Source organism: Temnothorax nylanderi, unplaced genomic scaffold, assembly GCF_030848795.1.
Source record: "Temnothorax nylanderi isolate EJ_2023f unplaced genomic scaffold, tnyl_v1.0 TNYL_tig0011_pilon, whole genome shotgun sequence".
NCBI lineage: Eukaryota > Metazoa > Arthropoda > Insecta > Hymenoptera > Formicidae > Temnothorax > Temnothorax nylanderi.
Genome location: NW_027249073.1, coordinates 2,938 through 579,653, shown reverse-complemented (window position 1 = coordinate 579,653; position 576,716 = coordinate 2,938). Strand labels below are relative to the sequence as shown.

The 576,716-nt window shown below is 39.0% G+C and overlaps 17 protein-coding genes and 1 long non-coding RNA gene across 33 annotated transcripts; 11 read left to right on the top strand and 7 right to left on the bottom strand.

The window, feature by feature from the left end:
- The first annotated feature begins 126,230 nt into the window (after window positions 1–126,230).
- Window positions 126,231–452,767, top strand: Vn (membrane-bound neuregulin protein vein). 2 transcript variants are annotated; one of them, XR_011717187.1, is made up of 9 exons: window positions 126,231–127,501; window positions 308,077–308,239; window positions 352,379–352,521; window positions 382,625–382,739; window positions 413,037–413,095; window positions 439,049–439,123; window positions 439,879–440,272; window positions 444,517–444,734; window positions 446,007–452,767. XR_011717187.1 is itself a non-coding variant. In XM_071697083.1 (5 exons), the coding sequence occupies exons 1-5, from the start codon at window positions 126,310–126,312 to the stop codon at window positions 413,161–413,163; spliced, it is 1,740 nt and encodes a 579-aa protein (XP_071553184.1). In that variant the 5' UTR covers window positions 126,231–126,309; the 3' UTR covers window positions 413,164–417,853. The 2 variants fall into 2 exon arrangements, 1 of the variants encoding a protein (XP_071553184.1); XM_071697083.1 differs by lacking the exons at window positions 439,049–439,123; window positions 439,879–440,272; window positions 444,517–444,734; window positions 446,007–452,767 and having other exon boundaries at window positions 413,037–417,853.
- LOC139767631 (uncharacterized) lies at window positions 131,207–420,677 on the bottom strand. The gene is made up of 8 exons (XR_011717189.1): window positions 420,439–420,677; window positions 399,730–399,838; window positions 384,728–385,182; window positions 384,173–384,219; window positions 338,573–338,656; window positions 338,386–338,430; window positions 177,436–177,572; window positions 131,207–132,943 (listed from the first exon to the last, which is right to left on the bottom strand). It is a non-coding gene; the product is annotated as an uncharacterized lncRNA (long non-coding RNA).
- A 122-nt stretch (window positions 452,768–452,889) lies between the features above and the next one.
- Mad2 (mitotic arrest deficient 2) lies at window positions 452,890–454,223 on the bottom strand. Its single transcript, XM_071697087.1, has 3 exons — window positions 454,020–454,223; window positions 453,581–453,943; window positions 452,890–453,487 (listed from the first exon to the last, which is right to left on the bottom strand). The coding sequence occupies exons 1-3, from the start codon at window positions 454,090–454,092 to the stop codon at window positions 453,288–453,290; spliced, it is 636 nt and encodes a 211-aa protein (XP_071553188.1). The 5' UTR covers window positions 454,093–454,223; the 3' UTR covers window positions 452,890–453,287.
- A 3,424-nt stretch (window positions 454,224–457,647) lies between these two features.
- Nopp140 (nucleolar and coiled-body phosphoprotein 1) lies at window positions 457,648–463,037 on the top strand. Of its 3 annotated transcripts, XM_071697080.1 has the most exons (6): window positions 457,648–458,213; window positions 458,611–458,933; window positions 459,131–460,696; window positions 460,997–461,083; window positions 461,288–461,828; window positions 462,276–462,438. In XM_071697080.1, exons 1-5 carry the CDS (start codon window positions 458,012–458,014, stop codon window positions 461,804–461,806), a joined length of 2,697 nt encoding a protein of 898 aa, XP_071553181.1. In that variant the 5' UTR covers window positions 457,648–458,011; the 3' UTR covers window positions 461,807–461,828; window positions 462,276–462,438. The 3 variants fall into 3 exon arrangements, with proteins under 3 accessions (XP_071553181.1, XP_071553183.1, XP_071553182.1); XM_071697082.1 differs by lacking the exon at window positions 461,288–461,828 and having other exon boundaries at window positions 457,649–458,213; window positions 462,276–463,037; XM_071697081.1 differs by lacking the exon at window positions 460,997–461,083 and having other exon boundaries at window positions 457,649–458,213.
- Window positions 463,038–464,720: 1,683 nt separating this feature from the next.
- LOC139767604 (uncharacterized) lies at window positions 464,721–474,610 on the top strand. The gene is made up of 5 exons (XM_071697048.1): window positions 464,721–464,732; window positions 470,189–470,349; window positions 470,963–471,126; window positions 473,174–473,342; window positions 474,418–474,610. Exons 1-5 carry the CDS (start codon window positions 464,721–464,723, stop codon window positions 474,608–474,610), a joined length of 699 nt encoding a protein of 232 aa, XP_071553149.1.
- Window positions 474,611–479,937: 5,327 nt separating this feature from the next.
- On the top strand, window positions 479,938–481,538 carry Membrin (Golgi SNAP receptor complex member 2). The gene is made up of 2 exons (XM_071697079.1): window positions 479,938–480,483; window positions 480,555–481,538. The coding sequence occupies exons 1-2, from the start codon at window positions 480,344–480,346 to the stop codon at window positions 481,051–481,053; spliced, it is 639 nt and encodes a 212-aa protein (XP_071553180.1). The 5' UTR covers window positions 479,938–480,343; the 3' UTR covers window positions 481,054–481,538.
- Window positions 481,539–481,985: 447 nt separating this feature from the next.
- LOC139767622 (ESF1 homolog) lies at window positions 481,986–485,149 on the top strand. Its single transcript, XM_071697078.1, has 7 exons — window positions 481,986–482,835; window positions 482,929–483,107; window positions 483,306–483,413; window positions 483,497–483,697; window positions 483,787–484,006; window positions 484,087–484,877; window positions 484,949–485,149. The coding sequence occupies exons 1-7, from the start codon at window positions 482,145–482,147 to the stop codon at window positions 485,060–485,062; spliced, it is 2,304 nt and encodes a 767-aa protein (XP_071553179.1). The 5' UTR covers window positions 481,986–482,144; the 3' UTR covers window positions 485,063–485,149.
- A 504-nt stretch (window positions 485,150–485,653) lies between these two features.
- E(y)3 (enhancer of yellow 3) lies at window positions 485,654–500,255 on the top strand. Of its 4 annotated transcripts, none has more exons than XM_071697071.1 (10): window positions 485,654–485,903; window positions 485,974–492,974; window positions 493,609–494,220; window positions 495,512–495,841; window positions 496,002–496,512; window positions 496,758–496,939; window positions 497,016–497,163; window positions 497,373–497,579; window positions 498,182–498,297; window positions 499,011–500,255. In XM_071697071.1, exons 2-10 carry the CDS (start codon window positions 486,104–486,106, stop codon window positions 499,127–499,129), a joined length of 9,096 nt encoding a protein of 3,031 aa, XP_071553172.1. In that variant the 5' UTR covers window positions 485,654–485,903; window positions 485,974–486,103; the 3' UTR covers window positions 499,130–500,255. The 4 variants fall into 4 exon arrangements, with proteins under 4 accessions (XP_071553172.1, XP_071553174.1, XP_071553173.1 ...); XM_071697073.1 differs by having other exon boundaries at window positions 485,654–486,361; window positions 486,545–492,974; XM_071697072.1 differs by having other exon boundaries at window positions 485,654–486,703; window positions 486,788–492,974.
- On the bottom strand, window positions 500,256–506,771 carry LOC139767621 (uncharacterized). Of its 2 annotated transcripts, none has more exons than XM_071697077.1 (13): window positions 506,650–506,771; window positions 505,540–505,737; window positions 505,173–505,357; window positions 505,016–505,089; window positions 504,741–504,921; window positions 504,430–504,521; window positions 504,256–504,346; window positions 504,004–504,181; window positions 503,755–503,922; window positions 503,310–503,611; window positions 502,793–503,114; window positions 502,505–502,606; window positions 500,256–502,214 (listed from the first exon to the last, which is right to left on the bottom strand). In XM_071697077.1, the coding sequence occupies exons 2-13, from the start codon at window positions 505,652–505,654 to the stop codon at window positions 501,910–501,912; spliced, it is 2,115 nt and encodes a 704-aa protein (XP_071553178.1). In that variant the 5' UTR covers window positions 505,655–505,737; window positions 506,650–506,771; the 3' UTR covers window positions 500,256–501,909. The 2 variants fall into 2 exon arrangements, with proteins under 2 accessions (XP_071553178.1, XP_071553176.1); XM_071697075.1 differs by having other exon boundaries at window positions 505,540–505,683; window positions 506,650–506,765.
- Window positions 506,772–507,982: 1,211 nt separating this feature from the next.
- Window positions 507,983–517,365, top strand: Corest (REST corepressor). Of its 2 annotated transcripts, XM_071697065.1 has the most exons (10): window positions 507,983–508,663; window positions 509,171–509,239; window positions 509,322–509,396; window positions 509,474–509,688; window positions 510,285–510,467; window positions 511,117–511,227; window positions 511,739–511,827; window positions 512,188–512,362; window positions 512,673–512,987; window positions 513,320–517,365. In XM_071697065.1, exons 1-10 carry the CDS (start codon window positions 508,561–508,563, stop codon window positions 513,401–513,403), a joined length of 1,419 nt encoding a protein of 472 aa, XP_071553166.1. In that variant the 5' UTR covers window positions 507,983–508,560; the 3' UTR covers window positions 513,404–517,365. The 2 variants fall into 2 exon arrangements, with proteins under 2 accessions (XP_071553166.1, XP_071553167.1); XM_071697066.1 differs by lacking the exon at window positions 511,117–511,227.
- Window positions 517,366–517,608: 243 nt separating this feature from the next.
- On the bottom strand, window positions 517,609–527,478 carry LOC139767611 (uncharacterized). Of its 3 annotated transcripts, XM_071697059.1 has the most exons (10): window positions 527,003–527,478; window positions 526,791–526,936; window positions 523,922–524,228; window positions 522,937–523,838; window positions 521,927–522,698; window positions 521,049–521,466; window positions 520,662–520,804; window positions 520,444–520,595; window positions 519,808–520,194; window positions 517,609–519,711 (listed from the first exon to the last, which is right to left on the bottom strand). In XM_071697059.1, the coding sequence occupies exons 3-10, from the start codon at window positions 523,982–523,984 to the stop codon at window positions 517,878–517,880; spliced, it is 4,671 nt and encodes a 1,556-aa protein (XP_071553160.1). In that variant the 5' UTR covers window positions 523,985–524,228; window positions 526,791–526,936; window positions 527,003–527,478; the 3' UTR covers window positions 517,609–517,877. The 3 variants fall into 3 exon arrangements, with proteins under 3 accessions (XP_071553160.1, XP_071553159.1, XP_071553161.1); XM_071697058.1 differs by lacking the exon at window positions 527,003–527,478 and having other exon boundaries at window positions 526,791–526,996; XM_071697060.1 differs by lacking the exons at window positions 526,791–526,936; window positions 527,003–527,478 and adding an exon at window positions 524,964–525,102.
- Window positions 527,479–527,862: 384 nt separating this feature from the next.
- Cul4 (cullin 4) lies at window positions 527,863–533,427 on the top strand. Its single transcript, XM_071697062.1, has 11 exons — window positions 527,863–528,586; window positions 529,316–529,679; window positions 529,757–529,945; window positions 530,170–530,316; window positions 530,550–530,736; window positions 530,826–531,018; window positions 531,132–531,433; window positions 531,644–531,874; window positions 531,959–532,237; window positions 532,370–532,522; window positions 532,726–533,427. Exons 1-11 carry the CDS (start codon window positions 528,151–528,153, stop codon window positions 532,819–532,821), a joined length of 2,577 nt encoding a protein of 858 aa, XP_071553163.1. The 5' UTR covers window positions 527,863–528,150; the 3' UTR covers window positions 532,822–533,427.
- Window positions 533,428–535,058: 1,631 nt separating this feature from the next.
- Window positions 535,059–538,788, bottom strand: LOC139767615 (mitochondrial intermediate peptidase). The gene is made up of 10 exons (XM_071697064.1): window positions 538,496–538,788; window positions 537,951–538,213; window positions 537,463–537,649; window positions 537,314–537,393; window positions 537,002–537,190; window positions 536,794–536,935; window positions 536,299–536,637; window positions 535,911–536,132; window positions 535,558–535,788; window positions 535,059–535,408 (listed from the first exon to the last, which is right to left on the bottom strand). The coding sequence occupies exons 1-10, from the start codon at window positions 538,634–538,636 to the stop codon at window positions 535,118–535,120; spliced, it is 2,085 nt and encodes a 694-aa protein (XP_071553165.1). The 5' UTR covers window positions 538,637–538,788; the 3' UTR covers window positions 535,059–535,117.
- A 55-nt stretch (window positions 538,789–538,843) lies between these two features.
- LOC139767617 (tRNA (guanine(10)-N(2))-methyltransferase homolog) lies at window positions 538,844–542,760 on the top strand. Of its 3 annotated transcripts, none has more exons than XM_071697068.1 (10): window positions 538,844–538,992; window positions 539,387–539,595; window positions 540,010–540,075; window positions 540,467–540,715; window positions 540,863–540,997; window positions 541,058–541,321; window positions 541,442–541,580; window positions 541,703–541,901; window positions 542,034–542,160; window positions 542,376–542,760. In XM_071697068.1, exons 2-10 carry the CDS (start codon window positions 539,518–539,520, stop codon window positions 542,535–542,537), a joined length of 1,419 nt encoding a protein of 472 aa, XP_071553169.1. In that variant the 5' UTR covers window positions 538,844–538,992; window positions 539,387–539,517; the 3' UTR covers window positions 542,538–542,760. The 3 variants fall into 3 exon arrangements, with proteins under 3 accessions (XP_071553169.1, XP_071553168.1, XP_071553170.1); XM_071697067.1 differs by having other exon boundaries at window positions 538,847–538,992; window positions 539,378–539,595; XM_071697069.1 differs by lacking the exon at window positions 538,844–538,992 and having other exon boundaries at window positions 539,579–539,595; window positions 540,010–540,083.
- LOC139767618 (ER membrane protein complex subunit 2) lies at window positions 542,656–545,708 on the bottom strand. Its single transcript, XM_071697070.1, has 8 exons — window positions 545,245–545,708; window positions 544,620–544,733; window positions 544,379–544,529; window positions 544,146–544,289; window positions 543,879–544,035; window positions 543,595–543,690; window positions 543,334–543,507; window positions 542,656–543,066 (listed from the first exon to the last, which is right to left on the bottom strand). Exons 1-7 carry the CDS (start codon window positions 545,276–545,278, stop codon window positions 543,334–543,336), a joined length of 870 nt encoding a protein of 289 aa, XP_071553171.1. The 5' UTR covers window positions 545,279–545,708; the 3' UTR covers window positions 542,656–543,066.
- Window positions 545,709–547,439: 1,731 nt separating this feature from the next.
- LOC139767613 (uncharacterized) lies at window positions 547,440–557,566 on the top strand. Its single transcript, XM_071697061.1, has 2 exons — window positions 547,440–550,317; window positions 551,041–557,566. Exons 1-2 carry the CDS (start codon window positions 547,579–547,581, stop codon window positions 552,718–552,720), a joined length of 4,419 nt encoding a protein of 1,472 aa, XP_071553162.1. The 5' UTR covers window positions 547,440–547,578; the 3' UTR covers window positions 552,721–557,566.
- Window positions 557,567–558,054: 488 nt separating this feature from the next.
- On the top strand, window positions 558,055–560,835 carry Cpsf73 (cleavage and polyadenylation specificity factor 73). The gene is made up of 2 exons (XM_071697057.1): window positions 558,055–558,634; window positions 558,697–560,835. The coding sequence occupies exon 2, from the start codon at window positions 558,726–558,728 to the stop codon at window positions 560,784–560,786; it is 2,061 nt and encodes a 686-aa protein (XP_071553158.1). The 5' UTR covers window positions 558,055–558,634; window positions 558,697–558,725; the 3' UTR covers window positions 560,787–560,835.
- Window positions 560,836–560,837: 2 nt separating this feature from the next.
- Window positions 560,838–574,728, bottom strand: Dnapol-theta (DNA polymerase theta). 4 transcript variants are annotated; one of them, XM_071697054.1, is made up of 22 exons: window positions 573,227–574,728; window positions 571,038–571,990; window positions 570,335–570,565; window positions 569,994–570,247; window positions 569,795–569,927; window positions 569,468–569,669; window positions 568,612–568,807; window positions 568,373–568,542; window positions 567,880–568,147; window positions 567,448–567,778; window positions 567,205–567,346; window positions 566,873–567,116; window positions 566,492–566,633; window positions 564,468–566,403; window positions 564,171–564,376; window positions 563,811–564,012; window positions 563,559–563,740; window positions 563,292–563,411; window positions 562,694–563,029; window positions 562,315–562,579; window positions 562,013–562,230; window positions 560,838–561,895 (listed from the first exon to the last, which is right to left on the bottom strand). In XM_071697054.1, the coding sequence occupies exons 2-22, from the start codon at window positions 571,689–571,691 to the stop codon at window positions 561,758–561,760; spliced, it is 6,570 nt and encodes a 2,189-aa protein (XP_071553155.1). In that variant the 5' UTR covers window positions 571,692–571,990; window positions 573,227–574,728; the 3' UTR covers window positions 560,838–561,757. The 4 variants fall into 4 exon arrangements, with proteins under 4 accessions (XP_071553155.1, XP_071553154.1, XP_071553156.1 ...); XM_071697053.1 differs by having other exon boundaries at window positions 571,038–571,930; XM_071697055.1 differs by having other exon boundaries at window positions 571,038–571,904.
- Between the last annotated feature and the right edge of the window lie 1,988 nt (window positions 574,729–576,716).

Below are 576,716 nucleotides of genomic sequence, written 5' to 3'. Positions count from 1 at the left end.
GAGGTGACTGACTTAGACCTGCATAATGGTAACGTTACTCAAGCACGTGCACATGCATGCGCGCGCGTGCACGTGCATTAATAGCAGAGCGCATAGTAATTGCGCGAAATTTACGTACAACTACGAAGAAAAGTGAACATTAATACAAATAACAAGTATAATGAATCCGGGGCGGAATAAAAACTTGTACAATCTACTTATAGTTCACGTCAAGTTGATTTTCCGTGGAATTTTTTAGTTATGACCTAAAAAAAATCTAACAAAAATAAGTAAGTTTTATATTAATTTTTAAAGAATAATTTATAAAATTGGTTCTTTTTTTTTTTTAACAAATACCGTAAAACTTTATTCTTTCTAACATAGATTTTTGATATCAATTTATCGATAATTTGGAATTAATTATATTTATTAAGTATTTATTATATTCCTTTGTTAATTTGTGATAATTTCTTCAAAGTAAGCATTTGGCAACGCTAAAATATCTTTTAGTCTTCACAAAATTAATTTCTAAAAATAATTTAGTTTTGAAAAAGCTTCTATGCATTGACGTGTTACTTATGTAAGTAACACATCAATTTTATCTAGATAAAAGCTATTAACGAATCTAAAGTATCTAACAGCTATATACTTTTCCAACAAATTTAACTTCCCTCTTATAATGAGTTAGAGTGTTTCAAACTACCCTTTGCCCTCGTCGCCAACTTGCTTGACCTCATTTACGAGCTGTCACAAGGCGTCTTGGCCTGAGTAGTCTCAAGGGTCCGAAGTTAGCCAACGAAAGACAAGTACGAAGGGTACAGCAGACACTCAGGTGCAAATTGAAGGGCTGAACGATTGAAACACCAGCTCTTCGATCGGTACGTTGGCGGCTGTGTACACGCTACAGGGTCATTCATAAATGCGTATATCATCGCTTCGAGAGGTGAATCCAGATTGTAAAGCAGTGCTGTCTGCGTCGACGTGTACATTTACGAATCACCCTTTAGAAGCGTGTAGCTTTCCACACATCCGACAATATTGCCATTAACAAGTAAGCCTCGATTCCGTTATACATCCTATACGGCCGTTTAGCGCGTGCTGCGCTACTTACGAATAAATTAACCGGGCCTTTCAGAGGGCGCACAATGGCGGCATCGCGGTACTTCTCGTCTTCAGGCACAACCGCCGCAATATATATATAATTATGACATTAGCGAGCAATTTTGGTTGCCGTGCGCGGAGTTCCCGGTTTCGTTGATAGCTACATAGACGCATGCATTGCAGCTGCATGCAGCTACGTAGCTACCGGCGAGATAGCTTACGGCGCCGTTTATAGCTGTGACTACGTTGTCGATAACGGCGGCGAATTGAAGGGCGCCCCTTTGAGGCTGCCTGGTGTAGTTTCAACCTGGTGCGCTCCCTCTGCTCCTTCCCTCCCATCCCCTTTATTCCGCCTTACTCTCTATTCGGATGTAATATTCGGTCCCATGAATATTTACGCATCGACGTGCTTATATTCATATATGTATATCGATATTTATATTTATATTTTTATTTATATTTATATTTTCATGAATATTGAAGTTAGCTGTTAGGAGAGAGAGGGAGGAAGAAAATATAATGAACGAATCGGCCAATGGTGATAATGTGAGAAAATCGCTAGAAAAGCGTATTTCTCTCACTTCACTTGTGAATGATACTCGGCATTTCCTGATGAACGAAAGGAATGAAGAAAAGGGAGCAGAGGGAGAAATATTTTCATAAAGAGAGAGCTACGAGAGAAAGCAAATGGTAAAATGTAGTTACGATGTTTATGAAGAAGCGTGCTTGTGTACATTAGATTGAATATATACCATCTCCCGAATGATTTTATACGCAAAAATAGCGGCGCGTTACCTTTCAGTTTCAACAAGCTCGTATTATTAATTTATTAAATTAATATGCAATATGAATATCACACACACACACACACACACACACATATATATATGTGTCATACACACATAATATTATTTTTCATGATACAAGTTGTAATAGAGGACCGTGTATTAAAAAATTTTGAGTTTTAATGTTTTAAAAGTCTACTTTTGAATCTCAAATTTTTAGACCACTCATTCACAAAGTCTATTCACTTATGACATTGTACAGTATGGGATAGTCGTGCAATACTAGATTCTCTGCGGAGTTCGAACATACGCAGAGTGCTTTGAACTTGCCTGATAAATGAAATGCGGAGGATTAATTCTTTTTCTCGACCATAACGAGTCACGTTCGTGTCAAGTAACAGTGATCGCATCTTACTTTCTCCGTGGCAAGGATCGTAAATGGCAATGCTATATATCTAGAATATGCAAAATTGCATGCATGTAATACGTATTATGTTTATATATTATACATAGATGTATGCAGTAAATTTTTATACGCTTTTCAGTCGTCGCGTGGCGAAACTTTTGATCAAATGATAAATGATTTTTTAATGCTTCACACAGAGATTATTCTGGCGTTGCGCCTCGTATATTAATTATGTTCTTTATTAATCTCGATCCATTACACTTTATTAAAATTGTTTTTCTCGCGATTACAACCGCGATCGTGCGACGTTGATCGATTTTTAACACGCCCCATGAAGAACATTATAGTGTTATTTTGACGTATTAATTACCGCTAACCTTCTTATTAATCTTAATCGAGTACCCTTTGCACCTCACTCGCAATAAATCGTGATTAAGACAAATGTGACAATAACTGTAAATATCCCAATCGTTGATCGTTTTCTCGTATCAATTAAAAGGCAATTCGTAAATTAAAGATTTAAGAACATGTTTTAATCGGAAAAATTTATCTCATGCTTTCCATTTCTCAGACAATTTTCCACGTGAATATACATATATGTTTATGGCGTGTCTCGCGGATGTTATTTCAACGTTCGCCGCTTATCGCTCACGTTGACGTCTTCATTGATCGTCGAATCGTTCACGATTCGAATGTCCGTAAGCGTCCCGACGCGCGTCAACGGTATCGAGATGTTCGCCGCGAGACGTTTAAAATAATAAAGTCGACGCTCGTAAGGATCCCCGCGCGGGCTTTTTATCCGCGTGCGGGAATTACGGACGCGGTAATATCGCAGTCGTGTATAAGGCTTTTGATTGCCTTCGGGGTGCTTTAATACCGCGGGATATAAAACTCCATCTCTCTTCTTCCGTGCCACCCGTTAAGAGCTCCTCCGCCCGCTTGCAAGATCGTTCGCGTGACTCCCGCCCCGCCGTCTTGCGCGTCCGGAATTACTTTATTCCAGTGGGCGTTCGTTCATGTGCCTTAAAAAAGCATCTCCGTGCCGAAATTAACGGTCTTCCCATTCCATTTACCGCTGTTCATATTCCGGACAGAAAGAGAGAGAGAAAGATTCATATATCGAATAATCTGCGTACTTAAATACGAAATACGTTGTTCTAATAAAAGACAGAGACATCTCTCATATTTCGTTATCATCATCCGAGAAAGTATGATTATCTAATCATTCTCATCAATTGTCCAATTTCAGAGTAAATTTGAATTTTGTCAAACAATCTATCTCAGCAACAATATTTTATATATAGCATTAATGATATTTATCTTAATTATTTAAAATCTTTTACATGTACATTTATATACAAACATTTTATTTATGATGAATGGAATATGATCTGCTTGATTTTTCACGGGTGATAGAAATTTTCCTTTCTCTAAACTGAATTAATTAATATGTCTGACAATCAGTCAGATGGCAAACTGATTGCATTTTTTTTGTAAAGGTAGCTAAATAGAAACATCACACAATTGATAAAAATTATCGTACACCAGTGTGTATTTCGTATAGAATTCGCGAAATACCTTGTCCGATAAAGCTTCCGTTATCAGCGCTCGGAGCTGCGATTTAGCCTCCAACATGCGAAACTGCAAGGCATAAAAAAATGGATGTGGGAGGGCGCGGGAGAAGCGCCATTTTAATTTCCGTCGAGAAGGTCATTTCGTACAATAATGACGAGACGATGGGACGCCACCCTTTGTAACGCGCGTCTTTGCGAAGATTAAATAGACACTCGAAGCACCATCTCGCGCGCGGGCGCTCGAATTCATTTTCCATCAACGGGTCGGTCTCGTTTTATCTTTCGACAATCGACACTCATATCGTCTTTCAGAAGGACGATAATTATTTCAAACGCAGCGGCAGGAAGTCATCCGTACTGTTACGTACGAATGTTACGTTGTAGAGAATTTTTTCAAGCGCTCTTCTCTTTTTACCGCGATTCATTCGTTTCATTTATTCTCTCTTGCAGCTTCCATAAAAGCGCGACTCGCCTTTCCGCGGTTTTTCAATTTTCAAATACATTCACGATAGTATTATGATACCGTTCTGCCCTTTATTTCTGACACATGTACGGCTGAATAAAATAATGTCAAAACCTACGTTTTACATACTTATTTTAAATATAAAATCGGCTAAAATTAATATTACATTTCCATCTACATTTTAATAATTTTGTAGCAATTGTTATCTTAACATATACATGTATAATTCAATTCGCCCAAAAAATGATACATATCTTATTAGAATTGAATGAACAGATACAAAAAAATTTTATTATTTTATTATTTATTAAAATAAAACGTGCATATTGTGATAACTAATCACATTTCTTTCTTTTGACATTTAATGAACTCTTATGTATTGTCCTAAAAATTTCAGATCATCATAAATTTAATCAATCAAATTTAATTTCGATATAAAATCTCGATCTTACAGGATATAATTTATAATATTGTGTAGAATGTAAACACATCTTATTGCATGCTAGGGTTTCTTTGTTCGCAAATAATTCATTTTTCTTTCATCAATTCTGGAGTGTTGCGGGGTATCGCACACGTTGCATTTTTAAGAGACATCTAAGCCCAGAATCGATAGAATAGGTATGTCACATCGTATCGTTGATACTGTGCGATGACATCGGGCGCGCGTTCCACCGGAGAAACATTTTCCCCGATCGCAATTCCGAGATCGATAATGCGCATAAATATTGATGCTCATATCTCAGAGAAAGCGCGAACATTTGACGTTTCATTTTTTCGTACAGGAAAAGCGATGATGAAATCAAAACTATTCGGTAAATTTCTATAATTCTGACAATAAGTTCATGCATATAAAAGTTTTTATATGAAATAAATAAAATGTAATAAATCTTGTATTGTTTTTATATTTTATGCAGTACAAATGTGTAAAATAGAGAAATATAATACTAAAAATAACTGCGGTATTTGTGTAAACTTTCTAAAAAAGAACTCTGTATAAATAAAATTAAAAAACGAAACTATACAAGTCAAATACTTAAAGTATTAATTTATAAAAATGGTTATTTCTGCCATGGTCCTATATCTTTAAATGTAGTAAGATCAATTAAATTAAATTCGCTGTTTGCTAGGTAATATATTATATTATATTTTTTAAGTAATATATAGTATTTCTTATTACATTTTATAATTTTTCATTCTTTATATGTGGGATCCCGATAGTTGTATATACGATATGTCCGTCACCAGAACTATTGAACTCGATTTCACCGTTAATTCTCTCTACTTTTCTCGGGAACGCATCATACATTTGAATCTCGCTTTACTCATTCTTCTACGAGTGGTAAATAACTTCTTTTTCCCTTAACTGATTTCGTGACGGCGCCAGACTTCTTTACGACGTTCGTCTTGCCTATGCGAAGATTCATCTCTAGGGACGATTTCGCTCTTTGTGGGCGACGCTTACGTCGGCTGAGGAGGCGAAACTCGTACCCCGCGATATTCGGTAGTTCGTCGCGACGAGAAACGACATATATAAAAGTGTTCTCGATGTGAAAGCATAAGCCGGCCCCTCGCGACAGTAAGTTATCCTTATCTCGTTTCGGCGTAGACTCTTCGATGGGATAGAAGTCGTCCCAGACTAGCGCCGTCAGTTCTGCACCGGAAACATACAAACGACAGAAATTTGTCTCTATCGTCAACGAAGAGAATTGAGTTTTGATTTTTATTACGTTACATTCTCGCGACGTAATAGACTGAGAATTACCGCACGGAATTTGTTTAATATTAATATTATTGAAATCTATCTTTATACTCGTATTGTTATTATTTAATATTAAACTGTTATTTAAATTATTTAATTATTATTTGATATTAATATATTTTCAATATATCTGTATAATATATATTTAATGTATTTGAAGATATACTCATAATGTTAATGTAAACAAATATTTTCTATTTGATCTAAAACACGTTATACATGAAATAATTTATATCTATATCTACCTTACGTATTTTATTATTTTCGAGAGCAATTAAAAGTTCCACTGTCTCCGATTAATCAGCAATGAATGATACAGTGATGCGCAATGCGCATTATCCTTGATCGCATCGTGTCGTATCACTGTTTTAACGAAAGATATAATGTAATATTATTTTAATTGATCAACCGAGGTACGCGAGGTGTGTTCCATACCCGTGTATATGTTATTTACATCGCGCGTGTTATTTGCTAATTAAGATTAACGGCCGCGTGTGTACGGTAAACCCGCCGCCGATATTTACCAGCCGCTGTGTAGTCATAATTGAGAGTGTATGGGAAATAAATTTCGCGTCCCTATATCAAAGAGAAATCGGGCATATTCGCTCGGTTTAACTGCAAGAATGTCCATCGATGCGTTTTAATACGCGAGAAATCCGATTTGACAGTTTTCACAAACTTAATCGAATGCGAGAGAGTGCTCGATGTGCTTTATGTCACTCGTTTCCAATTCCAATAATTTTACCCGAACGAATACGTTTATACAAAAGAACATAAATATATTTATAAGCACTCTTATACAATATACCTTTTTTCTACAATTTTATTCGTACAGGAGAATCTTTTGTAATATGATTATTCTCTTTTGCAGTAATTGTAAGGGAGCTGCCGAGATGAAGAAGTCAGCGTGGAATGTCTTCGTCTAATAAAGGTAGGATTTTTACGAAAAATTCAAATATTACCTATATAGATTCTGTTATCTACTAAAGAAATTGCATAAGTTTGCGTGAAACTGAAGAATCCTTGAAACACTCTGAATAAACTTCTTATCGATCTTTTGGCGATATTGAGAAAGAATAAAGGAAAGAACAATAAGTGCAACAGATGTCTTTACACGGTTTCAAGCGACGAAATTAGTTTCTGCCGCATAGTCGATAGATTCGGGATGGTCAATCCTCGACGCCGACACGTCGCGTCGCCCGCATTATGAAACCACGTTTTTCTTCCCCGTTGATCGAGCAAGCTAATCAGTGACGGATGCGATTTACGATGAATCGCGAGGTGTGCCGCTACACTCTGATTGCCGCGATAACGATTTCTCCGACCGCCACGATAATTGACGCCTCGGATCCGCCATCAATGGGATCTTGTTCGTTTATACGAGCGACGGCGACGGGGCGATTTCGCATTAGTAACATGATAGGCATCTGTTTCTTGAAAGGTCGTATGAGGGTTTTCGGGGGTTGAACGATTTATCGAGGTTGAACGATTTATCACATCTCCGAAGGCTGCGAAAAGGGAAAGCAAATATTTACACTAAGCGTGACGTATAAAGTCATAAGATAAATGAATAATAATTTAATATTTAATTTAGATTGTGGCAAGTTATATGAACATAAATATATTTAATAATATTAGATATGAAATATTTAATACCATATTAAACTATGTATATTAAAATAGAAGTTTAATTGTATCGATATGTTAATTATAAAAACAAATATTTAGAAAAGCTAATGAAATATTCTTATTGATCTAATCTAATAAGCTTAACGTTAAAAGCATTCTGATATTTACTGCGATTTTCCTTGGATATGAGTCGTATTTTCCGATTAGTTTCGAAAACTTACTGCAGAAGCAACGAACCAACGTGGACGACCATGCCGCGTTCGATTTAAAAACTTTCTTCGTTTCGGAGTTTTCCGCTCGATCATAACTTTACGTATCATTGAACAGGTTCTTTCCGTTATTTCGTAAGTATTACGTTTCTCGTTTCCTTGGAACGAATAACCCTAGCGGAAATTTATAGCCTTCCTAGAGAATGAAGCTAAACATTCGTGCCATATTGTTTTTACCACATTTCCAAATTACCTTGCGTTTATTTGGTAATTGGAAGAAATCCTCTTGCGTTCAGTTTATCGCGATGCTAAAATCGATAAAGTTATTGGCCGGAAAATTAGCGGATATTATCTAAAGGAGATTTAATACACCAATTAAACAATGTTCAGTTCAAGTAAGACATATCTATTGATTCTCACTTGTAAGATTTCGATCTTACGCACTCAAATTTTCCGGTGATTAACTTCTCATTGGCTATACGAATGTTACGAACGCTCTTTGATCTTTTGAAATATATCTCATATTATATTTGAACAGGCGGGCGTTTTATTTCTCTGACGTCGATTTATATCACAATAAAACGTCTATTGAAGTTGATTCGCCTGCAATACGTAACTCTCCACGATCGATCTGAACTTTGGTTTCTGCGTTTGAGATATTTTTTTATTTTCTCTTTTACCTTTCTCTCTCTTTCTCGCTTAAATCGCCCATCCGATTGGTCATAAACCACAAAATGCCGAAGTAATGAGAGAAGGTAAACCTTCATCGATTTGTTGTGAATTGCAAACTCAGATTAAAAAATTAACAAAATTTGCAAGAAAGTTTATCCTTTGCGCGTGATTACACGCGAAACTATTAAGCATCTAATAAATACTGCAAACGTATTTATTTCTAGAAATTGGATGCAAAATTTACTTTTATAAACTAAAGACATTTTTACTTCGAGCAAACTCTAAATCTGATCAAAATATTATAAATCAAGAAATTTATTGTGTTAATTGTAAAATTATATAAAAGAGAAACGAAGATTTTTTGTTCAGGATGAAAGTGCAACGCGCAATTGCAACTTATAGGCAATCATCTATCTATCACTTATTATATCTATCAATACGCACACTTTTAAGCACGGATTAATCGCCGTTCCTTTCAATCAATCACAGGTGCAGAGAACAGAGCCGGCTAATGTTATTCATGAAAGCGCGAGCGCGCCGGTAAATTTCCCGGGGATTTCCCGACGTCGATAGCTCTTTTAATTCGAGTTTGCAAACTCGCAACAAGTCGGCGGCACCCGCGCCGGCCGCGCTAAGCCGCTTGCGTCGAGCTGCGCAGACGGCTTGAGAGAAAGTTGAACCGGAAGTTGAGGAGAACAGAGGCGAGAGGAACAGGATAAACCAGAATACGCGGGGGGTGCAAGGGGAAACAGGATGCAAGGGGCGCGTGAAACGGGCAAAACGCGACGGTGGAAATCCATCGGTGGGAGGAGGGATAAGGGATTTGTGAATGTCCCCGCGCTTCGTTGTCTTGCAGTCGAGTGACGTTAAATAAGTAAGCGAGGGAGTCTGTAGAGAGGCACGTTTCGACCCCGGGCGGTCTCCGGCGCGGCGGTGCTGGTCGTTTCCTCTATTTTTCAGTTCGGTACTGCAAGTAGGGGTTGCATTATGCAGACCGCACCAGACTGTGCGACGCGACGTCTCGCGGGACGTCCCGACGCGTTATTCCGGTACTATTTCGCGTCATGGACCAGCCAGACGCATAAGATTCTTCTCGCGCGATGTCCTTGAAACCGGGGGAGTGAAATCGATGAATTAGGATCTCGATATTATACAAAAAGGATGTTGCGCTATGTGTTTTACTGGCGCACTTACGTAACAAGGCACTTTGATGAATTTACACTTAATTAAGTACACTTGATACATATATATAAGGAATGATTATTTTTAGCAGTTTCATACGATTGCTTATTGTTTATACTTTTTTTTATATTATTTGGATTCACGCTCACTGTCCTTTTTGTTTGAATTAAGCATTCTTAATCTTTAATGTATAAGACGATAGATATACCGGCAGTAAATAAAATCAAATCTTCTTGCATATTACAGAGAAGATTTAAAAAGTACGAAAGTATGAAAAATGTTTCCGATATTCGCATTTTCCAGTCCGCGTGATTATTGAAACGCGCGGAATTCGCGCGATTCCAAACATCAAAGTACGCGCGCCCAATAAAGAAGTACTTATATTATTCAACGCACTGTGTGCGTCCCGTGTACCACGCGAATTAACGCGGAGAGAGAATACTCGCGGGGAGAGAATCGATAGTCGCGGCACAACAGTTAAATCTTCCGAATTGAGGGAGAAAAACGAAGGTGAAGGGACGAACGAAGAGTGGTCGGTCGTCGTGAGTACCTATCTCGCGAAACGGTTTCGCTTCGCAAAGCGCGGAGGAATATGACGTTCAAATTTCTCTCTAATTCCGGCGATGACGGCGGAACTATTTTAAAGAGGATTACGCGTAATTCCTGCTTCGGTAGGGCGTAGAACTCGGCGCGCGCGGGAGATCCCTTCCGCCTTTCGGCAAAGTGGGATGCATTATGCTGCAAGAATATTCGCGAGATTTTGAAATTCTCGCTGCTCTCGTAAATCTTTGTCGGACTGCAGGCGTACGAGAAGCTTAAATATTTAAGCTTAAATATTAAATATTTGTTAAAGAGCATTCTAATCGGAAATAAAAAGAAATATGAAAAGAAACATTCCGATGCGTATGCTAAAGTGATATGAATCATAAAAGGATTTCCTATTAAAGTATCTACTTGTGAATATTTTGTGAAAATCTCCACGTAATGCAAAGTGTCGCGAGTTCTATAAAAAGGGAAAAGTAGCGACTTTGATAACAGAAATATTTCCTTATTTCTGAAAATTTCGCGTCGAAACGAATCCATTCAATAAAAGAGCAGCATTAGGATCGCGATAAGGAATGATGAAAGAATTCATCGAAACCGCGACACACGTGATGTCTGAATTTCCGTCCGCAGCGAGACGCGGTTTATCGGCCCGGTGAAGATTTGTTTAAACGGAAAACACGTGAAATTGCACGCGTAAATCCAGTTTACCTGCGTAGAATCGTTGGAGATGAGACAGTCGGATTCCAAAACGAACTCGTGACGAGCACATCGAAGGGTAAAGCGCATCCCAAACGAGATTACATATAAACGGCGCGTGCCGAGGCGCTCACAAAGTTCGAACGTAAAATCGTGCTCGACGACGCGAAGAAGTTTCGCGCGCTAAAGGCACGGCGGTAGTCCTTTCAAATTGGCTAAAATAAACGACGCTCTTGGGATCTACGGTGCCCCGGAATAAGAAGAGTTCGAGAACTCACCGCAGAAATCGGATGATTCCGGTCCACATTTCTCAGGAGTCTCCGATGAAGACCTAAAGATACTTACTGCAGAAAATAAAACATATTATTTTTATGGAAAATTTTGCGGAAGATCGAACACTATATAATTTTCACGTATTTGTAGTAATTCTTTAATAAAATTCGACAACATATGACAATTTGATAATAAATTTTAGTTAATAATTACCATTAACCTAATAACGATAGTTAAAGTTATAAATAAAGTCAGCGCTAATATATGTAACTGTTATACGTAAATAGCGAGTAATAATTTAATAGTAAAGAAAATATTTCGTTTCTTAATATAAATTATTGTGTTTTTGATGTACTGATATCTGTAGAAAAAGAGGCATAAAGGGGATAAGAGGTTTAAACATTGTTTCGTGTGATTTGTGGAGCTTTCAATTTTCCGTTGATTTTTCCGTGAGTTTTCGGAAGTGTCCGAAGTGTGTACTATTTAATCGTTCTCATTTCGCGCAACGCAATTCAATCGTTTGCCGCGGGGAATGCGAAAAAGACCGGTGGCGTTCGCGGCGAAAAGTGTTTCCGAGAGCTTTTTAATGACTCGCGTTCGGCCAGGTCTAATTATTTGCGGGGCCCGCAGGTTATCTCGGGCGTTAAAGCTGAACGTGACCGGACTATGGAACGTTGCCTTTCACACCACGAGTTACGCGATTTCGCAAAATTTCGCGAAGTCTTCATCTGCTTTCGCGATTGAATCTATTCGTCGACGAGTTTGCAAGCCTTCATCAAGAAATATTCTGCGTTCGTGATCTTGATCAGTGATAGCATATAAAACATGAACTCAAAAATTTATATAAAATATGAATTAAAAATTTATAATTATGAAATTGGAAATGTGTTTGCCATGCGTCATCTTGAAAGAATCCAAGAAGTGACTTCTAAAAAATATTTTATAATTAGTTTACAAATTTTTTCTTATAAAGTTTAATTAATTATTCTGTATTTTTTAATATAAATTTATGTAATTTTTTAATTTAACTTTCTTTAAGATCATATACGCCACACAATAGAAATGATTAAACTTACATTCCTGTTTCTTTTGTGAAAACCGGATTGTAGATTTTTTCGGAAGGATCAAACTTTCCTTCGTGGGTGGTTGGCGAATTTAATTAACGAAACGGGGAAATCACCGTGTACGTGTGTAATGGTGTTAAACACATTGTTATAATTTGTTATTAAGAGTTCAGTTGTGATTAAAAGATTTCCTTTGGCTTGAAAGGATACTGACTTTATCTGGAATTAATTAAAAATTTGCGTTTCTTCTTAAGAATTTCTCGGCGAAATATTGCGTTCTGTACCTCGCGCTTGTAGAACTAAGTTCACTCAGTATTTCGATAAGCGAAATCCGGACGAATGAAGATCTACAGTACGGTTTATAAAAGAAAAAGGGATGTAAGTTTAATCATTTCTATTGTGTGATGGTCCATATGGTCTTAGAAGAAGGTAAATTAAAAAATTACGTAAATTTATATTAAATTATTAATTACATCTGCGCACATTTGCGCTTTTGAATGCATAATAGACATGAGTATATCTGAAATAATTTTTTAATAAATTTACCGCCGTAGATTTTTTATTATATAAGAGTGTCTCAATCATTCTAACATTCTACAAATTATATACAAAGCAATATTATATTTTTAAAATTTTATTTTGAGATATAATTTCGTATCACGTGAATTCTTTATTATTAATCATCAATTCTCAAGACAAAATAGTATTTATTAGAAATATATTTATTAAGTCGTTTATATCTTGAAAGTACACACATTTATGGTTTCAAAGGTGAAAGTGTTCCCCTGAAATGAAATGAGTTTTTTAACTTGCATCCTTTCTCTCTGGCCAGGTTTAATTCTTCGTTACGACGAAACCGATTCGTGTCACTTCCGCGACAAATGGAACCAGTTCGAGAATCACTTGTAACATGTTATTAGTATGTATTACACGCGCGCAATGCGTCAGTTTATCGCGACCGGACCGCTGTAGAAAAGACAGACCGCGTTATTTTTCAGGCCGCGTATCGACTGCTCGAGTATAAATCGATGCGAAATTACTGCAAATAACGAATGCGGGACCTCGGTCGCCGGTACTGCCGGTTAACTGGCCGCCAGCACGAGGCACTTTGCATAATATTTGGATCGCGTAACGAGACTGAATAAACTTGGTGTCGGAGGGTCGACACCACTCGCGGTGATATTCCCCATACCAATTGCGCCTCGCCGATGGCGACATCGTCGGGCGTCGTCTCGGAGTGATATATCCTCGAAAACCCTCGAGTGACCTATATTTCCATTTTTCACCGAATAATCTAACAATAAAACAATTCCGATAAAATCATTTCTCGTAGATAAAGCTGTTTTATGATTCTTACAATTTATATTCTATATAAAAGGACATTATGCGTCTCACAGGCGATACTTTAACAACGAATTTTAAAAATTAATTAGAGTAAATCTTTTAAAATAAAATCTAAAATAAACATGTAGAGATTATTATAGTTTCGAATTACAAGTGATTGAAATTGGCTAATAATCTCCAGAATATGCTATTACGATATTGTACGGTAACTATAAAATATTCGTACTTATACTGAATAAAACATATATGTATATTCTATAAAATATTGTCTAAATATGTTTATGTTGATACTTTTTCTTGAGAATCTTGTTAATCTTAGGCTCTAAGCATTCTTTCGATCTTACATAAAATTTGCGTATAAAATAAAATAAAATAAAATATAAAATAATAAATAGCGGTTTTAAATCTCTCTTCCGCTTCTTTGGAGGGAAGATGTATCAGATTAATAGGGGATTTATGACAGTTCAAGCCCGAAGAGGTGTTTCTTTAAAGATTGCGCATGTATCTGCCTTTCGCGAGGGCTCGCTCTAAAGGCGTAATTTATTGATCATCCGAGTTTTCTTCTACCCGCAAAACTTACGCTAAAGTTGTCGTGCCTGTTTATGCAAAGCAGCCCGGGAAACTGATCCTATATTCCGCATATACAGTAGCACTTTAGGCACTAAGTCTTTTCAAGCGAGGAGGAAAGAATGTAAGTCACCCAGGCTGGCAATGAATTTCAAGTCTACGCCGTTGCGTAATGTCGGTGTATAAGACCACGGTAAAACTCGTTGCATCACTGGAACAAGTGGCCAGAAGAATATTTTATCGTAGTTAAATTGTTTTGTGTGAAATATGCTGCATTTCATGCATTTTTATATCTATATTTCAAATTTAACATACTATTATATTAATAATTTTGATTCTGATTGTTGAATTGCATAATATAGCACGTACACAATTGGATTTTAGTATTATTTTCCACCTTATGGTATATATTGTTAAAATTTAAAAAGATATATACAAATCCGAGAAATTAAAAGATAAAGTTTTATCTAAATCTGCATTATTCCTCGCACAAAAGATTTAGAAAATTTTATAAATGACATGATTTAAGCCATGTTCGTTATTTGTCCGATCAATAGTGCGCGCAGTTCAAGGACATCGGAAGCAATTCGGACTTGCCTGCCCCATTAATCGCCCTAAAATCGCCTTCTTTCACAGAAATGTATATAGATACGTAAATCTGAGCAGAAACAATCCGTCTTTTTCGTGCACCTCGTTTACCCGTATAATAATCTCGACGCGTATCTGAAGCCGTTATTTGTCATAGGCCCGGTGTGTGACATAATTCTCACGCCAGCCCGCAGAAATATTATCCGGCCGAAAATGATTTCGTCCGGGAGATGATATATCGCGGTGCTCGTCGACGAATTCCGTTTTCGCGACATCATTAATTTGACTCCCGCAGAGCCATCGATCACAACGAGTCGTTCGACACGAATATTCGACTCGCCGTCGACGTTTTGAGGAAATTTGCGCGAATCGGACTTCTTGAAAACTGATGGCTCGCGTAATATTATCTATCTTTCCTCTCGATTTGTCTGAATACGCGAAGTAATTTTATAATTAGGTCTATAATACAATAAAAAATAAAATATACATATATAATAAAAACTAAAAAGTAGGATATAGCAATAACAAGCAAAAAAATTTATTTTTAAACTTTTGGAAAAAATGCTTCAACTCTTTTGTTCTAGGATATAAAATATATAAATCTGATCCGGCATTAGAATGGGTAGAATATAGAAAACAGTGTTGCATACATTTTATGTACATATATACATTTCTCATAGCGGATGGAATCAATGACTGATTGCGAGCCCGAGCGTCAGTGGCTCTTATTAATTTGCTTTCGTTCAGGATCAGCATGTTGGTTACAGTTGAACGGACATAAATCTACCGGAGTTGATACGATGAGGAAGGGAGGGCAGGAAGGTGGGGCGGTAGCCCTTATCGGTGTCGGTAGATCGATATCACGGGCCAGGTAACCTACCCCGTTAACAAGGCAATCAGGGATAGTTTCTCGATACCGCACGAGCCGGGGTTAACTTAATTAAGGGTTGTTCTACGATTGCCGATTGTACCGATTGCGCGAGTCGGCTGCATTTGCCGGCTGTGTATATATATGGATGCAATTCGACGCATTGGCCTCGTGCAGCCTTTTTGTTAGAGTTGGAAATGTTTAATATGTTGTATCAAGATGGTAGGATTTTTTGAACGTTTATTAGAAGGAAAGAAGAGAGAGAGAGAGAGAGAGAGAGAGAGAGAGAGAGAGAGAGAGAGAGAGAGAGAGAGAGAGAGTCCTTCTTTTGTTTCTATGGAGTAAATAATTAATATATTGTACAATAATATATTAATTATTTATAAGTAATTTGTCTATGGAGAATAAACAATAGAATTAAAAAGAAATAGGAAACGATAAGAAAAATACAAATATATAAAAAATATGAACTTCTACTTTCTTGTATGTATAGCTAATATATATATGTCTGTATGTTCCAAAAACTCACATTATCACAGTTTTATTTTTAATAATAAGATTTATATGTATACTCGTCCCTTGATTTATGCGCTATTTTTAAAACGCGGGTTTTTTTACGCGGTAAATAATCCTTCCGTTTACGCGGTCAGAAAATATATCTTTCTATGACTATTTCTATTTATTAAAATTATTATACATATATCAATGAGTCAAAAGTTCTTACTTGATTGTACTTATTATATTATTCTGATCTTTTTTGGTTGACCTGTGGAGAGCACATTAAGCTTATCCGCACGAGAGATAACAAATTTACTTTTCTGCACTTTGTGTAAATAAAGCAAGTACAAGAGCAAGAGCACAGCAGGACAGCTGCGCGTAGAGAGACACTATATAGCTTAGTTAACCATTAACTAGCCCAAAGTTATGTATGAACAAAATACGTAATTGAAGAAGACACAGGGGTCAGAAACCAAAACCAAAATTACAATCGCAAAAATATCAGAACCAAAACGAAACCAAAATCAAATATGTAAAATAAATATTTTTGTAACATACACGGGCTTTTCTCTGATATATATTTTTTTATGCTGGTAACTGGCAGACTCCATTTACCCGATTCTCAACCGCAAAAAAAAACTACATGAAACGAATACTTCGCGTAAATCGAAAGACGAGTAGATACATATATATACTCGTCTTTCGTACATATATAAAATATATGTACAATTTATATATAATATGTATAGAAGAGTCCTGAAGCACAATAATTATTAACGTATTAGTTGGCCAATTGCTAATGAAAAACGGTTTAAACATTTAGCGAGAATAAAATGAAAAGCTAAAGAATAAATTTCTTTGCCCCTAACGATACTAAATGTATGAAAATAATGGTCGCTTGGTAAAAGCGTCGGATAATAATGGAACTTTCCTCTGAGTAACGAGTAGCTCTCGGTATTCAAGTTCCATTTATCAGAATTCTAGCAAGCGAGGCGCTTGCATTTCTAACAATTCTTTCTGACACACCGCTACATCGCTCCAGAGTTAAACAGGATAAAGAATGCCGATTATGAAACTAAAGACTAGCCAATTCATGCATTGAATCAAAATGTTGGTACTAACTTCGTCGCTTTGAAATAAAAAAATTGCGTAAATTTTTCTGTTTCTCGAAAGAAAGAAGACAAATGTTAATTCTTCGAAAACCGACTTCTCTTAACAACTCAATTATTTTTGCTATAACACTTTTCTAAAGCGCGGTGCTGCTATTTGGTACACGGCTTTTCTTACGGCTTCCTATTCCTCTTTTCGCGTTGGGCCAATAGAAGAACGAGACTCATTCTGAGATTCTCTTGAGTTTTATCCGGATATTCTTTTTCACGTCGTCGACGAGCGCCGAATGGCGCGTCGAAATTGCCTTCTTTGGAAAACTGGAAGACTTTCGGAAACAATGAACCGATGGGGTTCAATGGAGCCTGGCTTAAGGCACCTCGAACCGTTCTTCTTAAGAGCGATTTCGATTAACCGTAAAAGCATTCGGTGTGCATACACACGAACCGGTAGTATACAGACCCACTCATTCAGGATGGAGAGAGAAACGAAGAGAAAGAGTGTGTGAGAGAGAGAGAGAGAGAGAGAGAAAAAGTAAAAGAAGGAATGGGCAGGAGAGGCGTATGCAGCGAGGAAATCTTCTCGTACTCGACGATGAACTATATTATTTCCGGTAGAAAGCGCCTCTTGACTAGAGAGGTGGTGGGCAGAAGCGGCTTCAAACACAGTCCTGTAATTGGTTCACTTAAAAGCGGATCGATACACAATTACAAAGTAATTGGAGTACCAATTAAGACGACGACGATCCGCCGTGCTGTTTTTCTCTTCGCTCTTATCGCGTTACATTTGCGTACGCGATCGTCTAAAGCGTCTAAGAAATCACCGAATATTGCGATAGAATATCTCACGTAATTAATAGTATCAACTCAGAATACTTTTTTGAAAAAGTCTGTTGTTTATTTGCAAAGAAAACAATACTTAAGAAAACTGTACGATGATTTTAGAAATAGCTTTTATTTGTCTTGTTTTTATTAAAACTTATTATTTATAATTTATGTAATTATTTAATTTTTCTTAAAGATCATATTAGATGAAAAGAATTTGAATTTTCATTTTACAAAGCTTATTATATCACGATTAGGAAATTAGAGATATTAATTAGAAAAATTAATGATATGACAATTGTATCGATAATGTTACAAATTTGCTGGTCACATATACACACAAGTTTTCCATATTCAGCATGAATGTTCATTGTGTGATAAATTGGACGGCAAGACAATATCGTGGACCACATAATTCCAAAATAAAAGAGCGGAAAAATTGTGGTTGCAGCGGCATTATCGTATCTAGGGCGTATAACGTTGGAGTTTTTCGTCTCTCTCCCTCCCTCTCCCTTCTCTCTCTCTTTTCCTTTTTCCCTCTCTCCGATCGTTGAACTGTAAGCGGATTGCGCTAGCTGTTCATTAAATTAAGTAATTAATACCGGAAATGATTATGCGATGTAGTGCAAGCGGCATACTAATGGTGGACCTGCGTGTGTTGCACAAAATTTAAATAGATTTCGTGAATCTCATATTGCCGCAATAATAGTACATAATGTTGCTGCGGATAAGTGCGGCTCAGTACTTTTTCCGCATGTCAGCGTCGATTAAAATGAGCATAATTGCACGGATATATATATTACGAATTTTTAGATTATATTATATTTTTGGCTTTAAAGAGACCGAAAAAGATATTTTGCATTTTCACGATATACGAGTGACTTTTATGAAACACTTTATGTGAAAATTTGATGTAAAGAAATTTATAATGCATTGTTTGTTGAAAACTTTATCTATGAATATTAAAAGCAAAGGTAAAAAAGGAAGCAAAAATCCTAAAGAACAAAATACATATAAGAAATATTTGTCGCGCACACAATCTTTTTTTCTAAATAATTAAATATTACTTTTAAAACTGTAACCTTTTGAAATCTTCTTTTCTTTTAGTATTGTATTTAAAATGTCTTTTTTGTCAATTTCTTAATTTATAATATATACAACATTAATGCTGTTACTTTTAATCAAGTTAGATTATGGATAAATTAGTGTTCTTATGCAATATTAATTTACACTCTAGTAAATACCAATTTAACTTTAATATTGGTAATTTTAGCAGACTTTAAACCTTATATAACACCATTTATTGTGCCGTCATTTCCTGTGAAATATGATGGAATGTATAGCAGACAGATTTATTATTCACGGATTAGGATATCGTTTAGGATTGTTTAAGATGTAACTTTTAACCCATACGTAAAGTGAAAGAGCTGACGAAACGGGTTATTTTCGTCGCTCAGAGGCCGTGCGTTAAAATAGCGTAAAGATATGATTATGTCAGCCAGGATAATTAAACGCGGTGGCAATTATTCAAGAGTAATGATGCGCAGATGCATTTATCAACGCACAAGACTGCTTCGCCAATGTTCCGAAATACGTAGTATTACCATTAGGAATCTAGTAACACGATGCTAATATTTTTCTTGAAAAATCACGCACAGAACTCCCGAAATTTACCTTTCATTCTATAACTCGATATTTCCGTTGAACTCTAATGAAACAATTGCTTCCATTATAGCTTATTATATATCTATAGTCATTTGCATATTCTTAAAATTGCATAATATGTTCTTTATCATTCTGAACAATCCTGCTGTTTTTATTTCGAAATGCTGGATGTTCATTTAACAAATCGAAAAATTACAAACGTGTAGGTGATTCGAGCCACGAGCTCGAGGATTGTCTGACTCCGGCTGCGAGGTAATCTTGACTCCCTCATCGGTCTTTGTCGCTCGCGACCATCGTATCGATTGTCCGCTATTCACAATTATCCCAGTTGGGCACGTGAGATTTGTGTTTGATATTTATTTATCGACCGCACGACATATTCCACGTCGCACGAACAAACAATCGCCGTGCAAATAGTTGGGCCGCTCGGCGCCGCGGCGCGGGCGCACCGGTGCACGTCGCCATCGTTAGGTGACATGAAATTCCGTAATTTGCGTGTCATCGGAACGACAAGTGCTTTCGATATTGAGGGAACACATTGCGGTTAATTCCATGGCTTAGTGGATATGCTGTTTGCAACACACGGCCAATAATAGAGGTCTATTTAGGGATAAGTAGGACTTGCGAGTGAATTTGCTGCGCAAGGATAACGTACCTGTATTATGTCGAATTGTTATAGAGTATGAAGAATGTTACAGAGAGATTGAAATCGGGATTATAATAAAACTACATTGATATTACAGTTTGTTGATTTTCAAATTTTTCTAGTTAACTTCCAAATGATTTTTATTACGGTTGATATAATGTTATAATTATTATTTATAACACATATGACATTGCAGGCAAGTTAGCACATACTATGTTGTTATCTATGTGTATTACTAAAAGTCAATTCGTTAAAAATCTATAGATTTTTAATCGTTTATAACCTAAGAGCTGTTAATGCTTAAAGAGAAATAAGCAAGTTGATATTACAAAACGTTCACGGATAATCTTAAATATTTATATTGGAAAATCTAAGATATTTTTACTTTCTGTCATAAAAAAATTTATAACTTGCCTACAAAGTCGAGAAATTTTTTTATTCGTATCATAAAAAGTTTGTTCCTTTTTTCTAATAACACGAAATAAGCGGATTATGTGCTTTCACAAAATGGGCTTGCGTCCCTCCATGGAAAGTAATCTAATTGTACGATAATAAAGCTCACTAACGCGGTGCGGCGCTTGCAAACAAACGCCGAATGTGTAAGAGTTTGTGTACATTATATGAGCGCGATTTCTTAATTGGTTGACTCTTTGTTCCTGAAAATAACGCAAATTAAATGTCAGTCAACTGCGCGGAGTAAAATTCGTCGCCTATGGAAGAAACTGAAGGAAAGCTCACGCAATCGAATTGGGCGTATAACGAAACCCATTTCCATATTCCGGTTTTAATTAACTGTATCCCGCGACTGTATCCCGCCCGTCATACATCTATTAAGTCTTATTTTCAATTTTGCCGTTTAATATTGTGTACGATATGAAAAATTCGCCGGAACGGAAAGCGCGCGGACGAATTTAATGTATAAAATAACGTGTATGAACTTCATAATTAGGAAAAAGGAATGAAAAATTAATTTTACGTGCGCGCGTAGAGAATATTTTTTAAATAAAATTTACCGGTAAATAATCACGTGCAATGGAGCCGAAAAGAGATCCGCGATACTCGTTAGCTGTGCATCCATGCCGAGCCGCTGATGCCGACCCGCTGATGCACTCTCGACAGTAATTGACGTTCATTGTTTGAAGACGACAGGCAACGTCAGACTTAGCAGCGGTAAATTTTAATATAATGACTTTACATGCAATACACTACAGCAAAAATGGTTTTCGAAAGTAATTTATTAAAACACAAAGAAAGTAAGACGTAGTTTTTCTTGTGTTCGCTGTCTCTTGCTCGACCATATTTGTCTTCTGTAAAACTAAATTGTCAGCAAGCTTTCTTGACAAATTGAAACGGATAAACAGATAAATGTCAGCTATTTAGCTTGCATAATTAATATTATCTGATATTATTTCGATAAGAAAAGAAACATGTTTTTGTAACTCGTTACACGTGTATCATTTGCGATGAAAATGTGTTTTGAAACAATGTTTATCGATTTATATTTGCGTCCATGCTACATCCTGATATCGTTCTCTCAATATTGGTCTATCTAGTTTATTCAATGAATTTTTACAATGTAATAGCTTGACAACAATGTGATCTTTATAATAGGACGGAAATAATGTATTTTCCGTATCAAAAAGCCGTCAATTTATTCCGGCTTTATGTACTGTATCAATATACTAATTACGCGGCATGTTATGCGACAAAGCGAGCCGACGCAATACTTCGCGTTGCGTCGTGTCGCGTCGCGTCGCGTCGCGTTAATGCGTACTCTGTTTCGCATTGTTTCTCGTGTCGTCGGAACGAGTGCGAGTCTTGCGCCGTAACGAGTAGCGTTCGGCTATTCGAATTGCTCAATAATTGGCGGCATAACAATAGCTCGAGCCATAATCGTAAGGTCATTAATATTCGAACTCGCATTCGCGGGGCTGCATGCACGCGGCCGGACACGGCGCGCGCACAACATTGTATTTAATTCATCGTGTTTTAATATTAATTTTAATATCCATGCATACAATTACCGGATGGGTTTCCCGTAATTTGCATGCAATTACCATGCGCCGCGTCCAGCGCGGCACAGCGTTTGACGGTTACGAAAACAACGCTGCTACGTGGTCGTGACGTTGAAATAATACTGTCGGTCAGCCGGTCGGTCCCTGAATTATTCGCTCGCACGAACAACTGAGTTGCCCTTGTCTGTGACTTCGGCGATTTTGATCGAAGAATCAGTAAGTCCGCGATAGGTACTACTATTATATTATATATTTTTAAATAAGAGAATATTTTGATGAGCAAAATCATCAATTGCGCCCTGATCGAATATCGTGGTAATTTGAACAATTAGAAATTTGTGCGATACCTTGATGACATAAAGGTAATTTTTTCATATTAGTTATTTTTTATATTTTTCTTATATCAGCAACTTGGTTGTTCAACTTTCAACAAACAACTTTTTTTAATCTTTTACTTTTCTCTCGGCGAGAATTATGTTCTTGTGTTCTTTGTTGCATGTTTTTGATCCTCGACATTTAATATTCTTATAATTAAGTTCTGAATTAAAATTAACGTAAAAATGGTTTTAAGGGTTATTTTAATTACATCACGATATTTGATTAAAGTTTGACCCTGCGGAGATGTCGTCTGTACTGCAACGCGTCGTTTACGCAGTCAAGTCGTCGCCGCGATGTCGATATCACCGAAGGTAATTCGATTCCTCGCGGAAGTACATCGTACTGCAGGATAATCCGCGATCTGGAATCACCTTACCGTATTATGTGAACCCGTGCGCGCGCGCGTGCGATACACAAGATATTTGGAGGAGACGAAATCAGTGTTACAATTGCGAGCGTCTATTCCCGAGATAATCTGAGAACGGTGCAAATTTCACAAGGCTGTTACGTTACCGATTGAATTTCGAGCGAGCATCGCATTATTCACAAGCTGTGCAACATTGAGAAAAAATCCTGCAGGTTACTTGCTTGCCCGGTCTTTCTTATGCAACTCGCCTCTTTACCTTTACTTCGTTTGAATCAGTCGGTTTGAAAACACTGTAACTTCCGCAATTAAAATTGTTGGAGAAACAATGAAAACTGGGCTGAAGTCCGGGAACTTGTGTCTCAATATCTTCATAACAGAGTAAAGAAATTTGAGAGGAAGATATCTTTATTATACAACGAAACATAACGAGTTTCCTAAACCATAACTTTAGTTATGTTATTTGAAATTTATTTATCTGCATTATGCATAAATTTGCATGCTCTTCTATTTACTTGTTTTTATGCAGTAATAGAGAAATATTATCGCGTCATATCTTTAGATTAATATATTAATCTTGCAAAAAGTAAATAAGTAATTAATTATATAATTTTATACAAAAATAGTGTCTTTTTGCTTGCATATGTTTTACCACGTAAATTGCATTATTTGTAAATTTTATTAAAAAATACATTTTATGTTACATGTTACAATTTTGATTATAAGCAAACGCTATTATTACACATTTATTCACTTTGTACGATTTATTTTATATTTAGTATGTTACTTCCGTGCTTCTCTCACTTCCGTGCTCTTAAATTACGAAACTTATTTTTACAATTAACGTTTTAACAAACAAATTGTGATTTCCATTGCATGTTTGAAAAACCAAATATAGCAGATTTAGTCCGATTTATAAATATTTTTTGTCGACTTTTATGACATCCGTCAGACAAGACAGAATTAAAAATTAAACTCTGCCATATTTAGCATTTAACGTTAAAGACGCACTATTAAAAGCCACTGACATTTTCTGCTCCACTCTGTCTAAAGTCTGTATCTTTTCATCGAAAATACTCTACTCAATTTCTATGAAAATACTAGTCTCAGATTTATTAAATTATATATTTAAAGCAGCCTTATAATCTGAATATTCGTATTCGATGGAGATCACGCAAGTTCTAATATGAAATATTAATACGTTCCCCGCGCATGCAGCAACTTGGCTTATCAAGGATTGTCGCAAGAAAGACGTTGTCGAAATATCGGATCGTTTGGATGCCGCTCATTTAAGCGATTACGTGGCCAAGAGAACCCACGACGGCTGAAGTTTATTAGCAAAGCTGAAAGTTTCGCTTCGTGAGGGGGAAAAACGGTTGCGAGTTAGCGCCAGGATTAAAGGTTTTTTCGAGGATGTAGGAAGCTTAGACCTTTTTGACGCGGGCGCAGCTCAGCTCAGCTCGGTTGAACATTCTGGCTGAACTTTGTTATGAAAATACTTTAGAAAATAAATTCACGCATTTTACAATTTTTTACAACCCAATCCGCAGCATAAAATAAAATCCCTGCTTAAGATGTCGCGTCAATGATCTTTGCACTGTTATAGATATTCTTGAGCGTTTTTTTTTGAATATTTTCGCACGATTTCCGAATAAAGTATCTCAAACGCGTTCGCATCGCAACCGGGTCAAATTCAATAGATAAAAAGCAAAAGAATTTGAATCAATTCAATATATTTAAGCATAGTTTAATGAAAATAGTTTCCTAAACGCAACCGTTTTCCAACATATGGTTTTTTTGTTCGCATGAAGAAGAAAAAGAACCAAATGCTGTCGAGCGGATTAGAGGCGTTTTCTGGCTATGCGTTGAATTAATCTTCTCGCCGCGAAAATGATGAAGATAGAATTTTCGCCATTTATCTCAATACAATATTTTCATCGCGCTGACGTCCGAGGGTTATCGCCGTGTCGCTGGGCGCGGCGTGGTGGCCGACGCGACGTTGGTAGACGACATTTTTCATCGGTAAACGCTATTTGCACGGGACTGCACTTTAAACGTTAATGCATATGCCGTCCGCTTCTCCATCCGGCGTCGGTGTGCGTTAAATTGCAGTTGCGGATGATCACCTGGCGGCGGGCAACGTCGCCGGGGCGCGCACTAAAATGCCTCGGCGGGAACGTGACGCCGCCTCCTTCCGTGTTTTAAATTAAATACCAGTCGGGATGATAGGGGTGGGGGGGGGGAGAGGGGGGCGGGAAACAGGGTCCCGAAACAAGGGGCTTCGACGTTCCAATGTACACGGTGGGCCGCGGGGCTTTCGGGAGCCGGAACATTTCGAGAATGTCATGGTTGGGAAATAGCATTACAGGTTGACTGTCCCGACGATCTCGTCCCTCTCTAGAATGAGCGTGTCAATAACCCTTTTCTGCCGATCATTTTTCTCTCTTTGCCTTGGCCGATTTGTCCTGTATTGGACTGGGGAAGACTGAAAATACATGGAGAGTTCGCTTTCTATTACACCATCTAATTATGCGAGAAATTGTATTAATTACACCGATGACACGAAGATAATCAACAAACGTTATTTGCCTTTAAATGTAGCCGGATCGTTAGCCGTTTTAATTCCTTTCCGACCTGATTTTTTTATCAATTCATAATTATTTCCTCATTCAGGGATTTTTTCGAAAATTTTAAATAGGCTTGCTTTAGGACTTGGATTATTTCGATAATGTACAATATGTATAAAATATTTAAATGGAATTAGTGATTTCCATTTTTTTACATTGTATTTTATTTCTACTTTGTCAGACACTTTCGACTGATATAAAATAGTTGTCGCGATTATTTCTACAGAACTAATTTTCGAGATTAGCGACATTTGTCGCATGCCAGTTGCGTCGACGAATCGTTTCCTCGACGTAGACGCTGGCAGGGAATGCGCAATTTGTTCGCGCGAGGAATTATCCGTGGTAGCCCCATCCCAGTCCGTCGCCCCGTGCCACTCGAATAGCGACAAGCTGCACGAGAAGTGGCAATTAATATTTAACAAATATATCGCTACGAACATCACTTCCGTCGAAAGATGACGTCGCGCTAGCTGACAAGACGTCCCACGGTTGGCTTATTCAAAGCAACCGGAAGCCCCAGGACAAAGATTAATCGTCGCGTGCGGCCTGTGAACTCGCGCAGGATCCATTCAATTCGCTCAAATCGTTCGTCCCGACTCGCACGAACAGCCAATATGGCTGTTCCTACGATATGCACCGACACCGTCGCGTAACAATTTCTCCCCGCGCACGTTACTCCACGTCATTCTTACCTCATTCATCTACTACAACCCCCGCGCACCGTCCTCTCTCCTTTTCGTAGCGTCGGCTATCAGTATACGGACGTTCTAAATGAGAAATTTTTACATGACATTACATTATGAATATAATACAGATACTATTTTACACGTTCACAAAATGTGAAGCAAAAAATAATAATTATTAGATATATATATGGGTCGAAATTGAAGAAATCAAAGGAAAAGCTTGTTTTGTTTGAATGGTATACATTATCGTACATTTATGAATTTTCTAAAAATTGAATAGATCACGTTTGCCCAACCCAAGCACATATTTTCGTACAGAAATATTTTAACTACTTCGAAATTCTCTTTGTATTCGCTGCTCGTCTCGATTAGTCTTAGAGTTTTACTATCTCTTCGTCTCTCGCGACTCATCCGAAGGAAACCATCCTCCGACCTCGAGTCATTATCTCAACCTCGCTGCGGCTTAACACCGTTTTAATCATGGTTTCCTACGGAGCTGTTCGAGAAGAGAGAAGACTTGACGCGCTACTGGGATGCGATGGAAGAAGAGGATGTTAAGGAGTGAGAAGGAACCGGGGCTTGGGAGAGATAGCGAGAAAGGACGCAAAGACGAAGGGTGCTGATTTGTCGCGCGCGCAATACGTCCTTTATAGCGGCGGCTTAATAACCGGGCTAACGAATGTGCAACGACTTGCAGAAACCAATAGACATGTTCTCGGCTGATGAACGAGCCGCGCGCCGCATATACCGAGGAGCAGATGCGATACCGTTCTTCCGATTGTTCGTTCTGTTCTGTCGTTATCGAACGTGAGGTTTAATTAATAATCTGCAATCGCGCCGATGTACCCGTACATGCCGTTCTCTCCATAAGAGAACCTGAATAGAGAACAAATAATATTAATGTTTTTTACTGATAATAACGAAAACAATTACTCGTCGACGATGTAAAAATGAGAACCGGTTGATTGCTCACTAGATATATGTCTTTTGTTATCAATAATGAATTCGAGCGGATTGCCCTGCGCAGAATTTATACGCGATATTTATATGGCTGTGCATCGCGCGGAGACACAATGCGAAACACCGGAAAAGTGTCTTCTTCCTCGGCGGTAGCTCGTTCTAAGGACGCGCCACCGCCGATGGTAGGATACACGGGGAGGCAAGACGCAAATGGGGTTGGGCATTGCTTAACTTATCCGTGGAGGTAAGGTTGGGCCGACGACGACGACGACGACGACGACGACGACGACGGCTTTGTACGTGGTAAGTAGCAGCCAGGAAGGTCGTACGTCAGAGCTGTAAAGCTAGCTCGTCTTCCTGCTGCGTTCTAGTTTATCGTCCACGCAGAGGACACCCTCCCTCGGCTTCCTTTACTCTGCCAGTTGCGCCTCCTCGTCGCGTTTCTTCTTCACTCTACATTGCACATGCTGTGTGTCAACGGCTAATTTCATAGGTCAATGTAGTAATATTACATAAGTCCTGTTTGCACGTCGTGTCCGTCGTGCACTCGCGACGAAATTAAACTGTCATGTTTAATTAATCGTGCAAAACGTACACGTAGCATATATGCGATTGCACAGCGCATTTATTGGAAAATAATTTCCTAACTTTTTGATATCTTGAGTCAATCTTTCTAGTAAAGATTAATGATAAATGTAATTTTATGGAGATACTCGATATGGAAAATTGCATGGTTCTACTGAAACTTTGCATAATATAAATAACAAAACGTTGTTTCTTCATTAATTTTAAGTGGACTTAGTTTAGCGAAGATTTAACTCAAAGCTTAATTTAATTGAAGAGTAACAACTGATAGCCGTTTACCAAGTTTTTGTTTTTTATCAAGAAAAAGTGACTCTAAAGGCCATTGCACGTAACAATGTTTTAGTTGTAATCGTAAGGCCGTAAGAAAATAGACCAATCACACTCGATTATTCTTCAAGCGCGAGAAGAATAATCGACTGTGATTGGTCTATTTTCTTACGGTCTTACGATTAAAACTAAAACTTTGTTACGTGCAATGGCCTTAAAAATTTTTCGAACAATTGATCGAAATATGTCTTCCTACAAAACATTTTGTGTTCGACGATTTTGAATTATTATAGTCAAATCAGTTTATTTCAAAATTAAAGAATTTGTGATTGAAATATATTTTAGTTGCGATATTACGCAGCATATCAAGATTTACATTAGCTCGGGAAATATTTTTAAATTAAACTTTTTCGGTGTTTTTTTCCCCGATTGTTCAAACGAAAAATTGCTTCGTAACCGATTGTTATGGTAGATATTTATCAATTTTGGGCAAACGCGACGACAATGTTTTCTTTTATTATCGCGGGCATACTCCAGCTCGTCGGAACTTAACAAACTTCGATAACAAACTTGCGTACAACAATCGTAAGGTGTAATTCCGACGAGACTCCGCGAAGCGAGAGGTTAAGCATACAAATTGCCTTGCAGCACAAACAAACTTACATTAACAAAGTTTACCTCGGCGAACTGGAGTGACGCGAGTCATATGGGAAGAAAGTGGCTGGGAAGATCGAGTCGAAGTTTTATTTGCTATATAGTAACTTTGCTACGCGTCATCCGCCGTCCAAACTTTTCAAGTGCGTGCATTTTGCTGCGTGACCCCTTATCATATAAGTTTGCCACGCAAGACAAAGTAATTTACTCACCAAGTATCACACATCTCGACGTATATATATATTTTTATGTAATCTACCGATTAACTTTAGATAAGGAAGATTGTGGGAGTATATTGTAAAAATAAACGATATTATCGTAAAATGACAATTAAGATTTGAGAAAAAGTTAGCTAAGTCAAGAACTAGTCTGGGAAACTGGTCAATGTTAGCGAAACTGTTAATGAAGACATAGTGAACTTTAAAATTTTTAAAAGATTGTTTCTAACTTCTTTAGTACTTGAAACTTTCAATCTTTGGATAGTTTCTCAATTTCGCAGCGCTTGAGCGCTCTATCAGATGCAACATGATTGAGCGCAATATATTTGACAAGTTCATTAACTTTACATTGTCGTGATGTAAATACAACCACGAAAAAGTTATGTATTATATTTAAACAAGTTAACGTGAATAACTACCAAATCAGAATGTTGAAGGTTAAGAAGTTTTTCGAAAGATAAAGCGTGAAATTTTCGCTGAAAAAACGATTTTAGATTCCAGGCAAACATTTTATAGTAGATTAAAAATTTGTACGTCTGGTTATCTCAGCATCTTGTAAATTCCGTTTACAATGATCGAATTCTCGAAATAGTTTCGTCCCAGGGGTGGACTCGCGCCGTTCGACAGTCCTGGCGCGTCTTCAAGCTTCAGCGCTGCAAGTTTCAAATCGTGGTGGGCGCGAACCAAGAGAACCTACCGCGTCTGATCGAGGTTTCAGAATGCCATGGCCAGTGTTATGGGCCGGTTATTACCCAAGATGTCTCAGGCGTCGCGAACTGATGCGAGATCGCTCGGAACGTGACGGCTGCGATGTCAAAAATGTCGATCTTGGACGTAAGATTGATGCCTAACATGCCAAACGTGTGAAATGTCTGAATAAACGCGCGAAGTTTGTGATTCTAATATATAGGATGTCTTGGAGTAGCCGCATGTCTTTCAAGTAATTATTGTAACAATAATAACGGAAAAGAAAAGATTTAAAAACATGACAGCCTATAGCATTAGCGATGTATTGCCTCAATATAATTAAAAAATATGATGTTATTTTTACATATTGACAACACATTTCTAATCACAATTAATATTATCACATTTCTTCTTTGTAAAATAATGACAATTAAAATATATCTCTGTAGCTTGCTTCTAAAAAGACCAATGTCAAAATTTGCGTAAAATTTATATTATTTATGCAAAGAATTATAGAGAGAAAAATAATTGAAATACACATCTCAACTTGCAAATTTTGATACTCTTTGACTTAAATTGCGGTTTGAAGTAAAATCTTGTTCGCAAGGAAACGCAATTCAGGTCTCTTTGGAGTCTGTCAGCAAAATGTGTTACCTAGAATTTGCGATGCGCCTTGCAAATAAAATTACGGTATGTAGGTTGTGTATGTAAGTTATAATATTAAATTATGCATACTATGGTACGCGACAAGCTTGGGCTATGTTTATAATATTTTCTATGACAGACTCAGCGAAAGTGCCTCATGTTCGCTATTATTCCGTATTGTCAGTGGGGATTACACAATACTGAATTATTGATGCAAATATCAAAATCAGGTTTGATACAATATATATAATAACGCCCATATATGTATAACAAACAATACGCACGCGACGAATACCTTCACTGCTATTCAGTCACCGCATTTTAACATTAAACAGCCGCAATTATAATTTGAATGTTAATTATGTTATCGAGGTGAACCGATATTAAGTCCCCCGGTGACATTTAATTATTACTCTTTAATTATTTATCGGATTAATTTGTATCGAATTCAAGCGGGGGGGGGGGGGGGGGCGGATGATGAACGCGCATCTAATTTTATTTCTTTTCTTGCACCGTCTTTTCCATGCTCTTGTATTCTTCGAAATTTTCAAAAACTTCTCGACGTACGGCTCGCAATTATTCCTCGGCTCGTAACGCCGGCAATAAGTTCTTCCATGTCCCGTCTCCACCGCGCCGACGGTTCTTCGGACACGGTATGCGGGGGCCCCCGGTCTGCATGCGGACCCGAATTTCGTCGTTTTTGCATCGTCGGAGTCTGGCCAAGCGACTTTCTTTGCCGCGTGCCACGGATTTTCGGTAGGAGTCCTCACCGACAGCCAAGCGAGGTGGTCGCTCGTGCACACTAAATCCTGATTAGTTTAGCCAAGTGGTTTAGCCGATCTACCGCCACGATCCTGGGAGACCGTAAAGCCCGCTTACAACCTTTGATTCGCCATACACAAACGTACACTTACACGCTAGGTGATTATATCTTACAAGGAAACGTTCCGCTCTCTTGTCGCATTATCTCATTTTGATTATAATGAGACGCGTTATACGCTTAAAATAAGCGACACATATTTCTCATGCATGCTCTCTTTTAAATTTCATGGGTTCAGACAATTTTTCATAATTATAAAACTATTTTTTATACATATCTTATGACACGTCAGATATATATTCAAGAGGAGTTATCATTAATTTGCAGGAACTATTTTTGCACAATTGCAGAGCTAATTCTAAATGTAGTAGCTCGTAAAAATATAAGAGAGCCTTATTTCAAGCCATATGTTATAACTAAATTTATAAAAATAGGGAGGGACAATGGCAAGCGTTTTCTCGCTGGTTAATGACTCGGATGAACTTTTCAGGTTGTCAGCAATTTTTGTTTACTCGTCGGCAACAAATGCCCGATGCAGCGATTTTATTATAACCGCAATTAAACCTATCTCAGTTGTTCAAGCGCGCTTTCGCGAGAGCAGGAGGGAAATCGGCCGGCAAAAATGAATACGTCTGACGGATTTGTTTATCTTCCGACGTGTTGTATTATTTACACGTCTGGATTTCGCATGATAGCGCATGATATATATTTTATGGCATTTGTATCCCGTATAACCAGCCGACGCGTATTTATACAAATTTAAATTGGAAAATTTATTCTCGTTGCTCCAATCGCGACAAATGATGGTAATGATGCTCAACTGCGAATTTAACTTATCTCATTATCAATAATATCGTCGATCGACTTTATTGTTACTCGACAAATAGCGATTTGTGCGTGCAGAGCGCCCAAATACTCATTTCGCAGAATTTAACGATGCATTCAATCATTTGTGGTGTTATTCAAGCAATTTGTTTTCCAAACGCAAACATAAAATGTAATTATTAATTTTTCCTTTTTTTTTTACAAGTTTACATTATATATTTAAATATCCTTATTTTTTTAAATTGTTTAAATACTTAAAGATTACATATATTATAAAACTAGAAACCTACTTTTTATTAAGCAATTTTAGTTTTAAAATATAGAATATCTTTTACGTGTTATATTTTTTAATCTACGTAAAAGGGCTTGAGTTTATTTTACTTCTTGAGTTGAAAATTCCAATTTTGGTTAGAGTTAAATTATTAAGAACTTTATACGAAGTTTAGCGTGCAACGCAACTGTTGCCGGATAAAAATTAAAAAATAAGTTCCTACAATGTGCAATGTGTGTGTGTGTGTGTGTGTGTATAACGATTAAATTTTATAGAGAAGATTACTAATCTGTTTCTAATTAAAAATTAAAGTCCAACACAGGAATGGTCTAATTTTGTCTTCTTTTTTCCAAAAAACTGAACAAATTAATCTCAAATAAATTTCTTTAAGACCAGTAATCTATGTTCTTTAATTTAAACTTAAAAATTACTTTTTAGAACAAGAAATAAGATAATTGAAACGTTTGAACTGTAGTTAAATGCACGTTGCAAGATAAAGTTGGAGCATCAAATTATATACCTACATCAGACAATGCGTTAAAAGGATAAGAAAAAGCAGCTGCATTAACTATTAAAGCAACGCGGTTATCGTTGTCGTCATTATTCTTGTCATTCTAACCATCATTATTCTCATCTTCATCGTCGTCATAATCATCATCGTCATTGTCGTCGTTGTCGTCATCGTCGTCGTTGTTGTCGTCGTCGTCGTCAACCTCCGTGTTCCCATAGTCATCAGCGGTGATAATAATTACGATCCGGCAATAACGACGAGCAGAATGGCCGGTCACGAAACTCGCTGTATCATCCACCATTTCCGTTGGAAAAAAATTAACGACTGGCTCAAAACTGCCGCCACCCTCGCTCCATTCGTACCACCGCCGCGCCGTCGTGCCATCGTCCAATTTGCATTTTCGTCCCGAACAACATTCTCGTTTTGAACGTATTTCCGCGTACGTGACGTCGTATGCATAATGCCTCTATGCGGTGTTTTCATCGCTCATAGAAGGGCTTCTATGGACTCGCGCTTCTCGCCCGTTGTTTCATCCGTTGCTGCGCGTTAGAGTGGAAGATGCTGCTGGCGCGCCCGCGCCCGCGCGCGACTACAGAAGGAGAAAAGGGGTGGCTACGTCTGACGCGTCGCCATACGTATGCTAAATTATCGAGCACTCCTCTGGGTTTAATTACTTTTGTCTCGCCGCTGCGATGCGACATCGTCCACCACGACGACGTCTTTGGCGAGTTGGTTAGTTCCGATGGGAATCAACGATGACTATTAATTCAGGTGAATCGCGTCCATACTTCCCTGAGGAATAAAGGCACGATCGTTTTTGTAAGAATATATTTAAAGGAATAGTTAGTTTATTTAATTTTATTGCGAACTTTGAGAAACACGCACGAAAATTATTAGCATGCGATCAGGCAAGTTATAAAAATATCGGTGTTACGCGATCATGGAATGAGTGTTGGTGGATATCCTATACGAGGACCATAAAGTCCAATGCGACAACAAGCGCCAACGTAGAAACCGCTTCAACAGAAGTTATGATTGCTACGAAACGTTAATTTTCGTCGCGGCGGGGGCGGGCGAGAATTTACGCGGCCGTTCGCGTAACATGCGCGCGGATATCAAAATGACAAATTGCGTGTGTCACGACGGCGGGCCGAATATTTTCGCGGAAGCGACGAATAAACTAAACGAAAGGAAGGGGACAGATAAATTCGCGTTTTTCCATCTACGATAAAAATAACCGCGAGGCAGAATGTGACGAAGATACGCTACGCGTCGGAAAGCGTCGTAAATCAGCGCGGCGGTGATACGGCGAATCGTGATCGAATTAATTCGGCCGCTTTAAATCTTCGAACGTAATAAACCGAGTTATAGCTCATTTCGACGCGGTCGTATGAAGTCGGCGGCAGGAGTCGCGACGCGAACGAGACGCGGCACTTTCCCTTCCGCGTGATTCATCAGGAAAGATTGAAAATCGTGATCGGAGCAGTTCGGTATATAAGAGCGACTTTCCAAATTAAATTACAAAGCGACAATCGAGGGAACAAAAGGGTCGTTCTACCGTCGCGAGAGAAGCGGAAGAATCACTTGTCTTTTCGGCGGCGCGCTCACTCGCCGCGCGGAGCCCGTGCTCGACAAAGTTTGAACACTCATCCTTTATTCGTGATAAGGCGCGTCGGTTGCGTCGGTCGAGCCGTCTCTCGCACTTGGCTTCGTTCACGAGATGCTACGGGCCGCCCTCGAGCCACCGCGATGCCGCCTCACAAAGTAAACTCTCGTTATATTATCAGGCACGAAGCTGGAACGAAGAACTTCGTACTTTGCCGCAGTGCGCCTAGTACGTCTCCTCGATTACACGGTTCTCTCGGCAAGAAATATCGGCGCGCCTCGTTTGAGGGGAGAATAATGAAAAATACGATGCGCGAGTTATCGCAGGTCAATCGAGGACTAACTTTTCGTAACTGCCAAAGTTCCTCGTGCTGTTCCGTGAATTACGCGTGCGAGAGAACATTTCGCACTCGATCTCCTTACAGTCATTCGCGTTAGAAGAGTCCGTTCAATTCTCATATGAATTTTACAATACGATGCTCTTAGTCTGATTACTCTTACTTTGAATTAATCTCAAGTAATTTTATTTGAACATAAAGATTATATTAAAGTACAGTATTTACAGTACAGTAATTACAGTATTAAAAATATAAGAAAGTATTTTGGTATCTTTAAAATAAGGAATCGAGAAAATTAAATTTAACTCATCGCGAAATTAATTATTAAATTATCGTATAAAAAGTTTGACTTAATAATATCGTAAATTATACTAATGTAGTTTTGATTAAAATTTTGTATTTATAATTATATTAAAATAATTATAATGCTGGTAACATGACTCACTAGATTTTCTAAATAATAATAGCCTTCATCAAATTTTCATTAGCAAAGATTATTTCATAATCGCTCGTGAAATTTATAGATGAAAGATGACTTAATAATATCTTATACCATTATATCTACGCTAGGACGTGATAGTTTCAATTTTGACAACATATAACAATATTAACGTTGATGTTACTCTGAGCGTGAATTTCGCAAAGATGCGCGCGGTGAATTAACATTAAGACCTAATTTAATTAAACTGTGCCGCAAACTCGGCGTGAGAGTAGCTATTCGCTAAATAAGAGAAGAGCTTCGTTCTCGATAGCGGTTCGTGATCTCGTTACGTTCCCTCATAGTTCTCTTAGGAGCGAAATTTCTGTAAGGAATCGATACGACTGCGTATGAATGCGCAAGTAGTAACCAAAGTTTCGCGTATTCAGTCGCAGCGTATTGATAAATAAACATAGATCACTGATCGATCAGCATGATATAATCTCCATGTGCACTTTCTATTTCAGTTCTTCCCGTATTCGTCTTCCGTATAATTTACCGGATTTGATTCCGATGTTTTTCAATTAAATTAACAGAAATAAATATACAATTGTAGTAGAAAATAAAGCTTTATTTTCTACACGACGCAGAAATGGCACAGAAGATCCGGCTAATTTTGAATACCCAACAGCTTTAAAATCATCGCAAATTCATCGAGTAATCAAATTTCTTCCTAAACTTAAAAAGAAATTCAGATTTAATTCATCTCTATTTTTACGAACACCCATACAAATGCGTTATGATTTCAAGTCATCTCTAGTTATTATTGGCATTATGGTGCGTTGGTTTTTATAACGATCGTTCCATTAAGTAATAATTTTTCTGTCCGCTTGATTCCGCGGAGTAATAACAACGAACCTTCTCCGGAAGGATTCGGGGGTGGAAGCGGATGACAAAAAGGAGGAGGCACATTGGCAGAGCTGATTCATCGCTTTTACGCGGCGGCGAACGGAGGGGAAGATAACTCGTTTGTCCCTGGGTTTCGTATCCGATGGGTTTGGCTTCTTATCGGACAATTCGAATGAACTTTCTCTTCTCGGATCAGAGAGAGGGGCGGAAGTTTGTTTCGCTATTTGCCGCCGCAGCGGCGTCTAGGCGGGAGGACGGAACGGCTGTGGGGAGGAAATTATTTGAAGGAAGTTCCTTGATATCGGAATTTGTGGGGCCGAAGGAATGCCGCGAAGACTTTCTCTTGGGTTTTTACGCGAGCGCCTGCCGTCGTCGTTTCTTCGTCGTCTCCGTCTTCGTCGTCGTCGTCTTCGTCGTCGTCGTCATCGTCGTCGGCGACGGCGGCAGACGATGGTGCGGTAAAGGGGTTTTCGTTAGGAAACTTCGGCCCTCCCACGAATCTTTGTAACGTAGTTTGGCTCCCGGCAAAATGGCCAGATAACGAGTGGACTCTTTCGGAAATCTGGCGCGACAGCGATTCCCACGCGCAGTAATCATCGATTTCTTCGTTTTCTCTCTCTCTCTTTCTCTCTCTTTCTCTCTTTCTCTCTCTCTCACGCGCGCGCTCATCTCTCTCTCTCTCGTTTTCTCTCTCTCTCTTTCTCTCTCTTTCTCTCTTTCTCTCTCTCTCACGCGCGCGCGCAAAATTTTATCTACGCCGAACTGATAAAGATGCTCCGCCGGGATAGCGCATATAAATTCAAACGCGTCCCACTGCGCGCTCTTAATTGTTGGAAATTGTTGGAGAACAAAGATATAGTATAAAAGATTCACGTAGACGAAACAATTAAGAAGAATGTTATTTGTATGCAAATAATCGTACGATTCTTTCATGTAAGTGAAAAGAAGCAGTAAAGTGAAAAAACTATTTTTATTTGAATGTTTTTTTCTTTCTATTAAAGAAAGTGATCACTTTTGTTACAGAGAAATTTGGATTTAGCGACTATTTTATAATCAGAAAATCTAATTTCTAACTGTTAATAAACCTACGCTTTTACCACTTTGGTTTTTCACTACTTCGGTTTTTCATCACTTTGTATCGTTTGTCAAATAGAATACGGATAACAAAATAACTTATTAATTTCGGCTGTCCGTCATACGAACGACCGAGACAGGAAATGTGGTTAAGTACCCGCTGTTAATTTCATATTTCTGAGATGCATTAACGTTTGATGAAAGATTCAGTCATTTTAATGAGATGCGAGTGCGCGCGAAATTCGTGCACCGGTCGATGAATATTTGATAGACCATTTCAGAGAGTCTCTCTCTCTCTCTCTCTCTCTCTCTCTCTCTCTCTCTCTCTCTCTCTCTCTCTCTCTCTCTCTCTCTCTCTCTCTCTCTCTCTCTCTCTCTCTCTCTCTCGCTCTATCTCTCGCGTAACGCGAGCGCTGTAACGTATTCTCCAAGAATGTTGATACAAATCATGAATCAATATATTATGACATTGTAACTTCATTACTACTCATTATTGCGATCGTGGTACTCTTTATAATTAATATATAAATTCGTGAAAGAACATCGACATATTTTAACATTTTTATTCTTATTGTTAGATGAATTTTATTTTAAATGTGAATGTCTTTTTATTTATGCTACATCTAGGATTTCTATGAAAACAATAAAAAAGGAAATAAGTGAAATATACATAAACTGTGAAATGTATCTCAAGACATTCAACCTTAACTTTAGATGAGATTCTTTGAAAAATTAAAAGACGGTTTTTGTCTTAAGAAAAAACTAAAAAGATAGCACTATTTTAATATTGATTATTTGAATAATAATTATATGAAGTAAAATTCATTTGCATTTTAGAACTGTATGTCATGGAGTTCTTTATTTTTAGACATTTGCATTAATATAGTACCTTTGACAAATATTATTAATATTTTGGTATCTTAATTAAAACAAATTTTAATTTAAATAAATTTAAATAAATAATTTTTCCTTAATTTTAATTCAATAAAAAATTTGAATAAAAAGGTGAATTAAGAAATGGGTACAGAAAAGGGTAAAAGAAAAAAGGGTGAAAGAAAATTAACTAAAATGTTATTGAAAACTTTTCATTAAAATTATAAGTGATTAGAATGTTGTGAGATATATTTTGTGACATTTATAAAAATAGGCCAATAGCATTTTATGATTTTATTTAAAAGGTCATGGTCTAATACATAACCGAGCGAATAACTAATTTGTGTGGTTACCCCACTTTTGTCAGATCAAGTTTTACAAATCGAGGATATAAATCGCATTGCTCGTATACTCGTAGTACATTGATATAAAGCAAGCATTTTATAAAGCGAGCAACTGTGTTACTCGACTTCATCGACTTGCAATATTGTCGTATTTCTCTTCGCCTTTTTTTTACCTTGCTCTCCTTCTGTCATTCTCAATCTGGGGATGTCTCGTAGCTCAGTATGAGTGTGATAGATTATAGTATGCTAGGGATCATGAGTTCGATCCCGATCACCCCACATATTCCTCTTTTAAGAGGAGGTAAAAAGAATTTTTAAGAGTTCTAAGAACTCGAAATTACACGAAGGATCCCCCGATTAAGGGGTGGTTACGTTTAAATAGAGTGCGTATTTGCATCTCTGCATTATCATGTAATATGGGTTTTTTGAGAGTTTTTTCCCATACTTTTCACTCTGGAGCTAATCTGTTCTTTCAATACGCTTATGTTCTGTAATAAGTATAATTTAAATCAGATGTTATATGCAGGTTATAAGCTGAGATCCTGAGTACTGCAGTTTACTAGTTGATAGGATCCTTAAAAAAAAAAAACTGTCATTCTCACGTCTCTGGTATATAATGCGAAATCGCTTTATCGGCTTATATTAATAGATTTATAGTCTCGTAGGAATTCTGAGAGAAAAGAGAGACAAACAGAGAAAGAGAGAGAGAGAGAGAGAGAGAGAGAGAGAGAGAGAGAGAGAGAGAGAGAGAGAGAGAGAGAGAGAGAGAGAGAGAGAGGAACTCTTCAAATACGTGCACAGCGTTAAATTAAGTTACAGTTTATAATTAAATTACAGTTTATAAATATCGCATGGAGCAATATTTATATACTGCGGAAAATTTATTACGAAAATTTTTAACATTCTTATAATGTTATGCAACTAAAAGTATTTTTGTCGTACAATTGCGTGTAAACTGTAAATGTAAAAAACTAATTTTGTTAATTACACTTAATTACACATTTCCTTCTTTTTAAAAACCACACGAACTTTCGACAAAAACACGTTGGTTAATATAATTGTATAAAAAGGGCATGCTTTTGACCATTTTTGAGGTAAAATCTCTTCTAAAATGAATGATGCATTTGTATGCTAACCATAGTCGGTGAGTAAATTTAGCGAGGGAATCCTTTTTCCCCGCGAAATTAAACGCGTTTCCGGTTTTCTCCTTCGAGACTTCGGAGACGATTATTTCTCAGAGCAATTCCTCGCCGGTATGCGTCACGAACGGAATAGAATCGCGGCGCCGATTTCACGATTTTCCCTCCACGTGCTCCGTCCTCGTGCCCTCACCGCGTATATTGCCGATGAAATCCACAGTCTTTCCGCGAACGCGCGTTTATCTATTCGCGACGCGTTCAACCTTCGATCCTCTAAAACGCGATCCATACGGCACGAAGAAGCAACGATTGGCCTCTCCCCCTTCAACCTCTGTGATAGGATTGACTGCAGTCGGTGGATTTTCCGCGCGACGCGGTATCGACGTTCCGGGGGATTTCACACGAATCCGACAATGGGAACCGCGACCGTGCGGCGGGATACGACTTTCCTACGACTCGGCGAAATAAATTGAAATCCCGAGAGCGACTGTGCGGCTGTGCGGCTGTGCGGCGGCGGCGGCTGCGATCCCGTAATTTGCGGTGCGAAAGAAACCCCCGTAGAGGCGACGTTTTAACGTCATCCGCGCACGCGGCGTTGTTCCTTTCGTGCGAAACTATGAAAAATCTCCGCGATGTCTACCGCCGACGATAAGGTTAATAAATTACCATACATCCGTCTTTAGCTCTTCTATCCGAGTTTGCAACCGCGTCGCGAGCGCCGTCCATTACGACGCACCGAGTGAAATATTACGACGTAATTCGGTCGAGTGTCACTGGAGCAGGTACACCAGTATAAATGACTGCTGAATCTGTGCTTATTTCTCTGCAGAATGTGTGGTTTGAAGAAACATTCTTCTAAAAGGAAAGTACGAATCCTTCTGTATTAAATACAGATTTCCTTTTTACATCGATTTCAGTGATTTTTCTCTCATCGTTAATTTTAAATTGTATATTATTACGATGCTCTAACAATACTTAAAAATTTAAATTCTAATTATTACTTGATATACAAATATCTACATTATAAAATAATTTTCCTATTTAACAAAAGGACTTAATTCTTTCGCAACATTTTTAAATCTCGTTTTACTTATTATTAGATGATCTTAGGCCGGTATTCATAGTCGGATTTTATATTTAAGACCGTCTTAAATATACAATCTAAAAGTGTTATGAACTAATCACAGAGCCGTATTAGCATCTTAAAACATTATTTAAGGTCTTGAAATAAGAACCGACTATGAATACCGACCTTTAGTTTTGTTATTCATCGTTCCAATTATGATACTAGGCCAGCAACAAACAACGTTAGTGCCCTGTTAGCTCTTATTTTAGTTTAATTTCAGATTTTGTAAAATTTGGAACTGTCACATGATAAGACAGAAAATTTTATAATTGTTTAAAACCAAACTTACGTACAAATTAATTGTCTTTATTAGGATATCGATACGTTGTATCGCATTTCCTCTGCTCTAAGCTGAATTTTACAGTCTTCGGCGAAATCTCCGTTGAAGACTCGACCGTGACAAATCGCGAGGCACAATCGAACGGGCGACTGGCGACGCGTTGCGCCGTGACTCCCTCGAAAGTGGAAGTTCGCAAATTCAATTTCCCGATTCCACGCGACGACGCATATTCCGCCGTCTTCGCCGAAGTACACGAAGCGTATAAAACCAGCAGGCTGCTAAGGAGTTCTCGCCCAAGCAACCGCCTTTCAGCGGAGTTTCCCCTTGCCGTGAAAAAGGTACGGCAGAAAGTTTCACGTGCGCGTCAAATGTTTCACGCTTGCCATACCACGCATTCGAGTCTTCTTCGTAGATCCCGCAAGTACTCACGAAGCATGATTAGGATAAGCCGATGAAGACGACGAGTCCGCGAAGAAGGTAATTGCAAAAGCTACTTGGAGAAGATTGGGGCGTGACGGAAGCTTAAATGCTTCGTTAATTTATCGGAGCGTACTCGGGTTTGTCATGTTTTAGCAGAGAAAGTAAAGAAAACGAGTATAATAAAAAAAGCAGGAAAAAGAGCAAGTATACATACAAGTTGCATATATGTTAACAAGAACGCATATTATCTTACTTAAAAGTAGGAAACATTTAATAATGGAGACAATTGACATTTCTTACAGTCATTTTATTATAAAAATACATAATAGGGAAAAATATTTTACATTTCTCGTGAAATATTTCATCAATATTTGTCCTACGCATCAAAATATACATATTGCATTATTAAAATGATATTCTGTGTGTTATTTTAGATAGTGTATATGTATATGGTTAAATTAGAAATGACATAATATATGTATAGATATGTATAAATATATATTTTCGTCTTGATATCGCGGAGATATCAAATTCATCGAAATTGTATCGATTTCGATCATTATCCGAGACCCGACACACGGCATTATTTCGAGCGATCGCGTCGCATCAGAGCGAACCTCTGCGTGAGAGAGTCGCGAGAGAACCACGCACTCGGACGGGCTCCTTTTGTTTTTCTACGGTCGACTCGCGCGCGATGCATTTGGTAGCCGATTCGACCATATAAAGCGACAAATGTCCTTTTACGGTGGCCATTGCCATCCAGGGACCGCGTGCCGGGAGAATCCGAGTCCGGTATCTTATGCCAGAACTTTCCTAGTAGCGGACGAAGACGTTCCTCTTCCAGCACGGGCGTTTCATTAAAATCCTTAACGATCCCTCACCTGGCCACGACGAAACCCAATGATCCTCTTCACGATGAGCTCATTCTGTCCCCTTTCGTTTTCGACAGATTCCATAAGCATCTCGGAAACAATGTTTGCTAAAAAAATCACAAGTGTTCTTACTTGAATTTTTAACGCCGTATATGGTTGATCTATATTATGTACAATCGTTTTTTATTTGTATTTTAGTTAATATAATTTGGACGGGATTTTATATAGATATAACTTTTCAAGAGTTACTAAAATAAAAATTATAAAACGAGTAATTTTGAGAATTAAAAATTCTCAAAAGTAAGATAAAACAAAAAATTAAAGGCTAAGCAAACACAACAAGTAATAATTGAGATAGTACACGCACTTAAACACGCTTCTTCATTTTCAAGAAAGACATAAAGCGATCTTTAGATCGTTTATTCAGACTTCGATACGATCCGCGAGTATCGCTGCTGCTGCATTTCATTTTATTCCTCATAAATCTCCATCGGAGAGTTTGATTCTTGTTAAGCGTTCCAAGAGAAAAATGCTATTCAATGAGCCAACAATACGGTGTACAAATGGAACTTATTCACGGCTTATTCATTACCCTAGCTACTATTTTGTACGAGAAAAACCTAGTTTTATATAATGCACATGTGCACATACTTGCAAGTATATTCCTGTACTGTTTAGAGCGCGATAATTTATTCTTGGAGTTACTTGACCTACAATATTTCATATTTAACTTTGTATTGAATTCTGGATATTCTAGATTTTGTGTACTATTTTCTTTTGAACTAAAAAACGAGTGACCTACTTGGAATCGTATTTTTATTTTAATTGCCTTATATACAGATACATATTTTCTATTTTTTAAAATGTGTCTTCAATGTGAAGAACTAAATGGTGTTATATTTTTTTTTTCAGGCGCAAGTTCGAGGAAGAAGTTTCGATTGTTGAAGATCGATCGCGGATTCTCGAATGCGTCCCTGCACTTGTAAAACGGCGAAAGGAGATCACTCCAAGTAGGTAAGTCCTCGCGCAGACAACCATCGTCATTTCCTCTCGCTTGCGCCCGCGCCTGCAATTCAGTCCGATACGCCTCTCTTTGTCCATCGAACGCATGAATCTCTTTCTTCCATGCGATATACACGCACTCCGCACGCACTCGCGCGCGTGTCGGACGGACGTTCCTCGCGTGCAACTGCCACTTGAAGCGTGTACGACACGTTAACCGTACCTGTTACGCCCGACGCGCGTCTACGGCGATATCATCAATAAGCGTAGCGAACTGTCGCGTTAGATTAGCTTTCCAGGAATATTCCAGCATTAGTGTAGCAGAATCTCGATTATCACCTCGACTGTCATATTGCAAATGATGATTATATGTTATATGTATATATACATACAAATATGTATGTATATAAAATTTTTCTTAACAATTCTTTACAAGATATTAATTTTACAGATTTTCAATTTTAATCCTATATGAAAATACATTTTTAATTATCCATAAATGGCTTCTCCATTATAACTTTATTTACTTCTTTATATTATTACATGTTAATGTGTAATACGACAAAATGAAAACAAATATTAATTTTCTCGTTGGATATAAACACGTGTACAGCGTATTTTAATTATTACACTTTAAATAAGAAGCATTATAAAAGTTTAAGAATACATTTTCTTTTCTTGGGTCGATCTTTCGAAGATAGAATGGCACTTGTTCGACTAACTCTTGGACAAAAACAATAAATTATTTGCACTCGCCTCCGGTGCCTCGATAATTGCATTTTATTAATCGGACGTTTAATGAGTATGTCTCGCGCATGCGAAAAGCGCAACTTTCAAATTTTATGAACTTTGCGATCCGACATCTCAATCCGTGCGCGGATAATGAATCCGACAGAGTGACGAGAAATTTGAAGGGTACGATCGGGGAGGGAACCAGAGGAACGCAAGACGGTCGCGCGATCGACGAAATTAAAACGACTCTTTTTCGTCTCATGCGATATCAACGTTAATTCGCGTACATGCGGTATCTTCGCCGATATATTATCTCAACGACGTGTGCGTGATACTTATTTCGATAACCGCCGCGGGAGGGGGGGGGGGGGAGCGACATTGTATTTTATATCGAATAATCAAGCCGGAGGTACCACTTTGCCTGGTATAATTATCGCTGTCCAAAACGAAATGCAAATAACCCCTCTCCCCTGCCCCGTGGCCCTGGTATTTCAGTGCGAGCATACCGCGCGGCGATATTATCTTAAACGTTGTAATATATTTAATGACGTAAGAAACGGGTTCAAATGCGCGCGTTACGTCGCGCAACACCGCTATCCGCTTAACATCCACCAAGTCGAGTATTTACGAGCTCCATCACTGTCGGACCGGGTGCTTGCCAGAAGAGCGTAGAGAGAAGGAGGGAGGAAAGAAAGAGGAAGGGGTGATTGAGGGAAAATGAAAGAAGCCAAGCAACTGGGCCGAGATAGTTTATGTCGTTATCCAGACCAGACTGGTCCCCATCGCACGCGTGTGAAATCGGTATCGGCTTGGATGGGTCGCGAGGTCGATGATCGTCAGTTAAATAGGCCCGAGGAAAGTCTTTGAAAGAAGAGTCTTTATAGAAATGAGAATTTGAGAAAATCAAAAATACATCGAATAATATAGGAAATATAATATACATAGCAAAAATTGTTGAGGAAAATTGAAAGAAAGTCACACTGTAGAACTAATGGAAAATCTTTTCAGAAAATAGGTGCAGAAATCAAAGAAGAGCAGTGAAGAACTGCACGTAAACAATACCACAAATCAAGTTCTTCTTCTCTCTCTCTTCCCCAATTTAAAATATCTTCAATTCAAAATATTTCTTTGCATCAATTAAATTTCTCAAAACTATTTTTCTTCTAATTAATTTAGTGTCGTGTGTCTTTTCAATATGAAACAATGCATCGTTGGATTACGCGGGATATAGCTACCGAATTAGAGAACTAAACGGATCGTAAAATTGTACCTTTGACGGACCGCACGCGTGACTGTATCTCGGTTATTTGATGCACCGATGAAGACCATAAACACATGTGACAGCTAAGTAACGATTAAATCCCTCATTCGCGAACATTCGATCGAGCGAATCTTAATCACCTATTCACAGAACACAATCGCACATACGCGTAATGCGTGCCGAACATCTTCAGCGTTGGGACGTTGGGACGCTGGATGGATAACGGGAGGAGAACTAAGTGGTTGAAAGCTCAAAGGGAGATAACCGGTCATCGAGACGATATTGCAACATATCGATCGATAAGAGAGAGTGTGTGAGAGAGAGAGAGAGAGAGAGAGAGAGAGAGAGAGAGAGAGAGAGAGAGAGAGAGAGAGAGAGAGAAGAAGGGAGAGGAAGGGAGGGAGAGAGAGCCTCCCTCGACATCGTGGATAATCACAAAGCGCTATAATTGTCCAAGCAATCTCTCAATGGGTGGTAAGGGAGGGTCAAAGGAAGGCAGATGCTCGAGAAAGATGCGCGTGACACAATCCGGAAGCTGCAATCAGGCGCGGCTAAAAACTCTGTAATCGAGATAAATAGCACAATCGATTCATTCCATTATGTTTTATTCGAGAAGTTATCGTATTTAACTCTGAGTTTCGAAAAACAAGTTAGATCCAAACATGTGGACAATAGGTAAACTTACGAATGCATCGAGTAGATAGAATCATTCTCGCATCAATTCGGATCGTTTTCGATCGCGGTCACGTTACTTATATGTACCGCGAGACATCGAAGCCGCCGCGGGCGAGGAATTATCCATCGGAGACACGGAGACACGGAACCGCGAGGCCGAGCTGATGTTTAACAGGAAGTCAGATTAGGAGCGCGTGTCCTCGCGGTGGAATCCGCGCTCGCGCCGCTGGTAGTATTTAGCGTCGGAATGCGGTTCGCAGTTCGCGCCGGTTACCGGTTACCATTGCTATCCGCAGTGGACGCATGCCTGCGGTTAGGTTCACGGATATCTTATCAAGGACACAAGAATGCCCATACACGCTCCACGCGGCACCTATCTGTCCTTATTCGCTTTTTCTCGAGTGTACATGCCGGAAAAGGACGAGCCTGATGCTCGAGATAAATTGTGGGAATTAAACGATATGCGACTATTGCCCTGATTGCGTTAAATGAGACAATCTGATTTCATATATGCACATTTAGAATTTTGCTCGATGCATAATGTCTGTCGAAACATAGACAGGTCGAAGGAGAAATTAAATTAAGATGAAACACAAAATTAATATATTGTAAATCTTTTATCAATTTATAATGAGTATGAAATATTCAATCTTCTTAACAGTTATGGCAATAATTAATAATCTTCTTAACAGTTTTATGCTAATAATTAATTTTGATACAAAAATTAAAATACAATCTTATTTCTCCTGTCATCACGCTTGTCTTGTGTGGTCTTAAATATACATATAAAAAAAAGATAATTTTTTCCTCATTATATTGCTATAAAAGAGAAGATTCAATGCTGATTGAAGAAAATACAAAGAAATATAGCAACTTCTCGAAGGAATGGCCATTTCCAGGTTGGTAGTCCGATAGCCCCTCTTAAGGGATCGTAATTTTACGCTTCGTCCTTAAATAACAAGAGTTCAAACCGAATCGGGATTCCGAAGTCCCGCGGGGAAGAAAGGGCGAGCTACCCGTTGTAAGGCGGTGCACTTTGATCGCATTCAAGCTACGGATTCCCCGACCGAGTAGGTCGCTGCTAAAACGGGGGTTGACATTTTCCCTTTCTCTTCCTCGGGGGATCTTCTGATCCTCTTGTCTCGACCCGCGGCGCGTTCCTCTTTCTTTCTCTCCGTTCGTCTCTCCTGGCCTCTCTCACCGGCGGATGTGGCAGTGACTAATTATTTAGGGTGAGTTCACGATCAGCCCTCTCTGTGTGTGTCTCTGTTTCTCTTTCCCCGATACCTCTCCCCCCCCTCCCCTTCTCGTCCCGTTCCGTTCGTCGCGGGAGAGAAAGAAAGAGAAAAGCAGCGCAGCGCGTCCCATCCTCTCCTCTCTCCATGGCCATTTATTTTTCCCCTTCGGACTGCATTTCTGCGGAGCCAAACGGAACACTTATATGGACTTCGTCACCGGCGAACGCTCGTTTCGTGCCGACGTAGAGTATACCGCTACATCGCGGGGACCATTGTTTTGCACCGGTTAGGCCGAACTCCGGCCGAGGTAGGACTCGCGCACCGTCCTTATTAGCAATTCAAATTGGCGGCAATTTTTTGAGCGCATTTTTGACCTCCTGTATCGGGGGGCCCGTTCGCCGCGCCACTCTCCGGCTTTTGTCCCGGTATACACGCCGGGGCTCGGGCGCGCCGAAACTCCCTCTCCCTTATTAAGGCCGCCCTCGCCATATTAAGGACCACGCGCGCGTTTAAGGACCTCGAGTAATAATTGGACCCTAAGCCAGCGCGGGCATATTTTGCTCACTGCATTTCTCCGCATCTATCTGCCTCTCTTTCTGCCTTTTCCCTCGTCTCCGTCGTGTCGTGTCGTGTCAGCTCGGTGGGACGACGAAAGGGATCGAGCGGTCTGTAAATCGCATCGCGCGTGTTTGTGAAAGTCCTGCATTCACCAGGCGAACCGTGCAATTGCCGTGGAATTGGGTTTAAGACATTCTTCGGTGGATTCCCCATGCATTGTGTGTCAACGAACAATCTTGCGACGCATTAACGCGATAATTGAAGACCTCCCCTGAAGCATTATTAAGTGTCAAATTTACCGAGTATAATATATTAATATAATTACCAGTATAATTACAATTAGTGTAACTAAAAGACTCTTCTTAAGCAAAACACGGCTTATTTCTCAAAATTAATAACACTTGAAAATATTCGAAAATTAAATCTATTACAAATATTATTTTTTAAAGAGGAAAAGAAAAAGAACGAAAATTTTCAATTATTACATTCTCTCAGTTATCGTCTTTTCTATAAAACATATTTCCTGATAAAATTATTTCTGATTTATGATAATTTATTATTGCCTATCGTATAATAATAAATATACTTCAACAATTCAGAGATAACTTGAGAAATAAGCGAATAGATTTTACTCTGGAAAAAGACCGGATTAGGGTAACGAAACAGCCTCCGTCTCGCTCGATGCATTAAGAATCCTCTCATCCGGACTACATTTGCTTTCTTAAAGGTACTTAAATTCGACAGTGCCACTCGTCCCCCCTCTTGACTATCAACAAGAAAGTCAATATTTTTGTGCATTACATTATGCCCTCCCCGTCGCATTCTCTATCCTCTACATCTACCGTTATTTTCTCCATAAAACGCTAAAATTGGAAAGTTGGAAAGGAAGTGCAATGAATTTTCTTTGTAAAAATTTGTCCTTCTTCAAGCTCCTTCTGCCGAAACACTTCTCGAAGTTTAAGGATAACAGATGTTGTTTGGAACAATGATTTATCCACGCAAGGATCGAAATTCGACGATTCATCGAGGATACGACTTTGTTGTTAAAGTAAATTGTATTTATTAGAGAGCTCTTTAAATATTGATTTTAGTTGCAGTCCTTTGAGTTTACTAGTCAACAAGGAAATCAATGTTATTATGGATCGAATTATTGCTGGCGCCATTGGTTGCTCCAAGAGAATCTATATCATCGTATATCTCAAACAGAATATCGGAGAACGCGAACTTCGCAATATATCCTCCGAGGGTAAATCTCTGTCGTACATAATATATGTATATTCGATTCTTTGTTTCCTCCCTCGAATTATTTCTCGCACATAGTTACAATTTTCTATTCTACGTTATTATGTAAATTATATTTTATATTTACAGTTAACAATACCATGCATTTACTTTAAATTGTTCGAAACAAATTAATAATAAACATATCAATCTCCTCAAATATTTCATACACATAATGCTAATGTATATTTTATATACATAATTATAAATCAATATTTCATATTGCGTATGACAAGCATACGAAAATACATAAATCTTTTATTTATATATAGGACGTACGTATATTGTCAGTGATGCCATATAAAACGAAAGCTCGCGCAAGTGTGATCAAATAATTCGGCGTGTAACGCATTTATCGGTCGTTTGCTGCGTTTTAGCTGTCTTAGGGGATAGAAGAGGAAGGAAAAAAAATCGCTCTTCAAATCTTGCAGCCCTATGTAAATGCGTCCCAAAGCAGGTCTCAGGTGTGCCAATGGCTAACGTTGATATAAAATTTGTCAGCGAGTTTCCACGTTAAATTTTCGTATCACTACACGGCTACCGATCCTGTAAATTCAAGCTAACTAGCGCACATATTACATACGGTGCCGTGAACCGGCTGTGAACGTCCAATAAGCAAATTGAATGGCTCGGGAAAGGGTGACGCGCGCGCTATATCTAAATATTCGACGCGGTGTTCCATGAGAAATTCATGATAGAGACATCGGGAAAAATCTTTTTCCCGTTCGCGAATCGAGTTTCCGGAACACGCCCATCTCCGAGCAGGAAATCTCGGTGGATTTGAATATCCCTCGGTCGCGAGTTGTGAAGAAGTAAATAGGAGATTTCTTTAAGTAAGTAACAAGTAAATTACAAACTTAACTCTCATTTGAATGTTCAACTCGTAATCGATTTCCTCAGTGCATTTTTACGCGAAAATTTTTAGAGCGAGTATAGCTATCTCCAGACTTCTCAAAATATAATTTAACTTATACTTTAAGATAAAAGAGCGATACATAAAGCAGTCAATATGCTAAAAATAAATTAATAAAGACGATAAAAAGATTCAAATATATGTACGTACAATTATCTCAAGAATTTGTATTTACCTTTTTTCGCCTCACACAAATATTGTAGCGTTTAAATCCTCAAGGAAGAATCAGCTAATGTCATAATGTTATAACGTAGAGTCGGTTTAAGAGCTAAATGTTAAATCTGTTAGGCTTAAACCATTTAGAAAGCAGCCACTGGTATAGTAAAAATAAATTACGTCGTTTGAAGCGCAGTTATCTCATCGAGATAATTCCGCTCCGTCCTGGCACGTGTCTCTCTTCGGACCGTTTGTATATCGCTTGCACATTTGCATGTTTGTTTAGACGTTCGTTTCGAAACGTTAAACTAGATGAGGATTCTTAAGTTTGCCTTTGGCTTCTTTGAAGAAACGATCTCCTAATTCTCTATAAGAAGGATGAAAAAGATAGAGAGAGTACGAAATGTACGAAATAATCTTAACAAATTTTCAAGTTTTATATTCGAAATATGCCGCGCAATAAGTAGGATGATACAATTTATCTAAATGTCGTGTGGACGATAAATATACATATTTGTGTATGATTATTGCGTAACCAAGGGACATAAATTTGCGGTCGTTTTTTTCGTATTCATGCTTTTATCCATATGTTTGGTAAAAATTCTGTGGCGACCAACTAATGCCATGTAAAAACAAAATATATTCTTGAAGTATAATTTCAAGTAGCATTAATAAAATTATATAACTTTAATAATCCTTAAAATGTGTGACAATATCAGTTATGTTATTCTGAATATTCTGAATTGTCATATATTATTGGTGGAAATATTTACTACTAAGAGACAAACCAAACGATAAACGACTTGTAAAGAAATGTCAACAATGCACTTCTTACAGAAAAATTTTTCTCAACTCTTCTGCTTTTATCAAGAAAATTCTCGTATGTATCATATATACGGTCCTTTTTATTGTGTGTGATTTTAGAAGGAGAGAATCTTTCTTTTAATAAAAAAATAATCTTCCGCCGATGTCTACAGGGCATTTACGGTCTTTTCTATGTCGAGTCTGTATATATAAACCTTAAATTCTAACGTCTCTTCACGCACATGTAAATCGCGTCTCAATCTGGCCGGGGTGTATTTCGAGCGAAGTACATCTGAGTACATTTTACGAAAGCCCGCGCGCTTTAAGTTTATGAGCTTCCTCGTCGAAATGGAAACGCGATTTATAGGAGCGCGATGCGCGCACTCCCCCCCCCCTCTCTCCTCCGTGGTTGAAAGACTAGGTACGGGCGTAACGTTTACGGCGGAGAAACGCGCGGTAGATGCGCATGCAACCCTCCCGCGGATTATTATTCTTGCCGCATCGGAAGAAATATCAAACGAGCTTTGCGCGCTCCGCGTGCCGCTAACGCTGGTAAATTAATGTCGCGCCGGTGTCTCGTACGCGAAATGTCATTTCGGCTTATTTGGGTTATCCATATTTGCTCCGCGCGTCCTGTGAGCGCGCCTGTGGCCCCGCCCGCCCTCACCGGCTGGGATAAACCAGCGATAATTTTCAAAGCATCAGCATGGTATACGCCGGGCGAGGGGGAGTAAAAGTTTCTAAATTTCCACGTAACTGAATAGTCTTGTTTAATGCGATCAACCCCGATTACAGTCTTCTTCATCGTTGTGAAAACAACGTTGTGTATAGGGTGTCCCAGCGTTATCGTGTTTCCTTTTAATCAGGGATCCTCTGGCAAATTTTTAGCCGACCTTTCATTAATAGGTTAGGTAACGATTAAAGATGAGTTTTGACGAAATTGAATGTCGACGAAATATAAATAGATGAGGACATAAAATTATATTTCCAATTTTTAATTGTATTCATACATCATAAAAATTTAAGGGATTAAATTTAAAAGACGTTTTGGTTGAAAATTAAATTTGGTGGTATTATAAGATTTTCGCGTTTTTAATCTAAGAATAAATAAAATTCATGTATGAAATATCTATATAAAAGATATGATCTCTTGTGTATATAACAAAAGTTCTTTTGCTTGTGAAATAACATTGTTATAAGTCTATAAAATTACTGCAACAATTAGAAATAATCCGTACAAATCGCGTAAAGGGCATCCATTGCAGTAAAATCGATAGGACAGATATTAGGCTCGATGATCGTTTTATATTCCCGGGGGAAATTTATGATCCGCACGACAGATCAGTGGTAGTAACCACTAACGAAACGAATCAACGAACGTTTTGGATTATTATTATTATACAATCCAGGCTTCCCTCGCTTAGTTTCGGCCGCGATTTCCGCATGTGCGGCCGGGATAGGTATATTTGATTGCTCTCTATGTGCTTTAAATCATAGTGCTTTGCAGCACGTAAACGAGGCGATTCATCGACATGTAACCCGCGCTGCGCCTTCGTGTTTCGGACGGGAATCTCCCTGGGTGGTACCAGCCCGTGCGAAGCGTGTCTCGCAAACGTTCGATGCCCCCCTGGGAGGATTTTCATTCCTTTTCTCTGCAGTCTCTTCCGCGGTTTTCTTTCCTTCCTGCTCTACCTCCTTCTTCCTATCGCCTCCCAGTTTCGCGGGGCAGCAATTTTTCGCGGGAAAATTCGCGACACGCGCCACCGCTTCTCCGAAGAATTTTCTCGCGTTCGCTGGCGTTCCCCGGAAAACCGCTCCCCCCATATTTGTCGTACGAATTTTCTCACGGCATCCGTGAAACATGATGTGCTGTAACGAAGGATAAACGGAGTTGAGAAAATCGTATTTTAATTTTAAATTGATAAAAATAATATTGGACTAGATGCAGATAAATGTTTGATTAGAGAATGTTGATTGATCATCATTATTAAGTAAGAACGCTGTTTTTGTTATATATTGAGAGTATATATTGTCTACTGTTATTCATTTTTATATAATTATATAAAATATGTAGAAATGTACGGCACATATCACGCGAGCTAGTCTCTTCGAAAGTAGGAAATGATTTGCGAAACAGCGGTCAGATCACGACTCGTAAAACCCCATCCTCCCGGGTCATCGCTCGGGAGAATAGACCGAGGTTAACTGAAAAATGTACCCGCTGGATGATACAAACGGCGACCCTCACTGGCACCGATAGATAGAAAAGCTCTTTCCCTTGGGTACGTGGATTTATGGCCATATATATGTACGTATATTATGCATCGCGTAAATATGTACATGTTACATATCGTATGTTGCGGAGACCATGCGGGAAATTATTTAGCGTAATTATAACATCACTGGTATATTTTTTCAGGCGTTACGAAGGCGTCTATATACATACTTCCATTGTATCTATTATTGATACCGTGTTATTTGCTTCGGCATTAATCGATAATCACGCGATCGATCATCATTGATATTCGTTCGTCCGCGTTTTCGTTAGTCGCGAGGCGGTTTCGCGTGTTCGAGCGAACGTGACGCGATCGGCGGCTGCGGATGATGACGACGAAGATGACGATGGAGACGCGGCCAGGGGAACGCGCTCACCGTTTCGGTTAGGAGCGCGTTCATAAATATGCAGAACCAATTACGCCCGGGCCCCACCGCCGCGCGCCGCCGCGCCGCATCGTTCCCGTCCTCGCGGTCGCCACCACCAAGAGAGAGTGGGTCTCCGCCGAGGTGGCCCCCCCGAAGCAAACGGAGCTTTAATTCGGTCGCATTTCTTCACTCGCTCGGAAATCACCGCGTTCCCGGCGCGGTCAGGCCGCCCGGGCCGTTTTCTCGGTCGGCAGCAAAGGTGGTCCTCGGCTACATGTGCGTGCCCACGAGGACCGGATTGCTGCGACGGGCCCACCGCCGGGCCGGAACGCCGCGCCGCCGCCGCTCGAGGCAGGACTTGGATAATATCGCGATAATGAGGGAAATTAATTATCGCACTTAACGTGATGCATCGTCCGCTTAAACGGTGTGCTAGCGACAGCTCGCGAGCGGTGTGCTCCGTGTATGTTGGTCCGCGCGCGCGTTGTATAATTGGAATATAATGTCTAAGTGTTGAAAATTAAGAAGATTACATAGAAACTGCTTGCTGAGAAATTATTGCGGTGATTAACTTGCTGCTACAAAGTAGAAAAGGTTAAAGTATTAAGAATTAAGAGAAGTGTGATGGGAATCCGGTTTAACTTAAAAGGACAAAAGTAAAATTAAAGTGAAATAATACGCATGAATTTTTAAACATATAAATATAGGTATACAACGATTTTCAACTGTATTTAAAGAATTTTTTACATTTATAAATAAGGGTACAAAATTAATATAGCACTTCATAAATTTTATAAACTTACTGGAGTAGATATATTTTTGTTTTTGGAAAACTTACAATTCAAGAATTTTAATCTTCAGAAAAATTAAAAGTTCTTTCAATAATTATGATCGTTAAAATAAAAATCTTAATTCTCTTAAAATTTTTTAACATATTATCTTTATTTATATAATATGCACATCATTATTTTGTTATCAATAATTTAGGACCAGGTACTTCTCTTCACTTTATGTGAAAATTATTATTACATTACATGTATACGAGATTCCATCAAACATCAAACTAATAATAACACATGCCATTCAAACGAATACATTTAAATCCGCTCTCTTTCAGAATATTTTTCGTGGTAAACAAATTTTTAGAACTTTCTGAATAACTGAAAGAGTTGTTTACACTTTTTTTCATATTTTTCTTTTGATAAAACTGTAGTGACATTTAAAATACTCTTCCGATGTGTTATTTGCATCCGCATAATTACTTTTCTATTGTTGGTAAAATCTAGTGATGGATATCTTTATCTGAAAATAATTATTACACTATCGTCAGAGAAATTGCATAGAATGTAATAATATCCGCGGTGCGCATTATCCGGACGTGTTTTAATCTGTTCTCTCGGAATGCTCTTCGGCGATGAAACATAATCGGACATGTAAAAACGCATTTCAACATGAAGACAATATATGTGATTACGTCCAATTAAAAAATTTTTAGGAATTTTTAAATAAGCTGTTTTGAGATCTGATCTGTCGTTGATTATGAAGAAGATGACCGGGACGCATGATTGATTTTCATATTTACATTGCTTCCCGCATCGTCTTTTTGGTAGCTTTAATGGCATTTAAAATACTCCGTACCAATATATTATTTGCATAATACGCGCATAATTATTTTTTTATCGATAATAATTCGGGGATGGATATTCATCATCGCTTTATACCTAAAAATGATTATTACATTATCGTCAGTTGAGATTACGTGGCACGTAATAATACCTGATGCGCGTTATCCGTGCGGGCACGTTTTAATCCGTGCGCGGATACCTCTTCGGCGGCGAAATAAAGTCAAACACGTAAAGACACATTTCCGCGCGCCGACACGCGGAGAGTGACGGACGTTTTAATTACGTGATTCCTTCAGGCAAACGTAGCGGTGCATTAATCGTACGGATTCCGTGGAGGAACAGTGTGCTACGGCGGGCTAACGACGAAGATAAAGGCGGCGACGAGGGGGTTGGACGATGGGGTGACAGGGGGATGGCAGATTACGCGAAAGACTTTCATAATATTCGGCGTTTAAAATTCTCGCATAATATCCGACCGTGCGCGGCAGCGGGAAAAAAACAAAAAAGGAGGGAAGAGCAAGACTAAGTAGAAGAAGAGCAAGAAGAAGGACAAGAAGAAGAAGAAGAAGAAGAAGAAGAAGAAGAAGAAGTCAGAGCAGAGGCATGCGTCGCCCTGGGCGTCTTGGGATAGGACTCTGCTTCTTGTTTGTTTTAGCGCGTGCTTCGATGTGCGTACTTCGCACGTGTGTACGTGGATACGTGTGCACGCGCGTACGAACTTTACCGTACAGTCGTTTCACTTAATGCATAGACGAAGGTTCAAGTAGCATGCCCATTAATCTTCCGTTTACGATTCCCCTAAGACTCATGACGACATTAACCTCGTTCGTAGGACATTTTGCAAGAATTCTTTGGAAATCATTTGAGAAAGGAGGTGCCCTTCCAGTAGCCAAGTTGCATGATATATATATATTGCAAAACCTTCAGTGATTTATATTTCCTCATTAAAACGCTAAAAATATCATATATACACTTGAGTTATATTTATAATAAAATTAACGTTAAATTCGGGAATGACAGTACTTCTGAACGCTTTAATTTCAATATTTAATTAGCCATTCATTACAGTTTCATCAAAATTTCAGTTCTCAAAAGATATACATTATATTGTACTAAATTATGTTTGCTAATTTTAATTTATAATTGAAAATATTTTTTATAAACGAAGCAGAAAAGATAAAAATATTAAAATTTTTTAGTGTTATATTATTATCATATATACGTTTGATCATACAGCAATTACATTATATAACTTTAATTTAAAAAGATATAGTTATTTAAAGTACGATTAAAACGTAACTGACGAGTTTAGAACGGAAAAAAGCAACATAGGTATCACGTTTCTACAAAAATTTCACGCTGTACCTATATTATTTCGAGTTCGTCAGTTTCTTGTTGCGGATTTCGCTATCTCCTTTTTTTCGGTGAAGCCAATCTCCTCGCGTTGTTATTATTCAGCGAGTGCGAGGATTTGCACTTGCCGGTGCCCTCCAATTAGCAATATAAAGCAACATAAGCGACGAAATTTCGTCGGATTACAGTTTCTCGTTCCTCCCTCCCCCCGTAACGCGAAGTTCGGCCACTCTGCGGCGACGATTACGAAAACATGGCGCAAGTTTTATCTCTCCCACAAATTTGCTATCGCGGATCGAGGTTGTCCGTATCGGCCATAACGACAGCATGGCCCATGTCCATTGAATACAAATAAGATGTTCGCACCAGGAAGGGGTAAGGGGTCGATGATGAAAGTTAATAAAAGTGGTAGATATCCCTCTTTTATTTCATCATCGGGGTCATTTGCATGGTGAGAACAAGTATTCCTTATCTACGGGGCATGTTTGAAAACTTCTCACCACGTGTTTGTATATGCAATCAAATTCGGTAAACTGCGCGAATCAATTAGAGGACCGTTTCTTTAGTATTCCGTAGAATACTGAATTTCAGTAAAGAGAGAACGAGAGCAAAATACTTTGCTTATACATATATATATACATCAAATTATACATCAAATATTACATATTATATTTTTTTCATACATTACGTACCATACTTTGTTTTCTTGATTCTTAAGAAACTTGTCTTAGAGCTTAAATTAACTAATTCTATTTAATTCTCTTAAAAATTCAAATTTTCTATCCCACAGAATGTACATTTCGCAAATTCTCCTATCATATTTTTTTATAGAGCCTTTATAAAAAAAAGTTATATTTTTATATATCTCTGCACGACTGCGTTCACAGGAAACGACCAAATTCATAATCTGTTCGGCATCCGGTTAATTAGTAAGTGTTAATCGCGAGTGAAAGGAACTGGTATAAAACCAAGTGGTATGTAAATTAACTGGACAGTATATTCTCTCTTTCTCTCTCACTCTCTCTCTTAGCAGCAGCTCTCCGATTAATCGGACCGCCGCGCGCCGGTCGTTCCCGGCTAATTGATATAAACATTTACGCCCGCGAAACTCTGACGACAGTCCGGCCTCTCCTCTCCCCTGTAGCTAATTGACAAACGTTAATTACATGTTCATAGAAAGCCGAAGGGCCGTGGCTCCGTCAAAATCGAGTTTCTGAATGGGCTTGGTCGCTCCGCGAATCTGGCGCGTCGGATAATTAAGATCCCGCAGTTCCGGAGTCCGAATTCCGATCCGGGCGAATTCCGCTCCCATATTTATCTAATTAGCCGTTTGGCTAACGAGCTCTGCGAAGAGAGAGAGAGAGAGAGAGAGAGAGAGAGAGAGAGAGAGAGAGAGAGAGAGAGAGAGAGAGAAGAGAATCAAGTTTCAATTAGCCCTCCTCCTGCAATTAAATCATTGTAGATTTTTTCATTATCTTACTGATCTAATATAGCCGATTTTACATCGATTTTGTACCGCTGTGAATTTTACAACTTAATGCCCATTTTATGTGTGTGTTCCGTGTAATCCTATTACATTTACTAAGGGCCCCCCGCACAATGAAAAATATAAGGAACAAGAAACAAATATTAGCGATTAGGACTAAGGAATCAAGAATAAAGCTGGTGTAGCATTGATACACGGCTTCCGATAGGTTAAAAATCTATTGCCCGTGTTATGCCCTGTTTCTGTTGCCTGTGTTTTTCATTGTGCATCCATGCAGTTTTATTTCTGATTCCTTAGTCCTAATCGCTAATATCTGTTCCTTGTTCCTTATATTTTTCATTGTGCGGGGGCCTTAGTGCCATTAATAATCACAAATATATATCGATATAATTTAATTAAATACAATTGTCACTCTTACGATGGTTAATAGACAAAATATTTTATTTCCTTTAGACACATAAAGTACATCACGAGGAAGGTATTAAACGAGGAAGGTCTATTAAACAAATTGTTAGAAGTATTTCAATTATTGTAAATACTTATGATACATTTCCAATTCGGAAATGGCGGAAATCTTATAGATAGGTTGCTATCTCGTTAAGTGAAATTATTGATCGTATCTCCGATGTCACATTTCGATCTTCACAAAAAAAGCTAATCGAATACCTGAAATAGCGTGTCGCTACTGCACCTTATACGCCAATCGTAATTTTCATGTAAACGATACGATAAGTCTGCGATATTTCAACAGATAGTACCGCAGTACTTCAAGCTTAAGTGATGTTATTCAATATTTGCATTGAGGCTTTGTGTCATTAGTCCGTCGCGATGTCTCCCCGATTTGGCGCTTCTCTAGAACGGCGCTTACCAACGATCGTGCGATATCTGGCGACCACTGGACGTGTACATATTACAGGTACGATATTCCCCATCATTCCACGCTGACATTACCATACGACCGAGGCGACTATAACCGATTCCATTTATCTACGACTATACCCTTCTCAACCGTTATGTTAGCCGTTACGTCTTATGCTTATTTCATCGGTACAACGGTATTGGTATTGGATTCAGCACCACAATTCGAGTTGATGCATGATGAATCTGTAATTTTCATACTTTTCAATCTAAATTTAGAGCTAAGCCGTTTATTGTAGAAAAATATACTATAAATATAAATATGAAAATATAATCTTAGAAATATAATAATTTGTTTTCTGCGTAACATCCTTTTTTATTTTTTTTCTTTATATATTTATTGAGCTTCGAGGTATACAGGCAGCGACTGCACGATAAAGTCATATGACTTTATAGAATCATTAAACTAGTACTTACAAACTTCACTTAAAGTGCCGCTGTGATAGGATTTTTGTTGTTATGTCCTCGGGGGAGTTCCCTCGGAGCGTTCGGCCGGCGCGACGGATGGCGAACTACTTGGCAGGTAAAAAGGGATAAAAATCGTAAGCGATTCGTCCACAGCAAATCGGTGGATCGTCGGTGTCATGTCCCTCCTGCGGTCGCCGCCGTTTCCCTTCCGTCCTCCGGGCGCATCCTCCCGATAAGGTTTTCCATTTCCCCCACCCCCCGGCTCCCCAGGGGAAGTAACCCCCTCGCAGGATTGGCCCCGAGACTCTCGTCTTCCCCGATTCTGCCTTTGAATTATGGCTCACAGATATCCTGGGCCCTGGTGGTTACACCAAGCCGACGTTATGTACGTGTACATATACGCGTATATACGCGTATACACACGGTGTTTCATAAATATATGTCAGCAGATATGCGCTCCTTCGACATTTCAAAAATTTGCCTGCCCTTATCAAAGATTCTTATTCGCTGATTGATAGTATACTTGTTGCGAAAGAAGGAAGATATATATTCTATTTTCTACTAATATAAGTGCATTTTTCGAGTCTAATAATTTATAAACAGATACGAAACAATGAAAACTAAATACAATACAAGAGGCACAAAGCCCATGATACAACGACGAGTTTTGGAAGTTTCATTGAACGGATCTGCTACTTGCCAGCCACCTTGTATATCCACGTACATACATCTATACGTTTATATACGTCTGTGTAGAATTCGTGTACATATTACGTAGGTGTGAGTCCTTGCACATACACGAGCCGGGGGGCGTACGTGTGCGCGAAGGACTCATGCCCTGCAAAGGAGCGGGACTTCTATCGGCGACCACGAATCCACTTCCGAGGGAAAACCAAGTTCCGGTGGGTGGTCGGGATTGGCCGCGTTTTATCATATTTTATTATACATGAGGGAACGTTTCTTCCCGCCGTGGTACCCGCCGCCGACTCCTTAGCTCGCTCCTCCGCGTCAGACGCGGAGGATGGAGTTTGCGAATCTCTCTCTCGGGCGCGACGCCGCTCGATCAATTTCTCTCCCGTCCGACTGCCAACATGCGTTTCGCTCCGAAATTCTGCGCTGATTGACAGCGTTTTCTGGCCGACGATTTTCTCGGTCTCTCCCGATATTGCGATGTACTTGTAAGCGGATGAATTAGTGAGCGAATCAGAGCGGCGCGCCTGTAAGGAAAGAGAGAGTTCGGTTAGACGCAGCGAAAAATACTTGGAAACATATCTTCATTTTAACTGCAATGACGGTGCACGCGCCAGAGTCTCGATTTACAGATTCGCAATGTCAGATGATATATAGTAGGAAAACATGTAACATTTAAGCGATATCGTGGTATATATCATAACGCTTCGTAAGTTTATTTGTAAGTTAAAGAAGTCTGATATCATAATGGTAACAGTTTCAACAAAATTTCGAACATTAGCCATGGAATCAGATTAAAATGCTGAACGTTGCGTGGAACTGGTAATACTACGAGCTCATTAGAGCGGTAGAATATAATTGCGTTACATCACATGACGTCACGCAGACATAAGCGCGGATTCGAAAGTCATTTGCGCTGCCGATTGGTTATTTCACTGGCGTTTCGGTCACCTATTCCAGTGAAGCAGGTAGTAAAATCAGTAACTGAAATGGAAACTATTCGAAGAACGGAAATAGTTCGCTTGGACTAAATTACGTGAGAATTTGCGCTCTCCGATCGGCGATTCGGACGATCGCTTTTTGCGCGTCGCATACCGATGTTGGTGCTCGCGCACAGGTTAAATCCACTCGCGCGTTACGACGATTATGTTTTCACCGTGGCATAATTAGCGCCGAGAGAGTAGCTCACTGAGTTCGAGGTACATTAAATATTGGCCCGAATACAAGCGCACGGGGAATTCGATTCTCTCGTTTGCAGAATATCGGCGAGGGAATTCGTGATACGCTCGCCAATCATAATCGAAATTGAAGCTTCGCATTAATTATAATTATTATTGTACCCGAATATCTTAGTTTAATAGAGCTTCCAGCGATGTATCCGACTGGAACGGTGCGTGGAGAGATAAAGCCGCAACGAGTACGAGTATAATGAATTAAACGGTGAGTCATATGCATAAAAACAAAGCAAGTGGTTAGCGGAAACTGACAGTAATAGTTTTAAATCTTTTCAAATTTTCTTTGCTTTCCGATAGATATTTCTTTTTTAAGATACAGGATTGTAAATAATTTCTGAATTTTGTAATCTGGCTTCTCGATTTTATCGTTTTTTAAAAGTTATTCTAAATTATATTAACATACAGCTTCAGGACGAAATAAATATTACGTTGCGCACCGCGGAGTTAATTTCATATTTACCGGCAACCGTATGCGCGCTCGTTATTTACACGAACTTGTTTCATACTATCGTGCATTTTTGTCTTTTGCAAGGAAATGCACATTTACTTTGTGTTCTTAAAATTCTTCTTCTTAAAATTTTCTGTGTTTTTAGAAAACAGAGACACATGTTATATAACAATTTTTATTCAGTATTCTTGTTAATTAATGTAATAATAAAATAACAAATAATTTCTGAAGATCCTCGGGTGAAAAATGAGAGAAGATTCGTAAGAGGTTTACTTTTGTGAGGGGCAAAACATAAATGCGAGCGCGCGTGTGCCGCGCGCCGAGTCGCGCGACTGTACATTATAAAGCTTCGTAAGTCTCGCTACGCGACGGCTGCAGCGGCGGATAACGCGAATCACCGCAAAGGGCTAAGCCGGGCAGCCTCGATAAATCACCGCGCGCCAGTTCTCATAGTCCTGTCAACGAAAGAGGCACCCGCGGGATGCGGTCTTAGGGTCCCCGCCATTGCCTCGGCTTAACGGCGCAGTTCCTCGTCGTTCTTCCTCTGTATCTCGGCTTCTCCTTTTCTTCTCTCTCCCTCTCCGTCTCTCCGTCTCTCCGCCTCGCGCGCCGTGGTGCCATCGGTGCGCTCCTCTCTGTATTTGGCGTTGGCTTTGCCGTGGCTATAAGGGGCCGTAGGGAAGAAGACAGAAGGGCACCGCGGCAAGGAGTTGTCGACACTGAAGAAATAATGACGGCCGTCCCGCGAGCAGAAGCCGGACCGGAGGAGAGAGCGCTCACGCTCTCCCAGATTGCGACGCGACGCGACGCGGCGCGACGTCCTCGCCAAAATAAGACTGCCCGCGAGACTCGGTTCATTCTATCCGTCGCTGTGTCGCTACGGCCCTCTGCACCGAAAGGATGAATATTTCCTCTTCCAGAGCCTGTTCGTTTTATGAACAGGATGTACCACTGATGCTGCAAAAGCGGACGCCCTACGAACGCGTATGTAATCGCACCCTCCTCTCGCGGCGAGAGCGCTTTGTAAATTCCGGAAATTCTCGCGTCGGGCGATTTCTCGTAGCCGCACGAAAAGATTTTTCGCGAGACAAGTAGATAAAGCACGTACGAGAGTGCTGCTGTCCTCGTAGATAAATGTCTCGTTTTATCGTACACAAGGACTGTGTCATGGGGTCTATTATCTCTCAGCTCTTATTCGATACATGTGTCTTTATTTAACGCGTTATTCACGAGTCATGAAATATTCTATGCGTAATATTCCATGATTATTTTGATGAAATAATTCCATTTTATGATTGATTTTGGATATCCACACAGATAGATTTTCTAGCAAATTTAAAATGATTTTACGAAAATTTTCTTCATTAAAGAAAGGAAGAAAGAAAAAAAAATGATTTTCGAGATATTTTGTACAATATCAATTTAATGGTCACCAATTAGTAAATTACATAAATTACATAACAGTGATTGTCAGTTAATTTTAAATTGACAATAGGCTACGAATATATTATTTCTTATACTTTTGCTTAATTGAGGGAGATATTAATTTTAAAACAGTTTATAGATTTGATATTTTTAATCGTCAGATTAAATTAAATTCTTAATTGTTGAAAGTATTTCAAGAAATATATTTTTATTCCTAATTAATATAAAATCTGTGTTACGTCTAACTTAAACTTCGATGTTTATCCTAAATTCCAGTAATAATTAATAGTAGATTTATTACAGTAAGTAAGGCAAGATTTAGACATATATTATTGTTTTCTCGAAGTTGTCAAAATAATTAAATAGTTTGGGCTAGTTCTATACATAAATCGGCGCCAAAAGAATAGACTCAAAAATATCTTACATAAAATAGGTTATCTACAAGACTAAAAGTAAAAAGATATAAGTACTAAATTAAACTTTTTATATACATATTAGGAAAATTATATAAAATAACCATTTAACTTTAAATTACATAATTTTATTGATGCGTGACAAGAGGTAGCATAATATTTGGATAATATGGGAATGTTCGGTCATCTGTGGACTCTGAGTAGTTTGTAGCGAAATAGAAGGGGTGGAAAGGGTAGAAGAATTAGTGCGGCTAAACGAGACTACTACGGAACAGGTTAACCCCAGTTTTTTTTATGTCGCGACAACCAAGCCAGAACGATGCCCGCGAGGGTCGCCGGCGGGCTAACATTTACGGATGCGTGACCACGGGAGAGAAGTGTCTGAAAAGTATAACCGTCTCTATTTTCTTAACAGACTGCGTCTGCGGTTCATTTTCCAAGCCATAAATATAGTACAATTTTGCGTGTTTGTGGCAGAAAGCTTCGTGTATTTCACGTGCGTGTCCCTGATCCTATAAAAATACCTATTTCAATTTTCGATGAAGTAAATCCCGCGCGTATGCTGGAAGAAACCGCGCAGTCGTCCTCGATGTCTTTTTCAAGATAATCGTATTTTGAGTAAAAATGCCAACGCGTTTTGTAAACATTTCTGTAAAACTTTAATAGCATGCTCCACCGAGTAAAGTCGTCGAAAATGAGGGAGGAGAACGCACATAAGAATTCTTTGATGATTTTCTACTTCGCCATTCTAGCAAGCATCTCGTTTGCAAATTCATTGTTTCCGTCGATGTCGTCGCGGTTAAACGCATTGCAGTCGTCAAACCGTACCGGCGACGCGCACAGCAGTTTAATTCTGTTTTCCGGGATTGACAGAGCTGTGCTCGATGCACCCGGTAATGAGGCGAGGATATTGCGAAATACTTGTCGTCGGGATTGCGCGAAATCTCGGGCGCGCATGTGAAATTGCGAGACTGCGCGGGGCGCGTTCTCGCAGTTTTGCTCGAAGAAATAATTTGCGCGCCGCGGCGCCGTGAGAGATGGAGACGTCGACCGTATTCAACGATGACGTCTTGCAATCCTCCGCGACGTCAAGTATGCGTTAATTTTTCAATGCGCCGTAATTATCACGCTCGCGACCGTAGACGTGGAGAGATATGCTCGCGCTTGACAAATACTGTAATTTAAACTAGACAGAGATCTGTTCTGCTTTAGTAATGGCACTGCCGCAACGTTAAACTACACGAAGTTTAAACATGAAAACGTTTAACATTTGATTTAGCCTCCAACAGAAGCCTTGGAGCGTGGAAAGTTTATTTGTGTAACTCAAATTTGCTAAATTACGTATTTTAATATTAATTTAACTTTTTTTTTAAACAATTATATAATAAATGATCTGTTTCGGCAAGCGTTAAATGAGGCAGAACGATGATCACAAGTTTGACATAAATTGCAGTAAATATAATGAAGCGAACGTGAAAGTTATAAAATCAAGTTCCGTGCATAGCGCTCTGTCGTTATTGCCGGTTCTGCGAAGGACGCGGAGGAATTCGAAACCGTTCACGATTTCCCTGCGAAATTTCGGCGTGTCGAAAGACGCGAACGCGCCTCATCGAGGGTTTCGCGCGAATTAATGAGGACCCCGAATATCTCGGCAGGCCGCGCGGAATTTACGATGCCGCGCCGACCGCTACCGCGGAGATCACCAATTAGATTCGAATTGATGCAAGTTTAAACAACCCAGAATTTCGCTGGGATACTTTCGGCTTCGAGAATGGATCGCAAAACTATTTCTAGAGAAGACAGCTGGGCACTCGCTCCGTCTATGTAAATTACCTTATATATTACTCGTTGCATCAAATTTGTCTCCAATGTCATAATCATGAAGTAAATCGATTGAACTGTATTATGTAATTAATCAATAAATCTATGATTTTAAGAGATGAGAGATTAGATTCTCCAACTTGAAACTCAGATCTCCCATTGTAATTTTCAATATTTTGTTTTAAATATCCAAACTAATTAAAAGATTACGAAGTTAGTAAGGGTAATATAATCTTGACAATGTTGTCTATTTAGTACCGAGCTATATTAAGAATTTCAGTGATAATATCAATTTTAATCTTTTGCATTTTATCTGGGCAACCTTGGAATATCGCTCGTTACTTCGTACTGGTCTTGTCTTTAGGTCGCGCTTTCATTTTGCATATAGATGGACTCTAGCCGAAAATTTCTTATTAATGGTTTATCTTGTTGCAACAGGGAATAAATCTTGACGGAAGTAAGTGGGCGTTTCAGGCACGCGGCTAGTTTGCCCGTTGCTACCATCGCGGTTCACCGCGGTAGGACCACCCGCGAGTCGGACTTCTTCGTCTTCTTCTTCCCCTCTCTTCTTCTCCATCCCTCGGTCCGCTTCTACATCGTCTTCTTCTTCTGCGTTGCCCGAGGTTCCTCTCGTAGTTAATGACTAAAGTCCGAAAGAAGCGACTCGCCTCGTTTCTTTTTTCGTGTGGACGCGAAAATCGCTCGAAAATGGCGGGTGCGAGGAGCCTCAACTTCGAGAATAGGGCTCCGTCAAGAATAAGATTCTATGCAGAAAGGACGTATTGCTCAGACTAATACTTGTCTGTCAGAAATAGGAAAATCCCTCAAAATAACTTTAAATAATCATTTCTTTCATTTACACAAAAAAATATTCAATTAATGAAATCTATGCTATGTAGAAATAAGGTTCTAATGAGAGGCAAAACTTAATAATTTAATGCAATAATATATTTATAAATGCCCAAATAATCCTTCGCTTAGGAATTTAAATATTCTTTGCTTATCATAATTACTTTCATGATTACCTTTGATCTTTTTTTGACAGTCTCATTTAAAGCGCACCATCGTCACAACTCACTAAAGCCACCCTCGAATCCGAGCTCTCTTTCTCGTCTACGTCTTTCTCTACCCGCGTGGCTCCGGGGCTTATTCTTAATCAGCGATCGCGTACCCGAGAAAAATAAATCGTCGCATTATTCAACGGGCCGGTAATATGGATCGCGGGGTAAAAAAGCGGAGAAGGGTGGATGCACGGAACGGGCAATGGTGCGAGGGCGGCGCTAAACGTCCGCTTGTAGCCGGCGAGATAACTTTCTGTAATTCAACCGTACGGCGACGAATACTAATTCCCGCCATTAATCTCGGGAGGGTCCGAGCATCGCGTACGGACCTGTTCGATCCTGGCATCTATTCTCTCCGCCGCCGTCAGTAGAGAGGTACCCCTTTGAGAATGCCGTGCCGTGCCGAACGACACGGGATCGACAATTGCGATCGATGGGAATGGCTGAGATAAAACGAAACTGGTGCGACACGTCGATGCAGAAAACGTTTCCAGGGATAACATTGGCAATAGGTCTGCTCGCTTTAGTTACCCTTTCTAAACTTTGTTTCTCTCTCTCTCTCTCTCTCTCTCTCTTTTCTTTTTCTTCCAATGTTTAAAAATATACACCTATTTCTGGACATCTGCTTTAAACCTACAAAAAGTGCAACAAAGTGTAATTTAAGCTCACAGATATAATAGAACGCTCCAAATCCCATAATTTGGCGCTAATAAACAGCGATGTTAAATTATAGATGTCTTACGAAGTTAGGATTATCCGAATAATTTAATAGCTTCGCAAGTTATGTCTCAATTTCTGAATAGAAAGTTCCTCGCGAACTTGGAAGGAAGCAATTACGTAATTCATTTTTTTCATGAGTAAACGTATTTATATCGAGGTAGATACCTTTAGTGTAATCCTCAATTATTATTTGCACAAACACGATGAGCATATTCCAATAGTGTCAAGACATTACAATGACATTACAATACATTAAAACGAGCCGCGAAAGAAGTGCAGTAGAAATGCTGAGAAATGTCGTATTGCACGCACAAGTGGAAAAAATCGACGAAAAATAGCACTAGACATACGAGAATGGAAGAATGAGAGAGAAGCTAATTACGGCAGGATTTCAAAGCAAATTACCACTCTCGAATTTCCCCTCTCCGTTTTATCACTTTATCACTCTTTGACCGTTTTTATACTCCCGATCTATCGCCTCATTTGTGTACTTTTAATCCTTTCGATTCGTTTTTTGATTGTGCATCCTTACAATTCCCTCATTTTGTTGCATTCATGCGTGGGAGCGAATTTTAAACGTTTCCCTTCATCGAAGATGAACTAATCGGAAACTGTTAACTGATTAGTAAATTGTCAGGAATTTCATTAAACGGTACGAAAACCGGTTTGAAAGCCTCGGTTGCGCGATATATTTGCGGAGAGCGTAAACGAGGGATAGATGGAAAGGAGATAGCGTTAAAGACCCTCCGAGAGTAACAAATTGCTTGATGAGCTTGCAGATGAGACGAGGTTCAAAGAGGAATATCCCAAGGTGAGGATAAGTAGAGACGGTCCTAATGTGGTAGGATGTGGAAAACGAGAAGGAACGTAGCGTAAGCCTTTGACCACCTCTGACCTTCTTTCCCTCTGTTCCCGAGTGTTTCCCCGTCCCCTTCGCTTTACTAAGAAACGCGATTTTGCTAGAACCAAGTTTTCAAATCTCGCGAATCCGAGGATTCAAGTAAGCGCGTAACTTTTAAGCATCCGAATTTCTTTTATCGACTCTCATAGAAGTAAGTCAAGCTCGTCGTAGAAATTAATTCTATAAAAATCGTAGATAAATATATTTTTTGCAAAAAGGAATGTATGATATAGGGTAAGTAACTGAAGTAGAGAGAGAGAGAGAGAGCAATGATTAGCAAATATAATTTTAGCCATCTTTATCTATAATAAAATTAGTTTTGCTTTATTATATTGTTATCGATTTATATTATTCTTAAAACTATATATTATATATGTAATATATATCAATTTGTATTATAATTACTACATTCTAAAACTTTATTAGTTGACGAATGCAGAAGATGTAAATAGACACAGTAGACTGAATTGTCAATTAAATTAATGACAATTGTAAATTAGATATTTTCTAAATTTTGTTTTCTTATTCAACTTTTTGTACGCCGTTATTACGTGACTATTATTTCTTGCCACGGTACATTAAGTTATTCGAATGGAAGAAAATGTTAGCCGCGTAAGACAACGCACAAGGCGTACTTGACGCTGCGTTACAAATTGTTACTAACGTATGCTCGAAGTTGCTTAATGAGGCGATCAAACGTTTAACGGGAACTTCAAACGCGTAGCTGCAGTAGCATTCGTTTCGTTCTCAAGAGGAGCATCCACGCAAAGGCCGTGAACATCGTGTAATTTAAAGTTAAGAAAGACCCCGGGGCGATATCGTTGCGTCGGCTTGCCGTAAACGAATATTAACGCACCTATCACCTGTTTAACAGGAGGAATTAACATTACGCTCGCTTCCATAGTTTGGATGGGAGGCTCTAAGAGGATTTGTTAAGCCGGATTACACGTTCCTATACAAGCAGTAACCTCCTTGCGTTTCTCTTCTATCCTATAACGAGTAAGATTCTCTCTCTCTCTCTCTCTCTCTCTCTCTCTCTCTCTCTCTCTCTCTCTCTCTCTCTCTCTCTTTGAAATTTTTCATTAATTATTAATTCTAAATCTGTAAAGCTGGGAAATGTATAGAAAATTGAATCATGTCACATGAAGAGCGGTATATTTATCGTACGAGAATATCTGGAGCGATTTAATATATGAGTATCCTTGATTTTTTACGCATCGATGAATACAGTTAAAATTATTCGATATATTATCGACATTTAATTTAATTTAATTTGGCGCAGCGCAAATTTCATGCTCATTCAATGAGAAAATAATGATTCGTTCTGCAGCTTGCATAAACCGTTGCCCACTTTATGCCATAAAGTATTAATTATATGAGTGAAGCTGTATTAAAAAGTCATATAATTAAAATGATATTACCTAAATTCAGTTAAATCTTATTAACGTTATTTCAATCAGGGCCACAAATCCTATTTCGAAATAATTTTTATCAAAATTGTAAATGAGAGAAATATTTTTCATGGATTATCAATCTCGATAATCCTTAAATAGAATTGATATAAATCAGAGTAATTTCTCATATATATTAATAAATTAATTAATAAATATTGCTTTGAAACATTAATGGAATAATTGAGAACTAGAGACATAACATTGATGAAAAGAGATTACTTTAATAATGATATTTTCAAAGTTCCAAAATTTTTATTGAAGTGTCTCTACGTTGTGGGGAAGAGGGAGATAATGTTGTCAACTTCAGATATAACACATTGGTGGAAAAGCGCGTAGGATATACAATTAGGAAATATATGTAAATAAATTATAAATAAAACAGAATAATAATTTTTATATTAAGTCTTTGCAGTCCTATATCGGTCGAGCGGGTTTTATAATGCTGTACGGTAATCTTTATGGATAGTTTTCCATTCAAATCAATGGACGATTATAATTGGCAAATATATTTTTGGAGTCTCTATAAATTCCTACAAATAAATTTCTACAAATAAACTTCTACATAATAAAAAAATCTTTGATTTCCGTTAAATCCGTTAATTAAATTAAATTAAGGACGAAATAATTGATCTTCTCCTATTTGTCAAAAATAATTTGAACCGCAAAGAATTGAAATATTATATATCCATTAATGTAATTTCGAATAATGGCATCGCTCTCCATTAAAATATTACTGATCAATTCAGTATCCGTTGATTGGGGTTTTTCTTTTCAATAATTCGAACACTTAGCAATTTCCATTGCAAAGCATGTATTTCCTGCGGGCGGAAGATCCACGAACATGGCAACTGTCGCATATTTTGGCGAAAATTCTCACGGAAATCGATGCGCATTATCTCCACGAGTGTAACGATCGATCGAGCGCAATTCCGTATTGATATGCAATCGGACATATACAAATCTAGCGCATATACCTACATACACATATAGAGGAACAATCGGACGTAACCGTGCACGCGGTAAAATTGCGTGAGAGAGCGCACTTTTACACGACCGGGCAAATGATATTTACTTCCCCAATCGTCGACTAAACATGCGAAACACCAAAACCCGCGGGCGGTTTAATGGGTCCCCGTTGTTTCGACGACATGGACACGCGTGTCAGTGTTGACCGTACGTTAATTGAGTGACAACGGGTAAATACGTCGTCAGTCGCGAGAATAGACGCCTTCACTTGCGCCACCTCCAATTTCGATCATCGTCTACGCATAATCTCGTGAGAATAAGCATTGTCGTTAACGGAACAGATCAGCATATTCCATTCACAGTGCAGGAAAATCGAAGAATGATTCACGGTCATCTACACTCGACGTTATTTGAGTGATGGAGGATGAATAGCTTTGGAGTAAATAATTTGGATAGAACATCTGGTAAACATTTTACCTAAAGTAATAATTAAATTTTGAAGAAACACGCCTAGTTTTCGTAAAATTATAATAATACTTAATTTTACAATATTTTTTCTGAAAATAAAAATTTTATTAGGAATAAAAATTAATTTCTAAATCTTTAGAAGCAAGAATATATTTATTTTTCAATTATTTATATTTAAGAATTGTGATACATAATACTGTGCAAAATTTCCTTTATTTTAAATTTGTAATATTTTAAGTGGAACATCAAAATCAAATTGAGGACTTTTAAATATCTTAATTATTAATATAATTATCTTAATCTCTATCAATGGATATATTGCATAAGTTACTCGTTTCATATAAATTATTCTTGTCTCGGTTACTGATTTGGATATCACATTGTTCGGTTTTCTATTCATTTTTCGTATATCCGGACGCATTCGAGATGCATTAGGGCGATGACACTACTCGAATCGTACATGATATATCGAAGATGTTGTTAGACAACAGTTATAATCACGTAAGTGCTCTTTCCAATTAAATTACGCTTGCTAATGGAACAGTTTTTTCTCATTGTACTTTGCTTATGATGGAATTTTGCGACATGTAAATACACATTTCTGCTGAAGAGATATCTAAAAAAATATATATAATTATATATTCTAAATCGAATTAATCTGAGAGAGTGTTTCTGTTTAAAAATTATTATTCAATCAGTAAAACAACATGCCATTTGTTGTAAAAAGTGTGCAAAAAATTTATTTATCCCATTTTCACGTTTTAATTATTTAACAGACAGGTGTCGTACTTTCGATACTCGTAGTTGATATTTGCTAACTTGATTACGCATTTTGACCAAGTGGGTTTGCGACGCATAAACCGACGCGCGTGAGAAGAAGACCCGACAAAAAGTGAAATCGTTATTCGCGTAGCGGTCCGCGGTGGGCCTGCGTCGGTGCAACGGGGCCCGTTTGATAAGACCGCCCGCAGCGAATAACATTTTAATCTGACGGCCGCTCGCAGTCCGGTCTCTGCTCCTTCCATCCCTCTCGCGCCTCCGCCGTTTCTTTTTTTTTTTATCGTGCCTCTCGTTCGCTCGCTTACCCTGGTCTCCTGCGAGCTTCCCCCGGAGGAGATTGCCTACCTGCCGCCTCCTACACACACCTATGCGGCTCCTCTACGCGGTTCCTCGTTACGACGCGCTTCGTCACGCATATTTACGTTTGCTTTATGGGCCGACCCGCGCGCGCACCACTGACGTGCGCCCCTAATTTTAGGGGGCCTCACGAGAAGGAAATTCGTTTTATTTCTACTATATGAAATCTTACGTTAAACATTTCGTTGAATAATTTTATGCTATTATGCTTTCCTTCATTATCTCGCGCTGGAATTTTAGTTAAACTCGATGATAAACTTATGAATGTTTGATAAAGTATAGAAGAAAGTCCAAAATAGAGAAACAATGAACTAATCATGAGATGTAGGCAATATAATTATTATAAAATAAGTTATGTTTATATCTAATATCTGTTTCATGTCTAATATCTTGAATGTACCGTAAATTTAATTACATATTAAATTTAAATCGTGTGCGTTCCAAGGACGAAGTGAAATTGCTCAAAGACCTTCGGTCTTTCATATAGATCAGATCTTATATAAATCAATTTCGCATGCACGGATATTCGTTCTGTCTCTCGGGTTTTATTTCAGTCTTCATATACGAGGTGTCGGTATTAAGGTGAATGGCGTCGGAACCGCGGTACGCTTTTCAATTGAATGATATGAATTATTGAACAGTGCCTCGCGCTCTGTCATATCTACGATCCGGCTTTACCGGATATTGATGGCTGTATTTTGGAGCTTCTGGATTATTCCGATTATTTATATGCCGCGTTACGCCGGTTCAACGATATCCTGAAAATGTTTTCATAGTCTTTTTTCCCCCTAAACTGGACGATATAATTATTTTCCCAATATCGGTTGCTGCCATAGAGCCTCGGAAAGGGGGAAAAAAAAGGGAACGTATCGCTGAGACGGCCGCTTACTGCGATAAAAATGGAACTTCAACATTCATAGCATTTCCATTTTCCGCTACGATTATTGCGCGCGCACTGTGGCTTTTCATTCGAATGTTGAACAATAACAGCGCTTAGGGCAAATATACATTCTCTAGACACGTATTATTGAAATTAAGTCAACAGAGTTAATATTAATTTTATTCTCATCAAATTTTTTCTCCACACAATACTTCATACTTAAATTAACGTTCAATAAAAACGTTCAATAAAATTTCGCTGGTCATTACAGATATAAATGCTCACGGCAGCGGTTTTAGTCTTGTTCGACTATTACTTTTCACGATATGATCTCTGGTATTATGAAACGGGCAATATTTGTATCTTCCAGCGAAAGAAGTCGATAAGATTGAAGAAAACGTCGCGAATGGCGGAAATAAATGATTTGCGACGTCGACAATGTAACAATAATTCCGAGATAAGTAAAAAAGGAAATAAAAGCTTTATAATAGTATAAAAGAATACGAATTTATGTGAAAGAATAATATAAATCTAAAATCAAATGATGATAAATCAACAGATTTAAAATCAACGGATATTGAATTAAAAGTATGACTAGAAAATCCATCAAAAATTATAAGTTTTTCATTAACTTCAAGGATAAACAAATATGCTATGAAAACTTTTCTGTAACTTTTCAATAACAATTTGCAAAAAGATTCTAATAAGTCATTATTATAATATTGCTAGAAAATAGCAACCATTAATTTTATTATTAAAAAATCATTTTATTGTTTTAAGAATTTCAATTACAATTGTTAATGATCGATATCAGTCTAATATGTTAATTTTCTTCTATCATCATTCTATGGAAGAAGATATCGGGCTGAAATATATCTATGGGTTATCTTTTCACACACACACGTAGCATGGCATATAAATAATTTAAATAAAATCGATATCTATGCATTTCGTGACACAACATGAAAAGTTAACGCATGACACGAGGATCACAGTGGAGAAGGTATCTGTAAAATACATTTTATTGTGTTACAGCGATAAAAGAATATCGCAGTGCTGCAATGGTACGACAATTGCTACTTATGCATATATAATAACCGCCATGGTCATTCGAGTGTCTTTATTTATTCAATGGTCGCGCACTCGGCTACGCCATTGTTGCGCCACTTTTCATATTTATAAAATTTCGTCATGTATTCCGAACGAGAGTGGACCGTACATTTAGCGCGTTTTTAGGTTGACCAAGTTTATATATATATGTATATATCCTTAATTGTTATCAATTTTTAACCAAAATCGGGTGCAAAAAGAGCGACGCGCGTAAACGTCCGGTTCTTGTCGCTCAGGATTATAAAGGAACGCTTCTTGCGGATGCGCGCGCCCGCGCCGTGTCCGTGCGGCTCTCTTGATATTTAAACATTTATTCCCGTTTCCGCTTGCGCCAAGAATCCTCATGCAGATTTCACGGGCTCGTATCCGCTAACGAGCGCGACTGTTCGTTTTCTGCCACGCCGCCGTGACTGCGCGAACATTACGGTCGTTATTTGAAGGTGAACGCGAACTCGAGTCGCACAGCCGCCGCCGCGCCGGCGCTGGTAGAAAGTTACATCGGCAGTATATCGCGACACTAATATTTTCCCTTACAAATTTTATGACTGAAATATCTCAATTAAGGTTGGCTTTCTTTAATCTGTTTTGTAATATTTTTCTTCTTTCGTTTTATACGTATCTTTAAGGTTTATGAAAGTAAAAATACAATTCATACAAGCCGCATTCTCAACTAGCTGTTCCAGCTAGATGGTCTTTTGGAATTTATAAAAATATCCGTGACTTCTCTTCAATGGAATACTTTCATATCAATGAATGAGTTTTATAAAATGTACATCATTGAAATTTAAATGCTAACTTGTAGCCCGATCAATAATAATGTAGTCTAAATATGGTACATTATTAAGTCTAAACATAAAATATTATATAAATTACCATTTCGCATGTGATGGCGTTAAATAAACAAGAAATGCAAATTTGCTAAATTATTTACTCATTTTATCAGTGTCAATAGTGAGGCATTTGAGTGAATCAAGAATGCCAAGCTAAATTATTTCGATAGAATTGCGTATATTCGAATAAATTGGAAAGATAGTAATATACCCCTTTCTCACGGTCATGTGTCCCTAGACTACCTTATTTGGAAACCATTTTCAATTTTGTATCTTCTAAATTTTCTGGACCTAGGCGAGCCTAATAGAAAATGCGCGCGACTAAACGCCGCGCCGCGAGTCTTAGGCCTTTGTCTTCGGCGCGAGGTGCAACGTGAGCTTCTGTTCTGGAATTGTTCCACAGACGCGCCAGTTCCCGCGGGCATCGCGTCGCGCGGCCAATGTCCGAGGAATGCACAACAATGTCCCATGGAAAAGGCGAGTCAGTCGACCGTGGGCACACCCACGTCGGCGGCGCTCTCCGGTGTCAAGAGAACCTAATGGGCGCCCCCTCGTAAAAGTGTTATGTTATTATTTGCCTACGTCGCGCAACGCGCGCGCACACCCCGCGAGACCCCCCAATGCTTTATTAAGTTCTCCGGTGCGCTCGACTCCGATGTCTCGATGGCGTTCGCGCGACCAAACGACAGGAGACGATTGCCGCGGAACGTAAGCTTCTACAAGCTCTTTAAAGTGAAGCTATCGCTGTTCCTTTAGTCCGCTTGAACTGAACTAGTATTTTTTTTTAGTGGGCAAATGTATCAGATGCGTAAACCTTTCATTATTCGCAAGCTGTACAGGTGGTTTAATACTTTAATCTTAAATGTGTGTGATATTTCGCTGTTAATGATACTAAAGTTATTACCAATAAGAATAAAGAGTTAGCACATTTTAAATATTATCTCTTTTACGATATACCATAATATATGGTTTTATTCAGTGAATGGCAAATATTTACAGTAATGTAACATATATAAAATAAATTGACACTTATCTCGTTGAATCTTATTATTCCGCCCTCGACAAATTTGAGAGTTTCGTAGGAGCTTAAGTTTCATTACATCAATTTCCATACAGATCTGCCCCCTGGTCTCGTATATACGAGAAGCTGGGATATTTCCGCATTCTCCGGTGTAGAAATCCCCGGTATTCGGCGAAAGTAAAGTTGAGATCGAGCTGCGACAATCGTTCCACGATCCTCGAGTTAATTCCTCATTCCCGTTATAGAGACATACGTCCGTCGTTCTTGACATCGTAGGTCGAAGAGACCGTAAACCAGTTTGTAGTGCATAAGAGGCAAATTCGTAAAAGCGTAATCTCGTGGTGCTGTCGACTCCCTGTCCTCTTCGCCTCGTCTATCTCCATCCTCTTCTTCCTCGCAGTCATCTCACTCGCACCCTCCACGGAGGACACGTTATGATCTTTATCTCGTTTAACATCTTTATCTTTTCTCATATAATTTTTACGGTCAACGACGCTTTAACCGAAATACAGCCGTAACCGGGGACACGAATCATAAGAGATCGTTTCGCGGATTAAAGGCACGTCGTCAGTCGCGACGATAAAAGAGTTATTTTTCTTCTTTTCCTACGAGAAATCGCCTCGTCTCGTATGAGGATCACCACGAGACGATCTCTCGCTCGCTCGTTCGGTAGTCACAAACTTAAGAAGTCATTCGCTCGCGCACGGTTGCAAATGACTTTTTAAGCGACTAAAGCCACGTTAAGCCAAAATCGGCGCGCCCATAGGTGCGATCTCATCGACGACGCGAACTTGAAATGAGCCTATCACCGTGATAACCCGGCAATCCCCTCAGGGCTCTTGGCGATTAACTCGCTCGCGAGGCACCCGTGCTCGCCGACACCCTCGTTATGGTGAAAGGAGTAATTGAGGCAATCCAGTGAAGTCTTTGTTGCCACACATATGCGCTTCTGATTTACTTACTGGTATGATCAGACGTACTTGAGAAGTAAATCGTTTCTTCTTAAAATAACGCAATATGTTAAAATAGCTATTTATATGTTTTTCTGTATAGAATGGTAAAAAAAGATTTACAGAGAAATCTCTAATTAATATATGTCATATTTTACATTTAAAAAAAAGGATTGATTTTATCAAACGTATATTTTTGATACTGAGTGCCCTTCGTCAATGGAAAATATCTAATGTTTCGTTTAGATTTACTCATGATCGATTTTTTAACAACTTTAGCATAGAATTTTCTTTCCAAAAATTTGGAGCCCCCAGCTATTTACATTCTAACATCTACATTGATTATCCTAATAGTTAAACGGCAAATTTAAATTTTGTGGAAGTGAAATCCAATCGAAATTAACTGAAGGATAAAGTCCTCTTTTGCATTCAACTCCTCTTTATGAAGCTTAATTCACTGAAACGCTTCAATTTTCTATTCTCTTTCTTGTGAGAGCTATTGTTACTGCAGAAGCGACATCCAGTTGAAATTAACTAGAGAACAAGATTCTATAATTCATTGACGTTCTTGGACGTTAATTCGCTAATATTCAATCGTTTTCAAAATTGTCTTTGCTTCGAAATTTCTTTAATAAATAGAGTTTTAATATCAAAGTGACTTCAAGGAATCTATTATTAAGATACTTCTTGACGTGTCATGAATCATCATTAAAATAGCTATGATTAAAATTGAATACAGGTAAATTAAGTTAATGTTATGTTCAATTAAATTGCAAGCACGAAAATCTGTGTTCTTCGTTATTGTCCTGATACCATCGAAACTTTCAGCGATGAGAGTATTTCGCTTTAATATTTTAGGTATTTCAAGCATGCTCAAAATTTCAAGCTTGAGGCCACCCTAATATAGGTGTATGTATAGTGTCTAACCAGAAATTCCAAGAAATTCCGATAACGTGTGGTACAGTTTAAAGACTATGGCGTGAATCGTGTAGAGATTGGCTGTTATAGCCAAGATTAATGTGTTTAACGATTCCTCTCTTCTTGTTATTCTTATGTCGCATCTTGTATATCATTTTTTAATTCGAATTTAATTATTTTAATATGTATTACACAACTTAATTATTTTAAATGTATGTAATTTATTTTATACTTTGTACTAAAAGTATTTTGTACTAAAAGTGTTCTATACGTGATAAATAATTTCATATTTCTCCAAAGAAAAGACAAAATCGTGATTAAAATGTAAAGCACAAAAAAAAATAAGTGTAGATAACGTACAATCAGCTTTAATCTTGTATTGTGCTATTCGACTTATGTTTTCATTTAAATTTTCATTAAGTAGAAACATGGGGAAAAATTTTCCTTCTTATTTCATTTGTATTCCCAGCCCAATTCTGTATATCTTATTAATCTTAATATCTCGCGTAGTTAGTTTCATATTCGAATTCTCCTCGCGATTTCGCACAAGCCCTGTGATTAAGAAAAAATTCATAATTAAATCGCGGAATTTAAAAGAAAGATTACAGTTATGATCGAAATGTGCCAAGTTAAATAATGTGCCGGGATAAAAGTGAAATTGGAAACTGAATTCGAGATGTCCGGGATAATCACGATTTGAAATTACAACGAGAGAGTCAAAGGGAGAAGCGCCACGTGAAATGCGATAGCTTTTCTAGGACGTATAACGCATTTCCACGTTGCCGATGCTATTGGCTGCTCAGAAAAATGTGTATTTAATGCATATATAGGTAAGAAAAGAGAATGGGTTAAAAAGGCATATTTAATCGTACTTATGCAAATGCATGTAAATGTGTCTATAGGGATAGGGAAAGAGAGAGAGAGAGAGAGAGAGCGATGCTAAACAACATCGGATTCGAGCCTCGCCGGGGAAAGCGACTAACTAAGGGGGGAAGCGAGGATTGGGGGAGAATGGGGCAGCAGTAGAAAAGGGGTTGTAATGGAATTAAGCGATACAAATGAGAATCCAGCAGCGAACCTGCTGGCGCAACGTACACAATGAAATATTCATAGCGCCTTACGCCCGTTTATGGCCGGAAGAAATCATCGAGAAGATCGTAAATTATAAATCATCCAGATTCGCATCTCTCCTATGGATGTTTTCATCTTCTGAATTATTGACTCACAATCAGTGTTATGTCCCACGTCCGGGGATATACATTCGATCATCTCACATTCGTACATGTATAAAAGCACGCGGCATTTGTGTTGAAATGAAAGAACGGTGGAAATCCGACAAGACCGCGAATAATGATGGATAAAATAATAATTATAATCGTATTGAAATAATATATAGCGATATAATTACAGATATTATTACAGAGTTATTAGAGTATTGCCCACCAGAAGTCCCGATCAATTTACATCTGCCTCACTGTTATAATATTCGATTTCCCGTACCTTTTATCTCTTCCCATTCGGTTGCTTTTATTTCCTTCGATTATCTATGTGTGTTTTTCTTTTAATTTCCGACCGCTTGCTTTGATTTTGATAAAGCGCGCATTGTTAGATTTTACAAACGACCACGAAGAGCTCTCTAGAGTTCACTTCTGTCGAGCGGCGCTTCGCGATCTAAAGCAGTGATTACGCGTTACATTTCGACGATGGCGTTTCTCTTGTTGTGGCAATGTTTCCAGATCTGAAACACTGATCGCGTATCATATTCTGCCGAGTGTTGCCTCTTTTTTACCGCCAACCGCCGACATCGTTCCTAGATTCGCTTGGTTGATCGCGCAGCCTTCCGAGTTCACCGAACTAACGCTGAAACATTGCGTTTAATTTATTCATAATTTTACCGCAGACAAGACCGGATTATTGACTCTGTACATTGCCGTACATGCAATAACACTTCCAGCGCCGGTAGAATAAATTATATGCTGTATTTTCTAGCTGGAATCTTGAATCTCTCGGAAAGGGATCACGCCATGATCGCGTTGGGAGAAAAGCTATTATACGAACCATTTGTAATGCATGTCGAGGTAGCAAAGTACAAAAAAGGAGAAAAACCTTAGCGAGGATTTTGTATTCTAAAACCAATATTGAAATAATTAAGAGATATAAGTACGAAAAAAACATATTTTTTGAGATAAAAAATGAAATTTTTTAAAATATTACTTCTTAAATCTATAAATCTTTAATATTTATAAAATAATTAATATATTTATAATAATTTTACTTTTATACTGATATTTATACCGAATATTTGTTAATATAATACTTTATATATACATATATACATATATACATATATTTTTTTAAATATAAAATGTTAAATAATATATTAATCTTTATGTGACATTATTTCTAGTTGTTTATTGCAATTTTATTTGTATAATAGTTCCTACTTTTCAGTTTTAATTTTAACTCTTTAAAAGAAAGACATTTTTTTGGATTGCATTTTTATATAACTCTTATGTTTTTTTAAAAAATACAAGGGCTTTAAAGCATTAAATTTATTTTTCTCACAAAAAATTTATGCTTGCCTTCTAAAGAACTAAACTCTCTACAGAAATGTTAATTAAATCACATTACACTTGTTTTCCGGTGCCCTCGCGAATATAATGAGTTTATTACATCAGTCCAAATAGTTGGAACTTCACTCACCAAGTTTGTGTAAGCAGATACTGCTTGTGACACGCGTAGATTGCGGATGTAATGCGTTCTCATTCTCGTATTCGCATTCTCGATCGGGATCGCATTACCGTGTCGGAAGTAGAACCCGCTTGTTTGTAGTCAGACGTCGTCGGTATTCTTACGAGACTATCCCGCGCCAACGTTATCGATTTTGTATCGCGGTGCTACAGTAGAACAATTCTCCATCACACTTAGACGGTCTAGTTATAATGGAGGAAGTTTGATTCCGCGCGTTACACGGAAGAGCGCGCGATGGCCCCCGAGAATACGCCCCCGAAATCGATCGATACCCGCTGCACCCCATAATACGTCGGCGAAAGCGCGCATAATACATTTCCTCGTCTTCCGATGTAACAAATCGCGTAACAAGGCGATCGTGAAATTGCATGAGAGCCAGACAGTGGCGGATTTGTCCATTAGCAAAGGTATAAAACTAAGGTATACGAAGGGAAATTCAAAATGAACGATGCAATCAGCAAATTGATCGATGTCGATAAAATCTGTACGTACAATGTGGAGTAGTTAAGATTTGAATAATTCTCTTCTCTCTGTTTTGGTTATACATATTACTTGTCTATTTTTCTTTGCTATAATAATTATTACAATAAATTTTAAATGTCATTATTAATAGATTGCACACTGAAAAAAAAATATTTAGATCCAAGAAAATATTTATTTGCATAGTACCAATGACTTATTTACTTAATATAATCACATATTTATTTAGAATTAGATATTTTTACTTAATTTAAGTAAAGATATCTAATTCTAAATAAATATGTGATTATATTAAGTAAATAAGTCATTGGTACTATGTAAATAAATATTTTCTTTGATCTAAATATTTTTTTTTCAGTGCACATATTACGTACAGCTAAAGGGCCACAAAATTATTTTACATTCAGAGTTTTTAAGTGCCTTTTAATTCGTCATTGGGATGCAGAACTGGAAATTAATTTTAGACAATTCTCGTGACGATATAACAGCGTCTAATCGACATGGAGATTCGTGAAGGGAAGCACGAGCGTTTGAGGACGACGAAGATCGACGTTATCCAAGATGGGTGGTGACGGATAATAGGAGGAAGTTGTAGGTGATCCTGGCAGCTAGCAGCAATTCCAAGTTACATGCTTACAAAGGGACGGGGCCGCGGTCAATCGATAATTCCCGCTTTGTTCTTAAGGGAGGAATCGATGAGGGAAGGAATATCGATCGAGTGGTCGACGAGCGGTAAGATGACCGGGACACGATGACGACGACGAGGTCTCTATCCCGGGCGAGCGAGCGCATCAAGGGCCCTTTTTTGGCAGTATGCGGACCCACCGCGCTATCGGCTCCCTGGGGGTCCCTTTTGGGCACCAACGGCGTGCCGCCGTCGCCGTATCTGGTTACCTGGCCTACAGCGACCAAGGGAGAATACGAAAAAGGAACGATCAAGAGAAAAAGAAAAAGAGAGAGAGAGAGAGAGAGAGAGAGAGAGAGAGAGAGAGAGAGAGAGAGAGAGAGAAGAAGGGAGAGATAAAGAAAGAGTGAGGTTGTGGCGCGAACTAAATCTGTCCGCGAAACTGAGATCTCGGACGAGCGTGTTTGCAATGTCGAGATTTAACTTGATTATACGGACGAGCTGAATAGAGCGGTTAACGTGATGTACGCGTTTATTGTTGAATGACTGTGGTAACTTTAGACGATTTGCGGGACAGGTTAATTAATTACGTACGTAACGTAAGTAACGATTGAATTATCTGGTTTGGCATATTCTTTTTCCAGTCTTTTAATCAATTTTCCACGTAGGTATCAGCTTCTTTCCGATCAGAAACGTCGAGTTTGCATAAACTAATTCCTAGACTGGAAATAGAACCGCGGAAAGTAATTCGATATGAGTTACTTCTATGTATGTCACATTCGCGATAAATCACATAACATGTGGAAAGAATAATTATACAAACGAGCAAGATCAAATATGCTTAATAAATCTCTCCTTTATGATATGATAATCGTATTGTATTCCAATTAACTTTGATCAAACGAAGATAAAGTAAATTCAACAATGCAAAGTAGCAACGTTACGAGACATGAAAGATCCACGCGATAAGAGAAGGAGAATAGTAAGAGGAAAAAAGATAAGATTGGATTTATTCTGCGGGGAATAGAGATGGTAGCAAGGTGGTAAGGGCGTGCCGCGGTTTCTTCAGGAAGATTTCAGCACGCGATAGGAAGTTTTTCATACGCCGACCGGCGCGGCTGATAAGAAGGATAAGAACAAGACGCGGTAGGATCCTGGCAGGAGATCTTGGAGGGTCTTTTCTCGTTGTTGAAAATGGAGGGAAACGATTATGCCGCAAAAGCTAGAGAACCGGCATGCTCTCCTTCAGAGAACTGCTGTTTACCGCATACGGGCGCACGTTATCCATAATCATTTAATTAGTAGAGAGATTTAGTGGTTTATTTTGAACTGAAAGAAATAATTAACAGTTTGTCAGATATAACCAATGATAGGCATTATTTAACTTAGCATTAAGGAAATTAATAACACACATCTGTCGATAGTTGATGCAAATTTAGCTTTGGTTCTTATAATATAGAATGTAACTGAAAGGTTTGTACAAGGATGAGTTTGAGGGTGAGTTCTGGGCAGTAAAACAATAAAAATAGATCTATATGATCAAAAATACTAAAAAGACTCATTATATAGCTTTTCGAATTAGGATTACAGAAATCACTGGATAGAATGACGAGGTTCACAGTATGATGGACTCACGCTCAATATATTTATCCATTAGATTTTTACGTATGGTGTCATTTAAAGCTAATTTGTTCAATTCTCGTTAGCGACATAGTCTGAACGAATTTTTGACGGTTACACAACGGTGCATAACTGTGGTATTTTTTTATCTGTACGATAATCCATGCAGAAGCTTGAGTACATTTTCAAGGAGAATACATTGAACATCTTTAAGATTTAAAATTGTTATTGCGTTTATGTTAACGATAAAGTAGTTGTACGATTTCCTATTTTTAAATGGTTAACGAAACCTTTCCTTGTTTATATATTCTTTATTATTGTTAGCGTAGAACTCATCAAAAGTTTATGCAGATCCTTCAGTTACATTCTGAACGCAAGATATCCAGTGCTCCTTCTTCACGTTACTCAGTGTAAGAAAGTACAAAAAGAGTTATCTCATAATGAGAGCGAACGACAAGATTAATCCGTAAAGAGAAATCGTTTGCTGCACACATTCGTCGATTCTCACCCTTTTCCTCGAGCACCTCCAATTCGCACTTCCGTACGATCGAGAGCCCGGAGTCGCGCCGAAGATGCAAAGTGGCAAAGCCCGCTCCTCCTGCTCCGACCTTACTCCCCTTCTCGCCATCCAGAGACAAAGGGACGGCCGAATGGAGAACAAGGTGGCCGACGGCGCGATCGGCATGCGTCCCTCCGCCATCCTCCGGCGGCCTTCTATTTTTAAATCCTCGTCGCTCGCGAAACGCGCGGGTGGCCGCCGTGTTTTCCTAAGCCGGCGCAAAATTACACACTGCCCACTTTCGGTCGTTCCTCGTCCCTCTCCCACCTCTTGCCTGCCCTCTTGCCGCCATCGCTCCTCTTGTTCGCTTCTCTTGGTCCACCACCGCTAGACGAAATCTCTCTCTTTCTCCCTTTTCGGGATCCCCCATCCGCCCTCGCCGATCTCGGCCGGTATCTTCTTTCGTTCTCCTATCACTGGCGAATAGGCGAAGATATATATAAGGGTGGTAGAGAAGTTGTTTTTGAAAAAAAGCGCGATACGAAATTATATATCGCTCAAGGTATATGTTTTCTAACTAATTGAATTTATAAAGATATAAGAACACGCGCAAAATATGGGCATATGAAAAACAAAAGTTTCCTGCTTGACGTTTGACAAATCGCGTATAAATCGCGAAATTTTATTTTATTCGGGGGAAAGAAATGAAAAAGGACAACTCGATGGAGTACAATAAAGATGGCGAAGACCTCAGGTAATAAGGAAGCAACGGGGCGAGATCATAGGGGGTAAACGTCAAAGTAAACGGACTGGCGCGATAATCAAGAGAGAAGATAAAGCCGGAAATGCCAATCGTTTCTGTCCCTGCATGAGGCGGAAACAGCCGGTGACGGGAGAGGAGTCCTGCGTGGAAAGGAGTTTGTTTCGATTTCACGATGGCGCGATAGCGCGGCGATAAAAAGGTCGTAGATATTCGCGACGGTGCAGTGCCGGTACGTCCCGCGGGACGAATTCGTCGGGGACGGGCGTCGAGAATGGCGGTGACATTACGACGGGGCAATCTCGGACGGCGACAAGCGCGATCGTAAATTTTCGACTTCTTTATCGACGCAACGCTGCCTCCTCTTTTCCCGATTTCCGCGTCGCTCTTATTCAAGCTCCGCCGCTGCCTCCACCGGTCGAGTTACTGCCACGACATTGTCGGCGATGGCGGATCGACGGGGATTAAACGACGAATCGTCCCCTATTGTTGTGCGAAAGTGAAAAGAAAGCGGGTTTAAATATATCACGGGAATATTGCAAGATCTCTATTATTATCCGAAAAACTATATACCTACACAGAGAGAACGATTTCTTTGGATTTAGTAATCCTATTTGTTTGATTGCCATTTCTTTCATTGAAACAACATATGCTTAGACGAAATAATATTTTTTTGAATGGAAAAATTTTTGTTTTTATTCAAGAAACCTCTATTATTTAACGGAAAAGACACTATTATTTGAAGTAATATCTCCCAAACAAATAATATATTATTTGGTTACAATAAATGTAATAAGCGTTTTCACCGCTAGGCGGCTGCTAAACTCGTAAGTCAAATTCGACTAGAGACTGTATATAAGGCCCCACGGCGAAAGCGTCTATCACTCGCAGTTGTACACATCATTGGAATCCATCACACCGGTCACTCGAGTGATGGAGATATGACAATTATTTATTATTTATTTATTTATATATGTAGCAGTCAACCGACTACCACATATATCATATATATAAATAAATAAATAATAAATAAATGTTTAAGACATTTTTTATAAAGCATTGATATTTAAATGAAACAATAGTATTATTAAAGCGATAGAGAATATGTTTTTCGTTTCAAACAATTTTTTTATTTAAGACAAAGATATATATTCTTTGAAAAATCAAACAATCGTATTTGTTGAATCAAAAATTTGTTTGTTTGGACTATTCCAAAAGATAAATTTCTTTGAATCTAATAAAATTTATTAAATCCAAAGAAACCGTTCTCTCTGTGTACGAAATTAGCTCTTTCATTTTTTTTTATCAACGAAGATATGATATATATTTTTCAAGCCTTCGGGAAAGAGTAAACTTTTCGGGTCTAATATTTTTCTATATACATAGAAGGTGTAATAAATAAATAAAATATTACGTTTTAAGGTTATAAATATTTATATATAAATCAATTATAAGCATTCTAATAAGAATCAATTTAACGTAATTTAACTAGGTTTTTTAAATAACCACTGCATATTGTGGAACTATCTTTGTGAAAATACTGACTATCGTGCAATTAATGTCCGATAATAATTTGTAAATAAAAGAACGCTGAATTAAACGAGCAGAAGAGGATTTATTCGGCGCGTGCTGCATCGTAATGACACTTGACCTTATTCCCAACCACATTGAGAATCAGAGGCGCGAATTGCGAACAGCAGAGCGGAAATATGAGAAGTCGTGGGTCTCTGGAAAGGTGGAACAACAGGGGAAGGGTGGAAGGAGTACGAATGTCGTCGTCTCTCTACGGGACGTTAACGAGCCGGTAAATACGTTGACTACCACATCGGAACGGTTTGAAGCCGGCTGGCATATGCGCCCGTGTATCCGTCCCGACCGCCTCCTTCACCTTCTCCGAGTTCCTCGTGCTCCCCCCCCCTCTTTCCCCCTTTATTCTGCTCCCTAACCCATCCGACGAAATGATTATTATAGTTCGTAACCGAAGAGCTGCCCATTTTAGAGCCTGTAGAAGCCGCCGTATAATTTTCCACCCACTAAAATAGCCATCACCCTGTCTCCCCGGGAGGGGGACCTATCCAGATCCGTGATTATCGGCAAATAAGGTACAGCATCGGCAGAAAATACGTCCGGCGCGCTGCGGATCGGCGCTAAACGAGCCGAAATTCTTCATCCGAGCGGCGCGGAGTGATGCCAGGTTCAGAGAGGAATCTTCGAGATTAACTAGATTCTGAACGACGGGATAATTTAATGATTAGCATAGGAATTCATGTAAGCGCAGAAATTAGAATGAGAAGAAGGATCACACTTTGATAAAGAGTTTGATACGATCCAATGAGTAAAGGATGCAAACTTTACAAGTCAATCTCAAAATTTGTAATCATCACATTATCAATTATTACCAATTGAGTATATTTGCATTTGCTTTTATCTGACTTAATCCAACTGGAAAAGACGGGATCACTACAGCAGAACATGGAACAATAACGCGGCACATGCAGTGGTCTGGGAGTGCAAGTTAACTCGAGAATTTAATTGGTGGCCTAATTGACTGTCAATGCGATTCCAGTATAAACTCCTGTCTCAACATAGCATGCGTTACGAATACTGTCTAAGATCCGTCAACAGCATCTGTCAAACAGATCTGTTTGCGTTTGTAGGCGACCGTGATTTCTCGACTGACTTGAGGGTACCCGCGGGCGGAAGCGGACGAGCGATTACACACGCACCTGAGGGTGAGAAGCTTGATTATACAAGATATTCTGATTATACAGAACTGTCGTCACTACCGAAAATCGCACACATGCACGTAGATGCCGCGGAAGTCAAACTGATGAAGAAAATACCGTTTATCGAATAATTATCGCGCGCGAAGATTTTCCGATGTTCGCGAATTAAGCTACGAAAAATTTCTCAGATTTTATTTCTAATTTAATTTTAAACCACGTACATAAACAATTTTTATATGAAACAAACAAATTGCGCAAAACAAGCGCATAATAATTTATAAATATATCGCTGCTTGTATGATATAAATGATTGATGATTTTGCATGTTTTTTTTTTATTAACTTTTACGTGTATACATTAAAGAAACTCATGAGTAGTTGAATACCATGTCTTCAAAACACCAAACTACGATGTCAAAGTAAAGATGCCGAATGCACTGCAATGATATATTCGAAGCACCCGGTATAGGACCAATGTGGCCAGTACACAGGATTAATTGCTAAATGCATCCTTGTGCCATATGTAAATTCGGTTTGCAGACACACACGGGATCAGGAACTTTCTCACAGGATGGCCCAAGGACGAATATATCTCTTCCTCCCCCTCTCTTTCCCCCTCTTGCTCCCTCCCTCTCCTCTGGTGGGACCCTGGTGCGAGCCTTTGTCCTGGACGATGTTAGCGCCTCGGTCAACACGGTGCTATACGAGAATCCCTCCCTCGAAATAGCGCGCCAGTAAATCCTCTATAAACCTATAGAGGCAACATGATTCAGCGTGGTATAGGTCAGATTTAAGCCGCCTTTGATATTTAAATCGGGGACCGTGCGAGACCAAAGGAGGCAGAAAGGGGGAAACTGAAGAAGGAGAAGAGAGAGAGAGAGAAAGAGAGATCACATAGGAATTTACACGTGCCGCGCCTTCTTCGTCGGTAGGCTGAATTTTCTCTCTCGCTCTTCATATTCATTCGATTCGGTTCGTTCCGACACCTCCTCCCTCGCATGTGTGGACATACGAACACTTCGGGGGGATAAAAGTATTCCGCGCCGCGCGGAATTTATGCACGAACCCAGCCTCCCTTGTACTCCATTCTTTTCTCTTTTTCGGCGGCGACGACGACGGCGACGACGAAGAGCCGCATCACGCAATAATTCGTACGCCTCACAAATTTGTTATGGGAATTGTCATTCCGAGGCGAGTATCGAGACACATCGGCGCCTTTTGGCCTCAAAAGAGTCGAAAGTGCACTTTGAATAGAGGCGCGTTCTCTTTAAGGGTATTAAATGAATAATTTTATTTTTCCGTTTCTTGCTCCGTGCAAAGTACGCCGTTTGGTTCTAGAATTAATTAATTTGTCATATTTTGACTTGTAAAATTTTACTTTCTCGACGTTCGCAATAATTATTGGGAGAAGAAGCAACGCATTCTTAAATTACTTTGTAAATTTTACTTGTTTAAATATCTATAAGAACAAGGCGAACACAAAGCTTTCTTTATTATAAATCTTGTATCTATTAATAATTAGCAAAATCTATAATCTCAGCCGTAAAAAATATTTTAGTTATATAAATGAATCCTCACAGGTCACGTGTATATTTTGATTCGTTAAGATTATCTCATTATTAACAAATTTTCTACATTCCATTCTTCTTTCACGGATAATTTTACATGTTTATATGTATTCGAAAATATTCAATTATCCAATAACATCAGAGAGAGAATAAAACACCCATAATAAATTTAAATTTTATTATAATTTAATTTTAAGAGTCTATAATATATACACAATAAAAAAAATTATACTTTAATTTATGTAATATGTTAATATACTCAATATAAAGTGCACACAACCAAACATTTAACTTTAATATATTTAAGATATTTTAATATTTATTTCAAGTCGATGTAAAAACAAGACAAACGAGTCTTCCGATATGGGTTCTACCTTTATCAATGTGATTAGCGACATTTCTTTTTAATCTCAGCCACAGAAACATGCCAACTGCCCGACATCATTAGCAATGTGTAAATTACTTGATAAGCGCTTGTCTCGTCATTAGCGGGTGCTCTATATCCCGTTCTTTCCGACGAAAGCCACTACTACGATCTTGCATTACTATTTTACGGCACGTAAGGAGTTTCACTGAGAACGCTAACAACTACACGACGGCTTTACGGCCGCTCCAGGACCTGTAGCTCACCGCTAAATTATTCCACGGCGTTAATGTAACGTACAACGGCGTTGGAAAGGGGTCGATGGATGAGCACGATATGCTCGGGTCTCGCGCAAAGCGTACGAAATAATTGAAGTTGATCAGTAGTTGACGAGCAATGAAACAATTAGAGATACTACATATTTTTTATAGAAGACGCAAGATGTGCGGCAAGATGGGTGGCGCTTTGGTCTTCCATAAAAGTAAATTACAAAAATAGATTATAAAATTAAAATAACGTATTCATTTCCTTCGATCACCTGTGATTCCCTACGCATTCGCGTTAATACAAAGATCCTTTATTTCTGTCTGGAATCCATGCGATATATAATTATCCAATTCCGTAGAATGAAATATTCAAAAACGCGGACAGCGTGCTCCCCTATATTTCGATCGCCATCCGTATGGTCGCAAACGTACATATCAACACACGCATTCACACTCGAATTGCCTCTGCCACCGATAAAGCCCGGCTACTCTATGTGCAGCCCCGCGAATCGCACCTGCACCTGCACCGGGTTTATCGGGCGGAAGCGACCGCGGGAGTTACGACGGGGCCGTACGTGGATCTTAAACGTTCAACAGGGCAGTCTCGTAGACTGTCTCCTTATGAGCTTATCACCATGCGCTTCCTCGTAGCCTACGCCTGAACGTGGATTGCAATCAAGAAAGCTTACCTTTTTAGGATGCACTTTTAAAGTCCGGTTGCTTAACGGTTTAGGTTGAGCGAGCGTGGCTATGTGACTCGCCAACCGCTTCTAGTTTATAATACTATTTATTTAAATTATAATCTTATTTATTTATCCTATCCTATTTGCTACAAAGGGCAATGACTTATTTATTTTAGAAAACTATTTAACTAAAAGTTAACTTAAAGTTAACATCATTATACAAACTATCTCTTAGCTATCTTACTTATAAAAATAATTATATTAAATTATAAAGAAAAAAGGGTATTATGTAAATAAAGCTTAATCTCGTTAGAGTTAAATAAGTATACAAATAAGGGAATTAACAAAGCTTTATTATTTTAAAACTGAATCGGTCCTTACTGCACTTTTCGAAATTTAAACAAATCCTGTGTGCTAATTTTTTATTCTCTTAAAACTGCATTGAGATGAATAGTGATAAGACTTTAATTTTCCTTCTTTGTCTGTGCATAGGCAAATCTATGCAAAAAAGAATATTCAATTGCTAATTCCACAAATGGAACAATTAATTCTAATTGCGATGCACCCTCATTTTTTTCAGCTCAATGAACACTTGACGCTCACCAATATATCTTGACCGAACCATCGCGAGATCGCAAATGTTTACGACCGCGCATTAATCGTATAATATTCCGCGCCGTAGTCACGGGGAGGTAAGGGTGCTGTAAAAATCGTGAAAATAAATCGCCCACATCGTCGTACCGAAATTCACTTTAGATTAGAGCAACCGCCACCACCGCCGCTGCCGCACAGCCATTGCGCGCCGCTGCAGTTTTCTCTCACGGGTCGTTAGAGACCACGAGTGCATCGCCGCGTGCACTCCTAATAGGATCCAGGGATGAAGGAGAGGGAGTGGAAAGCCAGAATACCACCCCCTCTCGCAGCACAGGTGAAAGACCCGTGCGCACCGCTCGTTACGTGGCGATTCTGCTTAGTCTCAACCTCTTCCCCTTCGTCGCAACCTCGTATTTCACCCCGGGGCGCGTTACGCTCGACGAAATATTATCCGACACGGCGCGGCGTTCCACGCTCTTTCGGGCTTTTGTATTCCGCGATATTCCCTTTTCGCAACTGACTGCGGCTCGAAGTTGCCCCCCTTCACGGCCGGCGCATTCGTATCTCCGAATGGTTTTTTGGAAGAGTTTATTCCATGTTATCCTCTATATTATTCTGTAGGCTCGCCACGAAGGTAATACAGGCAACAATTGTTGCGCTGGCTGCAAACGGCTCACTTTTCTACGAGTAACCGAGAAAATTCAGGAAATGCGCGTTCCCTCTCTGCGCCTGGTCTACAAGTGCGAAATAAGCGGTATTCTTTTCGCGGAGAGCAAAACGTATGAAACAAGATATTTATGAATCTATTATTAGGATCTGTTACATCATAAAATTTATTCTTCGCATAACATTTATTAGCGTATCAGTACATATGTACTTATAAATGTGTTTGTTACAAAAATGTCCAGCAACATTAAGTATGGCTTTCCAGCGGAATTTTCTGTTCCTTCAAAAAATCCACGTATTTATTTATTATAACATGTCTGAGTTTTCCTCGTAAGTTAAATATCTTTTTAGCTAATTTAGGAGCCCCTTTAGAAGTATTTGTACGGTCAAGTTCTAAACTAATTTCTATCACAAAATTATTGAAAGAATTTTATTTTTACATTGATTATTCCTTTTAAAAATATATATGTATCACTTTAGTACTGCAATAATTATAATTCTTGTCTATTTTTAATCTGCAGAAAGGAGAACGTAAAAAGTGTTTTCGCGCTGATTAACTTTACGCCCGATTCTTCAATACTGCCGTCATGCTACCGGTTTGCTTTTATTTTGCTATCATCCGCTTTCCATTCGCATCTCGCAAGCGTCTCGCATGAACGGTTGTATCGATAACGGTAGAACTTAAACTCGAGTATAAGATCAAATGAATCCGCAGCTATCGTCAAATGAACCGAAACCATTTCCGAAATATCCGAAAGCGGATTGTCATTTTCTTACTCTCTGTTAAAATTTTTAAAACAACATGTTTATATATATTTCTGCATAAATAATTCCACTATTTGATATATGCAGCACATCATGCACTTATTGTATATATCATCAATATTTATTTTATTTCATTATATCAAAAATTATATTATATGAAAAATATGGTGCGAGTTTTCATTATTCATTTATATTTTTTTATATAATTTGCAACAATAATAAATCGAGACAAACGCATAATTTTCAGTATTTTGAGATAAAAAATTAAAATTAATAAACTCTTCTCGTGTTCAATATAGAGGTTTAATCATTAATGTATGTTGTATTTTTTTTTAATTAAATGAATCTTACATGCTATTTTGCGATATTTTCTTTATCTCGGTCGTTATAATCGTTTTTGAATTTCCTTATCTGCAATAATAATAGACGCGACAAAAGCGTCGTGCACGTATAGGCGGTCGGCGCGTCGCGTCGTCTCGGAATCATCTGATTAACACATCACCTACTCGAACCCAACTGCCTTTTCGCGTCGACTGTATCGCTAATAAGACACAGGTAGTTAGTGCGCGAGAGGAGGAGAGCAAGGAAGTAAAGGCGAAAGAGAGAGGAAGAGAGTGAAGGAGCGAGACAGCCCGAGAAGAGGGAGCAGAAGCAGCAGCGAAAGGATAGGAAGGACGAAAGAAGGAGGGAGGCCGGGGTGATAGTAGAGGACAGGCAGAATGGGTAAAATGAGACGAAATGGGAAGAAAAAGGATAGAAAAAGAAAAGAAAAAGAGAAAGAGAGCAGAGCCGATGATGAGAGCAGGAACAAGACGGCGAAGAGAAAAGATGAAAGAGAAGGAAGGTGTAAGAGGGTGAGAGGGGATAAAGTAACGAGGAAGAACGGTGCCGGAGGACGGCGCGGGAAGAAGGAGAGGATGAAGGAGGCGGGGGGAGGAGGAGGACGAAGGACGAGGAGCTGCGGGAGGCGATGGTAGGTTGGTCCCACTTGCTCCTGGCCGCACACCGTCCGTCGTCATCCCGCGTGGGTCCCCGGCGCGTTTCAGGGGAAAAGAGGTAGTAGGAGATGAGCGAGCGGCGGAGAGAGGACCACCAGAGTTCCCGAGGTGAGTGGCGGGTACTCTGTAATCACGGTGCCGAGCCGCGAGCCGACAAACCAAACCAAAAGAGATAAAGATAAACAGAGATTCGAGCCTACGAGCGTCCGGGCGGGGGAAAGAATAAAGCGGAGGCACGCCGAACGCGGAAGGAAAGGAAGGGAGAGGACGATCGTAGGGGGAGAGAGGGAGAGAGAGAGAGAGAGAGAGAGAGAGAGAGAGAGAGAGAGAGAGAGAGAGAGAGAGAGAGAGAGAGAGAGAGAGAGAGAGAGAGAGAGAGAGAGAGAGAGAGAGAGAGAGAGAGAGAGAGAGAGAGAGAGAGAGAGAGAGAGAGAGGGAGAGGGAGAGAGAGAGAGAGAGAGAGAGAGAGAGAGAGAGAGAGAGAGAGAGAGAGAGAGAGAGAGAGAGAGAGAGATGGGAAAAGAAGGCCCGGGGAGAGGTGAGTGGGGACAGAGGAGGCGCAGCAGGCCCCTCGTTAAGTATGACGTGCGATCGCTTCCTTTTGTGCAACTCGTTGCAACTCGCCGCAACGCGACAGCCTCTTCTCCCTCCTTCTTCCCCCTTCCTCGTCGTTCTTCTCAGACTTTTCCTCTTCCTCTCTCTCTCCTGATTTTCGTTGCACGCCGCTGCATCCACCACGTGCACCGCTATGCAATCGAGTACAATATATTGGACACCTTTTGTCGTCGATCGATCGACTCGATCGATTCGATCGAAGGGCCTGAGAAAGGCTCTTCCCCGTGGGCCCGATAAAGACGATGCAGCGGCTGACAGCGGCAACCGAAAAGCGAAGCGAATCTTAGAGAATGCCCGTGCAGTACGCCAAGCACATTTCGCATCGTTCATTACGTAGTGACATGGAAGATCTGTTCATATTTGCGAGTTTAATCGTGCCGATTTGCATTATCGAATCACAGAAAAATAAGTAAAATACGTCTGCAATAATAAAATGAAAAAAAAAACAGATTATTAAAATATTGATATAAACAAAGTTTAGAGGTTTTACAACTTTTCATATTTAAACGAAACAATATTTGCCTTCATTTCTCTTCTTTCTCTGTAATGTTCCATTATATCAAGAGATAAGCTTTGTGTCATAATATCAACGTAAATAGCTTCATCATAAAAATAAAAAAATATTATTAACTGTATACATATATAATATAATAACACATACAATATAATAATCGTGAATATGTTTAAATGAATATGTTTATTGAATTAGTTCGCTTTTTTTACTGTAAATCATGAACGCTCGAAACTTTTCATCGATAATCAATAGGAGCTTCTTTAAAATTTACGACTCTGTCAAGCTCAATAGAGATAAGAATATTACACGCGCGCGCACAGAACACACAGATCGCCGGTATTATCCCGCTATCGTAATGTCGCATCGGCACCGTAGAGCGATACCATATATCGCACGAACCCGCGCGGCAGATTAGCTATATTACGTTACACAAACGCGCGTGTTTGCCGCCAACAATGGTAACCCCGCATTAAGATCGGAGGCAGCCGTTTCAATCAGCGCGATCGATCGATCCCTCGCCGGCGCGCTCCGCCGTTCCCTTCCCCAGATTAATACCGCGGGCATCCGGCTTAATTGAGACATAAACGCGACGGTCCGGATTTGGTTGATTTGGTTGGCCACCGCCGCTGCCGCCGGCCTCGGCACGGCGCGCCGTAGTTACAGGAGGAAGACATTTCTGCGTGCGTGCAATCTAGCCGGTCCAATTTAATTTCGGGAAATCCGCGTCGTAACGTTCGCCGCGCGGCGGGCGCATCTTCGCGGCGTGTGCCGTGTGCCGCAAACGAACGTCGCGTCGGCTCTCTCGATTGGCTGGCTCGCCGCTATCCGGCTGGTTCTCGAGACAACGAGCGGTGCTAACGATAGCTCGTAATGGCACCGAGGTCGGTCGAGCAGGTGGGTTTATTGGGCTGCCATTGCTCGTATACTGTTCATGAAAAATAATAATCCCGGGAGTTACGTGCTATACACATTTTATTAAAATAACAATAATGTGATTAAAGAAGGAAAAAGAAATAGACTAACGACTAACGTGAAGCATATTTAGTTTAGTGTCTCTGAAAATATTTGATTTTAAAAGAAACATATTTTCATAGAAATATGTGTATACAAAAGTCGCAGGAGAATATACGTGTAAGAAATAGTAAAATAGAATGTACCATCATGGACACACATCTAAATTTTTTAACAAATTTATAAACGATATTTTCGTTAGCATATCTAGAATATCCAAAAGGATGGTTATTTATACTAGAATTTCCATTCCAAGTTATTTCAATAAATAAATCAAAAAAGTTCCGTTATGGTGAAATAAAAACTACTCGAGATTAAATGAAAAATGAGAGAGATTTTCTTTTTATTTTCAAAGTTTAATTTGATTTCCTGGGTTTGTAACTAAAAACATATCGATCTTCGATATTCATGAAAGATTTGTTATAAAACAAATAATTTGTTCTAAAATGTCAGCGGTCATTTTAAGAAATTCTGTTAATCTTATATTTGGTGTTATATAATGAAAATAATTTTAAACCGCACTTTTTATAGGTCTTTCAATTTATTGTGTTTCATTATCGGGTTTACTTATAGCAAATTTGATTTAAAAAGTATTGAAAAGTATGATTGAAAAATAAAACTGTTTTTATTTCTAAAGCTATTTTTTGTTTTCACGATTTCACAAATCATATGATGTCGGTTTTCTGAGAAAATATTTCACTCGATTCTGCTAATGACTACGAAGGGATGAGAGTAACGAGGGATGAGAAGCGGGTTGAGGAAGAAATTAGCGGAAAGTCAAAGGAACGATGGGAAACTCAGGGAAAAGAGGGCACTCGAAAAGAGACGTAGCTGAAAGACAGGCAGAATCGTAAGCGGATGGCCGCATGTAATCTCTTCGTTATGCAGAGTAAGAGCGAGTATATAGTACATATATATACAATATAAGTGAGGCTGTTGTAATGGATTAAAAACGAAAGATAGTCTTATGCTGTAGTACTTTTATATCATACGTAGGATTTGCAAAGATAAGTAACTGCAATAAATTTATCTTTAAAAATATAAGTCCTTTATCTGGGAGAGGTCTCAGATTGTTTATTTTTAATCGAAGAAGAACACATTCACGTTTTGTAGTTTACTTATTCTATTGTTATTAATAATATATAGAGGAAAGTCCCCTATTATGGGATAGGATCCTAATATGGGATATTATGTGATAGAATTTCATAATATGTCTCAGTGGAACCTATTAGTTTAGCAGAAACCTCGCTATCTCATATTAGGATACTGTCCCATAATAGGGGACTTTCCTCTAATACTATTTATTTAATGAAGAAACAGAACACCATCGGGGGCATATAAGTTAGTAATGTTTGTAATATTGTTGTCTTCTTTATTGCGTCAATAAAAATATTCATGAATTCTATCATATATTTCTAAGAGAGGGAAATCTTAACAGGCTCCAAAGATAAAGTTTCAAATTAAGTTTCCGCATAAGTTCTTATTGCACCAAACAGCGTTCGTCCATCATGTTATCCTCGCTCGATAATAACACGAAATAGAGTTGTTCCTTAATTCAACTCGCGCGAGACAAGCCAGCCGATCCGCTGGGACTGGGAATCAAAATTCAGAAATAGAGATCAAGCCGGTTGTTGCGAAATTCACGTTGCTTCGCAAAGAGCGAGAGACGCGCGCACATTGATTTACGATTCTCTGCGCGAGAAACATTTGTGGCTCTCATTAGAGATACAATGTTGCCGCGGAAACCCACAGTACGGTTTAACAGTAAGCAGAATCTCTTTATCGCCGAGCTGCGAAAACGCACAAAACGTCATGAATGCTGAAGAAAAAGCTTCGCGATATCGGCGTCACGGAATCGTCACGGAGATTCGATCGAATTCAATTTGATTGGAGGAGGTGGCGGGAGGGTACGCTTGACGATTTTACGAGATTAATCTCCGGGATTACGGGACGCGCGCGTCTCTTACCCCAACGGCGACGGCAAAACCGCGCGTGATGCATGACGGAAGAACTCTCGACACTCGTCTGACAAAGTTTCGAGACACACCGCGCGCGGGAACGAACGCGAACGAACGAGTTCGGGAACGCGTCCGCCGCGCCGGCCCCGGCCGTGGGGGCGTCTCTTTCTCATTGTCAGTCGCATCAGACCACCGTGATCGCGACAGGTGCGACCAGCCACCGCGTTCTCGATGCAGGAGCCAACACCATCGTTCGGGGTCTCTCTTTCTCTCTTCCACCTTTCCTCTCTCTCCCTCTCTCTCTCTCCCCCTCTTTCTCTCCTTCTCTTCGTCCTCCTTTCTCATTCTCTTTCTCTGTCGCTCGCATGACCCCTTTTCGCATTCCGTCCTCCTTCCACCTAAACCCGGTCCCCCGATGTCTCCATCGCAAGACTTCGTGCTCCGCCGCATCGCTGAATTACTCGCCGCCGCGAATGTTACCGGGGAGTAATTAATCCGGGAGCATGAGAAAAATAAGTTCAACGACCTAGAATTGTCGTTGTCTGTTGCTTTTAACTCTAATATCGCCGAAAACGAAGAATGATAATTTATTATTAATGAGCCGCTATGATTACTCCCACATAGGAGATAGGTCATAATTAACTGCAACAATTTCTGTATTATAGGGTATTATGTCTACATTGATTTGTATATAATCATTTTTTATTTATAATCAATATTCAGAAAATAAATAAGAGCTATGCATTATGCCTCTCTCATTAGAGGGATATTTATTATAAAAAATTAATATATTATTTTTGATATCGTATGTATAGTGAACATTAGCTGAACAATGATATTGAAAGAAAAACATTCGGAAAGATAATAATAGACCCTTCCTAATATCAGACCATCGGCAATCCTAATACGAGGGAAGGTCCTGATCCAGTAGTTTGGCACCCCGTTCACAGTTGCCTAGTGTGGCTTTTCGTGAAGCATGGGTGGGCTTGCGATGACGGTGGCGGCGGCTTGGCTAACATACGTAACGAAGGCGTAGGTAGAGAGACCTCTTAATATCTCCAGAGCGTGAGGCGGGGGAGGAGGAAGAGGAGGAGGAGGGTGAGCGCACGCAATGCTCGGGCCCGGAATCCCTCGAATTTCTCGCCTCGAGGGCCCCGACATATCGGGAGATGCCAAGAAGTTTGTGTCCCGCGACATGCGAACGAAGAGGGATGATGTGAGACCCGGAGAGCGAGGAAGAAAGAGAAGTTACGAGGAACGAGGATATTTACGTCGTAATTCTTCCCGCTTAGATAAATCAATAATATTTAATTTCAAATTAAAATCCCATCGAAATTCAACTGAAATTATAGCGAAGAAGTGAAATCAAGATTCGGTTATTTCTTCGCGCCTCGGAAGTTTAATTTCCGAAAATCCGCGTCCTATAACTCGAATGACGGGGAAGGATGGAGCAAAGCAAACGGGGGGGGGGGGGGGGAAAGACAGCAGGACAGACAGGAGGAAGAGGGAGCAGGGCGCATTTTCGAACAAAGTAGAGCGGCAATGCGAAGCAGGGAACAGAAGGGGAGAGAAAGAGAGAGGCGACCCGGTAGCTCACGCGCGCGGTGCACAGTGGCTTCGTGCGAGAACCGACTGATGATGCAGCCGGCAGCTGAACTGCATCGCGTGTTGCTCGAGACGAGCACGCGCCATATGCCGCATTGTTGCGGGGCCCTCGGTCCTCCCTTCCTCTCCCTTTTTCCCTACACCCTTCTTCTCTCTCTCTCTCTCTTTCTCTCTCTCCCTCTCTTTTTCCGTCTCTCTCTCAGCAGCCACCCGCCGCGCGCCCTTCGAAGCACGCGAAATAAATGTACGCCTGGTCGCGCGGCGATTTAGCGGATCGAGCGCCACCAATCATCGCCGGACAGACGGACGCCGCCGCCGCCGCCGCCGTGTTAGGAGGCAAGAAAAGAACGAGAAGAGCAGCGGGAGCTCTCGTTTGGCATCGGAGGGAACGAGAGCGAGGATCTTATTGCGAGAATGTGCCACATTGTTATCGGCCCTCTTCGTCATCCCGCTCTCCCGGGCTCCCCGCCTTTAGGTCGCCGCCGCCGCCGCCGCCGCCGCTTGTTCTCCGAGTTCTCTATCCTCTTGTTCGTGCTCTTCGACCTGCTCGACATTTTGCGGGACTGCATGCTAAAATGCGACGATGAAAAATAAATCGAATAAATGGCATTTTTATTACGATACAGAATTTTTAATAAATAAAATAGCTCACGGTACAAATATTGTCGAAAAAATGTAAATTATCTTAATCGGAGTATATTTTCTGATACTAATTGTAAGTAATCCTTTTATTTTAACGCCATCAAAACAACCAATTTTCGGTCATCTTAGTCGCGTACAAGAAATTGAAAATTGTCATTGAATAAAGCATTTGTTTCATTATTCTTTGCTAATTCGTAACCACTCGTTTTGATTATTCTACGAGATTTTTGCAAATCATTATACTAAAAGTCCACTTCGATGCAGGACCGCGAGAAAAAAAAAAAAAAAGAAAAACACGCAACCTTTGCCATTTCGCGCGTTGCACGCTCAAGCGGTGCGGCGCATGCACGCGTCATGGGCTAGCACTAAAGCCAATTATCATCCTAAGCCTAAATGCACCGCACGGCATCCCTTCGGGGACATCGACGGTTACAGTCGCGCGTGTGTACGCGCTTCGTGGGCAACTATAAACATAACGAGGGGCGCATGCATACGCGTGATACGCGATCGTCAAAAAGATCCTGGATTATTTTCACTTTGTCACTCGCAAAAATCGTTATCGGAGAATGCGAGTGACCTGAAATTCAAGTATACCCTGTCAATAATCACGTTTGTTTAGGCAACTCTGATGAGATGCAAGAGATTATGCAACATTTAATATCATCAAAATATATTAAATATTAATGTAATGATATTTTTACTGAATGCGGTTTAATATTAAATCCTCCCTTGCTTTATGTGATTTAATTTGCGATTGCATGCACGTGTCATAGTCACAACATCGCTCGTGCGACGAGACTAAACAAAGATCTGGCAATACATTTCTTCTCTCTTTGCCGATCGTCCGATGAAACTTTCAATATGTACTTCAATATGTCTAACGTAATTGATTTTTATACGAAAATATATATATCACGAGGCTCACTCGATATTATAAATCAAGAGATTAATGCATCCATGATGTATATATATAATGTATATATATTGTAATTGATAATTGAATCGCATAGTACTAATATAAATCAGAGTTAATTGACATTGATATTTTAATTAAATTCTAATAGTGTTTTCTGTTCTAAAGACCTGGAGAGTTGAGATATGTCCAAAATTTCCAATGACAAGTAAAATACTGTGTAAGAAGTGAAAATTTAATATATTTTTTGGTAAAATGCAACGGTTTGTAAAATATTTGCAAAATAATAATTTTCAAAAATTTTTGTTTCTTCTAAAAGCAATACAATGATTGTATTCTTGCGTTCTGCTATACCTGTTGAAATGTCGAATTTAAAGCATTAAATTAGTTTGTCTCGAAAGTTAAGTGTTGAAAGAGTTGAGTTGGATTACTCGTAACAATAAAGCTGTCGATGTCGAGCAAAATCATGGAAGTGGAATAGCTAATAAATCGCGGTTAGAATTTCAATTGCACCACTTGGTCAACGCACTGGTGAATTTTAATATTAGCGCAAATTATGATGAAATTAATGAAACCACAAGATAACATTTCTCTTTTATCTTGGAAGCGTAGAAAATTAATTATTAAACAATTACAAAATTTTCATAAACGTAAGATTCGTATTTGACGTAATGATTTAGTGATAATCAGATATTAGGTCGTAACGCATCTTTACTTACAACTTAAAAAAAAAATACTTTTAACCAAATTACCCGAATATGACGTGTGTCAGTTGCACGTATTCGGCGAAGCCGAAATCAGCGGGCCCCGAAACGGCCGGGTAGGTAAGTAGGGAACGGTCACGTCAGAGCGGACGTGTGGCAGCGCGTATGCTCGACACATGTGTATGGGTAATGATCTATCATTCCCTTATACGCAGGTGTCAGCAATTATCATCCTCGGCTAAGCGCCGCGGCGTCATTCCTGAGGGAGCTCCGAGCGCGGAGCATCGGCAGTCACGCACGTGCCACGTGCAGGAAAGGTCATAATCGAGCCACGGCCGCACTGCGACCGCTTAATCCTGCGCCGTACCCTTCTCGCCCTCCATCTCCTTCTCCTCCTCCTCCTCCTCCTCCTCGTCCTCGTCCTCCTCCTCGTCCTCGTCCTCCTCCTCCTGCCAGTTCGGGAATGCAGATCTGTTCGCCGGACGATCTCGGGAATCGCCTCGTTAGAGGGACCGATTATTTCCCCTCTTCTCTCGTGAATGGCGAGCAGCTAGTCGCGCATACGGACACGCTCCTCTCAGCTCCTCTCCAGCATCGCGGCACGCGTTCCATAATCCTGACCCCACCTCGCAGCCCCTGCTCGCAGCACCAAGATTGGTTGGTTGGTACGAGATGGAGGTGTCGTCGACGACAAACGATCGAGATTAGTCCGCGTGCTATGCGGACACTTGCAGGCGAATGTGGAAGGGACAGTTTCTCTTGTACAGTTTCACTTTATACAATTACGGCCATCTTTCGCGTACGAAAGAATAATTCTAATAATAGAACCTTAGTTAGTTCTATCGCGGTGAAATTTTGCGATGCTTTCTGCAAAATGGAATCATATACATTTAAAAAACGACACGTGAATTGCTTATCGCATAAATACATTTAGTTGTCGTTCACGAGAGACCGTTGACATCTTTATCAAGCGAATCGAAAGTTTCTACATGTTTTATGGAAGATTTTATGGAAGCGCACTTTTAGTTTTTTTTTTGCTTGAATGATCTTGTTTATTATGTTCTGATCGAAATATCAGAATTATTACAGTGTTAAGGATGATATCGAGAAAAGGAAGACATTAAGATGGAATCTTTACGGTGTGTTTGCGTTAAGAGATTGTCTCCGGCATGGCGGGTGTGCACGGACACACGCACGCGGCCGGGAGTGCAGGATCGTGGAATGCAGATCAGTTTGGTTTATCCAGTTGTTGGCAGGTGTCACGTACGAGAAAGTCTCCGTCCTCCTCTTCTCCTTTTTGCTTCCTGTATAATCAGCAGCGCAGATATCGTCGCTACGCGCGAAGAATCTCGCAAGGATTATCTTTTCTTCTCTCTTTCTCTCGCTTAATGAGAAATAAAGATTATCGAATGTGACTCGTTTGCGCGACAACGATTATTAGTCCTGTCCCTTCTTCGTCGCAATTCTTCTCCTCCCCCGTTTCGCTCGACTATACCAGCAATCTCTGTGAAACGAGTCTCATTTGTGGAAAAGATGATGAGGAAGTAGTGGTGGGAAAAACGGATAGACCGTTTAATCCGGACCACGTTGAAACGGACGATTATTAACTTAACGCGCCGGGATGACCAGCGAATCCCGTGGAATCTCAAGGATAATCTCCGTGGAGGAGAAAGAGAAACACACGGAGGACGGCTTACTGTCCGGCGCAATCGCGAGATCGCTTGATAAACATTACTCGCGCGCGAATGTTGCGCGCGATCGCGCCGTCGTATCATCGTTCGGATGCGTGCAATGCACCTGAAATAGATAAGATGCGGCGCGCCCGCAATGACTTCCGGGATTTCCTGTTAGCGTGTTTTCTCGCCACGCCGGCGCCGTGGCATGCGGATTCTGTTTATCTATCGAGGTACGCCGCGAGAGACCGGCAAAATCAACCAAGATTATCTATCTGTGAATCTATACGATACAATTCAATCGTATTACATATTGCATTTCCGACCAAGCGTCGAAGGTTGATTTTGATGTGTATTTAAATAAATCTAGAATTACTGAGGTTTGAATTTAAAAGTTATAAATGTAATTAATTGCAAATTGTATTTAGTTACATACAGTAAATTAATAATTATATATTTACTGACATATAGATTGTAATTATACATCTGATGCTTGAGGTAATAATAAAAAGTCTAAACAAAGTAGTTAACTTTGTGTAACAGAATGCTAAAATAATGAAGAGTTGAGAGTGGTAATAATGGGAGACAAACAAACTTTAGTAAATAAGCTTCTTAACTCGTAACTATGTTGCAGTTAAAAGGTAATTACATCGCGATTTTATTTTAAAAAAGAAAAAAAGAAAATGTGATTATTTTATTTCGTAACTAATAATCAGATGTTTACTTCTCACTTATAAGAAATTAATCACTGATATTTATCAGATTAGTATCATGTCTTTTTTCCATTTTTGAAGACAAACGTAATTTTATTATTTTATATATAATGATAAAAATAAATGTGGATCCCCGTTTATGTTTGCCGAGGAATTGTTTATCGATGCACTTGTCATAATAATGTCTCATCAAATCAATGTGATGAACTAAATCAGTTGTTTCTCATAATCTGGATTAACGAAAATCTTACCGGGTTGTCTCAAATTTCGCTTTACCTCCGGCGAACCGTCGTAAATCGATATAAATCAAATCTTGCGCGATTTGCACCGCCGTTCATATTCCTCCTCGGTATCTCGTTAGGCGAAACGAGCAGCCGTCTCTTCTCTCGCACCCGTTCGCGCTCTCTATCTCGATCGCTTTGTTTAGCGAGGCCCACCCGGAGATTCGGCGGCGGTCCCTTGGCGGATTATTCGGTGCCGTGTTACACCGAGCCATTCCCCCCTCCGGCCCTCCTTCCCGTCCCCCGAATCCGCCGTCGGCCCCCCTGGCAAACTGTCGGGGAAGCCGGCAGATCGAAACGGAGACAATCACCTGCGGCGCGCGTAATTTCGCCAGAAACTCGTCTCGCGTACTTTGCGGCGACGCGACGGTGGGAAATTCCAGACGGATAATCGGTTTTACGTGGACTTCATTTGTTCCGCAATCGCCGTTTCGGAGGTGTCGAATTAATTTAACGCGGATTATCGCTCCGGTCGAATTCGATACATATAGATGTATATATGTGTATCTGTGTATGTTGGACGTATTCTCGTCGTCTCGTTCGCGCATACCGCGAGCAAACAGAACGCTGTTTGCGATTCACTGGCGCGACGCGCATTTCGACGAGATGTAAATCTCCGCTAGTGGATTATACTCTTTGCCCGCTTTATAATCGTTCGCGAAATTGTCTCGGCATACGTTACTCGATAAAGCATTCAAACACTGTAACAAATAAGTGATTTAGCGATTGAATTACAGTAATTAATTCGGTGCTATTTCTTTACCCAAAATAGATTAAGTTTGTAGTTAATTTTATAGAAGTTATAAACATAATATTGTCAAAATCCATTTAATGAAACAGACAATAATCACCTGTTTTACAGCTTCTTTTCGATTTTTGCTAGATTTAAGCAATGTGGATAGCATAACCAATTTTAGCATCAAAAACAGATTTTATTAAAAGTTTTAAATCTTTTCTGTTGCAGCATCAATCTGTCAACCATATACTGCTCGTCGTTTTGGTAAGTCTTTATCGTTTGTGTTTTTAATTGATTTATCTTGACGTATCCAACAGTTAAAATAGGAAATATTCGATATAAAATTCGGCAAGTAAGCGATCTTCTCGTTTTCATGCATGTCTTTTTTGTTTATGCGGTTTTATTTAATGTGATTTTCATTAAAAATCAAGCCGTTTGCATATATCAGGAACCACATTCTCTATTTATCTGGAATGAAACATACTGAGAGGATAGATAGGAAAGTAGGGCACAGGGAACACATTGTCGGGACGAAGACAACCATCTGTAGCAAAAGTAATTTGCCCAACGTATTTTAGGGCAAAGAGAAGGGAAAGATGGGATTTTTGTTAATAGATTATGTTTCACTGATGCGTTCCACGTCGGAGGTTGAAAACGAATCTTATCAAATTCTCTAAATATAGATACCTAAAATTTATACTGAAGATTATTTGTTTAATAACTCTGCCTGTTCATTTAATAACGGTGACTTAAATTCTTTAATCTTGAAAATTTAATAAATTTTAAAATTATATTTCACATATAAAATATGACTGGAAATATAATATCACTAATATTGCATGTTTCAAAATTGGCATCTTGCAGCAAATGGATTTGTATAATATAATAATGGTAATTCCAATAAATTCCAGTAGATCTGACGTCTTACATAAATATCTTCAAAATATTTTAAACAGGAACTCGGAAATTTGTGTTCGGTTTGCGTATAATTACTCGAGTAGTTCTCTGAATTCCGTCTTTTTATTAGCCGGTATTATAGAAATACGTTCACAAAACCAATATGTCGAAATTAAAACAATCATTCGATGAGACTTCTGCGACCACTACTGTCGAAAGTGAGAGGTGAGAACGTCGACGGAATTTACAAGCGAAAAGATTCGGTAGCGGTCGCACGAGGGATTCGAGGGAAGCATTCGCGTGAAATCGCAAATGCAACGTAATCGTTCGCCACCCACCACGTGACAAATCACGGTGGCGACGTCGCGAAAAAAACGCCGGTAAGACGGTTTTGCCGTGGGCCAGGGCGACTGAAACTCGGCCAGAGGTCTACAGGGTGTCTCAAGACGCGCGGTCAAAATTAATGATGCATAAGAGGTACCGTAAATACTTGAGGCTCATATACTTTTGCCTCAAATAGTCAATAAAGCAATTAGGTTTGCAAATTAAATTCAAATGTAGAGGCGTTATTAGATGATGGAGATAGTGTCGATTCAAATATTTTCAGTATGAAAATGATTTTCGAAAAATGTAGTTTAAATAAATTTTTTGCTGTTTTATTTTCAACTTTAAAGCACCTATATTTATAAAAAGACAATATAATTTAATTCAGTAATTCTGTGAATTTTGAAAAATGTCAAGTAGGATTTGTACAATTCAGATTATTTTTAATTAAAACAATAAAAGAGTTAGTGAAAATTTTTGCAAAATAATATTCAATACGTAACTGGAAAATTTATTTTCGAAAGAGTAACGTTAAGTCAATATATAATTTTATGCGGATATCTGAAAAAAAAAACACTTGCATTTTTAATTTTGTCTTAATGAAAATTTGACTAGATTTATCTTCTTTTATAAAAATTGACTTTACGTTCACAAACACACGTTTACAGCCACCCTGTAGATTCTACTGAATGAAAGTGGGGCAGCCGAGTACCTTTGGGAAGACGATTAAAGAGGACATGCGGTGTTCTTCGCATGTCCTCTTTGAATAAAATCCGACCACTTTGTCGAAGAGAGAAAGAGAAAAATCTTATCTTAATAATAATAGTGAAGTAAATCAGAAGTAATTATACGAGCTATTTATTACAGAAAATGATACAAGTCAAAGATAAAACAGATTTCTAAGATATAAGATAAGATTACAACATATTGAATATCGTAATTTAATCGCGATTATGATATATGTTTTATTCGTATATACAGAAAAAATTTTTAAGTTAAAACTAAATAAAGCTTATTTTGACATAAATATAATTTATGACAAATGTATTTGAGATAATAGTCGTTGAACACGGCAAAATCACTCAATTACAGAGGAATCGCGGGGGAATCGACTTAGGCTAGATCCCTTGATGTATGTATCGCCCGCGCGATAAACAAGCGACGGAAAAACGTGTCATTAACGTTAACGACCGACCATAGCTCATCGGCGATTTAGCTCGTCTCTCTTTTAGCGCGAACCACGCGCGCGTCACGGAGGATCGATTGATCGCGACAGTCCGTATATCCCCGACAGGGCGTATCGAGGTCGATCGCTCGCGCCGGCGTCGCTAATTCGCGACAGGATAATAAACGTTGGCCATACGGGAGCGAGAAGACCCGTAGTACCGAAACCAGGACACATTTATTTATTACTTATACGAGCGACTAATGACACACGTGACGGGAAATCCATTAATCGGACCACTCCTTCCGGGAGCGAATCCCGCCGATAAGTTTCCGTGCGAGCGATTCGTTGCACCAGCATTATGGAGAATTTCAACCGTGCCAACCCTGTCGTGGGATCGTTTGGATCGTTTGGATTAATCTGGTTGAGATAGCATCCGCTCATACTTACGTATACGCCAATATGTGAACACCTGTGACTTTTATCTTTTTCTTTTAAAGCGAAATTAGTCATCTTTTTGTTTGTCTGAACAAATAACGATAACAGAAAATAAATGACATAAAAATAAATTACAATAAATAATACGTAACAATTGAATCATTTGGATTAGTTGAATCAGTCTCACACAAAATTGTAAATATAGATATTACATTAGATTTTTATATTCCTCGAAAACAAAATTAAGCATATATTAATTTAAATAATAAGTAGCGGATAAAAACGAATAAATTATTATTCTGGTTGAACGAGCTACATTTAAATAGTAATTTATTCAATATTTGTTTGCTTTTATATATCTCCAATGTCGTCACAAATTCATAGAACTTACGTAAAAGTAAACTGTTATATCTAGAAAAGATAACTAACTCACGTAAGTCAGTAAATGACGAGATTTGTATTTTCTCTAAAAGTCTACTCTGTAAATAAGAGTTGAAATTAATAAATTAAGAAGAATTTGATATTAAGATATTAAGTTACATTAATAATAAAATACAATAATAGAAATGCATCAAAATATTTGGACTGTGTATTACAAATAATAATTGATGCATATTTATGGATCTCTTTTTAAGTATTGAAAGAGCATTTATAATTTACGTACATTTATTAGACTTGTTTCAAAATGGTACTTGTAATAAAAAAAAAAAATTGAGCGCAATGATGTGTGGCGATTTGATAATATATTATATATTTCATTTATTATATATAAATTATTCCAGTGCATTTCTTATCTGTTATGTATCTTTTTTATACATTTACAATCAATCGTTACATTTTTTGCATTAAAATTTATAAGATTATTTATAAGATTACCGCAATTTCTCTCCTGCGTTATATTTTTACTGCACGTGCAATTATCGACAACACGATCGTCACGATTTTGTTTCGTTTATTCGGTTTATCGTCTCCAACTTGCGAAAGTTTTTCCACGTTTATCGCTATCGGCACATCCGTCCTACGGTCATTCAGTTACAATAAATACTCTTAAGCGCTATTCTACGTTTACGTTTATCAGTAGTATATATAAGGTAGTGTTTTTCTTCTCTCTTGATAAAACTGCGGCGCCCCACTTTAATTCCATCGAAAAGAAACCATCGTAGAATACTTTCCCATCCTTTCCTCGTGACTTATGCCGTGCAATAACTCCTGTTTTAGTAAATTCCCCATTTAAATTTAGTAAATTCCATTGACCTATCTTTCGTTCTGTGACAAGGCATTTGGCTCGGTTGTCGCGACAGCAATATCGATTATCTGCTGAAATTTATGTCGGAAGGGACGAAATTAAAGAGCAATACTGTCAACGAAATATGACATCTAAAGATAGCAATACTAGTCCGTAATATGCATGTATCTCTTTTCTATCGGAAAAACGAGCGTGTTTGAATAAAATTTTGATAAATTCCAGAAAGAACATTTCAAAATAGTACATTTTTTTGTATATATTTATCTACAGATTTATTAGATTTATTAGATTTATTAGATATTGGTTTTCTGTACCTGCCATCTCGGATAACTTAAAAATTGACCTCTCATTACAAACTACTTTACAACGTGTCCGTCGTTGATATCGCGGTTCTGGAAATGATACTTCGTTATCTTAATAAAGCGCAAGAATACTCGAAACTTGGAGTGCGATCGATTTTTATGAATCGTTGAATCGCGTTTCATTACGAAACCATGATTCATTACGAAAGCAATGGAGACGCGAGCGTTTCCGCGAAAGCGAGAAACTTTTCTTTCTCCCTCACACCGGACGCGATTGTTATCGTATCAGGAAAGAGATCGTTATTACCTCCATTATTGCGATAATAAATTTCCAAATATCGATCCGTCATCGAGGGATGTCCGGCAAACCGTCATTATTATCGTCTATTCGCGGCACGTGTGTCCATTGCGAGACGGAGACAGGGAGAGAAGAGAGAGCCGATAACGGTCGATACCAGAAACGAAGCGATGAAATTACTCACGGAATCGGATCTTGGGCGTCAGCGTGATGGCACGCGTGAATCACACATACACACACGCGGGCGCGCGCGCGCGCGTTTGCCATCGAGGCCACCACGATAGGAGAGGATGCCACCGTTGGTTGCCGTTATCGATCTTCCTCGGAGAAAGCGCACGTCGGGACATTTTTGGTGTGATGCAAACCCCCGGAGTGTGTGCAGGTCATCGACAGGCGCTTAGATAAGATTCCGATTCGATCTGTGGCAGGCTTATCTCGTGTGAAGGAAACCCCGTGACGTATATCGCGTCAATCTGAGCAAAGCAACGCACTTGAGTCGCACCGTGTGCCGTGTGCAATAGTGCATCATCATTTTCTGTGTTCTCTCTTTTCCTTCTCTCTCTCTCTCTCTCTTTCTCTCTCCGTCTCTCCGTCTCTCCGTCGAAGAAAGGTCGCTGCCGTTGCGATGCCGGGCAGCCCGTCGTTTGCAGCGTGTGTCACGTAATTCGCACGTCGCCGGAAGCGATCGCCAATACGCGATTTGGCCACACACGATAAAGTTCCAGTTCCTAACTTGAGCGCTTTCACCCGATTCGAAATTGAAAATCAGCGAGCAATATCCCGTAGAGGCGCGGTCGTTGATGATGGAATTCGTTGCGTCCCGTGCAGGATTAAATCAAATTGCATTTCATTCTCGTATCGCGAAATAATATTAATCTAATGGAATGATATAATTTAAACAATAAAGGTAATTAAGAAGCAATTCTAATCCGCGATAAAACTATAAGGGTCTCAGCTGGAAAAAATCGTCTGTGTAAAATTCTAAACTAAAATGTGCGATCAACAGCCTGTGTAATCGCGATTGACGCGCGTGGCTATACGATGTATCAAATTGCATCCCATTCTTTCATGTACGCGAACCGTGTAATATAAATTCAACAGAATGCGTAACATTAGCAACATTGAATATATATTGAATCACAAATCACATAATTAATATGATTTATCCGCGATAATGTATTCAAAGTTCTCTATATCCACCGCGTAAAATTTGTAGCGCATCATGCGAGCGTACAGTATCATGTATCTTGCGTATTCCATATTTGTTAGTATAATAACACGATTCTGTTTTTTTATTTGTGATATCCTATTATGTACTCTCAAATGAAATTTTGTTATGAGACATAACAATGAATCAATTACATTACTGATATTTCATACTTTATATTGAACTAATGCTATTGGTATTTTATATTTTGAGTTAATCACAGGAAATGTCATCAACCGCGCGATTTAAAATATTCGCCTGTGATCGAATCACTTTGAAAATTTAATATCGCGCATTCAAATTGTAACGTGAAATTAAAAATTTATGATAAAACGTTCGGGTAGAAGTCAACATCAGAACGGTGAAAAACAGGCCCCATTTTTGTGTCCGGGCACGACCTTTCTTCACGCCTTCGTGTAGGCCTGAGGACACGTGGGAAACACGAGAAGCTTGAGGTTTTTTGCTAACGTAGAATCGAAAAGCGAAAGGTCTTTGGCCCTCATCGAGCGTTTAGAACTCCAGAAAAGTGAGGGGGCCCCGAGACAGCTTCGACGATAGACACGTCGAGGGAATCGGCCCCTTCGAGGGCCAAGTACGTGCCTTCTGTTGCGAGAAAGTATCGCGAAGATCGACAATGATAGTGATGTAGGGAAAAGGAAGGGGAGGAAGGGCAGAAGGGGTATTTTGACAGTCAGAGAGGCAGACGCGTGCCAACAACTGGAATCCTCTACCATTTTAAAGGCCGATGACTCCTGAACCGAGTAAATCCTTCGAATAGATGAGCATGTTATATTTTTACACTAAAAGTCTCTTGGTAAACTTAAATTTTACCGACTTGTTAAATTTCTCGCGGACGACAGTCAGTTTTAAGTCCAATTTGGAAACTAAAATAAAACTTTGATGCATATAAATTCGGAAAATGACATCTATTACTTGTATTTAGTCAGTTATTATCGGATCAGTTCTAATATTATCTCATCCACTTCAAAATTGTGTTAAATACAAGTTACTAATTAAAGTTACATCGACTTCCAAGATTGTGTAAGTTACTTATTCAAATAAGGTAGAATAACACTCAAAATATTATAGAATTCACATTCATTGATTATTCGCGAGCGCAATTACATTTGTAATGTGTGCATTATATATATACATGTGTATGTGTGTAGGTTTGTGCTGTTCGTATGCATAAAGTATGTTTTAACTTCTAATACGATGGTTTGTAATTATTTCACGGCACTCTTTAAAGTAAGAAAGAGTATATAAGGGGAATGAAAATAGGCGGACGGACCTCGAGTGTCGAAGATATTAATTTCGAACGAGTGTTTTGGATGCTCTTCTTGCACACACCGAGATACAATTATCTTTTATTACTTTTTCGTGCCGTATTTATCCCTTCCCGCCCGTCTCGTTTTCCCAAAAGGGGTAAGACAGAACAAAAGTCCGTGCTCTCTCGAAAGCCATGTCGAATTACCGAACAACGTTTACTGCTAATAGTCCGCGTGCAGCGGAACGGGCACGGAGGGAGAGAGATATCTGAGATGGAAATCTTGTTAGGAACTTGAAACGGAGGGGCAAACGTCCGGAGGATATCCAGGGGATAACGACTCGCCTGGCGTATGTGTGGGTGGAAGAAGAGAAGGAGAAACAAGGATGATAGAGAAATGAAGAAAGGGAGAGAGGGAAAGAGAGAGAAAGAACCGAGAGTACGAAGAGAAGAAGAGGAGAGAAGTCGTGGGAGAGAGGGAGAATAAGCAGCTACATAAAGACAGGAGCTGGCGCGTGCCAGGTGCTTCGTTGCACACAATGCATCTCTGTTAGGCCGGGAAGGAGAGAGAGGAAGAGAAGACCGGGGGAAGAGAGTCTCCGGAAGTCGAAACGGGGCCTGGCGGGTGCACAGGCGGCTCTTATTAAAGAGGAAGAAAAGAGCGCGTCCGCAGAATACGCGATCCTCGTTCCGTGCCCGTGCTGGCAAATGGTCGTGCACTTTAATGCGATGCGACGACGACCGGTGGTGCGTTTGCGATGCACGCGCGACGCGCACCTCTCCTCTTGTAATACGTGCCGCGTCCGCGTCGTGTCGATCGCGCCGCCGCGGCGCCGCGCCGTCGTATTTAATTGACGAAATTCTTCAGATGCCCGAACCTCTCAACAGAGGAGACCCTTCTTAAAGCGCCTTATGAATCTGCCGATCTCATCATAGTCAATAGGTTACAGAATTCGCGTCGATTCGAGCAGGAATACCACGATCGTTTATCCCACATTCTTTTTTTTTTTACAATTTTTTGGGTTATCTCGAAGACATTAAATATTCAAAGAATAACCTTATTGGAGAACGCGGAATGTGGTAACTTCTCGCCAAATATCACAAATATGTATAAGTGGAACGATATTGGTTACAATCACCGCAACTGCATTTGAAGATTAACTTTCTCAATTACGTACGAGTGTGACGAGATGAGATAGGAAGTAGGATACAAACAGAAGGAGCAAATTAAACCGCCAGAGTTAAATGTAATCCCGCAAAACATTATTTAGCTCTCAGCTACCATGGCAGGATTAAATCTGGCAGCCTTGCAGGTACTTTATGCAGCATCACACAAGAGTACGAAACTTGTTTTCGTCTTATTACTTCCCTAACTTCTTCATAATGCTATGCGTGACTATTTATTTTCCTTCTCATTATGAAGCTAAATAAAAGAAAGTGGTATAACGTCCTTAGTATTGCGAGCAAATTAAATTTACATGAATTTTGTTATTAAAGTTAATTATATTATAAATGGAGATTGCTTCTTAAGCTTTACGATTTACTTTGTACAAGTCTCTTTGACAGATGCTTTTTCCGTAAGTTCTGTATATCAAATATTTGCATCTGACCCCGGTTAAATATCAGGTTGTAAGAAACGTATTAGGAATACTTTTTAATCTTCTCGCAATTACTCGGGCTATTCGATTACTACGGATTAGAACCGTAGTAACCCCCGATTTACGGAAGTAGTAAAAGGGGCTTAACACCTCGAAAACCTAACCGGGTCGGAAGCCGGCGCGGATAGCAGGATCAGCGACAAAATTGAGACGTTTAGGCAGACCATTAAAGGGATGCCTCCGTCCAGCGCCGTCCCATAAATCACCGTCCTGTTTTTCAGTCGTCGGGTGAAAAGCGAGGCGCACTACCCCCGGAAAGGTATGTATGTGTATGTGTGTATTCGTGTGCACGCCGCTGCCGGCAGGTTCGTGAGAGCGACAAAGGGAGTGCGCGCGAGAATGCAAAGGCGTGCGAGAAAAAGGAAGAAAAGGCGAGGGACCGAGGGCGGCGGAGGGGGATGCAGCGGGCCTAAAGTCGCGTGCCTCTGAATAACTATCGAACCCTCGTGCTCGCCCCTGTGGTATACTCGCCCCTGACACGGCCAATCCATAAATACCCTAATGGGCCTAAACTGTCGCTTTTACCCTCCACCGCAGGGGCTTTGCCAAATGCCGAATGCACTGTCTATAGGATCTTTATTTTCCCTCCGTCCTCTCTTTCTTTTTGACACTTTGCTTATGTCTTGCTCGTTCTTTTCAATTTTACGCTCTTTTCCGTTCTTTCTTTTTCTCCCTTTATTTTTCTTCCGCGTCCAACTGCAAGTTCGGCGCCTTTTTCGGGAATATATCGCCGCCGGAAATGTATTTAGAATGCACACTTTGAAATCGTTTTCCATTCATTCGGCGTTTTGGGAACAGTTTGCAAATGCGGTACCTTCGGTAAAGCTCACGGATTTCCAGGTGAAAAGGGTAGTCGGTGAGGCGATGAATACTCGCTTTTCGTCGTTGGAGGTGAAAAATTTCAAACGCTATTCAGTGGTAGATTAAAAACTTTAGTTCCTAGAACGGCCCTATTATGTGGCGTCGGTAATCCATACAAAGCCAAGTATCAGTCAACCACTATAATCTTTTACGAAATATATTTAATATGTATATACATAATGGAAAAACTTCTTATATGTTTCTTTTACGTTATACAAAATGTCTCTGAACACTTTCTTTCTCTTAGTACCTGGGACACATTTAAAATAATCAACTTTAAAAATCGAAGCACGATAAAATTTTTTAATAGTTATTCTTTTTAAATCAATAAATACAAATTTATTTGATTACATTGAAAATTAGTATCAGTCCTTGTCCAAAAATATTAATACAAAAAATAAGAACTTTTTTGAGAAAAATTGATTATAAGTAAAACGTTTATTTATATTTATATTTTTTTCAAAGCTGTCGATTGCTCGATAATTTTTACTAATTTTACTATATGAAATAATATATTATAATTTTAATTATTTAATCACAAACTATATATTCTATAAAATTTTGGTTTTATTCCTTTTCTTTTTAATATTTAAAAAACTCTTAATAAGCATTGATATTAAATGAGAAAATTGCGAATATGGCGCTGTTCATTTTTTGCGGTACTGTTTTTGATTAAACTCAAGCATGTTGTCATGTATTATCGAGAGGATCCACGGCGTCTCCACTTAGAGACGCCTCCTTTGATACTTTCGTGAGCACGTCAGATAAGATCTTGGAAAAGTCGAGTATGATGATTAGAAGGCGACCTCTCCTCGTTTTGCGAGCCAAAATTTCTTACGCAAACCTTCATCTCCAAATAGATGCGCTCTTACCTTTCTCTCTCTTTCTCTCTCCCTCTCTCTTTCTCTTTCTCTTAATTTATCTTTCTATCCAATTCGTCTCTCCGTTTTTTGTAAAAATTATATGAAAACGACACACATTTCGCATAGTCTGATGTAACCGTATAAAATATTGACTTAAATCCAGGTGCAAAATTTACGACAAATCAAACTTGTATGTCGAAAGTAATGTCCCTGATCGTGTTCAACTTTTCACGAGTCAGGGTCATAAGCCCTAAGCTGGGCTTTTCGCGAGTGGTCGATAATGAAACGTTCGAAGATCGGAAGGGAAATATCGAATGGCCGAAATACTAAACTCGTCGATTGAAGATTTCAATTGAGAACTTCAGTCATGAAAAATTATAAACCTTTTTTTTTCATTAATTTTTCAGAGAACCGATGAAAATATGACTACCATGTTGTAATTTAGATCTTAGCTAGAAAAATGATAGACTTATAAATGATGCAAGAACATTTTAATCCTCATTATAGATGAGGTTTCCAATTCTTATCTCTTATTCGAATTCTTAAAGACGTTTATTTTTTAATTATTGCCACTGTCATACATCGCATGGTTGTTTTATGATACAATTTGCATAGAAACAGTACACGATAGTACTTTTATGAGCACCGCGTCATCTTAAAGTACGAACAGTCGCGTCATTCTCTTCGACCAATTGACTGGTGTCGCTCAACATGAAGCGTTTGTTAACAGGACATTTCCAGTATCATCCGTCGGAATTATTAATATCATGGCACTTTTTTCAGCGATAATTGTCTGCCTATCGTCTCAACGGACAATACAAGTTACAATACTGTTTCAACTGTCGACGAGTGTCCAGTCTTTTTCCTAAAAGCTTCGAAAGGAGATAAAACGATAACAGAAATATCTAATGTAAATTAATGTAGCCGTTATCCATATCATTAGAGAGTGATGAATTAATTTTATTCTATCATCTTTTAAATAAAATAATAATCAAAGACAATGTTATAAAGATCTAATAGAAAAAATTACATTTGAACAATGTACAATATATAGGTACACTTATGAAATCTTTTTATAATCTTTTTATTGCTTTTCACATACAAGGTTAATTATATTGTAACATTAAAAATATGTAATATTAACTCTTTCTCTTCGTATAAGTAAGTAAAATAAAAATAATTTTACTTACTTGTTCTTCTATTGTCCCGAGAACCGAATATACGACGATACTATTGGATGAAAGGTAAAAAATAGATAAAATCGTTTGGGTACCTCATTCCAGAATATTTTTTTCAAGAGAATGTTTATTATTACAAGCTTTTCGAAGGTGCTACATGCAGAGAACGGTAAATCAAATAAAGGTTGAATCAGCGTACACTTTAGAGTAGTACGCTGATTATAGTCGTATATAGTTTTGATGATTATATTAATGATTAATATGTAGCGTTATACTTAAAGTTAATAAGTAATTTAACATTGAGTAATAAATATTCGCTGATAAAATAAATAATGATAGATATTTGTCGACGCTGACTGAAAAGCAGAAATTATTTAAACGCTTTAAGTATCAGGTCACGGGATCAATACCTAGCGCACAATATCTTTAAAATAGAACGTCTCCATTATCCAGATAATAAATTAATACTCGCGATTGTACAGATTCATGCGGATTGATGTACGGTGCCGCAAACCAAATGAAGCGTAGTAAAAGCAAATAATGCTTTTCTGTACTCCCACATTTCGCAAGATTAAGAGTTAAAGCTGCGTCTGTTTCTCGCTGCATCGGAGTTTCCGGTGAGGGCGAAAGGGATGGACGATCGACGCGGGATAATCGACACCATCGCCTTCCACCGACTGACTCGACTGGATCCCGCGCGAACCGGGAGAGTGCACCAAACCGGTAGTAATTTAACGCGGTCCGACGAATGGCCATTGATTTGCGAGGCATCAAACTTCGCGAAAGTTAGCCGCGCCAGTATCGAGGGGCGGCCACGCTTTTGTACCCGTCCCAGTACCTCGGTTTGTTCTTAGACGGCAGTTACCGGATTCGATTTAACTTCTCCTTCGAGCAAGCGACATAACGGGCAAAGAGAGAAAAGGAGAGAAGGATGAAGGATGGAGAGAAAGCCGAGCGGGGAAAAAGGATGCCAATAGCAATTTGCCAATATCGAAAGTGTTTGTCGATAATCTGTTGCTCGGCAGTCGCTGCTAGTTACTGATCATTCCCTATCTCTGTCGAATTTTCTATTTCCATCTCTCAGTCACGCGCACACGCACACACACACACTCTCTCTCTCTCTCTATTTTCTTTACAGAGAAAGAAAAAAGATAGTGAATTGTGTGCGATAAAAGGTCTAAACTAATTTTAGATCGATTTTTCTTTAAAAGTTATTTGAACAGGTATTACTTTTTTCTTGAATTTTTTCGTATTTTTAATGTTACGTATGGTTTTATCATATAATTAATCAATGTAGTCATAAATTAATAATGTCTAAATAACGCATTATAGGTTTAATTCGAGATGTAGATAAATACAAAATATAATCTTGAGAATTTTTTGACAATTTTGTTAACAAAAAATCGACATTATATATATTTGTCGAAGAATCTGTTATTAAAATTAAACTTTATCTTCTTATATTTTACAATATGATAAATTTACTTTATGGTTTGCACGTTTTAGATCCGCATATATAATGTCATTTTATCCTATCTTTGTACTTTACTCGCTAGCAAAGGCAACGAGATAATTGCGTTCGACATCGAATTTTTATTCGATTACGCGTAACCGCGCACATAGTGAAATATTCGATTGCCAATGCGGTTGGTCCCTCACCGATAATTATGACGTCGTTATCAATACGATTACGCGATTTTATCGGTCTTCTATCAGCTCTCGTAACAACGTTCGTATGCCGTAGTAATTATTTTCTCGACGGTCATTGCTACAATCTTTCGCATTGCAATTGCGAAATTCTACTGTTCCTCCGTCACTTCTAAAAATATCGCGATTTCTTTCTTCCGTACGCTTTTATCGTATCTTATATTAGCGCCACGCGATGCATGAATCGCGAAATTTTAACAACGGTCTGGTTGCCCATTCGGATATATTCCTTTCAATCTTTTTATTATCAATGGAATAATCAAATTTCTTTATTGCTCCATAATTTTTCAAATTATTTATATTTCCTAAAGGAAATATAAGGGAATTTTCAAGATAATGGCTCAAACATCAATAATTTCATTTCATTAGCTCACTTGAGTTATCAGCAGAAAATGTCTGAAATTTATATGAAACGTCAACCTCACTATTTTCTCGAAACAAAATCCTTCGTAAAGCTGAAATCGTTGTTGCATCGAGTACTTCAATTGCTGATTACGATTCATTCCTTTTATACATATCATTCTTCCAACTTATACCTTTTTTTCTCAATGCATATAGAAAAGTCCATTCTACGGCGCGTAAAATTCTCTCCCCTCATCGAATTTCCTAGGCTCATAAGTCTTCGCAGCCACGTTTATTTATCGTGCTTAACGTACACGGCACTCAATGCCGATTTCGTTCCCGACTGCGCCACGACAATGTATGTAAATCGTATGTTCGCGATTTTGATTTCTCGCAGACGCCGATCAATTGATTCTCGAACAAACCAGCCCGATTATCTCCTCCGGTGAATCACGTTGTCGCACGTTGCGCTCGTAGCGCATACATGTCTAGCTGTAACTTTCTGGAAATTTCTGTGAGCGATTCACTGCGGATGTTACCGGAGATTGAGAGCGAACCGAGGTTGGGGGAGTAGTTCCGAGTGTGTCTCAATTAATGACGAGAACTAAAAGCTTCGCTAAACGAGAGATTCATCCTGCTGTATGGACTTTCCAACGAGAGCTGGAACTAGTTGTTGCAGCTCTCGGTCAAATTTTTATGGCCCTATTTCTTATTTCACATTTCTCTAAGAAAGCCATGCAATTTCTTAACTATGTACATTCAGCTATTTGAAAGGTTACAGATTAATATAGAAATCCAAAAAGAATCTCTTAATTTTATAGTCTTTTACTTGATGAATTTAAAATCAATTTTTTTCAGAAATATTTCCGCGAATGCCGTTATATTTGACGTGCTAATATTCAATATTGAATAAGTTGGCAATTAAACGCGAAATAAGATCGAGAAAGTAAAATTTACTCAATCTGAACGAAAAGTAAATTTGCTATCTAATTACAGTCTGAGATAGCATGAATTGTATGTCAAAGATTGTTTTAAAAATGTTGTTTTAATAGCAATACGTCTTTCGTTCCCTTCATTTCATCAAAGTTAAAGAAATTTAACATTGAAAGTTTTCCGTGGTACTAGACACGTTTATTAAAGAAGTTTATCTAAATTGGCATTCTTCCTTTTTGAAGATCTTTATTTCCAGGATGTTTTATTTCATTTCTTCGACTTCAAGGATTCGTCTCTCAAAATGAAAGGAAACAGAATTATTGTTATTCGAAATAATGTTCTCATTTGCAGTGTGAATGAACGGGAGATACATCGTTCGTCAGTAAAAAATACGTAAAAGCTCGTCTTTCACTACTCGCGCTCCCGAGGACATCTCCCTTTCTCAATGGAGACACTTACGGGGCTCCGAACATGCATCATACCATTTTTATTCGTTTCACCCGCGAGGAGAATCTCGAGAGAGGAGAAAGGTATATCTTACGTATCCCCATGCATCTTCCCGATACTTTTAGAACAAGTCAACGGAAAACGTGCTCTTCCTTGTTCGCCTTTCGTGTTTCACGAAATGTCCTCGAGTAGAATCGAATCTCTGTGCCGGGACACGTTCGCCCGATGTGTCATTCGTTCGCCGTTGCTGTTAGTGAAAGAACCCCTCCTTCCCCCCGTCGCAGTCGCATTTTCACGTTATAAGCGAAGGTATATTTCTAAGGGAGCGCAGTATCGCTGATCATTTTGCACACAGGATGCTTCGAGGAGTGGCACACAATGCTCTCTCTTATGTTCATTTCTACCAATATAGATTAACTTTAATCTTAGTTTAACTCTCTTTTCACCTTTTCCTAAGCCTTAAAACTAGAAAAAGATAAGAAGTAAGTTAAACTAGATTAACTTTACTTACTCTAGAGATTAAAGTTACTCTACATTGGTAGAAATGGTCATTAGTCTTATGGATTTCCCGGGATTCAATCAGTCTTATACTTTTGAGATAGATATCCAAAATTATAGATAGTGTGTTCTTTTTCTATATTTTCTATATCTGTCACATTATTGTTTTGACGATTTAGTACCTACAACGCAGAGTCAAAATGCGAACACATTAACTACATATGTTGTCGATGGAACTTTGAATTGCTGTTTCCCTGGTTTAACCGCAACATGCTCCTAATTTATTGTTTAAGTTCAAGTATCAAATATATTCCTAACCGAGTCGTCATTATCCAAAGTTTTGTTAAAATACAATTCAAATTATTTGATACATTTGATTGTATCATTTTCGAAGCTTGATTTGTCGAAATTACTTAACGCTTAGTGGAAGAAATACAATTTTTTTTAATTTGATTAGATATGGCTGTTGATTAGATATGGCTATTTTAAGAAAATTCAGAACCTTTAATTCTTCGAAACATGTACACAGAACTTTTGAAGGATGAGATAATTTCTAAAAGCCAATACTAATTATCTCATTTTTCCGATGTTCCACAGCTATTTCGAGAATTCTAATTCTGTTTGTTTCATAACGAGAAGCACGTAAAGAAAAGAGATACGAGTTTACAAATTGGGTCACTCACCATTTCAAAGATTCGAGAAAATACGTATAACAATTGTCATAAACTGCTACGTAAAGTTCGTTTCGACCGCCAAGAGTTGCACAGGACAGACGGTCGGGCGTATTCGCGCAAAACGGAACCGGCTTTATCCCGTCAAAACTCACGCCCTTCTTCGCTACATCGCAGGAACTTGCCCGATCAAAGAAATCTCTATTGAACTTATTGATTGTAAACGTGCAACTGGTACTTACGATAAAGATCTACTTTGCGGATTATCTGTAAGATGTGCGCCTCGAATTCTTACCTCAAATCTCGCTCCGCTTATCTTCCGCGCGTGTATTTTTTTTTCACGTATTGAAAAATATCACTTTGCGAATTATCGGTTGTCGAATAAAGAGTTAGAATATTTTCTATTAGCCGTAATTAACGAGGCACATTTGAAATAAATAATTTAATTAACGTTTGAATAACTTGAAACATATAAAAGGTATATAACTTTTTTAAATATTAATCGATAGAATTTTCAACAAAACATATTTTATTTCTAAATTTCCGTTATTCTTTTAAAACTATCCAAATTTTTTGCGAAATAATTTATCCTCGAAATCAAGGGAGATATTCAAGTATCGAGTTTCTAATATACCTTTCCTTATATATAATATAAATAAAAATGTACATATTAATGATAAAGTATCGATGGACCAGCATTTAATACGCTCTTTCAACATTGATCGAGATTGAAAAGCTTCGCGGTAGAAACGCAATGTGGTCGTGACAATAGGACAAAAGCTCCCACGCTAAAGCGGACATAGTGATTACAGAAGGTCGCACGCGGGACAATGGGCCATCCCAAAGTCGATGCATCGTCGAATCCAATCGGTAGAATGATCGCATGTATTCGCGTATAGTTGGCTGCTCTTGGGCTATGTCCGCGAGTAATTCGATATTCGGCAAAGCGTCGCCGATCGACCGTGAGCCTTGGTCGCATTGCGCCTTGTCGATCGATCGGCCAGCGATCGCGGATGCTTCGCGCTTCGCGGGACAATACCGGGAATTTCGATTACGATTTCGACCGACTCGCACGTGCGCGGATATATCAAACGCACTTTAACTATCATCCGCGCAAACATTCCGGTTTATAATAATCGGATCTGTACGCGTCGATTCGAAAGCGGAAGAATCGCTCAAGGTATTATCGTAGACCGCAAAGTGACAGAAAAAAGTCGGATATGATACTATATATACTTAATAGTAGGCATAGGTATTCAGTTGACATTTTTAGATATTCATCGGATAGAGATAACGCCACAATATCGTGTAATGTTTTCTCAACATTTATTAATATTTCTATTAATATTGCATAAAAACATCAATTAATGTTGTACAAAAACGTTTTATACGAACGTTGCTATATATAAATTATATAGTGCAGTGACATTATTATTTACAAAGAGAGCAACATTCAGTTAAATAATAAATATAACGTAATATATATGGAAGATGCGTTAAAACATATTTTAAAATATTTTTATCTTTAAATTTTTTTAATGGAGAGTATTGATATATATTATAAATACACATGAAATATATATTATATAAATAAATTTTTACTGCATATTACATATTTTTTAAATAAAATAATACAGCAAGTAATATAATATTAATAATATAATATAAATATTTTTTTATTTAATTATAAAATATTTATTTTTTCTGTTACTAATTTTATATAACTATTTGTTTTTATATTAAATGTAATAAAATTAAATGTAATAAAATGTAATAAAATTTTTACTTAATTTAAGTAAAGATATCTAATTCTAAATAAATATGTGATTATATTAAGTAAATAAGTCATTGGTACTATCTAAATAAATATTTTCTTGGATCTAAATATTTTTTTTTAGTGTAGGATTGGAAAGAACGATATTAATCTTGTCGGAGCAAATACAAGAAATTCGCACGATGAAAAATAAATATCGGACATAAAACTAAATCTACCCGACATAAATCACGTGCGTTCATTTGTTATCCGTACCCATTTGACTTTTACATCAATGATGCCCAATTATATCGTATATCGTATGTATTTTATTAGTCGAAAAAATATTACGACTCTGTGTGGCAGCTACCTTTTAACTGTATCCTATAATGCTAATACTATCGACTAGACAAATCTGCTACTGTTCCAGATATCTCCGTACAAACGAAATAAATTGAAATGTCAATAATCGTGTGCGTTATCTGTACGTATATAAAAGAAAAACGCGGACCCTCCCCCCTTCGAGCTCAAAAATGTTTCGCGAAATCATTATTCCCGAAACAAGGCCGCTACACGACTTAAGCGTACGATGTAAAATCTCATTGCGTTTCTGCATACCTGGCTGTGCGGAATATAATTAAATCGCTTTCGTTTAAATAGGGGCAACGTGAGGGCGTTTTAATTAAAAGGCTCTCCAAGTTAAGAATTTAATGAAGTATCGCCAAGGAAATCTGATGAGAAACGAAAAATCAACGTAGTCTTTCCAATTGACCTAAGAATGTATCCAAATAACTACGCGTTGACGGGTCGCGGGATAATATCATCGCCGCAGGACGGATCGTTTGAATTCGGTAGGGTCCGAGAGCGCGGGTTTCCGCGCGCGCGCGCGCGCGCGCGGGAAAGTGCAAAAAGTAGACGAGCGCGTCGCTGCGGCGTTAATTACGGCGCGCGGGGCGCGCTTAAGTGTCGCCATTTAGCCCGGGATTAATCTGTCACGCGGCGAGCGTGAAAAACTATCCGTTTAAGAGGCCGACTCTCATGGAGGACCGTTTGATTGGCAGTTCTCGAGACAGACGGCGGGGCAGAAAGAGCAGTGGAAACGAGCGGGAGCGAGAGGGAGACGGAGAAGGAGAGGCTAGAGTTCCTTTTGGTGAGGCGCTCCTTTTCGCGTCCCTCTCGCGCGCGCCTCGCACTTATAAAGCCCCTTCGCTCGCGCGCGTATATATTCGACTCGGAAGTGGCGTGAAAGAGAGGGAGCGAGAGACGAGAGAGGACGGGAAAGCGGAGGAAGACTTTATTTTCGGTAGTCCGATGACGTTCGCCAGCTCGCGCGAGCGAAGAGGAACGGCGGGCGTCCCGGCGCGCGGCGCGGAGGAAGAAGACGGCGAGAAGATGAAGACGACGTAAAAGAAGAAAAGAGGGAGAAGAACCCGAGAAAAGAAGAGAACGAGGAGGAGGAGGAGGAAGATGAAGAAGAAGAGAGCATCTCCGAACACAATTTAAAAGATGACGAACAGCCGTACACACAAGTAAGGAGTACGACCGAATGCGAGAGATAAAGAGCGTCGCCTCTCTCTCTCTCTCTCTCTCTCTCTCTCTCTCTCTCTCTCTCTCTCTCTATCTCGGGGAAGACGGCGAACGCAAGAGCGAGAGAGAGAAAAGATGTAGCGCGAGGGACAGAGAGATGGCGAAGGAACTCACGGGGGAGAGAGACGGAGAGAGAGAGAAAGAGAGAAAGAGAGAAAGAGAGCGCGAGAGACGGACCACGGGAGGATCACGCGTGCGGTTCCTTCGGTTGTTAGGTCGTTGTTATACAGGTTCTTAAAGGTCCCGTCGTCGCTCCGTCCGCCGCGTCGCTCCGTCTCACTCGCGCGCGGGCCGCGGTGCGCGCGCAAGCCTCGACCGGCGTCCGCCAGGCGCCGCTGGCGCTGTGGCCGGCCTCGGTCTGCGCGAGCGGGCCGCTCAGTCTAATTTGAACCGTCGCGCGCGCCCGACGCGGGGCCACCGACGTTCTCTCTCCCTTCCTCCGGTCTCTCGCGGACACGCGTGACACGCGAGGCGCCCTCGTGTGTGTATGCCGCGTGCGACAGCACACGCGACCCGATCACCCGTCGTCGACGATCCTGCACGGAGGCCGCGGCGCGCGACCATCTCCGCGCGTGAGGAAGCGGTTTCTCGCGCGCGCGCGCGAGAGAGAGAGGGAGATAGACGGAAAAAGAAGAGAGAAAAGATCAGGGGGGGAAGAGAGAGAGAAAGAGAAAGAGAGAAAAAAAAATTTGCGAAAACGGAGCACGGGGAGAGCGTGATAGCGCGCGAGTGGCAACGGTTCCTAATTACTCGTACTCGTCTCTTTCCCTCGTCAACCTCCTCCCTCTTCGTTGTCACGCGGATCCGGCAAGGGTGGCCCCCGTGCCGAAAAACGGTATCGTACGTGCGCAAGAGTGGTAAAGCGTCGGGCCGAGGAGTGTAGTGCGCGAGCGAGCGTGCGGGTGGCCGTACAGTCGAGAGAGGAGCGGTCGTCTCGTGGGTATATTTAAATAGTGTCTCGGCTGATCAGAGAGGAAGCCAACACTCTCTTCATCGTCGTCGTCGTCGTCGTCGTCGTCGTCGTCGTCGTCGTCGTCGTCGTCGCCACCGCTGTTGCCGTTTTCGTATTCCCGTTTTTGCCTCCGTTGTGAGAATCTTTCGTTTTGGCCACCGTGTCCCGCTCCCTCTCTCCCTCTCTCTTTCTCTCTCTCTCTTTCTCACTTTTCCCGCCTCGGAACGCGACACTGAGTCTCACGCGAGGGGTTGACGAGACGATCGCGGAATTCCGCACGACTCGATGTCGCTGACGGATCGGACGGTCGCGGGTGTTCCCTGCTGCGAGGTCGATCAGTTCCGTCTGCCTGCGAACGCGAGCGAGCACGTGGACTAGAGAGAGGACTACTCGTCACTCCGGTTCGTCGACTGTCAAGATATCGGAGATCGTGAAAGAAGTCGGGGCTCGCGACGTAAACGATCGACGAGGCCCCGATTCAAGTCGGAGCAGGATGATCGTGCCGATCGCGCGTCATAATGATCACGACCTATGAGAGATCCATGCTGGTTGTCGCGTCCGCGATCGTCGCAGCCGCCGGACGGGATCATCTGCGATAATACGACATCTTCCCGTGGAGAGAGTGGAAGACGCGAGGATAAGGAGAGAGAAGCGGCCGCATGGTGCGGCTCGCCACGGCTGCTCCCGCCAACCTTGAGGATGAGGAGAACAGTGTCGCGTAGGATGAAGAGGAATATGGAAGAAACCCCGACGTTCCGCTACCGGTGGTACAACACCTCGTGAGGGAATCCGAATCCGGAAGAGGAACCCGACGACAACCGGATTCCAGCCATTTGGCGAGCGGGACGAGACACCGTGAATCGAGTCACCGCGGGTGACTAATCGCGAGGGGGGAAACAACGAGGAAGATACGGGGAACGGGAACTCGGTTAACATATAGGACTCGCGAGAGTACTTGCATCGGCGCAAAGGGGGCACGCTCCCCGAGGCTCGAGGAGGAGGAGGAGGAGGAGGAGGAGGAGGAGGAGGAGGAGGAGGAGGGGGGCGAGAAGCGCGTGCCACTGTGCGGAGTCGGGGTGACCGAGGTGTCGACCTCACCCCCGATCACATCAGCTAATCAGGTTGGATAATGTGGGCGCCTCTGCTTTTGGCCGGGTTCTTAAGCGGCTGGTGGGGCGCACTCGCGCTCGCGGCAGCACCCCCCGCCATTCGGGACACCCTCGGGAAAACGTCCCGGGCGACGACAAGCATCACCGAGGCGAGGCATTATCGTCCGCTGTCGATAAGCGTGGTGGACGAGGCCGAAGTTACGGGATACCGCGAGTCGCGAGGAGGAATTCAGGCACACCCGTCGGGACCCTCGTCGTCCGAAATTCATCCCGTTCGTCGCGACCTCGATTTGAGCTTGGTGAGTCTCGAAGAGGACCCCTTCAGAGATGGGGAACGATCGTCGGAGAGCGACACGCGACAGATCTCGTATTACTTCACGACACGTGGCGCGACGTCGCCCGAGGTGGATCCTGGAACTCGGCGGATCGCGCCGGATCCCGAGGACCGACCGGAGGACCTCGCGAAGGACACCCTCCCCGCCGTCGAGACGCCGGAGACGCGCGGATTACGCGGCGCCTTTCACCCGGAGATAAACGATTCCGGTCTGACTCGCGCGCCCCGTCACTCCTCGACGCAGGCACCCCTTGCGTATCCCCCGGCGATGGTCGTGTCGACACCGGCGGAGTCGTCGATGCAGCGGCCGCGGATCGCCAGATCGACGAAGCAGAGACCAAAGAATCGCACCAGGGCGGACTCGCCGCGCGAGCAGCGGCGCCGTTGCAGAAACAAGGACCGGGGCTGCCGCGGTCAGAATTGGTGTCCCGATGTCGACGTGGGCAATCGGGCCTACCTGGCGCCCACCGTGTTCGAGGGTAAGGCTCGCAGCATGTCCTCGCGGAGGAAGCCCGGCCTGAACTACGCGGTGACCTTCGAGGTGAAGCAGGTATACAAGAGCCAGCCGGGCTTTCAGCCGCTGCAGAAGAACGACAGCGTGCGGCTGCATTTCCGCGACAAATTGGTGCCTGGCAAGTCGACCGTGTGCAACAGCCACGAGGCCGGCAACAAGGGCAACAAGCAGCAACAGCAGCAGCAGCAGCAGCAACAGCGCGATAATCTGAGTGGTGTGGTGCGAGCCAATATTAAAAGGGGCAAAGTGTATCTAGTGTTTGTGAATCGCGTGGGACCCAGAAACTTCACGATCCTCGGCGAGCCGGTGATCCGAAACAAGAAGAACGAACAAGTCGTCCAAGCTGTCGTTCGACCGGATTACGGTGAGTCCTAAAAATTATGCGATCTATAATCCCTGATTAGTCGATCGGATGCGTGCTGATAGAAAATGTTCGAAAGTTCGACGTAAAAAAAAGCAAAAGTACCATTTTGCTCCAAACTGCAGCTGATAATAATTAATAGTGCGTATATGGAGAATTTATTAAAATATTTATGACGAAATGAATATAAAACAGAATGTCTCGTATACTTTCTTCACAAATGACTGAATATTGTTTAGAGAGAAATAAGTTTCTCTGAACTCTTTTATTGTGGCACTTGTTGCACTTTTTTACCTCTCTTCGATTTAAGTTTTTTATTACAACATTAATTTAACCAGACATCTTCTCTTAAAAGATAAGAGATGAAATTGCTAGAAATAAATTTACCGCGCATTATACTATGCTTGTGAACATAAATTGACGAATGTGTGTATTTAATTTATGCAAAACTTTTTATCGTATCGTGCTACGTACTTCTTGTTGAAAATTTTTAATATTTTTCTTTAATGTAAAGAGATAAAGACTTGCATATTTTATGCTTATAATGAAAAAATGTGTTTGACTGTAATAGGCTAACAAAGTCGGTCTCTTAAACTCGATTAATTTCAAATTTCGCTTTAAAATCATAATTAAGGGCTTTAATTACCTACTTAGTTTCGAAATACAGAAGCACGAATTATTAGCTCGATTTTCGACAGCGAATATCGATCTGTAAAATACGCCAATAAATCCGTTGCATATTTTAGCACGTGAAAGAATTTAACATCCCTAAGGGCGTTCGAGTCCGAATAAACAGGAGCATATCGCGTGATATCTCACTTGTTCCCGATAATTGTTCGTCGCAGAGCTACCGCTCTGATCGATTTGTGATGACTCGAGGGCACGATCGAGCTCGATATACTCTGCCTGATAGTTTTTTTAGTTGAAACGCGTCGCCGATGTAGAATTCTCGATCAATTTCGGGATATAGCGCGGCAATATTGTTAATATGGAGAGGGATGCTCCAACAGGCGCGTGTACATATTTCCCTTTTGCAGCGACAGCTCGGCTATATGGCAGCTAACTTATGTAAACGCACGTGAATATTTTAATTCGCGCGTAATATAGCACGGATGTGCAGGCACATTTTACGTTTAAATTCAGTACTAACTATTATTAATTTAGGGAACATGTTTTAATTGTTAATTAAAAGCATAAACTCTTACAAAAAAATTCTACGGAAATTTAGCAAAATTTATTTATTCGACTCTCAAAGTCTCAAATGTCATTTTTATTAGGTCAAAATAAATTTATAACCTTCGCGGTATTGCTGTAATACGGTTTAATTTCTTTTGGTGGTACGAGGTATCCGTGTTTTAAATCAATTCTCACATATATATTCAACATCGGAATCATTGGAAATTTACAGCAAGCAAGATTGAGATATTAAAGATTGAGATCATATATGAATTTATAACATACATCTTCGAATATCTTCAATCATGATACTTTGATAACCTGACGTTTACATTATATAGTATCCAATAATATGAAATCGTTTTACAAAATTCATGTCTAATCTCGGGAAGATCGTAATGTTGTTACAAAGGCAGCTTCACGAGAGCAGCAACGAAGAGTCGTTTTAAATTACACAACAAATATCTTTTTTCGCACTTCCGCGAATTTCAAGGACAGCGTAATCTTCCACGGAGTGTCCAAGCATTCGGATTATCTCGTTGTGACTACCTACGACGCCTACGTAGAAGAGAGGCGCGAACGTCGGGACGCCGTGCGTCGCGCTTATATTTAACCCGCCACGTAAGTCCGCGAATCCGCGTCGCGTCGCCTCGTACCGAATCTCTCGTGCGCCGCCCGCCGAGATACATATACCGCATCCTAGCGTTTCCCTCGCGTGCGGACGCTTCGTAATCGCCGATTAGCGATGCGCGACATCGCCCTCGCCAATCATCGCGTCGCGTTACGTCGCTCGCGTCTCGCGTCGGTGCTTAACGAGCGGTGAATTTTTGAAGGTGGTCCAATTTGCTGCCGGCGTCGGTTCAATGCGCTTCCACCTCTCCGCGCGATCTCGAGACCATTGGCTCCCACCTCATTTTGGTGGCTGCATGGATCGCTGCCGGATGACTCTACCGCTTGACTCCGCTTGACGACCTTCCGCGGTCGATCTATCGCGCCGAACGTGACGAATGATGGAACAGGGTCATGTTCCCTCTCCGACAGACACGCTCCATGAGATCTCTGTAAATGACACCGAGAGGAAATTTAATCGTGCACATGTATTTCAGCTTATATTTGCACATGTATTTTGCTTATATTATTACCTAAAGTTATTTCATTAGGATTCTTAATTAAAGATAATTTTCAGCAACTAGAAATTAAGAATGGATATTTTGTTTAAAGTTTTTAAAATGTGATTTTTGATTAATTATAAACATCACCGTTATAATGTCTGAAATACTTTTTCATATTCTGTACAAATATCAAATTAATATAATTCGAATTTAACAAATTTTCTTAAACTGTGTGAATAAGCACGCTTTACATTGCTGCGGCTAAAGGATCGAGATGAAAATGGATTAGTTCGCAAAAGGTTCTTTTCCACATTGAACGTTGAAAATTTCAACGTCTTGTAGAAATCGCCGGTGCAATTGAGACACGAGTAAGGAACGATCTGATTTGATTTACCTTAAACGCTCGGCGCGGAAAAGTAGAAAGCCGCCGGCGCCGGCGGTACGACAAATTCCGCGCGGGCATTGGAGGATGACGGGATCGGTGTCGCAGGCTTGCAAATTTTCTTCTTATCTTGAACTTCGTGTGTCGTGACGGAACGTAAGCGGTAATCGTGAGCGCGCGCGTCGGTTCCACCTGTCCTTAACAGTTAACAAGTGGCGCGTAATCGCGACGACGACAGACAGGTCGGAACGAGCGAGCGGGCGAGCGAGGCGCACGCGCTCGATCTCTAACGTTAACGGAATAAGAGGCATTAATGACACGTGATAGTTAAGCGGCCACTTCGCGTAGCTAGTACTACTCTATATACAAGGTGTCCGAGACATTTGCGCTGACTTTCTCGACCAATTTGAGATTGTTTTTTTTTCGCCTGTTGGATGACTTGCTGGAAACTGTTGGATGTTACACGGTTAGAAGAGATTACTTGAAAAAACGTTAGTATACTTAATCGGCCTATCTACTATCTAGCGAAACCACTGCCAAGGGAACGGGCTTGGAAAAATTAGCGGGGAAAGAAGACCCTGTTGAGCTTGACTCTAGTCTGGCACTCGTTCCTATTTCTCTATTTCTGTTGATTGCTATTTTATTTCTGTTTTGACAAATAAGTACTAATCTGTTTCAAATCAATGATTTATTCACTAGTGAGAAACTGAATCCAAATAAAGAGCTTTTCGTACGAATTGTAAATTAATTATATATCAGTCTTATTGTACAGTCTTCAATGAATTTTGTTAAAGAAAAATTCATTGAAATTTTTGTAGGATTTTTTATTTTAATGATTCGATATATATATATATATATATATATACCCCCTCACGCGATGATAGATATATTCTTTAGCACATTTGCACTTATCAATTATTTCTTAACAGAAATAGCTTTTCATTTTTAACGTTTTAATCTTTAATAGATTAGCTCTTGATAAAACAGTTATTGACGTAATCGATACGAAACTTGCATAAAGACAGTAGTAATCATAAATATCATAGAAAATATATTGGAAGCATTTCATGTTCATTACAATAATTCGATCTGATCGATACTTGCCCTAGAATTTTAATAAAAAGTCGGGTAACAAAAGCTAGGAGAGCAAGCTGGCAAATAATTATTCTTTCAGAAATCCTTGATTATTACAATTACGCAAGAGGCAAACCATTAACCAACAATTTGTGCAACTAGTTAAATAATTGCGTAATACCGGTGCACGCAATAATGCATGATTAAATTGCTAACATCATTCCTGTGGTAATTCTCGATGATTTATATAGTGTATTTGCATTCAAATTATTTCACCTAATCTTTAATTTAAAATAATTTAGCTATCAAATCTTTACTGAAAACATTTTGGAAAAAATGAAAAAATGCTTTTGTTGATATAATATCGCAAAATATAGAAAAAAAAACTTTAAAAGTATACCATGTTATTTTATTTAAATGAAAATTATATCATGCTATCGTTGCAAATAACACCAGTAATTAATACAAATAATCCAGCTTTATTTTATTTTATTGCAATTTACCTCAACACAAGTTAACTTTTATTTATGGACACGCTATCGACCTAAATTCGTAATGCAAATGCAATACAGATAGTTTTACAATCTCTGTAATAGACGTTACCACTTTAGCATACTATATCTCGCTTCGACTAGTGTAAAATAATATCACAACAAACGGAAATAAGTTTTACGATGTGAATTATATATAGAATATCGATAGGCAAATAATACATATATAGACATTCATATAGGTATTCATAGATCTTATATATATAAGATTTTATATATAAGATTGTCTTAAGTTTATCTTTAGATACTCCGTAGCCAATGAAACGAGCATCTAAAGATCGTTCAGCATCTAAAGATAAACTTAAGACGATCTTAAATATAAGACCTGACTATATGAATATCGGCCATAATAGTCTGGGAAGAAATCGATTGACACGAAGTTCAAGCGATAAACGAAACTTATTTCAGTTGTTCGCGTGAAACCTAAAAAATTCCGCGAGCACTGATCTTCAGAACTATCTCAAAGCCATTTTCCTCTGAATTTTTTAGTTGAATTCGCAATTACGAATGTAACATCGCGAATTAATTTCCGGGACTCATTTGTTAATCCGTACCGCATCGGCATGGCTAATTTCCAGGAGAAATACAGAACCATAAACATAGATCTTAGGCATTAAGACGAAGTACATGACAGTTAGGGACGGTGTTGTGAAACGACGTCTCGTGATTATCGCGACATATCGATTTTCACAAACGCCGTTTTAATCAGTCCAGCGTAACTGCCGCCGGAACAACGCCTCAGGACCGATCGCTTATCCAAGTTTCGGCGAAGATAAGCGAATTCCGGTGAGAAAACGTGCACGGGGGTCCTTTGACGTCCTCGGAAACTACCAGCTGGTATTATCCACCGTCGTGTCGTTAACGTTTCCATCGTTCGTCTTCGTCGTCCTCGTCTCCATCGCTCGTCCTCAGGAGTTCATAACTGTTGCGCTCGTTTGCTTAGCGCCTACCTGCTCCGCGCGCGTGTATTACATCCATCTCGACGGCGGATCGAAAGTTTTCGCGACTTATCCCATTATCGTTTTCCGAAGATCGTGACAGGATATAAGAGGGGACGTCGAAAAGCAGATACAGGGCTGGCACGGCTCGTGTGTTTAGGGGATTGTTGTTTGAGGTCCCGCGTCTCTCGAAGCTCCGCAGAAAGGCAACCCTAAAAAAAATTTCCTTTTATACTGATTATCTTGACGAAATTAATATAATAATAATTGCAGCGATAATGACAAGAGAAAAGTAGATACAGATTTCCTTGAAAATGCACAAGTCATATTCGATCAAGGCTACATGAGAGTTTCAGCCCTGCACGGTATCCGCGTATACTTTCCTGCTCCGTGTACTTCGTTAAGTAGATTTATCACGTGCAAGTGCGGCGGAGGGTAATCGGATCTTCGACGGCGCTCCCCCAATCTTAATAAACTTAACAATCTCGCCGAATTGTCGTGATGAAATAATTAGCTCGGGCTCTTTTTTCCGAGAGGGATACATGCCCTCCCCGGTGAACGGCGCCTCGTAATTGTGCAACGCGCTAATTAGCCGGCGCACTAATTACGAGTGAGTCGCGGCGAAGCGATAGACCGTATTGACACGCGGTGCGATTTTTTTTTTTCAAGAAAGGGTTAATTAGTAACGCAGTCGTTAGTGTCGATCGGGATCGCGATGCGTTTCCGAAATTTCAGAGTAACTATTAAGAAGTTACAGTATAGTAAGTAAAGTTACGTTGTACAGTAGAGCGTACATTAATTAGAATCTCTACACTTATATTAGTAATATACACAGTGCGTTATGCCACCAAATTATTAAAATATCCCAACGAAAATTTCATGTGACTTTTATGATACATTTATATCCAGATTATGTCAGATAATTTTCTGTTGAATCCGTGATGCTGAAAGAATTTATCACATAAAGTATTATATAAGTTAACCTTTCATCATTTATCACATACACAGTTTTTGTTTAAGATGAAAATAACATATATGCAAAGTAATATATTCTCAAGCAATGAGCGATTGCAGAAGGAAGAAAAACCCCAGTATAGTATCGGGAGACACGCAGAACATAAAATATGAGACTCTATGATGTTCGGTGACGGTTCGTTGATCCGTGATCTGTAAGAGCGGGTCCTCGAGAGTTCCTTCTCCAGTTGGCGGTGATTAAACCAAGGGAAGAGGAAGAAGGCTTGGAGACGTCAATTATAAGGCCTTAATCGGAAACTCGTTCTTACATTCTGTTAGTTTATACCCAAGCGGCGTAAAACGAACCAGAGAAGGAGACATAAAGAGAATCGAAGGAGAGCATCGAGAATATCGCGATAGCCTACATTGCTCCTCTCTTCTCTCTGTTCCATCTTTCCGATCGTTTTTTTCCTTTTATCTTTGTACTTTGATGTTTTCTTTCCTTTTATCTTTATACTTTTCCACCCACTTTAGTGGACCAAGGGTCAATCTATACCTTCTTCTATTATACGGCTATTATACGAGCACTTTCTGCAATTTTTCTGGTCGCGAATAACTGTATACGTACACCGCATGTGTCAACCACGTTCAATATACTTATACACGAATGCAATCTTGATTAGCTATCCCACGCTATCCATTACGGTAACGTACAGGGTTGCGATAAAGCATTCTTACGTAGTGACTCGTAAGAGAGTTCGCATGTGATTGCTGGTAATCATCATCTCGCTTTTTCATAAAAATGTGAACATTTTTTTAAAGTGCTTAAGCAGAGCGAACCCGCGTCGATCACGAACGGATTACGATGTCTTGACAGAAAACTGTAGGGTAAATCTGTCTGGTAATCCGTAGCCATACAATTTGCATTATATCGAAACTATGTTTCTGGGTAGGTTCGTTCAGAAGAAGTGCATGCTTATCCACGTATATCGCTGCTCCGCCGTTCGTGCTCTTTGCGCGTTTTCTTTTGTAACCGTGAGATCGCTTCCTGCCATTTTGCCGAGTAGCTGCAAAATACAAAGTCGCCATAAGGGATTCCGAGTTAGGCGGGAGCTCACGTAAATGAATTAGCATGTGCATTATGTTGCGAATTAAGCATACCACTTGGATGCAAACTTAGTCTCGCCGAGCTGAACGCGGCACAATTTTGTTAATGCACGCCACAATGTGTCTGAAAATGAGTGCACTTGATATGCGTTATGTGTTTCTTGGAACGTAACTGATCAATTATCATAGCGCTTTATTATTTTATATATGGCAAACGTTTTATTTTATGTTTTATTTTACAATCTACAAAGCCAGCTGAATATTTCGAATACTCGAGATAAATTCTGTTTTATCCTGATTTACATGATTTCTTATTAATGGAAATACTGCTCTAAAAATGTAGCTTTGTCATATCGTGGTATTTTTGCAGTATTTTTGCTAAAAAGAATCCTTTCAAAATAAAAATTTTTTTTATCGCAAAAATCAACATACATGATGGTTCTAAACTTATTATATCGCTTTTGCAGACGTAATTGCTAGACGAAATTAAATATCATCTGTACATACGTCGTATATTTGCAGTTCTTGGCGACCCCATTTTTCATCGCTTAGAGAAGCGTTGCAAGCTCGTTGGCCGTACAAACCGAGCGATCCCTCAAAACTGTCGCCTTTGCGTGTCCTCGTAATGCGTAAAATGAAACGCGCGTGCCGACCAGGCAATCAGGCTGATATTCCGAGTTTCCGGAAACAAATTACCGGCTATGTGTGCGTCATTTCCTACCATTCTTCGTGACCGCTTTCGCACTTTCGACCAGAGCTCACCGTCTACGTTCACGCTCTATCGTCCGCAAACGCGCCAGTTTCGTAGAACACCGTCGACCGATTTGAATTAAACTTTGAACGAATTCCGTCCCTAGTACCGTGGTAAGAACTCTTGCACAAAATTCTGCCAGCTGAGCTACCGTCGCTCGAATCCCGCGAAAATTTTAAGCTGAACTTTCGCGATCGCGAACTTATGAGAATACGTGACAATGTTTTGTTTTGTTTTTTTATAATCCCATGTGGTGCCAGAGATTTTCAGCCTTGCTGCAATGGTAATGGTTGAAATTCAAGCTAAATTTCTGTTAATGCATCTGTTAAGTCATCTAACATTTATGATACGACTACATTATATATTTTAGAAATATGATTTACTAAAATCTTTGTACTAATAACTATAATTCATTTTTATATGATTAGAAATGAGTAACTCGAGTCTTGATTCAGTAATAATTGTCACATTTTTTAAATTTATCGCGTATCTCTAATAGCTTTGAAAGAAACGGCCGCGATATTGACGTAATTCTATTAATAATATGATTCCTTTTATCGTATCATTTCGTTAGTCTCAACACATCAGATCACGATCGTGATTGTTCATGTCGCGTCGTGTCTATTTTCGTAATAGGGTACTTGATACGGCGTTATGCGAACGCGTCGATACGTCGTAAAATCTCGCGGAACACGTGTCTCTCTGACCTTAACTACTGGTTCGCCGTCGGACCTCGATCGACTCGCCGATCGCTTGATGCGAGTTGATGCGCGGCCGCGCAGATTCTACGGCCCCGGCGGCGAATTACTATCGATATTAATTGATGCCAATTATCGTCGCGTTCGACACGCGGTCCGTATGTAGGACGGCGAGCACGTCGTACGGCCTGCACGCCGTACGGTGCAACGGTGCTTCGGGTAAATAGCTGAGAGTATCTCGATAATGGCGCGTGTATCGTTGTCGTCATCGTCGTCGTCATCGTGACACTTTCGGCCGATTTAAAAAGAGGATCGCATCTTGATCCGCATCGGCTAGCTTCGAGAATCGAACACGCCGTCCATCTCGAAAAACACCGCTGCTATTCCTGTGCATATTCTGACAGATGATATCGGACGATCCGATATCGGAAAAATATCCACGTACGAGACGGTCGTCACGGTTATAAGCTAAACGGGATAAAGTGGCTTTTATTTAAGATGAGCGTGTGCGATATTTGTAAATCGTGTCGTCGAATTTACATCGAAGGAATCTGTTTCTTCGAAATAACGTTGCTGCAAGGCAAAGAAATAATGCATCTAGAGTATCTACTATCTAGACATTCTAGATAACGTATAAATCGTCTATAATTTGTATGAATTTTTGTCTCGACCGTGTCTCTCCATTTTATTCGGAACTTGAAAACATTTTTTCCAATAAATCCAGATTTGATGTCTATTAGCACTTTGATCTTATGCATTAAAAATTTTCTCACCGATTAGCCTCTGGCTATTGTATTCTCGTTTAGAAATATATTCTAAATTTTACGAGCGAGAAAAGGGGACGTAACGGCGAGGAGGTACATTCAGCGACTTAACATTAACGGGAATAGTAGAGCTCGGGAGCCAAACGGACACATCAGATTGGGTCGCATCATGCGAGCCAGTCAGCGGGATGAGGTGCACTCGGCTATGCCATTCTGGGTCCGCAGGCGGGGGGAGGGAGGAAATCGGCACGTACGTATCCAGAGCACGTACGGCCCTGTGTCCATACACGGAGAGAGAGAGATAGATAGATAGAGAGAGAGAGAGAGAGAGAGAGAGAGAGAGTGTGTGTGTGTGTGTGTGTGTGTGTGTGTGTGTGAGAGAGAGAGGAGGAGAGGGAAGGGAGAGAACCCACAGGTACACACTCTATATACTCTCTCTGGACGCTCGCACGCAGTCCGGCACGCATACGCCGGTGGGCCCGCAGGTGAAGGCGCGCGAGGTGGGACGGCCGGACACCGTCGCGTTTCCCTCTCTCTGGTGGGGGACCACACGTGTGGTGTGTGTATACACCGTGCCGGCGCGCGGGGCGACTGGGTAGACTGCTGGGCGGTCGCCGATCCAACGCCGAGCATAAACACGCCGAGAGATCTACCGAAGATCGTTCGAACCGCTCGAGAGTTGTGTGGATCGGTGAGCGATCGATCGGCGCACACACGCAATCTTATCGCGCATCACAACAGCGGAAGTAGTGACTGCAATGTGGATACGAAAAAGATTGATATTAAATGTAATTATTATGTACAATAAAGTACAGGAATTTTTTAATTAAAAACATACATATTATTAATGGATAACAGAAATATATATTACGTAAAAACAATTCAGTGAAAAATAATTGTGATTAAAAATTTATCTTAAAAAAGTGAGGAAATATTTTTAAGATACACATTAAATTAAAATAGAAGAATCGGGATATTACATTAGGACTATACTAGAAATATAGATATACAGCACTGTATTAATAAAATCCAAATAAATAAAATAAATCATGATATCATAGAACAATTTAGAAGAGTGTTTATGCTGACCGATGCGAAGAAATATTATAAATATGTGTACAGAAATAAATCAATTTTTATTAACATCAAACGAGGTCAGGCATGTATTTTCGGGAGGCAAACATTTATGTGAAAAATAGATCTGATCGCGTTTCGTATCAGTTGTCATAATTTAAGTGGATAATGCTGTTTGAAATCGGTTTGTAGTTGAATCGTAATCAACAATACGATATACACATTGTCGATTACAATAATCATTTCGTCGCAGTTATTATTGTTACCGTTGTCATTATCTCCTGCGTCATACAATTATTAAATTAATTGATCGATGATTTAAATCGTGATCTTTTGCTAAAACGTTATTACGCGGAAATCGATTTCGAGATCTGTTTGATTTATGGATTCACGTGGGTATCTGTGCAATCGGAGACACTCTATCGCACGATCTGATGCGAGGATTTATATTAAATTAATGCATTATATGAGCCAGCACATAACCGTTGCACACGCTTTTGGCATATTAATTCGTGCCTAAACAACAGTTTAGGCAAACTCTTTGAATGAATTTTGAGTTAATCCTTAGTGTACGGGCGTGTGGAAATTTCGTGCTAATTATAATCACGGAAATATTTTATAGGGAAATTAGGAAAACGGATTGATGATAAAAAATTTTGTATACATTTGTGTGAATTTCATTTAGCATTTTCACCATTTAAAAAAAAGTTTGATTTCATTAAAATTTTACTAAAAATTTGATAGAAATTTTAGCATGGAGTTTTTTTTAGAAGTTAAGGCTGCTTGGTTGTATTGGAATGTGAAAATCAATACTACTGTCTGAAACAAATTTCATGCATAGTAATCATGCTCTTATTTTAACCTAGTTGCATTTCAAAACTTTTTAGAGTATATTGGTAATCAATTTGATCTTTACAATATCATACTAACGTATGTGATAGTATTTTTTATAACAAAGTAAAAATATCAATCCGAGAACCAGTATACAGAAAAAGTAAATTAATTTATTAATCAGAAGATAAAATGAGACTCAATAAACACGTGCAATAATTTATCGATTTACACAGCATCGTTCATTCATTTTCATCAGTGACATTTAAAAAATAACAATTGTAAAGCGTTCCCGATCGTTTAAATTTATCTAACCTTTAATACCCGTATCATCAATACTAATAGTTAGATCTCGGAGGATTAATAATTAATCGGCATTAATTTAATTCCATGTGTGTGTGTGTGTGTGAGAGAGAGAGAGAGAGAGAGAGAGAGAGAGAGAGAGAGAGAGAGAGAGAGAGAGAGAGAGAGAGAGAGAGAGAGAGAGAGAGAGAGAGAGAGAGAGAGAGAGAGAGAGAGAGAGAGAGAGAGAGAGAGAGAGAGAGAGAGAGAGAGAGAGAGAGAGAGAGAGAGAGAGCGCCATGGCACACGAACAGCGAAACGGGCGTTCGGCTCCGAAATCGCGTTCGGCGGATTAAATCAGGCTCGCGAGCCGCGCGCAAAGCAGATTAATTGCCCGGTGTATTGGCCCGGTATGCCCCGGCGATCGTGTAGACTGCTGGGCGGCCAGCAGCCGCCGATCTCCTAACGTGTCCGACCGTTCCTCGGAGAGCGTGATTATTTTTAGCGATCTGACCGACCGTGCGATCACAGTGAACGGCGGCGGTAGTGGCGGCACGATTGCACAGCGAAACCGTGATCTCTGGTACTCGCGACCCGCCCGCCTGTCCGTAGGAAATCTCTTTCTCTCTCTCTTTATCTTTGGCGGACCATAATGAAGTGCGAGAAGTATCGCACGACATGATCGTGCAGCGCACGCCCTTTATTTTGCCTCGCAGATAATTCTAACGATTTCATTCCGCCGTGGCGTGGTACTTTCGAGAGAGCCGACACAGATATAGATTCCACGATCTACCCGCGAATTGAAATCGGGATGATAACATCGATGAATTCGCGCTTCGATGCTGTAGCTAAATATATCTCACGCTGGAGTGCTCTGTATAATATTTCTGTTGTCTCATCGCTTCGTGATTTTATTGATCATTAGCAATCATGTGAGAACGCGAATAATACCGTAATACAACAAATTGCGTACGATAATAACAATTATCTTGAAATGATAATTAATTAATCAGTTCAGTTTAGTTTAGATAATAGCAAACTATAAAATCGATCGGCTTAGGTAGTACGACAATCAGAAATACATCACATGGAGTGTGCAGAGGATTAGGAAGAGAGTCTTTATTATATACGCGTGTCCTGATTTCTTGCAATCTATCATTAAGAAATTATATATGGGAATCATGCGAGGAAGAGATAAGAGATAGTCAGAGAGCGAAAGATAGCGAGGGAGTAGATGGGAGAAGAGAAAATACAAAAGAAGCGGGAATATTTTTTGTTGTCTTCAGAGGACACACGGTTTTATTTACTTTTCTTGCTAATAGAAGGAACACGCGCGTGATTAATGCGATGGATATCCCTCGCGTCTCGCGAGGCGATAAGCACCTACGTATATCACTTTCCAAGGAAAAAGAAATTTTAATATTGTCCTCCGCGGCGATTTATGGTCGCCATCCCGCGTCAGGATTGAACGCTATCCACAAGTCGACAGCAATCGCCGAAAAGCTCGCGCTCGCTGCCCACCACTCCTTCCTTCCTTCCTTTCTCTCCGTCCCCCGAAATCGTCAGGCCTAACAGGTTCATCGTACGACGATCAATGAGCCCGAACGCGATATGATAATTGGCCGGCGGAACGCCGTCATCGTGGATTGAATTATGAGATCGCGAGTTGAACCCGAGGTGAGTCACGCGAATGCAAATTGAAGCGAGCGAAGTGGAGAATCTTGCTTTTACTCATCGGTGAGAAAATGTCCTGAAGCTATAAACGAGGATATCAAGAATCAATATCAATCAGCTCGAAGCTAAAACGTTTGCTTTGGTAAGAAAGAGGGAGTGTAGCAGGAAACAATTTTCTTTCACAACTCTTACCGATTAGCACGCGTTCGTCGCTGTCGCTCTTTACTCAAGCTGCGATGGTGGTATGATTATTGGTTTGTAAAAAAGTATATAAAAACTTATTTTTGAATAAAAAATGTACATATCTCTGTGCATTTTATACAAAAGTCATTGTAACATTATTGCTTCAAAATTTGCTTTGCGTCATTCTTTTATAATGTACAGCATCCGCGTTCTCTCTCGCTCGTTTCGCTTTTACTGCTTCACTGAAAAAAAAAACCCTGATGACGTATCCCGAATTAGAGCAAGAGCGTTACAACGCGCGCCGAGCAAACGTAAAGTAGAGATGAGATAGGGTCGATCCAGTAACACACTTAACCGCAAGTGAATTACCTCTTATTGCATCGTACGTACATTAGTTCTCATTCAAGACATTATCGGCAATCGTCGACAAGTTTTCGCCCCGGCACGAGAGCTGTATACTATCATCCGCGCCAATTATAACGTCAAAGACGTGCAACGTTGTGTCACGGTTAATCGTCGGGATAAAATTCGTCGTCGCCGTCGTCGCCGTCATAATCGCGCAATAACCCGATCTCCTGGTAACAGAGAGCATGCCATTTCTGTCGCGTCTGCCACCGCGGCATCGGTTGTTAATCTTCCGCAATGAATCAGCGCTGGCACGACTCCGAAAGCACGTCTCGTATTCGCCAAATTCAAGGCTCCGAACTTGAGGACGAGTTCGATCGGACACGCGCGAGTGGTCCGCTCGGTGACAAATTATTCTTCTCTTGCGTTTGTGAACGATTAGGCAAAATATTGTTCTGAAGCTACACTCTTTCAAAAAGTACAAGCTACGACAAGAGATATATTAAAACCTTTTTAACTTTTACGAAACAAAATAATAGTAAAAGTGAAAAAATATTATTTCATGAAATTAATAAGAAATTGAAAATAGGCATTTTAATGCGAGTGAAGATATTACTAAATAGTAATATAACTATATATGTGATTATTTAATAGATTTAGAATATTTTGTATCAAAAAATTAGATAATGTGATATTTTCGAAAGTACAATAATTATATCTTTACAAAAGAAAAATAATTATAGTGATCAGAAGTCAGCGCGACTATTAATAAGATTCTTTATTTTATAATAGGACAATAAGAAATTAATATGAAATCAAATAGGGAATAGTGAGAGAGGCAATCGGAGCCACGCACGGTAATTATTGCGCAATCAAAATATAGACAATAAGATAAAATATATTAGTCAATACATATTCGGACGTTTTGACACTTTCTTTGTGTCATCTTCAGCGTGTAAACAAAATTAATATACATGAAATTACAAACGATATAAAATTAACGATCAAAAGCGATACAATGATATAGTCGATCGGTCGACAAGCGCAGTCAAATCAATAAAATTTTATTTACACGCTGAAGATGACACAAAGAAAGTGTCGAAACGTCCGAATTGATTTATTCAGGAGAGCCTATACTTAGTTTATTATTAATATGAAATGTTGCAAATCATGTTGCCAACCATGGCAGTTTGATTAATTATATCGAGCGAAGGTGTGCGCGTCGAATTTACCCTGTTTGGAGGAAAAAAACTGTATTAAAGCAGAAAATCTAAACGTCCAATGCGATTCTTATCCATCGAAACACGACTATTCTCCGTTTCTCTCTCTTCTTTTTCTCTCCTCTCTCTTTCTGTCTTTTTCATTCCTTTTTTGCTGTCTATCAAAGCGCTCCAATATCTCGTTAAAAAGTCGACAAAAAATCCCAGTTGGCTGCTCTCTCTCTCTCCTTTCTCTCCATCTTCCTTCCACTCCTTTTCTCTTCATTCTCTCTTCTTCTCTTCCTTCCGCCCCTTTCTCTCTCTCACACAACATATTTCTCCATTTCCTTTCGTACTCTAATTCATCCCTGCTGTTTCATTCTCTCACCGCGAACGAATCGACCAAAAAGGGCAGCCTGTCGATAACATGTGTTTTCCCTGCCATTTGAGCGACCCCTAACTTGAATTGAACATACCGATATCATTCAGTAACGTGATATCAAAGATTCGTTGCTTTTCTCTTTCTTCGTCCTTAGTGAAGATGCACTTAATTAAAAGATCATAGATTTAATATCAGCTCGTAAAATAGTGCACTCATTTGTCGATTTGTACGATCTTTCGAACAAGAACTTTGTTTTTATTTTTTAATTCTTTTATACAGAATATACTATAGATAACTTGTTGACCAATTTGGAATTAATTGAACGACAAGATTACACTGTCTATATTTTCATTCCTAAAGATTTCTAAAGTTTTATTTTTTATTTGGAATTTGGAAAGTATGCAATTTTTAGTATGTAATTAGAATTACGTATCTTTTTTGAAATGCAACGATATGTCTTCTTTACACCAATTTATTCATCTTTTTATTCTGTATATAAAAATATTAAGGTACGGTTATCAAAAGATTAATAGTTTACTATATATTTTATATTTTATGTCAAAATTTGTCAGAATAAAGTGTAAAATATCTCGTAAACTATTAACTTTTTGATAATTCTTTTTTAATAAAATTGGTTTTATTTATTATATGTCCTACAGATTGTACATAACTTTTGTTTGAAACATTTTTGCCTGCCAAGCTCAGTTTTCGAGATGTTCGACTATATTATTTAAAATGGGATACTCTGTGTATATGTATATGTATATATTTATATAAAGAATCTGTTAGATAAAAGAAAAAATTCATAGATATTGAGAGAGAGAGAAATACTGTGCATAAATCTCGAAGCTCGTCCTTTCATAAATTCTTTACTTTTCCACTCGTTAGCTTTTGCTTACGCTTTTGATTTTGCAGCGTCCAAATTTTCGAAACTTTGCTCCGGTTTTTACGACCAACGTTCTTTGTGGCCAAAAAACTGTCTGCTGGAAAACACAGCCGGCACACTTTTCACGGAACTAGTTATCGTGTACAGATTTCACTGGATAATCGTGTGTAATACCCTTTCCGCCTCCTGCATTGTAATTATAGTGATTGGCGCGTATTGATAGACCATTGCGTATCGTATTGTAATCGTAATGTAATAGCACGAGTACTGTAACGCAAGCGGACATTAATTGAAGTGCACAAATTATAGGCATTTGCGAATGATTTACGCATGACAGTCGTAATTGCCAGTGCATGTGTTCGTAAAGTTTATTATATTTATATACTTCTTTCCAAAAATAAGCTTTTCGTACATATAAAGAAAAAAATAAAAATTTAAGACATTTTATATACTTTTTATTCTGTTATCACTATATCTATTTCATAACATTATTTAAATTGTTTAACTCCTTTAATCTAACTATTCTGCTTTACACATGTTATACATATTAATATTCTGTAACGCTATTTTAGATATTCGTTACGCTATTTCATATACATTCTAGATATTTGAAATATGATTTGAAACGAAATATCTCGGGTACAATATATATAAATATCTAAATTCAGTATCAGCCCTTTACAGCAGCACGCGATATCGTGTTATGTCAACGATTGTTAGAATAAACGATAATTTCGCCAGCCTTGCATCCGTGATGCTGCTCCTCCCCACGCCCCTCCCTTTCTACCGCTCGTTTTCGTGCCTTTTAACTCTTCCCCTTTTGCATCGGCTGCTCGTTTTACTGCGTTGCTTTTCAATTTTCGAAGCCGGTTTACGCGACGGTGAACGTTCCTCCCTTCAGCGAAAGAGCTACGAACGTGACTATCGCGCCGATGGATCGAAACGGATGTATATTGTAACTTTCCGGGAAGCTTATTCCCGTGTTTGCATTTCACGAACGTTGTCATAGTCTTTCATCGTTGTTTCACACGCTGTGCATGCATGCTACATTGTGGCGGTGCAGCGGTCGCGGTGCCGTGCCCGGCGCGCGCGAATTACGCGTCTGCCGATATTTAACGAGCGTTACATACGTATATTTCGGCGAAATACATTTGGCCACCATGAATTAATAGCGCGTGTTGCTGCTGTCGCGTCGATGTTCTCGCAAATCCGCGTGCAATGCGCTGATCGATCGGCGTTTTCACGGAACGACGGAGCGGATATTTCGCGAATAGTCAAGGCCGATCGAAACGTTTGCAACGTAGAAAAATATACTGACGGGCGGTGAGCTCGCGAGTCTGGCGCAGCCAGCAGCGCGCCTAGAACTTGTTAGATCAGACGGCCCGAGACCGGCGCGCGTTTTGTCGCAGTTATAAATATCCTACTCACGAAGTATTATTTTCGAACGCTCCAGAATACACTCGGATCCCCGAAAGAGGTCACGTAATACGTGGAAAAAAACAAGGAAGCAGGAAATCTTGGCTGCGACGCGAATTAAACTGTCACGGTGTTTCTCTCGCAACACCATCTCTCCCTCTCTCAGGATAACAATAATTTTAATCCGAAGAAGACCGTGAGCTAAATCAATCGACTTGAATGTATTCTCATAATGATCAGACGTTGTACGTGAAAATCTTTTTTTTTCCCAAAACATATTACCATGAATATGTATTAAAAATAATTTATTAACACGAATAAGGAAATTTTAAATAATTTCTTAATGTTCACGTGTTAGCTACGATCGCATAAATATGAAATAAAAAAATGTTAGGTTTGTATAAAAGGTGTTTTTCAAAAGTTGTTAAACTGCATTTTTTATCATTCAATTTTAAGAGATTGAATATTCATGTATATATTGGAATCATGAATTATAAATTTTTATTGATAGCTGTCCAGTACGATAAAAATAAATAATGAAACTTGTGCGGGTTTTTTCTCTTTCGTACAAATAACAGTTACGAGAATGATATAACGTATCATATAATTGCTGATATTTTAGAGAAGACCAATATTGTCACGCTTGAATATACTTCCAATATAATTTATAATGAATTATAATGAGTTAGTAATAATAAATATGCTCTTGATAGATATCTATAGCTCGTAATTTATGCTCTCGTAATTCATATAATGAGCATTTCCAAACATGGTGATGTTCTCACGGGTACTTCAGTTACAAGGATAGAGAGGGGCTTAGCTTTAAATCCGATCGAGTGATCATCGAATCGAGTAATTAACGGGATATCGCATGTTTGGCTTGTTAATTACTCGTTAGCGGCGCTTTGACCACTGTTCGCTATCGTATTTGCGGAGATTTTGCGGTCCTTGAGAAAATCCTTCCCCTCAGCGGCGGAACCACCGCTGGGCAACACCCTCCATCTCGGAAAGGAACTCTGCCCTGAGCTCTTCTTTTGGTTTCGCGAGGGCGACCTTGTAATCCGACCGACTAATCTCCCGCTGTGATTTTTCCGGAGGGCTAACATCTGTCCTCCCCCGTGCCCTCCTTTCTTCCCACCCTCTCCCCGCTCTTCCACGCGCTCTTGCTTTCTTCCTTCAGGCGTTTTCTTCGTTCTCTCGATGCTGGTCACGATCATCCTGGCAACCGTCCGCGCCAGACACGCTCCGGATTCGCCGCACGCGTTACCGCTCATTGCCGAGAGGTGAGGTGATACAACGGACCCGCGGAAATATTCGGCGCGGCCATTACCGACGCTAGTAAGCACGTACTCTATATGGTAATTGCGCCACTTTCGAGCGACTCACCCGGTCTTTGAACGTTTCCGCTATATCCGCTTTCGTCGATCGTTTTGCCGTTTCGTGTAGCACGCCGAAGAAGTCCGGGCTTATCGTAATGTAATGTAATACAAGGAATGGACTCTATCCGAATGGAATAAAGTGCCAGCGTCTCCTTATTTAGAGATAGGAGCTCCCTACTTAACTTATATATTTTTAGGTATATGCCCTCGATTGCGATAGAAATATCAAGATTTGTTTTTAATGTACAGTTTGCTTAAATTTTAAATAATTATTATATTATTTAATCATACAATTTTATTTTAATGGTACTAAAATTATTAATATTAAGAGTTAATTTTTCCACATCGAATGTTAAATATAACAATTTTTAAAAAAGTATTTCTTTTATTTATAATAATATAATATAATGTATCGTTTTTCGTTTGAAAAAAATATGAATTTTTTAACGATTTATTATTTTGGAAAGTGGCATATATGGGAATTAATTTTCCGAGCGAGAAATCATGCCTTGGAATACTTTTAATCGTACACAATTGTAGAATGGAGAATTTTATTTTTATAATTATGCTTGCGCCTGAAAGCGTCCTTCTTTTACGTTTTTCAAGAGAAAAGTGCAAGTCAACAAAAATTATACTCATATACTACATACAGGTATCGCGAGAACGGTTGTAAGTGTTTGTAAGTGGGAGATTTTTGCGCGCCCCACGCAGTGTGAAATAATACGAGGAATCAGGCCATTATTAAAATAGCGCGTTTAGTCTGGCGTTAGCCGTCGGCCTGATGGAATTGCATCACCGCGACCTACAAAAAATAACGCCTTTCCTAAAAATATTTGGTCGGACAGCTCGGAAAACGTGGCAACGTCGGGGAAATAACACCGTAGGATATTTTAATTTTTCACGGAGTGTTTGCGAGTTTTCTACTGAAAGAGTCACACCCCGCATTCATTCAAAATAAAATTTCAGGAATAGTGATATCGGTGAATTTAAGGGGAAATTTATTGATTCCGAAAATTACAGATTTTTTTTTTACGCATTTGACGCTCGTTTTCGAAAATCAAAAGTATTTCCCTTTATCGCATAATTTTCGAGTCACGCAACGTTATGCAATTCACCACATGCATACTAATTATATTCGTGATATTTCGACAAGCTCACAATCAGAAATTAATTAAATAAAATTAGCTCGAGACAACGTTGATGCAATCGGTCCTTAGCCAATCCATTATCTTGATCGATTCTACTCTTAACGTCGTTTATTTTGGCGTAACTTTCTACTGGGAAATCGGAGCTGCGGCCGCGCAGCAGTCGAGCCGAAAAAAGGAGACGAGAGTGATGGCGTGAGAGAGATGGCGGCGGGAGAGAGGACGGATGGACGAACGGATGGGATCATCGAGGAACGGAACAGCGACCAGCGGTCTGGCCGTCGCGTCGTCGCGTAGTCACAACACGCTGCGAGTTATTGCCCCCAAGTGCCTTCATCGTGCCTCGTTGCTAACCTCCTTCACCCCGCCTTTTCCCAATGCCTTAATTCCTCCAATTCGCGGCTAAAAAGGCGACGGAGCCGCCCGGTTGAGCGCTAGAGCGCAGCGAATTTCTCTTCGTCAACGTCACTCTCGTCTCTGCCGATTGTCTCGGTACCGTTAAAAGTTCGGTAACATCCGAAGACGCGGTTCTAATTGCTTCCCTCCGTTAAATTAAAATGTTACGGTAACAATAGATTTCAACAAGCTAGCAATATAAGTTCTCATATAGCTGTATTCTTTGCATGTTCGGTATGAAAACATTTTCGCGCATTGGAATGAAAAAGAGGAAAGGATGGAAGTATATAAAATGCAGATATTAAGAACAGATAATTATAGCTATTACGGTTACAATTGCGTGATTTATTTCTCTTTTTTCGTTGCTGTAAAAAGAATGGCAGTTGACGGGCCATCGCAGTATCTCGAAGCACGAGATAGTCACAACAATAACTATATATTGCATACCGCAGGAGAGATATCGCTGTTATTCGCGGATGTTTAATACGTATGGAACACAATACACAAAATAACGCTCTCGATTGATTCAATCGTGCCTAAAGCATCACACATTTATGTCTTAAATGTCAAAGATATGTCTGATTATTTCTGAAGATATCGTTGAAGAAGTACAGGAAAGTCAATATCTCTATAATTTTTTGAAAAATCGTCAAGTAAATCTCCATCGTTTTTAAGATGACAAAAGCCAGATATCATCGCCCAAATGTTCTTTGTTATCAATCACCATATCTGCTACCTGATACCATCAATATGTACACCCGTAGCACGGATGTCCATTGTGTGTATCCTCGCAATATCTTAACAGCAGCGGGCGATGTATCGCGGATTCTGACAGACGTTTGCTGATGCGAATTCCGCTACGTTCCTGCCCCTGACGCATCCCTCCAACATTTTGAAATCGCTGTCATACCGATATCATGCATATTTATGCCGCACGTCGACCGTGATTGTTCGTATTTCTGGTCGTCGCGTTTATACAGCTATTTGCATTTTGGCAGTACTACCTATTGGTGCGCTCACTGGGAGGGAAGGGAAAGAGAGAGAGAGAGAGGGGGGGAGAGGGGTGGGGAGGACGAAGCGTACTTTCTTCGAAGCTGCATCGATCTGCGGCCACCGGCCCGCACGGTCCCGCAACCGCTCGACGGCGAACAAATCGCGACGGTTTCTGCGTCGGGCAGCTCGCGTTCGTTCTTGTCCGGTTTTCGGAAGCGAAGCGTCATGTCCGTCTCGCGGCGAACACGGGGGGTCGACCAACAACGTGGCGCACTCGCTTAAGTTATTTTTGGCGGTGGTTTAGTTTTTGCCAAGACGATGGATGATCCCGACGTGTCTCTCGGGCCTTTCCCGCCCTTCCGCTATCCCCGAAACTTCGTCCTGACCGGATCGCTTAACTCTTTAAATATATTGTTGAGCGAAACGCTTTACGTTTTACGGAACGAGGGACTTTCCTCGTCGAGAGGGACGTTCTCATGATCCCAATTAATTTCTTCGGGACACCGGAGGGTCTGCTTGATTTTGAATTATGGAATGCAATTCAAAACTGTTTCATTCTCGAGGGAGTTCAAACAGTCGCTAAAGAATCAAGAAGTAAGGCAAAGAGATGAATTGCCATTTTCCTCCGCATTAAAAATGAATTCTTCTTCCTCTAAAAAAGCGCGATATGATTTTATAATAATACACTTGATATGTTGTTCTTCATACTTTACTTCAAAAAGATTATCATTGTTTACCATTATTTTTAAAATTATACACATTAGAGAGTTAGTCGAAATGTATCGATTTTCAGTAATGTTAGTATTGACAATTATAAAATCAACATTCTTTGTTGGAAGAGGAGTAACTTCGTCCGTAGCGGGTGAACTCGCGAAAAATCGAATCTTTTAATACGGCATGGTCAAATTCGCGATGCATGCCGATCGATTGTTCACCGGCGCGGGCGCGGGCCATTATCACAGAAAGAGACCACAAAGCGTTCTTTTTCCGCTGCAAAAAGATAACCAGGCTTGGCGCGCGTACCCGGGACGTACAGTGAAATCGTAGAAAGTGTCGGACATATGCGGCGGCGACAATAAAAAGTCCCATTCATTATTAACGACGAACGTGCGAGCGACGTGCCGAGCGCGCGAGAGGCGCGCGAGTAAAGTGTAGCGCGATAAATTCCGTCGTCTCGGGAAAAAAAAAGAGAGAATGGGGGAGGAGAAAAGGAAAAAGAATGATCATTAGAAACTCGTTTCGCGCGATCTGCGCTTCGACACGAAGCTCGGCAGCTCGACGGCCGTTAACGAGCAAGACTCGCGTCGCAATATAATAATGGCGATGGGAATTTCGCGCCGCGTCACCCCCCCTCTTTCCTCCCCCCTCCCCAATCTTCGTGCTCGTCGGATCGCTCGTCGGATCGCTCGTTTGACGAGTTGTCCGCCGTGCGTTTCGCACAATTCGACAGTTGCGGTATCGGGATGGTGAGTCCGTCGCATGCGAGATCGTTTCGCAGCGACCGCGATAATGCGCGTGCGCTGATCAAATAATAGCGTACCGCTGTCGTTCTGTCCTGGGCGTTTGGTTAACCAGACGATAACCTGCATAATCGCTCTCGCCGTACCGCGAGTAGTAATGATCACGCAAATGCACTGCGAAGCTTTGCTAATACCCGCGCCCGCTTCGGAAGATGCACGTAGCGAACGGACGGACGACGATATGGGGTTGATCCCTATTGCAGGTTTAGTAATAACAATGAGCTGCGGATTTCCGCTGGAATCGAGATCGCCGAGAGATACTCAAGTATCCACGAGAAAATGAAATTGCTTCGCAGTTTCGATTCTCTTTTTTAACGAAAAGGAAAAAGAGAGTGAACACTTACATCAAATTAAATCATTATTCTTGTAATTTTCTATATATAATGGGAGCTTACAATTAAAATTAAATATATACGTGGCAGTGCTGAAAAAATTTATCAGCAATTAATTCTTACAAATAGCTCCTCAGAAATTGGATATCAATTTGCAAGCGTAATAACAAAGATTTTACGAACGCATTTAAGTAGTTTCACAAAATATATATATATCTTCCAAGTTTATTCAAATTTTATATACATGGATGTTTTTTTAATTAATTCATCAATCATCTCTGAATTACAAATGAGAGAAAAATTAGAGGATGTTTGGAAATCAACTTTTAGAGATGCAAATGGACAACGGATTTTTTTTCTGCAGTCGCAAAGTTATCTAAATGTTCAATACCGAAGAGAAGAGTCGATGCCTCACTTAAAAATCTCGAGGCTCGATAAAGCCGAGTCGACTCGGCGATGCTACCTCCCGGACCTGTCTTACACGTCGTGATTCGTGCGCAGAAGAGACATCAAGCAGGCACGGCCTGGCGAAGACAGACAGACGGACGGTGGCAGTCGCTCTTAAATCGGCAGATCTCCGCGTCCTTACTTTCTTTGCATCAAATGCAGTGGTCAACTCGGCGTGGCGGCGTGCTCGATGGTGAACGATCATCGTATAAGGCCAAGTGACCGCGGCCGTATCCGGGGGGGGGGGGGAGAAAGGGGGACCGACCGGGATTCTACCTTCAGCCGGCTCGCGGAACTGTACTACGGGTGTTTATATGGTGTCCTCTGCTATTCCGTGTATGTACCTATCTTTCCGTGCACGCCGTTACACCCCGCGCGTCGCACATCGCCATGTCCGTGGTAAAATTGTAGAAAACAAACTCGTTTGCCCTCGTCGTCCGCTCGCCCCCTCCTACAGTCTTTTTCTCTCTTTCTCTCTCTCTTTTCACATCTGAATTATATTTCGGTCATCATATAATATTGTAACTAAATAAGCATATAATCTTTCTTAGATATTGTTTCTTTAACCTTAGGATAGTAGCCTTTTATACATTAAAACTTCTAAATTACTTTGAGGCTACAGAACAAAAGATATCACTCTTCACGGTTTATTTAAATTTAAACAAGATAATGCATTATAAGCCAAAATTAAAAATCTTTATTTATTATGATTGAAAGTAACAAGTAACGTTATCAGTTGCATTTTCAAATTGATAGTATAGGCAATTCTTATATACACTATCTCCTCTTGATTTTCGAAAACACAAGCTATCCTTAATAATCCATTATGGATGACTGTGTCGACGGTCGCATTTAATATCACGTCGCGTCGATCGAGCCGCGACGCACAGGTGTCATTTGATGTCGTGACCGACAGTGACAACTCGCATCGGAATTTCGCCGATTTGTCGGGAGAGCTCACCGTGCGGTAAATAGTTATTATTGATTCAGGCGGTCATTAATAGTCGTTTCCTGACACGGCGCGCTTTTCGCCCGACGTCGCTCGAACGTAATTCGAACGCGCGGCGTAGTGTCATCGTCATCGTTACCGTTATTATACCGTCGCGGGGACTCGATTTACCGGCGTTTCGAGTTTAATCCTCTCTCGGGAGTGTTATGACACTCATGTCGTGCCGCGATTTTCTCGCCACGTAGTCGCACTCCGCGCTGCATCATTGCCGTCGACGTTGTTGCCGAAGAAACACATCGAACGGCGCGAGTAATCTAATTATCGCGAGCCACGCGAGGCTGCTTTTCGTCCAGACTGCAGAATCTACTTGAAACTAAAAAATTGTTTACACGTAAGCATTACACATTTAAGCGCAACAACAATGATCAAAAATAATATTTCATTTCGAGTGATATCTTAATCCCTATTATTGATCCAATCTACATTATATTTTCTCAAGTCTCAACGATTTGATCCTCATGAAAGTCTTTCATCATTGATCTATCGTTGATCGATCGTCAACGAAGCGATGGGAATATTTTATGAAGTTACGATTTTATTAAGGCTAATGGCATTTATATTTTATTCATCTTGGAATAATCGGGACTATAAATTCTTAATTTTGCTAATCGCGTAGGTAATTGCGTTTGATTCTGACGGAGGACATGGACGATCAGAGAATCCGCGTTTGGAATCTTTTGTTGTGGGAGATCGCGAAAGAGAGACCTGAAGTATGCTTGTTCTTTGAAGGAACGTCTCGGCTACTTCTTCCCCACGGCCTTTCGTTCCTATACAGCACGGTAGCCCGGACACGCGACTTTGTTTTATGATTTACGGGCAATTACATTATCGGCATAACGACGCTTGCTAATATTTCTCGCGCGCGCTAATGGCACGTAGACGAACACCGCACCGTAAAAGGTGCAGTGAACGGAAACTATTCATTTATTACCTATTTTCCCAAGAAAGTATTTTTAGGCGGGGAAAAATAAGCACGATATATATATATATAGTACGATGAAGACTTGGGGAAATTTCTTAATTTCTATAGATTCTCCTTTAAATAGATATGACATGATATAATGTGTTTTGTGGAAAGCTTTTAACTCGTTTGAAAATTGCAGGGTGAACCATACAACATGATAAACTGTCAACGTAACAAAAGAAAGAATATAATTTTAAAACAAATCTTTTATTCCTGAATTATCGATATCAGCAAACAAAGTTGAAAGTGATTTTAAGTACAATGTCGACAATATATCTTACATGATATAATTATTTATTTATAATTTGTTAAGATTTTATTAAAGAAATAATCACAGATTTCAAAGATTTTATAACTGTTATGAACAACATATAATATAGCGCACACTCCTTTTTTAGTAAAGTAGTAGAAATAGATTTTAGAAATTAATTATATCGCATGCGTTTTGTTTACTCGTCTTTCGATTTATCTCTCCAAAGTGTGAAGGAAAATCGAAAACTTCGGTTAAACGTTTCACGCGTCCGAGCCAAGTCGACTCTTCGCTCAATGAAAGCCTCGATTCGTCGATAAGCGAGACGATAAATGTATTCACGCCGAGCGATGATGAAAGCCACTTAGCCTCCGAGGAAGTCTGAGAATCGTTGAAGAGACTCTTCTCGGGGTTGCGTTTGCCGGCGGCGGCGACAGCGGCGGCGGCGGATGACGAGAAGCACGACCACGACGACAACGACGACAACGACGACCACGACGACCACGACGACGACGACGACCACGACGACTGCGACGACGATGTCGGCGATGGCAGGCAAAGAGAGAGAGAAAGAGAGATGGCGCAAATGCGAGACGACGAAAATATTGGGTCTATTTCGAAATTCTATTTCGGTGCGTCGGCCGAGCGCCGAGCGTTGCGCTGCTTCTACACGGCGGAGCAGCGTAAACGCGCGAAAACGTGCACGCACGCGTGAAAGGAGAATCTCGAACCTGGGTTGCATTATTCCGACATAATTCGACGGTTGATCAAATTCAAGTGCGATATTGAAAAAGTATCGTAGATTTCAGGTTCAGGTTTGTTCGTGTGTGGCAAGTTTAATAGTGACAAAGGAGAACGTATTCTAAAGCGCGACTACTATTTTATCGCTAGCAGTTGCAATACATGTTTTCCAAATTCTACAGGTTGCATAGGATAAACGAGCAACTCACTGTTATTATTGTCGCAAAGTGTAAAATAGAAATTGGATTTGGTCGCACGCGCCAACAACGGCACTCATGCATGCATGTATGCGTATTTTCATTGTATCTTCTTCAGCTTAGAGTTGACCCCTTGACCAGAGGGAGTTGGCACGTGTTACGGAGTCGGTTGGCACGTGTTAGTAAAACAAGCGCCAGAGCGGACTTGCTAAATATCAAGTTCTACTAAATCGCGCGCGGCCCGGTAGACGCCACCGTTGTTGGCGGAATAACAAAGGGGATCACCGGAGAGGAATTATATTAAGCAAGTTTTCTGGAAAATTGTAACTCTACCGGGCGCTCGCGATTAATAACAGGTCGCAAGAGTTGGAGCGTCATTTTAAACTCCATCGCTGATAAGTAAGTCAAAATTTTCAGTTTTTCCCTTTCTTTCCCAATTCTTTCGAATTTTCTCAATTTTGAATGCAGAACGGGAAATCTGATCTTGTAAATATTCGATCTCTCGAAGGCTTGGAAATTCGATTGGATGCGAATGTAAGGAAAATTGAAAATTCCCTCGGGAACACCGCGTAAGATCTTCCCCTTTCGTCGAGAAGCGTCTCGGAAGAATCAAGATAAATCACAAATCACGCGGGAAAGCTGAAAATAAATCGCAATCGCGCGCGTCTATTACGAAGTATAACGTTAGATCGGGAGCACGAGCGCCAGAGCGCATGGAAGTCTATAACACCGCCAGTCTCTTGGAGCCAGTCATAGATCACTGACCCGGGTTTACTATATTTTCTAGTAACGAGTAGTAAATTTGTATCGCCGAGTGATATACAATCCTGCGTTTCTTCGCGGCGCGACTGCGCGCGAGACCCGAGATGGAAAGCGAGATATCGTTTTCAAAGAGAGGCAAACGACGTTTACGCTGTCCTGCCTATTTTCATTTCCCTCCTCGGCGTCGCCGCCCGCGCTCCCTTAACAAACCGCGAACGTGCTATTAAGATGTCTGCCGAGACTTCTGTCGGCCGGAGATACTCCGGATGCTGCATCGAATGGCAGCCGTGACATTCGCTACGTCCTGATTTCCAAATGGGAAAATTATTAAATTATAGGAAGTCATATAATGTGACAATTGATGTGCAATTTGATCGACATTGTGAGAATTGAGGAATGTACGTAAAGACATGTTAAAATCTGTTATGCATACATATAGCATCTTTCTTAATAAATTCGTTAAAAACACCGCTTTTATCTCTGAATAGAAAATGACAGGATATCTTAAAATCGCTAATTGGCATGTATAATTGACGTCATAAGAACTGAAGAGTATTTAAATATTTTCGTACATTTTTCATACTTTTTATATTAAATAAATATGCTCCGGTTCCCGAACATAACTACTAAATTCTTTAATTTGAGATTTCTATGTCTTTTTCTATAATCAAAATCTTTAAAGAAAATAACGCTGATGTTAGTACAGTTGATGTTGATACGCAAAATAAAAATAAACACAAAAATGTCATCAAATAGAACGTTTATTTTGATACCAGCATGTTGTTATTTTTTATATCGGTGATGTGGACTATATTTTATTCGAAAACATTTTTATATTTATTTTGATCAATATTTTTCTGTGTGAATTAGGTAAAAAGCCAGATAAACCACGAAGTAAAATTGAAAATTTATTTTCTTTATGAAATTGATGTAAAAAAAACTTATTTTTTTATATTTTAATCTTATATTCAAAAATTTTTTAATAAAAGAAATGCTGAGAACTATTTATATTGAATATTTTTCCATTTGCAAATAAGACAGAAAGAGCTAGTTCGACATACAAGTAAAACGTGCGGCATAATCAATAATTACATGCATTAAAGAAACATCAAAAATGTTCTATCGCAAACTACAATAGAAATGTACAAGCAAATGTATATCTCAGTCTTTAAATATCAGTTATCACGATTGTCAGTTGTCACGTAGGTTCATAATTTCTTTATCATGAGAATCCATTTCGCCGGTATGATTTCTACGCAATTCTTTTTGAAAACGTGTGTATATATAGGTATGTGTCAACCTAGAGCCTGAGCGTCTCGCACGTGTACCGACGACATGTATGTAATCACGAGGTAGCGTCGCAGTGCGGATGTGAGAATCAGGGAATTCTTTAATATTGTTCTACGTAGAGCCGTCGCGTGCGTGACTACCAGAGAGACCGGGCTTGGAGTAACAGCGCGGATTAAGCGCGCCGCGACGCCTCTCTCTTTCTCTCTCTTTTTCTCCCTCTTTCCCTCCCTCCGCAATTCGAAAACATTTACCAAGGAATCCGCGAGATAACCTCGCGCTTACGAGCTAAACTTTTTATCTGCCTGGCGTGATATACGAGCCGAACTCCTACTTTTGTGGCTTCGAGTGAACTCGAACGGTGAACGCTCAAACACTTTACCTGTACCGATAACGATCTAATGCGCAAGGTCTATTTGCTCGGCCTCCCGCCTATCCACGGGAACCGTTTGCGCTTTGAACGCCGCTTTTTTATAAGCAGTATTGTGATACGTAATTACTACGTGCACTGTATGTCATGTTTCGCCTAAGGTGACCAAACGAATTAATCAGTGCAGGATACTGACTTTAGAAATTAATCAGACGATTGAATGCATTATGCATGACATTTTTTAATGATAAATATGAAGTTAGAAATATTAAATATCTATAACCTTGTAGGTAATACAATATGTAGGTATAACATAATGTCAAATGAGATATAATTGTTCATCTATATATGCAAAGAAAAGATGTTGATTTGAAATCGATTACTTATAATTTGCCATCGAAATTGTTTCGACGGCGAAATAAAATTTACAATTTCCTTACAGTTTCAATAAAATATTAAGTTTTTAAAAAATAGAGTAAATGACAAGGCATAATGTATTTGATAAATTATATCTTACGATTTTTGTTAAGGAAAAGTCGGCTACAAATTGATCAAAAAAAGTACAATTGAAAGGAATGATGATAGTTAGGAGTCACATATGCAAAACGTGTTATTCCATGAAAATTTCTTTGGCGTATTTATTTCACAAACTTTCTTCAATCGCATATAGAAAATGTCCCAGAACTGTCGGCCTCAATTTTCATGTCAGATTCTTTGAGAAATGTGGACGATCTTTTTTGCGATATATATTCCCGTGGGTAGAAAGGATCAAGGTTTGAGTAATTGCGCTATGCGGCGTTAGGCGACTTCTCCCAAGGTAAATAAACTCATCTATCTATGTTTTTCTTGCGCGACAGAAACTCTGTACGCAACGACGAATCCTCGCAGCAGCGGCGGTTTACACCTCCAAGGCGAATCTCCACCCTCCGAGAGATCTCGCGGCAGTGTTTGTTTATTCCTTAATCATCAAACGACGAGAACAGGCATGCACGTTCACGTTGCCTCGGATATATGTCGAAATTTAGAAAGATATCATCTCTGTGAATTATACGTAACAAGATGTACTATTCTGCTAGATCGGGCTATCTCGGGGATTGTGGTTCATTACCAGGTAACAAATAAGTTATTCAATGGTACTATATATCTTCTGATGCAAGCTAATGGACAAAGATTGGTCAAAGGCAAATTATATGCGGGATAAAAGGCCGAAGAGGTGAATAAAATGTTATCAGTAATTTTCTTCTCGTTTTAAATTTAATATAAATACTGCGTCAAGAAGTCAGAAGCTCCGCCCGATCTTTTTAAAGATGAAACTCAGGCGCGGGTATTTTAACAATATTTGTGCGCGAGGATCTCGTTAAAAGTTGTCGAGGAAACTGTAAGTCCTAACCGTATCGACGCGCTAAAAGGATGCGAAGGGAGATGCAACAAAGAAGTCTCGGAGCGCGAGCGCTCCTTTCTGTAGCCTTCTATGCAAATAGATATACTCGTCCGGTTATAATCCCGCTCGTTTTTCTGGGAAGCTTCCACTATAATTATTCCGGCTCCGTTATACAATAATCTCGCGCACTCTTATAACTGCACGAAGTAGGCGAGAAATTGGCGCGGGACCAATTCCGACGCGAAATGCATTAGCGCAGCCTCGCGCAGCGGTCATTCGCTCTAGGTATGCGGAGTTTTTCACTCGGCAGGAGCGCAAGAGTCAAATGTTTCGCGAAAAGTTCTCCGCCCATCTCTTTTAAGAGACTTCAAGTGCGAAATACAAAATTTCGGCAAATTTCCAGGCGATTCTTCGCAAAAGCAACATTAAATTTGCAAGTTAATTTATGTAATTTAGAATCTCCTTTTTTCAAGCGAATTTACATTATTCAGAATTTCTCCCTAAACTTTTATATTTCATATTTGCAACTCAGCTTAGACGAGATTGCCGTCAATAATCGGTTGAGCAATCTGTCATTGTAAAAATGGTCGTGTTATAAGAAACTCCATACATAGCGCATAGACATTCTCTCTCTCTCTCTCTCTCTCTCTCTCTCTGAAAAATATGTACACGTCTGAGCATAGTGTCTCGAACGCACGCGATCTCACGGTGGATCGGCCCGGCTGTTTGACAGGAGTCGAGGGCGAAAGCGCGGCCAATCGCCCGTCTCGTGTGGGAATAGCTACAATATCTTTCTCCGTGTCGCGGTCGATCTGCTCGTGATACCGCGCGCGGCCGCAGCCGCCGTCGCCGATATCGTCGGATGTTACGAATCGATGGGAACACCGCATCCGCGGGATCTGCATTGTCGCGCTGTTGTGGACCGTTCCCGCCGGACTGTGCATGAGGGTGAACGTACGTGTGCGTACATATACAGAGTATTCCGCAGGCCCATGTGCATAGACACATAATGATTCCATAGGCGTATTAGGAGAACTCCATCGCGTGGGATTGGCGCCGAATGCGCGTGTGAGAACCTACCGTGCACGTGAGTGACACGGAACTGCGCGCGATCTCCGCCACCGTCGCCGCCGCCGCCGCCGCCGCCGTCGCTCTCGATTCCTGCTTATGCGAACGCGAGCGAAAATTCCTCCTTTCTCTGCCAGGACGCCAGTCTGGCATTGCTATAGCGGGACGCGTCATGTTTTGTGTTATATTCCTTTCATTTCACTTTTCCTCACGTGCATATCCCCGCAAATTCCACAAGTCATGAAAATAAGAAGCTATCTACGAGTCTGCGTGATAATATGTACATCTCATTCGGAAGAATTATTCGGGCAGGGCAAATTCACAGAATGAATTTTACGAGAACAACGTGAAGGGCAATAAAAAAATACAACGGAATTTTATTTTATAAAAAGATTTCAGCCGGTGTGGATCTTTTTGCAAGAAACAAAAATGATTTTTCTCTTTTTTTTTTCAAAAAAGAATAAACAAATAAATAAAAGAGGAGCAGGAAGCTTTTATTTACGTGTATAAAGAACGTGTAGACACTAATAAGGTTTATAATTACCTGGGTCCACTTTTATTCAACTTATTCATAAATGACATTTTAAGGCTGTCCTTAAACACTGTGGATTTCTACTGTTCGCAGATGATCTAAAAGTCTATCGTCGAATCATAAATATTTTAGATGCGATTCTGTTACAATTAGACCTAGATCGCTTAACCTCCTGGTGTAACAGAAACAAATTATATTTCAATCTGTCTAAATACCATGTGATCCACTTCAGCAAGAAGAAAAGTGTGTATAAACATGATTATAGCTTATTCGATACTCCTCTGTCTGCGTGCGACACTATACGTGATCTAGGTGTGTGGTTCTCTGCGGACTTATCATTTGACAAACATATTCATCTTATTACAAATAGTGCGTATAAAAAACTAGGCTTTGTCCTGCGATCCTGTAAATATTTTACAAACATTCATACATTAAAAATGCTGTACTGCGCTTTGGTCAGGCCGAGCTTGGAGTATGCCGCCATTGTGTGGGCTCCATATCAGCTTAATCACTCTAGGGAAATCGAAAAGATCCAACATCGTTTCCTTCGAAGAATTAGCTTCCTTACAGATAACCCTATACAACTACGTGATCATAACTATGACCCCGTATTAGCCAAAACTAACCTATTAACACTGAGTGATAGGAGAACATATTTTGACTTGTTATTTCTCTTCAAATTGATTGGTGGTCATATTAATTGCTCGGACCTGCTACAGCGTGTACACTTACATGTCCCAACCAGACCTCTCAGATGCAACCTGACGTTCTATGAGGAGTTACACCGCACTGCCTACGGAAAATTTAAGCCCTTAAATAGAATCCACCTATTAGCTAATGAATTTTCCAACCGTCTAGATTTTTTTCATAAAACCATCGACTCATTTAAGCGATCGTTATTTTATTGTCTTCATTAACAATTTCCTTGCATATGCATTTATTATTTGTTATGGATTTAATTGTACTAAAGGGTTTACATCCCGTTAAAATAAATAAAATAAAATAAATAAAATTATTATTTACCGACCATGTTGTTATGGATTTAAAAACGTGTTTTCATTAGCTAAAAGCGTTGCGCGTTTACGTTCGCATGCTCTTCTTTTTTCCGAAATCCCATGAGCGAATTTTCCATCAGTGCATATGTACACGCCGATTACGTTATTAGAAACTTTATGAAAATCAAAGTAGCCGAAGCAGTTAGGCATGCGAAAAGCAATGCATAATAGTTACACGGAGCTGCACGATGTTTTTCAACGACACGCGGTTGTTGTACAATGGAAAAAAAAGCGCGCTGTATCCTCTTTCGCCCGTGCGCGACTTTGAAAGCTCTCCGAGGATGAAAAGTCCGTAAAGCTCTAACCGATCGACCGGTATTTCACGCTCCAATAAGTCTTGAGCTGTCTCTTTTGGCTTTCGCTTCCGTACACGCGGAATTCCCTCACAAGCGTTCGCGTAAGTGCCAAGCTGAGCTTTTTTTTATCGCGGTGAAACAACATGAAAATATGTAGCAAAATCTCTGTTATTCTCCGTTTAACGAATATCTCTTATTAGTATATATAATGTAATAACAGTACTGGGTTTCGACGTTGATAATATTTATGCGTAAGTTCAAGTGATTTTTCATAGTTTATCAACATATTTATCTTCAGATTTTGTCCATCCTCCTTGAAAAGTAGGAGTACAAAAATTTAATGAATAAAAAAGATAGCTAGAAGATTTATGGATTATTATTTTAGTTGGCAATTTATGCTTTATATACAATTAATTAGGGCGCTAGGTGAGTATGAAACACCGAGTTAATTTTCCTCGTTTAGCAACTTGTTTGATAGGTCGTTTTACTCTTCGCGAAATGTTGGTATTATATCTGATTTTCTCTCGCCAACGATTGCGCGCGTAGGTAACTTCGCGGATAATCAAGCGACGGGAAAGTTCTTTTGACGAGTGCATTTCCGCAATTTTACACATGTAAAACAGGGTGTGTACCCTGTCGACCCTCTAACTGCCTGCAGCCGTGATGCTGCAGATTCTGTGAATCTTACGTCAACGCCGTTGCATAATTAAAAGTTTTAATTATCAGCCAGTTCGTCGTTGAACTTCCTTCGGAAAGGGTCGCCCTGGGATCGGGAACATTTACCTAACGGCTTCTTACATTGTCGCCATTAAAAGCGCAGCTTCTTTTCGTAGCATCGACAACATTCTTCACGAGATAATTATGTTAAGTTCTGAATTTAATTCCATATCGAGTATTTCCTGTATATATTCTCGCAAAAACAAAATTTTGGATCAAAATATTACGAATATAATCTCTGTTAGAGTTCTTCTATATTTGTGTCTTAATCTCTTCGGATTTTCTTTTCGCACACGTAATATTTTATTAATAGTATATTATTGATTTTATTTAAATAAAAAGAGCTGTTTTCCTAACGCAATTAAATATTTTTGAAGCTTTACATTGATCTTTTATCGTGATTTTATCAAATATATTTTAAGAACTGTGCGGCCTGAGTTTAAGTTGACTTTAGTTTTTAAATTATTATCTTCTGTATAACTTTACACTTCCTTGCTTAAATTTAAATGAATTTTACTTTAAATTCTTACCTCTTATACAAAATTGTACATTAATTTTTATGATCTAATCAGTTGTAAATCGTTTTCTATCTGTGTCCTTCCTTCTCCTATTATCCTATTTTAATTTTATAATTATTCTGTCACATATTTTATTTTTTTTTGTAGGAAAAAAAAGACTATTTTTAGTTTGGGAACCAAAGAGAAATTTTAGCACGTCCAATTTCGCGCTGCATTCGACGCTCTAGTAAACGCATCGGCAAACTGATTTTCATTGTTTCGTATACGCACTCGAAACTCAAATATTATATAAGCTGTAACATATACGTATATATAGGCGTAAATATGCATATAGCCTGTATAAACAGGATGCGCTAACGTGCGTCGGCGTTTAACATTATTCATAGGACCCGAAATTCTCTCGCCCGAAATTAGCGCGACAGCCAGTGTCCGATAGTCATGTAATCTGAATGCAAATTCATATCATGCTCTTCTTTCGCGCTCGTAGTTTTCAATCATCCGCGCAGATGATTCCTTTCTTCTGCCGAAAATCACAATTGTCAGCACAAAGCAAATTTTTTCTGAAATACGGAACACGCTCTTCATTTTCGATAGATTACAATTTTTAAAATTATGACCGTGACAATTTTGTGAAAAAATCTCAGTATGATGGAAAAGATAAAGAGAAAGAAAATTATATCATGGTTATATATATGGCTAAAATGCTTATTTATCGCAATTGCGATTTCATCAATTTGAACATTCTTCTTTTTAGTACTACTTTCGGATTATTGTACCTTCTAGTAAAAATTAATAAATCATTCATCTGAAGAAGAAATATTAGGAAAATATTATATTCACACACATACATACACACATTGAATTATCGAATAATATCTTGTTATCAAATTGTGTCCCTGTCGTATCTGACATCTCACTTTAGCTAATTCTTGCCTCACAACGGCCTAATCGTATCAGGACCTCGGGATCTAATAATTGCTTCTCGGCGGGATGGCAATCTCGTTATCCTGCGACTCTCGTTACCTCGCGAGAAGAGGGAGGAGAGCTCGCTTTATATAGGTCGCTCGTATATGATTGCCGCATCATTACGTGAGTCACTGTATAGAATGGAAAGAAATCGCCGGACTGGAAACGTCGTCTTACTCTAATCGCCGCGCCATCGTGCGATATGATCGCCAGGTCATGAATATTAATCGTCCGTTTTCGGAGCGCGCTCCGCGAACGCCGGAACGTCTTGCGCTTTAAAAGCGGGACGCTTAATGTCGCCTCGCGAACGTGTATATCTCTTCTCATCTCGGAATTTCAGGTAATCCGCGAGTTTACGACGGGCATTTCGGCGCGCGCACGCGCCATAATTAAACGTATGACGACGGAAGAGTAACGTCGCGATTGCCGACACTCGAGAGCCGCCAGTAAATTATAAAGGCATGTTAATTCATATTTTCCTAAAGACGGTGTAATATTGTTTTATGCCCGCTAATATTCTAACACGTATTCGTCTGCCCCGACGAAACAGTCATATCGCGCAAAATTTACGCGCTCGTAAAAACGTCGTTTCATCGTAGAAACGATAAAATCCCGTCCCTCCAATTTCGAAATGTAAAACGGAGAAACATAAAATTCTTTATTATTAATATCATCGTATTATTGATGTAAAATTTATCTAGTTGAAGTATTGAGCGCGAGATCATTTTAATACGATCATCGCGTTATTAATCTCCGTCTCACTTTTCTTCCGTATTATATTACGTTCGTAATTCTTTAATTGGGATTTTTCCTATCCCCGCGCGCGCTTGTCATCCCAGCTTGTTATCGACCAACGTTGAAATTCCAGTCCGCGTTTTTCATTCGAGTTTTTCCATTCGGGACTAACTCCGGAGACGCGTGATTGAACTACGGGCGTCCTATTGCGGGACGGGCCCGTATGCGGAGCGACGAGTTTCGCTTAAAACCACGGACGTTGGATTTGTCAGCGGGGATGCTATTGATTCGATGTCGTAATGAGGCGTGCCGGGGCACACTCGCCGTGCGCGCGCCCGCTGCGGAGGGCAATTGCAGCGACGTGAAACGGTGCATATGCCGGTGCATCCACGCGTGCCGGTGCACGCGGGCAGCGCGGCAGCGCAAACCAGTCCGCGTGCATCCGACGCGACGGGTGCATGCTAACCGAAAGTGCGGGGAGGTGGGGGGGGGGGGGCACTAAGATCCCGGCCGCAATCGATACGCCACGACGCATTACGATTCAAACCGAAAACGGGATTAGACACCCGGCCGCGAGAATTCTCCGAGATTAATCGAGCGATTATAGAGTTTCCTCTCGCGATAATTGCGGCGGACAGGCAGATCGAGGAGACGCGTCGCGCGAACACGTTGGATTATCCCGCGGTACGTGAAGTCCGGATGAATTAACGGAATGGAAATTTATTTTGCGAATTTCTGATTCTCGGGAATTGACTTCCTAATCGTTAAGTTTCTTCTATTAGAAGATCAGGTGAAAAAATTTCGTAACTTAGAATTGATATGTTGCCATATTTATAATGGCATGTATGAAGTGTTTTGCGTGTAATACAATATTACAAATCACGTCTCGTCGTGAGGGGACTTAAAAACCATTAGTTATACAATGTTATAATTATGACATCGATCCGTTTAATCTGCGCTCGCCTTTTCAACCGAAATTTCTCAACGACAAGAAACCGATAAACTGGTTGAGAAATATTATTACCCACGATTATATATATCGAGGGCGAAGTTGCACTTTTGACTCGTTTCCGTCAGGTATATACTATCAATCTGTGTAATATTAATTAATATTAATGGCAGTTATCTGCGATTTATCTTTGGCGTTCGGTTGGGCTTTAGTTGGCACACCGATCACGTTGAACGTTTTATTCGCACGATATCTCCTTTGGCAATAGAGCAAGTCGAGTTTCACCGTGAAATTAGATGCCGAGCCGCTGGTGTACAACCAGGAATTTTGCGGACAAAACTTCGTGCATCTATCTTAAAATGTCAGAAAAATGATAAAATATGTAATTGATCGAACAAACTATTAAAGGATTTGCCAAATATTAATAGCAGAAAGATTAATTTAGTTTCATTGAATTTACAATAAAGAAAAGGAAAAAATATATACTTAATTTTTCATTTTTCAGATATATTTTTCGGACATTATTTTTATAAAAATGGATTTATAATTTGCTTATAAAATATTCAAGCAATTTAAAAAATGCTATCGATAAAAGATTTCTAACGAAAAATTAATTTGTTTATTAGATAATAAAAAAAGGAATTAAAATAAACGATTACTTGATACAGCAACATTGTCATTCGGAATTTGTTATAATTTCTATCGGTCAACTATTCGACATTATATTTGTACGTATTATGTATTTGAATATATTCTTCAGCTACTAAAGTAAATTAGACCTTCTATATTAAGTTGTTTTTATTCACTCTCAGACATTATTGTTCGCGAAAGCAGCTCGGCGGAAACATTACGGTAAGTTTGCGATGATCGATACCGGCTTCTCTTCGCGTATACCGAAAGCTGATTAGCGCAGCTCCGCCGCAGGCCAGTATTCACGCTACTCAAGATGGGCTCCGGTTACTTGCCCCGTTGAAACGGGGTGGCATAAGGTACGCGAGTGGTACCTCGGCTTTGATCAACTACGTGCTTTCACGGTTTGAGTCGCGGCTGATGAATCGCTTTAATTCGTTTCTTCATATAGAGCCCGCCGGGGCGGCTATAATTTTCAACCACGCTTCGCCAATTATCCGGCGAATCGCAATGCAAACAATATAAGATATCCCATAATCGTCTCTCCGGGAATCCAACTTAATTTTGATGATTTTGATCAATCTGGGAATTAATTTTCCCATAATCGAAATGTCAAAGCAACGACAGAATTGTATATGTATATGCGATTGACGAAAACGAAAGGCTTCCTTTCCTTTCCGTCGCCAAAGTTGACATTTCAGTTTCATCAATATAGGCAACAAAAATATCTTCATTTAAAAATTGAAGATCAAACCTTGAAAAAATTTTTTAAGGCTTTATGAAGTCATCTTTATATATATTAAAGAATTTGTCATCAAAATTATGCGAATGTGTACGACTCTATTTTCAGTTCCTCATTTTGCTTGTACTATCAATCACAATTTAAATCGAAGTTATCTTCAGCCTTTGAAATTTACATAAATGTACGGTAGAAAAAGAAATTGACAATAACTATTTTAACTTTCCCTTTAATGCTTCACCAATGTTATTGAATAATTCTTGAATATTACGTAGGTATAGACACTATAGACATTATGTTAAAAACATATATATTGGAATTTACAAGAGTGTGGATATTTATTTTTTTAATTATATCAATTATATTCTCTCTATGTGTGAACGAGCGCGCGCGCACGTGTGTGTGTGTGTGTATATGTGTGATTACTTGTATAAATAGCATAAGAGATTATGAAATGAGATGAAAACATACGATAAGTTTTATGTATTATTTATAGAACTAATTTAGTTTCGATAAATAGAGTCGGTATACTTAGTCCATAGAAAGTTTAACACAGGAAAACGATCAACAATCCGCTTCGATCGGCAACATAATACCGATTACCGCGATAGAGTACATAGGTGCGGTCCGTCTGGTATACACGGTGATCTGTAAACGCCAACCTTGACCCAGCCAAGCCTTCTTTTTCCCAGCAAAAGCTAGGAACGAAATAATTACCGCTGCAACTTCTTTGGGCTCGGCGGTTACGTAATCGCGTGAATTTACAACAATGTTATTATTACTTTATGGCGTGATAAAACATTATGCAGATACAATTGCCTGTCATTACTGCGAATTTATCCTGCGACGTTGACACCGTGTAATATCAAGTGTCGGAATAATCAAACGAGGAACATTTATGTAAGATCTTTTTACGACTGAAAAATAAAAGACTGTAGGATCACACATAGGTAACAATAAAGATGTAAGTACACGGAGAGAATTTTTTGTTATATTTTACCCTTAAATTCACTACAAACTTGGGACAACTTGGCAAACCAAGGAATTTTTAAAATATACAAAAGACATTTTACAAACAACATGATAAAAATTACCAAGCAGATTGGTAAATTTTGAAAAATTATGCTCCTCACTGTACATGTTGTCCCACAACTACCATGATTTCAGAGTAAATTTTAAGATAAAATTCTCTCCGTGTAGAAATTAAAAATTGTTATCACTTGAAATGGATATTGAGCATTCAGGAAATTAAAAATAAATGACTAAATATATATTCAAGAAGGCGAGCGAGCGAAAGAGAAAGAGAGAAAGAAGAAAAAGAAAAAATAAATAAACTTATTTATTAATTAACAGACATAGCGAAAGTAAAAGGTTCTTCAAAATCGAGCGTACAACCTGAAAAAACCAGTTCAATTCTAGATCAATTACGTCTGAATATGGTGTAACTCTCTCCCAGAATTTTAGGATATACATAGACATTCCGTTACGAATACTAGGTCCGCATTTTTTACAGTCAAAGTGTTACCTATGTTACCAAGTTCGAGTTGCTCGGAGGACAAATTCGTTGCTCTTGATAACTCCGCGAAATCGAGTTCTTGAGAATATATTCTCGTGCGAGACGCGTAGGTGGATCCCATGCTTGTAACGGCGACAGTGGCGGCGGTCTCTTTCGCATGGAGATTCAATTATAAATTTGTAATCCGCCATAATCCGTTTGACGACCGTGGCTCAACAGGTCAGAGGTGTCGGTGGGTCGCCGGTGGCATTGTTTTTGTAATCCTGATGAATATTAATGCTGATTTTGTGAAAAGAGGGAAAAATGGAAGAGAGAGAAAGAGAGAGAGAGAGAGAGAGAGAGAGAGAGAGAGAGAGAGAGAGAGAGAGAGAGAGAGAGAGAGAGAGAGAGTGAGAGAGAGAGGGGGGGAGGGGGGACATAGAGAAGGCATCGCACTGGAGATCTGTCCTTCTCTCACAATCAACATTTTCATGTGCCTTCTATATAATATCCCCTTTCTCCCTTTGCCCATCCATCTCTCTTTTCATCCACTTTCTCTTTCTCTCTCCACCGCTTCCCTCGGTATTCTTTTCGCGTGTGGCTTAGTCACAGCCGGCAGAGGTGAGTCGAGGGCCCGCGGTGAATCCACTTTACGTAGGTATTCAAATTTCGAGTGCGTGTGCCCGGAATGCAAGATCTCTTGCCATCGCCGCCGGCGCGGTGCGGCGCGTCCGCGTCATCCTCCATGCAGCAGAAACGAAATGTCACGGCGCGGCACGCCGCTTGTGGCTCATAACGATGGATCGTTGACGATTCGACAAACGAAAATGTCACCGACGAAAACTGGTAAAAATTGCACATGGAATGACATTACGGAAAAATATTATACATACATATTTTTTTTCTTTAAAAGAGACAGGATGTTGAAAAGTACCGATAATTCTGACGATCTCAATTTAAAAGACTCAGATTTTGAGAAGTTGCACAGATGGCAACTAAAAGTTTTCTTTCCGCGCGATATACCTACCTAGGTGCGTTTCGCGGAATTTTGACCTATTTGGGGCAATTGAAAAATTTGGATCGCTCGTTAATTTGGATCGACGGGAGCCCACTTGCGAGGACCGGACATCGCCTTCGTTAATTTCGATCTGATCGATTATTGTATCGGCTTGGCGGGAACTCGCCGCGGGCGCGTTTCCACGTGCTTGTCCGCAATCAAAGGCGCTGTTTGCTCGCGCGTACGCACGGAGTGCCGTGCGTTTATTTAATATGGAGCCATCCTGCCACGTACGCGAATGCAAATTGCGGCGTTGCGCACGCCGGGGTCTGCATTTTGCTCGACATATTTTGATCAGCCGACTTCGTAATTAGAGGTGCTTAAATTTAATGGGGCATTCGCGCTGTTATTCACTCCGTGTCGGATACTCGATATCTCTTTTGCAAATTCGACGCTTGGCGGCTGATACTCGCGGGTGATAATCGGGAAAATATGTTACACCGATAAAACGAGAACAGGAAGAAATTTGTCACAGTTCAATAAAAATCAATAAAATGCAAGGGATCCGCGCGGCACTAAATTAACGGAAGCCAATGAAAAATAAGTCATCGGTGAATTAAATGAAAATTCGATACAGTCAAGTAATATATATTATGAAAACGCACGGGATGTGCTCCAGAGCCATCGATGAAAATTTTTTTAATATTTTTACGCAACGTCTGTATAATGCGTGTTAACACCTTCCGACTATGCCTTACATGCTACCTGAAGTACCGTTAAACTGGAATGCGGTGCCACTGAGTATCAAAAACGTTTCTAGTATCGCAAATGTACTTAGGAAAGTAGACAGGACGGCGTCAGTCGCGCGTGGAATTGCATCGGTCGCGGGAGCGTGCGTGAGAACGCCGCGCTCCGCGAAATTATTCGCTCGTTTGACGAAGATATCGGCGGATTAGGCGAGCATATAGTCCCGCGCGATTTGCCACGATCCGACGCGGGGAATGCGAGAGCAAATCGGCGCGGCGCGCGTATGCCGGGTCGGGACGCGGATACAGATACGGCGCGGCGCGCCGTGCGAGAGAGATTTCCTCTCGCACACTCGGGATTGTATTTTCTGCGTCGTTTCGCGCGGGCCGTATCGCGGAATCTGCTGCCGATCGAGAGCACTCCGTGCCCGGCCGCGGCGAGTAAGACTAGAGCCGGAACCGCTGGATGAAACGGGGCCATGCCTCGCGTAAATCCTTGAACCGCGCCGCTAGGAGGATTGTCGAGCAAGGTGATAATCTTCGGGACACGTTGCATATCGTACGATCGCAGTAGATGGGGGATTGAGGTGTCGTATGCAACAACCGGGATGCGCGTACACGGCGATCGAGTAGAATGTAGATGCTAATAGCATGACAAACGCGTTGATATGAAATTATAAATCACCGATGAAGGAATTGTTAGAAGATTTATACAGAAAATCCCATCGATATTTATCTACATGTTATAAATTGGTATTAGATTAAATTTGAATATAAAAATGTAAAAAATATATATCTTGCGATGTGCGCACGAATAAAACTACGAAACATATGTCGTTTTATTTTGCAAATTGTAAACGCGAGAGTTACGATTTCAGAATTTTTGTTAACAAATTGAATAAAGTAAATAACGTGTAATGTACCTACATGCCCCTTGCATTTTCCGCCGATTGTGTAATAAAGTAAAAACTGTTTTTATTATGAAGTACCTCGTGAAATGGATAGATCGATTAATGGCGAGAACAGCGACGATAATAATAATAGCCAGGTTTGATTTTGAAACACGCCGCGCTATGAAAATACGATGCGTATAACGTGATATGATGCATCGTGTTCCAACGGCCGCGATGTAATGAATTTATTAACGACAATCAGTTTTTAACGACGCTTTGCTTCGTTTACGTTCGAAATTGTTGACCGAAATGCGATGAGCGCGATGATATTTCGGATAAATATTCGAGACATTAATTATCGCGACATAGTTATTATCTTACTGAGCTCAATAACGGAAAATGTAATCACGATACGGTGAGACAATGAATAAAAAGTGCGATGCGAATTCGCGGATCGATAGAAACGTAGGGTCTCACTTTCATCGTGCGTACACCAGCATTGGCCGCTAAAGGGTTAAAGGAGGAGACACACGAGGAGAGAGTGAGGAGACAGTGGAGACACCGATTGTGTGCGCGCGTGCGTGTACTTGCCCGTGTGTGTGTGTGTGTGTGTGTGTGTGTGTACGTGGGAGAGAGGTGGCGTGTCCCACCGTGAAACCGCGGGCGCGTTCAGTATTATTAGCCGGCACTAGGCGTTCGTGGACTGCGCGCGCGGCGCGGGATAGGCACCTTATTGGGTTGTGCACGAAAGTAAGATAATATACACGTACAGAATGCGCGAGATATCCGCGTGCGCGGTAAAAGGTGCGAGGTAAGAGGGGCTGTGGCCCGTCGAGTCCTCACGGTTGATAAAAGGTTATGCGAGGAATGCGGTCTCATGAGAGCGCCGTCGCTCCACAACCGCCCCGCCGTCGTCGCCGCCGCCGCCGCCGCCGCCGCTGCGCGATATCAATTATCTGCCGCGCGGAATTAGCCTTCCCCGAGCGGGTCTCGAGTTGTCGATGCCGATGATCGATGGATGTACGGGCGGCGTACGCGCGTCTATAGGAATGCCGAAATTTAATATCGAATTAACGAGAGGTGTTGAACGTTCGAATTTCTAAATTGATAGATCTAACAAATTTAATTTCGTACTCTTCCCACGTTGTTGTAATATCAATTTTGCTGGATACTGGAAAATCTTCTACATCTGGTAAAAAGATATTTCTTTAGTAATCACTAGTTTATCGTACTTGTTCTAATTAAAATAATCTTAATTGGGGTGTCTGACCGCGTGCATGTATATATTTTTTCACTTTAATTATATTTCTTATCGAAAGATTCTCACGCTACGACGCGAGGATTTAACATCGCGGAGATGAACAGCGCCCAAACCGTCGAAAATCATTAAAGCCGAGCGCGATTCTCATTAAAGCGACGACGTATATTAATATCAGCGCACTCTCCTGTGGGTATTCGCGGATCGGGGCGGATATCCGGCGCCGTACAAGCGCACGTAGAAGTCCGCGTTTATCCAAGGATAATCACGCCACTCTCTCAGGAACGACGTTCCCAATGACGCTCTCTTTTTTTCTCTCTCTCTCTCTTTCTCTCCTCTTTCTCTTCATTACCAATGTTTATTTGCTTAGTGTCAGTGCACGCCGGTCTCGCGTGCGCGCGATCTAGATGATCGCACTAAGATTTACGGACGGCTTTAATGATACGCCGGAGACGCAATAATTACAGCTCGAGCGCGCGCGCCTTACGACGACGACAACGACGACGACGACGATGCATCGACGCTCCGCCGCGCGCCGGTCCGTCTTCGATTTTATATGTATATTTATATCCCCTTCCGCGTTATTATACCTTTATCGTCGTAAGGGATTCGCGCACCCGGTGGTCCAACGCTGATTGCCGATGCAACTATGCGATATACACGAATATATCATATTTGCCGAGCACGTATCTTTCCTGTGTCTCTATTTAGATGTAGATGACAGACCTACCAGCAGATTTTTTTAGTAACAATAATGAAACACCGTAGGAATCGCGGTGGCGGTTAGCGTAAGCCGTACGCACAACATGTACAAACATACTCGCGTATCGACGCCGCGGAGTTACTTACGTTTGCCATTCTTCGGATTCCAATGACAGCACGCTCCGATTGTCGCGTACAGGTGGATCGTTGAGCCGTGAAAGGCACTGCCGCGACCGTACGGTGTGTCGTTTTGTTAATTTGAAAGCGTATGTTGCACCAGACGTAGAGGCGAATCTTTTTTTTTTTTTTTCGTGGAAATTTGAATGTGACATAATTACGGAGTTGAAAGTTTAAGTTGAGTTCAGCATTTGATAAATTTTATTTTTAGACTCATAAAAAAGTTTTTAGAAAATATCTTGTGAGAAATCCAAACTATTTAATTCTAAGATTTAAATGTTACGCGAAAAGACCAATCAGACTTTTGTCCTAAGTTACCGCGGGCAAAGTGTGCATTCTGCACTTTAGCGACGTCAAATAAACTCAATCTTTTTAATTTGCATATAGATGCAATAACCAGTAATCATATGTTTCATGTCGCAAGTTTAAAGTGTCTTAAAAATTTAATAAAATAAATTTCATAAAAAATCTTACAGAAAAGTTCGTTCTAGAAAGACTAAAAATATATTCAGGTCCCTTATTTTTCAAGCAACTCTGCAACGTGTCACGTGTATTTGTGAAAATGAAGAAACCGCGAGCGCAAATGTTTTCTTGCCAGGCGTGTGAGACCGTGTATTCTCCTGTCAGCAATTTTTACACCGTCACTCCAGTTTCATTCCTGCGCCCCTCATATAGCGAAACGTCACAAAATTAAAAAAAAAAAACCGGCGCGGCGGGCGGCGCGAGACGTGCAACGGAATCGATTAATTTTCGGAAGGTGAAGTATGATAATTGCATCGAAGGGCACTCCTCGAGCGAATGTATGCGAAATGTCTGGAAAATTGTCACTCGACGATGGCTAATGAAAATTCTCCAGCGCGCCGTACCTTTTCGGCGAGCGCGAAATTGATTTATCGCCGTTCGGCGGACTTTTCCACGACCTCTCGATCGCGATCGAGCGGTATACCGAGCGCGAATAGAGGAATGATGGTGCGAATTCCTGGCGCCAGCCACGTCGATTCGCAACACCTTCCTACAACCAGAACTTCAACTTGAAATTATTTCTCCTTATCATAGTTCACGCAGTTAAGCGAATGACACTGCACCTTCCTGGGTCTATCTTCGACGCGAAGGCGCGCAAATAAGCCAGAGAGACTTGCGCGTGCGTCTTCGTCGTTTGTGCATTATCGTCCTTCCAGTTTCCACACACACAAACCCTCCTCGCTTCTATATATATACTTCAACGTGTCAGCTTGCGACTTGTCGGGGATTTCATAGAGTGTGTTTAGAATTACCTTCATGAATATTATATAATTTGGGATTTTGGGACATTAATATCAAAACGTACTCTTCAAAACTTTGTTTTGTACATGATGAATGATGACTATTATCCCAAAAGTTGTAATCTCAGATTGAAATACGGATTCTTCAAGATTTTTTAGGCAAATTTAGGATATTTTCTTAGCGAAAACCGAATGGAATATGCAATATATCCATATCACCAACTTTAAATAGCTGAACTTAATTTTAAGTTAAATTTTTCTTGAAATAAAAGTCATACTTGTAATTATCTTAAAAATTATAAATTTTAGATTTATAAAGTTTGATTCGTCAAAATCCTTATAACAACAAATCTAATTATGTGAGTTATACGCAATCGTAAAAAATAATGGAATCTCTCTTTTCTCTAATTATTTAACAGATATCATAAAGTCTTTAGGAACAGCGGTCACTGGTGCTACTTTGAAAATCACGGTATCGCAATTATTCTGATCAAAGTCAAGATTTTTTATCAGAAACATTACTTGTATCAGTAACGCGAAAATTGGACTCGCGGATGATTATGGCAGTTCAATCCCTGTGAGCATGTCGGCGCCGTCTATCCCCTTTCGCGGCTTCGATCGGTTTTCCCACTGTTTAGATTTCATGCGAGTGTGGCGGCGTGCAATGCTGGTGCGGTGTGGCGCGCGGGCGTGTTCGTGTACCCGATCGTGCGTCGTGCCGCACGCACGCACGCCGCGCCACGCCACGCCGCGCCACGCCACGCCGCGCCACGACGCGCTGCGCCGGTGGGTAACCTGACCATCGAATGGAGTATTCTAGGGCACTGTACCCGGGGCTTAGAATAAACTCGGTTTACTTAAGCATGACGGGCATGCATATGAGTACGGGGCAAAGGAGAGCCGCCAAGCGCCATGTACCCAGTGGCCAGAAATAATTGTCATTCTACTTGGGCCGGCACGGCGTTCGCCAAGGCCTCGTCGATCTTCTCTCTCCTCCTTCTTCTCTCCTTTCAACCTTTCGCCTTTCTCGGCTTCCCTGTGTCTCTCTCTCCCTTCTTCCGCACCCTCTCTCCGTATTCTCCACCGAGTTCGAATTCTCTCCATGTCTTTCTCCACGCTAAAGCTTTACTCTCTCTCGTTGTCCGGGCTTGTCCGTAACATCTTCTGCATTCCCCGCAAGTTCGTTTGTCTGAATATGATGTGAGTTTAATGTGGTTGGTGCAAGTTCTATCATTTGATTAAGAAGAGAAGAGTCGCATGAAGAGTATCGCATGTCCATTACTTTTAACAAACATAATTTATATTATTGCATTTCATTGTAGATCGTTTGAGTATTTGCACATTTTTGTAAACGTTAATTACAATGCAAATGTTAATTAAGTAAAATCTTTTTCTCTTGAAAATGTAAAACTTTTTATCAAGTGACAGTAAATCACGTCAGACAATAACTTGCTTTCGTTAGAATATTTGACACATAGAAGTTTATTTGAAATCTGTTCTGACGGATATACATTGTGTCCATTTTAACTGATCTAAACATTATCGAATTTTTAAAAGAAAATTCTCTCCGTGTACGTAATATTATAATTTGAGAAACTATATAACGATCAATATCCAAAATAAACTGATACATTTACCGCACATTGATTTTTACATTATAACATTCTGATTATAACATCATTACATTCTGAGTATTTTTACTTTATTGTATTTGTAGTTTGTAGACATCCATTTCTGTTGCGCGTTTTATTTTTTGTCCCATGGAACTCCTTCCAGAGTACAATAAATTTACTTCTTTTTCTCTTTCTTATATATCCCATAATGCGCCTTTATAACCTTTTATTCCACGAATCTCGCGGAGCACGTTTTGTTAACGTGGATTTCGTTTCCTTTACTGTTTTTATTTTCCGCGGGAAGTACCGTGACTTAAAAAAAAAGATCCTCGTGTGTCTCGTAACGTATATTCGTTATTTTATCTTCTATGCGAATGCTGGAGCGTCTCTTGAATTATAGAAATTTTAGAGGATTCTCTGTGACCAAGAACAGTGCGGGCGCGCAATAATAACGCCTGATAGTGACGGCTTCATCACGCTTCAAAATTGCTCTCGTTTTAATTTTTTTTTTAAGTCGCTCCTCCCCGGCGCGATGTTCGGGATAACTTATACATACACAGATACAACAGCCACCGATGGAGGGACGGTAAAAGCTAAAAGTTTGGATGGCAAAAAGAGCGCGGTGAAGGTATCGCTGCCAGACGCCGTTATCGCATTTTACTCCGTAACGCATGCTTGCTTGCCGATAAGCGTAAATAAGTTATTTAAGCAATTAAATTACTCTATAAATCAATTTAGTGAATACAATAACAGTCACAATACAGATTGGATGGTTAAATAAAATGGAGCCATTTAAGTTCATTTTAGTATTTGATCGAATTCTCGCGTTTACTAAATTATCTTTTTTTTTTATAATTAATTTAAAAAATTAGTTATTCTTTTTTTATTATAACAAGTTGATTTTTAATTCCTCTTTTAATAAATTTTATAAATTTTATACATTAAAGCTAGGACTTTAGGATTTGTTTCTTCGAGTGTACCTACTTTGATGCATTGATCAGTAAAACCATGAAAATGCCAAAAGTTTTGAGGTACTTTTCGTAAATTAAAGGAAAACTCAAATTGTTGCATGTTTTTATACTCTCCACAGCTCTTACTTATCCAAATAATTTAAAAGAAAGATAATCAGATTGTTGTTTGTTTCAAGCTCCAAACAGCTTAATTACAAACGCGAATTACAGCCGGCGATACGGCGGGGACACCCGGTGCATGCAGATTTATATCGCTTCGTGGCAGAACTAGTAACTAGATTAGGTGATCCCACTTTCGCGCTGCACAAATTGCCGGTGTATGCGCCGCCATTCTCATTCGAGGCGCCCGGAGAGTGTACGCAGGATAGAGGGACTAATCTGGCCGCGTGTCCGCGCGCTAGACACAATCTATTCCACATAATCGTAGTCAAGCTATTAGAAGCGGAACCCGTATCAATTAAATCGATCTTGCGGCAATAATTCCCCGCTGCACATCGCCGAGAGAGAACACACGGACGAGGGCACGGGAGTTGTTCTCTTTTCCTCCGTCCCGCGCGCGCGCTCCTTTTCTCTCTATCGCCCCCCTCCCCCCCCCCCCCCCCCCGCGACTACTTTCTCCGACTGGTTTCCGCGACGCTTTTGCCGCCGAACGAATTCTTGACTTACCCGTCGATGATTATTCTAATAGCAGTCCATCTGCGATAAACCTGTCCGTGGATTTCTGCGCTCTAATGGCTCGTGACATCTCATTTCCTCACCGGTCTCGTTGAAGATATTATTCCTCAGCGCCTGGGGTCATCCATCTGCGAATCAGATATGCGATCAATAATGCGATATATTTGTGAGACTAAGGGAAATATTAGAGATATACTGAGAATATGAGAGAATATTGGAAATTTTATCTTCTTGTCGTTTAAATATTGACTGCATTGAAACGCGCTTGCTTATATACAGTTTCTATATTTGACTTTCATTATGTTATTTACTTTCACGTATTGTGCATCATCTTTTTTCATAACTCATAATTCTATCAATAATTGGTAATTAATTATACATAATTAAAATATTCAAGCTAAATTCTGGGAAAGTAAATTCTTCACGGAATACAATGGAATAGAAGAGTTAAAAGCATTTTATCCGTTCGCATCCTTTAGGTCGTGAAAATACCTAGACTTTCAATTGCTTACAACTCAACGACTTTGGCCGCTTTAATGCGCTTGTTAAGGAGAAATCTATTCTGCTTTAAACTGGTCAAAAGTGGTTCGTAGATGAAGGAAAATACAGGAAGTCTGAGATATTTCATATAATCCGGTAGTCAAAGCGTTAACTGGTCAGTGGACTCCGGCGAAAAGTCGATTAATCCGCATATATCGGGAAAATACCGTTAGACGTCTTTTTAATTGACGCCGCAGTCGGATAAGATTAGTCCGACAAGGGAACGCAATTAAACTCTTGTAAAATCAATATCTGCCGCGCCGCTTTCTGACGTGGGTGATACGTCGAATTTTGACGTTTCATCTGCACGCAAAAACGTTGCTTCATTCCATTGTTCCTTCCATTGCTGTTTTATATGCGATAAACTTTAACGCTTCGCAGTCGAAATTACCTCCGATATTTCGCAATTTCTCTTTTTTTAAATCTTTGGTCGCATCATATTTTCCTGCTCCTTTTAATAACAGGACTTAAAATTGTGTTTTCGTTATAAAATAACGATATTAAAATGTCAATTTTTTTATATTCTTATAAACTGTCGTTTAAAATTGCAAATGTTGCGATTGCTACAATTAGCAGTAAGTCCTTAAAATTATTAATATTTAATTCAGCATTCAAAAAAAATTTTTTTACGTATCAATAAGATACAGTAAATGGTTAATGTTTTCCATTTTTTTTGTTTATAATATTAATGCAAGTAATTAATGAAAGCGTTTGATTAATTCAAGTAGAAGTTCTTATAAAACGTTTTTAGATGTAAATTAGTGGTGTACATAGTGTACACGTGGTCACAAACGTTTATAAAATTTTCGCAAATAAAGCTCGCGTCCAAATCATTTCAATACAAATTTAATTAAAAAGAAGTACCTACGAGAAATTTTGTGACTCTTGTAGAGTAATAAGAAAAAAAAATTACGCATTCAAAGACACTGTCATAATGCTCATAGCGTTAGACCCACCTCGACGCGTTAACAGTTACGTGTTAACAGGCTTAAGGTTGATAGGTTAATATACCGGGTGTATGCGTATACGTATGCCGCGGAGTAAACTCTGTGAAATTGGACTACCAGCAATTTCGGCGACACGACATGTTGATGGGCTTCAGCACAACCGCGTACCGAAAACTGATTCGGGACTCGGGACTCTCTCCGGCCGTGCCTCTTCTGCGGCCACCGATATATGTGCGTCGACCCTGAACGTCGTTGCGGCGAGGTGCAAAACGCCCGCAAGATCGTCGACAGCCACGTGAATTCCCTACCTTCCGGTTACCTGCCCCCCTCCCCCTTCCTACGTCTTTGGTATGAGATAAGATATCGGTCCCTGATTATTCATTCATCGCGTGTAATCACTGGCATTTCATCTAGGCGTTCTTGACTTCTCGGTAGCGCCGAGAGGTTCTCCATTTCAGCGGACGTGCCTTTAACCCCTTCGTATTTATAGCCGAGTTATCTGACGTTCCCCTCCGCGTCGTCCGTCTGACGCTCTGCACGAGATATCTCGCGTCCCTCTTACCAATGTAACATTTTCCATATTGTAACAAATCTATGTATTTCTGTGTGTTTCAAAATTTGACGTGCGAAATGTGAGTAAAATGTTCTAAGAATGAGTAAAATGAACGCACAATTCGTGCTATTAAAACGTATTTAATTAAAAACGTGAATAATTTTCAAATATTTACTTTTCTATATAATATCTTATTAGATAGTTTTGCAAAGTCTTGAAAAAGTTTCTAAATTATATTGAATTTGAAGATTATTAATTTTGCTACTAATACAATACTAATACAATACTAATTCCCTCTTTTAAAATAATATGGTGGTCATATTAATTTAAAAGAGGGAATTGCTGGATCCGCGAACGTCCCGCGTTGGGCGCGACGAGAAAGAACAGTCGCGGCGTTTAAATCACCGTGGAACCTTCAAGATGGAGGTAGGCGTGGCGCCACAATGGTGGTGACTTCATCGTCGAGGTGCCAGATGATCGCGTCACGACACTGACAACGTACCCTCTCGATCGCCGCCGATCACCCACGTCGCACGGATTCATTCTCAAGTCCATTTCTCTCACGCCGATTGTTGTGACTCCTCGATACGCTTGTCATCCGGTGTTAGATTACGCGCCTCTCTCTCTCTCTCTCTCTTTCTCTCTCTCGTATGTCATCCAGGCTCCCGCCGATTATGTTCGTACAACACTGCCCATTGTCCCATTAGGCCGGACGCGACCTGACGCTGATTCATGCGTGCCCGGGTATGACAGGAGATAAGAAAGATCCGGGGAGAAGGTGACACTGTCCTTCCCATGTGTGCACGCGGATCATCTAACGTCATCGACTCCTTTCGCGTCTCTGGCGTCACTCCGGACGTCACTCAGCTGGCTTTAGAATGTGGTTCGATTCGTGGTACGTCGCGTGTGGTATATGTCAATCGACCGGTTCTAACAAGAATGGCTCACCTACCAATTTTATTCCCGAGTTACGCGGAATTTCGCCACATTCAAGAAGAAAGAGACTGAAAGATTGAAAATTTGAAAAGACACAACAGCGTGTGCAAGTGTTTTTTGTCCTTTTTATTTCTTCAAAATATTGAAGAATTCTGTGTTTAGTCTCATTTCTTGTACTTCAACTTACATAATAAAAATTACGTCGCACATTACGTCGTAGTGACACACTCAACGGCTGAAATACAGCTACCTGATTTTTTTTTACTATTAAATGATGCTGTTTTCGGTTCATTACAAGCGAAGGTAACAATAACAATGAAGAAAGGAAGAAACTGGCTCTATTCATTCCTAGTTCTAGTGCGTCATAAAGGATACCTACATACGTACATCGCTATAGATATACAGAGCAAACATGAAAGAAATTACCTATTAGGGGAGAGCTTTTCCCGCTTTATTCCGTGCGATTGAAAAGGTTGATTCTTTCGCTTCGTGGCGCACGAACGCACGTAATACGTGTCGCAGGCAGAATGTGGCATCGTCGCGATTACGGCGCGTATGTCGGTTATCCCGTGGGATTCGCCGTGACCGGAGAATGGATAAATAATGGCATCTACGGTTGCGTCGACCGTGCTTTCGGGCCTGGCTATACCGCGCGCGCAAGCTCGGATCACCCCCATGTCGGACTACTTAAGTACGCGAGCTTTCGGTAAAGCTATGCGACTCTCGCGCCGCATTTAAAAAAATGCTTTTGTCCTGCCAACGTGCCCGGGCATTTCAATTGTTGTTGCGATTTTATGCGAAATCCGCTTTTCGGAGGACGCCTACCGAAATGGCGCTCATAACTAAAAAAAAGTATATCATTCAATTCTACTTATATATGTTTAACGCATTCACGTATAGGAAACGCATTCATGCCAAGGTAGAATAAAACGAGACAAGTCGGAATTATCACAAAACCGAATCCGCTATTCGCCGATTGTTAAATATTATCGAGACATATTGAGAAATTATATCTGCTTGGCACTATTTAGGACTCGCAGTGCATAAGTACGAATAAATATTAAGAAGAATATAACAGATGTGCGCATGTGATGAGGCTTGCATGAAAGCCGATGCGCTTTTCGGGATTTTTGACTGCCTTATTTAACCGCAAATATTTGTTTCACAATATCGCTCGGAAAGTGGAGTAGTAACGCGGTCGAAAAATCTCCAAAAAATCTGCTACTGTGCCGGAGTACCCAAAAACCAGAGTGAATTACCAACGCCGGCCGATCCCAATCAGCAACCGTTTCACGGTAATTATATTCGTGTCCGAATATGAAACGGTTTGCGCACGCTACGTTTGTTCGTCACACTTTTATCGTCGGGGGATGAAGCGAGGGAGAATACGCGCGTTGACGCACGGCTGACGACTGCATAATTTCACTGCGAAAATCGCGATATGACAGACCGAGAAGTCTGTTTTTTTTTTTTTTTTTTTTTTTTCGAGCGGGCGCATTAACCGGCGATGGATCCGCGGCGATATGCGAGCGGCGGCAGTAACGAGCGCTTTTAATTAAATGTGGTTACGACCGCCGCGCGCCGGCTCGCTCACTTTTATATGCATCGATGTTTGCGCGCACGGCTGGAGGGCGTATAACGAGAGGATTTAATGAAAAGGGTAAAAGCAGTACCAGATTGAAGGATCGGTCACGTGCCGCATTGTAAAGGAATGTGTTTGCAGGTCTCTACGCGTTTGCCCGTTTGTCTGTGTCGTATACTGACGGTAATGCGCGCGTGGCGCATTTCGCGCTATTGAAATTACGACGTTATTTAACTTATGCGCACGTGTGATAAATGTATAATGTGATAAAGCTGTTCTTTCAAAAACAGAAGGAGCGTGGAACGGGGGATCTCGACCGGAATGTGCATTAAAGAGACACGTAAGGCTAATTAAAATGTTTCAAGAGCCAATATATTTCTTTTCAATTATAGATTCTTTGATGACTTTGGAATTGATTCTTCCTCGGCAAGAATTTGTTTGGAACTGTCTTGTTAATTATGCTACGAATTGAAAGTCTGTTAAAGTCCATTTAATAAACTAATCATGGAGAGAAAAGCCGTTTTAATCCAATTTATACGGCTAAATTTAATTTCTAATATCTTAAAAGTTCTGGTGTTAAACTTTGTAATTACGTTTTGTGTATCAAATTATCAATGAAGATAAATTGATTCAGATTTTCTTAAGGAATTTGTTTATCAAGTAAGATTTTGTATATTGTATATGTGATTAAACTTTATTTGCAATTATATATCCAAACTATTGCCAAGTATTATAAAGAATGAAGGAGACTGAATGTTAATTTTCTTATCGGAAGTAAACGCTTCTTATAGTTGCCATGTAGGTCGTGAAGGTAAAAATATATCGTTTATGTAAGAAATAACGTTTATGCAAGCTTTTTAAACCACATTTACACGACGCAAATGACCTCAGCTTGTAATTTTTACGGCGTTAACTTTTTATTCGCACCGTCGAGAATGACATATCTGATAATTATGGCAGGTCGCGTGTATTACACGCGCACAAATGATGTATACTGATGGAATACATGCATTAGATATAATGATCTTTAAATAAGATTACATGTCTACGTCAGACTCTTTTTACTCCCTTCGAACGAAACTTTGTGACGGCGACAGTATTAAAAAGAGTTCTCAATTCTCTCTGTAAAATCTTTTAAATCACGACTCGGTCGTAGCTGATTAATGGGAAGCGCGGATGTATATCGGCACGCCGCGCCGCGCGCCGTATTCGCGTATTAGCCGTGTGAATTCACACCGATGAGACAAGTGCGATCGACAAGAAGAACATCGCCCGGGGTGCGAGACGAGGAAGAGTCTGCGAGCGTCGTGTCCGACGTGCCACGACGATCGCAATAATGCCCAGGATACGCTCGATCGAGCCCGTGCGTCGGGTGGGGTCCGTCACGTTTTATGGACCCTGGGCCCACAGCTCGTGCTCGCGCGTGATACCCGGTCTTCTGCATCTCCTGCATCGGGCATATTTGCTAAATTGCGTCCGGTACGGCCTCAGCACGAAGATATCGTAGTTTTCTTGTGTAAGATGCGTTCGCTATTGCTTCCGCACGCTGCGGATAAGACGAAGGCATCAGAAAAGAGCAGCGCTTTACTGCGATCTACGGACTGATGCCCGTAAAAATGAGATATTTAGGCTCAAGCATATTTAGAGATATGAAGTAGTATTCAATGTATAAATAAAGTTTTATACATTGCACGCAAATATGAAATTAACATACGTAATGTAATGCAAGGAAAGGTAACGAATCATGCTGATTTATAAATACGGATAGAAGGAATACCAGGATAGAAAGGGGATAACAAAATTCTGGAATTTGTAACAGTTAGTCGCCTACCGAAAACGCAGGCGAACGTTGTCTGCATCTGATTGTGGGTGGTACCGTCGTGTGTGTGCATTCGCTAATTCTATCGTCATTGCTCATTCGTGATAATCAGATCGTCATGTCGTCCACACCGTGTCCATCTCACAGAACATCCGGCGAGATCGCCGACGATTTTGCTAGAATCTTGCTGGATACAATAGTATCATTCTTGTTCTCTTAATTCTCTTAATTCCCTTTTTATTTATCGTAATCTAGTTTTACCGTAAGACTGTAGGTCCACTGTTGTATAAACAATTAGAAAATATGATCTACAACTTAATAATTTTATTGAATATATGTATATGAAATAAGTATTTATATGTCTGTGTGACTACCGAACACTTTAAAATCGTAATATTTTCAAAAGGTTCGTAGACAAACTCGAATTCATTTTTCAACAAAAGAGCCGAGACATGAAACATTTTTAGATTTATACATACCTATTATACATACCTATATGTAAGAAGATAAAATACTTTTTGGAAAAAGCGACTTTTAAACCCGGTAATTCGAATAAACAACGAAATTATTCTTACTTCTTGAGATTTAAATAAATAGGCTTTATTATTTAACAGAAGTAAGCGCTTTCGCGAAAGCTTCTCTATTTTAATAAGCTTTAAATAAGTTATAGAATAGTTTAAAATGAGGGATACCTGTATTTCGTATTTTATTGAAATTTCAGAAATTAAAGGATTGTCCTCGGATTTATTTCAACATATTTTGATTGCGATCTACTGATTGTGAGACTAAAACATATGACATAAAAAGAGTATCTTTCGAATAGACGCTTCAAATAGATGAATATATTATTTTCATAGTATTTTGACTCAAAACCTTTCTCTTGCTTTCAAGAAATCCTTACGGAGTCGTGCTAACTTTTGATCTGATGTACTTTGTTAACTTTCATTATATTCCTTTTAGATGCTTCATATTTTGTTGTGAAAAGTACGTATACTTGCTTTTGTTGCACCGTAGGAAAAGGAGAAAAGTACGGATTACGAAGTAGTTGTTTACGTCTCGCTCTTGATCTAACTGTCTCGCGCGCTTTTCTGTCATACCGGGAAAGATCCCCGAGTGAAGTCGGACTCCTCGATGAGGCGTACTTCCGGAAGCGCTCGTTCGACGTTTGTATGAGTTCTTAAAACCCGGGAAAGAAGCAGTCTGGATGATTGTTAAAAGTTAGCGGAGTGTCCTTAATCGCGCGCGAAATAAAGGTACGAGTGACTCTTAAAGAGTTCACCAGAAACGTTGGATAGTTACCAGTCGGGAGTTTCGTTGTCGACGATCTAAAGTAGATTTCTATCTAAAGTTGCGAAAGTACGGTGCCCTTCGACAAAGAGTAATTCATTTTTCTTTTCAGCAGCTTAAACTCAACATCATTTAGATGCTTTATATAGTTTGAATGACAATTATAAATCTTTTATGCTGGTTTTTTTTAAAATTAACATTTTACTTTGCGGATAATAATAATTGAAATAATTTATAATAAAGAGATGATAAATGTGTAAAAATGTAATTAAAAGTATAATTGTAAATTTTAAAGCATTGTATTTGAGATGTAACGCATAGCTAAATGGAATACATATATTTTGAAAGAGATATAGTTATAACTTCAAGAGATAATTTGCGCTAAGCGATCGCTTAACCCGTTTATCAGTAGAATAGTCTTTGCTTTTTCTCGCATTTCGCAAAACACAGGAATGAATGTGCGATTCGGCGAAGGGTAACTCGTCTAAAGCGGTTTAAATCGCTTCGCAGCACGACAGAAAGAATAAACTTATGACGAGCCGGCACGTCATGTGGCGATCAACGATTGTGTTAAACACTGCAATACTTGATATGCTTCCGCCACTTGCGTCGCATATTTCGTGCATTATGTTTTAGATAATTTTTTGTCAACGTTATTAATCTTCATGTAAAATTATTCATCTTGACGACGCAATTATTCATATGTAATTTATTACACGTATAAGTTCGCGAGGCCTGTCCTTTATATATAAATAAAATTTATTCTCCACAGCCTTCACCCTTCATCTACGCGATGTATTACTACTGTAGATAAACAAGAATTTATCGTAATAATATGTTGTATAAAAATATGAAAGAAAGAGAAAAAGAAATTAACTAGATATTTTTTTAAATTTATATTTCTTATCTCTTTACCTTTTTTATCTACTCTTAGAAAATACATAGTCTTCACAAACATTACATCTCTTCTAGAAATCTATAAGAGAATATATTACCAATCAACATATGTATAAAATAAAAATATTTACTAAATCATATTTCTATTGAACTTTTTAGTCTATATTTTACACTTTAAATCCGCTAATGTATTTTTAGTCTTCCATAGATGGTTTTCGCATTTACGACGTTACGAGCAGTTAGTGTTTGCTGACGCTGAAACACACTTGACGTCGAAGAGTTACGTTGTAGAAGCTGTAATCGGGTACAATTTATGTAGTGAGCGATGGTTGTTTATCGCAGTGTATCGCGTAACGGATAATATGTCGCGCGATAGAGCAAATTCGTATTATTACAGGCGAGATAAATGATATACATTATTCGGAACTGCACTTTGTGAAAGGAAATCCGTGCCGACTTCAAGATCGATCCGGGGAGACACGAAATCTGTTGAGGAAATATTGTCACTGTTTAAATGCCATAAAATAACAACCATTTGCAACCAAAAATATATACCTTATATTTATATGAATTAAATACTTACGATATTTTCGATACTTACAAGAGTTTGATAATTATAAAATATCTATCATGATATGATTTATGATATTTCGATATTTACAGGAGTTCGATAATTATAAAATATCCATCATGATATGATTTATGATATTTCGATGCTACATGAAAACTCTATTACCAAACCAATTTAAATACTTAGTAAAGAAATGACAGTTTCAAGTTTCGATAAATTTTTAATATCCTTATATCAGTTTGCAATATCCGCTTTAGAATAAATATATCTTGATATTTCGTTTCCGTTTTAAATAGATGAATACGAAACAAGGATATAAAAATACAATGATCGCTTTTGAATACAGTTCCATAAAAAAAAGTAACATGATAGAAGTTTGCATTTTTTCACGAAAAGTTGGTCTTATAGGATAATTTTTTTTATAAGAAGATGGATAATGCACTATGCAACAGCTGCTCTTATTTCTTTCGTTATCAATATTTTATCGAACTATCCGTGTGATCTCCCATGATAAATCGTATAAATTTCTCAGAGTCTTTGTGTCATTCTCGCTAAGTAAGAAGGAAGGAAAAATAATGCAAGGGGGTAATTCTCCGTGGCGATGGCATGCGACAACCGTTTCGACGGTAACGTACCTTAAAGCTGACGAAGGCCGGCCGACGCGCGTCGCGCCGATTGCGCCTTCCCGTAAAGAGTACGGCGACGTAATGCTTATTTATCGCCGATATTAAGTACGAGCGTGGCGCGCGGCCATTGAAGTAAAGTGGGTCGACCGTCATTCCTATTATCGTGGCTCTCGCTCACGTTTTTCCAGGAAAACGAGATTAATTCTCCGACCGGACGTCGATTTCTGTTTCGCGAAGAGTCGATAATTTATCGGCGTTAACGTGAATATCGCCAAAGTGGAGTCTTTCGACGCAACATTCTCCACGGCGATCGACATACGTGTGTTGCCCATAAGCTCTATTATTCTGTTTACTCCATTTTCGGTGAGCTCAGGTGTTTCCGTAAGTTTTTTATGATAGATGCGCCAAGGTGGTGTACTTTTTTTACACGTGACGCGCTTGCAGCGAATTTGTGTGCGCGGAATGTTTGTAGGCGTATTATAAAACTTTGCGCTCGAGCGTTTTGAATAAACAAGTAGAGTTGTGAGTTAGATTATGGCGATTCGTTTAATGCCACGTTACAATTTTTTTGCGATGCATGAAGTTTCTTTAAATATATTTTTGTGTATTTACGCTGAAAATAATTGACTATAGACCGTATATCATAAAAAAAATGAGGCGTATTTTTTTAAATGTTTTCATTAAAGTGTTTTTACAAAAGATAGCTTGAATTAGAGACATTGTTTCTTCTCTTTGTCTCTCTTTCTTTTAGTGGTTATAATACAATATTTATTTTCGTGCAATAATGCTTAATTAATTATTAAAGGCTTTAAATATATGAACATGTCATATTTAACGTTGATTAAATTATAATATTTATATTTATTACAACATGATATGTATTAGATTTTTAGATTTGTAACATTTTAAAGTTTTAATCGCTTGCTACTAATATCTTTTGATTTCTTTCTGTTCTTTTTTTTATAAGGGATATGTATCTTATATATCTAAAATAATTTCTCAATTTTAATACTTATTATTACAATTGTAATAATTATACACAATTATGACAATCATAATGATAATTATTATTCTAGTATAATTATGACAGTTATAATAATATTTAATTTAATCTGAAATTGAAGAATTTTTCTCTTCTATGTTATTAGCAGTTATGTAATATTTTCTTTTTGCTATTTTCTTGTACAATAATACGTTTTCCTTCTCCATCCTTTTTCCCTTGTCGTCGACCCAGTTGCGTTCTCGAGACACGAGCAAAAGGCAACCACCCCATCGTGCTCTCACTGGCCCGGTGCCGCGGGCGACTCCTTGCCGCCCTTAAAGCGGAACCTACCTTTTTCACGTCGTTTATCAGCCGCTGTTAGGCCGATACCGTTGTCAAGTGTGATGGAACACCTTGCTTCCGTGCTGGAAATCGATAAGATTTAAATTGACTTATATTTTTGTTAGATGACGTTTGTTGATTACGCTTGATTAAATATTTCTTAGATTTAATTTTGTAATTCGTCGTTTTACTAACATTTTTAATTATTACTTTTTTTTATCGTACTTTAAGCCTTTTCACGAAGAGCTCGCAGGCCTATAAATATAGCGCCTAATGAGTGCCACATATCTAGTTACAACCCTCCACTCTTTCTCTCTCTTTCTCTCCCTCTCTTGATATATATGCGGCTAATTCCGAGGCCGATCGATATCGGCGAGGGGTGTGAGTAACTCCGAGTGATATTTTTTTATTGAGCCTCTCGGGGACTCGGCGGTGGCTTTGGTGGTGGAGAGATACTGTTAAACGCGATATCTCTTCTGTCGCGGCCGCGCTTTTGTTGCTCGCGGCGACTGTCTCGCGCTTAATCCTGAAATACTGTCTTGGATGACGCTTTATCCGGCAGGGAACGCGCCATTTTTACGAACGCCCGTGGTAATTGCGGCAATTTTAATAACGCCACGCGCGCGAGGGGTAATTAGCAGCGGTGTTAATGCAAAGGTGCTGTAATGGCTCAGGGGATGAATATTCACCCGCGATAGCGATATCCGTGAGTAAATGCAAAGCGCATCATAAAAATTAGTGTAATCAGCATGACCAGCGTTTAAGGATCCGAGAAGCAATATGAATTTGCGGAATGCAGTAAGCTTTTATTTTACTGACATTCGTAAGAAATGTTCACTAATCATTTCGTCGATCTCGATAAAACTTAGTAAGCTCGTAGATCGAACGAGAATGAAGTTGACATGTTTTTTTTTTGTATTTACTAGTATTCAATTTAATAGTCGAAATCAATCATGAAAGATATTCTTGCCCGATACTATATATTTTCGATAATATCGAAAACTATTTGGTGCAAGAATTGTTTCGTTAATTGATAGTGCGTTTGAAATTATATAATTTTTGCTAAAAAGATATCTTTTTATTTTCGATACTTTCTGCCAATTTTAGCCAATTTTATTGGATAATATAGTAAAGCATCGAAAACTGAGCTCACTAAAATTATATGCGACGTTATTTACGAAACATCATCCGTAAATTTCAGAATGACGTTGACGGCGTCGTTCTCAAGATACTGAATTTTAGGTCGTTAGGGGAATACCGTATTTCGCGTCCGTCGTCGACTTACACGCGACGTCGGCTGTCGCGATACTAATCGATTATTCCGACGATGATGCGCCTTATCGGGATTTCCCGGCGGTGAGCCTTATGACGAAGTGCCGGATAAAAGATTCTGTCGGCAGGTATATGAAAGAAGGATGAAGAAATCGTTTGGCCCCAGGATTCCGTTCGTCGTTCGGCTGGCGCGCCGCCAGCAAAGTAAATCGCGCCCCGGGATTGATTTATGACTGACTGAAGTTTTTATCCCCCCCCCCCCCCCGCACCACCACGAGGGGTGCTTATCAGGAGCCCGTTGATTTATTCCGTTAATATTAGGGCCAACTAAAATATATTTAATTACGTGCCGCCTGTGCGAGCAATCCGCACGTAACATGTTTTTAATATAGCAACTGCGAGCAATTGCAAATGAGAATTTATAGGTGGAAAAAGAGCAAGTTTAGAAACTTTGTTTTGAGGAAGATTCGTGAAAAGATTGCATTATTTTGTATTTGTAGAGAAATATATTTTAAAACATTCTTTTGTAAAATAAATTATGAACAAGAAGAGAACGCGTAAAATATATATTTTATAATGTTGAAATGAATAATATGCACTAATTGTTGATTGCGATATTACAATCGATAATGTTATTTAAATAGTATATAGATAGTCTATATTGTTTTTAAAATCTCAAAATTTACGCATCGGCGTTTTTGTGCGCGTAATACACTCGCGCGTTTACGGCAAGATCGTTTACGCGAGTCATCGCGCGCGGATCGCGACGGCGATCTCTCGACTGGCGCCCTCCGTTGCGCTTCACTTGCCAGATGAGACCGACATCTGCGACAGTACAAGCGGATTCTTCGCGTACTCGTTCGAGATTTGGGTCAGATTACGGAATGCGTATATGTGTACGACCGTGCGTCCGGCATCGGACGATGTGTCACCGCGAAATGCGCAACGTCGATCTTCAATTTCCACGAAGAGGAAGCTCGGCTTTCAACGAGCTCGCCAATAGCTCGTTGTCGTGCCAAATGGACGAGAAAAAAGCAGCTAAGCGCCAGTTCTAAGTATCTTGTATATTGTCTAATCTTGATGTAATCATCGCACCTTGGAAATATTTAAAAAAGAAGGCCACATTTCCTACTCGTTCACTATAATAATCCATAAAACAATGAACAGATAGCATTGTGCATTAATGTAAATATGTTTATCGGTTATTATCTGGTATTATCATTAATTTATTAACGCTAAAACTTTAAGCCAAACGATTGATTCGCTAAGTAGATTTGCATAGTGCCATGTGTTTAATTATTGTAACATTATTTCGCCGTTATAGGAGAAATTATAATTTTACAACCTATTTTGCAACTCTCTCAATTTTTTGTCTTTTATTTTCTTGTTAGTTTTTATTGCAGATTGCTATTACACGAATATAGATATCATCTAAAAATATGCGATTTTGTCTAAAAATATCCGCGTAACATGCAATTCAGTCTCGTGACTGTCGAGATAAGCTTTCGGATAATTCTGGTCAATTTGGAGGAAGAACTCGTTCCCTGGCGGAATGACACAAAATCGCCAAGTATCCGGTCGATTCGCAAACAACGGTAATCTATTTGCTATTCGCATTTGAAATTTCGTAGTCGAGTTGGAGACGAGGGACTGATAGAGACGGAGAGATAGAGGGAAGGAGAGAGAGAGGAAAAAGAGTTCATGTCGATTGTCGTGTGTTCGGCCGAAAAGCTCGTCGCAACAGCCAATCGTGGTACGTGGACCGTTAAGCGTAGAGAAAAACCGCGCTCTGGCAATCTCAGTACTGCCACAGAGAGATTTTGCCCGCCTGTACGGCCAAAGATTGGCCAATTTCCGAGCCATCGTGGATTCGCTGGAGAATTCTCTTCGTCCTCTCCTGCACGGCGACCGATCGATCCCGAGTATCTCCTTCGCGAAACGTCGTTTAATAATAACGATACGACGAAGGAGTCGGGATCGATCGATCGATCGACTATACAATTTGCACCACATACATTTCCATAATCAAATCCACAACTCTTTGAGATATGTACACTTTTATAGATTAGTCAGGGTGATTGCGATATTGAATTAAACGCGAATGTCTCTTAATAATGTAGACAGGACGAATAGCGATTAAATTGATCATGAGAAGCTATTATTAATAACGTTATATATAATGTAATAATAATAGCTATTTGTATGAATAAATTTGCAACTTAGATATATTTTATTAATGTATAATTATAGTAAAATTAGAACATTAGGATAAATATGATTTTCCATTTTCTATAATGTAATTGATTATTTATTAATAAATTTGTGCGATATATAAAAATTAAATATTGCAAAATGTTTGATTATCGCGATTATTCTGATCATTTTTCTCTTGTTTTACGTGTTTTTTTTTACTAAAATTGGTTATAAATAGGTACAAATTAAAGATTACAATATATTCAAAAGCTCTTCGTACAGCACGCCTACATATCCTGTATAGATTTATTTATTGCAACAGAAGTAGCCCGTCAGAGAATAAAAACGTACCTACTGCTCGTGAACGATTAATACAAATTTAAGATAAAATCGACTTTTTTTACATTAAACTAAGCCGCATTTTATAATCGAAACTATGGCAAGTTCGACAGCCATGTAAAACGAATCGACATTTTGCGCGCCTGAGACACCTGCTTCGGCCACAAATTATTCGTTTGCGCCGATATTGGGAAACAGGAATTTAGTGATTAAGTTATTTGCCATAAAATTTATTTTCTTTATCGTGCTTGGAACATTTATATTGATTTCTTTATTATTTAAAAACATCGCTCGCAAAAAAATGGTGACTGCGAGGCTGTATTTTACAATTATTCGAAATATACAAATTGAATTAATTTGTCGCTAACGGGCAACATTTTCCAATAACCGGTGATACGTATTAAAGCGTTGTTTAGAAAAACGATGTACCATTTTGTAAATTTGTGCTATATTAAGCGGATCTGCAGTCACGAGTAATATAAATTTGAATTTAAATGCCTTTTAAAATTTTCCCATTTTTTCTATAAAAATTACATACTGAAAAACAAATTTTATTTATAAAGATATAAAATATGCATTTATAAAAATGCATCTTTTATACATATATTCAACATTTTGAAATATTGAGATATATACGTAACACTGATCTACTTTTCCAATATAACTATACGTACGCGCTCATATGTGAGTAATAATATAAAATGTCCATAAATCTAATGTTTATTCATAGTTTATTCGGGAACTTGTGGAATGTAGGAATGTTAAATTGCCCGAACAAGTACCATGTTGAAAAAAGAGGGCGAACGCGCATGACTTATGGCATGTGAGCGCAGCGAGAGGCAGAGAGGGGGAGAGGGGGAGAGAAAGAGAGAGAGAGATCGAGCGAACGGGACGAAAATAGCTTTTGACAGCCGCGTGTTACAATCGCGATAAATCTTCCTCGATCGGGTCGTGCGCGCCAGAATGTTTCCATAATCCGGCCGCGACGTACGTTGCGAAAATCGGATCGCGCGTTTTCGCAGCGAAGCAGTAGGAAGAGAAAGAGAAGAGAGAGAGGGAGAGAGAACGTAGTCGAGGGTTTATCGGTACCCGGACTTTTCCCGCGCGATTATCGCGATCGACAGCCCGGGCCGTCGTTATCATTTTACCCTTAATTTATGGAAAGGGCGTAAGCCGGCAATTTGCAGCGCAAACCTGGGTATGTAATGTTGTATTTAGAAGGCGAAGTAGTGTTCGCCTCGCCGCGGTGCACGATGCTAATTTATGCATCGTACATTTACGGCTTTCTTTATGCTCTCCCCCGCTCTACGAGTTTAATTTGATTACCTACTCGCCGTGTGCATGGCGCATGGCGCCGCGACGCCGTTTTAGATTCGCCCTGGACCGGACCAGCTGTGTTCACCTCCTTCGGGGGTAATTTCGAGCGTTGCACTCACGATTTCGCAACGATCATCCACTTGGCACGCTTGGAACCCGGTAGAGAACTCGTGAGAGAATTCACGTCACGAAACACACGTTGCTTAAATTGAAATTACGAGTACACGATATGTCCCGCGATAGAACGTCCATTTCTCAAACCACGTTTAACGTTTAACGTTTACGTGTTTCTAGAATTATTTTGATAATACCCCCCTTTCTCTCCTCCGTTCGTCTTCTTTCGCTGATTTGGAATATGAATAGGTATGTCGAAAATAATTTAAGCTACAAGGTTACATATGATTGTAACACATCTTGTACATTATCGCATAAACGTATAAAGTTTTTAGAATGCGCAGTTTTTTTTTATTGAAAATTTTGTCAGAAATATACGTATAAATACATAATTATGGAGCGCTTTTAATACCATGAAAGCTAAGTTTTCCAGAAGGGTGACAATTCGTGCCTAATAAAGAAACGTTTAAGTTTCACGAAGCTCCACGATGAATTCACCCGCGCACAAAGTGGAAAGATAGTCGGGGGGGCGGTCTTTGCCGTTCGGTCTTGATGCGCGCGAAAACTTTTCAATAATTGCCGCGACGGTAATAAAGCCGAATAAGCGCGAAATTACTGCGAGCACGCGCGACCGCGCGCCGGCACGCGGTTCCATTATCCCAAAAGTTGGAAAAGTTCGCGGCAGAGGCGGTGAATTTAATGGCATTCGTAAAGGCGACGCCGACGGCGCGGGCGTAGTCGAGCGGGTCGAAAGAACGTTCACCAATCTCTACTATCCCTCATGGCATTCGGCCATTCGTCCCCCTCGGGTTTTGGACACCGTTTTGCATCGCGTGCTGTGATTGTAGTCACGGCCGTCCTTGAAACTCATTTCGTTCGATTTGTGTAACGTTAATTATCCGGGAACACGCGTCCCGCTCGCTTCGTTATGACGTTCTCGTAAATTTTGCACAATTAGTTATTTTGGAACATATCAAAATAAATGAATTTGTAAACTATGGATTAAGATATATTATTAGATAATTCGGCTTTTTGCACAATAAACATTTTATTTTTATATTATATACTATCTTCTCTCTTTCTCCTTCTCTCTCTTTAGTTTTTTTTAGATATCTTGAATATAAATATTTATTTTATACAAAAATACTAGAAATTAATAATAAAATATATGCAAAATGACAAAATTGTTATATATTAACTACAGTAAATAATTGCTTCAGTTTATATGTATGAATTAAGAACTAATAATTTTACATTTTACTTACATTTTATTTATTAACATCTCTATGCAAAAATATGTATAAATTATGTACTTTAGATGGTTTTGAAAAAAGCAAAGATTTAACAATTATTCACCTATGTATGTATTCTAACAATTTTCTTCTGTCTCCTTTTTAAAGAATAAATTTTAGGTGAACAATCGCATTCAATATATCGAGCATGGCGTGTTCAGAGAAAGGGCCGTTTTTATCGGTATATTGAATGAATATGCAACTATTTGAAAAATCGGAACAATTTTTGCGACGTGAAAAAGTCGGTTTTTCCATCGCTCTAATAATTATCCAGACTTCGTAAAACAGATTTCCGAGGGCGACAGTCTCGTTTTTTTTTTGTTTTTTTTTCATGACACATGGGGTGAATGATTCACGAACTTTGTCCAATTTATATTTTAATTGATCCGACAACAGGCATTGTTATATTTCAATTTACAGGCGTAGTTCGCGACGAAATTGCGTGCCGTCTCTGCACTCGCAAACGAATATTCGGTGGATTGATAGACTCAACAATTTCGCACGCAATTATGACTTTGTAACTTTACGATGTTGATAAGCGGTTATAGTTTTCTGAAAAATTCACAACGTATATTGAGAGAAACTGCGCACTATGATTGCATGATAGACTCCATGTGGATTTATAGGTCATTTTACAATCATTTGAAGAATACAAATGACAAAAAAATATTTCCTTCAAAAACGAAAATTATTAGATTTAGTTATAGACTTTCGCTCTGGTCTGATCAATTTTTCCGATTTTGAGCGTTTAAAATATTTTAAGAATCGTATTTCCGTCGCGGTGTTGGTTCATGTTCGTGACAGCGTCGAAAATATTCGCCATGGTGGTTTACATTATCAGATATCCCGAAAAAAGTCAACATTATTCCACTCACGACGAATAATGAAATTCGAGAATCGAATTATCGCTCGAGATAATCTCGCCCGAGAGGGACATCGATTTTGCACCTTCTTGTATCACTAGCACGCAAGTGAAGTGACGTGTAAAAAAACAGATAAGCAAAACATCTAACTTTAAATAGAAGCAAAATTATACCTGTGAAAACTTTATCATTTGCACAGTAAATAGAACTCGACAATCAATAAAAAGATTGTGATCTTATATTATTCCATTCACATCAGTGATTTTGTAAATTTTTGCCTTCGGCCTTTAATTTGACTTTAAACTACAAACGTCATATATCTATGTCAAAGATCTGTCAGAAATGAGAAATTTGTAACAATGGTAATTACAATTTACAATTTCGATCATGTTTTCTTAATTAAGGGGTATAGCATCCCCTGACAAAGGGGAATACTTTAAAAATTGAATGCCAATTGAGCGTAAAGACGCGCAAACAGGGAGTGAAGTGGAAGAGAAATGGAAGAGAAATAAGAGAGAACGAAAGAGAAACGGAGTCTCAAAGCTTCTGCCAAGTATCGTTTGAGCTCGCCATAAATCTCTCGATAGCAGCCCGTGGGGACGAAGAAATTAGAGGCGCGGCAAAGGTGGACGGTGCCGCCGCCGGCTTTCTCCTTTCTGTCTGAAATTCGAATAACAAATAAAACGGTGGCGCCGCCCGTCGTTCTGGGCTCTTCGGATCCGATTCGCGGAATCGATTAAAGATGATTTAGGAATGTCGTTTACGACGCGTAATCTCCAACTCACTTTCTTGGGAGAGAGAGAGAGACTGGGTGCGAAGAGACGACGAGGGCAACTCTAATCTATCACCGAGTTAATCGTGGGCCCCGCGAACGGGCCTTATTAGACCCCGATCGACCTTTGTCGGCCGGATCGATCCAACAAAAATTAGCAATATCGAATCTGAAGAAAGCGTAGATTCCTTGTTCTCGCGAGAACGCGTAATTTTGTTCTCTGGAATGCACATACTACCCCAATGTTCCGAGTTTATTATGTTCGAGAATAGAAATGTCAAAATTAATTAATCTGTTTCACTAAATTGATTTGTCATATGTAGATTAATTTAAATCTTATTTAATTATTTTATTAGTCATCGCGCGTATTTTCTCTTTACATAGAGTTTGGAATGAATTTGAGATGAGGAAGTCCGGCCAGATGTGCAATTGCGGGACCGTGATCCGACGATTCAGGAGGATCGCTAAGGTATTACGAACAATTTTGATCTATCGTGAGAGTCTCTCCGATATTTCTCAACTCCTGCGGTTCGGGGACTCGTTATTCCTTAAATGTCTCTGTCGATACCAATTTGATGAGCACCTTCTGTTATCAGGGATTAACTCGAAGAGAATTGAAGACGAGCCAAATGGGCGCGCCGACGTAATCGATGCTCTAATTGTTTCGCCGAACGGCTTATTATTTGAGTTATCGATCCCCGACGATTCACGCAACCGACGGACGTCACGCTCCTGTGTAAGATTTCGCTCACGAAGCGCTATCACAGACCGTCTACTTTTCACCTATCTCAGGATAGAATCTTTATTTATTCAAAAAAATTTGCATTTCTTTTTATGAGTAATTAATATATCAAATGTAATATATATTTTTTAAATTAATTCCTAGTAGTAATAATAATTAATAGCATAACTTTCTTCATTATCAAAATTTAAGTGTCAAGTCTTAGCTCTAAAATAACATTAACTTTTCTACATACATACATAATATAGAATAAATTTTGAAAAGAATAATAAATATTCTAGAAAGAAAAGTTTTAAGTTTACTAAAAAAAAATTATGATAAGATTAAGCAAGATTAAAAGATTACAGAGAAAACAGTATACATAGTATAAGCATTAGTGACAAGGTTAAAGTTGTAAAAAAATTATTAGGTTTTTTTTTCCAAAAAGAGTCTAGCCATCCATTATATAAAGTCTCTAACATCTCCATCGATCCGGGCGGAAGGAATCGAGCGGACAATTTTAATCTCGCGAGAGCCGCCAAGTCAACCGCTCGGAAGGATCGCTCGTTAGGTACTCGAGCAGCGTCTTCCTTTAAATCGGCGGGAAGAAATTGGAAACGCGCGCGGGGGGCAAATCAGTACCCGCCGCTCTTGTCGGCTATCATCCCCGTATCATCCCCGTAGATTCCAGGACCTGCCAGGACCGATCCGATCGGATCAATGTCGATCAAAGAAGACGATCCAAAGACGCCCGCGATCTCTCCACCTTCGTCTGATCTTGACTCGGTCTCCCTTGCCCTCTTTTCCTTCTTGGCGCAACGCGCGATTGCAGTTTTAATCTACCGACAAGCGCGGAGCCAATCGCGCGGCTTGAAAGAGAAGTCGAATAGGTTCCGCTATATAGACTTCGCTGAACGTTCGATGAAAACCGATAATGGGCAGGGTGGGAAGGGTGTTGGCGAGGCGACGGTTTGAGCGAGTAGTCTCGTCTTCAAACATGACGCGAGAATCGCCATAATTTCAACGCGGTGAATAAGGATCAGAATCGAGCGTTAATACTTTACGCCGATATCAAGATACATTAGCTGCCATTTAAAAAGATCGGCCGATAAGGACTGTAAAACCCGGTTACACGCCTCGCGAATATGTATATCGCGTTTTATTGTTACTCGTTCACTATACTGTTATATTACTTATACGTTGCAAAAATTACACGAATATACATTTCTTACATTTTTCTTAATTTTCTCTTTTTACGATTGCTCGTGAAAATCTCTATGAATATATACAACATTTAAATAAGATATGGATGAATATTTTATACGTGGCAATAACTCGATATTGTTGTCGACATAATTTTCTTAATTTAAAAAATGTCGAATTTTAGAAAAACTTATAATACTCGAACAACAGTTTATATAAATATTTTACACATATAAGGGTCGTTGATTTTATAATAAAATAAAACGTGTTTAAAATATGTATCTCCAGAATTCCCTATTCTCCATAATTAAGTAGACTTCCATAAGCCTTGTTTCACGATGAGAAGAGATTCTCGAGTTATTAAGCACGTTCAGATAGAGCATGGTTTATTAGGAAACTAGAGGGTAATTTATACGAGTACCGCCGGTAGTTACGAGACCGGGACACACGCTGCGTCGTCGCCGGGACTCGCGGATCCGGAAAATTAATGATTTATAAATGGAAGGTGTAATTAAAGGTTCTCGCGCGCGGACCAGCGCGGCGGCCGCGCTCGGCAATTAAATCAAACTTGCTAATGAAATCCGGCATCGACAAATCGCGACCGTGGCGTGCGCCTATCCCACGGGACACGTAGGCCTGCCCGTCCGCCCGCGGTCGTATCGACTTTATCTCGGATAAGATTACGATATAATCCGCATGGATTCCGCAAACCGATATATTAGGCACAGGGAAATGATATTAAAGTACATTGCCATACTTAGAAAGGATATATTAGGCCAGCCTCTGATGGAACGTTCATCACATAGAAATATCGATTAAGCTTATATATAGTATAATCGAATTTTTTCAACTCCATCGATATCTAGGAAGCTTTTCATAATGGATGAGTAATTCCAAATTCAGGAGATATCCTATTGAATGATAACTGAATTTCGGGTTTCAGATAACGAAGTTAATGATATTAGAACTTCTAATAATCGTGGCGGGAGATTAAACTGACGCGGCAATTTTGCGGGCGTTGTTTCATAACTCGGACGGATAAATTATTCTTGCGCGTATCGACGTATCATGATCGATCACTTACGTAACATCAGTTGCCTTCGCGGCATGAGAGCGATTTAGATAGCGAATCATTTACTGTTTTTTTTTTCTTTTCTTCCAATTCGTGTAACTAGTCATGATACAAAATTAATATTTCATCGGAATTAGATCTATAATTTGCAAATATCCATCTATTTATAATTGATAGTCAATCAATATTGATGAAGGTACAATTTAAACAATTATTATTAACTCTTACAAATTGACATCTATGATATCATGATATCATATAATGAAAGAGTATTAATTTATGGATAATATTGAAACCAATATTCGTATCGAAAGAGGTAGAAAAGTAACGAATATTTATTTAATAAGCGGTGGATATTCATTTAATAAACCATCACAGAATCACCAAAAATATAATATCTATCAAATTTCTCATTAAAGATATATTGCGCTACTTTATTTAATTAGAATTTCAGATATTACACGAATGCTGAAAGTATTTAATTTTTATTTTAAATATTTTAAATAATATTTTAAATATTTTAAATAATATATTAAAATCGAATAAAAAAGCAGAGGAGAACAACATGATGTAATGTTAATGTAAGAGAGACGAAAAATATGAACATACATAATATTAACTATTAGCAGGCAAGAGAGAGAGAGATATCGATTTACGTTACCGTTTCCTCTCAATTTCTTCCTTCTGCCGCGCCTTTGTCAATCCTCGATCCTTGCTCATTGCCGTATATTACCCAGCCTTAATTAACCTCCTGGAAAAAAAGAGCTTTCTCAAATAGAGCCGTTGTTCGGCGGCGGAGCGCTTTGTCGTTCCAGCAGATACCGCAATTTCCCCGCACATTTACGAGCTTTTGTGGCCGTGAGAACTTCGCGATACCTCCTCTCGACGATTTCCCCGCAAAGAATACATCGGCGATCTCGTTCAAGGGCCCGCGCGCTTCACAAGCGCTTCGCAGGGCGCTTTATCGCGTCCGTTAGCACCAATCACGCAAAACCATGATGCGCATCGCGAATCACCGTTTTGCTACTTTCGCCGATAATTTTTGCGCCTGAGAATGTCTGATAACGAGCCAGCAGCAGCGCGGCGGTTGAAACCTGGCAGTTGAAATGGAATAAACGTCAAAGCTTTGTTGCCCCTCAACTTGTTCTTTTTTTTTCGGTTTGTACATGTGGACAAATGGAACCTGCGAATATATCGGAAGATGAAGATGTATTACAAATTGGTTTCTTGCTAACGAATATTGTCTTATGCAAAAATTTCCCAGCACATGTTGCGCCTTACATATAGCCATAACTGTATTAATACCGTGTTATTACAAGCATATTTATAACATTATATGTCTTGCCTTAATCCATTATAATGTCATCGTGTATCCTCTTCCTCTAAATTCGCTCTACTGCAAAATGGCTCTCCGTGTGGAAAGGTTGCGATCATTGTGATTAATGCTGGAAGATAATCGGATCTCGATTATGCACGAGAGTGCTATTTCGATATCGCCGGTATTTCACGCTCGATTTGTTCCGCTATATAATCGGATATAAAACCAATAATTAATCCGCCAAAAGTCACAAAGAACGAATTTCGAGTCAGTGGCATACCTCCCTTCCCCCTTCGATCTTGATATTAAGCGATAATAAAAGTATTCCAGCGTTGACAAAATAAAAAATTCAACCATTAAACTTAATTAGAGTATCGATCGTAGCGCGATTAACTGACTAAATGCTTCCTGTCATTCACGTGCCACATTTTAGTCTTTTTGCTGTCACTTTTATTGGAGTGTCACTTTTATTAGAGAAAATTGGGCCTAAATTTACGAGAGAAAAAAAGAGTGCAGCGAAGAGACAATTTCAATTATCGTCTCTCAGCTGTTGCTGACTATGTGTGTGCGCTCCTAAGTAAATTTAAAAATATTTTTCTTTAACGAACAAATAATTGAAAGAAATTTAGTTCCCCGAGATATATAATTACAATTCTTAATTTCGAAACTTTTTAACGATATGATAAGACGATTCTGATGCATTGTTCATTTAAGCTCTATTTTTATTTTTCAACATTTATATATTATATATTACTTTAGAATGTCTAAAACATAAATTCTATAGGGCACATATATATTCATTATCATATATACATGTATTCTATTTGTAAGAAGATACATCCGTTCCGGATGAAAAAAGTTTAATTAGCTAATAACATTCCTCGACTGGTTATTTAGTGCACTTACAAAGTAATTTTAGCTAGTTAATTAACATGTAATTTTACTTACAAAGTAATTTCACCAAGTTAATTAACTCGTTCAATGCCATGCGGGATTTCGATTAACTTTGAAAAAAAAAATCGAATTAAAGCTTATATTTCATTATGTGGGAAACGTATGTATGCAACATTAACTGGATACCAATTAATAACTAAACGCGCAGAATAAAATTCCGTTCTAATGTGGAAAAAAAGAACAGCGCCGTTCAATCAGGAGCACACTTTAAATAACAAATCCGTCTCCTCCGGGCGGCAGCGAATAAATGGAGGCTGGTAATCTTTAAGTCGTTATCCGCTTGACGTCCGCACCATCGATAAACAATTTCCTGGGTTCGCTCGATAAAGGGCGCGTGCTCGGAATAATGCAGGAATGATTACTCCTCGCCGGCCATGTTGACGCGATGAAAATATCAGCAAGCCATCAAGGTCCGGGCGACGCGACGGAGGTCGGCCGGACGAGACGTGGCGGAAAAAATTCGTCGAGATGCATAAGCGGGGAAACCGGGCCGGGAAGGAACGGTAGAAATTCGTAAATCGTAATAATCCTTTGTGCGGGTTTGGCGACTTATGCGCTTGGCGCCGAAACATCTAAGAGGAAACCAGTCGAGGTAACGCTCGGCCAATAAGCCGCTTTTGTCGGATCTTCCGGTCGGACAGGCGAGCGAGCGAGCGAGCCGCCGGCCGGCCGCGCCGGTCTTCCGGTCGGCCGAGCGCGGAAAATATGGAATACTCAATCCGCTGCACCTCGGTACAAGACACATCCTCCTTCGCTCCCTCGTCGCGTTCTCGTCACGTGTGTTCGTGAGAGAAATCGGCTGCTACCGGCTCAGCTTGCCATTCGCGGCACGCACGAATCTCCGCGCGTATCGGCGGATGCGACTGCGCATCTTTCTCCATGTGTTTCTATCTCCCGAGACGAAGGTGAGATTAAAAGCGTGCAGATGTTAGGAAGAAACATACTATTATCATGCTACGATGAGAACACTTGTAATATGATTTATATGAATAACATGTTGTAACATATAAATTATAAATTAATAATATGAATATAATATAGTCTAACATGTGATAAACAATATGATAATACAATATTAACGAAAAAATCTCGAAATATTTTAATATCTTAATATGAAGCTGTAGTTGATGGACAAATTCATATAACGTTTAGGTTCTACAGTTTATCATTTTGATTGCGTCAACAGATACCATTACAGCACTGTCGCATTGTCACATTGCACTGTCTATCTGATGAGACACCTTTCTCAGCTTGGTCAAGCTTTATCGAGTGATTATGTCATTCCGAGTTGTCTGTAACGACTTACGCGACAGTCCAATTACGGTAACTCTCCTCTATGAAATCATCATGACAACGATTTATCGACATAAAAGAATGTCAGTCACACTGCGGAACGTGATAACGTCAAATATGTCGAAAATCCGATTAAATCGTGTCAATAAATCCGTTTAATCGGAAGAGTCGGAGATACCATTGCTTTTTGGATGGCTCGAGTAATTCGATTTTGTAAGCCGTTTTCATTAGCGGTTTCTCGACTGTACATTTAACAGGATAGCGCCAGTTCTATAATATTAACGCTGGAAAGCTAAACTCGAAACGGTTAGCCGTTAATATCACTGTATGTTTACCCATTAATATTATGCATAATTAAAGAAGATTGTGTTGATAATGGACAAAAATCAATAACGGGCAATGTAATATTGATCATCAGTAGTTGATATAAAGCATATTTAGGATATACTGAAACTACATTAAACCCTATTAACGTTTTAACATTAATTTCCATGGGCTGATGCTGAATTGTTATTTCCTCTCCGCGCAATATCGCATTCGCGAAACGATAATACGTGTCGAGTTGTGTGGTATTAAAAATATTACTTTGACAACACGGCATTTTCTTAAAAATATACTATTGATTTCTCAGTTCCAAAGCGAAGTTATCACATCGTCGATATTTTGCGCCTTAACATCTTCGGCAATAATGGCATCTTCAGTATAATAATCCGAAGCGAGTAATAAAATTTAACGATCCCATTAAGTATTAACGTCGCGTATCCGTATAGTTGCGAAACGATTTATCGTAGGAACGTAATACCCTGGCTACGAAGAGCGGTAGATTGATATGTCAGATATAATAATAGGAGAACTTGGTACTCTAGACTATTAATCCAAAAGTAATACGTGAGGGCCGGATGGATCTACGACAAATCAATGGTGAATTGAAAAGTTCTGGCATCTTTAAACGGATCAACGGATCTAGGAGAACTTTTTTTGCTAGAGATATATTAGACACAGAATATTTACAATTAAAGTATACTATATATACATATATGTTAAATATATTAAATTATTAAATCTATCATATACATATATTTTTTTAAGACATATTATTGTGAGACAAATGGAAAGATAATATTTTAGGATTTTATTCGCTTTTCCCAATTTTGCTATTGTCTTGACAGTGTGGAAATCATTTCTCCCGCGATGCGGCCGCTAAGCCGAATAAGCGGAATACCGGGGACGGGTATTTGCGATCGAGCACTGCATTATTATTCCATGAATTTCAATGTAAAAACGCGGGCCGCTTTAACGCCGACGGAAAAGACGTGGCCGACGCAACGCGACGCGACGCGACGCGACCCGCGGAAAGTCGGCATAATCCGCAATTTCGCCTGGTTCGCCGCGCTAAGATTTCCCCTTTTGGGGAACAGGAAGCTTCCCACGGCTTAATTTTAACGCCCCTGGGAATGACACCACGTGCCCGTGGTGCCACAGTCAGGTTGCTCGTCGTCGGGTGTGCGGTGCCCGTGTCCCCGCATCCGCCTCGGCGACCGGCACGCGCGTTCTTTTTCTTTTAAGAGAAAAACTTCTCTCGATCCTCCGAGATTATTTCTTTCAACTTCATTCTTTGCGTAAAAAAGAGAAAGAGTCATTTTTTCGTTCATTTTTAAAAGGCGCCGCAGTGTAAGCGACTCGGTCAATTTTTAAATGGACTTAGCCATTACAACTGCCTAGATAACACTGAAAGTTATAAAAGATAATCACTTGTAATATACATATAAATATTACTCTTTAAAAAAAATAGATTATCTACATCATAATGAAATAATTAAGTTATTAAATTTAATTGTAATAATTGAAAATTTTTTAATGACGATTATTGTTTTATTATATTTCGCAAGTATAATATATTTTTGATGTTGAACTAAATGGAGAATCTTATTCACAATTAAAGTCAATCGTAGAAGAAAACTCGTTTCATTTACAATAAATTCATGCAATCGTCATCTCTGAATTGATTTTAACTATTTATGTAACCTTTTGTCCCTGTGTGAGAGAGAAAGAGAAAGAGAGGGAGGAGGAGAGGAAGAGGAAAGGATGGAGGGAGGGAGAAGAAAGAGAGAGAGAAAGAGAGACTTGTGCCGAATATACGAGACGAAATTATACCTAATGGACGATTTTTTACGGAATTGAAATATAATTTGATTTCTTTATTTGGATTCGCGATAACCTACATCTTTAAATAAATGACTTTTTTATAAGATGATTATATAGACGTCTTATATATTGAATGTGTTTAAATATAGTTAATGAATACTTATTAGTAACGCATATGAAATCTTAATGATTTTCAAATATAAATGTTCAATATTCTAACGCAAATTATTCGTCAAGCTATTACTTAATTAAACCAATAATAATAGACCCAGACTTTAAATGCAATAACAATAATTAAGATTGAAACTCACTTTATAAAATTATTCTCACTGCATGAAACGTTATCTATCTCATTTTTTTCCACAAGAAACTTTAAAAATCCACTTCTCAATTGAAGTTTAGAGAATTCTATCTTAAATTTGTATATAGAAGCATAAATCTGCTATTGTATCAACTATTCATCACATGCACGTTAAGCAATCCGTTCTTTCTTCCTTTTTCTTTTTTTTTTATCACAGAACTCGTACATGACGAGATCATGCCAATGGCGATACAGATTTCAGATTTTACAGCGTCTGTAAAAAACACGGGCCGAATCGGCGATTCGCCGCAGGCGTTTTACTCAAAATTCGTAACATCACTGGTCGTTCCGCGAGTCCCGCGTGCGCATTCCCTCCCTCCGTCTCTTTCTCTTGCAGCGAACTTTCGGACAGCGCCGGCTGAAACGCCCGGGTCTATCCAATCGGCGAAAGTACCGTGCAATAAAATCGTACGATACCGTGCCCGTACGAACAACGCCACCACTGACTTTGTTTCGATGAAGGTTGCCGCACAATCCATTTTACATCGAAAACTGCTGCCTCGGATTTTCGGTATCTACGTTATGTCGAAATCCAACTGATCGCTTTCAGGTGCACTGCCGATACCCCCCCGGACTCCCAGGACTCCTAGTCGGATGTATTGATCTAGGAATAGTCGGACTTAATGCGATTGTTTTATTCATTCCATTGCAAGTATCTATACTGCTTACCGCTCTATTGTTGTTATTTATAAAAATAAATAAATTTTTTGGATATTATTTCATTAACTATAATTAATAGAAATAATTTACGATATTAAAAGATTAGTATGATTAGGATTTTTAAATAAGTAGATGTGTTGAGTGTTAAAGAATAAAATCAACTGAGACTGTGAATGTTTGATAATTTTGCGATAACTACTGGATATTTCAACTGTTAACATTCCTGTTAACAATGACGTTGTAATAGTTATTAATTGTATTATCAGAAAATTGTTATTTTGCTTAACCAACGGCTAATTTATTTATTCGCCTGTTACATTACGAAAAAGGACATGCGTTAGAATTGGAGAAGAGTATGCAGAGATATTTCGCCAGATATGTAAAAAGGGAGAGAGGAACGGAACGGAGAGTTAGGGGATGACCCGATCGTGCCGGGGCCGATCTTCCCATTCGTCCCGAAATACGCCGTGCGGAATAAGTCTCGGCCGTTGCTCACCGCGTTACCTGCTTTTCTGCTCCATTATCTTGGCACACCAATGTGTCTTGCCCGACACGGCCGAAATAGAAGATCGGACCGGAAGCTCTCGCACGTGAGAGATAAACGCGCGCGTGCGATTTTACGACGACCCGTTCGACACATTTTCACAAAAAAAAAAAAAAAAAAAATGCGCGATCTCGTTCGAATATTACGGCACTAAGGAACGCGTGAATCCACAGATATACATACACACATACACACACATGCGCATACAACGTCGTACCCATCGATAACCGATAATATTTATTTATTTATCTCGTCGATGGCGTCGGAGAAAAGCCACACACGTGCAAACACACTTTTCCTCGGCCTCGGCCTAGACTCCTCTCTGGCCTTACGTGCTCGACTTCCGTAATGCGATGTTTATCCATTTACCGTAGCCACAAACACACGTGCTCTCATACATGGCCGAACGTAACGCACCGGCTTTCGAGCTCGACGAACGAATGTTACGACACGAACATCTTCGATCTATGCCATGACGCTAATTTATTGCTCGTTATATACGATACATGAAAATTTATTTCCATGATTACGGCTATCAATAAAAAGCACGAATAAATCTCTCGTTCCCAAAATGTTAATAATAAAATGGATTAATGAACGTTCGAGTTCATCGACCTTTACTACTAAAATCTTCCGTAAAAGTCTTTATATAAAGCGATATAAATGATTTGAGCAAATATATGATAAAAATAGAGTCCCACTTAGCAAGTTACGTTTTGTGCTAATAAAATAGTTAAATAACAGGTAAGACTTAGAACAATTGCCAACGTTTATATTCTATAAAAACACAATGCCAATTTGCTCTCGAAATGTTAATAAGTCCGAACTCGTCGCCGAAAACTTTTCCATACTACTGAAGTCTTGTGGCGCAAGTGATACGAGCTTTCATGCGGTGCGACAGGTGTACCTGGTTGCACCACGTGAGAAACGAGCGTATTGACACGTCGTGGGAATAATAAAACCGGCCATTTTTACATCAGCTTTGCATTTTTCATGCGTCTAGCGGAAAGGAGAATAATTTCGCGATAAAATAGTAAAAGTACGAAATTAACGTGATTCCAATTCAGAGACGATCGAAATCGAATAAATTATTATCTTCATTGGATTGTTAAATTTATCGATCGAAATTTTAGTTAAATTTAGTTGCCATATGAAATGACAGAATGATTATTCGTTATGAGACGCGAATATATGATTGACGAGAATATCCGAGTCATTAATTGCGCGGAAAGCGAAATATATATATATATAAGCAATAAAAATTACAGAAATTAAATATAATTCATAGTAATTTCGAAATTCAGATATTTCCTTTATAAATCATAGATAGAAATACATGTTATAATATGTATATTTAATATCCATTAAAATTGCACAGTTTTTATAACAGATAGCAATTAAAGAATAAATACAAAAAGTGGAAATATAATTAATTATGATGTATAGAGATAAACGCATATCTCTATCCCAAATTATGACACTAATTCATAATTTAATTAATTTATATTTAATATGCGCATGCAATAACTCACTGAAAAATATTTAAAAAAAAAATTTCTTTCAGGCAAATTAATGTTAATTTGTTTTCCGCTTTAAACTGCATGAGCAGTAATTTTAACGTTTAAAAATAAAACAAACAGGTTTAATGCTTATTAAACTTCATTGTTTTATAACATTGCTATTATGTAAGTACGACGAGAAGTTATTTATCAAATTTGCTGGCAAAAATAAATGCAATGCACGCGCGTAGAAATGTCGGAAAGTTATTATCACGCGCTGAGATCTTTAAGATTCATTCTTTGAGATTCACCCCCGTCATTGCGGAGGATAACATTCATTTCTATTAGCGAAAGAGCACAAATGCATTTATGTAACCGTGCTGCGTTTAAACTGGCGGAAACTTTCCTTGACCCGACTGCTCTAATCCGTTTCATCTGCACCTCGCTGGTTCTAACCCTTTCAGACACTAAGCTCATTTTTGTTACGTTAGGTTACCGGGATTCCTTGGAAACTCATTCCCTTCTTATTAAAGAAGATCCGTGGGTTTTCTAAATTACGATGTACGATGGTATAAGCTACAAAAAGTAACTCTATACAATAAAAATAAACAAAAATATAAAAAAAGTATTATGTAATAATTTTCAACATGATATTTATGGATTTTTATTGTAATTTGAATTTGAAAACAATTGTTTCAGTGGTATTATAGTGCTGTCATTTTTTTGCAGTTGTGTAGCGTAACATCCTTTGTAAAATAAATTTTGAATTCAATAGATAACTGGCATATTAAGACAGTTTTTATTTTAAATTTCAACCACGCTTTAAAATAACTTTTTAGTGTGTTTAAAAAACTTTCGTTAATTTCAGGATTAAATTTTCGAATGAATTAAAGTTTATTTTACTCAAAGTTTAATAGACTTTGGGTGTGTAGTGCTTCGGGATTAAAGTTCCTCCGAAACGCCTGCCGTTCGCGAAGCAAAGAAGAAACAGAAAGAGAGAGAGATGAGAGAGAGAGAGAGAGAGAGAGAGGAGAGCGAGAGAGAGAGAGAGAGAGAGAGAGGAGATGGAGAGAGAGAGACGAGAGAGAGAGAGAGAGAGAGAGAGAGAGAGAGAGAGAGAGAGAGAGAGAGGAGGAGAGAGAGAGAGAGGGGAGAGGGGGAGGGGGAGGAACAGAAGCGCGTGAAAAGTTCGACCGATTGGTGTGAACGCAATTACTAGGATTAACGGCAATTGCCAGGGGTTAATTCGCGGTCTGCTATTCCTAATTGACAGACGTTAGTGGGTCAGCCTCCAGAATGGTCCGATCGGACGATCGGATATGAATACGCCGAGAATGGCCAGTTTCGAGATCATCTTCCATCTAATCTCTAATCATTCATTTAACGAGCTGTCCAACGTACGGGATTAATTGAGCGTAATTGAGCCGAATGCGAGAATAATTAAAATCTACAAAATTCAGAATAATTGTCATGATCTACATACAAAACAATTTTTGACTCTCTCGTTTCTTTTTTTTCTACAAATTGCTGGAGAACTATATTTTAGGACTGTTTATTGTTTATATTCTGTTCCAACGAAGAAATAAGTAATGATTACACGATAGATATTAAACACGTAGATATAATTTATAAAACAGTTTCAAAAGATTAATATATTCGATTGATTGATCATGAACTAATGTTAAAGCAAATGACAATTTTTTACGTTTTATTAAAGTTGTACATTATACTTATAAATTTATGATAACGTGTTATAATAGAGATTAACGTCTAAAATTAATTTTTGTTAATTGAAAACGAAGATAATGATCCCGCGTATAAATGATGCGTTTCCACTTTAGACGGATAATTTCCCTCGAGTAGAATCGGTAACTCTCGCGAGTTCATAAGTCGCGCTTTTACGTCGTTCCGCGGCATATAATTCAAAAACAATAATTTTCCAGCGAAATCGCGCCCGCGCGTGTAATATTATTAAGTGGATTTCGCCGATATCTGAGTTTCCAATTAAGCTAGTGCCGCGTTCCCGCACGGGACGCGGAGTCACCTCCGAGCACCTCGAAATCCTGTCGTATATTATTTGCATAGTTATGGAGTTTCGCGCGCAGGATGTTATCGGGCGATAGGTGCTCGGGAGCGCCGAAATTTTCGGCATTTCTTCGACGTGTAACGAGACACCGGATGCCGTTATTCGCGGCGCTATCGAAATTCTAATGCGAAATGGACGCGGCGAAAGTCAGGGCTGTCGATTATCTCCCATAAATATCGGGAATAGCAGGCGTACAGAGTTATTTCTTCAGGATATTAGCGCCTCAATTTTGCGCAGAGATTCATCTGTCGAATCGCCTACGATTACGGCCGTTTCTGCCTCTTTCGATCCAACTTTAACGTAAAAGGTGGAACAAACAGCTTGGTAGAACATTCATTTCGCTCGCGGATTTAGTGTATTATATGGTATCTATAGCATATATTAAAAGCGGAATCGATGAAGAAAATCTCTACATTGTGTGCATAAGTATGGCATCAGATTGTTGGAAAGAACGTCTTCTTTGTGGTAGAAGCTTTATGTAATAATGAAGTCGAAAATACACGTGTATAGATACATGTAATGATCAAGAGAATATTTCAGTTTCAAAAAGATTTGGGAACACATATGTTTCTCTGTTAATCAAGATTGTATGAAGCACAATGGTTTGTCTTAATTATTACTTAATTTGAATGCTAAATACTTTGCTAATTACGTCTTAAACTGCTCTCGGAATAAAAATATAAAAACTGATAGCAAAAGAAAAGTTTCCAACTAAAATTAACCGAGAAATGTGGTTTTGTTATGCATTTGCATTCCTGAAAGTTACTTTCCACAAGAACGTATTTCCCTTTCATACAACTTCGAGCTATAATATTGCTATTTTATTTTGCTATTTTTGATGAGAAAAAATCGACTAATTGTTTAAAAGTTGATCTCTTTTTTAATTTTACCCGTTTTCTTCAAATACATTCTATGCTTATTTATCGCGTGGTAATTTCCGATGTGCGACTCGAGATTCGTTAAAGACTACTCCTTGAAATTTAATTCTAATTTTCGTAATTAGACAGTTAAGAAGATAACTTTCGAACAACTTACAAAAATCGCTCGGCTCGATTTTTTTATATTACTACATCGACGGAACACGTTTCTCCGCTAATCTCACCGGGCGCCTTAAGTAACAAGACCAGAGATGGAACTCGAATCAATGCGAGAGGCACCGTGATTCATAGCGGGCGAAGGCGGCGAGTTCTTCCAAGTGTTTTTTTTCCCCTTTCCTTTTTCTACCGAGACGAGCCGTCTGCGCGGATCCGACCGACGTAAGATCTCAAATATTAACCCGGAAACATTTGTGCGGATTCTCTCGATGGCTGCGAGCAGGCTCATGAATATTCCAAACCCGAAGCGACGTTAAGAGGGGTCCGCTCATGCTTCATACGTATCCACATCCGATCTCTCGCATTCGACGTCTGTCTGGCATTTTGAGGAGCTTGTCTACTTCGTCGCTCGACTTTGAATTTTTGCCCTTTCATTATTAAACGACGGTAGTTCCACGATATATGAAAGTATTCCCGCTCGCTAGCTTGTTGGAGCTGAAAGAGGAAGAATAAAAGGAGAGGGTGGGGGGTTGGGAGGGGAGATATCGACAATGCATTCGTTGCATCGCTTGATATCCTCACGGGCGAGTCATGTGCAACATTGAGGATGTTCATATACGATTTATATACAACGGATATTGTTATCGGGGCTGTGCGTAAATAAATCCGCCGTTTTATTGAATGGCTTTTGCGAAAATTGATATCGTAAGCATGCATTGCAATTTTTCGAACATATATCTTTGGAACAGAATTCACGAATAAACAGGCAAATAAATAATTTCCGCGGAACATGGAGATTTGATTACGCTCATATTCCCCGTGAGAGGTATATGTCAGAAAGAACGAGCAAACATCATTAACTTTTCACCTGGCAATGGAATCCTACAATACAATCGATATGCAATATTTATTCAACATCAGAAATGTAACAAAATTATTTTTATTTCATTACTTGATCTTTCTGCTGTGAATGGGATTACTTAATTTCATTCTAGTTTACAAGAATGCAGATTTTTCTCAAATGTCAAATTAACTCTCGTGTAATTATACAACGGAAACAATATTAATACAATCTAGAAACATGCCACAAAGATTAAGGCTTTAATTTCCTCTCTCTAATGTCGCTTTTATAATGTAATTAGGATGGAGTAGATTGAAGAAAGATGTTAAATAAATTTTGCAGCTAAGAAATTGCAATTCTACGCAGGGAAGGACATTTAACTCACAGAATGCATCGTTAAAATTAGGATTGGGAATTAAATTCTAAACGTTCACTGGATGAGTCTAGCTGCACGCATCCATCCCTCCTCCGGCTGACGTTGTCGCCGCAGACCGAATGGAGTTTCGAATTCTGATCTTCCCCGGATCCGCCGAAGCAACGCAGCTAGCATCAGCGCGCGCATACATCCGTTCCCGCCACGCGGCCCGAACTTCCGAGCCGAAAGTTACTCCGCGGCTCGCAGCCCAAGACTCAGTCCAATAGACAGTCGTCGATTCAATTACCGCCGATTCAGCGGGTTACCATGTTTTAATGAAGCGCGGTTTGTTAGTCAGCCCGGGCGAGCCCGGGCCAGGAAGGATGCGCCTTCGTCGCAGGACTTTGTCAGCCGAAGCGCAGCCGTCGAACTGACGATGCTGAAGTCCTCGGCGCGCGCGTCACGGTACTGGTCAAAACTTAATGCAAGCCATCGACGATGGTCGACTTCGAATTCCGCACGATGTTCATCAAAGCGGACCAGTCTATTTGATCATTGTTTGATTCTGTAGAAACTTGATTTGAACGGAAATTTATTTATTTGGTATGATTTTATTTTATTTAAATATTTACGTAATTTAAATGCGCATTTTTGCATTTTTAATTACATTTTAATTACAAGTATTTAGAACGCTTTAGCTTGAAATTATTGTTATAGTGTAGTTTTATAAATTATGATCATTTATAATGTTTTTTTTTTTTTAATGGAATACAAAATAAAACGATTTAGTAGAAACGGCTTAAAATATTGCTAGATTGATATTTATAATAAAATTAAGTATTTAAATAAAATTGAATATTTAAATTTAAAATGACATAAAAATTTTTAGTGGAATTAACTTTTATAGATGTATTCACGTTAAGAGTTATTTTTCTCTCTCTTTTTCTGAAACGCAATGAGTGATAGCCGCTTTCAATTTGATTGTCAAGAGCACCGCAAAACGATAACACGAAACGAGGGTCGTGACGAACTCTCACAATACCGGTGAGCCGCTAACAAGGCCTTTCGATGTCACGAGGGTTGTACGCGTGTAAGAAGGTCGAACGTCTGTTAACCGCAACGCTCAGAAAAGCCCGCGGCGGGTCATTTACAAAAGTGGGCAGAATAATTTCGTTAGAGCCACTCTGGTCGGCCGCGGCTGACTAGCTGGTTGGCAGGCCGGTTGTGTTCGTGACCCGCGCCGTCGCCCATTATTCAAATGGGAGATTAAACGAACTCCTCGACTTTGAGTTTAATCTTACTCTCTTTTTGCGGCGGCCTACGTTTGGCACAACACTTTTCACTTGACTCGTTCGTACCGAGGGCGCTATCCTCCGCATCGCATTTTATTCCTTTCTGCCTCGCTCTCGCGTCTGTCCGGGCTTGAACAGCACCCTGTTCCGTCCTCTTTGACAACCGCGTTTACCACTCTTCCCCCCCCCCCCGGTATATACTCGGCATACGATAAATTACACTTATTCCTGCGCTCCTTTCATCCCTGTTCTTCAATTTAATTCCCGTCTCGCTCTGTTATCTACACATCTATGCTTATTCCGCACTTTATCACGAGGTATAATTTACGACGTTAATTCAGTTGTTCTATCTCGCAGGAGACTTTTCTCTCTGCGACATAATGAAAAATCAAGTCCTTTTAGACTTACCGGTTCCTCTCGTCTACTTGCTTTTTTTTGCCGGAGTTTTAGCAAAGGTTCTTTCTCGCCCTTATCGAATTCAGAAGCGCATCGCGACCTTTTCAGATCTGAAGCTGGTTTTAAGACGTTCTAAGTAGGAGCAACAACTAAACTGATATTAGAAAGAATTTGTTGCTTGTTATACTGCAACAGAAGAGTCCACATTGTGTTCCGTATTTCCTTAGATCTCTTTGTCCTTAAGAATAACAAAACATAAATAGTTTTTGAATTATAAACGTCTTAAGTCAAAAGCTTCAATTCAATTGTCGCTACAAAGCGATTCCAGATTGAGCAAGAAATTCATAAATCAAAGAAAAGCATGAGAAGTACGAAACACTTCGTATAACTTAAAACACTTATATTTCTCTGTTATATTTATATGTCTTTGGAATATCTTTTTATATGTTCTATAAAATACATATCTCTTTGACGATATTATCTCTGACGGTTAAAAGCCTAAACTTCAAACTTTATTGTTTCCTATCTAAATTTAACTCTATCATTACTTATCCTGCTCAACTCACCCCAAATCTCGACCTACGATCTATATTTATTTGTCCGCCGATCCATCCGGGACGATTCGTCGTCCCTGTCGTTCCGTGTCCTTTGCACTTTGCGAAGGAGAACATCGTTGTCCCCTCGACGCGACCCTCTCACGGTAGTTTACGGTCTCCGGGGTGAGTTTAACGACTCGCATGTCGATCTCACCATGGAGCCGTCTCTTGTCTCGCTCCTCGACGACCCACCCTTGGAGAAGCCCTTCCTCGGTCATTAGTCCACCCGACTGGAGATTTGAATCGCAAAAAGCGCGATACGCGGGACCACGTTGTGTTTTACTCGCGCGGCACGTGCGAGCGTTACACGTCGGCGAATTAATCCACGTCGCTGCGATCCCCAGATTAACCCCTTGAGACCTGGGCTATACTTTTTGCGCGACTCGTATAAAAATTGTTTCAATATATTTAGGTCGCGGAATACAAGGTAATTTAACGTTATCTCTACTCTTTCTAATTTTTGAACTACAAATATAAATAAATTTCTTTTTATCTTTTCTGCAACTCGAAATTACAATATTAATTTTGTATCTTTAGACTTTCTATATTGGTATCTTGACTCATCAAGTATATATATGTGCATATCGAATTTTAGGAGAATTTTAGCTAATAATTTTACATCTTATAAAATTTGGATCTCTTTCTTTTTCCAATTAAATATTTAGAGGACTGTAATTTTACGTCACGATTCGCTAAACTTGGATGAAAGGTCCTAAATAAAAAGTCAATCTAAGAATGAATTTACTGCCTATGAAAATATACCGATAATTATCTATTCGCTTATCACATCGATATGCATTAATAACCAATATTCCACACGTGACGTGACGTAAACACTAATGTTTAAACATAATACCTTAATGAAACGTCGGCTCGACTATATTAACAGTATTATTCATACGATAATCACGCGTTCAACACGCAATTTTCGCTCGCGGTAAAAGTTGTGAAAATTATTCCAGGTCGAACAAGTTCGATCGACTTATCCCATGTTCCCATGTAGTTGATGTAGTCCGCGCGAAGGGGGAAGAGAGTCTATCCCGATAATTTTAAATGCCGGACGCACGCGCGCCTGCCATACGTGTCCCGGTTCCGCGATCAAGTCGGTCTCGTCGCTTCGAGAGGAGCGGGCGGGAGGATCCTCATGGCGACGTCCTGGGCCACATCCCGGGAGAAATCTTATCGGATATCTATGCCAAGGTGCCTACCAACGTCTGCCGCTGAATGGATCCCCGGAGTGGCGCGACGACGGAGGGGTATAGCTTCGCCTTCTTCCGCGCGACTCGACGGAATTCTTGGGAGACTCCCCGATCTTCCCAATTTCCTGGGGAAACCCCGTCGCGACACCCCCCCCCTCCCGCCGCCTCACCGCTCCGTCGCCGCCGCTCCTCGCGAGACCTCGAGGCGCAATCTTGGATTAAGGTTCTACTTGCATGCACGTGTATCCTCCTCCCTCGCGCCACTTTCAATTCACACGTGTTCGCGCGCCGTAGCGCCGGAACTCGGAACATTTGCACACTGCATACACAAGCTGTCCCGGAAGTCGTCTCTTTGGGCCGACAAAGGGTTTCTTCGGCGAATTCGGAGTAGATATCTTCGTCTCCAAGAATTCTATTGGAATATCCATTCTCAAAGCTATTTAATATCTTATTTATATTAAACACTTTTGATAGATTTGAGTTGGTTTCAATAAAGTTTTAATAAACTTAATCAAGTTAATTGAAATGCGATTAAACAACCGAAAGTCCACCAAATATAGAAGAGTAAAATTGACTTAAAAAAATTCACACATACACACATAGAGTGCCACGAAGGTTAAAATATCTAAAAATATTTCTTAACCGGTACGACGTATTTATACGCTTCTTGCAGTTGCAACCTTTTTATATGCATACATCGAAATGCGCACGAGCGATTAAATGCAATACCGATGGGCAGATTGCTTGTTATTAAACGCAATTGGTTTTCGAGCTCGTTACTAAAATGCGCGCGTATGATTTTCTCTTCGGACAACAATTTTAAATTCAACTTCGCCCATCGCTCGTAAAGGATGATTGGTTCGAAAAACGTTTTGAAATATCGTTAAATCGACGAAATGGAAATATACCGGCTGATTTGGAAAGTAAATAAAAGTATCGCGTTGCTGCGGCGCTAATTACGACAATTCCTCGAGCGCGCAAATTATCATGGCGCAGCGAAACTACATAATTATCGTTGCGCGATATTTAGACTCGCAGTTCCAGCGAGAAATATCGAGAATAATCGTGATATCGTTGATCTGTTGTGTTATCTCTTGTGGTATCACGAAATTTCTCCGCGCACAGCCTGCGGGAGAACAGATCGAATTTCCAAACTATTTACCGCTGGTATTTGTTAATTGGATGATCTCTCCTTTAACTGCATTGATCTGTTTCCATGAAAAACCTATATGTGGTAAAATAAAAGAAATCGGTTGTACGAACTACGAACATAATATAAGAGACACGATAGAAATGTACGAAAAGAATTATGTAAAATTGTAGTAAAAGAGGTATTGGGAATAAATTCTGTTACAATTTTTGAACATTTTACAATGCCTGTAGACCTATCAAACTTTCACGGGGAAAAATTTCTTTTTATCTTCTATGGTTTTTTCCAATACTACATTGAACAGATACAACCTCAGGGGTTTCTATTTGTTACGCTCAGATTGAAGTACAAACAATAAACACGTTAGAATTTATTTTTGTTGTTTTGTTTTACGGATACATACATACATATATCTAGTCATATATAATATATTTACTGATACATCTATATATATATATATTGGCTGTATTTTTTTGCTTCGAAATTGGATTAAAAATATTAGAAGTTATTTTTGCTTTTATTTGAAAATACAAGGTGAGGCGGAAGGCCTCGTTTTAAGGAGCAGGTGGGGCCGCGTTTTAAACTTAACATCGAGAAAAGTCGAAGAGCACAAGTTTCTGTATCTTCTGTATCTCCCGTCACGTGAAAGTGACGGATCACCCAAGATTTGACTCGAGGGGCTTTCGAGCTAAATGCGATGCAATGCGCGGACGAGTGATCGCACCGAGGAAGCAATGTACGGTCGGTCGGGATGCTGGGACTCATCGTAGTTAACTATCCGCGGCGATGGGGACGGCTGGCGCGAGAATTAACTCGGCGAAACGAGAAACGCGCGGTTCGGTAACGCGTATGCTCCTATCGTCCGGCTTCCTGACGATGCTTTACCGCCGCTTCTTGCACCACCCGGTCTGTGCCAGCAATGGTCCTTTAGCCCAACGACAATGGCCACCGGAAGCTCCACCATCCTGCTGACGACCATGAGCGAGTATTGAAATTGGTATAATTTCGGTAAGCTCGGATTTTGATACTGCAAAATGATCTCTAAAGGAAATGCATAAGTATACAGAGAATCTGTTAAGGCGTATACCGTTAGATACATAATTAGATTCCTTTCTTAAACAATAGCATTATTTTCGCTAATTTCTATTTTCTTTACTAAAGAAAATGACAATGTATCTAATCTCTTCCAATTGATTAATATTTTACCTTTCGAACGAATATTTCATAAAGTGAAAAGCATACTATTAAATGAGAAACATTAAAACGAAAAGACATTGATAAACTTTAACTCTTGCTTTAATTTATAATTATGTAAAATAGTAAAACATAACAGTATATATTAATAGCAGTATATAGTCATAAAAATAAACATTAATGCAGGAACCATTTAGATTATTGGTAACAACGTCAGATAATCGACATTCGATTTAACATTTGTAACGAACCAACGAACCACGATAATTTAGATTTTTTTCGACATATACTATCGAAATTTGATCTCACTGAAATTATACCGCGAGTCTTGCCCCTGTCACGACGTATACATGGCGGCCGTGTGGAAATTGCGAGTGACATCGATATATCGTACGGATATTGCGATCGCCTACTTTTGCACGAAAACTGCATTTTTATCAGGGTGCCCGCCTGAGAAATAATATATACGATTTTAATAGCTCAAACTTTCAGCTGATCGTAAAATGTATTCCTGATTGGAAATTTCTATAAATATATTTTTCTGAAAATAAGATATCGGCAGCCCATTTTAAGCTAACCGTATAACTTAAGTCTTAAGTTATTAAAAAATCAATTAATCTGTTATTATCCAGATATTACTAAATGATGTTACTGATTTGACACGTACACGCGCGCACACTATTCACGACTATTGACCTTTTATTTTTGAAATTTAGTGTTTTAAAAGCGAATTGCCCGAAGTCAAAGATTAATCATTGCCACCAAAATGGTACATACATAATATTTCTACTATAATTTGGTAGAGCTATAATTTACCGTTCTGGAAGCACAATTATCCCTCTGGTCGACTCATTTAACGATTAAATATTAAACGACTAAATGTCGAACCACAATTGGGCCGGTCGTAATTAACGAATTAATTAACTCGTACTATATTTGCTTTTTAATGTTGCTCCAATTTTCAACGCACTTTCTCACATAACGCGTAGCAATGCTTCTCGCGCTTTTAATCAACTTTACTATATTCCGATCGCGCATCTATTACTATTAAATTAAATTATTACCGTCAAATATGATCAAGATAAAATTCGATATCTATTACGTACAAATTATCCGTGGGGCACTTTGTCGCGATTTTCTCAAGTGTGAAATTGTCACGGAATGAATATCTGAGCTTTTCACGGAGGAATCGTCACGAAATTCTCCGAAAAAAAGAGAAAGAGGGTACGCGAAAGGCACTGTAAGGGGGCAGCAAATTCCCGAGTTTGAAGTTTCTTGCAAATCAGGTGCTCCGTAGTCGACGGTTGCCGGATTTTCTGGGACAGTCTGTCCACGATCCGGAAGAGCAAGAAAGAAAAGCCGGAGAAAAGCTGGAAGTTAGAAATAAATGCAAAGAGCAGTCGCTATTTCTTTTATTCCATCCTTTCGAGGCGCCTCTTTCGCGAGCGATGAGAGGATAAATAAATCTAACAATGAATGTTAGAGTTACTTAATATTGAGATTTCAAGAGAGTATTGAGATAAAATAAACTTACCTCTTTTCATTATGTCGGTTTTTATTATTTATTATTCATTGGTATCTATCACGTATCAAATATATCAAATAGCTGATAGCTTGATCATTGTTTCAAACCAAGATTTGTATATTTAAAATTAACTATTTATAAAATGTAAATTCTTAGTCCACTCTTACTTTGAGCTCTTCAAATATCTTGATGAGGGTTGCTTTTAGTTTTTCTTATTTTATGTCTTATAAACATTAATTTACGTTTGCGAATCATTCCCTGCGTTATTAATCTCAGATCACGTCCCAAATTATTCGCGATTTCATAGTTTTCCGCGGGTTTGTACTTCGTGCGAGAAAAAAGCTTCAAGATGAAGTTACGCAGTTGTAAAAAGAACGAGATCGCTCCGAGGTGGTTTCATTTCAGTCGAAACGGATGCGCGACGTGTCGCTACAGAGGGAAGCTAATTAAAACAGAGCGAGATAACGTGGCGTTTCAAAAATATACGTGTCTCTCATTAAAGATATACCGTCGCGTCGCGTTTCGTTATTTCGAAAAAAAAGACTACACTTTCGCGTATTTTTCTCGTGGTTGTATACGTCTTTTGTTATGTTATCATTAAACTTGCAATCGCGCACCGCGCCTTTTCTTCTCGGTGCCCCCTCTTGTCCTGCCCGTCTGTTTCCTGCCTCGTCTTCGACCTTAAACAGAATAAAAGTGGCGGAAGAAAAGCAGGCACGGATAAATAGAGCCGAGGAGAGGGACGCGCGCCGTCTGAGATACGGCGTCGCCTTTCACCCTTTCTTCTCTCGCAGGTTTCTCGCAGGTGGGAAAGAAAGAGACGAGGAGGAAAAACGAGAAAAAAGTGCATGCATTCTTCCGTTGCTTCCGTTTTTTCCGCGGTCGCGGCGCGCGGTGGTAGAGTGGACGGAGGGAAGATGCAACGAAGCAATACGGTGGTGAATGCAACGCGACGCATCGTTGCTTCATGCCCTTCCTATTACTTCTTCCTTTACTTCTCCCTTCACCTTTCTCCAATGTAATCGTTTTCATATTGAACTATCTTTCTTCTTGTAAACTTTTCCCTTTCGTTAGAACCTATTTTTTATAGCGCTGATTAAGTGACCTGCCTATTGTATTGATATCAATTAATATACAATAATGTAAATGCAAGCACATTTTGTCCTAACTAATTCAAACAGAAACTCACAGTGTATGCAACAAATGAGGATAAACGTGCCGAAGAATTTGTATATTTTGCTAGATATGAGTTCTGTAGGATTTAGATATTCTTTTCTAAATTATGTCCATTTATTTAAGTAAAAATAAATAGTTTACTCATTCGTTTTGTACATCATGGTAATCGTAAGTAGGATTTACCGTTTTTTACAATAGCGTCACAAGATATCTGAGAATATGTTGTTTAGGATATTTTTCACATTAGCTGGTCGAGTATTTACATACTCGATCGAAAGGATCGTTTGCTGCTTTCGTTTTCATTCTTCCATTTTTTCATATACTTGGACAATATTTCGCATGTCTTTTTTCTGCTTCATGCTCGTCGTGATATTCGCCGATTCAATCGAGCGATCTTCTCTCTTTCTCTCTCTCTTCCTTCATCCCCTTCTCAATTATTTCCAGTTCTCATTTGAGCGTTTCTCTCATCCGAATCCTCCGCTCTCGCATTTCTCGCTGTCACGCGGCCGTTCTCTCTTCTTCGCTTCTCGCTCTTCGTTCGCCCCGCGCGCACGTGACGCCGGTGCTGTTTGCCGAACTCGTGCATTCGCGTTTTCCTTACGGGTCACCGAGCATTCGATAGAGCCTGGTCGAACCGTACCCTCCGGTCGGCCGAGCTTACCCGCATACCCTTTCCTCTATTCCGCCCCCTCCTCCCGGTTTCTATCAACCAGTCGATTCTCCGGTAGCTACCCCAATCGCGAACGCCACCGACATACCCCTGTTTCACTCGTCCTTGCGTCGTCCCACGAGAATTGAAAATCAATTTAGGAAAACGGTAATAAACGGACGCCAGAGCGTATACGGGTCTGTGCTTCTGGCGCGCGCGGTTCCGCATCGTGCCGCTTGCGGAAATCGTGCGGCTTTCGAGTGACCGCTCCCGAGAGTCCCGAGCGAGCCGACAGCTCAGAGAAGCGTGCTTTCGATTTTCCCTGGAAACTTTCTCTACTCCGCGACAGTTCGTGAGATAATTATTTCGAGACTGACGAGAGGAAAGGCTGAAGCAGCAAACCGCATTCGTTCAGTTCGATTTGGTTCAATATCTTTTCGTCAATTATTATATAATGCTAGTAACACATTAAATAAGTCGTTTGTTTACGTTGCGAAATTATATAGTATATATTAAGTAGAAAATTAGTCTTCATCGTCTGATTTGTTGACTTGTTTTTGAGTTGTACGACGCTCTTTTCTATTACAAGCATTGATAGTGAATTTAATGAGACCCGATGTAAAGGGAAAGTACCACAAAATGGCATGGACAATGTTAAGAATAAATTAATGACTCACTTCGCAGGCTAAGGATTCATTAATTTTAATGCGACGGAGAGCGTGTAGACTTTTCAGATGTCGGTATCCGCTTAGGTTCATTTCTTCAGCGTCGGCCGGCCGGCATTACGCTCGTTTGAATCATCGCATTTAATCGAGCGTCTCATGAAATGAGTGAAATACGAACACGCGGAAGACGTATTCTCGCGCAGTATGTTATGGCCTTAAAACTCAAAGGAGAGGATTTTCCGGGCGGATTCCTGCGGCACACTTTCTATCCTCCCACTTCGGACCACTTCGCCGCGTAATCCCCTGAATGGCCGAGATAGTAACCGGCGAATATCCCTTTTCCCCGCTCGTACGAGCCCTCTCCCCCCTCCCCCGTTTGCACGTTTGAGTAAGGAGAAATTCTTTGAGCGAGAGGAAACTGCGAGAGGAAAGAGCTTTACGGATTGCCGCCGCGCGCTAGCCGGCACCGGGTGTGTAAAATATGGATATAACGTCTGGGATAATTTGCGTCCTCGCGCGAACGCAGCGCTCGCCGTTACATTATCTCTTAGCGACGACTCTGAAAAATCAGCTCAGCGTTATCCCTTGATTTAGTAATCTAATGCGAGGAAGGGAAAAAAACGTCAAAAGAATATTTAATACAGAAAGTTATCGCTAATATATTCTGTTTAATGTCCGCCAAATATTTTTTTTCAGTTAGATAAATTGCCCGATGAAATTAAACAAGTAAATGGTAGTCAAATAATGACGAGAATTCTGTGCGTGAAACGACGACGATTTGTTAGTCAATCATAATCTAACGCTGAGATAATCAACCAATCATATAGTGAGATGTAATGATTTTGACATCTATTTTTTTTTGCTTTTTTTTCGATTGCGCTTTTGCTTCCTCCTGAAAACACAATTCGCTCAAGGAAAGAAATAAAGCGAGCTAATCATGCTTTCCTTAGTCAGCTTTCTCAGTGGATAATTCGCGCTACCTCCTACGGCAGTTTTATAATTCATTTGCAGTCTCCTCTGCATGCGTTTCATCATTCTCTCTCCGTCTGGCGATTCGCCTCACTCAGCACAAAGACGAACGCGCCAGAAGGATAAAATTGAAACAAAGCGTGACCGATCCAATTCCATCCCTAACAAAATTTTACCCACCTCCTTGGAGGTAAGACAAACGCCGTGTAAAAGCGCCGCCTCGGCTACGATTCGACAAATTGGAAATCATGGCTCGCACCGGATAAAGTTCGAAAATGTTCGGTCTAACAAGATCAAAGAACATGCTTCTCGGATTTCATGAACAACGTTTCACGGCTGCGTTTGGTTTTTACATCTTTTTGTGTAAAATATGAATTGCTCTGAAATAATGAATATTTTAAAAAGTACAGAAAATTCTTAAATTAAGTCAAAATCGTTCGCATGTAAGCGAGGATAATATTGTTGCGAAATCTAGAATAATTTAATAATTAATAACGCAAATTTCAGACTTATGGATGCCTTCAAGTTCAAGTTTCAAACGATTAATAAAGACAAAATTAATAAAATAAAAGATTCGCACGTTTTTAGAAAAATGTAAGCGAGATATGTAAGTCAATATGAATCGACAAAAGCTCAAATGTCATTTTAACATTTAAAAAACATTAGATAAAATACATCGGACATTGTACTTTTTTTCTTAAATTTCGTTTTATTTTTATATCTCTTGAAATTTGAAAAAAGAAATTGGCTACGTTCAGCTGATTATAATCTATTTAAAGTTTGCCAAAAGTACTTTTTTTAAATTATTTATTACAGACTACAGATAATCCAAAACGTCCTTTTAAAGAAAGATCTTATAAGAATTTCAAGAAATCTAATTACATGCTGCACAACCAAGTATATTAATTCTTTTCTATACAACCAAGTTATTTCAAATACTAAAGTCATGCTAATGAACGCGCAGTTAATAAAGAGATTGCATAATAAGCACCAAAAATATGTATTGATTTTTCTCTTATTCCATATTCGCTTATATATCTTCTAGAAATTATGGCTTCGCCATCATTTATTTCTGCCAGTCTTGGCAGCAACGTCGGTAATCCGTCGCGTTTATCTTTGAGGCATAGGCGGTAATTCCGCGCCGGAATGGAGTCGATCTATTTCCGGTTGTCTCGCGTCTTCCACGCGATTTCGACCCTTCGGGGAAGGTACCTTGGCCGGTTGCGGGAATTCCAGAGAAATTCTTGAATACCGCGACGGATCCATATAGCTTTACGAGGGAATAGCGAAGAGAAACAGCGAGCCGTGCCAAGGGGGTTGAGGGCAGAATGCGGGGGATGCTGGAGAGATCCTCAGGTGGAAAGAGAGGCTCTGGAGTACCCGGAGTGCCGGAGTGGAGTGGCCTGGAAATGTATAGGCTGCTCGACGTAGAACCGACAGCAATTTTTAAACGCACGGAGGAGGATATTTTTTACACGGAATGCATTAAGACAGATTATGTCGAGGGGGCGCTTGAAAGAACGTCGCTGATTAAAATACCGATGTACTATATGAGTGACCGCTAACTTTTAATTTTTTGTGGTTCCATTCTAATATCTCAAACAGTTTTCTGATTTCAAATATATGTCTGAATTTTACTGAAAATATATCTTTTCGCTATATATTGCCGTGAATAGGTCTACTTTCAAATAACACTATTTTCTATATTGCGTGTAGCTTTCGTGTTATCGTATATTTTTACCGAGTGTCTGTCTGAAAAGCTACCTACTTCACTGACGGATGAAGTTAAAGTTATCCTATATAGTCGCGTATACGCATCTATTTTGCTCAACAAAGTGCCGATGGCGTCCCCAAGGCGAGGTAACGTAACGTAACCCATCCTTTCTTCGCGGCGCCTCTTTCCCATGAGTGCTTACTCACATCGCAGCACGTAGCATAACGTTTATTCGCCTTATGTAAATTCTCCGTAAATTGTCGGTTCGCACGAAGCCGTATTCGCCCGCTCCGTATTGCGATGATTCTATCTTGCGGGAATGAGCGTATCTACGCGAAGACAAATCCACATCTGATGATACGATTACATTAACGTTGCTTCTTCAACTGGAAGAGCGGTGCACCAGTCGAGCGATAGGCAAAATTTATAATCAAATATTGTATTCGCGTACGAAAGTCAGGTTTACATTTCAATTCGCGCTCCGCGAATTTTTTTCGCTCATCTCGCGTAGATATTGTATATTCACAAATTTATCATTAGAAATTAAATAAAAGGACGATTAAATAAATTATATATGAATAAGCTAAAACAGTTTTTTTCATTTACGATAGCTACGTGTATTTTATCTAATGAGTAAAACATTCTTCATTTATTTTTATTTTACGAACTGTATTGTAATTTTGCATATGTATTTACTTAATTTTAAGCATAAAGCTGTTATAATATAACTGATCTAATTTAACATATATATTATTTCAATTTCAAATCAACCATTTATATATATTTTTTTTGTTTGGATTATTTACAGGCTTGTATTTTTCTTACAAAAGTCGGCAAAGAAACAGAATTGATGACAGATTATGTGGTTACCTAATGATGGAAACATCTATAACATATTTCAGAAATGCTCTTCTGAAAAGAACATTTTTTCTATAAAAAAGAACGTTTATGATATTACTGCACTTTTAGATCCTTTAACTTCGCTGCAAGTAGCTTTCAGATGGCGAAGACGCTTCGACGAGTGTTGTGTCGTCGTTCACGTGGATTACGAAGATTATCTCAAAGCTCTTGTTAAAGCACACGGTAATTAATCGCCAAGACAAATTGCTTATGCTGTCGTTAATGTGAACTATCGGGATTATCCGGAAGTTCTAGCTGACGCACGCGCGTTCTAATTAATTGCTGCAGCAAAAGCAAAAATCTTAGACAACAGCACCCCGCACTGCACGTTGTTACATGACAAAAGATCATTAAACATGCTATTAGCAACGTTCTTACTATAGGTAAATTTACGTTGCTGATAATGTGTGTGTGTCACGATTAATTAAGAATTAATATATACATATATAGGTCGCTACTCCTACGTCGACGTACATATATGGAAAGCAAAGATTTTGACGGCGAATGTAAGCAACTAGTTAGTATTTCTTCTTCGTGTATCGCAACTTTCTGTAAACTAAGAAGCTCTTGCATAAGAGTGCCTTAGTTTTTAGACACCTATGTTTACGAGATTTTCTTCGTAGCGCCGCTGGTAGATGCCAACAACGAGTTCTGCCTCGAGAATGTTCTCCAAGTATTTTATTTATGGACGGACCGGGGCGAACATTTTCTAGTTCAACTATTCCGGAGATTCCACGGAAGTGAATACGCTTTTTCCTTGCCTCTACGTGAATTGATCCAATAATTTGCAATCGTGACACAACACGCATAATTCAGATCGTATTTCATTGTGAACAAACAAGCTTTACTTTAATTCTTCAGAGTTCTTATTATTTCAAGATTTAAGCTAAATTTTCTTTTAAATGTTCAAGTATTTTTTATTTATTTTCTTTTTTCTCCTATTTCTATTATCGTAAATATTTTTTTATTGTTACATATCCATCAACTTAACTCTTGCAACGTACCGAGCACACATTTATTCCGAAACGTCTAAAAACTTCGGAATAGAAATACAACAGGACTTAATATTTGCAAGTATAATCGTAAGAGAGATTAATTGAGAATTGAAAAATTTTCAAAGTATCAGAAAAGAAATTTTTAAGTATTGCACATCGGTAAAAATATTGCAGGGATTATGAAAATCTTATAGAATTCAACGATATCAAGGACAAACCCGAGGATCTCGGAAATCCACGGAGCTCGGGATGACATTATTAACGGCGGCCTTATTAAATTAGAGTTAACAATTGTAATTGACGTGCCGCCCGCGCGTTCGCGTGGGCGCAGAAAGGGAAGCTCATTTCGCAAAATTGCGGAACTTGCTACGCGACGCGACGTCTCGGACCGAAATTATTCCCGCCCGGGCTCTTCTTCCTCTCTCGGCAATAACTAATGAGCCGCCTGTCATCGAGAATAATCGATGCGTTCGCGTTATGCCTCCCGAAGACAGAGTGCTCGCGCGCGGCTCCGCGTCGATTTACGAGCTCGTGGAGAGCGCATCGCGCCGCGCTGCGCCGGCGAGAGAACGGCGACAGCAACCAGCCGGTGCATGATGCAGTCAGCCTCGCCCCCTTCGTGTGCACCTTTCGAATAACTTACATTTCTGCGCGCACCATTGTACCTCCAACCACCGCTGCCATATCCCATTCACACCCTTCGCTCGTTCGCTCCTTCGTCAAAGGCGATTGTCTCCTTCCTCTTCCTCTCTCTCTCTCTCTCTCTCTCTCTCTCTCTCTCTCTCTCTCTCTGTTCCTTTCCTCCTTTGATCCACCGACCCACGCCTTGTTCGTAATTCTCATCTGATTTACGTGCCGCGAAATTGTGAGGTTCATTACAAAGTTACAGTGTGATCTAGGTTGAACCTGATTGTAAGTTTCTACGGATAGAAAAAACGGCAATCAAATCCGACAATCTTTTGCCGGCGCGATTAAGATAGACGGTGAATTGGAAACAATTACGTTAAGGAAATAATGAAATTTCATGGATATGGAAAGAGATGAAAGAATGCGATGAATTCTTTGGAATTCATTGTTTTACTCGTTTGTCTATACATTTTTATATCGACGTTAATTCCTTTGAATCAGAGTCGCGCGCTCGATTTTAACCGAGATTTTAACAGTCACGATAATGCTACGTTTCATTAATTGCGTTCATTAACGTTATTACCGTGAATCTATCTATAATAATCGTTGCATATTGAACGAACTCCCATAATTCTCAATCAAGACTTAATATTGTGATCGTTTTTTTTTGCGCCCCTAACGCTTTATACTTTCCTCCTTGATATTAATCAATTGTTTAATTCATAATTGTAATAAAAACAAAAAGAAAAGACTTTTTAATCAGTCTGCTAAATTCTAAAATAATAATACAAAATTTATATGCATATTCATAAAAAGATATATATGTATTGGATACACAAAGCATAGGGTATTCTTAATATAGGAAGAAACTATTTATTTATCCCGAGCAAAAATAATCAGAGCATAATCATTCGTATCTACGAAATACGATGGTAGACACAATCGGAAATCTGAAGAGTCAGAACGACGATTTGAATCTCAATGTCTCCATCCTTTCTCTTTCTCCCTCGTACTCTATCATCTTCCGTTCGGTCCACAGATCCGCGGGTTAAGTAGTAGTCAAGCTCCGTAGCGCGACAAGCTTTTCCAGCAGGCGGCTCGGGGACCACGAACAGACTTTTTGCGGCGAGTTACTCGTGCGGAGCACGAACCCTGTTATCTTCGGACGTGTCGAGTTACCTCGTTAACCAACAATGGTTCCGACACGAAGGCTGCCCCTCTGCCGTTGCGCCGCTCTCGCATTTCGCTCTTTTTCTCTCTCTTCCTCTTCCTCTTTTCCTCTCTCTTTTCCTCCCTTTCTCTGTCTCTCTGTCTCTCTCTCTCTCTCTTGCCCTCCAGTTGGAGCTGCAACTTTTCACTTTACGACGTTGCGCGCTACGTGCGAACGGACGCAGCTCGTCGCGCGAAAAATGGACTCGCGGCTGCTTGATGGCCCCTCGTCGGCGCCGTTATCGTTTCATTCGCGTCGATGTCGACGTCGACACCGTCTTTCACGAACGCCGTACGTCGCCGAGCCGCGACGCGGATCGAGCAGAATGTTCGCGACGTGAGGAACGTCGGTTATTTCCCAGTTCGAAGGGTCGTTCGTCCGTTTTTTTTCTCATTCTCCCTTTCTTCTCTTTCCAAGGAGGAAAAGGAGTGCAATTTTTCGATACGCGTTGAAATTACATTGTTTTTTTTCCGCGAAATTACGTTAAGTTTTTTGCAGCGTTCCTCTCTCGCTAGATTTTGAGAATACTGCGAAAGAAATGAAGAAAGGGGCTGCTTCTTAGCTACTACTTTTTAAGCAGCTACATATTTTATCTTTTATTAATAGACACTTTAATCTATGGATGTGCAAGTAGCAGATTTTATAATAAAGTCTTATTAAATAAAAAAATACAGAAAAATAAAAAACTTGAAAAAATTCTTTTTTTACACAAGTAGAAATATAGAAATAAAAGGCTTTTTTAAGAGAACAAATCTGATAATTTTTGTATAAAAAAATAAGGAATTTTATTTAAGAGTGCCGTTTTTTGTCGGTAAGATTTACAGATTTAGTAGGGAAAATATTGAATTTTTTTCGCTTGAATCCTGGAAATATCTAGGAAATAGCTGATTTCTATTTTTTTTTCTTTTTTTTTTGGAAAGGGAATTCAGTTCAAAGTATGCTACAGAGATTTCGTTAAAATTTATAGCGCTTCTCGTCTTCTCGTTATTTCACATAGGAGAGAGAAGTGCGCCTCTTCTAGAACGTTCCCTACGAAAGCAGTTTCTCTTTTTATAACCCGCTTTATAAATTTACGTGTACGCTACGTTAACGCGTTGCTCCAGATTTGATATTTTTGAAGTTTTTAGCGTGCTTTAGTACAGAGGATGATCGATACAACGGTGAGAAAAAATAGTGAGACTGATATCATTTGCGACATTATTATTGCATTGATTGCACACTATGACTTACTGTTTTTTCTAAAATTCAATGTATCACGACAATTCGATTATATATGCGTACAGAATATCCACAAATCATGAAGTAATATTTATAGGAAACGACGTTTATAGAATTTCATCGTTTCTGAAAAGAAGAAAGATTTTAATTATATTAACGTTGGCGCCCGGTATATAACTCAATCAAGGTATGACTCGCGAAATACGGGGATCAACACTCGTATTTCATGCGCGGTAGAAAAATTCATATCCACTCCACCCCCGGTCCCCCCATTCTTATCAGCCGATAGAATAGCTAATGAGTAATTTACGTCGACCGCGCGCGGGGCGACCGTTGATTGGCAGTCGTTAATCACGCTGACGAAATATTGTTGCGCCCACACAGATTGGGTGTATTATTCGGCTCAGGCGCGTCATTATTCGCGCTCGCGCGCGCGAGAGCCATCGATCGGCAGCGCCGGAGAATTATTAAGTATGCGCGCGACAGATTGGACATTACATTCGCATTACGCGATTGTAGCGACGGCTATCGCGATCATTAATCTATATGCCGGCGTAACATCGTCCTCATGGAAAATGTCGAACCCGTCCGAAACGAAGGGCTGACAGGCTCTGCATATTTCAGCGCGCGCTTTGGACGCCGGTGACGGCTCTAAAGAATTGATAATGGGAGAGCGTTTATGGAAACGTACACCCGAAACGGTTATTATCAGCAGCATCCGCTGCCGCGCTAATCGGTTTCGCATTGAATTTTCGCGTTATCCATGTCTCGTTAGAAAGGCCGCTGTTCCACACATCGAATAAGTTATCCAAATTAATGATGACCGATTGTCGAATTAAGGGGATCGTGATAGATCCCCGTGCCGGATTCTTCGGAAGTGCCGCATCAATTATTGTTAACGCGCGTTCCGAATGCGCCCCGCCGATTTTCGCGTGAACAATAATTCCCGTAGAAAATCGGAAATGTCTCGAGAAGCCTTCGCCCGTAAATCTGCCGTTTAAACCTCCGCGAATCCTCCCATCGTTTCGTCCACAACGTCGGCGACGATTTAACGCTCAACCTGGTGCTCTGAGACATTCTCCACGCGAGAGATGGACACGGATGTAAATTGCAGACGAAGCGTCCATGGATTACGCTTTAACGACGCCGCGTCTCGGTGAATTTTAAAAAATGCATCGAGAGCCTTTACGCGAAATGCTCCACAGAGACACGGTTTATTTTTCACGACGGGATGCTGGCATGTATGTACGTCCGAGAGTCTCGTCGCGAATAAAACACGACGACCGGCGACGTTTTTCGCTGCGGGGAAAAAGTCCCGCGTGCGTGCGCATCGCTGGAGCAACTCCATATTCGCCAAACGCAAATTTCAACGCGTGATCTCGTCCGTAACGGCCTCAGCGAGTTTCGCCGAAGTCAAAGGACTGCATGGAGTTGCAAATGGAGATCCATCCTTACCGCTAGCGCCAGATGATAGGGAAAAAAGAGATGGAAGCTCCCGTGAAAAAGTAGCGAAAAAGAACGCCAACTGAGATGAATTAATTTAAACTTAAATTATCTGCCTTTAATTTTAAACAGTTTATTTTATTCAAAAATGTTTCAATATTCTTACTAAGAAAACTTCACATTTACATACATATCTTAACACAATATTTCCCCCGTTTAAAAGTCTCGTTTTGTTAACAAGTAGAATTAATTTGTCTTGTATTTACATTTATATAAAAATTCTTTTATTCGTTGGTGTAATAAATAATTAATTAGAGGGAAGCAAGTCTCCGATCTCGCGATGTTTGCATATTTTCGCGCGACAATTGCACGTTGTGTAAAGTAGTCCTAGATACCGAGAGGTTGTCCGCCGGTAGGTTGAATCGGCACAGGTAAAATATCGCCGAGAATAAAATTCTCCTCAAAAATGCACGGGAGATGCACACACATATATATATATATATATATGTGTCCCGTATATATATATATATATATATATATTTATATTTATATATATATACATATACACGGGATAATCCGACAGTAAATTTTCGCCGAAGTCCTCTGGTCTCCTCCTGGATAGGAAAAGACGCCGCGGTTTTATGACGAACAAGCACGCTTTGCGTTTGGATGTTTCATGAATGTGCGAGTACAAATATTTGCAGCCGCCGAGTCATCCTCACGTTGTAGAATTTGAATGTCAATAGGGCTTTCTCTCGTAACACGTTACACGCGGTGGCACCTCTCAACGACGAAATGGCAGCAGTTCCTTCCCTCCCTCCCTTCGCTCTGTGCTCTCCTTTAAATCGTTGTCTTTCCCGTCCTCGACACGCAGAAACATTAACGGGAATATTCGATGTACTTATGCATCTGCACCTCCCGAGGTCGTACGAGATACTCATACCGTCGTTCCCGCAAATGACGGGAGGAGTTCCTCCGGATGGCGAGAGCTTTCGCAGTTTTACTCCGCGGCGAAGACGCCGTAAGACGACTACGTCGTGCTGAGTATGTAACCCGAAAGTCATTGTTATGCGATCGTTCCGAATGGATTCTACCAGTGGGATATCGAATGTCGTTGAGCGCTTTTTAGTGACTGTTCGCGATTTTATTCACGTTTAAATGCTCACGTTCGACGTGACGCGAATGGAATTAAACGTCATGCACGATCAAGGTGAATAGTGGCGTGAAACGCGTTATAAATATAAGACTTAGACATGTTAAAGAAGTGATACGAATTATCTAGTCGTAAAAGATAGATTTTTAATTCCTGTATCGATTACATAAAAATAAAGATTTTTACGTTAAATATTAATTATCGGAAAGAGAGAAGATAGAATTTGGATAAAGAGGAAAATGTAACATAAAAGTGAAGTATCTGTACAACGTGCGCGCGAATATTTATTTAATAAATCGACAGTTCGCTCGCAAATTTCGCATATTCCGTGAATGTTACTGTAGAATAATATCTCGTATATTTGTAGAATGAAGGGATTTCCTTCCGTCGATCGCTATCAAATACTCGTCCGACCACCCACCACGCCGTCGCGACGCTCGCGTATTCATATCTGGGCTGGATCGACGCCAAATCGAGAGCTCTCAAACACTCGTCGTAAACAACCACCTAAGATTGATAACACTTTCATACGCCACCCTTGGCTGACAATGTAGTTTTTGCCCTTTTTTTTTTACGAGTCACTTCCTTTTCTACTCCGTCTGTTCGGGATGACGTAAAATGCGATTGAAAGCGCGCGATAAAACGCGATCCCGTTGTAATATAGACGCGAATATATGCGGATGTCTAGTCAATTTTGAAAATAATAACTGTTTAATTGCATATTCTAGAAGAGATTACAATTTGTAGGTGTAAACCGGATTTACGTTTTCAAAAATATCCATCTAATTTGGACCAAATACTTAATTTGCTCTTCCAATCGTTACAATTCTTAAATTTACTTTCTTTCTGAAATTCATTCTAATTTTAAAAAACATTTCTAATTCAATTATTTTATTGTCAATTGTTCTATAATAATGATGAATCTTTTCCGCCAAATCAGGATTACATATAGTTACATTTGCGAAACAGGAATTGATAACGATTTAATGGATGTGTTCGCATTTTAGATACTGGTCTTATAATCGCAAGAAAAGGATTGAATTTTTAATTTATTTTTTATACGGATGTTGAAGGACCATCGTGAAACTCATGTAATCCAGCTGCGGTGAAGAATGGCTTTCTTCCAAAAGTCAGAAAGACATTCGCTGCTAACGAAGTGACGTTTCATACAGGAATAACGCACCGTGATGACTGCTGAATTAAACCTCATAAATCGGCGAATTGAATTCGATCGTTATCGCTTTATCGTGGCGATAAACGTTCAATCCTCCTGTTCTAGATTTTCCCGATAGCTCCTTTAACCATTATACTTCTTACAATAAGGTCGATAATATTTATAGCGGTTTATAGCAGCTTTTCAAGAGGAAATTTTTCAATGTTATTTTTGATTTCACATTGACCATTCTAAACATGTTACGTAAATAGCGAATAAGCGATAAATTTTGAATAAAGTACAATCGTAAAATTCATACTTGACTATAATTAAGTTCGGTGAACAATACACTTCTCTGCATTGTGAGTCTCGCATCGACGCGGCATAAACGTGACGTACGTCACCGTTTTTCTCTCGACCGCGGATAACAGTCGTGCGGCTCTTGCGGAATTGCAACCGTCCCCCCGTTCCCTATATGAACGCGGTCCTCGACATCTTATTTCCGCGCCGACTGAAAAATGACCAGTGGCTTCCGCGCTCTTCTCCAGGGATACGCCGTTTTTAAAGGGCGAGGATAGAAAAAAAGCCCGGTCGACGTGACGCAGTCCATGACACTGCATCACCCACGACGACGAGCGCTCATGGAAATGTCGGCGGGACCTATTCCCGCGGATATCCTTTTTGCCAGATAAGTGAGGTTTCTTCGGGGAACAAACGAATACCGGGATTACCATTCTAGACGTTGTTCCATCCTCTCGTCAGCCGAGTGGATCCGTTTCCGTTCCCCGCGTTCGCGCTGATCTGACAAAATGCCACGCGTCCGCCGCACAATCCCGAAATTACACTCTTCAGATTAATGCTTGGAATTATTGTGATACTTACGAAATAGCGGGCTTAGACCTCGTCTCCGCCACCCTTAGATCTCATCTTTAGCCTAATTTATTCATAACAACGTGCTAAGCGTCATTAAATTCTTCGAATCTTCTCTGAGAATGTTTTAAACGCAACAATTTCGTTACGTACGTTGCAATCATGTTTGTTAACAAATCTTACAATTTAATGATTTGTTAATCTTAACTAAGCAAACCTTATCAAATTTTCTACATTGTCTTAATCATACGTTCTAATTTATTATTATATATGGATACGTGAATTTTTTTTCTCACAAAAGTTATCAGAGACTAGAAACATTTAATTCTAGGATATTTATTATTTCAAACATTTATATCAATTTTTTATATTTACAATATATGTAATACTTATATTGAAATTATGAAAATTGGAATCTTGCGCGAACGTTTCCTAAATTTTATTACTCAGATAAATTAAAGATTTAATAAAGTGCATTAGATGATTAATTGTGAGTTTAATTTCTTACGGATCTCTCGCGATACATTTATCCAATGATAAGATTGCTATTTAATTGAGGCATTATTAGTCCATCGTAATTAATCTCTTTTTACCTTACTTTCTCGTGCCGCGGGGCACAAAAGAAAATCCATCGCACATTTTCCGCAATCGATCACACGCAACAAAAGACAAAGACTCCACGCGCCACGGCAATTTCATTAACATTTATGCCTCATAAGATTCTATAATTATCTCGTTCCGCGTGGATATCACGAAAATTAAAAACGCAATCACGCCGGTACCTTTTATCTCTTATCGAACAAAGTAGACTCAATCCTGACTCTTTCTTCCGTCGTTTTTCCAAATAGCTTTCTCCAATGTCTTTATCAATGTCCGCTGCTCAACGAAACTTATCTAACTAATTCGACGTTAGGCGAACTCATCCGCAATGCGAGTACCTCATGCATGTTCGGCTCGCTAAACTTTAATGCCTCGCCTCGATAACCGGCAGGCACTCGCACTCTGAGGACTTCCGACTTAAGTACCACTAAATCGATTACCGGCTTATGGTTGTAACGTTCCACTTCTCTATGTGAGACGTCTTCGATATCCGGTATTGTCGTCGTTGTAGTCGTCGTCGCCGTCGTCTCCTCGTTTCAATTCGCATTTCATTACGCGGCCGGAATAATAGACCCCATGTTCTAACCGGATTAAAACTTGAGATTTGCTCGGCCGAAAAATATCGAAACTTTCGGATTCGATACGTGCAAGATTTGAAGGAAATTTTAATTGATCTCTCTTGCTATCAGAGCTTATTTGCTAAGTGTAAAAATGTATGTAGCTATCGCCGTTCATGAAATAATTTACACATACTTGATTACATTTCAGATATGTCGCGAATTTTTTTTTCCTAAATCGAATAAACAATTATATCATCTGTCTTAATTACTTTTCTCATGGAAAGTGTAAGTTAACAATCCCATGAGTTCCTCTATTTTTTAAGTATATATATCTTCTAGTGTAAATAATATTCGATAATATCGTTATAATTAGAATCAGTTATAATTGTCGAACTTCATGCGTGCTCTTTTTAAGTTTCGATGCCAGGAAGCAACAGGACGCTTGGGAAATTGCTCTTCCTCCTTGTTTTCTTTAAGTCGGCACACGCCGTACATAATAAAATGTCCGCGAGGCCACGCCGGGAAAATCAGCAATCCCAATAAACCGCGGCGACGTAAAGACGTTCAAACAGTCATTGATTAGTATTACTAGTGGCTTTATTAGCCATTATCATACCAGTATAATTGGCCCGCAGAGACGGCTATCCGCCGCAGGCGGAGGATCGCTGTTTAAACTAAAGCTGCCACCGGGTATAACTTAATAGCTCTATCTATTCTTAATTGCTCTATCAAAGATAATTTCGGAAATTAATATCTCCGACGAGCAACAAAATTATCATATACGCTCTCAAATTATCGCGCGCCGTCGCGTTATGGCTGCTACTGGTTTTCGAATTACCTGTAACGTTAGAAAACGATGGGACGAGCCAACGATGAAAAATATATACAGGTGAGATCGAGCATCGTCTTCAGACCCAACTCCGAGCGTTCCTTTCAAAACAATACTGCCATCGAGCCGAGCTTTCCTCGTCTCAAAGGAGCGATAAACCGGCAGAAATTGCAATTCTTATCGGGATACCGCTGAACCGGAGATTAAATAGCCGGCATAAAGACAGATTTATTGAAAACTGTTTAAGCTAACCTAATCAAACTTGGGTTTCGTGATAAATTACATTCCTGCCGCGAGAACGACGACAGTAATGACGATCGCTCGAAGCAATAACGTCGCGCTGGTCGCGCATCTCGCGGTTGTTCTTTGTATGCACTGTTTAAAACCTATTTCACAGCTTTCGCATCAGAGTATATCGAAATATTTCGAAAAACATGTAGTTGTTGTGCGCTGCACGTTATCTGCACGAAACACAACTCTAATGGTCCTTCTGCTAAATGCTTTTTCATAATGCGAGCCCAGCAGAGACGTGCACGGGTAAGATATGCATAAACCACCACGAAAGACGATTGACCACGACGACGACGATCGTCGCCTGATGGATCCTCCTTTGCCGCGTATGCAGGATCGTCCGGCGCTACCGTGTGCGCGTATGTGTGCGCGCAGGCAATCACCTTAATGATAATTTACGATCGCGGGCATAAACGTGTCCCGGGCCGGAATTGATTTGTTTACTCCCGAAGGAGATCCTCACGCGATTCCATGTTGGCGCCGCGCCGCGCCGCGCCGCGCACGGGTGGCCGCAACCACCGCGATCTCCTTCCTCTCCTTCTTCTCTTCTTCGTCTTCCTCCTCTTGTTGCTTCTCGTTGTTTATGTTAACCCTCAGAAGATTTTTAACGTCTTCGTTTGCGGCCGTCACAGTCGCGGCGTTTACGACGGCCGTCTCTCGCTTAAATTCGGGAATTTATGAACTACATTCGCCGGCGCGGAACGGGGCCCGGCCCCGGAATCACTTCCGACGACGACGACTATATACGCGCCCGAGTGTGCACGCGCGTGCATGCGTGCGTGTACGTTTGTTCGGGTTCTAGATAAATGGATGAGTTGATCGGCCGGTTCATCGATTGACCGATTGACTGACGGACAAGATTTATCGTAGTGTGCGGCCTGGTGGGGCCGAGTCCGCCGAATCATTTCACGGTTATGCATTCCAAGAGGACTAGAAGAGGGTTTTACCCCTAACCTGAAGCAATATATTACCCGTCGTGTGATGGACGGAGGAGAGAGAAGAGGGTTAACATGATTATTTACAATTACATTATTTCTTAGTCGGACAATAATAATGAAAAATATTTCGGAACGGTATAACGTTTCGTACGACAGAACAGAGTTAAATAGCTTCCATAGCACAAAAAATGTGAATAATAATAATACTGTTATAGAATCTAAGGAAATTATAATAAAACATTCAAAATTGGAAGTTAAACAATTCATGATCCTTTTCTCTTGAAGTTGTTATAGGTATTTTTAAATCCTAATTATATTATGATAGGATTTATAAAACTAATGAGAAAATAAAGTTTTCTCATCTATTTGCGTTTCTAAAAATTATTTGTGGAAATGCTCAATATTCCTTAAATATTCGCCCATTTATAAATCAGAAACTATCAGTACTTGTATTGAAATAAACGTTTATTTTTAGTATTCAAGATAAAAATTACTCGAACGAATAAACAATACGAATAAACGAATAAGTAATCAAATGTCAAGATAGAAATAAAAGTCCGATACAATAAAGAATATTATTATATTATAATTGAACGAGATATTTTCGAATTATCATTTAATAATCATCGTTTGCTCGTATAATATCGCTCTTCAAATATCGCGCAAATTGCGGTTGGAATGAGAGTTAATGAAACGCCGGCATAAAAAATCCGTATCCGGCATCGATCAAATGTGAAAATCATCGCGCGTTATGATGCTTTTCCCGCGCAATTTCCCGCCGGTAAGTACACAATATGCTCCGTACGAAATAAAGGTCGACGAACCTTTCGCGCTAAAACCGTTTCAGCGAACTTCCGGTAGCGCGATGATTTTCCGTCGCGCGCCAGTCGTTAATGGACCGTGCTTAATTCGGAGAATAAAATAACGCGATGCAACGCCGGGCATTCATATATTACATCCGGATTTGCCGTTCGAATGACTAGTATCTGTTACTCGTGTCCAAGCGCACATATTTCAACCCGCGGATCAACCTGTTACGTGATACCGTATACGACCAACGCAACGTGCTGGCGCACGCAAAAAAGTTATTTAATTTTGGCGCAGAGCGCAGCGTAATTTTTGCAATTTTACGCTAGAACTTTCCACATTTCGTTTGTCGTAATTGCACCGTTTGCTGTTTGTTGTCAGTAAAAGCCCGTTTTACGCTGACTGCATTCAGCCTTATCGAATTTAATTGTATCTCTGTATCAATTTTTATAACTTAATTTTTTAAATGATTATATGATATTTTTAAAACAGCTCTGGAATTTTTAACATACGGTAAACGTTTAAAGATCATAGATTTAATATACACATGGTTAAATATACACTTGGTAAATTCTCGCAAATTCTAGAATGCATAACAAATATATGCCTTTCGCGTTTTAATTTCGAGAGCGATGAAAGCGAGGCGAAATTTCGAGGGCGGTTAATTCGCCAATCGGCATTAGAATGCGATGAGAAATTCACGCCTCGACCGTCGAATGTGCAATTATTCGGCACGCGCGCTCAAACGTTGGCCGATAGAACCCTTCCGACAGCTGTGAACGAGAAACCGTATGCAAACGGCCTGCTCCCGTGAGCGAAAGGTCGTCCCTCCTGAATCATCGAGCTCGATTTAATTAATGACGCGGGGAAGAGAGACACGATCGGCCCAATTACTATATTTAGAGTTCGATGCGGCGAATCTCCTGTTCGCTATCACAAGGTGCTCGTATTGCTCGTATCGTTTCCGTAGCGGCAAACGTCAAGTTCGCGTACAACATTTAACAAAAGTATCATATCCGCAATTTGCGAGTCGAAAGAATAGAAAAGTGAAATTCGAGGGCTTTAAAATTTCCCGATGGAAAAAAATATCAGCAGAATCTTTAAAGACTTGCTTATATAGCTTGGAATTTAATATGTTGCGCGATATATGAAACAACTCCAGAGACAGTATTAATAATATGCTAATACACTATCGCCCAGTGCACAATTCTTCGGGCGATCTCGGCCGTGAACCAGACGAGAGAAAGACAATTTATTCGAATTGAGAGTCGCGGTTATTGAGCGCGAGAAATATTTCATCGGGAGGGAGCCATGAATTCGAATATTACACATACCGCAAAGAGAAGGAGGAAGTCCTATGAAGAATTAATTAAAGAGCGGAGCTGCTGAGAGCCACGGTTTGGCCGCCTTTCGGTTAATCGCACGTCCACGTTTGACATCCTGCAATTAAAGTCCCTCGATGCCCTCGATGCTGAATTGCCCGACGTCATTCGCAGTCCACGGGCAGTCCGAGGAACGCGATCGATAAGCCCAGCAACGACGACGGCAACGAAGATGATTTCGCTTTCTCACTCTTTCTCTCTCTCTCTCGCAGAACTCGAAAAAAAAAAACGCTAAGATGCACGGTTATCCATCTGCAGGACTCCCTGTAAGCTGTCGCGCGTTCTCCAGAATTAAACGTCCTTTCGCTTAGAGGCACTTCCTTGTTTGACTTACTTGTACACGGCATATACACCTCGCGAAACAATCGGATATTGGCAGAATCCCACTGAAGAGGAAATGCGCCTCGAGGCGAAATCGAGGCGACACGACCAACGTGTGCGACCGTCGCCTCCAGATAATCCCAGAAGTGTCTCAGCGGGTTGCGGGCAGGATGAAATAGTGCGCGATTGAGCGCGAGAAAGGGAGAAAGAAAGAAAGAAACAAAGGTGGAAGAGGACTCGGTGGACAGAGTTCTCCAACTCGTAATTAGTTTAAGGGATAGACCGAGCGAATTGGCCGATTCGAAGGCGATATTCCGTGGATAGAAACGAACGAACGCGAACAAACAAACCACCATGCCGAGATAAATCTTAATCAAATTAGAATAATTAACCGAGAAGGTCGAGGTGGCCGGCAACTATTCTCTCGCGCGCACCTGATTGCAATCTCTCTCTCTCTCTGTTTGTGCGAGTGAGATGATTTTCTCTTCCGGAAATAATGTATTTCAGCCACATTGAAACGACGGTCATTTGTCGCAAAGATATATAAAATAATGCCCAGGCTTAATTACCCTCTTTCTTTTGTCTATTTTTTATCGATTTGGAATTAAAATTTTCTTAATATAAATTTGATTATCCATTGTAATTTTCGCAACATTTAAGGATAAATATCGGCGCAATTAATTCTCCAATTGAAATAAATTTTATGATTTTTAATTGCTTCGATATTGTTGCTAAAAGAGAATTAACACATTTATATTAAATATATATTATATTTCTTAATAAAATTGAAAAATAATAAAATTTTATTGTTATTTTAAATATACTTTAATTTCTCGAAATTTTAACTCCAAATTAACAAATTATTTAATGTCGAACTTCATAAAGCTTGTAGAACGAACGATGGCTCATAAATTCTCGCGATAAAATATGAATTCAAAAAATGTGCTGTTAAAATTTATATGGTCACTTTGGGCTCATGTTATTTAATGAGCAGATAATGCATATACAGCAGATGTTCTTTCCAAAGGTAATATTGATCTTTAATCATTCAATTAATTTGATTTGAATAATTCAGTCTCCCTACTGTTCGCCGACTTTTTAACCGTGATATGTACCGAGGGATGCATGTAATGGAATTCGATCTTCTTTACGCTCCACAAGGCGCAGATAATAATAGATGGTGTGTAATCTAGTGCTAATAACTTGACCTTTTGTCGTCGCGGTTCACGGTCTCGATTTATTGCGTCGCGGTATGAAGCGCAGCGTGGCCGAACTTCGCGGTGTCTACTGAAGTTCAACTCGCCATATTCAAATTCCGAGGCTGAATTATAACAGGGAACGGACATTAAATGGAAGTATGGAAGTACGTTTTAAATTATACGCCGCGTGAATTTCGCCATGAAACATCTATGTTAAGTTCTACTGACTTTAATTAAATTTTATTTTATTATCGCTCAATCTCTCTTCCCCCCCCCCTTTTTCTCTCTTTCTCTGCTTCTCTGTCTCAAAATGAGTATAATTTATTTGGATATTTTTTTCACAAATAATTTGTTGAGTAGAATAGAGCAACATACAATTAACATGATTAGCATATGTAATATAATTAGATTTATGCACATTATGCAAACATATAAGTCAAGACAATTAAATATGTTTAAATTCTCATTTGTGTATTATCCTAGACTTATAATTAAATAAAGCGTATAAAAACTATATTATTCCATAATATACTTTCTTTAAGAATATAAACTACTTGCTTACTACTACTCGATAGTGTTCTTAAATAAAAGAAATGCAGAATTCTCTTCAAATTTCTTTCTGAATATTATAATATTTCAAGTTTATTTAATTTAAACTATATATACATAATTTTTAATGTAAAAAAGAGACATCTATTGATCTTAAAATACGTTTCTTCGGACTACTGCGAATCGTAGCGCGAATAAGTCTTCCGCGAAACAAAATAATTTATTCATGATCGCTCTCACACAGGGCATTAATAACTGAATCATTGCGGGAACAGAATTACCTGATCCCGGTAGCGTGAAATGTTTGGCGAGTCAATGTCTGCCATCAACGCCTCAACCGCAAGTTGAATTTGGATTCCCTCAATCACGAAGGTTAATTTTCACTCATCGTGCACGGAAGACGTCCGTCGGTAACTGCCGGTGTACCGAAAAGTTTGACGTTTATACATGATTAGCGGGCAACTATCTAAAAGTTATCAGCCTTCCGTAGTCTACGTAGACAGGAAAATAATTTCGCCACGCGATAATGACGTGAACGACATGATCATGGCATCGTGATCTTCGTCTTAACATGCAAATAGTTTCGAACATGAAAGTACTTGAAAATAATGACAAGAATAATTGAAGATCGCGATTATTCTCAAATATACTTCGAGTGTAATATTATTATAATTAACGAAATTGACTTAACACAATTAATATTCTTCGAAACGACTGTGTCAATACATTTTACCTGGCGCGATCGACGAGATGAAGCACATCGAAAGAAACTCTACAACTCTTCTCATGGGAGTGAACTTGAAAATGTCGTTATATATACTTTAAAAAGAAAGAAAGAAAGAGAAAGGGAGCGAGGGAAGGGGAGAAGCAAGCTGTGAGGTATTCTCCTTCGCGGCGGGCTCGTCGTCGCTTAATTAGTACCGGCGTACAATTAAGCGGACGCAGAAGCACGCTTAAGTTTCAGCCACGCCTCGCGTCTGCGAAGATAAATTGGCGCCAATGAATGCCAATTGGTGTCCCCGCATAACTGCCGCGGACTGTAGTCACCGCGAAACGAGCGAGCCTGCAATGTGTGCTTCTATTAAATGTCTTTTATATGTAAGCTGCCTTCAGCGATGTCCATGGGATATCGCGAGCTCTGATCAGGCGCGAAATTTATTCGCGCCAGATAAACGCGAGACACACACACCGAGAGATAAAGACAGACAGATGGGATCCTACAAACGTCTTACTTCCGCTTGATAAGTAAAAATCAAGCTTTAAAGTCGCGAGTAGACACCATAAGTGAATAGCCGAAATATATTGTCAAGTTATTTCGTTTGTTGAAATTTTTATTATACGTAAAATGTACGATATGATCGTGGAAATAAATGTGCATATAAATTTAATAACTGTATTAATAATTATTATTTAATAACTTGTTAGCAATTGGACATTTATATTTCTTTGTAATTTTGCCATTTTATTTTCTATGGAGATAATTAGAGATCGAATTGTAATATCGTGTTACATTGACCAGACGCCGCGGTATCATAATCGGATTGTCGTAATTTTCCGTAATCCGTAGAAATTACACGATTTCGCGTTATCGCGATAAACGTAATCGTGACCGGATTAAGGCCAGGATTAATCGGAAGATGAGCGCGTTTTCGCGCGTGTTACTGAGCAAGCCTTATCTGTGAACAATGCTGTATATCATACAAGCGCGTGTACAAACGAACGAGCATTCTTCCGTACTCCGATTTTTTTTTCCACCGCGTTTCTCGACGAGAGTAACCCCCGTCACGCGAGGCACTCGGCATTGCGCGAGCCGCTACATCGATCCGCTGCCCTTTCAATTGATTGGCGGTTTTCCTCGGGGCGCTTTTGACGATCAAGCTTCCGCCACCGGGGCACCCCTTCTCCCTCTACACCTGCCCCTTCCTCCGGTTCGGAGGCTGAGGCACGATCCACGTACAGATGTAACTGACAGTACTTCAGTCAAAAAGGCAAACACTAAACCAATTTCCGCCCCGACGACCACCAGCGCCCCGTGTATGCACGATCATTGCCCGCTCTTCCCACCCACATACTCGCTGTTGACAGCAGCAATAAGAGACCCCCGTCTCTGTGTATTCCCTTGGTCTCTGCCGCGCGCACGCCGCGCCGCGGCGTTTTGTTACTCCGTTTACCGACCTCGTACCCGTACATCAATCAAGCTTTCCAATTTGACCATGTAAAGATCGATTTGTCAAGCCGGAACGTATAACCGCACGATACGTAGGTATGGGCGAGAGAGGAGAGTGGCTGGCCAATCTCTCCTTTTTTTTACACAGATAAAATAGTAAAGTATACTGTAAGAAAAGTTTGATTTTAAACCCTGTTCTGTCAAAATGGAGAAATTTCGATTCTTTTAGAAAGACATTGTTATTTTGCAAGTGCAAAATAACAATATTTTGATTTTTGGTATTTGTTCGATTAATCAATGGCTTATCATATGTGCCAAATTAAAGTATGTTTACATAAAACAGATATCACTGTAATATCTAATAATTAACTGTAATATCTAATAATGAACTGTGGTTTAATGCAATAGTAAAATATGACAGCCGTATCATGCAATTATGTTCGAATGGATTATCAAAGAGGAGCTTAAATGCGTCATTCAATTCACATCAGAGTACAATGTATAAATTTTAGCTACGGTTATAATATTCGCAACAATAATGCTGGTCCTGCATGCATTATTCACAATGCATTATAATTTAAGTAATATAATTTCATCGTTTTTCTACGTCATATCTCATTGAATTTGCAATCTCACTCCATACATCGTATTAGCACATGCATCCAGTATTCTTCAATCAAATGAGCGAGGTCATCATTTGTCCTACCGCTCCTGTCACAAAAGCTTATTGTTGTAATTGTGCCAACGTTATATTGTTACAATTGAATGGACTGTTCTATATCGTTGTAACGAAAGTATATTGTTGTGACGGACGAATTAGTTTACTCTCAATTATTGCTCGTATCCTAACGAATCCATTGACATTTGATAAAGTTTTATTTCTATAAACAATGTAATAGCGGCGAGACACAAATATATCTTCGTCGTAATTTAAACAAAATCGATCGACTCGCCAACGCGAAATTTTTTTTTCCAATTTTTACATTTTTTTCCAATTTTATTGTGTAAAAATCTGGGTCACTTTTAATTTCGCATGCCGCGCGAATCGATGGTTGGACGAAGAAAAAACAACAGCGTGAGATCACAACATTTTTCGCAGCTCGCTAAATTTAATTTCGTGCATGGCATCTCTCCATCCATCGACATACCGTTGCCCGTACGCATACTCATAAACACCTAAATTACGTACGAAGAGATAGAGAGAGAGAATTAAGAGAGAGCTAAAGACCAGGCAAATTTACTACAAACTCGCAAGACTCCGCTCGTAGTTAAAACACGTTACTGTCCCTCGGCGGACAATCGCGCCCGAATTTTCAAGGATGTCAAATCGTTCGGACGTTAACCTTTCGTTGTTGAAGACAGCTACAATCACTATTGCTGAGTTCAAATACGACTGCAGAATATAAGAATGGATATAACGCATATTAGTCCTTGTTAAATTTAGAAACAAATTTTTCTTGGCGCAAGTTTCAAGAAAGATTATTTTTAACGACATTAGGCTTTAAATTGACTAAATAATAAAATTAAAATAAAATTATGTTACAGTTTACTTCACATTGAAAGATAAATGGTGTATATTTATTATTTATTTACACGTCTAAAGCTCTATATTAGTTATGGCTTATAGCACAAAAATTATGCATCGACCAACAATATACCAACTTTCTGTCAATTATGAAACATTATATATTCGCTTAAACCATATTAAAGTGATTAATATATTAATTGTGCGCGCAGTTCTCGAAGTAAAGAGATTTTATCTGTCACTTACTTTAGGCATTTGAATATATTTTTAAACTGTCGCTATTCTTTGACTTATGTTTTAATTAATGTAAAGTCGATCTTTACCAATAAAGATTTCATTGATTGCTATTTCTTTCATGACTTCTAATTTTTATTGTATAACATGTTGCTTTTAGTATTTAAATCACAAATATTAACTATCTCTCTAATGATAAAAGTTCAATACCATTTAATTGAAGTAAAATTAACTTGAAATTAATAAATATTGCGGAACGATCTATATTTTATAGATTTTATCTGTTTCAGCGGCACTCAATTAAAATTTATATTAAATATTAAATAAAACATGGAATTTGGCGATATAATTTGGTATTCCAGTATTTTCATTCGTAAATGGATTATAAATTAATTTTGTCGCTTTTCCCACCATCCTTCCTTTCCATAGCAAGAAATCCTGATAAGATTTTAAAAAGTCGGTTTATTAAATATATTATATATAACCGCTTTTTTTAAATCTCCTTTAAATTACGCTCTCGGTAGACGTTTGCCTCCACAATCCGCCTTTCCGGTGTAAGAAAAAAAAAGCGGGACTTTACCCCAAGCGATTTTTACACGCGTATACAACGCCTCGAGCAAATGCATGCAAATTACAAACTTTAAGACCAGAAAAGCCACCGCGCACCTGCCATTAAATCTCGCCGCGGCGCGGCGCGGCATACGATCGCGACGAAACTCTGCGAGAACTGAAAACTCCTCGAAGGAGGAAATTGTGTTAGCCGTAAAAGCGCATACTTCCTGATACGATCATTAAATACGATGTTGCAGTCTAGCGAATCCTACGAAATTCGCTTACTCCAAGCCCCTTTCTTTTCTTTCTTTTCAACAGCATGCAAAACAGCTCTTAAGGGATCTAAATAGATTCTTCTTCTAATAAATAAATATATGATGCGGATAAACGATTTGGCGAAGAGTCGATCTGGCCGAATGTTTGCGAGTGCACGCTTATTCCGTGCGAAATGTTGATCGTGGGATCGATGGATCGAGATACTCGCGGCAAGGAAGACGTTGAACGGCGGATAAAAACGCGAATGGCGTTCCGTTTTTAGACGAGAAGCCCGTCGTCGTGGAGACGCTCGAGGGGGAGGCTACAGGGAAAGGGCGGTCTGAGACCCATCAAAGCCACGAAAAGCTCGGAATGTGCGCGCGTCGGCACGAGAAACGGCACCGCGAGCGGTGTCTGTTGCATTTTCAGACGCTGCTTTCATGAAGAAATCTTCCGAGTAAAATCCGATTTGGATTGCAAGGCAGAAAAAGTTAAACGCGCGCGTTTCGACATCCGTGATCGCAATTTGCGGCAGATTGTAAATGCTCGCTATTGAACGCGCGAAAAACTGTGAAATACACATATGGTCCCGAACATTTAACTCTATTTTTTTATTGTAATTAATTGTAAAATTAATCGGCAAATTAGTATTTGCTTAAAAAAGACACCGATGAACAACGCGATGCATCAAAGACGATATCGAGTTTGTTTTTTTGTATAATATATATATATAATTTTATTATTATCAATTGAGATTGAATATATCGTAATTTATGTTGCAATTTATGAAGGATTAATTGCGCCGCGCATCCGTTGCTACAAACATCTCAATTGGTAATGCGACACTTTCTAACCATTAGGCTAGGGATTTAGCATCATCCGGTTAGGATTCAGCTGGATTTAGTCCGTGCGTTGGTTCGCGCACGGACAAATATAGGATACACATATCCGCGAGCGGTCGCAAAACATATTTAATCGCGCTGGACACATATAAATCGGCCGGCCGACGTTCGAGGCTGCCGGTCCCGGAAGAGAGACGACGGGGTCCCTCTATTCTTAGCGGCCGTCTCCTCGCAACTTTGTCCCGCCTCGCCATCGTCGTCATCGTCGGCCGTCCCAACGGTATCGGCCGTAATTGCGGAAACTTGGAAGCAAATAATTAAACGCGCTTGTAATAAAAGCCTAATTGCTGGAATCGCGTGCGCTAAGTGTCGCGTCAAACGCGTTGAACGTGCCACGATGTCCGACACGACCGACGAGAAGATCGGCTCGCGTGTTCATGCGAGATTAAACATCAGCTCGGCTAACAACTCCGCGGTATCTCGGTCATCGGTGGATCGCCGCACAACGAAACGTATGGGAGAAGCTGTCCCAAGAGACAGGTCAACGATACCCTCGAGTAATTTAATCTCTTATTTAGAATATTGTAGAACTTTTTCAACCCTCTCGTGCGCCGCCGATTTTCGATAACGATATACAAATACGCGAACATTAGTTCGTGTAATTTTTATATAAATTTTACTATCAGCATTATTGCACGTATAAGAGATAAACACTTCCAGTTTTTCTCTCTCCGTTTTATCATTAATAATTTAGATTAATGTGACATGTAAAGTCTTCAATTTTATGCCTGTAATTTCCTGTAATATTGGAAAGAAAGCCGGATGCTGCAGCGAAGATTTAACTTCGCGGATGCTTGACGGAATATCTGGAGGGGCGAAAGTGCGGTACACCGATTTAATTGTCGATCGATAATCACGCCGGACGCGAGTGTCCAAGGGAACATGGCGCGCGTATTCGGAGACAAACGGCGGGGCCCCTTCCTCTCGGGGGCCGCGACAGCCCTTTAGCCGCGCGTCTATTCCTGGTATAGCCCCCGGACGTCGGCACGTCCGCCGTTTGGACGTCCGCCTCGCGTGGCAAGACATCTCCGCCGTATTTTCCGCCAATTAGACGCGTCGCGGTGTCCGACAGGTATATCCCGGTAGCTTGGTCGTTAGTAACGAAGCACGTCGTCGTCTTCGCCGTCGCCGTCGCCGTCGCCGTCGTCGTCGTCGTCGTCGTCGTTGTTGTTGTTGAGGGGCATCGGTTTCGTCGTCATTGCCGTCGCATTAAAGCGGCTTGCATGCGAGGCGCGTCAATTTTAGGGATATATCTCGGAAACTAGCGCTTCATTACCTATCTAATTAGCTACTTGACGAGTTTCTAAAATTACATCGGGATATTTTTATATGTGAGAATTTTATCGATACTGGAGCCCTATTCTCGAATCGTTTTCATGAAACTCGCATGCGAAATTCAATGCTTTTCAAATAGAAAGTCGCATACGAAAATGTCATTAGGGCAGGCTCGAGAATACGGTCCCTGAACGTTAAAATAGATGACATTTCCATCAGAATACATCAGTGAAGCGTTATAGTTAAAGAACTTTTAACATTAATCTATTCGGAAACGAGAATAGTATAATTACATATATCTATTGTGCAAATATGTACATTAAAAGTGTAGCCGTGTATGCACAATAAAACAACTCCGGAAATATTCTTTGCAAATATTGTTCTTATAAATAAAGACGAAAGGCAAGGAAGAGAAGATAAAAAAAAACTCGCTAGCTTATGTGCTTATCGAAATTCTATCTATATAAGTTCTATCTCGTAGTTTTCTAAAAAAATATTTCTAGTCCTTTTTAAGGTAGCTATCGTTAAGATAGAACCTTTTAAGATAGGTTCAATTAAGTTAATAGCGATGCCGCTCGTGCGGTTTCGGCGGTCTGGCCGTGTCTTTATCTACTTTGCCTAACCCCGTTAACGGGACGGTGCGTTTATGCTTTGGCAACCAGCGCGAGCGTACGTAGCGCGCGCGTGCATCTCTTTCTCCATTTAAGTACATACGTGGTATACGCTTTAGTACGCTTGTATATATGCGTGCGGGCGTAATGCGATTGCATCTGCCTGCCTACGTGCGGATATACCGTGCTGTTAGTGTGTATTGACTTTGTCCGGTGTGGTTTGTACGCCAGTCGGAGAACTACCGCGATGTATACGTATACTCGTATGCGGGTATTATGCATCGGGTGTCTCGAGATTCACCGCAGACTGTTGCAGCGTCGCAACGTATCTGAAATTTCGTGGATTATACAATAATTAAAGGGCTCGGGGACAGGACCCAGAATAACTCCTTAGCTCGCAAGATTATACATTGTACGAGAGATCTCACGTGTGACTGTCTTGCATATGAAAATGACTATCGTCATTGTAAAACTTTGTCATCGTGTTGGCGACACAATTTATAGCGGCTTGAGTTTACTGAAAATAAATAATGCTACGCGAAAAGTTTTTTTTTTGCACGAGCAGTGCGTCGCGCTATAAGTAATCGTAAGTAATGCAGGCGCTCGTAAATGCATTTTATTATGTCATACGTTGCGCGTCATGACTCGATTGTTATCGGCGCTTAAAACAAAACCTCGAACTCCACTTCTGCGATGCTGTAAATTGCATTTTTACATCGCGATAACCGGCTGAGTTACGGTGCCATTTTCACGAGCAGACCGGATTCATGGAGATCACATAAAAAGTCGCATTCGGAAATTATCGTTTAACTTCCCTCCGATTCGTTTGCGATTACATGTATTATTTTGCTTTATAATATTTTATATTAATAAGTGCTTACATTAATCATTTTCTTGTACAATATAATATTGTACTCCATATTATTTTTAATAATATAAAAGCGTATAAAGAAATTATTGGGTAGCTTTGTAATTTTTAGCGCAACGTATAAAACCGTGTGAGTAAAATTGAAGTTTTTCACTTTCAGTCGCGTGTAAGATAAAAATTATTGTTTTCATTTTACATTTTGAACAAAGTACATACAAATTTATGTTATCTTAATTTTTAAACATCAAGTCATAAAGAGATATTTGCAAAGTGTGAACTTGGGACTGAAGGAAAGCGTTCACTTTTGGCCTGAGGGAAAAATTGAGATCGCGTAAGCTCACCGTGCTGACGCGACGCTGATTCTTAACACAAAACGTGGGGACAGCAGCCAGCGCCGAGACCGACGGCTGACGGTAAGACGCAACGCAAACGTACCCACGGCTGCGGGCGGCTGCACGGGAAATTCGGCCGACGTGTCACATCTAACGTACCGTTAATGGAGGCGCTTGTTACGACGGCAACACGAGGCGAGGCCTGGCGGGGGGGCTTTCACGATGCTGAAACGCGACGTCGGCGGTGCTCGAAACGCGCCTTGTCGTGGGCGGTTCCGCGGAACGGTCCCGTCGTCCGTGAAGGTCCTTGTGCGTCTGCCACAGGAAACGGTCGTCAACCGAGGGAGGGGGGGGGGAAAGGGAGGAATCGCGCCCGTTATCCCGGGACCGTTCGTCACCGTATGCGATTCCGTCGACGAGCCCGCTCCTTGATCCGCGCCGCGTGTACATGTTAGTAGTCCGGCTCGATAATGTATCGGGCCCTAGCATCATCGGATTACCCGCACGAGTCGGACTACCGCTGCGACTACTACTGGTAACCCTAATTGCGCGCCGGCGAACACCGCACGAGGACGTTTACCAGCGCAACTCGGCCCGCTAATTGGGAACGCCTGTCCGCCGATATTCGAGATCATGCGCGCGATGGACGATGCGTGCCAGCGAGTATTCGACGAAACGCTGTAGATTTGTAGAATACCCCAAAAAACATAAAGATGTTGGGGATCTTTGTTGAGACTTAAGGTAAATGTACCAACGCCGAGACACTTAAGACCTATGCCTGGACACCTTTATCATTTTAGTTTTTAAATAAGTAACGCGAATTAAAATCAAATAAAAAAATATGATACAAGAAAAATATTTTTATCTTTGATTCTTTGATTTTAATTCGCGTTATAACTTATTTAAGAACTAAAATGATAAAAACATTTACCTTAAAGACTCTTAAAATATTGACTTCGATTTAAAAAAAGTTGCAGAATACTCTTTAAAAAGAAGTAAAAAGTTAAAATTTTATTTTAATATTAAAATTTTACATATATTTGAGTATAATTCCGGCTTATTAACGATACCGATGATATTTGAGAGCAAATACCTCAAAATACGAAATATATATATATATTGTAAAAATAAATGATCAAAATATAGGATATACTATTAATCTATATTTTCACTTTGCTGAAACATGTGCTTTTGTGTTTTATCTTCTCTTTTATTTTTATATTTATTTCATTTTTCTCTATAATTCAGTATTATGAAATAAAACATTCGAATGAATGTCCATCGTCTATATGTATCTATATGTAATATATTTCGAACTGTTAAACTGATACGGATTGCGATAAACTTAATTTATCATCGATATCGCATTTAATGCGTAATTTAATTCAAGTAATTACATTTAACTCAATCTGTTTTCCTTCTTTCTGTTCTAGGTAGGTGTTCTATAATCTAGAAAGGAACTACGCGCGAATCACTACGAGTTAGTTAACCCAAATTCTTGGTGCAACCGGATCTAAGGAATGGCTGGACCACGAACATAGAGACATCAAAGCGTGAGTCTGGTCTCAATCCGCCATTTGCAATCAATCTATATATGTATTTCAGTCAAATGAAATATCTGTAAGACCCTGCTTCTTTTAACGTGTAAAAATTAAATAGTATTGACTGATGTACTAACAAATAATAATTATATCGTGTCTGCAAATTAAAAATAGATCTCTATTTTCTTATCGAAATCGATCGAGCAATGACACACGTTATGTGTCATATTAGACTTTGTTGTCAGACCCCGATTTCAACAGTTTTTCTCTTACTGAAGTTTTTCTAAAGATATCATCTAGCGCACAAATGTCGATAAAGCTGAATATATCGTTCAGACAGATGTAAATTCAAATTAATTTCTCAAAGGTTGAGAATCACAAGTAATTTTTGAAATAAATCTATATGGATAAATCGAGCATGTTGAAATATATGTATCTAAGATAGATAAGATTATTTACATAATTTTTACTGTATATATAACTGATATTTTATTTCTAAAAATTCTAAATAATCATAATAATTTATTATTAATTTTTACTGCTAGTATCCTCAGTAAATTTTTTATTTTAGTTCGCCTGTATATTGTAACATAATATTATTTTATCTTGTTAATTTTGTGCAACGGTGTAAATATATTTAAAATTTAAACTAATAATTTAAATTTTTTAAAACATCCTTTTTTTATTTCTCTGGCACAGATTTTTTAAAATCTGCTTTTCTTCAATCAACATGTTAAATTAGATTACCGTACTCCAGTAAAATAACCGTAATCCAGGCAAAAATAAAAAATACTAATCCGATTTTGACAAATAATAATTATTAGTGTGCTAAATCTAAGTTTTCTTAATGTCGATTGGCGCGAGCCGCGAGTAGCAAAATTAACTCTTTCCTCCCCAAAGTCCCATCTATAAGTTATAGAAACTATCTAATCGCTAATCAGAGAGTAATTAACGGAGTTAATTCTCGAAGTATCACGGACGGAGTGTCTCCTTTCGAATGAGCTTCAGTTCCACCTATTGTCATATTGCACTCAACTACTCGTGCCGTTTTCGAATAGCGCATCGAAGTTGCATCATCAGATTACTCGATTCAATTGGAATCCTCGAGTCGATCAGTATGCCTAATTGCTGCTACGAGTTCTACCGAGACGTCTGCAGACACAGTTAACGATGTAATCGACACTTACGCGATACTGGTTTATATTCTCATCGCGCTTTTAGCGCTAAATGTACTTTTGATTGCAACTTTCGCATCGTACGAAAGAAAAACGGTTTTGTTCGAGTCACGTGAACGAATTGCAGTCTTCCTTCAACAAAGCCCCACGCGACACGTTATAATGATTTAGCGAAGTGTTTCAACGTTTTCCACGTGCCACGCTTTGTGATATCAAATATCTTTGATGCGCGTTCCATTCGAGACGTGTGCTAGGCGAACTATGTCTTAATGGGTCGTCGAGTTACCTTATCAGATGAGCCTTACGCCGACGTCAACATCTATCTGCTGCGCTGCCACTGTCCTTTGTACGTACCTCGTGCATCGTCATTGCGTCAAAGAGAAATAACACAGCAACTGTTTCGCTACACTTCTCTGTCATAAAGAAACATGCTCTAATTATCCACGCGATTATACATCTCAGAGTTGCGTATACGTATTTTAAATTCGAAATATATGTATCAAAATTCTTGGAAGAAAATTAATGTTTTTGCCAATGTGACGAAAAATAAGCATACATGACTACTTTACATCAATCATATACAATAGATTAGACCCTCATAGGTTCATATAACATAGATTCGTATAACACGACAGAAAAATTTTAATATCTGTTTATTTTAAAGTGAAATAAAAAATATTTTACTGTTACATCTTTAATATTCATTTTACATTTTTTTTTAAATATAAACCCTTACATCTTTTTTATAAATAATGTGTTTCCATATGCATGTACATAATCCATATATGTTATATAATCTATGCATACCCTGGGGGTCTACTGTATTATAATTATTTATTATTTTTAACATATAATATATTATAATTAATTATTGATATGTAAAAAATATAATTATACATATATACTACTATATTATGTCAGATTAATATAACGTTCGCATAAATCTCATAAAAATGTTTTTTTTTAATTGGCGTAATTAATGATAATAAACGGTTTATTCATACAGCTAGAAGATTAGGATATGTGAGTACCTCGAGAAACGATTTACCCTTCATTTCTCGATTGCATTTTTTAATACCGCTGAAAATCTCGCGCGGCGCGAGATTTCAACGAGTACCATGAAGGTAACGTTCATAGATCCACAACGTGAAAGGAACTCTCGCAGTAGTACCGCGGTGTTACACGAGCGGCTCGATCGGGGGAAAAGCCCTCGAAAACTCCCGGAATGGTGTGCTCGCGATGGGATCGTACGTATACCCGACGTCACTTGCAATCCGCTCGGGAGCAGCGGCGCGTTCGCGAGAGCGGATAAACAATGACACGATAAATCTCGCCCACTTTCCGTTTCCGTCCCGTACGCCGCCGTTCCGTGCCGGTGAGGAGCCGCGAGAGGAAAAAGGAGGGAATGAAGCAATTAAAAAGTGGGGTTCGCCTCGAGAGGGCTTGTTACGACCGCGCCCGCACATTTATCATTTTTCTGCCGGACCCTCGGAAGCGTCCGGCGAAATCTCCGAGGCATCCGTGCCGAACTCTCTGGTCCACTCTGTCGGTTGAGCCCCCTCTCTCCCTCTCTCTCTCTCTCTCTCTCTCTTTCTCCCATCAGCCGGGTGAGCTTAGTTGAAATTTCATTGTTTCTGTTTTCTCGTGGCTTTGCCCGCGGCGATAAATCGGTCCGGCCGGTTTTCCAGCGCAGCATCCACTGCCGGCCGAAGCTGAACATTCGGCGGACCGAGCAAAATTTGCCGTCCGATACGTTTCGTTTTTCGTAGAATATGGGAATAAACGCCCCGCCCGATACGGTGGGCAATTGAATTACCAGACTTGAGAAATAAAAATAACTCGGAATATGTAGCGGGCTCAATCATGAACACAGCTATTGATTTTAACACACGGGTAAATGCATTGAAAAGGAAGCTGATGTTTGCGCGAGATCGTTAATTTAAACAGATCGACGGAAGTAAACAAAGCGCAACGTTACACAATAGAATTGAAAATTTAATCTCAATATTAAACTAGAACACAACTGACTTTTTTAATATTAAATATTATATTAGTAGTGAAGAGAGATATCAGAATTTTTTAAATTATATAACTGTTGTACGTTCTTATACCGAGAGTATGTGGGTTTTTTTTTACCTAGTATCATGAACTTAGCGAATTATTTCTAGTAATTATTTACGTCGCAGTTAAGTTGAGCTAACTTTTCCTTAGAAGCAAAGGTTAAACTGCTAAGCAATAATTTATACACTAATGCCCATCTAAGTAATACCGGTTAATTCCTTGGCGGTTTACCCCGGCGGTTGCCCGTAACCCCTGTTAACCTACCGCGATTAGCGCTATCATTAAATGGGATCGGCATCACTAAGGGATGGCGGTAAAACTTAAGTGACCGTTATGGAGCGACACGATTCGATATCATAATAATTCACAGCGGATCATTAACAACGTAAGTATAATGGGCAAAAAGCGAACGGTAAGGTCGGCCGCTCGAGACCTCGAATTTCTCTTCTCGCCGACGAGACCGAGTCGCGTGATTCACGAACGGCAAAGCGATAAAGCGTATTCTTTCCGACGATCTTTCTAGCCCCGAGGGTTCGATCTCTCGCCCCATTCGGATTGCGGAAACCCTTAAACCTTGGTGCCGCGAGCAAGGAAAGAAATAAACCTTCAGAAGTAGAGACGGAACGAGTAACGTCAGAGGGATGTCTCTGGGACGGTCGAAAAGGTGCGCGGATAACGAGTAACATTCTCTCTTTTTTCAAGACACAGTCAGTGTCCATGTAGATGAACGGAATTTCGATTCTACGCTAAAAACAGATTTTTGGTAACGAGAACTATGTTTGAAAAAAATTCGATGCACATTGAACTGAGCGTAACTCCAGCTTTTAATTTCGTTGCAAAATTAAAAAAAGGTTAAATATAACAAAATTAGCTTTAATCAAATATTAAAAAAGAATAAAGGATTATCAGATGTACATTATGTTTTTCATTCAGAAAATTTGAACTTTGTCACGTTATTTTTATAAAACGTTAATTCATATAGCGATGTGAGCACAAATCACGTAGATTATCGCGCGTTGAAAATTTCCTTTCTGAAAAGAAAAAGTTCTTTCTGAAGAAAGATGAAATCAGACCTCTTGATATCTCAGTTTTTCATACTTCACATTTCGTCCTCTATATAAATTATTATTAAAGATTAGAGGATTTTCTCTCTCTCCTTACTTGGAAACTTCAAAATTGCATTTACGCGTTTCAGAATTTATTATACTTTCAGTATTTTTAGTTGAGTTATTTTATTTTTTATTTTTACCGAAGAAAAAAGATCAGCTCGCGGAAATTCTAGGCCAATTTTTTGCTCGATAAGACAGAGAAATTTCTCTCGCCAATTACCGGTCGATGGATGATCTGTTTGAAAGAGCTTCGCATCGGCGCGATGCAGCTTTGACAATCCGGATCGTTATGCACGTATGCGAATCGATTTTCGAAATGTATCGCATCCTCCATGTATATACGTACACACACGCATACATACGTGAACTCCCACTGTCGTAGCAAGCGACCGATGCTGTGTAATGCTCGCGCTTTCAACAGGGGAGAATACTGAGCCGCCGTGTGGCACGTGATTTAATGTGCCGCGCATTCGCGTGTGTAAGAGGATTACGGGATAAAAAAACACACACACACACACATAAGCGAAAAAGGGAAAAAGGATCGATGGCCGGCGCGGTGTCTAGTAGAACTGCGGCGCGATCGCGGGTATCGCTGGATTTTCGGCGCTATCCTTCCCGCAATGAAAAATATCGTGTCTATATCAAATTCGAATTTTTAACTAACAGAACAGATAAATAACTTGCGGTACATTGCCCGGTTGCGGTGCCCACGTACATACACACACGCGCGCGCGCGTTCGCGTACGTGCAATAAAATAAATTACACAAAGCGCATCGGAATTTATTCCGCCGTACAACGTACGGAACATTTCACGGTGGGGATCTAGGATTTTTTTCCGCTGACGAAATCCGCGCGCTCCTTTTATTCAAGCGTGTAACCTACGCCGCGCCGGCGGAGATACAACGCATGATTTAGGACCGTACGGCTGCAATATGTCCATTTCAATTTCGCGTTGTACTTCGTCAAGCTGTTTGGAAAAAAAATACTGCCAGGAATTCGATAGCACTCATTGTACGGGCCCGATCTTTCATTCGTTGAAATACTATATTCCCGCATACGTACGTATATAAACGCACACATGTACATTCCATTCCACGGCAAAATGCTGTGCACGCACTAGCAAGTGCTTCTCGATGATTAAGCTTTATCCATTTAAATTGGACAATCGATTAAAAGCAATTTTAAGTAAAGAGTTTGGAAATCTAGTCTCGCAGCAATATTAAATTAGATAAATGTTATCTAATTAGAAAATAATTTATTTCAGTATAGGCGTTGTAGTTACAAAGTTTATTATTTATTATTACTGTTTCGTATTTCTGGTGTGAAGAAGCATGTATCACAAATCTACCGAGTTCACCTTCAACCTTGACACAGGATTACGAAGGATTAAGGGTATACTCTCGTATAAGACCGGCAACGTAAAATTAACGCACCGCGACGACACACTCGCTATCATGGCCTTTACGACGTTGCGTGGCGACGTCTTGTGTCGCGCAGGATCGTCCATCCATCCGAGGGATGATCAGCGACCTTTACGCGGATTGGGGTGAAAGCACCAGCGGCCAGGATTAAAGCCGCGCGGTCGCCCTTCTCCTTCGGTTCGTTTGATCCGCGTCGCGTCCTTCTGGCGCCGGGCTCGATCAATCATGTCTCTGTGCGATATCTCGTAAACAGCGAAGGGAGAGAAGGAACGTTTATTGTCATTCTAGCAAACCCTCTGGGGATGAAAAAGGAAAAGAAAGTACGTGGGATGATACGAGAAACCGCCATATCATGAATTAAGATTGGTACATGTAGATGTTGAACGAGTGAATAAATGCATAATATATTCTAATGTAATTCTTCTAAAAAAAAAACCGACAAGCTCGACCCATTTGTATAATATTAATTATACAAATGTGAATTTGTATAATGTATGACGTAATTATTATTTGCACTAAAGATAATTACTGTTTTATTTATATAACTGATTTATGTATATCAGTGTCAAAAGCACAGATAAAAATAATTACTGAAATTATGATTTAACAAATCATATTATTTTGTGCTGAAGTTATAACGCGAGCTTTTTACACTTCCTAAGTTTTAATCGGTGTGTGAAAATGTTAATGATAATGTAAAATGTTTACGTATTTATATGTAAAAGATACGCTAAAATACCAAAATATGTCATGTAATCACGTAACGGATTCTTCTCACGGAAAACGGAGTATAAAAATATGCGCGAATGAATTAAAAATTAATATATCGAGGAGGGCGGAAAAGTAAGGAAATAGCGAAGTTTACCGTGCATTTCCATCGAGCCCCCCTTTTTTCCTCGTCGTCCCGGAAAACCAGATGCGTCCAAAGTGCAACGCTCACAATTCCTCGCCGACGCTTCCGCGATAAAGTGGAGCGCGGCGAGCACACGTCAATCTTGAAAAACGGCGAACGCGCCGCGATTCGCGGAAGCGTCGCGACGCCGCCGCTCGCGAGTACGACTTGCGAGGGCAGAACTGCCGAAACTTTTCCGCTCAGGTCGGAAATTCTGGCTCCCTCTGTTTTCCGTGGGAAAAAAAGGGCCCGCCATGTGATTGACGAGATCGACGTTACGGCGCCGGTCTACCGTGAGATGACGAACGGCTTTTGCGGTATCGCGTCGCTCGTTTCGCCTCTCCCGATCGGTCCTTGCACGCCACCTCGAAACAATCCCCGCTCGCAAATCGACTCTCCACTTTCATTTATCGATGCGTCGACGATGTACAATCGCGACAAAGACATATCGGTTGCTATCACGCGGCATGCTGCGACAATTAACGATCAGAATTGGAAATCTCAAATTAATCGTTCTATGATTAACGTTTTTTTTTGTTGATAGAAAAGGTACTTCATCGATATGTCAGTGATAATTCTTATCGAAAACAGACGAGATCAGTAAATTGCACAAGATAAATGATTGTTTATTCTTAACATGACGTTTATTTTCTTATGCTTATATTTTTAAACGATTGATTTGCATAATTAAAAGTTATATAACGTCAAGTAACAAGAATATTTGTTGCGGAGATATGCTGTGATGTCGCAGTTAATTTAGAGATAGTAAACACAAGCGGATGTGGGAAACTAAATATGTATGCAAAATGAGAAATCAAGGACGCCTTGCCGCCTTATCCTCGTTGAGAAGAATATGCACAGGAGGATGTTGGTGGTGGAAGAGATTAAATGGTGATATAAAGTAGCAAAATCTGTGATCTGCATTCTCTTGAGCTGAGAATAGAGCGCGGAGATAAGACGCCGGGTAAAAGGGCGAAAGAGAAATGGTGAGGAGGCCGAGAGATAGGCGGAAGAGCAGAGCTAAAATTCGAACGCCAGAATGCGATGTGCACCAGTTACTACGCGGGCAATTTATTTCGACATGCGAATGCGCGTGGGCGAACTTCCGCGGTTCTTGTTACGCGAATGAAAGCGGACGCGTCAGTCCGAGTATATTTATTTTGAATGCTCCAAATCGTGTGCAAACTCACTTTTCTTCATTTATAATTACTTTAGAGTCACAGTCGGTGAGTGGAAGTCTTTTAGATTTCAATTTAATAGAAGTTAAATCTGATTTAAATCGTTTGTATCGCCGTCTGACTTTATTAAATCCATCGGTATTGCATAAAATATCTAATTGTATCCTAAAAAAAACAATGGTATACAAGAATCAAGGAAGTTAAAACCCTTGAGAAATACAAGCTGAGATATCGCGGGCGACAGGAGAAAAAAACGTAAAAAAAAAAATCCCGCAGGTGGGATTTAGTTCGCGTGAAACGGAAATACGGGACAGAAATAACGAAAATGTAATTTATTATTTCGCAACCGCGGGACAATAAAGAGGACGCAAGATATAAGGCGGACGGTAATTGAAATTAATAACCGGAGAAGGAGACGATGGGGCGGCGGTCGCGGAGATCTTAACGATAATTAAATCCGCTTTTAAATCCGCCGAGATAGACGCCTTATCCGATGAATGCATGCCCGTGCAAACTAATCATCGCGAGAACACGATCGGATCGTGCTCTTGCAATATTCTTAGTTATTTAACAACAATAAATGGACTCATGATAAATCATTATGTGAAGTAACAAAAAAAAAACTTTTATCGATAAACGATCTCTTCAGTATACACGGAGAATCTTGGGAGGGTTTTAAATCATTCTGTTCCCTCTGCGAAAGACGTCAAACGTTCTTTCTACGAAGAACAATGGACTAGAGCGCCTTCTTAGCAAGAACATGACGCCATTCTCCTTCGAGCTCTCGGCTCTATTAGGAAGAAGCTCGCCGGAGTAATAATACAGACTCGCGAAGAGGTTCCTGGGTCGCCCATGGCAGTTTCCTCAAGTACTTAGGAGGTAATACAACAAGAAGCGTTAATTGATCCTTTAGGACGACTAAATTAGTTGGTAAATTTGTTTTAAAAAAGTTCCATCTTATGTCTTTCAAGCGTGTCTTTCAAATCATAATTTATCTTCTAGATTAATTTTCTAAGAATCCATTATATTACGTTATTATACGTATTATTTATCATATCAGAATCTGTCTCTTTCGTTTGAATTTTTCTCTAAAATAAAGTTTTTTGGCATATTGAGATTATGGTTGTCTAAACTTAATTCTTTTCCACTTAATGACTTATAACCTATACTATATATTATAGGAAAATCAAACTAACTGCTATTATTTTAAATCTTTACAAGTTCGAGATGTTAATCAGAAGTATAATAAATTAGATTTCAATTTTTTTAAATTCTAAATTTCTAATCCTTATTTCTTTAAAATATACGCATCTTTTGAAGTTCTCGAAATCTACGTGTGTTACATTTATGATAATCCTCTCTCAATTTATTTTCATATATTCACACTTACCGTTTTATAAACCTCGTAATCTCTATAAAAAATAACACTTGGGAAGAAGGAAAAGTTTCGACGTTGTTGTTCGAGGTCACGTATCCGAATATTCGCGATCCAAATTTCCCGTATCTTTTTCATTACAATATACATCTAACTTCCTCAGAGCTTTGAATTTCCTTGGCGAGGAAGCTTCCGCTCTTTCGATAAAGGGAAGCTACGCGCGGCGGAAGTGGTTGGCCCGAACCGACCCTAGGGCGATCCTTCGGAAGAATCCGAAGACGCGCTCTACATCAGGATCTCGTTCGCTCGCTCGCTCGCTCGTTCGCCGAGATTGAAATCCCAAGGGATGGTAACGCCCTAGCGTCTCTCTCTCGTGCCGATACATAGAAATACATCCTGCGTGCTCTCCTCTCCAGCTTCAGAGTTGTGGCTTCGTCTCCTCTTATCCTACCGCTTAGAGAAATGGTTACAGGGAACAGCGCGGACGACAGGGGAAGGGCTTTCGTGGGGCGCCGAAATATATTCAGACGACATTTACAAGCCAAATTGAAGGGAATAGAGAGGCGCCGTCGCGCTGTGTGAGCGCGCCAGCGCGAAAGACAAATTGATTTTGAAATGGTGAGAAAGAGGAACACGTAGCGAGAGGAGAGAAAGAGCGAGAGAGAGAGAGAGCATAGACGAGAGGTAGACGGGAGATTGGGGCGGCACCCGAAGAAGGTGCAACCAAGGTTGCCGCCGAACGATCTGGCAGCACCACGCGGCATTTGACAATTATTCAAATTACGGCGAAATCCATTCGAACGCCGACAGAATCACTGGTGATACATCATGCCCTCCGCATCATTTTCTCGCGAGTATGTAGATCGTGAGATTTTATAGTCGATTTTAGAGTTCATCGCCTCTAGGGCAAAGTAAATTGCTCGGAATCTACTGAGGTCAAAAAAGAAGATCGATTTAACAATTATTACGACTCGTTACTCGATATAAAATCTCTCAAGTACTTGAGAAAGAAGAATGCTGACAATAAATGAGAATAATAATTCTAATAAAAATAATGTAATGTTATTAATAATAGATATTAATAAAGGTAATACCAAATTAAAGATACTAACTTCTCACAGAGTTTCCCTTCTTTGTTCTTAACATGCTTTGTTTTCTATTTTAAGAAGGATATCTTTAAATTGCATTGAGAAAAATAAAAACTGTAAATAAGTATCGTTTACCTGGATTAAACATCACGTCGCGTCGCTTTGTAAAGCTCCGACGAAATCGGCGCCAGATTACTCGTTGTTTTGTCAATTAGCACGTAGCCGCGTGTCCATGGCAAACAGTTTCGCGCGCGTTAAATATTTGGACCAAAAGATCACACAAAGGGAGGAGAGAGAGAGAGAGAGAGAGAGAGAGAGAGAGAGAGAGAGAGAGAGAGAGAGAGAGAGAGAGAGAGAGAGAGAGAGAGAGAGAGAGGGAGGGAGGAAGGGAGGGAGGGAGGGAGAAAGAGAGGGAGGATGACAGAGAGAGACAGAGAGGATGGTCGGGAATGTGTTAATCGACGAGAGTAGATTAATCGGAGGGTTGATTATCACGTTCGCAACTTATTATCTGGGTTTCGCATGTGTACGCGGTCGCCCTAGCTGTTCCCTTCTCGCTCTCATTAGTGGCGGGCCAAATCCCAAATCTCGATACGGTATTGGAAACTTTCGCTAATCAGGCCGAGCACTTAACTCGATGGGTCAATAAACCGCATCGCGGCCAATTCGAATGCATCACACCGAGCGTGTTACCGGCGTGTTATGTTAAACTCGCCAAGGCAAACTGCGGGACCGCGGTCGTCAGAATAATTGTAGTCGACGAAAATACGGCTATTTCAGTAAATTCTAACGCAGCCTGCTCCGTATTACGTCGCTTATTTGCGCGAGTACTGGCGGTCCGAGCGGAGATATTGTAAGACGCTTCGCGGATTTTAATCGAGACGATCAGTTATCTCGGTTTTTTGCGCTGTTAAATAATACCGTCCTATTCCTTTTAAAGAGCTATTTTTCTTTCTCTATTTCTCCTTTCTCTAAGCATAAATAATACATCTGTCTTAAATATGGATGCGAGAAAATAAATTTTAGGATACATTTAGAATAAAGACTTTATTTTCTGAATTTCAACTTTTTTTCCTATTCTATGAGAAATAATATATTTCACGAGAAACAATTCTATATATCATATCTGTGTGTGTGTGTGTGTGTGTTTTAACTCCAGTATTAACAAGAAACAAAGAGATATCTATCTGCTTCACACTATATCGAGACACGCTTCGTTTACGATCCTGTTTGAAGAAAAAAGTTAGCTCTCGCTGTTCCAAACATCCCTTTAAAGTGATCCGAACGAGTTTACGCGTAAATATCGCTGCTCAGCGTTCGTAATACTTAGTCAATGGCTCCGAAACTTCGTTAGAACGGCTGAAGTGGCTTCAACCCCGACAGTCACGAAGAACAATTTACATGCCGCGCGTAACACGCGCCGGCATACCGGCTGCAAAGCAAAGCGACGACGTCTAAACCCACCCTCGCACGCGCGCGTCAATCAACCCGATGTCGAGGTTACCGCCGCCGTCGTACATAAGTGTTTATTTGTGTATGAGTGCGGCAGACTCGTAGGCACGTATCGAATGCCTACATAGACACCCTGGCATGCACATATGCGCGAGCTATGTAAATCGGAGCAGTTTGGCGCCGAAGCGCGGGTATCCGCTAACTGTCTGCAAAGCCACGCGCGTGAACTGTAACTAACGCAAAAAAAAACGTATATTCCACACTAATGGAATTAATTCCACGCGTGATTATTTATGCACAATTGTTGAGCGAATTTTAAAACCTATAACAGAGGGTCCAATTTCTCTCGCTATCTTTTCGATTACGCCGCGGTATCAAAAATATGCGTGTAGATTACAAAAAAATTTAATCAAGTGATAAATTCCAAGTCAGGAGAATTATCAGACGGTATACGTATACTAATGTGTAACGCCAATGTACGGCGTATCGGATGGGATAAGCGTCGGCGTTATGTTTCGCGAGTGTCTCCTACGTGAGGCCGTCAATTACTGCGGGCCCCGCGCGCGATTTACGCTTTCTGCAATTACGCATATTGTTTCCGTACCGTGTTTCCCGCGGGGACGCGCGTTTACGCGTTCGTACAAGCGTGCGTGAGTGCGTGCGTGCATGCGTGCGCGCGTGAACCATGCGACGCGCATTGAACCATGCGGGGCGTCATACGTTCACCGAATATATACGCACGATCGACGACGACACCTTGTCTGGCTGCTCTCCCCGATAATTAACGCCCGCCACATGCCACGGTCATTAATTCGCTGATTCTACACGCCGGTATGTCCGGTATGTCTTTGATGACATGTGACAGCCGTGAAAGCGGCTAGGCTTCCTTGGTTGCTCAATTCCGCAGACCGAAGGAGTGGCCGCCTAATTAACACCGCCCGTGTTAATTCCTTCAAGGAATTAAACGTATCCAATCCTCACTTCCTCCTTTTCTTATTAAATTTAATTCGATTATTTCAACGATTTTTCATCCGATTTTTCTGCTGCGTTTATTATGGTCATTTAATGTATTTCAGTCGTATCAGATTTTTATTAAATAGAGTAAGTCATGCTTATATACATCTTTGCTCCATCTTTAAGATTTGTGGTGATACGCAACTTCAAGAACGTGGAGTTTCGTGCTAATATATATTAGGAGGGAAAGAATTAATTGATACGCAACGGCCGACGATGCAATTTAACAACAAGCGATGTTATATCTATCGATCGGTGCAATTGCCATGGGTGTGATTATCGACGTTAGAATTACTCAGCCGAGTCGTACTCTGTTTTAAGCGCACAAACTTAAGTACTCTCGCACTGAATGAGTCTTCAGAGCGGCGTCGATAGTGAAACGAATAATGAGAGATAATCGGATTTCATTGAACTGTATAACTGTAATTGACGCATAACAAGATTAGTACCTTTCGTTGTAGAATAGCGAACGGGGCGGGGGGGTTGGGGAGAGAGGCAAGGGAATTTCTCGTACCCGCGAATTCATTCAAACGATATTCTAACGTTCGACAACGTTAGTTCGTAATTAAGAATCGTCCATAATTGCTCGTAACATTTATTCCGTCGAGAGACGCGGGAGAGTTATTTCCAGTAATAATTGCGATTCGGCAATTATTCACGTATATGAAAATAATTAATAGAAATTCCTTCTCCTCTTACCCTTACGATTACACTGCCAGTTATTATCAAATGTCTATATTGCGATATAGAAATACATTGTATGGGTTGTTCGGTAAGGGATTTCCGACGTAAAAAAGCACGGATTATGTCTAAGAAGAGAGAATTCGAGGCTAAACCGACGACGGAATGCAATATCGGCCGCGTTCCTTTTTTTTCTATCGTCGATAGAAGGTCGGGCTTAACTCGCGCGAAATCAGGATCGACTTATCACGTTCCGTAGAATGGGCGAGATTGTAAGTAAGTGATATAAAAAAGAAAAAGACGAACCGGGCAAGAAGAGAGGAAGAGTCTGTCCTTGTAGAAAGAGGATATATTTTTTCATTTTCGCGGATCAGCAAACGTACGAAAATACCAGGGGTTGAATAATGTTCAGAAAAAGATTTTACTTCATGTCTCGGGTCGCAGGTACTCTCTATTGATATATATATATAAAGGAGGAGAAATACGTATATCCAGGAGAATCGCGATGGAGGGGAAACTAGCTGCAAGAATCGTATTATAAAACAATGATCGAGAGTACATCCGTTGAGGATTAAAGTATTGTAAATAAAAGAATTTAGAAAGAAATAGCAAGCGATCAATCGTGGTCACATAAGTACGTTATTTGAGGCTGATTTTAAAATGATGTTAATATTTCGTATATTTTTGAAGGATATTGTTTCGTGAAATTGTGACATTTACTTTCACGAGATCGTTTCGAGCGATCTCCTTTTTCCCCTTCGATAACAAAGCTGCGTGCCCTTCAGTTTTACATGCGGCCAAGGCCGTTCCGGCATGGTGCGCGAGAGTAATCAACTATAATAACCTCCATTTTATGATTGACCGTAGGGTCCCGTGTTTCCATTTAATATCACACGCGCATGACAAAAGAAACCGCTTACGCCTGAAATCACACGCGCAAAAAGAACGAATGAACAACACGATTCCATGATCCTGCGACCGAGAATGCATATCCTCTGCGCTTATGTGAGATATTGGAGGTGTGACGTGCACCGTAATGATGCAAAACTAATTGATCGTGATTTTTAATAGCCGTTTTGAGATCTGTATCAAAATTAAAAGTTCGAGTCAGAATCTAGCTAAGATAATGCATGCATTTGTTTCATTCTTATGCTCAGTTTAGTTACGTGCAATACATTGACAAGAAATTAAGAAATATAATTATGAGAAAATAAGAAATTATAATGGATTAATTGTCATGGATAAATAACACGACGTTAATACATCAACAAATAACAAATAGAAAACTCGCTTTTCTAAATAAAGAATTGTTTGCCAATTATGGCACTTTAGCACAATAATAGCGAGTTTGCAGATTATTTCCAGTAAAACTGAAATATCTCGTTAGCAAATATTTATCTTTTCTAGTTGCTTTTTCTTCGCCCTGAGAAATTTAAAATCTTCGAAAGTTGGAGACGTACGAAATCGCGAACGTTGTTAAAAACCCGTCTTGCGGAAGAAGTTCTCATTAGGGGGCTTCTCTCAGAATATCTTTATCGAGGTTCTACCGAATTACTCTTTTTCCCCCTTTTCGCACCTTGTCGTGACGTTTGATCTCTGATCAGCACTCCTCGCGAATCACTCGCGATTACGCGCGGAGTCGAAAACGTACTTCCGGCGCGGATCGTGGAAGCTGCGAGATCTCTTATTAAACGATCCGCGTCGTTCTTGAACAGCGAGGTCGAGGAGCGACGTCTTGACGTCGAAGGACCAGTCTGCCAAGTCCGTATCTCGTTAGTGGAGCTTCGGGATTACCAGAGAGAGAGAGAGAGAGAGAGAGAGAGAGGGAGAGAAGAAGTAAGAAAGAGATGGCCTCAAGACGGAATGGAAAAGGAGAGGAATCGAGAAGCTTTCTGCCAGAAGACGCGGGAAACAGCGGGATCATCCTCCGCCGATAAATCTCGAGATCTATTTCGAGGACTCCTCCGTAAATTAATCCGTCGATCTGACTCTTCCGTTTCACCGCTTGATTCTAATCTGCAGCAGGCATTTCACGATTTCCACCGTAGACTTCTCGACCTTTCAACCCACCCTACTTGGTGACAGAGCTCCATCCGTTCCTTTCTCTCTCTCTTCCTCTCTTTCTCTTTGATTATTATATTAAATCTTTGATTGTTATATTAAATGATAATCTTCACCGCTGAAAAAAACGTTCGACAGTCTCAATAGAATACGAGGTTAATACATAACAAATACGTCTTGATGTTTTCTTTCACTTTTTTGACATTTATATTCGAGGATAGAGTTTTCTGGTTTCTGTATTTATTTCTTCTATTCTTTATTCGTGAAAGGGAAGATTACATTGAATATCGAGTAATTTGCGAAATAATATCAGTAACATTTTTGAATTATTATTCTAAATATTTCATTTTCCAAGGATATTATGCATATAAAAAAAATTAAAAATATTTAATTTTTCGTTGCACTCTGAATCTCTAATGAGATTGTAAGCCTTGTCTAATTTACTTTTGCATGTTACTTTAAACATATTGTACTTTAAGCATATTGAACTGTATTGAAAATATTATTTCATGCCGTTATTATGTTGGATCGCGACAAACAGTATGTTATAAATAGTTTGAAATAAAGCAAAAATTGGGTCGAAGATCGCAAAGTTAACAGAAATATTTTTATTAAAAGTATTTTTATAGAAATTCTGTTTTGAGTAAACTATCCGGTACTATCGAAAAATATTTACAACGTTGAGCGAGCAAGTTACTCCAACCAAGTTTTCAGAGTTTGTCGGCAAGAGAAATACGGGCAAGCAGACAGTCGTATTTGCAAACTTTTCGAATACTTTATCGCCTCGTATGTGTAAATGCATTCTTATATTGTCGCGTGATATGCTATTATAGTATCGCAACTGTAACAGTTTCGCCAATATTGTTCTTAATATGTAAAGAAAACGAGGCTCAAAGAGTTAACCTACTGATATATAATTCAAGTTTTACCTTATTTAAAAGTGATATATAATTCAAAATAATTTTAGTAACATTATACGTAATTTAAATCTTTTTTTTTTAATAGAAAAAGAGAGAGAGAATATTCCTAATTATGTGGAAAATGGGATGAGAAACCCATTTCGATTTTCAAAATGCGTCAGAGAGCTCAACATCGTCCTAATTTCATCGCATTTATTTAATTTGTCGTAGTTGAACCAATTTTAATTACTTCATTTTGAATTGCGTTGATATTTCGGTGGCCAATAGGAATTTATTCTTGGACACACGCCGCATGATACGCGTGATTACGTGAAATGAAATTTTAATTACTTTATTTCAAATATATACCGCGTGGATATATCTCGGAAAACAGGAATTTATTATCGTTGTCGATGCCGCACGATTCGCGTAATTACTTGAATGTCACAATCGCGATCGTGTTTTTCCTGGTAAATCCACGCCGATAAGTCGCTAAGTCTAACACGATGGAAAAAAAAGACGTAATTGCGATTTTATCACGCGGGACGAGTAAAGTCAAAAAAGGGGATAAAGAGAGAAGGGAGCGGATACAAATATCGGGAATGCGAACTCTGGGTTTCTTTTTGCGACACGAAGAGAGATCAGTCAGATATGTGCTTTCTTCGGGATCGAACGGCTTAAAGACGTCACCTATTGTCTCCGGCTGTAAATCCCTTTTTGTTCGGCGACGACATTAATAATACGTATATCCCGATGTACGGGGAAGCGGGTATATCGATGCGAAAGCAATATCTTGCACCATTAATATCCACGGAAGGATAGGTCTTCTTCCCTCCTTCCTCCGCGACGCGGAGGCTCCCTCAACACACAAATGCATTCTATTATATTCCCCCCCGCTAGTACTCACTGTACCCGCTATATCTACTCGACATCTCCCTGCCTTTTGATACGTGCACCGCCAACGAACTATCACGGAGCTACCGTCTCCGTCGCATTTAGGCATGCACAACGATCTTCCATAGAAAACCTTGAAGTGGAACAGTCTGCTATTTAATTACGCATTGTGGAATGGTAACTTCACAGCAAACGTCTCGTTAGTGATCACAATGTGCCAATTTCACAAATTTAGCCAGTATAAGAATGGCATAATACGCACCCCGAGAAGAGGTTGCATAATTTCCAGCGGAGACACTGTCTGATAAATCATGTACCGGTATACCTCTAATATTTTTTTCAATATTTTTATGCGCTAAGCATATTATTAAAAAAAATAATGTAGGGTAAAAGGAAATTGTGAATAAGAATAAAAAACTAAAATAAAATTAGTTCAATAATTGTTATATGAAAGAATGAGAGAATTTTTACACAATATTAATAAAAACATATACATCTGTATAATTCACTTAAGTATCACAGAATTATACATTATGCAGTACATACATTTCTAGTTAGCGATTAGCTATTGTAAAATATTATAACAATGCAATAATCAGTATTTCGCTTTGGTCTGAAAGAAGGATGCAACTCAATCTTTAATTAAATTCGAAACTCCTAGAATGTAACTCAAACATCAGCGATCAAGATTGTCGCGTCGGAAACGTGGGTTAATGTGAGAGTACCAAAAGACGCAAGACGGAGACGATGGGGATGGCAAACAATCTCCGGCCAGCGAGACATTGCAGGGTTATAAAATATGCATTCCCTATTCCTCGGTGTGGAAGGAAGGCAGAACAAAAGCAGATCGAGGCCGAAACTCGTAAGGACCATCGCCTCTCTCCACCCATTTCCATATCCGCTTCCGCGAGAGAGCCCGTTGGCCGGAACGAAGGAACGGAAGAGAAGGAGGAAAAAGCGAAGAAGAGAAGAAGGTGAAGGAGCCGGGAAAACCGAGTCGTACGGTACAAATTTCCGATAAAGATCCGACGACGTCGGAGGCGAAGGTGGGACGGCTGAAACGGCGACGAAATAAAATTACAAGCGGCTCTCCTGGAGCAAAAAAAGGCTCTGCGAATGGGATCGATGCGGGGGAATGGGAGCGGTAGTAGCATAGACTGTGCCGGAATACTATACATTGGTAATGGTCCACGTTTAAGTCGAGTATCATTTATTTAAACTCATCGTTTAGGACAGCTACGAGAGACGTAACGACCGCGACGTTCCGTCGTCGTTGCGAAAGTACGAAGTTTGCCCGAGAGTGATAAAAACACATTCGGATCAGACGTGGGTCAACGTTAACTGGGTCAAGATTCGCCATTGGAATACAAATTCAGTCTTCGATGACGATTAAATACCCATCTGTGATACGTGTACACAGTACTAAGTACTAAAGTATAATATCTTATTAATTGAATGATTACGATAGAATGTTTCCAAGATAATACAATATCAACATTTTTATAAAGGCGAAATTAAGTTTTTGCGGGGCAGATACTTAACAAGAATTTATGTAACGAGTTTTTACCACGAGATAGCAAAGTGCCGTGCCGTTCTTTTTTCCGTGTGCCATGCATTTAGGCAACTAGCGGCACTCTCGAGGCGCGGCGAAATTTTTTTAATTCCACGCTAAGCGACCGCGGATTGTTGTTTCGGCATTCGCGGGCGCATTTGCAAAGTCGTCGACGAGTCAGCGTTCATTTCCGGGTTTAATCCGCGGTCGATGCGGCCCGGGCGAAAAATGGCCCGACGAAATGAAGCCATTTGCGCGGACAACTCGCGAGTGTTTAAACGCCTGTGCCGCACGCTATCTCTCCGTCCGTATACCCGCGATTTGCGAATCGCGGATAATAGCGGCCGCTCGAATTTTCATTGGCGCTGCTGAAATGCAAGCGCACTTATCGCACGTGAAGGGTCCTATCGTCCCAAAAATTGGCGAACCGCCAGCAATAACATCGGCTCGCGTACGGCAATCGAACGGTTGTTGATGGCGTATACAAGGTGTTCCGCAATTCTACCTTCGGACTATATTTTAACTTGGAATTTTTTCTTAACAAAAAATTTTCCCGAGAAAAATACTGTCTTTCGTAAATTATATCTTGTAGTCGCATTGAATAATTTTCAACATCCGACCTCAAATCGTGATGACGAAAATTTTTGGAGTCCACTAAAAATTAAGAGCATAAGACCCTTCTATTTGCAGTTCGTTACTTGTATTCGAAAAAAAATCTGTTACTGCTCAATTATTTACGAACCAAAATTATTAATGCCACATCTGTTGAAACAGACGTTATTCTTTTTAATTTGCCTTCTAATATTAGTCGTCTGTGGCGATATTGACGGTAGTTTTAGAATACCTTATATATGTTTCGATAAACTGTAAATCTCCTCCCTCCTTGCTCTCTTTATTGCTCCTATCCTATCCCCGACCTGACAGCTACTTCTCCATTCGAGCTTCGAAAACCGCACCCTGCATAGCTTTTTTCACTCCCGAGGTTATTAGTTATTACTATTTGATAAAGTTATCGAACTGGTTCGTAATATTTTTATTACGCCTTGTCAGTCTCGTATCGGCGATTATCCTTTCAAGTCGATTACAGTATAAACGGGGTATTCTCTAAATATTCTGAAACATATGGAATTTAATAGCAGAGCCATATAATCAAGCACAAAAAACTAAACATTGTCTTTGTTTTCAGTATCAAATAAAAGTGAGACTGACAATGAGTGGAATTACCTGGATAAAGCAGTACAGTTCTTTTTTAACAAATATTTAAAACAAGATCTAATTAAAATTAATTCATATTTGAAATTGAAAATTTTGGGAAATTGAAGTTTAAAAGATTGACGTAAATCGTACGTAATGTTCGTCGGTTGGATATAAATCGTCACCTTAATAGAAATCAAATGCAACTTATCAACACAAGATATTCAATTTTTATAGTTATAAAAAAAATATTCTTCGATTAAATTTTTATTGAAAGAAGATTGAGTCAGTCAAAATTTGATAAAATTAATTCATTCAAGAATATGCTGAACATTCGTTCAATAAACTCATTGGAATTCAGTCAAACGTATCATTATACGGAATCAATAATTAGCACTGATAGATTCACACAGTGGTGCACAATTACTATTTATGACAAACCCATCATATTTGTTAATGAAGTATCTCGTAATTATGGTCGTGCTCATTGTTTCCGAGATATAAATTCATAATCTTGCTATTCTCCAAATACACTGAAAAAAATACTTAGATCCAAGAAAATATTTTTTCACATATACTACCAATGGCTTATTTACTTAATCTCTTTTTTAGATATGGATATAATCACATATATATTTAGAATTAGATATCTTTACTTAAATTAAGTAAAAATAATATACATAAATTAAGTAAAAATAATAATTTACTTAAATTAAGTAAAAATATCTAATTCTAAATAAATATGTGATTATATTAAGTAAATAAGCCATTGGTACTATGTGAAAAAATATTTTCTTGGATCTAAATTTTTTTTTTTTTAGTGTAGCGAACGACGAAAGTTAACGATTTTGCGACAATAGAAAGAAAACGATTATCGATTTTATTATCCTAATTGACATAATTCATTGAGAGAGAAAGGTCAGGCTGCAGCTGGAGTGAATCAATAGTCCTCGGAATAAACGCTATGTTTAGCGCTTCGCACCCAGAGCAAGAAATATATTCTTGCAAATATTACCGGTCTGCGTAATTATTGAACTCGTAAAAGATCCTGACAATTTAAACGCCCTTTTGCTATGCTTGCCTTCTTAAGGATGCGCCGTTAAATAGCCATTAGCTCGATCGTCTAACTTTCTTTTTATCTGATTCCGTCACGAGACGATGACGAATAGAATTCCGATACGCTCGCGTAAGCGGTATCGGCGGCGTTTTCGAAAGAGGAATGCATTTTCGCGAGACATTGAAGATTATAAAGACAGATGATGGATTAACACGGCCGTATTTCACATAACGCGGTTACCTTAGAAGGCGGATAATTGCTGCTGCTCCGCGACGGGGGAATGCACAAAGTTCGTTCGCGAATTTCTTTACGCGCACGCGGAATTTTATCACCGATATGGCAGACAATCAAGAGCGCGCGCGCTATTCTTCGCGAAGCTTTCCATTTATTTTCTGACACCAAGGACTCCGCGCTCGCGCGGGCTCATTTGCCGCGAGAAAAAAGGAAGGCGAGAAGAAGAGTGAGAGAACGGAAAGAAGACAGAATGAGCGCGCCGTTAGCTGTTTACAATTCATTAAGTATGAAAGCTTTGACCAGCTGCCCGTATTTTCCGTTTCCACTGCGAGATGCCGTTTGGAAATCCGCATTTCTCGCCGATCTTTTTTTTCGCCACGATGTTCCTGCGAAGGTGTCTGGTCCGCGGCACAATGTTTCGCGATTTTTAATTGGCTCGCAAAAAAATATGTACCAATTACGAATAAGTCTTTAATTTTCGGCATAGAGGGGAGATACATTCCATGCAAAAGCGGTGACCTCGCGTTAGCCGTAATTTAATCAGTCGCGAGCGGGCGCGCTAATTAAGGCGTTCCGGTAATTAACGAAACGACGATCGGCCGAGTGAAAAGATTTGAACTCGTGAGCAAGTTCCAAAGAGGTCACCATCGGTTGTCTCCATTACTTGGGCCGGGGTCCAGTCAGTGAACTTTTCCGCTATTAACTTTTCGTCGTCTCGAATCTCGTGAATTTCATTGAATTAAGTCTTACCGTCTCACATCGAAAAGAAGAAATTACGTGATTGTTATTTCACTACATTCACGTGAAAATTTTTATCTCTTATCGTTTCGCTTAGAAGAAAAAAATATGTATCATATAAGCTTAGTCGACTTCGACGAATCGGTTCTCTTTCTGCCAAACGTAGTTCAATAAGTAAACTATCAATCTTATAAGCAACCATATTTTTTTATCTATTATCTATTATATATTTCGCAGACAAAGAATGACCACTGCTTTCAAATTTAATTCGATTATTTTTAACACATTCTATTTAAGACTTTTCAATTTCGCAAATGGGAGGAGAGTAAATTAGGTCATTAAATTACCGCAGGATGCAAGAATACAAATCGCTCTTGGAGACAAATTTGTCGGAAGGGTTGATTGAGAGCGATTTCGAAGTTGCCGTTGATCATTACGGTTCCTTGCACATTGTCGTTACTCTGGAAACTCTGCTGCTTCTTTGTCTTGAGCTAGGCTCGTCCTTCGTCTGCTCCTCTCTCTCTCTCTCTCTCCCTCTCTCTCTTTCTCTTTCTCTTTCTGTTTCTCTCTTATTCTACGTCTTCATTTTTCCACTCCGTATCATCCTTTTAGCGAATGCATGGCAATACTATTTCCCTATGTGTCCCTTCGTTTCCCTTGGCGAGGAATTCAATTTGGCACTCGCGACCGATGGAAAACTTTGCCAAAAACGACCGTCTCACTCCTGATTTGAACTTGCTTGGTATGTGCCGATCGTCGATCGACCATTTTCTACATGTAAACGTTGGGACCAACGTCAAGGAATCTCAAATAATCCGTCACGGAAATGGAGCAAACTGCACGGAAAACCGATGAATACAACCAGTATTACGTAATATCGTTGGCAACGTATTTTACGCTGAATTTAAAGTGCTTATCTGAGATAGTATAGCACATACAGCATTAATATCACAGATATATTATTGTACTTTATATTATATAATTCTACTTTTAGTTTATAATTTTATTAGCTGCTTTTATTTCATACGATAATGCCGAGTTTAATCCGCTGCAGTCGACAAGTGCTTTGAGATATTAGACCGGGCACAGCACGTGCATTATTTAGCGCGTCGGCCGCGCTGAGACTCCCATCCTCTGTCGCGCAATTCGCCGGTCGTCGTCCCTTTCCTCTATACGTCGCGTGACGCGAAAGACGCGGCTTGCCGCAACTCGGGCGAACCCAATTCCATCCAATTCCCGCCTTTCCTTCGGGAGAGACCGTGAGAAAGGGAGACAGTGGGGAGGAGAGAAAGAGAACGGAACCCGGAATAAGGCGCGTCGAACATGTTCGCCGGGATTCCGCCGCTCGCCGATAACGAGGCGCTTCCCTTAATCCGGCGAATTTATCGTGGCAGACGCTCCTCTTCTTATTTCGACCCGGTTATCGATGTCCCGTGTAATCCGCCGCGTCGTAGATGAAATTGGACATACACGACGAAATCGTGCGGGGAAAATCGCGCGTGGACGATCGAGAGGAAGCAGAACGAGAAACACCGACCGAGCGTTGGAATATTCGATTATAACGACGGATTCCAGACGTACCACGAACGGTTCTGTTTTTCCCCACAAAATATAAAACAGAATAATGGAATGTCCAATATTTAATGTAACAGTGTCACGTTATCGGTATCAATAGCTTTCAAGTTATGAGCGACTGAAGAATCCGCAAAAATTACTTATTACACACATTTACATTGTATATATGTGCTAATATTGCTAATATCATTATTTAACAGTTTTAAAGAAAAACAAAATTATTGACTAAAAATTTATTGTATGTATAATGCAAAAAGAATGTCTTATCTTCAAGTCCGTGCTGGGAATAAAATTTGGACACGATTTTATATTTCGAATCTTCATTTTTAAGAAAAGAGGAAAAAAGGGTCCTTTTTTTACAAATAATCTGCTTCTTTGTGAAGATCTTTTTTATAATAACAATTGTAATGAAACGATTAACTTTCGCTCGTCTAAGCAACGACTCCGCGCGGCTTTCGCTGCGAAAAACAATTTCACCTGTTTACAGCGTCATGTATCCATTAAACTCGAAGCCTTTTCATAAAAGGCTGCGCTTTATTGTTAGATTATACGACGACGGTTCGTAACAGGGATATTCCTCGGAAGGGTAATCGCGACGAGAGATAATGTTTTTATCTTCTTGCGAGCGTCGGCAGTTTTTACGAGTGTAACTTTGACTCTATCGCGAACTTTGTTGTGTCCTTTTGTGACGACGTCGATGGCGATTAAAGAAGAAAAGAAAGGAGGAGAGAACGAGAGAAGAACGAAACGGAGAGGACGAGGGTTCGACTGACCGTTTGCGAGGAGAAAATGATAAAACGATCGCGAAACTAACGGAATGCTGGTTAGCCGAGTGCCTTATAGCCACATCTTTTTTACGACGGTAAGGATCCGCCGCGGCTCTCGCTTATTAAGCCCCCGTAGATGGCACGTGACCACCGGCACCGGCCACTTCTTTTTCGCGACTTGCCATAACAGGTGGAAAAGTGGAACGTGCGAGAGAAACATAGAATAAAGTACGTTCTCTCACCGTTGAATCTCCTTCGGCCAAATAAATTTCGTCCGTCTCATGAGAACGAAACGAGAAGAGGAAAAACCGTAATAATTTTTTCGGATCTAACGAGCGTTTCCATCCGTGCGAATGATTCATTTCGCTCCATGTATGGAGACGGAGTCTTTCTCCAATATTCTTACTTTAATTTACAACATTTTTAAAACAGTGACTCTAATTCATTACACCAGCGAAATGAAAAACTCCATCATCATTAAAGCTATGTGATCATATTTTTAAATAATATCCAAAAGAACAACTTGCAGATTCTTTACTTAATTTGGAGCTTGAAATATTAATAATTTCTGTGTTATATACAAGTGGTATGAAATAAACGATTTTACAAGTCAAATTTCGAGTCACAATTAAACGACAAAACCTAATTCTTAATTTATTTTCAAATATATTTAGCTTTAATTAAATTTGAATTTAAAATTACTATAATTATACTAAACGGTTGTTATGGGATACTGAGAACTTATAAAAAGAAATTATTCAAGAAATTTTGAATAATTTGGAAAAAGTGAGTGAAGTTTTTCAATATTACTCAAATATATTTTATTTTATAAGTGAAAAATAGGGAGCATTTTTGTTATTTGAATTTTGTAAGTCTTAACCGATATCGATTCCATTAGGTGAGCGAAAGGTGTGAAAACACGTCGCCTTTATTAACAAATGTAGAAATCATGAGATGGTAGTAATTATAAAGAGAGAATTCCACCAAGAGAGTACCTAGAAAAATTAAGATTTAAATGATAAATGTCTCTCGCTAAGTGGTGCTTTAATTACAGTTTCAGTTGAGCCAGGCCAAAACCGACCGAGTTCATGTGCGAAAGATAACGTCCTCGTTAGCGAGAAGCCTTCGCTTAACGTAGTTTCGCTCTTAACTGCTATTTATGTTCAGTTTGGAGAATTCGAGAGGATATACGGACGCGGAGAATTCGCGGGCTTCTTAGAGCGGTCCGGACTCCTTATGGTTAATCAGACTTAAATTGTACTTCCTGCAACTCTATACGAATACAACAGCGTTGGGAGTCGGTGCAGCACGTTGTCGCCGAATTTGCAGTCCATTACGATTAAATGAATCGCGGTTAGCGCGGCAGACATCGTTATTTGCGATTATTATTACCGAAATTGGCGAGTCTGCTGAACATGTATCTTTCCCGAAAAGAATCTAGCTCTCTGTACTTATGGCGGAAGTTAAACGCAAATTTACAGCGCGGGCGGCAGTGATACTCTAATGTTAGCGAGAATTTCAGTTAGATAAATACGTGGCGGCCTTTCTGCTTCGTGTTCCAAAGAGACTATAATTGTCACACGTAAAGTAAATAATGCAGCATTTGACGTACTCGTCAGCTCTTGAATAAGAAGTTACAACATAATTTAATACACGCTTTCTAATGTTAGATTAGTTTTATTTTATAAATTTATGATTTCTTACGTACGATTAAAATATGCGCTTTTCTAACAAAGCATAGTTTTAATAATTATTTTAATTTTTATTGTTGTATCTACTTTAATAGCTTTATTAACTCAGTGGTCCCTCTCCTTTCCCCTAAATATAACTTAATTGATCGAATGTAAAAATATCGAAATGTAAAAATATTCTGCGACGCAAACCAACTTTTTCTTTGCTGACGATTAATCAGAATCGTAGAACTTCCCTCGGAATGCATCCTCGGCGGGGTGTCTCACGAGAAAACAAGCCGACTCGCGGCGTCGCGTCGCTCGCGGATTTTGCGGTCGATCTATCAATTTCCAGCGAAGACATCGTCGACTAGGTGCAAATAAGCAGCAACCGAGAGAGAGACCTGGCTTCGCTTCTCGTGAACTCTCGGTAATGCACACGTATACTGTAATACCGAAGTCAGCGCGGGAGCGCATTGTGAGGGCGGAAGCGAGCTTCGACGCGCGGGTGAAGAAAGGAAACGCCGACAGACCGCCCCGCGCGAGCGAAGATAGACGAGCGAGAAGCGCGAAAGAATGAGGAAGGAGCGAGATGACGCGGACGGGAAAAGATTGACGAGAGATGCGGCGACGCATGGGCGAAATCGCTAGACAGAATCTTAAACAGCGCAACGAATTCGCGTAGAAGAATTTGTTTTGCGTCCGGTTCGGTTTAACGTTTTCATGATCTCCCAGCAGAATTTGAATATCTCTTTTGATAACGTGTCACCAGGGAAACTGCGAAAATGATTTTTGAAAACGTCGTTCACGCCGCGCGATCTTTCCTTTCCGTGCCTTTACAGTTTATCGTCCCTACGGTGGTCGCTGTATCCGCACACCGACCACTGGTCACCGTAGGGACGGTAAAAAGTAAAACGGGAGAGTTTATAGAAGCGCGGTGAATGCTCGACGTTCCCATCGTACACAACTACACACAAGCGCCGTTACTGCACCCGCATGATGCACAATTCGGTCGTGACTTTCCTCGTCTCGTTTTCCAAGACGTCTTGCGCGAGTACACAAGAGGTCGGATGAGTCGTGTGTGTGCGCGTGATGCACACGCATATATACCCACAGTCGTATATATCCGCGGAGGAGGACGAGAGGTAACGCGTCAAGGCTTTAATGGGATTCTATTTACGGGGTTCGTGCCCCGGCTAGGCAAACACTCCGTCGGTGCCGACCCCTCTCTCGGACGACTATCCTCCTCCGCGTTCTCTTATATAGAGCCCTCCAAAAGCACTAGAATTTCAGAGATGGATTTCCTAGATGTATTTTAGGGCGAGTTTTCCATAGCGAAAAGATATCACAGAGATAACTAATTCTTATATTCTTCGATTTATTTATGAAATTAAGTTAGAGCGTTTATAATTAATCCTAAATTATTTTAAATTTTGTTTAGGCTTCTTTTGTTCTATCGATTTTCTTTTCGAAGATATTCTTTCAAATACATTGATTTTTGAGTCTTTCGAAGCACACTTCCTACCGTATTTCTTATTTACTTTGCGTCAATAATTAATTAAACTCCATAGCCCATACGTAATCAAGCAATTATTATTATTAACATGGCATATTTGATCGTTATTTCAAGAGTACAACGCATATAATAAACGTTAATGGAATTGGCGTCAGGAATTTTCCTGAAAAGCGTCTCTCTCTCTCTCTCTCTCTCTCTCTCTCTCTCTCTCTCTCTCTCTCTCTCTCTCTCTCTCTCTCTCTCTCTCTCTCTCTCTCTCTCTCTCTCTCTCTCTCTCTCCTAGAGAAACGCATAACAAACTCAAAGACTGGCATTAATTGAACGAACACTGTCGAGCGTTTCTGTTACGATTTCGCTGCATCTCTCTTTCTAAACACGCTTTTCCCGTCAATTGCAACTGTTGATCCGATGTATATCTACTTTTTATAGTGTCACGATGAATAGTAATTAACGTGGCTGACAAATTGCCACGGCATTCATCGCATTCCTTTCTCTCTCTCTCTCTCTCTCTCTCTCTCTCTCTCTCTCTCTCTCTCTCTCTCTCTCTCTCTCTCTCTCTCTCTCTCTCTCTCTCTCTCTCTCTCTCTCTCTCTCTCTCTTGAGAGAGGGGGGGGGGCAAGAATGTTCAGATGACGGACGATGAAGAGAAACGCGCGATGGTTGTAATTTCTACGGTACTTTGTGCACAGCGACTCGGCTGGAGGTGTCAAGTTGCGTTAACAAAACGCACAAATGCATACACGGCGTATTTAGTTTGGAGGCATAGCAGCGTTTCGCGAAACGCGAGCGTCGTCTTGAAGTCTCTCTCTTTTTCTCCTGCGTCTCCTTCTCATTCCGCCTCTGCCCTTCTCTTTTCCATTCGTAACTTCTCCCATTTCATAAGACGTTACTTCCAACCGAACGAGTTTACAAGCAACAGACGCCACTTATCGTCTCGCAATGCTACACGCAGTGGCGTAACTCCATCTCCTCCATGTGCCCGCTTTCCATAATCGGAAACAAAAAACGAAGGAAGAGAGAGAGAAAAACTGTCACTGATCTCCGCGAATTGTCTTCCTCTAAAGTTCTACATATTTTATTGCGAGTATTGGTATAATTATCGATATATACACGAGTTCAGTTTATTACGCAATTATGCAAGCTATTCTAAGTCGCTTTTTTCTTCCATTTTTATATATGATATAAAAAACGAAACGTTGACGCGAAACAATTGTGATACTTTAGCCTCGTATACTTCTCTATTTTGAGCGCGAATGTTTTATAATGCTAGCAATAATAATATTAATAATAATTAATCAATGCATGTATATGTATCCGGAGAATCCTTAGCACTATTTTGAGATAGATTACAGGAATTTATTTATGTATAAAATCTCTTGAAATATATTACAGCAATACATGTAATGCTTGTAGAAGTACTGTTTTTCCTTTCAATCACAGAAATCAGATAATAGATTAAAAAATATAAAAACTGTAATAATGATAGGATACTATTAATAGTTACGAGGTTAGAGCATCAAATGTTAAGGGTTTTTAATAAAAGAAAAAGTTAATATTTCATATTTAATTTTTTAATGGATTTTGCACAAGAAATAATTCAAGGACTAACCGTCCCGATTATTTAATATTGAAACAGAATTTTCACGAGCAGAAATCGATTTTAAATTTAAAATAGAATCTGAAGCTCAAAGGGCGTGTGATAGTTCTAGGCCATTCTGTATCCTTGGAACGAGGATATTCAATTACCGACGGAATGTTTGCCGATACTTTGTCGTCGACACGCGTGGTACCGATAGTATTCGCGTCTACGGTTCGAGGCGGAGTATCGATATTGGAACGTTACTGAGAGAAAATAAACAGAGGGAGATTTCTCGCGCGCGGAGTAACCGGATATCTCCAAGTTACTACGAGGACGCTGCTCATCTTTAACCCCTAGATTCCTCGTTCCCGAGTACGACGTAAAATCAATAGGAAACTTCTCTGTGTATATTACTTTCAATGTTTTATTTCTATCTTTGTGTTTCTGCTTCTGCGTATCTTATATTTGCAAGTAAAATAGACTAAAATATTTGTTTCCTACCCTTGTATTATGTATAAATGTACAAATATATTTAGAATCAATAATATTTTAGAATCATTTACCATTGCGACGCATTTATAGTTGAATTAAGTGCAGCGACGAATTGCAATTGGCGATTCTAATTCGTTTCGGCAATTTAATTAGCCTGACCAGCGAGCAGCGCTCCGCACGAAGATTCACAAACTTAATATCTGACCAATCGTTTTTTTTTTCTTTTGTTATGACCCTTAGGAGAGAAATTACGTTCGCCCCGAAAGGCGACGGCGCATATAACGCGCCGGGGAAAACGAACGATTTCCAATTAAACTTTTTCTCAGGCCAAAGCAGCGCATCGGTTTACAATCTACCGAGACGCCGTTAGTCAAAAAAGTTAAAATGTAACTGCGGATCATAAGAAAATGCGCACGCTGTGCCACGGGACAAAACAAAGTGAGAAGACTATGGAAGAAGGCTGTCGCGAGGGGAAGAATCGGGAAGAACAGTCGGGAGTTTGTGTGTGCGCGCCAGGGGTTACTGGCACTCGAGAGTTTCTTATTTCGTTTCATTGTGACACTTCGCGAGAACTTCTGTTACTTTCCTCGCCCGGCGTTTACGGGAGTTACTCCGGCATCGTGCCGTTTGTTGCGGTGTGAACGCGCCCTTAAAGCCGAAGTCACACGATAAGTCTTTTCTTGTTCCACCGCGTCTCTCGGCAACGTTTAAATTAGAAATCCCTTTCGGGCACGCTAAGCAGACGACGTTGAAACGCCGCCGCCGTTGCGATATAATCGTGGTGGATACCCATCAGAAACCGTGGCACGCGATTAACGATGATAACTAACATGTCTGAGATCATTCTTGAAATTTCACTTAGGTTATACGCTTTCAGATACTTCTGCTTTAATTTCAGAATTGCTGCGATGGCATCAATAGCGATATTTATAAAGTTTTTAATAAAATATATTACAATGAGCTATCTTTATTAGATTAGAATACAATATATTTTTTTTATAAAAATCTCAAATTAAAAATTATATTCAAGATAATATTTAAATAAAATATCTAAATTGATACCATGTATATATTTCAGAGAGATTTCTAAATTTGTTATCTATATACGTCATATCATGCTGTTATTGAGAATATTAATATTAAATTCGATAATTTAATGCACTGTTGTAAAAATATATCTATTTCTTTAAAAAAAGAAAGGAAATTTTATCCGATCTAAGACTCCTCTCTCTTTCCGAGAAAAATTATCCTTGTAAGCTTTTAAAAAATGACAGTTATATTTTTATCTTATATGTTTAAATTAAGAAGCTCGTATAAAATGTTATTTTTGGCAAACTGACAAATTAAAGATGCATTGCATCGTGCAAGTTCAAAATCTCAGAAATCTTATATTTCCCATCTGTTTCGATTCACTTGACTATCGCATACGAGAAAGTACATTCTGTGTCCATCACGTCGATTTCAAGTAGTGAGCAGTATGTCTGATCGACCATCGCGAGGGGGACCAGTTTCCCCGACGCGCAGTCTGATCGTCGCCAGACATTTCTACTTGCTCGCCACTCGAAGATTTTGCGCGCGCAAAAAAAAAATTTCCTCAATGTCCACTTCTCCGGTTCCGCAAAAATTTCCATCGACGAAGAGTAAACACTTTCTCCCCCGAGAGATGCCTGCTTATCCGTCACGGAGGGAAAACAACCGCCCTAAGGAGATTTGATTTTAGCCGCAGACAAAAACCGAAATTGTCGCCGAAGGCGGAAGTGCCGCCGTCGCGCGTCGTTGTCGTCGCCACATCTATCTTTGCCTCGTATTTTCGTAAGCGCATTGCTTGTTATTTCGGAGGCAATCCTTCGACGATTTCTTCGCCTCCGTCGTGTCCTTTGCCCGTTCTCTCTCTCTCTCTCTCTCGTCGTCCTCCGCAAAATAACAATCTTTCGCGATGAATATACGCCACTTACGTACGAAGCGTCGAGCCACTTTCGACTCAGACGCTTGTTTCCATATACATCTCCATATATTCTCTTTTCCTCCACCGATTGCGTAGTCAAGGGCCACACACAACTCGTTATTCGCGTTTTGACGTAATTACCGATTGGCGATGTCCACTCGAATAGATCGAAGAGAATAATTTGTTTTTTCATTGAACAATCGTGATATATGAGATCGCAATCCTCTCGCAGTCAGTGGTAGCGAATTACCACTCATGCTAATTAAATTTCCGACTCGAGTTCGTGATTCGCGCTTTACATTCGGACGAACGCGAACGGATCAAACGTAATATCGGGGTTGAATGTCGATATCCCCCGATTAAGAGTGTTCGATAGAGCAAGAAGAAAAAGGCTCGAACGCTCTCTAATTAATTTCGTATTCGGATCATACAATTGACGCTCTTTAAAAATATCGATAATTATAATCGATCGATCGCATACTCGTAAAAGGCAGACGATAGAAAAATCAGGATTACCGTTTCTGTGTAAGAAACTATAAGATAAAAATTTCTGAAAAGATTCAGAAATCTTTTTTTTTTTTGCTAGAAAGAAAAATTTATTAAATTAATAGAACTTTATTATCTATCTTACTTTTATATTAATAATGTCTAATTAAACTAATTATATTAATAATTAAAATGTGTTTTTCTTCTATTTAATAGTTTTCAAATATCTTTAAGTTCAGATAAAAATAATAGAATTTTGGAGATGGATCAAGAAGTTAATTGGAAAAATTAATAACAAATAACGAAATAACAAATTGAAAGAAAAGATCGAGAAAGATAAGAAACTTTACTATGAAAAGCTCGAAATACGGAAATGCGACGAGATAAGAAAAGTGACAAGCTTGAGAAAGAGTATAAGATTAGAACGAAGGAACATTCGAATACCTCTTTGCATATTTTATTCCCAAATTTCGAATGTATTTCGACGATGCAGTCGTCTTGCAGTTTTAAATAATTCAATCGCATCGTTACCAATGGTATATAAAATTGACAGCCAGAATGAAAAAAAAAGGTGAACTTTGTCGGGAGTTAATCGAAAACAAACTTTCTGTAGGGACTGACGAGTACGTTGATTATTATTTGATGAACGAAGAATGATTGTCCGTGGATCAGAGCCGACTTGTATATACAGTGCCCGAAATAAATCGGAAAAGGCGCGAGAAAGATCGTAGGGCGAGAGAGCCCAGGGCTCTCTCTCTCAGTGTTATAAATCGTGATTTAGATCGGTCTAACCGCATAAATTTTGGATCACAAGCCGGCGCACCATCCAGCTGCATTATTTCCACGGGTCGGCCGTTAGTGCTGGTCTCAGGACCTTTATGGATCCTGGGTCGTTAATTTCGGTGCCGGCTACCCATCCACGTCCACTTTAACCGAGTGCACTTTGCGCCACCGTCGTCGTCGTCGTCGTCGTCGTTGTCATCGTCATCGTCATCGTTGTCATTGTCGTTGTCATTGTAATCGCCGTCGTAGTCGTCGATGTCCTCGCTGACCGCACAAAGGAAACAACGATGAAATAATAGCGCGCTTGTAACGCAGGCTTTGATTGTCGCTCATCGACAATTAACACGTTAGTGTTACTGCGGTTCGTTGATCACAAAGCTTTCGCGATTACTCTCGTCATATCACGGGGGCTATCGCGATCGATCGGTCAATCAAAATCGGATATTATGCAAATTTATTTAGTGTCATTAGTTATCCGAATAATTATTCGAATAATTTTGTTTGAGTAATATATTTGGTAACAATTATTGAGAGACTCTGTAATAAATTCCTCAAGTAGATTAACACACATATAATCACGTTATATGTTCGTTACCTATTACTCAAATAAAATTACTTCCAATTTTGTCTTTTCACGACAGATAGCTTCTAAGTAGATTATAGTTTATAATTTCCTTATCGAAAAATCAATTAGTGAAATAAGTTTGCGAAAAACTTTCTAACATATTTCTGGTGTAACCGTTTAAATTGATTGACATATAGTTGATTATTTCGTCTTTTAATGCTAAATGCCTCAGTACATCGATTTTTCCATTTCAGATAATCATTGTAAATCAGACAGATATTCTCCTCCTATCCAGGGAAGAATATAAAATTACTTTAAGGAAAAACATAAAGAAAATAATTTTTAGATAAATGAAGCGCGTGATAACATGACCGTGTTCAAATAGCATAATATGAATTTATCATAGTCGGAAATTTATCCATGCGGAATTCGCTCGAGCTCGGGAGATATAAATCCGAAATAAGAGACGAGAGATCGACAGTGATCCGCGAATGCATACAGGAGCCACGTAAAAAGGAATCCCGTATCCGATATTTGTTAACCGCGCCCAGGATCGATCGACGACGACGACGTCGTTCTTCCGGCGCGCAGTTTAGGATTGTTTCCACGTTTCGCTACGGCGAAATCGACGGAATCCTCGCGACCGAATTATTTTGATGGGATCGCGCGCGAGACGAATACGACGGCATTACATTTTCGCGACGCGTACCTATATGTACGCGTCTATTCCTACCTCGCCGTTTCCCTTTTCCGCAGTCATCCTCCGACCGACTCTGCGTCGGCCACCCGCTCGTGAAACGCGTCCCAACGTCGTGCTTTATCTCCGCAAACGACAATACAGCGAACGCTGTTACCTCTAATCTCTCCAATCCACACACATAATTTGCTTAAATTGGAAAGAGCCGCCGGAATTAATAGTTTTCGGCTGGCTGCTTTATAACGGCGGTGAGATGCCGCTCGCAATTATGCTAAGTTATATTTTCATTCCAGTTTGCGGAGACATTCAAGTCTCGTTGATGCCTCGCGATTGAAAATCTCTGTTTATAAGATAATATTTTATTTTTGGCAATTATTATATTTTAGACAATGTTTTTAATTATTGTAAATATCGTATTCTAACGTATTCTCTGTCATATGAAATGCACAAAATATCCATTTTATATTAGGTATATCTGAACATCCTCGTATATATTTATGCATTAGTTCTATTACATATGTTTTTTTTTTAAATAGAGTTTTTTTTCTCTCTAAAATACATCGCCGCTCTCGACGGGGGAAAATACGGGAAGTACAAATATACGATATGGCCGTTATGAAAACAATCATAACCGAACCGCAGCAGCGATCTAAAGCGTCGAGGTGACGGCTCCGTCACGTCCGCGCGGATTAAAGGCGATTCGAATTTTATTAGGTCGCTCCAAACTTCGGCTGATCCTAAGCAAACGGTGTGGCAGCTTTTACCCAACCCTATCGCTTACCCATGCCGCCTCCAACCTTCCTCCTCCGTCGTGAGATACGCCCGCAACCTCCGATTTCAATGGGGATTCGCCGACGCGCCGTTCTCTCGTATCCCAAGAACTGTGCGTGCCTCCGCGAAGAATCACGTGCACGGACTAATTTCCCTGGTAGAACGCGATAGAACGCGCAGCTTGCGAACACTGCCTCGTCGGGAACGTGCTAAGAAATTCTTACGATCAGATATATTTCGGACAGAAGAGCCAACGAATTGCGTCCACAATCGCTTTTTTTTTTAGATTGCATCGAAATCATCCGCGACATATCGTTGCAAATGTCGTTAATTAATACCATCCCTGGCGAATTCATGATCGCGTTTGCAATTTTCACTAAACCTCTCGTTAAAAGTTCTGCCGTGTATAACATGCTCGCGTCGCGTCGCGAAATCGAAGCCTCTGTCGCTTTTGTGTAAGTTCGTGCAATCTGTATTCGCGACAAAATTCGCGAATTACACAATATATAATATCATTAAAAAAAGATTTTATATTGACTGTACAAGTTTATAGTAATAAGTAAAAAACTTTATTAATATCTTCATTATTCTTATTACTTTAATTTGTAATAAAAGACCCGTTTGTGTATTCACATAAAATTTATTAATACAATAATTTCTGCTGCATTGAATCGATACTTTTTGTTCAGAAATAAAAACGTAAACGTAAAAGTGTTGATTCTCTAGGAATGCATTCGGTCGAAAGCGTCGAATTGACTATTATAGTCTGCATTTATCCTGTTTCTGCAATTTCGAGCATGCCACGGATTTAATTATCCGTGCCACGCAATGGCCCAGTCTGTTATGTTTCCTGGTGCGACCGGCAATTATTTGTATCTTGCAAAATATTTAACTGGCGCAATCGCGCGCGCGACGCGACGGTTCGCCCGTTTCTCGCGAAACTTATGAACCGCGCATGTTGGTGCATACAGATTTCCGCAAAGCATTCCAATTATCCTATTCAACGGCTCGAATGTTCCGGACTGAATTTCCGCGCGAAGACGGCGAGTGTTTTTCGTACTGTGTTACGCGCCGAATAAAATCGAAACGGTCCGTGTTAATGAAAAGTTTCAATTAATTTAATTTATAATTAAAAATTATATGTGTCTGGATTTAAATATCAAAATGTCAAACACAATTTTTCATGAAATACAATGTATATGTTTTAATTGAAGAAAGATTTTTTAAATATAATTACCATTTTTAATATAATTACCATGAACAATATCAAAAGCAATGCATGATATTTGCGGCATTCATGCAGGGATTATATACCTACAAAATTGATAAAAGATTAATAAAATTTTGTTACACTACTCGATTTCGAGATTATATCATATAAGATTAACTTGCATCAAATTCGTCATTAAAAAAATGTATAAATTAAAAATTATATGTATTTGGATTTAAATGTCAAAATATTAAACACACTCCATAAAATTCAATATATACATTTTAATTAAGAAAAACTAGGTATTAAATTTAATATAATCATGAATAAACTAAAAGCAATCCATGGTATTTGCGGCTTCACGGAATTGTGTGCAAAAGTAATAACAAAAGATCAATAAAGCACTATTCGATCTCGAGCCAATATCGTATAAGATCAGCTGGCATCAAACTTATCGTTTATCCGTATTCCTACATCGCGTTATATCGGTACTATGAGATGCGATGAGCTTTCGAGTTAACTGGATTGCAAAGAAAATAGAGTTGGCTTTAAAGCCTATACGATTTCCATACGCTGTACATTTCTAAGGAGTTATCATTTAATGATTCTATATTTCTCATATTTTTCTAACTGTCAAAGCATATATTTTTTTCTTAATCAATGCGCTTCTGGTATCTCTCTCCGTTATATCTCTCTGTTATTCGCAATCAAGGAAAAATAGCGAAAGCAAGGGAATACATAGCGATATCGTGTTCACGTTAGCGCGTAAAATTGATAACGCGATGTCAGCCCGTGAGACACATACTGCGACACCGATGGTACCGGTTATAAAAATTTGATAACGTGATATTTCCCGTTCGCACCTCGCAACGTAGGCGACAGATATAAAAATCGTCGCGCGTATAGATCAATCTCCGTTTAATGTCTGAATAATCCTCTTACTCTTTTTAATTTGCTGTATAATTGACGAGCGAAAGAAATACGCGTTTTTGCGAGATTGTATAATGCCGAAAAATGTTCGGGCGCGAAATATCCGAGATAGGGAATGCGAAAAAAAATGCCTCGAGCGTGTATACAAATTATTCGTTTCCGCTACAAGCTGTCCGATTTATTCCTTTATCAATTACAAGCTACACGAACTATACGATATTTGAATACTCAAAAATCAATTCAATCTGTTTCGAATCTCGGAAATGCTATTTGTCGCAATCGCTATAGAACCGAATTGTCTCTGATCTACTTCTGGGTGTCGTGTCGTGTCCTGTCATCGCTTCTATACCGTGAACACGACGAGCGTGCGCGTCCCGCGGAATTGCTCACGCGCGATTCTCTTTGTTCCATTTAATAAGATCCGTACGTATTAATCTTGACATCGTGTCCGCGGCTGCAGTCGACATCGGTGGACGTTAAGTCTCGCATGGGTGTAGGCAAGCGAGAGGCGAGAATGAGAACATGTTAAACGGATTTGTCGAGACAACGCCGCGCTCGATTCTCTCGCACGTCCTGAGACCGGCTAAAAGAGCTTTCAGTCGATCCAACCTTCCCCGGTCCTGCTGTATACCTTCCCCTCCCCGCCGGATATCTCTCGCACTCGCATCCTCGCATGGCACTCTCCCTCCGTCGCCATCCCTTGTTCGCTCACCGCACTTCCGCGCTCGCCTCGCTTCCGTCCACTCGCTTTCATTCTCTCTATCTATCTGTGCTCGCTCACGGCATTAAGTACGCGCTTAATGGCATCGTAGTGTAGAGAGCGGCGCGCATTAGCGCCAGCGGCCGCTAATCTCGAGCAGCGTCGATTAAGCAATCGACGCCGGGCGGCTTCCCGCTGCGCGTCGCGTGTTTGCTGCACACCCGCGACGCGACGCCGCCCATGGATTTTAATCGGCTAAACACTTCAAGTGCGAACGCGCATGCAGAAAAGGACCGTCGAAAGAGCCGCGTTTCTACGTCTAGGAAGGAATTTTTATTGCAATTATTCTTACAAAATTTCTCCATGGAACAATAAAAAGCAATGGTAAGACAAAAGAGTGGTAAGAGTAAACGCGGAGCAAGCTCATATTTACGAGGCAATTAAAATTAAAAGACCGTTTTGATTTTTTAACAAAAATTTCTTATGTATCGCATATAATTTAAAATTTTATTAAAATCTATAAAAATATATAAAATAAAGTAAAATTATTATTATGTATATTTCGCTGAAATTATGGTCTCTCATACAGATCTAACATAAGACACAACGAAAAAGCGCGCACATTATTTCCGCAACTATATTATTAGAGGAAGCGCGATATTTGCCCATCAACGTCACCTCTATTAACTCGATGCATTTTTTCCTAATACTTCTAATATTCTGCCGGCGTTCCAAGCCACAATAGCTTAAGACGCGCAAAACCTGAGGCGGCTTAACGGTGAGAGTGCTTATTAGAAGCGACAAACAGTCGGGTGTGCCCGTTCTCAGCGCGAACCGCTCGATCGTGGTTGTATGTATCTTGGTAAATTTCCGCGGGTGGAAGGCCATTGACTAAGGAAGCCGCCACTACCGCGTTCTCCGGCGCTCGTTACCGTTGTAAACCGCGCCGGTCCTCGCCAACTGAGTGTTTATTTAGCTTAACGCTCGCTAATGCTTCCCCCGATGGCACTCGGCGTGCTGCTTATACTCGGCTAGCTCCGTTACTGCGGATGCAGCGAGGGGGATGGAAAAGAGGAATCATCAAGTTCGCCTTTAGTGGTCCCCATCGTGCTCGACCTGGTGATCGGCCAATGACGTAGCCAACACAGGAGGAGATAGATTGGCTAATTTATTTATTGCCGTGAGAGTCTTAAGTTCCTTCAAACCGAATGATTTTTTAATCGCGCGTCGGTTGAAGTATTATCTATATATTCGAATTTGTATCTGCATATATTTTATAATGGCGACAATTTTTGTTTTATTTAATCAAGATATAGAATTAAGTTTTATCAAGATACAGAATTAAGTTTGGTGTCAAATTCATTCCAAGTCATGTAAATACGCCGGGTCCTCAAGGCAGAATGAAGCTGTCGGGACCAGCGACCAAAAGCGTCAAGCGCCGCATGTTTTCGAATACATCTCGTCTGGTTACGTCGCTGGTTGGCCGAGCACTTCCGAGCTTGCACGCGGTCCAAATCCCGAGATGGAAGAGGCTCCGCGACGAGATGTCGTCGAGGGTTGACTACGATGTGGGCAAGGTTGCAGTCAGGTTGAAATTGGGTTACCTCCGACGTAAACGCATGCTCGACGACTCTCAGGGCAATGCCCGCATACTCCCGGAGGTTTGTTTAAGTCACTTCTGTGCCCGATATTTTCGCGACATCTCTCTTTCACCCTTACGTTAAATAACTTTCACCTTTACGTTAAAAATATTAAACATGTCATAATAAATTATTTGGAACGTCATGAAGCAAGATCGTTCGTTCGTTTACGTATTAGTGTCTTTAATGCCTGATATTTTCTTTTCCGAAAAATGATTGATAGTAATAAGATTGTCGGAAAAAATCAGAATAAAAGACATTAATTTAATTCACATTATAAACAAGTTGCTCAGTTCCATAAATTGAAAATCCATAAAACATAGCTTTTTAGAAGTTATAAGTCGGAATAACTCACAACTCTCTGTTCTTTGTCTGTCGTTCTTACAAACTGTTGAAATAATAGAGTCTAATGTTTGATTATCGGAATCGGTGTAGTGAAACACTACAACGCATACTAGCATGAAAATAATCACTTATACTAGTTGCAAATTTTACGCCAGCGAGACGCATAACTGGACGCTGCACAAACGTTCTACACAAACACGAAGATGTATGAGAAAGCGAGGTCAAACAAATAACACGATCTAGAAGCGGAGAGCAGCGTCGCCTAATAATAGTTCAAGTTTGTGCTACTGGTTGTAATCTACGAGAAGCTAAAATAGAAAGACTCCGAAAAGGGGAGGCGAAAGATGTACATCGACTGCAGGCGGGGAAAGTCACACAAAGCCGTACAGAATATTATAAAATTGTTGCGAAAATCAATTATCACTCGTAGATAAAACGATAAACGTGAATTAAAAATAATGTTCGCTATTTATGGGCAACTTCAGAATATCTTATTATAAATTTGTATCTCATTTTTATATTTTTATAACGAAAATTATTTCTTACTATTTTTACTATTCTTACTATTTTTATACAACTTTATATATCTCAAATAGGATTGTTAATGATGTACCTTATACTGCAAATAGCATAATCACATAAAAATATTCAGTATATTTAGAACAATAAAAATAGTAGGGGAGACCGGGGCTAAAAGGTCAACGGGGTTGAAGCATCAAATCAAATATCTCGGAACCTGTATATTGTGTGAACTCGCTATTAACATTGTAAACGCTGCTTATGGTACCCATGTGACCAACGGAGTTTCGGCAGGTTACCTGCCGTATTATGATTTTTACGAGGGCAAACGTGTTTTCGGAAGGTGAAAGTTACATTTTCTGCGCGTGGAAATTTTGTAATATCTGCAATAATATTTGCTCTCCAAATCTCGAGGTACGTGATTATAAAGAGTAATGCATGCTGAACACGAATCCAGTGTAGTTTTTTCATTATCGTTGATGTCTAATATTTCGTGGGCGATCAAACCTGAAACTTGTGTTTCGGGCTAATCGGTCAGTAAGCAGTCCAGATGCATTTCCAAGGCATTTCTGGGCATTTCCAGGCTCATTGCATATGGAATATGGATGAGACGGGAATTACAACCGTTCAGACACCGAATAGAGTCATCGGACGTCGAGGAGTGAAACAAGTCGGGCGAGTGACTTCTGCGGAAAGAGGAATCCTCGTAACTATTTTTTAATAATGTTTCGCATAAAAATTTTAAATAAATTTTTATATTTTTCTCTTAAAAAACAATTATTAAAATGTATCCTATCATTTTTCAGGATTAGATGTACGTATATGTATTGAAAATGCAGTGTGACGTTTAAACCCCGGCATTTTTGAGATTTCAATTTTTCCACCGTTGTCGTTTTTGCTCTATACCGGTTAAACAAAGCGACGTAGACAAAAATTTCCTATATAAATTTTGTAGCTAAAGGTTCACTCTTTACAGTGGTATACCACATTTAACTAAAATTATTTATTTTGTTGTTAAAAATCGGCACCGAAAAAAAACTGACCTTTTAGCCCCGGTCTCCCCTACCTGAATTATATTTTTCTAGATATTTATAATTGCCTGTAAATATAATAAATTTTTTATTTCCTTATAATAACTATTCTGCTATTATATAAACAATTGTTAAATAATTTTAAATTAAAGATTAAATAAAATAAAATAAATTTTTCAAATATCTCATATATAACATATTACAAAATAATATCTTTCAAAAATTTTTAGTCACTCTTAATTAGCTGAAATTCACGTGAGCCGCAACGAATTTGGCTTCGTGTAAATTGGTTGTAATTCGAGAGGATGAGTACGTACGGCTTAGCTTAACGGATGCGTCTGTTATCTTACGACTTTCCTTTGCTTGATGTACGACATTGGAGCTGGTTGTTTAAGAGCGGCGGCGCCCGAAACTTTCTGTAAATTTACATTTCGCTCCCCTCCAATTGCTGCTGCTGCTGCTACTCGCGTCGTTTAATTAGAGTAATGCGCGAGAATAGAGCGAGTTCGCCACTTAAAGTACGCGTACGCTATATTTTTGCGCCTTCCGTGAGAGAGCCGGTTATTCTCCGCATCGATAAATTTCAATTTCTACGCCTCGTACGATTGCCAGCCCCATCTCTTTACTCACAAAGTGCATGCGAGCGGGAAACTTATGTCTCCTGCCAACGAACGCTCGGAATGTAATGTTTTCGCGAACATTCCGAATCCACTTAAGCATACGAGATATCTAACTTGATAATAAGTATAATTAAATGACCACGCATAATTTTGTACATAAAATGTTTCAGTAACTATGTCAAACATTAAAATCCGATCATGTAAAGGTGCCAAATTTTATTATCCATTCGACCGTTCGAAGTTTAATTCGTTACTAATATCTTTTTCGATATTAAATATTTTAACATTCAAAAAGATTGACAGTTAGAAAGATTAAGTTAATTTTCTATAGCATATATATATATAAAACTTACACATTTAAAAATCAAGAAGTCATTAAATAAAAATTGAAATTTCCTGTGGAATTACAGGATTAATTTTGCATAATGTATAATCCTTATTATAATTCGGTGCTCAAAAGTGGCACTAAAACTATAATAGATGATTCGTAAATTAAATTTCTATTTTTCCTATAATTTTATCGTACAGAGAACTTTGTATAAAACAAGGAAACCTATGTCTCATTTTAATATCTTTCAGTATTACTCTGGAGCTCTTTAATATTTACGTTCTACACTATATAGATTAAATATCTAAATTTTTTTAAAAGCTAATTTTTAGTCCAATAGATTGAGCATTAATTTTATCTCTTCTCTTCCTGGAGCTTTTAATCATATGTATTCTCACGCGCATCAACAGTCATGGACATAACGCGATACGAAGTGCAACCGTGATAGTCCGCATATTATAGGCTTAAACCAGAAGCCAGCGCAACATAATGAAACGGGCGTCCCACCGGCGTGTAATGGAATTTACTATGAAAACTCGACGGCGGAATTACAAGCGACAGTATTCGGGGCTGTAGACGCGCGAGAGGACACGAATTATGCACGCCGATGCGGTTCCGCGCGCGCGACGCCGAAAGATAACGCGTCCGTAAAATAAATTACATTCGCAGATCGCAGAGGAGACGTCGCGTGCAAACGAGCGAGTTTATTACGGCCAAGGGGGAAAAGAATTCTAGTCCTTGGCTCTCTAGTCGACTTGAAAAAGAGCTCGCTCCTCTACGAAAGCGGAAAGGGATCCATTGCACGATGATTACATACATGTACGAATACCGTGAATGCCTTTGATGCGCTCCCATCGAATCGCGCAACATACACAGGATGCCATATAAAAATAGTGGATGTCTCTTGCGAACTTGTATCTCATATACGAACTATCAATGTTTGCAATCGGGCAGAAAAGAGGACATGGATTTTCAAATATTTTAATATCTTGAAGAGTTGGTAAAATATACAATTAATTAACATAACATTATTCATCTTTTTTTTATAGAAAATATTACACATTTCATTCATAAATTCAATTATATTGTCCTCATTTCTCCTTTTAAGTTCGTCGCGGAGGAAATTTATTTTTAATAAAAGTCTTATGCACACACGAATTTACCATGCTGTTCGTCGACTAACTGAAAGAATTAGAGACGAAAAGAGAGAAGAGAAAGAGACAGAGAGCGGAAGAGGGAGGAAGGGTGAGAGGGAAGAGTCTGTGGAATGAAAGGTGAAAATGGTATCGCACAAACGGAGAACGAATTCGAGAGCGTTCGAAAATCTCGTGCGGCAGGCGGTCGCGCTTTTGCGGCATTTTTTCCCCCGTTTCCCGTTTCCGACGGTACGAGCGAATGCACAAATACACTTTGGCGGTAAATAAAATATCGCGACCGCGCAAAAAGGACTCACGGGCAGTTTATCGAACGTCGTGCGCTACAGTTATGCCGCGCGCTCGCTTGCCACCCAACCGTGTTCCCGTTGCCATTTTTTTTCTCTCACCCTTAGTCGCGCTTTTCATTTTTTCCCCTCTACCTCTTTCCCTCTTTCACACTCTCACACTCTCACTCTCTGTCTCTCTTCGCTATAAGCACGGAAATGACGCGCTCGTAAATTGCCGGGTGAAAAAGTGCCATCGAATTATTATAAAATCGCAGCCCTCTAAGGTGTAAAAGCTACAGGAAGATCGCATCAAGTTCGTTGTAACGCGATGATGTATCCCCGATGTCGCGTATCCCAAATACGCATTCGCACTTGCGCTCTTTACCCTCCTCATATTCGTTTTTCTCTCGTTTGTATATATCAATTGGAACGCTATCAGATAGTCCAATTTTGCGTCGATCCGAAAATTAATTAGGACGCGTTTGATAAAACCCCACGTTTATTTCGATTCCATCGGCCGTATTTTCCGACTGTGTTTCTCGGCCGGACCGGACGGTCTTGCGTGGAAAAAGCATCGATATTTTCGCGTGGCGCCCAGCAAGCAGAAAATAAAGTACGCGGCGCAATTATCGCGTTATTATTGGCAAAACGATTCGCCGACCCGTTCACCGCCACGGACGATGAAACCGCGGACGATGAAAACCGCGGCCGGCGATCACCGCGCGCTTTTCTCCCGCTCATTCGCTTTGTTTAGCCCGAGCGCTCGAGCTAGAACGTTTTCAGTTCAGCGATATATGGAAGGGGAGAGAAAGATAGAAGGGAGCGAAAGCGAGAACGTATAGGGGGGGAGAGAGAGAGAGAGAGAGAGAGAGAGAGAGAGAGAGAGAGAGAGAGAGAGAGAGAGAACCGCCTCTCTCATCTCTGTAAAAATAACTTTATTCCCGTGAGCGCGTTAGGACCATTCCCGGGGACGACAAATTAGACCGTTATGTTGCGGTTTTATGGGGGTTCATGGCGCGATAAAAGGCAATAAGATGCGTATCGTGGGCGGTGACAATACGGAAGAGCTCCACGCGAAAAACAGCGCTCATGAAAAAAGGACTTTATTACTCTCAGGCATATGCAGGACAGAAATGCGCGTGTCGTCTGCGTTCTGTGCACACAAATGTTAACAAGCTGTCAAGAAGATCTTCGTCCGATTGCGATTTTAATCCGAATAGAAACTACAAATCTGTTCATAAAGAGTCGCGAGTAAATATGCGCGAAAGTGGAGTAAAAATAAGGAACGATTTGTAGAAAAAAAGTTACTCGATTTTCTTGCAAATGGTTAGACAGTTAGAATCGTTTAATTTGCGATGCAAACAGAAAATCGATCGAGAGAAATACGAGCGGAATAATAGGAATCATTTTATAATAAATCATTAATGAGAGTAGCGATGTGTCGAAATTAGTCCGGTTAATATATTTCCGGTAATTCTATTTTCGAAATAGCTCGTCAAAAACCAAATAAAGCGTAAATATGATATCCAAAATGGTCATGATCAAATTTCCGGAATTAATGGACCACAAAACGCCAACTTTAATGACGGTGGGGAGTTTTGCGATTTATCGATGTTCAACGCTGGTCGTCCAATGCACGATCGCCTATTAATCATAAAGGCTCAACGATTGTGACGTGCTCGTCGGGTGGACAATACTGCGCAATATCACGCTATTGCTTGCCCAATTTGAGTTTACGGCGCAATTCTCGTAGGGCGAAAAAGAATGAAAAATAAGCGAATGCGAAAACAAGTTCGCCAGGATATGTGTCAGGATTGATGAAAGAAAATTCATTTAATAATAAATAAAATATGTTAAAATAATATACCAATAACTTTTACATCGGTGGAATCCGTATAATCGTACACGGAAAGAACAGTTTTGCTGGAAGTATCTAAAAATTTAGCTAGATACAGATCTGAAAATAATTTTGTTGCACCGTCAAAATAATTATAGTAGGTCGATGAAGTATGATGATAATGCTGTAAAAAGTTTTGACATTTTAGGAATCAGTTTGAGTGTTCTATATAATTATTTTGATGATGCAACAAAACTATTTTCAGATCTATAGCTAGTTAAATTTTTAGATACTTCAGCAAAACCGTTTTTTCCATGTATAACCAAGTTGAGAAGATCAAATATTCGATAATCAAATACTAGCTGGTATACGATTGTGAAAGTACAGATTTGGAAATTGTTCAAAAATTAGATATAATGGCAGTAAAATTTATCGATGAAGACTGAACAATATGTCACGATAACGCTCATCATCGTGAAACAATTTGACGATACGGCATAAAAGGAACTGTGAACGCAGGTCGGCGAGAAATTGCCCTAAATCATCCTCTTTATACCCGAGTGTAAACGTTACCTACGGCCCAATGAAAATGAAACGAAATAAATTTGTTTCAATGCAGCCGTAGTAACGCGCTATCTCGTTAACTCGCCCGCCCGCAATTAAAACGAAAAACACCGGCAAGAAATTGCGTTTTCCTTTTCCCGGCGGCTCGTTTCGACCGTGGTGGTAATCTCCTTTCTCCGAACTAATGAGAAAAAGGCGCCGCTGATGTCTGGCGCGTTTCGAACGAGCTTGTATAATCGTCATCGTCGCATCGATTGTTAACCACAAACTGACTTTTGTATAATATTCATGCTTGTCGGTTGCAGAGATCGAATTATATCGCAGCTTTATCAAATTTTGACCAAAGTCCTTTATTTTGTATGTCCTATTTGCGCTTTTTATACATTTTTACTTATGTAGTTAATTATTATCTGCTGTGTTCTTATATATTTCTACCCAGAATATAATAAAATATCTACTTATTTATCTGTCTATTTATCTTTACCATTTCTTGTAGAATTTATCATTAAGTTTCTATTTGAAATCACATCGAATTTTCGTACATGGAAAATCTTTGATATTTACACAATTTGACATTTCTGCTCCAAGTATTAATCTTTCTGTACACTTGGCACGTACGACTGATTACGAACTACGATATTTTCACGCCATATGCCGTATATGTGTACATATACAATATATACGTATAGACACACATACACATATACATATACATATACATATATATATATATATATGTATGTATGTGTGTGTGTGCGTGTATATGTGTGTGTGTGTGTGTGTATATGGTTGGCATAGAGTAATAGCCGGAAAACCAACGGACGATCCTGAAAAAGTTTCCGGATTTTACGGCTAGTAGACGAGTTCGAGAATTACCGCGAGCAAATCGGATAACTTTCACGGTGCACTAAGATGACTCAACCCTTTTTTTTTTGTTGAAAGAAAATCGATACGATAAGAGGATGGCATGATTACGAGAAGAGACGAGTTGGAGAAGTTAGAGCTCGTTATTTTTTTCACTTGCTTACAAGTGATTGACTTTGTCGCTTTTACGCGTTTCAACAAAGTTTTGATCAATTCGTTTGTCGAATAGTCGTATATGAAAAGCTAACAATAATCGGAAATAAAAATAAATAAATATCGTATGTCAAAGTTATACTTTCCCATCAATAATGGTTCTTTTCTATCGCATTTTAACGCGTTTTCCACATACTCGTCACAATTTATAGTCAAAAAAGTAGTGGCGGATATTACGCGTGTCAATGATTCCTGCATCACGGCTCGATAAGCAGCGATTTTATTGCGCTGATTTTGCGTTCCATCGCTCTCGAATTTCTTCCTACACCCAATTTTTTCGGCGCGCATTCGCACGCGAGAAATATATGTACCGTAAAGCACATCGGCGTAACAAAGCGATTTTCCCGCGAAAACACGCCGTAAATACATTTTACAATGTCATTCGTGTCGATGCCTATAACCCGCTCACGTTTCTGGGTCGAACTTAAAAAATATGATGGACAATTAAAACGCGGTTGAGTAACAACCGTGCAACAAAAAAAAATATCGTTTCGATGCTCACGCCGATTTTAACGGTGAGTTAACTGCAGTTTTACTTTACCGTCTTACTGTATATATCTGTATATTACTTCTTCTCAATTTTACATCGTCCTCCTATTGCGTTATATAGCGCAATAAAATGTTTACGTAAATATTCTCGCTTTTCTGCGTCAAAAAGATTGCCTTTTATATCATTCGCGCGAAAAAAAGGCACAAAAGGAATCCTATTTCGAAGCTCGCGACATATGTTTATTTGGCTAATAATGGGAAACACTCTTCGGAGTCCACGCGTTTCGATTAACTCGTTATTAGCGTAGTAATTACCTCCTACGCCGGTATCAAACGATGCGGGACGGATAAATGCGCTAGGAAAATTAATCGACGCAAACGATTAAATATCTGTTGACAGCGATCGGTAATCACACAGCCCCGCACAGCTGATCATAGCTCATCAGCGTGTACTCGCGCAGACTCGATTACAGACCGGGTAACCGGAACCACTCTCTGCCGCGGCCGAACTATTCTCTGAACTGGAAATGATTATCCCCACATCGGACAAAGGTGCAAACTCACATAGTCATACTGACGGTGTGCGGGCCCGCATTAATCGCCAGCCATGCACCAAAGCAAATAAGCACGCCACGAAATCGCGCGCTGTCGCGCATCTTCCTGCGAATTGAAAATTGTGATATACGCTGCGAGAGGATTGCTTTTCACGTTTCTGTCGCTCTTGGAATCCATCGAAACGAGGGAAGACTGGTTTTTTGTAGTCAAAATGACACTTGTTATAATTAATGTAAAAGATTTTACGGAACTTCCAAATAAATACATTTTTAATAAAAATAGATAAAATAAAAATTGACTTGCTCTTAGAAAAATTCAAGTAGGGATCCGAGACGGTGTACATATATCCGATGTAGTATTCAAAGTTTTTTTTACTGATATATTCGAAATACATACACTAAACTGATCATTGTAAGTAAGCTTTTTATAATCGTCTTTTAAAAACAATTTTTAGCGTTGCATAATAGAAGAAGAGATACAGGACCGTATCAACTTTGAAAAATTTCTCTTTTACATCTTTAACTTTCTTTAACGATATACGATATCTTAAAGTTTAACATCGAAGACGTCGATAATTACATGTCGAATTGTGATTCTGTTAAAATAATAGCCGTAAAAGTGAAGCTAAGGCTATTTGCAACGCGATTTAACGTAAATTGCCTCCAAATTATGATGAAAAGGCTACATTCGTGCGCATCCGCGACCGGCCCCTCATCGCGTCTCGTCATGCAACGCGGTACCTATGAATCAAGCTGCCGCGCGGCCACGAGGGCGGCGGCGCGGCGGGAGGGTGGCGGCAACTACAACCCCCGCTACGCGCGCTATTTGTTATTTTGCTCTTTCGGCGACGCGTTCATTAATCAAACGCCCTCTCCGCGTCGTTCGTCCACGGCATTTTTCAAGCCCTGCGGCAACATACGACATGCCGCGACTGTGGCGGCCGCGCTGTACTCCACTCTTTTTTTCTCTATCTCCACTTTTGACCTTTCTTTTGCCTTCCGACCCGCTTCCACCCCCTGCGCCCCGCGCACAAACGCTCCAAGATGATCTGGCAAATCCGAAAGCGACAGGATTTCGTCAAAGCCACTCCGCAAATTTCCAAGAGATTCGTTTCTTTGAAAGAAATTTCTTGCTACGACGCGGAACTCAAATACTGTTTTACAAGAAAACGTTCTTCAATATTGGATCCGAGTGGTGTTATGTATTATGTCGACAGGAAGAGTAAGTTCCTGATATTCGATCGAGACTGCGACCTATTTTCAAATGCTTACGAGAATGAGCATTGTTTTCCTGTTTTTTTTTTCTGAGTTTGTGTTTTTTTTACACAAAGTTTGTGTTAGCTTTTTAAGGGTCGATTCAGACACAGCCGTGCCGTACCCGTACCGTATCCGTATCGTTAACATTAGACAAGGCTGGAGACACATTAGACAAGGATGGAGACAATAGGAATCCTTGTCTAATGTTTCTGTCCGTGATACGGTACGGGTACGGCACGGCTGTGTCTGAATCGACCTTAAATATGTAAAGATGAATTTTTTTTTATTTATATAAAAAACAATTCAGGATAATCGTTAGTGTCTTATTTATACATACTGATACATATATTTCGATACATTAAAGAATTCAATTTTTCAAAAGTCATCTAGCATCTTGAAAACATTTCTTTTAATTATTATTGTACAATCTACATCGATTTCTTATCTAAACATAATTTTCTGACTAAAACAATATTTAAACATCGATATAGAAATATTTCTTTGGTAAATATATGAATCGTAAAGTCAATCACAAACTATGATTACAGTTAATCGATATTGGTTAATTATAACTTGAATTAACTTAGCACGACAAATTAAATGGATTTGGAGATATTCTTAGCATATTTTGCATCTCGTTCCTTCGCAATGATACTGATCGAATTTGAGATGCACCATGTCCAGTGAAAAGTTAATTTTAACGTAGAGACCTAGTGACGCGACGGAAGTCCGACCGGACGGTAAAACGGCCCGCATTTTCGATAGGTTGATTCGCGTCAGGCATCATTATCCAGCGCACTGCACCTGACGCTCCATCATCCTTTTTTTTTTGTCCGCCTGGTCCTTCGACCGGAAAATTCTGGCATAAATCCTCGCAGTCCCAAATTCCATTCCGATCGAGTCCGTCGCTTAAATTCGAATTTCGACGTAGCATCGAACCGTTAATAGTTAAATGACATTTCGGACACCGCGTAATTGTCATGGGACTTCTCTGTGGGTGTCCATCTTTCCGCTTCTAGTCTATCGTCCGTTTTACGTTTCTCTTTATACTTCGTTCGTAACTCTATTCTTTTTTTCCCCTATTTGAGTGTACGGTTGAATGTGCGGATGCATATGTGTTTTTATATGTATGTATAAATATAGTTTATAATATAAAAACATATGTCTAATAAATTGCGAATAATAGTCGGTGTAGTTTTTATTTGATTTTAATTTATCTCCCTCCTGTTATTCATTGTCACAAGAGGAATTAATTCTTTAATATCATGATCTTATACATATCTATATCTATTACAATTTTATACCCTTCTTATTTGTAGTTTAATTCTATAAGTGTGCCTCTGAATTATCATTAAGAAATTTTTATTTTTTGTCTCTTATATATTATCTATATCGTTTGTTATACAATAGTACGATAAAAAGAATATTAAAATTATTTGTCACTTTATTTTTCTTCTCATACCTATTGGTCCCGCACAGAAATTGTCCATTCGATCTATGAAGAATCGACATTTTATGTGTGTATATACGCTTGTATGTGCGTGTTGGATACATAATCGATTGATAACAAATAAAATATCGAGAATTAAACGCGAAATCCTCTGTCCCCTCGAAGTGAATTTCAGACACCGCGCCAGCCGCAGCAACTGATCGGTTTTCAGTCCGGTTTCAGCGAGAGACGCGTAAAAGCACTTCGAACGGAACGGAGCGAATACCACCGCACAGCTTAATCCAATATCGCACGCAAAAATACGGCACGAGTATTAGCGGGGCATTATACAAATTTTGCCGCGATCACGGTTTACCGTCGCGACCGACGCCGACGGTACGTAATGGCGCGGCGATGACGGGCGTCATAACTGCATTACAGCGCTTTTTACACGCGCTGAGATTGCTTCGTCGCCGTGCAATTTCTCTCGGGTCGTTTCTTTCCTCGCGGCTCGCATTCCGAATCCAACGAGAAATATTTTCTCCCTGCCGCGCCGTTGCGAAGCATCCGACACTGTACGAGTGGTCTTAGAAATTTCATTAGTTTTATTAAAACCAAATTGAAACACATATAAGAGTTGAAAAGAAATAGAAGATATGTACGAGCTATCAATTAAATAGAATAAAATATAAATTAATGCAATGTACTAAAGTAATTTTCAAAATGTGTTTTAATCCATGCGTTATATGTATACGTAATTTATCAGCATGTAATATCAATATAATATTGTAACACCATTCTTTATTTTTATGAAACACGTTAATCCATTACGCGAAATAAAATGTTTTATCGAGATTTAATATTGCGATAATTTATATTATATAAAGGCAGGCTAACATATTTGGCGGGTTTAAATTAATTATTACATGCAAAAATAAATTTGTGTGTTATATCTTTGCACACACTCGTACAGCAACGAAGATTAAAGAGAATAATAAAATTGCATTATAATCTCATTTAATTTCAAGTATCGATACTATTATACTGATAAAATTATCGTTTATTGGCAAATGTTCTTTTTTTTTTAACCCATATCCTCGCTTCTATCTCAGAACTGCGCCAACATCGCTTCACAAAGGAAAAGCGCCTATTCGACGACACGCGAATAAAAAGCGGTAGGGAAATCCGTGTCTTTGAACAAGGATTCGATAACGGTTTGTCGCTAGAGGACATTGATAACTATCGGTAGACTGAACCTGTTTCGCTCTATATGCACCGATCGAATTCACTGTATCTGCATTTGAAATATCTGCACGAGTCGCGCTTGTCCGCGTTACATCGCCACATTTCCCATTTACTTCTTCTTATTATTTGTGCTACTAGAATGAGAATTTACTTTTGTATAAACTTGAGATATTTTATAAAGTAAATAATTAATTAATAGAAGCTAATTATCTTCTATTTTCCCTCCTGCAACAGGATAGAAATGTTAAATTCTATTTCTGACGGTTTCATACTTTGCTGCTCCAATAGTCAGAATATTTAATTACCTAATTATTCGTCTGTACAAAGGCATATAGAGACATTAAAATGATAGCTTTTAACGATTTAATGTTCGGCAACAAACGTCAGAATTCGTATATCACTTTTCGCCACCTAACCGAAAGATGGTCTAGCTAAAATGACGTGCATTCGCATTACGATGCTAATAAGCTCCGAATAGGGCTCTGAGACGCGAAACCGCTGATTCCATTCGCAGAGCCGTCCCGTAATATTCTGTATTTCATATGTCGCAAGTCTGTTATGCGGCGCGTCGGGCGACATATTAAACGCTGTAGGCATTTTCCGTGGCGACGTATCGCGTCAAAGATAATCAGGTCGCATCGTGTTTTCGATAAACTTCAACGTGATGAAATTATCCCGCATAGTTTTCGGTCGCGTCGCGGTACGTTCGCTGTGAGCAAATGGTAGTTGTAATGTGTTTAACTATCAAGCGAGAACTCCGCCGACGCGACGTTTGTGAATAAATAGCGGACGCTTCCGCGCCGTGCGCATTTTACTCAAGTTTCACACACGCATATCCCATAATCTGTATCGTATCGAAAATGAGAGAAGATAATTAAATATGACGTACGGGATTTGTCAATTAACGGATTTTAATATAATACCATGTAAAATGATATGGAGAAACATATCATGCTCTCGCATTTGGAGTAATATGACGGTATTACCTTTATGCAATCATTAAAATAAATATAAATTCCACGTTGATATATTTTAGTGATTGATCATTTACTGGTTCACTTATCCTACTTAATTACTTGTCGTTAGAGAATGGATACATTTGTAATATTAATAATATAAAAGAGTGTTGTTTTCATCGCAAAAACATTTCCCGTTCTCCTTCGCGGTACGACGACTGATTTAAATCAAAGGAATTGTAGGCGTGTCGTGTTCCAATTAAGTGAAGAATCTGTTATGCAAATCGAACGCTATCGATTACGCCTTCGACAAAGCGCCACGGCGAATTTACGAGCAAATAACCGAGCAACGACGACAACGGAGCGTAACTGTAACTTCTCCAATTCAATTACCGCTAAAAATATACAGATAATACCTATTTTAGCTCGGCGCGTTTAAATAGCGGTAATTTTGGAGAACTTGAATTTATGTCAGTTTGTCGCAAATAAGTTGCTACAGAAGATCAACACTATGTTGCTCCAGTTGCTTAGTCAGCGATTGTACAATTTGATTTAGAGGAAACTCGAGTGATTTCTAACTTCATTGCGTGCGCAACATCCTAGGTAACCCTTTGAAGTGTAACCCAGTTCGGTCGGAAAGTTTATCGCTGATCGAGTTATCGATTTACGATTCGCTATTTTAATTATTCGTCGATCAGTTAGTATGTCAACGAGATGAGCGATCCGGAGTCAAGCGTTCAGTCTTTGCCCCCCTCCCCTTCCAAAAAAACAGGGTACTTCATCCACGTTCAATTTCTCAAACGCATCTGCGGGGCGACATCAGTTTTATTTAAACACGACACGAAGAGAAATATATTTGTAGCGAATGGGATTGCCGTATGCACGTGAAAACATAATAAATCAAACGCCGACGGCGACGTCCCGCGCCACGTAGAGTCTAACAAAGAAATCTTTGCTAACGGCGCCTTATTATCATTCCCTGTCATGCGACATGAATATAATAGACGAGAACTCATTGAACGTCCCCCCGTTGTACTTTCACCAAGAATTCTATATCGTACCTTTGAAATCACGCGATCTCGGGATAGGGCGCCGCCGTCGTTTTTATTAACGCAAATTTTTCTCTTTATTTATACCCCATATCCGAGTGTCGAGTCGCTTTGTTTCGCACGATCATATTTTACGTCGGAAAAAAGTTATACACGATAGCTCGTCATAAGGTTCCCTTCGCTTTTATCCATTTAAGCATATTTTTTTTATCTAATTTGCGAGATAATTTTTCTTGACAAAAATATCGAGATAGCGACAATTTATGAATAATTAGAGATTTTAAAATTCCGCTTTCGAAGATATGAACTTCAGGCAATTGCGATTACATAACAAAACCTTATTTCTCATTTATATAAATACTGAATGGTATTACCAAGTACTTGAATTTGAAATTTTTACGAAAAGAGTTAATTGCTAGTGATTTGTTATACACTTAACTTTAACTAACTAAAAATTACGAATAGATAAGTCTAGATTGTAATTATGTAGATCGAATTCTTATTCTCTCTCTTGTATTCTGGATATTTAAAAAGTTATTATATAATGATGGAGTTTCCTGTACAATTTTAATAAATACGTATATCTACGTTTGCTCTTGTATTTTTCATATGCGATTTACCGAATGTCAATAGAAAGAATGTTACGTCAGTTTGTGAGAGATATTCGTTCGTGACGCAGATCCGCATACATATGCACACACCTACACGCGTATGAATGTATGTTTCCCCGCAGATCGTTTTTACACTATAGCATTTTAGAACACAACGAAATAGTAAATCGATACTCGGTAGCCAAGCTATCGATATGCTGCACAGCCTCTGGCCGAAACGCGATACGGCAGCCTTTGCCAAAATCGACGGATAGCCGTATCCGGTTGTCGAAAGGAAGAGCTTGCTTCTGCACCATACCTTTTGCTAAAACGCGCTGTTTCCGCTGTTTTTTCCATTTCGTTCGCGTACACGAGTCACCACGTATCGCCCCATCTTCGAAAAGCTTCAAGCACATGGAATAATTTTTTTTTCACTTTCTTTTACGCGTACATTGATGTACAAAATTTTCGATGTGTAATAAAAAACCATTTATTAATATTATTAATATTAAGAGAATTCCGTATCGTCCAAAACCAGCTCAACATCGTACTGAAATTCTGTTTGGAACTTTGGAACTTTAATGAGTTTATGAAATAATAATTATACAGATGTCTCTCATAGCCGGAACATCATTTAAATATCTCAGCCTAAATATTATGTGAATTAATTAAAACTCCCTGGTATATCGGGAACGCGCCCGAAAGTGCGCGAGCATGCAACGAGGCGTTAACGAGATTGTAACTTTTGATTTCAGTGCGAGAAGTAACGTTGTCCGAACTCAGGGACTCGATAGCGAGGTTACGGGAGAGAGTGAAGCTAGTATGCAGGACGAGGGGTTCGCCGCCCCCGAGAGTGCACTGGCTGAAGGACGGTGTACCGCTGCACCCCCGAAGAGGCCTCAGGATTCAGCACAAACGGTGAGCCCGACCGACTTTACCATTAACCGCACGCTCATGGCGGCTTCTCTGCCCCCCCCCCCTTCCCCCCGCTTTCCCTCAGCTTTCGGCAACCTCTCCGTAATAACACGTCGGAGAAACTATTCAGACAACGGCGAGCAGTTAATTCTAGATATCCGCAATAGCAGAGAGTACGTTGTTCTAGCTCGACACCCGCTCCAACTCCGAGCGCTATCGATACACTATTGGATGCCTGCCTGAGAGTAGTTTTCGTTATTAGGTAGGATAGAACGGATTTGAGCGGTTCTTAACTTTCACTCATGACAGCTTTTGTGATAGCGTTTGGAATATAATGTACCTTATGACGCAATGTAGAATGGAATAATGAAAAAATAGAGTAATAATTTATAATCAAGAACACATAAGAGCTTTCTCAAAAAGAGAAAAACATAAAAGAAGCATATGGAAAAGTAATTAACAAATTATAATTAAAAAATAATATAAAGTAGAAAACTATAGTATTCGCTTTTAAATAAATTTTTAGATTTTGTTCACGTTTAAAGCGAACAAGTGATAATAAGTATCTTAAATTATTTACGCATATTAAAAGGAAATAAGCATTTTAATCATTCAATGCAATCATTTATTGGGATTACCTTTTAATCAAATTTAATTTATTTATTCATATTAATTCGCGTGCCCCTAATTTTTCAAAATAATTAGCAACGTCAATTAAGTAAAATATTATTATTTATTTCCACGTGCGCGTGATGACAATATGTAAGTTGCGGGACAAACATGAAGAACGGTAAAGTACGGCTCGTCACGAGAGTTAAGAAACTACGAGAGTTAAGAAGAGAGCAATGTGTGCTTTTCTCACAGTTCGATGAGTTTTAACGAGCTTTCGAACTCGAATTGCAAGTAGTAGTCGCGACAACTTCGCTCGCGTTTAGTAAGCTCGAAAATAGCCCGCGTCCAATCCTCGCGCACTTAGTCGGATGAAACGTAAAAAACAGTCATCCCGAAAATTGCGACATAGCGGCGTTCTATCCCGAGAAATCTTACGCACCGCGTTGTACGATGTTGCATATTTTAACGTCGTAGATTTATGAATACGCTCTGTACCGTTAAAAATTAAAAAGTACTTTGTACTTACGCAAAATTGCTTCCACGAGCCAAACTGACGTTCTTCAACTATTATATTGCATTTTAATATATTGAAATTCGAAGATATTATTGTATTACCGCGAATATGTCTTATTAGAATTTTTGGATTTTATTAACAGTGTTATATTTATTTGGATATAAAAATAACATTCATTTGAATATAATACATTATTGTGAAATATTTATTTCTCTATACGATCGAGAGAGATACGAGATACGCACGACTTTCAGGTATAATAATATTATTCGCGCACAATATGCTAAAAGCAACATTAAGAAGCAAATACTCTCGCAATATTATTAGGATTATTAGCATAATTAGCATCTTTTCCTTTCTGCATGAAAATATTAACTATGCTTTTGTTCCTATACCGATAGCAATTTGCTAAAAAGCTGAAAAAAGTAACATGCTTTGCAACGACTATGTTGTACAACAATTATTTATTTATTTAGCCATTTTCTTTGCGCAGTAAAAATGCTTCCAGATTTATGATAACAGGCCTTGGAAGTTATAAAATAATTTTTTTTTTTCATTTTTTCAAATCGAAATCGAAATCATGCTCAACAAGTGCGCGAGAATGAACATTCTCAATAAGAACGTACACATACTCGCGCCGCTTAATGTAATATGAACGTAATTGCCGCTACAGAATGAGACATCCGTTTGCAATCAATCATAACATTAGCTGAAGTCCATTGCGCGACATTTTTCCTCGATCATCACAAGCGAGCCCGATATAATCGCTAAAACTTGCATGTGTGCCTGCCTTTGATTTATACGACGTTAATTGCCATCACTGCGCGCTATTTTGACATTAGACATATTAGATTAAGTCATTAGATTAAAACGAAGCTGGTTTCGTGATACCAATTTATGCAATCACGCTACCTTGCTAACCGCTTCATTTTTTCTTTCTCTCTTTTCAGTCAGCATTATTGCGAGACGGCTGTGCCGTCTTATTATACTCTTATAATACATCATACTTTCCTGAATATTTTGCGAGATGTCGATTTAATCGCGTTTCGCGAATTATTCGCAATGATGATAAATAATGTTTATCGAAATTTGTTTTCTCCACAAGTTTCTATCTGCGTTGAACTCCGCGCATACGTGAACAATCAATCATCATGAAATTTAATCATGATTGGTAATCACGTTGCTTTCTGATTAACATTTCTTATCGATAACAGTTGAGCTACCTCGAAAAGAACGTATAGTATCGTGAGACATCATGTTATATGTACAAAAACGACTATAACCAGTTATTGAAACATTTTTGAAACAACAAAAGGTCTTTGCAAGATAAAAATTATCAGACTATAAATAATTATGAAATAGAAGTATGGAAATTATCAGACTAAAGCAGATTCTGTTACTTTAACTTTCCAGCATGACGATCAAAAGACATGCAAACTGTAACAGACAGGATATCTTATATATCATATATATCATATATATATATTAGATTCTGTTGATTAAAAAATGCGATATTTCTAGCTTTAATTTTAAAAACATCTACATAGATGTGTAGAAACTATTTAACATTTAAAGTGCAAACTCAAAGCGCCTCTTCCAAATATAATTGCAGCATGTTTCACAGTAGGAGTCGGTCTCATATTAGGTTCTATGTATTTACGAGCGAGGAGAAGTTTTAACGAAAAGAAAATAAATTGAGAGAATATCCTGCCGTGATCGACGCTTTCGTGAAAGCGCACGGCTTCATCCGAAGGCAAAAGAGAGAAGACAGCTGAGACGGGAGCAGAATTTCGATTCGGAAAACTCGCCGGGGAGCTCTCCAGCTACTTCTCGTCGACCATAATCTCGAGCGTGCCATAAATTTGTTTAGCGCGATGCACCTTTCCTCGGCGCGTAAGTCTCGGAATAATCTCAGAGCGGCCCATAAATTCGCCGCCGCTCGCGCTTTCTCACCGAGCCACCCGTTATATCCCAGCCATGATGGAAATGGATCACGTTCGGCGAGACCACGTCGCTTTCCGAAGTCGCTCTTACACGGCACGCATTTTCTGAAATAACTTGCAAATCTCTCGCGCCGACTCGCGCAAGCTTTTTATCCCGCGTCTCCGGCACTTAATGTCCAAAACTCACCTTTCCTTCCATAAGTTAACAATCCGTTAATTAAAGAGAAAGATGCAAGTTCATGCGTTAAGTCCGTTAAATTGTTATTGCGGACTATATATAATTTTTAATTGGATATATCGATTAGTATGCAACAAAATTGACAGTTGTCTTTCACAAATATCAAGATGGTTTCTCCTATCTCTTATTTTAAATTACTGCACATGCCCGCATCCTGTGTAAAATAAGGAAAGTATCGCTACGAACATTTATCTGTCAGGTCGAACCCACAAAGACGGAAGGAACGCGAAGGAACGACATCGTGATCTCATAAAACAGTGGTTCTTAACGAGAGGTTACATAATCCTTCAGGGTTACGAAATCCTTCCGGGGATACGCGAATTATTGTTCTAAATTTCTGAATAATATATATAGAAATACGATATGAAATAATTCTTCATTGATAAATAAAAGAAATTAGACGCAGTCTCTGCGTGGCTGCGTGAACGAATTCCGAGACTCTCAAAGACATCGTTTTACACCGGCGCGGAGGGTGAAGAACCGCTGCTACTACCGGTGGAAGAAGAGGCCAGTCCGATGACCGTAAACACATCTTCACGGTGGCAAGAGAGTCGTGCCGTAGTGGCCTTATGGCCTTATGATATCGCCCCCCCCCCCCCCCCACCCGATCGAGAATGTCCCAGTGCCGAGAATGTTCCCCAGTAATTTCCAATTACTGTCTCTCTGCGACGAGATAACCGGGTGCTGCGTCTCTCGTGCGCGCACGCTGTCAATGTCATCCGCCCCGTAATCCTTGCCGGATACAACGGTGTCGTAAAATCGAACGTGTTCGCGCTATTTAATACGAGTCATGTGCTCGATGGACCTCCTTTCCCCGCTCGCACCGTCGGCGTCGTCGGCCAGCTCCGCTCGCATAACCGACGACGTAAAACTGTCATCCGCCGCTTAAGCTTGTCTAGACTGGGCGGCGTGTATTTTATAGATGATGGTCCCGCCGGGCACGGAAATATATTCCGGGTCTTTGTGTCCGCGCGATACATCGGTAAATCTCTTTCGCTCGCTCGCTCGCTCGCTCGCTCGCTCGCTCGCTCTCTTTCTCTCTCTCTCTCTTTCGTCTCTTTCTTCCTCTCTGATAGCTCCCGCGCGTTTAGCAAGAACTGCCAAACGAGTGGGAGAAATATTGAAATTTCGGGTGACGAACGCCGATACTTGGCTCGAAAATAAACCTGTAATCTTGTCAAATCGCCGACGTGATATATAAAACAAAGCGGATGTACGATAGCAACGCTCAAGTCAAAAGATACGAGCTTTCTATTCATTTGGTTTCAAAAATAAAATAAGGATGAGACAAATCCCATATGTTCCCGTTTTCGAAATACTATCTGGATATACTTCCCGTGGGAAATCGAATTTCTATATGTAGCAACTGTCATTTTTATTTTTATTTTCTGAAACTCACATGGTAATATGAACACTTATTTCATATTTCGTACATTCAAGAGTAAATGGAAAAATTGAAAGAAATTATTTCCCAAAATAAACAATATTAAAAAAATTATGTGCCAAAACATAATTAATGAAAATTAATATTTATGCATTTATGCATATCTATATATATAAAAATAATTAATAAAAAATAGTTAATTTTGATTTAAATCAAAAATTGTAAAGAACAGTGTCACTAAAAAAAAATCTTTTAACAAATTTTTGTGAAAATAGTTCCCTAAAAAAAGATGTAGAAAAAATAATAAATGCAAAAGAAGTTAAACAAATTAGCCAAGCTTTGTAAAGTTGCATACAAACATAAATATATATTGATATGTTAAGGTAGTTTATTACAAATAGATTCAATGTATCGCGAGCGTGTTCTAAATAACAATCGCATCTAACTATGCGAACAAGTTCAATAAGATCTCCTTCTCAGTATGCCTGAACACGATGCTCCGAATGCATTGAAGCCAAGGATCTGACGGTGTCCCTTACGCCGGGGGGCTTAATGATTTCCATGAAATTAACCCTGAAGCATCGAGAGATCGTGACGTAATATTGTTACCTTCAAATCGAATCCCGGGCCTCGCCAGATCGCATTCAACTTACGAACCTGAATCAAAACCTCTCGAGGACACTGGCTTTTGCGAGGCTTATAATTCGCTTTGACGGGGGAGCAGCTTTGATGTCGCATGTAATGGAGTTTTACGTTCGCAGTAAAGAACGGAAAGAAAACTTTGCGCTATCGCGCGAGATTGGAAAGAGAGGGGTCGAAAAAAGGAAAATCAGAGGCACCCGAAGAGTGCATTCGGGAGCGGGCGAAGAAAAAGCGCGGATTCCTTTGCGAGGTCCTTCGGCACAACTTTTCACGTTCCTTTGAGTTCTTAATCTGTCTCTAACATCGCGTCTCGCAATTAGTTTGAAAGCCTGCCCGACGAAAATTTCGACAGGAAAGGGAGTTCGAATTGTGAGTTAAATGATAAATCGATATTCAGACATTACTGCGACTAAGGGAAAAGAGATAAATAGAATCGAAGTTGAATGTAGAAAACCGAAAAAGTAAAATTGAATAAAATTTATAATTTTAGAAAAGAATTATAATTATATATTATGTATAACAATATGTATAAATTATTTACATAAAATAACAAGCAAAGTTCTCTCTATATAAAACTTCTTTTGTATCTCTTTTCTGCTCTTCTTATCAGTTGTTTCTACAGAAAATATTTTATTTAAGCTTGTTCTTCAATATTATATAGAAATACTATAGCGTAAAGCATAGGATAGCAAGCTTATAATATTTTCCAGCCCTATTAAAGTTTAACGATCGAGATGTGAAGTTAACATAACGAGCAACCTTCTCACAGCAATATTATTAAATTATTAGTATTATGTAACTTCCGTAAGATCAGACACGGGCAGAGCAGTACGGCAATTACCTAACGCCAAATTGATATCTGCAAGCATGGTGGCTATATCAAAGGGCGCGATCAGTTGGGTAATCGTTTAGTTGGAATTAGAGCGTCGACGACGGTGGAATTGTGGCGGGATCGTAGCGTCGATGTAACCAGACGCTTATGGGAAGCCCCCGCGCGTCGGTGGCAATATCCGCGGATAATTGTTATTAGTAATTAATCGCGTGCACGCTCGATACACAACGACAAAGTTCGCCGCGCCGCGCTGCACGATACGCGAAGACGCGGGCGTACATTCATCTTCTGATCGATACGCGCGCGGTCCGTACTTGATAATTATTCCGGGATTATCTCGCGCGTGTTCTGTCGGCCGCGTTTATTATCCGACCGCAGTAGTTATCTCGCTAATTTGTCATCCCTAAGCACTGTCGAGGTACAGCATAAACCCGCTGACGAAAGTAACCGGGCCTTATCAGCGAATGAGACGCTTCCGCGACATTTGTTATTTCCTGAATGAATCTGTGAGAAAAATTAGATAGGCCGAAAAAAGGAAGGAACGATTGTTCAAAGACTGCGTCTATCTTGGCAACTTTTTTAAATCTTTCGTAAAACATAATTGACTTCTTGCAGGAAATTAACAGTGAATTTAACCAACATCTTTGCTCTTATGAATTTGTATGAAAACATCATTAAAAAGATGGTTATATAAAAAAGTATTATCGTTTGTAGTATAAGTTGAGATATGTCTGATCCAACGCGGATATATTCTACTTTAGAAGATATTTTATGGACTTGATATATATGCATCAAGTAAAAAATGATATTCCATGAAAATAAAAATTATCGTCAATCTCTGACGCCTTATTCAAAACTTTTTGTTTCGTTCAAATATTTCTTAAAGTATTTTGAGAAACAGCACTTTAGCCAGAAAGCTTTGAAGAAACCGTAGAAAGCTTTTTAACATTGCGAACGAAATGTCCCGGATAGAAGTCTCCGAAGGAAACGTATAATATAGTACCCGCCGGGATGGCGTCGAGCATTTTAAACAATGTCAGTTGAAGGGGCGAATGACCGATTGGGACGAGAGACAATCGAGTATGTTCTGTATCACATTTCCGTTCTTTCCGCGCGATATCAAGCAATATTTGAGGAGGAACAGTCGCGAGTGTGTGTGGAAATCGAAATAACCGGAGCGATAAAAGGGACAAGCTGAACGATGACGAGACTGCAGCTGTTATCGTTACTGGAATCTACGTTGACGCGGACAAGGAGTAAGAGGGTTGTTTGAGGAAGCGCCTTCAAATCGGCGATGTCGCACGTTGATTGCGGACGAAAGAGAGCGCAAGAAAAGAGTAAAACGGGAGGTCCTTCTCTACCCGCGGACGGAATCGACTCGGGGAAGGAGAACGAGGACTCGTTTCTGTCCAAGGACTCTCGACTGACTTCATCGAGATAGCGAAGTACCGTTACGCGGTAATGGCGTGAACGGAAAAGAGATTTCCCTAGGTGCGAGTAGTCGCCGTCGGGCATTGAATACCGAGACCGTGAGACTCGCGGATATATACCAGGTGTCTTATCGCGGAATAAACGCGTAAATGGCATCGATAGATAATCATGATACCGAACAGAGGAGAAATGCGCTTCTAGAGAAAGAGAGATGTATGACTTATTCAATTAACGTTTCCTAGGAATTACAGGCAAGACTGCTATAACCGTGAATTATTAGACTATTTTGATTATTAAATTAATTTGAGCGATAAATAGTGAAATAAAATAACTGCAAATTGGACAGATCTTAACAAATGAGAAATGAGAAATAAGTAAATTAAAAATAATTTAGTCTGCGAAATCAAAAATATTCAACCTTTAAAATCAGAGATTAGATTTTAATTTATATCTCTTTTTACAACAAATTATGCCACTTAGCAACCTAATTAGATGTCGAATGTGGAACAAATTTACATATTTTAATTGTCGATATAATATATACATATTTATCTCTGCTTTATTCTCACTTGTCGTGAAAATAAACATGGAAATAAATAAATGTAAAAAGAAATTCATCAAACATTAAAATCCATAATTAATTTTTAATTTCATGAAATGAGGTTTTATCACACAATTTTATTTAATTAATTTATTTCCTACAGGATTTCATTGAAAAGTTTTATCGTTCATATCTTTCATAAAATCCAAAAATTAAATACATAAAATATTTTATCTCATAATAATAATAATAGTAATATAATTTGTAGCAATGCTGAAGGCAGATGTAATAATATTGAATAATTCTTTTTTTCACTTTTATCATTTTTTTCAATAAAACTGACATAGTTGATGGATCTGCATCTATACGCATTCACTATTAAATTCACAAATCATATCGTAAACAATTTTTTTTTAACGGTCAGTTAATTAGATGTCACTTATGTGTATTTTTGTGAAATTCGAGCAACAAATATGACGAAAAATGTCATATAATTCATGGCCTTGAAATTTGATGCCTCTAACCAACTTGCCATTTTCTCGTTAACGACCGACGTATTGGTATCGGGTTTCCGTTAGCACTATACCGATCCAATGTCGTGCTGTTTTACGCGTTACAGGCTATTACGTGATTGCGTGATTGCAAAACGTATTTGTCGTTTTCTTTCTCTACTCCACTCTTTTTGCTATCGTCTGAGTACGTACAATCATTTAAACCCGTCGGTTTGAGAACAATGTAAGTCCGTAATTTTCGAAAATAGTAGAGAGTTAGTTAACGTAATGTCTGTGTTAGAAACATATTTGTTTGTTAGTTTACATAGCTACAATCTGCGTGAAAATAATATAAATTCATATAATGTCTGACACGCTAGATAAATATCATGCTATTTTCAGATGAAATTTAAATTTTTAGTAAGGCATTTTCACCTGACAACAATTTAAATTTTCGGATTTATAGCGCTTTTCAAACTGACCGATTCATTAGCTTTGACGTCCGTCAATCGGATAACGCAGCTGCATGTATGAAAATTTTAATGAGCCAATTTTAATTATTTTCCTCTGCCTTCTCTCCCTCTTCACTTGGACTCCCATGGTGGTTAAACGGGATTTATCGACAGCTATCAAAGTTCCACGAAGTCGCGAAGCAATCCAATTTATAAGTTGTCAATGGCCGATAAATAACTCACGACAGGAAACTGAATTAAGGCGAGCACAGGCTTTCAAAGCAACTTTGAAATTAAATCGATTAATAATTTCTAAATAAAGATAGCGGTATGAGAATTACAAGTAGTAAACAATATTATAAATCATTTCTACGGTCTTATTTCTACGGGAATTGTTAAAAAGGCTCCGTCATCAAGATTTGATTTAAGGTAAATCAATAAATGCGCACTAAGCAATTAATTGAGTGTTTCTCTAAGCATTCTAATATTACTAGAATATCTCATTATAAAATATTGGCAATATTTTCATTACAGCACTCTCCTAAAAGCAGGCATTTTGATCTGTATACCGATATACCGAACACCAGCAATTTATAACACTGTGAAAACGATATCGTTCGTTTATGCCGATATATTCATTCCATTCTAAATCACCGATTTCCTGTAAAATGTATGCCGGTACGATAATCTCGTATTTGATCGCAGCGTTATACATGCCGTGGGCGTGGATCCATACGTTGCACCACGTGGCTACGATAAGGCGAACATAAAGACCGTCTTTATGTACGATTAGGTGGCAAAGGAGACGGCAATGGCGAACGCTCTGACCCCCGTTGCAGATTATCGAACTGACTTCGCTTTTGGTCGCCGACGAGAAATAACGTATTTTATACATTCAATAATTCTTTCTCCTATATCCGATAGAACCACACTGCATAATGGTCGCGTAAAATAATTACAAATGTCGCGGAGAATATGAATGAATTTTATTCAAATTGATATTAAGAATGCAACACTGCTGCTGAATAATCCCCTTAGCTTGGCCGAGACAAAATGCAGTAAACCGCAGCAACGCGTGTAAGTAAAATTAATTCGTTCTTATGACCGCATGATGAATAAAATATTAGTTATACAATATACATATATATGACGACTATGTACATGAGTCGTAAATTTGTAAAGGCCATTAACGCAAAATATCCTTCGCTGTAACTTCCACGAAAACATACGCGGAACATCTGGGAATTTACAACACGCATACAACGATAAAAAGAATAACTGTGTATTAAATTCTCCAAAAAGGTATTTATAAGCGGATTTTGCTTTCACAAAATGGAGAATTGAGGATATTGTTGCAGCTACCGCGTCGTCATGCTGCGGCAATTATTATCGTCGATTCCAGCGATAATCGGGAAGGGAGAAGGGGGGGGGGTACCTTCGGGGAAGACAAATCGCTCGCAATCCGCGCCGCGAAAAATCGATGCTGCCGATACGATCTCACCTCTATATACGGTTAAGTGAATAAATCACTCGCCACGACTGCCCACCTCCCGGCGATCTGCACGTCGTGGAAGTACGTCCTCGTATTTTCCGTGTTTCCACTCGCAAATCTCTTCCACTTCCATTCACGTTCCTGCTATCCCTCCCCAAAACGGAAGCAGCTCGGAGGAACTTATTCCTCCGCTATGCCTGCCCCTTTCCTACTCCTACATCTCGCCCCTTACATCGAGCTATACTCGGTACCTGGGTTTCCTTGCCGACTTCCGCCGGTTAATCGCAACGAGCACCGACCGAGGAAAGATTGCCGGTAATAAAATGTTAATGGGTTAACGAATCCAACCGGTAGCCGAGACTTCGGATAATTGGGAAACGGCCCGCACACGTTATCGCAAAATCAATGCCTCGAGCTATGTGACCAAGGGAAATTACGTAACTTTGTTACATATATATCCATCATATAAACGCACAAGTTAGAACAAACAGCCTTGACATAAGCAAACATTTTTAAAAATACCATTAAAAGAATGTAATATATATGAATTTACCATATATCGTGTAGGTACGGTGGAGATATTGTATCACGTTATTACAGAATGTCCGTACTTTTGTGCGGACAAAGCGCGTAATTGTCGCGGTAATTGTTATTCATCAAGCTGTAGTCACGAATATGAAATTCATTAAACCGTAAGCAACGATGGAAATCTGTTTGCAAAATAATGCGGTCATCGTGTAGTGATTCTCGCTACGGAGATTCTCATGTTGACGTGATAAATTTCGCATTTCCATCTCGGATGCTCATTAGCAGATTTGACGCGGCCGACACTTCAACTTTTAATTACAATTACGTATACGAGGTTTGTCGGAATAAAGAGCTTTTCATTCGCGTTTATGCGGCAACGGTGTGTACACGAGCGTAGTGCTGTCTGCTCGAGATCCCGCACAAAGCTTTGAATTGAAATCTAAAACAATTCATACATAATCATTCGCGTCACGATGAATAATAATGATCGATACCGAGTCGTATCTAGCTGCCGTTAATTAATTTCATATACATCAATAATTTTTTTTATTTTACGCGTCAAGAGAACGCGTACAGATGTGTATTGTACATCGCGTCACATAATTTCTCAATTAGTCACGCGCTTGTCACAGAAACGGTATTGCGAAGAATTTTAAAAATCCGATAGCACACCTCGGAATTCACGAATAGCGCCTTTGACAGAAGGGCCGCGCCTTAAAATTCGCAAATGCATCGCGATATCTCTCGGTAAACACAGTCGCGCTCGTTATTCCGTGATGCCTTTACGATCTAGGCGACAGCTGCCAGGGCCAAAATAAATGCTCGCTGCCTTCGTTCTGACCAAGCCACGGCGCCAATATTTGCTGACAAACATTGGGCCAGTGGCGTGCAACGCGGCCCGGAATTCGCCGAACAAGGAAATTGAAATGCTACGTGGGAGACAGTAGGAGAGTGCCATGACGAAACGTACATCCGTCCGCTCGTTTCGCAGTCAATTCAAAATCACGTAAACCGCGCAGATGCGGGACCATTTGTCGTTGGATGCGACTGTATGTAACGGGCAAAGCTGTTTGCGCGAAGCTGAAAACTATGGTTTTCACAGCTACTCGTTTACCATATCTCTAGTCTATGCCTAGGAGCGAGGAATAGTACAAAAAATGTGACAATTCCGTCTAAAAAATATTCGTACATTTTAATATTAAAATTAATGTCACTGCACAGTAAAAAATCGTGCGTCCAAATGTTAAAATTTTCTTGTGTTACCAAGATTTGACTATTATTTCAATGTAAAATTAACATACAACAGCTATGTTATTATTTTCGTAACATTTTCATGTGTTATATTTATGTCAACGTGATAACTAACACTTTATGTATGTCATTTAGAAATTGAATATTATTTTGAGTTCTTTTAACATAATTATTTCAAAAAATCAACACGTCTTAAAGTTATTTTAACATAAACAAAAGTTAAAGTAAATCTTCAAATAATCGTAAACTTTGACATATAAAATAATCAAATTTACTAAAATATGTGTTAATATAACTCAAAATAAAATGTATAATATACATTTCGTAAGAGTTACATTAAATCAGACGGAGCAAAATGTTATATCGACATTTTGTACAAGTTATTTTTACATTATACTTAAAGTTAAAAGAACACATATAAATGTAAAATATAGTGTCAATAAATTAACATTTCTAATTTGTCAACAAGTAACACACGATGAATGAGTTATTTTAACATAAAATTTAGAGTGGACTTTCTGGGACATTTGAAAAATGTTACAATTAACATTTTATTTTTTACTGTGTGTTCATCTCTTCTAGTTTGTATTTGTTATAATTAATTTTGTTATATTATACTTTTGAAATATTTTGATTTTATAAATAACATTTTCACCGCGACAAATAGAAAGCTGAGTTACTCTATTATCTCTGTTCTGTTATTTAAAACTTTTGTAACATCTTTAATACATTTTAATATGTCCGATATAACTTGTTTCAATCATATTAAGGCTTGTCTGATCCAACGCGGATACATTCTACTGCCATAACTTCATTGCAAAGTAACAGTTCTATATACGTATATGTATATTACATAATACATAATGTATATTAGGTAATGAACTTATCTTGAATTAAAGATTGGCAAAAATCATCGCAAATCCTAAAAACTCATTAAACATCGCAAAATATGTATTGTAATGTAACTTTTTTCATGCATCGTACTTTGTAAGATCAACTGCAAGAAAAATACAGTTTTGTACCTTATTCGGAGGACCAAGAAAAATGTAAGTCATACATACGAAAGTACCATAACGTACGCGTAGCGCAGACGAATGCACTTTTATCAAACGTCAATTTGCGTTCGCGAATGCGATGCAAGTAGTGTACCATATAGTGCCACGACAGACGAATCCGAAGATGACGAATAACGTTGACGTGCCGGTCGTGGTGTAATGCGGCTCACGGAACGGCACGTTAGAATTCACGAGATGCCCCAAAGGACTGCCACACAGAAAGAGTTTGCACGGCAAACGAGAAAAACGCGGAAACCAGAGGAAAACGTCTAATCTCCCGAGTCCCTGTGAGCTACCCTCCGTTCTCGCGGAAAATATCTAGACATATACGTCATTATTGGCACATCGTATCGCGCGAATTTATAATACAAGATTATTCAGAAATGGCAGAAGAATCAATTCCTAACTTCGATAAAACTGGCATTGCCATTTAATTTTGGATAGACGTCATAATAATTCATACGTATGAATTTTGAGTTTCGCAAACCAATATTTCTAAAAATATTGATACTACATATGTAAAATATTTATATAAAAAAGTTCTCTCTTATTAACTGGTAGTGATATGATAAGCGCCAAAGTAGCTCGACGTTCTAAAATCATATCATTATTTGTGGATATTTGCATTGCAAATTTTGAGAAAAATCCTTTTGATTGTATATTATTGATTGTGATATATCGACTTCTTTTATCTAAACCTGCGTTCGCGGTTCGGTTTCAACACCGACAATGGCACAACGACTACATAATTTAATTTACGAGAGATCCGTTGAAAGGTCATATCGAGTTTATAACATGCAACCAAAGTGAATTATCTCACTAAAATGCAGCTAAAATCCTCTAAAGCCGTTCTCGTGTTACGTCATCGAGCTATGCCACATAATGTGCTTGGCCAAGCAACGCGGTTGCATCGCGGCACGGATAGAAGTTGCCACAAAGCTGCCAACTTTCCGCGAAACCTCGTTTTGTAGAAAAAGCCGGATAATCCTGCGCGCGGCTCGCAGGCTGCGCGATAATTTTCGCGAAATTTTTACGCGACAAATCGCGCCGGGCCATCGGTACACTTGGGTTTTGATTTATGTCGCTTATTTATCGACGATGCTGCACACCCCGTTTCTAAATCCGTGAAGGTGAAATTATACGGAATTTCGGAGAAACTACTGCCCCGAATTTCAAAATTATTTATGGATATGCTAGAAATGGCTGTTCAAACAAATCCGTAACTAAGTTTCTTTGTATAATAAAAGAGTATGTAACAAAAAAATGATTATGGAGTTACAGCTTGAAGTCACACAAAAAAATGTTTTCTAATTTATTCACCTATAGTAAAATCTTTTTAATTATTCAATTATTATAATTAATTTATATAATTATTTAATTAAAATATTCAATTTGTTGATTGCAAGTAAACTTTATCTTTCAAAAGTTTGCATAATTTTATTGCACGGCAATTTTTATAACATTTTTGCTCTATAATACCCCGTAATAAAAATTATTTCCAGCATTGATTTCTCTTATTTTATATTTCTTCACATTTCTTAATGAAACCGATAATTCATTATATATGTTACAGTTAAAACCCGAAATCCGTCAAAACTCGAATTTACTGGTAAATTCTAGTTTTAACTAAGCCAGCTCGGCAATTCGCGTTCTAACTGAAATAATTTAGTCAAAACTAGAATTGACCGAGTGCTTTAGTATATTCGCGTTCTAACTGAAAAAATTTAGTTAAAACTAGAATTAACCGACTGCTTTAGTAAATTCGCGGTCTAACGTGTTTCTCTTACAGTCAAAACGCGAAATCCCTCAATCGGCAATGCTATACATATATGTGTTACGCCCAAACACCGAAATCGCTCAGTGAGCGAAAAAAACATCCACAACGCGTTGTGGACGGTGCTGATCATCCAAAGACCGAAATGAGATATTTTTTCGGTGTGTGGTCGTTTTTATTATCCACAACGCGATGTGTGCATTTGAGAAACGTCCACGACACGCGTTCTGCATAACTTGCATGTACTTTGGTGGGTGCGGAAGGGGGGGCCGAAGGCCGAAGGCCTTGCACCCCCCCGCGCGTGTGTGTGCGTGTGTGTGTGTGTGTGTGTGTGTGTGTGTGTGTGTGTGTGTGTGTGTGTGTGTGTGTGTGAGTGACGCGCTTTAAAAGTATTTAAGTGTTTAAAGCGCATCACTAACCATTTAAATACTTTTAAAGCGCGTCACTAACCTACATAGGCTTCGGCCCCCCCTCCCGCACCCACCTCCGCCGGTAGGCAGCGTGGACCTCGCTTTATAATTTAAAGTACATGCAAGTTATGCAGAATTCACTAAGAGCAATCAGTCAATTCTAGTTTTAACTAAATTATTTTAGTTTAAACGCGAATTTACTAAAGCGGTCAATTAATTCTAGTTTTAACTGAATTATTTCAGTTAAAACGCGAATGTACTAAAGCATTCGGTCAATTCTAGTTTTAACTAAATTCTTTCAGTTAGAACGCGAATTACCGAAAGGGCTTAGTTAAAACTAGAATTTACCAGTAAATTCGGGTTTTGACGGATTTCGCGTTTTAACTGTAACATATATACATCCTGCTAAGTTCGATGACAATTAATTTAATTAGTTAAAACACAGTACAGGATATACGAAAATAATAAAGAGGCAGAAAATGAAAAATTCTTTCAAGAATTTTAGCGCGTTGGATATAACATCGTAAAATGACGTGAAGAATATTTTTCGTCAACTTAACAAGCAAGCAAAGTAGCATTCATACGAGCGAAGAATCGTTTTATGGCGTCATGCCATTCCATAGGAAATTTCACGCACAATTTTATGGTTCAAAGAACAATCGGTGCCAAAACTCGAACAAATATCTCTACGCGCTTATTCGTTGCGAGACTATTCAACGTCGTTGAATTACACGTTTCATTGCAACATCCGAGACGTTCTCGCTGGCCGGCATATCACTGTGTATATTCAGACTGCGTTTTTGCGTGACTTTTATATTTGTGTCTTTTATTTTCGCTCTCTCTATATAAACGGGCATATTAAAGGTATATTAAAAGCACACAGTCGTTCATAATAAACTCCATCTTTCCGCCTTGATACATGAATTGAAATTAACACATATACAATATACAGGTCTGTATATCAATGCAACAGTATAAACTTGAAGTTTAATTCACGATAATAACATACATAGATTCTCAATATAAATTCTTAAATTAAGGAAAATGTTTAATTTTTAAATTATTTAATTCAATGTATGAACGTGTATGTGCATTATAACTTAATATTTATTATTAGAAGAGCTATAATTGAAACAAGTGTAGATTTTCACCGCTTCTCGAGATCTGTCTAACTAATATGAAATATAATCTAATACTCGATATATGTATGGACCATAATAAACCGTGTTACCTTCCATGTTTTGGAACGATTACTTCGCGTGTAAATTTACGACGCTAATTGCATGCGAATTCAACGGTTAATGTCGACGTTCTGACAAAGATCCCAGTAATAATAGAGGCCGGTGAAAATAGGTCGAACGACCGTTTAGCACACCGAGCTCTATCCCCATCCGTTAAATTATATGTTTTCCTGTGTCCGGCGCCGACGTCCACCGGATACGTAGCCGCATTTGCAGCGGTCTCGTTGTGAGAGTATTCTCTTTCCTCCATCTCTCTCTCTCTCTCTCTCTCTCTCTCTCTCTCTCTCTCTCTCTCTCTCTCTCTCTCTCTCTCTCTCTCTCTCTCTCTCTCTCTCTCTCTCTCTCTCTCTCTCTCTCTCTCTCTCTCTCTCTCTCTCTCTCTCTCTCTCTCTCTCTCTGTTGGCCAACAGTCTCTCAAAAACGGGCTCCTATTTTGCGTAAATCTGCATTCGCCGCGGCTCTCGGTTCACGCGTGCACGGGCTCAGCGAGGCCGAGTTCCTCGCACCGACTTGGCAAATATAATTTATCGGAAAAACGTGAGAGAGAAGAGAGAGAGGAGAGAGATGGCGGTTGAGCGCATATGCAAATGTTGCCATTCTTTTTGTCGACGGAAAACACGGTCGCGAAATGCCAAGTTGCTCGAAAAGCGCAGCTTCGCCGCGAATACTGTATAAATTTCGCAATAGTCTTTGGATTTTTGGTACTCGTTATTATGGTCGCAGCAATCATTATAATAAGGATACTTCTATTCTGATAGAAATAAATAATTTTTAAATGTGAAAACAATATATATATATATATATAATTTTATGTAACAAAAGAGAAAAACATTGCGATAATTTTCCTTACAATTAGTGCTAGAAAAGACATAAAAGCTGTAAGACTTCTTCGTAAAGTAAAAGATTTGGACTTCAAAAAAATATCTATAGAAATTGAAGAATCTACTTCAAATCTTTTATCGAGAAATTAAATCCAAATTTCTTACATATTAAGTTTCAGAATATTTAAGTTGCAGAAGAATATTTCTCTATGCAAATTTTTTTTTATCCAAAGTTACAGGAAAAATTCTTTACGATCATAAAAATATGTTCTATCAAAGAGAAGCCAAAGAGGTAAATACAAATTGCTGGAAAGACCGAAGCCATTAACACGACGAATAAACGGTCGAAATCGTCCAACCGCGATACCGCGGACGGCACCGATTATTTTTAAAGCCTTGCTTGCCGAACCGTGTGGGCGAAGCTCTCTTCGACGCCCTATTAAAAGCCATTCCCGTATTTTCGCGCCTCGATCGGCGTAATGCGCCGGCAGAAATCGCTTTATGGTTCTGTGAATCAGACGCACCGTGTGTGCAATGAAATTCCCGTCCGTTTCCGACCGCGCCGAGTGTGCGTTCCGGCTAAATAGCTAAAACACCGCGCTATATTTTTCATTATTTTGTTTTATTTCATTTTTTTCAGCCGTTTCTCGTGTCACCTCGTCATCTTGAAAGTGCAATGGGACTGACTAAAACACCGCTGTTTTAACACGCGGAACAAACAGTCGTATTAAAATGTACATTTGCCGAAGCCGAGTAAACCCGTAAAATAGGTGCAAATATTTCCTTCAGCGGCAGAAATTAATTAAGTCTAATGGCACAATTGTCGGTTGCGCGGCTGCAAATTACTTAAACGACCCACTTGCGTCTTTCCTTTAACCGGTTTAGATTCTTGATCTCATTATGCGAAATGATTCACAGTTACCACATACATCTCTTCTAATTATTCATTATGTACAAATAAGTAATTATTCTTGCGGTGTTTCTAAGAAACTCTTACTTGAAGAAATATTGCTATCACACACAGACACATACTTAAACCTTGTATCTTTATATAATTAACAATTTGATTTTACACACATCGATTATTATTGCATATTTCATGAGTAAAAGAGTGAATAATATTCTCATGAACTCCATCCTTATATATTTAGAATATACATTTGCTTTATAATATATATAACATTATGAATTATTTAATTATAATATGATGATAATTGAATACGTATTTATGGAATAGCTTATTAGGAAAATTTATATATTTATTATCCCCGTCTGTGTGTTTGATTCAACAGGGATATACTCCGCTGGTGATGTAAAAATCAATAGCACATCACTTATAATTACATATTAAAATTCATTACGTATAAAATTGAGTTTATCTACATTCTCATACAACTAAACCGATTATATAATATCCTGATTCCGAAAAAATTAGCAGATCGCAAATATTGTATTCCTTTTTCATTATCTCACACGGAAAATGTACCCTATGCGTAGGACCACGTATCAACGTGCATCCGACAACGACAAATTCGCGTCGTAAATACGACCGTAAAATGAATGGAAGATATTTCCGCGGAAACCCCGACTATCGTTGCAGCCGCTGCACGTGACGAATTATCATCTGGCTACGTGGATTATCGTGCCGGCACTCCGAAAACCCGGGGGCAGTGTGGTGTAATTACCTAAAACGGGCAGCGTGTAATTGGACAAAGGAAATAAAGGCAGCGTTGTGCCAATCTCGGTGACCACGCGGCGCAATGTAAAATGGCAACAGAGGCAACGTTCGGCGTGAAAAAGTTACTCCGACGCGCCGCGTCCTGTATACATGTAAGTGCTGCGAAAATACACGCGTGCTGCCGTTTTGCAGAGAGGCACGAACAAGCGTACAAGTACCACTCGTTCTCGTATTACGCTTCGAGTTTCGGTGTCTCTCTTCCCTCCCCCTTCCATCCTCTCTTTCTCTCCGAAATTCGCGTTGGCGAAATTATCTTCCGTATTCTACTAATATGTATTGTAACCTGTATTGTATTACTTATCTCAATGCAAGTTCTAACAATGAAAAACAGTACCTATACAGGTACTTCGTGAATTTTTATATTCAAAATGAGAAATAAATAGCAATAAGAAAGAATAAAGGAAGTATATAATAGCAATATTAGACTCCCATGCTTGCATAAAAGAAACTTTTCCGTGAAAAAAAGGCTGAATATTTTTACGTAATATATTTTACAATATTATTTAATTTAATTTAATTTATTGCGATGCTAGTGGAGAAATACAGTTGTAGAGAGTATAAAATAAAGAGTGGAGACAGTGTAATTGTAATTCGAATTGAGACTTTACGCGTCTGTTAGTATGGAACTTTGCAAAATTCGCAGGTATGATATATCTGAATCCTATGATAATTTGAACGGGCCAAGTCGAGTTTAGCAATGAGCGTGAATAACTTTCGAGCGGAGTGTTCTTTTTTTTTTTAATGATACTTTAACAATCGGCGGCCGCAAGATCCCTCTTTAGAACAATGCTTATTAATTTAACATTTCGAATGCGCGAGGGCTCAGGGAAATTCGTAATAAACTCCGGAAACGAGGAAATTCTATATCTCCGTTGTTAAGTATTAACGTGAGAATGGAAACGGAATTCTCCTCTTTCCCGCAGGATTCTTTTGATTATATGCGCGAATAAATCCGAAGCTTGGAAAGCACCCTACTCGTCCGTCCCACTCTCTGTGCTCGATTACTTTCAGAAACTCACTGCATTGTTAATCGATCGTCAGCTCGCGACGAGTTCCTGCGCGTGTGTCTGTGTGTGTGTGTGTGTGTGTGTGTGTGTGTGTGTGTGTGTGTGTGTGTGTGTGTTGCAAGTTACTTGCAACATTTATAATACTCCCGAAATTCTCTAATGAGCAGACAGCGCTTCCTCGCGCGAATTTCTTACGCGAATAAAGATTTCAATTACATCGGAGACATCCGCACTGCATGTTCAGTCAATTAATAATATTAACAATAAAATTCTCGGTTTAAATAATCGATAAGAATTCAAGGATAAAATAAAAATAAGTTTTAAATAAACTCAAAATAAATTTCACCTTTGGTGAACTTTTAAAAATCTCATTTTTGCACCGCAAACACACCAGGATTCAACCAGATCTAAGTAATAAACAGTTTCTGTGCGTCCCTTACAAAAAGAAGAGCGTCGGAGGGATAGAGAGATCCGCGCGACGAAAAAGAAAGATCGACCTTAACGACTAAACGAGCGTCGTGTACACGTACCAGAGTCTCATCCGCCGGGGAATGAGACAAACGTAGTTTTAAGATAATGGCCAGTGACTGGATGGCAAACTCACGGGTAACTTCCGCTCGTGTCCTGGAAATCGGCCAAACGCGATTAAGTCGCAACTCCTGGCCATCGTGAGGGGCTAGTAAGAAAGAGTCAAGGGTGAGCTAGAGACCGCGATTGAGAGGATTCTGAGAGAGAAACCGGTCCGATTTTTGTCCCTCTCTTCCATCGCCTCGAAATTGCAACGCTTCTTGGACGTGATCCAAAGTCGCGCCGACCGCCGTATCGGTCGAGTTTACCCCGACGAAAGCCTCCCATCGCATACGGGAAAACGAGCCCCAAACCGCGAACGCGACGAAGATGAGATGAGAGTGCCGCAGAGATGGATCGAAGAGTCAAGAGATCGACTAGCGATTTTCCACGGACGATCCGCAAGGGGTCAAGAGGCAGCGACCAGTCAGTCTAACGTACTGCGGTACCCTCGGATAGGAGAATAAGATATTTATAAGCCTAGGAAGGAGACATATAACTAGCGTAGGGAATATCGATATCGGATATTTGCCCAGGAAGACTCTTCTATCTTAGTGATTAAGCTCTCGACCGCGCGATTTCTTCCAATCCGATCGCGAGAAATAGACATATTATGAGGAATTTATATGTCGATCGAGCATTTTACTTTTTAAGATTTAAGAAAAGTAAGGGCAATATAGAAATACGAACCAATTGGTGGTACTTTCTAATATTTCAATTTCTAATATTTTAATTTATATATTTTAACTATTGGTTTATATTTGATATTTATTACATGACATTTCTGGTTAGATAGTCGTATAAATTTAATATGCGGATGCTGAAGAATTTCTATTTTACATATTAGAATTACGGCTATAATATTATGTAGCAGACGCAAATAAAAATAGCAGATATGAACTTTATTATTCGATAATAATTGATATTAATTCAAACAAGTTGCCGAAAGAAAAAACAAAAAGGAGAATAAAAAATATTAATTATACTGAATCACTTAACTCCAATTAAAAATATTTCTGATAATTTCTTTTTAAAACCTAAGATCTATCTGTATATGTTCGCTGTAAGTATTTTCATTATATAAGGATTACTTTGCTATCAATTCAATGTCTCAATACATCACATTGATAAAAAATGTCGCGACGATTTGCTTAAAATAATATAGTGAATAATTTAACGAAAAATCTGTCAAAATGGAAAGTTTTCATATGCGAGGTAGATGCGAATTTACGCGGTACTGTTACATCCACGTCCGCGCACCTTTATTCGAGAAAAGAATAATCACATTTATACGTTGCTGGGAAACGCGCGAGCGGTGGGCTTCTGGTTAGACTCGGTCGGCCCCATCAGTTTTAATTAATTATTAATTTGCGAACAAAGCCACACTGATCTCCCCTACAGCTATCTTTTCGTTCGCTGATGGGAGATGCCGCCCTCTTTCTCTCCGTCGACTCCGCCGGCGAGAGATTCATCACGAATATTAGCCGCCATCTCGCCGCGCCTCGCGCCAGATAGAAATTTCTATTATGATCGCGACTGTCGTTGGTCGCACGCGCCAGAAACGGATATTTCTAATTCATCGCTCCTCTCTAATTGCCCCTAGCGTAATATAGTGTCCCATCGGTTCCTTTTTCCTTCAGTTTTGTGCGGCTTCGGTCTCGCTCGCGAAACTTCCCTTCTGCCTCGCCGAGCTTTCGTTACAGCCAACGCAACTTTATGGCGCAATGTTGGCCGTACCGTCAGTAACCGTCACGATGCGGGCTCAAATAAAGGGGCGACGCACACACTGCGGTATACGATGTGTAAATTACAACGTAAAGTCTGCAATTCCCCACGAACGAACGCGCTATTTAATGGAAACTGTATAGAATGTCCCATCGGTATCAAATGAACTTCTCATGGAACTATCTGACAAAATTTCATGGCGATTTCTTCCTAAAGGACAATTTTCATGTATATTTAAATATCGATTAAATATCAATTTGATATTAAATAACTAAATTTTAGTTAATTTTAAATGATCCTATAGCTTTAATATAAATTTTATCTTTTTTTAAGAAATTCTAACAAACGACAAATTATCAAACTTTCATTCATTAACTGTGCATAAGATTACAAAGAGGTAATTACACCTTCAAATATTTATAAGTTAACCCTTCTTGTATAATATGTAAATAAGAGGTAAAGCTGATATGAAAAGTTATGTTTATCTTTATGTATAAGTAGAGAAATTTAGTATAAAGTTAATATAACTTCAATTACTATATTGATAAAATAAGATCTTTCTTGTTCAGAGAACTAATTCCCGTATTATTCCCGTATCTTACACGTCATTAATAACGAAAATATGACAGCGTAAGACGAATCTAGTTAGGTACTTTTTAATACGTTAGCTCGTTAAAGACGAAAGATTGTCAGAGTTTTCCATCAATGTCGCCGTTGTCCAATAAGATATTGCGAAGCCATGATTTTTAAAGAGAACAGGATTTCTTCGAAACTTCCACTCTACTAAAAGAAAAACATTGTCGGTGGTTCTCGAAAGGCGGATCACGATAAAGAAAAAAAAAGCTTCGCGCGGACGTCGACGTGATCGATCGATCTAGCTTGCGGCTCGACGCGGCTAGAAGCGAATCGACGGCTACGAAGAAGCGGAGGAGACGTCTAGGAGGTGACGGCACCGGAACGGCGATATAAATTTACCGCGGCGTGAGGTTCTTACTCACGCATTTCTAAGCGATGTCTCGCTAGGCGCTGCCCAACCCACCCTCTTCTCGTTCCTCCTCGCTCATGCATCCGTATTTATTTAGATTCGCGGCAAGGTCCACTAACTCGCCTGCCTTGGATGACTCACCGCGCTCGATGAGTCAGACAGAGAGATATACAGGGACCGGGAAACAGAGCAAGGTAGAGCCGAAATGATAGGTGAAAGAGGGAGGCAAGAAGAGAAGAAGTAGGAGAAGAAGGAGAAGAAGAAGAAGAAGAAGAAGAAGAAGAAGCTCATCCTCGACAAAAGCTTGTGAGAAGAAACCACGTTCTTGTATCCTCCTCCCTTGTATCCTGCCGCCATCACGATTCGGCACGCTTGCCAAAACTCTGCTTAGATTTAAATCGGTCCCGTTTGGAAAAGTACCTACTCTGCCCTACGGATTCTCCAGAAATATTTCACCGATCACGGGGAATATTTCTCGAGGGTTACATCGATTCTCTCTTATGCCGGCGCTTCTTCCTCGTGAGACTTGCCAGCGAATACCATTGCAGAAATTGCATTGCGAATTAATACACTTTTTATATACCACGAATCCGTTGCGTTGTGTATTAAACCAACGGCCAACTAGATACGAGCAGTAGATAGAAAGATAAAACGCAAGGAAAAAAGAACGAAAATTGATAAAATATTAAAACGATAAACAAAATTAATATAAATAATCTAATAATTAACTTAACAATAAATAATTAAGTAAATAATAGCTTAGGTACAGCTGTGTTAATTAAAAAATTAAAGGCCCTTAAAAATTTCCTGCAAAAAATATAGGAAAAATAATCGAAACTAAAAGATAACTCCGAACAAAGTTCTTTTCGGAACTTTATTCAATTTTTATTTTTCGTATAGGAGAATTATATACTTGGTGATATTGGCGATATATTTCGTGTATCCCCAAAACGGTTGCGAATAACAATCAATTGCGTACGAAGTATTCGATCAAAGGTATTGGAAGAAGGAAGGAAGGAGCATCGCGCGCAACGCATCTGTTCCACCTGTTTCTTTCATGCCTGCACCGCCGGTATGAAAGGCAAAATCTTTGCAAAAATATTCCGATAATTTTATCCGAAACGGTAAAGTTACTCCCTTTCATCGACCGCGTTTCGAGGAGCTGACGCTTCGGGGGAAGACGCCCTTTGCAACACCCTGAAGCGAAGGGAACTTCGAGTGGGCTCTTTGACAGGAATACTGTCAAAGAGCACGTCACGCCTTTGATTTTGAAAACGTTCGAGAGGGCCGCTCAACAGTCGACAACTCCGAAGCTACGTCGAGAGAGAGAGAGAGAGAGAGAGAGAGAGAGAGAGAGAGAGAGAGAGGAGAGAGGATTCTGCTTTGTAACGCGATATCGCCGCTATGCCAGTAAAATGTTGGGCGCAAGGCGCGCCTTTTAGGAAAATTGGACCGCAGCGTGGCGGCCCGCAACGCGCCCGCGTTTTATGCAAACTGACGTGCCGTCTATTAAGGATTTAATCGGGGTTTGATATTCTACTTGCTATAATCTTCGGAAAAGTCTTCGTTTATATAAAAGATACCGGCGCCGCGGCGGCGCGCGGCGTTCAAGCAATAGCTAAAGCGTATGAATATAGGAATATAATATCTTTCAAAATAATTATATACTTATTTCTTCAAATGATCATATCATCTATAAATAAAACACTATGTATCTAGATTAGTACTACAAAAGTTTCCTTTAGTATAACGTGAAAAAAGACTTAAGAAACAGTAGTTACACATTTCAAAGAGTTAAAGCTTCGAAAAAATAACGACGGTAAAATACTCATGAGCGAGAGTCAAAGGACGAGCCATAATTTCTCAATGAAAAACGACAGGATTGCAACTTATCCGCCACTGCGGGACGCGTACCCTGCAGAAATTTTTCCTCGAGGCGAACGAAGATAGCGGAAGTGGGGATACGAGTCCCCCAAAGGCAGAAGGCGTAGTGAAAGCGGAAGTTCTGAGCAAAGATGAACGTCCGATGGGGATAGGAGGACCAGTCGCGGGGAGGCTGTTCCGGAGTGCAATACGGGGTATATAGAAGGTATAAGTTCTTGACGAATCAGGGCGTAGTCACGATATATATCACGGTCGTGCGAGTTAAGACTTTCACGAACGCGGAGGGAGCGGTGTACCTTCTTAGAAGTACCTCGACGGTTAAGGTTGGAGGTCGACCGACTATGGGAGGGAAAGGATGGCGATAAAGGGTGAAGGAGGTGGAGGCGAACGTAGGATGGGAGCATCACTTGAAAGCTCTCCAGAGGACTTCACCGTTGAGCACTTCATCCTCGCTAAGAACCATACCGAATTCTCTGCCGTTTTTTTTTGTGCCGAACCCTAACGGCACCCCTTGGACTCGAAGTGCATCGGATTCTTGTTCCGATAGGTCGGACATCGCGCCACTGCCATTTAACGGCTGTGCGACCCCGCGATATTTCACGAGAGGATGATGAGATTAAAGGATATCATCGCACTAATTATCTGCAAAAAAGACTAGTTAGATTACGACATCAGGCATAAATATTTAATTACTTTTATCTATATAGAGAATTTAGTTATAATTACAGATTTTTAAAATAAATGTTACTCGTCCGTTTTAAAAAAGAATTGCGAACACGTTTTCGAGTTAAATCAATGGAGAAACTGAAAACGATTTCGAATCGAAGAGCGTTCTTGCGAGATAAAGACGTTTTCTGCCGTTTCGCTGAGAGCCAGTTGGGGCGAGCGGTAAATGGTGTAGATGTAATAACGCAATATTGCGGGTCTTCTTGCCCGACGAGAGTATAAGTTCCGGGCGAGATCTAGTAGTGTTATCGAGCAGGGACATCTTCAGAGGATCAAAGGGGAGCTTCCCGAATATAATGGAAGAGGCCGTTGACAAAATTAAGGTATCTGCGCCGCGGTATAATGGAGAGAGAGAATTAAAATATGAATTAAAAGAGATGGCATGGCGATATATCGCGATCTTTCCTCTCTCGCGACGATTTCCACGCGACCTTTTTATTTTCCCTCGTCCTTTTCCCCGCGCCCCGAGACTAATCAATTAACGTTAAGATAGCCTTATTGCGTCGCGGTAAAAGGGAAAGAACGGAATAAGAACGAAACGGGTTCGGTGTGTATTGGGATCGCGGTGTCCACGAGCGGCGACGTAGAAGAAACGAAAGAAAAAGCAAATGCGGAAGCGAAAGAAAGTTTTGCGACGCGCGCGAGTGATTATCTTCGGAAGATACCAAGAACTAACTCCTCAAAGCGGCTCGCTTTTATTTCGCCCCGTCGTTATAGAATATTCACTTGACTGTAAAGACTAACTCCGAGACCCCGCGACGGTTTTCTCGGCGTGGCATTTTGAGCGCGATGCGCAAGATGAGTTGCAAGGTGGCGTCTCGAAGGATATTGTGTAATTCTACGATTGCTATTAACACAGATAGCTGAAAATCGCACGGCTAGCATGGAAGCACATAACTTTCTTTTTCGTAAACTCCACAACTCTTGTAATAATAGAAATCCTCCGCAAGTAATGCCGATATAATTTTCAGGAGAACATCATTATTTTGCAAATAATTTTCGCCGTATTGATATCGAATGGTTTTAACGTTTTAAATGATAATTATTCCTATCCATATGTAAAAAATATTTACACATTGTATATATATCCAGCTATGTTATTCAAATGCTGTCAATATCTGAACGATGTTAAATTTGAAATGTTTTAATCATCTGCAGATATTTCGATATTTTACTGACGTATCCGATATCGTGAAATATGAAAAGGTTATATCATTTATCGCATATGAAATGATCATTATTTTTTTCCGATTTAAATTTTCGACAAGAAAAAAATTAAACTTTGATTATAAATTGATCTCTTCTTAAAGTATACTAAATTTTCCTGAAATATCTCTCGGTAGTTTATTAGACACTGAATTTAACCGGGGTACATTTCCATATATACTCGCTCCGTTCTATCTCTCTACTCTTCTCTGTTCTCACTTGGTAGTCTTCTCCCTCCATACACTTGTCTTCCTATTCTCATCAGTATCTCCGGCGCTCTGAATGGCGATAGTCGCGCCATTGATGGGTCACGGTATTTATAACCCGAACGTCAAGCTCGCCAGGGAAACACCGCACGGCGAGGCTTTTGACTACCTGTGCTTCATCGGAGGTTCTCGGCAAGCTGAGATTATTTCAGCGCCGCCTCGCTTCGCCTCGGTTCGTCGGAACGGAAAATCGCCCTTTAAGGCCGCGGGGGCAAAAACGCTACCATAAATCAAAGCTCTTTTCCCGCTCTGTCGATGGTCGGCGCCTTTCATAAACACAGAGCGAAAGGGAAGTACGGATATACGAAAGAGAGTGTCTCGACTCCGGGTGACTCGAGTCCGAAAAGTGCTGCGGAATTTCAGCTGGAATTTCTGTCGATCGTGTGAACATCGTGACGATTGATTTATCGCCGACGAAGAGGGCCGGCTAGGCTAGACTACTCGATGCAACGGCGCGAGTCAGATACTTTTGTCTTATTGACCGTAATACATTTTCGCGTAACACTTATTGTTAGATCGTTTCTCTTGTAAGTGCTTGCACGAAGCAATTTCATCCATTAGGACTTTTATTATTTTATCTCAAAGTGACGTGTTATACGGTCTCGTAATTAAAGATCTCATTTTTCAGCTTTCCATTAAATAATAATCGAGTTAACAGAACTAAACTGATAGACCGCGCTATTTTTTATTATTTTATAGAGATAGAAGAGCTCGTAAGTATCAAAAGAAATATTACATTATAAGATTCACAGAAAAATCAGGGAAATTGACAATTTGAAGTAAAAGGCATTTAAGAGGTCCCTAATTTAGAAGTAAGCTGTAATTTCGACAGTAATCAGAACGTTTTATCGCCTCGTACAGACAACAAAACTTGCTTGACTTTTGCGTTGTCCGGGGAGCACGGATATCGCCGAGATTCCAGTAGGAAAATCCGTGTGGTTAACGAGGTATCGCGACAAGAGTTACCTCCCATCGGGATAGGATTCCGACCATTTCTCAGGAATATCCCTCCGGAGTACGGCGGGGATGTTTTCCCCCTATTCTCCGCGGTCTATCAGTTTAGTTATTCTGTGTTAGCTCGCGAAACATGTCAAAACTTACGCAACGCGTTACATCACGCAGACACGAATTTCGCATCGGCGGAATCGATTCTGTAATGCTGAAATAATGCACGTGTCTCTCCGATGGAATTTCTTTTTTTCCTTTTTGTCGACCTCCGTCGTAACTCTAAGGATTATATTTCTAATCTTCTATGTTATATAAATCTTATGTCTCAAAAGTGCATTATAAGATACTCAGAATGAAGTTGTACATTCTAAGATACGCGGACCATTTAATAGTTACGTTTTTATTAGCAATCAATTATTTATTTATGCAACATATACATGTTGATAAATCTCTGACTATTTCTTTTTTTGTATCAACTTTAATACTTAATCCTTGAAAAATATACTTATATATATATATATATATATATATATATATATATATATATATATAGATAGAGAGAGAGAGAGAGAGAGAGAGAGAGAGAGAGAGAGAGAAAAGCTCCAAATACAATATTTCAAACTTACTTAAAAAATATTTGGAAAGAGGAAAAAAGAGAAAATAAAATAATACATTTAACTTCTTTCTCTCTCTTTCTCTCTATTTTTCCTACCATGTTTTATAAATATTTATTTTATTTTATTTGACATAAAATACATATAATAAACAGAAATATTTTATTCCATGTTTCGTCATCCATGAAGTATAAACACCACAAAGAAACTTGAATAAAATCGTTATATTCCAGCTAAAATATCAGTATTTTATCCATATAATTTTATATTACTTTTTTCTCTCTTTTCTTTTTCCTTACTTTATCTAACCAATAAACTCGAAAATATAATTAAATATAATATATATCAAGTACATATATAATATAATTGATGTTATTTACTATATGTTAATTAATAATATTATTATAATATATTATATCTTTATAAAATCTTCTCGATTCTTAAAAATCTTGCTTATGTATTAAATTAACAAATGTTTGCAAATTTGTTCTATACATATCAGGCAATTGTGTTTCATATAATTAGTACCACCGTATAGAAAAACATCGAATACTAAAATGCCAACAAATGCATTGATATAACGATTTTTATTTTAGTTTCTGGCATGTGTATGCACAATAAATAACTGCGAGATTTCATATATTCAAGGATTAAATATTAGTCGGAATTTGTTCTAACCTGTTCATCTTAAAATAATAGATCTACAAAAAGATATATCTATTATTCTTACGTCATTAACGTACATATATCTACATATATTTTTCGCATATCCAATCCAATTTTCACAGATCTATTATCCCAAATTAGAATAAAAGGTAATTAGTCACTCACCAATTCGATGCGCAGGAGCGGAGTTGAGAAACGAACTACGTTGAACTGTAACATAAAAATTTATATAAATTATAGCAAATCGCCGCGAGTCATCAATTATTTCAGAGAATTGTTTCACGCAAAAGCGATAAAAAGTCAATCCCGTGAATAAGAAATTATATATGAATAATGGATTTTTTATACTCACTCTGTGGTTGCTCCGCCGTTGCCCGATGCCTCCTAGGCCTCCTCCTCCTCTCAGATTCCTTTGTTGCACTCACACAACACACTCCTGAAAATGGTTAATTACACGGTTAATTACATTCACACGCGCGCACCAATTATCGAAATACAATTATTCGTGCGGCATTTTACGCGGAACTATCGACACGCACATTATCGTTATGTATTATGACGGATAAATTATAGAAAGGTACGAAATTACGATCTCCGAAATTGTGTTACGGAATCTTGAAACGCGTAGCATCTCGGAACGAATAAATCTTGACATACAGAAAATTTTAACATCACCGATATTAAAACGCTGGATTTATATTACGCGGCCGACAAATATAAAAATACAGGATTACTTACGACTGTAAATATCTCTACTAAAACTTAAACGCATCGCGACACTGCTCGGAATCGATCTCTTTCTTACTCGCGACGTACATATTTCCGAAAGAAAATGCGAAGAAAATATACGGAGCGGTTCGTGCCGTTACTTGCCCGCTCGAGTCATACTTCGCGAATGATAATACGGCGATCTTGAATAAATACGAGATCCCATACGGTGAAGAAACAACGAGCTTCGAGTACCAATTCGCCGTCGTTATAAAATAAATCCTCTTAAAAACCCCCCACGATAGTTATCTGTCCTAACACAAGAATCGTTAATCGTACCAGTTCGTAACCGCAAACAGCCTTCGTAAGGAATAATCGCATTTCTCGATACGCATCGCACCCCGCTCCAAAAGATAATGCGAAGACACGCGGAGCGATCCGCGCCGGTGCCTAGAGGCCAGTCAAATTAGACCAAAAAAAGGCTTTTGCTATGAAAGTGATGCGAACTTTTTTATTCCTCTTTAGGCGTGTTGGGGGTGTTTAGAAAACCTTATTTTTGAGTTGTATCATGAGACCCAGAGCTTTTTGAGGGGGGGAGGGGAAACCAAAATTTTCGCGGTTTTTTGCATTTATCTCGTTTCGATTAATAGATAGCACTTTTTCGCTCTTGAGAAAGTTGTAGGGCTTGAAAAAACGAAGAAAATGAGCGGTGACTCGTTCCGATTCGTCAAAAATTGAGCATTTATCAGAAAAGAGATAGAAGCGAAAAACGCGCCGAGTTCCGAACGCTCGGCTCGACACGCGCGACTTCCGGAGGCTCCCCTGGGCTCAATTTTTGACGAATCGGAACGAGTCACCGCTCATTTTCTTCGTTTTTTCAAGCCCTACAACTTTCTCACGAGCGAAAAAGTGCTATCTATTAATCAAAACGAGATAAATGCAAAAAACCGCGAAAATTTTGGTTCCCCCTCCCCCCCTCAAAAAGCTCTGGGTCTCATGATACGACAACTCAAAAATAAGCTTTTCTAAACATCCCCAACACGCCTAAAAAGGAATAAAAAAGTTCGCATCACTTTCATAGCAAAATGTCTAATTTGACTGGCCTACTAGTCGCTTTGCGAATGATAACGCGGGGTGCGGCGCGCGGCGGCCTTGTGTACGCCGCCCGTAGCGCGCTGCTATCAAAACAAGCGTCATCAAGGCCGTTACGTCGCGCGTCGGTTAGAGACTCGCTTTGTACAAAATATTTCAAACTACAAAACATGGGTATATGTATGTATAACGTAATATACGAAATAGCTATACGCCGAATATTTCGTTTCTTGTATTTTAAATTGATTTCGATACACGAGCTGTTGCATATTTTGCGCTTTGTTTTGTGGACTCGTTAGCGTCGCCTAAAATAACGATTAATTACATTCGGCCGAAAGAGCGTTTAAATGGAATTTTAATTAACGAAGGAATTCGTTTCCGTTCGGTTGATATGTATATAAATGTATAGTAAATAATATGTTACTGTAAATTTTAGCTGTTACGCGCGAATTATTTAGTCCTTTTCTTTAATGACGAATTGAACAATTAATGTGAATCACTTTATTAAATCACTTTGTTAAATCTATTATTTGAAAAGATTTATCTTCGCCTTGTAGTGAAAACTATTTGTAGCTTGTTGATTAATTTATTATTATTGCTTTTAAATTTTAATTCAAGAGAAGAATAAAATTGTATAATTTTGATTAATCAAGTCTTATAATTTTAATAAATTTCAAAAAATCAGATTAAATCGCTGCAAAGATTGTGGCGATGTATAATCTTATTCTTTTTCATTAACTTATTAAAATCATACAATTTCACAACTCTCGCAACAAAAAATTTAAAAAAGTAATGACAGAGTAATTTCCATAAATATTTTTCCAGTCAAAACGAAGATAAACTTTACTCTCCAAATATGGACATTAAATTTAGTATCGCTGACATGTCTATCGAGTTTGAGAAAGTTAATTTCAAGTAAACGCGTGTCGCTGTCTTGTTAATCAATATGTTATATAAGAATATTGTACAGCATTTTTTTCAGAATACAAAAACGTACCAAATAATCCCATAATTCCTATTTGTCACGCTTTAAAAATCTATTTCTCAAGATAATCGTTCTCTTTTTAAGCCGTAATTTTTCTCAGCTCGATACTCAATATGAAATTTAAGAGCTATTAATACATACATAAGTTGACTCACGCGGATCAGATTTCTTGCTTGACAGACAAAAGAGAAATGTATTTTCTGGTGCCTCTCGATTTCGTCTGAGTGCCAAAAATATATGTCCACAGTGATTATCAAGCGTGTCGATAAAAATATAGATCAGAAAATCTTTGTTATATCTATATTAAAATATATTAATATTATTTATAAAAACTAATAATATTATATCATAAGTTGTTTTAATAGAAATGATTATATTATTCTATATCCTAAACTCCGCTCAAAAGAGATGAAAATTAGATTTAACGATTCACTGCTGCACTTAGCGAGAATAAAATATAGATTACGACGGATATTCTTTCCTATTCCCTTTAATGCACTTTTGTGCCTTGTTTTAAGACTTTTCGAATGGTTATAGTGTACAGATTTTTAAACATTGATCAGATCCATTACGAAAGAAAGATAGATTACGACAGGAGAGGAGAGTGCACCTTTGCGCAAGGGAAGAGACACGGCCCTGGATTCTGTCGCAACTAAAATTAGAAATCGTGCCCGGCGTCGCGTCGGAGGCTGTTAAGAAGCGTCATGTTGTCTAGCCGTAGTTATTCGTATTTCACTAACGTAACTGATCCGTAATCGAGACGACGATGATATCTCAAATGACAGAGTGAGTCAGCGACTAGCGACTCAATACGAAAAGCTTTCCGGATCTACAAATAATGTGGTTATGAAACAAAAATTTCATTTAAAAAATTCACGAACATAAAAAAAATTCGTATACGAGAAACAAAAATTTTATAAAAAAATTATGTACTTTCATAAATTTAAATTTCTTCCCAATTGAAAAATAGCTTTATAGATATGATACTTTACGCATTCGAAACAGACTTGGTCGTATTCATTTTTTAAATGTTAGTAGGGATAAATTTTTAATAAATTGTAATAATGAAATAGAATTTTAAAAGAAATTTTAGGCCCGGTAACGGAATTAAATTTCATTTTTATAATGTAATATAAATGAATATAAATTGCGCGATATTATAAAACGATTTGCATTTATTCCATTAATTTTTAAGTTCCATGTTCATCTTTGTGAACATTTATAATTAAATGTCAATTGAAATCAGGAATATTTAAATATAAATAGCAATTATCCAACAACCGTGCAAATTTAATTTGGCAAATTAATTATAAATAATACAGCAAACGCGACAAATGCCCAAGTCAGAATGCAAATGCATTAATGCTCAATATCATCAACTAGCAGAACAAGTGATAAAGGTAGACGAGTGGTCGGCCATTATTTCAAGCCGTTCATGAAATGAAAGAAAATTGTTGCCAGACAAATTCATTAAATTACACCGAGTGCACGCAAAATCTGAACGTTCTCGTTAACTATGTTTCATCGACATGTATACAGAATCTATTAAAAATCACGTGTGTTCCTGATTTGTCGTCGCTATTCTCACAACGTTGCAACATTCGGTTTTCAATATGTTTGCAATTAACTCACGAATTGCAATGTTTTGTTAAAGCAAAACTCACTTGGAATCAAATGAAGAATTTGTTATATGTTTTTACATCTAAAAGTTAATTAGTGAAAAATATTTTTAATTTCGAAAAATAAAATTCTCAATAACTCATAATGTAATAGCTCGTGTTTCGATGAAAGAAACAACTGTCTAAGTAGATTAACCAGATTAATTTAGATTGATTAAACAAAATTACATTTTTTATTTTTAATTTTTGTTCTGGAAGAGGCAAAGGAAATCAGTTAAACTATGGTTCTACTTAAACGCCATTGGTGAAAAATCGATTTTTCTTTCAATCTCTGCTACATCTATGGCTAAGAGAACGTACGCGACTCTTGACGCACTCCATGTGTATGGAACTCTTAGACGCTTTCTACCGCATTGAAAACGATTTCCACTTATCGATACAATCGCTCTCGGGGCGATCGGGGGGACGTTGGCAGACGGAACAGATAGAAGGATGCCTTCGCACGGTGAGGACGTCGATGCGCAGATGGAAAAAGAACGAGCATATGAAAGACGAGGAGCCACTGCCGTGAAATGACAGAGGGAACAGCAAACAGAGTGGAGAGGGCGAGAAAAAGAAAGAGAGAGAGAGAAAGAGAGAGAAAGATTCTATTCAATCGGCAGAAGCATTAACACAGCGAGGCAAGTCGCCCAAAAGAAAACCATTAACTACTTCTACAGGATGGAAGAAAAACAGACTTAGAGTCGAGGAGAGGATAGGTAGGAAGATTCTCTCCCCTCTCTTTTTCTTTCCTTCTCTCTCTTTTTCTTATTCGATATTCCCTCCCCACTTCCTTTCTCTGCCTTCGTCCGGCGCTTTCTGCCTTTGTGAATGTATCTTCCTTTCTCCGGTTGCTGCCGGTTTCAACGACATGCCGTTTCCATTACAAGACTGATAGTTCTGCCGCGCCGTTCGCAGTGACGTCCACCATTAGGAATCCATTTCCCCGGCCGGTCAATCGAGTTGCAACATTCCGCGGCATTTGGCGCGACCATCGAGCCGTCACGAAAGCCCGTGAATGAGAAACTTCTGTCTGTACTACAAGGTACATCGATGTATCCACGACAAGCGATACGTTTCTACTCTGTCCTGATGACTTAAAAGCATCGGTGAAAGTCGCGGGGATTATCGACCAAGCCTGTTGCAGAATTACCATTGATGGATAGTTATGAAAGGATAAAAGCGTGCAGAAAATATATTGTTCATTTTGACTAATACTGTACAGTTTTTTAACGTTTTTTAAACGATGCGAATGCTTGATAACAATTTGTATATACGAGATTTAATATAAAGAATGGATATTTATTATAGCTTATTAGCACACTAACTCATTATCACAATTTTTATTTAGATATTTATCAAATAATATTTGAGGATTTTCCAATTTCCATTTTTCAAATAATCCTACCCGCTCAGTCAAAATCCAATCTCGACTTCACAATCTTTTCCCCTCGTAGCTTCACCTCGACTCCATTTAAACTGCCGCCGCCGCTGCAGCATATCTCCCGGCAGCGACGACAAAAAGAGACAGGGGGCAAACGGCGGAGAACGCAGAAGGCAAATTAAGCGTAATGCTCGCGTCGCGACGCCGGCGTCGCTGTTGGAAAGGGGCGCGCGAACGGCGACCGCAATTCGCGGCGAAATGTCCGGCGGCTCGACGCTTTATTTTCCTCCTTTTTTTGCCACCCTCGTTTTTTCGAACACCCTCTGCCTCCACTTCCTTTCTTCCTTCCTTCCTTCCTTCCTTCCTTCCTTCCTATACCCTTTTCTTCTGCTCAGCTTCCATCTCACGAGAATCCGAGCGAACCGAGGAAAAGGACAGTGTTGTCGGAAAAAAGAGGGCAGATAATGAAGAACTTAATATTATAAGTTATTAACTGATGTTTTATATACGAGAATTGTGTACTCATTTTATACTCGTACGCCAGAAATTACAACGGAGCAGACGTAATTATTACTCGTTTCTAACTACGTGTTTATTACGACAAACGAAATTCCGCGAAATGTTCACGAACGTTGCATCTTGAATGACAGACGAAATTACAAACGTTCGGTTTTATATAAAGTCTGTATTGAAAAAAATCCATTCTTCTTACAATCTGATAATGCATTCATCACGTCATGAGAAGCTATCTTTCCTATGATCTTAATGACAAGCACGCAATAATCTTCATGAAAATGACTGTACATCGAGCTTCTTTGAAATAGACATATGTCTACTTTGCGACGATAATCCTGCGAGAATTATTTAGGTTAAAATACTAACTCAAGAAATAATTTAGTACGAGAGAACCTCTATTATACAATTTAATCATATAATAATCGATTCACACTTTCTTATCGCGCGAGTTATTATCATGCAGTTCGCGAAGTTCGCGAAGTGCATTCACTTAGGATCATCACAGAATCCATTCTTAAGACTTAATACCATCTAAGCTTTGAACTTACTGTCTAATCCTACTACCACTACCGATGAAACTCTTCAGAACATCGAAATATGTATAACCTGAAACTCTCCCTGCGTTTCTAAATTGCTATTTTATATGTATGTTACATATGTGTTCTTGTCGCTTCAATTTTCGGGTCGGAAAACATGGTTTGTTTATTAAATATGCCTATTACCAATTTTGTATATTAAAAGTACGTAAACTAATAATAGATACTATTGCAAGCGTCAGATTACTTGTATTGAATCATTAACAATATAATAATTCATAATTTCATAATAGCTTATTATTGTGAAATTTTGATTAATTAATCGATCGAATTAAAATAACATCACATGATCTCACTTTAATTCGGAAAAAGCCATCGATTCTTCCATCATCTCGGCAGAAATATCCTTTACTTTTTGACGCTTTAAATGCTTAAATCCGAGTGGCGTCTCTAAAGCTCCGCGTAACTTTCGACAACTTCCAGCCGATAACTTCGTACACTCTCGCTCATCGCCGCATATCCGGGAGCGATATAGCCTGCGTTTGATCTCTGACGAAGAGACTTCCGCAACTTGCGCGATTCGGCAAACGGAAACTCGGAATAGCCTGAAGAGATTTGAACGACTCAGGGCTGCGTGAGCCGAAAGTCGTTGCGCCACTCTCCCACGGGATTTAATTAAAAACAAACGACGCGCGCTTATGAAACTACGTGACTAATTATTTTCCGGATAATAGGCAATTATGCGAGATGAATTTTAATCGTTAAACGAGAGATCCCGACAAGTTTCGCAAATTTGAATTCATTACTCTCTTTGTCTTTTTCCCTCTCACTGTCAGCGTATTTCGTACACACTGCAAAACTGCAACAAATATTTATACGATAAACAAGGGAAATTGCAATTGAGATTTAATTACCGCGTTTACTAGCATGTTGTACACAGTCGGTATAGACAAAATATCAAACGTTCACCACTGCCCGTTACGGTTTACAATTCTATTGAAAATTAATATTCCTTTACCCGTTTTTGTATTTACGAGTACGATACGTTTTCAAAACCTGTTCAGCAATAATCAATACATGCAACATATTTCAACAATGTGATCGTGAAGGTACAGTAAAGCAATACTTTCAAACAAATCTTAAAATTTTTCTTGAAAATAAACAATTGATTAAACTTCTAAATTAACTTGATAATTAGCCTCTCTCGATGTCCCAAATAGCCGAGAGAGGAAGAATAATAAATTAACTATTCTCAGGAAGTTAGCCGAGAATGTGGATGCGAGTGCTTATAGGATCGATCTCTCCGCACATGTGATCCGTGTTTCTCGAGAGAAGCGGTAATAGACACTCGAGCGCGATCTCTTTCCAACGCTTCAGGAGCGCAGCCTCGGAATAACCCGAAGAGATTTACACGAGTTGACTACACGTGCGGGGTATACGGATGGGGAACGGGACGATGGAGATCGCTCTCTCTCTCTCTCTCTCTCTCGTGGTATTTCATTGAAAATCACGGATACTCGTCATAACGGTGAAAGCCCCAACCGCAGCGCATCTCCGAAGGGGAAAAAATCGCGGATAAGTCGATCATCTTTCACCCTTTTACTCTAACGGCAGTCGACCTTTCGGTAACTTCGGGAGTCCAATTCGTCCGTCGGGACTTAGCGTATCCGACCTCGCTTGAAGCGATGCGATGCGTACTGACGCGGCAGGGGGATACCTTGGCGATCTGCCTGGCGCGTCGTTAGAAAATGGATCGACTCCGTATGCCGTCAAAGGAAGGCGGGAGAAGAGCGAGGCGACGCGAGGCGAGGCGAGGCGAGGCGCACGGTAACTAGCCGCAGAAACGTAACGAGATGAAAGGAGAGCGCGAAGAGCGGCGGGCGAGCCATGAACGAAGTGTACGGTATATGTATAAATAGAAATCTAATACTCTCTCACAGTTTCGTTCTTCTTCCCTCCGCTACATTCGCCTCGTTACCTTACTTCTTCTGTCGAGGCCCTCCTTCTCATTCTCCTTCTCTTCGTCTTCCCCCCTCCCCCTCCCCCTCCCAATCTTTACCCTGCTTTTTCGAACTTTCTGGGCTCTTCTCTCCTTCCAAACGGCAAGATATACAAGGCAGTTGAGCGGAGAGTGCTGTTAAAGTCTAGACAGAGTGTCGATCTTTGCCGCGGCACCGAATTAGAAACCTTGCTTTCGCTCTCTTTCTCTCCCTCCCTATCTGTTTCTTTTTCTGTCAGTCGCACGATGGCTCGTGCTCTCTCTCTCTCTCTCTCTCTCTCTCTCTCTCTCTCTCTCTCTCTCTCTCTCTCTCTCTCTCTCTCTCTCTCTCTCTCTCTCTCTCTCTCTCTCTCTCTCTCTCTCTCTCTCTCTCTCTCACACACACACACACACACACCGTGGCATTTTTTTCGTAATTCTCTCGTATACCATCAGCTAGTGCGCTATCTTCCTTATGCATTCAACCTTTTCGCGCTAACTCTCCTGCTCGCGAACGTGTGTATCTCGTAAACGCGCGCATGTGAAATTGCTTAAAGGGGATGGAACGGACATGTTCACGAAGTGCTCTTTACGAAGCTATCCTCGTGGAATACTTGGGATGGTTCTAATCGAGAGCTAACTATCAGAATTAAATAGCAACAGAGTATGAACTGAAATAAATTGATCCAGTTATGTATATTATAAATATAGTTTTACGTATTATAAACTAAGCTAGTTATATATATTACAAACAATCGAAAACTCTGTTGATGATAAATGAAAATCTGTGAGAGTTTCTAAGTTTTTGTATTTCATGTTTTTAGACTGTAATTTTTATCGACTATGCGATTAGTAGATATTACGAACTTTGCATATTAGAGGACAATGCGATAACGCATTATTAAATATAAATTCTCCATATTATTACAAGAAATATCCCGTATTTATATTATGTAAAATGTATGTGCGGCAAAAAAAAACGTCGAATGAAATTAAAATTCAGATGAGCGTGACATTGTCGCGATTCGCGATCCGAGCAAATAACGTTCGATTAAATTGCGATTGTTACATCAATCGGCGTTTTAACTGCGATCTGAATTGCACGAACACGGTGGATACGAGTAAGGATGGTCAGCATGTGTCGACTGCGTTGCGGACGATGATGCAGTAATCGTCCGAAGAGCAATTCGAAATGACAGGCGCCACGTGTCCCGAATCGAGTCGAATATTCGACGTAACGATAGCATACCACATCTGCAAAGTTGCGTCGTGCCAATTATGCCATTACAATATTTGCACGGTCGCGTATATGCATTCGGCTCATTTTACGAATTGCAGCTGTTGCTGCACCCGCCAAAAAAAGATTCAGCACAATTCGAGCGTTTCGTTCCGCTCTTTTTCTATTCACGTTTGCATCACAATTAATCTCACAACGGCGTTCCTTTATAAAGATCGCGGTTAGACCCCATCCTGTTTAAACACTTCTCTCTCTCTCGCATAATACAACCATCGACCACCCGTGATTTTCCATGTAATTCATAGTTGCGTTGCAAACGGATTTTATTTCATCGTACGCTGAAAGAAACACCACATAATCTGACTGCTGACTATATGATCGAACGTTACGTAATTAATGTTCACGATTGACATGTATGAGGATAAATTACATAAAACTTTCGTCATAATGCTCGGAAACTTTCTATTTTATTCGCATTTATATTTTATGCGTTTATATTTATTTAAAATTTATGTTACTTATAATATTTTTCGAAAAATTTTCACCGCGCTATATATCTATATATATATATATATATATATATACGGAATTCTTTTTTAATGTATTGTTCTTTTTTCTAACATTTTACATGTACAATGTTCAAAATATCATGTATGATAACTATATGAAAAATTTTCGCAAAGCACAGTCAGAATATATGACATTTTTATCACACAATCTATTCATTCACGACTGTAGTTAATAGCTCGCGACTCATTCTGCTATGACCAGCAGAAACTCGTTAGTCGGTGTCAAGTAGAGGCAAGTAAAAAATGCAAGCGTTTAATTATAACGCGTAGCGTATTTCGCGAATCTCCCTTTTCCACGACCTTTTGACGTTGATACGCTGAGCAATGGCGACGGAAGATAAAACGGCAGTCGGAGATCTTCCTCAGGTCCGGCAAGGAATACAGAGATATGTAAATGAAATGAAATCTGTTTAGCAAAGATTTCTGGCATCGCAACACGCCTTCCGTGGCGCACTGCTGTAGTATTTTCAACAAGAAATCACTGCTCCTTGAGACAGACAATAACTTCTTCCTTATCACGTCTTGATAGAAATATAAAGGCATCGCAATTATGTCGTATTTTCCAAAAAACAATACAGGATTTCTGTCGAATTCTCGAAATTCGCGAAACAACCCAGTAAGATATACGCAGAAAATTATAAGATACTATATAATTAAAAATATTGTAAAATTTAAGAAATCTATAACTGTTGCCATTTTTAACATTTTGTTACAATTTTCAACACGCATTTGATTATTTCATTACCTATAATATTATTATAATATACCCAAAACTGAATCAAAGATATTGATCTAAAATAAAAATCATGAGAAATTGATGAGAAAGGAATCAAGAGTCGAAAGATGGTACATACAGCAGACTGATCTAAATATATTCAGAAAAACTTACGGTTCTTTTAATTTATTTCAAGTATCTGTTCTTAATCTAGTCAATTGCAGAAAAAAAAAATATAAAATCAGGATTGACTGTAAGTCATTTTTATTTTAGTTAACGTATTTGGATTGCAATTTTAGAGTAAGTGATTTTTTCGCTGTGTCAGTTAAAAGTATCAGTAGCGCACAAAAAATTGTATAATGTATCTGCAAAAATATATGAAAAGTAAAGAATTATTTCAGTAAATGAAATTGAAAAACCATTTTTACGCTCATTTGTAGTAAAATAGGTCAGATTGACATATTTTTTTATACCGCGATGGCATCGAAAAAATTGAATTCACCAATATTATATCGATTTTAATACCTCGCATGAAGTACATGAATCAGAAATAAAGCGTGAATCATCGGCGCTATCGACTTTGACCGTTAGAATTACTTTCGTCGATCTCGTCGGCTGAATTTCGGCGTACGTGCGCACTTGAACTTATTAAATTTGTTCTCCTCGCACGTTCGAAAATATGGGACTTTCGCAGGTGGAGGTCGCGCGGGCTCTCTCGTACGGAAAAACGAGTTTACCCCGGCTAGAAAGAGTCCAGAGAAATTTCGCTTTGCTCTCTACTGCGGCGTGGATATTCGAGTTCTCACGATTTTCCCCGGGGAGAGGAGGAGAACTTCCTGCCCACCCGAACTTTATGGAATCTCTTTGAGCGGCAGCCATTCGGCCCGGAGAGCAACTCCGTTCGGAGGATTTCGAAATCCCGGCGAAGATAATAATAAGTTAATTCCCCTCCCCCTCCCCTTCTTCTACGGTACCCCGGTAACCGAAGTTACTCAAACATGACGATATGGAGCGAATCTGCGACTACCTACTGCCTCTTCCTCCTCCATCTACCTTCCTCCTCGACAAATAGGTCGTCTAATTCCATTATTCGACGCCGATAAACTCGACCTAACCGTGAAACGAGTTAACGCACCATTTGGCGCGTGTGGATAAAGCTACGGGATGTTGCGTTCCCATTAGAGAAATCGATGAAGTCGTAAGAACTTGAATATCAACCGTATATACGAAACAGGCGATGAGTTAATTGATCGTTATATAAACGATGAATGAGAAGAAAGAAATCGTTTCTGAAAAAATAAAAGTGTCTCAATGTTCGCTGATATTCGGTCATTTACAGGTCAATACTAGTCCAAATCGCAGATATATATTGATGACTCGTTCTTCGATTGATAGAACATCAGACAGATAAAATCTATCAAAGTGACTTGACGTCACACAAACAATTATTCGCCAATTAAAGTAGTTTAATAATAGTTTCTTCCATCGGTCGTTTTTATTGTTCTAGCACTAGCATATCTGTCTCTTAAGATTTTCTTTTAAATTTTATATTGGATGAATTAATATACTTACCAAGTATTTATTTGTTAAATTGTTATATTTTTCTCCGCAAACTTCTTTCCTTATAATAGAACAAATTCTTTGAAATGTTGGTAAAACGTTGAAAGGATCCCATTTTATCAAAATAGCTCTTATACTCTTCAGAATTACGTACTTTCGATCTATACGACATATAATAGCGATATAGCACGCAATTATTGGTTAACTGAGAGTCTTTCAAAGTCCTCTGTACAGTTAGTACAGTTACGGATTAATTCTTCTCTCTCACGTCCACTCTCATGTTCGATGAAAATTACATTGCGATCATGCGACTCCGTTTAATTTCGTTAGCGTGCTACCTACGAACTCTGGCCTCTCTCGATGTAATTTCCGATCGCGTAATCATGAAGTTTTCGGCATTCGAGCAATCATCGCAGTAATTGAAGTGCAACTTAGAAACGCGATTTGGATAGCGTAGTATCATTGGCGCTCGATGGAATCTTATAACGCGATAATAAACCGCAGTTTCTGCGATTGATGGGATGATAATGCAAAGGCAGAAAATTCAATAGTTTGCTGAAATCACAAATAACACACATTCGACCGTTTGGCTGGCGTAATGGCGAGATCGAGGCGCCGAAACACTCGTTGCGGCTAATAACGAAGCGAATTTCCGATTCGCAGTTCGCCGACCGAGCTTATTGAACCATTACCGCGGCACGCGTCAACGGTTCCGTTCTGGCAAATCGACTATTTAATTCCGTTATCGACGCGTCAGTAAATTCGATGTAATGCGAACCGCCCGCGACGGTTAATTCCGGGACTGCCATGCGTCGAGCGATTGACGAAATGAAAATCGGTTAAGGAAAATCGATTGATGAACGCGCGTGTACAGATTCACGAACGTAATAATTAAAGTCCGGATTTTGTTCCGACTGGCCGATTGAATTTGGGCCAGTGCAATGATTCGAAGTTATACATGTTCGTAATTAAATAACTGTACGGAGATACGTTCGTGCGCCGTTTATTACGGCTTCTTTTTTTAATCTTTTGAACATAATGATTATTTAGTCTTTACGTTATTTGTGACATTATTAATAACGATAAAAATTTAACAATACTTATAATATCTTTAATCTTTAGCTGCAGCTTAAAGTTTGTGATTATTCATAAATAGAGATTTAGCATATGAAACATTACAACATTCCTGTATTTAAATAGGTAATTTTTAAAATTTACAGGCGGAGATCGAAAGTCGTGATATCCTCCGCGAAGTCTGAGGACAGTGGCAGATACGAATGCGTGGCTGAGAGTACTTCCGGTCATCAGACCTCACTTGCGGCCCAACTTCTAGTCACTCATGATCCCAGAATTCCGGAAACAAGTGAGTACACATTACTTTCTTTGTATATAATTTACGCAAATTTTTACGAAAAAGTGATGATATTCATCCGCATTGCTCATCACGAATAACGACGTACATTTTATCGATTTTAAATAATTACAAAATAAATACCGATATAATAGCTATAATTAAATATAACTAATTAAAAGTTAATTTCTCACTCTATACAGAGGTATATTAATAAAATATAATATAAAAAATACTGCATTCAATAATTAATCGCATATCAAATGTAAAAATGTATCATGATGTATCAAAATATATCCTATTAAACAATTATTACACACAAAATAAAGATAAAATAATATCTATGAGAAATATAATATCGTAAATGAATTATCGAAATAGTGACAGGTTTCATCGATATTATCTTGTTTCCGATAGAGTAAAATCAATTTGCGGAGATTGTTAATCGAATTCAAGATTTTGTGCCGATCGGAACGCTTATGTCTGTCGATACCTTAGGTAAAGCCTTTGGATAGAAGCATTTCGGATTTTACCTGACGTTATCATAGCCACGCGTATGCAAAAGCGCGAAAGACTGCGAATCACCGATCTGTGTATCGTCAATCGCTACGCTAACGGTAGAAAACCCCTATGATCTTTCAACGCCACAGAGCCTTTGAGAAAATACATCGAATTTATTCTGTTGGAATGATAAACACGCTAACATTGATAAAGGATCAGTTAATAAGCGCAACAAAACACGAATGCTTTTCGGACCGTAGACTTTTTACAAAAAGAGTTGTTTTAACATCTAACCAAATGGCAAAATTTCGTCGATCGTAAGTGGAGTTTTACCACGAGATCCGTCTCAATGTCAAAAAGACAACGCGACGTACATTTTCTGAAAATAATATAAAATACGACGTGATTATTTTCCGCCGAATTAGTTTCGAAATATCGACTCGGTGATTTCACATTCGACGGATATGCGAAGAAATTTCGCAATTCGCTCAGCGCTTCCAGATACATATATATCGAATGCTTCCATACTTAATTTTTTCTTCACCCGTTAATAAACGCAATAAATTTCTCAATTACGAGCTATTCATTTTCCGCAATTTTTGACGCACTAATTCGTAATAATAGCACGAGCTAAAACGTAATATATCCGTATTTAAGATCAAGTCTGATAGTGACACTTGTCTTTGCGATCTCGCAATAGCGGTTGACTGTTTCAACTCGACAGTCATTCAAAGTATCCCAACATCGTCATTTCCAACATGGTCACGTAACGAATTTAATTCCATCGTGCGACCACGTCGCGGCAAAGAACAAGTGACAGCCGTTTACAGAACGATTCCTGGAGTGATCGCTTCGTCGACGTTGCATCTTTTACGGCCATCGTTTTCTCGCGTAACGATGCATGCTACTGCATAGGTATATTCGCGACGTGCACGGCACAAGCGCCTGCGACGATCCGCAGTCGCTGCAAGTCGCGGCGCGGATATCGATCCGTGCAGCGGCTGCCCTTAGGGTAGTGGTTTATGGCTTTTCATAATGCTCGCAATATTTGGGCCACGCCTTTTACTGCGATATTTATGTTATTCTGGATATATTCCGCGAAGCGTACCGAGTTTATCGATACCCACCCCTATTTTCCGCATCTTGCCGCCGACTAAAATAATAAGTGTTACCTGTGGGAAATACTGCGAGAGGTAGTTGGAATTTATTATATGTAACCTCGGTATTTATACGATCCATTATCGTCTGGTTGTGCCGAGCAGATACCAACAAACGACACTGTCTTGCAATTTGTGTCATGGACCACAATTACTACTACAATTAATAAATTTTAATAAAATTTTAACTTAAAGCTTAGTTAGAAAGATTAAATATTAGAAGGTACCAAAAGGATCTTATAAAAAGTCAATGTTAAATTGATCAAAAACTAAAGTTAGAAGAGAAGCGAAAAATAGTTTAGTGACACTCTTTGCACGATATAAGAGGAAGCGAAAAAAGAAAAAGATCAGTGGCATTAAGGACATAAAACTGAATCACTGGGCTCCGTTATCTGCGAGTATCCATCTCCATGCAGTTTCATTCAATTCCTAGTTATACGATGCGTCAGCAGTAAACTCGCAACAACAAGGAAACGAAGACTGTTCGCGCGCGGGTCGGCATCGCAGGTGATAAACCAAGGATTAAGCACCTGATGCGATAATGCTTGTACGGCTCAGTGGTTCTAGCAGGGTTGGTAAAGCTTGCGGTTCACCGCCGAGCGGTTCCGCAAGCTCGTATGACGGACAAAGGGCGACAATTACAACCCTGCCAGCCACGTCAGGGTTTCATATAGCCCTGCTGATGGCAGCCCGCCGACGGAATGTTTCCGTGCACGATGATTCTATAGCTCTACCTATTGCAGGTCGACAGATTGCCATAATGAAATTTTCTGGCAGTTTTCTAAAAATCGCTCCGACGCTTTTGACTGACAATAAAAGTGACGCGTTCGATGAATTCAAAGAATTTTAAATTCTGAACGAATTAAAGATCCCTTTAATATATCAAAAAAAAATTTCGAAAGAAAGTAATATTTTCCGCTTACTTAATATAAAAAATTATTAATTATCTTATGTATGAATATGAATAATACACATTTGTTAATTTTCATCAAGACCAAAAGAAATTTTTCCAATTTGTAATTCGATTTGATTAAAATGTGGACTTAGTGAAATTTTCATTTCTCTATTTCTTTACGTTATATCCCATAAATTCTATGCGACTTGCGTGAGAGAAGTTATTAAATCGCGTGAGAGATTATTTACAAATAACCCTCTTGTGAACGAGTAGAAAATCATACGTTAGCGAATAATGTAGGGAGAAGTAAACCACGATACTTTTTGTGTGGAAAAGTATTAAGCTAGTAGACTAAAAGTATAATGTAACAACAAGATGTACAATCCATGGAAACCTCAAGTAGAGGTTAATAATCTTGCGTTTTTAGAAAGGCGATTGATATGAGCGATATGGTACAAACTTTCCATATGAAACTTAAATGCTCTCAGAATAAATAATTTTATGTACGACGAATGTCGAAAAAATATTTCTTCAGTCGCTAATTCCCCTTTTTTTTCATCACAACACTAGAGAGTGGATATTAGATTTAATTTTTTTTAAATGTTGGAAAAAGATGCGCTTAATTGGCTGGAAAACATTTGTTATAATTAAAATAATGTGTTTTAAAATATTTTTTAAACGAGAAAATGCTGCTAAAAAATTTAACATTTTTATCACACTGTATGTAGTTAGTACACAGTGTGTTCCTATTTTAAATTCGCGAACAAGTTATTTTATTATTTTCAGATTGTGATACAGAATATTTGAAAAAAATATTTTTTATAGCAAATCTAATTTGTTGTTAAAATAATAGTGTGTTGTGAAACACTTTATGCTATTTCGTAAAATAAAATCGGAATTTCCCTCGTTGCATATGTGTGCAGATATTATAAGACAACTAAAATAATATTGAATTTTTAAGAGAATGACACAAGTCATTTTTCTTTTCTTTTTAAGAAAAATATGTAAAAGATCTTGATGTTTTTTAGATTAAGCTATTTTTAGCTGCAATAATTTCGTTTAAAATTAATCTGATTAATCCACATATAGGAATGTTATTTTTATCAAATTATATTCCACCGTTTAATCAAAAACGCGTTCAAAATGGAACGCGCGCAGTTTATTCTCGCTTGAGATGATACGTTTGTATCGATCTAGGGATGCCAGAAGCCATGGCCTTCCTCGTCACGTAAGTCAACTCTTTCTAGGTAAACGACGCGGAACGCGCATTATTGTATCAAGTTACACCGCCGCGCGGCAGTAAAGCGTGCCATTGTAGCTGCAGTGGCAATTGTTAGAACGTAGTGCCCGCTCGTCGGTGAATACCTTGGCTTGGGGGTAGTAGGGCAGGAACATTTGAGCTGTAGTAAAAGTTTGTGGTAAATGTTATTGCAGTCTCGCGTACCGACACCGCGAGCGCACTTTCGAGTAACCCTAGGCTGATAAAGTTTACCACAATCTGTTACCACAATCGAGCCGCGCCCTCGTTGAGGAAAGGAAAGAGAAGGGGCGGATTAATATCTATACGCCCGTCTGACCGCCAATATTGGCTTCTAGCTCTATCTTTACTTATTCTTTTCCTTTTTCTTTCTGAGATCTGTGGAGCGTTAAAGCGAAAACACGAACAGGAATTCACCTTTCGGAGATGCAATCCCTTTAAAGTAAACTGTGTCAGTTTACATTTGAACACTATTTTGAAGTAATGAATAAAAATGAACACATTTTTAACTAACGACTTGAATGTGCTGTAATAAAACATTTCCAGTGTCCTTTATGCTTTTCGAGAATGCAGGAATGTCGCTCTCGATGAAAAAAGCACAGAAAAACTTTCTATTGTGATGCACGATATTTAAATTGTTTAAATCTACCTATATTTAGATACGTTCTTTTTCGTCTCATAGCAAAACATGTTTTTGATAAATATGCGATGTAACTTTTGATAGCGAGTTGCGAAAGCCGCACATGTTATCGTGTGGATAGTTTTCGATATTATATCTCCGGGATAAAGAAGCGCCAAAAGGGTAGAAAATCGAAAAAGACCCGAGTTTTAATTCCGCAAATACACACAATAAATGTTTCAAAAAAAAAAAAAAAACTTTGAAAACCAAAAGAGGAGAAAAACAAAGAGAGAAAGAGAGAGAGAGAGATCGGTGAATTTATTGTAAAAAAAATGACATAAAGAACGTTATGCTAATTTAATAAGAAAGTTGTGCGGTTGATAAAAACCATATTGCTCGTAACATTTCTCGTAAATCAAAGAAACGACGGAGCGAGACGTTTCAACAATAAGGATATATTTATAAGTATAATTCAGTCAGGAAACTGAAGGTAAAAATAGAATCGCTTTTGAATAAATAATCGCTGTAAGAATAATTTAACGCGAAAGTGCGCTCGTAATGCTAGTCGTAATGCCATAATCTCGTTTCGATAATCACACGCGAGTATTCTATCGATACGGATTCACATTTGCGTTCATATATTTTACTAATTGTGTTATATATAATCGTATTTGTGGCCGATATTTGTATCGATAAATCTCCTACATATAAATTTCGTAATTAACTCTTGTTTCATATTACTGGAACACAATCCCATCTACTATTACATTCATATTTTTTATTTTGGCCGCGTGTTCTATATATAAAACTGCATATCATGTTTATTTACATGCATTTATACTAAATGAATATTTTGTGAATGAATAATGCAAAGAGCAACACAAATATGTTTCCTATTGTATTTAATTTCATTTTTTTGTAGAAACATTATAAATTAATTTGGAAAATATGTAAGATATACGCAAGTATAATTTTCAGAAAATATTTAAAAATTTTTAAAACCCTTTTGTATTTTACCGCAAAAAAGATCAGTTTATAACAACATAATTATTATACATTATTAATATTTATGCTGCAAACTAAAAAAATATAATAAAACAAATAATTAAAAGTGTACATTTATGTTTACAATGTTAAGAAATGTACGACACGACAAATACAGCAGTAACAGTAAATACAACAAATGATGACTAATAAACAACATTATGATTCTATTATCTAGTTCTATTTCGATCATGTATAAACAATAGGTCTGAATATTTGAATGGACTAAGAGGGGAGATATTTCAGAAAAAAAAAGAAATTTGCAAGTATCAAGAGAGATACAAGAAATACTCTCAAGAAGTATAAACGGGCAATTTCAAACACTTTAAATTAATAAAATACGCAGTAGTTAAGAAAGATTACGGTGTCGGCCGCTCGCGTTAATGATAAGGACGACCGAAAATAATTCGAGAGATCTCGACAAGGCGCGCAGGACGAGAACGATGGACACCTCACGCCGAGCGCATTTAATATTCTCTCGCTCTCTCGAAGGTGCAGAGAGGAAAAACAGAGACAATTAGGAGAGCCAGACCAACGGGGCACGAAGCAGAATGACGAGATGGAAGCAATTACGGCAGGAAGGTAAGCTCTTCTTCGTTGTGTCGGCGAGTTTCGCGCGGATGCTGTGAGAGAAGAGCGATAGTCTCCGTTGCTGCCTTGTCTTTCGTGCTATTGTGTCTCGCGCGCGCGCGCGCGCGCGAAAGAGAGAAGAGAGAAGGAGAGAGCTGCATAGTAGTGTGCCAGAAGGTCGAGGGACTTATGTCACGGATATACGACTCACTGTTCTTGCGGAATTAATTAAGAGGATCGATGGAATCGCTTAAGCAACGTTCCATGAACCGATTCAGCCCCAGTTCCCGGCTGGCAAGCGCACCGAAACTTTTAATACCGCCCGCTATTCCTAGAACTATCGCATTCTTTCAGTAATGAATTCCAGGACATTTATCGTTAGCCTTACTCTTTAGAGATTCGATACAAAGTGCAAGCCGAGGTGCAAGCATCAAAAATTAAAATTTTGAAATAATTTTCTGAATAACATTCCATCTCAGGAAAATATAGGAAAATATTTATTGTATATATTTAAATTACATTTTTTCATTTTTTTTTAATTTTGAAATATGGCGTTTTTTGTCTTTAAATATCTCGATATCTTTTGATCTCGAAATCCAAATTTTTCGGATCAAACCTTTCAAATTTTCCGGGGTGTCTTGTAACCTAAATACCAATTAAAAATAATTTTTAATATAAAACATTAAATGCGAATTTAGAAATTAGAAAATATTATTACAACTGATATACAGCTCCTCTTTGAGTTAAGTAAAAACATATCTCGATTTTTAACTTTCATGCCGTGTGTCGGTGTTGGTCGTGAAAAAGATGAAGAAGCCGTTCAGCATCAGGCACAAGTCTCAAGCAACGTAGAAAACAGTTGCCGTTCGTAGCTTCGTTGTTTTGCAAAGAGAATGCATCAAACTGGAAAGTAAAGCCAGGGACTGTGACGCGCAATTCTATGCCCGTCTGGGCGTGCTGAATAAACAAGCTGGACCGAAGTGGAAAAGGACGCGGCGGACAGACCGAGCGTAGCGCGCGCGCTATTGCTATACTACTTGCACGTGACTCACGCGAGTTGCGAGTTGCGAGAGGCGACTCAGGCGACTACAGCAGCAGGCGAGGTTATGCACGGTTACCTGAGCGCGAAGGGAATACACAGACAGATCGTGCGACCGATCTTCAAGGTATCTTGGGCACATTGTCTCCACGGATAGAGAGACGGAGTGAGAGAGCGACATAGAGAAATGTGTCCCGCGTGGAAACGTATGATTGAAAGCAATATAGAGCAGAGAGAACTCAATGCGCTCACCCGCGTAAAAGTAAGCGTACGTAGCAAGTGTTAAGTGTAACAAATTGCAAAGTGTAACGATCTTCATGCGTCATGGAAGCGGAGTAAGACGTTCCATCATTTCACGCGCGAATTATGCACGAACTATGCATATCACAAATGCATTTATTAAGCGTTAAGCATGAGAAGCATGTTTGTTAATATTTTACGTAATTATGCGAAACATGCTATATTTTATAATTTGTTATAATCTATAATATGATTAATGAGAGTTAATCGATTATATCAATTATAAATCATATTAGGGACAATATCGGGAGCAACTGTTCATAATCTCTATAAGATATTCCCAATGAGTATTACAAGGCATCGCCTTGTCAACGATGCGACACAATCTACGAGAACACTCATGTTGTTACCCAGAGGGGCAAGAGGGATTTGTGCATTCTCACGATACAAACTCCTGCTAGTTACAAACTGTCCTGCGAGCCCGTCGAGCATATAATTTCTGTCGAAGCTCTCAGATGTACAACAATGGTAGCAATTTCGTGTATTAGGGGGTATGCTTTTCAGATTGCGCTTAGGACCTGTAATACATCTACAAACGAACATTATCTATTAACGAGGAAGAGCTCTCTCTGTCTTTATCTCTTCACGTTATAATACTCATATTTTATATCTTTATATTTATAATATTTATTCTCTATTCACATGGCTGATTGTATCTAACTCCATGAACTTTTCGTTTTAAGTATAGTTACGGAATACGGATACAAGAAGGAAACTCGTGTATGTTGAGAGTTAATTCCGTTTATCTATTGCGATATGTGTGCACGTAGCGGCGATATTGCGACATCGAGAGAAGAGCGCGCGTGAAAATATTATTTTATTATATTTCACCGCAACCGCGTGCATACACACACACACACACACACACACACACACACACACACACACACACACACACACACACGTCATACATCGATACGATATACGATGACAAAATTCAATGGCATATACACACGGCGGTGGTGCGTCGATCGACGATACTGCGGCATACGGTGCAGGGTACAAGGAACGTTTACACGCCTACGTGCAATTTAGTCTGCAAGAGAGAGAGCGACCAGCCGCCGCACCGTTCGCCGCGCGCGAGAATTTCCTGCGGCCCAGAATCTCGACAATGGAGCCGACCCGATGAATAGATAGGATAGGGTCTGTTTGCCGCGCGAGAAAGCGTGCGGCAGCCGCCGTCGTCATCAGAGAACTGCCGCAGAATAGTATATACGTATATACATATCACGTTGCACATCCGCCTCCTACGATTGCGCCTGCACCGTGCGCCGCGCGTAAATTACCAATGACTGCACTCCCGGTTCATTAGCCCCCGACAAATATTCAATTCCGAAGTGTCTGAGGTGAGATCCTCTCACAAAGGAAAATGGACTGCTTTACCGAGAACAGGATAACTGTAATTTCGGCGGATTCGTGATAATTGGATGCAGTTCTGCAATGCGGAACCAACTTCAAAATCTTACTCTTCCGTTAGAGCAAATCTCGTGAATTTGGAAATAAAATTCCCTGTCAACGTTAATTCAAATATAATGACCGAACCAATCCTCTTCAAATAAATTCCATGTGTTATATGTGTTTTTAGAAAATCCCCTGTCCACGTGAAGTATTAGGACAAAATAGGAGTTGGAATTGAATCATTGTTTTACTTCCTACTGTAATATTTAACTTTTTCGTACTTTCTTAAATTCCTTATCTTTAAAGAATCATATATATGTAAATTTGAAATCTTTTTCTTCTTTTATTCATGAAAGTGGAAATAGTGCCATCTTAATATTACTCAAATGCTTTTTTAGAAATTAGTAAATAATATTATCTCATTTTTCATGAAAAAAATGTAGTGATCTCCTTTCTTTCTTTCTCTTTCTTATTTATTTTGAGCTCATTATTAATCCAGCAAAATACTATAAACGCAGCTATTGCTCCTCGCCGTATATTTTTCAAAACCGTAATTAAAATGTCGGCGAGATACGAAGAGAATGAATGGAAGACTCGCGATGGAGATTTCAAGATGAAAAAGAAATTCCAAAAAAAGAAGTAAGAACGCCATTCTCGCAAAGGAAAGAGATCGTAATTTCTCGACGCACACAGCCAACGAAAATTTCATCATCGAGATTCTCCAACGAGATAGCGCGGTCGAGTCCGACTGAAATTTCTGCAAAGGCGGAAAGCGAGGGCGGGAGGGATCAATCGTTGCTTATTAACGAAACCTCCGATTCGCAGCAGACGGCGAGCGATTGAAGAACAGCGAGGGATTCGCGAGGGAGGGCAAACTTTTTGATTTATTTAATTCCTCACACAATGTCGGTACTTAACTTCGTTTTCCGATTCATCATTCCGCGCGCCCCGCATAGATCTCAACAAGCCGCGAGCGAACCGGTCGATGCTAAAGGTCACGAACGTTGGTGAACGTTGGTGAACGTCAGTGATTTCGTTGTTGAGTCTGAGTATTTGTTACATTCTCACCCCTCTCTACCACCCAGCTTTTCCTTCGGATAATGAATGTACCGTAGCTTTTTCGCGAGATGCGTTTGTGGAGAATTTCACATGCCGTAGGATTCGATGTAATCGGCAACAAAAAGCAACGGTAAAATTAGCGATACGCTGGACACAGCCGCTGACCTTTTACGCACTTCCATGATTTCGCGCCAGAATATAGTGGTCGACTCAACACAAAACGCTCTTTTACTTGCAGAATGAAATACCAGAGTTACCGTACGCGTATAATACGAAAACTTATTTGCTTTTTGCGGAAAGTAATGAACTCCCTTTCACCATATCTTCACAAACTAAAATCCCACATGTAATTACAGAATGGACAGACGGAAAATAGACAGAGAAAAAAAAATAGATAAAGTAACACGCCTAAAAACGACTACATTAGCTTTTCATTATTTTTTGTCTATGTATTAATGTAATGCATTAATAATTGTGAATATTAAAAAGAGGCAGGCAAGAAAACCAACATTCGACTCAACTATAAATTATTTCGGCAGCGATGCGTTACGTTCTGCGTTTTACAATATAACGTTGCTAATATCCGGGTCTTTCTATTCGCGAGGAATAAAATATCGTGCATTTTCTTCGACTGTCGAAGCTGTCTCTCACTTTTCACGGACAGCGTGCGCGGCCGAAAGAAAAAACTAAGCACGCTTCGTGAGAAATAGCACGATAGGGGGAAAAAGAAGCGACGAGAGAAGCCGGAGGGGCTCGTATCGCCCCGTGAGGGCGAATTTCGAATTCCGCTCAGAAACGCTCGACAACGTAAGTTCGGGTCAGCAATATCCACCTGGTCTTATTGAATCTTGCCCACTTGCGCGATACGGTCGGTTGGTTGGTCGCGCACGCAGGCACAAGGCGTCCGGAAAATAATCCAAAGCGAATTGACTCCATTTAGCATCTCAAATAGACAGACAGTGGCTTTTACGCTCACGCGCGCAAATCTCATATCCCGCGTTCGCCTCGTTTGTTTTAGCAATAAAATTCCCAAAAACACGGGAAACGCGATTCTAATATATCGCATCTTCAAACTCTGTATTTAAAATCGACTTTTTTTATGAAGAACTGAGCTAAAATCAATTTTGAGACACAATACAATTTAATAAATACATCTTGAGAATTAATTTGATATTTATTGCATTATATTTGCAATCACGGTTTAATTAAGAAATTCTGATGGAATCTTAAGACACAGCCAAAGTTTTATTTCTCGTTTTATTTAACAACCTATTTTTGAAAAAAGATTTTATATATTATATATCTATGGTAATGTTTTTTAAATATTTAATACTTTCTTTGGAGGTGACTTGAAAAAAGAATTAGGGCGGTAAAGTCGGGTAAGATGGCCATACAGGAAAGATGGCCAATCCATGTTCATTCAATGTTTCATGGCGAGATAGATTGAAAGAACATAGGTTGGCCATCTTACCCGAGTTTACCCTATTACTTATTTATAGAAACTAACTTAATGAATAATAATAGATAATAGATTTTGAAGTATTAAAATTAAGAATTATAAAGTACTATCCTTCAATATTTTTGTAAATACTCTGGATGATAATTTTCTTGTATTAATTCCATAAGATACTTGTTGAAAATTACTTTTTTTTTTTTCAAAATAAAGCATTATATCAGCGATAGTAAATTTAATGCTTATTTGATAAATAATGTTATTAAATATTTCGTAGTCGCGAGACTATCTGGTGTACGGTTTTGTTTTAATTTCTCATCGCGTATGTAATATTGCGGAATATTTTATAACAGTCATACAATATTAAAAAATATCAGATTTTATGACAGTAATCATTCCACTTTTCATGATTAGCTGAATACACTCTCACAATCAGTTGATCTGTTAAATCGTCTGTGTCTTAAAATATGCGACTTTATTTTAAATATTTTATTAATATATAATATTTCTTCATACGAGGTTTCTGTAACAATTATAAATACGAATCTTCCTTCTCTTCAATGTTAAAAATATTTAAATTTTTGACGTAAAAAGAAACATACATATCAATAATAGAAATTATCTGAAAAATTAATGAAATAATTCTTCTTACTTTTTAGTATTATTTATTTATATGAAAAAAAAATTATAGAAATAATATTCATTGTATTTGATAGATGTCATAAATTTTCATTACTGATGGCACTTATATAGATCGTTGTTAACTCTGCTATTGATTCTGCTGTGCAAACAAACATTTTTGAAAATGAATTTACGAATTTATAAATAATAGTTTATTTATCATTTATTTTCAAAATCGCGCGCGACGCATCAGCTTTTCTCTAATTCTCAAGGATAAAATATCTCTTCTGCACAAAATAACATAACGTATTGTGTTTAAAAATTATTCGGGAAAATACTGTCGATGCAGTCTCCATTTTTCCGGATACGTAAACGTTGTTACATGGAATATTTTTTCGAGATTAAAACTAAACTGAATAGGTACACATATTTATGCGAGCGACGCGTGTTACATCATACCGACGAATATTTTCACTGAAATAAAAGTAATGACGGAATATATTTTTTTATTTTCCGGTGCGCAAAGCGGTTCGGAAATTCTTCGGTTTACAAAGATTGCTTTCGCGAAATGTATTCCCGGGAAATCTTACGGGACGAGACGCGAAGACCTGCCCCGCACCGACAGGATCTATTAAACGAAAACTCGTCAACAATGAAATAAACAATGAAATGCGAAATTGCAGATGTCAGAAAATAATTCGTCTTGATATGAGATGATGAAATGTTACGTTTTTTGCACGTATTCAGGTAGAGAGAGACAGAGAGAGAGAGAGAGAGAGAGAGAGAGAGAGAGAGAGAGAGAGAGAGAGAGAGAGAGAGAGACAAAGACAAAAAGAGAGAGGTGCCACAAACTTGCAGCTGCACACAGAAGGCTGGACCTTTTCCACGAGGAGTGAAAACTTTTTCCTTTGAAATTCTTTGTCGTTACTCTTCCAGTAGCGAAAATCGTCTTTGTGAAAATACTTACTGGTTGCCCGCGTTCTAGCGGAGTCAAGAAGAAGCGGAAGACTCGCAAGTAACGTCCGAGGTGAACGCCGATCTTATCTGCAACCCCGTCGGACGAGAGCACGCGATATACGCTTCTCTATAAAGATTTAATGACCGCCTCGCTCCCCCCCTTGCGCCTCGTACATCGAAAAAGGAACGCAGAATGCTGCGATGTAAACTTGCAGACGCGAAGAAAAATTCCGGCTGCACGACAACCGCTCGCCGACCATTTCTTCTAGGCAACGCCAACGTAGTAAAATTTTCATGCGCGTCACCGTGGCGGTTCTCATTCGAGAAAAACACACATGGAACGCGGGATCCGCCCTAACGATCCGCGAGCTTATTACGTTTTTCGTCTTGGGACATGGTATACGGTATACGAGAGGCAGGCGGTAACTATCACATTACAAACCGTTCGTCTATCTCGATTCGCTCCCGCCTCAACCTCGACCAATTCGCACGCGATGATAAAACTCAGGAAATGCACCGTTCACGTTACTTCCGACAACCTAGAGAGTCATTCTTTGCGCGAGGCATGCATTTACACACCACAAACGTCGGAAGCTTTACCTTGTATTGTTGACACGTAAATAAGGCCCGAAGGAAATGTGAAACGTCATAGTTGTGCATACGTATATGCGAAGTATTCCAGGTCTCTCGAGAAACTCGCGAGAAATAACGCGGCCGCGTCATTACGAAGTCCTTCGTCGCGCAAGAAAATGAAGAAATTCCTGAACGACCCCGACGTTTCTCTTAACGAAGGTTTTTTAAAAGTGTATCCAGCGTTGAAAAATGTAACCCGTTCTCTCTCTCCCTCTTTCTCTTTTTCTCTCAACTCTCGCTTATCTTTAACGTGTGTCCAAGCTTTGCTCCGTCTGCCCGGTCTGCACTTCTTGTACGACTTGGGAGATCTATTCAATTTACCTCCTCTTTTTTTCCTCCCCGCCGAGGTGGAATCCGCACCGAACAAAGGAAGGAAACGTACGTCCTCTTCCGGGAGGAAAGAACTACAGCCTCTAGAAGGACGAGCGCGGAGAAAAGCAGGAGGAGGTGGAGGAGGAGGCGGAGGAATAGAAGGGGTGGGGAATTCCGCTCGGTAAAGCGCAGTGTGGAGAACCTCGCCGGTGCTTAAAGCTTCGAGGGTGCTTTGAAACTTCACAATTTCATTCCTCCAGACCTGGACCGGTACCAGAAGATTCCGCGCGATTCCGACCCCTCTTTGCCCCTTCCCGTCCCCCGCAACCATTCCCGAGTCAGTCCTGGATTTTTATCTCGCACAGCTCTCTTTCGACCCCGAGTTAGCGGTGACTTTTGCCCGCCGCGGCGAATCCGCGCACGGTCACGTAACAACGGATTATTCCGCTCTCGCTTTACCTTTTCGACTTTACAAAGGGAACGGCGTTAATTCACTCACATCTCAGAGAGTCACGCTATTCCAACTGTAAACAATTCGTGCCGCGATTACAACGCTTTAAGGCAACGACCGATGCGTCAGTCAACGTCGCGCGCGCTCGGCTATTATGCTAAATGTTACAGGATTGTTGCGCACAAAGCGCCGCAGAAAAAATATACAACCGGAAAAAAATTGCTTCAAGTCGCGAGTACGCACATGCACGCAAGTGCGTGTTACGCGCACGCACAAATGCATCGTGCAGAGAAATCTCCAAATAAATGCTCCCGAGCGAATATTTTATAGAGTCGCACGCGTTCCATGGCGCGCGCCAGGATCAGGTTTGCTTTTTCCTTTTTCCCCCCTCCCTTTTTTTTTGTTTTTTATCGTACCGTGCGTCATCCGCGATAACAAAATATTCCGACACGTTTATTTGACAAAAATTCATTTTCCACTATTTTTTACACCGCATCGCTCGCGCACTCTCGCCAACTTCACGCACGCCCGTTCGACCGGCTGGAGTAGCTGTGCGTGCAAGGACGTGTCCATTAAACGAATTAAAGCACAGACCGACACAGCCGCGGTATTAAGCTGCGACCTTACTCGCGTACGGGAGAGCATTCCGGTATACGTACGGGCAATGTTTCACAGGGAAATGTCGCGAAAAATTCGAAAACATTTTCCTTTCGTAAAAATATCGGAGATTTCGATTGACCACGTGTAAAAAAAAAACTTTTGTCGATATTTTTGTTAAATAAAAATTGACTGTAAACTTCTCAAATATCCGAAATATCGCGTTACGCGTTACGGAACGCGGTATCTGTGTCGAGCCATCATCTCTTATGCCAAATATTTTTCTCCCATCGGGCAAAATCACGTTCGATTGCTCGTAGCGAAGAGAGACGGACGTCACTCGCGAACCGGTGATGGCCAATAAAGGAAGATACACGCGCAATCGAAATTCGATATTTCGCTGAACGCAAATGGGACAACTCGGCGTAACAATACGCGAAATCGAATCTCCCGTGTCTGTTTGTGTGAGTGCGCGCGACGTTGACACGCGTAACTACCGCGATATAATTCAATGGACAAGTTACGAACGCAATTAATTCCCGAATGTGCATTCTGCCCTACTTAACTGTTTCGTTCTCTAAAATCTATTTTATTTGATCTCTATATTATTAAAGAATATATTACTCTGATTATATTTTCCATAATTAAGGAAAAGACATTTTTAAGACACCTGTAATGAGATGGATTATTATTTCTCAAGCTATTATTTCTTTATAAAAAATATTATAATCAGAGATATTATATTTTTTCTTTTTAAATGAGTTCTTCAATCAATTTGTATTTGATGTTTTATCGAAAAAGAAATGAACTAAAAGTATTACATAAATACATATTTTAAAAAAGGCAAGAGAGAAATAATTTTACTTAAATATATAAAATAGCCATCATACCACGCATACAGATTTGATCTGAAATTGAAGTTGTATTATTCGCAATTTTTAGATGGATTAAAAATTGAATAAAACGCATTGAAGAGCTGAAACAGTTTAAACTGCTAGATTGGAAATAGTGCGCAGCGAATTCTATTTAAAAGTTAATCGCGATACCGATTATTTAATTCATACAACGTGAAAACGAGTGTATCCATTGGTGAATACATCGCACTTGTCTTGGAGTTCCGCGGTGTTTAACTAGCGATGATTCGCGCCGCAAATCGACGTTTCGGTTTCGGTGAACCACTAGACACAATTAATGTTTTGACATTACTCGACCGCTCGTTAGTTGGCTAACCGCTGCTGGTTTAGACGAGATACTGCGGATTTAGTGTGTTATCGCAAAAATTGAGCGCGTTGTGCAACGATCACGATTGCATTGCAGTGTACGCGTAAGCGCTCCCGCGAATTTTTTTAAACGTGCTCACAATTATTTTCGCGGTTCGCGCTCTTCGCGAGAATATCCTTGCTGCAACATTTCACGAAATATTCGTTTTTATTTATTCATAATTTTCATTATCACCCTTCACTTCAATGACGTTTGATAACCGTCCAAAAAAAAAAAAGACATGGCGCTGGATTTTTTGGGCACTGATGTTTTTATCAATATGGCACGCAGCCATGGATTTTCACAATGCACACTATCGAGTGGTTACGTCGTGTGCAATGTACTGTGGAGTGCGCTACGCGCAAGTCAGATCGTATTTTTAAGAGATTAAGCGATTTATACGCGAAATACCTTCCTGCGAAGAGGAGAGGGAGGCACTTCTGTGCAGTATCGCGGATTCGCGACACGACCTATCTCTCTCTCTCTCTCTCTCTCTCTCTCTCTCGGTCGAGAATGGGATGGATTAAAAGTTCTGCGGAACTTCCATGTGGGTCTCTGATCGCCGCGAGTCCGGACGAACACGCTCGGATATTCATTGTATTTCGCATGAGGGTGGGAGGTGGGAGAGAGGAGAAATAACGGCGCGAGTGGGGCTTTGTTGAAATTTTCGCTGTTTAACGCCGGTGAATAACGACCAGCGGCGATACCCGACGCGAAAATGTCGCCGGTGGCTTCCGACAAGAGGGAGGAGAGAACGAGCGAGCGAGCGAGAGAGAGAGAGAGAGAGAGAGAGAGAGAGAGAGAGAGAGAGAGAGAGAGAGAGAGAGAGAGAGAGAGAGAGAGAGAGAGAGAGAGAGAGAGAGAGAGAAGATAAAAACGATGCGGTCGAGATTATTTCAACGTGCCCGTAATGAGTACCGAGTTAAGTCCTTTATCATTTATAATATATGCCCGCGGAACAAAGGACTGAGAAATGTCCATGGAAGCTAAATGAGCAGCATGCACACACGGCAGATAGATAACAGCAAGTTGTCCATATCGGAGTTTATATGTGGACGTATATATGTGTAATATTTGTATACAGATTTTAGGATACTTCGATTTAGGATGTTTTCGAGCGCTACGTTTCAGAATACAATTCTCGAGTGCGGATTCATTATCGGATAATGCCTGCAACCATGTACAAAGCACTCGTGGCTGTCTAAAAATGTACCGAGACGTTTCACACCCTCTCACCTTCTGCATAATTCAATGTGTCGCAAGCGACCGCCGGAAATAACTTCGTTACTCTCGTTATCGATCTGATTGAAGCTCTATCGGCTATTCAGCCCGACAAATTTCGACAACGTTGCTGTGGGTTAATATGAAACAGATCGCGTCTGATATTAGTTAGAAGCTAATAAACTCTCTTTGGCGTCACGTCGTGTCAAACGAGCGTCACACATAGAGGCATAAAGGTACTCGTCGATATTAACAACAAACTTCAAAACAGTGTAAAAACAATTTAAACGAACAAACAATTTAAACTTTGTTACGCGGAGAGTGTTGAATTTAACCTTTTCAATCGCGCGAACCGAGTGTCTGAGTTACATATTATAATTATAATTATAATTATAATATATTGTAATTTTTAGTCTCTATTAGAAGTTCTCACAAAATAATAATTTTTTTTTTAATTTGATCAAAAGTGGATAAATTTTTATATGCTTCTTGTAACATTTTAAATTTAATTTTTTCGAAGTGGAATATTTAGTCTTTGATCTCTCTGAAGCGAATAAATTTTATAAATGAATGAAACCTCCGCTAACACAGAATATTGTGAATCAGAAGTGCTTGTACATACATATATTTAATCCGCGTCATATTTATATACTAACGTCGTCGTCACGGATGAGATAATTCGATATCACATTCGAAGAGCAAAATTAATAGGAAACAACTACTTTTATGGATGTTTTAAGTAATTATAATCGATTTCGCGATCCGCAAATATATCTAAGTGTAAAACCAGCTCTATTCGACTCGATGAGCTATCCTACGATGTTCAAACCTTTTAACAGCCCAAATCGGTCGTATTGGGCTCCGAATAACGCACCACTACCGCTTTGTTTCGGTTTTTTTCAACGAATATTTCTTTGATTTGATTTCGGATTTGTGAACGCGCTCGTCGTAATCTGCTGAAAACGGTAGGAAAGCGTTATCGAATCGTATGTATAACGATCCAATCAAGGCGAATGTTTCGCTCTCTCGTGCGTTCAAGAGAAATCCGCTTTTATGCCGCGGATTTCTCGTGGCGTCGCGTTATGCCACTTATCGTCGAAAAATTACATGAAACATTTCGAGCGCTCGATTGAGCTTCGAACGTCATCGTCGAGTATTTCGCACGATTAAGTTTAAACACCCTTGCTCAAAATCCCACTCGAATACCCGATATTTTAAAAACAGATATGCAATAATATTGATCTTTATATTATCTAATACCGAATAAATGTTGACATTTTATTACATTTCTGTTCGAAATAAAAAAAGGACCATTTGTTATCACAAGAACGTCTTCACTAAAATCAGAGGTTGAAAAGCTGGCGTCTTCCTCGCATTTGAAGAGTAAACATATATCTTATCCGAGATGTTGTACATCGTTTCGTTCATTCTTGTATGTAACGACTCGACCAGGAGGAAACGAAAACGAATCAAGCGGGGCGCAGTTGCGACATGTTGCAGTCGCAATGGCGGCAGTGGCCGTTGTTCAGTCTTTTTGCGCGGTCGGATTGCTCCAGCATGACGCCGCGACGTAACGCAAAAGGAAGATTGTGCCCCCAGGTGCCGTTCTCCAAGTTACCGCACGAGAATGCGTTTCCATACTCGCTTAACCGAGGCGCGGCTGTGTGTATATACATCCGCCTACACACGACGCTCCTCTCATCTATAATACAATATGTGTATCGCCTCACGCAGCGCATCTACTTTACTAGTTTTGAATACTTCGTTGAAGAGAAGGCCTGTGCCGAAACGATGAGGTTTTATGTAAACTATACTTTCGATTTTTGATGAAGACGCAAAAAGTGAGAAACTATCGAGATTAATTATAAACTTTATTCTTAGAATTTACTCTAAGAAAATGTGTTTTATAATCATTTCTTTTGAAATCGACCGAAATTATTCAATGTCAATGAAAATAATGTATAAAATTATAATGAATTTCTTCACACATATATTAAAATTAAAGTTAAAATCATTACGGTGCAAAGCTACTCTTGCAAAATGACAATTCGATGAGCGCATTACTATTTGCTGATGCCTTCAAGAAAGAAAACGTGTTGATTTTGTCATACCACGTGAATATACATCTCGGTTAAGGATATCGTGCAACAAACATTATTAGACTGAGTTTCGTGCATCGCGATCGGTCATTCGTCTTCCACCGAAAACGTCGTAAAGCAAATCAGCGCGCCCACCGACGCCGACGGTTTAATTAAAAAAAAATTACATTTTCACCGGCAAAACACCAACGAGGTATACCTCTTTTCCTTATCCTTTCCCGAACAAGACGGTTGCATGACCGTAATATGTTCTAAGCTGGCGCTCGTGACGAGTGGAGGCTCGCGGACCGCTCACGAAATACGTGCGCATACTTTGTTATTACTAATCTCGCTTCGGCAGGCTAAGAGGCAGCAGAGAGAGAGAACAAAAAAGGATAAAAAAAATTTAATTTAATCACACCCGGTGCGACGGTTCGATAAACTCGACCCGTACCATTATCAGCGATCCGTTACCGGCGAAAAACTACCGGCGTGCAGGGAGAGTTTAGCCTTTTATGCGAGCGAAAAACCCCTCGGTCCCCCTCTTGGCTGTCAGCCTTTCGGCCGGAAGTATTTAATTCCATAACGAACTGTCCTATATCGCGCGGGCTCTTTTTCGGCGACCGCTGATACTCAATTAAATCGCAATTTTCGGCTCGTCGGAGCGCGGCATCGTCGTTATTGCGGCGTTATTGAGAGCAGACGACAATCATCCGGCGATTGACCTGAACGAGCATTTAGTTTTTTCGCGAACGTCCCTAATTGTTCCGTTAGAAAATTATCTCTCTAATGTCTACAAGATTTTTGAGGAATATGGAAAATCGGGGCTTTCGGATCTTGTTCTTTGAACATTGAGAATAGTTTAGCGAGAATAGTTTATGATAGAGAGATATCATTATGTAATAAATATAATAAATAAACAATACTTATACATAATAAAAAAAAATAGAAATACCGAATCGCCATTTTTAATAATTTAAACTTAATTTTTGCTTAATCTTTGTTTAAAATCTACTTAGAAAATTAATTAACTTGTTGAATAAATAAAAGTGAGTTTTTTTAAATTTCTCTGCACTGAGAGTTTAAAATCCAATAAAAGTTTTTTACTTAGCAAGAATTTTACCAACAATAATGAGCAATACTCGTTTATACATATATAGGTATGGAACGATGCAATGTTTTTAATATTTCTCAAATCGGATTGCAGGTGAGATTTTTGATGGCCCCATTCGAAGGTTTACTTAGTGTTTTACGATAGAGTTGTTTTTTCAAAGCTTGTTTATTCGTGTTTGCTCGTGAGATCCCGTCGTGGAGAACTCAAACATTTAACGCGGCAATGCTGCAATGGTCTCTCGCGCAATACGACACAACCCAAAAGTAATATTTTCAACTTTTTACTACTGCTTGAAAATAAAAACTAATTTTGAAGAAGTTTCGCAAAACTAATTTTCTTCCCCGCAGCTGACTGAGACTTCGATTTGTGCAAACGCTTTACATGATCTTTTACTAACTACGATTAAAGTTATTTAATAAACTTTGTTATTACATCGTATAAACTTGAAATTGCTATAAAGCATAATAATATAAAAATAATATTTAAAAAATAATATATTTATTATGTAAAAAATCATTCGATCATCGTTATATAGAGATATCTTTAGATCATTAGAAACATTCGTCATCGCCCGATAATTTGCGAATTACGTTATGAATTATAATGAAATTTTACAAACATATTTCTGGAAATAATCTGATTCTGCTGGGACACTGGTTATCCACACTTTTGCATATGTAAACAGTACCAATTTTTCCGTTTCCATTTTATATCGGAACGTATATGATATGAATGGCACGATATGTCAAGTTGGTATCATGTAGCTATTCGCGCGAAGTATCATGGGTTAAATATTAAAAGCCTGCTGCGCGCTACGAAGAACGGAACCTGAATGTCTGATCAGTCTCGGGCAGCACTACTGCGGCGCGAGTCCAGACGTCCCTGTTCGCTTGTATTCCTAGAAGATCGGATAAAAAATTCATACCAACCGACTGAGAATAGCCGTGGATGTATTAAAAATACCGAGCATTCTCCGTAATATTTCATCTTAACTATCGACCGGATTATCGATATCTAGAAAGAATATTGAGCAAAATTGTTAACATGTAAAAATGTTAATAATATTTGATAGAAAATAATTCTATAACAATCTGCGTGCTTCCGTAATAGTTATACGTCTCATTAATATATTTAAAATACTTCAGAATTAATATACTAATTTACATGAATACATTTATTGTCAATATTATTATCACCATCTTTTGTTAGTATTATTAATGAGACTACTATCACAAAAATCAATACTTAGGTAACTTTATACTCGTAAGTCGTATCGATTATCAATACTCATTGTCAGTAACGTCCAACATCGTAAAAATATCGATGATTTATAAAATTTAAACGTTACTATATTTGTCAAACACATACATTCTCTTACATTTGTAAATATAATCGGGTGAAAAATTCATATCAACTATTTTCAATTATGACGTGCGAAGCGAATAAATACGCGCTTCGATTGACGAATTACAATAGGGATTAATCACCAGCCGTCCGTGGAATTTTATTTAAAAAAAAAAAAGAGAACAAACTAGGAAGGAGAGCCGTAAAATCGGTCGATTAACTCGGTTCATGTATAAATGACCGACGGGATCACGTCGGATTAATGACGGCGGCGAACGTATGCGATTTTTACGAGAGTAAGGTCGAAATACCTGGGACTAAGGTACCGGCTAGAGAGCCGGAGACAATTCCTATCCTTCGATCGACAACGGCATCGAGGGGCCGACAGGGGCCAGGCAGATTAATGACCGCGATAGTTTTCGGCTGGCGGTAGAATCGCGTGACGAACGTCGACGTATGATCGATTGTCGGCCCGGGCGTCGATACGTCGGCGTCGGCTCGCGAAGGGGGATGAACGTGCATGGCCGGCAAGGAAAAAAGAGTATTAAGGGAAAAACGAGGAAATTTCGTCGGTCGACACACGCGCTCGCGCGCGGAACGCCAACACAGACTCTCTCCGTCGTCGTCCAGTTCATAGTCCTTCAATCTACCTCGCGATTTATCGTCCGCTTTTATTTTATCGCCGCGACGGGGAGGGGGAGGGGGTCGTAAGGGAGAAACGAAATCTCACAGGTTCGCCAAATGTTGCGCTATAGACAGATGATATACTGCTTTATTTCGGGTCGGATAAATAATGCTTTTTGAACATATTGAATATAAAACGGACTTTACTTGGCGTATCCTCGTCGTATCTCTTACGCAAGCGGCATTTAATAGCGAACGATATTTAACTCGACTGTTACTTTTGACTTAAAATGAAACATTTAAACGAAGATACTGGATTTAAATGAAGATGCATGTAACGGAACGATCAAAGTTAGTTAATATCACGCGGTCGCTTAGAATAAAGTGACGTAGTCGCAGTCGTTAAAAGTTTAATGATCCACTGGTAGATCCTGGATACATTACACACACCTGGGTACATTCACACATTATTGGATTTCATCAGTATACTGTGCGGAAGATTAAATACTGTCCAATAAATATATAAGATTAATGGCACCAATCCAAATTGATTTACGCGTTATTGCGAATTTTATATTTCGTTTAGTCGCAAACGCGTGTTGACTTTAATTTCGTGCTCGAGTATACTCGATAAATTGCAATTTTTCACCAGTCAAATTATATTCTACTGTTTCAACAAGGCAGCTTTAAAAGTGAAATATAAAATCGTGTTATCCGTATTTGTATTCGAATAGGGCGATGATAACTATCATTTTTGTCGACGGTTTTGAAAACCGAAATGAGTAATTAGTAACTAGGGTTCATCAGCGTTCTAGAATCGAGTACCCATTCTGAATCGACTCTTAATGATTGCCGAAATTTACGACGCTGCCGTACAATCCTATTTGAAATTACAATGCGCGCGTAATAATTACCTAACTGACAACCTGCACTAATAGCACCGCGAAATTTGCATTGCATCGAATACAAGCCTATGTTTGCAAGCGTTCGCCGTCTGTCCTAAAAACGTTACAAATTCTGTACATGCACAGTCGCGTATGCCTAAAGAGATGTAAAATGAGGAAAATTCAAGATAAATTTATTTCTTGATAAGAAGTTAGAATAAAAATGTTGTTTATTCTTAGAAATATACTAATTAATTAATTAAAAACGGACTAAAATGCTCTTATATTAATAAAAATAGTAATTTGATTGCTTTACAATTGAAAATGATGCGGAGCAATAAAGAATCGAAGCGATTTTTCGATGAATTATTTAAATAGGAATTATTTTATTGTGTGATCTTTGATGGAGACATCCTTTATACCTATATATTCTATCTTATTTCCTGTATACGAAGCTCACCGTTAGAAAGAGAGTAATGACGAATGCTTTTGTTAATTTTTCACCTTTTTGAATGCACGACGAGATTCACGGCGTAACGAACGAAAATTCGTGCCGTGCCATATCGCGTTTTTTTTCCGAAGCGCTTCCGAGACAATGCCGCGTTCTTGCGTGGAGCATTCCGCGTCCGGTGAATTCTGTTTCTTCATCGCATGGCCGCGATGAGAAGCGGTGTTTCGGTGATGAATAAGCAAACTCGTGCGCAGACATAAAACGCGCACGCGATTGTACGTTTAAGACTGAAGTCTCCGTTTGTTTCGTAACCGTTTTTTTCGTAGTCGAACGCACTTGCCGCTCTCTATTCAGGCATTCATGTTCTATTTCTCCCGCGTGTTCCGTTTCATAACTGATGTCTCTTTTAGACCGCGGCGTATATAATTCCGACGTCGAGGAGTTCTCACCGGATGTATGTACGAAGGACGTGTCCTCAAAAGCGGCTTCAGAAGGAATCTAGAACGCTTATGTTTCCGTTTACGCTTGTTTCGCTTCGACGTCGTCACGCGTATACAGGACTTTTAACGCCTTTTAGCGACGAACAAACATGTCGTGGTTTATTCTTTTCTTTCGCAACGCGGCTTCTCGTCGTCGTCGTCATACGTGGCGGCTTTTCCCATTTTCCCATCGCGCTTTCTTTGCGTTGCAACCAGATAGCTCGATCGACCTCGTTCCGAACGAGAACGACTCTTGAAATAAATTTACGCTTGAGTTTTCGATAAGTAAGCCATCTTTGTGATGCGTTGCAATTCTTAAACTATTTCATTCAATTTAATAGTTCTAATTCGATAAAAATTGAATTTATCGCGAAATGTCTGAAACGGTCGCTTTTGAAAGAGCCATGCTTTATTGCCGAAAACCCATTTCCTTTCTGGTCAATTCCTAAATCAACTTTTAAATTGACTTCTTTATCAACTTTTAAATCAACTATAGATCGGTAGTTAAAGACGAAATATTAAAAATTAGATCAACGCTTTAAGCCAATAAGCTAACATTAAGCTTGTACATTAATGATTTTGTGTGCAGAATTAATACATGACATGTAATAATTAATTGCATTCTCGACTTCATTAATTAGACAAATATTTGTTCGCATGCACCAGAGACGCGTACACATGTTTACAGGATCATATATTTAAATGCTGCAAAGCAAACTTGATAAACGCTTAAAATTTCAAATTAAAAGCTGCGTTAAAAAGTCTCAACTACAAAATAAATTACATTGTATAAACAAAGTGGTTATTGTTTTAACGATTATTGCCTTTTAGATTAATATTCGATAAGATCAATTTTGATTGTAAATTTGATTCATAAGTAAAATTTTAAAACAAAAAGAACAGGGTGGCTTTTAAAATTTATTTAAAATCCTCTAAGATATATAGCAGTTAATTAATAAATTTTGCAATATGAGCGCGTGGCTATCTGTCTATCTTTGGAACTGTGAGATTTTCTATGTCACGAGACAGATCCTCTCGATCATCTGCCGGCATGTAACTGGAAAAACCGATGGATGTAACAGCGATAATAGTGTCCAAACAATACGCCGTCCGCATGCATCAGGCGCACTCCGAATTGAAACCGTTTTCCGTGCTTTTGTTGGCGCAACCAGTGCGGCAGCAGTGACGATCCGGCGCGGCGTCTCGATGAAACATTTTCGCTCAGTCGAAAATTCACGAAAAACAGGAACTATCGAAATGACGAACTTGAAAGCATGTGGACATGCTCGCATCCCAGTCAATACGCAATAGCAATTTTTACGGGAATGTGTATCATCGTTGGACATTAAGAAAGATTTACCGAGTCTATCTAAACTTGAACAGTAAATGTTATCATGTGTTGTGTATAGAAAGATTATAATTGCAAATCTACACAATTGTATTTATTTTATTTAGAAATTAAGAACTACTATAGGCCGTAAAGTAAAAATCGATAGATTTCTAGGGACGAGAACCTATCTAAGACTATATTCTCGCGGAGAGAACGCACGGCGCATGAATACGAAATCCTGCGAGATCGAAAGAGATAGAAAGGGCCATGTCGCATTCGGTGAAACAGCGCAATTGCGAGGTTGATGAACCATCGTCGTCTATGTATAATAGCGTCAAGAAGTTTTATCGCTGGTGAATTTTCATTGAATTTCAAGCGGTGTCGAGCGAATTCAAATAGCTGCATGTTATCGCTTCGAATCGATACCCGCGGCAGTTTCGATCCCCCACGTCCCCGCTTTTTCCGCGGGATATAAATCTCTCCTCCCGCTTGTCGTTGTCGGTGTTCTTGTAAATCGCGTCTTTACAAACTAATTCCACGCGGTGTAACGGTCGCAACGAATTACAAAACAGCCCCCGTTGTCCACCATACAGATCGTGACGTTTTATTTCCGCGCTGTGCGCGAACTCGCGACAACCCGAGGCCCGTGTAAATACGCGATCATGTCGCGGGTGATGCACTATAGCCCGGATTCGCCACGATGACTAATGACGTTAGGAAATTGAACCGGCGCGGCGCCTCGATGCAGTCTCGAAAGAGAACGCGGAAGAGAAGAGCCGGCGGGAAAATACCGCCCGCCGAACTCAGTTGGCGATTCAATTTTCCGGCATCATTTATTTACACGCGGTTAGCTTCCATCGGCAGGCAGGCACACGTCGTAATCGAAAACAAATAAATAACAAAACATGCACGCAATTAATCGCAAGATACGTTGTCCATCTCGTTCTGTATCATCTCTTGCGGCGATCACCAAAATTTATAATCATATCATTATCCATTTTATTTTCTATCTTTTCTTACTTTTTAAATATAAATTGGCAACGTGAGTTTCGAAGAAAAGATGATTTTAAACTTTACTTTTCAAAGAAAGTTCTTCGAAAAGTTTAAAAATTTATTTCAAAAAGCGATTTTAATTAGAAGTTCAACAAACTCATATTCCCTAGATAAGGATTAACACGTTCAGTGCTGGTGACGGTGATGAATATACTACTATTACACGCGAACGCTTTACTGATATTGTACTCTAGTCTGTTACGAGGTGAAGATGCATTAGCGAAAACACCTGATACCCAATTGCTTGAACGTTAACAAGAAACAGTTACTGATTAATGCCAATACAATTTTATATACATGATCGATCAATTCCCAAATTATATAAATCCATTTTTACACTTGTTTATAAATGAGGATGTATAGGAACTTAAATAAGAAGTTGGAAATTTCTATCTTAAAAATTTATAATTTATACGAAAATATATTTGTATCACGGATAAAATTCGCTGCCTTTTCTAAAAGCTTATCTTCCACTAATACCGAAAACAGCGACAAAACTATCTTTTCATATTCGGAATTAGCGAGTGTCATTACAAGGAGAAGTCATAACGAGGTGCCAACCACATCACGAGGGGTTACATGCAACAGCATACTGGCCCGCATAAATGTATGTGAACACATTTACGGTGGCGCATCGGCGACGAGAAAATTGAAATTTTGCCTAGCGGAACGCTTTTCCGCGTGCACCATCTGGTTCGGGGTGCCGGTAAGAGCTTTCACTGCGAAATGTCTTCTGTTCGTTAACGAGTTAACGAGAAGAAACGCGAGCGAAAAAAGGCTGAGACTCGAACAGAAGCGCGAAGGGGAGGCGAAAAGCGTTAGTCCGATGCTTTCTGAAGCTTTCGGATGAAATTCCAGCTGCGAGCGTGATAATGCGGGATCGACCGAATGGAGGATTGTTAATCCGTAATAATGGGGCTCTCGAAAACTCGTCTGCTACCTTCTGCGCGCAACTGGACATTCTACGTCCAGTATTAACATTCACCTCTATCTCTTTCAATGATAATTTTAGTTTTGCCGCGCGATTTTTTATGCAATATATTCGCTTATCGGATAGTCGGAAGTTTTTTGCAATTAGCGAATATACCTTCTTGCATGCGTGTTTGAAGTTGTTCACGAACTTTCGCCGGACTGGATTTACGAAAATCAGAAAAGTAAGATCTCTTTTCGCGACGTCTCCGACGGATAAAGCCAAATCTATAAAATGGACTTTTTACCGAGGTCAATCGAGTTAACTGTAACGATGCGATAAGTGTAACGCCGCAACATTGTCTTCTTATGTTTAAATATTTCTCAAATTTCTTTCGAAGATATTTTTATTAATAGTCTGCTCTCCACCTGACAATAAATCTAGATCATAGATTTTTTTTATACAAAGGCTCTCTCTTTCGATTTAACGCGTCACGAAGCTGTATGATAGAGCAGTTCCGGGTATACGATCTTACGAGAGAGAGAAAGAGAGAGAGAGAGAGAGAGAGAGAGAGAGAGAGAGTCGAACCATTCTTCCAAGTAATAAAATTATCCTCCGCAAGCAGAGCAAGCGATACGATGGCAGCTATCGACGTGTCAGCGTCGTCTAGCGATCGTTGCCGACGTTGCGGTTTTGCGATAAAAGAAGGGAAAAGAAGGACAACCGCGATGGCCAAAGGCCGGGGAAACTTCGGAAAGTAAGTGACGTTGTAAGATCTTCATAAACCAGCCTTTCCGCAAACCGCTGCATTTGCATGCCAAAGATTAATTCGGCGAGAAGGCGATGGTCATGAAAATGCACGACGACATCTCGAGCCGTTCGTGAATATCATATACGAATATCGTTTTCTCGTGCGAGGGATAAAATTCCGCCGCGCGGTTTTTACTCGCGTGAGTGAGTAGAACGCCTGGTGAAAGTGCCGACGAAAGCAACAACTCGGCGTAGAACGGCGAGAAGGAGAAGGGAGATATCGATTGTGTCGACAGCTTGCACTTCCGAAGCAGATGCAATTCTTTTATTCCGCGTTCACACGTCGCTATGGATAAACTCGATACGTACCAGATAACAGATTTCACTGCGCGGATGTTTCCAATATCTGTCGCTAAAATTCACGGCGCATTCTACCCATTTTATTTGAACGCCCAATTTATATAAGTGTGTATTTAGACGCAATTTCTTTTTCCCGCCCAACTTTGCCATTTATTTTATCACCGCTTCAAACTATTTCATCCAATAAAAAACGGTAACACATATTAAATTAATAAAGTAACAAAATGTCTTTCTCCATTAATGTATTCAAGCGCCGATTCTAATAAATAATCGCTAATTCGTAACTATGTAATGATTTAAAAAAACTAGAAGCAGTGTTTCTATGTTCACAGCATAAGAGATTTTTCATCGCTTATGCAATTTAAAATTATAATTTTTTTTTAAATATTAGTATGCTCACCAATGTATCATGTCATAAGAATAAATACAGTAATTTGTAAACACAGAATAAAAATGATAGTTGGAAAAATCTAATCCATCCTAATTATGACAACATTGATAACGTAGTAATTCAAACGTTGGTAATAGTAAAGGTAATGTAAACGACCGTATTAGTTAAAATATGAACGGTAATGGATAAATCTCATTATGTGATACACCGGCATTATTTTGCGTAATCAACACGCGTCCAGCAATTTTGCAGAGTTTTACGCAATTACAAGAAATAACACCGTATTGTGCGTCGCCCACCAAAAATGCATCACGTTACACTGCAGTAAATGCAGTTTAACGATATTTTAATTAATGTTTGTTGTAATTAAATTAATAATTAAATCGGTGCGCGAGCGGGGACCGCGTCTGTACGCGACGCGGACGTGAAAATCTTCGAACATTAAAATTGTACACGGGATACATAACGGTCCACGGTATAGTTAATTACGCGTGGCAATGATGCGTATTCCGGTTTCATTAAATGCGCTATCGCATTTAATCCGCGTGTTTTTCCTTTCCATTTTGCCGCGGCGCGGGCGTATATTTCATTTTATCACGCTAATGCACATTTACGGGATGCCGGCATAGCAGCCATACGATCACGAAAGCTTCGACCGGGAAAACGATTTTCTTCCTCGCACGTTCATACGCGCGCGACACGCTGGTAACTTCCGAAATTTTTACGCCAGATAAACGATGTAAAATGCAATAGTTCGCCCGCTTGCCAGTTTCGGTCTTCTAGACGACCGAGGTCGAAAAGAACTTTATTACATTTTGCTTATCGCAATTCATGTATCTTTTCCATGTGTAACTTTTATGATATTGGATTTCTTAAATATTCCCCCAGACTTTTTATTAATAATAATCACAAAAAATACTTGTGGCCTTTTAGGCACGTCCCTTTCATGATGAGAATGTTTGAGAATGAACGTGTAATAATAATATATCTCTTTGATTACAGCAACAGCGGCGTCGGCGTGGCCGCGGCAGGAGCAGCCCTGTCCAATAGCAGGAGATTTTTGCATGAACGGTGGTACCTGCCTATTTTTCGAGACTGTCGGTGAACCAGCATGCAAGTAAGTAAAATATCATTCTCACGAATTACAATTTCCATAGAATCTTAGTTTTCACATCATACTGGCTTCTTATAAAAAATATGAAATATAAATGAAATTTTTGACCATTATAATTCTATTTAAAAATTGAAACAATATGCCATTTACCTCTTTTAAAATTATCACGCCAGATAAAACTGATTTCTTCAAAATGAATAAGTAATGCATTACATTACAACAATAAAACATCAATCATGAAAATAACCTATATATATTTAAAATAATAAAATTCGGATTAAATATATTTTTTAGAGAAAAACAGAAAATGAAACTGGAAAAATGCACATTGCGAACCTGTATGCTTACAGATATAAAATGGTATAAATAGCGGGATAAAGTCTTTTATATAGCATTAAAATTGAGCAATAGATTAAATCCTGCTAAAATGCACATCCAAAATCCATCAATACGAATAAAACGTGTTAACATGCGTTTTATGAATTTACCACAGATTTATCTCACTGGATTTAACTCATTTTATCATGATCGCAGCAATTGAACGCTTACAACGCCAAGTAGCCAATAACCACGTTACGGCTAATAATTGCACCTATGTAATAATACTTTATTTCTGTTTATTCGCGCCAAGGATTATAACAGAACTAATCTAAAACTACGTATACCTCGTATATTCCTTAACTTGTAAGCGATCGGAAATCGTCTTTTACACTTTTTCTTTTTCTCTAATTTATCGAAACTATAAGTTCTTGTAATTATTGACAAATTGGAAGCGTTGCAGCATCAATTCGAGGATCATATCGAGTACAATTGTCCGATGCTGGGAATGAAAAAGAAATAGAGAAATAGATGGATCAAATTGTGATACTAAATCGATCGTTTGACATTTATGTATTTATTATGTTCAATAAAATTATCGAGACACACCGGAAATAAAGAAATATTGATTGAGAATAAAAAGGAAATTGCAAATCTAATTTCAAAAATGGTAACGGATGTCGAAATCAATTTTTAATTTTATTAGATAATATATTAAATAAAATTGTATATATATATTCTTATATTTAACTAAAAAGATATTTAATATCGAATAATTAGTGAGACGAGACGAGACGAGACGAGACGAGACTTTATCAAATCTCATCAAGTCTCTGTTTTATTTTTTTCTATAATATAACTGCAGGTTATTACAGAATAAATAATATATTCAATAAAGATTCATATGCACTAATTATCATTTTAAATAAAATTTTTGATAAAATGTTTAATAATTGTTAAAAAAAAAAGACTGTTCGTGATCCTCTGATATCTCATTTCTCGTACATACATTTTATTCATGTCGTAATAACTTACATTTGCAATATACTGTAATAACCTACATTTATAATATAATTTTTACAAATTCATTGCCTCGGCAAAATAAAAAAGTAACTCACCAGCCGATGCGCAACAGCGGAGTTGTAAGTCGTAACTCTGCGTTGACCTGTAACATAAAAACATATTTACATTAAAGCAGCGTTCAATATAATCCATACTCGAAGTAAATAATTATCGCGCCCGTTAAATTTTAAAACGTTTATACTTTAACGGATATTTGATTTTAAAATACTAAATGTAAGAAACAATCACAGCCACCGCAAGCGGCTGCATATTTCCGTATCAACTCGCTCGAATAATTAATCCGCGATTGTGCGCAAGTAATATAAAGCCCCTTGCACAATAGGCGATAGCGATAGCGATAGCGACAGCGACAAAGTTGCCGACAAAGGTATAGCTTTGTCGGCAACCTTGTCGCTGTCGCTATCGCTATCGCTATCGCCTATTGTGCAAGGGGCTTTACGAGTAAGAGAGGGACGCGACGTTCGCGACGTAATCTTTTCTCGCATATGCCGGAAATCGAACTCCGGCCGAAATTACGCCGGAGTTAAACCTCGAAAGTGGCGGAATCCGCCACAGGACAGCAAAACAATAAACAAATAACGATTACTCACCCCACGGTCGCTCCGCCGTCGCCCGATGCCTCCCAGGCCTCCCCTCCGGTGTCGCATGTCCATCGGCGCAATCACTCACTCGTTCACTTGACTCGTTCACGCGTGAAAATATCGTCACTTATGATCGCGCGACACTTTCGACACTTTGCACGGCACTCCCGGTATTAATCTCGCGACGCGGTTCATACTTAGGTACACGGCGACGGAATAATTACGTCGGAGAAGCTACGAACGAAGCTACACGATCCGCTCGACGTCCGTCCGGCAGCCGGCTCCGGCTCCGGCCCGTCGCCGTCGGCCCATGATGCCCCGCGCCCCGCAGGTAGATGCCAACATGGCGGAAAGAATTTCGCAAGTCGCACGGCCAACTTCACTCGCCAGGAGCAACCGTCGGCGTCGCGAGGACGCTACACTTGCTGCGTCGGCGTCGTGAGGCGATTTTGGTTAACTGCAACCTGCAACACAATTAAATCGTCGATTATGAACACTGTCTCTATCCCCCACGATCGCCCCACGAAATATCGAAACACGATTAAATAGTTTAAACGTACGACGTTAATAGAGACTGTAATCGCTAATTAAACACAGCGCGGCGTCACTCGATTTAGGGTCCGCTACTCCGCTCGTATCCTTTCATCCGTGTTCCGAAAACAACACTAACGACAGCAAATTCCGAAGCCGCGCGCGACACGACGCGAGACGCGAGTCAAATTGACGATATACGTTAATAAAAGCGAGACCGATCAGCCGAAAGAATGTAATCGAACGCGGTATGCCTCGGGATCCGTATAAATTCCGCGAAGCACATGTATTAAATGAACATTCGATATATCACAGTTTACCGTAATCTGAACCGCCGATTCGTGTGTTGCTCCGCGCTTACTCCGTGCTGCGATCCAAGACCATAGATTTAGAAAGAGATAGACCGAGCGTAAAGGCCATTGCACGTAACAAAGTTTTAGTCATAATCGTAAGGCCGTAAGAAAATAGAGCAATCACAGTCGATTATTCTCCTCGCGCTTGAAGAATAATCGAGTGTGATTGGTCTATTTTCTTACGGCCTTACGATTAAAACTAAAACTTTGTTACGTGCAATGGCCTTAAGCCTGCGGGCTGCGGGGGCAACGGGGGTACTGATAGGCGCGGTATAAGAAGTTGCGTATGATTCGACTATTTCCGTAGGTACGGTTCGAATACTCTGGGAAAAATTTTTACCGATTTGGACCCACAGTTAAGCACTTTAACATTTTGGTTAGTGCTCCTTAAGTGAAAATTATTTTTGCGTAACTAAATATCGACAGAACTAATTGAGAGAATTGACTAGTATAACTTAAAAATCTTTGAAATAGATAGAATAGCTAATTACGATTTTTAGTTACGCGGTGTTATTTCTAGTCCAAATACGTAAAATTAGGGTTATGATATCCAAATAATTTGATTACTATAATCGTGGGCCCCAAATTTTTCCCAGAGTATGTTCGGCGTTTGAGCCGTAGCCGTAGCCGTAGCCGTAGCCGTAGCGATAATAAAGTTGGTTAACAATTGTGCTTTTTCCGACATTCGGTGCGCCTAGAAAGGCGATTTTTAGATACTTCTGGGCTTCGGGGCGTATCGATATAGGACTCTCGTTTGCAGAGCGAATTCTCGTGAATCGTTTGCCGAAACGTCGATATTGTTTGAAAAATATCGCTGTAAATACTGTGAACTCGCGCGAATCACGTATCTTTCGATCGTAAATAGTATCTCGTGTTTAAGAAATTGAAACGATTTTGAGAAATTTCACATGCATGTCAAGTAAATCTCCGAAATTATGTTCCTTCTTTAATTTTCCTTTTGTTATTTCCAGAACACTACATTACCATTTTTTTTTCTCGTATCGGCATCACTACGAATAATGTCAGGTCGGTGAATAATGACATTTTGGATAAAAAAAGATTATCTTTTTTAATTGACAATTCAGACTCTTATTAAAATTTAATTTTAACATTATTTCTAAAATACGATTTATTATTTAATATCGAATAATGTAAAGTCGGTGAATAATGATATTTTGGAGTAGATCATCTTCTAATTGACAATTCAGACCGTTATTAAAATTAGATTTTAACATTATTTATGTAAAAAGAGGAACGGAGAGTGCAACCGACGAGAAAAACGTTTTGCTCACGCTGACATCTCTACTGGAATACACACGAGAAATCGAGCTTACGTTTCTTGTTACTCCCCTTTGTCGGCGGCCGCCGACGAGTTAGCGGTCAGCGGGGTTGAACGAAGTTTCAAGAAATGTTTGCTGTCGATTGCTCGAGGGGTCGAGGTTCTCGATAGTCGACGGGAAAGTCTAGGCCGAGACTCTCCTCTATCTTTTCCCGATACACCAGAGAACGATCTCCTCGTTTCTCCTGGACACTTCTTCTCTCCATTTCCTTCTATGTGCTCCTTATCCCCCTTTACTCTCCCGACTCCTACGCGATACCTCTCTCAAGAATAGATATTTCCTATAGATTTCTCTTCCCGTCGCTCTCCCCCCCCCCCCCCCATTCTTCCAAGTATCCCTCTCGGCTGCCGTCTTCGTTTACTATTTTCTCCATTCGTCTTATCAACGAAACATTCTTCGTCCGCATTTTCCTAAATTCTCTCGCGGTTCTACAGCGATTCTTTGTTGTTTCTATTTATCCTTTTTTTAATCCGCGCTTTTATTACTTCTTTCTATAGGCGTCTTTTATTTTTATCTCGGTCATTGCATTCGTTGCTTTCTTTGGTTCTCGCTTTCATTGTTGTAAAGCCAATAACTGATATTTTTCCTTCTTTTGTTAGCGCCAGGAGAAGATGGTTAATATCTTCCGGACTTATATTTCTCGCAAATATTACCGATATTTTCTGTAAACGTAATTTCGCAGCGAAGTGTTTGAGCGCAGCGAGCACTCGAACTCGACGGTAACGCAATTTACTCTTTAAGATGGAACTATCGACCTTTGCAATCGTCGACCTCGATATTACGGCCGAGCCAACGTGCGCAAAACGTTCGGCCCGGGTCCAGGACGAATTTTCCGAAATTATCCGATTACTTCCATCATCGCTTTTTTTCACGAGAGCGGTGCTTCCGAAAATTAAATTTCTTGACGATCTCTCACCCTTTCCCTCCTTCCCTCGTCTGCCGCGTGTATTAAATTGATCGGTACCGCCGCGTAGCTGAGTATCGATTTAATTAAAAAAGTTTGCTCGCGAAATGTTTCCTGCCGGACTTTCCAGCCGGCCGCAATACTCGCGCTCGTTTACGCAACGTACACACGAATGTCGATTTGTCAGAAATTTCAATTGCACGTCGTCGATGATGCACTCGGCAGCCTCGTTGGGGTTTTTACGGCATGAATAGTAAAACCGGGTCATCCAAAAAATAAATGAGATACATTCTATTCTTCTTTTAATAATTCTATGCGATGTTGGCTTGAAAACTCCACGGTTGCAAGTTTTCAATTGTAAAAAATTCTAGAAAATGTGAAGCAATGGAACATAATATAATTTGCATCTATTATGTGATGGCACCGAAGATTAGATTATTTATGAAGAACAAAATAAAATGATATAATTTTATTGATATTTTACTGTCAGTTTCCGACATTAAATATTTGGTACCGATTAAAATAAAAACATTATTTTAATCCATCTGAGAGAAATTGTATGAAAATTAAGACTTCGCTATTTATATTGTCACTTCTGAAATTTAGTTTATACGATAAGAGTACTTCATTTTTACTTGTATTTAAACAAGTTCTTCCGAATGTTTTTCTCTTTTTTAATATCTTGCGCTTTTTTATTTTATTATCAATAAAATTCCGAAAGAGATCCCATACGACAGATAAGTGAAAAATCGCGTACCGCAGTCTCACCGCGACGCGCCTAAACGTCAAATCTGCAACACCCAGTTCCATCGCAGCTGTGTTTTATAACGCGACACCGTCAATCCTCTTGGTCACTTCCAAAGAGAGAGAAAGAGAAAAAGAGAGAGAGAAAGTGAGAAATAGAGGGACAAAGAGAGGGAAGAGAGAAGAGACACAAGCAAATGTAAACTTTTTCGCGCCAGTCGGCGACGCTCGTAAATCTCGCCCCCGAAGGCAACTTCCATCTCTCTCATTCCCGCGCGACGCAACACACCACCGCTACCACCTGTGCCGGGAGTCCCGGTTTCTCGTTTGTTTCTGTTAGGCGTGGTTAGGCGACCCCCTCAACTTGTTAACTTTACGTTCTTACCACTTACGGCCAAATTGCCGTATAAAATATGTGCTGTGACGACAAGGCAACCCCCTCTGCATACCACGGTCCATGGTCCTGTACCCAACAAACGGCCTTCGTTCCTTGTAGTGTATCTTCTCTTTCTTGGTTTTCGCGTATAATCAAGGGTGCCGCATTATGTCGTCATAGCGATTGCGCCGTATGTGTCATTTCATTAGAGTTAGCCTTAACGTCCGAGAGATTTACTTGTTCACTGTCTAAACGATGTAGAGGGTTGTTTCAGAAATACAGCGCGCTCGGTCTAAATCATAATTAGTCAGACTGAAGACAAAGCAGTTGCTCTTTTATGTTGAAGTATTAATGTAAAACTATGGAGGGGAAAGAAGAGTTATTTAGTAAAATATTAAATATAATTCTACGGCTTTCAAGATACTTAGTAACAAAAATACGTAAATATTTACATATAAATAAAAGTAAATCCTGTCTTTAATGTTAACTTAGTTAAAGTGGACTATGTAGAAAACATTTCTTTTCTCGTTTATTGAAATATTAGCATTAAAATTGGAGTGTTAAAATAAATAACGCTATTCGAGTAAAAAGGAATAAAATACAAAATAAATAAGTGATTGCAACTTCTGTGTGGACTTTGAAAACGGTTAAACATCTCCATTGATATTTTGAAAACTATTATAGCGCTAAAAAAAATAGAGAGATAAAAAAAGAGAAAAACATTGAAAATGCAATGTTTCGTAATCCGCATATTCAGTGACGCGACACACGTACTATGTGCATGTTACGCGCTATTTGAAACACTCCTACATGTAGGCGCTATTGTTCGAGCTGCATCAGATCACCCGTCACGTCTGTAGTTGTCAAGGCAGATTTAAAACGGATCGCCACCGGTAATTCGGTCAAACGTACCGAGATTGGACGTGCTGGCGCGACAATAAAACCAGTAGTGGATTTCCGAGTGCATTCGCAAAATTCTAAGCACGCAAGAGTTCTTTAAACAAAAAATCTATTAAACAACTTGATCATTACGCGATAACTAAAAAATGTAGATAAAGAAAGTAGTAATCTTGAGTATCGCAGGAGAAAGACAGATGCTTATCTATATAATCATTTGTAAAGCGATATAATAATTATATTTTTTTATTAATTCTATTCTTTAAATAAGAATAGATGATACAATAAGAAGTAATGATATCAAACTTTCTTCTATTTGTAATATCCAGTGATATGACACATGTACTAATTATACAGCAATTATTTAATGAAGCTGTGTTCTAAATGTACGAAATTTAGGAGTGCGAAATTTTTAAGGAAATTAAAACAATTGGTACGCGTGAAGAATTCATATAAAAGATAATATTTTCATTTAACTAAGCTTTCCAATTATCTGTTAATGTTTTTTTAAGCGATTATCGACTAAACTACTCTCGTTCAACACTATCTCTCACTCTTGGCGACACAACGAAAGATAAACACTCTAATAAAAAGACAAACGCCCGTCCCGTCAGGACCGCGGTCAACCTGTCGACGGAAGCTCCTCTTTTGTGTCTTTTGGAAAAGCTCTAACTTTGGCCGACATAGGACGGAAGGCCAGACAACGTGTACACTACGCACGCATAAAAGATCGAGCAATAAAGCCGGTACAGCAGCTGCACAGTGATACGTTGCAATTGCGAGCGGTCGGGCCTCTCTCGGAGTCGACGGCGCGGCGCGGCGGAAACAGCGGAAGTGTGTCTTCTTTTTCGAGACGCTCATTATTTTAACGGAATGCACGAAGCTTTTATGTGAAAATACCCTGGCAGCCTGGCTCGCTGCGACACTTCATGGTGAAACTTCGCGCGGCTTTCCTCCCCGCGTGAGTCTAAAAACTCTAAAACGAACAGCATAAAGAAAAGCGCAGGCCGACGATATTGTGTGCCGCGATGTATTAAAACGATAATGTATAATAATTCACGTGTCCATTGAGCTTTTTATTCACATTGCTTATTTTTCGCGATAAAAATATAAGGCAAGACAAACGCGTTAAGTCGACTGAGAAGCAAAAAAGTTTAAGTACAATGGATTTAGCGAGATATTAGGGTATTGAAGTAAGACTTTTTTTCCTGGCCTCCTTTCAAAATTCATAAAGTTTTCATTTAAAATAACATTTCTTTTCACGGTTATTTACAATATATAATTAAACAGATAAATTTTATCATTATACAGTACATGATATGATTAATTTATATTCTATTTCGTGTCAAAATGAAATGTCAATAATGTCGAGAAAACAAAATCTGGATACGGACTTATAAAAGCAGACTAGGTATTTTTGGAGGATTCGACGGTGTGCGTAGAATTCCGCGGGAAATTCCCACAAATCCCAGGATTTATGATATTATTTCTACGGCGGTGATAGCGACGATGTAGCGATAATATACGGCGGATGTGAAATATTTCCCGCGAAGTACAATGTAGTGCAAGACGAGACGATGGTTCGTAATGTATGTCCCGTCGTTATTCGCGCTTTCCGTTTTCACGGTGAGAAAACTCTCGGGGAAGATTAAGCTTGCGGCTACGCTGATCGAATAAAAGTGCACGTGGAAAGATTGAGCGTGCAATCCTACCGGTTACATCCCTGTGTACTCTTACTGCCCCAACTTTTGTAGAAAGTTACGCGGGCGACTGAAATTTTCTAATGCCATCCTCCCAAACTTCCCGCGACACATAAATGTCTTTTTTGGCATGATACATTTTCTGGATGCACAGCCACGTTCATTCGTAGAAAAGATCACGAATTCGCTTACGTTTGCGCTACATCTGTTTCATCAGATAAACTGGGGCACGACATAAATTTTCAAAGGGATGTAAATTATATGCATTAATATTCTCTGCGATCTATAAAGCAGAAGATGCCGCGCGACCGTGTAACGGACTAATTGAATTTGGAGACGACACGATTCTCTATCGGAGACAATAATTTATTTATAATTTGTGAAATTAATCAACTTGCACCTTGTTAAACTTGAATTTAAACTCACGATGCATAAATCATTGAATTAAAAATTAAAGTTAGAACTAAATTGGTCGGAGGTGTAATGTGCTGCTTTCCCTCCCTACTCCCCTCTTTGCCATCCTATTTATTTCATTTTTGATTTTTCCATTCCTCCCCTCTTTCCAAGTCTTAAAGCAATTTCTAACCTTACCGTCCCGCAATAAAAGCATTCAGCGGAGAAATCTACGGTGCGATGTGAAGCGGGGAGTAACATTGTGCTAAATAAATTAATATCCAATAATAGGGTGAATCGGTAATATGTGGCAAGCGTCGCAATTGAAGACGTGCAATCCCTGCGTGCGACGCATTGAATACTCCATTGTCTATACTAAAGAATGTCGGGCGAGTTAACAGAAACGCGTTTCAACGACACCCGACGTATCGTTATCGATGAGAATTCACCATTTACGCACCCGGTAAATTTTCCCGTGGACGCGTCGGGAATTCATGAAGCAGCTCAATTTTCTAACAGTATTTGCGGCGCCATCGTTACCAATGTACATGAATGCAAAGCCGACTGAATTCAATGTGTCGCTCGCAGAGACGGTTTACTGTTGGAGCGACAAGATTCTGCATTCCGGGGATAGGAACTGTCTATCTCCTTTTCTCTCTTTCTCTTTCTCTTTCTCTCTCTCTCTCTCTCTCTCTCTCTCTCTCTCTCTCTCTCTCTCTCTCTCTCTCTCTCTCTCTCTCTCTCTCTCTCTCTCTCTCTCTCTCTCTCTCTCTCTCTCTCTCTCTCTCTCTCTCTCTCTCTCTCTTGCTCTCGTTCTGCAAATAATACTACTCGCTCTACGGTCGCTACTCTCCGGCTCGCCTCGATATAGCGCGCAGGAAAACCGCGAATCGTCGGTTTAGTCGACCCAGGCAGCGAGGTTTAACGTCTGAGCCACGTGCCCCATTTCTAACCCCGTTGTAATCGAATCGTCGCGAGCGAACGGTTCAAAGTGCTTGCTTCGTCTTTGCTATTGCCCGCCGCCCGCGCCGCCTACAAACTCTGTTTACAGTACGAGCGTTGCGTGTGTTTCAGTTCTGAAATATCGTGTGGCGATATAAAGGGCACCCGCAACGAGACGCAGGTAAAACGTGTCTCAGTCGTCACGTAAAACGTGTTTGTTTCTGCTTAATAAAGGGGTTTTGCAATATTGTGCTGCGATATTATAGGCACTATGCATGCTCATAAACGTTTACAATATAACGTTTATAATATATACGACTGTTGCATCGCATTTCATTGCGTCGCATTTTAGAGTCAATAATTTGTAATATGCAACACACAAAGTTTAAAAGGTGATATATATATATACGATATACACAAAGACCGCGTATTACCATATGTTACGCGACGTAATGTAATGTCGCATGAGCGCAAGTGAATTCCCAACTTGAACGTATTCATATTGTCCGCCTAACAAATATTACGTCTGTATGTGGATGCATAAACGCCCGGATGGCGTGCGGTTACCTCCGTACAAACGGACGGTAATAGTCGAAAGTACTCACGAAATGGTTCCACAGCGAAGGAGTCCGCTGTGTCTATGGCGTAACCGCGTAACTGCGCCCAGTTTCACGCCGGAAATACAGTCTGGCACGTCGAGGTTTCACACACGGATACACGGCAGTACTGTACCACGAAAATTGTAATTAAGCCCACAAGAGCTGTCGCCAAATTTTCTCACGTTGCGTGCCATATTCTTCATCGCGCCGGTTCCCCGATGTTACATTTGTACGAGAGACATAAGTAATCTTGCGTAATCCAAAGTAATCTCGAAATTGATTTATAATATAATATACGATTATTTACAATGAAATTTTGGTATTTTGAAATTCAATCGACAAAAATGGATAAATTGTTGCCTGCTTAAAGCAAAAGAGAATTAATAGATGACGTGATATAAAATAGGAGAAAGAATTTCGATTATTAATTATTAATATAAAAAATTAATCACATAATATTTGATACAGTTATATTATAATAATATTTACAGTACATTTTTAGTGACATTGTTTTTAGTGACATTATTTTAGGGACATTGTTTGACAAGTATGTCATCTTTTTCAGATGTTGGGGCACTAGTAATTTTTGAGTTACAAGATAGTAAAGATAAAGAGCATTCCGCGAACTGAACTTTAAAACCGGACATGAATAATGAAGTATCATTCGTCTCACAATTTGAGAACCTCAATAAAATTTTGACTCTAAGCTTAAATGCACTGAACTACGGTTGAAACAATGATTTTGGCATTTTGAGATTTGTCAGCAAAGTCCAGAATGATTTTTTATCCGTTTTGAATTGAAATATCTTTTAATATCTTTCTAGTAAATTTTTTTCATTTTAATACAATAATTAAAATTTTTTACAATAGATGAATTTTGAGCTCAATTCAAAATTAATTACACGATGTGATAATGCAAGGTGGAAGTTATGAAACTGATGCACTAGTAGAATAATAGGTGGGCAGTAACTAATATCGATCTCGTCGTACTTATCATTGCGCTCACATCAGAAATGTAAATATTACCCTTGTGTGACATATTACAACCCCGAGGCGTGGTTTAAACGCATTTCCTCGTCTAGAGAAAAGGCGATCGGGCATATATTTTATCGCATATCCGTACAATAAAGTAACTGACTTATCACTAGATCCGAAAGAAAAAAACCTGCGAATTATACGCATAAGCGCGACAGTTAAACGGCGTATTAAAACGAGGATTATGCGTCGTTACATACTTTCGAGCGCGACTGGTGTTACCGATAAGATATTCATTTAAAGAATGTAAATTTATTCTTTATCGTTGTACTTTTATGGATCGTACACGTTTATCGTTACTGAAACGGCGACGAATTTAATTCTTTCAGACCGTTACGTAAATGAAATACTTTTTTTTTACTTGCAACATGCAAATGTATGCACTTGCGGCGAAAGTAAAAATAGTTCAATTGAGAATATGAGAAATAACATAAAATATATAAAAATTATGCTTTCTAATTATTTTGATAGTCCACAATTCAAGAAAATTGAAGTTCCAGAATTTCTAAAAAATGTTAACTTGTCTATTGATGCGACGAGGCAATTGTATATAATTGTATATAATTGTATATTAATAATGAAGAGCATCGATTTGTTATTCTATAAATAGACTCTCGTACGTGAAAGGATTGATTAATCTCACAATCGAAACTACACGTCCATATACGTCTATAAGAGCTGTACATGCGCATGTTCATATATCTGTCATACGAATATCCATCACCGTCGCTTCCGGTCAGAACGTCGGCTCTTTACGGAAGCCACATTAAAGCACCGCTGCAACAAAATGCCAAACCCCATGTTGCCTTCTGCACGACGAACGCATTTATTCGCGAGAGCGAGTGGCTCAAAGGACGGCAAAGAGAGTTTCATTCGTTTGTCGACTCGTTCTCAAAAGTAGTCCCGGCATGCAGACTGCGGAACAGGTACTGCTTTGTAGCTATCGTAATTATATATGTGTATGTGTGTACGTGTGTATGGTGTATGCATGAGAAAAAGAGAGAGAAATCGTTACACATACGCGAATCTCTGATCGTCGTGAAAACTTAACCGCAGCGCCGGTCGACCACAGAGAAAACCCGGGAGTGGTTCAACCTAATAATTCATCGCGAAGCCCGGATGGCACGTCAACTTTTCTTTTTCCGATTTCCCTGCAACGGCAGCAGCTTGCTATTCGATATGCGACGGTGTGCTCCAGGAAACGACGCCGGTAGATTCGGTGGTGGCTTATGAATAGCTAATTAATCCACGAAAACCGACGCTTGCGCGCTTGCCCGGCCTCATACGCTCCGTTAACGCCACTAAGCCGGCGTAAAACCATGCACTTCGCGGCGCGTTGTTTTATTCAGGGTAGCGGCACTTTGCCGAAATGATGATTTATTTAGACGTGCGCCACGCGCGAAGGATGGTCCAGGTGAGAGTGCACCGAACCGGCGCGGCGTGGCATGGCGTGGCGTGGCGTGGCGTGGCGTGGCGTGGCGTGGCGGCTCGTTGAACATTGTTAGTCGCTTTTACGAGGCCTCTTCGTCGTTGATTCCTGACGCGCCGACCCTGCTAAATTTGCGATCGTCCACCCTCCTCGTTCGCGACAGTTCATAAAGAGACACGTAACGTTCTCTTAAATCTTAGAAGAAATAGGACAAGGTGAATTTAATGTACGAGCGGAAACGTGATCAAATTAAAATTGTATATAAATGGAGAGATAACGTCTTAATACTAATGACTTATAACTTGTGACAAATCAGCTGATCCTGCAGCGTTAATAATTTAATTTTAATAATTTTTAACGCCGTCGCTCTTTTTCTCTCAGATTATTTAAATGCACGCTTTATATCGATGATCTCCATGTAAGGAGAATCTCGCGAACAGGCGCAAGTATGCGAGGAAACTTTTGGCACGTGTCAGATACATCCTTTCTCGCGACAGCCTTTCGACAACGTTGGCGAGACACGCGGGGGTGAACGTGAACGCAGAATCGGTATAAAAGCGACGTAACAGCCGTCGCAGATGCGCCGCCAATACGATAACGCGTTTTGACACGTAAAACTCCGGCAAATCGGCCTTCGTATTTCGTAGGTGCCGGAGCGAAGAGAAATGGGGCCCGGACAACGAAAATATACGACAAGGTGGCAGGTCGTAGGACGCGAGGGGTGAGCAGGGCGTGCGTCTCGAGGAGGCAAACGGAGAGTTTACGGGCGCGTCTCTCCGGACGTGTCTCCTCGCCAAGACAAAATAAAGCTTTTCGCCTCGGCCCGCTTCTTCTTTTATCTTCTCTCTGCCGAGCGAAATCTCGTAACCCCGTCGTCTCTCCTCCGTTCCCTTTGAAATACTCCTGCCAGACGGTAGACTCGAAACAGTACCGTGTCAAGACTACCTCATAGGTTCACTCGTCTACGTCGAACGTATAGGCAAATAAAGTATCCCGTCTCCTTCAATGGCACTCGAATCGTTATCGTCTCTTCGACTTGCATCGAATATTAAATCGTCCTCTCGGAATTCGTCAACTTCTCGTGAAATTCGTTTATCGCGAGCAACAGGAAAATAGCTCACGAGCTATTCTTTTCCCGATTTCCGCAAAATTTCGTAGTTTCACAGGGCAAACAGAAATAATTTTGATGTGTCGTTTTCTTCCTGTTACGATATTCAAGTTTACGAGGGCTGGAGACCACTCTCCGCGGAGTTGTACCATTGAACGCTGTATCGGAAACTTTCGTGGATAAAAATGAAATTCTACCGACAAAAGTTTTATATCTTCAAACGCGCAATAAAAAGTTTGCAAACGTTAGAAAATATATTACCAATGATTTGCGATAAGAATAAGGATTTGGGAAATCCGTGGGGGCTTAAATCTATTGGAAGAAATAATTTTTAATTATCACAAGCGTAAATAATAAATGAGTTGAAAGACATGTAGAAATTATATGATGGGGTTAGTTTGCAATGATAAAATTAATAATAATTATTTCAATTGTATGACTAATTATATGTGTATACTATTATATTCTTAACAATTATATGAAACATGGCTCTTCTCTTATTTTGTAATCGTCTGATTCGATTTCAGTATAATAAAAATAAACGTGTTATCAGATATCCGAGCTTAAAGCAGGCTAAAAGAGAGCAGGCTAAAAATTTATTGCAGGAATGAATTGCCTTGAATCCGATTTCACGTTTCGTGGAATGTTAAGTATTCTTTTTCTGGCCCGCGTAAAATTTGTAAATGTCACTGGAAACTTCGAGATTCGTTCGCATGCACGGACACAAATAAAACATGCCACCAATTTCGAATAATAAATTCGGTGAGTCTTTTTTCTGACATAGATACATTTATCAGCACATACTTCTTTATTATATTCAACATTCTTCATTTTTCTATTATCTAATAATTTTTATCACTATTTCTTACTTTACAAGTAGGTAAACATATATTGATTGAATTGAATAGAAATTTATTTTAAGAATTAGATCAAATCGTATAATAGCGTGTAAAAATAGTGAAAAATAATGTAAAATTTATTGTATCAATTAATAAAGTTAAAATTTGTTTAAACTTCAACTTTAGAAATTGCAACTTATAATTTTGATGGCGAATACTATCTATTTAAAGGCAATATAAATTAAAAATTCTTACTTTAATTATGCAAATCTAAATGTTGAACAATCTTATAATCTTAGTTTTTAATATGTTTTTCGGATAAAAATGATTAATCTTACAGAAAATTAACTTCGAAATCTGTGTCAGGAAAGATAAGGAATTTATCAATTTCTCTCATCAAATATAGCTGTACTACATTCTGTAATACAGCTCAGGAAATTCGATTGATATGCCGGTTAAACAATTAACATATTTATTTTTAAATAAACGTAAAAATTACCCAAACACACGAAATAAAACTGTTCAATCATTCCTATCTTAATTAGGTCGTAAAAATAGCAATTCTCTGGATCAATAAGAGAAAATTATTCATCAAGAGGTTAATGCAAGGGACTCGCTTTGCGTGAGCACGTTCCTGCTGCGCAATGGGACGAAGATAAAATAAGTCCCTCTTACTTTTTTCCGCTGTTCGCAAGCTCGTGCATACGACGACTCTTTTTTTTATATCTGTCGCGCGTAAGCACGGTAGACAAGGCGGTACCGCGCCACCGGCTAGCCAAAACATTCAACTTGATCGTGAGCCAAAAATCTCGCCATCCCGCCAAAAAGATACACCTGGCCGACGTAGACAGTCGGGCATTCAAGAGACAAGAAAGAACGCGGAGAATCGGCGAGATAAATTCTTTTTCGCTCGAGTATTTTTTTTTCCTCTTTGCCCGAGTAACTTGATAATTGTAAATTAGTACGGATTATATTAACACGCCATTTCCAATATTAAACTCGCAGACGTAGAGAAACAAAAATCATCATTAACCCCTTTATTTATTAGAAAAAAAATCTTCGAGAGATAAATATTTATTTCAACGCGGGATATTTACTCAATAAAGTAAATAAGAGATTTTGAGTGCTATATCAATTACGATTCCACGATAAATTATTGCGTTCTCGTAGTGTAAACAACTGCGCAGGAGAATAACTCAGTTTGTCGTTATCAATGTACATGAAATATATTTTAATTAAAGCAAACCGGTTAGTATGGCGAAAGGAATATTTCGCGGTTATTTACAAAACCGTTTCACTCGACGTATTAAAATGCTTATAATGTTTAGAGTAAAAAAGCGTGCACGGCGTCTGCGAATAAACGGCGTATGACATATTAACGTTGAACAACAGCCGCGGCATTTATTTACTCGCCAGCGTCGAAACGGCGATTATTACAATTCACACGGATCCCGAATATAAGTTAACGCCGCCGCGCGAAACGCGTTGCAGCCTCTCGTGAATTTCTCGAGCGGACGTAATCCGCGATATTTAATAGCGGGCGCGGTTATCCCGCCGTGCCGCGCCGCTTCGACGGAACTTAATATTCTTCCCCCTCTCCCACGTCGTCATCGCCGGATAATTTCGTCGTAGACGACAACACGCACGCACGCACACGCCCATATCCACGCACACGCGAGCCGACAAACATCGTCCGTAAATATTTGCTACCACCATCATAGCTTATATTGTACACGCGACAAGCAGTATCGTTAAAGCAGGTTGACGACCTCGTCTCGTATAGCCAGTATTTAATATACATAGATAAGCTTTTTCACTCACCGTTTCCCATGGAATCGATGACGGTTTTCCCGACTGCGATCAATAGAAGACCAGAAGTAATTTCCCGAACGGCAGATAAAAGGACGTCTAGACGAGATCTAAACGGTTCCTGAAAGATTAATAATTAACGCGCTTTTCAGACATTTGAGTGATAAATATCGGATGAAAAAGATATGTTACATTATTATGAATATCAGGTGATCACCGTGCTTTTTGTAGCTACATTTCCAACAAGGAGTAGAACAAATTTACCGTTTATTATAGGTGCATGTAAGTAGGATTCGCAAAAACCAAATTTTAATTAATAGATAATTCAATTTTTAATTTTATCGTAAATTATCCTAGCAAAAAAATATTTGGATTGTTTTGAAGGAAATTATTATACAGAATGTGTGGATAGATTAGAAATAGATTCGACAAATTTTAAGTCCATCCTTCTTTAAGTCATAAAAAAAGTTTTCATTCAGATATCGAACAAGTTATTTGAAAAAAATTCAGAAAATCGGAAAAAATCTAGAAAATGTAACGCTTTTTACGAATACGTGGTTAGAGAACAGAATTAGCGGTCGTACGAACTCAACGAGGTGTAAATCCACCTGTAGCTCTAAGATCCGCTGTATAAATCACGCGGTAAGGAGACGATCGCGCGAAATAACTCTATGGATTAGCCACGTCCAGTCCGTGTACGGTATTTTCTATTCTTGACAAAAGGAGGATGAGGAGAACGAGGATCAAAGTAATATTCCCGAAGCTATAGCCGACAGAGACGTCTCCTTTGGAGATCGCGTATCCATGAAAGCGAAAGCGTATCATCCTCCTTTTTACGAGCGAATGCTGGGGAAAAGTATGTTGAATATATCGGGCGCACCTTGCAGATAACGGAGGGAAAAACGCAAAAAAATATTTGCTATCATACTACGCGCATGAATTCTGCACGATAATAAAGAAGCAGAATTTATGGTAATGTTACGAGAGTGAGTACCCTCTCCCTCCCCAAGGAAGTAAAGAAATTTTGCTCACATTGTAGTACGACAAACTGCTTGTAATATACTTTTCAAAATTGACGTGATCTATTGCGTTTATTGTGATGTGCCTTTTATCCACAATTTCTTAAAAAGTAAAAATAATTTTGTATCCCCACAAATACATAAATTATTTTTATTTTGTGTTTAGTTGAAAATGATATTAATTGGCGAAATTGAATAATACCTTCTCTAAGCAAGAAACAGTCCATCGTTTATAATGCAAGAACTGACAAGAGTCTCTTTCCTTTTCATTCATATGTAAACAATAATAAATAAAATATTACGGTTGATGTAGAAAAACCGGCGGAATTGAACGTTTGGTTTTTTAACCCTTGTCTGAAGTACAGACGCCGTGTTTCACGAAAGTTTCGTGCCGCGAAACGCGACGGCGTACCCATTGTGGCCAAGCAAAGGAACGTTAAAACGAGCCACGAGGTTCGTGTGACACGCGCACCTTTACTTTCATTCTACATTACGGCAGCGTTTTATTACTTACGAAGTCAGGTTCGTCGCCTCGAAACTTAAAAAAGGGTAGGAAATTTTCATGTGGAAGTTAATTTTTTAGATTCATGACGTACAACCTTCAATATTGCGCATCGGGATTTAATTGTCTATTCAAAAAATGATATCTTTTTCAAAATAAAATATGGAATATATTGAGCTGTAATATAATTAACTTTATTTATATAATATCTATTTGCTCGGAGCTAATCAATGATTGTTCAAACGTAACGCGCTAAACCGTAACAACTTCTATTAAGTGCAATCAACTGGATATCTGAACAGCTTTACAGAATAATGCAATAAATCGCGTATTTATTATTATTGTACCGATTTAATCGCTTAACTGCGATATCATGGAAGCGAAAAGCATAAGCGAGCGAAACAGGCGGAAATAAATTTCGAGCGACGTACAGCGTGAAGCCGATAGAGGGATGGCACTGTAAAGGGATTCGAAGTAAAATAACGACTGCGGATTTTCGCGCATTGTTTCTGATCCATTCGATTAAAAAAATGAAACACTTCATAGATATCAGCAAACGTGACAATAAATTTAGCTCGAGAATATCAATGTGTTTTATTTCGGACAAAAATTAGAATATAAAATAATAACAGCAATTAATACGTAAACTAATAAGTAAAGTAAAAATATTATTTCTTCACATATAAATTGATTTAATTCTCATAATTAAAAATAGATAACGAATATACTTATTTCGTGGAAAGTAAGCCGCAGATTAAAATCTAATTTAATTCTTTGTCGATTTATTCGCGATGTCTGATCTTCTTATTACGCTTTCACTTGTGATAGATAATTTTCTCGTTACGCAGGTCAAAAATGAAGATACAATGCGAATTTCGTACACACGCACCGCCATACGCGACGGAAAATCCCGAATTAGAAAGAAGGAAGCGCGCGGGATGCTCTACAGCCATCGTTAGCGGAGTAACGATAAATTAAATGCAATTCGCTCTCGTAAAATGCCCGTACCCGTTGCCCGCGGTGTCGCTTGATACCGCACCGAATCGCGCGGCTTTTATTCGCGAAATAATACCGCGAGCCTCGGACGAATACTCGCGCGGGGGTGGATTTTTCTGCTTCACGAACATGCACGTCGCAGGAGGGTGGAAACGGGGTTGCAAGCCACGAGAGGGAGGAATAAATTTCGGAGGAACATGGTAAAGCCGAAAGAGGGATGGCTCTTTGCCACGGCGAAACAGAAAGAGACGTCGCGTAAAGAGGACGTGGAAGGGGGGGAGGGGGGGGTCTTTTCGGTTCTTTGTACGGAGCCGCGCGATACCCTGTATATTCGCGTTAACGCCGATGCGGAATTTATGGTCGAATAACGGCCGACTATCGACGTTACGCGCGCTTCGTTGTGATCGGCGGCGAAAAAGAGAGAAACCATCTGGGAAGGGTGAATATGCGGGGATCACGGGGACGAAGGGGAGGAAACAGATCTGGGGCGCCTAATAAAAACGACACAGTCCGGATGCTATCGCCGCATCCCTCCGGATCACACTTCTCGTAACGAATGGAAATCACTTCAACTTTACGCCCCACTGCCCCTTCCTCGCGAGTTATAAAATTTTTAACTCCTCGCTTCGAGAGTTTTTTGTAAAATATCCGACTTTTTGGTTGGACATATTGTACATAAAAGAATGAAAAATAGTTAAATAAATCTTTAACTTAACAGAGTTATATTTTGTGACACAATAAGTAGGGCTTAATAAGGTAACAATATAGAGTAATATAAAGGACATAATTTATGTGGAATGTATTTCAGAATGCCCTAGTTTACTTTTTTATGACATACTTTTGGTGCAAAATTTGGAGTTAACTTTTTCTCGATAAACAATTATTAGCAATTCTTATATTGAACAGATCGACTTTAAAATAATCAAAGAATTTATAGAAAAAAGTGCAAAAATCTTAGGGACCGTATAAACTTATTTGTACATGGATTTATAATATATTATTTATTACAGATTCTTCCTCATTTTCTCTATGACTTCTGAAATATATGTGTGATATAAACATGTTAAGATGAAAATCTAAATCTATAGATTTTGAAAATCAACACAAACTAACAAAATAGGCAGAAATAATTTTGTAGAATTAAATATTTTGTAGAAATAAAATCTGGTTTGATAAAAAAAGCTTAAGGAAATCGCATATATATATCAAATAAGCGTGTAATATTTAAACTATTTAAATAATCCTTAATGATCATTTTAGGAAACAACATCATGTCTCCTTTTCGGCAAACCTGTTAAGGATGATAATGCAATTGCAGACACGACAAAGTCTTAATGTTTACGTCGCAGTAACATCTGCAGGACGTATTAATCAACAGCGCCGTTACTCAGCGTGCCAAGTGTAAAACGCGCGAACAATCCGAAGCGATTCGCCTTAATTAATTACGTCGCCTCGTGCATTGCGCGTTCCACACGCGCGCACGTGGAAACGTGTGATTTATTTCTTATGCCGCCCAACACGCGTCTTCATGGTGAACGCATCTCTCCGAATGGAAACATTTCATCAACCGCGATCTACAATTCTGCCGCTTCGCACTTCAGAGACCGATGATCTACGATCTCACGCGTGTCGCAATTTAAGATCAACCAAGTTATTCTGACTTTATTGCCATTGCTTCTCATATCACAGATTCTTGGGCAAACATATTTAATCTCTCATACTAATTCTTCCTCGATAAAAATTCGAAGGATCGTCGTTTAAACGTCCCTTTACGGTATTTCAAATTATAAATGCAAATAGTAAACAAAATTGTGCAAATAAATTTTTACTAATAGGTATATCTATAGCTTACTTAAAAAATAAAAATTAGTGCTTCCTTGTTAGAGTTAGACATATATTATAGAATTGAAATAAATTTCGGATAAGATTATTTAATCCGTCTTTACATCAAAAACTTTAGTAATAAAGTGTTCAATGACAATTTAGATCACAACGGAATTAAAGGAAATGACGGATGCGCTTGGAACATCCTATATAATTCCTCTCGGCTACGTCAGTGTTATACATTTATTTCCGCGCAGTCATATATCAAAAGCAGCGCGGTAAATGATTGTTTCCACCGCTACAAAAGCTTTACTATACTGCGAGGACCGAAGTACGGCGATTCGAGCGGTCGTCCCGTGATCGGTGGGCAGTCTCAAGGGGTAGGATGGGCAAAGGAGGACCACGATGGTAGGTGGCGGAGAGCGAGAGCGAGAGCGAGAGCGAGAGCTCGCAAAAGTTAGTTTCAGTGACATATGTGGCCAACGCACGTGGAGGCGGAAGTTGAGCCGGGTCTCTCGCCTAGAACCTTCCGCCGGGCCCGGGCTCAGCCAGCCCGTGCTACCTGACATTTCCACCCTCTAACTACTCCAGCCGTCGCTTAAGGAAATAGAGCTGTCCGACGCAAGCACCGCGATCCTACGCGCCGCGACGAGCTTTCAAGACGTGCCAATAAATGGTAATCGCGACAAAAATCCGTTTTTGCCATCTCTACCCACCGCAGCTATCCTGTCAATCGTGTAAACAACTTCAGAAGAGTATGTTCGATCTTCTTCGTGGGGCGAGAACGAAATATCCGCGAGGCGCAGTGAAGAAATAGGCAGTCTCGTCACCTTCGACGATGCGCTCTTTGAATCGCGAGTTTATCGCGGCTGATCTTTGCACGTTTCAAATTTATATTTGCAAAATTCGTATCATACGAACATTAAAATTTCATGTAATTAATTAATAATGAGTCTTAAAATATTTAAAACACATCTAGCTTAAAACACTAAAGAAGAGACAGAAGTTAAATATTTTTGCTTTCAAAGAAAGTAAAAAGATTCCTTTACTCTGTATTATTGAAAAAAATTTCAAAACTTCCGTTATTTGAATTAAAGTGGAGTTAGATGCTCCATAAAAATATCTTAAAATACCTATCGTATCATTCTAAAATATCATATCTTTATCAATCGAAGTAACAAAGCCATCGCGTAATGGATTGAGAACAATACGAAGATCTCAAAATACTATCGTTGCGCAATTCCCGTACTTGAATCTTTGATTTTATATAATAATGCAATATTATGTAATTTCGATCCAGATGCATTATGATATTCGATAGCAACAAAAGAAACGCGCGAGTGAATCTCCGCGGGCAAGTCATCAAACCAGAATTTATTCCGTGATTTTATAAGAGCGCTCCAAAGAAAAGGTTGAAGCGAAGGACAAGAGTTACCTACAAGAAACTTCGCCAAAGTATCGCTCTCGTCTTGGTAAGGCACGAACGGGTGGTTACTCAAATCATCCGGTACGTTGGCTCAATCGAATTGAAGTACTTCTCGGTGTAGTGAGCGATGAATGCCGTTTTTTTATCATCGACTCGTCGCGTCAAATTGAAAATTTCGAACGCGAGATTCGTTCCATGGCTAATTAATCGCTTTCTTGATTCAACTAACGATAAAATTTCACTTGAGAATAGGATTGACTAAGCACGCAAGACAATTCACACGAATTTACCATTCAATATAATTCAATTTGACAAGATAATTACTAACATTTCAGAATATTAAAATAGAAATATATTACTCCTAATAACAAATAAAACACTAGCGAGAAAGAAATCAGAAACTTTCGGTAAAATATGTATGTGTTAAATTAAATTTTAGGAAATAATCCATAAAAGTATAATGAGTATCGGCAAACTGTCTCCAATTTTAATCTAACATTTTCATTCAATATAATAAACATAAACGATTGGTGCATCGTACATGTCGTTAGACGGTTTGCCGTGGTAGTCTCAGGCTCGTAGTTTCATTACGCCCGCGCCGCCCGACCGGCAAAACCCGGCCATTTAACTTAATTAAACGCGTCTCTAATTAATTAGAGAAAGATCACGCAGTTTCCTAGAGGCAAAAGCGTTGCCCGCGCCCGGACGGAGGACGCGCTCTCACAACGATCGCAAGTCAGACGCCGTAAAATTTTCACTCCCTTTGCCTTTACACGTGCCTGACGTGCCGCTCTCCTTCCGCGCTATTATTTCCGCTTCGTGCGCTTTTATTTCCCGAACACCTACAGAATTCTTCCGCCGAACGTTCTTATTGAAAGCGTACAGTGAGAGTTACGGAAAAGTTTTTCGACATCGCGATATATCACGACACTGTGCAAGCGGCCCCCCCCCCCCCCTCGATGCACATAAAGCTCCTACACGAAGTGTCGATTTCGAGGAATCCTTGTGCGAAACGTAAATCTCGCTTTAAGACCTCTCGTAAGCGGTACATGTAATTAATTGGACCGTCGAATTGATTAGAGAGCTGCAATGTAAATAGCGTGCGGGCTACAAACTTTGCTTACAGAATCGTCACGCGTGTCTGCACATAAAATGTATACAACAGCTTCGACTTTTCCAAAGTAAAAAAGAAATCCAAATGCATTACTCCGGCGCTTTTAAATTTAGACGTCAAATAAAAGTAAATGTACAAGGATTTCTTTCGTTCCGGAATTAAATCTTGAAAATGTGAATCCAAAACATTAAATGTAGGTATAATTATTGTAGTTTAATAAGTGAGGAATTTTAGTAATTCTTATAACAGATAACGATAAATATACGTAAGTGAAAGAAAGGATAAACGGCATTATCTTGTGCAAATTGAACGAAACGATTTCAAATCTTTTTCTATAATAGTAAACACGAGACATTTCTTTGCCGCTAACTGAAAAGATCCAACAATATGTTACTTAATCCTTTATCGCGAGCTTATATGGCTCAACTAAAGCGGCGAATGAAATGAAATTCCTAGAGATCCGCCTCCGCTCATCAACGCAAACCTCCCGCGTCGGATCAAGTTTCGTGGTCATTGCTCGGCTGCATTCAAGCTAATTCAAGTTCCACCGGACTTAGCTGGAAGGCCGTTCGAACTTCCTGGTTGAGACTGCACCGGGGAGATATCGTGTCTTCTCACCACCACCCTACATTCCCACCTGCCCTCACAGGGAGGAAGTCGACATACGATGTTGGAAAATGATCGAGAGCGAGCTCCGCCGCTCGACGTCCCAATTTCCCAGACGGTATCCTGTCCCACCAGCTGGCACCCTTTGACGACGCTCGCACCTAGCTTCCACGTTATACTTTCAACGATGAATAAACCCCAGATATATATACAGGATGTTGAAAAAAGAAGATCGAAAATTCGAACACTATATTGAAGTCGATTTCTCCTTAACGAAAATTTCAGAAACATTTTATAACTATCTGTTTTTTCGCGACATCTGAATCTTATAAATATATATGATACCTCGACTCTGTCCAAGTTTTATTTTGTAAAGAGCTTAATTTTCGTCCTCAAATATCGTTCGTAAACGTCAAAGTCTAACACGCTTGAAATTAAATAAAAAATACGGTTCTCTTATTTATTTTCACCCTTAGTGTGACATCAAGTCGTTTCGGCACGAAAGTAAAACAAAGAATGGAAAAATAAACGGAAACGGAAATGGGGGCAAGAGAGAGCCAGGGGCGACGACGAGATCGGGAAGGTAAAAGAAGAGAAAGGTGCAGGTGCAACAGGATCTCTAGTAGATTTGCTTCAACCACGTTTGTATGCGCGGTAAGTGTGGATGCAGCTGCTATACGAGCAACTAAGTAACCCAGTTTGCCCGCGCGAGAAGTAAGTGCACGGGCGAGGGTGGAAAAGTGCGACTCGCAGGTTGTTTCGACATAAAGTACGGTATATTATAGCCAGAGTTGTTCTGTGCATTCAAGCTCACGCGAGCGTAAACGCATTCGATCTGCACACGTAAATGTCCCAGAAAATGTGAGAGGGAAAAAGAGGTTGTATTATTAAAATAATCTATAATGTGTGTAAAGTGCGCAAGAGAAAAAATAAAAAAGAAAATATTATCCGAAGGTTCTAACTAAACGTTGCATCTTTGTATTATTCCAATGTGGAAATAATTACTACGTATGCAGAAACAGATTAAAACTGGTTAACAGACTTTATAAAATCAATTAAAAAGTCTTAATGAACATAGATCTACAAAAATAAATTGTTTTCTAAAATTTTCAGTTTTTTATTTTATAAACTAAATTCTTTGAGAAATTTAATATACATCAATATTTCCAATATAATTTAAAATAACAATTTATAAAAAACTTTGATACGTCAGTTCAGTCTTTGTTTACGTTATAAATATTAGTTTTTGAATGTAAACATATGCATTCGTGCAACATATCGTATAAGACGTGTTCGAGATGTATTGAATAGTCGTTTGAGTATCTGTCTTAAACATGTCCAATTCGAATTAAACACATTACCTCCAAGATGTTGGTATTTTGAATTTTATCGAGACATCAATAATTCTACTTTACTCGGGCTTTCAAAATCAAATATACTAAAACTGTCAATTATTAAACTTTATTATTGAATTTTGTATCAGATAATCAAAAAAATTGAATACATGAATTCGTCAAAAAATCTCGCGTGAATGATATATCGTTGTCTCGAAATATCTCGTGTAATACATATACCTAGATATTCTTTTTATCTGACATTACTGCAACTGCAATTATAGGATTCTACCATCGTTGCAAAAAATATTACAAAAGGAAAGCGGTCTCCTTAAGGATGCGTTTAAATGCGGGCCTCGGAAAAAGCGATTCGCCTTTCTTCGGGATTGCTGTGCTTCTTTTAATTAATACCGCGCGAGAGAAAGAAAGACAACTTTGTTCAGACTGGCGCGGAAAGACAGCATTCGTCGAAACATCTCCCGCGCTCTTCTCGCGGATTTTCTGGGTTTTAATTAGTTTTTTGTTTGTTCTTAATCCGTAGTGTTACGCGGAAAAACGTTTTGAATTATTACTATGAACAACGTGCATCTCGTCGGCGCTTATCGCCATTGTACCATTGCGAGGCTTAAATGTGATTAAAACATCGTTTTCTGTAAAAATTAACTTAACTCACGAAGTGCCGCGCGTTTTGCCCGTATGTTGTTAAAACGAAGTGGTCAACACATGATTTTAATAAATGCAGCAACGTTGGAAATTTCCATCTTGTCGTACTTTTCTCAGATTAATTATATGAGATGTCATTTAATTATAGTATTTTTTGTAGCGCACAATACTAAATATTTTATATAATAATTAATAAGAAGAAAATAGTTATTAATCCTTATACCTCTAAAAATTAAAAAAATTTGATGCGTTAATCTTCAGTTAGATTAATTAGGATAAATATATGACAAAATCGAGTTTTTGGAAAAAGTTTTAAGCAAATTTTCATTAATTAGGAAATCTTAAATTTAAATTATGTATATTTTAAATTTAAAAAATTTTAAATAGTTATATAATATTTCCGGAGAAATTGTACATGTTGAACTTTATATTTTCTTTGTATGTATAACTGAATTGTTCACTTATAGAATATAGATCGTCTCTTTTGGATACATCTAAAAGTACCTCATTAAATATCGGATTGTCACTCTGAGAGATAAGAGTATATATTTAATTATCACAAATGTCAGCGATAATTAGGTCAATTAAGAAATAACGCGTTTTATAGTAAAGTGGAATATTCGATTTCTCGATTTCTATCCATTATATGCTATTTCACGATTAATCGGTTGCGTTTGTCAGTTATCGTTTAATGCTTATTTAAACAAAATAATCTGAGGATTAATGAAACTAATCTACTGATGAGAATAGTGAAGTGCCTACGCCACATTTTCTGAAAGATATTATATTATATTTTTTTATAAAATGGATATATAAATAAAACATCATATAATTAATGTTAAACAATTAAACATAAACATATATATAAATTATATGCAATTAGTCAATCGTTGGCAATCATTGATCTTTTGAGCACGTAGTCCTAAATTTAATATTACACGCTATATTGTGCCGAGCAATTTTCAATTATACATACTCGAAAGTGGTGTTACATAAAGCGAATTTCTCAGCGCGTATTATAGTAAGTTCTCAAAATTTTAATGTAAAAAAGACTTTCGATGTCACCGCAATCGTCGCGGCGATAGATTTTGAGAGATGATAATAATGCCTTGTTAAGAGCTTGCGAGATAATGAGTCCCCGGGAAATATGGAATATTAATCAACATTCAGAGAGTGGACACAGGAGGAAATTGACGGATTCCCCGCAATTCTGTTAATGATCTTGAATTAACGAGCCACGTCAATTTACGATTTTTTACGCGTTTAGTGTACATTATGATCCACACGCCGTTGTGACGCAAACTGGCTGATGCAATCAAGAATCACGCCCTCGTAAAACGGGAAAAATGGATTTTTAACAACCGTCCAGAACCATTCTCGTCGAGGATATTTTATTTCCGCTCGCTCATAAAAGTAGAAAGACGGGGACGCGAGAATTCTCAGATTAACGCTTCTACAGATATCCATAAATTTTATCAATGACTTCTCAAATTTTCACCAAAATTACACGGAGGGCGAATCTCGGGAGATCATTTGAGAAAGTGTTTGATGAAATACGATTTAAAATATAACGAATTAGAAAATGTCATTACGTTTATTTGCGATATTTTCTTCATTTATCAACTTTTTTATAGCGTATCTCCATATACAGCCCGAGTTTTTCGTAGTCTGAGCATTAGTTCGGATCTATCCAATTCGAACTTCACTGCATATATGTCTTACCTTAAGTAATTCTCGCAAATAGACGAACGTTTCGCGGGTTTCAGTTCACGAGTCAGGGTCCTTTTTACGGCAGCGGGTGAAAGAGTTGCCCGAGGTGTAGCGGATACACGCATGATTACGATAAATCTCAACGGAAGGCCAATTACTCGAGGCAGCAAAGTTAGCGGGACACGTTAATGGCTTTAAGTGAATGGTACAATAAATTGTACTATCTACGCCGCTGTTTTATTTCGTTTGGCAGTAAATCCAACGGGAAAAAGGAAGGGGACGGTATATTTAACGTAGGCCCTCGTAAATCCCGGCAAAGACAGCGCCGAAAAATTCTCAAATCAAGTCAGCGAGATATTTGTAACAAAGTCTAATTAGATCAAGCTCCCAATAATTGTGCATTAATAAATTGTCCATTTTGTTCAAAGTGACCCATTGTCATCGCGATCTTCGCACTCGACCTTACATATATACTTATCGCGTTAACCTTTTAGCATGTGCCTCCTGTCACTTTCTTCTCTCTCTTTCCTTTTTTTAATACGGTCTAAACATGACGCTTATATGTGCACGACAAATACTCGGGCAAACTCGAACGTTCAAAAAGACATGGTCGAAGAACGTAATTCTCTCCCGCAGCATCTCCCCTCTTCTCATCGGTGACACTTCTGGAACTCTCTCTTTCTTTCTCTGTCTCCCTTCATTCTTCCCTCCGTTGTTCTCCTTTCCGCTTCTTCCTTCCCCGCTCTCGTTTTACCTATGCGTGCGATTTCGCGAAATAAAAACGACGTGCCAAGTCTCAGACGCTCCAAATTTGTCGTGACAAAAATACGCTTTATCGCACGCCGCCGAGCACCCAGACACTACGGCAGAGGTAGACTTCTCTCCGGACACACGTCGGACTTCCACTGCGGTCGCAGTGCCGGATTAAGGATGCCCGATGCACGTCCGGACGTACGCGTTCCGCCAAAAAAGACCGCGATTATTACCGGATATTTAGGCGTCTACTCGCGAGCGCGACTTTAAAAATTAGATTAACTCTTATAATCTAACGCACGTCTCGCAGACTCGAAAAAATTAATATGAGACGAGCATGTATTCCTTTATGAAATGCGCTTTTATTTAATTTCCTCGTGCGTGCAGAAATCAACAGCGCGACAACAGCGAAAATACGACGAAGATAGCGACAGGCGACGTTTGCAATTAAAAGACGAGCGAACGGCTTACGAATTAAAGGAAAAATGAAAGAAGAAGATTGGTAGAGGAAAAGTCGTGCTATAATTTATTTATCCGGACACCGAGCGAACGCCCGGACTCTTAATCTCACAGTGGCTTCGAACGTCTCGTCGTGGTTAGTTAACCGCAGTCTTTAAATAGCCACGACGACGGCATAACATTATTTTTCCAAAGAAACGACGCATCGGCCTGTCTCTCCTCGAAATCCCCGCTATTCCGTCGTCTCCGTTCGCGTCTCCCCCGCACTTTTGCAGACCGCCGCGCGCGAAAGACGTCGTCGCGCGAATTCTGATACAACGCATACATTTAGTTAAATTAAGAAACTCACGTTTCACATACGCTCCCAAGAAAAATCCCGAGACGGACGATAAATTTTGCCGACGAGACGGTCTGGTTAGGATGGTGTCATTAGAGATTAAGGTGATATAAAGGATTAAGGTGATTAAAAATAAATGATTATAGAGATTAAACACGTCAGTCCTAATGTTAAATGAAGATGTAATTCGCATAATTCCATATTGAAAAATATAGATTTTTTTCATTTATATTTTTAGATAATTAGATTTCTCTCTATTTTAGTGTGGAGGTATTTTTAAAAATTAATTTCATGGAAGAATAATGGGGAAGGAAAAAGAGAACGTTAAAATTAAGAAAATTAATAGAAGACTAAATGATGATTTTAATTTCGTTTGATAAAGATTAATTAAAAATCAAGCCGTACCACGTTCGTGCTTTTTGAGAAAAGCATAATTATAACATTTTTCACATCATGTGGCAAAAGTATTGCTTCTATTTACTATATCGTCTACACTTTACTGCACAATTTTGCAAAATGTAATCATATTTAAGAGATACTGATCGTTCACGGATTTGTTCGAATTTTCTGTTGCAGATGCGCGGAGGGCTTCACGGGTCTGCGGTGCGAGACGAAGGACGTCAGCAGCACCGGAAGTGTGTATAACCGGCGTAGGGCACCCTTTTCCTGCAAGCTGGGACTCTCTACCTCGTACTACTGCTAGCGATAATCGCGCGGGGCCCTTTTTAACCATGAGTAGACCTTTTTCTACCCTCGCGGTGTACTGCGGTGTAGGAACCCACGAGACAGAGTCGTGAGAGGGCCAACGCGCGACCAAAGAGGGAAGGGAAAATCGTATGAACGGAGAAAAGTAGGCGGATCAGGGACACGGACACGAGACGATTGGACGAGGGAGAGAAATCGAGACAAAGAATTAGAAATGACGAATTTCGAATCCGTCGATCTCGGGCATTAGGACGGGTCCTCCGTACTTTACATAAGGACAGGTTCCAAAATAGTTTGGACCGGGCATTCGTACCTTTTTCAATTTCTACAGCTAATGCTACTTATACATCCTTTCCTTATTATCCTTCTTTCTCTCTCTATTTCTCCTATCACTTCTTATCTTTTTTACCCTAATATATTTTTATTCGTTCTTCTCTTGTGTGAATATTTCTTCTATTTTCTTTCTACATCTTTTTTTTTACTTCTCCTTTTTACTCCCTCTCTCTTTCTCTCTCTCTCTCTCTCTCTCTCTCTCTCTCTCTCTCTCTCTCTCTCTCTCTCTCTCTCTCTCTCTCTCTCTCTCTCTCTCTCTCTCTCTCTCTCTCTCTCTCTCCCACTTCTTTCTTTTCTTGTTTCTCTTCTTCGAGCGTTATTACCAGTACTTTTTTCTAGAAAATGTCACTACGCGACATACTCGCGCTTCCGCGGAAAGTTCTTCGGCGAGAGAAAGAGAGAATGGAAATGACAGAAAGAATGGGCGACGGTGCGAGAGATCATGAATGTGCAAATGAGCGTGTGCCGGCGTGTGAAAGAGGGAAGGAAAAAAGGGAGGAGACGCGTCGATCTCTCGACTCTCCCGACTGCTCTTTTCGGCGCGGTATCATTGGGGGAGAGCTCTCGAGCGACTATTCGCGAATTCGAACTGGCGGTGCTTGACCTAGAGGAAAAAAAAACACCGTCCAGAACGACGACAAGTGGAAGTGCGCGAGAGAGGCGGTTTGTGTCGCACACTTCTCCGTAGTCTCCGCGCGAACGGGAGAACAATACCAAAGAGCCCAGGGTCTCGATCAAGGACGGACGCGACCACGACGACGGATTGTCGCCTTTAGGCGATCAGAACGACGCGAAGGGCCCTCACTCCTCCTATCGGCGAATTCTTTTCACTTAAAGCCACAATCAAGCCACGATCGACGTATGTGTGGCCAAAGTGGTCTAGGAGTATCGAACCCTGATACTCGATAAGACCGCACCGTGAAACAATGTAAGCGTGAGAAAAGGTCAAGGGAAAGGTATAGTTTTTGGTTTCGTAGATGATTTTCGATCCGTGAAGGCTCTCTTCTTAAGAATTAATAACTAGCTTAAAGCATAAAAAGTACAAGAGAACGAGAGGAATGTTGAAAAGTTAATTAATTATTTTTGAGAAAAGAGAGAGAGCCGCCTCCGAAAGTAGTTTCTACGGATCAAACTTGCATTTTGCCAAGCCGATTATTTTTCTCTTCGACCTTTTTTAACGACTTTATTATTCCACGGCTCGGTTTTACTGAAATCGCGGGTGGGCTAGGAAACTAAGCCGTTGCATGTTCGTCGCTGTTGGGAGGCCGGCAAAATGTTGGAATAATGCATTGAGCGTTGAGAGAGAATCCTAATCCATGAGTTCTCCGTCTTTACATTTTGAAGATACGAACAAGCACAGGTAAAATGCTAGTACATAAAATGATCGTTGATTGAAAAAATATCAAAAAATGTCTTGCAAAAACATTATTGATGCATAATTATTAGCATAACACATTAGAATAATAATACTAATACTCGTTAATGACATTTTTGGTAATCTAGAGAACTAAATTTCTAACATGTTAAATCGTTAAAAGTATTCTCAATGATCATAAAGATGTGATAATTGATGATCAAATAAATGAGCCATAGTATAATGACATAGTGATATTTCAATTGAAAAAGTGAATTTTTCACTGAAAGAACCGACGACTTCCAGCAGCGACGTCTTTGTAGCAGCATTTTCGAAGTTTGTTGAATTGCAAATTAAGAATTCGTCACTGCGTAGATACGTGTAGAAAAATGGTGTGAAAGGAGGAGAAGGAAATTGGGGCCAGTCAGCGAGCGGAGTCGTGGGAGAGACACCACAGGGCAAAAACGATTTAATGTAAAATACGATAGTGTAACGCATTAGGCTAGCTAAAAGCAGAGACATAAGGTAGATAAAAGGAAGAGAAAGAGAGAGAGGTAAAAACGGATAGAGAGGAACTCGCGAGAGCGATGATGAAATCTCATCTCGATGAGGATAGAGATGCGGGACAGTCGGTCGAGAGGTTTTTGAGAGGTATAATAAGATCTGACCTCGAAAATGTTCTCCGTCCTTAAAATGCACGGATGTGTGGAGGAGCATTGACGGTATTTCCATTTATTTCCGTTCTAATTAAAAGCTCACGAGGATTCTTGTGAAATGGAACGGTAATAATATCGTGTCGATGAGGCGGAGATTGTGTCGAGCGAATCTTCGAAAAAAAAAAATGTTGTCAAGAGACCGATAACGATCTCATCCGTCAGAAACCTCGACGAAGACTCCCATGCGCGAGTGAATACGGTGAGGAGCGAGAAATGCGCGCTGTACTCTAGCAGTCTCGCGCGCGCGGGACCCTATTTATGTTTTATATTATATTATATATATTATATATATATATATATATATATAAATATGTGTATAAACATTTTTAATTTATTTATTTAATTCATTAATTTTATTGATTTACGATTAAACGTCATCACCACCTCGGCAATCGCTTTTGTTCTTAATCTTCTGTTGACCTTTCTGCACTCTTTCATTTGCGCCGTTTCTCATCTGACGACAACTGGATACGCCAAAAGAGCGCTCAAAATCTTTCGCCTCTAATTCTCTAAATACAAAAAGGGAACAGACTGAAGCATAATCTCGAAAATCGAATTTTAAGGAAGACGTATTTACACATCACGTGTACGCTTTCGAAGTCAAAAGATATAATTTTTAATTATGTATCCTGCTTTTCTCTTTCATCTCGTACATCTCAAATTTCATATTTTTCGCTATATTTATATGTCACATTTTATCCTATTATATTTCTAATAAAAAATATAACGGGTAGTTAGTAGAGTAGTATTTGCAAATGAAGAGCAAAAAATGTAGAGATATCTAAAATTATACGATGATCCAGTTTCAATATAATCTGTTTGCCATTTATCTCTTTCAGAGTTCTCATTTAAATAAATATCTTCATATGCTCTTCATTATATTAGTGGCGAAAGTTTTTGTCGGTTCTTCTGTTGCCTTCAAACAGGTAGGTGTACTTTTTATTTTGCTATGTTCTAATTTGCACTCATCATTATTTAAACATTAGTTTACGTAATATTTAATTTTAGTTTCCTTTGATCGACTCATCAATCGTTGACGCAGAATGCGACTCGAATCACTCGAATGTCGTCGGATTTCTCTAACTGGCTCGGTTCACGACGTTATATAAGCACATTTACATCGCATCGTATTAATTATACAAATTATACAATTAGACAAATTTTTTCTTTTACATCTTAAAATTCTAGTTATAAAATGCGTATCACAAATATAAAACAATATACACTGCCAGCCAAAGGTTTGAGAGAGATATTACATATACAATTAAAAAATATTCCAATGAAACACTATCAAAGTCCGATTCATGCCGTATTCAATATTTTTTCTTAATTTGAAAGAAAATATGTATTATATTTAGCACAGCCGTGGTTAAGTTGTGTCTTCTATCAGAAAAAATAAATAATCTTGTAGCTAGATTATCTAGTTAAATGTAAAGGTGGCTACGAAAAAAGTGTCTAATACTCTTTAGTATCTAATAGGTACTTTTTTCATCTTGTAAAAAATATTTTTTGTAGGACTTTCAAACATTTTATATTAGTTTTTATTTTATTATAAAACAATGAATAAAATATGTTGAATTATAATGCATATATTTGATTTTATTTCATATACTAGACATTTTCAATTAATACCAAACTTTTGCCCGGCAGTGTATTCATATGGGGATAATACAAATGAGAATAAGTTAAACACTTAAGCAGAAAGTAGAAGCCCAAATATTTAGTTTGAAATAAAAACGGAAACGTATTTTACGAATAATACGTTGCTTTTTGCCGCGAAGTATTTACGTCATATTGATCACAATCGCAGGAGATAAGATTTCCGACGTGAAAAATGTTTTGGGACAAAACAGAACTCCAAGGAAATGCCAGAGAGAAATTTTCATACTTGAGGCATGACTCGTTGCTTCTTTCAGCATCTTATTGCATCCCGACGAGTCGTTTTGGGACAAGTCACTCCTCCTTTCGAGGAAATAGCTTTCCGAGTATCTTCTTGCGGAAAAACTGGGGAGCGATGCGTAAATAACGCAAGGGGACGACATAAATTTCCAAATCGTCAAAGGATAACCATAAGAGGGTGAAAATTGATGGGGACAGAAACACGAAGGAAAAAACGGCATGTACATTTATTCACGTTTAGCTGGTGATAAAGCAAAGCGGCAACTCAATTCAAACAAGACGGAAAAATATAAAAAGTAAAACTATATTATAACTGGATAAATCTGTCAAGAAGAATTATATATAATCTCGATGAAAGCAAAAGGAAAATAAAACATAAAAAATTAGTATTATTATTCTAACGCAATCTAGATACAAAACCTACAAATAAAAAATGTTGAATTAATAAACCAAAAATGATAAATTCATCTCTAATTTAAAACTAAAGAACGCAAATGTTAAGCAGAGTTTTACTTTCAATCATTTATGATTCAAATATTTTTGATATACGTTATTTTCGAAAAGTAGGATAACTATGAATTTAATCAAGCGTACTTCTGCAAATTTAATAACAATTTAATTCAATTTAAAAAATAATCTTTATAATAAATAATTAAAAATAAATAAAAATAAATAAAAATAATCTCTCTTCAAAAAAATTTAATTCTAATTTTCTTTAGTTTCAAAAGTATCCTGTAATTAGCTAATTACGCGCAACCTGATAAAAACAAATGTGCAACGTATCAATTTTACCAAATAATTAAATTAACTATTTCGTATGATTAAAAAGCAGATCGGAAGAAAAGAATAAATAGAGAAAAAACCGAGAAACAGAGATAGATGGGAAGTAACTATGGACGAATACACGAATATTCACTCTCGATCCTAGCGATGTATTTCACGTCCCGTCGTAAAAAACTCTCTGTCTCTTTCTCTCTCTATAGTCCATAAAGTTCGAACTGCCCCTACAGCGATCCTTGTAAACGCTTCTCTTAATCGAACTTCGTGCCCCGGAAGCAACTTTCTTCAGTGGAAAATGGTGAGGGAGGCCTGAGAAGGATCGTGTTATCGGTAGAAACTATCGAAAATGCGGGCTCGTCCTACTCTAAACTTTGCTTACGCGCATTTAGTTATACGAATAGTTTTGATTATCAGCCGCGAAACGGAAACTTCTTGGACGTGTTACGTTATCGGACACCCTTAGCCGTGGTGGAACCAATCGTGTTTAACTACGATCGTAAATTCGTGATTTGACAAATAAATTAGGAGAAATGACTATCGCGATAAATCAGTATGCATAAATAGAAAAATACAGGATAGAAATGTGAAAACAAAATAAAATATTTAGCGTACAAAATAAGCTAAATGCACCATATTTGAGAGAAATAATACAACATACAATTAAAAAGAATATAATAGAGTTAACGAACTCTGGAAAATATTCAAATATAAAAATATTTAAAGTAATATTTGACTACATATGTGCATTAAATGTAAAGAGGTTCATTCTGTTTTGATATTAAGTTTTTCCAAAAACATTAAAGATATTACGTAAATTTCATATATTAATTAATATAATTAGCTTAACAAACAGATAAATTACATAGTAAAAATGCTGTCAGAGGTTCCAGGTGGCAAACTATAATGCATAGGATAACCAAGATAAATTAAAAATTTAAACCTAAATTTAATATAATCAAAGTATAAATGTTACTTCATTAACTAATAAATATTTCTTGATATAAAAAATACTGAGTTGAATATAAACGTTAAAAATTTTATGGGAAAAATAATACTGTGATAAAAATAGAAATCACAGTGATAATATCGCAACACCATTAATCTTACTAAATCAAAAACATTGATAAGAGACTTAAGAACAGTGACTCGATGACGTTAAAGTGACGACGACAAGGGAAATCTCAGCAATATTCGAAGAAAACCCTATTCATCGGGAATTTGATCATGTGCGTGTTAGTTTTATGCGGACGAAGCTGTCTGCTTCCTCATTCTTCGCTCTTGCTACGTCCGACCAACGTATTTTTATTACGTATCCTTGGACACCCTCGACGGTGGTATCTTTTGTGCGCTACAGATTTTTATGAAAAACACACACAATAACGTCCGCCGCGGGAAGGAATAAAACGTATGAATACTATGGACGACACGTGCACCATATTAAAGCTGTCTGGTGCGGCAAGAAAAATAGTTTTCTTCGCGATCGCGGAGGATTTCTTTCTCAGTCGCAACAATGAGTTTTATTAAACTAATTTGAATTCCAAAGATATATACGATCAATGTGGAACTTGACCGTAAGAAAGAGATGCTGTAGTGATGAGCACAACGCAAAGAGCTTAGGAAAAAAATATCCGAGCGTCGGGATAATGATGGCTATGTAAAAATTCATGGAAATTTCAATCGGCAGCCTTCAATTTGCGAGTGGTAACGGCTTAAAATGCGTTTCAATGAGTACTTAAAATATCAACAGTAATCGATCTCACAGAAAAGCACGATAAAAACGAATAATAATTAATCGTCTCGATAATTAGCGAGAAAAGTAATTAATTGTGCCGGCGAATAACGTTCAAAATAATGGCGGAGAAAAAAAAGAGGATAATTATATTTAATCGGTGATAAGTGCCATTCTCTGAAATTGCCATGCAATCGAAATCCAATTGAATTCGCGTATTTAAAATATAGAAAACAAAGCGTTTTAGTCGATAGTCGACTTTTACGTTGATCTCCGCGCGATAAAAACACATTCGAAATTCGATTAGCTGAAAGTTTAATAAAGACAACCATGCATCAAAAAACCGAAAGTTGTCACTGGAGAAAACCGCATTGAATATTAATGCTTTTAAAATATTCTCCTAGATATTGCATAAAATATACGCTTAAAAATTTTACTCTGTTATAAAATTTTATCACTTACCGACGTGTCTCTTATATCAGCCCCGGCTCAAATGGTTGTTTTCCATCATTGTTGATTGGACTACCGTCATTTCGTTGTTATTTGCACTTTACTTGGCTCGAGATATCTAAAACAAAGATAAGAACTTCTTAAAATAATAGATGTTATGACATTTACTTAATGTATATGCATAACATAAAGTTTTATTTGTAAAATATCTTTTTCTTATAGTTTCGAAACATATTTAAGTTCTAATTACATAAAGCACGTATTAGAATGCGAATTTTGACATATATCTGTGACATAAAAATAAATTAAATTATTTAAATTTAATTTAAGAAAGTAAGTTACATATGCAACTAAGTCGACGATATAAAAAAATTCTATATTTTAAATTTAATTTAATTTCCAAGATTACGAAAGTTATTAATCTATAACTCATTTGCATAGCGCTCTAATAAGAATTTAGATTATGGTGGATATAAAAGAATACATAACCAAGATAATTACACATCATATATTTGATTAATTTATATATTCCTGGAAACTATATTAAAATCTGTATGATTCCAATTTATCTCTATCTTACTATTTATAATTTCTGCAAACTCATTCGAAATTTATCCTTCGCTATTACATGCACGTGACCATTGGTCCTCACGCTCAACTTCCGTCTACGACGGAAACTTGACATGTGAACGTGCCGGGACGAGAGTATCCTTCAGTTACGTCCGACTAATTGACAGCGGACGTTGAAGGTGTGCGGAGAATGGGCCCGATCTTTGACAGATTAATTCCTAAGGGAATCTACGAGATTAAAACCTCGACCTCAGGTGACGTCGCGCAATTTCCCAGATAACAGTTGAAATCGAAATTTTAGTAATATAAACCCTTTAATATAACAACTCTTTCTACTTTTGCCATTTAAAAGCATGTTATTATGCATTGCTTGTGCGCGATGGAAATAACTCTCTAATAATGTATTACATCAGGATTAACTTAGAACTTTGAGTCGACGGTTTTTCCCCTCAATTTAATTAATGTCAATGTCTTAGTGATGTTAATTAATTATTCTCATATCGTATACACGTGGAAAGAATCGCAGTGAAGGAATGAAATAATACGTGAAGTAAAAGAGAATAAAACACGAATAGCCAATTAGAGCGGACCAGCCAAAGATGTTGGCTAGCGGCCAACGACTGGTAGAAGATTGCGAAAACCTGGCTATGCCGCGAAAACTAAGTTCACTTTTATTGGAAACAGAGATCCTTCTTATAACACTGCCGCGCGGTGCCCTCCTCTTTAAATCGAATTTCAGACATTTCGCCTGCGCCTTCTTGCCGGCCCAGCATCCTCCGCTACTACCTATAAGCTCGAAGACAATTGGGAAACCCAAAATTTGCGAGTACTTAAACGTATGAAACTTGGGAACTATACCAGGCGAATATCGCCTTCCCTGCTTTTCCATTCAGTCTCCATTTCACGGGCTCTACATGCTGACTGCGCAAAATTCATAAGAAATGTTCTCGAGAGTTCTGTTTGAAAGCTCGAAATTTCAAAGAGACTATCGTTTATCAAACAACAATGGGAGAGACTTTGACGCGAAAATCTAGTTCCATGTATTATTAATCACTTGGAAGAAACAAAAATCATTTTTTAAAGATATGATCCAAAAGTTTGGCAACGAACATTATTAGAAGGGAGAGAGAGAGAGAAAGAGAGAAAGAGAGAGAGAGAATTTAATGGATATAAACTAGTTACAAACTTAATTGATTTTTTCCTACATATTCTAATAAATTTACATGTTTACATAACTTAATCTGTATAAATAAATCGTAAAGTAAAGATCTTTGTTTCTTATGTGATATTTATAATATTTATTACTACAAACGTTTTGCTTTCTCACAATCACTAATTATTAATTGAATTCTGGGAATTATTTAGTTTTGTCGATTTAATAGAGCCATTATTATTCACAAATAATATTCTTGCAAATCCTCAATTCGACCTGATTATGTGTCCAATTAACATAAAACTAAAACGTCAACAGAGAGATACTCGTGATAAAACGCGGCGCACAGAGAGATTACAACATTCGGGATTGTTAATTGTTCGTCTGTTATCGCTTTAACGCGGTCGCCTCGCGCATCGATTCGAGCGGTAATAGCAACGATTATAGCAGCAATTTATCGACATAGAAAGTATTCATCCGGTTTACCAACAGCGAAAATTCCGATTTCAAACAGCTGGATTTAACGGTAATATTTATGATTCGCTCGCGGCGATAATAAGTGCGCGTAAACATTTAGCAAATCGACGGACGGCAAATCGTTGGCGTACGGTTGATTTTCGATCAACTGACGCGCTGTCGCGAACGAAAACAATGCACACCGATGGGAATTCGATCACCTGGGGATGTCGATTTCTGCTAGCGAATAATCCGACAGACATGTTCTGCCTTTTGTACATGACAGCCATAATAATAACATTACCGTCACGCAATGGGATCGGCAAAATAACCAAAAATAATAATATCCGATTTAAAGGACGCCATTCACAGTTACATTACCGTTTATTATATTGGTACCAGCAGTTAACGAAAACAATTATTCATTTCCTGAAAAAAGCTTAATAGGTCTCTAAAATATGGAGTTCTGTGCTTTATGTTTCAGAACGCACGCGTGGCGTGCTTATTGAAACAAAACTGTACACAGCGAACACACATTGGGAACCATTTCCTAAAAGTAATTCCTACCGTTTTTAGGCAGAAATTTGAATTCACATATTCAAAAATATATTTTTAGATTCTATCGCGTAATTTTTTAATTGTTCATTTATCGCGTATAAGCAATATAATTTGGTACATTTAATAATTAATGCAATTGGCAAGCTTTCTTATATATGATATCACAAAGTTTTCATGTAATTTCATAGAAATGCAGAATTCAGAAATCTAAATCGTTGAACATCGAGAATTTTATAGCGACTAGAAGCGAACATATAAATTAAACGATTTCAAGGTACGGATTACTAAACGAAGTAATACTCCAGCTTAAATTAGAGCTGACGTCAATTTGACTCGCTCCAGAGACATTTTACGCATTTCGCACACGCGATCGATATCCGGGTCGCATCGTACGACATTCCATCAATGACATTCCATCAATCTGGAATCGGGGGACCGATGAATGCCGGGCAACGAGGACTACTTCGGGCTTGTCCCGTAGGGTGAGCCCGGCCGCCCGGTATTGTTAATCGTCACGAGCGAATAATCTGGCGGGCTCACGCCCGCGTTTGTACGTGCATTAGTCCGGCACGTATGCAAACTGAAATCACGAGCGGTAACGACTAGGCGGCCTGCATAAATACGCAAGTGCGGCACGGTGGACTAATCAATTCCGCCGAATCACAGAGAATTTTCAATGCTCGGGTCTCACCCCGTTCAACCCGCGCCCTTCGTTACCTTGCTACGTGTAACCTGCAGCGACACGATGCAGAGAAGGCATGAAGGGGAAAAGGGCGGCGAGGAGAGAAACCAGGGGAGTTTTATTGTCGGACTAATTCGGCAAAAGAGAATTGATTGCTGGCCCTCGTTGGCTCTGTCGCTTCCATGCGATACATACACGAAGCCAGTGTTGGCTTCACTTCCCATCGTTCCCTTTGTCGATAATCGAAATTTAACAGTATCCGATGGCCAGCGAATCGCCCATTAAGAGACGTAAAAAAATGGCCGAACATATGTGAAAATGTGAATGCATGGCTGCACGTTTACTCAATTTCGGAATAAACGAGAATGGAAAGGAATGTGAGCTATATAAAAGAAAGGTTAATGCAATAATTAAGCGTAATTGAAATATTGATACAAAAAGTTAAATATTATAAATTCTTTAAAATACTTTATTTCTTGCTAAAAAAAATATGCAGACAAGAAGAAGATAGCAAAAAATAGTCATTTTTAAGAAAATATTAAACATTTGTAAAATAGATTAAATAAAAATCATATATTTTCTCTATTTTTTTTTTTAGTAGACATTTATTTCATATTTCATCATTTCATTCAAATAAATTATATTAAAAGTAGTAAATAATAATCAGAGAAGCAATTTTTCTAAATATTTTAATTTCTGCAGATACATACATTTCAAACGTTAAATTGAAAGAATGCTTTGTACATCAGTCTTTGGATTTCAACTCTTTGCAAATCATAATGTGTAAATGTATAAATAATTCACGCAAACTTCGCCAAAAGCTCCGTCTCCTTCGTCTACAGCGTGTGTAATTTATAATTCATTACACTCTACAATATGATCGCGTTAAGCATTGTTTAATAAATATGCAAGAAAGCACAGATAGAAGAGAGAGAAAGAGAGAAGTGCACAGAATTTAATTGGAGGAAATTGCAAATAGTGGAGTTGTCATAATAATTTAGGTATTAACAATAGAGAATTATTAAAGACACGAAAATTATGCTCAATTATATCTTTCGATTAGAATTAAGCAATGTATTCGCATCATAAATTGAACAGACGAAAAGACAGTGATATTTCATGTATAATAAATCCTATGTGCTCTTCGTTTTAACAATTTATTTTCAGAGATCGGTTATATCTAAGTTGCCAACTTAGTTAACGGAATGTCCCGAAATAAATTTTCTTCGATTGCGCAAGTTTCATTAATAGAACGGATTCCTCGTGCACAGTCATAAGCAGATCCTTATTTCAAAATTTCTTCCGACGCCTTCTACCCTTATCGCAGAGGTAATCAACTTCGCGTTAAGGATACCAAGGCGTTTCCTCGAAGATACCGTTGTCTTAAAACAAAGCTCTTTATTTGTGTATTGTATGATTTATTTAACGAGCTAAGCGCCGGCACGCGACGTCGAATGTATCTTCATACAGGGTGTCCTAAAAAGATTCGAACTCGTGAAGTCTATTCTCGAAATGTGGATTTAATTTTTCCTTGACAAATATTATTATCATTTTATAAAATTATTACTTTAATATTTTATTATAATGAATAATATTAATGATTTAATTATTAAGTTTGCTTTAAGTTAATAAAAAAATCAAATTTCTTTACTTGCTTTGTGACTTTCAAAATCTATAATCGATTAGGATCATTATCTTCGATTAATTCGAAAATTGGGGATCTTAATGAAATCTCCACTAAGAAAAAAAGGGAAACAAACTTCATAAAGAAGATCGAAGTTCGATCGTTTTTCCAAGAACTAAGTTTTCCTCTTTCAAGAACACCCTATATATACATGTACGTGTTTCTCATCGCGTGTAGGCTTGATTCTCATTCTACGGTCATCCATCTTTCTCGGGTCCACTCGAGAGTGAGCGACGAAGGGTGGAAGACAAGGGTGATACTCTCGCGCAGGAAGAGGGTGAAAGAAGGAAGTGCGTGCCTTGGATTTCGTGAGACCGATCGTTCGCTCTGAGGTTCTTCATTAGCGCCTTAATTAGTGCCGAACACCAAGGCAATCTTAAGCGAAATCGGGTTTCGAGCGCGTACCTCAATAACGTGTCTCACTCTCATTAAACTCGTCGCATTAATCGTACAATCGCCTACCACTTTTACTCGTTTTACCGTACCATCCCTTGTCCATCATATTCACCATCAAATTAAGTCTAAGTAATAAGTCGCCGAAGATGATGTGGCAAGACCTGATAGGTCATATCGACACGTCGAATGTCCGCCAGGAACGAAAAGTGAAAATAACGGGAATGACAAAGACTATAACCGAACGGTATCTGCTCTTTAACTTTTTCATCTCCCTAATGGAACACTTTCTCGTTATAATTTGTTTAATTTTAGAATCACTAAACTTTTAGACCTCCAAATTTCGCAGCGCTCAAATTAAGGGGCTCTCGTATTATAATATTCCAACATCCCGCGATCCAAGACAGTAAAATTTGTGAAGAGAATATGTGTGCGTGGTGTATATGTATGTGCTCTGTGCGCGCGCTGACGAATTCTGAATGTCACTGATTTTTAAACTTCGCAATTAGTCCCGCGAGAGCGGTCCCACATGATTCCCTCCAATTTGAAAAAAATTCGCGTTATTTTTTTTTTTTCGTTTCCAACTTCGGAACTTTGTGCAAATGCAAGAGGTGTGCACGTGTGGTAGACGTAAATTTAATAATCGCATCGCTATGCTAAAGCGGACGATGATCGGATTAAAACATTACGCGAGCTTCGTTTCGCCGCGTTTTACACATTTCTCCGAGCTTTACAAAAACAAGATAAAAAATACTGCTGACTTCATATTAACGGGGGGATCGTTGTTTATTCATGCCAGCATTTCATAAATTTCGCGTCACACGCCACCAGCGCGTAATCGCATGAAAAATTCAAAAACGCTTTGGTCACGCTGAAATTCTCATTCGAATTATAAGTAATTTGTGATCAAATCAATTACATTTTCCACCCTTCATCATTCGTTCAACTCGGACTACTGCCACGAGCTCACCGGAACGTTTTAAATCGATGAAAGCCTCCACAACGAATACTACATGACAAAGGCTATTCAACGTGTTTCGCAATATATCCGGCGCAGATAATAATCCGTCTAATGAAAGCGTTACACGCCACACGCGAGAACATACGATGCCGTCCATAGAGAGATTGCATCAGACCCGAGTTTCTGTCTACAATTCCGTTTGCGCTGCAAGGTTTAGATACATCATTAAAAATTTTAAAATATAAATAATTGTTCATATAGAACACGTTTCTGACGGCGATGTCGCAATGTATGCGGAAGATAATTAAAAACGTACGAAGAGTCATGCAAAAACTAATTAGATCAAGCACTTGAGTTGTAGGACATTTACATGTAACAATTTTTAACATAACGATTTTTCAGTAAAAAAGGAAATATTCGCATTATATAATACATAAAAATTATGTAAATTTACAAAAGAGAGAGTAATTGTTAAAGTGCCCAAATAGTTGTGAGTAAACGAAAATTATTAAAGACACGATAAATCTTCATTTAATCTACGATTACTCAATTTACGATTGATAGATTACTAAGGATAATTATTCGATATTTTATCATTGCAAGATTATTATGTTGCTCAATTTGTCCGATAATTTTAATTATCTTACTTATTCCTACTATTTTAGCAAAAAATAATGTTGCTAGCTCCTGCTACAAAATCAATTTGTTCAATGTAACACACGCAATTTTAAAAAAGATCATAGAAATATGATTTTCAAACTGAAAACGTCAAGCAGAAAATCCCAGGGTGGAATCCTGTCTTCGAAACTCTCGCGTGTGATATTGAAAAATTCAGCCGCGCACGATACATTTACATCCATCCATCTATTCTCAAGAAAATTCCGCTGATGGCGAAATGATCGCTCGAAAGGAGAAGATGCGAGAGGTGACATGAGAGAGGTGTTTGTCCACGATGCTTTTTTGGACGTCGCGAAGCCCGGGAAATGGGCGAACAGTTTTTAGATTCCATCCTGTCGCACGTTGTGCCATAGAGAGTCACATTAATAGCGAAAAGATCGCTCGATGCGGCATACAGTTTGATGAAAACTTCATCGTGAATACATGGGGTTTCTTGCGATAAACATGAACTCGCTGAACACGTTACAAGTTTATCTCGCCGATCATCAAACCAATTTGTCAGTCGTTACAGCATTATTACGTTAAAAAAAATTTTTAAATATAAGAAAGATATCCAAAGAAAGGAAAAAAAATTTTAAATTATATCCAATAATCTGGATAACGCCTCATATAAAAAATATGCCGCGTGATGGATATCGCGCGGCGTACCTAGAGAGAATTGAATTGGAAATTCAATTTCGCGCATAGACGATCTTATCTTGGCGATGAAGAAAGAGCACGCTGGGTATTCAAAATCGGTATTCGATTTCTCGTGCTATTATTAAAAGTAAATAGTCCCCGGAAACGAACCGTCCGTCCTCTCTACAGGGAGCAAACAGCGGGAAGTTGGAGTAAGGAGAAAGAAAAACAAACGAGAGTCATTCTTCTCTCTCCGGGCGCCGCTCGCAAATTCCGTCAGTTTCTAGGGGAGAAAACTTCTCGCGAAGAGAAGAGAGGCCGAAGCGTCTAATAGGGAAACACGAGAAACATCGCGGATGAATACTGCCCGCCGCATTTCAAAGAACGAATATCGATTTATCGTCGAAAAGTTTCGCTCACGGCCACACCATGACTCAGAGACTGTTGTTTGACTTTCAGAAAGAAAGGCGCAATGGGATATGTTTCCCTCTTTCGAACCGATTGTAACTTCCCTCACGGATCGCTGACGCGACAAACTTTCGTTAAAACAACGGACGGATATCGCGTAATGCTTGAAGTTACCGGAAGTTACCCCAGGAGATGTCCCACGTTGTATCGTGGATAGAATAATACTAAAGGTTTGCCTCTCAAAGAGAAACGTTTACGCGAACGTTATTTTCTTCAAGCTGATATTCCATAACTGATTTTATAGCTGCTATTTCATCTAATGCAACCATAACTTACGTGATCTCCGAACTTTTGCGCTTTTAATAAAACCCAAGATTAAGAATACATTCAATGCGAATACAGTTTTATTAAGCATCTGTGGAATTGATTGATTTAAATATACAATCTGCGAACGAAGTAAAGAACTTAAACGAATTTTTCAACAGTTAGCATCCGACACTCTTTAACAGGATTAACACGATTAACGTGATTCGAGTAATGCTGCTATACGTCGTTCGTATCAAAATCACGGGCAAAGTTCGAGAGAAGGCCTGGCATAACACAGCGCCGTGTCATCCCATTCGCTGTCGACAAAGCTATCGACCTCTGTGCTCACAACTTGGAGCATCACGTACGAGCCGTGAAATTATGCCGCGCCGCACATCATCCGTGACGATACGGACGTTCGCATAATCGAACGAGAGGACTCGGTCGCGCCGTCTCTCCTCGCGTCGCCCTGCAGATCCACCCACGCCCCGACGCGCGACGGACGCACCCGGCAGCGCGTAAAGCAATGCCAGTTCGGATGCAAATCTTCGTCCATTTTGCATTTTGTCATCCGTCCGGCCGGCCGGCCGGCCGGCGTGGCGCGGTGAGGATCAACGCCTGCTGGTGCAAGAGAGCGTTACAGCGCGATTACGCAGTGACGCTCAAGTGCATCACGGTTCACGCGATTATTCCGGTCAATGTTATCATTATCTACGAAGCTAACTCCGATGACTGGAATTCCAATCTTTTAGCACACCTATATTTTTCCTGAAAAAATAGTTTGAAAACATTTTTGGAACTATTTATGCTGACTCGTCGGTAAATTCTTAACGCTTCAATGCTGATATATCGTGCCAAACCCTACTACTCTCGGTACCCCAGTTTGCGAAACCATTATGTAATCGACATAGTCGTTATTTGTAAGATTATTTAACAAGAGAGTCACGAATTCCTATCTAAGCCGAGAATATTGGAAAATAAAGTGCTATTATTAGTCATTAGAATGTCGCTAATGTAACCCGATAAATTTTGGTTTCTCCACAAATTTGTGAAATTACTCCAGTCGCAGTCAACGGTGTTCTGGAATTATACTATCTAATAATAGAAACACGAATTCGCACTTACAATTAGATCTCAATGCGGTACTGATAAATAAGTTACAACTATACTATTAGTAATTATTACAAGCATAATATCAACATGTGAACCAACATATAAACTTTTAACTTTATAAATTTATAGTCCGCTAAAAACTATAAATTTTAATATATTTTATTGAATAAGTTCGAAATTGTCTTTTCGACTTTTGATAGAAGCAGGCATGATTTTCAAGATTTGTTAAAATCTGAAATTATATAGGAATTCCTATTTATGTCTTGTATTTCCGTAAATTTCGTATCAGCATACGATTCTAGAATCTAGAACAACGCTTAGCGTCCTGTGTGAGAGAAATTTCGGGGACATCTCTGCAATTCGACCTCGTCACTCGTCACGAGAGACGATCTCTCGCATGAAATCGGCGCGCAACGGCAAATATTTTACGAGCGACGCTGCGCGGAGTGTCCGACGGATAATTGCGCCACGTGAAAATTAAATAGCACGAAGCCGGCGACACAGAGCAAATTCGAGCACTCCCGCATATCTGATACGAAATATGAAGCTCCGGACAATCGACCCCGTGCGAAAACAATGGCCGAGCGCGATGTAAATCTTGGTTCATTTTATATTATGTCACCGGCTGGGAGAGGCGAGGTTACTCGCAAATACGCCGCGGCAGAGCTGTAACGCCGGGTCACGATTATGCGAGCAGGAACGCTCGCGCGTTTTGCCGGCTTTTACGAGCGCGCGGGAAATCTGCCTTCTGCGCGCGTATGTAATTCCATGTGCACGCGCGGTGCATAAATATGTTAAGTAATGGATATAGACACAATTCGTGTATATATACCGCCTTTTATTTTCACGCGTTCACTATGCACTTTAAGCAAAAATACATTATTTAGTAAATATATATTAAATGTATGCAAAATGTGAAATTCAGGAATCGATAGGATATTGTTGAATTAAATGATTGCGCCATGACATTCAATGTATTAAAATAATGTAACGTTTCCAGAAAATGTAGAGACAGAAAAGCAGAAAGTAGAAAAAGGTATAAGAAATTAGCAAACTGAAATAATGCGTCCGAGAGTATTACAACACTTCTTGAGAGCGTGCTTCCGTGTTAAAGAACCGGGACTAATTTCCAACTGCAAAGTAACTATGACTTCGCTATTCGAGTTTCTATGCACTGACAAATTTCGAGTTAAATAATTGTCATTCAAACTACTAAGAGAATGTAACGTTCCGGTACAATGCAGGAATAAAAGAGAAAGAAATAAAAAAGGTGTACAGAAGATGAGAAGGAAACTAGCGAACTGAAATAATGCGTCCAAGAGTATTACAGCACTACTTGAGAACGTGCCTCCGTGTTAAAGAACCGAGACTAATTCCCAACTGCGAAGTACTGGACTCCGCTAAAACGTTCTGATACGGGTAAATATTTATCTGACGATGCATTCATCACGGTGCAACGTTGCACGCGTGTATTCTGGCAAATTGCGCGCCTGGTGTATTCCACTTAGCAAAACCGTCAAAGGATTGGCGCATGCAACAATGCACGACTGCCGCCGCACAGCCCGAATATGAACAACGGCGGCAGAGAGAAAGAGAGAGAGAAAACGATGATAGATCCGGTCACGGAACAAAAGGAATGAATAAAGCGCGCGCACGCGTGTATGATGGAAGGTCACCAAATTAAAATGTATAAAGAGAGAAATATCGTTCACAACCGGTGAATACCGTGACAGAATTAACGATATCCGCCGTTTACAAAGTTTAACGCCAAACGAAGCGTATCTCGCGACGCCAGGCTTCGACAAATCCGTGACTTTCGAACGTTCGTATTTTTTTAAGATTTAAAATCACTGCCGACGCGTGAAATAGCCCAATCAGTTTACTTCCTTAAAAAGAAAATATTTAAAAAATGTATATAAGGAATTCATTTAAAAAGATAAAGAAAAAATTAAAAGAAAATTTCTTAATGCATATCTATTTCCAATTAGAAAATGCAAAAAAATGCAGTTATATTGTATACGAATATATGATGTAAGATAGTTTATGAGAAAAACGTAATCTTTCATAGAACGCACTGAGAATTTTAGAGAAATGTGATAAATGTTGGCACGTTGCTACTACAATAGCATAGCTGACGTTGGATCTCGATAATGTACATGGCAAACATTCGCTAACAATTTAATACATTCACGAATACTAATCACCGGAGTTACACATTATACATAAACCACAAATCTCTCTCCTCTTATGCAGTAATCGCAATACTAATGCAGCCTGTATGAAGCTTAGGCTATTAAATCTATATCAGCTGTTTCACCAAGCCCTTCTCGTTAGTGCAAGATAGACTTTCATACGTGATGCATGCGGTGGAATGAAACATATTCCTGTGCCAGCACATGAAATACGCGCGCGGGTATACAGAAAAAAAAGAATTTTTTAAGACTAAGGCACAAAAGCAGAAATTCTTGGATGCGCAATTCCGAAGAAATTGGCCGCCTCTATTTTTCATAAGCTATAAGAGATACATAAGTAATAGACAATTGCGTTTTTCATTATATAATCGCAAAGATTTCTTTTAGAGTTCTCGTGATTAAATCTCGCGTACAAATTCCACCACCTTAACATCATCCACTGCTATAATGATAATTTGTTGGTAACTTTAGTCGGATAAATCTAGATTTAATTTAATATTTCGCGAAATTGAATATCCGTTCTACTCCAGGATATTGATTTTATTCCAATGAGAGAGAGAGATACACATTATTGCGCAAATAGATATCGTTTCATTGATTGTATAACCGATATGAACATCTCCGGACGATGCTACTGTACGGATATCCGACATATTTAGCCAAAGAACATCCATGTTTCTCAACAGTAAGACAGAAATATTGTTAACAATCGTGTTAATCAGAACAATGAAAGCAAAAAAGTAATTGATCAATTGATCGAAATAAATCAACATCAGCATAACGAAATTACAAGAAAGATTACGAAGAAAATTACAAAACAGTACGAAACAGAGATCTAGTGAAACGCTGAAACAAATATTCAGCCAAGAGATTCCAGGAGATATCCCGAGCAAATTATCATCTATAAATTAATTTATATAATCTTTACTTGGTAATATAATATATATGTGCTATATACGATTTGGTATTTTCAACAACTTGAACAACGGTTAGGGAAATTTTTAGACTGCGGCGCGAATTTGATCGGGATCTATGTGTAGATTCAATGAAGCGCGATGTGTGTTCTGCGGGATTAAGCCGCACCTATTTCGCGCGAGTATTACACGTGAGCGGTTATACCGATAACGCGGTTCACGCCACTCGGTAATCACTGCGCCAACGCCGCCGGCATCGCCACCGGATCGACTCGCCTTTTCAATTCGCAATGCGGCCATTCCATTGCGCGCGCGGAAGCCCTACCAATCGACCCTACGCCAACCTAATACATGACGAGGCTTCTCGCACCGCTTCGGCGCGAGCAGCGTTGCGGGCCGCAAGTTTCGATCCGGAGGGCGGTACGCTTTATGGCTTTCATTAAAGAGCAACCGAGTTGGAATAAGGGCGTATGTCCTTAGGGGACAAATGGACCGAGCTCGGAGGATGAAGGACCACCGACGAGAAGACGGTGAACGTATGTGTGTACACGTGCGGACACACGGGTGCAGGATTTCCCGTTGGCTGCTTGGCTCGGCTTGGCTTGGCTGGCTGATGTAGTGATGTACACGATGTTTACACGAACGGCTGCCCACCCGGCGCTGCTTTCGCCAGCTATGAATTCGCATTACGGTGGCGCCCGACGCATTAAACTATAACGACTGCCAGGACATTCGGTAGACCGGATATCTACCTAAGCGACAGATCATGAGCGCGATGCATCGCTAACAATTCCTCTACGGACATCGCGTCACACAACACGGTAATGATCGCTTTTAAAGCGCCGCTGGTCGAGGAACCATCTCGGCATTAGAACATCTCAAGGGTCAGCGGAATGATGATCGCGATCGTCGGAAATAGATATATGCCGAGTCTATTTGTGTGTGCTTACAATTAGTAATAGTCGCATTTAGCGGAAAATTATTATTATAAAGTCATACTTTTTCTCGGATTGAATCTGTTATATTTAAATGAAAACGTGTTCACGTTTGAATCTAAACAAGCTGCACCAAAATAACAGTAGCATTGAAATCGTCACTGACCTTAATAAACTATTTACGAGCCCGTACGAATGCAAAATAAAGAAATCAGATGTAGAACTTTATTAAATTTTCTCTAATAAATAAATGAGATAAACAAAACTAACAAATGCGATATTCATTGTTGGATCTAAACAAGCTGAATTAAAACGAAAGTAGAATTGAAATCGTCGCTGACCTCAATAAATTATCTGCAAGCGCGTACGAATGCAAAATAAAGAAATCAGATGTAGAACTTTATTAAGCTTTCTCTAATGAATAAATGAGATGTACAGAATTAACATATGCTCTCTCTAAAATAAATAGAATTAAGACAGTAACAGCATTAGTAACACGAAAACAGAAGAATCGAATTCCTGTTATTTTCATAACCGAACAGGAAAACAATTCTATTTAATATAGAAACCTTAATATAACTTCCGACAAATGAAACGAACCGTATTAGCGCAATACTGCATGGAAGTACGGAAGAAAAAGTACAAAAGTATTCTAGCATCTTTTGAGAATATCTAGAAATAACTCGGAATGAAAAAGTTAATAGCGCTCAGCGCGTACAAGTCACTCGTGGTATTAAAAAATGCCTGAAATACGGGCACGCGCGGAAGTACTTCCGTTCTCCTGGCGCGACTGCCGAGACAATAGCCTTCCTCACTCCTTTCTACCCTCTTTATGTAGCACCAACAAAAGACTCTCGATATGCGACCTCGTGTGCTCTCACAATGCCTCCCGTGTCATCTGTAGTCTCCATACGCCAAAGGTACATGCCAGAGGAGCGCGTCTAAAAAAAGGGGAGAGAGAAAAAAGGAAGGAGATATGACTGCCAGGCATGATAATTAATAACCGCTCTTCCTTCCCCAGCAAAGATATATTCCCGTTTTATTATTTCGCGTGTACGATGCGATTCTCTGGGATCGAATCGGGCTTGATGAATTCCCAGGAGAACAGGGAACGAGGAAAGTCGATAAATCGTGTGTAGCGAACACGCGCGCGCGCGCGCATCCGTGCTAGCTGAATCACTCGAAACGATCTAAACGAGATTCGTAGCTCCACTTTCCAATTTTGCCCAACTTGAAGGAGCCTTTTCACAGATCCTGCGAGATAGAAACGACCGAGTGGATAGGTAGGTACGTAAGAAGGTTCCACCTGATGGGAGCGAAAAGGTGTGTACTCAAGGGGATGGTATCGCGAAGGAAAAGCCGAGGGGAGGAATCGCCACGAGGAGAGGCACGATCGTCGGGGTAGCGTACGTGGCGAGGAAGCGCAATTTTCAAATCGAACCGCGCGTGCAACATCGATCCCTACGTTTCTCACCGTCCGAGACGCGGATCCGAGAGCACCACCAGGTTGACGAATTTACCCCGTGAGAGGACCCGGCCGAAGCCACGGTCGGTCGAGCTCCGTCCGTGCGGGGAGCGGAGTGGCTCGGTCGGTCCCGGTAATACGATAGAGTTAGGTAACTAGCTACGTTATACCTTGGCAAACCCATTATATCGCTCTGGGAATCCTTTGGGAAATAGTCTATAGCGCTGCCGGTCCCGAGCTTCGATCAACCGTGAAATGTAGTCCGATACGTATTACCGGGTGCAGTACCCAATACGTTTCAGCCGGCATCTGGTGTATAGGGCATTACCACGGCGCGGGCCGCGTTACCTTCCGCCGCGCCGGCGGAGAGAATTACCGAGCCTACTATGCGCTTAGGATTCCGCCTTCGCATGGAATTGCGGCAATTTCTCTCTCGTTCGGCCTGAGCACGAGGTGCATGTAGTTTGTCGTTCCTAAACATGCGACATGCTAACATATTAACCCTCTACTGCTAGTAGTTGCGTTTGCGTAACGTAACTAGCGGCCTCAACACGACCCCGATAGACGAATGACGTCATAATCGAAGGTAATTCTTGTAGAACTAATTCCGCTCTTTCGGAAATTTCTGATACAGCCTTGCAAAATTATAATCTGAGCTTAATAAAAATTGCAAAAAGTATAAATGTATGATATAATTCTATTAATAAATAACATCATGAAAAGATATTGGAGACATTTCAAATTTAGATCGATAAATTTGCCACAGTTTACGTGTTTATTTTTTTAATCTGTTTATAATGCTCTTTAAGGAAATTGTAGTCTACAAATCAATTTACGAAATTGTTGCTCTATTGTGTAATTATTACGTTATACCTGCGACAGCAGATTGAAGAGCGATGTCATTGCTCGCGACTTGCCTCGGTAAGGAATAAAATAAATCGTAACGAGTAAAAAAAGGAACGCTATTTTCGAAAAATTGTTCCGTTAATTCTTACAATCGATTATATGCGAACAAACGAATATTGACGATAGGAGAAACGTACATACAGGCGGCCACATCGCCGCGTCCCGGCCAGCTTTGGCGATGGAACTTTTATAAAAACGGCGCGAGAGAGAATGAGCGCCCGACAATATTTGATTAGATTTTACAAACAAACGCACGCGGACGAACGCGCGACATACACGTGTAATGAATTTACATCGCGCCCCGGCGCGATTGCCTCTTTTATGCATTTGAGAGAGAGCGCTTGTCCTCCACTGCCCTTCTACCCTCGTCCGCGAAACGACCATGAATTCAATGGTTTCCGATAACAGCGGGGTGGAGTCGAGGGGGAGGAGAATATAAAACAAAAAGAAACGCTCGCATATCGACAGTAATTTACATAGGGGGAGAGCGTTCCGAAGGTAACGCGCGACGCGCGCTTCGCCCCGTTGCCGGAAAATAAATGTTCACCCACTCGACGATCTTTCCGATGTACACACTTGAACGGAGTCGTCGTTGCACACGCACGCCCGTGTGTGTCTTTTGAAATCAACAGGCTCGGTGAAGTTCTTAAAGTCGTCGACAACGTCGAACATTCTGAATAGAAACAAGTATTATTGATACGTCTCGAGTAGAAAAGTTTCTGACAACGTGCGCGTCATTATTCCAAGTCGTCGACGCGTTGAATCGCGTGCGAACAAAGTAAATACTTTTGCTTTTATTTACTGAAGCGAACGCTGCCGATAACTGTCGACATTTGCTTACGCTCGAAGTTAGAGTTCATTCTACAAACCTCTTGTCTTCGAAAGTCTAACAAGAGCGGAAATTATTTCTAATTTTCTTTTAATAATAATGTTAATTTAAATGCTTGATTTAAGTCAGTATTATATTGATATTAGGACAAAGTCGAAAAACGTATATTTTCAGTAATTTTATTAAAATTTTCTGAATTTTCCAGCTTCTGAAATAAAAAGACATTCTCTGAGATTTGTCCGAAGAGTTTATCTTATCGAAGAAAAGGTTTAATCAAATAATACCTATAACGTTCTATTGCTTTTCCGTTGCGATACGGTAAAGCACCAAAAGTAATACACCTGAACGCGGTTCTCGGCACAACCCTTCCACTTTTCGGACTAAACACATGAATCCTAACACGGTAAAGCCAGGACGGTGCACAAATTCGCGAAAGGACACTAATAGCGGTCAAGCTGACTACGGGGCTACAATACCGGTATCGGCGCGCTATTATCCGCAAGTTTATTGAATGTTAAAGTTCTATGGAGAATTCTCCATTTCGCGTTTGCCCGGCTATATTTCGCCGTCAGTAAGTACGTCGTTGCTACGTAGCCAGTAATTGGCACGTCAGGACAATGCGGCGTATCAGCGAAATTCCGCCACAGTGCTCATTTAATCAGAAACTACAACAGTACCCATCGAATTCCTTGCTGTTTAACGAATCAAACGTCGGGGGATACCTTCAAGTCGTGCTTATAGCAAAATTGACTTAATAATAATAGTCCCGTCAGGGAATATCACGAGTAATCGAATATAGCGTTGCTCAAGAAATATTCACTCCGCGACTTAATGCCAGTTTATTTAAATTCCAGAATTTTTTCGTTTTCTTTTCGCCAGAATTGTGTAACTTAAATTATGCTATTTTAATTATAAACATGAATAAAAATTATCTTTTACATCAAACTAAAATTATTTACAACTAAAATATATTTCTCTAATCGCATTCTTAGTGCTTCAATATACGCACTCGTCTAAAAGTATTTTTATTTATGTGGAAAAAGATTGATAATAGCTACAAATATTTAATCACGATTATAAAAATAATCATTTTTAATTTCTTTTTTATAAACGCAACGCAACACCGTTCGTGCAAGTAACATTAAAGTAGATAGAGTCGAGTGGAAAAAAAAAGGATTTAGCTTCAAGTAGTCCGTTTATGAAATCATATCGTTAAAAGCACATGTTATCGAGGTCGTGCACCTTTCGGCGTAGCCGTATAAGGGCCTTACACGCGTTAGACGAGATAGGTGCAAGCGAAATGATTCACGGGCGACAGGAATAGAACTGTGACCGTTTCCCCTCACGTTCTTCTTCAGGGTCGGTGAAGAGCCTTGAAGAGCCCGTAGGGTCGGCAGTCGCTGTAGTACGAGGATGAGAAGCTCGTGCTTTCGAAAGCGCATAAATTTTTTCGACCCATTGAAAATCGTATAAATTACGACAATACGACCCTTTAGCTATTGATCGATTTAATTCGAACAAAGTAGTAGAATAGAAACTGTTCTGCATCGTTTTGTATTGTATCGTAATAATCATAGAGATTCATTTCAATTGCATAGAAATTAATGCGATAACATTAAAATGTAAAACTATGTATTTGCATGTCGCAAACAAAGGAATATTCCTTCACCTAATAATGACTATTGTACGCGAAAGGATTAATCTTGATATCTCAGTTACTTTTTAAGATTCGCAAAAGAGACATTTAAATCACATGAAGTACTTAATGAAGAACTACTTTCTTTTCCTGCTTGCACTCAAGATATGGATAAGTTCTCTTCGTTCGCCGAGGACGTGACGCTCGCCCGCTTCTAGCGCATCTAGCGGCACTGTCAAGGTAAATTAATGTATTTCCATAATTCATTATAAATAATTCGTACAATTGATAAAAGTATTTCGCAATATTAATTCGAAAATTATGTTAAAAATTAATTTTAATTTTAAATTTAGTCGGACTCAAAGAATATAGTAAAACTCATTAGAATCAAACCAGAATGCTCGAGAGATTCTTCGATAAATTGAAAAATGCAATAATTCTTCAATATAATTCAATAATTTTTGTTATTTTATACATTCCTATATAGAATAATTATGTCATGCGAGTTTTCCTTCCGAAAAGTAAATCATCTTTTTATGGTTATTAAATGGATGTTTGAAACAAACATTGCGATTTTGTAAAGACTTTCAATTTTATCATTTTAGAACTATTATATCGTCCATTTATTAGACAATCCTCGTGTATATGCGCTGAGCTTAACGTTTTATAAATGTTTTACGATTGATATATAGAATTGATTTTTACAATCCACGATCTGCCTCGAGTGCGCGAATTATCTCGAAAACAAAATGCGAGACTGTCAATGAACTAACGCGCTCCAACAATAAACAAACCCCTCAGCGCACAGCGAAGCGCTCGCGGCATCCATGTATATTCGCCACTGACTTCGAAATATTTAGCGATTACCCCGAAGCGTGAATCCGCGAACGATGCCGGCCGTCCGGGCACATTTATCTAGATAATTCAGCGCGCGCGCGATACCAATGAGAGGAAAACTAACCATCGATCTTCGTTGGCGTTCTTTCTGCTTGCAGCTTGCACATCGGGACATTCATCGTGTTTTGTTTTGTTGTAGCCTCACCCATCCGCCCCTCGCTCCCTGTTCCCATACAGATTCCTGCATCCGCGACTTCGCCCTTCGCGCTCTTCTCGGGCTCTCTTCCTGAAGCGCGCCTTCTCGCGCTTCCACCCTTTACCATATTACTATCATCCACTGATTCGCGTAATCGTCTCGAGCATTCGACGCTGCTCGCCCACCGTCACTTTTTTCCAATTTCGCTCCCTCAAACCGTCTTCCTTCTATCCGTCATTCTTTACCTTTATCGTTATTCTACGTTTCGTTTGCTGTCTACCGTCATCCACTCGACATCAATTTGCTTCGAGACGACGATGGCAGCCACCAGCAGAAAATATCATCGTTTTTCAAAGGTAAGATGCAACTTTATTACCATTGATTTCGCGAGAAACCTCCGTGAGATTTTCGTATTTTATATCAAACGGGGTGTCTCACATAGCGTGACCTTTTAATTAGAATTTTATGATCACTTTACCGTGTATCTTCTCTTAACAAATACTGACAAGGAGTAGAAAGTATCTCGCAAATTTCTAATTTTCAGTATTAAATATCTCGACGAGTAAATCTTGTATTGAATTTGTGTTAAAATATAAATTTAAGTTGAAATCTAAATGAAAAATTAAGTTTTATTTGTATCTCCTTAAATTTCTCTATGCCAAAGCTCTTTAATTCACAATGTTGAATAATTAAAATCGAATCAAAATTAATTTAATACTTGATTAATTTAAATTTAAAAAAATCGATTATTATCTCGACATTAAAATAGCCCCCATTCTTCTTAGTTTTCCTTCTATTATCTATCGTTAAAAGAACACGCAGTGGTCTCGCGACACTCTGTGCACGACAGCAAAAAGTTGCCGCAACAGCCACGTCACCCTGCTGATGAACAGAGGAAGACGGAGCTGCTTTCGCGGCGCGCCGATATAAAGGGGTTCAATGAGTTTTCCCGAATGATTTATCGTCCTGGCGAAGGGTAGCTGAGTCCTTGCGACACGAGTCACGTGCCGTGTTCAAAGTTGAAGTTGCGCGACTCGACGAAAATGATCTTCATTGCCGTTCGTGGCTGCGTCAAGAGTAAATTTCGTGTACGACCTAGCTACCTGGCTTATGGGGGGGAGTATTTTCGTCTATAATTATATATCCCTTTCGGGTTCACCGTAATTCATGTGAACGCTTTACTCACGAGATATCGCCGGATTGCGAAGAAAAATAAGGGAAACGAAGTTTTGATCCTCGCTCTTTTTACAATTCGCGTTATCTTAACGTTCCTTCGAACACGCTCGTACGTCTACCAAACCCTTGAGAGAGTCACAATCGAATATCGATAACTGTTCAAAGAAAGTACGTATGTACTCAGAGAACATACATATATGTAACTATATATCACACGCAATAACGTCCAGTGCTCCCCGGTGTCCTTAGACGGCGCTACGTCGGGCGGAAACGATACGGCTGACCGTTTTTCGTAAAGAAAAAGCAGCAGTAAAAAGAAAGCCAAAGGGTAAAAGCTGAAAACTACGCGCGGTAAGAAAAGAGACCTGTGGGTATACGAGCGAGCCGGATGTCTCTGCGGAGCTCTTTGGTAAGCTCGTAGCAGTCCTCGCGCGATGCCGAAAGCTCTTTGCGGAAAAGCACCGACTACGTATCCTTGAAACGCACGTCGCATAAACGCTTCGCGTAAGAGGTACTCCGCGTAGCCGGCCACGGAGATACACGACAGGATGCCCGTATATTAAGAAGAAAAATACGAATCTCGCGGCGGAACGAACGTCGGGCAAAAAAGTTTTTTTCCGCGCTATCGACATTTTGTTCGTCTTCTGTCGACAGTGCAAAATTGATAATGCGCACTATTTTACTCGCACTTGTATTATATGTCTAAGAATGTCTGTCTTAGTCTTGAATTAATTGTATTCAACATAATATAATATCTAGTATGATGTAAAAAAGGGGGTGAGAAATTAGTTAAACTGCGATTAGAATTCACTAATATTGGCGAAGGTAACTTTAAGATAACACGACAGCGTTGTATCGCACATCGAAACGTTAGCTTTGCTAGTTTCAACTATATGCCATGCCTCGAAGTGATCGCGCACGTATCACGTGTCTCTTCGTAGCTGAAGAGAAGGAACGTTAGATGAGCATTCAGACATGTACATGGATATACAGATATATGTATATATAATCTTAATGCGTCTGTAATGGACTTGCAAACTATTCAACGCGCGCGCGAAACTCACGTTAACTTAAGCATGGTTACAAAGCCGATAGTTGTTAACTTCCGGGATAAGACGAGAGAGAGCCTTGAGACACAGTACAAGTGCTGGTTACCATGTCCGTTAGACCAGCCAGAAACTTCGCCGAAAGCGAAGGTCGTTAATAATTTAATCAATAAACGGATATATAGTTTAAACGAGCAATAAAATGCTTTGAAGACAAATATGAGGCGATGCTGATTACAGCACGATAATATATTTAAAAAATAATGCAAATGATCACGATATCCGAATGTCTATAAAGATTTTTGAATATCCAAGATTTCTTTCTGTATATCTCTTCATCGCGATAATTTCTTATCTTCTTAATGAGGGAGAATTTTGCTTTCATGTAATTAATAATTCACTTATTTCTAACGACAAAGACGGAACTGTTTTTTTTTTTTTTTCAGGAGAAATATCGTGTATAGATTTACACAAATTATAAATATCTTACGACGTTTGAAGTAAACTGACAAGATCATGGAAATCAAAATTAAAGAATATCATAAAAGCATCGCACGCTATATAGAAAATGTGTTTAAATAATTGTTTAATTGCTTGTTCTTATTTTATTTCATGTCATCGAAGAATAATCATACTATATCATCTATGGCTGTTACGTGCGTCTAAAATTTTTTATTGTTTCTGTCAATAAATTCGATAGCACGAACAAACTGAAAAATCTTTGTCCCAAACGCGACAATTAATATATTAATTTTTAATTAACTCCAAGTCAACCGACGTTGTCCCATAGAATCGATAATCCGCGTCGGAGTGTCGTGCGACCGCACAACTTTCCCAAAAGTAACAAACGATGGTTCGGATATGTCAGGCTCGGTGATTAACGATAGCTCGCGGTTCGTGTTCTCTCGCTCATTGCTAACGATCACCGTCGATGTCAACGTGATTCATTTCATCAATTATCGCCGACCGGGTTCTCGCTTGCGAGACGATGACGGCCGAATAATTTGCCGATGATCCTCAACTACGAGCATGTCCGGTCGGAATTTTACATAGCTATAGCTGATCGATGACATTTTATCGAACTCTTATTGATCAAAGTGTCTATCGGATAGAATAATGATGGTTATAATGAACGTATGAATTTTTTGCGTTGACTTATCCTTAATTCTAAGCAATATAATACTTTGATTATTTTAAACTTTGAAACAATACTTTTATGATTCAATGAAAATGAAAGGTAATTATAGAATTTGTTGTTTCAGTAATAATACTGATATTCTTGAAATAATTCAAGTTGAATCAAATTTGGATAAAATGCTTATCTTCCATGAACTTTAAAATCAACTCGGACGTGATTGCCAAATAAGTAATTTTCAATCTTTATCTTTACTCTTCAGATTGTTCACTGTCTGGCTGATTAAAATTCGAGGATTTGTCAATAAAACGGTCCTTCCGACGTCAACCGACGCAAGAACCGAACTCGACGATCGTGGATAAGCTTAATGGCCCGTTCTAATTAAAAGACCCATTATCGTCGCTAGGTACTTGACAAAACCGAATCCGCAAACCGCATCTATTACCTAATTCTAACTGCTTGTAATGCGAATGTGCCTTAGCAATTTTCAACAACTGCAATTTGCGAGTTCGAGAAAACAGAAAACTAAGAACGATCGAAGTAAATATCGTCAAGAAGTCATTAGAAAGACTTGATTACCTTGATTAAATAATCGTGAAAACGGTTAATTAAGTTCACAACAACCGAATCATTTTCCAGAGGTTAATTCTTCCCAAGATACTGGTTCGTTAACTACGCTAATCTCAATTAAACTCTTTCTCTTTCGAAAAGCATGACGCAAGGAATTGAAAGATAATGAACTTGGACATCTATATAAAATATTGCTCTAAAAAAATGGAGAGAAGATTCGCAGCCTTCTATCATTGAATAATAGCAATTCTATTGTTGCCAAAATTTTATATATTATAACAGTTTTTATCTATATTGTAACTTATTTATTTTCGGAAGTTTACATCTTACGATAAGATATCATAATGCCTCGCTATTAAAATAATATGTATTGTTCCTAGTTTGGTCGTCATCTATAATCAAGAAGAAGCATCTGATGCCTAGATAGATTTAATGGCTATTCTCCCATTCGAACTTAATCATTCAGTGTTTAGCTCTCAGCAAAAGCGAACTCCACCCCCCCTCCCCCTCTTCGCTTTCCCCCAATCTAATAGTTTCCTCGGAGGAGACCGGCGACTCCGATGCTCATAGATAAACTTAACGGTCCCGGGTTAATTAGGCCGGAAAGAGCCGACGGCATTAGCGGCACCTTTCGTGCTACAGGAATAATTTAGTCCACCACTTCCTGCCGCAGGAGAGCCTCAGGAGACGAAGCGAGCCACCGACCAACGTCATCCTCACACACATCGCATCCTGGACCGTCGTGAGTCGAAATTTCGCCAGCTAGCGAACCCTCACGGAAACCGTCGCACTGAGCGTCCTTTCTCGTAGGACAAAAAGATCCGGAGGAAGAGATACGGCGGAAAGTTTTAACTCTGCGTCCGGAGCTCTTCGTCCTGGATCGCGACAAAGGTAAGGACAAGGACGGTGATATGTTAATTACGACTCTGTTCAACGGAGAAAGTTCGATGAAAACATTCTTTTCCGAAGCAATCAGAGACGCAATCAATACGCGGAATAAAAAAGACAAATCAAAATATCCTACTTTTCGGGAAAAGTGAGTTAAAATTAAAATATTTTAACTTCCGGTCGAATTCCCGGAGTTGTTACAAACTGAAATTTTCTCTAGGTTTTTTTTACTAATATTATACAACCTACAGCAATGACCTAATTCAAAAATTTCACAAAAAAGACAAACTAAATTTTTACGAAAAAATCAAATAACTGACTATTGTTGATTCAACGTTACAACGTTAGTACATACAGATACAATCGCGTGTTATATGATTTATCAATACGAAAGTTTTTCTCATGAATAACTGAGCTTATCGGCAACTAGATATCGATCGCGTTTAACCGATTAGAATGATTAGATACTTGAAGTACGTTTGTAAAAATAACCAGCACGCGAGAAGGATAAAACGGAATTTCCATTCGAATGCTCCCACCATTCGTCAAAGTAAAGACGGAATAAACTATCGTCGAGCACGTCGATTCCATTATCCGCCGTTACGGCCGCTCGTTTGTCGAACGACGAGAGTGAAAATGAAGAAGACGGCACGAGAGATGTTCTATTATACTATACCGAGCCTCCGTGAGAAAGACAGAAAGAGGGCAACGCACAGAGGGTAGAGCACAGACACGGACGTGAGGCACGAAAGGGGCATTGAGGGAAGCCTTTTGGTCTCTCGATGCTTTCCCATTATCCCGTGGTACCGCGAGCAACAACCGTATCGAAACGATATTGCGGATATCACGGCACGAGAGAGAAAAGTTTCGTAGAAAACTGTATCGTATTCTTCCGCTTCTTTTTCCCCGGCTTTGCACACGCTAACCGAACCGCTGAGATTGTCGAACTCCGAACGGCAGCAAACTTCGACCATAACTAACCGATATCAAGAGAATATTTTTCCGCATTTTTAATTTTTATCACTGCATTCCTGCATATCACGTTGATTGCCTATCACATAGTTTTCAAAGTAACGTCCAACATAAATATTTCGTATGATATATTGAGATTAAGAAAATTGGTAGGATTTATCTTTCTGAGGATTAAGATAGGATAACAAATGGACGACGACGGACGAGAATGATCGAAGAATCAAGACAATATTTTTTTTGCTTCCAAACACATTTTATTTCACAAAATGTTCGTGCTGAACAATTCTTACCGTTTGCTTACAGACTATCGCATCAAGTACTCGTACGCTGCCCAGAAGAAACCAACCCCTTCCACGAATGGGATTAGAAAACTTCAAACGACGCACCTTGCCACCTCATCTGCAAGAAAACTTCCTCCGTTCGACGGGAAAAAATCATGAGACACGATAATGAACACGCGAATGAACATGGAAGAGGATATTACGAACTCGCTGCTACTTATAATCCATTGCGCTCTGGTTGTTTCCGTGGAGACATTATAATAGTTAGCTTCTTATAAACACCGTGGGTACATATACATACTCATTGATTATAGATGTACATTGTTACATCAACGAATTCTAATCATTGAAGATTTATCCATTAAGTATGCATTTTCTACTAAATCAATCCTGTCGGTCATCTAATATTTTATATTAGTATTCTAATACGTCTAATGACTGTCATCCTGTGTTATTTCTCATATATTTTCATACATTTCTTAGTAAACCATGATTTCAAAAAGAACTCGATGAGACAGCAATTTTTCAATCAAGATTATATCAAATTTGCAACCTTTGGTAAAAAAGATGGCAACATTACACAAATAAATTTGCTAATACTATTTTCTTCCACGAAAACAATCGATTTAAAGTCAAACGTCGAAACGAGGAACGAAATCGAGGAACGAAAGTGCCCTCCTGATTTCTGGTAGGACAGGAGAGGTGTGTCAAAGGTTCTCGTAACGCTCGTTTCCGGTGGGGTTTGCACAAGGAAAGCGGAATAAGAGAGGAAAGCCGTCGTAAAACCATACCATAGGGCACGCTCAGATCGACGTAGTACCACGGGGATGTCGTGATATCATTTTACGGGATTGCAGAAAGAGGGACTCATGAGGATGATCCCGAGTACCGTAATAGGATTTTCGGGATCAGAGCTTTACGCAGGAAGGATTGCGGTATCTTTCGGGCACCAAATAACGCATAACGCGAAATTTTCAGCTTCCGCAGACAGGATGCAGCTTTAATTAACAGAATGTCCTACGATCACGTAAACTAGTGAAATTTTAACTATACACCTGACTTGGTTGATAACACAAAACGAGATAATAAATATCATATCGTTAATTACACGTCGTTCATAAAAACAAATTGAGATTTAAATAAACTTATAATTAAGCTATTTTTGACAACACTAAACTTGACAATTCTATTAATAATTGAGATATACTTTTGTTTTCTTGTTACTTCGCGTCTGTAATATTTTTCCTAAGTAAAATTAGAGAGAAAGATTTTTTCTTCTTTTATTATGTTAAATTTTCAATTTAAATGTTAAATTCTTATAATTTACATACACTTTCTCCAACATTTATTTCGTATTTACTTTATAAACTTTTTACTTTAAAAACAGTATATTCTTTATACATGAACTTACAGTTCGTATAACTTACATGAAAAAACACTGAAAGTTTGAACGCTTTTGTTATACATGTACTTATGAATAGGATGTTTTCATTATCTCCATCACATATTTTCTTTTCATTTCAATTACAATATTAGAAAATTTTAATTATGTTCCAACATATTTTAATTATCTCTCAACATTTTAAACTATCTTTCTCAGCTGTATTATTCTAACTTTGGGATTCAAAGTACAGACGTAAATCAAGCCTCTAAAAAGGTACTAAAATCGTGAAGATACTAAAATCGCTGGCTCATAAAAATAATAAAACGGTCAGCTGAAAAATTTGTATACAGCCCGGAAGATATACGTCGCAACCGTTTTGTATGCTAAGAAAGGATCTAACCAACCGCGAAAAGACGTTCTGCGACTCCCGAAGAGATTTCGCCGAAAAGAAATCCGGCCTCAACGACGCGTTCAGGGCACTCCTATTGTACAAAGTAATCCCTCGTACCCTCTTTTTAGGCGTCCGGCGCAGTGCGTCAACTCTCGAGCGATCGAAACACCGAGCAAGCTCCATATGTCGATTCGTCTTTTCTATTTTCCGCTTACAGAGCAAAAAAAACACGAAAGTTAAGTAACAGAAGACGACGATGATGAAACTATGCGAGAACGTCGCTTCTACTACGTTCAAAAAATTTCATGTTCTCCAACTCTCCCAAGATTCCCCCACTCGAGCAGTGCTGCCTGCTGTGATTTTTCGTCGGATGTGAGCAACTGAATGGAGGAATGCATGTGCCCACCCACAATTGTTACCGATCAAATTAGAAAATCTGAACATCGGTAAACATGATTAGGATGGAAGATTATAACATGCGTAAATTGTTTATGGAGCCCAGTTTGCCCCGCACAAGAGACCTATCTTGCACGAAGGGCGCAGCTTTCGGAAAAAACTTTCCATGGCTCTAGTGGACTCGAACCTGGTTCCTCAGATTAGGAGTCTGGCGCTCTACCACTAGACCACACTGCCGCTCCACTGGGCTTGTGCCCCATTTTCCTAATATACGATATACGATAATTACGTCTTCATCGCATTGTTTAATGATTTGACTTTATAGATAAATGTTGCATATTGACAAATTTATTAAAAAGAAGATATAAGTGCATATTGATATCAAAAAGATCCTAGTTTACGAATCAGAAACATCTTTCTTGATAAATTTTCTGATATATCTTTTTAGTATCAAATTATAAAAACATCTTATCGCATAAGTGGATAAAAATTCTTAAATTTCATGAATCACTTTTGACAATCAATTTATTATTATAAATTATCTAAATTACTCTGTTTTTATTATGTTAAATTTGTCCATGTAAACCGCCCCAAAATTATTATATTAAACGTTTCGATACTTCGAGAAAAAACTTACAAAGACGCTTTCAATAAATCCAAAATCTTTTATGCTATTTGCTGACGATGATAGTCGTATCGAGAGGATGTTTCGCATTTCCATTGACGAGAGTGGACGCACACGCTAACTTTTTACATTTTAAGAACATACACGATTACGTATAGGTAGTTTTGTGGGCGAACAAAGCGAGCAGAGTGTTCCGAGCCGTTCTCACGTGATGAGAAGCGGAAAGTACTTTACGACTCTAGCTATAAAAGAAGAAAGACTCTCGAGTGAGAAGAGAGATCGTCGTAGCGTATGATGTCCGTGCAAGCTTACTAGTGCCGCCGTGCTTTTTCGTTGAGAATTCGTTTCGTCGCTCGTACCTATCGAACGATTTGTATGAAAGTCATTGTGAGTCATCGCGAGACTGGCCGTAATAATCGGTATTTCGCGACATCAACGAGCGAGTTTCGATTTTACAGCAGCGGAAATGATAGTTAGAGAAAAGCTGACATTAGACTACCATTTTTTAAAAGTACTTTTAAAAGTACTTTTTCTATATAATTCTATATAATTTAACAAAAATGTTAAATTGTTATAATATCATTATATATTATCTATAATTATGTAGAATAACGTTAAAATGCCGTTTAAAAATGGCACATGATAAAGAAATGTAAAGCGATTTTTTTGGCCACTTTCTTAATCAACTAAAATATATACTAAGGAGATATAATATTATGTATATATTGATGAACGCTATTTTTATTCACTTATCGACATTTAACTGACATGGCCGCAATGAAAATTCTTCAATTTGCTCGCTTAATATCGTAACTCAGTTCAAATCCGCAATTACCGTGACGAAACGGCGAGTCCGCGAATAGTGAACAAAAGAAAGAATGTATTTTATGATATTTTACGCATAAAAGAAAGAAGAACGATCGTAAATCGAAATATAGCGTTAGTCCAAGGTAAAATTAAGTAAGTAGAGGTGTATAAATAAAATGACAATTCGGGGCGTGCCGTTTTGCGCACGCCTCGCGCGGGGACGCCGCGTCGCGATCGAACGCGATTTTACACTGTAAGAAGAATCGATTCTCGGTCCACGAGAAGTGGATGGGACCGCGGAACGGTGGTTGAGCATATACGTTGCGTCCGTCACGTCGGCGATTAATTAACGATGGGACGTTTACTTTATCCATTATCGTAGCCGGTATTAGTACTTTACCGATGGCGCTTGTGATTTCTGCCCTCTCAATCCATGAACGTTCGATCGTGATAACGATCGTAAGGATCTCCGCGAATTGCATCCGCGATTATACGGAGGCTCGTGACACGATTGAACGGTCCGATCGACGACACTTTCGCGAATCTTGATTAACGCGAATCACCGTTTCGCGCGAACGATGCCCAATCACTGGTATACTAAGCGCTACTGTAAAATATTGTATATTATTTCGCGTTGTTTATTTTTCAATGTTTTTACTAGAAACGCGTTTCTACGGTATTTAAAGAAGAATTACCGCATAATGTTACTGAAGACGCGATCGGCGCTGCTCCGCTACACCGTATAGATTGCGACCAAAGGAAATGTTTGTCGCGATCCGTTAAAAATTACAGATAACACAATACGAAAAAAAAGATATAAACGAATTGAAACGGGACAAATTTATTGTCGTGCAATTGTTATATCTAAATAAGTGTTATTATTGTTACTTGTAAAATATTAACAACAAAATTGCATTTCAATAATTGAAAATTTTAGAATTACTATTGCTTCGTCACATTTTAAAATTTAAAATCAATCTCAATCAGCATCATACGCACAGTTCTGTGCATTAAAAATTTCTAACTTGCATGTAACATCCGATTCCAGTGCTCAGTATTATAAAAACGTAAAAATGTTTTCTTCATTATATTTAATCTCTTTTTCAACTAGCTTTTCTAATAACAATTTCCATTTTCCTAATTTACATCGCGAGAGAACTTTAAATAATTTACGACCCAGCGAGCTCCATCATCATCATTGTCCGCTCTCTTACGGTGTTGCGAACCAGCGGGATAAACACGTTTGTAAAACTGCAGCGTATCTCCAGCAGCTTTCGCAGTGTGTGAGCTAAAAAAACGAATGCAGAGCAAAACTAGTCTAGGACACATTTAAAGAGCGTATGGCTTGGATGCGGAGAATGTAATGTCCGACTTTGGCATAAATCACGTGCTTTTGATGAGAAACAGAATATTTCGAGTAGAAAATCTTACAAACATCTAATTATACGCGGTCGTTTTCGCGAAACGGCGACGTTAGCAACTACAGTCATCTCTTGCAGAATGTGTAAAATTCCACGAATACTGTTCGCCGAACATTCCTCTAGTTTCATCAAATTTCATCAATTTGCTTATCAAAAAGTTGGAAAAAAATTGATACCGGTTATATTAGTTACCGCAGAATGTTACTGCTGCGATAAATCGCGGAAATATTCATTGACGTTTCGGAAAATTTCTGAAGAACACGTGTTAATGTAATTTATTAATGTAATTCGCATAAATACAAAATACTCGATATTTGTAAAAATAGATCCTTGAAATTTGAAACGTTCGTAAAAGTGCATCAAAGGTCCGGGATATTTTTTACAATCTTGAATGCTCGAAACTATTTTCTCAAAAGTACCGTTATGTCTCAAAAAACGAGCCAAGCGGACGAGAATCGGACGTTTGCGTTCCGCGATAGTCTTTATAGCAAAAAGACTACGCACTATTAATAATATGGCTAATTCTAGCAGCACGAAATATTAACGTTAATAGCGAAATTATTATAAGGGAGACGTAACGGCGAATTACTAATAAAAGTATAGGGCGCCATCGATGTTTCCCGAAACAACCTCCTTCGACGAAATGCGCTCGGAACAGTGGCAGATATAAATGAAAGAAGTGATACTCTTTTATTCCAATAATTGGTTACTCTTTGAAGAGAATATAACGCCACATTTTACGATAATCGCCTAATGAATAGTACGCAATAAAAATGTTACGCTCTCTATCTGAAAACTATTGACTTCTCCCTACGCTAAAAAAAAACAGATTTTATTTACTACCTTTAATTATTATGCAAAATGGAACACGAGTTTACAACTGCAGATTGCAATGTAAAACATAGAGAAAACAAGAAAAAAATTGAAATATTTCTGCGATTGAGTAGGTTGAAATGTACGTAGAAATTTTGATTTAAATATAACTAGATTATCCAAAAATAATGTGGCAGATTAATTATCTAAAATGGTCAGATATGCATGAAAAATATACAACTTGGATACTTACAATAATAAAGTATATAGATACAAAAATAAAATCCTCATTCTTCGTAACATCTTCATAAAAATTCTTACAATAAACTTTACTAATTTTTTGATAATTTATTTTAAGATTGCTTTAGACTCTTTACAGGGTTTATTCCATACAAATATGAAACTTCCAAAGCATGTAGCGGTTATTCGAATAAGACGCAAGCATTCATTCATTTAGATTTGTCAACGAGGATCGAGTGCCGATTACCGGGCATCGCGGACAAATGATAGCGTGTGTAAGGCACAAATTTTATTACTGAATTTTGTTTCTATCCAAGTGAGGCAGATTATAATCGAATACGTTACACTTGGATTTATGGGTAGGTTCGTAAAATATGATTTACCTGAATTAAAAGAGCATGACGCTGAACCTTCGAATTATTTTTTCGATTATACGTCATTTCATTTAGGATGCTTTAGAGATGGAACATAACGCGAGGAATTGTTAGGAAATGGTTGAGACTAGTATCAGCGTCGAAATTTCATGTGAGAGAAGCTTTATGCTGGAAGACGCTAGCGTTAGATAATTATTATAAAGCGTCGGCAAGCGAAAATACTTTATTCTAGTCGTATCTCTCATGCTTTGCCAAGTAAGCAAATGTAACTCTTGTGTTTAAATGTAACGGTCAATTATGTTTTAATAAAATCTGCCAAGATTCTCTTGTCAGTGTTCCATGTGTTTCCCTTACCCTTTTTATTCCTATGACCCTTATCTTTTCTTTCATACAAAAGTAAGCTTAGACCTACATTTATAACTAAAGTTTTAGAGTACTAAAAAAAAAGTAGAAATTAGAATTGATTTATATTTTAATACCTTTTAGTACCTACTTAATTATTTAAATTTACATTGGTCAAAATATCTAATGGTACTTAAATATGTTCACTTGTACTTTCTTCTGGGTACTCTACTCATATTTAAAAGATCTGCTGGTTTCTTGTTTAAAAAAATATATTCGTACAAAATACGTTGAGAATAACTGACATGTTAGTTGTAAGTATTATATTAATTAAAATCGTATGACTGTTATAAGTTGTAAAAGAGTATCGCTATGCGATTCAACCACCAGTTTCTATGGAGTAACAATTAATAGAGCAGTCTTTGGTAATAGTGATTGATACATACGCAACTGACATAAAATGGAGTTTGTATTTACAATTGTTATATGCAAAAAGGCAAACACTTGGGCTCACGTATTTTTATAACTGACTACAGTATCCATTTTATGTAAAGAGGTTGAGAATGATCTAAGTTGTACCTCTTGACTGTTTGCAATAAAAACTGGCTGAGTCTCGTCCCACTGGTTGGGAATATTACAGTCCGGTACCGTGTATGTAAGTATATCGAAGGAACACAGGCAATCCAAGAGTGGCAGAAAGCTCACTGTACCTGCAAAGTACTTCGTATTATGAACTGAATGGATATGAACGAACCTGAATAGAAGCATTGCAGTATTTTGTTCAAAATCACATTGGACGCTACCTGTGATCTGACGTATCACTTCACGTATCTCCTTCTGTATAGTTTTCACATCTTTAGTCCCTACTTCAGGCAAATCGGCCTTGACGCTGCCGTCCGTTCCGTTCTCCTTCTGGTCCTCGTAGTCGACCTTAAAGTCCCACTTCTCCAGCACCTCCTTCGTATTGACATTCGTTATGACGAGCGTGATCTTGCGCACCTTACGCTGGACAAGCCACTCTTGGATCTGTCCCAGCACGGTATTCAGGAAGGACGCGATCTTCTCGTCCGTGGACGTAAAGATGAACAGACCGAAATGCTCGGAGGGTTGAAACGTCTCCGGCGGATATATTCCTCTTTGATAGAGTATACTATTGACCCCATAGACTGCAACGAAGAGTGACAATCAGAAAGAGGTTAGACGTACCTAAAACCTGAATTCGACTCACGAAATCTAACTTACGCAGGTATTGCGTGACCAACTCGGCGGAACCTTTCAGAGTAATGCACTTGGCCCTTTGCTGCGCCTCTGTCATACTGCGGAACGATCGGATCACAGTTCACCGGGAGATCAAAGCGGCAGAATCACGCGGACGCCGGGTTACGAATTTGAAAATAAACGGCTGGTAAGCGACCAATCACGCGCGAGCGCGCCAGAACGTTCGTCTGTCGCGCGACCGGCGGCACCGGCGCGACTCGAAAGTGCTCAAGAAAAGCGCGTTATGCCCGTATCACACTAGCGATTAACGATTGCAACTACGTTTGCATCTACGTCTTTTGACCAATCAGAACGGAAATCGCGAATCGCAATCGCCAGCAGCTACTTTCTGATTGGTCAAGAGACGTAAAGGTCTATGCAAACGTAGACGCAATGGCCAATCGCTAGTGTGATACGAGCTTTAAGGTGGAAGCACATAAAATTGCAGAAGCCATATGCGCATGCGCTATGGTATTTGTAGAGCTCTACAGATACCATAGCGCATGCGCATATGGCTTCTGCATTCTGCTCATGGCTCCTGCAATTAGGAATGTTTGGTGTAAAACTCGGGGCAGATGGCGCCATGGCGTCCAGTCTTGTCATGGCGGCGTCACCAACACTAACTCAATATACATGTATGTGTTGGTGTATCTGTGAGCACATCCGTGAGATATAAGGTCTGTTTTCTGTTGCTGCACTGCTGAACTAGTGCACTCTAGTGCACTTTAGTGCACTAGTTCAGCAGTGCAGCAACAGAAAACAGACCTTATATCTCACGGATGTGCTCACAGATACACCAACACATACATGTATATTGAGTTAGTGTTGGTGACGCCGCCATGACAGGACTGGACGCCATGGCGCCATCTGCCCCGAGTTTTACACCAAACATTCCTAATTGTATGTGCTTCCACCTTTACATGTTCGGCGAACCAGCGTGTACTTCACATCCTTCACATGTTAAAACTTCTAGAATCTAGAACATGTAATTTTTATATTTATGACAAAATTATTGCTGAAGTTTAAAAATGTCCTGAGAGCGTAGGGACAATTTCTGATCTAATCATATCTAAAAAAGGTTTTATAAATTGTAGCTTGTGGAAAATAAAATGTAGTCAGTTTGTTATTCTAAGATTCTTTTGTTTAAAATTTGCTGTTTTTTTTTTTGTTTCAAAATAACTAGCCGCATTAAGCTGGATTCAGACAAGACGCGTCAAGCAGCGAGCAGCAACCCAATCAGCGAGGTGATATCAGCAGTGGCGTAGAAAATATCGCCTCGCTGATTGATTGCTGCTCGCTGCTTGACGCTTGACGCGTCCTGTAGTGCAATTCTGTAACTCGTTATGCCGTCGTTATGAGCTATAACGACAATTGCGCAGCTTTTTTACCATATAAAATATCTGCGCAACGATAGTCGATACCTCATAACGAGTTACAGAATCGCACTACTGTGGCCTAGTTTACACCGATCTCTTGATACGCGTATCAAATAGTATATTCGAACTGATCAGCCAATAATCAAACTAATTTACTAGTTATTTACTATTTAATACGCGTATCAAGTGATCGATGTAAACTAGGCCTGTCTGAATCCAGCTTTAGGCTGAGTTTCCACTGAGCGCGTCATGCGTCGCGTTATCACAAGTTAACCAATCAAAACATCCCATTTTATTACATTACTTGTGACGGGATGTTTAGATTGGTTAACGACAGACGACGCGACGCGTGACGCGCTCAGTGGAAACTCAGCCTTAAGCCCGGTGTCCACGATGCAAGAACTGTGTCCAAGTTTCGGTTTAAAGGGCGGTATTCATAGTCGGATCTTATTTCAAGACCGTCTTAAGTAATGTCTTAAGTTGCTAATACGGTCATTTGATTGGCTGGACGGAGTCTTAAGACTACTTTTGACCAGACTTAAGATAATCTTAGATATAAGATCCGACTATAAATACCACCCTAAGCCAATGAAACTGCTACTTTTCTGTAAGAGCTGCAAGTTGATTGGCTTAAACCGAAACTTGGACACAGTTCTTGCATCATGGACACCGGGCTTAAACCAATCAACTTGCAGCTTTTACAGAAAAGTAGCAGTTTCATTAACTTAAACCGAAACTTGGACACAGTTCTTGCATCGTGGACACCGGGCTTTAGTGCGTTTTCCAGCAAGCAACACAAATCGATACAAGTGTCGTTCTGTCTTTGGGAGCTTTCCAGCAAGCGACACAAGTCGACACAAGCATTGTTCTATCTTTCTTTTTTGGTAATGAGTAACAAAGATAAAACGATTACTTGTGTCGCTTGCTGGAAAGCTCCCTTTATCATTGCCAAAAAAGAGAGATAGAACGACGTTTGTGTCGACTTATGTCGCTTGTTGGAAAACGCACTTAAACTGATTGGGCAAACTTTTATTCTCTATATTATTAGAAATATAATCAAATATAATATTAAATAAGAAAATATCAATAAAAGAGCCTAGAAGAAATAGCCGAGAGACTTCTGGTGATCTTAAAATAGAAGAGAAAATACTGAATTGAATAAGTATTTTTTGTGCAAGAATTGCGTCATCGAATAAATTTGCAATGTTCCAAAAAACGATGCAACCTCCGTTTGTTAACCCTTTCGAGGCTTCGCGATGCCTGTTCTTGGGTGCATTCTGTTTCACGCACGATGCGCATTATTTATCCTTGTTTAATGTTGTTAACAACAAGAATAAAGCGAGGAACACAGACTTTTGCATAACGCATAATACGTAAGCATAAGAAAATTGATTGGTTTATTTCCTTATGCATATGTATATGGACCAATCAATTTTCTTATGCTTACGCATTATGCGTTATGCAGAAGTGTGTGCTCCCCGCTTAAATGATGCATTTATGCACATCGTGCGTGAAACGGAATGAACGGAATGCACTCCTTAAAGGCCATCGCACACAAAATTGCATAGCGGCTGCATAAGCATAGCATAAGACCGCTGGACCAATGAGCATCTTATGTAAATTAATATGGCGACTTTATGCTAGATGCTCATTGGTTTAGCGGTCTTATGCTATGCATATGCAGCCTATGCAATTTTGTGTGCGAGGCCCTTAAGGCCATCGCACACAAAATGCATAGCTTAGCATAAGCGTAGCATAAGACCGCTGGAACAATGAGCAACTTATGTAAATCAATATGGCGACTTTATGCTGGATGCTCATTGGTTTAGCGGTCTTATGTTACGCTTATGCTAAGCTATGCAATTTTGTGTGCGATGGCCTTTAACGTCTGTTCACAGAGAAAAGACCAATCACGTGTTAGGGTGCCATTACATGGAGCGCGGAAACGCGGAAGACAAAATTTACTAGATTTCCGTCGATCCGTTCCGTCTGTTTTGAATGCCTTATATTACATGGAGCACATTTTGAGCGGAAAAGCGGAACGGAGAATTATAAAATATTAATTTTTAACGGTATTTATTGATTAAAATGCTTGTATTCAATAGATAAGCTGAAAAGATAAGCATATTAATAAAAATTGCAATGAATTAAGTAAACACAATTTTAAGAAATGAATACAAATGTCTATTTGTCACTATACTGTTCCGCTTTTCCGCGTAAATTGTGCTCCATGTAATATAAGGAGAAACAAACTCGCGGAACGGACGCGTCAAATGTTCGTTCTTTTTCTCTGTACTGTTGCACGCAGATACCTCAGATAGGTTATGTATTTTTATAATATATTCTATCCCGCTTAGAATATTGTGGATATTTCTCCGTGAAATTGGAAAAGTGATTTAATTGTTATAAACTATTCGGTAGAACAAGCGCTAATGCATAAGTGCTCTATAGCCGTGACTCCTAGTGCAGGCTAGTTGTGGCACGTGCGAAAGACTCCAAATATATATATATATATATATATATATTCTATCGATTACAAATCTCGGAAGAAAAAGTTATTTTGTACTTCGTGTATTTTATTAATTATTTTAAAAGTATATCATGGATCCAAATATCATGTTAATGATTATTATGAAGTTTCTCATACAAGCAAGAGATGAACCGATGAGACATGCAGAAATAACAATGAAAAAAGTGACTTCAATGTATTATTTGTACTTGCGTTACAAGAAATTGGAAGACAAAAAGAATCGAAGAATATGGGTACGACCTATTTTTACCGAAGAAAGAAGACTTGCACAAGGTGACAGCAACAATTTACTTGTAGAGATGAGATTGACAGATCCCGAAAAATACTTCACTATCTCAGAATGTCATCAACAATCTTCAATGAGTTACTCAAGCTTGTATAAAATATTGTATATGTATTTAATATCTTGTATTTAATATCTCAAGCTTGAGATATTAACTGTTAAAGTTATATACTTGATGTTTATTGTTTAGCACTTCTTGGCACACACACACACACACACAAAACACGCATGATTTCCGCTGTTCCGCTCAAATGCGATAGAAAGAAGCGACGGAAACGCGGAATCTAGTTACTTTCTTTCCGCGTTTCCGCGTTTCCGCGTTTCCGCGCTCCATGTAATGGCACCCTTAACGCAGAGACGCCATATTGCTACATCATTTTACGTTAGACATGTGGATTGGTCAACCCCTTCCGGCGCGTACGTGTCACGCGGAAGCTCATCTATTAACATCACGCAAACTCGGACCGGGCGACTACAGCGCCACAAACGCCACGAGTAGAGTGGAGTGGAGTGGAGTAGAGGCCGGCACACGAGAGGTTCAGAGGAAGCGACGTTCGTCGCATTCGTTCATTTGCGATTGGAATACGTATCCCAGCGTATCCGGCATCATGGTTAGCGTTGAGGAAATGTTCGCCCTTGGCCTCGTGTTCGACTATTTGAAGAAGAAAGATGTGTCGTTGGCGACTGTCTTCCAAAAGAAGACAAAAGCGGTAAGTCGCGGAGGTGGCGGACGCCGTGCGCCATGCGGCGCCGGAACACCGCCATGCTCCTTAACCACGTGGGTGTGCAACGCGCCCAACGTAATTCTCGATTATTTTGCCGTGTTTTTTACCGTTGCCCCCTCGCGAATTCCTAAATGTTGCATGTAATCGGCAATAATTGCTTTATCGATGCTTGTATCTTTCAGCCGGCCCTATCAAAAGGATGTCCGACGATAATAGAAGTACTTAGGTATTTCCAAAAGAACTCGCCTAAAAAGGTCTCGATCGTTGCGCAAAATAAGAGTAGCAGCTCGGATTCGAGCTCAGAAGGTGAAGAGGAAACTGAAAAAAACGTTACACAAGTTAACGGCAAAAGATCGATAGTAGAAACAGTACCTCTTAAAAAGGTAGCGGAATCTTCCTCGGAGGATTCTTCCAGCGAAGATGAAGAAGAACAAGCTCAAAAAGCAACAAAGAAAGCAATTACAAATGCCAAGGCTCCTGTTGCGCAGAAAGAGGAGAGTTCTGATGAAAGTTCTGATGATGAGGAACCACCAAAAGTTCCAACAAAAGCTTTGCCAGAAGCAAAAACAAATAACCAAGCAAAATCTGGCCCTATCTTGAAAGCAGCAAAAGCAGTTTTAAAAGCGGTTCAATCATCCAGTGATTCATCTTCCAGCGATTCATCGTCTAATAATCAATTGGTAAAACAAACTACCAAAAAGCCAGCGATGCAGACATCCACGCCAAAAGGCGCTATTCCTAAAATTCTAAAAATACAACCACAAAAACAGAATAAACCGACAACAGCACAGTCGGTTACAAAACGGGAATCGTCATCGAGCGAAGACAGCAGCGACGAGGAGGAATCGACGCCGCAAAAACCAGCTTTCAGTAAACCAACAGTGCCAGCAAAACGAACTGCCATGGAAATGTCTTCGAGTGAGGGTAGCAGTGAGGAGCTTGCTAAGAAGAATAAATCTTCCTCGAGCGAAGAAGAGAGCAGCGAGGACGAGCCTAAGACAGTTACATCAAAGGCAGCTGTAATTTCAAAGGCACAAAACCAGAGTAAGCCGAAGCCAGCAAAAGCAGTTAAAAAATCAGAATCGTCATCGAGCGAAGATAGCAGCGACGAGGAGGAACCTACACCGAAAAAGCCAATTGCTAATAAACCAACAGTATCAATAAAGTCTACCACCAAGAAAGAATCTTCGAGCGAAGATAGCAGCGAGGAAGAACAGTCTGTTAAGAAACCAGTCTTAGCAGCTGCCGCTAAGAAACCAGCTACAACAGCTGCCCCTAAGAAAGAAGAATCTTCCTCAAGCGAAGAAAGTAGCGAAGATGAATCTCCTGTCAAAAAACCAATTCCCGCTAAACAAAATGCCGCTGATAAAACTGGTTCTGTAAAGAAGAAAGATTCGTCAAGTGAGGATTCGGAGGAAGATTCCGATGAAGAAGAGAAACCAACGACAAAGACAGTAACAAAACCAGCGATCGGTAAAACATCGAAGAAACAGGAATCGTCTAGCGAAGAGGATTCGGAAGATGAGGCACCAGCAGAAGCACCGGTCAAAGCAGCTACCAAGAAAAAATCCTCGAGCGAATCTGATTCAGATGCCAGCGACTCCGATGAGAAACCAAAAGTTCAGACGCCGGCTAAAGGACAAAAAAGGAAACACACCGACAAAAATGAAGAAAAAACACCAGCAAAAGTTGCAAAAAATGACTATACCAACTTTGTGAAAGCTAATAGTAGCTTGAATGGAGATAAGGTATGCAATGTTTTCGTATAAAATACAATGTAAAATATTCGTTGCTAAACTGAATAGAAAGTGATCAACGTGATGAACGTATTTGGAATCTTCTTACCAAGAGCTGAGTTCGCTCATTAAAAATATTGGAAATTGCACGCTTTTGTGCAATCACATTGATCACATATCCAACAAACATTCTCTTGCTCGCTTTCTGAATGCAACCATTACTGCGATGTTTAAGTAACAATTAAACGTAGTTACTACCTTTAAAGAATGATATAATGAGACGCTTTCTTATTATCTATGGTTTTTATTTAGCTACAGAAAAATCGTACGTATCAACGCGTGAAAAGCGACAACATCGAATTGGATCCTAAGTTGGCTAATAATTCCTTCGAGGCAAAGGTAAATGCTCGGAAACCGTCCGAGAGGCGTAGGTCACTCGCCCTTTTTATAAAAAGCTTGAGACCATGTTTCCGTGCATTCACCAAGTTTATCCAAATTTTAAGATCTAAAGCAAATAAAAGCAAGAAGAAAGAAGAGAAATTAATTGCTTTATAATAGCATATTTCCAATGTGGGCGATTGACCTATTCCTCTTTTGTTTTAGGGTGAAGATGAAGACGATAACAGTTTTAAAAAACAAAATTCGGAACGTGGCGGATTCAGGGGATTTAGAGGCGGTAGGGGGGGTTACCAAGGAGGCCGCGGCGAGGGTGGTCGTGGCGGTTTTAGGGGCGGACGTGGCGGCGACCGAGGTGGCCGTTGGAACAACGATGGTGACAGGGGTGGACGTTGGAACAACGATGGTGATAGGGGTGGACGTTGGAGCAGCGGCGGTGATAGGGGTGGTCGCGGAGGTCGCGGTGGTTTTAGGGGCGGTCGCGGTGGTGGTAGAGGTGGCGGTAGAGATGGTTTCGACGGTAGAAAATCTTGGGGCGGAAATAATAGGGATAGCGATGGACCAAGAAAATTTTGGGGCGGAAACAATAGGGATAACGATGGACCAAGAAAATCGTGGGGAAACAATGAAAACAGCGGTAGAGGAGGTTTTAAGGGTAGTTTCGATAAAAAATCTATCGACATCTCAGCACCACCTCAAAATAAAAAAATCACTTTTGACGATTAATATTAAATAATTGTATATAAAGGTGAGGGAAAAATCATGATTACATACATTACTACAAGGATTTAATCTTTCAATCTTTAAGGTAGTTCTCCGGTCCTTGTACTAGAGAAAATCGATTTTCTCTAGATTTTCTTGAAACTGTGAATATACGTTAATTTAGGTGTGCTTTATGCGTAGTATAAACTTCAGTACCTCTTGCGGTATAAAAAATCAAGATACTGAGCCTCGAAGTTTCAACTTTTACTAAATTTTGGTAAAAATTGAAACTTTGGAGGCTCAGTATCTCGATTTTTATACCGCAAGAGGTACTGAAGTTTATACCACGCATAAAGCACACCTAAATTAACGTATATTCACAGTTTCAAGAAAATCTAGAGAAAATCGATTTTCTCTAGTACAAGGACTGGAGAACTACCTTAAGAAAAATGTAAAGATATGATATTTAACGTCCATTTTTTTTCCTCAACAGAGAGGTGCACGAGGATCGTGGGGAGAACGCGCTAATGAAGTGCTGAAATTTACGAAAGGCAAGAGGTTCCGACATGAAAAGCAAAAGAAGAAGCGTGGTTCTTACCGCGGCGGGCACATAGATACACATGTTAATTCCATTAAATTCGACAATTAAACAGTTACACTTCGTAATTCTTTCTTACGACCATATTTAGATCAGTAAAATAATTAGTTAAGTTTAGTTAAGTACTGATTTTACACTGTATACATATAACAAAATATATAAGACAGCTGTTGTCCAATATTTTAAAGAAAAGACGAAATGTAACGAGTTTGGTTAAATGTTCACCGATGTATAATTGCAAATTTAAACCGCGTGTACCGTATATAACTAAAATTAATAGAACTTACAACTGGAGTCGAAGCTAGTGAAATTTCGAACATAAATTAACTTATTTGGCGTAATATGTGTATAATATCTCATCGAGTTACGTGTTTACGTTATATAATTCTGCTTGATATATAGCTATCATTTAATCTGTACCATTATGCGTTCAGCTGAATTTGCTGTTACTGGAGAAAATTCACGTTATTGGACACGCTATTACCAAACAGTATATACTTGATAAAATGTGTTCCTTATTTTCGCAACTATTGATGTTTGCAATTATTTTTTCTATGTGTATGTCATGAAAGTTTGTTAATATTGTCGAAGATACCTCGCAAGTGCTGTAACAACACGAGGATATGTTTCTAAATATAAATTACATTATAACGAGTACTAATACATTCTTTTTAAAACACTTGATAGTAATAAGTTTTACAGAATTTATTTTTAAAACTCCTATATACTGGCTCGATTGTCACGTCTACAATTGACACTACACACAGTGTCACTCTTGGCAAAATTGTGAACTGTAAGGCGTGAAAATGACGTTAAAAAGCTAAATTATTCTTGCAACGTATAGCGTCATTTTTCGTTTTAGTGCAGTATTTTTATGTTCAAAATAATTGGAGTGTTAAAATATACCGAAACTCCCATTTTGTTATAATTTAATATGTGAAAGCAATTATTTTTATTTCAATACGGCAGCTGTCAAACAGCTTAATTGTTTTCGTCCTTGATTAGGCGCAATTCAATTCGACATATACTTATGGGTTATTTATTAATTGTTTAAACAAAAGAGTTTTTGGTATATATATTTAAAAAATCTATTCTACAATTACAGAAACGCTATTGAAAAATATTTTTATTTTAATGTACGTTGCAAGAATTTTCATGATATATTTTCTTACTTCATCAATCCAAGATGGCAGTGAATGAACAGGAACCTTAACAGTAATTAAAGTATTTAATATTGCTCGGATTAACCTACCTTATTATTTATTTTTCATTAAAAATTAAAACAATTATTAATTATTTAATAACAACATGGACTATATGTCTATTTTATATTTATTTATATTATATCTATTCTTTGAGATTTTTATTCAAGAAAATTTATGCTATGAATGTAATCTGTAATTTTAATTTTACAATGCAAGAATTTTCGTTAATTTGAACAAATTTTAATATTATTTTCTGCTTGATTTAATTTTTAAAATTTTTACAAAAAAATTCTTTGAATAATAAAACTATTATAATTAGTGCGTCATAAAAAATTAACTAGTAAAAAATTCTTGTGTGATAAAAGTTTAGTACGATGTAATTCCGTTTAAAAAATTACTTTCACAATATATCCGATATCTTTATAGCTCTATTAAATTCAAAAAATTCTATAAAAAATTGAAATTTTTTTCGTTTATGTTGAACACTGAATATTTTCTCGTCGCAGCCCGCGTACTATTCCTGTATTTTAATCAATACTGATAACAGAATAAAAACCAATTTTTTATATATAAGAAATTAATTGTTGCTCTTTTAAGAGCAATAATTTTTTCCAAAAGACCCGATTTCCTCTCGGTCGTTCTAGTATAAAAAAACTTCAGACTCTACGTTTCCCGACCTATCCTGAAAAAGGGATTCATGGGAGAGCCTACCCTCTTTCACATCAAATCGTCTTCTTTCTCCACCAGTAAGCGGAAAAAGGTTTAGAGGCAGAATATATAGGGGCCAGTATCCCCAGCTAGAAAGGAAGAAAGAGAAAGAAAGATCCCCTCTTTCGCCCCGACTCGCTGCCCAAGCACAGAGAGCGGTTACTTACGATTCTACAGTCAACCTCTGGACATCCACCTGCGAGGACGGAGGTGCTCGACCCCACTCGACATCCGGTGCAGTGACATGAACGGTGTTTAAGGAAGAGAAAGAGAGGATCGTGTGCCCTAATTCTCTAATATTCCCTTTTTCGGTATCTATAGCTTTTTTTTTACTTACCCGGTCTCTCGAGGACAGTCTGCTTGATTTAATGTAACGTGGAGATTGCCGGACAGGCCGAGGAAGGACTTCTAACTCAAGCTGAAACAAATGTTCCTCACGGTGAGTAAGATACAGATCAAACGTTTCTTCAAAATTGTAATTCAAATTCAACCACCACCGGCCGATTCTCGTAAGATTCGTAAATTTCTGCTCGGACGATTAACTTTGCGAAAAGAAGTAAAAATTTTAGTCTAAATTCATGTAAATTCGAAACAAAGTTTAGATCGATGGACCATTGCATGAATGAGGTTCGGCGGATATAAAATCCACCCCTCGTAGGTAAGAGGGATAGATTTTACAACCGCCTGAAATCTACGCGAACAAGTAGACGAAAGAAGAAAGACTGAAATACTTTTCCCAAAGAAACGATTATTTCATTAAACTTAAAAGGCCAGGTGGTGCTTTGAACGTTTATTATCTAAGGCACAACGTAAATGCATAACGTTTAGCCGCAAGCCGCGGGTTTTTCTCGAGGTATGCGGCTACAAATAAGTTACAGTTTAATCTTGCTTTTTCTACTGACGGTCGAAATTCTTTTCGCTTTACAATGTACAATCCAGTGACTGACAAAAAAAATTGAAGTGTCGAATCAACAATTGATTGAATCAGATTTTAAATAAAACTATTTTAGATATATTTTACTTCATATTTTTCTGATATTAGGTAAATACTTGGTTTCAGGATCAAATCTGCATTTGATATCTGAATTTGCGGAATAAATTAAGATTTGTTTACCTCAATTTTTCGAATATTACTTTATGGTTTATTGTTAGTGTTAAAAACACATTGCATATCTTATATAACTCATTATTTGCTCTTTTTATAAAATATTTTTATAAAATAACGCGGCAAGATATGTATTTGATTGTTACGAGTTAAGTCAAGATTGTTAGTTTGAGATTTGTCGTATCATCAGCCGCAAGAAAGAATTTAAGCCTCGCGGTGACAGTCAGAATAATTTATTCATGAAACAAACCTCCGAAACGCATGTACCGTTATCGAGCACAAGGATAAGTAAACGTACGACTCGATAATGTTCGACTTGTGAGAGGAAACGACGCGACGTTTTGGATGAATCGACGTTACCGTTAGATTCGGCGACTCATCGTGTATGGACCGTATAGATATAGAGAATCTGTTTCTCAAAATAAACGCAAAAACGGAATATCCTCGAACCTTATTGCCCAATTAACTCTGTTAACAACTTCGTTCCTTAATTAAATTTCTCATTAATCATGGAAAAACAAGGAACATAAATATAAATTATATGTAGATATAAATACATGCATAGAGATAAAATAGATATAAATTATTTGTTTTACTAGTAAATTAATAGCATTAAATAATTGAAAAATATATTTTATTAATTATACTTTATTTGGAGAACGGTACAAAGAATTGTTGCAAAAATTATGCAAATTCACCCTGACAAAGAACCGCGAGAAATTTGAACAAATTTTAGTTTCAAAATTAAAATATTTTACTACATTCAATGATTATTCATCAAATTAGTTTAATTTTGACGACGTATAGACAAGAAACAAAACAAATTATAAATTACCGATTTCTGTTGATATAATAATATAATTGATAATATAATTGCTAATGTGCACAGAAGAAGATAATCTATTTTGTGACAAGAGCGTATTTCTGAGATAACAGATTTTACAGATCGTTGTCCTATACGTCGCCGTCGTAAAGATGAGAAAGAGGGAGAAGGCGATTCTAATTTGAGTAGTAACAGTACACTTACGGCCGGCCGAGACGATTACAGAACGACGCCGCGACGTGAGGAATCACTGCCTGTCGAATAATCGTCGTCCCCATCCGAAATCGCCGCCAGCATGGGAGCCGGCGGTGATCCCGATCAGCGCGGGCTCTTCAGGTTCAGGCGATTCCCACGTGCGCGTCGCTCCTCTTCTTTTTACGATCGTCTGTCACGACGCGTTTAAACGACATTTATATATGCTTAAACGTTATTAAACTAAGTGATTTTAAGTGTAATTTGTAATTATTAGCATTATATTAATTGCCTCTGCTTTTTGATAAATTTTCTCAGGACGCAAAGCTGTAATGATCGTTAGGATGTGAATTAATAATCGTGGAACGCTTTTTACACACAAGCATTTCTATATTAATGTGGTAACTATTTATACGTGAAATAGATTATTAATTATACAATATATGTTACATAATTATTTCGTTATGCGGGTAACGAAAATAGAATATATGAAAAGAACGAAAAGTGTTAATAATTTACATTATTAAGTGTATTAAAAAGAGACTACTATTATGTTAAAGAAATGATTTCACATCCGTATTTATCAGCTTTGCAACCCACCGTAAGATATCTCTTTTTTTTCGTATATTCGCTCTTTCGATCGATCATATTGTAAATTAGAACTATGTACTAATTGTATATACACGCCGCGTCTCACCGTGACTCTCGTGCGAAAAAATCGAGGGAGGAACGAGAGATCGTAAAAAGGACCGCGACCGCATCGCGGATCCGAGAACGCGCCGGCAGGCGTGAGAACGCTTTTAATTAACCGCAAGGTCGCAACGGTGGAGTAAGTAACGTTATATACAGCGGGACGTATGAACGTATTGGAACGGAAGACATGGGATCGCGAGAGATCTGGTTAGCTCTTTCTCTCTTCCTGCGATCCTTTTCCGTCGCGCCGACGCGCGAAATGAATCGCGCTACGGGAAGCGCGACGTCGGGACTGTGATTAATCGTAACGTTAATCGAGCACCTATCGCGCCTTTTCCGCGCTTGCAAAAAAGAAACACGGGGCGGTCGCTCGGCTGTTGTTACGCTCCCAGGGCGGATAATGTCAAGAATGCGCGACGGAGCGGAAAGAGCAATCAGGGACTCGAGGGAACTTCGGCGCGTAACGAGAGTAATCATCCTTTGACCGTTGCGCGAATTTATTACGTACAATCATGCCGGGATATTATCTCTCTTTCGGCTTGACTTCGTGTTAACGATATATATATATCTTAAGCGCATCTTCGACATATTGCTCAACCACGCGGCCGTAACGGGCCCAATCGAGATCTCTTTCTAATTTTCTCTCAATATCGTTTTAATCGGACTTAATCCGGAGAGTTTATAAGCTATAACGATTACGCGGTAGACGGGAAAGATCGAGGAGATCAATGCCGGGATCAAGGATTTGTCGAGGTAACAGGTATGTCGAGTGCGAACACGCGCACATGCCCGTCTCTCGACGGTCACGGCCATTGACCAACCTTGGTCGGTATCCGTTAATGATTTCCTTGCTCTCCCATTGTTGACCGTGGCTCGTTATTCAAGCGCCCGTCAAACGTCAATCAAATCGGTTCTCCAAGAAGCAATAATCTTCCCCAAGATTTTTATTAACCGCACTAAAAATTACGATAACTTGAAACACAATGCGAAAATCTGATGATAGAAGACTTTTAAGTAAAGCGCTATTTTTTATTTGTACAAATCACAAATAATTAATTAACAGATATTTTGCTGGAATTGACTAATTCACAACAAAAGAAATATAAAATTCAAAATCCTAAGAAGTTTTACGCTTTCTGAAAGATTGATAGCAATGAGCAAACTTTTATATTTCTTTGATTTTGAGAATTAAATATTTCTTTGTGAAAACAACGATCTAATTAAATATATTTTTTAGTAAAATTAATTATATCTTGTGAATTGATATCTTATAAAGTGTCTTCAATAACTACTATTTTTTTTTTCAAATCTTTGTAATCTTTGTGTCTTTATAATCTGTTTTCTCTTCCACAAGAAGCAGCTCTGTAGAACTGGTCTTCTTAATCGTGCCAGGGTTAATTGAATCTCGTCCGACGTGGACTCGCGTCAACATTGGAAAGCAATCCCGCTTATTATTCCGCGTTGTAACGCGAACGCCGGTACACGTGAAAATTGCAATCAAAATGCAACGTCGTGCGCGCGTCAAGCTTCTTTCCAAACGCGCGATCGCTTTCACTCGTCCTAGAGGCGCATAAGCAGCGCATAACGGATTTTACACGGTCCCACCAACCTACAAACCTCGAACTGCATATAGGAAGTCACGCATCGATTATGCGATCGCTAATCATTATTCCTAATTCGCGCTCTCGCGTCCCGTCGTTCACTCTCTCCTTGTCTCTTTCTCTCTCTCTCTCCCACTCATGTATGTCGCGACTCTCATTGTACCACATACGAGGCGTCGTGACAGGAAAAAAAATAATTCTGACATAATTCTTTTCTTCACGGTGAACTTCACCCGCGAAACGGAAATCCTTTCGACGCGGATTCCGAGAGCGAAATGATGGCGAGCCTCACGAGAACCGCTGATTTCCCGGCGATTATCCGTTACATCAAATTACTCGTGCGTACGGTGTTCATACCGTGAAAGGATTAATTAGAGCGATATACCGCCATAACTGAGAAAATATGACCAAAGCTTAATGGGAATTAGATATATATTTACTTTCTGATAAAATTGCAGCTTTTTTGCACGCGAAGCACGTATATATATAGTATTTTATAGACTATGTAGAAATCAGATATCAGTTACGATCACTATTACACTTCGCAGAAAGATGAATTAATAATAAATAAAAACTTGACTATAAGAGAAGAAGAATTTTTTTAATCGCGTTTTTTAAAAAATTATCTAAATGGACGTTTGTGTGTGTGTGTGTGTGTGTGTGTGTGTGTGTGTGTGTGTGTGTACATCCTTTTGCGTCTGATTTCACAGGAAATACTTATTGTTTTCCCATCTTCAGCATCCACGCTCTGTTGAGAATGAATGGACCGTTTATGAAAATAAACTATCTATTCATTGTAACTCTAGGATTCGCTTTGAAGAGTAAATATCTCGAAAATAACGACTCGCTCAACACAACGGCTTCGATTCAGGAAGCCGTTGCGGAATTTTCTCTCGAGCTGTGAAGTGCGTGCTCACACCTGCGTGTGTCATTTACTCTTGCTCTTGACCTCTTGCGAACTCGGGTTCCAAGACCGCTCGCTCGCTCGCTCGCTCGCTCGCTCACGCGTTCTTTCGTCGCGCTCTGCGCTTCTTATCCAAGCCTACGTATGCTGACGCAGCATGTGTGAGTTCATCGCCAGCGGTATCAATCCTTATTAACAAGAAGATAATATCCTCCCGGCAGGATTTCGCTCGCGGCAAAGCGCTTCTCTCTGCGACTATCACTTTATCTAATGCGGCGTTACGTTGCATTGACGATCTTTTGCTGCAAATGATGCTAGAATATCTACACATAATATCTAGTATAGAATATATCTAAACTATCACTTTAGACGCTGTACGTATAGTTATCCAATGATGATTTGAAATCTGAAGACGAGTGTTCAAGTCATGAAACGTGACTTTTCAGAAGTTAAAATAAGTATAAAAGCTCTCTTATGTCCAAGGAATATTATTAAAGAACATGTCACCTTCAAGACACAACAACTACTTCGACTATCATTCGTTTTTAAAAAATCCATATTCTCTCTTTGTTTTCAGATGTCCAGGTATCTCGGTCTGATACTTATTATCACGGCTTTTACGTATGCATACGGTGCCAGTAAGTGCGAGGGTAATGGTCTAGGTTTAAAATATGTTTGGGGAGACGCACTAACTGATTCCAATGACTGCATAGGACCGAATAACATGCAGTACCCCTCGTAAGTAGTAAAAGATCTATAGATTTTTTCACGCTTAAAATAAGATAAATTGCACACGAAACATTTAATCTAAGAGGCACTTTGAAGAGATGCTGAAATATTTTCTAAGCATTTCTGTTATCTGGTAACTTACATTCTCCGATTGGTAGTTTGAGTACTTTGCAGTTTTCACTGAATAATAAACAATTTTTCATATTATTTGTTTTAAAAAATTCAAATGATTTAAATACTAAGGCAAGATTGAAACAACAAACAATTTATTCAGCAAAAATAAATTTGTTCGCGAAATTTCATGAAATCTAAATCTACGCGAGATCGAAATCTTTATCTCTCTCAAATAATCATAAGATATAATTAAAATATTTTTGTTATAAATATTTCTTGATAAAATACCGATCTACGGTTAAAATTTCATTAGTTGTTTTCCACTTTAATTTGCTCTGTTGATGGGAGAACATATCCGGGATGAATTAAATACACAACGCCAAGAACTATTGGACTGTGTTTTGAGGGGCAGATTATACTCAAACTATCGAGACCGGTAGCATGTAAGAGACGATCTTAATAATAACTAAGCAGAATGCAACGGATGTTATGTGTACCGTTCTCGCAGCGCCGCGATATCGAGGAGCTTTAAGAACCTCTGGGCGGGCAGTAGTCGAACCGCGCGATCGCATCAGCCACGGACGATTGATCCCGAACTGACGAGGCAGGCGCTTTTGCACAACTACAAAGCGGTTCACGGGGATTATTCTATCGCCGGAAGCTCCCGGAAAGGTAAGTCCGCGTTTAACGTGAAACGTATGATATTCTCTTTCGTCTCCAAACCGCGAAAGAGAAAGAGATCGATATCCTCGATTTGGTTCATCTCGTTCCTCCGCTGCACCGCTCGCTATTTTTCACGACCTTATCTAAATGCAGCAGTTAATTATATCGTGACCCAATGGAAGTTGTTTACATTCTTGTTGATCTTCTGTCAACCGGTTTTATATCTGCACGTGCAACTTCGCTTCCTCCTGTTTCGTGTTTCGTGTTGAAGTTTATTTAATTCTGCGCCGAGAGGTATATGAACGAAGGCTAAGAAATAAAATCCACTTTAAGTTTCTGTCAACTTCTGGGTAAATGAATAAATCTCCCCTATCTTAATTGAATAAATTGAGAACGAGTATTAAATCACGATCCACAAAAACAAATGTGTTTTGATTCTACGGTATGTGAAGTATATGAACGGAAGCTTAGAAATGATAAAATCAATAACCACTTTTGCCTCTCTTAACTTCTCGGTGTATATATGAAATAAATCGCTCCTACTTTGATCTAATAGATTGAAATAATTAAATCACTATACCTCATAGCGATATTTCGACGAGCAGATACATTATAAGAAATAGTAAAAACTAATAAGAAAATTGTTTTATTACTTGCTTCAACTTCGAGGAAACGGCTTCCAGGACTTATCGCGAAAAAAAGCCTATTCCGTACTCGCAAACGCGAATTATCCGGGAAGCGCGAGCGCTCTTAACTTGCTTCGGTATTCGCATAAAACGACCCTGTTCCCACGCAGCCGAAGACCTCGAAAAAAAAACCTAGCGGCGCGCACGGCGGGGAACGGCGCTCGGGGCCCCGCGAGCGGGCCCCACGAAAATTGGAACGGCCGGTCGCGAGGTGTGGGTACAGCCGATCGGCGTGCACAGCCGTTTACGATCGCGGCTCACTCGTTGCCCTGCAGCCTTCAGTTATGCGGCTGCCCTGACACGAAAACCCGCTTCTAAACCGACTTCTAATCACTTCGTGGCCGGTCGTCGGAGTTTCTGCGAAATTCGCGCGGCCGAAGAGATGATCCGCGCGGAGTTTTCCGATCGAGGGGGGAGGGGTGAAGGGGGGCCACCGCGTCGTGGTGCTCGATCCTCCCGATAATAGTCGGTCGGTGGCGCACCGATGGGCCAGCAATAAGGCATCGTGTTATCCAGCCAATACAGTTATCGTTCCTTGTGCTCATAACGGGACCTGCCGGCGACCCACTCGTTTCGAGCATATATGCTCGTCTTGAAATGCTCGACGAAGGCCGCTGATTCCGAGAGCGAATCTCGACTTAACGTCAGTTGTTCCCCGACATTACTCTATTTTCAGTAGGTCTCAATCGATAGACTTAATCACTTGATGATTAAATATGAATTGAGCTTGTATAAAGAATTTATATTACAATATGAATATAAAGAATTTATTTTACATTATTACTGTTATTATTCAGGTAACAAGCTGTGAACGTGGTTGTTTGTTATTTGTAAAAAGCATTATCTCTCTCCTCAAATTTAAAATAAGCATTTAAGATAAAAATATACTTAACACTTATAGAAAAAAATTATGTTGACTTCCTCTCTAAAACTTCTACAGAAGAACGAGTTATCTTAGCTAGAAAAAAGTTTGCTACTTGCAATTTTGTCTTTGGCACTGATTTAATCATGGGCAGAAAATTGAACGATGAAACTTTTCGCGTGTTCTGAACATTGGCGTGTTTAATGATGTACATACTTGTAAAGATGCTGTTTTTAATCTTTATAATTCTAATAGAGTCCCGTATGAATCCCGTATTCTTGCGGGACCATCTCGTACTATACCGTATTATAACGTTCTGGAGCTGTCAATAAACCGCAATAACGTTTTATGTCAAGTATACATATTTGCGCATAAATGTCAAATATAAGTATACTCCGGAGAATACGGTGGTCCGCGTCAAGATTATAATACGTATTAGGCTACAATTGTGCGCATCATAACGAGAAAAAATTAAATTCTCACGAGATGATCGCCACTGGGTTTTCAGGCCGTGTGATTTCCGCGAAGGAAAGTTGCGGCTCGCCTGCCAGACTCTGTAAAACAAGGTACAATACCACGGCGCCTATGTACGGCATCAGCCTCACCAGTGGACAACCAGTAACGATCGTACAGAAGTTCCCCGATCTCCTGCAGCAGGTCGTCTTCGAAGTCTGCGAGTGAGTATCGCGACTGAGATTCTCGGAGAATTTGTAATCAACTTTGCAAATTTCCGCGACTTTTTAATTTTTTGCATCAAATTTTTTAGTAAATTTTAAATGAAGCTTATGCTCGTATTTACACTCAAAGTATTTCAGCCTGAAATTAACCGAAAGAAAAACTTTTATAATTTATCTTTTAGAGAGATTGCTAGACAAAGTCTTTTTGTTTTCAATAAAGAATACGTATCTTTGTTAGGCTTGCTCAAAAATTGGAGTAAAGAACATAAAAATTGTAATTTCAATTTCAACCGTATCTAAAATATTTGATTTTTAAGCATTCCAAATGCGCTTTGCTATAATACTCTTTCTGCAGTTAATTTATGCAAATGGGATTCGTGTGAGGTCAATTATTTATCGACACGATATATTGCACGAACTTCTGATCAGTGATTTATAAGAGCAGCGGGACATCGGACATCGGACCATATTGAAATTCACCTGAACCGCCCGCTCGCTGAATTAATTCGTATGTGGCACAGTAGGACGAACTGGTTTACAACTGTGTGTTCGTGATCGACATGCACCTACTTTTGATATCTTTTTTATGCAAAATCCCTCCCCAGATAATTCAAACATAGCTCTGTTAGCATACGGGATCGCTAGCGAATCAATGTTATATGTGCAGTTATTAAATAGTGCAATTAAAATTCTCTCGCAATTATTAGTAGAAATATACGCGAAGAATATACATTTCTCCTATCGGATATGCATCGAAGTATATCTGAGAAACTTATGCAGAAAGATATAAAGTCACGCGAGAAAATAATTTTAAAGAATTTCCTCTTTTTCATTTACGTGTTGCTCGTAAAGAAACATCTCCTAATGACAGATACGAATGTCGTAAACGTACAACTTCAAGCATCTTTGCACACGTCCTGCTGTCTCGCGGTTTACATATTACACACGAAGTTATGTCAGCAATGGCTTACGTATTCGAGCGCTACGGAATCGCCGGCGCAAACGCAACCCATAAACAGCCTCTCGCCCGGTGAACGAACCCAACAGAATCTCTCTCATCGGTCGGTTGTTTCAGATCGAAGGAATGCGACGTGGTTCACGGCGAGTGCACGCAGACCTACGTACCGTACCTGTTTCTGGTGATTCCCCTCGGCCCGGTGACCTTGACCGGCCAGGATTACGTGCTGGTGGAGAGCGGTTGCGTCTGCAAGCCGAGAAATTCGGCTAGCGCGTCCAGCGACACGCCGCCGGCCGTTCCGAGCTTCTAATCGTTCGTCAAGTCCGCAAGTCACAAGCATCTCTGATCGTTCTCTGTTCGGAACGACAGGACTCATTCTAAATACCGCGGCCCTTCTACCAGGACGTCACGGTACAGAGCGATTTCGGGCATTAAAGTCCCCGAATGGCTCGACAATCTCATCGATGCGACGCTAGAGTAATAACTATTTCTTGAAAGAAATCTCTCCGGTAAGAGTGTGTGGATGTACATGAAACGAACTCTGGAGTGAACGGGATGAATCTGTCTTCTACTTCTCTTTTTACCAGAAGACATCGTGCAACTCCACATAATTTGTCGTCTACATTGGTCTCTTAATTTAATCGATTATCAGCTGTTTCACAAACTAGCTAGCTAATAATATCACTATATAAAATGTTTATTATTAATTTGTTCAATATTTTGTTTCATTTATTTATAATTTTTTCTATAAAAGAGCTTTTTCCTATTATATCTTTCTCTTTAATCTTGAAGGTTTTTGAAGATACATTTTGCTCCGGAACTGGAGATGTTTTGTACAATAAAACTAAAACGAATGTTGGCTGATAATAGATTAACGGCCACTGAACAAAGTATATTGAAGATTTCTTGAAAGAAATATTTCTAACGATTGAATTACCCTTCGTCACAAATCGCAGTCCCTTGAGTTATCTCGCATTTGTGACGTTCGGTCAATTTATGGGTCGACGAATTCTCGTCATATTATCACGACGACGAGAATCCGTCGTCTGACACGAACTATACGGAAGATAAGACTGTCGCAGTTGATGGATTTCGTCGACGATAAATATCTCTCTCAACGAATTTACATATCGTCCCCTTTCAAGACACCTGAAATATACTTCTAGGCTGATACTCGGCGGATGAGTCAAGCCAGTCTGCTCATTTATTAGTTACACACGAGCCGTAATATAAAACGTGTTTCTAATCGAAATCTGCTCACGGGTAGCCGGAGTGTAAGGACGATTCGAGCATCATCCTCCTTCCGCTCTCATCCTTCTCTCTTTCTCGTGCCAAAAGCCTCGGCGGGACACATTATTCCGGCCGACAAATGAAAAAGCAAATCGGGGCAGTGGACGGCCGCGCCGTTTCGCGGAATCCGGTCTCGGAATTCGATCGAGTTCACTAGACTCGCCGCCTCCCCGAGCCGGTTTCGAGCAGGTGCAAATGGCGTTTCAGGTGAGCCTGGGTGTCCACCGACAGGAGGAACGTCGTGTCCACAGGCTGACCGGCTCCCTTAAGCGCTAAGTCGTCGTAAAGTTATATCACGCGCGCTATTATATCGCAACATCGGGCAACACGTTTTGCGTTAGAATCGGCCGAGGATCGTCCGACCTGTGCGAAACGGACGCTCGTCGCCGTGTAATTTATCTTTACGACATATCGTACACTTTTAAGAATCATCCTGTCGGCCAGGATTTCCGTGTCGGGGATAATGAACGGCGAAACTCGGATCCACGTTTGTTGTACACGTCGTGCAAAGACAAGGCATAGCGGCGTCGAGATTTTAGATTTTCTAGAGGAAATGTAACTGTTTCTTTAGAGATAATTTACTCCAGAATCTATGTTGTTGTTTGCTGATTAAATTAAGTATCTTTATAACGTTAAATCGTATCTGTAAATCTGTCCAATGTAAAGATTAATCCGAGAATAACATTCTGTTATTTCTGTGTACAACCTTATTTCTACGAATCTTTTCGACGACACGCGAGTCATTAATTAAGATATTATCGCTAGTATAAAAACTAGCTAGTATTGATTAAGATAAATTATCGCTAGTATAAAAACCACCGGACCTATCATACCACAATAACCCCAAGACGTCTATTAAAAATGCTTAAAGGACGTCTGCAAGACTTCCATATCTTCTTTCCGGCGTTTTTCTTTTCCTTTTTAACACTCCCGTAGCGGTAGCAATTATAGTATAATACCGGCAGTAAGCGTTCTCCATTTACTGGGAGTATGTCATCATGACTTCAGCCTGCTGACCCAGAGAGAAAGAGAGAGAGAGAAAGAAAGAAAGAGAGAGAGAGAGAGGGTCAAGATCATCGTACTACTTCCTGCCCCGCTTGTGTTACGCGCGCGAGTCTCCCCCGACGCGAAAGACTATCGCCCCGTTTGCGCTGGGCTCCTCCGAAGAAACCGGACCTCGTAACAAAACCTGCATCGTGACGAACGTATATACGTACGTACGTCGAGAATAGAGCGTACCGTGAATTCCGATGAGTCCCGTAATGTACCGTTATCCGTCGGTTCCGCGGGTCCCCCCCCTCGTCCAGGCATCTCTCGCCTCTCGCCTGCCCGCTCATCATCCCGTCGTAAATGACGACGAGGATGCGCGCAGCAGCCGAAAGTCAGGGTGAGCGAACGGGGGGAGATTGGGCGTTTTACACGAGCGATTCTACACGGGACCTGACCGAGTGTATAAGTCCCGGTCTACAATAGGTGTTTCAAGCTCTAAGCCTTAAGAAATTGTTCAATCACAGTTGAATTTGAGGAGAATAATTGACTGTGATTGGTCAATTTCTTAGGGCTTAGAACTTAAAACATCTATTGTAGACTGTGGAACTAACAGCGAATTCGAAAGTGGTGAGTTTGAAAAAAAAAATCGACGCGTTCCCACGGCGGATTACGCGGGAATGACATAATACGTTAACGTCTAATCGCGTCGTATTCTGAACCGGTTTTTTTTTAAGCTAAATCTCGACGATCGCCCGGCTCGCGTCTAAGAAAAGAACGACAATTTCGAACGTAGATGAAATGTAAGTACGTGCGCAATACAGATGGATACTTCCTCATTTTCCGGTTTGTATTTATAGCCGTATAATACGCATTCATGTATTTATAATTTATTATTAGATTATTACACATTGCAAGCCTCGTAAAAATTTTTTTCCTTTCCTCCTCCGCTTTTTAATTATTACACACTGCTTAATTAATTTTTATTTCATTCTGTGATAATTATTGCTGCATATTAGAGTACTTAAGTTTACGCCTACATTTTCAGAATAAAATTGACTGGCTAATGAGAAGTTAATTTTTACTTAATTCGGATCACTTCTAATTCAAAGATCATCAAAGTTTTTTTGTGACATTTCTTAAGAAAAATCAATTCGAAATTGCTCAAAGAATTGTAAAGATCGTTGACGCGAATTTGAAAGGATATTCCAAATAGTACGCGTTAGTCATCGTGCAACTTGTTACTGGATTATTTCACGTTGTAAATCGTGTTCAGAGTGTATTTCTTCCTTCTTTGTGCTCCTGACTATTATGCGTTCCCTAATGGATTTTCCTGTTTTGTGCAATAACTCGAGTAACAGTGGCAACTATACTACATAACGCGCGATTTGACCGTGATTCGTACGTGATTTATGATACATTAAAGAAACACAGCCGAGCCGCCAACGATCGAGATTCCTGGCGCCGCAGACGCAGGCGGAAAGACGCTCGTGTTCTACCATCCTCTATTTTTAGTACGTAACGGTACCGAAAGAGTTGCATACGTACGCAAATGCGATAACGAGAAATTTTAATACTCCTCTCTACGTGCAAGCGAATACGCGTCTACGAGTCATAAATAAGAAATTTGCATGCGCGAAAATCGGAACGTGCGAACAAATACGTATACGTTCGATGAGAACGCGGAAAGAAACCAATATTTCCATTGTATTTTTATGATTTCTTTATGCGGTTTACTTTAAAGTGATAAATATTAACATTAGTAATTAAATGTTAGTATTATAAATTATTAAATTTTAATTATAATGTTATTATTAAAATTTAATTTAATATAAATATAAGTATTTCTAAAAAATATCACGTTTCTTCATAATAATTAATTCGCATACGAAATATAGAAATTATGCGTTATTATTAATGTTACTTTTAAGAAAAATAATGAACAATATCAATGAGAGTTGATAAATATTCTAAATAACAGTCATGTAGATAAATTATCGAGTGAGCTTCATGGGTAAACTCAACGATAACTGATCGTCGGTAATGTCGGTAATTTTGCGATCGACTTAAATTCAAATACATGCACTAAAAATTCGCGCTTTCGCGCTGCCGACATTTCGCGGATCCCGTCATCGGCGAAACGCTTTGCTCGATACGCGTAGCTCTCCATTCAATAAGTAATCGCAATCTATGCAAGATATTTCATATATGATCATGGAATAGAATCTCGGAGCGCGCCAAACGCGCGAAACCACAAAATGGCGACCCGGCCTCGGCCTGCCGCCGAATATCAAAGAAAATGTAATCGATGACAGTTATATGTTACAGAACGACGACACGTACCTGGCCACGTTGATATCGTAACATACTCCGGAGGACAAAGGTACCGGCGAGAACGCGACGCCGCGACGCGACGTAGCGATTGCACGATTGCCGACGAATATGTTCAATTAACGCGTCACGACGCACTACGACACTCAACTTTCACGACGATCACACGGAGGCACTCACGATAATTCGTCGCGCGTGAATTTCGCTCGCGGATGGCGACGATTCCGAGAGATACCGAGAGATTCGAATGAGCACTGCGCAGATTCCGCGAACCGTTCGCAACGCGTCGCGTCTTCTCGATCCTATGATCTGAATCTATCGGCGAGCGCGAGCGGTACCGCGACTTCCGAGGTACTGGAAAGCGTCCGAATTAAGCGCATAACTTCACGCTACAATTACACCTATTAATTCGTATACGTTCTAGTTGCGCTTAAGAATTCACACTGAATGTATGATAAATATGCATTTAGCTTTCAGGAGGAAAAAATGCGAAGGCGATAAATGCGGAGGGTGCAACCGAAATAAGTATAGAACTTCGCTTATACACAGAAATAAAATTCGAGATATCTCAACGCGCAAATGTCAGAAATAATCGGAAAAATAGTAAATTGCTGCAAAACGTATAATTAACGTAGCTAAATATAAAGCTGTATGATGCATGTGTATGTATGTACATATACCTGGAAAATATATCTTTCGATCCATTTCGATCGGCGAGGAAACAACTTGGAAATACACGCGAGAACGATCCGACCGATCCCGACACTCCCGATACGGATGCAGCTCAAACTTCATACCGAAATCAGCGAGAGCGCGAGGCAGCGGCGGTTGCACAGGATTTTAATTAACGCGACGATGCTTTAACACTCGAATCTCACGACGATCGCACGGAGGCACTCGCGACAATTCCTCGCGCGCGAGTTTCGCCTTCGGATGGCGACGATTCCGAAAAGTTCCGAGAGATACCGAAAGATACCGAGATTCAAATGCGTGATGGGTTTTCGCGAACCCATTGCGGCGCGTTCTACGACTACGATCTGAATTAATCGATAATGCGATATCTCGATTTTCAAGATACCGAAAGCGTTCCGAAGCTACGAGTGCTGCAACGCCGATCGCATATTTAACAATTAAATTCGTTCAAATTGCGTTCAACTCAAGAACTTCCTGCGCTTTAATTATTATACGATACTTAAATATGCATTTAGCTTTCGGCGGGAGAATGCAAACGGCCAATCAGCACGCTCATTGTCGCTCATCGTACTTGGCAATTTACTTAACCTCTTTGTGCCGAAGTGTTTCGACTCTGCAAGTTTCATGTTCTACGGTTACACGTCATTGAATGTTGAATGTCGAATGACAGAATCTCGCGAATTTTTGCTGGAGGTTGTTTGGAGACGGATTATAATAACCAAAATCTCTTTATGAGAACAAAATGGAGACGTTGTACCATCAAACCAACAAATTAATACAAGAAACGCAGCACATTTTCTCGCAGCTCAACAGAAAGTCGTCCGACGCGGATCTGCAGGAGGTGAAGCAGGCTATTGAGGACAAAATCAGTCTAATCAACAGGTAGTTAGAGCCAGAATGAATATCGTTCGCAAATTCCTGCACACGGCTAAATTTACGTGATTCTTCCTCAGCAATTGCGAGCGACTCGACGTACTATGTCTCAAGGGTCCGATGTCGCAGAGGCAGAACAACAAGATGAGAGTGGACCAGCTGAAGTATGACAGTCGTCATCTCAGTGCCGCCTTGAACTCGTGGTGCAACCGCTTGATGCAGCAACAGATGGAGGAGGCGGAGAGAGAGGCCCTACTGGCCAGGAAGTTCACCACTAACGACCACGTGGACATATTCATCGATCACACTGTACAGCACAACAACAGCATGCACAATGCTCTTCATGGCGTAGACGACCTCTTGAACCAGGGCAGCAGTGTCCTGGATAACTTGAGATCTCAGAGAATAACGTTGAAGGGAGCGCATAAACGCTTGATAGACATCGGTAACACCTTGGGTCTTTCCAATACCACTATGAGACTCATAGAGCAACGAGCCAAACAGGATGGATTTATTTTAATCGCTGGTGTGACTTTCACTTGCATAGTCATTCTCTTAGTGGTTGTTTATCTCACTTAGACATTCCAAAGATCGTCAAACGTAATATACCTGCAAAATTAATTGTAGTCATTGCGCGATTTATATACTTGTCAATTTTTCTCAAGATTGTTATTAATGGCCGCGTTCAGGAAACACAACTGTTGAGTGACCGGTCAATGATTTTTTAATATGATTGGTTCTTACCTTTGGTTCTTCTCCGGATCTAAGTGTAAGAACCAATCATAATGAGCGCTCACTCAACAGTTGTGTTTCCTGAACGCGACCAATGCTCATGAGAAAAATCGTAGATTGCAAGCTATTTAGAATCATTTATTGTAAGATTGATATGTAAATATAGAGACACCAAGATGAACACAATTTGTAAAATGTTATTTATATTTTATCCTAAGATATAATACGTTTGTATATTTTATTGTAAACCAGCGTTGATAGTATTTATTGTATATTTGTATTTAATAATGATGTTTAAACAATGTTCTTGAATATTGTAGATATTAATAAAGCTATCCATATTTTTATTGGTAAAAAATATGAAAAAATTCTAGGAATGCCATGTAATAATTATAAACATACAATTTATATATAAATAATATAAATTGATCTGCAAAAATAACTGCATTTTATTAATTCTTATCGTAATTTATTCATTCCTTTTAGCTGCTTCAGATATTTATTGTAAAATTATTCCAGTACAACTCGGTATTTTTCTCATTTCTTTCAGAACTTTCTTTTTGCCAAAACCTGAAAGATGCATCGTGTTAGATAAGTGCAGACCAATACAGGCGCGCAATTAGCAAAACAGAAAAAAAAAACAATTCTATTAATACAAAAATTTCAAAAATAGACACAGATAGCGCTTAGTGTACGCGAATCTAAAATCAAGCATGGAATACTTCTCAATGTCGTTCTTTTTTCTGTGGTGAAAATAACCTAGCTGATCCTTGCCTTGTTTAATCTAACCTGTCTTTAAATGTCGAGGACACGTGTAACATGTGTGACACACAGAATGCAATTTTTCTGTATATAAAACAACGTTTCTGTATATAAAATTTCAAAATTGAAATTATTGCGTCTGTAGCTCAGTACAGTGACGAATAATATCAGCAATAATGGACGAGATGCTGAGAGACGCGCGTTTCGCGCATATCGCGAGGGATCCGAAGTTTCGTCGCATTCCCAAAGCCGAGAGGAAAGTGAAGATCGACCATCGATTTAAGGGCATGTTTAAGGATGAAAAGTTCGCCGTGAAATATACCATTGATAAACGCGGCAGACCCGTCAATCGAACCACCACCGAGGATCTTAGGAAATTTTATGATCTGTCGAGCAGCGAAGACGAGGATGCGTCTGTGCCGTCCACAAGCAAGAAAGACAGTGAGAAAAAGGTGAAGGATATCAAGGAGAAGAGAAAGGACAAGAAGAAGTCAGCGAAGGAAACCGAATCGAAGATCGACTCTGTAAAGGATTCCTCAGACAAAAAGAACGAAAACGAGAAGAGCAAGGATGATTCCCTGTCGAGCAGGGAAGATTTGTCTGGAATAAGAACAGAGGAATCCCCCGACGAGGATGAATCTACTAGTGAAACCTCAGACAGCGAGGATGAATCCGCCCAGAAAGAACTTTCTGAAATAGAACTAGATAAAAATGATGAGCAGCTGCATAAAAAGAAGAAAGATGAAAACGGTAGACTTACAAATGAAATTAAGGAGAAACTAAAGGATCTTACTGTGAATTATGCCAGAGGTGAAGGTGTCCTGTTGACTGATAGTTCTTCGGAAGAAGAATCGTCCGAAGCTAGCGGTAAAATATTATTCGTTATGTCTTATACACATTCTGAGAATTTTTAAATGACTGCGATATGTAAATATGAATCTTTATTTTAATCACATCTAGATGACGAGGAAGAGATTGAACATAAGTGGGGCGAACTGGACAAAGAAGCTGATACGACAGATGAGATCACGTATCGATTAGCTATCTGTAATATGGATTGGGATAGAATACGTGCTGTGGATTTAATGATTTTGTTAAATTCATTCTTGCCCAGCGGTGGACTCATCCATTCAGTTACAGTAATGATGACTAAAATTATAATAATTAATGACATTACATAAAACAAATATATTGATGTATTTCTGTTTTGCAGTTTATATATTTGATTAGAAATGTATTCAATTTACTATAGCAAAAAATTGTTAATAGTATAATTATAATTAATAATAATTATTATACTATAATATGTTGATTTTGAATATATTTACTTATTTTAGATTTATCCATCAGAATTTGGTCTGCAGCGAATGAAGGAAGAAGAGATTAATGGACCAATAGAGCTAAAAGACGAAGCTGTTGGAAGTGAAGACGAAAATGAAGATGACGTATGAAATAATGACTTCCTGTGTTACAGTTTTACAGTGTTTTCTTCTCTCATTAACGATTACATTGATTTCCTTTTTCTTAGAATGAAGAAGGTGCGAAATATCACATGGAAAAGTTGAGGCAGTATCAATTGAATCGATTGAAATATTATTATGCTGTTGCCGAATTTGATTCTGTCGAAACGGCAAACAAAGTATACACGGAATGCGACGGTATCGAATACGAATCAACTGCAACTAGATTAGATCTCAGATTTATACCAGATGATATGACGTTTGATCAGGTATCTCTTAAGATCATAATATACGATATATCAAAATTCTATTGAAGTATTAAGAAGGATATATTTCATACATGAAATGCTTGTTGAAGGAACCTAAAGAAACATGTACTGAGATTCCGGAACCCGTGAAGTATCAACCAAGACAGTTTACAACAACGGCTTTGCAACAAGTTAAAGTCCAGTTAACGTGGGACGAAACAAATCCAGATCGGCAAGAATTTACGCAGAAACTAAATTCGGGAAAAATACAAGATATTGATGAAAATGATCTACAGACATATCTGGCGAGCGGTAGCGAGGATGACTCAGGTATGATATCGTTATATTATTTTATTTTTTTTTGTTATTTTATATATATTAGATCTAAATCTATCGTTTTTGTATTTTAGATACAGAAGAAAAGAAAGATATAACTGAAGAAACCAACGATAATGTAGAATTGGAGGCAAATAATGATCTAATTGGAAAGTACAAATCTTTATTAAAGAATATTGAAGAAGAAGAAGAGGCAAAGAAAAATAAGGATGTCGAGTTAGAATTCTCATGGGGCTTAGGTACCAAAGAAAAGGTTGAAAAATTAGTCAAAGAGAGAATGAAAAATAAGGAAGAACTCACACCTTTTGAGCAATATCTAGAGAAACGCAAAGCGAAAAAGAAAGCTAAGAAAGAAGAAAGGAAGAAGCTTAAAGAAGGAAGTCAGAAAAGCGATTCGGAAGATTCTTTGCCGTCTGATGTAGATATGAATGATAAATATTTCGCGGAAGAATTCAAAAACGGTAAATCCTTACCGCGCAAAAAAGGGAAGGAAGATAACAAAGCTAGTGTCATCGATTCATCGAATGAGGAGGAAGAAAATCAACGTAAAGCCGAATTGGAGTTGCTTTTGATGGATCAAGACGAGGACGGCAAAAAGCACTTCAATATGAAGCAGATCGAAGAAAATGCAACTATGTCGAAATCCAAACGAAAACGTCTCAACAAGAAGAAGAATGTGCAAGAAGAAGCGAAAGAAGATGAATTCGAAGTTAATGTTAAAGATCCAAGATTTGGCGCTTTGTTTACGTCGCATCATTTCAATATCGATCCTGCGGATTCGCATTACAGGAAGACAAAGGGTACGGAAGCTTTAGTAAACGAGAAGTTGAAGAGGAGAGCTGATAACGAAGTACACACAGAAAACGTGAGTAAAAGAACATTTTCGTTAACAGCACTTCATGCATTCTTTCTTTTAATGCGTACCGAAACTTTCAGGACAAGCGATCTAAAAAGCCAAAAACAGACGGAAAGCTACCAACGGAATTACAAGCTCTAGTTAAATCTGTTAAGAAGAAAACACAAAACATCACACAGCCAATAAAAGGATAGGATATTATCTTTGTATTAGTTCTAATATAATTAGTGTTACAAGACTATATTTTATATATTAATAAAGAGACTATGTTTTTCTCTTAAGAGATAAATCTCTTTCATTTTACAGTTTGTATTATGAGGTGTAAGTAGTATTTTCTTTTTGTAATAATCATTTATAACAAAATGATAAATTTTCATGGTATAATACTGCTATATTATAATTACTAATAATACAAATAATAAATTGACTAAGTTGTACATATATAAAAAAAATAGTATAAAAATATATATATATATATATATTTATTATATAATGTTCTTGTTTATTATATAATGAATGGAATGCATCTTCAGAAAAGAAAAGTCACTTGTCCAAGTAATAAGAGGAATCTTTAATTCCACTGCAATTAGAGGAACTTTCTTGAATTTATACACAAATTTCAAGATTATATTTCGATACATAAGTATTTTTTCAATAAATAAATCACTGGATATATCCAATATTTTTGTGTGAGCATTTCCATCGCATTGTCGCACGCTATGTGCACGTGCCATTAACTGCTAGGGAATTTTTTAGGTTACCGTCGTGTTTCGACGTAAGTTGGCGTCAGTATTTAGTAAATGCTTTACGATTTGGCAAAATATATTTTCAAAACCGTAAAGCATAGATGCTCGCGTATCGATCCCGTCTGTGCGAAAGTCAGACAGTCGAACAGGCGGCACGATATCTTATCCGGAGTTACGGTCCATTTGTGCAACACGTGTAATTCATCGGGGCCGATTCGCGCACAAGTGTAGAGAGACATTGGTTATGTTCGCTGCTCGGGTGAAAACAAAATTTGGTAGCGATGTAGCGGTAAGTAAGACGGGATCCGGTCATACGCGCTGATATATCGCGGAAACTTTAACGCACGGTGCACTTGCAGTGACGAGGCGGCGCCCGGTTTGTACGCGCGGAGATTTATTCACGACCCGACTGGAAAACGAACAGTCTGCAAATGTACGACAGCGGCAGCAGCGGATGTAACAACGTCCCCTGCACGGAACATCGATACAATGTCCGACGGTTCTAAGATGGGCCTGTTCGGCTCCAAGGACCGGAATCAGGAACAGAAAGAGAAATCTTCCAAGGACAACTCCCCAGCCCGTTATACGCCGTACGGCGTCGACAGCGACACCGAGACCTACGACACTGAGTGCCTGAGCATGATGGATATCAACGATATCATCGGCGTGCAGTCCGGCGAGCAGGCCGGCGACTCGACTCTGGAAAGCGAAATCGCCGCTCTTACCCGGATCATTACAGAATCAAAGGTAGAGCCGACTTTACAGCTTACGGAGGACTTAAAGCTAGTAACGCAACAGGGTTCTTCTAAGATACCGCATCCTACTTCTAGTACTGTCTGTACCACAAGCATGGATAATACCGATATTCCTAATGCCGACGAGTCCAATATCATGTCTGAAAAGTGTACAGATATCATCCGTCAATTGCAGGAAGAGACGTCCGATCTTACCTGGGAAAATAAGACACACGCAGAGTCGTCAATTGTCGCAGAAGAGAGTGCTTCGGAGAATGCGGTAATGGACTGTGTAATTCAACGCGACGAAGCTTCCGACGTAAATACTAACGAAATAGTTGGTGATACATCCACGGTTTGTACATCAGAATCGTCTTCCAATGATAAGTCGCGCATTGAGATTAATTCGTCGACTGTCACATCAAACGATATTTTACAGGAAACTGCTCAGAATAAGCATCGAGTAGACGCCGCTTCTCCTACGGTTCACGAAGAAAGTGTTGCTGAGAAAGTGGAGGATGAAACTGTTGACAAAACGATTGACAGTCAAAACGAGACCAAAAGCGGTATAAGGCCTGTGGTAACAGTCGGTAATATTAGCAAGAGTTTGCAATTAATAGGAGAAGCATATAATTCTGAGGATTCAGAGGAAACAGACGTGAATGACAGCGACTTGCCAAAAGAGACTCCATCACTTTCTGTTTCTAAAGAAACTTCATTGCCGGATGTTCTTGCAAAACAGTCTGACGAAGATAATTCTGAAGTAACTGACATGTTGGAGCAAAATACTGAAAACTCTTCAAAGTTAAGTGACACTGCAAGTGCGGCTATTTCAGAAGAATCAAATACAAAAGAAGAAAACACCATAGACAGCAAAATAGAAGATTCAAGTATAAAAGAGCTGGAAGATTCTAATCAAAGTGAAACATTGCAACAAGTTTCAGAAATACAAGAAAATGTAGACGATACTGTAGTAAATAAAATAGCAGAACATGTTGATGATAAGATATCAAGTCTCAAGCAACAAGGTGAAAACGGAAGTGAAAATAATACTGAAATAGAAACAGATACAACGGAAGGAACAGCATTAGAACATCAATCTTCCAATGAAACTTCTAAAGAAACTACAAGTACATTTATTGATACACCTGCTATGTCAACAATGGAAATAATGAAAGATGCAGAAGAAAGCGATACACCTGCTATGTCAACAATGAAAATAATGAAAGATACAGAAGAAAGCGAGGAAAATACTGAAATAGAATCGAGTATATCAGCACTTGTTCCTGAAACGGAAAAGCAAGATAGTTCCGTAACTTCTAGTGAAAAAGAACTGCCAGATACAAGAAAAATAAGTGATAATTATCCTGTAATTGATGATGCGAAGGAACTTGTAAAAAACGTAGTCGAATGCGAAGATAAGGATACCGTTTCAGTATCTGCAAACAAAACTCAAGAGTCTACCTTACCTGAGATGTCTGATAAGGAATTTAGTATGACAGAAGTGACAAGTAAAAATAATGATTCTCAGGAAGCAGATGTCACCAATGAAAGCTCTCAGACAACACACGAAGTCGTTTCGATAACAGATAAAATTAATGATAATTCTCGAGAAACAGTTTCCATAGAAAAAGATCTTGAAAGAACTGCTGTAATTTCGGATAATCAAGATAATGTGGACATAGCTAATGCTAAAGAAACATCTGTGCCAACGGATAAAAGTGCAGTTGAAAGTGCATCAGATACAATTAATAAAGAATTAATTTTAAACGAAGATACATCACTAAGTCGTCCAGATATTGAAGAAAAGAATGTAATGGCTAATGAACAACCTGCAGGCAGTTTGCTAAGTGAAGAAAACTTAGATTTGTGCTCTGAAAATTTAACAGTACAGAGTGATTCAACGCCTATTAATGTTAATAATTCTGAAGAAACAAATGTTCAGGCACAAGAAAATATTCTTGAACAAACACTCGAAACCCCAGTTGAGCATGATAAATCTGTTAAACAATTTTCATCTGTTTCAGAAAAATCTAAAATTAATGACACTACATCTAGTAAAGTCGAAGAATTACATTCTGCTCCAATCTCGGATGAAGATTCAAGTAACACGGTTGAGAATATAAGCAAGCTCGAGGCTGAAGAAACAGAGAACGTAGAGAGGAAGATACCAGAAGCGGTATCACCGTCTGTCAGTAAAGATCAAAGTGAAATTTCATCGACAGAAAATAAACCACAGCAACCACTTGATCAACCTGAATCATGTGTTCAAGAACAAGTCGATTCATCTATGCAGATGGAAAGTAAATCAACTCTGGAAAATGTTATGCCTTCCAATGTATTATTAGAGAATGATACAAATTCACCATTGATTGAAAATTTGATTGTTTCAGAAGATGTAACAGATAACGTGTGCAATATAATACAGAAAGAAGATGAAGTCATGAAAAATATTACCGCTGAAGTATCGTTGAACGAGACGGCAATAAAAGCATCCGAGTTAAACGAAGAGAAAGTTAAAGAAATTGAAAAAAGTGAAAAAGAGGACAAAGGTCATGATATGAGTTTAGATTTGGAGCCAGTAATTCCACAAACAAATCCAGAGAATAACAATTTACAGAACGATGAAGGGACGAAACCATGCGAAAATACTGCAAAGATATCTACGGAATCGAAAGAATCGATCGATGTTGATGTAACACCGATAGTTGAGGAGAATAATGTGGAACCTGATGTAGAAGAATCCACTGATGCCAATGTAAAAGAAGTAGAATCGAACGTCATTGATATTTCTTTACTACAAGAAAGTTCGAACAAAAAAGTGAATGCCGAAAAGTTAACGGAAAAACTGTCTCAAGATTCGGAAAGTATGGATGCTCCGGTCACTGCTCAAACTGTAGACGCTCTAGAAGGACTTTTGGATATGACTCTCATGTCGGACAATGAAAATTCTTCATTAAAGGACATGAAAAGTGAAGATAAAGCTTTAATGGAAGAAATAGTAAGTAAAAATATTGAAATGCATCTATTGTTAGATGAAGCAAATCAAAGCGACGCAACCATGACGCAAAGTTCGGACTACATAACAAACGTGATTGCTAGTTGTTTGACAAACAGAGATAATGAAGCGAGCGAGGCTGATATCAACATACCGAGTAACGATAAAACTACCGAAAATGAAAATAGTGGCTTAAAAATGAACGAAGATGCGAGTGCGGAGCCGGCAAGTGAGATGGTGGGTAACGAGAAGATGGAAGAATCTCTTGGAACGGATAGCAACTTGCAGCAGAACGATTTGGACATGGATTTCGAGGGCAACCGATTGGAGTCGGTCGACTTGGAGGAGAGTGAAGAGAAGCTGGAGCAGGACATTCTGCTGGAGGGCGTAATGCCGAGTGAGAATCTTTCCCAACATGCCGACACTGCGACCGTCACCGAGAATTCGCAGTCGAGTTCAGAGATTTCCGAGTTGGAATCCGCGGTGAAGTTCTTGCAGGAGTCCGAGGAGCAGACGATAGACTCGCTGGTGCTCTCGCCGAAGATGGTGGAGAGCGTCGTCGAGGACATAACGAAGCAGGCGAACGCGGAGCTTTACGTGCCCGATGAGATAGACAATTACGCGAACGCCGAGTCTGAATTGGCGCATCTGAGAGACGTCGCCGCCGCGGATTCCATCTCCATTTCAGAAGCCGAGATCATATCGGAGGCTGCTAAGCTGGAGAATGAACGGAAATTTGCGACGCAGATGCAAAACGTTCCCAGTATCGTTGTAAAGGACACCGAAGAAATGACTGAAGAGACAGAGGATCGCACGTGTTCGAAGACTTCGTCTGATACGGCTTCTGTCGCAGATAACTCCTTGAATGTGCAAACGATGGAACAATCGCACGAAGAAAAGGGAGTTGTATCCGACGTTAGATCGTTGTCGAGCGAAGGTATTCTGAAGGCGTGCGAGCTGATCCCGAGGGTGTCGATATTGGAGGAACGACTGAAGGAACCGCCGAAGATCGAGATACCCGTTTCAGATTCCGCTAAGGTATTGGAAACTTCCATTAGCCCGAACGACAGTCTTCTCATACCGAAGGACGCGAGAGCTATCGCGTACACGAGGATGTTGGAATCACCGAAATCGGCCGACAAAGTCGAGTCGAAGGGCCCCGACACACCGCGCAAAGACTCCGAGAAGCACTCTGACTTCGAGAACGTCGGCTCGCCGAGGATAATCCTGAAGATCGCCAAATCGGCGATCACGGACTGTAGCGAGCCGCGATCGCCGAAGAGCCCAAAGATCCGCTCGGCTACGAATTCGCCGAATCCGGAGGACAGTCCCGGTCAGAAGTTAGGAAAGATTAAATTAAAACTGTCGAAGGGTGGCCACCCCTCTATAATATCCAACGAGAATCTGGAGGAGGTCAATCAGTGGCACACCACTGAGAACACGTCATCGTTATCTCCCATCGGCATGAAGATCAAGCTGTCCAAATCCGGCGACGCTACAATCGTGGGTGCAGAGAAACACGAGAGTCTGGATGACTCGAAGGAGACAAAGTACAAAATCGAAGAGCCGAAGAGAACCGATTCGCCGATCGGCATGAAGATAAAATTATCTAAGTCGGGAGACGCCTCGATCATCTCCGACTCCAGGCAACAAGATACCAAAGAAGCTCTTACGAAGCACAAGGAGAAGTTGGAGATGCCACAGGGAAGTCCGAAAAGGACAGAATCGCCAATTGGGATGAAGATTAAACTCTCCAAAACTGGTGACGCTTCTATCATTCAGACCGACAGGCAAGAGTCTTTAGAGGAGCACAAGGAAATTACACAGAAGCGGACCGATTCTCCGATTGGTATGAAAATTAAACTGTCGAAGACCGGTGACGCTTCCATCGTATCTTCCGATGCTCCCGAGGACTCGTCTACGAAGGTGAAGGAAAAGCAGGACTATTCGGAACTGCCGAAGAGGACCGAGTCTCCAATCGGAATGAAGATAAAGCTATCCAAGTGCAAAGGCGGTGCATCTATTATTTCTGTAGACAATACTGAAGATGCGAGAGACAAATTGGAGGTGCCCGATCCACCTAAACGCACTGAATCGCCGCTCGGTATGAAGATAAAGTTATCCAAAACCGGAGACGCATCTATTATACATTCCGAAGTTACAGAAGACATTAAAGAAACGAGACACAAAGACAAGTCCGAGGTATCGCAAGACACAGCGAAGACGCCGGAGTCTTTCGGGATCAAGATCAAGATGAAGACAGGCGAAGCGGCATCATCCTCATCGACGGACGTTACCGAAGAGCAAGATGTGTTCCAAGCCTCCGAATCATCCACAAGCAGCATTCCGAAGATCAAAGTATCCAAATCTGGGGATACGTCGGTAGTTTCTAATAAAACAGAATCAACAGAAGACGCGAGATCGCGGGAGGGTCAAGCAGAAGTACCGAAGAGAACAGAATCTCCACTTGGCATGAAAATCAAGCTGTCCAAGAGCGGCGACGCTTCTATTGTGCAGAGCGAAGCTGTCGCTGAAGAGCATCAAAGTAAGACTCGTGTGCCCGATGCGGAATATTCGAAAAGCGGCGACTCGTCCCTCGGGTTGAAGATCAAGCTGTTTAAGACGGGCGATGCCTCGGTAGTGGAAACACCGTCTTCCAGTTCTTCCGAAAAGAAGGACAAACAACAAAGACGCAGGGACACTGCCGAATCGCCGCTGGAGATGAAGATCAAGCTGTCCAAGACCGGTCACCCCACTATCATAACCTGCGACAGTCACGGCGAATCCTCCACGCACAAAGGTAAAGATTCAGCAGCTGTGGATCCAGCGGTAAATTTCTCTCATAGGTATATGGAGCCTGCTGCAACGCATAAGGAATCCCCAATGAAGATCCTCAAGACCAGCGGTCACCATCCGTCCATTCTGCAGAGCAATCGTTCTGAGCTAACAATCGAGCCGGTACAGATGCAGAGCAGAAAACAACCGGCGGAAAACGCCCAGCAGCAGATGGAGATATCGGCCAAGCGTAAAGACGTGACGATCTCGCCGGTTGAGAGCAAGAAGTCTAAACTTGAGGCGCAGCTCTCGCAGATCCTGCCGGAGGTCACCATCCAACCGGTAATATGTCGGGATCAGAAGCAGCAACAGCAGCAGCAGCAGCTGTTGTTCGATCCGAAGACGAGTCTGATCAGTCGACAGCAGATGAACGTGATCAATCAGGAGATCAGTATCACGCAAGTACGGCCGGATAGCGCGTCCGACAAGTTTAAAGATATGTGCAAAAATTCGCCAGGTGGATTGTCGGATTGCGAGATCATCGAGCATCGCCCGGAGCTGATAATCGTCAACGAGAATTCGAACTCCAGCCAGGATGTTGTTATCATAGAGGAGGTGACACCTAACAGAATGGCCGATATCAAGGTGCCGAAGAAGAGAGGCAGACCGCGAAGAAATCCCGTGGCGGCGCAGCACATTCAGCCACAAATGCTAATGCCCAGGGATCCCTTGGCCTTGGACGATTTGCAGCAAGTTCCTTCGCAACAATTTGAACATAGAGAAAATGAGAGACCTAAGAGAACCTGCAGGAGTCAGAAGAGTTACGCTCCGCCTAAAAGAGGCAGAGGACGAGGTTTGTTTCTTTCATAATCAATATTTTATATATACATAAAACTGTAAGTAATTTATAAGTACTCAATTGTAGGAATTGATAGAACTTTACATCGCCAGAAACAAAAAGATCTTTTTTTTTATTTATAAATTAATAATTTTACTATAATGTCAGATATAGAATAACTAAAATGTCGAGAGTTCATCAGCAATTAATAAGTGACCTACGTTGTTGGTAATACGTATACACTACTGTATATATATTTTGTTATTTCAGTCTTGAACTATTCGTGATTTGAATAGTTTCGGTTTATATGTTGGATCTATTCTTAATTATATTTAAAGGACCAATTTGTAAATCAATTTTTTTCATATTTTGCGTTTTATATCTTACATAGATACTTCTCCCTTTTTAATTTAAATAAAAATTGTTTTAAATGAATAATTAATAAACATCTATTTTATATATGAAAATATGCGAATGGAAATGCAAGACCAGTAGCAGAATTATATCGAAAAACTTTCTCAGACAGGAGGTATCCTTATCCGTTTAGAAGAAAAAAAGGCATATTTTCCATTTCAATACTTATAGATATTTAATATCTTAATAATTTCTTTTTAACAGAAGATATTAATTTTCCCTTTGTTATATCCAGGTCGCGGTAAACGGAAACTAGATAACGTGGAGCCTCAAATTGGGAAGAAGACTCGTATAGATCAAGACTTATCCGCTATTGAGGCATCAACAACGGCTATCATCACTATCGACGAAACACCAGTACAACAAGAATCACTTCAGAAATCATCAGAACTGTACAAGGCACTGAAACAACCGTTAAGTCGCAAAGAAGCGGGGAAAAAAGACTCTAAAGTCTCGAATTCTGAAATTTCAATGCTAGACCCTGCCAGATTGTCGTCCGATCTTCAGGAAGATCCGACGAAGGCATCTACGAGCCAGGATTCGTTAGTCTCAAAAACTGATGATCAGCATAAGAAACCGACCTTAGAAATCGTTTCTGAGAGGATACAGAAGTCGACGGTAAAGCAACATGCCGAGAATAAAAGTAAGATGTCGGATGGGATTAAGGAGATACCTGTACCTCCCGGACATTCGAATTGGCTAACGCCAACGTCGAAGAAGCAAGCAGATTCGACGGCCATCAGAGGAGAAACAGTGTCGACGGTGCAAGTGATCGACGAAGAAACAAGAATGAGCGCCGAATCCGGCTCAAGGTCCCAAACACCGGCTAGAAATATACCAGCACCAAGTATGTATTTGCATTAATATTAATATATAATATGACATTAATATTATAATATGACAAAATATTATCCAATATCAAAGATGATAAACAGCGTCATTATGCCATTAATTATTACAACTCAACGATAGCGCAAAAAAATATCACTCTCATTGTTTTAAATTTTATATTATATCATATATATAAAATTATGTATACAAGTAGTGCTGTTACATATAGTATATCTTAATAATACAGTTTAATGTTTCTTATTTTATGTAGATAAAATTTCTACATCAACAGTTATACATTATTTCTTTTATTTGCAATATGTGTTGCAATTATATGCTATGCTTAGCAATGCTAAAAACGCTCATATTAATTTCTACATTGATTCTACATTTATTTAATTGTTATATTTTTTCTTTTGTAATCTTTATATTTTAAGAGCAATACCTTTTTGTTTAACTATATTTGATTTAAAAATATACTCTGTGCATTATGTGCAGAGTTATATTTTTATTAATAATATTACTGATTTATATAAGTGTAATTATATTAAAGTATTAATATAATTTTTATATTATAATAATAATATAATTATTTATAATTATATAATTTTATATAAGAATAAATCTCTAGAAACAATATTTTTATTTTAGTCATTGAAGAGTTGGTTGAATTGAATGTATTGGTACACATCCAAAACTTCAAGCTGGCTAAGAATAGATCTTTTCTTGTGGCATAAGATGTCTCTCAAGTAACTAAATACGAAATTTTAATGATGTGTTTAAATACGAGGCAGTGTACATCATTTCTTTTATTTGTAATATGTGTTGCAATTATGCTGTGCTTAGCAGCGCTAAAAACGCTCATATTAATTCGTATATCATCTATATAAATGTATATATACACATTATTCGTGTTTGTACATATTAGATTTATATAAAGCATTTTTTTGAGTGTGTAAACTGTATCGATATGATTATGGTGTTCATGTTTCAAAATCCTAAGCTGTATTGTAATGAACATTATCTACATTTAGAATTCATTGAAGATATTTAAACCAAGAAAAAAATATTTAATAGAATAATATGTTATAAGAAATATATTAATTTATTAAAATCATAATAAAGTACGAAGCTTTTACTATATCTATCAATATAACATTGACGTCAGAGAAATATGTAAGAAAAAGCTGTGTTAGAAAATATGTAATGAAAAATGTTTTTTGTTTACTCAGTTATATACGAGAACTTATATGAAAAGCGATAATCTATTGACTGCATTTTTCTACATAGAAATGAATTTTTTGCAGCTTCGGAGACAATAATAAATGAAGAATCTCAAGGTAGCGTCTTGAGCACTGCTACGACAGAATCAGAAAAAGTCAAAGTAAAGAACCGAAGGATGGAGATTAATTTTGATCCCGATGAAGGACCTTTCACTGTTGATAAAATAGCAGAATACGAATGGCCACTAGATCGAAAGGGTGAAACCTTTATGGTACAGGAACAGATATCACAGTATCTTGGCGTGAAATCTTTTAAGCGTAAATATCCTGATCTCAAACGCAGAGTAGTTGATATGGAAGAGAGAAATTATTTAAGAGAGAATGGATTAGTCAGTGAATCGATGTGCGATATGGGTAAGTTTATGATCTTTACTAATTTTTTTGTAGAAGGAGATTTTCAGATAATATGGAAAAAAAAGTTCACTATTATTAAGGTTTTCAAGATTTATAACGAAATTAGAACAATAATTTACTCTTATTATTATGCATTTATATTGCTATATTATTTACACAGGATTAACTGCGGTGTGCAGCTCAGAAGTACTAGATGTAATGTGTAGTGATTTCCCCGATCAGTACGAAGAATATCGCAAACATATGCGCGAGAAGCAAGTCAAGGAACATTCCAAGAAACAGAAGGAACTGACAGCGGCAGCGAATGCGGAAAGAAACAGGATAGATCTCGCGGAAATGGCAATGCAGTCCGCATTTGCGTGGAACGCTAACTTAAATAAAGCTCGCAAAGAGCAGCGCAAATACTGTTTAGATCTGCAGACTTTCACGATTCATCAACCGCAGAAGCAAAACAAAGGCGATCCGGAGCACAAAGTTGGTCATTATCCTGTTGCTCTGATACCAGGACAGTATACCGATTATTATCGGGAATATACACCAGCAGAATTGAGATACTATCCGCTGAATACGGTCTTGTATGGACCTACACGACCTAATGAGCGGAAAAGTGATAGTCAGTCGGAAGGTTCTCAGAGCGACAGCGATAGTGAATCGTCTTCCGATGATTCAAGGTTGGTAGCAACATTATAAAATATCATATAGTTTATTTTCAAGATTTAAAATAAATTATTGTATATGTGAATTATCTCAAAATAAGATGCCAAAATTTGCAAGCGCATTTTTCGAGCAATTTAGAATTTAATCACGTAATACTCTTGATTTATAATTAATATTAATATTAATTGGTAAGTTAATATTTACATATAATAATATAAATAAGTGAAAAGTATAATTTATAATGATTATATTCGAACAGTTCGTCCTCCAGTGAAGGTACGCAAGATACGGAAGGATCTCAATCGACCATGGACGAAGTGGACATGGAAATCTCGAACTCAAAAGATGATGCAAAATTGAAATGCAAGATGTGCCTGAAAGTTCTAAATAAACACAACAAGAACGAAATATTAATCCAATGTGGTACTTGCAATGGAAACGGTAAATATTACATTGCGAATTAAATCGCGTTGTAACTCTTTACGGAGGAGCTAACCGAGGCCGTTATCATTTTCAGTTCATCCATCCTGTATAGATTTAACATTGGATATGGTACCACACATTCAGTCGTATGCATGGCAATGCACCGATTGTAAAACGTGTGCGCAATGCCACGATCCCGCAGACGAAGACAAGATGCTTTTCTGTGATATGTGCGATCGTGGGTATGTTGCATTTACTTGAAAACTCGATACACGCTATATATTACGAAACTGTCGATGCCTTTAATGTCTGTTTTATTAAAGAGAAAAAAGACACTATACATAAAATGTGAATTATAATTTCTATAAGTAGAGTTTTGCCGACATAGAGCCGCAAATTAATTACCATTTGGAGTTTTTTACCTAATATAATTTGATGCCGCGTGTTTCAGGTACCATATCTATTGTGTTGGTTTGCGACGAGTACCACAGGGAAGATGGCATTGTCAGGAGTGCGCCGTATGCGCGAACTGCGGTTCGAGGGAGGCCGGCGGTGCCAATTCGGATCGAAACAGCGTTGCGCAATGGCAGCACGAATATAAAAAGGGCGAGAAAAATACTCGGGTATATGTCTCGACGCTCTGTGTACCATGTTCGAAGTAAGTACAGTCAATCATCAATTCCTCCAAACCACGCTGGGCTTTAATTGCTTGATAATCTCCGTGGCTCACACCATAACACTTTTTCAACATCTTTTCTTTTTCGTTGTGTCAGATGCGGGATGTTCAGTAATAGATACACTTGACGAACCGAATGATATTCTTTATCGAGAATTAAAATCAATTTTTCTTGTTTTTAAAATTTGATTAAATCCTACGACCCTTACAATTTTAAAATTTTAAGTACTTAGAAGTAAATGCGCCTCTTTACAGCCTTGAATCAAAATTCTCTTAAAATCAAATTGTGGTTAAATGAATTAGATAAAACTGATTGAAATTAACTAAAAAATAAAGATTTTTTTCTCATCCGTTCTTGTATTATAATTTGTCGAAATACTTGTTTGATCAGTTATAAGTCGAGAACCATTCTCGACGGTCTTTAGAGAAAGATCTTTACGGCCAGATTACGTGAAAAAAGAGTGTATTAGCACGTGACATCTTTAATTCGCCTTCCCCCTTTTTCCATGTACCGAGCACCACCATAATACATAATATACCCTTACCTGAATTCACTAACCACATGATCTTTATGCGATAACAAGGCTGTGGCGAAAGGGTCGCTATTGCCCGCACTGCAGTCGCTGTCATACCGCCCAAAGGCTCGACCTGGAAGCGAATCTAGTGCATTGCAGCGCATGTGACAAGTATCTGCACTTAGGTATTGACACCAAGTTTTCATATGATTCGGTTAGTTTAACATTTTGAGCGCCGAGCACACGCATTTTCGCACATTAACGTGAGCAAAAATCATTTGGCAAACATTACACGAGCTTATCGAAAAACTGATTTTGATCAATGAAATTAATAAGCCAATGGCTACATAAATTCTCGGAATAATTGCAAGAACAGTATTTCGCGAGCCAGAGAGCTTAACTTTCAGCAAGCGCTCAAAATGTTAAGTCCATTGCATGTTGCGACATAGGAGCATTTGAGCATTTGCACGCGCCATCGAGTTTTGTTTGATCATTGCTATTTTTAAAGCCGTATTTAAATTATTTGATGTTTAGTGCGTACATATGTATATTTGCATTTTTATCTTTTTCCTCTACCAAATAAGAGTTACAAATTTTAATAGGTACCATAGTGCAAAAGTGTTTAATTGGATTCAACATATTGTCTATCTTCATTCATCTGAAGACTTTTTGAAGACTCTATCTGAAGAATCTTAATTTTCGAAGAATCTTAATTTTTTTTATTAACACCATTATTTACTTCTTGATGATATTTCTTGCTTTGGGTCGTGACATAAAGAATCTTAAAGGACAAAAATAATCTGCTTAAGAGAAAAATATCTCTGTTCTTACAGCTACTGTCGCGAAACGTTATATATCGGCACAAAATATATATGTAATCATACATAATTTTTTTCAGAATGCGTGGAGACCAAGGGAGTAGTGGTTGACAAGAAAAATTATCTATGTGATTTCTGTACACCGTCGACCAGCCAGCACGCGATAAAGCCTTTAATGTCGAAGGTGCTCAAAACGTGAATATGATTATTGTAACATTATCGTACGCGAGGCAAAAAAAATATCGAGTTGTATAATACCAATGCCAGTGCAGTGTATATTAATTATATATTATATTAAAGTAAATAAGTTTTTTATTGAGTGCGTTTGTGAACAGATACGCGCAAGATTTTCTTCTGGAGTACTTCATGACAAACGAATTACATTGTACATAGCTGCGGAATGAGTCATTTAACTTTTAATTATAAATTTTTAATGTATTATTTACCGCAAGATAAAATTGTGAATTATTTAGCAAGAAAAAGACTGAATGTTTAGTTTCGACGACGTGTCAAAATTACGAGATATACACAGAGTGTACGAGAAATCGCGCACTTTCCCTCGATTATAGATTCTCTGGCGATTTTGAAATTGATTTTTGTACATCGTAAGCTTGGTTAAACATCCATTTTGTAACTCTCCTTTTGCATACAGTATTTAAAAAAAGTTCTTTATAAAATAAAAAAGTTATCACATATTTATTAAATTACATCGTATTTTATCATTTATAAAAAAATAAATGTAAAATAACAACTATTATTCTTCACATAACTATTATGAGATCGAAAGCAAGCGATTTTCTGTAACGTTCTGTATAGCTAAAAATTATTTATGTAAGAATCTAAATTTTTGTATGCAATCGTGACAAAACGAGTGAAATTTTACAATCAAATACAGGATAATATATATAATTTATTTTTAATAAATATATATCAATATATATGTATTAATAAATATATATTAATATATATGTATTAATAAATAATAATAAATTATATATATTATTAATATAATTTTTCTTGAAAATTTTAACCATAAATATTACACTAAAAATCAAATCAAATTTTTTTTATCGTCTATATTGTCTTTATCTGTATTTAAAATATTACTGTCGTTACAAAGACTGTATTTTTTTCTTCGTTTCCGAAGAATGTGAAATACTATTGGGTAAATTTGTGCTCTTGCATTTTTTTCAATTTACCAAACTCTGATATTCCCGAAGAGAAACAACCATATCAGTAAACCAGACAGTTGATGTCTTTTCTGTCGATCACTACATATATGTAGAACAGAAGGGAAAGAAATAAAATGTGAAACTAAACAGAAATAGCGATTTCTTAAAAATATATATCATTCTCTTTATTCTTCTTTTGCGACATAATCCTCGGATTAGTGTTCTGTTGCGGGAGTTAGATGCGAATAAACATCTTTTTTTGCATGTGTTTTTACATACTTATCATTACATAGTATCCACATTTTGAACAGTGCGCTCTTTCTCTCCTCGCTGTCAAAAATCAATTACGATATATTTTTATATAAGATCGTGTTAGATTACGTTGCATTATGTACACATACAGAATAACGATAGTAATTGCGACTGTTTAAAAAATGAGCAAGTTGCAAAATATAAACTTTGGCATATCGTTGCATCAACCTTGTATAATATTACGTCAGAATAATCTTAGTAGAGTTTGTATTGCATTGCAATCTGTACAAGATATTTCTAAACAGTGCATACGCGCGAAGAATGCAGAACTGCTGTATCTTACACCGAGTTCGCCGATTTCTCTTTCCGGTTTCTTTAAAGGGCGATGCCGTTCCCGTGGCGCAGACAATCGATCGGTAATACAATTATGTAACAATACCGGCAGCATTAGTGACAGCGAAGAACATCGTTGTGAAGAAGAATATATATAATACGTTCCACATGTGCTCTGCGTTCCAGTTCCATTATATCATACCGAAGACACCCACGTGGTGTCCTGTAATATCTTCCTCGCGACAACAAACGTCCCTTTTTCCTTTCCTTCGTTTAGAATTCGAGTAAATGTCGAGTGCTATTTTAAAATGGCTGTGCACAATTTAATATCGTTTAGAGAAACATCACACACGTTAATTAACATTCCGCACATGATTACAACATCATAAAGTAACGGTGTACTTTGAGCAAAAGAAAACGAAACGTGTCATAGCATAATCAGCAGTACAAGTCGTACGAGTATTATTATACCTAACGTGTAATCGCGTTGTTAAAGAGCACTTATGCGCTAAACGGGGACGGGCTCACAGCTCAGAATTGCACTTGACCCGTCATTGACTAGTAGTACTCGGTATACAAGATAATATAGCGTCTGTTTCCTTTCAGCTGCACTTCGCTGCTGTTTCTATTCAAAGAGGAGCAGGCTGTATTTTCAGGCTTCGAAGGGCTTGCGAGAAGATGCATAAAAGTGCAGCTAGAAGAAACAGCGATGTAACTACATCGTCAGAGTAAATGTCGAGCGAACAGCCGTGTCTCTCGCATGAAACGCGAGAAGTACTCAAATACGCCCACCGATCGTCAGTGAAGCAAAATAACATCGAGAATCATTTGCACACGTAGGAAAACTTAATGATTAACGCCGTCGCAACGCCGCTGCAGCCTCTCTCCCTCGAGCAGCGTTGGCTTCATAACGGCCGAAAAATTGAAGCGATAACTGCAAAAAGACGCATAAAGCAATATCGCAGTTTTTCGGAAAAAAATACACAAAAATTTACGCAATTTTGTGATTGTAATTCAGAGCTAGTAAAATTATAGTTGCCTCCGTGCGTGAGTATTCTATAAAATAAAGCGAAAAAACTTTAAACACGTTTTTTTCCTCTTTTTCGATGTCAAAATAGCCCTCTTACTTACGTACTGTTTTTTCAAGCATCAATTTTTTTATCCTAAATGTGCGCTCCAATTCCGATGAATAATTGACAGTGTAAAAAATCATTTTGAGTATTCACTCGTGCCTAATACCATATATAGATAACAAAGTACTGAAATTGTGTAAGTGAGTAGCCGGTATAATGGTGATCACTAAATTCTGCGTAGAAAACTTCGATAGGACGTTATGAAGGAAGTTTGGGCCCGGAAAGCTCCCGACTTTGTAAAATATTCGCAAATTACACGTTGGATTTACGCTTTGCGAGCCTTTCCTGAGTTTACACAATAGATAATCAAAAGCCTCCGATAATTCATTTGCATTCCATTCAGTGGATGGCAAACTCGCCTCCGTTGTCAAATTACCAGTTGAATTAGATGAACCTGTGCACAGAAATTTCAGACTTAAAAAAATGCTTTCTTAAATTAAAAATATTTTTTTAAATTTACGAATTGAATTCTAAATGTAAAAAGTTAATAACTGATATTAATAATCGGTTCAGATTTATTATTATTATCCTACTAGTATTTCACTTGTCTAAGATTCTTACTATTTTAAAAATATATATTTTAGTATTTCATATATTTAAAATTGAGAGCAAAATATGTTACATTTATAAAAAGAAGTTTGAATATATGTGTTACGGGTAAGCGATTTATCAAGAGAAACTTACCGGTAGACATGTAACATACAATCGCCGAAACATTATTTTCGTAATTCCACCTACGTCTGATGGCTATCCTAAAATTAGCCACACATTTTCCTGTTTCCTCGTCTGCAATAAATAATAAGACATATGTAACAATTATATACATACACATTGCTAATTTCTGAGTTAACGGAGTGAAAAAGAATACTTGCTGCAAGTTTTTTTGAAAATAAAAATGATGAAAAAGATAGATTCCTCTACTAAACTTGCAGCAAATATATCTTCCTTGTTAGACAAACTTTGAATACTCACATTCGAATCGATTATTATCCCTATGAGCCCAAACACACCACTCGACCTGAGCACCACGTGGCAAATTTGGTACAACAACGTAATCTACGATAGCATTTCTCGTCCTCCTTTCCCATTCTTTCCTCGCATCTGCTATGTAACTAGAATGGGTCAGGAAACAGATGCCTTGTACTATATCTCGAAGTTTTGCATCCATAGCCTTAACGATGCGATCTATGTGCCTCAACGTTAAACGGCACTGCCGTTTAATATTCATATCTAGAAGATTCATATTGCCAGGCACCAAAGGTATTTGCCCAGCAACTAAAATAACATCACCTACCTGTAGAGAAGATTAGATTTGTAATAAAACAAATTCAAACAAATTGCCTTAAATTTTTAAATGTAAAAAGTACAAAAAGATTAAATAATAAAAGAATTTAATACTTTAAGATTAATTTTTTCAAAAAATACTTAACAAAAAATTGATCAATAATCTCTTATAAAAATATCTTTATCATGTTAATTGTGCACTTACACGAACAGCTTGAGAGTAAGGGCCAATATTGGCGGGTGCCCAATGACTTATGCTTTGAACATGCATCGTGTGTCGCTTACAGGCCAATTTATCGCCGCTCTCTTGGATTTCCTTATATGCTATCGCGTCAAGTGCGACATGTACGTTCAAAGGACATTCTACACACACACGAACTGGCGGATATCTTTTACCCAACCAGGAAACGTATACTTCATTTATAGCCTTGTAATTCGACATATCTTTTACGTACAACGTTACCGCGACTATGTCAGATGGGCACAAATTTTCGTTTTGAACCAGAGCTACAATTAAACAAATATCACGTGTGAAAATGATTAACTTATATCGTTTTCTTGTATCATCAATTAAATTTAGAATAAGGAATAATTGTTAATATTGAATAATTACTAAGCCGAAAAGTATGCGATTAAGATGTGAATTTTACTGCTTAGTTTTTCCAGTGCCTCTTCCACAGCGGGTGTTACGTCCGGATGTTTCCCTACAATACCTCCGAACCAGAACCATCCTGTTTGATTTTTATTGACGACCGGCGCGTCTGGACAATCTTCCTCTTCGTACAAAATCTCCATTGGGCTTGGAGGATGAAACTGGCCTGTATATTCAGATATAATACAACATTATATACATATATATATAAATATACCTTCCACATTTTTTTTCTATAATTTTCTACCTGAGTTCGATGCTTTCAAACTATTGCTTTCACACGCATGCTCGTCATTTTCATCTTCTGATAAATTGCAACCATCGTGTAGCTCAGGGCCGATAATTTCTGCAATGTAATCCTGTGGCGATTTTATCAAAACATTTTTTAGTCTTTCCGATAGACTTAACTTCTCCAATTCTCCATTCTAAAAAATAAGTCTTCACTTTGATGACACTTGACAGTGTCTTACAATTATCGACGTGATATCCAAAAACTTACGTCCTTGTCCTGTAAGTGGATCTTTGTAAATCTGAGATATCCTACAGGCGCTATGTCGTCCCTCGAGTTTACAACGCTCTCATACTCCTCGCTGAGCCATGAAAAAAGAAATAAAGAACGGTTACTCTACTAGATTGTACAATACATACATAAATGCAAACATACGATACTTACATTACGATACTTTTGGCAAACAAGGGGCAATCTAAGGTAAAAGTTTCATATTCTCCTCCTTCTCCACACATGCTAACTCCATATTTTTCTTTCTGCAAATAAGATTTATAGACTTTATAGCTTTATTAAAAAATATATGAAGCTATTCCCAGCTTTGTCTCATTATATACTCATATATACATAATAATCAACATATATTAAATGCTATTACAAAAACACCAAGGAGTCTTAGCAATGAGCAAAGAATAAAAATTAAATCATTAGGATCATTACCACATAATTAATTGAATAAGAAACAATATATGGCTTACTATCTTAACAAGATGAGGTTGCATTTCACATATAGATTTGCCCAAATGTTTAATTTCAAGGCCTAAGGCCGCAACTTTGATCAATATTGCATTAACAGAGCTCTGTATCATTTCATCTAATAGCTCATCCTGGTCCCGTCTCCACAAGTACGACAAGGAAATAAGACCTAAACGATTGCATCTAAAAGAGGAATATTTGAAAAAAAAAAGAATATTAATAGCAGCAACTAACAATATTACAGATTTAAATAAAATAAGAAATAAGTGATAATTACACATTTTCCACACGAATTCGTTGATAATCACTAAGAATAGCACCGCTTGACACAGCCTCTATATTTTCACGTTCCTGAAAAAATATATATTGAAATTATTGGAATGCACACAGATATTGATATCGCATATATATCTCAGAAAATACTGTTAATTTACCTTTACTGTACTCAAAAGCTTAAAAAGATCCTCGACTTCATCGCTTTCCGTAGGATAATAATATTTCTCTTGCACGTTGGCCTTACCGAACGTTGGATAACGATATATAGGCAAGCCTACAGCTTGAGCAATGTACTTAACACCTTGATGTCCCACCGTTTGAAACATAAACGAATCCAGATCATCTAAAAGCAGAAAGTTAAGCAACTCCTGTTACATCTGCATAAATTATAAATTATAATATCTGTAACATAAAAAATTAACTACAATACGCCCATAAGTTATACGCAGTTAGCCTAATTTTTTTGTATAACATTCTTTAGCAATATATAATTATTTCGCACAGTACGTGTATTTGTCTCAATACCTTTTTCAACAGGATACAAATTAGCTAGAGCCACGATCTCATGGCCAGCTGCCACGCACTGCATCATATTGAAGCAAGAGTCTTTGCCACCGCTGATCAATGCAACGACCTTCATCTTTAAGTTGATCCTGCTTGGGTCTCTTCCTTAAGAAACAGTTACGACTAAAATTAAAGCTGATTTATTGTTTAGACAATCATCTGCAATAAAAGTGAAACGAGGGTACATATAAAAATAACTTTCATATCTGTGTTTTATATCTTAAGAGCTACAAAAATTTTGAGATATTAGGTTGAATTTTTTCTAATTGACAGAGTATCATTAAATCAAATAAAACAGAATTTACATTTCCAATCTGTTATATTTTTGAAAATATTTCATTGCACATTAATCTAATAAAAATGTATTAAATAATGTGATAAAAATAGAATGTAATATTAAACGCTCGGTGTGTACATATATATGTACATATATATACTCTCTCTGTACGGCGCATATATCGCATATTTACAATTTATGTAATCACGTGGGACAGATATACGGCAGGATTTTACAACAGCAATAATAAGACATTTCGGACCGTTTGCGCAATAAAACACAATTAATAAATTGTTCATCGGGGTCATTTGAGCGCAATGGGGCATAAAAGCTGTCGCGCATCGGCAGATGTGCCGACTGAATGAAATGAATGGAGCTGCCGACGTAAACAGTAGAAAATGCAAGGCGCCGAGGACGGGGTGCGAATTATTTATTAATATATATAACAGTCAGCTAACGCGAGAGAGCGACACAGAATTTATCGCGGGGGGCCGCGGGCAGCGGCGACACGCTGACGATTCCCCGTATCTTCAATCGACACCGGATGTTAGATCGGTAAACCGATCGCGACGGCCGTATCGCGATAGAGGGATTTATCGCGCGACAGCGAGTAACCGTGGTGCCTGCGAGACGGGCCTTTTTGGTTATCGCGGAGAACGGATACGCGCGAGGCGGGGAGAGCGAACGGCGAGGTGACAGCGGGCGGCGAGCCGCGCGGGCGAGCGCGAGCCCGACGATCGCGGCGGAACACGCGGCGGAATCGGCTCGGAGTCCTCGATAAATGTGATATTTACGTTGAATCGGTGGCGAAAACCTCTCACACGGTACAGTCGGCAGCCCATGGGAGACTGATGGGGCCATAGACGACGGGAGAGGAGCAGACGAGCAGAGGAGTGCGACAACCGCGACGGTGGCGCCGCGGCGAGGCGGCGTTCGACTCGAGAGAGCGTCGAGCTCGATTGAGGTTATCTCGGATATTGGCAAATTGCGCCGATTAAATTGGCGACGATCGTTATGATCGAGTCGCGGTTTCCTCGCGGGCGACGAGACGACGTCGTTTCGCGCGTTAAAGGCGACGTGTCTGCTCGCGTGACGAAAATCTACGGACGAAAGTGACCACGGCGTCGAGAGATTCATGCGTGAACCGTCGCGCGATCGTACACGCCGCGTGACATCATCGACGCGACGGACCAATCGCGGGCGTCGCTAGGCCACAATTGCTACATCCGTTAATTTTGTATATACATATATGTTTGATTTGATTATTTTATTATTGATTATTGATTATTTATTATATTCTACATATATTGAAAAATGAAATATTCGGCTGTCAATGATTATAACGCAGAATAATGGTTCTTACTAGTCTTGTTTCTTTATTTCATTAAGTGTGCGGCTAAAAAATAAATTTATAAAGTATAATATAGGTAAGATTATAGAAATTTAATAAATTTTACACGTGTTTTAGGAACTCTTTTTGTTATTTAGAATTATTGACAAGAACACACGGCGCTCTAGTGTTTCTATTGACACTGGATTGCCGGAGTATTTCCGGTACTCATATCGATATCGAAGTGCCACGAACTTTAAATATGTACAAAGGGATTAGCTTTATCTTGTTTTCGGAACATTCCGAGCGGCCGCATTATCTAATGCATCTTCAACGAAAAACCATTGCAGAATCTTTTTCAACGATCGATGTTTGTAGGAGTCGATTCCCGATACGATAAAATATTGCAGTACTATGAAAAAAATCTCACTACGAAATCGCATTTCTTTGTGCAAAGATTTTTGCACAAGATTATTGCTTCCAGGCTAATTTATATAATTAAGAAATTTATTATATTATTATTATATTATTTTATATATATATAAATAAATATTATTATATATAAAAAATATCATTCATTATATATAATTATATTATTATTAAAACATGCTTATATAATTAATCGCAATAATTTTGTTCCCAAATTTTTCCATGAAAAATTCAAGCATCCAGCACGTAACAACATTCGGAACGTTCGTTACGACATATGGCGTATGTATGCCATCTTTCAAATTTCAACCCACGTTCGCCATTCGGTTTCGGTCGCACGACGCACGTTCAATGGGTTCAACGTGTATTCGATGACGAAGTAACACCTGAGAATCGGCTCGCGCCTCGCGCCGCTCGCGGGCCAGTCTCGTATACGCGTGTCCGCGGTCGAGCGTTTATTCGAGATACGGAGTGTCGGTTTCGCTCTTGCACCGGGATTTCGGGTTCGCGCGGAGGTGGAAGAAAATCGTCGGGCGAGGGAAACGAAAGCGGGAGGTGCGAGCGAATCTCGGCGGTTTATCTCGGGGGACAAACGGTTCCCCCCTCGCGAGAAATCGCGAGTCGTCGCCACGGGAACCTGGGGCTCGAGCCATCTTTCTCCCAAGCGACGCCGCCGGCCAATGAGGTCGCGCGTGGTGGCCGGCCATTTTACTTTCGCTACGATCGCGCGGAACGGCAGCTGAGGGATCTCTGGTCGGTGCTCCGTACCGTCAATACCGTCATGCAGTTTCGTGAAGGATCGTAAGCGGGAGGCAGTTGGGCACTGATCTTGGTCACGTCCGCGGTGGGCTTGCCGTTACCTGGGGCCGTCCCGCGTCGCGCTTGCAGCGGCCACCGGCGAATCCGCGCCGCGAGCTCCGATCGAACGAGCGAACGTACGGCCACGATGGTCCTGGCGGAGAGGAATTCGGAAAATGTGCGTAACGGCCGCCGTTCGCGAGGCCCCAGCCCCAACGCACAGACCGAATCGTCCAGCGAGGAGGAAGGAGGTATCGTCGATTCTCATCTCGCTGTCGAGACGCGACCGCGACGTCTCGATCGCCGATTATCGGGGCGTTTGTCCCCTACGAAAGATGTTTAACGGCTCGCTCTCGGGTCTTTTTTCGAGTCAGGAATAACGAACGGTTTTGCTCCGTTCTCGAAACGGAGTAAAAATCCAAGAGAGTCTTCAAACGGCGCGCTCGTCGCCGTTCAAATGTTCTTTCGCAGTCGCGAATATCTTTTGGAAAATCGCAAACTTTTATTTTATATAGAAATTTTCTCTAAAGACATTTTATAGTAGCACCATAACGTGGCAGGATGACGTTTTCTATATACATATGGAAATCTTGACGGAAAACTAACAATGATTAATTGAAACGAATAAATGTAGAGATTCATACATTATTAATAGTCTTTTGATTGGTCATAGTTCATTGAAGTAAGCGCGTTACGTGACGGATGTATCTTCTTTTACTTATTAAATGTTGCGTAATACTGAAAATTTCTTTTTCAAGTTCCAGCAGAGAAAATAAGAGTTGGACGAGATTATCAGGTTGTCGTGCCAGAATTTGTCCCAGTTAATGGTACTTCGGAATCTTTATTCTAAAAATGCTGATTTAGATAACGATTCATGCTCAACCTACCGTTATTTATTACGTATTTCAGAACGTCGATTGGATCAGTGTCCTGATAGGGCGTTATTAGTTTGGTCACCCACCACGGATATACCGGATCAAAAATGTAAGCTGCAAACTTATGCAAACCAGTCAGTTTGTACAAATAAATGTCGATGACTAAATGCATTTTGCCTTTCTCAGTGGACGAGTATATCATATTGGCTAAGGAGAAGTATGGTTACAATGGAGAACAGGCATTGGGAATGCTGTTTTGGCATAAGCACAATTTGGAGCGCGCGGTTCTGGATCTGGCGAATTTCACACCGTTTCCAGACGAGTGGACGGTCGAAGATAAAGTACTGTTTGAGCAGGCGTTCCAATTTCATGGCAAGAGTTTCCATCGCATTCGACAAATGGTACGTAATGATATATTTTATGATATTTAGGTTATTTAAATTATCTGATTTGTACTTATTACACCATTCTATGAAAAATTAAAACTTGAAACGCATTAACGAACTAATGATATTCGAAATTGCAGGACCTTGATAATCTTGTGACACATTTAAAAAATGTAAAGATTTGCAAATTTAATACATAGTTTATTCAAATCAGTAAATAAAATTTACAGGAATAAAAGTAATTAAACAAAAAAAATATTTTGATATAAAATTAAAGTTGTCAGATTTGTCTAAAAACATTAATTGCTCATTATTTCTAATTAGATTCTTTGTTATCGACAAACTTACATATAATTATCGTAATTATAATTTACAAAAATTGATCAAGTTTATGTTATGTCTCACTAGTGCTAATGTAAGTAACATTAGAGTTGCTCTGAAACAAACATGTACATAAAATATCTTCAAGTATTATACATATTTATAGAAAAATTTAACTAAAGAATTCAAAAAATTGAATTTGTATAGTAAAGAAAAGAAAGAAAGACTATATAATAAGATGAAATATTAAGATTGATATAAATAATTTACTCTCAATAATTTTTGTACAGCTACCTGATAAATCTATCGCGAGCCTCGTGAAATACTACTACAGCTGGAAGAAGACGCGAACTAGAACATCATTAATGGACAGGCAAGCACGTAAATTGACGAGCGGCTGCAAAGAAGGCGAAAACGGCAGCGAAAATGGAAGTGAGCTTGGTTCTAACACAGATAGCGAATCCGAAGAAAAAGTAAGGATTCTCTGAAGATAATTTGAATAATAAATTTTTATGCATGCGCTCCATTCTTACATACCAAAATTTTTTGATCCATTTTTTTCTTTTCTGTGATTTTAACACGTAGATAAATCTAAAGGTGCAAAATCTAAAACAGAATAATTAATGTTTAACGTAATAATTGTAGTAGAGGACGACCCTGTCTGTTTGTATAATTTTTCGTAATATTCGATATACATATATACGTTAATAACTCCCTCCTTCCCTTAATTCTGTAACAGATATATTTCTTGGTGTAATAAGCTTACTGCTCTGGCTATTTCATACGATTACATTGCAAATTGATATGCTGTCATGGCACAAATTGGTAATATAAAGAATCGCAATTGTTTGAAAACTTGCTAAGTTACAAAAATGTATCCACACGATAATACATTATCAAAGCAGGAAAACGAAGCTATGATATCAATGGCGGCAAGAAACTAGCAGATTGCTATAAATATCTTATATATGTAAACATAGGGTACACAATTTATAAGTGATAAATTTGTAAATTTGTGTTACTCTTTCACGTGTTGAGATTCAATCTATCTAAATGTTTTGCAAGTAAAAAATAAGCAATAGTTAGACGTCGGTATGTGAACGTAAATGTGGAACGTTCCAGAAATGGACGATCCACCGCGGAATACGTCGTGGAAAGAACCAAGCTGTGCCAGGAAGCCAAGGCACTGACGCTAAGGCCCCATCCGACTCGGAAAACGCCCCTCAGGTTCAGGTACTCAGCCTAAACCTTACCCACTCGCATATATAATAGTATAGTTAGCTTAGCTTTACTACTGTGTTTTGTTATTTTCAATGTATCACGTGTATTATTGCTACACTGGCATAAGTATATATTTATATATGTTCTCTCCTCTTGTCAAAATTCCTCGTGATATCGAAATTCCTCGTAACATTAAAGTTCCTTGTGATATTGAAATTCCTCGTGATATCGAAATTGATAGGCTGAAATCTTACTGAGGAAACAAAGTAGAAAAATTCGAATTATGGAATATTTAATTCATGAAATTGGCTCGACCAATACCGTCGTGAACAGTCGAGCGAATTATGAGAGACACAAAAATTGACTTGATGTTGTAGAGAACGGAACACAAATCACTTGAATAATTTTTCTTCTAATTTGCTCTCTTGACATTCAAATACAATACGCGATGATGAATTACAAAGTGGGAGTGGGTGGGGGGGTTATCAAAATTTTTGTCTTAAAAGGGTGTTATGTGTTGTAGGGCTCGTGTAGCAACTGTGGCGTTGCATGCCATAGTGTCCGTGCGACGCCCAAGGGACACGCGTGTCATAGCTGCTATCTACATTGGAGGTCAGTGAACGTAAATTAAATGCCAATGCCAATGATTGCAAATAGATAAATCTTATTCTACGTAACTCAATAAGTGCCAGAGAGGATATTCATATAAGAAATAAATTAGAAGCTGAATTGATGACTTTTTCTTCAATCAATAATGCTGATTTAAAATATTTTTTGTTATAGACAATACACATATGTTTGTTCGTATTTAAGCAGCCGAAACTTATGAATATCCTTGGAAACTCGCTTATCCCGCCTATCGTTTTAAACTATATTTCCATTAGTGGTACTTAGTGATTTTAGTGACATTGAAATACAATGTAGATTAGCATCCACATCCTTAAAATCATTCTACGTTTTCTGATGGTTTAGGCGCACCGGTGTAGCAAGACCGTTAACTTCCATGCCGGGTCGTACGAATAAAAGAAAACCACCCCGGGGCTTGGTTGTGAATCACGATGATTTGGCGGCTTTGGCTGGTCAACCAAATCAGGCCAACAACAGTTTGCAAGCTATCGATACAGAGATCGTTAGCTTAAAACGTCAAGTATGTTAACAAGTAGAAAAGAAAAGCTTGCAACGTGTGGATACATTTTTCTTCATTTTTTTATATAGTCTAACGAATCATGAAAGCATATGCAAACGCTCGCATTTGAAATTGTTAACAATTGAAATATGTTAGACTGAAGTTTTTAAAGAAATATTATAAAGCAGAATTCTTGAATGCTAGGATTGCGGACGCTACGGTGCTTTCGTGATCAATGCAATTTATCTCTTTATTTAAAATATAATTAATTATGTTATTTATGTCGTATAACTTGTTTATAATGTTACATAATTTATTCGAAATTGCACAGATACAAGCTAATAAACAACAAGTGAGCGCACTGAAACGAAAGACAACCGATGGTATCGACCATCTACGACCGCCGGAAGTGACAAGCCGTATAAATGCGCGTTGGACAAATGACGAACTGCTATTAGCTGTTCAAGGCATTAGAAAATACGGAAAAGATTTCGCTGCAATTGCTGAAGTCATTGGAACAAAAACTGAAGCTCATTTACGATCGTTTTTCGTAAACTACCGACGAAGATATAACTTGGACGCAGTTCTAAAGGAATTTGAGGCTGAAAATGGTCCCATTCTTATTGATGATGAAAAAGAAGAAAAGGTACAAAATATGATGCATCGTATGTTTCGATATTATAAAAAGTGTATCAAGAATATTATTTTGATTACCATAAAATCGATTTTTTTCTCCGTGAAGATATCAGAAGATGAAAACGAAGAAAATCTTCTCTCGTTCAATGAAAATAAAAGAATTACTATTTTCTAAAAATTATCTAAAAAGTATTGCTCTAAGACAAGTATTTAAATTTTAAGTAATACAAAATTAAATTGGTCAGAATAAATTTAATTCGAACTTTCGATTGTTAACCTTCTGTTTAAAATCTGTTTAGATCGAATATTTATTTGAAGCTAATAATTTAATGAAATTTTTAGATGGATGTTGATCAATCAAATGATACTGCGGAGTCGTCTCAGAAAGGGAAAACTTCCACTGGGCCTGGACAAGCTGCTAAATAACAAATGAGTATAATCTCAAATTCAAAACGGGAAAAGAACAACTGCAGGCTCAGTGATAACCGATAATAGCTTGTTGATTGATTAAATTTGCCATTTAATCCATTGAGTTTCTTTTTTTTTTAATTTTACTTATTGTCTCAATCAAGAGTAATATGGAACACAAGAATTCACTTTAAAAGATTCAAATTTCACTGCATGTGTGTGTGTTACGGTAATTTATGTGTATATGAATCCCATAAGATCAGACAAATGATGTTCATGTTAAATGATGCACATGTTAATAATTATATAATTACAATATGATAATTTATAAATTATCATAATTTATAAATTATCAAAATTTGATATTCTTGTGAGTTTTATCTTTTGTATCTAAGGCTGAATTTTGATCATCCATTTGGGTATGAAAGATAATATATCTTATGTATCATACATTATGTATGATACATTTTATGAATGAAAATATATATCGTACATTATGTTAAAAAAACTAAAATTCTTACTAAGAGCGTATTTGCAAAAATCACAGACGCAACCGTAAAATGTTTATCACAATATGTATTGTATATAGATCCAACTTGTGTTTAGAAGTAAACTTTAAATATTATTTTCATATACATATTACGCGCCGAGAATTTATTTTTCTCGTTTATATATTATTTAAATCATAATACGGATTTGAATCAATCTGTGTAAAATTTGTGACAATGTTAAATTATAAAATTGATCTCATTTGAAGAGAGAGAATTATGTTGTAATAAATTATCAAGTAGAGAAACCATAGAAGTGTTATTTTAAGAACTTTATGGACTAAAGAAAGCGTTCTGATGAATTGTGGAGAACGCTTACTGTTCAAATGTCTGTTCTCATCTTTATTATTATTCGTGCTTATAGCGAGAGTTTTGCCGTGTAGTAAACTACTACATTCTATATCAATTTCGCTACTTATACACTTGTGTACCTTCTAAATTTTATTGCTCTTATAATAATTTTCGATACTTTCAACATTCTTCTTTTTTTTTCTTTTCGTTGTTTTATAATAGTTGTTTATAATTATGGTTTTTATTCTTCCCAAGATTATTAGAGAGAATAGACACAAGAAACACATAGGTAGTGACTTGAATGATTTTTCAATTAATTTATATAATTAAAATATTGTGAAAGTATTACATACAATAATAAGAAATATCAGGCACTTCAATATCTTTTCTCGTTTATACGTGAATTACAAATTTGACGTGTATCTTGCGCTATTCTGATGCTTGAAAGAGCTCGATTACGTACAGTAATAATGTCACAATATTAAAAATCTTTATTTCTTTCGCATTATAATAAACAGTAACCAGAAAAGCAGGAGATTATACTTCATATTTATAATAACACGAATAAAGTATAATTTATTTTATAATGGATTGTAATTAAATATTATAGTCCATTATAATATTTACTTTATTAAGATGCACACACTTTGATAAGAAGTCGTGACTTGATAAAGAAAGATCATCTTTCAGACATAAAAGAGAATATCACGATATTCTTATAAAATGTCATAGTGTTCTTATAAATCAATAACGCGAATTGTCATCGTAAAAGATGGCACTTATTATTGACATCTAATACTACAATGTACATAGCAAAATGATGATCAAGAAAATCAAGATCAGCTTTTAAATGAGGAAGAGAGATAATAGTGTCTTTACAGGACGATAATGCACGCCTTCATATTAACATCTGTTTCTATACAAAATCTAAGCTTTATTTCACAAATCTATATATATTAATAACTATAATTTAGATAGTAATATATATATCGCACATTTTACTGAAATTTATAAAATAGCCATTAAGAGACGATGTTTTCGTGTATAATATAGAATATGTATATTTTGGTCTAATACAGGCCAAAATCACTTTATAACGCCAGCCTTTTGTTCAGAAATACACAGTAGTGTGTGATAGTGGACAGTGACGCTTGTCACATTTTTCCCGCAAGAAAATCTGTATAGAGTTTCTTATCTTTCATTTTCTACAAATTTCGTAATAATCTTTAATCCTTGAAATTTTTAGTATGTGTTACATTCACATTTTGTGCCTTCCATATTGATATGCAAAATAAGAGAAATTGTTTATCGCATAATAAAACTAAAATTTTGCTATGATGTAAAGCAGTGTTTGTTAATGTGTGGACAATTAACTTCACTGATAAAACGTCTCTGCCATTACACACGAAAATTATATAGCAGTTCCAAAAATACAAGCATTTTAGCTTTCTTGAAATTTTAACAGCTGATAAACAATGTTTTTAAGGGAAATAAAATATAAAACTATTTGGTATGGTGCAATATACGGAGGGGTAAAAGCCATAATGGTGTAAGTCAAATTTTTTAAAATATTGATTCGTATGCATAGTGCAATTTATATATTGTATAGATTGCATCTATGCACACGAGTCAATATTTAAAAAAAATTTGACTTACACCACTATGAATTTTACCCCTCCATATATGAATGATGAATTTGTTTATGTACTTTCTGCTTTTTTCTCTGTATTGATATGACCTGATATCATCTCTTTTGCAATGTGTGTTTACGAATCTGTTGATTGCGCTCAATAATTGGAAGATCTTTCATTGAGTTGTTATATCTATCAGCATTTTATTACACATTTAAAAGAGAAAGCTCACACTATTATACGTATTTTTCACGGCAAAACATCTAGCTAATAATTTATAGGTAATCGAACTACATAAAGTGTATGTCTAAATTGAACAATGTTATAGGTAGGCAATGATCCATATAAAATCTAGATTTAATATATTGATAGGAGTAGTAAAAAGACTTAAATAAGTATCCGTATATCTAAAAGCTACAATATTATTCAAATTATATATTGGCAAATTGACATACGCGCCTGTGTGAATATGTGTATGCGTGTGCATAAGAATGAACGATTGCTTGTAGATCTTCGTGCATGCTTCGACAGATCAGTCGCGATTGTTTAAGTAATTCACAAGCAGGATCCATATTTTCCAAATGGGAACGAGTTTCCCTTCAGTATGTATATGGGAATATTAAGGATGAAAATTGCGTTCACCGATAGTGACATATCACGCAAACGCGACAAAATCTTGCCAATAGATTAAGACGATAATATAAAAACGGAACACCATTTGTGTAATAGCGAGTAAAAAGCATTACATTAAGAAAAAAAAAAATTCTGTAGCTAGATCATTGCTCAGTAGACGAGGGCGCGCATTATCGTTATGAAACGTGATTTCCACATGTGAAATCGAATTGCGAGGTTCTCTGTCGCAAAAATCTACTCTCAAAATTAGATTAATCCGCACCTCTACGTGAATGTTTTACAGAATATTAACATACATATTGCGTTTTATTTATTTTCACGTTAGATTTAACATTACTTTTAGGTAATATTAATTAGTTAATATTTTTAATGTACCCGCACATAAAACACTTCCTTTCGTCGAGAATTCCGGAAGAAATATATGATTTGAGCATGTCAGTGTAACGATAAGGAACGGTATTGTGCTATGATTTTTTTTACAAGATGCGTATGCAGGCTTCTCTAGGTGTAAGAATCTTTCGTCCTATGCAAAGGAACGAGAATTTCATCAATTAAATTTCTGCTGCATGTAACATACTGCAATCATTTTAAACGCGATATAACAATGTAAAAATTTCTGCTATCTCTTGCAGTGCAGATATTTAAAAAAAAATTGAAATTGTCTGTCATTAAATATTAGTTGCTACGATGTATATAGCCGTGGCGATCAAGAAAAAAATAGAACATAAAAAAAGGATTGATGGTATAATGTGTATATGTATAAAGAGCGATACAACCTACGTTTATACATATTCCTTGGAATATGTGTATCGCACATTTGGCTAGATAAGTTGTACACATGTAATTATACAAAATTAAATATATCTTGTGCATTGTACGAACAAAAACTATTTATTTCTCATATCCTCTTTCAAGGATACAATGCAATAATCAGTAGAGTAAAATAGAGCATATAAAATGTTTTAATCTCTATCACATAATTGGTTTTTCAATTATTCTATATTAAATTTATCCACCTGCCGGTTAACATAATTATATCTCGGACCCATAATAATCTTATATTAATCATTAAGGTGTATTTTTATCATTTTTCTTTTTTCAGTCAAATTAAATGATACAGTTCGTTAATAAAATAATATTTATTGCTAAATTATATTTGTCAATTACATATTATCTATATATAAAAAGAATCGGTTTATCAAGATTTATATGAAAAGTCAGTTTTGATTACAATGATTTTTTTTTTGCAAATTTGAGGAATTGATTGAAATATATATTTACAGATCAGTCTAACGCGGAACAAGCTTTGTTATTTCAAAAGTTTTGATACCAAGCCGGTTGGTTCGCATTTTACAATTTGAAACGGGAAATGAATAAGTGAGAATTGTACTATTTCCACTGTTGTATAATGACATCTCGCTTCCGCGCCATATAATCAATCTCTTTTAAGTACAAAATCACTCGCAAATCATCGTAGCTAAAGCCAGCTTTTTCCTGCAATTTCCTAAAGCGCCTTGTTTGTATCGCGCGTACCGCGTCCAAAGAATCTTCATGATTATCACCCGAAGGGTCATGAAGGAAGCACGTGTTTAAAAATTTCGATTCCTCCTTATGGAAAACGCTGTCGTTGTGATGGAACGGATTCTCGATCGTCACGTTAGAATCGCCGTCTCGGACTGCATGTGTGAAATATCGTATAAAGTCCACGCTGTTGTCGGCGATATGACGACGAATAACATCTGACAAAAACCGTTGATATATCATTTCTTCGTGTTGCAATCGGTGCGGGGTAAAATTTATGTAATCTCGGAACGCGTGCGTTTGCAACGACGTCGACACGATTTCGCGTATCTCGGCGATCTCGTCCTTCAGCAGAACCAAACAGCATCGCATAATCGTTAATTTATTATTGTCCTCCAGCTGTGCGAAACGATGCAGGGCTAATTCGATGTATTCCGCCGCCGTTAATCGCACGGACTGCTTCTCATCTATACATATATCGGAAACGTACGACAGTACTCCGTTTATCAGCGTCTCGCGCTTAGAAAACGCTAAGATCAATGAATTCTTCACGCGAATTATGTTCGAATTCGCAACAGCCATCTCTGCCTCGTTTAACTCCTCTGTTATCTCATCGAATTCCAATTCGTTGGTCTCTAAACTAGCGTGCCTTATAGTTCTCAATGTAAACGTTACTGTTTCGTCGAAAAGTAACTGGTAATAATTGCTCTTCATCGATGTCAAGTACTTGAGAATAAATTTCAATAAAGGGACGCAATACGACAGACTTTTTAATAATTCGATACTTTGCTCGGTACAACTCGAGTTCAGATTATTGCGTATCGCTTCTCGCTCGAGATCGTCCAATTCTAATCCACTTGCAATCAACGATTTGAGATGTGCCGCGTGCAGCTGCCCCCAATGTCCAACGAACTGAAAAAATCCTGGTTGAATTTTCTGCGACGATACTATACGTTCAATTACCGGTAAATTGTAACGGAAAGGTAATCTGTCTGTGAAACGTGTACAAGAGTGTGATTCCCGTAGAAACAACGTTTCCAAGATGTAGCACGGCTGTGCAGCTTTTCTATGTTCGCACATATCATTCCACGCCTCTAATACGTCGAAGTATCGACTTCTTCCGGAATTTCCGGTCCAACAGACTTTGCCGTAGTCTTCTATTACCTTGTTAGAGGGACATATACTTCGAGTATCGTGAATGTACTTTTCCCTTAAATATTCACAAGTTAACAAGCACCCGTGCGACATGTTAACGTCACGGCTTGAGAGTATCTTCTTTCTAATCGCGTCCATCTCCGAGTCGATACCGTTGAAAGGCGTGAGAGCCGTGTACGCTTTCGCAGCCAATTGTCTGACATGTATCATCGGGTTACCGAGGAAAGCGAGCAACAGACGTTTGACTTTCGTCGTGAATATCTTCGCGGGATAATCGACGAGATCGCAACCGCTGGTCGACAGTTTCGACAACACTATGAGCGTGTGCACGACGCCAGAGTAGGAACGTAACGCCGCGTTCGAAATCCCGTGTATCCTCGAAACATCTCGGAGTTGTGCCCACATGCGACTCGTCAACGTCGGATAATGCGTGACAAAGTGGTTGACGGAGTAACCGTCACCGAAATCGAACGCTTCATCGCCTTTCCTGGTACACTGGCCCACCAATCTCGGCACCACCGCGCCGTACAACTGCAAACTCGCATTCCTGCACAACGCATTTTACATGATAAAAGGGGATAAATTTAAAAAAAAATATCCGGAATGGATAAAAGAATAATGAATTGACGTCGCATTGTTTTACCTTACAGTCCAAACGTCGGATTCCATGTACTCGAAACACGTTAAACAAATGTTCTCCATATACGGAACTAATTGCGCGTGTATTTCCTTGTTGGCTACTAACGCACGCAGAAAGTACAGGCGTTTCGCCCAGGGTGAGTCTGCGCCGGCTTCAACATTTCTAACACCCGCCACCGAAAAGTTTTCCAACGAGCGCAATAACGTCTGTACCGCAAGATGCACTGTAGGCCGATCCCTCCGATTATCGCTGACGACTAATCTATGAAACATGATCGACAATCCAGCACCTCGTCGTGTTAAGTGCAACGATTTTCCCGTATCCTCCTCTAACAAACACGTCAGATATGTTTTTGGTAGCTCGGAGTACTCCTTTTCGTTGTACAAACATCTAAAACAATTTTTTATTAAAAGATGATTATCAGTAAAATCATAATAATCGTAATAACAATATAAATCATTTAATTATTACATCGTTACTAGAAATATTATTCATATTGTTACTATAAATTCATTCTTTCTATCTCACGTCGAATTGTCTCGATAACGCGCACTTATTCATTACGTTAATTTGTACATTAATTTATTTCGCATATTTATTAAATTATATTAAATGAAATTCTGTTGGATATATAATTACTTGGATAAATTCGCAATTGCTACACCAGCACATTCCACTACGCCTTTATGCCGACACTTTAATAATACTGTAACGATAATATCCATAGAACATTTTACTTGTGTGCTTGACTGCATCAATATCCCAATTTCGCTGGCGATCTCGCATGATATCTATGTAAAGGTACATTTAATTACTCATCATAATTTTAAATCAGGGCAAGTGTGCAATATTAATACCTTTAAGGACATCCAGATACACGAGATAAGCACTTGATGTGCTGGCGATAATTGCAATTCGTCGTAATCAAAATCCTCTATTTCACTGGTCTTAATCTTTTCATCAATAGCCAATCCCATCTCCGCAAACGAGGACGAATAAACTAAACATAAAATTTTACAGGAATCGGGCAATTAATTTTTATTAATAAATAATATAATAATTTTAATGTAATAGCAAACTATGTAATCTTACTCGTTTTAATAAAAACTTTTAATAATTATAAGTTACTAAGAAATTATTATTAAGTTCTAATGTTTGAAAATTAATATTTTGTATTTAACGATGGTGGTAGCTGTGTAACATAAAACTGTGTAATATTCTGTTAATATTATTTATAGAAATACCTGTATTCGATGCTTTCGTAGAAAACGTAGATAAAAAGAAATCAACGGCATCTTTCAAAAGATTGAGTATCTCCTCCGTAAATTGCGGTGTTAAAATCCAATTCTCTGGGCCACCGCGGAAAGCCACTGCCAGTAAAGCAGTCAACACGCCATAAAAAGGTCTATTCTGGACAATGGCTTTTAAAATGTCACTTTTCATCTGTGCTAATTGGCATTTAGCTTCGCTCAATAAAAATTCTGAGTAACTCGAGTAAGCGAGAATATTATTATACTCATTGTCGGAAAATATTCCAGCTGTGTCTTTAGAGACCTCGTTCAAGGGTAACCAGTGTGCCATTATTTTTACGAGAGTTGCTCCGCTTTCGATTTTGTAGAATTTGGAAGAATTGCAATGCTCCCACGCACAATGGTAGAATATCTAAAGTCAGAAATTTTCTAATATAACTTAACAATATATTATACGGCTTTAAAAAAATACTTTCTAAAATTCAAGGATTAAGCAATCTTCGCTCAATTTTGAATTAACTCTTCTTCGAAGAGAGAAATATGACATCAATAAATTTCAAAATATAAAACAAAAAATTGTAATAGATTTCTGCAAACTTTGTTAGACAAGAATAAAAGTCGATCTCTTATTCTATAGTAAATTTGACTTGAATATTATTGTAAAAGAAACTGAAAAAGATATTAAAAATATCAAGAATGTAAAAGTTACAGAAAAGATTTAATAATAATTTAAATGATTTTTATATAAAAATCTGCATTGACCAAAGAATATATCCTTCAATTTTTCAACTCTTTTTATAACTCGTATACATGCAAAAGTGTAAAACATTTAAAGATAAAAATATAACGTAAATATAACAAGCTTTTCTTACGCGTTTTTCTATGATCGATAAAGTATCCTTTTCAAAATGTTCCAGAATGAGACTGGCAGCTAGCTGTCTAACATCAAGAGCAGAATCTAGTACGAGTCTCAATAACAGAAACAAAGACTCTTTATTAGTAAATCTCCAACCATCAGTGGTCTTTAAGTATTTGTCGACCACTGTGATATATTGAAGGCATTCCTTATGACGAGTGTAGCTCTTGTGCGAATTTTTACTCGTGAAAGAAAGTAAGGTCCCGTATAAGTTTAAAGCAAGGATATTGCGTTGATAACACGAGCCAACTTCGAAACAATCCAGAAAGTATTCGTGCAGCCATTCCATGAACTCGGAGATTGATCGCACACAATCAGCTCTAACGCTAATCGCTTTTAAGATATTCGAGCACAATATCTTGAAATATTTTATTATCCCTTCTCTCATGAAAATCGTTGCGGTATTCGCGTTAAACCACAGAAATTGTTTTATCAGAAGGAATGGATCCGCTTTGTTAACGTCAATCAGCTCGACAGCACGATAACAGAGCACAGCAAAAGCGTTCAGTCGTATGATTTCCTCTTTGTCATTTAAATAATAATCGATTTCGTACGTTTGTGGCAGCTCAACGTGTATTTTAGCGGCCATTCTTTGCAGATGTGAACGAAAGAAGTATCCTTGCGAATCGCCGCACAACTCCCACAAAAACGGCAGGATGTTCCTGTACATTTCAATGGTCGGTTCGAGCCAGTATTTAAACAACGACTGAAGAGCGTCGTGATCCTCACTGTAAAAAGATTTGCAATTATATCGTACGAAGTATTAAATTGTAAGATGTGTTCTTTGCATTACAAAAAATCTTAAATTACACAGAGAACAGTCATATATATTACAAAGAAATTTTGCAGATAGCTCTTTTTGGCATAGATCTCTGCTTGAGAAGCAAAAAAAGTGAGTTTAAAGTGAGTTAAAAGATTATCAGGAAAAAATTAACTTCACGATACAAAATTATTCTGCAAACTTACTGCTCTCCCGACTCCCAGCGGCGAATAACGAATTCTATAACTTTCCCGAACATTTTCTTCCATTCAGCCTCGCTTAATCTCCTTAAAATCACCAGATAAAGCTTCGTACCGCCACAGCGCAAAGAATTTCTCGTTAAGCTAATGCATAAATTAAATAAGAAGCAGCTCGTAGCTTGGACCTCCATGTCCCGTACTTGAAAAATTTCCGCCAGAATAACATATTTTGTTTCGTTTTGCCACGACATGTCTTTAAGACATATATGATATATATAATCTACAAATGTTTTCTTATATTTCTGCGACATTATCCGGAGATACGTGTTAAAAATTTCTGCATTCTGCTTGCATAAATTATTAAGCGCATTGGACCAATTAGAAAATATGATAGTTTCCAACTTTCGTTCCAAAATACAATCGCTTTGATCCCAGAAACGCGCGTCGGATGTATTCTTCAATCTCTTCAGCCACGCAGACAATACCTTGTACGCGAAGTAAGAGTATCTCGTGTATTTCATACAATTTCTATATATCACGTCAAACGTAATTAAGAGACCGTCGTATTCGAAGCACGTCGTCGTCGTATTCTCGAGAACATCTTTCCGATTCACCTGCAGATATCCATAGGCGTTCAGTAACTTGAACAGCTCGAGGTCGGAAACGGCGTATCGCTTCTCGAGGAAACACAAGTTACACGAGTCTAGTCTTTGGAAACCAATTACGGTGTCTTTGAAAGAGTCGCATTGCATCGGGAGCAAAACGTAGAACGCGTGGCACGCTAAAAGGACGCGTTCATTCCCCAATTCGTAATTGTTACTGATTATCTCTACAATATGCGCTAGAATCGTCTCCCATTCTTTCACACTTTCGTTCGCAGAGTCGTGCAAAGGCGTACTTATCAATTTCTGAAAAAAAAAAGGAGACAAGTCGCTGTAGTCAAACCGCAACGAATAAAATATTTTATTCAAATAGCGAAGAAGATACCAACTCGAAAAATCGGTATATCGTTTTGACAATTCTGCAATTCGTTGAACACGTCGTGCAATTTCATTTTCTTTTCTGCGTGAAGTGTCCAGTATTTAAAGACAGTTATTGGCAATTTGATTCGTTGGATCTGTTTTTTTTTTCTGCAAGACTTCTATTTCATAATATATCGGGTAATGTTAAAATAATATCTCTAGTTGCGTAAGTTTTTATTTCCCATTTGAAAACCGAGAACCGGTTTGGTCTTCTTATCGAACTGCTTCGGCAAATCGGACTTTTCGGAACTTTGCATCCCACCGTCGAGACAAGTCCTGCAAGTAATGGAAAGTAATCACGTTCCCGTAAACAGAGTTAATTATACGAGAAAGGAAGAAGAGAGAAAGAAAAGATGATACGTAAAGGTAAATCAAGATTAAAAAACGCAAAATAAGCTGCGCAACAAATTTTTAAAATTTTTTACAAAAAAAATATTATTAGTTGAAGTATAGTGTAAAAGCCTGTGATTGAAAATAACTACTAGATTAAAGTTTAGTATAGTCGAGATTATATTCTGGAACGTAGAAATTTGAGAGAAAGAAAGAGAGAACGAACGGCTTGAGAGCTTCTGTAAAATACCGGTTAAGGATAATAGAATGTCACAATAAAACCATTGTCTTGTGTTATTTTTAAGCATCTTATTTATTATAATTCAACAGATAAAGACAACAATGTAAAATCCAAAAAAACATTCGAATGAATAATGTATGAAATTAATTGTTTAATAGTTAATATTGATAATCATGAATTGCTATGAATGTAATACAATAGATTAGTTCTTATGTTTCCTTTGGCTCTTCAGGAACATACCCCCCCTTCTCTATTTGCTCTTTGAACTTCAAGTAATCTCGCTTACGATCAAAATGTTTCACCTGCGTAACAGTGGCATAGAAGACTTGTTAGACAATAAAAAAAAAAGGTTCTACTTACTATCGACGTTAAGTCACATAATAAATATTAAACAAACTTCTTTGGAAATGCCGTCGAAGAGTACTGCCTGTAATACTTACCCATTGAGACGGGCAGAATTTTTCATATTGTTTTCTAAATTCCATACATTCTGCTTGAGATTTGCCTTCATCGAGACATTGCCAATATTCGTCCCTACGACCCCAGCATTTCAAACGATCTTCTTTGTTTGGGAAAGACATTCTGTGAGAATATAAAATAAATTATTTATACACTTATAAATATTTTAAAATATTTATAAATATTAAACATTTATAAATATTGTTATATATTTGCTTCTAGGAATATCCATCTGTTTCTCATTATATTGCTTATGTCATAAGTCTTATAACTGTATTTTAGCTTTTGTTTAGATATGTATGAAGAAAGATATACAGCGCGTAAATCTGAATCTATTGATGAATTTTTATATACGAGATCTTTTCATGTATATATAACTTGAGCTAATTGGGAGTGATTATTAATATTTTTGTGATAATAGATACCTACTATTCTGGCAATCTAATTATTATCGCATAGTAATTAGATGTTTTCTATCATTAACATTCATACAGCTAAATACGAGAGCAATGTGAAATGCAATACACTTACCTATAATATTTATCTTTTTTTTATTAGGGCAACTCTATCAAAAATTCACTCACTCACTTTTAAACTAGTACAGAATCATTAAAGCTCAATGAAATATGCAAAATTATGAATTTAAAATGCAATGGGAACAACCAACTATTCAATTACTGCAGAAGATTCGTCTCCAAACAAAATTATAACAATGTAAAAAAATCTTTTACAGGATACGTATTCTGAGAAAAAAAACATTTCCATATGCTGTATTAATTTTTTTCTTTATTACTAATTAAATCAAAATTTCTAAAGTATCATAATATATAGATTTACATATAATATTTCCTCTATCTTATTATAATTTTTAATATTAACAATTGCAAAAATATTAAATAAAAGACTGACAAACTTTATGCTAATCTTATTAATGTAGTAATATATGACAATTATTTTGAGAATCAAGTCAATCTCAAGAATAAAATAAAAGTAATCAGTTAACACTTTGCCAATACAAAATAATGTACATAATATAAAATTTAAGATTATACATATACTTCACAACAAAATAATTTCTTTCTAAAGTAAAAAAAATACAAAAAATTGTCTAATTAATCTGGTTGTACAAATTAATGTCTTATTGAGAGAAAAAAAAACTGAATAAGTAAAAATCTATATAATATAATAATTCTGTATAAACAAAAATATAATGCTCAGAAATATTCTAATCATATTACACATCATATACCACTAATTTAATGCGTCAAGAATATGGATTGTTAGGAATTACATCTCGACATTTTCAAATTAAATAATATACAACAGTAAGTAATGCACCCGAGCCAAAACTTTGAAATTTACAAAATAAACACAGCATACATCCCGGTAAAGAGGTCACGTATTCCCGGTACCGTCACTCACTAAGCAGCTCTATTAAAGTTAAGTTCAAGTTTATTTTTGATTGTGTAAAAATAGATTTTCGAAAAGTGAATCGCACGATCCACGATTATGTAACCACAACCACGGAAGAGTAATATAAGCTCAATTAGTAAAAAAAAAAAGGTATTAAAAATATATATCGTCATTGCGTTAATTCGATTACAAACAAGAATATAAAAAGGTAAACGAAGTAAACCAATTTTTTCTTTTTTACGATATAACCTCTAAGTTTGCTCATAAATATAATTATGTAACGTCGACAGATTTAATCAGGATTGCATTGTGCCACGAGCAGAATGATAATTTATTCCTTAAAAAATAAAACATCCTAATACATGTTAACTTGCGAATTGCAAAATTCGACTAACCTGAATATAGCCGTATCAACGACGTAGGAAACAATTACAATTGATTATTTTGTATTATCTCGTGTACAGAGCAATCATTTAGCTTCGTTCCGCTTGGTTTAAGTAAAAGTGCTCGATACCGTCGTGCTGTCAGCGATTCCTAATTGCTGAAACAGTTTGTCATTCATCAAACCGGCTGAACCACGGGTATCGCTCGTTCTACGCGACCTAACCTGCATAACCTATATATATCATGCTGTCATGAACTTCGTCTTCTACACTTGCTTCCGGAATTAACAGTGCAATGTGACGATCTTTGACAATTGTGTAAATTATTTGACGGTGCATTCTGATGCCGTATTTGCGACTTTGGGGAATCAAAGTAAAATAATAGGCATTATACGAAGGTTAGGGAGCAATTAGATCCGATTAGATCTGCTATTCTGCTCTTTCTCTGCAGCTACACTTTCTACACTTTTATTTATTTTTACAGTCCACCTTACAGATCTACCTTCCTTCATGAATACACGCGCGCGTTTGTTTTGTTTCAAGTATTGACTTTAGGAAATACTGCGAATTTTCTATGGAATATCTTCTTGGGTTTATTGGCACCACAAGTGGGAATTAGTTTTCTATAGAACAGATTGAAAATCGCAGGCACTTTTTCTGTCTTTCTTTCTTTCAAGGCTGCGGTCCACTTGACGCTACAGGCTACAAACGCTTCGAAGTATTCCTTGATTGGTCAATTAGTAAAATTCTTTGTTCTGATTGGTCAATCATAACGCTTCGAACCATTTGTAGCGTCAAGTGGATATTCACAAGAAAGATGTTCGCAAATGGAAAAGACGATCGAGGCAACGAATCTGATTGACCGTGCCATGTCACAAGGCCTGTTCTTTTAGCTGAACTTCTTGCGTACGGTTTATCTTTTCTCTCTTTTTTCTCTCCAACGTGAAAAGAAAAAGAGGAAAGATGAACCGTACGCAAGAAGTTCAGCTAAAAAGAACAAACCTACAATTTGTAAACGTTGTCCAAATTCTTTCTTCAACTTCCGTGCCGACTACGCATCGCCTTCAGTTATTTCTTTTTTCTATGGCGCTATTACACACGCAGGTGCTATAAATGCTATATAAAGCCTTTTTTCCAATGTATACATAAAACGCACGTCGGAGTAGCGAAGTGAAACGGAGTACGGGGTACATACGGAGCACTGAGCACGAGAGAGAAAGAAAGAAAAGAGGAAGAAGAAGCGGTATCCTCGTGTCCGCGCGTGTGATGTGTGTGATCGAGTTGCGTCATTCGGGGTCCAAAGGAAAGAGAGACGCGTCCCTTTGCGTCGCATCGAGGGCCGACGGCCGGGCGATGCGCGCATACGGCGCATATGCCGCGTATGTCTGAGCATCGTGACATCCAGGTTCCGTGTGCCGGACAGGTGAAGAAGACGATCGCCATCGCCGCCGTCGCCACCGTCGCCGTTGCCGCCGCCACCGTCGCCGCCGCCAACACCGCCACCGCCGCCGTCGCCGATCTCACGGTGGTGTTGGAATACGCGAGCGCAGCCGAGTGCTGCAAGCTGGCCGCGGCCGCGAGTATCGCGCATCCGAAGGAAACCGACGCGATTAGGGGCGACGAGATCATCATGACGGACACGGCGGCCGCCACCGCCGCCGCCGCCGCCGCCGCGACTGACACGCAGAAGCGGGCCAACTTTTCGGCGTTGACAGTCGGCAATCCGAACGGCGTCAACAAAATCTCGCCGAGCCTCGCGAACGCGAAACCCGGCTCCGCGAAGAAGCTCGTCATCAAGAACTTCAAAAGTAAGCGAGCGAGACGCAGGGCGCGCGCGCGCGCGCCCCGACCCTGACCTAACCTAACCGTCCTAACCTCAAACATCAGCTGCTCCGCCGCATCCGCGAGGTCGGACGGCGAGCATCGCGTTTCGGTCTCCCCTTCCTTGTTTCTTTCTTTTTGTTTTTTGTTTCGAACGCGATTTCCGATCTTTTGACGCAATCCGTTTTGCGGGTTTAACTGCGAGAAGGTTCTGACCTCGCGCTTTTGTATGAAACGACATAACCTAACATTGTTAACTTGAATCGGGATAATTCGACAGATCGGTCTTCCTCGGCGTGTTTTGCGCTATCGAACGTTGTAGTTGGTTGCGATTAACTGCGAAATTCGACGCGACTGACACGGAAAATACGTTGACGCGATAAATGCGTATTTATGGACGCCACATTGTTGCAGTAACGTTACAATGCTGGAATCTATAAATGGACATTAAGTTTGACTTGACATTTCGCCTCCCTCGCGTTTACATAGATCATGCATTATAATTCGACATATAAGAGATAACGGCCACTTCATTACTACGTAAATAGTATTAAAAAAGTAATGTTTTAAAATTACACAGGAATAAATAAATTTTAAATTAATTAAATTTGTACTATTTTATAGCGTACTTCTTCTAGAAGAATTAATACTGGAAACATGTCAAATTCCGTTGTGTTATTATCCAATTACCTAATGCAATAATGCTTTCTTCACAGATAAACCTAAACTACCAGACAACTATCAAGAACAGACATGGGAAAAGTTGCAGGAGGCTGTGGTTGCCATACAAACCAGCAAAAGTATCCGCTATTCTCTCGAGGAACTTTATCAGGCGGTTGAAAATATGTGTAATCACAAAATGGCATCAACGCTTTACTCCAATTTAACTATCCTGACAGAATCTCATGTGAAGGCTAATATCGAGCAGTTTCTGGCGGAATCTATGGACAGACATATATTTTTGAAAAAGATGAACGAGTGTTGGCAGTCGCATTGCAGACAAATGATAATGATCAGAAGTATTTTTCTGTATCTCGACAGGACATACGTTCTGCAAAACCCAAGCATCTCATCGATATGGTAATAACGCAGGAATGAATTGCCGGAAAAATGAATCTTATAATTATGCATATACTCTACTTAATTTCTTCTTTCAGGGATATGGGATTGCATCTATTCAGACTACACATTGTGCTGAACAGTTTAGTGCAAACGCGCACGGTCGAGGGTCTTCTTATGCTCATAGAAAAGGAACGACAAGGCGACACTGTAGATCGGACGCTTCTCAAATCGCTGTTGAGAATGTTGTCGGATCTACAAATCTATCAAGAGGCCTTCGAAACAAAGTATGTCGAAAAATTCGAGAGCTATTCCCATTAATGTTCATTTTCGATATCACATTGTTAATACATCGTCACATGTACGTTAACATCTGTCAGTAATAACAAGCTAATGTAACTTTCACAGCTGTATATAACCTATTTTTCCATTTTATTCTATTACATTGCTTGCTGCTGTAAATATCTCAATGTAGATATTTCAATATACAATTCTTTCTCTTTTTATTTAGGTTCCTAGTGGCTACGGAAAGATTGTATGCTGCCGAAGGTCTACGATTGATGAATGAGCACGATGTTCCTGAATATTTGGCTCATGTGGATAAGCGTTTGCAAGAGGAGAATGAGCGGCTGTTGCACTATCTCGATACCTCGACTAAGTAAGTTTTATTATTGCTGTCGTGTATGCGGCTCTAGTACATCAAACACGACATTGATAATTAAGGCTGCGGTCCACTTGACGCTACAAATGCTTCGAAGCATTTCTTTTCTCCTTTCTTTCAATGAAGAAAGAAGGAGAAGAAGAACGCTTCGAAGCATTTGTAGCGTCAAATGGACCGCAGCCTAAATAGAACATTGTTACGTATAATTTCATAAAATTAAATATTTTCAGATGGTCGCTCATACATACTGTAGAAAAACAATTATTGTCTGAACATATTACTAGTATTTTACAGAAAGGCTTAAGTGGGTTAATGGATGAAAATAGGATTAGTGATTTATCATTACTTTACAACTTATACAGTCGAATAAAAAATGGCCTTGTGGAACTTTGTTTGAATTTTAATTGTTACATCAAGGTATGTTTTGTTACATTAACAATTGATTTCGTGTGTGTATGTATAATGGACAAAGTTATGTATACGTTTTCTGTTTCATATTCTTCTAGAAAAAAGGCAAGACGATAGTTATAGATCCCGAGAAGGATAAAACGATGGTACAGGAATTGTTAGATTTTAAAGATAAAATGGATAATATAGTTAATACGTGCTTTCATAGAAATGAAAAGTTCGCAAATAGCTTAAAAGAAGCTTTCGAGGCTTTTATTAATCAAAGGGCAAACAAACCAGCAGAATTAATAGGCAAGTAGTTATTTAGGAAATTCTCTCAGTTATACTGTTAGTCCAAAAATATTGATTTTTGAACTTGAAAATATATTACAACAAGTTGCAAACTTATGTATTTATGGTTTCAGCTAAATTTGTCGATTGCAAGTTACGCGCAGGTAACAAAGAAGCGACGGAAGAGGAATTAGAGAGATTATTAGATAAGATTATGGTACTCTTTCGGTTTATTCACGGAAAAGATGTTTTCGAAGCGTTTTATAAGAAGGATTTGGCCAAACGTTTGTTAGTGGGAAAATCGGCTTCCGTAGATGCTGAAAAGTCAATGTTATCTAAATTGAAACAAGAATGCGGTGGTGGATTTACTAGTAAATTGGAAGGAATGTTCAAAGATATGGAACTTAGTAAAGATATCAATATCGCGTTCAAACAGGTAAAGAAAATAATTATTCGTATATTGCAAAAGAATTTTATGCATGTACACACATCAATTTTAATTTGCAATTTGTGAATATCTTACATATTTCACATTTAGTACTAAATGCGTAGGGTAAATCGACTTTGTGTACACGTAGTTTATATTTGTTATTTATTAACTGAGTCTACAGAATGTATTATTTCAAATGTTTTATTATATCTTCAGTATGCAGGAAACTTGCAGAGTGAGTTGGTAGCAAATAGTCTAGACCTAACTGTATCTATACTTACCATGGGGTATTGGCCTACATATCCAGTGATGGAAGTCACCCTTCCGATGGAGATGGTGCAGTATCAAGACGTGTTTAATAAGTTTTATTTGGGAAAACATAGCGGTAGAAAATTACAGTGGCAGCCGACCTTAGGACATTGTGTATTGAAAGCATGGTTTAATCAGGTATTGAATAAGGATGATACTATATTTGTACGGCATGATATACAATTATTAATTAACGCACAAATATTTTTGATCTAAAAATAGGGCAATAAAGAGCTGCAGGTATCGCTGTTTCAAGCGTTGGTCTTGATTCTATTCAACGATAGTGATAATCTCTCATTAGAAGATATCAAGGCTGCTACAAATATCGAGGACGGCGAACTGAGAAGAACACTGCAGTCCTTGGCATGCGGAAAGGCTCGTGTTCTTCAAAAGAATCCACGTGGTCGGGATGTCGCCGATAATGATAGATTCGTATTCAATGCAGAATTTACAAACAAGCTGTTCAGAATTAAGATCAATCAAATCCAAATGAAAGAAACGGTACTTGATACTTAATAATACAACACATTTTATATATTTTTATTTTACACGTTTGCATAAAAAGTTATTTTAATGCAAACTTGATTGGAGAGTTTATTCTTAGGTTATAGACATATGGAATTTTTTTTTCAGAATGAAGAACAAAAAGCAACAGAAGAGAGAGTATATCAAGACAGACAATATCAGATAGATGCTGCTATTGTCAGAATTATGAAGATGAGAAAAACTCTGACCCACAATCTTCTCATCAGTGAGCTGTACAATCAATTGAAATTCCCTGTAAAGGTATATATAGATTTTTCATGTTTTTTTTTATGTTAAGGCAAAAATAAGTACATTTCGCGTAAAGTACGACCGTTTGATTCTCAATCTGAGATAATATCATACATGATATTAAAAAGATAATATTTCTACAATCAAGCAAATGTGAAATATAAATAAGCAATCTTGATATATACACGATTCACAGTATACATATCTCTTTTTAGCCTGCAGATTTGAAAAAACGTATTGAGTCTCTCATAGATAGAGACTACATGGAGCGAGACAAGGATAATGCAAATCAATACAATTACGTTGCGTAACCTAAAGCAAATGCCAAAGTTATATTGACTTGTAAAATCGACGCTGAATTTTCTAGCAAATTGAATCTGTCGTCATTGGTGTTTGTATCGTGAATGTGAACGAGTTCAAACGAGAGATTACATAACCGATCCGACTATTGAGATAAAGTTATAACGCGTGTGGTCAGTTCGTACAAAAGGAAAAAAAAAAGAAGAGACTCAGTGAACTTCCCCGTTTTGGTTTTTAGTGCATAAGAGACATTGAATGATTGCAATCCTCCTTTAACCAGTGTTGTGTTGTTTCTAAATTCTGCAAAATAAGATAAAAGAAAAGGACAAGACCGTGGGCTTGGTAATAAGCTTGATATGATTCTAACGTTATAAAATAATTTTTTATGCAACACAGTTTTTCACAATATACTTACAATTAAGATGTAATAAAGAAGGCAAAATGTATACATACTGCGACACTATCATAAAAATAGAGAGTAAGAGTGCAATCGCAATATAATTAGTTAATTCGAAAAGTGAACAACACAATGCAGTATTTATAACAAAAATAAAAGAACATACTATGTCTATATATACATATTATATATATACATATATATGCTATCGTGGTACTTATCTTTGAAATCTGCAAGTTATTTGTACCTCTTCACTTGTCTTCGTGTTTTTAAAAACATTTTTAACATTTCAAAATAAATAGAAACACGCGTGCGTGTCTCCATGTTAGACTGCATTCCGATATTTACTGTCAGTATTAAAAATCTATATCTTCTATAGTATACGTCGACGTAAAATATAGAAAACTATAGATTTTCGGTACTGATAGTGAATATCGGAATGTAGCCTTTTTTGGCTGCTAAATATGCAAAAGAAGTGTCCAGTTTGTCTTGAATCAAAGTTCTAACTATACAACGGTGGGACGACGTAAAATAAATATGATATCAATAAGTAGGAAACTACATGAATGAATTGTTATTAAAAACCGATATATATATGCATCATTATTGCCGGAAAATAATGTTAGGAATTACAGAAAAATAAATGATCATTCATGGTCATGGCTTGTTAAATAATTTCGTGTCCATGTATTTATAAACTAGATTAGTAAATAATACACTTTTACAAACGCAGACGTTTACTGACAGAAATGTTCAGCTTATTTCGATGGAAGTACCCACCGAGAGTTTCAACATAAATCTGTGAAACGTCAACGCAAATGCAGCTATGCGATGTAAATGCATACCGAGAGACTATTGGTAGCTTTGTTTTAATTGAGAGAAGATAGTACTGCCAGCAAAACAGCGTTTTGGTACGTCACTCGCGCTCCTTCTGAGAAGAGAAGATTGTAGCTTCACGTTGCCATGTACAGATTTAGGAATAACCTCAGGAAGTGAAGGTAGAGTATATAAACTTAAATATCTTCTCATATAAATTTATCTTATACTGCGTTTCAATTATATGTACGACGCTACAAAACTTATTTTTTTGTAATAACTCATAGATCTATCGAAATTGTACATAGAGAGTAAGGGGTTCTGTACTTATAATAAAAAATACAATCAAGAACAAAAAAATTTAACGTCATTTTATAATAACGATAACATCGTCATAATTACTTATCATTTTGCAATATGCAATTTTGATTTGTAGTATAAAATGTTAAAGGAACTTATATAGAGTGCCCCATTATATTATTTTTCATTAACAGATTATTTAATAATTAATTTAATAATTTCCAATTTTTTCCTAATAAAAGAATATTCTGCCTAAGTTTCCAAAACCAAAAAGATATAAATGACAAAAGCATATTCTTTAATTAAAATTCAAGACTATGTTAACATTCAATTTTAATTGGAAATCTAAATCAAAAAGATGCAACAATTTTGTGATGAGAAAAAATGAACTTCACATTAGTATAAGAATCTGCCTTCTATTAAAAAATAGAAGTAGAATATTCTCCATGTGTAACTTTTCAATAATGAACTATACATTTCAATAATACTATCCTTTTTTCTTATAAGAATATATTCTATGGGCCGATATCACAGTCTCCGATTAACGTGATCCTCTGATTAAACTCACTCTGCATCTCTTTCTAACTGTCTTTTCGTCTCTTTCTAGGGGGACAGTTAGAAAGAGATGGAGAGTGAGTTTAATCAGAGAATCACGTTAATCGGAGACTGTGATATCGGCCCTATGTATTTTACTGCGAGGAATTTGTTACACAAAACTGTAATACATTACAACTGTAACACTTGAAATATTACATTTACTACATATCTGTACAAAGAAAATTTACATCGTTGAATTATTTTATCGTTTGCACATGTAGATTTTTTATATCAACCTCGTTGATTAACGATTTTGCAAATGTATCGGCGTTAGCTTCCTTATTTAAGAAATCCGACACTAACTGCGATGCCGGTTTACCGCCTCCGTGCGCTAAGCACTCCCTTCGATAACGATTGCCCGCTGACCGACAGAAAGGATCGTTGTGGAAGTAAGTTTGCCAAATCCATGCGGCAATTGCACGAGATATTAGATAAGAATAATATTTCGCACCGTATCCGACCAAATGAGAGAATCTCAATTGCCATGCCTATAAATAAAATAATGAGATTAATTATGGTATTAAAAACTAGAAAAATTGTTATAACTAAAAACCGAAATGATTATAGCTATCTATTTTTTTGTAAACGTGCAAGATCTGTGCCCCAGAATCACCTCAGAAAATTAATGAATACATACTGTATTTTTCACATATGGAAGGCCGTAATATCCCTTCTGTACATCTTCTAAAATCTCGGTGGTGGATTTTGTTAGTTTACCACTGTGATATACTTGATCCAACATGCTGTAAAACACTTGATTCTGTAATTCGGAGGCATAAAAGATGTTCTTCGAAGCGCATAGTTTGTGCAATAAATTTTCCGGCATCGGTTCTTGAGTTTGAAAATGCTTCGCAAACTTCGATACAACCTGTGATCGCGTAGGTGAATTAAAACACATTCATTGTATCATATGAGCATCAAGTATCAGCAAACTTGTATAATAATTTCATTAGTTATAGTAGGTCATACCGTAAATTATTCAATAATTACCCTAGGATCACTCGCAAAATATTCCATTAATACACTTGGTACTTCCGCGAAATCTGTGCTGCATCTAGTACCAGTAACATGCTGATATTTCGTTCGACCGAGCATAGAGTGTAACGCGTGCCCCATTTCATGAAACAAATTGTCCACAGATGACGGACTCAATAAACATGGATTTGACCAACGTGGGTGCGGCAGTGATAGCATAAGTACAACTATGGGAATCTGAAATTGATAACGGTGCTATATTAAATTGTCATAATTTCTGCAATTGTACAATATAGATACATGTACGAATAAGAGACACAAAAGGAAAAATTGATAACAAGCACATTAATAACAAAAAAATTACACATATTTAGCTATTAATAATATATATAACAACTTATACCTGATAAGAGCCATCTGAAAGTAGCTTTCCACCTTGGATTGTAAAGTGACAGTCTTGATTAGGCTTTCCTGCTCTTTCGTAAAAATCACAGTAGATATAACCCAAAGTTCCTTCCTCCTCATCTATTACAGCTAATTTGTGAACGTTATTCGCCCATACTTCTCCGGATAACACTGGGGCGGATTCAAGTTTAACTCTATATAATGACTGCGTAAGGAAATTTAAACCTTCCATACAAGCACCGAGAGAAAAGTAAGGAGCAAACTCAGTGGTGGAAGTGTTTAACCAAGCTTTTTTCGCCTTTGCCATGAAATAGGGAGTATCCCATGGCATCAATTCCTGTTTAACAATGCAAAAAACTTTATAGTTGTGAAATAGAAAATAAGAATTGATACTGCAACCGCCATACATTTGATATAATTATACAAATAGTATAATTATACAAATAGTATAAACAGTATTATAAATATAATATAGCTACAGATAGATACAAACTTGTTTTATACGCGACTCAGCATCTTTCATCTTTTGCATCTCTTGAAAATCTTGTGTCGCTTTAGGCTGCAGATTGTCGTTTAATATATCGAGAAATTCCTTCACTACGACTGGCGATTTGACTGTACTTCCTTTTACAGCTCTATAATAAAACATTTTTAAATTATTTACTCGTGCATTTCCGTTCAAAAGAATTGATTAAAATTACCTGCATGCGTATGATGCAAATCCGCAAGATTCCGCCAGCAGATGTCTGGAGTGCAAGAGTTCGTGCAGCAGATACTCTTGTTCCTTATCCGGGAATAAAAACAGTTTGTATGCCGCTTCGCGAACAGCGGTATTAGAAGAGTCTGTGTAAAATCCTTGCACTAATATCTGACCGTTCTCCGTTACAAAACTGTGAAACGTATCCGATATCAACGAGGAACTTTTCTAAAGCTTATACCTTCGAAGTTTTAAACAAAACAGTAGAATTTAGTCGAATGACGCAACGAATAGTCGACTGAATTACCGTACTTACTACTGCCTAATAACGTCGGGTAACATATTGGCATTAACTGTCCTCGGGGTAACGGCGCCAGCCATAAACTTTTGACCTACCTAGAGATCGGAAAGAAAGAGCACATGTACGGATTTGACGATTAGAGATAATCGTTAAATAATATTTACTTGCAGGATATAATCGTTTAGCTCGACTACTCTTCTTCTTTGTCTTTCCGGCAAGTGTATACCACATTGCTCAAAATCGAATAGGAATAACTTAGCTACGTGATCGTCTATATCAGATGTCACTTGAGTATCACCGTTACTTGTAACTTGTTTCAGTGAATCGTACAACTCGCGATGTGTATTTAACCTGCAGAACATTTAATTTTTAAACATAATTGCTGTAGCTATAAATTAATCTTGTTAATAAATCACTAATCCCTGCTCATCAGATGCTATATTTTTATTATATCTTTATATTACTTAAACCTTTTTTATTGAGAATAAAAGCACACAAATCCATGCATATTAATAAAATCTAGATTATAACATAAATTTCAAGAAAATTCTCAAGTAATAACATAATAATATAATGAAAAAATTCAAAATACATGGTTCAACTGCTACATAACAATTAAGTACATAATATAACTTCTCAAAAGTAAACTTACTTTTCAACTACGCCGCTAATAGTAATACAAGCGTCTTCAGCAGCTCGAACGTATCGTTCATCAGGATGAGCGACTCTAATAAACTCTGCCATATCCGCCACTTTACACAGCGTATTGGATAACTCGTCAAATATTTCCACCATTTTTCTCTTTCTATCCTTGCTTGTCGCTTCCTCGATGAGAACGTCGACTTCTGCCAGCGCACGATTTTTCAATATATCAAAGCCATCCTCGGTTTTTAGCTCCGGAATGCTAAACAGTCCCTTGAAGACATTTTTAAGCAATAAAACATGTATGCAAGATATAATTTAATACAATATAAAATTGGACAAATTTATATTATTGTGTGCACATTGTATTTTAATTTAATTCAAGTATCAACTGCCAACTAGGAAAGTATTTCGTTCAGTATTTATTTGATAAATACTCAATTTAAATATCTTTTAAGTTTTGCTGAAGGTGCATTAATTTAATGTCGTTCTGTATAAAAGTTCATTTTTAAATTATTAGAAAAATAAATACATAGAAAACCTCTCGAAACTTACTGTTTCTTTCTTTAACACATTCGCCGGATAATTTTCATCATTAACGGTGGAATTAAACGCCGTGGCGAGGGGTGACCATGTGTTCAGTCTCCTGCCGCTCCGTAAATTTCGGAAGATCTGTCTTTGAAATATTCGTAACATCCTTCGAAAATGTGAGAATTATAGCGTAGAGAGACGTTTAAACGATCCGTGGAAATTAATGAGAATCCTTCACGATAATATAATTAATGCAAATCCCTCTGTAGTAATTAATGAATAAGCGGCTGCGCGTAATGTTTACTAGTGTCTCAACGAGCGCGCATCCTCACAGAATCGCTAGAGGGAATAACAATAACCTACAAATCACGTGTCAGCCAATCGACATATCTTCCTTTTCTAAAAGGAGAAAGAGGAACGTGCGTCTTTCTTCCTCGTGCTTCTGTGTTGCAAAAGAAAAACAAGAGAATGCACAGCATGCCTCTGGTGGAAAAAATATGTCATATTTTCTCAGAAATTTTGTAAGAATTATTGAGACTAATTATGAAAAATTCTGAATGTATAATGTATTGGATGAGGATTTTCGGAATATATCTAATATCAGTATCTGTATAATAAAAATTTCTGATAAATTGCACAGATTTTCTCTTATTTATTCAGATTTATATGTTTTGGCAAGAGTTTGAATTATTTTATTCTTACTTTGTCTGAGTTTTTCTGAAATACGTTCTAATTTTTAATAAAAAATCTGAAAAATTCTAAGTATTAGGAAGTCTGAAAATTTTTATAGAAATTCTAATTAATAATATGAAAAATTTTTATGAGACATTTTTCCAATACTTCTCCAGTGATTTACTAAAGTCATGAGTCATGTAATCAGAATTATTGAACTTTCTAATCTCGTAGAATTTATAGGTCATTGGTTGAACGTGCGGTTAGTCGGTTGAGGTTAGGTTACTATCAACAACAACACGCTTCGTGCATAAAGTATTTAATATAAGTACTTGATATAACGATTTGTATTAGTCAAGTCACTTAGTTAAGTAATGTTAAAAATGAGCAATCAACAATTGAAGAGGTATCTCTTTTGGTTCGCTCACGAGCATGTTGACTTCCGGTTGGCCGTGAGTATTTTTTCGTCAAAAAACTTGATGATCATAATTACAGACTGATTTCTTAAAGTGCTAAAATAGCTATTATATTTGACATACCATGTTAAATTTTTTTTTAATTTACGTTTCATACTTTGTAAAAATTGCAAAATTTTTTTACACTTTTATTTTTAAAGTATATTTATGTCTGCCTATATGATAGGCTGCAAGATTTTTGTTTTAGTAAATTTTACATAGGTAGACGAATGTAATATTATCTTTATGTCTGTCATAGGTATTTACTTTTTATATTTATGTAAAAACGTTATATATTTATATTTTACTGAAGACAAAGGTGTTCAGAGCCACAACTTTTAATGTTTGATGCTTTCATAAATGTATACTTTATATATTGAACATTGTTTTCATACTCATTGTATTTTTCAGGAAATGGAATCTATATTTGACATGTTTAACATTGATCCGTGCACAATAACGAGGCCGAAGGAACATGTAAGGAAGTATGAACATTATTAAACATATATGGTGAAATGTAACATATTTTTCCAAGACATGCATTACATATGTAATCCATACTGGTACAGATTAAGAAGCGGTTTCTTTGCAAGAAGTATTTGCTTGCAGTTTATATTGCGATATAAGAACAGTTGTAAAACAATTTTGCAAATGAGAAAAATCTGATGATTTGTGAAGATGTTATAATAGTACAAATATCAAATTGTACTTTAAACTTACATGTATAACTTAATATGCAACTTACATAGAAAAATACCAAATTTTACCAAATGATAATTAATAAAATAAAAGTCAATGTTATTAGCATATATATTAAAACAAATAATATAGTGTGAACAGAGAAATAGATTTGTCAAATTTTTTTCAGCCTTACTGGATCATGGCTTTACCTGATGAAAATGCAGTGCATCAAATCGCCAGTAGAGCAGTCTCGTTGCGTTTCTGTTTGGAGCTTTGGGCACAAGATAAACAAAACGAGGACTTACACAATTCCTTGAAAGCTTACTCCGTCAAAAATTCGGAGGCTATGGCCAGAGATAAGAAAAAATCGTTCAAGATCGTAGTGGAGACTTTCTGCAAACATTTCTCGCAACGTGAGAAAATAAATAAAATCGAAGTAAGTCGTTGATATTTCTTGATTTATGTTAGCACTAATCCTAACACTGCAATAAAATATAACTGCTGAAAATATAATAATTTAACAATAAATTTAGGTTAATTTAATTAACGTAATGCTATTAATTTAATGCAATGTTGGGGGAAGTCTTTTAGTTATCTACCTTTTGAAGGACCAGTTAAGTTGAAAAATCCAGATATCACTCTATGCTATATAGAACATTACGGACTTAATCCCAACAACATTCCTGAAGAACCCCATGAATATTTCTTTGGAAGATGGGTTAGTAATGTAATTGTATGTTAATCAATATTTATAGGCTGTAATATCATTTCATTATAGATTGCCGATGGTCAGCGAGAGTTAATTCAAAAGTTGTCACTAAAAACTAGGAAATTTATAGGAAATACGTCAATGGATCCCCAGCTGTCGCTGATAATGGCAAATCAGGCACAAATTAGAAATGGAGACCTAGTTTTCGATCCGTTTGTGGGGACCGGCTCCTTGTTAATTGCCGCATCACATTTTGGAGGATATACATTCGGAACAGACATCGATTTTTTAATGCTTCACGGCCGTACGAGACCTACACGGATATCGCAAAAGGTATCGCTAACGAGAGCTTCGTTATTTCTCTATCATATGTATAATTTTATCAGTTTAATACACAAAGTAGCACAAAAATTCTCCAAAATAGTGAATAATGAATAATTATATTGAATATAGACAAGGGAAAAAGACGAGAGTGTCGCAGCGAACATGCGTCAATATGGAATGAGTTCTTATTATCTCGATGTCGTGGTGGCAGATTTTTCGTATCCACTATGGCGAGCAGACTTACGAATAGATGCTATCGTAACGGATCGTGAGTACAAATGTTGCATAAAATTTTCAAATATATATTATGGAAATCCTTTAAAATTAACGAGTAAAGCAAATTACATTTTATGACAAGAATTTAATGTTAGAAAAGAAACTCTTTTGCAGCACCTTATGGTATAAGGGAAGCTACAGAGCGTATAGGTACTATGAAAATAAATCCAGTGATAGAGGAACATCAAGCAACTTCTCACATTCCTTCAAAAATTGTTTACGGCTTGAATCAAATATATAAAGACTTGTTGTGTTTCTCTGCGAAACATTTGAGACTTCAGGGTAGACTGGTCTGTTGGTATCCATTGTTTAGGTATACATAATACTTATTTAACATTTATATATGTAAAGAAATATCGCAACACATTAAAAATTATTGAGTACCTACTAATTATCTACCGATTAGTAGACAAATATTGTAAAATATTATAAATTTTTTATTTAGGGACCAGTACATGGAAGATCAATTACCAGCGCATTCTTGTTTAGAGCTGATAGCCAATTCTGAGCAAGTATTGAGCAACTACACCAGTAGAAGATTATTAACTTACAAGAAAGTTAAAGAGCCGGAAGTACGTATGCATGAACTATAACATTTTATTAATTCTTAGTTTTCACATCTAGAAAATTTCAGATAAAATGTAAACACGTACTAGAATTCTTTATATAATATAGAAGCAATTCCTTCTTTTCTAAATTAAAGCCGAGGTTTATCCTCATTTTCTATGATCTTACATTTCGCCGGTATGTGATTAAACTATGTAGAATATTTAATTTTTGGTGGCAGGCAACTGACAAGAGCGTTATCATGAATTTAATTGATTTCCGTGAGAAGTATTTTGGATTACGCGAGGAAACGAGGAAGGAAAAACGAACGAGGAAAGCCGCAGAAAGAGCAAAGAGACGAGAGGAGTGGGAACGAAGTAACAAGGAAGTTACCGAAAGATGACTGTAGAACAGTTTTATATAGTATTATATAAAGGAGCATTCTATTAATTTTATATATCTTACTCTCATTATGAGAAGATATATAATTATTCAAAATTATTTGTCAAAGTATGACTGTCTGATTTTGCAACTCTTGTTTATTATGTACAGAATAGTAAAAGTTGAAAGGAAAACAAAGTCGACTATCGCAACGATTTAGAAATAAATATTTTTTGCACACATGATATATCCTATCCATCAACACCGTTTTTTATTGTATTAATAAATGTAAGATATAACCGATACCTAATTACCAATGAAATAACGATGATATTGAATGAGTTATTACAGAGTCGAAGGAGTGACGACAATCACACAAAATCAATGATTATACCATTTACTTAATAACATATACGGTAAGGTACGGAAATACGAATACGTATATTCAGAAGGTAATTACGTATGGTGCACAAAACTCGACAATGGTACTAATAGATTAATTAACTAATATATCAACATATACAATTGTACATGGATATTGGCAAAATTACCTGGAACAAGACAAAATTTACTACAGCATGATGTACGTATGTTATATAATGAATATTAAAATAAGAAAAAATCGTCCGCGAAATGTATTCTGATCAGATTTTGTTACTTTTTTTTTAACTACACAGAGTTAAAAAAAAACGCATCTAAAGTTTATCAGGTTCGGTAGATTCTTTAGAAATTGATATTGCAATATCTTTAAACATATATCACTTACATATATCTCGCAAAATTAAAATAAATATAAGAATCGTTAAATATCATAATACCTAAGCTTCAAGTTGCAATTGTCCTAGTAAACGTTCTACGTTTTTAATGTCTTCATTTAAAACTTTACTTTCATATTGTTTCTCAATTTGTTTACTAGCCCACTCACTCAGCTTCATCGCTTCCTTCTTCTTGGATGAAGGACATTTAGGTGATGTCGCAATATTATTTGTCGTCTGAAATTAGATGGATATTTGCAAAAATATAAAATATAAACTTTTCGTAATTGCTATGTAGCATTATAATGCGACAACGAAACTTACTAATAACAAGCCATATAGAGCTCTAATATTATTTGGATTTAATTTTGCAGCTTGGCAGAAATATGCTTTTGCTAGTTCCATGTTTTCAAATCCGCCCTATATAATAAAGCATAATTTATATAAACTTCTTTTTATATTGATCTTACATTAACAAAGTATCTAAAAATGTCTAAGGTATATATTATTAATTCAGTAAGCAAATGTTACAAATTTTTGCTAATCTAAGTAAATATGATTATTATTATCATAAAAAAATGTCATAAAATCCTAGATATATGAATTACCTGAGAATATTTTATTTCTGCGTATCTTTGGTAAATTAAATGACTGTGTGGATTATGCAATATAAGTTCTTCCATGCAATAAGCTGCTTTGGAATACTCCTGTTCTTGTAAATATAGGTCACACAGCTCGTGCCATGCTTCTTGATCGCTCATAAATCTAAATGATTTCATAGCATAATGTTACACACAATTTTACATATAAATAAAATTAATTTTATAAATATTAAACATATATAAGCATTCAAATACAAAATACATATCACCCACCTTTTCAAATACTCTGTAAGCTCCTTAATTGCTTCTGGTATACGTCCCCGAGCCTTCAAAATAGCGACACGACGTTTTCTTGGCGCGGCATTGGTCTCATCTCTCTTTATGATGGAATCCAAAACTTCCATCGCTTCATCATACCTGGAAAAAATATCAACAGAACATCAGAACAAATATTACTACATATTTGTACACGCATAAAATTACATATTTGCACACTATAAAATTACATTTCTAACGCTTCCAAATGCATGGCGTGATACTTGTGAACGCGTAAACTGCCTGGAAAGGCACGCATTAAATTTTTGATGCAATATTCGGCTAATGGTAATCGATAACAATCCAATGCGGCGACACACACTTGTTCCAGAACCAGATACTCTGAATAATGAAAGATAAAATATTATATAGGTACAATATACAACTTTTGACAGGTTTAAGAATAGGAAGATATATATTAATCGACAATACTTTCGTTGCCCAAACGATCGATCTTTCCCATCAGTGTATTTTCCCAAAAGTCTACTACATCTTTACTTCGTCGCTCAGAATCTTCTCTCCAAGTTCTCAGCAAATCCCGTACTTCTGTACAACAAAATCATAAAGAAAATTATCATCACGATTCTAATGCAATTAATTCTAAAAAATATACCATTGATTGTAAAAAAAATAATTTACAAAATGGTATTCCTTGCTCAGCAAATTATTGATTTAACATTTTTACCGTGCTTTAATGTCCAAAGTAAATTTGTAAGTAATAGAGGATACATCATTAACTCCAAAATACTCAAACTAAATAAAATATATACAATGTACATCAAAATGTGAATTAGAAATGTGCCAACGATGTGAAATTTTTATTCAACAATGATCCAACTTATTAGAAAAGTTTCTTAAGATTAAAGTACTCCATAACGTAGAATTTTTGTTCAAGGATCGGCACTTATATCAAGATACTTTCTAAAACATGTGTCTAACGCAACATTACTATCAATTATTAAAATGTAACGTTAGCATTAATGTTTACTTTAGAATTAAACAGGATGTGGTACGTTAACGTATCGCGTTAACTGTCACGCGCGGCCGAAAAACTCACCCGTCCAAGACAGCTTGTCGTAGCATCCTGCCATTGTTATCGCTTTGCAATACTAATAAGATACAATAAAGAGTACAATAAAATTGTTGTCGCGCACTTTTTTTTTTGGAGGTTCTCCTCGGTGAGGAGGAATAGGTGCCTTCAACCCTCCCAAAGTTATACAGCACAGCGTTGTCGCGCACTGCTTTGTGGAGGTTATGCGATGTGGCACGCAGCGCCCGCGACACGCAGGGTAAACATCATCGGATTAAATTTGTAAAAGAAAAAAAAGTATCCCCCTTCCGTTTTCTCGTGAACGAAAAAAAAAGAAGCACGAAAACCGCAACGTAATCGCCGCCGCGAGAACCCCTCGAGCGTGCCGATTCCCTCAACGTAGAGGATAATTACGATAAATAATGAATATGAAAGGGGGAAACGTGAGAAGGAGGGGGTAACAGCTATTCACTTCGTCATGGTTATAAAATTAATGCCTGTGGTCATGGCAAAACATATGATTCGACTCATCCGTTCCTTCTGGCCTGCACCGTGTGTTATAACTTCTGCACTCAAAATGCAATTAGATCGATTAGAATGTAGAAAGGAGGAGAGACAAAAAATACAAGAAATTAGCTGCAAAGGCAGTAATGCGATCTATGTGATTCGATTACTCGTAATTAACTTGTGTTGTGTACATTACATGCTTACATATGTATATTAATTGTGTGTTTCGCACACATTTATGCGTGGCACATGTATGGATAGTCCATTAATTGCACTTCTTGTACCTAATCCTTTTGCCCTCTGTCCAGCCTTTTATTTCAACAAGTGTAGTAGGATAGATGAAAAAGGCACCTATCTTGTATGCAAAAGCTAATTATAAATCACCGTTATTTGTTCTTAGTTTATAACAGAATATGCGATTTTGGGCGCAATCAAGTCTCTCGGCCAATTTAACCTAATTTAATCTAATGCTTTGTACACAGAATGCGATGGGCAATTATTTCTCGTTGTGTATCTGATGTCGCTTCCGGAAAAGACAGGAAAAGCGGAGGGTGACTTTGACCTAACTGTGATTAATTTAATCGGCGAGTAGCTCGAGTAACACCTCCATTTCGTTATCTATCTATCTCATTTCAGGCGCGGGTATATTCTAATTCTAACGTATCGATTTAAAAAGGAACAGGCTCTTCGCCTATTTCTAATCCTAATTTTAATCGCTCTAACCTCTTTCAAAATTTCTTGAAACTTTTAGGAGGTCGATCAGAGAGGCGCGCGCGGGATCCGTCGGTACTAACGGGAACAGGTGTCATTTGGTGTCAAGCGTAATCATCGCTCGAACGCGCGTCGTGGGTGGCGAGACGCCAGGGGGCGCCACATGCCACCCCGCGAGCCCCTCGGGTGGCTCTTGTCGCTCCCGTTCCCAGGCGGAATCATCGTCGCCCCGTCGCTGTTTTCTGTTGTGTTTTTGGGGCCCGGGACCGCGCCGTCGTAAGGGGGCAAAACGAAGGCAGGCGACATGCCGTCGCGATAATCAGCCGTAGGGCCGCAGCCCCGTGTGCCGTGTGTGTGTGTGTGCGCGCGCGCGCGCGCGCGCGAGTGTGCCGTGTGCGGGGCCCGAACGGGGGTTGATCATCGCGCCGCGCGTCCCCAACACACACGCGTCCGTCCGTCCGTCGTGCGTCGGCCGCGCCGCGTGCAGGCAGGTGTAATTTAATAAGCGCAGGCAGGCTGGGGAGGCTGGTGGCTGGCTGGCGATTTAACAGGATATCGATTTGTCTGGTGGCGGCGAGCCAGTGCCGCCGCCGCCACTGCCGCCGCTGCCGCTGCCGCTGCCGTTCGCCGCCGTCGCCGCCGTCGCCGCCGCTGCCGCTGCTGCTCGCGGCACACACACCGCACTCGCACAGGACACGCAGCACCGCGTTACGGCTGTCAGGCGTTACGGGGACAGACAGCCATGGACGTCGATATTTTTGGGGCACAGCGGTGTGCAGCTGTGCCGTGTGCGTGCGCGACCGCGTGCCCGATAGGCGACGAGATGTGACGCGAGACGGCCGCCCCGGCGACGATTATTCCGTTTCAACACGAAGAGAGGAGAGCGTGGCCAGAACGGGCAGAGAACGAGAGAGAGAGAGAGGGAGGGAGACAGAGAGAGAGAGAAGGAAAGAGAAAGATAAAGGAAAGACATACGTATACACACACGGGCAATACACGATTGCGATCGGTCCTGAAGCGGATGCCTACGTACGAGAAGGTCCGTTCGTTGTGTCGGCTCGTCATACGTGTGTAACGCTCTTCCCGTAGGTCGCCCGTTCAATTGTACGTGTAAGCGTTATTTATCGACGATCGTAGATAACGATGGAGCTCAACGGTGCGGGTATGCCCGTCGGGGCCGTGGCCTGTCCCGTGTGTACCCTGTATTTGCGCGAGGGCATCAGTCTTCAGAAGCATCTGGATACTCACCCCAAGGAACAGGTTATAGAGGCTCTCATCAAAGCCAGCGCCTCCTCGTTACAGACCCAGCAGCACCAGCACCAGCACCAGCAGCAGCAGCAGCAACAACAAGCTCTATCAGCGTCAGCAGCAACGTCATTACCATTATCGCTGCAGCCGCAGGCTGCGCTTCAGACCCCTACCTCCATCCAGGCGCCCCAAGCGTCCACCCAAGTATCGCAGAACGCGCACATTTCTACTCACTCTCCGTATCCCGTAGGACCCATCTTCGAATGTCCGCCCATAAGCACCATGATGCCGCCGCAGTTCACCTCATTCAGCTATCAGCAATTCGTGAACAATGGGACCATGATGATACCGCAGTACGCGATGGCGCCGCAAGCCAATCAGATGATGCAGATGCTGTATCCATACGGTATGTACCAACAGCAAATACCCACCGTCCAAATGATCTCACCAGTTGCAGCTATTCCCGGGGCGACGACGACGACGAGGGTCCGACCGGTGGTCACCGTGGCCGGGGAGAGCAACGTCAGAACCCTGACGGTTCCTGTAAATAGTCCCGAGCCGAAGCAGATTCTACCGGAGATACTGCCGGACACGGAGCCTGAGTCCGGGCAAGTTATACCGGACGTGACCCTCTCGGCCTCGCCTGTGCTGCAAAATGAGGATACATCATCCATCAGAGCGAGGGAGGAGAGCGACGGCAGCGCGCTGCCGATCGATCACCGAGGACAGCAGATGCAGGGTTCTGCGTCTCCCGGTGAAAGCGCGGCGCAGCACGAATACAATGCTATTCCTAGGTCTATTACAATTTCCTGCGCTATAGATAACACGGACGACAAGGTGGAGAGTGTATTGCCAGACATGGTGGACGAGGAGCCATCGAACAACATTTTGACCACGGACTTGCAGTGTAAATCTGTGACGTACGAGCAATCGGAAACGCAACAGTTTACGCAACAAGTCGTCGACGAGGGATACGTGAGTGTATCCGGCAGAAAAATACCCAATGAGACGATCGATGTCGACTCCGTAGCTTCCGAGCGCGAATCGGAAGTGATGAGTGACGAAGGACCCGCGAGCCCCGGCAGCAACGTCAACAGTAACGTCGGATCACCGCGGGATCTGATAGCGATAGACGCGTTGAAGGACTCTGTCCAACCTGAGCTTAACTCGGTGGAAAAATTGGAGAATTTGATAACCATAATGGAAACGGAGCTCAATAACGCTTCGCTTCAGAAGGAAAGTGATACGCCAAACGATCAGGGGAGACTGACGGACACGAAGGAGATAACCGCTGCGGTGGATAGGGAGGAGACTGTGATTCACGACACGGTGGTCACAATCCCGGGCTCCCACGAGAAGGATCACATATTGCCCGACGTACGGGAGGAGAGCAAGTGGGGCTCGAGCAATTACGTACCCAACGAACTGAGAACGCTAGAGAAAACTTGTGATTCGTCGTACAGAGTAAACTGCGTGAAAATAAATGACGCGCTGGAAGGACTGGAGAGAACTTTTCGTAAGGATAATTATAAGTATAGTTTTTCAGCGCCCGCGTCCCCAGTCGCGAGGAAGAAGAGCCGCAGAGTCGTGCGCCGCTACAGCTCGCGATCGGAACATGGATCGTGCGAAAATCTCAGCGTGTATCGCTATCGTGCCGCTTTCGACGACGCCGTAACGATGCACGAAGACGATGACGACGACGACGACGACGACGACGACGACGACGATGATGACGATGACGAGGACGACGAGGACGTGGACGATCTCGAGAAGATCGAGGAGGATAATTTCGACGAGGCGGACATGGAGATCGACGAGATTCCCAGTCCGCACACGCCTTTCGCGGACTGCGGCGTCAGATCGCACACGCCGCTGTCCACGATCAGCGGCATTTCCGTGTTAAGAGTTAGGAAAGATCTCAGCAAGCCGTGCTCACCCACGTCCATGCATTCGTTTCATCACGTGGACAGCGATAGCGTGACTCACGACGAGGACAGCAACGGCGTGGGTAACACCGCGGAGAAGGATCCAATCGACTGTTCGCAGGTGGACGAGGAGAAAATCAAGACTGATCATCAGCATCAGGAGACGCAGGCGGTGGCGGTGTGCGGAAGTATCGCCAAGGTTCAGGAGTCGAGCAGCAGTTACGCGTACCATCAGTCAGTGATAACCGAGCACATCAGCTCGTTCCCCGTGATACACTCGCAGTCGTCCGTCTTGATGCACGAGTCGTATTCCATCACGACCAGCACCAAGACGCAAAACCTCCTGAATCTCTCCGAATCGATCAATCCCACAACCAGCACCGAATCGAGAAGCTTCCACTCTGCCAAGTCGTTGACGCCGAAGCAATCGATGGAACTGCTCAACATAAATGAAGATGCTCACGCCGGGCCAATGAATGTCTTTGAATTCGACGGACTGCAAATATTAGTTCCTAGTTCGTTTATAAGTGACTCGTCCCAGAAAGCGGTGAGTGCGACCAGCCAGCAATCTATGGCGAGTAGCGAGGGTGCAATAGGTATCGACGAGGAGGTGAAGAGTATTAATATGCGCGCCGACGAGACCATGCCGCCTAGGGGTGAATTGTCGGAGCAAGAGAGTAATGGATGCACGGAGCAATCCGCATGGCAGGTTTGTAACGTGCATTTTTTTTATGTCTCCACGTATGGTAGAAGTTCTTTGTACATCTTTTATATTCACAAAAATGTTGCATAAACGTTTTGATTCATAACTGGATTTGCAGATTTTTCTAACGTGTAATAAAAGATACAACACGTAAAAGAAACATTTTTTTTATTTATATACTTATTTTGTGATAAATTTATGAGTAAAAGGTTTATTGAGATTTTAATTATTAAATTGATTTTTTTGTACAGTTATTAAAATGTGCTGAGTTGTGCATATGTACATTCCAAGGCTAATTATTAAAGGGGCAATACCACTAATACAATATACTTTGTTACATTATTCTTGTAAAATTATTGCGAAATTCTAATGAAATTATTATCATGATTGTTATCATAAAATTTTCATATTTAAGTGTTCTCTCTCTGTTATATAGCTGAAAAAATATTAATAAAATTATCTTGTAACGATCCTACAATATGATAATTTGTATACATAGAATAAATTAATTATACAGAGATTAAATAAATGTAGTTCAGTTAAAAGTTATGCAAGTTAAATAGTGATAAATTTAATAATATGAACAAACGTAAATCACTTATTACAATTCGTATTTAAAAATATTGACAGTGAATATCTAAATATATATATATATATATTGATCACGTTTAATCACATGCTTTGTATAATGCGTTTTCCGTGTTTCTAAGATGCGTTTTTACTGTGTAGTTGTACATGGGTCAAGAATCGTCACGTATGTCCACCTCTTACGATCTGTTGGCTCGAGAAAGCTGGGAAGAATCGGAGGGATCCGACAACGAGATCAGCGGGCCGTTGTTGGACAGCAGATCGTTGGCCACGCACTTTACTTCGAGCCTGTTTCTGGATCGGGACCGAAAGACACCGACTAAACGAACATTCAAGTGTTCCCACTGTAGCGAAGTGTTTGATTGCCCGAAAGAACGTAGAGTTCACAGCACAACGGTACACAAGGATGCGATGCCAAGTAGCAGTAGAGACCAGCTGGATCAGCCGGAGGTGAAGGACATCAAGTTGCTGGACAGTCGCATGAACATGTTCGACGACATATTCATGCCGAGTATACACATGCAGCAGCACATGTATCATCATCAGCAGCCGCTCCTGCACCAACTACAGCCACCGTCGCAGCCTGGATCGGACGGCCTGACGAAGGCCGAGGCCGACCAGAAGATCGGCGAGAATCTGGTGATACCGTCGAACATCGAGGTGATCTGCACAATATGCAATCAGCGATTCAACAGCGAGAAGTCCCTGCAGGCGCATCACCGGCGCATGCACATCGCCGATGTGAACAAACGCATACGCGAGACCGCCAAGTGCCAGATATGCAACGAGGAATTCCCGTCGGTGTTCCTGTTCAACGCTCACCTGAAGATACACCCGTTAGAGTGCGGACAGTGCGGCAAGTATTTTTATCGCAAGCAAAACTTCAAGCTCCACATGAAACGTCACTTGGGGATCAAGCCGTTCCCGTGTACCGTGTGCGACAAGGCGTTCCTCACCAAGCAGAAGCTGGAGGAGCACACCAACGGCCACACCGGCAACGCGCCCGTCAGATGTAGTCTGTGTAACGAGACTTTCCGCAGATACTCGAATCTGACCCAGCATAAAAACAGGCATCACCTCAACATCAAGAAGAAGCTCAAGGACTACATATGCCACTGCGGCGAGGTGTTCCACACGAAGAAGAAGCTCGCCTGGCACAAGGAGACGCACGACGAGAAGCCTAAGGCGTGCACGTACTGCAACGAGCGATTTATCCACATGGCCAGTCTGACGCGTCACATGCGTCGCGCCCACAATCGCCGATTCGTTCCCGACGCTCAGCGCGAGAGCGAGAACGTCGAGTGCCCGATCTGCAAGTGCATCTACCTGCGATCGTCCCTGGCGGTGCATATGCGCGTGCACAACGGCGAGCGGCCGTACGAGTGTCAGGTCTGCTCCAAGGCGTTCAGCACCAAGTGGAACCTGCAGCTGCACAAGTGGACGCACGCGGCGCGCAGCACCAAGCCGTTCAAGTGCAACCAGTGCAGCGCGGCGTTCTACCGTCACAGCGATTACACGGCCCACATGAATTCCCATCGGAACGTACGGCCGTACACGTGCAACTACTGTGGCGCGCAGTTCATCCGCAAGTACAACTGCCTGCGGCACGTGAAGGAGCACGAGGAGAACAAGGCGTACACGTGCGACGTGTGCAACAAGACCTTCCACCGCTCGTACTATCTCAAGGAGCATCTGCGGGTGCATTCGGGCGCGCGTCCGTACACGTGTCACATCTGCGGCAAGTCCAGCGGCACGAAGTCCAATCACAACAAGCACGTGCGAATTCATCACGCGCGCGAGCCTGTAAATACCGAAAATTGAATGAGGATCGCCAGATCGTCTGCCCGTTACATTGATTTTGTCGCTTTCGTGGTCACAATCGGGACGAGTCGGACGACTCAGCGCGGCCGCCCGCGCTGTACTTATAGCGAGATTAGTGCGTACAGTTCTCAGAAAAGCTGGAACTATACTTTTACACTTTGATCGGGTATTGATGTAATATCTTGACGAGTTTCAAGTCTCCATGCTGTGGACGCTCCTCAGCGTACCTGTGGCACGTTCGAAGCTGAGCTCGTCGAAGTTGTAATCACCGTGTTGATCCTAGTTTTGAACCGGTTTTCGAACTGGCTTGGTTCAGTCTGAATTCTACGCGGGACAGTCCTGCTAACTGGTTAGCAATTCGCTGTCCTCTTCTAAATTATAGCTACAATTACCGTCGGTACTACGAAATTTAGTTAAGATTATTTAGCGCCGATCGACGTACGAAAAACGGCAGTCGATGTTTCATTGTACTCGATCGGAGACACCGTGTCGCGTTCACGCGATACGGAAGGAGATATTTAACGAATATGTACGGCTGTACGCGTATACGCGCCGATGACAATGAAGACAATTAAGTCACCGTAACGGTATTCGAGTGCTGAGTCTAAAGCACTGGGTCTACTGTTAAGGGTTTTTATTCGATTTCGTATATATACGAGTGTATACTACGTTATACATGCCGTACATTTTTAATATTATTATACTATAAAGGTACATGAATTTTTTATATATCCGAAAGTGTCTTATGGTAACACTGTAAGCATTGCCATACGTAGAATAATTCGGAGACATTAACTTTGTCGTCTGTGTGGTTTAATTCTAAATAAGTAAATTTATCTTATCTAAAGTCTCTTTTTTTTCCTTTTTAATTAAATCGCTATTGAATCACTATAGCTGTTGTATTATTATTAGTTTTTGTTAATAAATGCGAGGTATTTTTTTTTATTTCTAAGAGATGCATTAGTACACGATTTCTTTTGGCATGCGTATAATATTTAAACTATGTTAAAATGTGATTTAGTTTAATTTAACGTGAAACACTAAAAAAAAGAAGAAATTCTTAGATATCCAAGCATTTAAGACTAGTACAAGTGCATGCAAGTATTCTGAGGACTTCTTTGTTCAGCAATTTTGAAACTTCCAAAAAAGCACGTCTATATATGTTGTGTACATATACATTAATTCTATTACTCCGACAGTGTATTACAACATGTTGTAATTATTTATTTCTTATTTATTAAATCAAAAAGATATGAAAAATTAACAAAAATTTCATGTAAAATTTCATATATATTAAAATTTCCTAAATTTTATCTAAACCGTGTTTATTTATTAAAACTTGTTTTTGTTTTCTCTCTTGCAAAACTGTAGCCTTGCGAAGATATCTAAGGATCAAAGTTGTTATTTATGATATATTCGTCGAGCAACTTGATTGTATGGGGTTGGGATTTTTATTACGTTATATGCTATGTTTTGAACATTTGCGTATTAGGTAGGTCCAGTGACTTCAGACTACAATTACCTAAGCTAATGATAAATTTTTAATGAAGATTAACTATCGTAATATATGTCACAAAGATTCTCGAATAGTTCTTGCGGAGGAAAATTTGCTACGCAATGAAAGAACACGTTTGCCAACTAATAGTAATTAATTATTATATACAGATAATTAATCCAATTAATATTTACAAAGGTACACAGCACTTTTACGTGTCGATGGTTGTAAAGAATTTTCTTTTTTTACAATAATCTATTTTACACGAGGAGCATGCATGCAAGTGTTTTTGCGCATCATTTGCCCAATGTAAGCCCAATATAAGCATGGGACAACTCGTATTGAATTGCGATCAATTTTCTATGCAAGGGCCTATATAAATTAATATTATAATTATCGACTATCACATAACAGTTACGAAATCTTAGTTGTTATTCTTCTATATTTATATATTTTGCAATGTGTATAAGACCGGTATTTTATTGGTTATACTATAATTTCAAGACTGATCGGTGTTGGTTCTTTGTATATTGCTCTCTAATACGAATCAAAATAGTTATGTTCCTCAATTTTAGTTTAATACCAGTCATTCATTACGATTAATAATTTGTAATAATATCATTACTTACGAAACAGAAGAATGTAAGTCCAAAAGCAAGATCATAGATTTGCACTTTCAAAATGAATTAAAAAGTATTTTGATACGGAGTCAAATTATATATATATATGTATATATATATAATCTGTTATTCATATATAAGTTAAACCTGTTTATATATTAAATAACAGAGTTTCGTTAAATACTTTTTTGGTTTGAAAACGCGCAATGTTTAAATTGCGCGTTATTACATTGATTCTTGTATTGCGATTTTTATGCTGAACATTATGTCGTATTGCGGCTATTCTTTCCAAGATATTTCAGTTGTAAAGAGTTTGCTTTAACTGCGATGCCATAAAGAAGTGTCAAAATCAATCATTTTGGATTTACTTTTTTCTAACACTTACTGTACTGTTTAAAAACAAGTATGTCATATATAACCAAGCTACATGTCATTTGCAAAATCAGACCAGTGTCTTGTAATGTAGATGTATGACATTGTTAAGTTAAGCAGATATGCATATTTGTGAGTGCAAGAAATGCGTTTAAAATTGGGCGACTTTATTATTTTGATGTAAAAGAGCAATATTGAAGAGGATATGAAGCTGGCTGAAATGTGTGTTAAGCGATTTGTTTGATTGACTCGTGTGTAAATCAAATCGTCTGCTAAAACGAGTCCCAACTATTAAGTTTAAAAGAAGCGACCAAACCAGGAATGACTTGTTAGTGTAAAAAGCACGGTCATGTAAAAATTTATCGATATTTCGATAATGATTGAAATCTAAAGACATTAATACGGTGAAGTGTGCAAAAAAAGTTGGTATATATTACGTATACATATGATGGAGTCTGTTTAAAGAATATTAACCCTTTGTACTCGAAGTGTTTGTTATCCGACATTGTCAGGGATATTTCGTGTAGTGGAAGTGTGCAAGTAATTTTATCTTACGTTATTTCTAAAATTCACTGCTCAGCTAAGATTACAACTTGTTGGTAATTTAATGTAAGAGGAATGACCGGGGGGAGGGGGGGGGGAATATCACTACGGAAAATTTAAATTTTGACAGAAGATATCTAGCTAACTCTAGAAAATATAGATTGTGGATTGATACGAACAATCACACGCTGAAAACAATCGCGAACGTGAACGTGATAAAATAAGAAAAGGATGCTGTGTACGTGTGTGTGTGTATATATAAAAATATATATATATATATATATATATATATATATTGTGAATACGTGAATCATTAAAATAGATATAGAATGTTACAATGTACTCGAGCAGCGTGGAAGTGGAAGTGAAAGTAAGTGCGATTGATAACGAACGGATTCAATTTTCGTCACAAGGTTCCACTCGTAAACAGAGAGTGGTGCATGCACGATTAAGGTAGAACGAATTTATTATTGTGCGTATAACTTTGTATGGGAGGAATTTGTAACTTGTAAATGTGACGTTTTGCAGCTCTAATCTATACTTGATAGGGATAAACCAGAAAGTCAGAATATCTGTGAGAGGTAAATTAAATTCTTTGCAATAATATGTAATACTGATGTCGTGACTCGGCGTGAATATTTCAGGGATAGGTTTCTTTGACACACTGAGGTATCGAATTTTCTTCGAGGAAGTATTCAAGTGATATTTGCAACTGATTTTATAGCAACAAGAGGTAACAATACAGTAGTACAGTATTTTCAGGGCACAATGGGAGTATTTGAATAGCAGAAATGTGACAATCCAATGACTGTCGGTTCTTCCGCCGTTGATAATTATATTCCTGGTAATTTTTATTATGTCAGAGAATATTTTCTTGTTTGCTATTTTTCTACATATCTTCGTTGATGAGAGTGAATGCATTTATATTGAAGCGATTATACTTAATATGTGTCTTATATGGGTGCAGTTTTTTTTTTATTTATAATGCTCGGAAGAAAAATGTAATCATGTTTTAATGATATTCCAATAGACTTAAATAGTATTGACTAAGTTTAGCAGCATTCTCCTTTCTTTCTCTGAGCATAATAAATTGACGTTATAATTGAAAGAAAAACAGCAACGAGGAATAAATTATGTACTCGGCAAGAAATCTATCCCTAAAAATATACGCCCTTATTATTCGCGCGTTTTTGCAACACTCGGTGTATTCTGGCGTGTTTTTTGTAATACTGCAATCTTTGCATATAAGTATTCCTATTTGCAGGCAATATTCAAGCACAAAGGGTTAAAATATATTTCGCGATGGTCTGTACACGGAGGTAGAAATGCATCGACAGTTCTCGATAATCGACTCCATCGTTTTTATCTGTCAAATTAGTCACGTTTAGTTTATCGCCCATCTATTGATACATCACCACAAGCAGCGATTGCACGCTCAGACTCCTCTACTCGTTCCCACTGAGTTTACTCATTTTAAAAACGGTTTGATACGTGATGGGTATTCAGGTAGCTTGAGAAACCCACCTACAACCAACATCGACGTCCAGATGTGCAATTGTTTAGCTAAACTATTCATATTATATCTATTATTCATAAACGAACGTCGTTGTAAATAATGTAAATATGTACATCAGTTCTATTTTATAATAGGGCCAATGAATTGATTTGGCAATTGAGTATCATAACGAAACTCGATTTACGCTATAAGCAGATTAAAAAAATAGGGTAACATTATCATTAAAAAGGAAAAAAAAACAATAAATCAACATATGTATACCTTAATAAAATTTATGTATTGAGGTACGTTTTTAAATAAGTTCATTTTTTCTCATTTTCTTTTCGTTCACACCAACACCCTGTGCTTACAACATTAAATATAATCGCATATATGAAGTTAATTAAAAGTAATTTTAAATAGATTTTTCTCAGAATGAAGTATTTGCAAAATAATGCTTCTTTCTAATTGTAATTTATATTTTATTAAAGTTGCTGAGATATTAAGCAAAAATAACTTATTGTAGCGTTTATTCTTATTATTGCATAACATGTGATTTAGATTTAAAAAATTGTAACTTAGATATATATTTATTATTATATATTGCATTACGGTTAAAGTAAAAAAACATTAAAACATTAGTGACATTAATTATGAAAAAAAACTTAATATTTTTTATCGTTTCTTAACTTCGCGCGAAGATCAAAGAAGAATTGAATTTTGTAGAATAAATTCCTTTAATTAATTTCTTATAATAAATATATTTTTTGTAAGTATACTTCATTAAAACTATTTTAACTTTTTTTTAAATTATTTATTATTTAAATTTGAATAATAGGGAAATTTTAGAAGTGTCAAAATTATACGAGAAGTTCCTATTCTTCGATTATAATTTAAATTTTAAACATTTGCGATAATAGAGGGTATATACGTATACTGTATTCCACAACAATTTATTTGACAGAAAAAAATGAATTATTTCTCTATTGACTATCAAATGCAAACGAAATTGAACTAAATAATCTTAATTATTCTACGGTGCATAAGACATTTTAGAAATTTTGCTGTATGGTGCATTTCTAATAATTTATCTTACACGTGAAACACAGAAAAATGCATTAAATGTACTACGCTGTAAACTTAAAGTTTGTTCCTTATAGATAAACTCATACTTTTCATCGTCCCTCTTTCTCTCTCGCCAACGTTTAATCAGAAACCAGCTGTTTAATTATACAACTTTCATTTTTAAGTGCAGAAAGTATAATACAGTGCACTTACGAAGAACAGAATTGATGCTTCACGAGTTTTGTTGTGCGGCACATAACCTCAAAATGTTTGCCGCTTGATGCGCTTTTTCGAGGAAGTTGCGCAGTATATATATAATATAAGGTACATACGAGATAATATTAAAATAACATAACGAAAAATAACAAAAAGAATAATTTTCTAAGGGGAATCAATATTCAATCGTTTCGGCGAGATGTCGTCGAAGAGAAAGAGCGACGCGCAAGTGCCGGCCGAGGAGAGCGATCTGCTCTCGATCCGGCCGCTCGGCGCGGGCCAGGAGGTCGGCAGGTCGTGTATCATGTTAGAATTCAAAGGTAAGAAAATTATGCTGGACTGCGGCATACATCCCGGTCTATCGGGCATGGACGCCCTGCCGTTCGTCGACCTCGTCGAGGCCGACGAGATCGACCTGCTGCTGATCTCCCACTTTCACCTGGACCACTGCGGCGCGCTGCCCTGGTTTCTGCTGAAGACGAGCTTCAAGGGTCGTTGCTTCATGACGCACGCCACCAAGGCCATTTATCGCTGGCTACTGTCGGACTACATCAAGGTGAGCAACATCGCCACCGAGCAGATGCTGTACACGGAGTCCGATCTGGAGGCCAGCATGGACAAGATAGAGACGATCAACTTCCACGAGGAGAAGGACGTGTTCGGGATCAAGTTCTGGGCGTACAACGCCGGCCACGTGCTGGGCGCCGCTATGTTCATGATAGAGATCGCCGGCGTGAAGATCCTGTACACGGGGGACTTCAGCCGGCAGGAGGACCGGCACCTGATGGCCGCCGAGATCCCGAACATTCATCCCGACGTGCTGATCACGGAGTCCACCTACGGCACGCACATTCACGAGAAGCGGGAGGATCGCGAGGGCAGATTTACGAATCTCGTGCACGAGATCGTCAACAGGGGCGGCAGATGCCTGATACCCGTGTTCGCTCTGGGAAGGGCGCAGGAGCTCCTCCTCATTCTGGACGAGTACTGGAGCCAGCATTCGGAGCTCCACGAGATACCGATCTACTACGCCTCCTCCTTGGCGAAAAAGTGCATGGCCGTTTATCAGACATACGTGAACGCCATGAACGACAAGATCAGACGGCAGATAGCTATCAATAATCCTTTCGTGTTCAAGCACATTTCTAATTTGAAGGGGATAGATCACTTCGAGGATATCGGACCGTGCGTGGTGATGGCCTCGCCCGGTATGATGCAGAGCGGCTTGTCGAGGGAGCTGTTCGAGTCCTGGTGCACAGATTCGAAAAACGGGGTGATAATAGCCGGCTACTGCGTGGAGGGAACGCTGGCGAAGACGATTCTGTCGGAGCCGGAGGAGATTACGACTATGTCCGGGCAAAAGTTACCGTTGAAGATGTCCGTCGACTACATATCGTTCTCGGCTCACACCGATTACCAGCAAACCTCGGAATTTATACGGATTTTGAAGCCGCCGCACGTGGTGCTGGTGCACGGCGAGCAGAACGAGATGGGCAGGTTGAAAGCGGCATTGCAACGGGAGTACGAGGACGATCCCAACACCACCATGGAGATACACAATCCGCGAAACACGGTCGCGGTGGAGCTCTACTTCAGGGGCGAGAAGACCGCCAAGGTGATGGGCACGCTGGCGATGGAGGCTCCTAGACCGGGGCAGAAGTTATCCGGCGTGTTGGTCAAGAGGAACTTCAATTATCACATGCTAGCCCCGTGCGACCTGTCCAAGTACACGGACATGAGTATGAGCCAAGTTATACAGCGGCAGAGCGTGTACTTCTCCGCGTCTTTGCCAGTGTTGAAGCACCTTCTGACGCAGATAGCCGGCAGCCTGGAGGTCGTGGACGACAAGAAGCTGAGGGTATTCAAGAACGTCGACGTCACGATCGACGGCAGGATCGTCACGATGGAGTGGATAGCGACGCCGGTGAACGACATGTACGCGGATTCCGTTCTCACGGCGATCCTGCAGGCCGAGATAATGGACCAGTCGCCGAAGGTGTTGCCCGCGCCCACCAAAATGGACAGGATGCACTTTAAGGAGTGCCTCATAGAGATGCTGCAGGAGATGTTCGGCGAGGATTCCGTGCCCAAGATATTCAAAGGAGAGAAACTCTATGTCACGGTAGACGGTAAGAAAGCGCATATAGACCTGCTGAACTTGGAGGTGACCAGCAAGGAGGACGAAACTTTCCAGCAAATAGTGCAAACAGCGGTGACGAAATTGCATCAGTCGTTGGCGCCGCCTTGCGATGTAATATAGCGCAAATAGATATTCAGTCAGAATAAATATCATTTTATACTGTTAATAATTTATTTATTCTTTGTAAACAATTGGCACTGCCTTGTATTTTCGTACATCATAATTTTAATGCATCTTAATTTTTCTTAATTTTATCCAACATTAACTATATTATATTATCATATCGTTAATGATAATCATCATATTATTATAAGGATTATATATTGTGAAGACTGGTAATATTTTATATTACGTATTATCATATTTAATGGATAAAGTCTAGTAAAGTCTACTAAATCTTACATTCTTTTAACAGCGTTGATTTTTTGTTTTTTATATCAAGAATAAAAAAACTGAGATAAAAAGAAGAGATGTATACATAGAGAAATATATATAAAAATATTTTTTTTTATTGAAGAGGTATTAATTATAATACTGTTCCTCTCTTGAGTTTTGAAGCAAGGAATATATAAAAATTGATCAAAGATATTATAATGCACGCTATATAAACTATTAACAATTTCTATTATACATTAATTTCGTGCAAAGATATTTGATTGAGATAAATCATTTATAATATTTACATTTTTTGGAGATATAAAAGATGTGAAAAGATAAAGTATTTTTACTTTTAAATACTAATATGGTTCAATTAAGCTTCAACATAATAAAAATTTCTTTACATACAGGAACATTTAAATATGGATCTTTAAAAATGATAATGCCTCATTGAAAAATACTGGGTTCCATTTCAACTATTTACAATTTTCTAAATCTTTATCACTCGTGAAAATATATGAATAATATGACTTGACTTAAGATAAACAATCAAGTATTTACATTTCCCATAAGTATAAAAAAATAATATGTATAAAATATCTGATAAATGACATGATCCATAAATAGTCTAACCGTGACCAATTATTAAAAAAAAGTGTATAAAAATAGCGATCCGATAGTAATAATTAGCGCGCTATGATTAGGAATGTCTGCTAAAATTGATAATCATTTAAATCGCCCCATGCAGGCCCAACTCTGACTTTTACTGGCAATGGCACAGTAAGTTGGCACACATTTTCCATTGAATCTCTAATTATAACAGCAACTTCCTTTAAATCTGCTAAATTTACCTAAAGTAGTATTAAAAGATTATTTATTTTGCATTTATAGCAAGCATCTTATAAGACGTCATAAAACCCGAATAATTTGAACTCGCAGTAGATACATAACAAATCGATAGTACTTACTTCGTATAACAATTCATCGTGTAACTGTAAAACTAAATAGCCACCTCTCTGTTGCAAGTTGCTCCGTAATCTGCGAGTGGTGTGCACCTCTGGAAATACTATAGCCGAGCCCGGAAAGTAACTTCTTATCTTGTCCTCTATACTTATCATGGCCTTTTTGACGATGTCCGCGGCGGAACCCTGTACCTTTGTGTTTACAGCTTGTCGTTCTGCTTGCGCTAAAATTCAACGGATACGCAGTTTGTTAAATTATTTAAATCGAAACAGCAAACAGAGTCCAATACGTGACGATCAATATTCACCTCTCGTAGATGATTTTGTACTTTTTAGATCCGGAAGCTGTCTACGTCTTCCGAGTAGGGTTGTCACATATCCATCGCGATGCGCTTCTTCTAGTACGTCGTTTAACCATTTATATATGCCAGGATATGCGCTCATAAAAGATTCTAAAAATTCTTGAGCTTCGGTTTCACTTATGCACAGATTTTCAGCCAATGATTTTACTCCCATGCCGTAAATCATGCCGTAACACAATTGCTTGGTACGCTGACGCATTTCATTAGTTACCTATATATTCAGGTAATATAATTAATAAATGAGTAAAATGTTTAAAAATATACGAATTGTAAACGGTATATATATGAATTTTCGTGGTATGTTAATTATTACATCAGTGAATACCTGTTCTTCTACTACATTATTCCATTTGGCAGCGATATTTTTAAAAATGTCACCCTGCTGTCTCATGATTTTGCACAATACCGAATCTTGCGAAAAATGCGTCAAGAGGCGCAATTCGAGTTGACAATAGTCGGCGGATAGCATTATGTTGCCCAAAGCTGGTACAAATGCCATTCTTACGCTTACGACGAGATTATTGTCTACGAAATTAAAATCCTTTGGCACATTTTGCAAATTTGGTTCGTGCATCGAGACTCTTCCTGTCATCGTACAAGTGATGCAATTACCACGAATACGAGAATCTTCTTGGGCTAAGTTTAGCAACGGATAAATCATCTATAGGCAAAAATATACACAGTAAAATATGTTATTAAATCATTTTTTTTCTGTATACTCTGTTTCTTATATCTGTTTTATTATATTTTCACATAGCTTAACATTTTTTTTATTGGAAGTAGAAAAGCACGAATCAAGAAACACAAGAAAAATTCTTGCATTTAAAAATATATATGATAGGAAAAAATATTAGCTTTGTAAGCAATATATCACATGCACATTGGAAGAATCAAGTAAATCCTTTTACTTATCGTATAATTACTTTTGTTCTCGTTGCATTTAATTTCCGCCAGGAAATCACCAAGGTCGATATTGGATTATCACATTTTTCCAAAACAGCCTTGCTTGTACTGACCTTTTTATCTTTATATAATCCTAATACCTATATGACACGTATATATTTTGTATAATGTAATATGGATATTAGATTATATAAAGATGTAAAATGTATAATATATATGTATAATATATATGTATAATATATATATATATATATATATATATATATATATAACACTTTATAACGAACCTGTCCAACTTCTTTGGACGATGAAAAGTTAAATTTTCTGCCTGCCAAATTGTAAGCTTTTGTTTCTAAAGACTCCATTTCATTTGAAATAACCGACGATAGCTCTTGTAAAGACTTTAGATTCACGCCAATGCCTGATAATTCCATACAAGCTAAAGTTGTCATGATTTTCATTTCTACTTCTGAAAATGAACATTAATGGTCGTTATAAGGTAGAGAGAGACATATGTATCTATGTAATCTCTATTATACCTCTAAACGTATAAATTAGAACAGGATTAAGTTCTTCTAATTTACTCGTGACATTATCCACCATGTGCCACGTAAGGACGGCTTCTCCTGCTGATCTAAACTCGCCTGGTAAAGAACTTCGCACATCCATCCCAGGACCGGCATAGTAAGAAGATTTTGTACGTTTCATTATAAAAGTCCCTTGTGGAAAGTATTGCACTACCTATTTAGAATTTGATGGATGTATTGTACGCAATTTTAAAAATTCATATAGCATTAATAATCTTTCTTAAGTCGACATTTGTTTAACAATACATTTATATTACTAATCCTAATCTTTATTAGATTATTTCATACAAGAAGACGTAACTAAAATCTCACCATTTCATTGAAATTTCTTTCGAAATCATTGGTATACAACCAATGTGCAATCACGGGATCAAGAAATCTACATTTGACAGCGATTCCGCAGCATTGATACAAGAGTTTATATACATCCTTTATCGCGAAGCATTTTACGTACAAAGTCGTATCATAAAATAATTCTTTCAATAGAGCCATCTGTTCTTTTCCGGAGACTTTTGATTCTAGAACAATTATAATATTTACATTAAATCTAAAATAATGATAATTTGTAATTAAAAAGCATTAACTGAAAAGACATGACATTTCTATTACCTTGTGAATTACTGAAGGAGACATAATATGCAATATTACTTTCCCAGGATATTGCAACGCCGCGAATTTCTTTATTCCCATGCGCATAACTTCCAGATCTCCTGAGTCTTCGTTTTCCTTCTGTGTTAGAGGCACAAATCTTTGAGCCTATGTTATTTGTATTATCTATATATGTGTCACAATGCAAGGCTAACGCGATATTTCGTTTCTTTAATACTTCGCGTTTGAACAGATTAAAAGTCGCTCTGTTGTTTGCAACTTTCACAATATTCAATGTATTCCAATCTACCGTTTCGTTCAACAAATCCTTCTTCTTATCAGATGATGTATTTTCTGTCTTTGATTTGATCTCTTTATTCAAGTTATTCGATTGCGTCTCGTGCTGCTTTGTTTTCAAAGCTGATCTCGTTGAATTGTTTGTCGCCTCATCTTCGGAATTATATACAATGCTGTCTATACTACAATTCGCAGAAAGCAATGCATTTGGTGGTAAAATTTCCTTCAACTTTGGCTTCACTTTCCGTTCTTCTTCTTTTATTTTATCCTCCACTATGTCATTCGGTATTTCTTTTATAGGAGAATTTAAACGATTGTTTATTTCTGTTAGTATATCCTCGGCGAGTTTCTGAGAACGCAGTTTACGCATTTTCTCCAACGTCGTCCTCGTTCGACTTTTATTACTGCTAAAAGGAGATTCGAAGTGCTGCGAACCAACGACGAAGTCATCCGAGTCGGATTTATTTGAATCCGCGGACGTCTTCCGTTCCTTTTTGAAAACGATTATATTCGCCACAGGGGAATCCACTTTCGTTACTTTTGACAATTTCCGTGGTGTTTTCCCCTTAAGTGCGGCAGTACGTTTCTTAACATCCGCTTTATGCACGTCGTCTTTACTATCTCGCGCGCAAGTTTTCGTATTTTTTAACGTAATAGACTCATTTGTGTTAACAATGTTTCTAATTTTAGAATTACAATTTTCTTTCTTGGATTGCATTATATTTTGATCTTGCTGCACTATCTGTTTCAGCAATTCGGAATTATTCCACGAATCGTTACCCCATGACAATATGCTGTTTTTGGTTTGCAAATTAGCCGCGTCTATACTTTTCGCATTATTTTCTCCACACAATTGCACATTGCCGGTATTTGAACTCGTAGATTGTTTCTGTAACGCATCCGCGGCATCCGATTCGCTTGCGAGTACTTTCGAATCCAATTCCGTCAAATGCGCGATATTCATGACATTTTGCTCGAGAATATCGCACATTTGGGTGTCAAGATTCAAACTGTCGTCGAACAGACTAGGACTCCTTGAGTAGGACGGTTTAACATCTCCACTTATAATAGATGCACTTTCGTCTTTGTCTATCAAATTCTTATCGTTATTCTTTATCTCATTCGTGTTGGAATTTTTTAACTTTTTGTTAGGTATATCGTTAGCAACCAAGTTGAATTTTTCTAATTCTAAATTTTTGCTACTTCTCTTTATCTTATTGCTATCATCAGTCGCGGAAGAATTTTTCTTTTCTTTAGGCGTACCTAGTGGTTCATCGTTTGCCATTATATCGGGAGAACTTAAGTCGAGAAAAATAGACGAATCTCCGTCATCTTCTGAGACTTCAAGCGGCAAGTCAGCTTCATTTAAATGTTGATTGTTCAATTCAGTTACTTCTTTTTTGTCCAACGCGTCGGTTCCACTGATTTCTTTACGTACGTCAGGTTTTGGATTATTATCCTTTTCACTTTCGTTACTCACAAGGTTTCCGTTCGCCAAACTTTCTATGGATGTTCTCATTGTCGTAGATTCCAAGTCCTTTATATTCAAATCGGTCTGAATATTTTCCTTTATGTTGGACGTATCTTCAGCATTTCTAACATTTACTTGGAGAGATCGTTCATTCTGCTCCCATGGCATCTGCTCCAGTCCCAACTCTTTCTATAAATAATCATTATTTTATTGCAATGACCGATAAAGAGGGGCGTATTATATATTTATAAAATTTAAGAATTATATTTATATAAACCTGAATTAATGTCCGCGCCTCTTGAACTAGTAAAACTGCAGCTTGTTGAGGTGTGAGACCATCTCTTCCAGTGACGAATACTGTCCTCATTTTGTTTCTCTTTTCCACTTCAAGCGCATATTCTCCCTCACATTCTTTTTCGCTAAAACAAACGCAAAAAACACCTAAATATAATAAGGTATAATAAGTATATGATCTGTATTCATACACTAGATTTGACGCTAAATATGTATATGATCCTAAGCCCGATTACATGCAATTTTTACATGCAAGATAAAAAGTCTTATTTACTATTAAACATGTATGAGTACATAGATGTTTACATATCCATACGAAAGAGATAATTTATATATAAAAGGTACGAATTAATAAAATTCGTACCTTTCAAAAGGGAGAGCAGTGTAAAGCGCGCGTTCGACATTAAGTTCATTAGCAACAGCCAAGTCTGCTACGGTTTCTATTCCCTGTTTATATAGGCTCCTTGCTCGCAAGCCGTTTAACATCGGCAGACGCAGCAAATCTAGCAATTCTCTGCAGACGCCGAACTGCAATCTCGTTTGAAATTGATTCACCAATAATTCCATGCAATCCCAACCTAATTGCTTGCAAAATTGCGTGACCATACCTAAGATAAGATTGATACATGCTATAGAAAGTTTGCTGCCCGAATAATAAATTTATCATTATTAATTTATTCGCTTTATTCGGTTTACCCGCGTACGTGGCGGCAGACTGCTGTAAGGTTTGCAATACTCCGCGACAACACCCATATTTTTTGCAAACCGCATGAAGTGGCATTTCCTTCACCAAATCGTGTAGCGCCAATGCGCTGTAGAATCTCCTATGTATATTCAACTGTGACACGAAGCATTCTCATGAGCAATTCTTTAAATCTATGGATACCAATTCTAATACTTCATGTCTTTCGCATTTAGAATAAGCAAATTCTCAATTACCAATTTTCCAGGTTTAACGACTCCCCTGATAGCTGACAACACAAAACGCTCTTCTACTCCGACGAGTTTTCCAACTCTGCGCTCGCTTTCGGACATAGCGTTCCACAATTCGTGAAACGTCATCCAATCGACAGTTCCAATTTGACATCCGGACGAGAGTGGAGTTACCAAATATATCACGTGCAATTCGGTGTCCAAAACGAAACACCTTCGTGCTTTCTGTAATTCTTCAAATAGAAACAATCCCTCTCTGGGAGGTATAGACGCGGCCAAACATGCTTTCCCAAGCGGCGTTGCTACCCACCTAGATTCCCGCTCTGTAGTTTGTAATCTGTGCAAATAATAAAATTATATAAATTAATCTTTTAAGAAAATCATCAAGTGATATATTTAACTTCATGATGAGAGTTATAATGGTTCAATTACACTTACAATAAAAATTCATTATCTAATAAGAATTTCATCGCTTCATTGGAAAATGCTCGCACATCAGACTGTTCATTCAAGCTTAGCAAAGTACAATTAATGTACAGTTCTAAATCTTCGTATGTATATAAAACTTCGCTAGCTACTGCTTCCAAGAGCGCCCTTATTAGTAGCGTGGAATCATTGAGACAAGATTCAATTGGATCCAGAGCTGCAGAGAGCAATGACGTAGCTGCATTACGTTCATTCGGCTTACATATTAGTATACTTTCTCCTGGAAATTATAAAATTTTCGTTATTATTACATTTATATTGTTAGTGATGCGTGAAGTTTTATATAATTTTCTGGTCTTAATTTAGTTTCAAAGGCAAGTACAAAATAATTATAATGCATTTCTATGCATTATTTCTTTCATACTTTTTAAATACATCTTTCAGTTTAATACAATCAAGACAACTTATATCTCGTTCATTCATTATACATTCTGATATTTCTTACCTGCGCTGTCTTTCCCCATACGACCAGCACGTCCTATCATTTGTTTGTAAGTTAAGGTATTCAACGGACTGCCACCAAATAGAGGTGATCTTATGATTACTCTTCGTGCAGGTAAGTTCACCCCACTACTTAACGTCGACGTTGCTATAAGAACCCTCAAGGATCCCGTTCTAGAATGACAATATCAAGTTTAAAAATCCGTAAAAAATTTATCAGTCAAATAAAAACATGATTATCACCTGAAGGATCCTTCTATGATATCACGTTCGTCCATTGTGAGTCCAGCATGATGAAACGCAACGCCGAACGAAATCGTGTTTTTTAAAATTTTGTCTAGACCACTTGGACTGCGTTTTAATTGTTCCAAAGTTTCATGGATTAATTCAGGAGTAATTTCTTTCTTCAATATCTCACCAAGCTTTGTATTTTCACGACCTATTCACAGATTGAGATTAGAGGGGAAGAGACAGAGAGAGAGAGAGAGAGAGAGAGAGAGAGAGAGAGAGAGAGAGAGAGAGAGAGAGACAGAGACAGAGACAGAGACAGAGACAGAGACAGAGACAGAGACAGAGACAGAGACAGAGACAGAGACAGAGACAGAGACAGAGACAGAGACAGAGACAGAGACAGAGACAGAGACAGAGACAGAGACAGAGACAGAGACAGAGACAGAGACAGAGACAGAGACAGAGACAGAGACAGAGACAGAGACAGAGACAGAGACAGAGACAGAGACAGAGACAGAGACAGAGACAGAGACAGAGACAGAGACAGAGACAGAGACAGAGACAGAGAGAGAGAGAGAGAGAGAGAGAGAGAGAGAGAGAGAGAGAGAGAGAGAGAGAGAGAGAGAGAGAGAGAGAGAGAGAGAGAGAGAGAGAGAGAGAGAGAGAGAGAGAGAGAGAGAGAGAGAGAGAGAGAGAGAGAGAGAGAGAGAGAGAGATCTTGTTTTTTTAATTGCAGTTTTGTGTTTAAAGTAAAACGAATAAATTACTATACTTTATAGAGAAAAGAGCGAGACAATAAAATCATAAAAAAATATAGAAAGCACTGATAAAAAAAAACAATTCTATATTTATTCGATCTGAAGCAGACCTAACTTGAAGAAAGTTGCAGCAATTTGTTCTGCCAATTTCTCACACCATTTCTTTGTGGGACAGAAAATCAACACACTATGACTGGCGCCTATGGTCTCAATGCAAAGCTGTAGAATATTATCTACATCTGTTTCTAATTCTTGCAACTCTGACAGTTTTCTGACAAGATTCAATTTGTTATCATATATATTTGCTTCTATCTGTAAGTAGAAATGATCTTAAACAGTGATCAGAATCTCTCTAGATTGTCTTCAGCAAAATACAATCAAATCTCTGTTATCTCAAATAAACAAAAATAATTTGTATATTTTCTATGCATTTTTACCTTGCAATATTCATTCAAAGGTATGGGCCGAAACTCAGTCTTGTACAGCTCCGCACCCAACCATTTGGCTAGCAGAGGTAAGTTAGGTAATGTGGCTGACATACCTATCAGTTGTATATTGATATCATCGTTGCTGAAATGTTAAATTGTAAATGACTCCCAGTTACGATTCAAGTTTCAATACAATCAGCAAACTCACTGGACAGTCATGTATTTCAACTTGGTCAGAAGTAGCTCCAAGAGATAGCCGCGATTAGGATCACCGAGTAGATGCAATTCGTCTATTATCACAGCTCCTAAGCTACTCAAATCGTTTTCCTCCATTAAACGATTCACCAAAGAATTCGCCTTCTCTATAGTGGCTATTGCAACGTGTGTAGCAGCAAATCCTCCGGGTGGGACGTTTCCTCCCATAAATCCCTCCACTCTTATCCCACTGTCGGACAATAAATCCTGAATGCCAAATTTATCAATTTACTTATAAGGAATATCGTGCAATTTAAGATATGTGAGTAATAATTTCATTTCAGTATATCTTACTTGAAAGTAATACATCTTTTCTCTAACGACAGACACAAAAGGCAGGATAAAGATCACTTTCTTCTTCTTTTCTAGAACGGTCTTAATTAAGAGGATTTCAGCGACAAAGGTCTTTCCTGCGGAGGTAGGCGCGGAATACACGAGATTCCTTCTCTCTTGCGTTAATAGACGATTCGACAAGCACTCCATTTGCCATGGGAACATGCGTTCTACCCCACGGGCAATGTATTTCTGAAAAATAATATAATTATCAAAATCATTGAATTCGATTCATACATAAATATAAGAATACTGTTGATATTATACAGAACCACAGAAGTATTGTACACTTGTATAAATATAAAATGTCAAGGAATTATAAATAACAGCAGTTACTTTAACTATTCAACGAGTCAGTAATGTCAAAATTATTTAAAACCAAAGATTGAAGAATTGTGGCAACTTAAAATCTAAAAAAAATATATATATAAATATCGAATCTTTATTTATGTCTTAATTTTTATTTGATTAATTGCAACAGACTTCAACAGATATTCAATATTTCAAAATTTAATAAATATCTAGACTGACAACACGTTATTAGAACACTTAATTAATTAAAAAATTTAAGGAAAGTTATAACACGTACATAAAATAAAGAAACATCTTCTAATAAATATTTATGCGTAAATAAACATTTATTAAGCGTCCTATAACACAATACCTGTAGAATATTTGACGGCAGGCCCCACGACGCCAATTTACAACGGTCCTGAGTGCAAAGTGGTGGAGACGAAATAACAAACTCCGAATATTCACTATCGTACGTAGCATTAACGGCCGATGACGTTCCGACTCCACTGCTACTTGTTGCATCTTGCGCATTATTGGAAGGCTTATTTTTACAGAGAGTACCCTGAGTACCAGATCCATCGCACTTCTGTTTATTGTTAGCTGTGCCAGGACGACGTTTCTCCTTCAAATTGTTATCAACATTCTTCTTGTTTATTTCACGAGGACTCCGATTTCTTTGGGACGGCAAGAGCCCGCTTCTTCTCGGAGCACCGGAGGCCAAGGATAAATTTCTTCTGCTGTTGACCTTAGGAAATGTAATACTGTCCTCGAAATACTTAACGAAATCAGACGCGTTCTCCTCTCCTATTTTTTTCGCGCTGGAGTCAGACAGCTTCGGTTTATCCAGATCGTTGTCCCTGTTCGTGAAGTCCGAAAGCAGCGAGCTCGACTTGAAATATTCACCCAGATCACTGACGTTTTCCTCCTGCAACGGGGCTTTACTTCGGGCTTGCTCTTGTGATATTTGATGTCTCTTTTCGATGTCTATGCAAGCCAACAGAGTTTCGTCGCCGAAAGTCTGCATTATTTCCTCGGTCTGCAAGTGCAAGTCTTTCGGCGGTTTTAACCGAGGCGATTTAAATCGTTTTGAGAGCGAGAGTGCTGCCAGCTGCCATCAGTCCCGTCAGTCTAACCGTCAATCGAAAAATCCCTATATATTTGACCCAGAAACCCTAGGGGGTCGATTCTATGGCCGGTATCAGAGAGAAGCCTGAGAGAGGCCATCCCGGCCTTTTTCCTGGGACCGTCGAAAGCCCCTGTACACTACCGCCAGTACATCCATTATCGAAATTGGTACTACGTAGCCACGTTCATTTTCCGATACTGCCGATAAAACATCATTTTGTTGTATATATATATATATATATAATCTATATTACATAACATTTGCGATGTAGCACGGACGCGCACTAGAATGATGTTTTATCGGCAGTGTCGGAAAGAGAAAAAGTGTGAGAGGGAGAGAGGGCTATCACTATTAGATATTAAACATACAGATAATATAAATATATAAAATAAGTTAACATTTATCGATACATGTAAGATATAAATATTAAACTGATCCTCGACCAATTACAATCGAGAATATCTTACATGTATCGATAAATATTAACTTATTTTAAATATTTATATTATATGTTAAATATCTAATAGCCCTCATCTCTCCCTCTCTCACTTTTTCTCTTCTTTCACTTTCACACTTCCCAGACAGCACAATATCCAAAATCAGGACATAAGACGTCTTTTAGACGTCTTTTAGCCATCTTTTCGTAAGACATCTGAAAGACCCGCTTTTGGACATGTATGTTGTCTGAGTTATTTCAAGATATATGTATCTCCTATCAATTTAAAGATCCGAATACGAGACAATATAGGCCTTTATGGACAATTTTGTAAGCAAAACGAATAATATTTGGGGAACAAGCAACAGGGAATGTTTTATAATTTTTAAGTATCTTGACGACGGTTTATCGTCTTTTATGGAATTTATGGTATGCGCGATCACCGCGCTGCAAGAACGATCGCGACGAAATTTTTACAAACGATACATATTAATGTTAATTTTCTACAAAGTTAGATTAGAAGCACATACAAATAAATTTGAAACATTTGTAAACGTAACGAATTACGTGAATTACGTGAACGAGCAAATTACGTGTCTGTTCTTGAACGAAAAACGCAATTGTATTCGCATACACACGTTTGAGCTTGTTAATTAGCACTCTCGACGCTCATACGCATTTTGGAGCAAGCTCGCTCCTTCGTTCACGATCGTTCGCGATCGCGACGAGCAAAGTGACATAACGCCAAACGCGCGATCATTCTCTTTAATTACTTAATAGATTATTAATTCCCGTGCTTAGTGAGAGATTCGAGCTATTCACCGAAGCGTCTTTCCACGCGATTCACTCATTCGAAGTAGAAATCGAAACGGAGGCAAGAGACACGACACGAATTCCGAGGTTATCGTCTCGCTGCGACACGCGGGACAACGATTCTATTAAAGATTCGGATGTGTCGCGCTTCGAATCATTTGTCTCTCATGCACAATTCACTTACCGATCACGGCACATTGCAGGAGACCCGTCAAATCACAGCCGGGAGGAACGGGAGGGTGATACGACGTACGGGCGTCCTTTCGGCCATCCCACTCGTTGCAGACGTTGCAGTCGACACGAGAAGAAACAGAATACAGAATATTCGGCGTACATTCAGCTTGCAACACACACACACACACACACACACACACACACACACTCTGTAACCGGAGGATTTCTTTTCTTTCACGAGAAAGAAATTACACGAGCAACAATGACGTCTCGCCGCGAGTGCCGCGACTCGTACCGACGTACAACGAGTAACGTATTACTTTCGCGCGCGCCGCGCGGCGAGTCGAGCCAGGAGCCCCCGAATCCGGCCGAATCACGTTCAGTCGCTCTCGCCGCCCGCCGCCGCGCGCCGGCGCCCGGCGCGGCACGCGGCACGTGGCACTGCGGTACTCGGCAGTTCGGCTGTCGCAGTCAGTCACGTCGCGTTGTCACGATGCCACGATCGTTGAATGAATCCGCCGATTTCGGAGCAGCGTACGTTCAAAGTCGGCGCGCGGACGATTGTTTCCATCGGCGAGACGGCCTTGCTAACTTGTTTTCGTCGACGCTCGGAATACCGTTACCCGCGGATATGTTACTCAATCATTCTCCCGATGAATTTCGGACAGGTGTGAAGTGTTTGTGCTCCGTGCCGTTGGTGCTGTTATTCGGAATGCGCGCTCGTTCGCGCGATTGGCATTCCTGCTCCTCGATTTCGCGGGAATAATCGACGACGCGCTCAATAATTTGCATCAAGATCAAGTGTATCAAGTGTCGTGAATGAATGTATCGCGCGAATTGAATCCCTCGCTCGAGGCGGAGATGTCGAGGCGAAGGTACCTGTGACGGCAATTGTGAGTTGTGAGTGATTTGCAGTCTCATCGTGATATTCGCGGGCGATAATCGCTCGTCCCGCCCCGGGCCGCCATATGTCTGGACTATCGAAAGTATCGAATGTGCATGGCATTCATTTACGCGGCATATCTCGAATCGTGTCGTGCTTTGAACGTGCTGTGTGCTGTGCCGGAATTGTCGTGCGATTATCCCCGATTCTTTTCGAAGAGCGGAAAGAGGGCCGAGTGACAACGTGAAATCGTATCGTGATTCAAGTAATAGCACGCTGTGATACAACATAACATACAACGCTCGTTCATGAATATTTCTTATTTTCGTGTATTTCGTGCCGCGTAATCCGCGGATCCTCGTTGTGCAAAGCATGCATTAATATAGTACTTACATACGCGAGATTTACGTGCTCGATACGTAATGTGCGTACGATATTTAATCTTAATTGTGGTTTTGTTTAATCAACTGCACGTGTCTTTACTAACCGTCCACTTTATTCGCGTAGTATCTCGCGTCAAGATCTTCCAACATTTCATCGCCATTAACGCGACAGCCACACGGTCGGCAGTGATGAAACGCGGGACGAATTGGGGCAATCGGCGTTGCGACTCCTTCAAATATGCACGAAAAATCTATGTTACCTGCTTTATATTACTGCAGAGTAAAGTACTTCCTTCCCATGGGTACGACCTTGGCGAGGTGGGAAGGCCCAGTACCCAGTACGAGGATTTTACCCGAGCAAAACTCTTGTTCTGCTTGGATAAAAATCCAAAGACGGGGAAGCTAACGTACCCTCGTCCGCCGATTTTATTGAATGAACGAACCGCAACCGGTTCGTCGCGTTTGCTTCAGGAGTGCCGTACAAGTAATCGGACTAAAGGACTTTTTTAAACGGGAGTGCCGTACAGTATCGCGCGAGAAAGACTTTACTGAAATTAGTCCGCGCGCGATTGTAGTTTGTTATCCGCGAGTTTCTCGCGAGTGTCCTGTGCGGTGAGAGGAGGAGGCCTGACGTCCTGAGAGGAGGAGGAGGTCTGAGAGAGACATCGAGCATCGGCGGAGCAACCTTGGGGTGAGTATCATCTCTTATCTGATAAAAATTAATAGTTCTTTTTTATTTATTCGAATTGTTATCTCGATAAATTAGAAATAATTACAAAAGAGAAATTATTCAAAATTTTATTCTTATAAAAATCGTTTTCAGAAAATAACTAATTATTGCTAAATATCTCATTAAAAGACGAATTAGAAAGGCGTAAAAATTATCTTTTGAAATGTTGATTATTTGGAGCATTTTTAAAATTTGAATCTTATGTTTGTATGTTACAGTATCATCGTAGCTACGTGGCTGCATAACTCCGTCCGTTGCGCATCGAGTTGGTGAGTCAAAAATTTTTTTTTATTGAGGTAACGAGTCTCGCGGCGGCAGGTGACACGCGGCGCGACTTCCCCCCTTGCTCGCTTGACCGTTATAAATAGGCGCGTTGTCTACCGGCGGCAGTGACACGCGGCGCGACTTCCCCCTTTGCTTGCTCGACCGTATAAATAGGCGCGTTGTCTACCGGCGGCAGTGACACGCGGCGCGACTTCCCCCCTTGCTCGCTCGACCGTATAAATACGCGCGTTGTCTACCGGCGGCAGTGACACGCGGCGCGACTGCGCGATTTCCCCCCTTGCTCGCTCGACCGTATAAATAGGCGCGTGTCTACCGTCGGCAGTGACACGCGGCGCGACTACCCCCCTTGCTCGCTCGCGCGGGTGTACGGGCACTCTTGGTGTTTGAGCGTAGGCGGCGGGGACAAGGGCGGAACTTTAATGTTCTGCTCTCTGCAGAATCCGGCACTCATGACATTACGCTCGAAAAAATTAGCGTGTAAAAATCTTGTCTATAAACGACGTCACGCTTATAAGTTAAGCGGTGAACAAATCTTGTCTAAAATGACATCACGCTTATAAAGGTAAGCGTGTAAAAAATCTTGTCTGCAAAAGACATCACGCTTGAAAAAAATTAAGCGCGGTAAAAAATTTTGTCTGCTAAAGACATCACGCTGATAAAGGAGCGTGTAATAAAATCTTCCCTCCAGGGGGTGGGGGGGAGTCCTCGGACCCTTAGGGGCACGGGGGAGCCTCCACTACGGGTTTTTGCGCACCCGGAGTACCCGAGACACCATACCGCAATCTACGGCAGCCATACGGGTCGTCGTGGACCGGGGAGTCCTTTTAAGACTCGCGAGGTAAGCGGCCTCTATAAAAAGTCCGCTCGGGCGGGTCGGGAGCCGTGAGGGAGGAGCTTAGGCTCTCCTAACCGATAAGGGAAGGAAAACCCTGACAGAAAACGGGGGTCCGGCTGCCCTGCTTAGGAGTCTGTCGTGGTTCGGCCACCCAGACTCCGCGTCGCGTTGTCTGCGGAACGAAAACACGCTTAGAACGTGGAGAGTGTAAGAAATCGCGTCGCTTGTCTGCGGAAACGACACCACGCTTTTCTCAGTAGTGAGCGTGTCATAAGAAATCCTCCTAAGGGTCTGTCTTCGGCGACATCACGCTTTTCTCCAGTAGTGAGCGTGTAATAAGTAAATCCTCCTCCGTCTGCTTCGGCGACATCACGCTTTATCCAG

Coding starts and splice junctions, on each gene's coding strand:
- Corest (XM_071697065.1), top strand. CDS start 508,561: ATGGTCCTGGCGGAGAGGAATTCGGAAAATGTGCGTAACGGCCGCCGT. Junction 509,240..509,321: donor AGAATTTGTCCCAGTTAATG/GTACTTCGGAAT, acceptor TACGTATTTCAG/AACGTCGATTGGATCAGTGT. Junction 511,828..512,187: donor AGCTGCTATCTACATTGGAG/GTCAGTGAACGT, acceptor CTGATGGTTTAG/GCGCACCGGTGTAGCAAGAC.
- LOC139767618 (XM_071697070.1), bottom strand. CDS start 545,278: ATGGCAGGATGCTACGACAAGCTGTCTTGGACGG. Junction 544,530..544,619: donor CGATCGTTTGGGCAACGAAA/GTATTGTCGATT, acceptor TTCATTATTCAG/AGTATCTGGTTCTGGAACAA. Junction 543,691..543,878: donor CAGAAATAAAATATTCTCAG/GTAATTCATATA, acceptor TTTATTATATAG/GGCGGATTTGAAAACATGGA.
- LOC139767622 (XM_071697078.1), top strand. CDS start 482,145: ATGGACGAGATGCTGAGAGACGCGCGTTTCGCGCATATCGCGAGGGAT. Junction 483,698..483,786: donor ATGATATGACGTTTGATCAG/GTATCTCTTAAG, acceptor TGCTTGTTGAAG/GAACCTAAAGAAACATGTAC. Junction 484,007..484,086: donor CGGTAGCGAGGATGACTCAG/GTATGATATCGT, acceptor TTTGTATTTTAG/ATACAGAAGAAAAGAAAGAT.
- LOC139767615 (XM_071697064.1), bottom strand. CDS start 538,636: ATGTTACGAATATTTCAAAGACAGATCTTCCGAAATTTACGGAGCGGC. Junction 538,214..538,495: donor ATGTGTTAAAGAAAGAAACA/GTAAGTTTCGAG, acceptor AATGTCTTCAAG/GGACTGTTTAGCATTCCGGA. Junction 535,789..535,910: donor ATTTTGCGAGTGATCCTAGG/GTAATTATTGAA, acceptor ACGCGATCACAG/GTTGTATCGAAGTTTGCGAA.
- Dnapol-theta (XM_071697054.1), bottom strand. CDS start 571,691: ATGCAGACTTTCGGCGACGAAACTCTGTTGGCTTGCATAGACATCGAA. Junction 567,117..567,204: donor GTCTGCCGCCACGTACGCGG/GTAAACCGAATA, acceptor ATCTTATCTTAG/GTATGGTCACGCAATTTTGC. Junction 564,377..564,467: donor CTCCTTCAGTAATTCACAAG/GTAATAGAAATG, acceptor TAATTGTTCTAG/AATCAAAAGTCTCCGGAAAA.
- LOC139767621 (XM_071697075.1), bottom strand. CDS start 506,716: ATGGCCCCATCAGTCTCCCATGGGCTGCCGACTGTACCGTGTGAGAGG. Junction 505,090..505,172: donor AGCTTTTGAGTACAGTAAAG/GTAAATTAACAG, acceptor ATATTTTTTCAG/GAACGTGAAAATATAGAGGC. Junction 504,347..504,429: donor TTTGCCAAAAGTATCGTAAT/GTAAGTATCGTA, acceptor TTCATGGCTCAG/CGAGGAGTATGAGAGCGTTG.
- LOC139767613 (XM_071697061.1), top strand. CDS start 547,579: ATGGAGCTCAACGGTGCGGGTATGCCCGTCGGGGCCGTGGCCTGTCCC. Junction 550,318..551,040: donor CGGAGCAATCCGCATGGCAG/GTTTGTAACGTG, acceptor TTTACTGTGTAG/TTGTACATGGGTCAAGAATC.
- LOC139767604 (XM_071697048.1), top strand. Junction 470,350..470,962: donor AATAACATGCAGTACCCCTC/GTAAGTAGTAAA, acceptor CCGTTCTCGCAG/CGCCGCGATATCGAGGAGCT. Junction 473,343..474,417: donor GTCGTCTTCGAAGTCTGCGA/GTGAGTATCGCG, acceptor CGGTTGTTTCAG/ATCGAAGGAATGCGACGTGG.
- Cul4 (XM_071697062.1), top strand. CDS start 528,151: ATGCCGCGTATGTCTGAGCATCGTGACATCCAGGTTCCGTGTGCCGGA. Junction 529,680..529,756: donor CCAAGCATCTCATCGATATG/GTAATAACGCAG, acceptor TTCTTCTTTCAG/GGATATGGGATTGCATCTAT. Junction 531,434..531,643: donor TCAATATCGCGTTCAAACAG/GTAAAGAAAATA, acceptor TTATATCTTCAG/TATGCAGGAAACTTGCAGAG.
- Cpsf73 (XM_071697057.1), top strand. CDS start 558,726: ATGTCGTCGAAGAGAAAGAGCGACGCGCAAGTGCCGGCCGAGGAGAGC.
- LOC139767617 (XM_071697068.1), top strand. CDS start 539,518: ATGTTAAAAATGAGCAATCAACAATTGAAGAGGTATCTCTTTTGGTTC. Junction 541,322..541,441: donor CTACACGGATATCGCAAAAG/GTATCGCTAACG, acceptor TATTGAATATAG/ACAAGGGAAAAAGACGAGAG. Junction 541,902..542,033: donor TGTTGGTATCCATTGTTTAG/GTATACATAATA, acceptor TTTTTTATTTAG/GGACCAGTACATGGAAGATC.
- Vn (XM_071697083.1), top strand. CDS start 126,310: ATGTGGGCGCCTCTGCTTTTGGCCGGGTTCTTAAGCGGCTGGTGGGGC. Junction 352,522..382,624: donor TCCCAGAATTCCGGAAACAA/GTGAGTACACAT, acceptor CTTTGATTACAG/CAACAGCGGCGTCGGCGTGG. Junction 382,740..413,036: donor GTCGGTGAACCAGCATGCAA/GTAAGTAAAATA, acceptor TTTCTGTTGCAG/ATGCGCGGAGGGCTTCACGG.
- Mad2 (XM_071697087.1), bottom strand. CDS start 454,092: ATGACAGAGGCGCAGCAAAGGGCCAAGTGCATTACTCTGAAAGGTTCC. Junction 453,944..454,019: donor GTTGGTCACGCAATACCTGC/GTAAGTTAGATT, acceptor TCTTCGTTGCAG/TCTATGGGGTCAATAGTATA. Junction 453,488..453,580: donor AGTGATACGTCAGATCACAG/GTAGCGTCCAAT, acceptor AGTACTTTGCAG/GTACAGTGAGCTTTCTGCCA.
- Nopp140 (XM_071697080.1), top strand. CDS start 458,012: ATGGATCCAAATATCATGTTAATGATTATTATGAAGTTTCTCATACAA. Junction 458,214..458,610: donor AGAAAGAAGACTTGCACAAG/GTGACAGCAACA, acceptor ATTTTACGTTAG/ACATGTGGATTGGTCAACCC. Junction 460,697..460,996: donor GTAGCTTGAATGGAGATAAG/GTATGCAATGTT, acceptor GTTTTTATTTAG/CTACAGAAAAATCGTACGTA.
- Membrin (XM_071697079.1), top strand. CDS start 480,344: ATGGAGACGTTGTACCATCAAACCAACAAATTAATACAAGAAACGCAG. Junction 480,484..480,554: donor AAAATCAGTCTAATCAACAG/GTAGTTAGAGCC, acceptor ATTCTTCCTCAG/CAATTGCGAGCGACTCGACG.
- LOC139767611 (XM_071697059.1), bottom strand. CDS start 523,984: ATGAAATTGCACGACGTGTTCAACGAATTGCAGAATTGTCAAAACGAT. Junction 520,195..520,443: donor GCAATTGCGAATTTATCCAA/GTAATTATATAT, acceptor AAATTGTTTTAG/ATGTTTGTACAACGAAAAGG. Junction 519,712..519,807: donor TCCGACGTTTGGACTGTAAG/GTAAAACAATGC, acceptor TGCGTTGTGCAG/GAATGCGAGTTTGCAGTTGT.